The 490,588-nt window shown below is 33.6% G+C and overlaps 5 protein-coding genes and 1 long non-coding RNA gene across 10 annotated transcripts; 5 read left to right on the top strand and 1 right to left on the bottom strand.

Moving 5' to 3' along the window:
- The first annotated feature begins 11,890 nt into the window (after nucleotides 1-11,890).
- Nucleotides 11,891-95,366, top strand: LOC149421058 (ATP-binding cassette subfamily G member 4-like). Of its 2 annotated transcripts, none has more exons than XM_089635772.1 (12): nucleotides 11,891-12,321; nucleotides 25,117-25,502; nucleotides 61,563-61,733; nucleotides 73,323-73,459; nucleotides 82,537-82,682; nucleotides 84,729-84,967; nucleotides 86,579-86,829; nucleotides 87,487-87,655; nucleotides 88,330-88,430; nucleotides 90,044-90,199; nucleotides 92,374-92,576; nucleotides 93,832-95,366. In XM_089635772.1, the coding sequence occupies exons 2-12, from the start codon at nucleotides 25,244-25,246 to the stop codon at nucleotides 93,971-93,973; spliced, it is 1,974 nt and encodes a 657-aa protein (XP_089491898.1). In that variant the 5' UTR covers nucleotides 11,891-12,321; nucleotides 25,117-25,243; the 3' UTR covers nucleotides 93,974-95,366. The 2 variants fall into 2 exon arrangements, with proteins under 2 accessions (XP_089491898.1, XP_089491899.1); XM_089635773.1 differs by lacking the exon at nucleotides 11,891-12,321 and adding an exon at nucleotides 24,054-24,186.
- Nucleotides 95,367-103,752: 8,386 nt separating this feature from the next.
- Nucleotides 103,753-242,090, top strand: LOC149421057 (ATP-binding cassette sub-family G member 1). 2 transcript variants are annotated; one of them, XM_089635769.1, is made up of 12 exons: nucleotides 103,753-104,099; nucleotides 149,798-150,526; nucleotides 203,177-203,294; nucleotides 217,922-218,120; nucleotides 225,820-225,965; nucleotides 234,893-235,131; nucleotides 235,863-235,985; nucleotides 236,548-236,735; nucleotides 236,850-237,018; nucleotides 237,402-237,502; nucleotides 238,009-238,164; nucleotides 240,398-242,090. In XM_089635769.1, the coding sequence occupies exons 2-12, from the start codon at nucleotides 150,271-150,273 to the stop codon at nucleotides 240,743-240,745; spliced, it is 2,043 nt and encodes a 680-aa protein (XP_089491895.1). In that variant the 5' UTR covers nucleotides 103,753-104,099; nucleotides 149,798-150,270; the 3' UTR covers nucleotides 240,746-242,090. The 2 variants fall into 2 exon arrangements, with proteins under 2 accessions (XP_089491895.1, XP_089491897.1); XM_089635771.1 differs by lacking the exon at nucleotides 103,753-104,099 and adding an exon at nucleotides 133,952-134,237.
- Nucleotides 242,089-258,926, bottom strand: LOC149421055 (peroxisomal ATPase PEX6-like). The gene is made up of 9 exons (XM_089635767.1): nucleotides 257,564-258,926; nucleotides 257,094-257,338; nucleotides 256,055-256,970; nucleotides 255,801-255,968; nucleotides 255,523-255,669; nucleotides 251,054-251,227; nucleotides 250,231-250,378; nucleotides 248,623-248,762; nucleotides 242,089-242,810 (listed from the first exon to the last, which is right to left on the bottom strand). The coding sequence occupies exons 1-9, from the start codon at nucleotides 258,726-258,728 to the stop codon at nucleotides 242,668-242,670; spliced, it is 3,246 nt and encodes a 1,081-aa protein (XP_089491893.1). The 5' UTR covers nucleotides 258,729-258,926; the 3' UTR covers nucleotides 242,089-242,667.
- On the top strand, nucleotides 244,021-244,957 carry LOC149421056 (uncharacterized). Its single transcript, XR_016302633.1, has 3 exons — nucleotides 244,021-244,330; nucleotides 244,413-244,574; nucleotides 244,793-244,957. It is a non-coding gene; the product is annotated as an uncharacterized LOC149421056 (long non-coding RNA).
- Nucleotides 258,927-264,620: 5,694 nt separating the features above from the next.
- Nucleotides 264,621-352,144, top strand: LOC149421054 (ATP-binding cassette subfamily G member 4-like). The gene is made up of 9 exons (XM_089635768.1): nucleotides 264,621-265,962; nucleotides 315,771-315,888; nucleotides 331,950-332,136; nucleotides 336,708-336,853; nucleotides 337,647-337,885; nucleotides 339,962-340,120; nucleotides 341,714-342,121; nucleotides 343,167-343,423; nucleotides 351,064-352,144. Exons 1-9 carry the CDS (start codon nucleotides 265,545-265,547, stop codon nucleotides 351,409-351,411), a joined length of 2,280 nt encoding a protein of 759 aa, XP_089491894.1. The 5' UTR covers nucleotides 264,621-265,544; the 3' UTR covers nucleotides 351,412-352,144.
- Nucleotides 352,145-416,347: 64,203 nt separating this feature from the next.
- Nucleotides 416,348-469,323, top strand: LOC149421053 (ATP-binding cassette subfamily G member 4). Of its 3 annotated transcripts, none has more exons than XM_089635765.1 (12): nucleotides 416,348-416,540; nucleotides 428,535-428,683; nucleotides 438,720-438,843; nucleotides 446,782-446,971; nucleotides 450,763-450,908; nucleotides 452,789-453,027; nucleotides 455,562-455,690; nucleotides 462,341-462,549; nucleotides 463,138-463,306; nucleotides 464,256-464,356; nucleotides 465,440-465,595; nucleotides 467,231-469,323. In XM_089635765.1, the coding sequence occupies exons 2-12, from the start codon at nucleotides 428,575-428,577 to the stop codon at nucleotides 467,573-467,575; spliced, it is 1,917 nt and encodes a 638-aa protein (XP_089491891.1). In that variant the 5' UTR covers nucleotides 416,348-416,540; nucleotides 428,535-428,574; the 3' UTR covers nucleotides 467,576-469,323. The 3 variants fall into 3 exon arrangements, with proteins under 3 accessions (XP_089491891.1, XP_089491890.1, XP_089491892.1); XM_089635764.1 differs by having other exon boundaries at nucleotides 416,348-416,705; XM_089635766.1 differs by lacking the exon at nucleotides 416,348-416,540 and adding an exon at nucleotides 426,386-426,693.
- The last annotated feature ends 21,265 nt before the right edge of the window (nucleotides 469,324-490,588 follow it).

Here is a 490,588-nt window from a genome sequence, read left to right as displayed (position 1 = left end):
GCTAGAATATCTGAAAAATATAGCTCTAAAAAAAGAGCTAGTTCGCAACACTGATGTCAAAGTTCGTAAGGTGGATAGTGGTTTATTTGTGGTTAGGTGTCTTCGGCCAAAGTCCGTAGAAAATGTTCACTTATACATTTTCTACGAACTTTTTGGTTCGGCGGCTCGGTCGCCTCCGACACATAACGTGAATAGTTATCTATGCTCATAACACATAACTCGTAAGGCTGGTTGAGAGTTGTTTATTTATGGCTGGTTGAGTGGAGGTGAAATTGGATTATTAAGTTCTCCATCTAGTGGAATAAGATTTTTTTACTTTATATGCAGCTTTAATAATATTTATGACAGCTTAAGCACTCAGCTTTTTCCGAGCTTTCTTCTGTTTCAGGGGAAAGGGAGATGGGGGGTGGATTTTAGAAATCTTACGTAGGCAGTGACCTTCTTTTTGTATTGCAGGTCAAATGTGCAAAATTGCATCAATCTCGGAATAAAAACTGATTGTGTAAATAAAAAACTCACACACATATCCATCTTTTTGCAGGGTGGTAAGGGGCTTGCTCGACTTACCAGTGATTCCTGACATTAGTTTAACAATTAAAATTAAATGTTGGTCTCCCGTGACATTTTTAATTCTTTTTTTACAAACAGTCTTCACGGTGACTCAACCAAGCTACCGCACGACCCCGCCAGACCGACACAATGATCTAATACCTACAGATTTAAAAATGTTTTTGGTTGAAGAAAAAACAACAAATATGTCACCGGAGACAAAATTTTTATAAGAGACCAGGTCAGGTAGGTATCTACCTACGTCCCCTGTATATTAATAATATGAATTATGGACTTGAACCTAATAATGGCGTAATAAAAACAAATTTGATAAAACCTCACAATGAGTCAAAAGTAGTTAGGTTGGTGTTGGTACCATTACATTTTATCTATGGTAGGTACCTAAATTACGTGAATATTGATAAAAGAATTATAAAAAAATACAAGTTTTGATGAGAATGGCGTTATACAATGTTTGAACGAACTTTGCACATTGACCCAACAAAATATCACAGAACATATGAAGGAACAAAGCGATGCTATGTGCCATGCTATCTAAAAAAATATAATAAAGAGTGTCCCTGTATGGGTTTGTGGTTTTTTTTTAAATCTCTGTAGATTTTGAAACTATTTTTATTCCGAGTTTGATGGAATTTTGTAAACTTGACCTTCAAAACATGAAAAAGATTATTTGTCTACACGCGATTAAAAAATACCACCTCTCTCTCTTTTTCCTCCCCTTAAAGCAGAATTTTTAAACTTCTTGATGAAATTTTGCACACTTGGTGGGAACTGAGTAACTTATTGATAAAATTAGGACGCAAGGCTTTAAATCATGGAAAAGGTTAGTAGCATGAGAAGTAGGACGCATGGCTTTAAATTATGGAATAGGATAAATTATGAATTAGTGGCATGAGAAGTAGGACACATGGCTTTAAATTATAAATTAGGTTAATGGCATGTGAAGTAGGACGTATGGTTTTAAATTATTGAATAGGGTAGTAGCATGAGAAGTAGGAAACATGGATTTAAATTATGGAACAGGGTAGTGGCATGAGAAGTAGGAAGCATGGCTTTAAATTATGGAATAGGGTAGTGGCATAAGAAGTAGGACGCAAGGCTATAAATTATGGAATAGGTTAGTGACATGAGAAGTAGGAAGCATGGATTTAAATTATGAAACAGGGAAGTGGCATGAGAAGAAGGAAGCATGGCTTTAAATTATGGAACAGGGTAGTGGCATGAGAAGTAGGAAGCATGGCTTTAAATTATGGAATAGGGTAGTGGCATAAGAAGTAGGACGCAAGGCTATAAATTATGGAATAGGTTAGTGGCATGAGAAGTAGGAAGCATGGATTTAAATTATGGAACAGGGTAGTGGCATGAGAAGTAGGAAGCATGGCTTTAAATTATGGAATAGGGTAGTGGCATAAGAAGTAGGACGCAAGGCTATAAATTATGGAATAGGGTAGTGGCATAAGAAGTAGGACGCAAGGCTATAAATTATGGAATAGGTTAGTGACATGAGAAGTAGGAAGCATGGATTTAAATTATGAAACAGGGAAGTGGCATGAGAAGAAGGAAGCATGGCTTTAAATTATGGAACAGGGTAGTGGCATGAGAAGTAGGAAGCATGGCTTTAAATTATGGAATAGGGTAGTGGCATAAGAAGTAGGACGCAAGGCTATAAATTATGGAATAGGTTAGTGGCATGAGAAGTAGGAAGCATGGATTTAAATTATGGAACAGGGTAGTGGCATGAGAAGTAGGAAGCATGGCTTTAAATTATGGAATAGGGTAGTGGCATAAGAAGTAGGACGCAAGGCTATAAATTATGGAATAGGTTAGTGACATGAGAAGTAGGAAGCATGGATTTAAATTATGAAACAGGGTAGTGGCATGAGAAGAAGGAAGCATGGCTTTAAATTATGGAATAGGGTAGTGGCATAAGAAGTAGGAAGCATGGCTTTAAATTATGGAACAGGGTAGTGGCATAAGAAGTAGGACGCAAGGCTATAAATTATGGAATAGGTTAGTGGCATGAGAAGTAGGAAGCATGGATTTAAATTATGAAACAGGGTAGTGGCATGAGAAGAAGGAAGCATGGCTTTAAATTATGGAACAGGGTAGTGGCATGAGAAGTAGGAAGCATGGCTTTAAATTATGGAATAGGGTAGTGGCATAAGAAGTAGGACGCAAGGCTATAAATTATGGAATAGGTTAGTGGCATGAGAAGTAGGAAGCATGGCTTTAAATTATGGAATATGGTAGTGGCATGAGAAGTAGGAAGCATGGCTTTAAATTATGGAACAGGGTAGTGGCATGAGAAGTAGGAAGCATGGCTTTAAATTATGGAATAGGGTAGTGGCATAAGAAGTAGGACGCAAGGCTATAAATTATGGAATAGGTTAGTGGCATGAGAAGTAGGAAGCATGGCTTTAAATTATGGAATAGGGTAGTGGCATAAGAAGTAGGACGCAAGGCTATAAATTATGGAATAGGTTAGTGACATGAGAAGTAGGAAGCATGGATTTAAATTATGAAACAGGGAAGTGGCATGAGAAGAAGGAAGCATGGCTTTAAATTATGGAACAGGGTAGTGGCATGAGAAGTAGGAAGCATGGCTTTAAATTATGGAATAGGGTAGTGGCATAAGAAGTAGGACGCAAGGCTATAAATTATGGAATAGGTTAGTGACATGAGAAGTAGGAAGCATGGATTTAAATTATGAAACAGGGTAGTGGCATGAGAAGAAGGAAGCATGGCTTTAAATTATGGAACAGGGTAGTGGCATGAGAAGTAGGAAGCATGGCTTTAAATTATGGAATAGGGTAGTGGCATAAGAAGTAGGACGCAAGGCTATAAATTATGGAATAGGTTAGTGGCATGAGAAGTAGGAAGCATGGATTTAAATTATGGAACAGGGTAGTGGCATGAGAAGTAGGAAGCATGGCTTTAAATTATGGAATAGGGTAGTGGCATAAGAAGTAGGACGCAAGGCTATAAATTATGGAATAGGTTAGTGGCATGAGAAGTAGGAAGCATGGATTTAAATTATGGAACAGGGTAGTGGCATGAGAAGTAGGAAGCATGGCTTTAAATTATGGAATAGGGTAGTGGCATAAGAAGTAGGACGCAAGGCTATAAATTATGGAATAGGTTAGTGACATGAGAAGTAGGAAGCATGGATTTACATTATGAAACAGGGTAGTGGCATGAGAAGAAGGAAGCATGGCTTTAAATTATGGAACAGGGTAGTGGCATGAGAAGTAGGAAGCATGGCTTTAAATTATGGAATAGGGTAGTGGCATAAGAAGTAGGACGCAAGGCTATAAATTATGGAATAGGTTAGTGGCATGAGAAGTAGGAAGCATGGATTTAAATTATGAAACAGGGTAGTGGCATGAGAAGAAGGAAGCATGGCTTTAAATTATGGAACAGGGTAGTGGCATGAGAAGTAGGAAGCATGGATTTAAATTATGAAACAGGGTAGTGGCATGAGAAGAAGGAAGCATGGCTTTAAATTATGGAACAGGGTAGTGGCATGAGAAGTAGGAAGCATGGCTTTAAATTATGGAATAGGGTAGTGGCATAAGAAGTAGGACGCAAGGCTATAAATTATGGAATAGGTTAGTGGCATGAGAAGTAGGAAGCATGGATTTAAATTATGGAACAGGGTAGTGGCATGAGAAGTAGGAAGCATGGCTTTAAATTATGGAATAGGGTAGTGGCATAAGAAGTAGGACGCAAGGCTATAAATTATGGAATAGGTTAGTGGCATGAGAAGTAGGAAGCATGGATTTAAATTATGAAACAGGGTAGTGGCATGAGAAGAAGGAAGCATGGCTTTAAATTATGGAACAGGGTAGTGGCATGAGAAGTAGGAAGCATGGATTTAAATTATGAAACAGGGTAGTGGCATGAGAAGAAGGAAGCATGGCTTTAAATTATGGAACAGGGTAGTGGCATGAGAAGTAGGAAGCATGGCTTTAAATTATGGAATAGGGTAGTGGCATAAGAAGTAGGACGCAAGGCTATAAATTATGGAATAGGTTAGTGGCATGAGAAGTAGGAAGCATGGATTTAAATTATGGAACAGGGTAGTGGCATGAGAAGTAGGAAGCATGGCTTTAAATTATGGAATAGGGTAGTGGCATGAGAAGTAGGAAGCATGGCTTTAAATTATGGAATAGGGTAGTGGCATAAGAAGTAGGACGCAAGGCTATAAATTATGGAATAGGTTAGTGGCATGAGAAGTAGGAAGCATGGATTTAAATTATGGAACAGGGTAGTGGCATGAGAAGTAGGAAGCATGGCTTTAAATTATGGAATAGGGTAGTGGCATAAGAAGTAGGACGCAAGGCTATAAATTATGGAATAGGTTAGTGGCATGAGAAGTAGGAAGCATGGATTTAAATTATGAAACAGGGTAGTGGCATGAGAAGAAGGAAGCATGGCTTTAAATTATGGAACAGGGTAGTGGCATGAGAAGTAGGAAGCATGGATTTAAATTATGAAACAGGGTAGTGGCATGAGAAGAAGGAAGCATGGCTTTAAATTATGGAACAGGGTAGTGGCATGAGAAGTAGGAAGCATGGCTTTAAATTATGGAATAGGGTAGTGGCATAAGAAGTAGGACGCAAGGCTATAAATTATGGAATAGGTTAGTGGCATGAGAAGTAGGAAGCATGGATTTAAATTATGGAACAGGGTAGTGGCATGAGAAGTAGGAAGCATGGCTTTAAATTATGGAATAGGGTAGTGGCATAAGAAGTAGGACGCAAGGCTATAAATTATGGAATAGGTTAGTGACATGAGAAGTAGGAAGCATGGATTTAAATTATGAAACAGGGAAGTGGCATGAGAAGAAGGAAGCATGGCTTTAAATTATGGAATGGGGTAGTGGCATAAGAAGTAGGACGCAAGGCATTTAAATTATGGAATAGGTTAGTGGCATGAGAAGTAGGATGGCTTTTACTTTCTTTGAGCACCTCTTTTTAATTTCCATATCATGTCTTCCCTTGCGTGGTTGGTTTTTTCAAATCGTTTACAAGATCACAGTTTTAAGAATTTCTGAAAGTTATGCATTAGAGTGAATCGTGAAATTTTAAGTAGGCCGTGTGTTTTTTTTTACATAAATCAAAACAGGATGCGATTCCACTTCCCTTATGGCCACCAGCGCAAGAAGTGCGCGATTTCGTTTGAGTTTCAAGTACTTTTTAGTATTGAATCGTACGTGGCTTATGCAATTGTAGGCTTGTTGTAGAAAAGTTAAGATTTATTTGCTTGAAATATATCAGGCTTTGAAGGGCTGTGATTATTGTTTTCTTTTTGAGTTTTAGATATCTAGTAAAACCTTCGTTATTTATTTATTTATACTAATTATACATTTTGTCCTGGGGGAAGTGCGCAATTTTCGGGAGGTGATTCTACATCATGGTGGAAGTAAAAAATTTGAAAAACTTTACGAAATTCCAATGTTTATTTTTCCCATAGAAGAATATTTATTTTCCATTTCTACTTTTTAACCTAAAAACTACCTTAAAAACTTTAGAATTTTGAAAAAAGTATTTTTTACTTCTAAAATCATGTGGAATCATCCCCCGAAGTTAGCGCACTTTACCCTCGGACACCCTGTATAGTATACATTCGCGAAAGTTCATGACGTGTGAACGTTCGGTCTAAGTTCCTGGTAATTCTGGTCCGCACGTTACCTTTCCGAAGTATTTTGTATTTACACTACAAAAATAATAATATTATATTTTTCAATACCATTTGGCAACAAACAGCACGAATTCTTCGGCTGGCAGATCATGTGTTTATTTTGGCATATGTATCGAAATATTTTTAAAGGCTGTCCGATTTCCTACATCGAACAAAGATAATAATTGGCTGACTTGAAAAAATAAATAGGCAGTTTTATTTGAGGAATTCTGAACACGGTGCGTAAAAATAAATTGATATATTATATAACTTACATTGAGATTGAAATAATGATGTACTGTCTGTATATATACATATATATGCCTGTGGCCTGTCTTGATGAAGTCGATTCAATTGTAGGTATACGTGTACAACCCATACATTTAACAGCAAAGCATAGTTTTATTTTGTGTGAATCCCCACAACCATTTACAAGATTACGGCATCATGGGCATCGCCAATTGGGGTATGTTATGAGGCTGAAGGTAGGGGGAGGGGTAGAAGATTGCGAAAAATAAGATGGTGAAGTATCTGGCTGTTCAGATCTGCTCACCAAACACGAATAAAGCCATTTAAATCAACATTTCAATCGTGAATTGTGGTCTTCTACCAGGAAGATACAGATATCTTCTACTCTGGAACGTGCGGCAAATATACCATATGACTATCCGATCGCTACTGTCAGGGTGCCTAGCTACAATTCCATGTGTATGTATTTAAGTTAAATAACATCCGTTTAAAATATGCACAGTTTGCACTCTAGCACCCAGAGGAAAAGAAAGTGACCCTCTCCCTGCTCATCTTATCTCCTCAGCTTCCCCCAATTTTAATTTCTAACACATTGCACTCTTTAGCGCAAACATTCCTCGCTCAATTCCTCACCCTCGGTCTTCCCATAGCCGGACCAATTCTTGCATATACACGGTATCCGGAAACACGTACCTAATACTTGCGAGAAAATGGTGAATTATCACCACAGATAGAATTTTATAAAATAACTGAGTTTTTTTTCGATTTTTAAAATTTAGAGTTATAAAACTTTTGGAGGTTATATTATTCCTATAGTGACTGATTTTTTACATTAAAATTTCAACTTCAGCCCAAATTAAAAGTTATACCACAAAATCGACTCCAAATGTTATGTAGATTCACCAGTTTCCAGACACCGTGTAGGTATAACGCTTGGAGCTGAATCTGGATTTTTTCTGAGAAGAGTCTATAAAACTTTGGAACATGCTGATTTATACTTAAAAGAATTTAGAAAAACAAATTAAATTATTTAATTTAAATTTAGCATTAAGGCGAAGCTTAATGCTAAATCACTATTTTGATTAATCTTTATAACGAATTGCTGTACATTGTGAATACAAAAAAATATGCTTTAGATAAATTGAAGGTTTTCTTATCGTTTCGCTTGAGTATAATACAAATTAAATAATAAATTACTCAATAAAAATATATGAATTTAAACTACTAAAAAAATATTTTTTCAACAGAAATGTATGAACGCGTAAAGGAAACAACCTAAAAAAATACTGTATTATAGCTAAGATTATCTGTGACAGGTTCACTTGATTAACTTTTTTGCTTTCTTATAAAATTATTTACGAAATAAGTAAAAACCAGTTTTGTGCTTGAAATTTAACGTTTCTAGACTCCGTTTGTCGAGCGAATTTAATGCGTATTACCTCCAACATAAGGTATACCAAGAATATACACATTTTTGGCTTGTAGCTTCCTCTTAAGTGATTTCGTGACTGTCAAAATCCAATTGCGTTTTCTGTTTAATTTTCCATTTTTGTGATTTAGACGGAATAGGCGTATAGGAAATAGGGATCCAGATGGAAGTGGCAAGAAAGGGCGGATCTAAGACTCGAAAGGCAGTCAGCAAACTTATCCGTGTGGCCCTTTGAAGGGGGGGGGGGTATTATTAGTATTTTTTAAAACGGAAACACTCAAAATAGCTTGGATTCCCCCCCAGGCGTCGCGAGTTCATTCCGCCCCTGGTGGCGAGCGCTAGACGCTTTTTTGTACAATTATATTAAAAAATGTATGACGCATACGTTTTTATGATTATGCACAATTTTTGATCAGACTTGATTAATTGGAGTGCCAAGATGATCAAAATTTTTGTTGTATTTCAAACGTGAGTATTAATTAAGCCACCATTTCAAAACCACCCGGCAACAACTCGTCAGGCTGTATGGCAGTAATAGCAAATTCCTTTTCTATTGTGGCAATCTTTATGTTCTGAAAGTTGTTTGATACTGGGCATCCTGGAAAAAACATTTCTAATACCAATACACCGGGAAATATAGGTACCTAACTGCCGTTTGATGTTGAAGGGAGTAGTTTCGAATGCTATTCCTACTGGTTACCGGTCGAGTTTATGAGACCGGTTTCAGACTCTTTAGACTCAGACTCTTTAGGTTCGTGTGTACTTACCTACCCAATGATGTATCGATGTACCTACCTAATTATTTCCCTTTTGTACTTACTGAAACTCTTCCCGCAATAGTTCCCTTTAATCTTAGTAACTGCCTATTTATTATTTATTGTTTTCAATTAGTTTATTATGTAAAAGTCTATTTAAATTTAAAAAAAATATATATTTAATAATACTGTTATTTAATTTATATAGGTAATAACAGTTTGTTTCCAACATACCAACATTTGACAAAGAATAATTGCGTAACACCAAATGCATGTCAATTCATATCAGGTAGTACGTAACACAATGTACCTACTGGGATAATATATCGTTTGTCAAGCAATCCGAGAAATTTTTGACGTTTCTAGGAGTTGGGAATCGATTTACGTTTTTAAATGAATTCTAACCAATAACGTGACTACTTTGATATCGATTAATTCTGACAAATGACGTAAATGCTTTAAAATCGATGAACTCTGACAGAGTCGATGACGTTTCAAAACGATTGTCTCGGACTGTGATTTCGAGTGATTATTGAAAGAATCAATTTGTTCATGACAATGAATCGAAATATTTCAATATGTCAAAAAGATCGAGTAAATCATCGATTGTGCCCATCGCTAGTGGTTGATGAAATTTATATCATTTATAAATATCACGAATCTTCTTTCTAAACATAACTCTCGGCGGCAGACGGAACAGCCAAAATAGTAAATTGTAGCTTCCGAGAATAGGATGATGCTCTTATAATAGACTGTTATGTCGTTGCATCAGTTCTGCATACAACATTCCCTACAACATGCCCCCTGAACTTCTTGTACCAAACCTGCTGGGTTCCAGCATCGACTTAGAAGTCGATGGTCGTAGGTTAGAACCTATTAAATATACATATAACTAAAATAGACTGTGATGTTATTGCATTAGTTTTGCATAATAGCCAACATCCCCTCTGAACTTATGTATCGGACGAAGAAATTTTGTTCTCCGTTGATTTATTTGGTCGATGTTTTTTTTCAAAAACAAGCAAAAAATTCTTCCTCAAGTCGTCACTGGTCGAACCTATACCGGTCAAACCTGTAAAACTGTCAACTGAAAATAAATAAACCCACCAAAGGACACCCGAGAATTTTTTACTAAAAATAATTTCAGGAATCACTTGTTTAAAGAAAGTTAAATAACCTTTCCCTTCCCATTGTTTCAATATGATGTAAAATAAAATGACACATCTTAAAAAAAAAACTTTTTGGGCAGAAATTTAAGTTTGTTTACGACTAATTTTTTATTTCAACGTAAATCGATCGTTTGTAATTTGAATTCACGCGCATGAAATGTTTGTAATTTGAATTTGCACAATACATAAAGCAAAATTATTTTTTTTTAATATTTACCATTAACAAGTAATTGCCAAAGTTGCCTCTGAAATAATGAAAAATCATGAATTCTCCAATGCTCTATATTTTTTTAAATTTAATACATAAATAAATAAAGTAGCACTTATCCGTACTAGATATTTGCGACACGTTTTGTTTAAAAAATTATTATATTTTGGGCTAAAATCCACTGGTTAAATTTGGATTTAGAACTAAATTCCCAACCAAACTGAATAATATATTTTTAATCAAAGGTGTAGCAAAATTCTAGTACGAAGATGTGCCTCTTTATTTATTTGTGTTTCAAATTATTAAATATGTGCATTTAAAGAAATTGTTTTTCACGATTACAGAGGCAAGTTTGGAAATTATTTGTGTTTTAATGGTAACTTATAAAAAAATAATCTTGCTTTCTTGCTATGAAATAATAATGAAATATAAAATAAAATATATTAATAATTAAAAAAAAAAACAAGTTGATGGGCTTAAATTTAATTTTCAAATGACCTATTTATTTACAAGTAGGTTGGGAAAGATTATTTTTTAACAATTATCATTTACTCACTAAAAATTGTCACAAAAAATAATTATCTAACTATATTTTCTAATTTAAAAGATAAGTGAATAAGGCAGCACTTATACGTACTAGATAGTTGCTATACATTTTGATTAACAAAATAAATATTCAGTTTTGTCAATATTTTGGCCTAAAATCCAAATTTAAGTTTTGTATGAAATAGGCCGCGCAGCTGTGTTCGCCCTATAAACTTAGGTACTAATTATATTTTAATACTTTTAAAGTAAAATAATATCATCGTAAGTTGACGCGATAATATCATTTAATTTATTTACACTATTTCCATTTTTATTTTATTCGTAATTTAAATTCAGAATGTCATATTTTGATACGCTGACTCCATTATTATTATTTAGGATAATGTCAAGAAATCGCCATATTATGCGATAACTCCATCTAGCGATGAAAAGGTTAATTATTAATAATAATAATAACCCTTTTCAAAAATAATGTTGTGTGTAGGATTTTATTATTTTTAAAATAAATAATAAGATCAATTTTTTTAACTCCTATGTTAATTGAGAAGAACGGCTTCGCTGCCTTTTTTATACGAAACTTAAATTTGGACTAGAGGCCAAAATACTTCGACAAAACTGAATAATTATTTTTAATCAAAAGGTGTAGCAAATATCTAGTACGGATATGTCCTACTTTATATATTTGAGCTTCAAATTATTAAATATAGGCCTTTAAAGAAATCGATTTCGGAGGCAAATCTGGCAATTATTTGTGCAGCCGGTTCTTTAGCTAGGCTATTTTACTATTCGGTAGTCGGTAGGTAGGTACCTACTTCGAATCAAATAAAAATTACCTGTCTTACAAATTAGGTACCTACTTGTTTGCGAATGTTTTTTTTTGTAGACGTGTTTTCTTCACTCGCGTTTTTCATCTTAAATCATTGTTAAAAGAGTAATGTTAATCAGAAAGCGACGATGTTTTGTACACGCATCAATAAGCGTGTGTGACGTGTGACAGAAAACAAATAATGTTTGTAAACATTGTTACAGGTCGGCCATAGCCATAAATAAACCACTCACATAGCATAGCGGAGTGGAAACACAAATAATACATAATAATATCGTTGTGTAATTCAAGCAAAGTTCTCATGCCGGTAACAGGAAGACATATACGAGCGATACAAGATATAGAACATACTATACATAGGAATATAATTTTCCCGTTCCAAGTTCTAGCCAGTCACTGACTCGCCAATATAAAGAAACAGCGGCGAAATAGACTTTTATACTTCAGTCGGCCGTTTCGCGCTCAGCACGCTGTCAGGCAAACGGGCAAAAACGCGGGAATTGTTTCATTATTCGTTTGCCATATTGCAAAAATCGAACGTCGCAGTGTTCTAACCTTAAGATAAAATTAATTTTATTCCGGTCGTGCTTAGCCCGAAGTGTCGTAGATAGCAAACAATTACAATTGTTATTTTAATTTTACAAAGTGTTGATGACCATATTATTATTGGTTGATGTAAAAATCGTTAAACATTCGTTGGAAGTTGTACGTAAAATGTGCGATGTGAATTTTCGTTATCATCTTGAGTTTTCTGAAGCTCGTAATAAGTAAAAAAAAAGTAATCAAGAATAAATTTCAGAGTGAAATCAAAATACAGTGCGAGAATTTTAGCACGAGTTGTAAGAATTTGCGGACAACTTGCTTTGAAAAACAAAAGACTTCTAAGTGTAAGTATTTGGTTTTCTAATATCATAATGATTATTCATATTTTCAAATCTGTTCTTTTTATTTCCATTTGTAGATACTCGAACAGTACTTACTTAATGTGACATTAAACTTCCGTCTATAAAATTTTTTCGATATGATTTGATATCTTCACGGCCAAAAGTGTTATCGTGATTATTTTTGGTGAACTGATATGATGATGGACAATGTAACGTTCTTCGAATCTAAATGATAAAGCGCAACACTTCCTAACAACCCAAAAAAATAATCACCATAATGTCTAAACGTGTGTTTATGTATTTTACCTTTTACCAGACTTGCTACAATTATCAAGCTACAAAAGATTTGCATTTTTCCGTGTTTGTCTGCATACCTATAACAAAGCTATTTTTTGATAAGGGGTACGTAACAAGGAATATTATGTCATTGTATTATTTATTTTTTAACCTCCATAAACTTACCGACATAGTATGTATTTAATTTGCGGTTAATTCCTGCAATTTTCTCAATGAAATACTAATCAGGTCATTAAAATCGCGGAGACGTAATATTATCTACTAAATCGGTAATTTATGCCTCAGAGTTATTATACTAATTCGGCTTTTAAAATCACAGGGTTATTGTACTAAGTCGGTTATTAAAAACTCATCAAATATCATTGAGCAGAAGACACGTTTTGTTGTTTGTCATTTCACGTTGGTCACATCATAATGACGCGAGTTCTAATTATTATTTATAGATTCATTTATTAATAGATTAGCTTTTATACTTCATTTAGGATTTAGGCCAGCGGTTTTTCTTGTTTTTAACGAGCCACGAGTCAAAGTAGTGTACTTCGAAGAAATAACACATTACATTTAGTAGGTTTAAGATGTTTGTTTTAATATTGCCGGTGATTAGAACACATAATGCGGTAAACCACGATTCTGAGAAGTTACGCTGAATTTGACATAGTAATCTTATGTTACTGATAAATTATTTGCCACAATTTACCGTCATTTTAATTTTCTTAACTTCTTTTTTTGCATTCGATCCACACATGAGGTCTTGTGAGAAACAATTTTCCGCAAGGCCTGTGTCATCTTTGGGAACGCTGTGTGGAGGGTCTTTTTATTGAAAGATGTACGATACTTTTTACTTATGACAAATCTCCAAAATACCTGGTTCGAAAATACTCACAAGTATTTTATACCGGGACTAAATATTTTTAAAAGGTACTTTTAGCAGGTATTTTGATGGATATTTTTGATGGGTATTTTTGATAGGTATTTTCGATGGGTACTTTTAGTAGGTATTTTTGAAGGGTATTTTTGATGGGTATTTATTTTTGAGTGGTACTTTTTATGATGATTTTTTGTGATCGGAAAAATGTGGGGAATTTTTCATCAGGGAATTTTTTTTTCAATGAAGTTATGTAACAACCCCCCCCCCCATGGATTTGAAATATTTTGTGAGGAAGTACACATTAGAAGTTTTTACAGAAATTCTCCAACAACCCCCCCCCCCCCATGGATTTCGAATAATTAATGGGGGAATCAAGCTTACGTAGAAAAGAAATTAGTAATTCGTAGTTTAGAAATTACTTATTCTGAATCACTGAATCAATCCCCAGGTCGGTATTAAATACTTTTGAGTATTTTGTCACCGGTATTTTTACCAGGTATTTCTTTGTACCTGTACTAATTGTACCCAGTAACGGAAAGTACTCATAGGACCCACCTCTAGGGTGGGTAGGAATTGTGTCGTCAGAAGTGTAGGTCAGTGTCTCCAAGAGTGACGGATGTATAAATCCATCCATCCCACTTCAGCGCAAAGCGATGGGTCGAGAGAGTCTTGGTAGAGTGGTCAAAAGGTCTCCCTCAACCACTCTCTCCCGATCCAGCCCGCCACGCGGCAGGTGGGCAGACGCATTCGCCGCCAAAACCTAGACAAATCTTGCCCCATGAACCCGGGCACCCCTTCAAAGTAACCAAACGTGGTGCACACTGCTTGTTTCATTCAAATTCATATGCTATTCTTCTTCGGTGTGCCCTATTCAATTTTCATCATCCTTCTCTCTTTCCTGCAACCGGAATAGCCCATCCTCCTACAACTTCAACACCTGTCCACTACAGGCCTAAAGTAATTGCTGCCTAAATTTAGGTATTTTTAAATTTAATTCAATTTATTTCGATTAGAAATTTTTATATAACCTACAAATATGGGATAGTCATAATTATGAAATATATTATGTGGATTCATTGGCTTTGAACCTCAGTAAACAGTTTATACATTTGAGGTACAATTTTTTGAATGAGCGCGGTCGAATTCAAAACCGAAATGCCCGGAAATCTCAATCGCTCAAAGCCATTTATTTTGTAAAAGCCCCATCTCTCGTGTAGTTAGAGGTCGCTGGATAGTTATATTAGTTAGTTAGTGATTATCTATGACATTCTACAATTGTGCCTTATAAAGGAATTTAAAGCTTTATCCTTGTCATTGAGCTGGCTGGCTTTCATTTTCCTAAACTCGCATCCATATATACAGGGTGTCCGGGGGTAAAGTGCACTAACTTCAGGAGGCGATTCTACATGATGGTAGGAGTAAAAAAGAAAAATAACTATTTTCGAAATTCCAACTTTTTTCCCATACAAAAAATCCTTAGTGTGATGTACAAACTTACCCTATAAATTCGCTGTGAGCTTACCGATATAACGAGGTGGCAACGTTGTGATCGGCCTGTATCCATTGAAATCGCGTGTAAACAATAAAATTATGCCGAGTGTTTGACGTTTACAATTATGCTTCAATTCGTACTTTTTGTACCAAATTCAAAAGAGAATTAAGAAAATGTAGTTAAACTTTGAGTTACATTTAACAATTAATCACTTACTAATGTCATTTCTTTTGTCCATTTTAACATTTTGCAAAATGTCCACTTTCCATGTGTATTACATCATGCAGCCCGTGAAGTTAATGAATGTTTTTCCAACTCTTCGTGGGTCAGCCAGACATTGACAGAGTAATTAAAATTACGTACAAATAAATACAATATTGAGAGAAAGTTTTTGAAAAACACACCCACTGAATAAAGATGTTATTTCAAGATAAAGAAACTAAGATAAAGACACAATGCATTCATTTTTTTAATTAAAAAAATCAAGTTTTTAAACACTGCTATACATTAAATCAGATCAGATTCTTTGCATAAAAAATAAAAGTAATCGACACGAAGCGCGGTAATGAAATAAACTGACGAAACGATAGTGTTTGGGCGCGAGACGGTAGATTTAGCAACAAAGCAAAATAATAATGCCAGCCCCACACGGCGGACCAATTTTAAGTTTTTACCTGTACCCCTAAAAGTTGGAATTTCGAAAAACTTAGTTATCTTTTTTACTTGTAGGTACTATCACACAGAAACACCTCCCGAATTGACACTTTGACACAAAATCCAGGGTTGTTTATTATCTTGCATTTTTCTAGGATTTAACGTTTCCTTAAAAACAAGATCGAATATAAAATAGGAGTAGAAAATACGCATCCTTGCCTAACACCTCTACATATTACACATTCTTACGCCGCCATTTGATACCGATAAAGACTTTTGTTGGATTGTTTTCCTTATTAGAAACAATTGCACCGGAGAATCTCCCCAAATTCGTTAAGTTCAGTCTCCGAAGATATCCTCTATACGTACGCAAACTGTATCTTTAAAACTTTTTCCTTATTATCAAAATTTCACCAGAGAATTTCCTCTGTCGCCAAACTCGCTAATTTCAGTCTCCAAAGATGTTCTCTATACGCAAACAGTATCTTTAAAACCTACCGAAAGTCGAATCGACCTCGTATTATAATCCGATCTCTTTTGATCTAACGCATGATGGAAAATCTTACCCAAAGACAACTTACGATCAGATCGGCCAAAGCCTAAGGCTGATGCGTCTAACAAACTGGCTGACCCTGAACATAAAGGGGAATGAATGCTGTAAAATATGGCCAGAGATTTTTTGCTTACTAGGTCACACATTCTAAGAATGGACTACCATAGAATCTATAATGGGTATTAAAAATACAAGTTTCTTCATCATTCATGCATATATTGTATCTACGTATCCAGTAATACCGCACACCATAGAAGAGAAGTAAAACAAATTAATAGTCGAATACCTCCTTTGTACCGATCTCATTAAAAAAAGTAATCTCAATCTCACTTACCTACCTCACTCAAAGCAACAAAGACAGACGATGTACCTTAGAGTAATATTACTCCAAGCGATGTACGCGTCTATCCATTTTTGCGATGACTCAATATACCTAATGGTTCCAGCACGGACCCTGACTATTTACTTTTATCTCCAAAAATGTATCATTACAATAAAAAAATATACCGTTTGCTAACCACATCAAACTAAATTATATAACAGGAAAATTGTCTATTTTCATGTACGAGGCATATCCAGAAAGTAAGTGTACTGAGGCTCTCACGACCGAATGAATTTTATTTTCGATATGTTGGCTACACTTACGTGTATCCTGACTCTTCCCCTCCGCAACGAGACCTGTTCAAGGTCAGTACGTTGAGAAGTGTCAACGCGACAACACGTTTCGTGAAAAATGTCAATCCAATCTCCCGCCAAATGCGAAATACGCGGCGTCATCCGTTATCTCGTTTGGAAGGAAAAACCTCCGTTTGCGGTTTATAATGAGGTTAAAACTGCATATGGTGATAAAGCTATGAATTGTACGAGTGTGTACAAGTGGTATCGCGAGTTTAAAAACGGTTCTCACCTCTTCACCCTCCACCAAAAAGTTCAAAACCACAATTTCAGCCAAGAAAATCGTGGCATCCGTGTTTTGGGACTGTCAAGGCATAATTTTGATTGAATATCTGCCTCAAATGGAGACCATCAACTCTGCAAGATACTGTGAGACCCTAAAAAAATTGCGGAAGGCGATTCATAACAAGAGGAGAGGCATGCTGACAAAGGGAGTCAGCCTGCTGCACGACAACGCCAGACCACACACGGCCAACGCCACGAAGGAACTGCTTGCTTCGTTTGAATGGGATATCCTGAACCACCCCGCGCATTCCCTTAACCTAGCACCTTCAGATTATTATTTCTTTACCTCCCTGAAGCTGTACATGGGTGGAAAAAGGTTTTCAACCGACGAGGAGGTAAAGGAGGAGGTGGAGAAGTGGACGAAGGAGTTGGCGGGAAACTTCTTCGAGGAAGGCATCAAAAATTGATACCCCGCTTCACCACCTGCATTGAAAGGAATGGCGACTATGTCTAAAAATAGCTTACATATGTACTACGGTAATCATGTAACTTTTTTGTTTCAATAAAAAGATTTGTAACCTACAAAAATTCAGTACACTTACTTTCTGGATACGCCTCGTATATTAAATAAGGATTTGTAATAATATTGATAAATTATTTGACTATTTTACCTCCTCTTTAACAATGAGGTGAAAAAATTATTTTATAAATAACACATATTTTGTAGAGTTAAGAAAACAACCAGCATTAATAAATTCATGAAAGATCAATAAAATAATAAATCTGGGAGTTACGTCCTGAAAATTACTATTTTCAAACTGATTGTTTTTCGCAAAGAACAGAGAGAAACATAAATAACTGAACGCCAAGAACTCACCGTGATTTAATGCCAGGATTCTTTTGGATCACAAAATCGGTGATTTTTAATTTCTTATTTTCTTTTTGAATCGTTCTTCGCTCTTTGCCAGCTTGTTGCATTTAGATACATCGTTAAACTCGATTACAGCAGGATTTTTGGTAACCGCGTAATCCAAAGTTCTATTTTTTTAATGAGTGAATTAATTGATCTTCATATTTCCCTGCAAAAATTCAGACATCTCCGTCTCTCCAAGGAAAAAATCATCGATCTGCATATTTCCGTGCAAGAAATCAGGGATCTCTTTATTTTCGTGGAAGAAATCAGAAAATATCTGATTTCTTGCACGGTGGAGATATTATCTCCATATTTCGGTGCAAGAAATCAGAGATCTCAATCATTCCATATGAAAATTTCTAAGATCTCCATCTTTTCATGCGAAAAAACAACTTCTTTTGAAAAAATACCGATGTTGAAAAAGGTTAAACCACGACACAGTTGTTTTATTATCCTTGATCAAGCTCAACTTTCTTAAGCACATACAAATGAAGACTTTTAATTTGAAATGTTAGGCGTTATTTCAACCCCATATTTTCCAAGACAGCGTACAAAATAGTTTTCAATAATAAACTAATATAATTGTTATTAATATGGTGAGTGCAGTAGGTACTATGTCTGCCATATATATAAAATTGAATATATGATATATATAGTATATTAATTAGTTGTTTGTGATTGATGAAGCTGACTGTATCTGCATGAAAGATAAATATTATTTATACAACTTCAAAGACGAAATGTTCGTCATTATCCACACAGCCTGCTCTATCAGCAGTGTTATTAAACACAATTATTACAATAAACAATTATTTTCGTGACATGCGTAATAGTGAATGGTACTCGCAGGCGATGGAACGCGTACTTTGTTTACTTGGGGCTTGAGGTTAATTATAATTACATACAGCTCGGTGAAGCGAGTGTTTAATCGAGGACGTTGTATTAAAAGTTTCTAAGTTGTAGGAAAGAAGTTGATTGTTTTTTGATAGCGCCGGCATTCGATTATTGTTTTATTAAGCAACACAACTGCCGCACAGTGGCTGAAAATCGCCTTTCATAGACATAGAGACATGAATTTTCAAGGGTACTTTTTTTGCTAGAAATGGATTCTGCTGATCATTACTATGCTATAAAATTTCGTATGAAGCAATTGCGTGTACAAATGAAGGAGTTATCATGTTTTAAAGATAAAATTGTATGGCACTGAAATTAAAAATCTCTATGTCTATGAAAGGCGATTTTCAGCCCACTGTGTGGCGTGCAATAGTGTTTCGGGTTTTCTATTGTTTACACGTAACACTTGTGCATTCAATTAGTAATTAATTCGTATCTCTATTGATTTCGAAGAAGTAATTGAAGCTTGTTTTATAATTTAAAAATTCAGTTGTACAACGGTTTACTCACTTGCATTTGGTTCCGGTTGCAGGTTCAATTTCCTCAACCTTCCTTTCTCTTACGGTGCTAGAAAATTCCGCACACTCCGTTACTCGGTGTACATAAGTTTTGTGAGTTAAAGTCGTATAAACATGAATATTTAAACATTTAAAACCTCTTGCCAGGGAAGTACTATGATCACTGAGCTGATTCGAACACATCAACTTTCTTCATTTTTAACTGTATCATACTTCGATTGAGAGATACCAACATTATCTTCTACTGCTTGATTGCAAGATTCTACCCGAATTAAAATTGCAATTTAGATAGTGTCTTGGATAAATACAACATTTTTATATTAAAGTGCGACATCTATTGACTTTTTTACAAGTCTTATTAATATAATAATTATTAAAGTTATTACAAGACAGTACCTACCATATTACTGTAGCAATTCTATATCAACGTCCCAATATCACACTCCTATGCGACGGATTCAACAGCTAGGAAACAAATACTGCGATGTTGTTGATATATTATTTAATACATCAATTTCAATATAAGCATTCCCTATTGAAGTTTTTTTTCATCAAGTAGTGGAATATTTTAATAAAGGTACTTATTTAATTTGATTTGACTAACACATAATAATTTTGTCAACTGAAACAGAAAAAAATATTTTGGATTTTTTATGTTTTGTGCCTACATGCTGTGTAGATCAGTGATATTTTGACTTTATAGTTATTTTTCTGCAATTGTTTTAAATAGTCGCCTGCACTATTTTCATGTATAATTTAGTAAATATTTTTATATTTAAGTATGTAAAAGCCTGAATAGGCGTGAAATAAATAAATAATTCAATTGAATAGATTGAAATGATAAAAATGAATTTGTTATAATTAGTAATCATTATTATAAAGTTTTTTATTCCGCTTACTCCTAATACGCATAAATGATTTAAATAACATTTCTTATCAACTTAATTACTACAAGAAACAACTATTTACGTCGGGGGAGTGGTCAAAATATGTATTAAAGTTCTATTATTATCAAAAATTCAAATTTTCCGTGTGAAAACGTGTTTTACCGCCATGTTGGATTTTGTTAGTAGGTATCAAGTGACGTTTGCCGAACGGTTCCGCTTCAATCATACGCATAATTTACTTAAATAACTCAAACTCAGAACCTTAAAATCTATTTTATGCATGTTTTCCCATCTCTTCGACATAAATGGTTATTTCTTGTTGAAAGGAATCGTTATTTCAATAATTTGGGCGTATTTAGTAGTTAGAGGGTAAGGAATCTTTACCGTCATTATAATACATAATTATAGACCATGTCAACTCAGTCGATAGCACCGGAAAGGAAAGGTTAAAAATGGTTTTACAAAGACGTACCAAGGTACAGTTAGGTATTCACCTATCTATATATGAAGGTACGTTATGTCGTAAGTGTGTTATGTTGATGTATTCAACATATTGTCGAATCCAAATTGTAACATTCAATATTGTCGGTAACTTTTACAAAAGGCGAAGATTAATGCTAAATTACTATTTTGATCAATCTTTATAACGAATTGGTGTAAATTACGAATACCAAAAAATATGCTTTAGATAAATTGAAGGTTTTTCTATCGTTTCCCTTGAGTATAATACAAATAAAAAATTAATTAATTACTCAATAAAAAAATATAAATGTAAACTACAATTTTTTTAATAGAAATGTTTGAAGGCGTAAATGAAACAACTTAAAAATAGTACAGTATTATAGCTAAGATTATCTGTGACAGTTTCCTTTGATTAACTTTTTTGCTTTCTTATAATTTTTTTTAACATATAAATTATAACCACCTTCGTGCTTGAAATCGAACGTTTGTAGACTTCGTATGTCAAGCGATTTCAGTGTCTATTACTACAATATTAGACTCACCAAGAACATACACATTTTTTCTTGTAGCTTCCTCTTAATTAGCGCTACTGCTGAATATCACGGTTGTCCGTTTTCTTTGTCGAATTGGCAAACAAAGAAAGTAACGTTTTGTATTAATTACACACATTTAGTATTTGCTTTATAAATATCGTACCTAGTAAATTATCACTTGCTAACTTATACCCGAATTTCGACACCATTTTCGGAATTTTTATTTAATTTGAAGAAGTACCGCACAAGAATATATTATTATATATATATTCTTGTATACCAACAGCTCCCAACCGTCTGTAGCCAGTGAGACTAAGGCGTTCCCATGTTGTGAAGATGACGGTAGTAGGGGGGAAGGAGAGGAAGTACCTCTATTCCAATTTGGTCACTAAACACGACTAAAGCCATTTCAAGCAACGATTCAATTTTGAATGGCGGTCTTACATCAGGACGATACTGGGAAAATCTTCCACTCTTGAAGGTGTCGAAAATATACAACATAGTATTTTTAAATGAATAAATTATGAAAAACACAAATTAATCTAACAAAATTTACTTGCGCACGCCCGGATTAGAACCCGCGATCTCCGTCAATAATTGAAAAAAAAATTGTATAAAGAACATGAAAGAACCGAAAAAATTGATCGAATTTCATGACGCCAGAGCTCACAGTCCCCCATCGAGTTTCACACATAAAATTTCTGATTTTTAAAAGGTAATGAATAAATCGTGACATTATTCTTTATTTTATAAATTCGACCTTCGGCGATTAGATTATTTTTTCAAGTTATCCTAAATATTATTAGATCAACAACGGTGTCTTAATAGATTGTACAACAAAATGATAAGATACATTTATTTTCTTATAATATTAAGATATTCTTTTGCAGATAAGCTACTATCCCGAATAAATACGTAGATTATCAGCCTATACAAATTAATATAATCCCCAAAAGTAAGAAATCGCTATGTTTGATGTGAGATAAAATATCCCACCGATGCTTCTTAGACTTGAATAAATAATCCTTCGATAAATAATCTACTCTGTCGCAGGTCGCAGGGCTAGATCAAGGAATAAACATAAGGGCTAGGGCATGCAAAATTACCGGTATATAGCATTACCGGTAAAATACTGGTAAATCGGTTAAGGTTCCGTAGTAAGCGTTCACAGATGGTTTGAAAGGGAGATATGTAAATACTAATGTTAGAGAGAGCGCGCTAATATTAAAAAACGACAATAATTAAGGCGATGCCATACGTAGTAATGCGAAATCATGTGTTTTTGGTTTGAAAATTTGGTCGCCTAGATATGTTTCAGATGCTTTTTAAATACTGCGAGTAGAATACATCTTGGCATTTGAAATAATCGAGTATTTTTTAGATAAGTCTTTTTATAAGCCCAGAAAAAAATAATGTAAAGGCCTATGAAAACTGCTTTAAAGTTCAAAATCTCCTACTTACGAACCCATTTTCGGTTATGATTCTATTGTATAAAGTGGCAAATTAAGTTATTTATAAAATGATCGAAAAAAAAAATTTATGCCTGAACATCCACAAAATAAAATAAAAGGCGCTTTTTGGCCATGTTTTTTTCTTGCATAAATCAAAACATGCGGATGGTGTTAAGCGGGAATTTAAACCTTATCGCCATCTACGTTAGGGTTGTTATTGATTGCGGCTCAATTTAAAATATTACACGACGTAGTGCATCGCCTTGAGAACTATCTGATTTTTTTACGTTTATACTATTTACTTGTTAATACAAGTAAATAGTAATAAAAGCAATAATAATTCTATTAGTTAATGAAAGCATTTACAAACATAGTTTTGACCTATGCAATCTAATGTAACGTAACCTAACTATTCCACTGAGTAATAATTGCTATGATTTAGGTACAAGTAAAAACTTCTTCTTTATCTTCTTTATTGGTCATTTTATTTCAAATATACATTTTGATGAAATGAAAATCGTGAAGAATTTATTTAACTGTAGACAAGTTATTTGTCGTTAAATAAAACGAGTCCTTAAAAATGTTAAATTGATTGGGTCATGTCTAATTTTAATGCAGATCGCTCATAAGGCTAGCTTTAGACTTGTAAGTTTTTTCGTAAATTTACGACTTCTAGCCAATGGGCGTATTGAATTTTCAAAATGCAATATGCCCATTGGCGAGAAGTCGTAAATTTACGAAAAAACTTACAAGTCTAAAGCTAGCCTTATGAAATTAAATAATTAAAACAGTGCACAAATAACAGTTTTGTGGTGTCAGTTTCAGTGCCGGCAACCCGGGCGTTTATTTAATTTCATGGTTGTTTACATTGTTTTCTTTTCTTTTACCCGCCTCACTAGACAAAGTCTGTTCCCAGGTGTATATCAATTATCTTTACCAATTTTTTAAAATCCGATTTTTAGAAGAGAATATCAAGTTACATGCTTCTTTATTAACTTCGATGTGTTTGTCTATAATAATTAGTGATAGTATCAGTCTATGTTTAAAAAAATAAATTATTTTTAAATGCTTTGGTATAATTTACTATTGGCGGACGAAAATTATAATTTAAAAAAAGCTTTATATGAGAACCGGTAATGCGAACCCCTACCACACACGCGTGCTGTTAGTGATAAAGCGATCGCAAAATATAGCAGTGTATGTATTTTTGATAAGCAAATATTATCTATCAGTTCAAAGGCTGTGCTGAGAATGAGAATAATCTCAAGCGATACTTAGTTCAGATTCAGCAGTGAAAACGAAACCAGTCGACAGTGAGCCTCAGAAGGCGAAAGATCTCACCGGGAGCTCTGCGAATTGAATTGAGAGTGAAATATTAATTGTGCTTAGTGAGTTAAATTAGTTTAATAATTATCTTCAAGTAATTTGCAGAGATTCTAAAAGACGGTAAAATTAGTTGCTATGTGTTGTTTTTCTATATGTTTAAGCGATGGACATTTTACATAAATAAATCTTACTTTATTAGCAAAGTAGGAAACAAAGACAAAATACAGTGTGTTGAGTTTTTTTATTAATTATTATTCTTGTAAAACCCATTAGTTTTACAGTACCTACCTGTGTAAAGCCCGTTTTATGTTTAAATTACGTACCTAATTATATTAACAATCGCTAAATGACAATTAGATTGTGATTTTAATTAGTTTAATAATAAATAACGTCAATATGTTTGCTATTGTAAAGGCGGTAAATGAAGTTAATTTAGTGTTCTGTCATCTTTGAAATAAACAGCTACACGTTTTCTCATAAATAAACCTAACACATAAAATTAACAATACATATTGGTTACTAATAGTGTAAATTCGTACATAGTTCAACGTGTTATATTTTGAGCGATTCTTATCTAATGTATATAAACATTAATGTTTCTTTGTTTGTCCTTCTTACACGTCAGAACAGAGCTACAGATCGACGTGATTTTTTGCATAATGATGGTTGGAGGACTTGAAAGGGACATAGGTTACTTTTCATCTCGGAAAAACATTTAGTTCCTGTGGGAAAATTGTTTGCACAGTAATTTCGCACTAATATCAAACGGGCAAAGAAGCGGGTATATAGCTAGTTGTTTATAAAAATTGACTGGTTTATGTGGGTGATTTATTGTTAAGTACATTTTAAGTTCAATGATTTCTCACATTATACACTGTTTCGTTACCTTCAAATATTGTATATAATTTACAAGTATGTTGATCTGGATTGATTAATCAACATTTTCTTATCTTGAGGCTACGCTTATCGTACGTAATGAAATACGAAACAAAACTTTACAAAACGTAATAGAGAAGATTGATGAAATATTCTGTGTGTTTCTCGTTTCAGAAGCTGTTAAACATACGAGGAAAAGTGAACAAGAAAACGTAGAAAACAGTTTAAATCCTTTGTGAAGTTATTAGTGTCAATCTACATGACGTGTTAGTTCTCAGTGCATCTATAATAAATTTAAAAAATGGAGATAGCACTGCAAGAAGTTCGTTATGATATCCTCCGTGCTGGTGCTGATGAGAAGAACCATTCTGCCATTCCTGAAAGTGAGGTGAAGGTGACTGACGAATCGAAGATGCCCAGCTCTGCCGACAAAGCCGAACCAATCGTTGCAGTCAATGAGTTTGATCTGGTGACCACATTATCAAAACTTCCCCACAAGGACCCGGTGGACATCACATTCGACAATATTTCCTACACTGTCAACTTGGGATTTAGAAAAGGTATGTTACTTTATTATTATATATCTTGATCGGATTTCTATCGTTAAATGTTGCCAATAATAATTATTAATCCAAATACATTTCCATGATATCCTTGTATTATTATATTTTTCTGGGCTACATGCACGGGATGTGCAGTGCAGTGTAATCAGTATTGGTATAAGATACGATAAAATGTCAAAAATAAGAAAGAAAGGAATAAATTAAAATTATACAACAAATAAAAAGAAACATCAACTATCAGAAAAAAATTACAAGAGAAATGATAAAACAAAAAAGGTTTTGACATATCCATTTTTTATATTGGGGCGTTATTGGGGATGGCCGCTTTATGCCCCATTGTGACACAAAAACAATTTTCTCTACCTGATGTAAAAAAATCGTTGAGACTACAAGACCTCGATAACCGAAACAATTGTCTATAAGCGTTGTTGTATTGAACTCTTGCGGCATTCCATTGTGCTTTGGTATAGTGTATCCACATGTCTGCGTAGAGGTTTGTACAGAATGCATTGAACAGCATTCTCTTTACAGGGCTGGTGCATCTGTAGAACCTCCTCGATAGCATAGCTGCTCGTATGCTGATAGCCTGTACTTGACGGTCAAATACAGGCTGTCGGCATAGATCCAGATTGTATTGTGTTCCGCGGTGAAGATATTATGGCTCAGGTATTTCACTTTAGACAGACAGATTCAAATGATCCTGTTCAAAAAAGTTATAGCATGCCAATTACCTGATATGAAATAAAGTCACACAGAATATTTGGAAATGTGTTTCCTAATAAATATCATGACGGAATGCGACAATATTAGTATTAGTGCTTTTAACTGATAATACGTTTTTTAGGATCTCTTTCAATTCATTCGTTAAAGGCATGCAGTCACGTTTTTAATAGGAAAACGAATAATTTGACCAGAATTTTGATAAATTAAAAGAATTTTGTATCAGCTTTCTCCGTGTACAACTGTCAGCTATTTGTTGTTCATTACCTTCAATACAACTGACACGAGAAAATTGTTACATTTAGTTATCGTAAGGGTTGTTTGGATTAGGGTGCTTGAGGTTGGGTTTTATTACACATTTAAAATGGTAGTTCATTAGTTTATTATTCATTTAATTAAAACCATATAAATGAGATCTTACTACTCCCTCAATTCAACAATATCATTTCTTTCAATCATGCATCTATACCTGCATCGCATATATTATACGCGTTGATTTTTTTTCTAAAGCGAAGATTTTTTTATAAATACATTATTTACAAAGAAGTTTCCGAAAATGTTAGGTCTGCGTGGATGCAAGCAAGAAAGGTGGAACCTTTTGTGTTTAAGGCTTTTTGGGTTAGGGTAGGTTAGGTAAGATTTAATTGCATCTAATATATTATCTAGTTTTGAATTAGGGATTAGTTCTGGATTAGGTCCAATCGTATCAATATAATAGGTAACATGCAACGTGATTTACGGTGGTGATGAAATTTGCAACACCCAACACCACGCGATTTGCGGTGATAACAACATAGCGCTTTACGCAGATATACAGAAATGAACGGTTTAATAACATTCGTGCATTTATTATTTTGTTTTATTATTTGGTGTCATTGCCCGGGGGGAATCTGCATCGTGTAACTCATGACCCCAAAAAATAAGGTCAACATATGAATATGAAATCAACACAATATCCTCTGTGCGTTATGAGATTCCATGAAGATGAGGCAAGAGGCGGAAGCTGGCCTGATTATTTATATTATTTCACATTTCGATATTGCTTCTCCTTTCGAAAACCTGTCGGTATTTGAGCTTATAATCCTGAGGTGATTTTTCACGAAAGCTGCTCTATACAAATCAGCCAAATATTATTATGAGTATAAAATGAAATGAAATGTTCGTTTAAAAGTTTTTGGTAAAATACGCATTTTCCAACACCAATATTTGTGAAAGTTCATCTGAGTGTGTGCTTAATCTGTAGGTCCCAAAGTTTCATCGTGCACGAGAATCTCCTAGTTAAGCCAAGCTAAGATAAGCATTTTCCGAATTTGTTGTGTAAAAGTTCGAATAAAACTCTAAGCGCTTATTTACATTTTATTTTTATTTTATTTTATTTATTTATTTATTTTATTTATTTATTTTATTTTAAATGCACATTTACAGTTATACATAACCAATAATAAACATACATTTTATTTTAATTTATTAAGTAATAATAGCGTTTTTGAACTGGTGAATATTAAGTTGGAAAATATCTATATCAGGGGACAGGTAATTTAGTAACATAATCATTTTTCCGAGCGGCATTACTAATGGTAAGTTGGTTCTGCATTTTGGAACGACAAAGGTTCTGTGCCTGCGCGCTCTTGTATAATTGTCGGGGACATAAAACTCAAATTTTTCTATAATATCGGGAATACAGACGTTACCATTTAGAAGTTTATATGCTGTTATCAGCAAAGCAGTTTTCCTTCTATCGGTGAGGCTATTAATACCCAGCATGCCGGACAAAAAGGCTGATGGATATAACCAGGGATAATATCCGAAGTCTCTAAGATATAAATATCTCAGAAACTTCTTTTGTACTTTCTCTATCATTTGAGAGTAAGTTAAATCCATTGGTCCCCATATTACAGAACCACTTTCCAAAATGCTACGTACTAAACTATAGTATAGCACACGAATCGCGGCCGAGCTGCAAAAATGTCTGGAGTTGCTTAGCACAAATCCTAGCATTCTTAAAGCTTTGTTGCATATCGTTTCTATGTGGACGTGAAATGTTAAGTGCGTATCAAATGCGATTCCCAAATCTCTTGAAATAACAATCTGCTGAAGAGATGAATAAGACATTTTGTAGTTATAGTAAATCGTTTTGTTTGCCTTGGTGTAGCACATAATGGAGCATTTCTTAATATTAAACCCTAATTTATTGGTATGACTCCATTCGACGATAGAATTTATATCACTTTGTAGCTGCAGGCAATTTTCCAAAGATTTTATTAAAAGGAATAGTTTCATGTCATCCGCGAATAAGAGAAACTTGGAAAATTTTATGCAATGGTAAATGTCATTGATAAATAGCGAGAAAAGTAAGGGTCCAAGATTCGACCCCTGTGGAACTCCAGAGTTTGTGATGAAGTTGGAAGAGTGGAAAATACCATAAGTTACGTATTGTTGTCTATTTGAGAAATAACTTACAAATAGACATAGAAGTTTCGCTGAAAATCCAAATTGGTCGAGTTTATTTAGGAGAATAAGCGGATCTACTGAGTCAAAGGCTTTTGCGAAGTCATTGTATGATACATCTACTTGATTGTTACTATCAAGAGCTTGAGATATGTACTCCGTAAAAACCATTAGATTAGACACAGTAGATCTGCCAGACCTAAAACCGTGTTGCTGGTCAATTATAAAGGGTTCAACTTGGGTATAAATGCATTTATGAATTATTAGTTCAAACAACTTGGCTGGAGAGGATAGGATCGCCACTGGTCTATAATTAGAGACTGAAGCCTTATCACCAGTTTTATGTAACGGTGTAACTTTAGAGATTTTCCACAGGTCTGGGAATATTCCGGAGTTAAGTGAGAGATTATAAATATACGCGAGAGGTGTTAATAAGGGCTCAAAGCATCCCTTTAACACGAATGACGGAATAAGATCCGGTCCAAAAGAAGTTTTGGATTTTAATTTTTTAACAGCAGCGGTGATGTCAGATGTTTTAAAACATTGATGTTACTAGAATTTTTAAAATAAAAATAAGTGGTCACGCAAAGCTGCCACCAGCCAGCTTGTTGGCAGGTTCAACCATTTTCCTTTTATATTAAATAAAATTTGATGTTAATTAATAACATAACACAAAATTATCATTTTGTTGGTAAATTTTGATAATTTTAATTTCGTAACAATTTTCATCCATAATGCACTGGTCTATTCTTCTAATTGTAGCTGCTTCCTTTTTCACGTTTCACATATTACTGACCTAAATTATCATTTTGGGTAAATTTTGTAGATAAGTATCTCAAATTCAAGACCATTTGCCCTTTCGTTATCGTTAAAGCTACGATTTGCCAATAAAAGTAAATAATTACCATTATTCGAGCTTTTACAATGATATAGGTATACACAACAAGGTTTTTAAGGTTAAAGATGCAAAATTTATACTTTTTACTGCCCCCTCAGTAATTATTTTCATAATTGCATTGAACTTCTGCGTGCTATTATGATTTTTAAGTCAGAGGAAAGTTGATTTGACAAGGAGATTTGTACGTTGCCTAAATAAGATTGTCTAAAAAAGGGATTTTTTTAGAAACGCAACATTAAACAACGTAGGTACGTTGCCTAAATAAGATGGTCTAAGAAGTCATTTTTTAGAAACGCAACATTAAACAACGTAATATTAAACAACGTAATATTAAACAACATAATATTAAACAACGTAATATTAAACAACGTAATATTAAACAACGTAATATTAAACAACGTAATATTAAACATAGTAATATTAAACAACGTAATATTAAACAACGTAATATTAAACAACGTAATATTAAACAACGTAATATTAAACAACGTAATATTAAACAACGTAATATTAAACATAGTAATATTAAACAACGTAATATTAAACAACGTAATATTAAACAACGTAATATTAAACATAGTAATATTAAACAACGTAATATTAAACAACGTAATATTAAACAACGTAATATTAAACAACGTAATATTAAACAACGTAATATTAAACAACGTAATATTAAACAACGTAGGTAAGTTGCCAGCATAATGTGGTCTAAGAAGTCTTTTTAAGTTACCTTGTTAGTTAGTTTTTCAGAAGGTCACTTACCTTAAACTTAATTAAGAGGACAAAACCACGATTATTAAACTTGCTGACTAAAAGCGAAAAAACAAAAATTTACCCGAGTTTATCATGCTTCATACGTTTGAAAATATTGGCGTTAGAAATGTCGAAGTCGGAAGAAAACAGGAGAATACCTTGACAAGAACCTAATAAACAACGAAAAAATAATAAAACCGGTTTGCCGGTTGATTTTGTTGGTCCAACGTTAGAATATTTGATTTTAGAAGGTCATCAACGGAGGAATGGTGAAGGCTTCTCAACATAGGCGATTAACTTTGCTATTTGCGTTAAGTTTGCAGTCTAATAGTAATAGTAATAGTAAGCAGTCCCACTTTTGGTGATTGTCAATAAATGAATCTGACAGAATACATGCAACTCGCCTACAACCATTTGGTCCTCAAAAATATTATCTGCTTACGAATTATTAGTCCTTTTTTTAAAATCGCGCAAATTGCTGGCTGCGTAGAAAAAATAACTACGTATCCCAAATCGGGTAAACAAGAGTTCGGACTTCTTTCCAAAATGTAATATTTTACAACACTACTTGGACACTTTTACAAATGTGTTATAATTTACCCACCTCACTCAATTTTATCGTCACTACGAAAGGCGATACGTTTAAGAACGAACATTTAGATACTGCCCAGAAAAGTCCCACAATCGCTGCAAGCCTTTGTCTTACTTTACTTTTCTGCACACTTACTTTCGGCTGTCAATGTTCGACTGATATCATAGTTTATTTAAAGAATTATCGAAACCTCCTGGTACCAAAAAATATGGTCACATGGTTTGGCTGCAGCTCGTCGAAATTAAACCCAGTTGTATTGTTAGGACAAGTCTATTGATTTGGATGTCTTTATTATTACCAATCCATTGCCCTAATTAATTAATATTCCCATGTGAAGTGTCATTTAATTTAATACCAAAATCGTAAGTAATTTTCAATACATAATTTGCTGCATTGACTGTGGAGCAATTTGTTGCAAATTGCTAATTGGATCATAATGACTCAAGGGCACTATCACATAATTTTCTATCTAAGCACATGTGTTCAATCTCATATTTGATATATTGATTTGAATTTCGTATTCATGTGGGGACTTTAATCTTTAAGGTCATTAGTAACACGCTTCGATTTCCTTCAGGTCATTGACTTTATAAATCATAATGCGCGACAGCTACGAGTATTAAACCATAAATAACTACATCTGCATAAAGTGACAAGTTATCACAATCGTGCAGCGTTATTAATTTTATAATACACAAATTCAACCATAATTATATAAAGCTTTGCCAGAAAAGTATTATGATTTTAAAATAGATAATTCAATATTACAACCAATCAATAGTAATGTCTACAATCAGTTAGTAAAGGTTGCATTATTCATCGTTTCCTACTAAAACCATAAATAAATATAATACTAATAACATAAAACTTAGCCAGTCAAGTTTTGCAATTTTAAAATAAGCCATTCAATATTATAACCAATCAATAGTGGATCAATTTGTGGATCATTTAAAACATTTATTTCAACAATACTCCTAAACACATCATGTAAACCTACAAATAGCTGTAATTTTCTGTTTTTGTTTCTTGTGTTTGTATGACTTGTTGTATAGCTTTTATCAAATAATGTAATTTTATTCTTATTTTCTATGTTTCAAAGTATCTGTCAAATTAAAATTATACTACCAACCATGTAAAAGCCCTCTGGGCATTAAATAAATAAATAATAGTAAAGTCTACAATCAGTTAGTAAATGTTTGAACTATTCATCTTTTCGTACTGTAACAAAAATGAATTATATTAAATATTTTAAAAAATGTTTTAAATTCTGGCCTATAAAATGACTTACTTTATTGATGTTGGTTATACGAGGTTTAAATTAAGATATCGATAAATCACTTTCATTTACTTAAATTTTTTTAAACTTAAATTTTCGACTGCACATCAGTATAAGTCATACATTTGTCAAAACGGTAACCGGGCAACTTTTTTTAACATTAATTAGCTCCACACAGGAGACACTAAGACAAAAAATCCCTCGGGGCCAATGTCATCTTTGGGGATGCTTTGTAGAGTGTATTTTTATAGTAAGGAAGGAGATGAGGTTCTGGGAAGGAAAAAGGTATGAGGTGCTGGTAGGAATCTTGGGGGCCAAAGTGACCAGGAGTGACGGACGTATGAATCCATCCCTCCCACTGCTTTGCAAGGTAATGGGTCGAGAGAGTCAGGCTGGAGAGGTCAAAAGGTCCGCCAAGTAGTAGGTGGTCAAACGCGCCCGCCGCCAAGACCAAGATAAACCTCACCCCATGAACCCGAACAACTCTGCTAAGTCACCAAACGTAGCGAACCACTAGGGGCGACCTATGGCAAATGTGTTGGTTATCCAATAAATGGTTTGGGAAATCATGACAGTGACAATTTAACACAATTCAACTTACTTTAAAAAATTGATATAGGTAGTCATGAAAAGTGATTAAACAAACTGTAAATTAAATAGGTTACTCTAGGTTAGGTTTGTAGGCCATCTTTCATCGCTTTTAATGACTTCAGATCATATTAAAACACAAGTAACTTTGTTTACATCACTTTAATATATGTAACCTCTACATGTTTCATGAACAAAGTTCACCTCATCAGGAGCAAGTTATTTGTGTTTTAATATAATCAATAATTACATCACAAAGTGATAAGCTTTCAGAGGAAATTTTCTTAGAAAAAAAAAATTACTTTATATCACTTTTCAAAAGTGTGTTGCCACTGTCCTGAGTTGCCATGAAAACTCCAAAATATGGTCCTTCTGTAAAAAAAACTCACATTAAAAACCTCGTTCCTATAAAAAACGAAATTTACATCTTGTATAATACGTTTTTTCATTCTAATCTGCGTAAATATGCTAAATACATTGTGTGTTTTTTTAATGCTAGTAAGAATTGAATAATAAAATTTATGCGAGATAAATTGATTGTTTACTACTGTCCACATTATTTAATAAGTTAGTTTTGTATGTTAGAAAGGAATCATGAAAGATGTCTACATGTAGTAATTTTTCTGAAAATAACTTAGTATTTTTTTAATAATTATTATTTATCATGAGATGAAAAACTAATTTAACACCTTATAAATAAATCTGGCCAATATTACATAGACTTTTTAGTGTGAACTTTGAACGTTGTTAAATAAAAGAAAAAAAAATACTGTTTGTTTTACATTGTTTAAACAAAAAATCTTTATCTTTTGAACGAAGCCGATTGTCTGAAAGTATACTGTGAACTTCGGTTGCGTTGAAAGTGAATCGTTTTGAAGATAATTAATGTCACGAAATTTAATATTAATAAACATACTAACAAAGGTGGCAAGTGACGCACACAAACGAATTGATAAGTTTTTTTTGAGGAAATGAAACGGTTTCTGATAACGCCAAACAAAACATTTCCCCAAATGATTAGTTAAGCTTCAACCCAATAAACAGTTTATAAATAGGTCAGCCAATTCGCTTAAATTAATTTACTACTCTCAAAATTATTATTACTTAACCGATATTACTGATATAAGTCAAATAATAATGATTAATTTATTTGGTGACCAGATCTTAATAGCCAGGTACTTTTCCACGTCCCTCTTCTCCATCTGCTTACCCTTCCCACTACATTCAGTCTCGCAATTTACACCAATTGTGGATGGCGTTGTCTCAATAACTAGAAGATTGGGAGCTTTCGACATTTTTTATTTTTTTTTTATTTAAGTACTACACGAGTTTTTTTACTTGTGTAGTATTTAAATTTTTTTTTTAATTAATTTGATTAATAATTAATTCGTTATTTGTAAATAAAGATGTTTTAAAATTTAATATAACCTTAATTAAATGTCGGTTTTAGAATAATAATGCAATTCTTTGTTCTACCTTATAAAATCTTTTTTTTTGCATTTATTATACTGTTATTATGGTTTTTTAATGGTAATTAAAATATGTTTTATATTTTTCTGTAATTACCCATGTTAATAGTAATTAAATAAGTTTTTTTATATTTAGAATCGAGTGTTTATATATTTTTTTCTTTTTTTTTAGTTAATATAAAATGCATTCACAAGAAAATCCCATACTTTTTAATCAATAGTTTCGCATAGCATTGCAAAAATCGTGGAATTTAAGTTTAAAATTCTATATATTTTAACCACGACATCCATAAGGTTATTTTAGCGATACATAACATAATAATATAAATACTTTGTATTAAATAACAATGGCCACTGGTCGGTGGCTGAGTCGACATCGCGTTTGGGTCCCCCCAGGCGTAGCGTGTTCAATTCCTTGGCTGGGTAAGTCCTCCATCAACAACATTTTCCGCTTACTGTGGTGGTAGTAGGAGATATTCTAAGGTTGTCAGGTTATATATTCAAGTACATGAAAACATTGTAATAAAAACAAATTGTGTTAAATAACAATATCAAAGTACATGAAAACATCGTAATAATAACAAATTTAACTAAGAAATATTTTCGATTTCATAACAACAAAAGTATTCCGTCAAACCGAATGTGATTTGATTACTTAAATAGATTGTGGTAACATTTAATTACCATAAATTAACATTCAATTTTTTATCTATCAGTACCTACCTAGGTCTGATTAGTGATGTTTCTTATTCTTGTACAGAACACTGTAGATAGATGGATTTTCGGTTCTTTGAATTTTTTAATCAAATTTTTAAAAACTGTGAACTGAGAATTGTTTGGATTCGATAGACATTGGTAGCCTCTAAAAGTTTACCGCTTTTTGGCGTATTTTTCCATTTGAAATTAAACAATCTGAAATTGAAACCAAATTGATTCTGCTTTATTCGCAAAAAACAACTAGTATAATTGTATATTTCTAAGGATGATTTTCTTTAGGCTAGGTATATTTCTGTTTATAACATTTTTCCAGAGATGTGCAAAATGGGTACCCAAAACCATTTGAAATGCAAAATGGAAATGGGTCAAAACTTTTCCATTTGAAAATGCCGAATGCAAAATGGTTTTTAGAAAAGTATTTCAAATGCAAAATGCAAAATAGGTACCTATTTTCAAAATGCATTGAAAATGCAAAATGGTTTCTCAGGTCAAACAATTAAAATAATTATAGAATTTTTAAACAATTTTTTCATTTAATAATGGACATCAATGTAGAACAAACATATTACATGATGGTAAATCCAAAAACACCACGACTACAGATTATGAAACCATAAAAAAATTGCGAGGGACTAATGTTGCCAACTTAAAAACATATAAACTGCTATCTAACATTTAATATTACAACGTCATGGCCCCATGTTCAGTATTTGAATCAGTATTTTTTTTAATGATATCACTCAATTGCCAGGGCCTCTACCAGGGAGCAACTTGAAAAATGTAAATTATCTCTCATAGTTAGGTTGAGGACCGACTGATATTTGGGGCTTATGAAAAAAGATGAGTGGAGATAGTAGGAAGAATGTTGCAAAAAACATTTAAAATGGGAAATCCATTGAGAAAAGCATTTAAAATGCAAAATGGAAAATACCCATTTTGCATTTCCATTTGAAATGGATTTATTTGAAATAAAGCACATCTCTGCATTTTTCACATAGGTAGTGATCATATCTCTGTTTGCTTAATAGCTGCATTCATATAACACTGTTTTCAATTGTTTTATCAAGGTTTGTTCAAATTATATAAACGTTATCATATTGTTTATTTTTATCAATTTTAATTTTTGGAACTCCATTTAAATTTTATTTTTGTATTTTGTATAGTCAATAATTTTACCATCTACCATATTATCATTCACTGCTTTTGACTAATTATAACACATGACAGCTGTTTCGGCTTATGTAGGCAATATCAAACTGTTATTGTACTACCTCAATCTGTGTTTATATTCATAAAATAACATAAATTTTATAATCCTTGTTAATTGACATTTTTTATTAATATCTATTTGTAACTATCCGTGGAAAAGGTGTCGATTCTCGACGAAGTCATTCCACTCGAACAACGAGTCGAACACTACGTTAAAAAAAGTAATTACTCATTACACTCGTTGTTCGATTGGAATGACTTTGACATTTGGCGTATGTAAGTATGTACCTTCAACGAGAGTCAAGAATAAGAATGTCGACCAATGTATGTACTTTAGACGGCGATTGTGAGCGGCCTGGATTGGAGAATCGATACGCTGATCTTTTCCAGTGCTTTGAATAATAATTATAAGTACGGGAGTTTCCATAGTATACGCATAATTCTAATGAATAATAGATTCATTAAAATTATTACTATTACAATTCTGTACCAACCGATGATGATCGATCTATAAATTAACTAATGACGTAACGTGTGACGATGTCAATCCACGTGTATTGGATATAATCTACGAAAGCGAATCATCAATGGACACAATGGCCATTCCTTTAGTTATTGGTATTATTCATAGCGCATACCTGTGAAAAATCACGGGATATTATAATTGTAGGATTTGTGAAGATCAATACAAATAATTTGAAGAGATTTTTAGCGCACAACTGCCGCCAGGGTGGACACCACGACCTGCTATGTATTTCACATGGTAGAACGGACGTGCTGGCTCAACGTATCATGACAACAGGTATGGTGAGGCTAAATGACATCCCTAGGTCTCTTGACGTTTAAAACATTGGCCTTGAAGGTTTCAAGAGTCACTTTAACCATAGGACTTGTACTTTCAACTGTTTTGTTCAGTTTGCAATGTTTTCTTTGTATTTCAAATGCGCTGTATACTTTTTTTTTTAATTTTCCGTAAAAACAAATACTGCTTTACAAACTAGATAAAATTACCTTTTCGGTGTACGCATTTCAAATAAATGTTACTTTTAAATATCAAACGTGAAAAATCTTGTCAAAAACGCTAACCACATATTTACAATTTTTTACTTCAATCGTAGAAAAATTGATAGAAATCGATATTTCCAAAACATTTTCGTTTTGTTTGGGGAATTTGTAAGAAAATTGTAACCTCGCTTTTATCTCGTTAATATAATAAAAAATAATTTTGAAAGTTAAACTGAATGTTACAATAGCGATGCGAAATATGAATTATTAATTTCGGCCATTTTTAGGATTTTATTAATGGCATCTACTATAAATCTTTTAAGAAAACTATAAAGAATTATTATTTCTCTTTTTCTAACGTCATAAAAATTACACATTTACGCCTGATAGAAAAAAAAAGATAAACATACTTTTATAACATAAAGACGCCCGGTCATATATGACCCTGAAATGCTGGAGGGGTTAAGGACAGGTTAAAACATCAACCAGAGGGTTATTCGGCTTTACTATAAGTAGGTAATTAGAATTACTAATTACTTATCTCATTAATAGTATTTATTATTTGTAAGCGTTTCATTAGAAAATTTATTAAGTTGACTTTGTAAAGTGTTAATTGCATGTTCATTAGATGACTTTAATTCTAGGGGTCACTAGTTCCATTTGTGATTACATTACTTACATCTTTAACCCTTAGAAGACGCTAATATTTTTTTAATATTTCAAACCCAAATTAAATATTGAAAATAATATTTGAAATAATTGACAGGCACAATGTCAACGTTTTACTTAGGAATGATTTCACTGAACTGCTATTGGAGTTGGCCGTATCCTAAGGGTTAATTATGCCTATAGATTTGAAAATTGCATTAGCAAAACCAACAATCACAAAAATCGTAAATTGTTTATGACTAAGATAACCCTTAATGGGTAAAAGCCAAAATAAATAATGACAAAAAAAAATTATATATAATATTTATAATTTCTTTATTCCAAAATATGGGAAGTGTGATCCATAGAACAAAGAAGAAAACTAGAAGTGTTTTCTACACAAATCGAAAATGAAACAAACGTACCATTTAGTCCAGCACTCCGCCCCACTTACACTCGCCTGACATCGTAGATCTCCATCCCATTTGAATTCCGTAAACACATTTTTCTGTTGAAAATTTAAGCCTCGATTAGGCATATATGTGGGTCACGAAACACGCCCACGAGGCACTTCTTGTGTTATTCTTTATACTATGGTGCCATCCCACACATTTCGCAGGGAGTAAATATGTAATATTTATACAAGTAATAACATAAATTAAATGGATTAAAAAAAAATTAAAAAGTTTTAGTATAATAAAAAAATAATTAATATGAATGTAACGTCGTTGATTTAGCTTTTGTTTGTCGCCATTAATCCATCGGATTGAAGATTATTAGGGCCAATATCTTTCTCCAATTTGCTTCTATTTATACTCGAACCATGATCTGAGCTCAAACCTGAACTCTGACTGGATTTGACGGGATGAGGATATTTGTGGAGTTATTGATCCGTTCTCTCATTCCTGCAACCCTTGTTTCGGGTAGGGCTGCAAAAGCGATTTAAAAAACTAACCTATGAAGAAAATTAAATAATATGAAAAAGTACACAAATCTGTTTCAGAAAATTCTCCTTGCTTCATACAACATTTATGATCTTCTGAAACATTGAATATTATTATTTTTCGCTTCATATCTTCCAATGCCCGGGTATCTAGCACGGTCAATCATCGAAGTTTTTATCGAAAATGTCAGTAACTTGACATCGTTCCCGAGCATGACTGCAGATCGCCAACGAACAAACTACAGTTCAAAACGACTAAGTGTTCTTAATTTAATTGACGAGAACTGTTGTTTGTACGTTAGCGATCTGCAGTCGTGCTTGGGAACGATTATAAGATACCGACATTATCGATCGACCGTGCTAGATACCCAGCTTACTTCTTCTAGCCACGTGTGCATAATACTTTCACTACCATTCACTCTAAAATAAAACTATTCTCTAAACAATATTTATAATAAATTATCATCAGGTGAGTCAGAAGCTTCAATAATACACGTTAAAAACATAAACAGTAAAATTAAATCAAGTGAGTAGTGAGACAGAAGCTTCAATAATATAGACGTTAAAAAACATTTAAAAAAATAAATTATTTGAACCGCTATTCAATGGCCGATAAATTGCCATCTTAAGCAATAATAACATTGGTATTACCCCTTAGTAGCAAAGTGAACTAATGCATCGGATTCCGGCATCGCGGTTTCAATACTTTGCTAATATGTGCTCCGTCATTTTATTTTATTTATTATTATAAATACCCCAAATTAGGCAAATGTCTTTGTTACGGCCATAACTAATGCAAATAATAATTTAATAATGATCCATAATAATTTAAAAAAATAAATAATCATCATTCGATATCTCCGATCCATTATTTGGACAGCTGTCCATTAATTAGTTGCTGTCGGATTTAGGTGCCACGGTATTGGTAGACAAATCCGGAGATGTCATTTTGGATAACAGCAAACTCTAAAATCTGCTTCTCCGGTCCTCAAGTCCAGTCCAAAATAGTAATCATTCGATATCTCCGTTCCATTATTTGGACAGCTGTCCATTTATTGGTGGCTGACGGATTTGGGTGCCTTGGTATTAGTAGGCAAATCCGGAGACGTCATTTTGGATAACAGCAAACTCTAAAATCTGCTTCTCCGGTCCTCAAGTCCAGTCCAAAATAATAATCATTCGATATCTCCGTTCCATTATTTGGACAGCTGTCCATTTATTGGTGGCTGACGGATTTGGGTGCCTCGGTATTAGTAGGCAAATCCGGAGACGTCATCTTGGAAAACAGCAGACTCTAAAATCTGCTTCTCCGGTTCTCAAGTCCAGTCCTGTCCAGTCCAGTTCACAAGTCCAGTTCACTTCGTATACGTTTATCCTTCACTTCTCCCACGGAGAAAACTGACTGATATAAAATACTGATAATTTATTAAAAATCTGGTCAAATTATTCATTTTCCTTCTTAAAAACGAGACTGCAGGCCTTCAACGAATGAATTGACAGAGTTCCTAAGAAAGTATCGGGCAAAAGCGAATGTATTATGAGGACGGCGGAACACGTGTTATATATTGTTGATATTGATGTACTAATATTGTCGCATTCCGTCGTGATATTTATTGGGAAAAACACGTGTTCTCGATTGTTTAAAAGTCAAAGTTATTTTTTTCCCGATTTCCACGGCGATTTTATCTCTTTTAGAAGACATTTCACACGCACTAGTAACATTTTCTGAAGGAATTCAAATACTGTCGGATTAAATAACAATTCCGGGAATGTCTCTCGCTCTTTAAACAATACGATGACATCTATAAAAAAGCTAATGATGTAATATGTACATTATTCGACTGTTTTTATGATGAGTCATGTTGTTTTAACCGAATACTTTACGTCAAACATCGCCAAAAACTTGAGAAAGGAAAAATAAGTGGGCTCTCGACGGAATTCATATTTAGAAGTGCTATCTCCTTGTCAGATAAGTTTGTAAATTGACGTATTCTTTTCCCAATATAGCCTCGTTATCTTATGGATTATAAAACAGCCATGTGGTAATAAACTCTGTAAGTGGATTTTTTATGCTAACCTATGTAACGTAATAACTGGTATGGTGTGTTAGACCTTAAATATACTTAGTATCTAGTCAATCGTCTCTACAATATGCTCTACTTCAGAGCGATCATGTTTCATTATAGTTAACATGCGTGCCATTTCCAAGGCAGAAATAAATTGACAGTACAGATAATAAGTATAGAGGATATTCAGTTCCGTTTTGAGTTGATGAATCGACGTTTGATGAAATATCATTTTTACATTTTCATACGAAAAAAAACAACGGTACATTGTAAATACATACCATAATTAATTATGTATATGATTTAATTGTATGCTTTAATTACTCACCTCACTAGGTACCTGTTCTGAGACCTAACCTAGTCTTTTATTCAACACTTTTCATGACTTAAGACGGGCTGTTTGTTGGAGAATTTGAACAATTCATCAAATTTCAACGTTCATTTTCAGGTTCTGCGAGAGTCCTATTCAAGTTCTGTTATTATATAATTATAGAGTAGTTGCTTGACAGAACTGAAATAAAAACAGAACCTTTAAAAATCTTTCACAGAACTTGAAAATGAATGTTGAAATTTGATGAATTATCAAATTCTCCGAAACAACAGTCGTTAATATCGCTTTATAGGTGTGTTGAATTGTCATTCTGTTACTGTAGTGTCCATATATTCCCTTATAAAATGAAAATATTTAATAAACCACGGTTCGTTTTGAAATTTGTCATAGGTATGAAAAAATTCACAGTATGTCTTTAAATGCAACTAAAGCATTTGTCGAGAGATTTTTGCTCTATTACAAACGCGCCGTGTTTTATAAGATATTTTCACAATTTTCGCATAACTTTTAAAGTTTTGTAATATTAGCGCGCTCCCTCTAACATTCGTATTTTCATATTTCCCTTTCAAACCATCTTTGAACGCTTACTACGGGACCTTCTTGTTTTTTTCAGTAGAAAAGGGCTGTAATAACAAAGTTTATGAGAATCCGGTCTTTCATATCTAAAAGTATTTCTTTAGGTTACGTTTCAGATAAACAGATTTTCTACTTTATGGTTGTAATACTTTACCAGTCTTCTGCAGTTATGTAATAAAGATACACGCGCTATTATTAACCTGCGGTATGTCGTGTTTCTACGTGAAAATTATTCCGCTAGATTAAAATTGGATATTGACCGAGCCCACAGCACTTAGGCTTAATTAATTAAAATCACGTACAAATTGGGAAAACATTTTTCCTATTTGGAAAGACGCTCCTAAAAAAGTGATAAACAGTCGGATAATCAGAAAATAAATGATGACGATGGTTTTGGAGTGTTTTTTTTTCTTTTTGATCTTTCCAAAATAATTGTATCATAGAGGGTAAATATTTTTTTTAACAAATTCTTTTGGAATAAAAACGCATTGCAGATATCAAATTGATTACTAATTCTCTTTCATGTTGATAAATAGATAAACAGATTTTTTATTTTTATTTTTCTTTTATTTTTTGTTTTTTTAATGAGTTCTCACTTAGTTAGTGAGACTATAACATATGGGGTATGTTGTGAGTCTGACGGTAGTGAGGAAGGTGTACCTGGTCTGTTCAGATCTGGTCACCAAACACGGCCAAAGCCATTTCAAGCAACGTTTCAATTCTGAATGGTAGTCTTACACCAAGGCGATACTAAGAGTATCTTCCACTATATACACGGTGTCCGGAAACTCGTAGTACAAGCGGGAAACTGGAGAATCTACACCACATGGGGAACCCAAAAAAACATAAAGTTTTTTGATTTGAGCATTTTCAAAAAAAAAAAAAAAAAACCAAAAAAATATATTTTTCGGCTATTTTAGGGTTAAAGTTTTTTCTTGTGTTTAGGGTTGAATAACAGATGTTTTAACCCTGCAGAGCAGAAATATTTTATGATTACACCGGGTTAAATGAAGGGTGATTTCAAAATAATGCTTCAAATCCGAGTTTCTTCATTTGTTTTACTTTCAAATAGTTTTAATTAGTTGGGTACTTTGATCTTCAGTAATAATTTATAAGAATTTGATTAAAAAAAAAAAAAAATTAAAAAAAAAAAATCAACTTCAAACTCGATTTACTCGATAACGAAAGCTCAAATAAAAAAAAATATACTACAAAATCGACTCCAAATGTGATGTAGATTCACCAGTTTCCCGCTTGTACTACGAGTTTGCGGACACCCTGTATATACCTTTGTTTGTTATTGTCATATATTAACACAAAGCACACATTTTTGCCTTAGGTTTTTTTAGAACCACGGCATGATTTGGCAAAATGATGCAAGGATGAAGGTTTATGGGGGACGGATCGGAAAAGAGTAAGAGAAAGGTTGGGAAATACCTGGCTATTTAGATCTAGTCACCAAGCATAGCTAAACCAATTTTTCAAACGTTTTGATTCTCTCAATAGAACAATACTTGTTATTTAGTTACTCCAATAGGTTATCATTGAAGTATCTTCAACATTACAGCGAGATGAAAATATATTTTAACATAATAATATTTAATGTATTTATAACTTATTGAGAAGATCGTCAAAATGTAATAAGTGATAATTCAAGATAATATTCACAACTCTCGAACGAAAAGTGTGAATTAGAAAAATCAGAAAAGGATCAGGTCAGACTAGGTAGAACTAGAAAGGTTCGCATTCCTATATGCGACCGAATCTTTTCTTATTTTTCTTGCTAATATTATCTTTAATCCACAATCCTATATTCCTCCCGCAGCCGTTGTGCTCACATGATGCATAGATTAAAGAGTCTGCGAAGTGGGAATGCGGTGTGGTACAGACCACCGAACATTTGGTCAGCGAATGCCCGCTGTATTCATTCCCCGGCGGGATTGATGAGGTTCACTGGGCCCTAGACTGGCTCACTGACCTAAATGTTCTTCTCTGACTCCCCCACCGTACGAAAGAAGAATTATCTTCAATTATATTTATTTACATTCTAAATGCGAAAAACCTATACAGATTGAATTTACTCTATATTTGCTCACACCAATATTTATAGTATACTCCTAGATCCAGAGCATAGCTTTTCAGCAGTTGTTAAAATATATTCGAAGTATTTGACTGCGTAATAATTAATTTCCGCCAAATCAATTTTATCAAAACAAAGGGTTTAATAAACCAAAAAATATTGTTGTTATATCTGAGCAGAGAATAATAAAATTATTTAAAAAATCTATTATGTAATCTAGGGATGTAACTCGACCTGCCAAGATGAAAACTGAGTAATTTTGTTTCGACATAAGCACAATTTAAATTAATATAATCGCCTGGCAAAATATGTTATCTTGTCGCTAAAAAGATTATTGTCATAATTTTATTCACTTAAATCAGTTCCCATTTTTTAAATGTTACTCACTCTTATTTTACTTACTAGATTATTTTACATACAAGCGATCTACTCGTACATCCTATTTTTTAATTTTCCCTAAAAACAAATACTGTTTTAGAAACTAGTTACAATTATTTTTCCGGTGTATGCATTTAAAATAAACATTATTTTTTCTAAATAATCAAATAATAATAATCACATGTGAAAAAGGTTGTCAAAAATTCTAACCACATTTTTACTTAGTTCAGGTTTAATGCCGTTAAAACCATATCAAGTTTTTCACTATTCTGGCCTTACGCTCCGCGTAATTTTTACACCGCAATTAAGTGGTAATAAAATTATACTGCTTAATAATAAACTGCATTATGTACTTACCTATATGTATATTCCAACGTAGAAGGTTACACGATCGCTCGCAGTACATAATTAAACAATACAACGTGCGCTGACTGCGTAAATGTTTGTTCAATGATTCTCCTGCTTGTTTCTTTGTACAAATTTTTCGGGGTAATTGACTCTGCAAATAAACAAACAGTAGCGGATAAGTAGCAGATATCATTATCAATTTACTTCAGTGCATTTAGTACCGACCCAGCTGCTGCATCGTTGTGTCTTTTGGATGCATTTATATCTTTAAATGACACATTGTATGCGCATGAGTTAGGTGTGCCGATATAACCTTAAAAATATTTTAGAATAACCACACTTATGAATAGTTAATACTTGTTTAATATTATTTACCTAATGGATAAGTTCAATTATTAGTTTTTACCTACTCAATCTACTCAATACTTTCAATACTCTTGTTTCGATGATACTTTCACGAGGGACAGAGTGCACTAACTTCGGGGGTGATTTTGAATACAACGTTTTTCCCTAAAACGTTGGATTTACGAAAAAAGTAATTTGTCTTTTAAGTTGTAGATGTACAGTATAGAATCACCTCCCGAAGTTAGTGAACTTTATCCCCGGACACTTCACATAATTTAGTATTATACCTGTGACCGACCATGCTGTAAGCGCGCTATATTTTCGCGGTTTGGCCTATCATATAGGAATAGCGATCACCATACATTCCTAAGGTAGTGTATGGGGAGCGATGTGCTAAAATAGGCCAAGCCATGATGCGTGTAGCATAATGTGTCGCCTTCCTAATCGAACTTTTAGGGGTTAAGAAGGTAAATGTAAATGAAAGGTAAATGCAGGAAACTCCATTAACGAAGGAAAGAACGCGGTTGGCGCCAGCCAAAGACGCTGCACTGATGTATGGCAGAGAGGCATCAACTGGCAGTTGAAGGACGAAAGAAGACTGAATACTGTAGAAATGAGATCTGATACCCTGAGGGCTATGTGTGGTAAAACCATGTATGATCGTCTGAGAAATGTGATTCGCAAATAATACAAGGCTAATGTAAGAGTAATGTGGAGGATTAAGAAGAGACGTTTTGATGGTTTGGGCATGTGGAGCGAATGGACGAAGAAAGGAGTGTAATGAAAATATATTACATGAATGTCAATGGTAGAAGATGTCGCGGACGCCCGAGGAAGACATGGCACGATCAAGTGAACCAGATACTTGAGTCAGGCCATGTCAAGAATCAGTATAACAGAAGAATATGTATGAGACTAGGTGTGAATGTGAATGTGGCAAGGAGCGACATTTGGCGGTACGTCCCCTCTGTCTATCTCTGCGGAATGGTTAGATAGTTAGAAACTATTTTATTTTCTATAGTTCATTGCATATTATCAAAGGTCCGAGAATGTTCACTGCTTCATGCGATCAGATATTTACTTTGCAGTTAAGTTTTAAAATAACTCCCTACTTAAACCTTTATTAATAGTTTAATTTCCCGGAAAAGCACGCTGCGATATACCTAATTATATCGATGACATTTGGATCGTGCGCTTATTTTCCCGAAAGTTGTACATTTTACGACATCCATACATTTAGCAACACAATAATAACATTTTAATATTTTTATTATCAGAACAACATTAGCAATAACATATCATTATAAATCTGGTTCTTTTTTTAAAAGTGTTTTATACCATGAGCAAACACGTGTGACAAAGGCTTGTCGTGTGACCTGAAAGAAATTTCTTGTTAGTATATTATGTCCGGTAGGACAGGGACCTAAAATATCTTAATCGAACTTTACGTAACCTAACCTAACAATTATTAATTCAATACACCTTCTTCGATATTGTAGTGAAATATAGGTTGAAAAAGCGACAACTTTATCAAATGGCTTAGAAGTTACTTATCATACAGAAAATTATCTGTAAAAAATACCTCCACAACTTCTTACACTTTTTTTGCCTTAAGTGGGGTCCCCCAAGGTTCCCACCTAGGACCAATTCTTTTCCTACTATTTATTAATGACGTTTCACCATAGACATATGAATATTAGTAGACCTGCCCTAAGTGATTAAAAGCGTATTATCCCCACTCCCCATACCGGTTCCATTGGAGCCGGCTGTGCTCGCGTATGGCCTCAAGTGAAATTTGAAAACGTGACGTCATCATTCTTGTGCGAACTATGGTCGAGGCATCATCGGTTCATTTTACGAAATAACACGGCAAAATGTTGACTTGTGATATGAAAACTTGTAAAAATAGATGTGAAAAAGAGAATAAACCTAATTGTCGTATTACATTCCATATATAAGCATTATTATTTTACTTTTAAGCATATTCACATCGTATAATATGGATCAGTTGTAGAAACATAATATACTATCACATCGAGAAACGTCTGGACGCGAAACACAAAGCTGGTTGGTTGCTGGGAAGTAAATTATGAACATTTATAAAAGTGTTTTAACTAAATACTCAAACGAAATATTCGACTCTGAAAATAGAACCGAATTTTTTTGCCGAATTTGGACTTCGCAAATTAGTTCATAACGTGGCGAGTAATTTGCGCTCCCATGTAAAAATGTCTATTCATTCAAAAGCAGATTTTACTTTTAAGAACTAAATGGTGATATTATAATGCGAGATGCCTATTTACTGTCAGATTGATTTATTGACGAATCACAGTCAGTCTTACCCCCTTCGTTCTTCAACAGTTGATTTTACCCCTCGCCATTATCTTCTCGTCTATTAATTCCTATGTCTGTGCGTTTCACTAATTTTCGATAATATTCACTTTCTTCTTTTCTCCGACGATCTAAGGATGTTTAAATCGATCGGTAATTCTTCTGATTGTCTAACTCTACAAATGAACTTAAATAAACTTTATGAATGGTGCATCGTAAACAAAGTACATCTTAATATTAACAAATGCCAAACGATCAGTTTCCATAGATCTAAAACCTGTTTATTATTCGACTACTCAATTAACAATGCCAATCTAAAAAGAGTCTTTGAATTCAATGACCTTGGAGTTATCTTTGACTCCAAATTACGCTTCTTAAATCACATTAATAGCATTACCATTAAGGGATTACAAATGCTTAGATTTATTCTCAGAATCGCTAAAGACTTTAATAACATAAAAACTATAAAATTACTATACACGTCTCTGGTTAGAAGTCAGGTTGAATACAATTCAACAATTTGGTGTCCTCATTTCAACTCTCATTGTTTACAAATTGAAAAAATTAAAAATAAATTTTTACGTTTTATTAATTTCAAAATTGGTATTCCTATTATTGAAATCAATCATGTCAATTTACGCAGTAAACTTAACTTATCGAAATTATCTGAAAGGCGAAACATATTTGATCTCCTTTTATTATATAAAATTTTTCATTCAACGTTGGACTGCCCTGATACTATAAATTTGCTATCTTTACATTTACCTCCAAAATATACTAGACGGAATATTTTATTCTACAACAATAACTTCGCCACGAATTCTGTGTTAGAAAGAATACATAGGTTGGGCAATGAACTAAGTGATGTCGCTGACATATTTAATTTAAACTTCAATACATTTAAAGCCAAATTAGTCCACCACTTTTTAAATGTAAATAATGTATGAGATATCATTATATTTTATTTCGATTTTCTATTGTTTGTTTTATACTGTTGTTAAAAATGAAATTTGTAATTGTTATGTACTTAAAAGCCCAATAGGGCGTCAATAAATAATCAAATAAAATATTAAAGTGAATACCCGATTTTGCTGGAGTTTCAATACTAGATATTTTTTCTTCATAAAAACCTAATGAATTTTGTCTTGTGTAAATTTTAACATTTGATTGATTTTCCAACGCTCAATTTATTGATTGCTATAGCTAGATAGATATTTTTTCAGATAGAAATAACTGTGCAGATGTCATGATCCCAGAGCTCACCGTTCGAGAATTCAATTTGTTTCACAATAGGTTTTTACTGTTGTATAATAAAATACGTTTAATATTAGATGAAGGTGTTTTGAAAATATACTCTTTGGACCAAGCAAGATAAAGAAAATTGTGTGAATATCATTTATACAATAAATAAGTTGTATTATCTACTAATACCTTTGTACTTGCTGCAGTACCCACAGCTACCTGTAGAAATATTAACTTGGCTTGTTGGTGTCGACGCATCAATGACTGAAGTTTATTCTTTCCTTATCCGATAACTCCATGTGACTAATAAATCCGGGTGTTTTGTATTTTTTAACTACAATTTAAAAATTGTAGTCAATCCAAAGTTCGCATGTTTCAAGGTGTAGTAAAGGTGTGTGAAAATAATAAAATTTGCCAGAAAATGAGTTGGGACGATTCTTAAAATATTAAAAGCTTATAATTTTGACAAGTTTATCACTATCATAAAATATAATCAAACATACTACTTTCGTATGCGGGTCTGTCTTTTATTTTAACTATACTTCTGAACTCGTATTTGTTTTGTATCTTTTTTAAATTGGAACTGATGTAAGAACTTATGGGATCCTGTGATTTTTCATTGGTCTGCGCTAGTATCAAATAAAATTTTCTGACTGTCCTTGCGTGATTTAAAATAATAAATATATATTTTTTAGTTACCTAACTAGTCATTGCACGTATTGTCTGAATAAAGTGCCATGTGGACTTAGAAGTGAGAAGACTTGAGGTTTCTATGAAAAATAAAATATATCCATTAATTTGGTACTGAGCCAATTAGGCCTTCCACCCTTCAAATTGGTGAATTATTATTAGTTGTTGATTTTAGAAAATCGAGTTTTTGTTATGAACCAAAAAAATTAGGACATTGCAAACTAAATTGGTCGATGAACTTAAATCTCAATCCTACAAGTTGAATATTATTTTATTCTGAGAATTGCCATGATGGTGATAATGCTGACATTGAGATGTTTTGTACACTGTGTATGTAAGTATCGAAATTTAAGACTCGGTTTACTTGAAAACGAAATCTCAGAGAAACTGTATGGTACCCAAGACGCTGCCTTGTGGTGCTCCATACCTTTTAAGTATTTTGTCACAAATACCTTCTACAAGATGCACTATAAATGTTCCGTAAAAAGTTAAATGTCCCGCCACCTCATAAAATACATTTTTCCCAACTATTTTTGTTCGTATTACGACAAATGTGTTGAGGTGTTCGCACATTAGGGAAAATATGCTATTGAATATTTTAGCTCTTTTTTGTCTCCTCGTACAAAAAACTTATTATGAAATCGTGTCCTACCAAACACTTCTGTGTATTCGTTGACAATGGAATCAGCGACTGACTGTAGGTTAAGGGGGCGTTAAATATATATTATAATAATTTAAATTTTTTAAATTATTTTTAACACGTATTTATGTATGTACCCATCTAGTATCTAATGGGTTTAGTACATACAGAACAAGGTTATAGTTTCACCATGAATCTAACATTGATTGGTTTACCAATCATTAGTTTTTGTGTTTAAATTTGAAAACATTATTATTGTGCAACATGGCGCTAATTAATCTAGTTACAATTAAATGCTTGCGCAGTAGGAGTTAACTGATTTTTCTTTTTTGGTATTAAACTATTTACTCAATATAACGTGGGGTCAGTTGTGGTCGTTACGATAATATTTAAATGTAGTAGGATTTTACTGATATGCCTTTATTAATTGGTATTAAACAATTTACTCAGTATGGCAGTGCGCCAATTATACTGGTAACGATAAAATTTAAATAATATAAGTACATAAGTATGTATATAAATTGTATCGCAACGAGAATAATTGGCGCCACGGTGCAATTGAATAAGAATATCACAATAGATTTTGATATCAAAACTTAAGCATTACACTGTATACTCAGTACACAAAGTGATAATAAATGTGTTTAATAAGTCAACAGAGTGAATGTATTGTATGTATATACCGAGCAACCATTTGATAAAGCCTCTTTGTACTTAAATAAGAATTTGAACAAAAAATCATTTCTGATGAGTTGATGACACAATACAATATATTTTTCATTTTTTTTATTACGTTTAGGAATCACACAATTATTTATAAGATTTATGAATTGTTAAATCAATATGTGTTAAACAAATTAGTTCTATTAATTAAAAGAAAAAATAAAGCATATAACAAATTAATAAACAATAATAACATTAATAATAAGTATCTAAAACGTTTGAATCAAGAGATGATTCAGCCAGTTTGATTGTATGTGTTTTCAAAGTATAATTGAAAATTTCTATAAGTCCGAGTTTTGAATATTTTGAACGAAATGCAATTTTTTCTAATAGATATTATAATGAATAATGAATACAGTTCACAATTTTGTATAAGATTAAGGCATCAGAGATTTTCCCATATTTATGTAGAGCAATGGGATTAAATTGATGATTACTAAAGCGATATGACAAATGTTTAGTATTTTTGTTAGATTTTTTCAATACGATCAATATAAGTTTGAAATTGGGGATCCGAAAGACTGAGGCAAAACCAAGTTGTGATCTTACATATTATGTTATACAGCAAAATAATGTAAGTTTGTGCGGTTTGGTAAAGGGCTTTAAAGTGCGTAAAATAAATCCCGTTTGTTTACAGACCTTTTCTAAAATTTGTTCTATATAGCATATCATTATACATATATCGCATTTTCCTTATATATATAGCAGAGTCTAGTAAAACTCCAAGATTTTATTACTCTTTGTTCATATTTCACTTAACTTCACTATTTAACCTTTCCCTTTAAAACTTTACTTGGTCATTTTTCACTTTTAACTTCGCTTTGAAAATTCGCTTACATCATTTCTTACATTTCTACTGTAAAACTTTACATGGTAAAAAAATATTTTTAAATGTTTATTAATTATTTTTATACGAAACGAAAAAAAGCGAAATCACAATAACCTTTATATACCAGATTAATATAGTGGTATCGTAAAAATTCCTCTGTCTTTGTAATCAGAATATTTGTAATTGCATTTGTACATTTTTAATATTAAAATCTGAAAAAATTCTTTCATCTGCTTTCAAAACAAGTAATTTATTTTTGTATAAATTCAAAAACAGCGAATCAATTAGATTCTCAAATTTCTGATAACAATACATTTAACACGAGAAGATCTGCGATGTAACTCTAGAAACAACCGATGTAGTGATGTTTTTATCATTTTTAAATAACGATTAATTAATTCTATCTAATACATTTTATATATTCAGAATCGGCGTTTGTTGACCTGTATGAATAAAAAAAAATTAAACCACAATATTTTTCATTGCAGTTCCTTATTAGACTTGTTAGTAAAAAAATCTAAATGTAAATGTTCGTTTGTTAAAAATCTTAAATCTCCGAAAGTTCTGCACCGATTGCTTTGAAGTTTTGACAAAACGTGGCATTCGAATACGCGTGTGTTTTTATGTATAATATAGATGTCGCATGTGACAGGTTTTTTTAATAGCGCCATCTGTTGGACGTAAAACAAATCGCGCTATTTTTTTATATCTGCACAGAAAGACTGAGACACAGCAACGCGTTGAGAGGTACAACTAACCAATTAAAAACATTTACGGGCACCAAAGTTTCATTGACTTCTAACATAAATCGCATAAAAAATGTCCACCTCACAACATTATTATCTAATTTAATTAATTATTAACCAATTCTTAAACATAGAGATCAATATTCTTAACTACTTATTAGAGTCACAATCGAAATACTTTATAATAGATAATCCTGGTTTAAATATCGAGAACTAATTCTTTTAAAGCATTTATATAAATTGTTTTTTCAGAAGTTATTTTTGATGGGTGTATTTATAAAATTTAAAAATAAGTCCCCCATTATCGTTATTATCAGTAGTAATCACAAATATTTCGTAGATAAGTGAATACTTTGTCCCCAGCAAATGACAAAAGTGTAATGTCAAACAAAGGTTGCGGAATTCCGCATTCGAGGTTATCTTTATTTTATCAAATAAACCCAATTGATAACTTAAACTGTAAATTTTTATAACCGTAATAATTATCAGTGTTTAATTATATTTAATCTATAGATTTAGAAACATACATTATTGTAATGTTCGCGATAACGACGTAAATAATCCTGCAAACTGAAAGTTATGAATTTTGGAAAAAAATTTCGAATAAAATTTTCACCTACAAGAAATTCTTGGGACGGGATGTTTGACGGAATTTGAACAATTCAACAAATTTGAAAGATAATTTTCAAGTTCTGTTATTATTTCAGTTCTGTGAAGCAACTGGCCCATAATGATTTCGATGCCTAACCGTAATAATTATCAGTGTTTAATTATTTTTAATCTAGAGATTTACAAACAAATCAAAATGATAATTCATCACATCTTTAAAAAGTTATATAAAGTCATGGAAAGTGATGAAATAAAAAAAATATTTACTGGGTTATGTAGGTTAGGTTAGGTTAGGTTTAAATAATTTTTTTATCGTTTCTAATGACTTTATATCACTTTTTAAAGGTGTGTTGAATTGTCACTGTGTTGAGTTATCATGGAACCCATTTTTATAATGTTCGCCATAACGACGTAATTAGTCCCGCAAAAGTTCTATTATGTAAATTAAAAATAAATATCATTACAATATTCGAATTCATTTCTTATCAAATTAAAAAAGTGTGCTAATGAATAAATATATAAATATGTGCAAATATATATATTCGTACTATAAAGCATGATTTATAGACACGTAGATTGCGTGTTGAGTTTGACCTATTAACGTCAGCTAAGGCTGTATTTTAGAACATGCTAACCATGTCGAAAACCAGTTTGATATCCGATTGAAGGTGAGTCTTACGTTAACCTAGCCATTTCAAAGCATTCAAGTGTAATATAATTTAAAATTTAAATAAAGCCTTATTATTACCAACACAAAAATAATTTGATTAGGTTGTTCGTGGTGGACTTTTTATGAACTTAAATCATATTTCTCACCTTAATACAAAAGGAAAAATAACAACTATATTATAAGTCCGTCACAGTTTAGTACTGCGTTGACCATATTGAGATAAAAAGTAAGCTTTTTGTGACGTCACATGGCTCCTTGTGGCGCCACGGGCGTTTTAGCGGGCATTGGAAAATTAAAACTTTGATAATTATTTTAACTATTAAATGTATCTATAAAACATATACAGTTATTTAAGGCGATGCCATACGTAGTAATGCAAAATCATGTGTTTTTGGTTTGAAAATTTGGTCGCCTAGAAATGTTTCAGATGCTTTAATTAAATACTGCGAGTAGAATACATCTTGGCCTTTGAAACGATCGAGTATTTTTTAGATAGGTAAGTCTTTTTATAAGAACAGAAAACAAGGCCTATGAAAACTGCTATAAAGTTCAAAATCTCCTACTTACGAACCCATTTTCGGTTATAATTTTATTGTATAATGTGGCAAATTAAGTTATTTATAAAATGATCGAAAAAAAATTAATATTCATGCCTGAACATCCACAAAATAAAATAAAAGGCACTTTTGGCCATGTTTTTTTCTTGCATAAATCAAAACAGGCGGATGGTGTTAAGCGGGAATTTAAACCTTATCCCCATCTAAGTAAGGGTTGTTATTGATAGCGGCTCAATTTAAAATATTACACGTCGTAGTGCATCGCCTTAAGATGGAAGCTCATTTTTCATTTAAAAAATGGACTTCAGTTCCGCAATGAGGACTAACCATCGTATTTTAATAATTTCTTCTAATACAACCCTTAAAGTATATCCCTTTAGCTTAAATTATTAACAAATTTCATTAATTAAATATCATTCGATAATTCGCCAAATACCTTCAAAGCTATGTATGCACAAATGAGTTTTGATTATGTGTTTTTTGTAGTCATATGGGTAGGGATTTTGAAGGAATATTGCATGTCATAATGAACGATTGTGTTTTAAACCCCGCACACCGATTTTTTGAGGGAATATTGCTTGCCATAACGAACGTTTGTGTTTTAGACCCGGCCGATTTTTTGAGGAAATATTGCGTACCGTAACGAACGTTTGTGTTTTAGACCCCGCACACCGATTTTCTACCGTTTTATAACATACTTCCCTTGGACTCTTTATGTTTTTAAGCTCTTATATAAAATATATATGTTATTTAAAAATAATATCTATACATCTGCCGAGTTGAAAAGGTCATTACATTGTCATGATATATGTGTGTGAGTATGCTCCGAAAATTATAAAAAACACGTCTGGTTCTGTTATTATTATTCAACATGTTTTAGACACGAAAAAAATCACAGTGTTTCTTTTATTTTGCCCTATTTTAAGTAAATCACGCTTTATTAAATATTTTCGCGTACGCCTATATTAGTTTTTTTTTTTATATATATTAGCTTGCACCCTCTAAGATTCGTATTTACATACCTACCTTTCAAACCATCTTCCTCTTTTTTTAACACTCCCTACAGAGCCTGAAGAACAGAGTACAGAGGAAGAGTGAGTGGATTTAGAAGTTCAGATATAGTCACTAAATATTGCTGTATTGACAGTTAAATGTTGACATTTAAATATTGACATTAAGAACAGCGAGACGATTCACCAGACATAAACGTTAGACAACCGGAAAGTAAATACATAAATATAATTATACGTTTTACTGAAATGGTCGCCCATTCAAGATGACTTCTGCGAATGATGATTATTCGAAAGTGCCATTTCATCGCCAAAATATATTTTTACAGCGTTAGTGAAGGTTGAAAATAAATTTGTCGATAGTCGTACCAAAGGATATATAATGTTACTATAGTAGGTATGTACTGACGAATAGTTATTTTAATGAATCACGCACCATTATCCGCCTAATTAAACAACTTATATTTTTCTTGTACAGCTTGACATACTTATAACTGGTGGTGCACATCCTTGAATTAAGTTTAAAAGGAACCTATTAACTTAGCTGAATCGTATGTATTTTTAATTGACGTGAATAGTTAGAAAACGAATTATTATAATAATAGTTAATATAATTTTACTATAAGTGAGGATTCAACCTTCCTACCCTTATCTGGAGTCGAAAACTCTACCAACCTCAACAAATGCCGATCGGGTAGGACCGACATTTATTTCGTATAATTAACTGCTGTAATATCATCCAATTTCAGAATAAATCATACATGTCTGCATGCGTGTACGTGGTTGCCACCAAAAGTTGATAGAATGCATTCTCATCGACAACGAGTCATATCTGAGAGTTTCAGCTTGATCGGATGTCGGGAAGTCGGTTAATTTCCACTTCCAAGATTTGTATTCATTCTTTACCGAAAAAAAATCAAAGAGATGTATTTTTTTTAAATGTATTCTTTTCTTTTAAACTTTAGTTTTAAATAGAAAATAGAAAACGTTTGTACGTACTTGGTCCTTAGAGACTAGCTGTGATTTTCACTAGTAACCCAAAGGTTCATTATAATATATATATTATTATTCTGCCCAATTAATTTGTGAAACAAGGTGAATCGCATTTTTTGAAATGGAGTGGATCCAAAAAGTGATTCTAGTGATTCAGTGGATCCAAAATGTTTTCTTTAATTTATATTGGTGAAACCACAAAGTCATTGCTCTCTAGGAAAATACTAATAACTTATAATTATTTTTAAATAAACTTTGTTGTATACCTACCTACGTGTATGTTCAAGATAATGTATTACTAATTACGATTATTTATTTAATATCAATTTAGTAAATATTTACAGCCTTACTATTGAAAGTGATGTAAATATCACGCGGCGCGTAAGGTGAGAACATTAAAAAACTTGACTCACCATTGCGTTTGTTTGGTTAAAACGGTCTTAAACCTTGCTCTAAGCCGGCTTTAGCACACCAACGTTGCGTGTAAGGGTACGTATACATTTACAAACCGAAACATGAACCGTACCACGAATTAAGGAACGAATCAACTGCAAGGTTCAGTTCGACAGTTCAGCTCGCGGATGTATACGCAGCATAAGAATTTAATTACCAAAAAGTATAATATTTTAGAAATCCTTACTACGTAGCTATTTTTTTTGATGTTGGTATCTAATGTAATAAATAAATATAATAAAATATATAAACAAATAAATTAACCGATTTGAGAGAAAATAATCCTGTTCCAATTAAAATACACATAGACATTTATAAATTGATTGTCCTTGATGTTGAAATCAGCAATGTAAACATATGCATGAATTGTTTATTTTATGGTAAAAAAGGGTATTTAATAATGTTGTTTTTTTAACTGTTTGTTGATGATTTATATCACTATTTATGTCCCTGAATGAGATCTGTGTTCACGTTCACCCATTGACCGGACATTATAATAATTGTGATCCAAGTCTAATGATTCCGGGTCCAAAAGTCTATCGCGAAACATTCTCGGAATCATCATTGGCACGATAATATAATTAATTCTCATCAGTTGCTAGATAATGACGGATGCTAAAAGGTTAGTGGATACCCGTTGCCTTCTTGGGCTGCCTGCTTGATATACAGGGTGTATCGGCACGTACCCGACAAACTTTAACCAGCTATTCCTTAGCAAACGGTAATAAAACCCTTAACGCTGCAGTGCTGATGGAACGATATTCTCGCTATAAAGATTGCCTCACGACGCCCCTGGGATGATCCCAGTTAGGGAATGACTCATGACTCACAGTTAGGGAAGCCCTGCCTTAGCACATTTGGAGTAAAAAATGTTATGGGCACTTTGCTGTCCGGTAACATTTTTTTTAATAAAAAATGTATTATTCATATTTTCACCACATGTCACCAATGTTTTATCCTTTGTCAAAGTTTGAAAACCCATCTGGCAATATTTTGTTCGAGTTTCGTTGAATAATGTACGTACGTACCTACGTTGGCGCGCTTTTACAATCAAAACGAAATGGCACGGCACCATTCGTCTCATTTTTAACTATTATTATTTAGTGTGTACGAAAGAGCGAGGACACTTTTTGACACACTTGCTAATAACAGCTGTTGAACACGAGATTCAATGCAAATGACAGTGACGGAGTGTGGATTTTTTATTTATTTTTTGTTTTTAATGGAACAAAAATGTTACCGGACAGCAAAGCGCCCATAACATTTTTTACTCCAAATGTGCTGAGGAATAGCTGGTTAAAGTTTGTCGGGTACTTGCCGATACACCCTGTATAATCTATGTTATTTATGTGCAGTGTGTACTGTGTTCAATTAAAATGGTATTAACTGTAGCTAAGCAGTTCTTGCGTACAGAAAACGTTCGACTTTCTAGCCATTTTCGTGGTGTTGTGGTTTTAATTTAGGTTAGTATTTTATATACAATTGCTTTGGTACAATCAAATCTTTAATACGCTGTAATCAGCTGGGGAGCTGCATACAAAAAAAATCTACTCCCTGTTGAAATTGTACAAAGTCTAATTATAAAAATAATATTGAAAAAACCAAGAGATTATCCAACACACCTAATTTTTGAAGAATTTAAAGTATTAAAATTTAATGATCTTGTCCAAAAAAACATTATAACTCAAATAACAAAAGAAAAACAAAATCACAGCTTTTTAACTGAAAGTCGAACTCGTCAAAAATAAATATTTCCAAAACAAAAATGTAACTCAACATATATGCTCAACATCATTACATATATGTAGGGAAAAAATACTTCAACAGCCTACACGAAAATATCAGAACAATAGAAAACGATAAACACCTACTAAAAGCAATTAAAGAGAAGTTCAATGTAAAAATACCAAAATGTTGAAACTATCTTTTTAATTAATTATAAATTTTAATATTCATAATTACATACACTAAATATTCTTCATCTTGATACTCACCACTCTTCTAGACACAAGCGCCAGCTTCTATAGAAGGGAAACATTAAAAAATCAAAAGCAGTGTAAACTAATTGTACTAATTGTATGAATTATCTTTGTTAATATTATTGATTATACTCTGTACATTGATTAATTATTTAAAAAAATATAATTGTTAATAATTGTGGGTGTCAATATATTAGGGAACGATAAAAACGTATTAAAAATACTCTGCCCACTGCAAAACAGCAAGTTGATAATTTATTACATTATCTACCTGTCAAAAATACAAATTAAAACACTACAATTGTGTAAATCTATGCTGTATCAAAAATAGGTACATTTTTAGTAGAAAATTATTTTATTGTTCTCGTGATCTCCATGGTGTCTTAAGGGTACGTATACATATGCGAACCGAAACGCGAACCCTGCCACGAATTACGGGAAAGGAACGAATCAACTGCAAGCGGCGTTTCGCGCCATTTGCGATTGCTCTGTTTCTTTCTCATACGTTGAGGCTCAGTTCGACAGTTCGGCTCGCGGATTTATATGTAGCATTATACGTAATAATAATCTGTCTATATGAGGTAGGTACCTAAATTACACAGTCGTTATCCAAGGGTGCGTATAAACAGGACAAAATTTCCGCTAGCCGAGCCACGAATTTCGGGAAAAGAACAAAGCAACTGGCGTGAAACAAATGTTTAAAACATTATTTACAAATTAAAGTTATGTTGGGTGAGAGTAAAGTTTTTTTAGCGATGTCTCAACTATTTATCATTCCACCTATTCAAATAATCAAACATACCGACAAACCTGTCTGCTTTACTCGAATCTTACTTTTGAAGGTGAATAATTGTTTGTATTCTGCGCGCAACCACGGCCACCCAACATGCATAATATTCGATAATAATAGATTCAACAACGCTTTGCATACCTGCCGAACGAAAATGAGGTGTTCATTGTCTATGTTCTATGTCAATGCCATTGAAGTATATAGATAGAGTTTATAGTCCTTGCAAAATCAGTGTAAAATTTTGTCCCCGGGAGGGAACTTGAAAGGGGGTGTGCCAGCTGTCGATGTCGCCCGAATCCTTCTGCTGGCCCGGAACATTTGAGTTACCGGCGCGCCAACTTTAAGTGTTCCTTGAGTTTTTTAACATTAAAAAGCCAATTTACACCATTACTGGTTACGTTGAAACCCTATTTACCTGTGAAAGGTTATACCATTGCTTTCGTTATCTTCTTCAGTACGTCTTGTACAATATATCAGCGTACTTATCGGCATTTTGAAGTTATCTCCGGAGACCTGGGGGCCTACTCTGTATCTTTTGGGTTAACAAACCAGTAAGTTCGAGGTTTAATCTTTCTTTGCCGGTGCTGTCAACTGAGTGAACATCGTCTCTAATTAATAAAATATCTCGGTAAATATACTAAACACAGAGTTCGAATTTTAAGTGTTCCTCCGCAATGCATGTATGTATTGCATTAAGTTATTACAACATATAAATATTTACCAAGTGTATAGCACCGGCGGACAAGGATTTTTTGAACACCGTAAGGGAAAGGTTAATACGGGTTTGTGACGTGTCTAAACCGGTGGCAGGAATGTTTCGAAAGATACAGAGTAGGCCCCCTGTGCCCAGCTAACGCTTGTAACCGACTGAAGCCTGTGATGTCTCACAGCGGACAATGAACCGATGTAAGCGGCCCATACTTGGAACGCCAATATTGGCTCTATCTATATACCTCAATGGTTTGTGGCGTCGAGAAAAATCTAGATTAAATAATTAATAATAAACCGCTCGACCTACTTAGATACGTACTCGCAGTCGAAATCAAAACAGAGCAACCCATGTACTGCAAGCACCTACTTGTCTATTGACAACAATAATATCGCAAGTCCGTCTTTCACATTACGAGAACTCGCCAGAAGGTTCGAGTCTACGGCCTATGCATAATTGCCGCGCTATCGAAGGTTCCTGAAACATACAGTCCGTGCGAGTGCCTAGGATTTAGTTGCCATCCATCTACCTACTGCTGCCGTCGGCCGTGTAGTATAAATATGCCCGACGCAGCGAGTCAGTCAGTCAGTTATCTATCAGCCGTCAGTTTACAAATCTCACGAGTGACAACTGGTGCGCCCCGCGCCCCTCCGCGAAGTACATATACCCGGCTTCGCCCGTACCATCATGGACTCTATCGGGACATCATCTTAGCGCCTTGTCCAGATCGCCGTCCCTGGCAAGCGCCACTCGGATTACAAGCGCCCTGATTCCAGCGTCTCTGACCAGCGCTTCTTCCACTCCATCATGACCATCACGAGGACACGCAGCATCCTCACTGGTCACGCCGTTCCCGTTCAACCGCCTACAAGGTCCGCCGCACCTTCGGCCGTCTCGTCAGCACTGTAGTGCCTGAAGACCTACGTTCTTCGCCAGTGCGTGACCTTCATCGAGTCCCGGTCACCAGCGCCCGGCGTCGACTCACTGACCCGCGCCTGACCAGCACATCACCGCAGCAACCGGAGTATTTAACATCTGTCCTACATCATCTCCTCGTCACGGCAACTGACTCAATAAACACAGTGAACTTCACGACACGCCTTTTATTTCGTGCTTCACCACTGATCCCCAAAGGTTAATGCAAACTAACGCCACATTCACAAGGAAGAAAAAAAATATATCTTGGCGTCATTTTTGGGTCGTCAAACGATGGAACTGCTTACTACTGGTATTTCAGTTGCTTTTTAAGCTCAGCTTGAGAGATATTTACGTTTTATTTTTTGGAATAACTTAATGAGTAATACCTCAAATTGTAATATTTAATTATTGAAGACAATATTAGCAATTCCTAAACGAATATTTGAAACAGAAAAATGAGAAAAAGATACGGTCACATCTAGGACCCTTGCCTTGCCGGGGCCTTGCCTTTAACTCTATCATACTTCGAATAATATCATTTTTCTGTTTGCTAACTGTTTTTCAACTAAACACAAAAAATATATTTTTCCATCACACGTCACCACTGGATACAATCTCCGCATCACGTGATATGTGCTTCGTCTCTTATTTACGGTTCTGTTGGAACGCGAAGGAGTGCGTATCACGTGATTCCCTAGGTTGTATCCAGTGGCGACGCGCGATGAAAATAATATATCAATTATACTATGATTATGAAAGATTCTGTTATTTCCAGGTGTAAAGAGGATCCTTCAACACGTGAACGGGCGCTTCCTCCCGGGCCAGCTGATCGCCATCATGGGGCCCTCCGGGGCCGGCAAGTCAACCCTGCTCGACGTACTGTCCGGGTACAGGATTACGGGGGTGGAGGGAGCCGTTTATGTCAACGGGAGGGGGAGGGAACTGAGTAAGTACTATCCTCTTTCTATCGCAAATAAGATATCACTATTTAATCATGTTCAACCTAATATGTACCTAAATAAATATGTACCTACACAGTATTATACTAGATGTTTGTTTCTTACGAATACTTTAATAAATAAAATTAAAATAAATTAAGGATGGCTTGTTTCATAGAATTTACTTTACAGTTACTTGACAGAACTGAAATAATAACAGAACTTTTAAATTTGAAGAATTTTTTGTTCAATTTCTCTGAAACAATCCGTCCTTTTTTTGAGTTTCAAAACTTAAAAAAATAATAAATAAATAAGTTAATTAAGATTAATAAATAAATACATAAGTATTGTGCAGAGATGTGCTTTATTTCAAATAAATCCATTTCAAATGGAAATGCAAAATGCAAAATGGGTATTTTCCATTTTGCATTTTAAATGCTTTTCTAAAAACCATTTTGCATTTTAAATGCTTTTCTCAATGCATTTTCCATTTTAAATGCTTTTTTGCAACATTTTTCCTACTATCTCCACTCATCTTTTTTTCATAAGCCCCAAATGTCAGTCGGTCCTCAACCTCGCTATGAGAGATAATTTACAATTTTCAAGTTGCTCCCTGGTAGAAGCCTTGGCAATCGAGTGATACCATTACAAAAAATACTGATTCAAATACTGAACATGGGGCCATGACGCTGTAATATTAAATGTTAGATAGCAGTTTCTATGTTTTTACGTTGGCAACATTAGTCCCGCGCAAATTTTTTGTGGTTCATAATCTGTAGTCGTGGAATTTTTTGATTTACCATCATGCAATATGTTTGTTCTACATTGATGTCCATTATTAAATGACAAAACTGTTTAAAAATTCTATAATTATTTTAATTGTTTGAACTGAGAAACCATTTTGCATTTTCAATGCATTTTGAAAATAGGTATTTTGCATTTTGCATTTTCAAATGGAAAAGTTTTGACCCATTTCCATTTTGCATTTCAAATGGTTTTGGGTACCCATTTTGCACATCTCTGGTATTGTGTGAACATTTTTTATAGTTTGTTTTTCGACCACCAAACAAGGGTACCTTATTTTATGATCGGACAATGTATTTACTTCATTCAGATCATTGAAGTAATCAGTCTGTGGTTTGACATTAAAAAACAATAACTTTTTTATGGTTGCGCTTATCACAAGTTAGTTATTTAAATAGGTAGGCACGAGGTACAGTCCAGAAGAAACTATCTAATTAAATAAAAATTTAAATGTTCGTGTGATCAAAATGTTAAATGTTCGTGTGATCAAAATGTTAAATGTTCGTGTGATCAAAATGTTAAATCTCCGAATGTTCTTCACCGATTAGTGTGAAATATTGACACGACGTTGCATTTGAATACATGTGTGTTTTATATATCTATTTTATATACATGTCACCTGTGAAAGGCAAAAACATGTTTTTTTAAACAGCGCCATCTGTTGGACGTAAAAGCAACAAGCGCTATTATTTCTCAATTTGCACAGACGACTTATCCACAGAAACGCGTGGCGGGGTCCAGCTATTGTTATAATAAATTGCAAACGCTCGGTAATGGTGGTAATATTTTTTATAAGTAGCTGTTTAGCGTCTTCTAAAATTGTATCTTTTTACCGGAATGACATTCACATTAGTTACGAGCGTCTTCTTAAAGAAGCTTTGTAGTTTCTTACCGGAATGACGTTCACATTAGTTACGAGCGTCTTGTAAAAGAAGCTTCGTATTTTCTTCAGAGATGTGCAAAATGGGTACCCAAAACCATTTGAAATGCAAAATGGAAATGGGTCAAAATTTTTCCATTTGAAAATGCAAAATGCAAAATGGTTTTTAGAAAAGCATTTCAAATGCAAAATGCAAAATGCAAAATACCTATTTTCAAAATGAATTGAAAATGCAAAATGGTTTCTCAGGTTAAACAATTAAAATAATTATAGAATTTTTAAACAATTTTGTCATTTAATAATGGACATCAATGTAGAAAAAACATATTACATGATGGCAAATCCAAAAACACTACGACTACAGATTGTGAAACCACAAAAAAATTGCGCGGGACTATTGTTGCCAACGTAAAAACATAGAAACTGCTATCTAACATTTAATATTACAGCGTCATGGCCCCTTGTTTAGTATTTGAATCAGTATTTTTTGTAATGGTATCACTCAATTGCCAGGGCTCCTACCAGGGAGCAACTTGACAAATGTAAATTATCTCTCATAGCGAGGTTGAAGACCGACTGATATTTGGGGCTTATGAAAAAAAATTGAGTGGAGATAGTATGAATAATGTTGCAAAAAAGCATTTAAAATGGAAAATGCATTGAGAAAAGCATTTAAAATGTAAAATGCAAAATGGTTTTTAGAAAAGCATTTAAAATGCAAAATGGAAAATACCCATTTTGCATTTTGCATTTCCATTTGAAATGGATTTATTTGAAATAAAGCACATCTCTGATTTTCTTACCGGAATGACGTTCACATTAGTTACGAGCGTCTTCTAAAATAAGCTTTGTATTTTCTTACCGGAATGACGTTCACATTAGTTACGAGCGTCTTCTAAAATAAGCTTTGTATCTTCTTACCGGAATGACGTTCACATTAGTTACGAGCGTCTTCTAAAATAAGCTTTGTATCTTCTTACCGGAATGACTTTCACATTAGTTACGAGCGTCTTCTAAAAGAAGCTTTGTATTTTCTAACCGGAATGACGTTCACATTAGTTACGAGCGTCTTCTAAAATAAGCTTTGTATTTTCTTATCGGAATGCCGTTCACATTAGTTACGAGCGTCATTCCGGTAAGAAGCTTTGTATCTTCTTACTGGAATGACGTTCACATTTTTGTATATTTATTTCAATTTTTAATAGGCCAATAAATTATCATAGCATTTTCATTTCATGTACTTATTTGTATCAGATTTCCCAAAATCTTTGACGAGAATTCGGCTAGTAGACATTGTGTGTTTTGGTTGATTTTAAGGCATTTGGCAAAAGTCACCAACCGCCACTGATTTGAGTGTAGCAATATGTAGGTACCAACTGTGATTTCATTTAAAGAAAAACATTTACATACATTACACAACAGCAGTAGGTAATATAAAAAACTAAATAACATTCTTTAATAATAATCCACGGCACTGTTGTTGAATACATTGTTTTCTCCGAATATTCATTTAGGCGATGCGACCACCTCGTGTAACATTTGGAATGACGCTCCTTTGGTAGATGACGATAGGGTTTAAATTCCCGCTTACACTAGCCGCCTGTTAAGATTTGTGCAAGAAAACAACATCGCCAAAAAGTGTGTTTTATTTTATTTTGCGAAGATCACGCACAAATATTTTAACTTTTTACAATCATTTTATAAAGAACTTAATTTGCCACATTATACAATAAAACCACAACCGTAAATAGAAGATTTCGAATTTTAAAGCAGCTTTTTAAAGGCCTTATACTTAATTTTTTTCTGGCCTTATAAAGAGATTTATCAAAAATGCCAGACTGTTTTAAAGGCTAAGATGGGTTTTACTCGCCGTATTTTATTTAAGCATCTTAAATATTTATAAGCGATCAAATGTTCAAACCAAAAACACGCGACTTAGCATTACTTAGCAGTGCTTCGCCTTACTTACATTACTTCGATAAATAAATGTAAATTATGATTTATAAATTAGCGTGCTTATATAACGTGTATTATATATGTATCCACATTTAAACATAAATAAAATTCTACTACTAAATGATAATTGTCAATGTAATACCCCTCCATGTATGTAACAGAGGGATTATAGTATTATCTATACATATATTGAGGTTATTCAATTTAGGTGTTAATGTTGGTCAATGTTACTTGCGTCTACTGGTAGCGATCAATGAATATATCTTATACTTATATTTTTAAAAATAGAATTCTTGGCTTTTTTGTATACATATAAAGTTACTTTATGTGCATACCAATTAAGTTTTAAATACGCAATGTTATTATGTATCTCAAATTTTATGCTACCTTCCTTTCTAAGCATTTTATAATATACGTATATGTACATGGGTGTAATATTTATACTTTGTAGTTTTCTTCGTATGAAGATACTTGTATTTTGTACATTATTTCGCAAGATTGCCGTTTCTCTCTTCAAAAACTGGCATTACAAATTTTAACAACAAAGTTGCAATTTTGTGCGTAACCTTTGATTTTTAAATGCGGGAATCACTAGCGCAATGAAGACCATTATAACATATTTTTTTAAATACTAAAACATTTGAATGCAAATTAACTATTGCAAATTCTGGTTCCATTAACCCTTTCTGGTTACATTAACCCTTCCTTTTTGATAACATGCATTCAGAATTTTATAACCAAACTCTGCACATTCTAACTCAAAACAATTGCCAAAATAACCTTGCATATAACGTCGGTTCGACACTTCTAAAACAAAATGGTAATTTTTTTTGACATTTCGTCATATATTTTAACAAACTTGCCACCTTCTGGATACCCACACTAAAATTATCAATGAAAAAGGCTAATTGCAGAGGGTCACAAAAACTTAAAAACTGCAAATTGTTTATAAGCGTGCTACAAATAGCTCCTTTTTAACCTCTCCCTCTTCCTCATAAACGACAAATGTAATAAAAAGAGAGGTTACAACTATACTCTCAGTGGTACGGCCATAGCTTCAGACCGTGTATTATAAAACACATGACATTTCATAAGGCGTGTTCGATAACGTATCTTTAAAATGTAATTAATTTAGTCGTTAAAATAAATACTTTCTACTTGTTTATTTTTATTGATTACCACGGAAGCAAATTATTGATAGTGTAAAACCGAAAAAAATATATACCGAAGGCTAATTGCGTAAAATAAACACTTTATTAGATATTAAATTAAACATACGACTATTCTCATTAAGATTTTGTGTAAGAATTTTTTAGAAATTAATTCGAGTTTATTTGATTTTTTTAAAGCAGGTAAACAAATAATTTACTTCAAATAATATTAAATAATCATTCTTGAATCATTTTATGTTAGGCAGTTGGAAAACGAAACTTTGTCAGATGGGCAACATTTGTTAAAAAAATATTAAAAATTAAAATTAAAAACAAAATAAATAGCGACCGCCCCTAACTCAGACTTGATAATTTCCGTAAAAAACGTCAAATCCAAGGTAATTTACGATGTGGATCGAACTCATAACCTCTCGACTCAAATTGAAACCAAGTGCGTAGACCATTTCGAGAAAACATAAAATAATTATAAATGAGAAACTGATAAAAAACATTTAATTTACACTTCGGGTTCAAATCCCGGCAAACGCAAGTAAATTCTATTTGACGAATCTGTGTTATTTCACAATTCACTCATTTAAAACAATATACAGGATGTATCGGCACGTACCCGACAAACTTAAACCAGCTTTTCCTTAGCACATTTGGAGTAAAAAATGTTATGGGCACTTTGCAGTCCGGTAACATTTTTTTCAATTAAAAACAAAAAATTATAAAAAAATCCACACTCCATCACTGTCATTGGCATTGTTTCTCGTGTTCAACAGCTGTTATTAGCAAGTGTGTCAAAAAGCGTCTTCGCTCTTTCATACACACTAAATAATAATAGTTAAAAATGAGACGAATGGTGCCATGCCATTTCGTTGTGATTGTAAAAGCGCGCCAATGTAGGTACGTACGTATATTATTCAACGAAACTCGAATAAAATATTGCCAGATGGGTTTTCAAACTGTGACAAAGGATAAAACAGTGGTGTCATGTGGTGAAAATATGAATGGTAAATTTTTTATTAAAAAAAATGTTACCGGACAGCAAAGTGCCCATAACATTTTTTACTCCAAATGTGCTAAGGAATAGCTGGTTAAAGTTTGTCGGGTACGTGCCGATACACCCTGTATAGTATACTTACGACACGTTCCAGAGTAGATGATACTCTCAGTATCACCGTGATGAAAGACCACTATTCAGAATTAAAACGTTGCTTGAAATGGCTTTAGCCGTATTTGGTGACCAGATCTGAATATCCAGGTACTCTCCCACCTTCCTATTCCCCATCTACCCCCCCGCTACCTTCAGCCTAACAACATACCCCAATTGGGAATGCCATAGAGTCTCACTGGCTCCAGTTTTTTTCGTAGCCTTAGGGACTCGGTATTCGGTACAAGTATACAATATAATTATTCAGTGCTGTTTTTCACACATTGACTTCAAGGAAGTAACCACCTCATAATCACAAAGCGTACAAAATGTCAGCTGTATTTGTTTATAAAATATATCATTCTTTGTGATATAAATGCTCACAAACATTAATTCAATAAGATATTAACTGGGTACTATACGAAATTTGTAAACATTTCATCATAATTAATTATCTCATGCAGATGCCTAGCAGCCATTAGAAATATATACATATGTATGTATATATTTATATGAGTAAGATCTTCAATTACACTGAAGAAACTATGTTTTTGGAATATTGAGAAATATGTGCCTTTTCAGTAGTGACGCGCTATAAATGTTTTCCACGCGTAGTAACAGGATATTTGGCTAACTAAGCGAAAGCACAAATAATCTTATTATCAACAATATTTATTCTAGTCTCTTTTTCTAAAAACGCTTTTTGATATTCTGAAACATTTCTCCACCCCAAATTTGCAATAATTATAAAATTTAAAAAATAAAGTATTTATTAACGTTATAGATATATGAAATAAAATCAAAATGTCATCAAAATGCGAAAAGATTTAATAATTAATCTAATTTCAGTACCTTTATAGCTACCTAGACACAAAAGGGAACTTATACTTTAATGCTCCGTATACATCTGCGAGCCGAACTGCCGAACAACTCAACTTATGCGAAAGAAACGAAGCAAATGGCGCGAAACGCCGCTTGCAGTTGATTCGTTCCTTTCCCGGTTCGCGTTTCGGTTCGCAAATGTATACGCACCCTAAGATTAACAACGAGTACCTACTTACGCATTTACTTTTACTTAAAGAAATGAGTTATTTAAACAGCAAAAAGAATTAATATGTTCTTTAAAATTAGTAAAAAGTGGAAAACAAGATTTCGCTAACCAGCTTCGTCTTAGTATATTTTTCTCCCAGTGGATGTTTTCTTGTTTTCAACGCCCTGTTTTCTTATTGATCAGTAAATTTAACAAATTAATCATATATTGTGGTATTGCTTCATATTTTAAATATCATTAACTCACCAAGGAAGATTAACGACACGATAACATGTGATTCACAAGCAATTCCAAAGTGCTCTCTGTGGATTGACTAGGCAACTGAATAACTCATTTTACTAATCTGTTTCATTCTCACATTGTTATCGTGATTCATGACTGGCTTACTGCAAATAAAGATATCATTATTTTCAGTAAATTGAAAAACAATTCTTTATCATGTTTTACATCGAGGTCCAATGGAGGACTTTGTTCCCATACCCTGGCTCTTGTCAGCTAATCATTGTGCAACATGGCGTCAAACGGTACTATAATGCAACTAAATAATGTAATTGTAATAATTATGAGCCAATGAATAGTTTTACCTTTAGCCTGACGTGTGACGCACTGAGACGTTTTATTCTTATCTTCACGATTTTCCAGATCAAAATTTTTGAGACATCGGTAATGTTTGGTTATCATTTACTTCTGTGAAGTATTTGGAAGTAATGTATTTTCGAGCTAAAGATTACTCTTCCAATTTCGCAATTATTTTTAGTTATTTTCATATAAAAGCCTAAATTTGAGAACATTTTATGTTTTTAAGTTGTAAATACCCATTTAAATTTAATGTTCTTAGGTCGTAAATCCCCATTTAAATGTAATGTTTTTCGGTTGTAAATACCCAATTAAATTTAATTTTCTTATGTCTTAAATACACTTTTTTTTTTTTTTTTCGGTTGTAAATACCCAATTAAATTTAACGTTTTTTTTAATAACTTTAAAATTATATTTAATGTTTTTAGGTCGTAAATACTTATTTAATTTTTTTTTTCGGTTGTAAATACCCAATAAATTCAATATTTTATTTTGTAACTTTCAAATTAAATTTAATGTTTTTGGTCGTAAATACCCAATTAAATTTAAGGTTTTTAGGTCGTAAGTACCCAATTAAATTTAATGCTTTTGGTTGTAAATACCCAATTAAATTTATGGTTTTTAGATTGTAAATACCCAATCAAATTTATTGAGAAAGAGGTGGAAATATGGTAGGTTTAGAAGTCCAAGTATCAAGCTATTAACTTTGGTTAAAGGCATTGTATATTGTTAGTAACGTTTCAATTCTGTACGGTGATCTCTCAGGAGGACGATAAAGAGCTGAGAAAGATTGTTTTAAACACGACATAATGAACATTGTGGTAATATGACATATCCAGGCATATCGTTTTATTATGAAAAATGTGTGAAAACTGAGAAAAATAAGTATGGGTGACTTATTGAAATCCTGTCAACAACGTGATTGCAATACATTTTCTGTAAATATCAGTCCATTCTGAATATATCGTAACACTTGTTCTCACAGGTGTTCTTTTCCTGATAAATATAATGACGAAATATCACAATATTATACTTTTTACGAACACCTGTTCCGCCGTCCTCTTAACACATTCGCGTTTTACTAATAATGTGTTAAGAAATCTGTCAATTCATTCGTTACAGGCCTGCAGACGATTTCAACAGCAATATGAATAATTTGTCCAGATTTTTAATAAATTAGAAATATTTTATATAAGTAAGTTTTCTCCGTGTGCCATATTAATAGTCAACCTACCGCAGTTTTAATAACAATTTTACATTGTTTATTTTTTTCATTAACACCCTTATGTAATGTAAGCGACTAAAAATTCCTAAAACTCGTTTTTGCAACAAGTAGTTATGTTGAAAATTCTAAAGAGCAGATAGCAACACTTTGTTGTGTGGTCGAAATTATTATTATCCTCGCGTTTAATTAACGTTGCAGCTGTTTTTTCTACTCGGGGTTTTGCCAACTTTGTTGACAACACTGAAACCAACGAAGAAACACATTTTATATACTCTCAGGCATGGCTCATATTAACCTCGTAAAAAGTATTTCAATTATTCAGATAATTACACCGGAGTTTTTTAGATGGGGCTCGTCGGGGTTATTTATGAATGTGCGGAATAAATTGTGCACCACGAATATTTCAACACTGTGAAAAAAAAAAGTTTTATGATTTCTTGTGGATAAGTATTACGTTGGGTTAGATAGACAGTAATGCACTCTGCATGACTTTTATATCAAAATATGTTAAATCTCACTTAACGTAAAATTAATTCCTCAAAAATGGAAAATCCCAGAGTTGCAGACAAAGTTAAAGGTATCTTAAGTTTCAAGTACTACTAAAAATAAATCGAAAATACTTTTTGTTTCTGTCTGTAACTCTGGTTCAGTTAGCTCTATAATTTTAGACCTAGAAGAATTAGCTTTTAAATTTTAAAAATTGGAACTGTGTGGGAATTCAGACAAGCGATAAAGTAGATAATTATTAGACTTTTATTCTAAATTTGAAATATGCAATTCTTTTGTTTAATTTTTTGAGAGAATCGGTGATTTTTACTAGACTTGGTTAACCTGGCATCCTCCAGTAGAGATGTGAAGACTTCTGTCTTCAGACGTCAAAATTATTATTATCAAATATTTTCAGCTTCACAAATCTGCTTCACGGGTCAAATTGGAACTACCAACAATAATTATTGGATAATTTACATAGCGCCGTTTTTGTGAAAAATCACCTCAAGACGTTACAATTTATTACGAGCTCCTAGGCTTTATCTAATTTTATTATTTACAATCAGATTCAGAAAACATACTTACCCGACAGGTAATTTCAAATAAACCCTATGACTTCGAACGCAGAGGACTCTATAGTAAAAATACTTGCCTATTTTTTGTATTTGCTATTTTACTTTTATTAGATTTTTTTTATGAAATGACCTTAAAAAGATTACAAATTCTTAGTGCTTACATTTTTTAAACATGTAGTTATTTACAATGTCACGCGAAGGTGAAAGGCTTCATACTTTATGTATAAAACTGTCTAAAATGATAGATAAAGATAAAACAAACAACGAAAACATTGCGAGTAAAATTGTCTTAATTAGTTTTCAATCCAATTTTCACATGGTGATTAGACTGAAGTCATTTAGCTACATAATGTTGTTTGGTTAATAATTATGCAAATGATTGATTAGAGCAGGTCCTATTAAATTAACATCGCATTGTTTGTGGTTCGGTACATCCGCCACCCACAGTTCTAACTAATTAGTTAAATGACATTTTAATATTTCCTTATTTTTACCTACCGTCTATATGTTCCACTATGGAACTATTGGAAAATTCAATATTCCAATATTGAAGCCAATAGTTCTACTCTTAAACTGATAACCCAGAGAAAGGATGCCATTTCATGACATCGAAGCTTCTGTACAAACATATATTTTTGACTGAGCGTAAAATTAAAAAAAAAACATTTATTGCACGAAAATACAAAGTACAAAGGGTATAGCATATAGGTTACATCCTATTTCTTCCAGCTAACCCAACAAATACACATTATATTACATAATATATCCTACAATTACATGTTAACAAATGTATGTAAATAAAAAACAGAGGTATTTAATTTATGTAAGGTATTCATTTAAAGTGTAGTGAGATTTGTTTAAAAGAAATGTTTTTAGTGATGATTGATGATTTAAATTTAAGTATATCGTTTATTTGTTTGATGCTACGTGGAAGGTTGTTATATATTTTAATGGCCATGTAGTGTAGTCCTTTTTGAAATATAGTTTTGTTTGCTTTTTGGATTAATAAGTTTTCTGTGAACCTTGTAGCCTGGGTCCTGTTTTAAATCGGATTACTCAAGCGTTTTGCATTTCGTATTTCTGTAAATCTGTTTCGTTCCAGTTCCGGTTTAAGATGGTGGCCGTTTTAACATGTCATGCGCCGCAGTAGGCGATAGGCATTTCTCTTCATATAAATAGCGATTCTGGATTATTTACTACTAAAACATATAAATAAGTTATTTGGTAAGACGGCACAATTTACAAAAATATCATTTTGCAAAAAACTAAGTAAGCAGAATCAGCTGAAGCACGGCGGAAATTCAGCGTCAGCCACCTTAGTGGTTCATTGAATATTCTTATTTCAAATGTGATTGATCGTCGTGTTTGTTAATTAATTAGGTAGGTATTTAAGTACCTACTTACGAATATTATGATTTCAGAGGAAATTTTGATTTGATTTATTAAATAAGAGAAAGTTTATTAAATACGCGAGGTCTAACTACTCACATAACTACTAATGTTTACAGAAATGAGTGTATTACCGCTGAGTGATTGCAGTACAAGTGGTTGTATTTACCTACAGCTTGTAGTGTGAATATCATCCAGATAATAGTCAACCACCGACAGCGCACAGCACCAGGAGAAGAAGAATTATTTATCACTCCATGTGATTCAAATCGTGTAGGTTCGGACTTATTTTTATTTTGCGTGACTATCGGAAGATCTAGTCACTAAAAATGGCTCATGTTTCAGATGCCTTCAAGAAGATGTCCTGCTACATCATGCAAGAGGATAGACTGCAGCCCCTGCTTACAGTTCTGGAGAGCATGCGCATTGCTGCCGATCTTAAACTGGATGTTGATACTGACCAGAGTGAAAAGGATGAAACGGTGAGAAACTAAAGCATAATTAAACTATATTTTAAATACATCTATGTAAACTATTGTTTTATTATCATTATCGTTGATTTGGAGGATTTTGGCAGATTTTCTATTTTTCGTCTCACTTATTTGTACTCTATCCATACCTATTTTTTTTAAACTCTTATATTTTGTGTAACATATTTTGTTAATTCTGATATTTTTTTATGTAACCTATATTTTCCTAACACTGATTTTTTTATGTAATCTGTATAACTAAAAATAATAAAGATGTACATTATTATATGTAAAAGCCCTATGGGCGTTTAAATAGGAAAATATATTCACCTTCGTTTTCGGTAATGAATGAAAGGGTTCCATGATAAATCAACACAATGACAATTCAACACACCTTTAAAAAGTGATATAAAGTCATTAGATACGATTTAAAAAAAAATTAACCTAACCTAACCTACTTAACCCAGTTAATAAAGTTTTTGTTTCATCATTTTCCATGACTTTATATAACTTTTTAAAGATGTGATGAATTGTCATTTTGATGATTTATCCGGTCACCGAATGAATTTAAATCTTGGAAGCGGAATTAACACACTTTCCGACATCCAATCCAACTGAAACTCGGAAGATAGACTCGTTTTCAATGACAATGCATTCTATCAACTGTTGGTGGCAAGCATACATAAATATGCGGACTTATTATACCCCAGTTAATATACAAAATAAATGGTCCTAACCAATCAGGATTTGGCTCAGTCTCTCAGTAGCGCGGTTGACTCCAGTCCCTGGGAGGAAAATTCATTCCACAGACAAACCAAAAAAGTGATCTATTTTTAAATACAATTAATAAAAATAGATATATCTACGACCGGTCAGTGGTTGAGTGGGCATAGCGCTTGGGTCTCACCCGAGCGTCGCGTGTTCGATTCCTCGGCTGGCTAAGTCCTCCATCACAACACAAGCAACATTTTCGGCTTTCTGTGGTGGTAGTAGGAGATTTTCAAACATTGTTGGGTTATTCGTAACCCGGGAATGTTTGTCTTTCTTTTAAAAAAAAAAAAAAAAAAAAAATATCATAGTAAAAAACTTTTTTTTACAGGTTGATTTTTTAGTTAAATCAACAGTCTAAATGTCGTCCTAAGCTCTTCTATCAGTTTTTATAATGCAGAAATTTATTTTTATATTTAAATTGTGTACAAGATAAAAGCAGAAAATCTATCTAACGATGAACGCAAGCGTTATGAAATTTGCTAACACGTTATTACGTATTCCTTTTACCAGAAACCAAATGATTTGATTATTATCTACTAGGTGATGTGTACCCGGTGTTGCTCTGAGACTTTTATCTATTTTCTATAAATATAATATGCATGTGTTTTCCGGAAGGTTTATATATATATTTCGGAAAAAAATTCTCTAAACGGTAGTGAAAACCCTAAAAAAATCCATTTTGTTAGTTTAGAAGAACTAAGCGCACAAACAGAGAGACACGAATATACACTTTATTTTATATTATTTAGAGATTGACCAAATCAAACAAACATATTTTTATTTAAAAAAAGCCAAACATACACAGGCTCCTAGGCTCCTTGGCTCCTAGGTTGGGTACATGGGTACCTGACAATATTTGAATAGCTAAATCTACCGTGTACTATCATCATAAGCGGAAAATTTAGCGTGTGCAATGAATATTAAACTTTAATTTCCTTTGGACCGCCGCGCCTCGCTCGACCAACTAACCGGCCTCACTATAAATAATCAAATCTAAGCAAAATCTTTCTAATGGAGGGTTCTGGCGTCATGAAACTTGCACAGTTTTTTTTTTCTGTCATAAATTTCTGTGCAATGTAATATTGCTTTACGTCTTGTCCATCATAAGCTGTGGAGAAGGAATAGGCAGGAAGACATAATATTAGGTATTATTTTTTGTTTCATAATTCACAAATATTGTTCAATTTAAAGAATTAAATTTTCGGTAACATTACAAATCTCTCATTAGTTATTAATGTAATTATTTTAGGTTGCCATATTGTCCCATCCAACGATCCAACGGCCGCTAAGTCGAGCGAGGTCCAAAACGGTGCGGCGCGCTAATAATAATGAAATTGTCCATTCCTTTCTGATATAAATATACATTAAAAGGTATCAGAGCTATATTTATCTCTCATCCACCAGCTGTTGGTGAAATTGGGAAATCTGAGAGAAGTCAATTCTCTGCTTTTAGAATCATCTCAAAGCATCTATGACAAGTTGTTTGAACAACTTTAGTGCTATTCTGCTTGATTTTTTTAAATATTTTGACTTATTGTGACTTTTGTGAAAACCCCAAGAATCTTTTATGCATTCAACCAGTGGGTATCTACTCACAAACCGGTTTCATCAGATAAACATTTTTTATTCTCCTATTAAACATTTCTATTAACGAGTCGAATTAGTCATTTTCCACGATTTTGTGAAATTTTAAGGCGAAGCTTAGTGCCAAATCACTATTTTGATTCATCTTTATAACGAATTGGTGTACATTATGAATATCAAAAAAAATGCTTTAGATAAATTGAAGGTTTTCCTATCGCTTCGCTCGAAGAATACAAATAAATATATAAATTACTCAATAAAAAATATAAATGCAAACTACTAAAAAAAAATTTTTTTCAATAGAAATGTATGAACGCATAAAGGAAACAACCTTTTGAAAATACGGTATTATAGCTAAAATTATCTGTGACAGTTTCACTTGATTAACTTTTTTGCTTTCTTATAAAATTATTTACAAAATAAATAAAAACCAGTTATTTGCTTGAAATCGAACGTTTCTAGACTCCGTTTGTCAAGCGATTTTAATGCCTGTTACCTACAATATAAAGTATACCAAAAATATACGCATTTTTAGCTTGTAGCTTCCTCTTCGCAAGATCTCACTGTTCGGGGGTTTTTATGGCTTCAGAAAACAGTTTTCCACTCCACTATCTTTTACTTTGTTGTTGACATATAAGAGTGAATATAAAAATAATGTTTCAACAATAAATAATTGAAGGAATCTATTAAAGTTTACAATTTTTATATATATATTTTTAAAAATTCATACCTCAGGGTCGAATTACGATGAACATATTTCGTTGCTACACAAATTCCGGGCATAAAAAGCTAGAATTTATCTTTCTAGAAATTTTTGCCGTTTCAGTACAGCACAACTCACAATTTTGTTGCACGGTTAAGATTACTTTATACTTTAACTATATCAGTTCAAAAATAATGATTTTATAGCTAAACTTTAATAATAATAATAACTTATTCGCATTATCGGTTTACGATAAACTCTCGATTGAATCCGTATTCTGAAATAAACATCAGAGGTTTAGTCGGCAAATTGAGCATTTATCGGAGCGAAGAAGCGTTGAACCCGAAATAGTTTAATATTAAAACACCATTAGAAAACCAATGCTCAAGACGTCATTGATGAAACTTATCAAAATAAAATAATAAATAACTCACCTTGAACTGACTTCTAAGCTTGTATTTTGACCTTTAAGGCTCGGTGATTGAAAGCAGTGCTAATATATCTATCTATTTCTGTAAATCGATCATTAAAATAATATATTAAACTTATATTTTTTTGAAGTAAAGGCAAACGTTCCCTGGTTACGAATAACCTGACAATATTTGAAAATCTCCTACTACCACCACAGTAAACGGAAAATGTATTTAAGTAAAATGAACTTGAAAAGACCCACTCAGATTTAAGAACCCATACTGTTCAAGTTCATTTGACTTAAGGCGATACAGTACGTCGTGTAATATTTTAAAGCCGCTATCAATAACAACCCTTACGTAAATGGCGATAAGGTTTAAATTCCCGCTCAACACCATCCGCCTGTTTTGATTTATGCAAGAAAAAAACATGGCCAAAAAGTGCCTTGTATTTTATTTTGTGGATGTTCAGGCATAAATATTTAATTTTTTTTCGATCATTTTATAAATAACTTAATTTTCCACATTATGCAATAAAATTATAACCGAAAATGGGTTCGTAGGTAGGAGATTTTGAACTTTAAAGCAGTTTTCATAGGCCTTATACATTTTTTTTTCTGGGCTTATAAAAAGATTTATCTAAAAAGTACTGGATTATTTCAAAGGCCAAAATGTATTCTACTTGCAGTATTTAATTAAAGCATCTGAAACATTTCAAGGCAACCAAATTTTCAAACCAAAAACACATGATTTTGCATTACTACGTATGGCATCGCCTTAAATACATAAGGGGATAAAGCGCACTAACTTTGGAAGGTGATTCTACACGATAGTAGAAACTATTTTACCCCCGGACACCTTTTATTTAAGTAAAATGGAATGAAAAGACCCACTCAGATATAAGAGTTCAAGTTCATTTTACTTAAATACAAGGTGTCCGGGGGTAAAGCGCACAACTACTTCGGGAGGTGATTTTTTACACGATAGTAGAAAAGATTTTTTTATTGTTCAAGTAAAAAAAAGTGTTTCTATGGAAACAAGGTATTCCGAAAAAGGGGATTTCGTTTATGACCACTTTTTAAAAGTACACCGTGGAACATACTAATATTCCTGCGTTATGAACTCAAATTGGCAAAATTGGAACTGATGATATGCATTCAGACAGACGATGAAGTAGATACCTAATTATAATCATAAAATTATTTTATTTTTATTCCATTAATAATTATTTAGTTCAAATGTGTATTTCTTTTGTTTCAATTTTTGGCGGATTATTTAATACTAACGGAGCTCATGTAAAATGTTTGACGTCTCTCTAATTTAACAACAACAAAAATATGCTAGCTTTTATCTGCGGCTTCGTTTGCGTGCTACTAGGGAGAAATTACTGTACAAAGAAATGTTTTTCCGGGCCTATGTCACTTCCCAGTCCTTCAACTATCCCTACGCATAAAAAGACGCCGATCAGTCGCTCCATTGCGACGTGAAAGAAGGACAAACAAACAAACGCACTTTCGCATTTATAATATTAGTTAGGATTATAAAGAAAATTGGCAATATTTGTTTTTGAAAGGCAATGTGATCCCGAGGCTAATCTCTAATCTCTAAATAGTATAAAATAAAGTCGCTACCTGTTTGTGCGCTTAGTTCTTCTAAACTACTAAATGGATTTTGATAAGGTTTTCATTATAATTTAGAGATTTTTTTCCGGAAGGTTTATATAATATGATACATTCATATTATATTAATAGAAAGTAGAGAAAAGTCTATGTTTTGTAATCATCGTACAAAAATATTTTCGGGCACTTACATTGTTAACGCTTGCTAAACCTTGTAAGATATATCAAAATAATGTACTACGGAATTGTATACATATCTTAAAAATGCCTACAGAAAATTCTACGATGATGTATGTCTATCTCCTGAGGATAACCCCCAGTAACGCCGGGTACAGTCAGCTAGTAATTTGTAAATACTTTCAGCTTAACAACTAGTTAAATATAATATTTAACCAACCGAATATTTGATAATATTTCGGAAAAGTTAGCAAAGTAAATCGGAAGTGGCTCACTTTTAGATCGGTCAAAATTTCAGCTCACATTCTGTTATTCTTTTTTGAAGAGTTGACGTCATGAATCCTTAATGCATGGTTTTTATGGTTACGCCCGTCTGAATACCGACGCTTAATATGAGAGCGTCGTAAAATGATTTAACAATCAATTTATTATCACCACGAAGATGTAAGAAAACAATTCAATTATATTTTTCTCAAAATTTTCCGCGAAACATGAAAATAATATACATCATAATATTTTTAGTTTAAATTTGATGGAGTTTACGGTAACTGAGAAATAAAGAAAAATATTGAGGGGCGTTTGATATTGGTGTGACTTCTAAATGTAAAAGTTCACGGAAACTCCAATCTTGCCCATAAGCGAGATTTCAACGAATTATTTTCACAAAAAGTCGATTAGTCGATTGTTCTGCGGGTCATTCTCTTATATTTTTTAATTGTTCATCTCGATGACATCTAAATAATTTTTCCATTAGGTTCCAATACTGTTCAGTAGCGGTTTTAGTTTCAGGTGCTCATCTCTACATACTGTGGAAATTATGTTTAAAAAAGTAATTCATTTGAATTATTTTTTTTATACGTTCTTAAATATTTTGTAATGGTTTCCCTTCAAACCAGAAATAATTATTGTAATAATCATAACCATAAAAATATTTTTTTAACATCGGGTAACCTCTTACGGCGCATGTCCAAATATTTGAGAGTTCTTGGAAAAAAAGTACAACAATTAATATTTGTATTGAAAATAATTAACTTCGCGTAAACTACCATTTTAAAAATTTTCAAAATTTTTCAAAACCAAAGGTAAAAAATTAAGACAAGAATAAATAAATATGTAATGAGAAGGTAATTCATTAATTATTGCTAGCAGTTTTTTTGCTTCTAGGCCCTGCGGATTGCGTTTGGTTGAGCTTAGCCCAGATTAAGTGTTGGTGCCCATTTATGGGGCTTCGCCCTTTGCAAAATTAACAACTGTGTATATAGAGCTACACAACACTTGCATTTAATAGGTATAATAGATATTCTGTATTCGAACAGAGCGGACAATAAGAGAATTATAGGTACATCCATGTTAATCATAATATGATGAATACATTGTACCTTCTTACCCTCTTATTTATACGCGGAACGTAAGGTCAGAACAATGAAAAACTTGACTTATTACCACGGCGTTTGTTTGGTTAAAACGGTCTTAAACCAGGCTCAAAGTCGGCTTTACCACACCATCGTTGAACGGGCGTGTAAGTATCTAATTACCTAATTAGGAAGACGGTTAGTAATGCATGAAAAAAATAGGTTTCCTCTCCAATACCACCGAAATGATTTCTTTTCTTAAATGGAAATTAAATTTCAAAATATGTTTAATTCCGAAATTAAAAGTATCAACTTGTTACAGTATTAACATAATATTACATAAAAATTCAACGGTTCTTTTTTTAAATAACAGAGTAACCGTTCAATTGAGCCGTGAATACGGCTCATCAAAAAGAGCTAGCTCAATTGTGCGGCTCGCTCATGTAGATCAAGAATCAAAACCAGAGTCACTCTTGGAAAGACTTGTTTCTCATTCGGTACTCGTAAGTTTATTAGCAAGTTTATTACAAGCCTGCTTATGCGATAAGTAGGTACCTACCTTTACCTAAAGTAGGCGATTGGAAGGAATGTATTTAGGTTTAATAAAAATTATAGTGACGAAATAAATATGTAATCCGTGACCCTAATCTATTTGGGTACGTGATAGACTTGTCATGTAAGATTTCGTCCCAACAACTATTGAATAGCCATTTTTATACTTAGTAGCTACCTACATATGAATTAAGATGATGAATAATTTTGGAACGCAGGTACCGTAATATATACACCCACCAGTCACTAGACCAGTTACACCGCTGTCACAAGTTCTCGACAGTTATCTGGCAATCAGTATAATGCAATCCGGCAGTTTTTTTGTTAAAAAACTTTTGGAGCCGGGTATTAAAAGACATTGAACAGCTGGTTGATATTGTCCATAGCGACCGATTTTTTTCAAATTTGACTAAAATTCCAACATCGGAATCGATTTACTTGAAAACGAAAGCTCAAATCAAAAATATCACAAAATCGATTCCAAATGTGATGTAGATTCCCACTAGTTTCCGAGCGCCGTGCATACAGGGTTTTCCAATAAGAGGTGTTATTTTGAATAGCCCACTATTTCGGTATATGTTACTTTTGAAGCTGTCATTTTTGACATTTGACAATTAGAAACAACGCCATTAATAAAAATGGAACGATACACGCTTCAACAACGCATTGATATTATTAAAATTCACTTGAGTGAATCAAATGCAAATTATATTGAGTGATGAGGCCCATTTTCACCTCGGTGGCTTCGTCAACAAGCAAAATTGTCGCATCTGGGGCTCGGAAAACCCAAGAGTTATTGTTGAAAAACCTCTCTATCCTCAACGTGTGACTGTTTGGTGCGGTTTATGGTCTGTCGGAGTCATTTGACTTTACTTTTTCTAAAACGAGGCTGGAGCAACAGTTACGGTGAATGGATTGCGCTATCGAGAGATGATTAATGATTTTTTATGGCCGGAATTGGATGGTATTGATCTGGACAACGTTTACTTTCAACAAGACGCTACGTGCCACACAAGCAATGAAACCATTGATCTTTTACGATTGAATATAAAAATAACACCTCTTATTGGAAAACCCTGTATAATACTCGTGTTAGTTTCGTATTGACCGGCGTTGTCTTCGGCATTCACTTTGGCCCAACGTGTACAGGACGACTTGGCCGTTGCATCCGTTGAAGTAGCAGAGTAGAAGATACTCTCAGTATCCCCCTGGTGTAAAAACACCATGCAGAAACGTTTTTAGCCATTTTCGGTGACCAGATCTGAATAGGCAGGCATTCCCCCAACTTCTTCTTCAATCCCTCTTCCTCATCTCCTTCCTCTCCCCACTACCATTAGCCTCACAATACCCCAATGGGGGATGCCTTAGTCTAACTGGCTCCAGACGGTTGGGAGCAGTTGGGACTCTTGAGGGGTTTTTACATTAAAAAAAGAAGATTAAATGGCCTATGCAGAATAGGTTATTTTCATTGCTTTTTATCGAACAAAATTTCGATAATTAAGGTAAGTACCTATGTTGACGAAAAAATTTTCTATTATATTTAAAATGTGCCATTTTGGATTTGCCGCCTAAACAACTTGACCGTTTTTAACCGGCCCACGTTGGCGCCAACGTTGGCCCAATGCACTGGTCCAACGTGGACTAGCCGCATTAAATTGAGAAAAAAGCTCGAAAATATGTTTTTACTACCAGTCATTTAACTTTCCCATTACCAATTGGGGTAGCCAAAATTTCAATATCAATATTTTGTAATATCAATAATATCAAACAGTGAATTTATGGTTTTGGTATTTTTGTATTCCTAAAAACTGTAAACATAACCTTATAATAATTATAAAATACGTGGGGTATCTCAATGACCCCTAATGGTAACAAAAGTGTTGTTTTGCATCTTATTCTTTGTTTTTTTTTTTCTTTTCAGATAGAAGAGATCCTATCTATGTTGGGACTGTACGAGCACCAGAACACCAGGACGGCGCGCCTATCCGGGGGACAGAGGAAGAGGATATCCATCGCTCTGGAGCTCATCAACAATCCTCTCATCATGTTCCTGGATGAGCCCACCACGTAAGTCAACCACCTTCTTTACTAACTTACCATCAAAAGGGTTCATGAGATTTATTACGTATATTGTCCGCAACGTGAAGACTTTGTACTCCCTGTACAGCACACATTTATATCCGCCCAACTTACAATACTGCATACCGATCTAGACTTATATCTACAACGCCCATTTTAAAAGAATCGAATAATTTTCAAACATATAAATTAAAAACTAAACTTAAGCATTAAAAATTACACCGAGTGCATTAAATTCCACAACTTCAACCGCATTCAAATACAACATTTAATATTTGATCAAATATTTTTTTATTTAAAATACTGAATAATGGCCTGGACTTGCCTGAACTTGCCAATTTAAAAAATTTCACATACCGTCAAGATCAACTCGGCAAACCGATATTTTTTTTATTTGCTGGCATCATAGACATATGAATATTAGTAGACCTGCCCTAAGTGATTAAAAGCGTATTATCCCCACTCCCCATACCGGTTCCATTGAGCCGGCTGGGCTCGCGTACGGCCTCAAGTGATATTTGAAAACGTGACGTCATCATTCTTGTGCGAACTATGGGGTCGAGGCATCATCGGTTCATTTTACGAAATAACACGGCAAAATGTTTACTTGTACTATGAAAACTGGTAAAAATAGATGCGAAAAAAGAGAATAAACCCAATTGTCGTATTACATTCCATATATAAGCATTATTTTATTTTATTTTAAGCATATTCACATCGTATAATATGAATCAGTTGTTACTATCACATCGAGAAACGTCTGGACGCGAAACACAAAGCTGGTTGGTTGCTGGGAAGTAAATTATGAACATTTATAAAAGTGTCTTAACTAAATACTCTGAAACTAACTACGACTCTGAATATAGAAGCTGCCTTACTTTGCCGAATTTGGACTTCGCAAATTTGTTCATAACGTGGCGAGTAATTTGCGCTCCCATGTAAAAATGTCTATTCATTCAAAGCAGATTTTACTTTTAAGAAGTAAATGGTGATATTATAATGCGAGATGCCTATTTACTGTCAGATTGATTTATTGACGAATCACAGTCATCTTCACTCCCTTCGTTCTTCAACAGTTGATTTTACCCCTCGCCTTTATCTTCTCGTCTATTAATTCCTATGTCTGTGGCTGGCATGCAGAATTAACGTTAAAAAAAACTCCAACTCTCCATATATGTTCGCAGTATAGCACAAAATTTCATAATTTAGACATTCTTAGCAATAACCTTCGGAAATATCGAACCGAAGTAACATGTACAGTCGTAAATTAATGCATAAGTATGGAATGTATAGGAGCAGCTCCTATTCTTATCCTATATTCGTCTTCTTCTCCCCTGGGGAGAAGAAAAAAATGGGGTTGTTACAATGACCGTATAGATTTTTTGTTTATTTTTTTTTTTTTTTATATTAACTCCACACAGGAGGCCCTGAAGAAAATAATTTCCCTCAGGGCCTATGTCATCTTTGGGGATGCTGTGTGGAGGGTCTTTTTGTGGAGAGGAAGGAGTGAACATGGGTCTTGAAGAGTCCCATATTGTAGGAGGGAGGAAACACAGAGGCCGGCAGTTCGTTCCACAGCCGAGCTGTTTAACTTAAGAACGAATCGTAGAAGCGACCCGTTCTCATGTGACAAATGTCAACCGTGTACAAATGTTGGGCGCGCGTTTGGCGTGTATCCCGACTACGCACCGGTGCCGAAGGGATCAATGACGCTAGTTCCTCAGAGCATCTTCCATTGTAATACCGATAGAACAAGGACAGTATACCTACCTGACGCCTGTGCTCTAAAGATTGCAGTCCGTTTGTTAAAATTGGGGAATCTATCAAACGGACCGCCCGTTTCTGCACAGAGTCAAGGGTTTTTTTCAGGTATTTAGAGGCTCCGGACCAGAGATGGCTGCCAAATTCGACAGTAGGGCGCACTTGCGATTTGTACAGGGTCAGCAGTTGTGTACTATTAAACTATCTGCTATTAAAGTATGTATATATTGTAACGTCATTGGGTGGTTATGTATAATTTATTTCTTCTTGCAGTGGATTGGACAGTTCATCCTGCAGACAGGTGGTCAATCTATTGAAGCAGTTGGCTCAGCAAGGAAGGACTATTGTCTGCACCATCCACCAGCCTTCTGCTTCCCTATTTCAGACCTTTGACCATGTGTATGTGTTAGCTGCTGGGGAGTGCCTGTACCAAGGAACCACCAACAACCTTGTCCCCTATCTGGAAGGAGTCCATATGCCTTGCCCGCAGTATCACAATCCTGCTGATTACGGTACGATTATTAAATTTATGCTAACTATATCTGAATATTTACTTGATATCACGGGTTGTGTATTGCACACCACACTCAATTTCGTTGAAATATACTTTTAATTATTTTTGTGTTAAATTGTGGACAACATGCTTATAGTTTTGCCACTATTTTTGTTTTTTCTTGTTTTTGTTTTTGCTTTTATATTATTACTACTTTTATTACATATATGTTTATCATTGTATAATAATATGTTCTTATTTTTATTATGTTGCCACCATGATACGGGCATTTGCATGGTTTGGTATTTTTTTTATGTATTACATATATGTATTGTGTCATTTATAAAATAGAAGTCACATTACTTACAATGGATCTATCAGCAAGATGCGTTTAGTAATGACAGTTTGAAATGTCAACAAATTTGCATTAAAAAGTCAATTAAAAAAAAATAATTTATAAATTGTCATTATTATTTTGTATATTATTATATTATATATTATTTTGTATACATATATTTTATTTTAATACAATAATGTAGGTATCTCTATAAAAAAATTGGTGTTTAATAACAAAATCAATTATTATTAAATACCAATCAAACTTAACGGTATAGTGATATAGTAATTACAACTATTCTTCAAATTTAAAATTTAGAAAATAAAAATGTTACATTATCGTGATACAATCAAGCTCAATATGTAAATGCTATAAAAACACAAATTATTGCATGCGGTTGCATACAATAAATGTCACTTTTGATTAATTACTGTTCTTGCAATCAATTATTTTCTTCTCTAGTACTTGCATTATCTTCAAATTACACTCGATAAACAATTTCTCTAAAATATTACCGTAATCTCAAACTGATCCCGAACTATTTACTAATCTCACCCTTTTGCCCTCCCAAACTGTATTTTCCCTGCATAAGCCATTTAGAAAGTATGTTTACGAGAGATGGGAAGGCTGACAGAGATATTGAAAGAAGGGTAAATGCACGTAACTCCATTAATGGAGGACTGAAGGCAGTTGGCGATAACAAAAAAATGTCTAAAGAAGCTAAGCGAGAAGTCCACAATGGAGTGCTGGTACGTACCCTGATGTATGGCAGCGAGGCATGGAACTCGCAGAGGAAGGATGATAGTAGATCGAATGTTGTATGAATGAGATCTCATGTATGGTAAAATGAAAAATAAAAGATTGTTTGGGCATAAAAGAGCAAACGAGCGAAAAAAGGAGTGTAAGGAGAATATATGATGCAAATGTGAATGGTAGCAGAAGTCGGCGACGCCCGAAGAAGTCATAACACGATCAAGTGAATCAGATACTTGAGTCTGGCCATGTCAAGAGTCAGAACAATAGAAGAGTATGTATGAGACAATGTATGAATGGGAATGAGGCAAGGGATGTGTGACAAGACTAAGTTGTTTGGCGGTCCGTCCTCTCTGCCTACCCCTGCGGAAAAAAGGCGTGATGGTTAGTTAGTTAGTTAGTTAGTTTATAAGCCATCTGTCAAAAACACTTTTCCTTTTCTTTTTTGAATTTCAAACAACTCATTCAAATATTGAGTAAAATCTACTAAGTAGGTCCCTATCTGGTTACTTATTAAAATATGTTATATCTCTTTTGTAGTAATCGAATTGGCCTGCGGAGAACACGGTGAAGAAAAGGGTAAATTACTTGTGACGGAGATGGAAAATGGAAAGTGTCTTCAGTGGTTTGCGAACCCTTCCGCCATCAGTAACCTTAAGACCCTCCGAGAGAAACACCCCCTGTCCAAAGTAAAGCGCAGCAATAGAAATAAAGGACTGGAAGAAACACCGGAATCTAATCAGCTTAAGGTGCTGATTAGAAGAGGATTTTTGATGGCCAAACGTGACTCGGTAAATCAATATATTCAAAAAATTTCTAAGCACTTGAAATATAAATAAAATACTAGTTGTTACTGGTGAAAAATAACGGGAAGTAACTTGACTCGAAGATGAAAACTGAGATAGTTTGTTTCTATTATCAAAAAATATTGTAAATTCAAATATATAACAAGCATAATCGTTAAATATATTACAGGTAGGTACTTTATCACTTGTCTGAATGAGAAAAAGTAATTTTTTTATAATCATTTCCTCATACATTACTCACAAGGAAATTATCTTGTTTAATGCATTTGTTATTTTAAAGATATATTAACAAAACAATATCATAGACCAAACACCATTTTTTCTATGTGTCTCGATGCATCGTCAAAGGCACCAAACCAGAATAATTAACATCTTAACTATAAAGCATAAAATCTGTTATGTGTATTCCATTAAAAACCTTTGAAACGTAAGCTCTGGCGACATAAAAATTACACTGCTTTAACCTTCTGGAATTTTTAGGTTAGTGCAACTTACAGTTCGTAACGTAATTTCCAACTTAAGGTATGGAGCTTTAAAAGCTACTAGCAACATAATTCCCCTGTCTTTGCAAAGCCATGAAGTTACTACATAGTTTCAAGGAGTTTTAAGGAGTGTATAAATAAATTAATGAATTCATTTCAGACGCTAACACATCTCCGTATAATTGTGAATGTTATGACAGGAGCAATGTTAGGACTACTGTTTTTAAATGCTGGCAACGAAGGATCGAGGGTTCTAGACAACTATAAACTATTGTTTGCTATCCTAATGCACCATATGATGTCAACAATGATGCTAACCATCTTGACATGTAAGTATACAACACTATTAAAACCCCTACTCTGAACAAATTACAAAGGTGCCCCACTGTTGAATTTGACAGCCACCTCTGGCCTGGAGCCCCAAAATACTTGAAAAAAACCCTTGACTCTGCGTAGAAACAGGCGTAGATTCACCTATCTTAACAAACGCATTACAATCTTTAGAGCACAGGCGTCAGATGGGAATGCTGTCCTTGTTAATGTTCTACCGGTATTTCAATGGAAGATGCTTCAAGGAACTAGTGTCTCAGCTCTCCGCTGCATAGTCGGGAAACATGCAAAATGCACCCCAAAATTTGTACACCGTTAATAATTTCATTTGTCACATGAGAATGGGTCATTTCTACGGCTTGGTCTTGAATTCAACATCTCGGCTGTGGAACGAGTATTTCCTCCCTCCTTCAAAAGACCCTGCACACAGCAACCCCAAATATGACATAATCCCTTTGGGAAATTATTTTCCTTAGGGCCTCCTGTGTGGAATTAATGTAAAAACATATATATATATTTTAAAAACAACCACAAAAATTAATTTTTAAATTATCACAACATCCTATTATGATATTTTAAAAGTTTTTTTTTAAAGAAATCTACTTGAAATATGTACACCTAGTTTTAATATTATGTATGTAATATGCATATGTTTTTTATATTTTTTCCGCAGTTCCAACTGAGATGTCCATTTTACAAAAGGAGCACTTCAATAGATGGTATTCATTGCGATCCTACTACATTTCTAACACCCTGGTGGACATACCAATATCGGTAAGTTTAATAATAATTATCATAATATAAATATAGTCAACCCCTTTGACAAAAAATTACGTACTCCTTCTCACACGTCTTGCATGAAAACGAAAAGGAGAAAATATATCAATGTGTTCTTTCTCAATAGTACCTTTTTTTCCTATTGTTGAATAATAGTGTTTGATATATGAATGGTCACTGTTAGGCAATATTGTAAGCTGCAACATACATTGTCAATGCAATGGCTTACAAAGCATCTCTTGGGAGTTCTGTTGTGGTTTTTTGATTCTACCCTTGTAAATAATCAATCCACAACAAAAATATACCTGTAAACAGAATGCTGACCAAATAGTTTATGTGTACTTAGCTGAACAAAGCCATCATTATTATTATAAATAATCTTGTTTTCTGGTCAAAGTTCCTATTCCAGTAAACTCAGATAACCTTTGAAATACGTCTTTAAAAATTAAACAAACATCTGGAGAAATCAATCATATTTTTAATAGGTCAACCTGATATCTGTAACTCCTAAAAATTTGAGCAATTTGTAACCTTTAACCTAATAAAAGATTCTATTCTTATAGCAATGAATAAGTAGTAACACTATAATTTTGGAGAATGAAGATAAAAATTGATTTATTGTGTTACTAGTAATAATATCTATTTGATGACCTTGTCACTTTCAGTGGGAGTTTTGGGTTTCTAAATGCAACAGTTGAGTAACAGTTCATAACTCTTATCATTATAGATGTTTACGCAAAACAATGCCGTATCAGAAACTTTAACAAAAAATCGGGATGTTTATGCATGTACAGTAAATCAATTTGACAGTAATGCGTAATAAACTCTAATCAAAGTTGACATGTTTTCAGCATTACAAATCATAATAACATTTTTAGCATAACAACAAACATTCTATAAACAAACTTACATTTTTCAAATTTAATTCACTGAGTCCTTTAAATTTCACAACCTTTATTCCTTTCGTATAGAATGCTTAAATTTCACAACTTCAATTCCTTTCATACACAGTACTTAAATTTCACAACTTCAATTCCTTTCTTATACAATGCTTCAATTTCACAAATTCAATTCCGTTCACACACAATGCTTAATTTTTGATCGAATCTTTTAATTTAAAATTTTGAATAATGACCTGGACTCGCCAGAGCTTACCATTTCATGTACCGTCAAGATCAACACGACAAACCAATTAATTTTATTTGCTCACATACAGAACCAACATTAGAAAAAGATTCCCAGATTCCCCGTATTTGTGCACAATATAACACAAAAAATCACACAATGTAGACATTCTTTGCAATAACCTTCAGAAATATCGAGCAGAAGTAATGCATACAATCATAATTAATATGTGATTATGGAATCGGGAGCATCCTATCCTTCTCCTATATTCCTCTTCCTCCCCCATACCTAAAATTAGTTTTGAGTCAGAATAAAACTCCTACCTCTAAGCAAGTTTAGCGTAAGAAACTATTTTGACTTAATTTTAATTAACTTCATATTATGTATATTCTATCTTTGTATTTTATGTTATAGAAATGAAAAATAAATAAATATATCTGTGAACACTAGTGATATTTTTAAAACAAAGATTATGATTGTTTCAGGTTATATGCTGCCTATTATTTTCATTAATAGTGTACTCGATGTCAGCGCAGCCGATGGTTCCCGCCCGGTTCGCTATGTTTTTCACCATCTCTATTCTCGTTGTCTTTGTTGCCCAGAGCTTTGGACTAATGGTCGGGGCCGTCTTCAAAGTTGCTGTAAGTTATCCATAATGCCTATGGACCTAAAATCTCATTACTTTACTAAAAATGTCATCTGGAATCCAGAAGTGGGTCTATGGATCCAGGGGTGGTAAGTCATTTGAAAAAAATGTGTGACTAATCTTCATTTTATATTGTGAAAAATGCCCATATATTATTATCTATACAATTTGTAGGTAGGTACTTAATTTTTTTTTAAAGAAAGACAAACATTCCCGGGTTACAAATAACCTGACAATATTTGAAAATCTCCTACTACCACCAGAGTAAGCGGAAAATGTTGCTTATGTTGTGATGGAGGACTTAGCCAGCCGAGGAATTGAACACACTACGCCTGGGTGGGATCAGTCGAAATGAGTCCGCGACTCAAAATACATATTATGTTAATATAGTAAATTGGAAATAACTACACAATCCACGTACTTACGGCAAATTATTTTTAAGAGGGTACATTTAATGTAGTTGTGCACACATTAAAATAAATAATACAGTTATAAAAAAATTGATTTTGAAATGCCTGTCCGCAGTATCCAAAGATACTGGGTGCGAAGCTAAGAATACGGTAGTTCCATGGTGCAAAGCGATGCGACGTTTATCAATTCCATTTAAATTTAGACTTGGGATTCTATTTGACAATGATCTTATAAGTTTGTTGTTGTTTCATTCTTCAGCCTCATTGAAAGGGATTATTCCAAACCTTTCCGAAACTGTCCAATTGAAAGACAACCATTGTTCCACACACGACACGCTTGTAAAATGAAAAACCGACATATGTTTATGTCACCTTTCTTTAAAACATATAATATTAATCTTGCTCGCTCCCTCACCTCATGCCATACCTTTTTTCGGTACCTAATTTTTACTTAGAGGAAAGACATACATATTGCCATCTCATATATCCTAGGGCTCGCATTGGGACAGAAGATGCCAAAGCCGTGGACATTCTTTAAATTGACCCAGTGAATCGAATGTATTGTGAACTCTTCTATTAGCTTCTATTAGAAACAATAGATAATAATAATAATACCTGGATGACTTTTATAGCGCCGTTTTTGTGCAAAAACACCTCAAGGCACTGAAGTCACTGCTCGTCACTCGCCGACGCCGCCGCTCGCAACCCGGCTATTTCGCGGTATATCAAATAAATTAAGAATAAGACATTTTTATTATTTGTTTTTGGGGTGTTATGCCGTGTTGCACTAACTCCTTCTTTAGCTAAACCTAAGTTATGTTATCTGATAACACATCTGCCCTGATGATGGACACTGCAATGCTGTCCGAAACGTTGGCTAAAGAAGGAGTTAGCGCAACACGGCATAACACCCCAAAAACAAATAATAAAAATACTTTTGGCCGTGAAAATCCTTAATAATGAAGAATAAGACAAGTTGTTTTGATGCACATCATTTATTATTATTGTTGTTTTGTAATTTTGGGGGGTCAAAAATCAATTGACCTAAGCGAAGAACCGCCCCTGCCGGAATCCAAGATGCTAAACAAATTTCATGCTTTGTACTATGTGAAAGAAATCCATGTCTCCAGCATAAAGTTATGAAGAAGATTCAAGAAGACTGGAAAAACCGGAAAGATTGAAACAAAATGTCTCCAAGACTGAAACAAGATTGCAAAAAGACTACCCAAAAGACCTGTGATTCTCAATATGGAGCGCACGTCCCACCGAGGGACAGTTTCAATGTTTTGTCGGGCAATGCGCAAATCATGAATATGTTTTTAAAGTGATGATGATGTTGTTGACGATGCTGTTTTTTAAATGAATTTTTTTGTTTGTAAAAAAATACTCATATGTTGCATTTGAACCAAGAAAAATTGTCTTCGGCACTTTCCCATTGGTGATAATTTTTTTTCCTCTGTTAATGGAAATTTTTGAAGCATTGAAGTGAGACCCGGCACAAATAATGTTGAAAAAAACTGCCATAGACCTTGTACTCTATATAGGGCCAACTTGTATACATCTATTTACACATCACACTAGGCATATTTCCAAGAGACAAAAATCCCAAACTTATATATTATTTTATCGATGTAGGGCCGTTTCCGGAACAATTTGAGTACCTACTTACTTGATTATTTACCAGGGTGTCACTATTATACCAAAGTCGAATGGAATTCATGAGAAAACTATTAATTTAATGATTTTTTATTTTCTCCAGACCGGTACCTTCTTGGGGCCAACCCTTTCAGTACCAATGATGATGTTTGCTGGCTTTGGAGTCTCCCTCCGTGACTTGCCGAGCTACCTATACTGGGGATCCTATGTCTCTTACCTCCGCTACGGACTGGAAGGCTTTGTGGGCGCTATCTACGGAGGGGATCGACCAATCTTGGAGTGCTCAGAAAAATACTGCCACTACAGGTTAGTTTCTCTTTACATACTTGTATTATATAAACTTATTCTGGTATTAATGAATATTTATCGGAAGGCATCTTTGAAAAGTTGACTTGTTTTCCCATGATTTTTCCCAATGACCAAATAAAATAACCTATTCAATGGTTTTTAATGTTTTTCAAGCTGAACACTATAAGGACGGGTTTGTTTCACAGTATTTGAAGAATTCATCAAATTTCGAAGTTCATTTTCAAGTTCTGTGAATCTGCCATTCAAGTTCTGAATGAATGAATATGTTATTACTATTTAATTTTGGGCAGTTGTTTCACAATACTTGGATAGTAACAGAATTTGATAGGACCTTCACAGAACATATTAAATTTGATGAATTTTTAAATTCTGTGGAACAACCTTTCCTATTGAATGTTAATTACCTTTTTTTGTTTTTATGATGTCCCATTGTTGTTCAAATGTGGTTTTATTTTACAGATTATTTATTAATCAGAATGTTTGGTTTTACGTGGAATCCAGCGATATTTAAATTAACATAATTTAGATTAAGTTTTCCATTTCCATTCCATTATTTTTCTTTTAAAAAAGGATACGAAAGTTATGCTAAGATGGATTGGATACAAAAAGAAGCTGGTCATGCACCAGATGGTATATATGCTAATCGCACATATATATGCGTGAAAATACTATGCCCTTTTCACACTCAAATACTTAATGAGTACATTTTCACAGATAAGTAATGAATGCCGCAAAAAGTGCCTACTATCCAATATGCATCAGGAATGCATAGAAAAGGTTAAGGTTACGTTAACCACTCAAGTGATTTTCGGCATATTATGCCGAGTTTGCAAAACGTCTTAAGTGATTGCAAGCCATAAAATGCCAATTTCGACTCGCAGAATTTGCGCATTTTGGATATTTTTATAAATCCTAAAAGTATACGAAAAACGTTAAAATATAAGTGAATTCATTGGCTATATAGCATCACAATCAGTTTATGTGTCTCCGTATTAAAGGTACTTTTTTTTTTAGGGCGAGACATTTCCAACTCAAACGTCAATCACTCAACTCATATTCCAGTTATTAACGCGAGCACTCAAGTGGTTATGATTCTAAATAATAGATGCATATACTTACATTAAGTTGGGAGTTGCAGCTCTGCTTTGATTCTATTCCATTAGTCAAATTCTTCAAACTTCTCATTCCATCTAACTTCAAATTTTTTCTCACAAAATGTCTTCATTACTAATCCATAATTACTGTGTTGCAGATATCCTCAGAAGTTCCTGTCTGAAATTTCCATGAGCGGATCTATGTTCTGGAACGACTTCATTTGGCTGTCTGTAATATTGGTCTGCATGCGACTGGCTGCATTCTTCCTTCTTCGCTGGAAACTAATTGCCGTCAGATAAATTGTTCTTCCAAATATTACATTCAATTATTTAAGATTATAATTTGATAGTTTACTTGTATTTATTGACATTCATAGATATTAATTTTGCGTCATGACAAAACCAATGCAATGTTGATTTATTTCATAATTTTCTAGAAAAGATGTGTATTTTATCATTTTTGCTGTCGAATTTTGTCAGATGGTGCAACAATGAAGATAATCATTTTATTTTTTTTATAACAATTTATGTCAAGCAGAATTTTTTCATTTTGACTAACAGCTATATTGCCTCATGGCATTCAATATGAAGTAAGTATTTACCTACTCTAAAAAATCAAAACCAAAAAACCTTTTAAGTGCTGGCATTTTCAACACAATCTATTCCACCACTAGGGGCATTTTGACACAATGTATATATTGTGTTTTGGTGAAACCCCATAGATTGTATATATGACATCCGCACATGGGGATAAAATGCGACAGTCGCGTAGTTGTCTTTAACCTTAAGACAGCTAGATTTTGGTTTAAATTAAAGATTGATATTTACTAATATTACGTAAAAATGGACAATTCAAAATAATGCTCTTATAATTAATACATTATTAGATTAGATGAAAAAATTGTTTAGACATAGTTATATGTACAGAAATAATCATTGTAAAATAACATAGCTTTATGTTTACACTTGCCTTACATTCCTGCCTTAAGAATAAATTTATATATTATATGGCTGTGAAATTCTTACCGAAACTGATATGTGCTAAAAAAACATTAAACAATCACTAAATGCATTTTTTTATTCAACTCTAAATCTTGAAATGAAACATTAGTCAAAAGTGGATCCATGATTATGTTTGTGGAAATTTATTTTTAAAAATCACACATATTGTTTATATTAAGATGATATATTTAAGGGTGCGTATAAACAGGAAGAAATTCCCGCAAGCCGAACCACGAATTACGGGAAAGGAACGAAGCAACAGCAAACAGCGCGAAACTTGCATAGTTCGCAACTCGGCTTGCGGAAATTTTCTTCTGTTTATACGTAGCATAAGATGGTTGCCATTGTTGTAATTAACATTTTTATAAGTTTTTACTACGTTAGCTAATTTTTGTTTTTAACCCTTTCACAGACACAACGACTATTGAAATTCAGTCTTACAAATATTTATAAAACTATTTTTGTCGGTAAAGTTTCTCTAGTTCTTGAAATATGAAATTAAAAAATATCAGTTAGGAACAGAGATGTGTTTTATTTCAAATAAATCCATTTCAAATGGAAATGCAAAATGCAAAATGGGTATTTTCCATTTTGCATTTTAAATGCTTTTCTAAAAACCATTTTGCATTTTGCATTTTAAATGCTTTTCTCAATGCATTTTCCATTTTAAATGCTTTTTGCAACATTCTTCCTACTATCTCCACTCATCTTTTTTTCAAAAGCCCCAAATAACAGTCGGTCCTCAACCTCGCTATGAGAGATAGTTTACATTTGTCAATTTGCTCCCTGGTAGGAGCCCTGGCAATTGAGTGATACCATTACAAAAAATACTGATTCAAATACTGAACATGGGGCCATGACGCACAGTGGGCTAAAAATCGCCTTTCATAGACATAAAGACTTGAGTTTTCAATGGTATTTTTTTGGCTAGAAATGGATTCTGCTGATCATTACTATGCTATAAAATTTCATACGAAGCAATTGCGTGTACAAATGAAGGAGTTATCATTTTTTTAAGAAAAATTTGTGTGGCACTGACATTGAAAATGAGGCTATCTCTGGCATCATAAGGTTGGCCATTCTATCCTTACACAGATATTATATACTACTATTTATTTGTATTTTTTTGACATACTTTGTATTGTGGCGCAACTTGCGATTTTTTTTTTTTAAATTCTCAAGTTGAAAAATTTTTTTTTTATGTTGATGATTCATTTTAATGCTTATATGCTTAACATATGAGTATGCTTTGTCTAGTTTACAATATTTTATTTACACTGCAAGCCAAAACACTGTGCACAGTGGGCTGAAAATTGCTTTGTTAATAATGATAATAATAATGTTAGATAGCAGTTTCTATGTTTTTACGTTGGCAACATTAGTCCCGCGCAAATTTTTTGTGGTTTCATAATCTGTAGTCGTGGTGTTTTTGGATTTACCATCATGTAAAGTTTGTTCTACATTGATGTTGATTAAATGACAAAATTGTTTAAAAATTATGTAATTATTTTGATTGTTTGACCTGAGAAACCATTTTGCATTTTCAATGCATTTTGAAAATAGGTATTTTGCATTTTGCATTTGAAATGCTTTTCTAAAAACCATTTTGCATTTTGCATTTTCAAATGGAAAAGTTTTGACCCATTTCCATTTTGCATTTCAAATGGTTTTGGGTACCCATTTTGCACATCTCTGGTTAGGAAGATACATTTATTGATAATATTATGATTAATAAAAATTGGTGAACTCCCAGTAACAACCAAATAACTTTTTTATGGAGATTTAAGAACGATGGACTCCTATTTATCTATAAATTATTTTAAACACACCCAATCAATGTATGGAAGTCAAAATATTTTGACTTTTGTAAAAAATAAATTAGGAAAAAAAAACTATTATTCTTATGTGATATTTTGATATCTGCTACATTTATTGAAATTAAAATATATATGTGTTATTTTTAATATTGTTGAATAATTTATTGAGTAAAACCACAAATTGTAATAATTAATCATTGAAGACAATATTAACCACTCTTAAAAGAAAAGTGTGAAACAGCGGGGTAAGAAAAAGATTTGGTCGCATCTGAGAATTGAACATGCGTTGAGAAAATTAAGACTATGTTAAATACGTCTTTTTTCGCGGCAGAACAGCACAAACAGCATTGATTGGTGCTTTCAAATTGTGAAATTTACCATTAGTCTATTGGTAAATTGTAGGTGATTAAAGTCAATACTGCGAATGAACCATCCCCAGTACATAAGTATGCAAGAGCGAAGATCCTTAAATAGTTTTTGTCCCTCCTGAACATTTTTACCAACGGTTCTTCAACAGTATAGGACTTACACTGATTATATATTACATTATTTAAATGACATTTTTATTATTATATGAGAGCTTTGCATTACGTACCAAACCAAAATGCATATCAAATTAATGTGATATTGTTTATTTTAGTCTCGTTAATAAGTAATTCAAATCTTTTGGAGATATTTTTAAAAGTAGTATGTAGGCGTTGATATTATGTTTTTTGTAAACTTTAAAACCTATAATAAATAATATTATTTTACAAAACTTTTATTTTATTTGCCAAGATCTTGATAAGAGAGAAAACTAAATGATTTATTGTTTTCGGAAAAAATATAATTAGTGTAAAATTATGTAAGCACCTCACAGTGTGTGCGGCCCATCAACTTATCTGTGCAAAATATTACAGGAAGAAAAGCGCTAGTGAGCTAATACGCACATTCACGCACAGATAAAATTAAGTAACCAAGTTTGTACCACGAAATAATAAATAATTCAAATTTAATAAAAATATTTTATACCCGATAATTTTTGGAGTCCAGTAGGTTAATAATTTGTGATCCATTAGTTGACAACGATCATTTGTGTAGCTACCGTTAAATTATTTATTTATAGGGCTAAGACGGTTTACATGTAGTTCCCGTGAGCACTAGGCCATAGGCTCATTTTGCTATCTCCCATTTTGCCTCATTCCTTTAGCAGTCACCCGGTCTCTTTTATAAAGTTCACCAGGATTGTCATTTTATATGTGAGTATGTCTTCTGGCTTCACAATGTGTCTTCCGAGTTCTTATTTCTCCTCTCCAATTCCCCTTGGTTCCCTGATGGCCCCACAAGGGAAGCGAGCCTCATTTCTCCTCTCCACTCCCCTTTAATTCCCTGAAGGCCCCACAAGGAAAGAGTTCACGGAGATCGCCTCATCTTTCCTCTCCACTCCTCCGTAGTTCCCTGAAAGTCCACGAGGGAAGAGGGCCGCATCTCTCCTTTCCACTCTTCCTTGGTTCCCTGAAGGCGCCATGGGGGAAAAGTCCACTCCCCATTGATTCCCTGAAGGCCCCATGTGGGAAGAGGATCTCGTCCCTCCTCTCCACTCCTTCTTGGTTCCCTGAAGGCCCCACGAGGAAGAGGGAGTTTTCGAATGGTCCAATTTTCGTCCTAACGAATATCTAGGGAAATAGAAGGTCCACTCCAGGCAGAGCCCCGAGTGCTGGGGTAGTGTCTAAATACTCCGAGATGCGACCCTGTTTCTCAGTGGCACCATTCGTGACACTGTTCCCCAGGTAAGCTGAGGATGGGTTTGCCACACTTCCTACGCTTACATACTATATAATGTATTCATGCTTGTGTCGATTCCTTACCAGCCCGTAATGGTGTGGGGTAAGGCTAAGAAACTAAAGACTGACGATTTTTTCTTGAAATAATGTATCACCTCGGAAGGATGTGCATTGTTTCTCAGGTACACAACAGATCAATTATATATGTTCACAGATAGGTTCATTTAGTCATATCAAACTAAGAACTTAAGCTACAATATAAAAAAGCAGAACTTATTATCAAATAATGTAAAAAAATAATAAAAATAGAAGTTAATATGAAAATTATATAATGCATTATAGAACAACTTATACTGGATAAAGTTGGAAACAGGTTTTGGGGTGGGGACGGGTTAGGGCAGAAGAGGAAATTTAAATAACTAATCAATAATAAAAAAAAAGAGTAAGTGTACAATGTGAAAAAAAAAGAGTAAGTGTACATTGTACACCCCAAACAGGTTTTGGGGTGGGGACGGGTTAGGGCAGAAGAGGAAATTTAAATAACTAATCAATAATAAAAAAAAAGAGTAAGTGTACAATGTGCGTGCCGCTAAAACTCAGAAACGAGTCACGGTACCATCGAGGGAGTTATATGGTGTGGTAGCCCTCTATCCTCTATTCATGAAGAAGGTTACCATTTTTTACCTGGAGGGCGTGCTTTTGAAGATATAAGGGCTGGAAGTTTCACTCTCTAAAAAATTTTAGAAGAGTCCAGAACATTCGAGAGTATTCGAGAGCTTTTCACAACATTCTGAACATCCCGGAACATTCTGGAATGTACGGGAATATACTAGAACGTTCGAACATCTTAATATATAAAAATTCAGCCTGATTATGTTTGTGCTCACAAAACTCGAAAAACAGTCAACCGACATCGATGAAAATTTAAAAGTTTGTTGTTATTAGTGCCAGTAGTGTTTAGAGATGTTTAAATGGTAGAAAAAGTTGGGGATGCTCAAGGAATACTCAATGCAATATCTTTGCACTGTAATGAGATATGAAGTCGAATTAATGTCATTGTAGTGTAGTTTTTTATCTTTTTTTTTTTAAATATTCTTTATTCAGTGTATTACAGTCATTAAGAATGTTTAGACCACCAAGCTAGGCACATGCCCGTGTTGTAGTGGTAACATTGTGGTATACAGAAGTAAATGTTGGAAGAAGTCAGAGGCACCCGAGAAAGACTATAGCAATAGCTAAGCATTGTGGGGGATCCATAAGTCTCTTTATGTAAAGAAGAGTGTCTGTGGCAGGCGGATGGACACCGGACGGGCGGGGTGTATTTTATTTTAAATTTTTCACACTTGACCTTCAAAACGAGAGGACGGTCACAGCCTACATCTGAGTTAAAAAAAAACTAAAGCCTTGTCAACGCCCAGGATTTTATCTAGTATATTATAAAAGTAAGTGTACAATGTACATGCTGCTAAAACTCAGAAACGAGTCCCGGTACGACGTAGTTTTTTAATAGTTTGGTAGCCCTCTACCTCCATCCATGAAGATGGTTTCCGTTTTTACCTGAAGGACGTGCTTTTGAAGATATAAGGACTGGAAGTTTAAATTTTTTATCAGCGACAAGCCTCCTGTTGAGTAGTTTTGTGATTCGAAAATGTTTCTCGATTTTGTCATAAGAGTTGTGTACATTGAATGACTTAAAATTAAGGAATTTGAGAAATCGCTACTAAACTCTTTCTAATCTGTTAACATAAATAATGTAGCCAGGATTCCAAACGTATGAACAGAATTCCAGATGTGGACGAACATGTGATTTATAGCAAATTAGATCAGATGTTGAATAGAACCTTCACAGAACTTGAAAATCGATGAATTGTTCGAATTCAGTGAAACAACCTGTCTTTAGTGTTGTTGAAAAATGTGCATGTTCGTAATACTAAATCTAGACTTTTTGTTGCTTTGGTGACAATATGATCAACAAAATATGATCTCAGAGGTAAGTTAAGAGTCCAAAAGAATCCCAAGATCACATATATAATCCTTATTTGTTTGAAGCAATCCAGAAATGGCGTAATCATGAGCCTTTTTTAAATATATACAAGGTCAGCATCAATGAAAACCGATCCCACCACCTGCTCAACTAAGGAGTCGTAGTAGGAAGTCCCCAGCAGAGCCGGCTCTAGGGGTCATTAATAAACATGTAACTTAGCATTTCGCAACTTCGTATGAGTATGTAATAATTAATTACCGAGTAGCAATTAGGAATACAGAGTTACCCTGTAATATTTATTTGGAAATCACTACACAATACATTTCCCTGCCTAAAGAAAAATGTGCGATATATTACATTTATTGAATCTTCTTTTATAAAAAAATAAATGTTTTAAATCAAGCTATTTTAAATAACCGCCTAGAATTGGCAGTGATAACTGACAAAATAATATTTTTCTTTTAATATGTCATCTACTGATTTTGAAAAATATAATGATTCATCACAAATTACAAAAATACAAAAGTATATTCCGAACTATCCAAATAATTCAAAAAACATTTATTTTACGTTTACGTTTACACTTTGTATAATACCCGACCTACATTTATAACCATCTCTTTCAAACACATAATTATATTCATCGTATTGTCTCTGTCAGTCCGTCTCAAACATGACCCAAACCTCTGGTTCCTCTAGTTAGAGAAATTTCGTCTGCGTAATATTAGGCCAAAAGACTATAGTGTCATCTCGTTTACTGTATCGAGTTTATAGAGACAGAAGTTGGGTCAGCGGGCTTTTTGACTGAGCGTAGGTACATGCAGAATGGGTAGAGCTTCTAACTGAAATGTTAGATGTCACTACTCGCCAAACGCCAATATGTCGCTGCTCGCTATTCGGCAGTATTAAAATTAATTATGGTCATTGTTATTTTTATTTGTATAAAATTTTAAAATATAAACTACAATAGTCTTATTCTTAATTTATTCGAAATGCGAGCAGCGGCCCAATTCACTGGGTCAATTTAAAGAATGTCCCCGGCTTTGACATCTTCTATCCCCTATGCGCGCCATAGAATAAATGAGATGGCACTATGTCTTTCGTTTAATAGGAAGCTACAAGCTAAAAATGTGTATATTCTTGGTATACCTTATATTGTAGGTAATAGGCATTAAAATCGTTTGACAAACGGAGTCTAGAAACATTCCATTTCAAGCAAAAAACTGGTTTTTATTTATTTTGTAAATAATTTTATAATAAAGCAAAAAAGGTAATCCAGTGAATCTGTTACAGATAATCTTAGGTATAATAGTGTATTTTTAAAAGTTGTTTCTTTTTTGCGTTCATACATTTCTATTGAAAAAATATTATTTTAGTATTTTGCATTTATATTTTTTATTGAGTAATTTATTTTTTTATTTGTATTCTACTCAAGTGAAAGGATAGGAAAATATTTAATTTTTCTAAAGCATATTTTTTTGTATTCATAATGTACACCAATTCGTTATAAAGATTAATCAAAATAGTGATTTGGCATTAAGCTTCGCCTTAAGTAAAAATTTGGTACCGAAGAAAGCTTAGGGACGCTTAGGTGGTGGTCGTGAGGGAGACAGCACGATGAATATCATATGTTTTAAAGAGATGGTGGCATAAACATAAGTCGGTTTTTCATTTTACATGCTTGTCTTGTGTGGAACAATAGTTTAGTAGTTATATCGGAATATCCTGGTACTTCCCAAACTTCCCCTCTTTTTTTTGTGGCTAGCTTCAAAATTCCTGGACCAATTTCAAGCCCCAGTCTGGACCTGCTTACAATAGTCGTGGAGGAATTTCCATAAGGTCCGTCTTACTTATCAATCATCGTTCCTTCGATGTCTCCATTATTAATTAACTCACAACTTTCAAAACTTCAACATCTAGGTAATTCACATTCCACCACGATATGAATGTGATAATCAAAAATGCCTAAGTACCACTAACTCTATTCAATGGTAGTCTTATATTGTGAAGTGATGTAAAATATTATTAAATATTTACTCTAATATAATCAGAGATGTGCAAAATGGGTACCCAAAACTATTTGAAATGCAAAATGGAAATGGGTCAAAACTTTTCCATTTAAAAATGCAAAATGGTTTTTAGAAAAACATTTCAAATGCAAAATGCAAAAAACCTATTTTCAAAATGCATTGAAAATGCAAAATGGTTTCTCAGGTGAAACAATTAAAATAATAATAGAATTTTTAAACAATTTTGTCATTTAATAATGGACATCAATGTAAAACAAACATATTATATGATAGTAAATCCAAAAACACCACGACTACAGATTATGAAACTACAAAAAATTTGCTCGGGACTAATGTTGCCAACGTAAAAACATAGAAACTGCTATCTAACATTTAATATTACAGCGTCATGGCCCCATGTTCAGTATTTTTTGTAATGGTATCGCTTAATTACCAGGGCTCCTACCAGGGAGCAACTTGACAAATGTAAATTATCTCTCATAGCGAGGTTGAGGACCGACTGATATTTGGGGCTTATGAAAAAAAGATGAGTGGAGATAGTAGGAAGAATGTTGCAAAAAAGCATTTAAAATGGAAAATGCATTGAGAAAAGCATTTAAAATGCAAAATGCAAAATGGTTTTTAGAAAAGCATCTAAAATTCAAAATAGAAAATACCCATTTTGCATTTCCATTTGAAATAGACTTATTTGAAATAAAGCACATTTCTGAATATAATCATACCTGTTGCAAATTAACATTATAAATTGGCATCAAACCGATACCTCATCAACACAAAATAAAAATATTCTAAAATGTTGAATCCTGCCATCTATCGAAATAAATAGACAGAAAACACTTTATTCCAGCTCTAAACCGCAGAGCGCTGTTTTACTGATATTTTGTTGATGCATTTTTTCCAAAGATGGCAGTAACTGTAAACTTTTGCCGCGCGAAAACGAAAACTTTTAATAAAGAAATAAAACATACGTACTCAACAGAAATTATTTTAATTTTTATTTGTGTATCTAAATACACTATTTATATTTATCTACAGAATAAAACACTATTTTATAATAGTTACGTTTTTTGATAGGGTTAAAAAAATAATAAACCACTGTTCAAGTTAAGAAAATTTAAACAATTTCTTACAACAGAACACAGGTTATTCACAATCTGTTTCTTGATCATTTTAGACTTTAAACTATAATAGAATGTATTACTACCTATAATAAATAAACAAAATTATTATATTTAACGGAAAAGATTGACCGAGTATTTTTTAAATAAATTAATATATTGTATTGAAAACAGCCAAAAATACAATATTTTGAAGTAGCACCAAATTAAAACCAAAATCATTAGCAGTTCATTAAAAATATTTGTGAGAATACAGTGATACACAACATTCCCGTCTGTGGCGCCTTTTATATTATTGACTGACGCCCGAGAAATTCCCTATTGCCCTATTCCTTTGCAGACAGCTGATTCGGGAATATTATTGGCGGAGGACCGTGCCCAACCGTGCCCGCTTGACGTTTCTCCTTTCGGGAAGCCAACAGTATTGTAAAAATTCCTCTCTAATGAAATAATTTCACTGTTATCACGATTGATCATGAAGGGTGTAGAATTTATCTATTTTCAAGGAGTGTTGTTGAACAATGGCGGGATGTGCGCGTTATTTAGTTCTTTGTATTCGTGAAATCCCGGTCGTAGTTAAATACGTTGTTATTTCAAGAGATTGATATATATTATGTATATCATTACTAGTGTAAAGTGGATTCATTGTCAGTATCGCACAATGATAAAATATAATCTCATTGGATCATCAGCTAAATAGGACAACCAACAGGTATGGATTCATTGTGGTATGATTTCAAAATTATGTCAGTCTTACATTTATTTATTATTCTTGTTACTATATTTCACCATTTATTTAACTTTGTCGTCGGGTTATAAAAAAAATAATACGCTGTTCAAAGTACCTACCCAGCCGTAGCTGCCTTATATATTATATGGGTACCTACCATTTCTAGTTGGATTATAATTCTATCCGACTCTTGACCTATGAATGAGGTATCATCAAATTATTTTAAAATAAGGTAATAAATAAAATAAATTGAGATTTAAATGTAGTTAGTTAGTTACCTACCAAGTGAAAAAAAAACTTACATGAGTACGTATTCGGCAACTAGACAGGATTAAAAAACACAATATTGTATCCCATGTTTATTTGTTTTTTTTTTCATGTAAAATAAAAAATAAATCATCGATAAATATTATTAAAAATAATGGAACTTCGGTTAAGTGGATGAACTATAAAAATATGCAAATATTTTTAATTCATTTTTGTAAACATTTGGAAGAAATCTCGCTAAAAATACTAACCACAATTACACATAAGATGAAATAAATGATGACATAATTTAAAAAAATTGTCAGAATTTGAACCTACCGCCGAACTGCCGCACTGTGATTCGCCCCATGGAAGTTAGAAAGTAAATAAATAACTTTGGAATTTTTTTACGATGACGTCATGGGGATACCAGACTGTGACAAATGCATTCTTAATTGGGGTGATTGAAGCACGGGTTGACTAATACTAGGGTCCGAAAGTATAATTATTACTATAATTATAAAATCTTGTGCTGCGAAGTTTTGGGTTGTTTATTGGGTCTATATTTGGGTTCTGGAGAAAATAAAACGAATTTCACTTTGGAAGGTATGTAGTACAGATCTTTTCTAATTCTTAAATTTGAACCATTTTAATTTCTTTTTAAATAATAAATAACTTAAATAATAATATAAATAACTAACGTGTTTTTTTGCGTGGTCCAAAAGATGTAATATTTCTAACTTTTTATGTTAAGAATTTATTTCGGAGAGTATATTAAAATTGCATAATAATTTTTAAAGTATAGCAACTAATTTTCTATTAAAATCAGTTTCTAAATTTTTACGCATGAACCTGCATCAAACTTGTGTTGTTATTTTACCGGCACCACACACGAAATTTACCGAAAAAATCTCACCATGTTAACACCTTACCCCTCCCATCACCTCACTACCCTATCACTCAAAACGTTAGTATTAATACAAAACTTGTGTAGTAATACAAAGAAAAAGAGTAGGCACAAATATATTTTGTGAGGTGACGGTGACAGACTAGGCTACATTATTGTGGCTTGGCCTATTTCAGCATATCGCTCGCCATACATTCCCATTGAGATTGTACGACAAAGCGATAAGCTGAATTAGGTCAATCCATGATGCATATAGCGTAATCTGTCAGCCCCATTATGGAGTATAATATACGTATTAATATTGCGTGCCTATAGTTAATATTTATATCCAATATCCATAATGATTAATTTTAATTGTTATGATCAATTTCGTCACTCTTTAACAAAAAACAAACAATAAACAACTTTATTATACTTACGCTAAGTATGTAGGTACCTCACCTTATCAACTAATTACTATCCTTTGTACTTTGTATTTTTGTGCAAAAAATATTTCCTTAAATTTTTTTGAAAATTACCTACTTTTACATAAATACCTACATATTTATCTACAATTTAAAAATAAATTAACGCACTTCCTAAAATTAGTTAAATTGCTACAATATAACACACTCTAACCAACGTCTGTGGGATAATATCTAGTAAGTAGCGGGTAGTGAGGTTGGCTCTGGCAATACTCAAAGTTGAAAGTAGAGTGACTCAAATAGAATCATTAAGGTGATGCCATACGTAGTAATGCAAAATCATGTGTTTTTGGTTTGAAAATTTGGTCGCCTAGAAATGTTTCAGATGCTTTAATTAAATACTGCGAGTAGAATACATCTTGGCCTTTGAAATAATCGAGCATTTTTTAGATAAGTCTTTTTATAAGCCCAGAAAAAAATAATGTATAAGGCCTATGAAAACTGCTTTAAAGTTCAAAATCTCCTACTTACGAAACCATTTTCGGTTATAATTTTATTATATAATGTGGCTAGTTAAGTTATTTATGCCTGAACATCCACAAAATAAAATAAAATGCACTTTTTGGCCATGTTTTATTCTTGCATAAATCAACACAGGCGGATGGTGTTAAGCGGGAATTTAAACCTTATCGCCATCTACGTAAGGGTTGTTAGTGATAGCGGCTCAATTTAAAATATTACACGACGTAGTGGATCGCCTTAATAGAACTGTATATAGTATTATAGTAGATTCGAACCTTCGACCTCGAATTCGATTCGTAGTTCGACCTCTCTTACATCCTAACTGCTAGCTAGTCGAGACATTTCGGCAAACCTGTACTTAGTTTAAACAAATGTTTAATCTCTATCTCGAAGTACTTATTGAAGGCTACCTCCTCATACACATGCAACAAGGAAATACTGAACAACGTCTTTAATTGTTGTAAAATAATTAAGGCCTAGCGCGCACCACGATTGTATTTTTTGCGACACTATTTTAAAATCGTGCTATAATAAATCGCAAAAATAATACTGCGCGCATCGCGATGAAAAATTGCGATGAATTGTTCATTCTCAACATGGATTTCGTACAAACTGCTTGTATTGTTTTGCTTCTTCGGAAGAGGAGGAATAAAAGAACACCTAAATACTGGACTCATCCTTTTACAGCAGAAAGAAATGTTAAAGGTTTCTTTTATCTGAAATACAATGATCTTCGACAATATCCAAACAAAATCTTTGGCTATTATAAAATGACGATTTAGACATTTGACAAACTATTAAGAATTGTTGGACCTCAAATTGCATACAATAATACTAGATGGCGGAATGCAATCTCAGCTGAAGAAAGGTTGTCGGGTAGCGATTTTAAATCGCAGTGCGCGCGTGTCCATATAACTTCAAATGCTATAATTTTATTTTGCGACAATCGCGTCGCGCGCTGTCGCGGAAAAATGTGACAAATCACAATTTTAAAATAGCAACTATTTATTTGTCGTATATGCGCGCACATACTTACTAACCCATACATTGCATTTCTGCGACAAAATTATCGTGGTACAGAAAATCGTGGTGCGCGCAAGGCCTTCTTTCTGCTGTAAAAGGATGAGTCCAGTATTTATGTGTTCTTTTATTCCTCCTCTTCCGAAGAAGCAAAACAATACAAGCAATTTGTACGAAATCCATGTTGAGAATGAACAATTCATCGCAATTTTTCATCGCGATGCGCGCAGTATTATTTTTGCGATTTATTATAGCACGATTTTAAAATAGTGTCGCAAAAAATATAATCGTGGTAGGCGCTAGGCCTAATGCTCTTCAAAATTGAACGCGATGCTCAACATTGTTATAGGGGCGTACTCGAAAATGGTTCCATGATAACTCAACACAGTGACAATTCAACACACTTTTAAAAAATGATAAGAAACGATGAAAATATTTTTTTTAACCTAACCTACTTAACCCAGCTAATAAAGTTTTTGTTTCATCACTTTCCATGACTTTATATAACTTTTTAAAGATGTGATGAATTATCATTGTGATGATTTATCCGGTCACCGTTTAATATTTAATATACACCACCCTGCAGACAAATCAGTTCAAAAGTAGTCATAGAAGATGGCTGCCAGGTAATTTCCCCTCACCCTAGATTTGGCTTCAATGCCATTCATATAAAATCGCACTAATGCTTTGTCCAGTGCTTTTTAGGTCCATTACTAATAAGTAGAGACCGGATTATATGCATATGCATATTTGCATATGCAAATGCATATTTAGACCCTTTTCAGCGGTAGTTGCATATTTTAGCAAATAATTTGAGATCTTGCATATTTACGCTTGATATCGTTCAGATGCCTCACATAGCGACACTGTAGACGTCAGATAGCAAGGCGCGCGGCCAGCGAAGCTGAGCGAAGAACTGATAACTGATCTTACTGATCGCTACGGCCGGCGGCCGGAGCGGGGGGGAACCTCTCTCATCTTCGCCTGCGCTCGCGCCTACTCGGCTTAATTCGGCTAATTGCCGAAAACAATTCATTCATTCGTATGAGGGGTGATTTGGTATATTTTTATGTTAATTCAGTGAATTGCGAATTTTGTTTTTGACTGGTCGCACGCGCTGTTCTTTAGAGTTTCGTCTAGTGTTTTGTTTGTTTGCACGAAGATGTACATTGTGAAAGTGAACCATGCCCCCTGATAAAAAAGTGCCCATATGTGGATAGCTGAATATCCTGGAATATTTACATACGACGGAAAAGTTTTATACTGCTGAGTTTGCGAGAAAAACATTTCTAGCACAAAAAAGTTCCAAATAGACCAGCATGTCAAAACCAATGTTCATATCGCAGGAGTGCAGAAGAAGGGCCCACGACAACAAGTTTTTACAGTGGCAAGTAGCAATAACAGTGAAGTAACCTCCAAAGGTAAACAACAAAATCACTTTAGCATGGATCTATGTGAAGCATTTCTTGCAAGCAATATCCCTCTATACAAACTGAAAAATCCTGCCTTGAAGGATTTTCTCAGAAAATATTGCATAAATCAAAATATACCGGATGAATCTACTTTACGTAAAAATTACATACCATCAATTTATCTGCATGTCCTGGAAGAAATACGCAATGAACTCAAGGATAACATCATATGGATTTCAGCTGACGAAACCACCGAAACTTGCGGCCGTTACATTGCAAATTTGATTGTTGGTGCATTAAAACTTGAACCTTCACCTTCCTGTTTGGTGGCCTGCAGAGAACTCGAAAAGGCAAATCATTCTACGATCGCCAGATTTGTGAATGAGGGTATAAAAAAATATTTCCTGAATCTTCTGTGCATGAAAATGTGTATGTGTTGCTCTCAGATGCTGCCCCCTATATGATCAAAACAGGCAAAGCCCTCCAAGTATTTTATCCCAATTTGATTCATGTGACGTGTTTTGCTCACGGAATTCACAGACTCGCCGAAGAAGTAAGATCCGCGTTTGCGAATGTAAATAACCTGATTTCATCAGCAAAGAAAGTGTTTCTTAAGGCGCCTGCTCGTATAAAGGCCTACAAAGAAAAACTGCCAAATATCCCTTTACCTCCTGAGCCAGTAATAACACGTTGGGGTACATGGATCGAAGCTGCGATGTTTTACCATGAACATTTTGAAGCCATCAAGGGTGTTATCAATGACTTCGATAGTGCAGAGGCTTTGGCAGTTTTCCAGTGCAAAGAATCGTTTGACGACGCCAGTATTAAAAAAAACCTAGCTACTATTACCACTCATTTTGCCTACATACCTGCAAATATAAAAATGCTTGAAACTCATAGATTGGCGTTGAATGCATCTATTCAGGTTATGAAGGAAATTCGCCTTATGAATTCCTAGTTGCCAAAGCTATTCCCGAGTAAACTCAAAGAAAAATTTGAAAACATACTGAATAATAACGCAGGGTTTGAACCTTTGTGCCAAATTGATAACTTCATCAACGGGGTAGGTGAAATTTTGCCCGGAACAATAAGTTCAAAAATCGCACCCAAATTTAAATTCTGTCCAGCCACATCAGTAGACGTAGAACGTTCCTTTTCCGCTTACAAAAATATATTAAGCGATCGTAGACACAATTTGTCTACAGAACATTTAGAACAGTACTTAGTCATATACGTTTTTAAAGGTAAATTCTAAATTTTATTGTTAAATACATTTTATAATTGATATTTTCGAAAATATAATTGTTATCCTTGAGAACTAATAGCTTACTAAAATAAAAAAATATATGTAAAAATACGACATCCTGTATTATTTCATGTTGCATATTTTGACCTTTTAATGGATTTTCGTGCATATTTTAGCTATTTTTATTGCATATTTGCATGCATATTTTGGGCTATTTTTGTTGCATATAATCCGGTCTCTACTAATAAGGAAAGAATTCGTAGAAGAAATGCCCATAAATCAAACGAATCATTGCACAAATTAGACGAATTATTGAATAAACATCCTATTCGCTGATAAATTAGTATGTAACCTTCGGTAATTCAGCTATATTGTGTTTAGGTTGACTATATTAATATGTAGCGGTTATGTCACCGCTCCTAGAGTCATCAAAATCATAACCAGACGGCATGTGTTAAACAGCCGAGTCAGCAATTATTCTTTCGAGACTTCAATAATAATATCAGTACCATCATACGTAGACTGCTGACTTGCATATAGGGTGATGCAAACGCCCAGACAATAAACAGAGTCAGCGGTTCTGCGGGTTCGAAGTCCAGACGCTACTCCAACCCGTGCCAGACGAGAACAAAGGAATCGGCAGCTATATAAGCGGTGGAGGACCTAAGTACATCAGTCAGTCATCATCAGTCAGTCATTCATTCCACATCGTTCCAGTGACAACTGGGGGGCCCTGCGCCCCTCCGCAAAGGACACATACCCGGCTTCGCCCTTACCATCATGGACTCTACCGGGACATCAACCTAGCGCATTGTCCGGATCGTCGTCCCTGGCAAGCGCTACTCGGATTACAAGCGCCCTGGTCCCAGCGTCTCTGACCAGCGCTTCTTCCACGCATCATGACCACCACGAGGACACGCAGCATCCTCACTGGTCACACCGCGCCCGTTCAACTGCCTACAAGGTCCACCGCACCTTTGGCAGTCTCGTCAGCACTGGAGTGCCTGAAGACCTACGTTCTTCGCCAGCGCCTGACCTTCATCGAGTCCTGGTCACCAGCGCCCGGCGTCGACTCACTGACCCGCGCTTGACCACCACATCATCGCAGCAACCGGAGTATTCAACATCTGTCCTACATCATCTCCTCGTCACGGCAACTGACTCAATAAATGTATTATCCTGACTCTTAATAAACACTGCAACAACAACATCCATATCTTACATTGTCTCACTACCAATTCCCAAAAATACATATAAATAAATTATTTCAGATCAAAAGTTACACAAAGAGATAACCCTTATTTTGCAAAAAATATTCCATTCGGATAATTAGCTATCAAAGTGTACTCTTGTAGTTGATAAATGCTTAAATTAGTATTAAATAATATGTAATTATGTGTCAGGTTCACTGGCGCACTTTGGTGATAAAGTCACTCGCGTGTTTATGGCTCTATATTGTGTACTTAATAAGAATTAATTAATATTAATCAACGTTGGCATACATTGATAGACATTTTTATAGTTCAAATTCTGTGATGTTTGTAATGAGATTAATTTTTAACCCTAATATTTTTTCGTTTTTCAAGAAATTATTTAACATGTGCTTTTCAGCGGGAACATAACAAGTCAATCGGTTTAATTGTTGGCAGATGAATCATCTAAATGCGTTTAAGATTGACGATTGATTTTATTCATTAATTTCATTCATTTGACATATATATCCAGCTAACAATAAAACACCCTAATATAATGGAACTTCCTTCTTCTTCTGGCGTTAGTAAGATTAGATTGTTAATATTAATTTTAGTTGTAAGTTGCTAAATATGTAAATACTCGTATATATGTCGTTAAGATAGTAGTTATAGGCCTTAGTCGTAAGTCACTAGATATAAGTCTTAGAGATAAGTCAGTAGTTCTAGTATTAACTATTTAAGAAATATATTTGTACAGCGCCCTTGAGGTGATTTCTCACGAAAACGGCGCTATATAAATTAGCCAAATATTATTATTATTATTTTCGTACCCCTTTAGACTAGTGTCAGAAATGACATTCTGACATGGTTGGTTTCAATTCCGGGGAAAAAATCAAGTAAGGTGTATTGTATTTTCTGTCTTCAGATGTTTTTTTTTTTCGTTTAGAGATGTGATTTTTTGAGCAGCTATTTAATAATTTTCAGTAAAAACTTTTTCTTTTTTATTAAAACTATTTTATCCGGTAAGACAAGAGATCCTGGATTCCATTCCTAGTTTTAACCGTTATTTTTTTCTGTGTCTTGTTCTGTTTCATGTTTCGTTTTGATTTATTAGTATAATTTTCTTCTTCAATGATATATTTAATAATGTTTTCAATATTTTTGTAACTTGAATTTTATGGTTTTTCTGGCCAACACGTGTATTAATTTGGGGATGTTAAATAGCTTTGGGGTATTTTTTGTTGTAGTGTAGGAATTTATTTCTACCTGTTCACCATAAAACGGTTATGCACCAATATCGCCCCTGAGGTGATATCTCACAAAAGCGGCGCTATACAAATTGTCCAATAAATAAATAAATATGACGGAGAATATTACAAATGTGAGGTGCATGTAAGTATAAAAAGGTGGGGACAGTTTTAATATTTTTTGACACGCGTCAAAAGATAATTGCTGTCTGTAAGTGACGTTGAAAACGTCGATGGTCAATGAAGAATCGTTAAGGCGATGCACTACGTCGTGTGATATTTTAAATTGAGCCGCTATCAATAACAACCCTTACGTAGACGGCGATAAGGTTTAAATTCCCGCAAGAAAAAAACATGGCCAAAAAGTGCCTTTTATTTTATTTTGTGGATGTTCAGGCATAAATATTTAATTTTTTTCGATAATTTTATAAATAACTTAATTTTCCACACTATACAATAAAATCATAACCGAAAATGGGTTCGTAAGTAGGAGATTTTGAACTTTAAAGCATTTTTAATAGGCCTTTACATTATTTTTGTCTGGGCTTATAAAAAGACTTTTTTTTTAAATACTCGATTATTTCAAAGGCCAAGATGTATTCTACTCGCAGTATTTAATTAAAGCATCTGAAACACTTCTAGGCGACCAAATTTTCAAACCAAAAACACATGATTTTGGCATCGCCTGTTGATTGGCGCGTTCTGATAGGAAGAAGTCATCGCTGTCAGAGTACTTTCGGTACTTTTTAGACACGTATAAGTTAACCGCTGTCAAAATAGGAGAATTAAGTATGGTTTCAGAGATTAACTTTAAAAAATGAGTGCCTTATAATATTTTTCGCCGGGCTTCTGAGTTATTGACATCCTGCAGCATTCCAATAACAAGGATGGATACTGAAATGTATAGTAGGTATGTACATTTCCTCATATGCAAGAAACTCTTAAACCTCATTTGTACTCTCTCTCTATTTCTAGGATATGTTTTTAAATTTAGTAAAAAACAAGGCCAGCATTCTTGCAATAATGCAGTTCGTACTAAAACCATACCCGTGCAATTCGCTTGGCTAATTAAAACTTTTCTGTTATTCTTGCTTTCTGTTTTTTTGCCGATTACCACTTTTTATATCTTGTGATTATTAATTATTGTCGATAATTATGTCTAATTATACGTTGAAATTTACTATCGGATCATAGTTTTGTAGCCTCGTCTATAACATGAATGTCTGGCGCACACTTATTGTTCAATAGCACTAACTGTAGCTGCAATCCTTTATTGGTTTGTTATTAGTATTGGATAAATAGTAGGTATTTAGTATTACGTTTTTTTTACATAATGGTAGTGGATAATAAAACGTAATGGTAATAGATACTCTGAGTATCCCCCTGGTGAAATACCACTGTTAAGGATCGAAATGTTGCTTGAAATAGTGGCTCGTTTTATTTAGTGAGCAGGCCTGAATAGTAATATACTTCCGAAAGTTCCCAAACATTACTCTTTTACATTCATATGTTAACAACTAACACGCATATTAGAAAACTGGATCTTGGGGTGAAAAACATATCCAACGCGCTACTACGATTGGTGTAACTACGATTACAACAAATTTTTCTTGTACTATGGTACTAAACTCTCCAACAAATCCCAATCTCATTTAAAAATCACAACAACATTATAATATTTTAAACTCAAATAAAAGTCTGTATACAAAACATATCAGAAATCGAAAACATACTGACACCAAATACAGACTGAATCAGAAACAACACAACCGCACTAAAAAACATGCTGACACCAAATACAGACTAAATCAAAAACCACACAACTGCACTAAAAAACATACTAACACCAAATACATACTGGATCAGAAACCACACAACCACACTAAAAACATACTAACGCCAAATACAGACTGAATGAGAAACCACACAACCGCACTAAAAACATGCTGACACCAAATACAGACTGGATCAGAAACCACACAACCGCACTAAAAAACATGTTGACACCAAATAAAAACTGAATGAGAAACTACACAACCGCACTAAAAAACATGCTGACACCAAATACCGACTGAATCAGAAACCACACAACCGCACTAAAACTCGGATAAACATATCCGATTTGTATTTACATGGGACACTTATTGACTTTTTCTTAAAGTCTAAATGAATATTAAATTTTCATTAGAATAACTTTTATACTAACTTTTGAGGGTTATATGGGTAAATTAGTTGAGGATAACGTTTTTAATTCATACATTGTAATATGTGATCGACAAAAATGACATTAAATCACTACGTTCCAATGGCCGAGTGTATACAGATCCTGGTTTCAATTCCCAGTTGAGACCGTTACCTTTTTATTTATCTTTGTCTTGTTCTGTTTCATGTTTCGTTTAGATTTATTATTATCATCTTGGTCTTCAATTTCTATTTAATTTGGCTGAAGAACTTTCGCAATTGGACAGGTGTTCAATGTGTAAAAAGTTTCTTACTGTTGACTGAGAACCGGAAGAAGTTGTTAGGTTAGGTTAGGTTAGGATGAGATGATTGCTAACCTTGATTCTTTGAAGAATATGGCAGTCGAAGAAGAAGAAAAAAACTCGTGTAAACTTTGACAATTTATTACTTAGTTAATTTCTATTTTCTCTCTTGTAAGTTATTTGGCACGGCTTGCAATAGAACATCAAACATTGTATGGTATTATTGGCTCAATGTACCGTACGAGACAGTGAATGTGCAACAGATTTTCTTCTTTATAATCAACGAATACAATGAAATCAATCAAAAATTCTTGCTTGACATCCTTTCACCTTCGCTGTTCTAGGTGTTGAAGCTTTGATGGGAAGTAATTTATGTTATTGTGCCCTAACATTCAATTTATTTTTCAAATACATGACACTTGTCTATCGTTCATATATTATCTATAAAAATATACAATGTTGCTTCACGTGGCCAGTTACTTGGCGAAGTTATATGATTGGTTTTCGACTAATGGACGTCAACGGCACGGTGACGGCAACGTCAAAGGCGTTTCATATCTTTGATACGTTTGAGGGAGATGTGTGATAATGATTACTCAAATATTAGTGTGTAAGAAAGAGCTGATTGTGAAAAAGAACTAAGTTTTAAGTTTTATTTGTGCCGTTGCCGTACCGTAACCGCAGAAATTATAATTGCCCCCACTGCCGTTATCGTCACCGTGCCGTGGTCGTTGGAATTATAAAAGCAACTAATCTCAATGTGCTTAGAAACCACATAGGAAAATTATTTCATAGACTTCTAATATTATGTATAATAATATTAATGCATTGGTGGATCATTAATTATTGCTCCGGAAAATACCTAATGCTGCGTTTACATTTGCGAACTGAAATGCGAGAGCCTAGAATTATGGGAAAGGAACGAAGCAACCACAAGCGGCGTTTCCCGCCATTTGCTGTTGATTCGTTCGTTTCCCATAATACGAGGCTCGGATCGCGTTTCGGTTCACAAATGTATCCGTACCTTAACATGAACCCAGTATCACAGTCCTTAAAAAATTGTAGAACTTTTCCTCGTTTGCTGTCATTGATAGGTAATGAGAGCTTTATTATCGCTGTTAGTTCTTTTGTACCATACATTAACATTGATGCCAATATGGCAACCTGCAAGCACTCAAATTTGTCTTCATTGCGGTAATTACACGCCTATAAAAGAATTTATAACTAATAGATAGTTATTCATTGGAGTAAAAAAAAAATATTTTTTATTGATTTTCCTTACTTGTTGTCTCGTAAAATTGTGTCAGTTATATATAGAGAGAGATCTCAATGCTACGTATACATGCGCGAGCTGAACTGTCGAACTGAGCCTCAAATTATGGAAAAGAAATTAAACAACCGCAAATGGGGCGAAACGCCGCTTGCAGTTGATTCGTTCCTTTCCCGTATTTCTTGGTACGGTTCGCGTTTCGGTTCGCAAATGTATACATACCCTTAGAGTATCTGCTGTCTTTATCGGTTTCATACAAGACTTGTGAGTAGGGAGAGAACGATCGTCCATGACGTACGTACGAGTATATACAACCACTCTCTAAGACTACTTTATCAGTTTTTTTATTGTTTCCCGGCGGAGATACGTTTGTAACTGCGAACAATACGTGAACGTTACATGGGATGAAAATATAAATAAAATTATACCAAGATTGTATATTATAATAATGCTTTGCCAATATGTTGGCTTTGTTGTAAATAATAGATAAGGAAAATGTTTAGTTTTGGATTAGTACATCGTTACTAGATAATCAAACATAGCCCGTGAGTGTGGTTTAATCGTTACAAGTAATGTGTTATGCAATATTATCAGAGAAATGACTACCACTGATTACAAACTCCTGTACTGTCAATTATGAAACGTAATTAAGAATATAATTTTATTGTCTAGAATCAATAAGTACCAAGATAATTTAATTAAATAAATTTTCCAAATTAATTATTTAATTATGGTTACACAGCGGTCTCAAACTGGAGGTCAACGAATCAATTTCATCATTCTAGAAATATTATGCAAAAAAATAATGTTTGTTTTTATAAATAATGATTGCATTAACATCTATTGGTTAGTCTAAAAACATATCAAGTATGGCGGTTTTTATTAGTCTTACTATTATAAAAGCTTAAAATGTTAATATTTTTTACTTATTTTTATATAAGTACTTGACTTATATTATCTATACTAGTGATCCACTATCCATTCCCATTATTGAAATATTTTTCGCCATCTTATTAAACTTCTTGATTTTCCGTAATGCAGTAGCAAAGATATTAGAAGAACGAGATATGCTATGTTGGCCGCCGGACCGTAGGCGGAGTACTATCTAATTAGGGTACTTTGAATACTATCGGGACGTGTACGCACAGAAATCTGTTCTATGTATTAGTGCGGATACCTTAGCGTAAGCGAAGGTGTGCAGTAGTATTGGTGAACAAAACCGGAGACACTCGGCAAAACAATTCCACACAGTATGAACAGCTCATAGCACATCTCGTTCTTCTAATATCTTTGTGCAGTAGATATATTTGTAAACCCTCCACACTGCATCAGCAATAATGACATAGGCACCGATTGGCAAGATTTCTCTCAGGGTCCTCCTGTGTGGAGTTAATCCATGTTATAAAAAAATCAACTTTAGATACGCTTGACCCCAAAGGAAAGGCTTTTATTCCACTTTATTATACGAGAAGCTTTACTTTAACTAGATAATAAGGCTAACTTTGTCTGAGCTTTTCAAAATTATGGTATTGTCGTTGAGATAGATAGATTGTTATAGATCTTTTGAAAAAATTATATTTCCTTATTGAAATTTAACAATTGTATAATTCCTTATTTGAAGCTTAAAAATTGTATAATTCCTTATTTGAAATTTAAAAATTGTATAATTCCTAATTTGAAATTTAAAAATTGTATAATTCCTTATTTGAAATATAAAAATTGTATGATTCCTTATTTGAAATTTAAAAATTGTATAATTCCTTATTTGAAATTTAAAAATTGTATAATTCCTTATTTGAAATTAAAAATATATAAATACATATTATTCTATTAAGTAGATGGGTATTTGAATACATTATATCTTATGATTTTAGAGGAAAATTTGGTTTTGATTTATTATTAAAATAGAAACATATTTTGTTGGATATGGGGTCTACTATTCATAGAACTTCTGATACAACCTGTTTTTCCATGATCCATCATCTGCTTCTGGTAATTAGAAACCGTTTGGATTTCTTCGTTTCACCTCAGGCACCGATTTTCCCATTCTTCACTGAGACCTAGTACCTACACAGAACATACGAAGCAAAATGAGTATTGCTAATTTATCTAGAATATTTTCAAATGATTGGTAATCCCGTTAAACACGGGATTACAGGCTCTTGAACGAATGAATTAATAGATTTCCTGATAAACTTTTACGATTTATCACGATGTCGGAACGGTGACCGGGTATCTCATCAAAATGACAGTTCAACACACCTATATAAAGTCATGAAAAGTGATGAAACAAAACTAGGTTAAATATGTTACATAGGTAACTATTTAACCTAATTTTTGTTTCATCACTTTTAATGACTATATCACTTTTTAAAGGTGTGTTTAGTTGTCATTTTGATGAAATATTATGGAACCTTTTCATTGATACCTTACAATGTTTTTTATCTCTCTTGTTCAGTATCATGCCTAATCTTTACCATAATTATAATATAATTTCCACGGCACATTTTTCTCTCCAATTTACCACAAAAATATTTCTTAAGAGGACATAAGACGTCAAAATAATATCAGTTATGGGCGTTTTTAGTGGGCGCGGCTATAGCCCTTAGAGTAATACTATAGCCCAAAACATTTCGTTTACGCCCCGCGTTGGTCAAAATTTCGCACAGTGTGACATAGTTTGATTTCACACGGACAAGTTTTATAATTATAAATTTAAAATGATAATAATATTTTTCATTATTGTTGGCATTGGTTAATGAATTGCATAATTTGCATGGTGTTTTGAAAATCGTGGTATCTACATACAGTATATAATCATCTGCAGTATGCAAGGCATCCCAAATAATCATAAATCACAAATACTTTTTTGTTATTATTTTTTTTCTTGATAGAACAATCCCGATGAGTTAAAAATATACAATACATACATAGGTGGGAGTAATTAGGTACAATTTTACATTGGTATTTTGATATCAAAATTATAAGTTTCACATACGAAACAGTACAAAAATAGAAAAATAAAATATTTTTACTAATAAAACTTTGACATAGAAAATAGTTCGTACATTACAGTTTTTTACATCTCAGATTTTAGATTTTATTTCTTGCTAGAGCAATCCCGATGAGTTACAGAACTCATTGTAGGACGAGAGGAATTTACAATACATAGGTGGGATTTAATGGGTAAAATTTTATGTCAGTATTTCGATATCAAAAAACCTTCACCGTCCAATGCTTTATTTTTCTTTTGAAGTGGAAAAAATATGTCATCGGAAACCAAAATGAATGTACTTCTTATACTCCAAATTGAATAAGCTCAGGAATCGCTGGAAGTTTATCGAGTGCGTATACATGTATATACCTACATATTTATAGATATATAAAATTAATTAAGCTGTCATTTTACAATTATGTTCTGTAGAAAATTTAGCCCAAAAATTTACTTTTAAGTGTTTATTTATGTAGTACCGTCTCAATTCCGTTAAGCATTTTCCTTGGTGCCGTCATTTTGTTCGGGATAAAACTCATTTTGTCTTCTGTTTTCCCATATTTAACTGAAACGTACGTATATATTAGCCAAGAGATTTATTATAAATTGGTTCAATTTTACCTTAAATTTGAAAATCATTTCAACGTAAGTAAGTGCAGTAACTTGGGGAGATAATTGTACAATTCTATCTACAACAAATGATCTAACAATCTAAACTTAAAAGATGAATATCTCTTTTTAATATTCGAATGACTTTAGGTACTTTATAGGCAACATATGTCTAATTGTCTGTATGGAGAAAAACTTTCGATGTAGAGTATTTGTTTTATGGAAAAAAAACTTTCGAATTTCCAAAATTTTATACCGGTCACTTTGTATAATACCTTATACTAGGGCAGACCCAGTTAATTCTTGAAAAATCTGTTTGCATTTTAAAGTAAAGCAATTTTTGGTTTAAATATTATATTAGGTATTTATGGCATGTCTGAGTTCTTCACAATCAGTTCCAATTTTTCTGTGTCCAAAAATTGGTGTGACTGAAACCCAAATAATATAATTTATATGTAAAAAGAAACTAGATTGTTTATAATTATTATATTTGAAATACTAGTATTAAAGTTCTTACGGCTGTGTTTCCTTTAGCGGTATAGAAATTGGAAATTTCAGAGAGTTATATTTTGATTAATTCTTATGAATATATTAATAAAATCTCTAAAGTTTCTAGAGGGATTCGTCGGGAAGTTACTAATTCATCGTCTACAAAAATAAAATCTGGTGCTTGCCGCTTATCTTACAACATTTTACAATTAATAAAATGTACATACCTTTTTCCATAATATATTTAATGATAAGGTCCTGTTTTTATTAATCTTATATATAAATAACTTGCATCCCTTCGAATCCCTCTAGAAACATTTAACATTTTAGTAATAAGCTCATCAGAAATAATTAAAATTTGAACGTCGGGGCAAATCCCCGTTATCAGGGTATTGTGTCACCTTAATCACCCACTTATCTAATCGTTTTTCCTTCTAAACTTTATATTTCCGCCAATTATCGTCAAGTCTTTTATAACTAATTTGTACTTTTCATATATGAAGGAAAATCTACTACCAATCTAAGCGTATGATTAATATTATCACCATACAATTTATTAACTCTTTGAACTCCGTTGTCGCCGCCACGGCTACATAGGAAACATTAGAACAACTCCGATGGTGCCGTAGCGGCGACATAAACAATGGGTATACATTTTATTGTTTAAGGTTAAACGCAACGCTCGTTGTATTCTACGTGTTCACAGATGGCGTTAATTAATTAATTTTGTTTAAATACGCTTTTGCAAGGTATTGCTTTACAATATTAAGACAAATCATTTGTTTGCGCCCGTATATACGCAATATGAATATGAATCAATAGTTTTGTTCGTTTAAAGACTTAATTCTTTCGAGAAAGGCACACAAATACAATATTTTACCGATTATTCAATCCAATATTGTATTTGTATGCCTTTCTCGATAGAATTGAGTTTTTATATGGACAAAACTATTTATTCATATTCATATTGCGTATATGAGGGCGCAAACAAATAATTTGTCTTAATACTCTAAAGCAATACGTTGCAAAAGCGTATTTAAACAAAATTAATTAATTAACGCCATCTGTGAACACGTAGAATACAACGAGCGTTGCGTTTAACCTTAAAAAATAATAGGGTCTATTTAAAGGTATACACATGATTCTATTCAGTTTTATACAGTACCCACATACGATTGGTTGTGCTTTTTGCTCTGTTTTTCATACATAACAATTACTAGGCATTAATTTTATTTGAATATTTTTTACTGGGCAATAAATATTCTCTCTCTATCAGAGACCAGGCTCAGTGGAAAACTCTATATTTTAAGAAAAGGTCCCAAGTGGGACTGTGTGGTCTGCGCCAAAAGTGCAGTAAAAGGTGGCAGACGGGAAACCAGTGAATACTGTGACACGTGTCCTAACCAAGCCACGTATGCATTTGGCCAACTGCTTTCTAAAATACCACAAGTAAAAAAATTATAAACATTAGAAAATGCATTTTTTTCTTTTAAAGAATCTTTTATAATTATAAATATGTATTTCTTAGCATAAGTGTATCATTTTATTTACTGCCCTACCAAAAACTTTTTTTAATTTTCTAAAAACATCGTAATTTTGGAAAAGTATGGAGTAGATGGTATAATATTAAAAAATATTTGTAATACAAAGGGTTAAACATTAACCAATTTCGGTTGTCGGTGCATGAGTACATGCCTGGAGTGGTGTGAAATATTCTTGGAAGGGAATTTTTTTCTTTTGGAAGGCAATGATCCTGAGTCAAATATTGCTTACGTAAATACTTTCAGCTACTGTAGTACCTACATACCCATGAAATGAAAGATAGATATTTTTTTGATATTCGGTCTAAAAAGTTCAATAATGTCGTCAAGACAGTATCGACAATAATTTCATTAATACTTTTGCAAATTTGCAATTCCTCAATAGCATTTTTTATAAATTAAAAAAAAAAAAAACATTTCGGTATTGACCGTGTGCGGGCTGTGCTTGGTGTTTCAGTTCTTCATCGAATTTTTTTATTATTATTCTGTGCTGAGGCGGACTAAAGTTATTCATTTCTGTTTTATTAGTTTTCTATGTCGTTTTTGTGTTTTGTTCAGAGTTTTTTCATTAATCTCTTTCAGCCAGATTTTTATTCTTGATTTGTGATCATTAAAATTTTCTATTCGCTTCATATCAGGGGGAAATATTGTGGAGTTTCCTCGCAAAATAAATGTAATTTCTTCCCCCGAATGTGATTTTATGACCTGGAATATTTTTTATGTCATTGTGGTTTGACCGTGTTTGATTAATGCGCGGTATTGTAGAGGATTCAGTATTTTTGAATAGTTTCAATAATATATTTTTTAGCATTTAAATTTAGATTCGGACTTTTCGTTTAAAATTCAAATAATTACGACTGAGAGCACTGGTTTTTTTTCACCTAAGACAAGCCAAGTCTGTCCGAAGAAACCTTCCTACAGAAGCAATAAAACTACTTATCAACTCTTACCTGTCAGTGTTTAATGCAGCAGCACGGCTCATAACCGGGGACTCTAAATATTTGCACATTTCAGAACACCTTCGTAACCTTCACTGGCTCAAAAGTGCCCTGAAAGAATCCAGTACAAATTGTGCTGGATGGTGTTTAAATCCATCAATAAAATAGCCCCACCCTATATCTGAACTATGCGTCCTGGAAAACACTGGTCCGAGGCAGTCAATTCTTAGATCAGCAACATCATCAGCTGTAGGCAGACAGATGGAACCTTAGCACAAGCCAAATACTAAGTTTGGTGATCACGCTTTCGGAGCATCTGGGCCGAAGGCTTGGAATAAACTCCCTCCGGATCTTAAGATCCATAACAAGTCCAACAGAATTAAGGTAGGTAGCTGGTAGCTGTCATACCCTTAAATTAAATATACCATTCCTGAGAGAAAGTCCAATTATATCCAATTTTCCAATTATTTCCTAAATCCTGTATCTAAATTTGGCTAATAAACAATTAGTTAATGTTAATTAAGTGTTAATCTCGAGTGACCTACCAGGTAAGTATGGTACTGAATAATATCTCCATATATAGTCAGTGTATTATGTATTTGTACAGTGCCCTTGAGGTGAATTTACACAAAAACGGCCCTATATAAATCATCCAAATATTATTATTTATTATTATTATAATTGTATCCATTATGTTACGGCTTATATCAGCATTCCAAGCGTGATTTCGCTACAACACTTAACGGCTATAAGTAATACCTTATACTGCAGTATATGTACATTTAAGACAGTTCATATTACTTCACCTGACACCAAGTTGGAAGCGCAATATTTCATCACAGAAGGAAATTCCAAACGAGGAAAAGTCTCAATTTATATATACATGTTCTCGGATAATTTCAACATAATGTATATTTTATTTCGTACGTCCTAGTGAATGCTATGGATCAAGCGGAGGAAGTGACTAAGGCGTACCGCTGATAGCTCCGTCGTGGTACCTGTCTTTCTCATGAAATGACAAATAACAGCTCAAAGCAAAGAAGAGCTCTGGTGTGGTATTTCAGTCTCTTCTTGTGTGATGAAATTAGTGCAATTTTCATCCATTTTGATACATTCATCTTTAGGCCAGATGTTATGATTCTGTTTAGATGTCATGCCGCCAGTCCTGTTAGTCGTTTGACAGTTCCATCGTCTTCTGATCAGAAGTGAGGTTAAGCCTAAAATTACGTCGTGGGTCTATGGAACCCACATTGAAACTACCCCTCTGCTTCTCTCGTCCTATTCACCACTGAGTCCCTCTCAGCATCTCTCGAGCATCTCAGTACCTTTCTATATTCTGACTGAGATCGCGTATGAGGATAGTCAGTTAGATAAGTTTTCAAATCCCGCGGGATTTCGGAATAGAATTAAGAAATTCCGCGGGATTTGCGAGATATTCATTAATGGGGAAAATTTTTATTTAAATATTGTTTTATTATTTGGTGTCAATTATCTTAAAAATATTTTAAAAAGGTAACATAATAAGTATTATTAGATAAAACAGGTCGTAAAAATATATTTAAAACCATAAACAGAACTCTCACACGGTTATTTGAGATCAATTATCTTCATACTAGTAATATTATAAAAAGACTAAGACTAAATTATTTTTAGTAGTGTTGTAGTATATGGAGAGTCCTATCACTCATACATACGTGAACGGCAAATAAAAATTTAGTAACTTTTTAAAATCACAACTGAGCACAAAAAAAAGATCAAACATTGCATAAAACCCGCGGGATTGCCGGATGCGGGATTGAGAAATCACAAACCCTGGACAGTATGACCGGTCGGTAGCTCAGTTGACATCGCGTTTGGGTTCCACCCAGACATAGTGTGTTTAATTCCTTGGCTAACTAAGTCCTCCATCACAACACAAGCAACATTTTACGCTTACTGTGGTGGTGGTAGGAGATTTTCAAATATTGTCAGGTTATTCGTAACCCGGGAATGTGTCTTTCTTTAAAAAAAAAAGTATAAATTAAAGTTTGTCTTGCCAATTTAGCATCTGATAGGTAGGTAGATACTTGTATTCCATGCAAAAAAAATCACTTCAGTTTCACATTGATTTTTTTACAAAAATACGCTTATTCTAGAAAAACTTGCACTAACTAAAAAATATCGCTGAGATGTGATTTTTCATTTCCACATAAAATTATTATGCATTTATACAATACCCGTTTCCTACTTTTATAAGTAAGGGTAGCGGGTTCAATGTCCTCGATCAAGTTCAAGTACGGTTACCAACGCCTTCTTTCGAAGTTGCCGGTTTATTTCTACACAAGTGCAAGACGCATTTTACTAGATTATAAATGGTTGCATGTTTAAAAAACGTATTTATTTTTTATATACTATCTTTCCTCTCCTTTTATCATTTTCTAATTACACTAAATTACTGTTAATCACAACGTATTACTTCAAACCAATCTATAAATATGAATGTCTGTGGGGGACTGGCGGACACTGGGTGGGCGGCGTTTGTTTGATTTGTATACAAATCTACAGTTTTCGAAGATGATGAAATTTTACACACTTCACCTTCGAAACAAGAGTAAGGTCACTGCATACATTAAATTTAGAAAACCACTCGGGCAGCGCCGGGGACTTAATTAGCATTATTTTATTATTGTGGGTTTTAACTCCACCAAAACACATTATTAAAACCCGACGCGACCCGATGAAGCGCGATGCGTGTTGAGTCGAATCAAATGTATTGTTTTCTATAGACCAGAATCACACTATAAACATCCGACGCGAAGCCATGCGCGCACACGCCATCCGATCCAGACGTGCCAGGCCTGCGATTCTGGAGTTAAACGATCAATCGTTTTCGTATGCGCCGTCTTCGAGTGAAAAACTACTAGTCGTCGCGACTAACTTTTTCGAATGTTTCAATTTTACGTATTCTTGAGCGTCGAACGGTCGAAGTTGGTAGAAGAGATGATTATATTGGCACCCCTGTGAATATTGTCTATGTTTCTGATGTTTTTGGGATTTCTATGGTGTGACTGTCAAACGGACAACAGTTATTCGTTATTCAAAACAGAAATGGCTGCGGGACATATTACAAATTGCCAAAAGCAACTCTTAATTGAGCTTGTAAGCTCCGATAAAGACTTAGTAAGTGGGAAATTTTCACCCACTTTTACATTTGCGGAATCCGCGCGGTAAAACAAAAAATGACAGCTAGACTAGATTTTGACAGCCAATTCCATAGAAACGCTAACAACCTACCACTCGCTGCCCTGTTTCTACTGGTTATACCCAGTAGTTGTCGTGTGGAATGACTTTTAACGTTTGGCGTCGAAGTATGTACCTTCGACCAATTTCGGGAATAGCAACGACGACCAACGTACGTACTTTCGACGGCGATTACGAGCGCCCTCGATTCAGGAATAGAGCCCCAGGTCGGTGTGTTGCCCATGGTGGGGGTAAACACGCCACCCGACGCGGCTTGCGCAGTATGTTTCTAGACAACACCCAACGCCACGTCAGTCGTTCGAGAACTGTCACAGAGCATATACGGAATTTATGCCAATTTATTATTATTTTTGCATTTATTTAGTGAAATGACCGACAAAAAATTAATTGAGTTGGTAAAACGATATCCTGTTCTATATGACATGAGTTTAGCTACATACAGGGATCATACTGTGAGAAATAATGCATGGGAAGAAATTGCCGAGCAAATGAATACACGCGGTAAGTTTTATTAAAAATATTATTTATTATACAAAACAAATTGATATTGTATACGCCTATATCATTGTGGTAATTTTTGTTTTTGTCTACCTCTCCTCACAATATCAAGTTGCCACGGAACGGCGCCTTCAGTACTAAAATATTCCTTGAATTTGTTTCTTACTGAAAAAGCATACTGTTTGAAATTTCTACGAATGAGATTTAAGTGCTCAAAAGCTATAGATTCTGTCAAATTCGCCTGTAATGAATCATCACAGTCTGGAGGCAAATCATCCGTGCCTAAATAATTATGTAAGCAACATGTTGCCAGAATAATTTTGTCGACCATGTCCGGTTGAACTGCCATAGGACCAGCAAAAACATAATCTTGATCTCAATATGCCAAAGGCATTTTCGACTATACGTCGGGCACGACTAAGCCGATAATTGAATATTTTATTGGGTTCATTGTTACGAACATCATTCTTGCTGTAGGGTCGCATTAAAAGTGGTTTCAAGGGAAAAGCTTCATCTGCAACAATCACATGTGGCAATGGTTCTGAATTTAGAGTTGATGGTTTAGGGGCGGGAAATTTTAACTTTCCATCTTGTATTAATTTGCCTAAGACGGACTTTTCAAATATTCCACCATCACTGTTTTTACCATATGATCCGAGGTCTATGACTAAGAATCTATACTTTGGATCTACAAAGGCCAGTAGTACGATTGAATTTGTCCCCTTATAGTTCCAATAATTCTAGCCACTATTTATAGGACAATTAATGATCAGATGTTTTCCGTCTAGTGCCCCACAGCAATTGGGAAAATTCCAATAATTTTTAAAACCATTTTCAGATTCTTCCCACATTGCAGTTGTAGGTTTTGGCATATGAATTGGTCCCATTTTCTTCCAAATTGCATCACAAACGTCTTGTATTATTTCTCGTACGGTACTGAATCCCATTCGATAGTTGAATCCTAACGATCTGAATGAACTACCCGTAGCTAAAAACCTATAACAGAAAATAAATAATATGATTATCTTTTGTTTCAGTGGAAGACATAAAAAATAAATGGGGAAAATTAAGGAACTGCTTTACCAATGCATTAAAAAGACATCGCAAGAAGAGTGGTCAAGCAGCAACTAATATAGTTCCTTGGAAATTTGAAAAACAAATGGAATTTCTGTTGCCACATATTAAAGGGAGATCCACAGTTACAAACTTAGGTGATACATATGTTGACGATTCAACACAAGATTCTGAATTGCAATTTTCTGAAGATTCTGCAATTTCACCTCCTCCCACCATTCTGCATACAACAAGGACCTCTTCAAAGGCATCTGCTGCAAGTTTTACTCCGAGACGTACAAACAAAAGTGATAGTGACAATAATTTATTAAAAGAAATGGTTGATGTAATGAAAGCGTCGCAGGACATGAGACAGAAGAGATCAGCAACTGATATGGACGAAAATGACTATTTCTTTTTATCAATGAGTAAGCAAGTAAGAAAGTTACCTAAAACAGACCAAGCTGAAATTAAATTTCAATTACACAAGCTTATACACGATTCGGAAATGAAAATGTTAAATAATCGTGAACGAATTCTGAATACTCCGATTAATGTAACTGAGAACAAAATAATTCAAAATAAAAATAAACCATTGATTGTAAAACCAGGACAAAGTACATAAACACGCATTATAATACCAGAAGAAGAAAACACAGATGAATAACCAAACAACAAGTGATTATAGTACATATATAATTTAAATACAAATAATATAATGTCAAATCCAATTTCCACTCAATATAGAAATGACGATAATTCACTATGAGTTCAATATGAAGGTACTTACCTAAGACAAATAGCAAGTCTTTCTTTACAGCTAATGGCTTTGCGAAATGTCGTGTCTTTCTTGTGTATGTCACTTTGAATAAATTCGTGTATTTCTTCAAATTGTGTTTTAGTAACCCGAAAATACATATGAAATCTTTCATTATCTTGAAGTAAGTCTGGATACAGAGTATGATATTCACCACACATTCTTCTCTTTTGATTTATTTCATGAACCCAGTAACGCCTAGTTATTCTCTTTTTCTTGAGTCGTTTAAGTATCATATATGTACCTATAATTTGCATCAAATCTTCTTCAAAGTCTTCATCTGACTCGTTATTTATTAAATCCATAGTACAAAACCATTCACTTCCACTTAGGGAATGCAATCCCGGTATACCGGGATCCCGAAATACCGAGATCCCGCAGACATTTAGCGGGACTAATCTCGGTCGAAAATTTTGCGGGATCCCGCTGGACTGGCGGGATTACAGAGAATTACCTTCAATTCACTCACAATGCGCTAATGACTATTGTGCCAATCAGCGTGGAAGCTGAACGAGCTTTTTCAGCCGCTGGCTACCTTGTGTCCAATATCAGAAGCCGTTTATCAGATGACACAATTAATACTTTAATTTTTTTACGAAGCTATTTCCAAAATAATGTTTAATTAAACTTATGATGCTCATTGTGCAAGAATATTGTTTATCGTGTGAAAGTTATTATTTAAATTTAAGTTTCAGTTCAGTTAAGTTTCAGTGTCGGCAATCCGAGCGTTTATTTTATTTTCATTTGTGTACATAGATTTCTTTTACCCACCTCACTAGACCAAGTCTGTTCCGAGGCGGGTATGTTATGTAAATTTATGTCTTATTCTTTGCCAATTTATGACTTAAACTTTACCTATGTCTAACTAAAGGTATACCTATTAATAAATCATTTAAAATGTCCCAAAGAACTTGTTTTATTATAGGAAATAAATTTAAAACTCTAAAAACAAGGTTGGTAGATCGAGGTATCAGGTCTTTATTATACTATTTATTAGATATTTAAGTCCACTCTGCTGGATCCCGCGAATACCTGGATCCAGCGGGACTAAGATTGTTCAATTCCGCAAATACCTGGATTGACATTTTCTTGCGGGATTGCATTCCCTACTTCCACTGCTGTTAGCTAACTGTATTCAGAAATTGCTAGTATGTCGTGGCGTCGCGTGTTGGTAATGTGCACGGTGCATATCTGATGTCGAGACGTGGCGTCGCGTCGCGTTTTAATAATGTGTTTCCTCCTTTAGTATTTCATCGGTCTATTAATTTGTTTATTTCGTTCCGGCTCTGGTTCAAGATGGTGGCAGTGTTAGATACTACTATTTTTATCCCACCAGGGTTCGCATGATCATGGTTCCTACTTCGAGCTGTCAAATCGGAATAATCAGTATTATGGTAACTACCGGCCCACAGTGGGCTGAAAATCGCCTTTCATAGACATAGAGACTTGAATTTTCAAGGGTATTTTTTTTGCTAGAAATGGATTCTGCTGATCATTACTATGATATAAAATGTCGTACGAAGAAATTGCGTGTACAAATGAAGGAGTTATAATTTTTTTAAGAAAAATTTGTATGGCGCTGACATTAAAAATGAGGCTATCTCTGGAATCATAAGGTTGGCCGTTCTATCTTTACACACAGATAATACTACTATTTATTTGTATTTTTTGACATACTTCATATTGTGGCGCAAAGTGCGATTATTATTTTATAAATCCTCAAAGTTGAAAAAAACCCCTTTTTATGTTGATGATTCATTTTAATGCTTAAATGCTTTTAGGCTTGCAGTGTAAATAAAATATTATAAACTAGACAAAGCATACTCATATGTAAAGCATTTAAGCATTAAAATGAATCTTCAACATAAAAAAGTTTCAAAATCACAAGTTTCGCCACAGTACAAAGTATGTCAAAAAAATACAAATAAATAGTAGTATATTTGTATGTAAGGATATAATGGTCAACCTTATGATTCCACAGATAGCCTCATTTTTAATGTCAGTTCCATACAAATTTTTCTTAAAAAAATGATGACTCCTTCATTTGTACACGCAATTCCTTCATACAAAATTTTATAGCATATTAATGATCAGCAGAATCCATTTCCAGCCAAAAAAAATACACTTGAAAATTCAAGTCTCTATGAGGCGATTTTCAGCCCACTGTGCGGCCTGAAGAAAGTTTAAAAAAGAATTGTCAACGAAATTTTGACATTTCTTTGGACAAATTATAGTGTTTTTGCTTTCTACGAAAATACTAAGATTTTTTTCGAGTCATTTTTTTTCCTACTTACTTCCACCTCATTTTATAGTGTTTTTGCTTTCTACGAAAATACTAAGATTTTTTTCGCGTCATTTTTTTCCCACTTACTTCCACCTTATTTGTGTCAATTCAAATTTTGTAAGCTACTTTATAAATTAATTATAATGTCTTTACAGAGTCGTCTGTGAAATTCCAATATGATCAACGGAAAACAAATAGAGACGGTGAGCTAGTTTTATAATTAATTTTGGAATTTCACAGACGAGTCTGTGAAGACATTATAATTAATTTATAAAGTAGCTCACCGTTTTTTAATTAATTTTGTAAGCTACTTTATAAATTAATTATAATGTCTTTACAGAGTCGTCTGTGAAATTCCAATATGATCAACGGAAAACAAATAGAGATGGTGAGCTAGTTTTATAATTAATTTTGGAATTTCACAGACGAGTCTGTGAAGACATTATAATTAATTTATAAAGTAGCTCACCGTTTTTTAATTAATTTTGTAAGCTACTTTATAAATTAATTATAGTGTCTTTACAGAGTCGTCTGTGAAATTCCAATATGATCAACGGAAAACAAATAGAGACGGTGAGCTAGTTTTATAATTAATTTTGTAAGCTACTTTATAAATTAATTATAATGTCTTTACAGAGTCGTCTGTGAAATTCCAATATGATCAACGGAAAACAAATGGAAACGTTGAGCGTTAGTTTTATAATTAATTTTGTCGTGGAATTCCCAAGTAATAGTGCATCATAAACAATAATGTGTAGCATTAGGTAGGCGATACATTACTTATGGCTTAGCTTTTTTCAGCATATCGCTCGCCATACACTACCAATCGAAATGTATGGCGAGCGATATGCTGAAATAGGTCAAGGAACGAAAATATAGCGTGGTCTGTCACAGGCTTTACCAATGAAAAAAAAAAGTTACATGATTTTTTGTTTTGTTCTTAAATTGTGGAAGCCCATCAAAGTTCCAGTAAAGCTTAGCGAATTGCAAATGCAGATCTGGTCAGTAAAAACAGCTAAAGCCATTTCAAACAACTTCGATTCTTAAACGGTCGTCTCTCTCCAGGGCGATACTGAAAGTATGAGAGTACTTATCTTCTACCCTGATACGAGGTGTTCATATAAGCAAATTTGATTTATTTGTCCTGTATAAATTGTAAAGCACGCGATATAAACTTTTTTTGCCCGAGTCGAATTTGGAACCTTAGATCTCTAGTCGGGAACCAAACAGCTTTCCGTGTTTCCGTTAAAGTCATTAGAGAGGTCTTCTTGTTAATTATTACCTTCCTCACCTGCAACAGTACTTACCTCACCTACAACAGTACCTAACTCACCTATTACTGTACCTACCTCACCTACAACAGTACCTACCACACCTACAACAGTACCTACCTCACCTACAACGGTTCCTACCTCACCTACAACAACGGTACCTACCTCAAATATTTACATTGAATAACTCAACACATTCATGAATCATTAATTCACGTAATATTGACTGTTTATTTTTTATTAATTTATTATATATTTGACCACGAATCATTCCATCATTCATCATGTGGGTTAAATGCCCTCAAAAATATTTACATTCCATTATTGAATTAAGATATGCAGTTTATTTATTATTTGTGATTAGCATTATTTATTTCAACCTGTTTTATTTAAATCGGTGTACATGCGTTATGAAAAATACAACACATCATATTACATACTTTAGTGAAAGCATGTTATAAAAATTGCAATTTCAACGAAGATATGTAATTATGACTAATCTACTGCATGACATTGATGGGGAGAAATGTATATTTCACTATCAGCAGTAATGTTTAATTCTAGAACCCCTTTCTCTAACTCCCGACTCGCGTCATTCATTGTGAATTCATCGTTCTTGTAAAATAGCCACTAGCTTATTCGTTCACATTTCGCTGCGTTTGTCGGTTGTTTTACCTCCGCACTTCTTTATCGGCTCTTTTATAGCTGCTGTTTCAGTAATGAGAATGAGTTTGATTTTGAACGTGAATTTATTATTCATCTCAGTAGGTACTTATGTATGTACGTCGCTGATAACATGAATTATTGTGCTTGCATTTTGCATTCGACATTATTTAGGTACATGTGAAATAAATGTTAGTGTGTTTTGTTAATTCTGTTTGAGGAAACTTCGACGTGAAAATATGATCTCTCTGGTTTAGTTTGAAACGCTTTCTGCAGAAGTGTCTGAAATATAGTTATGACAAGTGAATGATAATTTGATTTTTTAATAAGGTGTTAAGAATTTTTTATAATTCTTTGAACGTTTCCTGAATGTCAGATAGTGTTACAGTTTAAAACTTTTACTCCGGTGTTTTCTCATTTGCAAGGTCAACCTATTGAATAATTATATTTGGTAAGTTCATATATTTAAAATACACATTCACAAGCACAAAATCTAGTCCGAATTAATATGTTAGAATATATCTTGGCAAAGATATTTTCTTCGAATTCGAGAAATGCCTATATATGTCGGAACATATCTTGTGATATCATTATTTTTATTACCACACAATTAAGAAAATCTATATCTATGTTGCTGTAATATTTCAGAGACTTTTAATGCTTACCTTTATATTTTCGGCTTAAATACACAAATTAATATTAGCTTGTTTCATCATTTTGCTGTATAAAAACACCAAATCTGCTAAAACTCTTTGTTATTTTGTGTTTATTTAGCATTCTTTATAAGTTCAAAAATTTTAGGTACATTAAATATGTTTACTATCTCTCTTTTTAATATCCATAGCTAAGCTACACCCTTTATCCCAAAAACAATAGCAAAAAAAAATACAATGTTGCTATCGCAAATCTGTAGCATTTTAAAAGAATTATTTCTTTATCTCGTACCAAGATGTGTGTACCGAGTTAAATGGCCTTAGTAAATAGTTTTTTTATTCGAGATAATTCTATTTTTAACATTAATATATTTTTATTTGCCTTGTGGCTTTTATTGGGCACAAAAATAAAAACACACCTTTTCTGTTTCCAATTATTGATGTTTCCACTAAGATAACTAACCCAGGCAAATAGTTTTCTTCGAGGTAATTCACTTTCTAAAATACGCATGTATTATTTGCCTGTACATCATAAAGCTTTTATTGTGCACACAAAAATAAACATCTACAAAAAACCAAGTTATCGCTACCTCTCAGTAACAATGCAACTGGTACCAATAAGTTGTACAATAGCAAATAAAATACTTGCAACGAGCAGTCAAGTACACGTAGAACACAGCTTACCGCCCCGTAGCTCGTACCGTTACCAGGCTACGCATGGATGTAACCCATCGTCGAGTAGTCATCGGCACTGTCGATAATCCCACCCATCCACCCGATAGCCGGTAGCCGCCTACATGTGAATAAGCGAATAGTTGTATTTCAACCCGCGTGAAGAGAAGTCTGGCCCGCTGTTATAAAATTATACGGTCCAAGCTTTTGGTTTGAAAAATCAAACCACTAACCAATAGAACACTTGATATTACCGATGATTTATTCAATCGTGTTTTGTATTTCAATGTTCTTACTGTAGAATGAGTAACTAAATCAATGACTAATTTTATTGTTTCGTTCGGTTTTATACGGAGGTGTGTTAGTGAATTATTTATAAACAGTCCATTGTTTTGCTGATGAATTATGTGAAATTTAATGCAATTGTTCGTTTTATTTCGCTGAATTTGGGTATGTAAATGAAACTTGTACTCAATTGATTATTATATTTATTTGTTGTGCAATTCGTGTCTGTAGTTAAGTGTATTATTTTAAATATTATTTTATTGTTTTGGTGATAGAAAAACATTATTTTTAATGTAGTGTTGTTTTCAGTTTCTTAAAATGATTCGCATTTTTTATCGCATTTTAAATAGGTAATAATAATTGTGTCTTTGGGCGCAAACACATCCAAAAAAAGTGCGTTTCTTAACAAATTTGAAATGTTCTCAACCTAAAACCTGTTCTAATTCTAAAATGTTTTTTTTTTTTACTTTTCATCATTTTAAAAACATTATCCGATAAAACCGTAGTAAATTTCGCTTGTGATATTCCACCCTTTAATGTTTTTATGGAAGGGTCTATTACAATCATACCTGAATTTTGATATCAATTTAGTTTTTGTTTCATGAATATCGGCCTTATTAAAAAAACATATTTCGTTTTCTAGAGCTAGAGTTTTTATGTTTTTTTTTTACATTAAGGCGAAGCTTAATGCCAAATCACTATTTTGATGTGATATCTGTGTACATTATGAATAAAAAAATATGCTTTAGATAAATTGAAGGTTTCTCTATCGCTTCGCTTGAGTAGAATACAATTCGCTTGAGTAAATAAAAAATATAAATGCAAACTACTAAAAAAAATATTTTTTCAATAGAAATGTATGAACGCATAAAGGAAACAACTTTAAAAAATACAGTATTATAGCCAAGATTATCTCTGACAGTTTCACTTGATTAACTTTTTTGCTTTCTTGTAAAATTATTTACAAAATAAATCAAAACCAGTTTTGTGCTTGAAATCGAACATTTCTAGATTCCGTTTGTCAAGCGATTCTAATGCCTATTACCTACGATATAAGGTATACCATGAATATACACATTTTTGACTTGTAGCTTCCTCTTAATCTTATATGTACAGTATCTGACATTAGGTACATATTGATGTAAGTGGGCTATTGTCACTATTTTAAAATGATTTCTCTCGTAGTCTCGTAGGCATATCGTCACCTTAAAGCAATAGTGGGATATCTTGAAAAATGCTGTTCTGAGATAATAGGACTTTTAGGTTTGCGTGAGCTCTAGCAGCATCAAATCAACTAATCTTGCAGATTAATGATATAGTATAAGAGAGGTAAATTATTTAACATCAACACAAAATTGTAATAATGGAAAAATAATTAATTTTTTCATACTAATTTTGACAAAGTATACGTAAATCTGGAAATATCTCACTGTTGCGTGGAGTGTTTGGTAATCATCTCAAATTATCTCAGTGTAGCATAGTAATAATATTACGAGTTTAGATGGATAAATGAATTAATAATTGTTCCTCGGGAGATTTTTTCAATGTGTACGACTGTTTCAGGCTAGTAATTGCTTTAAATAATTAATAATTGCTTAAAATAATTAATAATTCTTATTTCTGCATGTTTTTCCATGATGTTTATAATCATAAATACATTTTCAACAGTACACACCCACCTACTCCTATAGTTTGTCAATACGACAATTGACGATAGTAAGGTGGAATAAAAATGAAAAAAATATATATTTGTGCTTATAAATTTATTTGTGAGAAGCGTTATATAATGTATGTAACAAAAATAACAGAAAAACCTTAAGGATAAAAGTATGTAACAAAATTAATAGAAAACCAAGAATAAAAAGTAGGTATGTATCAAAAATAACAGAAAACCTTTAGAATAAAGGTATGTAATTTTTTTTACAGAAAACTTTAAGAACAAAAAAATAAAACAAATATGTGTTGATTCCCTGGAAACCTACAATGAACCTTCATCGTTATTTTCTTCTTGTACATCGCAGTCTGTATTAGCAGTATTAATTAATTCAAAACAAATTATGAGGTTTTTTTGGTATAACACCACTTTGGCAAACAAATAAGAAATCACGATTTTTATTCGGTGGAATTGTAGGTGGAACTGTATAAGCTGGTCCTAGAATTATACTATTCTCATTCCGAACATTCTTTAGTCGCTCTCTCACATTAATGCTCTGATTAAATGGATCCTCGGTGTAGGTGCTTTTGTATTTGATAACTAATGATTCGCCTTTAGTGATCTGTAAAATCTTAACTTTATTCCAAATACATTTATTTTTGTCCATGTTTATTGAGAAATTTTTTCCAGTATTCTCACATACCTTCTTCCAGTCAATGAAGTCCGTTGTTTCCATTTCTGTTAACTTATAACGAGGTTCATTCTTCTTGGAACACTTTATGACCATCGCTAACTCCGTTGGAATAAATATTAGGCCTTGTTTTAAAATCCTGACCTTTTCTCTGTCGATGCAATAATTGATGGAGTCTCCTTTGTTCTCTGAGTGCCCAACAATTAGGTATATATGGGTAATGATTTGAATATCAAGTGTTCATAGTGCATGCATGTACATAGAAAATAAATAAAATTGTTTTTATTCTGTGCCACACAGTTATCAGAATAAAAGATCACTTCCCGTTTCCCTTGGCAAAGGTCTTTTAAAAATGTGTACAAACAGGTAGATATTTCAATTATTACAATTATACTAATGATATTTCAATCTTTTAGCTACACCCTCATGCCGCATGTAACAATGGCCCTGTCGTGTTTGGTATTGTAAATACAGAAGTTATAACGTTTAACTTGCTCTTATAAAAAAATAGATATATTGCCATTTGGCAACTGCATAACAGCTTGAAAGTCATAAATGGCAACTACAGTATCATCAGTGGTCTTGGTAATGTTTTTATCTTTTTCTTGTCGAGATAGCTTTACATTCTGAATGTGTTCAGAATATTATTATTTTTTCTAATATCTCATTTGCAGTACTATAGTTGTATTATACACAAAATCCACAAAGTTTCTTTTTTGGTTAAAAAAAATATATATTGAATTTGGTATTGAATTGTATGTAGAGTGTGTAACATAGAGATAGACCTACCGAGACACACTTCTATTTGTACAAATTGTACATCTTTTGGATATTTGGAGATCCGAGATGATCCTGCACGATAATAGTGCGATTCCACTCTACTAAAGCTGTTGATGTGATTCATAACACCATCAACTAAATCATCCTTTTGCAGGAAGCTGTCTGTTTTCTTTTTTAATGCAGTGCTTATGGTATTATTGCTTATATCTAAGGTTGCCATAAAAAAATCTTACACATACGTATGTTATGTCCATCTCTCTCAAAATAATAACCACTATTAGCTAGCATTCATGGAATCATAAATATTAAAATATTTTAATCGATCAACTTCCAAAACAGATTCAGAACATTTGTATTTACAATTAGTACACAGTACAGGCTTAATTTGTTTTGCTCTGCGTATTTTTCCTGACTTTGCTACATACTCCTGACCAGTATTCACCTTCAGTTTATTTATGTTTCTCTTCCAAGATCACCCAACTTGTTGAAAACTATAGAGCTACAGTGAGACAATACATTTATTTCAGTATTTTAAACGACCTTTTGAAAGCAACAGTGGGACAACATCAATATCTCAGTGTTGCTCTGAGTGACCGAACATTTCAATACTGAGATTTTACTTGTAACACTGGCAATTTTTTTTTTACAAAATATCCCAGTAATGCATCATGTAGAGCTCAAAATTTTACATCGAACTGCATACTTATCTCAAAAGTGTATTTTTCGAAGATATCCCACTATTGCTTTAAGGTGACGATATATTCTTATGTAGATTCCTGTCGAATTTTTTTTTTCTAAAACAAACGAAATTTTTGAAAATAGTATTGTGATTAATAAAAGTGCATTATCATTTTTTTATTATTAAGTCGGTACATATTCGAGTTTTGTTTATATAAATATTACTATCTACTCATCACGCGTTGCTGTAAATCAGACTGTGTCTGCAGATAGAGAAACAATAGCGCGTTTTGCTTTTTTACCTGTCACAGTAGACATCAATATAATATATTACATATTTAAAAACACCCGCGTATTGTAATGTACTTGGGAAGAACTTTCGGAGATTTAAGATTTTGAACAAACGAACATTTACAGGTATAGATAGATGTTGAAAATTAGTTGCTTACTAAGGCATTTCAAATTTTTTTCTTGAATTTCCCTGTTTTGTATTGTGCCATTTTGAATTTGGGAGGCGGGTATGGGTACCGCCGCCCCGGGAACCATTTATTGACGATCAAGAGTATTTGTGTCATTGACCAATAAAATAACGACAAAACAAACCATAACAGAAAAATACATAACGACATACCTAATACCTACAAACAATTCTGATAAAGTACATCTTTAAATGACAAATGAAGTGTTTTAATGATATATTTCCAAGGTTTATAATATCTTCCATCAAGGTCACCCCAAGTGATTCGTTGTGTTTGGTGACTCAGCAGGGGTGCCCGGGTTCATGGGGTGAGGTTTATCCGGGTCTTGGTGGCGGATGTGTTTCTCCACTGTTTGGTAGCCCGAATCGGAAGAGACTGGTTGAGGGAATCCTTTTGACCTCTCCAACAGGACGCTCTCGAAACATCGCCTTGCACCGTAGTGGAATGGATGGATTCATACGTCCATCATTTCTGGACTCACTAATCCCCAGATTCCTACCCACCCCTCGTACCTTTTTCCTTCCCAGAACTCTCCATCAATTCTTTCCTAAACAGACCCTCCACACAGCAAACCCAAAGATGACATAGGCATATTTACTCGCCTACTTTGTTGCAACTCATCCCTTTCAATATCCCTTCCTGTAGACTCAATTAACACTCCGCAAATTATGGATACCATTCATATGTCCAGAATGGTCAGACTTGTCAACTCAAGTCAGGACCTTATTTTTTGGTATAAGCCTAAAGGATTTTTGTCAGTCATTACGCAAGTAATATTTTAATTTTATTTATTTATGTCTATTCTTGAATACACATTTTACAAATGATTACAGTGGTTTAGTGTATGTATTTTGTCAGCCATTGCGCAAGTAATATTTTGTATTGGTATGGCAGAAGTCGTGAACTCCAGTGAAAACCTTGTTTCTGTCTTGACTTGACTTTTTGAATTATTTTTGTGCCCTTTTTTTGTCATAGCTGTAATTATAATTTATAATTATTCTTTATTCTAACATTTCTCTTTGTATTAACTTCGTGTAATATGTAATGTGTTCTTTGGACTTGGTCCGTTAGTAAATAAATGAATAAATAAATAATCATATTATTTATTAGTGACACAAAGCTCTATCACGTACATACAGCCCTTTAAGAGATACAGTTTGGTTCAAAACAACGTTTTTGTAGATAGGCCCCTGTGATCCTAAACCCCTGAAATATTATCACACCCTTCGATATCTTTCAATTAAATGAAGTCCCCGCTTTACCCGGGCTTTACGCTGAGTTTTTCTAAATCTTACAGTATTTTGAACGTTAAGTGTTTAAGGCATACTTTATATTAAGGCATTTTGCATTAAGGGGAGAGAAGAGAGGACGGGGGTAGATTGTTGTTGTTGTTGCATGTTGTTTTAAAGGTTTTCTGATGAAAATACATTTAAATGTAATATTTTTTCTACTAATAGTATAATAACTATAATTTTTACTCAACGGTTATTTGTTTTATAATGCGCATGTGCTTTGTGCATGGCTTACGTTGTGACGTTCTATCCATCAGACAATGGGTAATTTAGTAGTCTCTAGTAGTGTTTTATTTAAATTTAGATATGTTTAATGTGTCCATTGTTATTTTAATATCATCATTTTTCTCTTTCATCCAGTTCAGTTATTGCTAATTGTTCGTAATCATTATTATTATCTAATTTAAATAATTAATCATGAATGTTAATATTTTATTTATTGATAATGAGAATATCCTACGTGTTTATGTTTTTCTTTAGTGTATCATTATATTTTGATTGTTCCGAGATTCAGCGAGTTATAAAAATAAGTTCCGTTTTTTTACGTCCAACTGACCTCCAACTCTCCCAAAGCTCTAAGTAAATCGACCAAATCTGGTCTACGCGCACCCCTTATCGCGTTCTAATGGTGGAGCAAATTTCGACGAGATATAAGTACGCAATAGCGCCTCTAATTGTAGCTATATGGGTTCATTATGTATTGTTATGTCCTATTTACGTTCGGAGTACAAAAGCTCCCGACCTATTTTTCGAGCCAGTAAAAACATCAAAAATATCATCATTGTAACTTCAACCCTTTTCACTGACTAGAACAGACCCGGAGAGCTTTTTTCTCCCAGTGTAAACAAATATTAGAGGTACAGATAATCTTTAAAGTGTAATCTAAAATGATTGAAAGATTACTGATGTTGTTATTTTACCTAAGACCTCTCGAATCAATTTCACCTGAAGTATAGAAAAATTTAAATTACTTTCGGCATACCACATGCCCACAATAACGCTACGAAATGGCCACAATTCTTCAATAGGGTTCAAACATTTTTTTGTTTGGTAGATTAATTTTTAAATTTGCTTGTCAAATCATTCCGAAAAGTGAGATCCATTGGCTTAGTCTTAGGACGGTTTGTTGTACAGAATTTGAGCAATCCATCAAATTTCAATTGATTCAGTTGATTTTCTAGTTCTTTGTAGGTTCTATTCAACTTCTTTTATTATTTAAGTTTTGTAAAACAATTGGCCAACAATGATAAAATAACAGAACTTGCAAAGAACCATCACAGAACATGAAAATCAAATTTTAAATTTGATGAATCGATTTATATATTAGATGAATATTGAATTAGACGAACAACAAATTCTGTGAAACAACGCAAACTTAGTGAAGTATTATTAGTTATTTAAAAGTACATATATTATGTTTATGGATTATTTATGAGTAAAAAACTGTTTTGCATTATATTTAAATCATCAAAATTGAATTGTAAAACATTACATGTTAAATGTGAAGAGACATTAATTGATAAATATATACTCATAAATAAATAAAAATATAATATTTTAAATAAACAAAAGAATCATGATGTAAACCACAACTCTAAACCTAAAATAATTACAGTAATAATCAGACTTATTCAAGAGTCAAAGAATTGCCACTGTCCTGAATTGTCCGGTTACCCATGCATAAAGACTTCAAGTATCAAGGTTTACTTATGAATAAAATACCATCTCAGAGTAAATACACAATTTATATATAAAAATATCGAAGATTTTAGTGGCCAATTTGTACCATTAAAATTAGAATGATCTGTAAAGATGTCTTCAACAATAACCTTCCAAAAGCAACGATGCATTCTAAAAACGACTAAGAATAGGTACAAACACTACGAACTTCTGATTCAACCGCATAGCCATTTCGTTTTTATTGCAAAAGTAGTATTAGAAACCGTAGTAGTTTAAAATATATTAATAATGACATAATAAATAATAATCTCTTATCTTGGCATGTAACCTTCCCATGCGATGTAATAAAAATCAATAATTTACATTAACATTCTGCCATCATACACTCTGTATACTGATGACTTGCTCCCTTGGCTGGCCGGTCTTTTCGCACTGATTATTGATTTTCTTAATCGGCGACCGTGCACTTAGTTTAAACGATATTGCATGGCACTGACATTGAACATTTTTATGAAATTGTGCCTGCAAATTCAATGTCATGCCATTCTCTGTCCCACGATAGGAGTATTGACCTTTATAGAGTTGTGTATTATCATGTGTTGCTTTTTGCATTCCACACATTGAATATTTGAAATAAAATTCATTTTCTACATTTTTATGCTGTAGATTTAAACTCAACGGAATTAATAATCGATTCCTGCTTAGCTTTTTGGTATTTTTGTGATCAACACAATCGAGACATTAAAAAATTGAATATTTCAATTAAAATTCATTCTGCATATTTCATATAAATTATACAAATAGATTGAAAATCATCCCAATGAATAATCGATACAAAAAACGTTTAAATAATGTTTACCCACATTCTATTTTTATATTGTTGGTAATTAGTAGCTTAGGTCCAATTTATTGAACAATTTAAATTGTGATAGAAACAATATTTCGTCTTGTACTTCACAGTTTAATTAATGCTACAAAGCTCTACAGAAGGGCTGGGGAACCTGCGGCCCGCGAGCACTTTCGGTAAAACCTGCTGATCGCAAAAAAAAAATAGTATGAAAAAATTACTTTCAGAACGCAAGAACGGTTTTCTTTTACGGCGTTTCAAATACGTTCTTAAGACATTGTTACAAAACCCGGAGAAAAGTATAACATTGCTGACAGGTGCCTACGTATACACCTACGTTACTAGAAAACACAAATAAATAGATGATCCTACATCCCTTTTTAATTTTATTTAATTTTTTTATTATTTTACTAATAAGTATTGAAATGTGTAATAAAAAATTATGAGTGTAATGCTAATTAAACTGGTCACTCGCTTTCAGATAAAATTACAGTTGTATATTCATCTTCAGATGTATTTAAGAAGGAAATCATTCTCGTGTTTGAAGTGCAGTTTTAAAATTCTAGTTGCAGACTGAGTGCTGCAAAAATCAGAGGTAGCCTTTTTCGTGTTCTGCGTGCAGTTTTAATCAAACTCGCACAAAGATTCAATCTTAAATTAAAAGCTGTTTTGTCCAGTTGCGGATTCATCTGCTGACGCATTTGGAAGGAAACCGTTCGCATGTTCTGAGTGGAGTTTAAATTTTATTTTCACACCATATGCTGCAAAATTTCAAAGAAAACCATTTGCTCATAATGATTATTTAAGTTCGTGGACTCTTACACAGAATCACTATTAAGTTTAAACCCGTCTCTGTTTGACACGCAACTTAAAATTCGATTTGTGGACTCGTATTTTTTATTCGAAGAATTATTGTCAGTTATGATAATAAAATACAATCGGTTCTTGGTAAAATGAGGTTATAATAATACACCGAGGTTTCCGAGACCCCCCCTTCCTCCTTCCAATATCTAAATGCAGCCCGCTGGTGATACTGCAAACATCCTAATGGCCTCCGACGGTGAAAAGGTTCCCCACCCCTGCTCTACAGCAATAAAAATGTAATGGGTCTACATAAGCAACGTATGCAATACTACGTTTACAGACCGACGTGCATATTAATCCTATGCACCCAACATAATTTGAATCGTAGAATCGCGATATTTATAAATCACTTCGAAACGTCTCACTAATTAATATTCCCCTTCACAATCCCTTTCTCGTCCATCTGCTTTTATGTACATAATTTATATGCACCTTCATAATTCCATTTGTTTGTAATTTATATACAGGGTGTATCGGCACGTACCCGACAAACTTTAACCAGCTATTCCTTGGCACATTTGGAGTAAAAAATGTTATAGGCACTTTGCTGTCTGGTAACATTTTTTTTTAATGATAAATTTATTTTTCATATTCTCACCACATGTCACCAATGTTTTATCCTTTATCAAAGTTTGAAAACCCGTCTGGTAATATTTTGTTCGAGTTTCGTTGAATAATGTACGTACGTACCTACGTTGGCGCGCTTTTACAATCACAACGAAATGGCACGGCACCATTCGTCTCATTTTTAACTATTATTATTTAGTGTGTACGAAAGAGCGAGGACACTTTTTGACACACTTGCTAATAACAGCTGTTGAACACGAGAAACAATGCAAATGACAGTGACGGAGTGTGGATTTTTTATTTATTTTTTGTTTTTAATGGAAAAAAAATGTTACCGGACAGCAAAGCGCCAATAACATTTTTTACTCCAAATGTGCTGAGGAATAGCTGGTTAAAGTTTGTCGGGTACTTGCCGATACACCCTGTATATATATAAAATAAAATTCTATTAGTCGCCATTTTATCAATAAAACGAGCAACAAATTTCAATAAACGCCAAAAGTCAAAACAAATATAACCTCGAATCAATTCGCTGGACGCAATGTTGGAAGGCCTTTCACCTCCGCCATCTTTCTTTCACAGATTCTGGTCAGCGCCTTTCAGTGTTGCATGAGGAGCGTGGGATTAATTTGCGTATGACATGTGTGTTTCTTAAGTCCTTATTTTAATTTCAACACAGGCTTGTCCTAGTGAGGTTAAAAATTCTAACCTAAAAAAATTATACAATGTAAAGAAACGATAAATAAGTAAATTGAAAATGTATGGATTGTAAGTTGTTGTTCAGGATGTATTAGTGCGTTGCCTACGTTGCTTACGTGGACCCCTGTGTGTCCTGACCTTAATAGTTGCATTGACCTTGAAGTTTCTTGACTCAAGAGTAAAAGTAACTACGCGAGCTTTTAGTGTGACATACAAACTGCTTTGTAAATAGGTAAAACGATGAACCATAATGTGTATGTACTTATTGTAAGCTATTCCACATATAACATCATTACAACTTTTCATCCTCACTTTTTTTATTTTTTTACGGTTCTCAATTCGAACAAATAAACAAAAGATTTGAATACATTCTGTATATTTTCAGATTAGATTACTAAAAATGAATGAATCGAATGATAACTGGTAATTCGTAAAAAAATTATTGACGACATCGAAATATTGTGGTGTTATTGATAGGAGTGTAGGTAGGTACTTAGCGTAATTTTTCGCCTACGTTTTGTCTTTATTAGTTAGTATAATTAAATTTATCGATCTTAATATGTTGGTGTTATTTGGATCAGGTAGACATAGGTTTTTGCTTTCAAACAAACCAGTTTAATTTCTGGGTTGTTCACAATGTACAAGATATAAAAAAATATGTCTTATTAGTAGCGATGCTGGCACTGGACTCAATGGTTCCTAAACTGTCGACCTCAATGATACTATTGTGAATTTTGAATTATTGTATTTATGTTTAAAAATTACAACTATTCAAGAAAACACGTTACTTTCATCGTGGTAGTAGGACAAATTAGTTTTGCTTGATTCGTGCTTATTTAATGGTCAACGTTTTGTAAGAAATTCTTGGAAGATTGACACGATCCTCAAGAGAACTAGGGTAAAAAATAGCTCCCGACCTAAAAAGCACTAGGACTAGAATAATAACGAAATTAGACTGAATGTGATTAAAGTATGTGTAAAGTACGTGAGGTAAAAAAACGAATGAGGTGATCCGAAAAGAATGTATGGCTTGAAAAAACGTTTAAGAAAGGGACGCTTATTTGGTTTAGACACGAAAAGCAGATGGGTGAGAAAGGGATTATGAAGGGGAATATAAATTATGTACGTAAAAGCAGATGGACGAGGAAGGGATTATGAAAGGGAATATAAATTATGTACATAAAAGCAGATGGACAAGAAAGGGATTATGAAGGGGAATATAAATTATGTACGTAAAAGCAGATGGACAAGAAAGGGATTATGAAGGGGAATATAAATTATGTACGTAAAAGCAGATGGACGAGGAAGGGATTATGAAGGGGAGTATAAATTATTTCCATAAAAGCAGATGGACGAGAAAGGAATTATGAAGGTGCATATAAATTATGTTCATAAAAGCAGATGGACGAGAAAGGGATTATGAAGGGGAATATAAATTATGTACGTAAAAGCAGATGGACGAGGAAGGGATTATGAAGGGGAATATAAATTATGTACATAAAAGCAGATGGACAAGAAAGGGATTATGAAGGGGAATATAAATTATGTACGTAAAAGCAGATGGACGAGGAAGGGATTATGAAGGGGAATATAAATTATTTCCATAAAAGCAGATGGACGAGAAAGGAATTATGAAGGTACATATAAATTATGTACATAAAAGCAGATGGACGAGAAAGGGATTGTGCATATAAATTATGTACATAAAAGCAGATGGACGAGAAAGGGATTATGAAGGGGAATATGAATTATGTACATAAAAGCAGATGAATTATGAAGGGGAATGTAAATTATATACATAAACTACTAGATCTTGAATCGTTTCTTATTTCGACATCTAAGATGTTTTAATGAATAATCGCATGGTTCCAATTATTGACTTTTACAACTGAAATTAGAAGAAACTGAAACGAGAAAGATGACACGATCAAGTGAACCAGATATATAATATTTGAGAAGGGCCATGTCAAAAGCCACAAAAACAGAAGAGTATGTATCAGACGATGTATGAATGTGAATGAAGAAAGTAATGTGTGCCAAGACCAAGTTGTTAGTACTCTCTGTCTACTCCTGCGGTTGGTTAAACGGCGTTTTGGTTAGTTAGTTACAAAACTAAAAATCTATGTTTGTTAGTAATCGTTGTGGCCTTGAATTTCTGGTAGCTTCCTACTCATTAGCAAATACACGTTTCTCCTTCAAGGAAATAATTAAACTTAAAGCAAAAAGTACTTCTTTGTACTGCGTTTTGGTTAGTTAGTTAGTTAAAAAACTAAAAATCTATGTTTGTTAGTAATCGTTGTGGCCTTTAATTTCTGATAGCTACCTACTTATTAGCAAATACACGTTTCTCCTTCAAAGAAATGATTAAACTTAAAGAAAAAAGTGCTTCTTTGTACGGCGTGTGCCTCAATTGCAAACCTATAAAATGATGCATTCTAATATCCGCAATGAGTTATTTATTATTTAATGATAATGAATTACATTTAACATTTCTTACCTTTTTTCTTCAATAACACCAGGACACTAGCTTACCAAAATTCTCCTATTCCGAGACTTCACAATCTCGGAAACAAATATTCTGATCTGGGTGATATATTTCATTTGAAAACTAATCAGTATAAATGTTGTATATTCTATCACTTTTATTCTTCTAGACACAAATAGACCTATGTACCCATATAACTTCTCCGCTTCTACTATTTTGTTTTGTTGAATCCTTTAAATTCAATTATATGCGCGAGGATTCATTTTAACTCTGTTTACTGTGATACAAAATTCTGATTCGTGTTAACTCTGATACAAAATGCTTGTATTTTTTTTTAAAGAAAAGCCCACTAGGGCGTGTAATAAATAAATAAATTACTAATACAACACCTTCGAATCAATTCATCAAGAAAATCTCTTAATTACGTGATTTGCCTTTAAATTGACCAAAGGCTTGGATTGTCAATATCTTGGATAATAGATTCTATTATCTATGAGTAATACCTTATTGTAAATATAATGAAATTACTAATTTAACACCTTCGTCACTATTCATCAAGAAAAACTCTTCATTACGTGATTCGCCTTTAAATTGACCAAAAGCTTGGATTGTCAGTATCTTGGTTAATAGATCATATTATCTATGAGCAATACGTTATTGTAATTATATTGAAATTCTAATTTAACACCTTCGAGTCAATTTATTAATAAAAGCTCTTCATTACATGATTCGCCTTTAAGTTGACCAAAGGCTTGGATTGTCGATATCTCGGATCGTAGATTCTATGATTAATACGTTATTATAATATTCGTACTCTTATTTCATAACTAGTCTCATAAATAAATCTCCGGCGTTGCCCGGGTTTTACGCGGAGTTTTTAGAAACCAGGTGCAAACATTAATTGTCCTCTTATTTTGGTGTGCGTGGGCAACACTTCATCAAGAAGTGTTAAAATTCTGCTTTAAGGGGTGGGAGGGAAAAGGGATGGGCGTGGTTTTTAAAAATCTCATGCAGACTGTGACCTTTCTCTTGTTATGAAGGTCAAGTGTGCAAATAACTGTAGATTTCTGTAAAAATCAATTCCATGCTTCCCGCAACAGATACTCTTCGTTATATAAATAGATTTTAGTTAAATAAATTATTATAAGCAATAATTAGTCGCCTGTAATATCAATACAAATTGAAAATATCTAACGAAAAAAAATAAATGCTGTCGACGGAAATTGAACCCGCGCCTTCTGATGTCCGGTCAGACGCTCTGGACCACTGAGCCACGTCGGCTTATTTCCAACCCGCCAAATAATTCAATATGTACTAGTACTTCAATCAACAATTACTGCTTATTATATAATAAGTAAAATATTTATAATATAATAATAATAATATTATATATTATAATAATTTATTATCCTTTGTGCTATGCATAAAAACCTTGTCTTATAAACTTTAGTTTATCATTAAAAAAATAGATTTTAGTTGTTCACCTGTTATATAAATAGATTTTAGTTGTTCACCTGTTATATAAATAGATTTTAGCTGTTCACCTGTTATATAAAAAAGATTTGAGTTGTTCACCTGCTATATAAATAGATTTTAGTTGTTCACCTGTTATATAAATAAATTTTAGTTGTTGAGTTGTTCAATGACAAACATCAGTTTTATTCCAGTAATACTGATTGGTAACATAGAATCATAGGATAATTAATAATACTAATACCTAATTGCGGAAATAATTGAACTTGGCTCATGGCGATATGGAGCCGCATAGTATGCAATATGATCAATTCATTACATATTAATTTTCCACTAATCTAACGACTATAATTATTTCTCTTGAATTTGTAATTATTGTTATGTATTTTATTTTAATAAAGTTTGTGATAAAAACTTGTCTGCATCAATGTCATATTTCAACTTCCTGTCTGTTAAATGCAATAATGGAAAGTAATAATTAGAAACGTTTTTTTCCCGATAAAGCTAACGCAAAGTCTGCACCAATTGATAGATTCAAGATGTATTGTATCTGCCACATTAAGCAAAAGAACATATATAGTATTTATAAACTTTACTTGAAATGGCTTTAGCTGTGTTTGGTGAACAGATTTGAATACCCAGGTTTTTCTCAGGCTCTGCCTTGTCTCCTTCCCTTCCCCACTCTCTTCAGCATCACAAGATACCTAATTGGGGATGTCATAGTCTCACAAAACGGTTCCATGATAACTCAACACAGTGACAATTCAACACACCTTTAAAAAGTGGTATAAAGTCATTAGAAACGATGAAAATAAATAAAACCTAACCTAACCTACTTAACCCAGTCAATAAAGTTTTTGTTACATCACTTTCCATGACTTAATATAACTTTTTAAAAATGTGATGAATTATCATTTTGATGATTTATCCGGTCACCGGAGAAAACATACCGATGTAAAATATTGTTAATGACATGTGTTAAAAATCTGGTCAAATTATTCGTATTCCTGTTATAAACGGGATTGCAGGCATTTAAGAAATGAATTGACGGGTTTCCTAATAAACTGTCGATAAAACACGAATAAGTTATTAGGATGTCGGAACACGTGTTCATAAAAAATCAAATATTGTAACATTTCGTTATGATATTTATTAGGAACAGGACACGTGTTCAGATATATCCTGAATAGACTAATATTGTACTAGTAAAAGGATTGCAATCACGTTTTTAAACGATTTCAATAAATCAGCCACACTCCTTTTTCTCCGCGTGGTGATTGTACAGAATTATTTACGGAGGCTTTGGTTAATAATTTCTCTCTCAAATCTTTATCGAATATTGACTTAGATCACATTATTGGGTATATTTTCATATGAAGCAGATGATTTGTAATGAAACATGATAACTTAAAATAAAACAATAACTTCACTTTTATTCGTCAGATATTATTGTATGTTTTCAAAGATATTATTTATCATTATTTTAATTTTTTTCTTTATTTCACGACAGTAATATTTGTTTCTTTTTGTCAACAGGTGACGATGACAATGCCAGATCTGCAGTGCCAAAAAAACATCGTAAAAAAATAAAAATATCCATCAATTCTGTCGAATAATATTGTTAAAAACTCTTTGTCAGACTTTTGTGTACAATCATTATTACGTTATTAAAACGTAATTAGGATTTTTTGACGTACTGTACCAAATTAGTGGTTAAAAATTTAATTGACATAATTTGTTTCGTATAAGAGATTTTATGTAATTTCACTCACAAATATTTTACCGTAACATTAGGTTACCATTTAAATTATCTGACCGATTCTCCGTCTAATCTGACAAAATACACGTGAGATCTGACCGATTATTTGTCTAATCTGACAAAATACACGTGAGATCTGACCGATTATTTGTCTAATCTGACAAAATACAAGTGAGATCTGACCGATTATTTGTCTAATCTGACAAAATACGGGTGAGATCCGACAAATTGACTGACTGATTAAATCATAATGGAGAAATCGCCATGGCCCAATTCGTGTCAGGATGAGAAGTCTGGCCTGGGCTGCTGCAGCGCGTCCTCGGTGTCTATTTCCTCCGAGGGCGAGCGTGGGAAACGTCACAAAAAGCAGGTCAACAACAACCGCTTCCACCTCAACCAGCAGACCCTCAAGGAGTTCAGCTTCCCCAAGAGGAGACCCGTCGACCTGGAATTCAAGGACATCACATTCACAGTGAGGGAGTACTCGCTGTCCAAATTCCGATGCAGTGAGTTTTGTTTTCTTTTACATTTCTATTATTTTTTGTACATATACAACGGGAAATATTCCACAGCCTAATATTACAAATTCCCCAAAGTCGGGATATTATTTTTCAATCTGGAAATTTATTAATAATAATAATTATTATTATTGCATTGTTTTCCTGAGAAAATCACCTAAAGAAGATGTATTATATTTAAATAGTTAATATCGACGGTAAAATTAGATTTACGATTTTTTCAAAAAATTACGAAGCTATAAGCTTTCAAAGTGAACTAGGGTAAAACGTATACATATTGTGACATCATTAGACACAATCTATTCGAATGGCAGCTCTGCATATCTGATCCGCCAGTCATCGTATGTTCCGTGACATCACACGCGTATCAGCCGGCCATAAATATCTACATTTTTACGACTTCCCTCGTCGGTTCTATTCGGTATTTTCCTAGAGTTTTAAGTTCGTCCTGAGCGTACATAATAAATATGTGGGCATATTTTCAAAAATAATTTCCCGGAAATTAACCCATCACTCTTAATCAGCGGTACGCCTATATTATGCATAATAATCTCTTCGCTATTTACAGAAAACCACCTTTATTGACCTGTACTTTAGCTATTAGTGGTTGCTGCAATCCGATAAAGAGATGATAAGAGCATGTTTATTGTTAAGCAAACAATTAGATAATTTTTATGAGGTTTTGTTTATATTGTGTATTTTATTTCCTGATTAGAATATGTGTCATTCGTAGTATAGGGTGAATAAAAATTACAAGTTTCAATTCATCAAAACCACACATAACTATAAACATAATAAACTATAAACATAAAAATAATAACATAGCATTTATAATATAGCGCAGTTTAGTGTCATTTCACTTTAAGAACGCTGAGGGGGGCAGCTTAATTTTTTTTATAGAGCTTACAGGGAAGGAACAAGAAAGTAGTCAGAATAAACTAGAGATATGTATATAGAAGCTGACGTGACCCGGCCTTGCAAAGGGTTATTGAACAAGTCCGTCTTGCCGTGAAGGGGCCATGAGTTTGGGGGCCCCTTTTGAGAGCGATTGTTTTTCTATGGTGTCCTTGGGTGTTTATATGCCTATGTGGTGTGGGATACTCTTTGGGTGTGGATGTAGGGAGCAAAATATGAATGATTACATTCACTGACACACGGCAAAAGCGCCAAATTTTCTAGATCGAAGCGTAAACCAATAAATGCTTTAGATTTAGATTTTAATTTTTCAGTGAGTCTAACAATGTTTTCTTAAACGGAAATTGTATTGTTTGAAATAGAAACCTTTGCGTCAGATTCCCGCCCGGGCTTCGTGAGTTCAGAGCACTGCTAGCTAAATCTTTCATCCCAGTTTCCTAGCCAGATTGAATACATTACTTCGTCAAGGCCTAGGCTCGCAGAAAGCGAAAGTTAGAACCAATGCTTGCTTTTTGAATTCAGTATTTTTGGAACAACATTATTGTAAATTAGCTTTAGGGAATATGTTTAAGGCGATGCCATACGTAGTAATGCAAAATCATATGTTTTTGGTTTGAAAATTTGGTGGCCTAGAAATGTTTTTTTATTTAAAGAAAGCAAGACAAAAATATATATTACACTAAATAATAAAATAAAATACAGAAAAAAAAACAGAAAAGTTCCAATAAACTACTTTTCAGTAGTTTGTCGATGGCAACTTTTCATATAAAAAATATTAAAAAAAGATAAAAACTTATTTTACTTAATAACAACAGTGATAACAATAAAAAATAACAATTTGTTTCAAAAATATAAAAAGATATACACAACAGTGATAGTATCGACCTATAGTTTGTATTAGACTTATTCAGATGCTTTAATTAAATACTGCGAGTAGAATACCCATTGAAATAATCTAGTACTTTTTAGATAAGTCTTTTTATAAGCCCAAAAAAAAATAATGTAAAGGCCTATAAAAACTGCTTTAAAGTTCAAAATCTCCTACTTACGAACCCATTTTCGGTTATGATTTTATTGTATAATGTGGCAAATTAAGTGATTTATAAAATGATCGAAAAAAAAATATTTATGCCTGAACATCCACAAAATAAAATAAAAGGCACTTTTTGGCATTGTTTTTTTCTTGCATAAATCAAAACAGGCGGATGGTGTTAAGCGGGAATTTAAACCTTATCGCCATCTACGTAAGGGTTGTTATTGATAGCGGCTCAATTTAAAATATTACACGACGTAGTGCATCTCCTTGAGGTTATTAATCGATACACTATTTTTAAGACTTAATGCCTTGTTTGAAAATAGAATCTTGTGTTTGAATTATAATTATTGTGGATCTCGCTTGGCTTCCTGTTAGGATGATGGGTGTATTTTTTTATGACCATGTACTGATACAGAGGTTCAATATAAATAAGTACCTATCTACCAAAAAATTATATTTTATATGTAGGTGAGAAAGTCAAATGAAGTGAGAAATCCGTCTTATTGATAATTCCCATTAGGTACTAACTAATTGACCTACTACGTGTTGTACGAAGCACTGATCGTAAATACATTAGTAAATAATGCTGTTTCAATTGAATGCGTCGTATCGTGTTTCCTGAGCTTGCATAAGAAATTAAGAAAGGTTCTAAGTTACCGCTTAGTGAAACTTTAACCTCTCCAGCGTTTTAGGGTCATATATGACCGGTCATCCATGTTTTATAAAAGTTTTTTTTTATCTTAATAAATATAAATAAATCGTTAATAATTGTTTTAAAGGTATCGTTTTATAGAATTACTAGCTGACTTGTACCCGGCATTACTGGGGGTTATCCATAGGAGACATATACCTTCACAGACTTTTCTGTACGCCTTTTTAAGATATACAATTCCGTAGTAGATTATTTCGAAGAATCTCATAGGTTTAGCCAGCGCTAAAAAAATAATAAGACTTGATTACTAAGCATCGACTTTTCTCCACTTTCTAGAAATATAATATGCATGTGTTAAAGAAATTCTCTAAATTATATTGAAAACCCTGTCAAAATCCGTTGCGTAGTTTAGAACAAAGCACACAAACAGACAGACGCGGATAGCGACTTTATTGTATACTATTTAGAGATTTCTCATTCGTAGTTAAATCTAGATTTAGTTTAGCCAAATATGCATCGTTGTCGTAATAATGTACTTCGCTACGCTATGTAGTTTGCTGTAGACAATGAATGTATGGTATTTGCAAGGTCGTCATAATATAGTGACTTGCGATATACTTGGTGTTGCGTTACCTCCTTCGTTAGCCAAGGTTTCGGACAGCATTACAGTGTCCATCAGGGCAAATGTGTGATGTGATGATGGACAATGTAATGCTGTCCGAAACGATGGCTAAATAAGGAGGTGGCGTAACACGGCATAATACCCCAAAAATAAATCACAACAATTCCACCGGAAAACCAAGTTCGTTGAAGCTTTCCTCAGGAAGAGAATAGGTAATGATAACACATAAGAATAATTAGATGCATTTTGCCTTTGACGCTGTTTTGTACAGTTGCGACACATTACGCTATACGCATCATGGCTTGGCCTATTCAGCATATGGCTTGCCATACACTAGCAATGGGAATGTATGGCGAGCGATATGCTGAAATAGGCCAAGCCACAAAAATATAGCGCGCTTATAGCGTGGTCTGTCACAGGCATAATAATAATTATATATATTTCCTTCAAGAAAATAATCAATCTAAAAACTCGATGGTTGAACGCCCGCCACATTAGACACTTTCAACAAAATGATCAACAGCGCCATTTCCATTGTTTTTAAATTGCTGCTTCGAATAACGGTGCCCTTTCTCGGCCCGTCAGAATTTGGTATAATTTATGCTTGGGATCAGTCGTCATACATAGGGTATTGGCCTTCGTGGGGTCTTCAGGAATCCAACGGGGAGTTGACTCTTCCCCCATGGGGCCTTCGGGGAACCAAGGAGGAGTGGAGAGGAGAGATGAGACCATCTCCCCTCGTGGGACCTTTAGGGAACCAAGGAGGAGTGGAGAGGAGAGATGAAGCCACCTCCGTGAACTCTTCTCTCGTGGGGCCTTTACTGAACCAAAATGGAATGGAGATGAGAGATAAGGCTCTCTTCCCTTGTGAGGTCTTCAGGGAACCAAGGGGGATTTGAGAGGAGAGATGAGACCATCTCCCCTCGTGGGACCTTTAGGGAACCAAGGAGGAGTGGAGAGGAGAGATGAGGACACCTCCGTGAACTCTTCTCTCGCGGGGCCTTTACTGAACCAAAATGGAATGGAGATGAGAGATGAGGCTCTCTTCCCTTGTGAGGTCTTCAGGGAACCAAGGGGGATTTGAGAGGAGAGATGAGACCATCTCCCCTCGTGGGACCTTTAGGGAACCAAGGAGGAGTGGAGAGGAGAGATGAGGACACCTCCGTGAACTCTTCTCTCGCGGGGCCTTTACTGAACCAAAATGGAATGGAGAGGAGAGATGAGGCTCTCTTCCCTTGTGAGGTCTTCAGGGAACCAAGGGGGATTTGAGAGGAGAGATGAGACCTGAGAACGCACAACCAGAAGACATAGCCACATATCCAATGACAACCCTGGTGAACTTTATAAAAGGGACCGGGCGACTGTTAAAGGAATGAGGTAAAATGGGAGATAGCACAATGGGACTATGGCCTAAGTGCTCACGGGAACTATATATAAACCGTTTCCGTTCTATAAAAAATAAAATAAAGAGGGTATTGGCGATCAAAATGCATTTATGTAGATAAATATCGTAAGTTCATATTTATAGAATTAGTTAGAATATGATTATATTGGTGAAGCCTAACGAACTCACTATCGTAACATTGACTCGGCGATCAGAAAGTGGATTTTCTCTCGTCTCGTTCCATTTACCGTGATCTTAAAAGGCTGGACAATGAGTTACGTAGTAGTTATAGCAAAAAGGTAAAATAAATCGTACAGCCTCCAACGCGAATTCGAGAGAAAAGTGGATCAAGCCTTCACCTACCATTAATAGATATTATGCCGCTTATACTTCCGATGTAACATCACTCTCTTTCTCATGCATCTAATAGCAAGAATTGCAGAGTCATAATTATCTCAGTTTTTATTGTAAATCTTTCAAAACTCAGTACTTGCTACCTACATCAGTTTAATTTCAAGAAATCTCTCATTTTTCATATTTATTTGTGTACAATAATAAACGAAGTTAACATTTTTACAGTTTTTCTTAATTCGTATTAGGGGAGGAATGCAGATCACGCCAAACTCTGGGAATTGAATAAAAATGCACTTTCTAGATGAAAAAAGTGTGTAGAAATTCATTAAAAAAAGAATTAAGGCGCGGAAGAATAAATTGAGGGAGATACAGCCGATCAAAGTTTAATAAATTGCACTTCGCGATCTGATATTATCACCATATTCGGACAGTCCGCCGCCATATTTTGTCACGAAAATCAAATTAAAAACTTTTAATACTTTTGAAATTTCAGTAGTGCCATCCAAAAAATAAAAAGTGTTGCCATATAATAATATCAATGCATGGAAAATTCTGAAAATTAAATATCATTTGCCAGATTGGTAGTTTATTATTTACAATCTTGTAAATACTTAATTTATGTATATATATAACCTAACCTAACTGTGATTTTCTATAACAAAAAAATTACCCTTTAATAACGCCCACTCGCGTCCCCTTTAGAGTTATATCCCAGTTTTCAAGTAGTTTGTGGGCTACGCTAGGTTTGTATAGACTGGTTTGTGATTTAATTCTAATACCTTTTTCCCATGTTCTTCTGCCTACTCCACAGACATAGGAATTAATAGACGAGAAGATAATGGCGAGGGGTAAAATCAACTGTTGAAGAACGAAGGGAGTAAGGCTGACTGTGATTCGTCAATAAATCAATCTGACAGTAAATAGGCATCTCGCATTATAATATCACCATTTACTTCTTAAAAGTAAAACTTGCTTTTGAATCAATAGACATTTTTACATGGGAGCGCAAATTACTCGCCACGTTATGAACAAATTTGCGAAGTCCAAATTCGGCAAAAAAATTCGGTTGTATTTTCAGAGTCAAATATTTCGTTTAAGTATTTAGTTAAGACACTTTTATAAATGTTCATAATTTACTTCCCAGCAACCAACCGGCTTTGTGTTTCGCGTCCAGACGTTTCTCGATGTGATAGTATATGTTTCTAAAACTGATCTATATTATACGATGTGAATATGCTTAAAATAAAGTAAAATAATGCTTATATATGGAATGTAATACGACAATTGGGTTTATTCTCTTTTTCACATCTATTTTTACAAGTTTTCATAGTACAAGTCAACATTTTGCCGTGTTATTTCGTAAAATGAACCGATGATGCCTCGACCATAGTTCGCACAAGAATGATGACGTCACGTTTTCAAATTACACTTAAGGCCATACGCGAGCACAGCCGGCTCCAATGGAACCGGTATGGGGAGTGGGGATAATACGCTTTTAATCACTTAGGGCAGGTCTACTAATATTCATATGTCTATGGCCTACTCTAACCCAAACTAAACACCTAGCCTATTTTGTAAAAAAATATTATTATTATATGGCAACACTTGGTTGGCACTACTGAAATTTCAAAAGTAAATAGTTGTTAATTTGATTTTCTTAAGTCATAATTGATAAATAAAACATGGTTTCTATGTATCGCGTACGAAGTTTCAAAACCCTATAACTCAGTTAATAGTGCCGACTCCCACCTAATTCTTTCAGATTCGGATTCCCCAGCCCTAAATTAGTCTAAATCAAATTCAATTTCGGTTATATTCCCATAAACCGAATTTTACCCTCAGATCGCGAAGTGCAATTTTATTAAACTTTGATCGGCTGTATCTCCCTCAATTTATTCTTCCGCGCCTTAATTCTTTTTTTAATGAGTTTCTACACACTTTTCTCATCTAGAAAGTGCATTTTTATTCAATTCCCAGAGTTTAGCGTGATCTGCATTTCACCCCGTATTAGTACGATATAAAGAGTTTTTTAATCTATTTTGTAACCAAACTGAATAATAAAACATTTGTTGTTTGGTTGGGTGTAAAGCTGCCGACTCTAGTATGTTTTCAGATGAATCATTGTCAAAGCAACCCAATCAATTTCGTAACCTAACTGGATAATAAAGCATTTGTTTTTTGGTTGGGCGTAAAGCTGCTGACTCTAGTATGTTTTAAGATGAATCATTGTCAAAGCAAACCAATCAATTTTGCGGAAGTTATATTAATGGCATACATTTATTTTTATCAGTTGACGATCAAGTACTGATTTCGATACAGTTTAAGATGGAGGACATCATTTGATATCTGTCGGCTGTCATTGTTTTAAGTAACTATATTATATACAATTGCATCTCTATTTCATGTCATGTTTAAAATATTGATGAAAAACTAATTATAAAATAGTTTTTTTACTGATTGTGAACGTGTTATATTATTTTTAACTAAACTTAAACTATTATTATTTTTGATGATTTGTTGACGGCAATGGAAAAGGCAAATGACGCTTTCAAATGATCTATGGTTAATTTCAAAGAGTTGCCATTATTTGGCGATTTAGTACCGCATCAAAATATTATTTATGATACAAATGGGGAAAAACCTGTGTTAAGTGATGCACGAGGCATTATTATCAAGGTTTTGACATTCAAGGACTTTGAAAACCTTTAAAACCCCTGATATAAATCGCGTAATTAGATTTGATTGTGTATCTCTAATTTATGTATTATGCTCTCAACAGTGATATCATTGCAAAGCGTTTCTGAGAAACAGCTTCTTGTCTTGCTTGCCTCGATACCTATTGTTACAAGCGAACAAGGGACCACAATATAGGTTTACGGTGATCGGATTTGAAAATAACATTTTTTTTAAATTATATTTTTACAATGTCACTGAAATTTTCGTGTTTGAATTCGATTAACTTTTTAGAAACGTGATGTATTCAAGTAATGCATATGTATGAGTACTGTGTTCGCATACAAGCTGCAAAGCTAAGTTCGTACGACTGTAGGTTTGCCATGCCCCACGAGCAGCTCACCGGCTATTTATCTACTAACGATTTTCTATGGACTTGAATGAAGCGGTCTAATAGCGAATGCAGAGGCATTGAATTGCGAAGAAAGTGGGACAACTAACCGAGGCTAGTTTCCGCACAGTATCAGCACTGTTTCTTTGGTAATAAAATAACTAATACTATTAACGTTAACTAATGAGGACGACCATTAAAGGTATCTAGGCGATGCGCGGGCGAAGAAACAACTAGTCAAACTTAGAATTTTTATTGAATGTGAGCTTACAAAGTTAAAATTTTATCGAAAAACACAGTAACATGATATTGTTAAACATTGATCAATACACACAGTAACATGATAGTGTTAAACATTGATCAATACACACAGTAACATGAAATTGTTAAACGTTGATCAATACACACAGTAACATGATAGTGTTAAACGTTGATCAATACACACAGTAACATGATAGTGTTAAACATTGATCAATACACACAGTAACATGATATTGTTAAACATTGATCAATACACACAGTAACATGATATTGTTAAACATTGATCAATACACACAGTAACATGATATTGTTAAACATTGAACAATACACACAGTAACACATAGACATATGAATATTAGTAGACCTGCCCTAAGTGATTGAAAGCGTATTATTCCCCACTCCCCATACCGGTTCCATTGGAGCCGGCTGTGCTCGCGTATGGCCTCAAGTGAATTTAGAAAACGTGACGTCATCATTCTTGTGCGAACTATGGTCGAGGCATCATCGGTTCATTTTACGAAATAACACGGCAAAATGGAGGCTTGTGGTATGAAAACTTGTAAAAATATATATGTGAAAAAGAGAATAAACCCAATTGTCGTATTACATTCCATATATAAGCATTATTTTACTTTATTTTAAGCATATTCACATCGTATAATATGGATCAGTTGTAGAAACATATACTATCACATCGAGATACGTCTGGACGCGAAACACAAAGCTGGTTGGTTGCTGGGAAGTAAATTATGAGCATTTATAAAAGTGTCTTAACTAAATACGTAAACGAAATATTCGACTCTGAAAATAGAAGAAATTTATTTTGCCGAATTTGGACTTCGCAAATTTGTTCATAACGTGGCGAGTAATTTGCGCTCTCATGTAAAAATGTCTATTCATTCAAAAGCAGATTTTACTTTTAAGAACTAAATGGTGATATTATAATGTGAGATGCCCATATACTGTCAGATTGATTTATTGACGAATCACAGTCAGCTTTACCCCCTTTGTTCTTCAACAGTTGATTTTACCCCTCATCTTTAATTTCTAGTGTATATATTCATATGTCTGTTCAGTAACATGATATTGTAAAACATTGATCAATACACACGTTAACATGATATTGGTATCGTAATTTACATGCTTTGTCTGATCAAAACCAACTATAATATAATTGTTATATCACCGGGAGGATAAAGATTTCCCAGAAACCTAACCTGACGTACCTAATATGTACGTACGTACCATATTTGTTACAGGCCGTGGTATACAGTGTATACACAATGAACTGACGATTAAAGATATTTGTTTTCGGACTTTGCACTTGGTACTAAACCCAATGAAAAAGTCCGAAAACAGTCTCTATCGGTTACAACTAAATTAATAAAGATGGCGATGCCTATATCTATCCCAACGTCCGATAGAATAGATGACTGGAAGAAGGAAACCTTCGAAAATAGAAATATGTCACATTCAAAACATATTATATTATTTGTTTGCATATATTGGCATTGATTAATAAGAATAACTTTGATGCACGTATATAATGCTTCACCTTAAAATAACAATGTTGATAGTACCTACTATTGCTATTCTCCTGCGTAGGTTATTAAATAAAACTTTCCTAAATGCAAATTAGCACGCAGAGATAACAGTTTGTGAACCAATTATTAAGGTTATGTAGGCACATACCTTAATGGACCAATATGTATCAACAAGAGTTATTATTGTAAACCAGTGATAAACCTGCGATAAATAATATAATCAATTCTGCTTTGTGAAGTTCAAATCCGGAGTCAGATGGCATAATTACTGAACAATACTGTACCTTGTTATTCTCACAATAACACAGTCATTGAACATTGAATTTTATATGTATTCGCATTCGCGTAATGATTAAGGATAAGTTGGTTCACAGAATTTGAACAGTTCGTTAAATTATAAAGTTAAAATGTAAATGTTCAATTGAGCCGTCGTTCAATTGAGTCGACTCTTAAAGCCGTCGTACGAAAATATTGAACTGGTATAGTGGCTCCCGCTCTTAATAAAACGAGTCATTACTCATGACCGTTCGCTAATTGAGGCTGTTTCACATGGATAATAAAAGAACTTGAATTTAAAATTCACAGTCTTGATTTTTAACTTAGAAATTTTATGAATTGTTCAAATTCTATGAAACAACCCAATCTAAGAGAAGCATTGACTACAGAAGCTTTATCAATAAGAAAAAAGTCTTGTATCCAAATTAGTTCCTGATTTGTATTCACTTAACAGCAGAGTCGGGTCTAGGGGTATATACTCGTACGTGTAAGATCACACTTTAGGTTAACTGTAAAAACAACTGTGCTGTATAAATTGGTTGTTATCAGTTGGTTTCAATTAAATTTGATTTTGAATAAATATTAAATTGTTGACTTCCGTATTCGGAGGATCCCTATGACCCCGAGGGTAAGCCGCCACTGTTTTTAGGAAATCACAATATTACATCATTATTTGTTATGTTCATTGTCTGCATACTTTTGATGATGAATTCTTCTCGGAAGGTGAAAAACTTTCAATACTTATTATCACCATACATTTGCATTGCCTTATCTTCTACACCATCGATGATTCGTTCATAATTCACAATTGAGCCAGCTCTTTGTGATGAGTATTATAGTTTATTTGTACGACTCCCGGTAAACCGTAACACGGCTCAATTGAACGGTTACTTTTTTCTATCAGGAGATTAAAATGATGCAGGTATTAATTGTTATTACATACTCAGAGAAGAGAACGGCGTCTGACAGTACAACATCTTGACTTGGATATAACCTACACCTTCTAACTACCTAGCATCTTATTTATCTCCTGTTACGAGGCTGCGTACCGGTAACGAGAGTCGTACGATCATTTATACAATGGAAGTTGGGAGCCGTAGCGGAAGAACCGTAGCGGGGGAGCCGTACCGGGGAGCTGTATCGGGCGAGCACAGTATTCTCATTATGAGCTCACGGCTCCCGTTCAATTGAGCCGTCGTTCAATTGATTCGACTCTTAAAGCCGTCGTACGAAAATATTGAACTGGTATAGTGGCTCCCGCTCTTAATAAAACGAGTCATGACTCATGACCCTTCGCTATTTTACACTCCATATTGTGCCTTTATTTTGTACGACAAAGCACACGAACGTAACATTCTACAGGAAACATGATCATATAAATTTATAATTTTTGGATTTTTAGTTTTCAGGCAATCTAAAAAGGTATAATAATTAATATAATTATATTCGTGCTTGCAAAAAACTTTTTTCTCAATATCATCTCTCAATTCCTCGAGAATGTTCTTGATTGCACAAAAAAAAACTGACATTTCGATCTACATTTTTCTACCGAAGCATTTAAATAAACATAATAATTCGCCATTGGGTTAGGTATAACCATAGACATATGAATATTAGTAGACCTGCCCTAAGTGATTAAAAGCGTATTATCCCCACTCCCCATACCGGTTCCATTGAGCCGGCTGTGCTCGCGTATGGCCTCAAGTGAAATTTGAAAACGTGACGTCATCATTCTTGTGCGAACTATGGTCGAGGCATCATCGGTTCATGTTACGAAATAACACGGCAAAATGTTGACTTGTACTATGAAAACTTGTAAAAATAGATGTGAAAAAGAGAATAAACCCAATTGTCGTATTACATTCCATAAGTAAGCATTATTTTACTTTATTTTAAGCTTATTCACACCGTATTATATGGATCAGTTTTAGAAACATATACTATCACATCACAATGTAGCGATTCTCAAGTGTGCTCATCGTTGTTTACTGGGGTAAGTAAATTATGAGACATTTGTAAAAGTGTCTTAACTAAATACTCTGAAACTAACTACGACTCTGAAAATAGAAGCTACCTTACTTTGCCGAATTTGGACTTCGCAAATTAGTTCATAACGTGGCGAGTAATTTGCGCTCCCATGTAGAAATGTCTATTCATTCAAAAGCAGATTTTACTTTTAAGAACTAAATGGTGATATTGTAATGCGAGATGCCTATTTACTGTCAGATTGATTTATTGACGAATCACAGTCAGCCTTACTCCCTTCGTTCTTCAACAGTTGATTTTACCCCTCGCCATTATCTTCTCGTCTATTAATTCCTATGTCTGTGGGTATAACATTTGTGAAACAAGACATGAACGGAAAACGGAAAGCAAAATGTCCTCTCAGATATTAGATAGGTTGTAGATGCAGCCAATCCACTGACCCAGTTAGATTGTATTTTTGATCTGCTAGAATAAACAAAGGATTAATTTAGGTCTTGTCTAGTCAATGGCTTCTGCACTATGTTCGAATGATGTTCTGTCGATTTGCTCTGCGCATAGGTTATCGGCTCAGCAATGGTTCTATAAAAAAATAATATTATCGTTGCACCAGCTGAAATTGTGGCGAAAATGTGACAGAAAATAGAAATATGTATGTTAAAAGCCAAGGGCGGGAGCGTGATTCATAAAAACGTAGTGGGTACTGAATATCTAGTATTATAATTGCATGATATTGAGTTATTTTTAAAATGTGTGAATTGTGTGTAATAAACAATATGGCATTGTATACAATATAGGATTGTATACATTTCTATACACGTACGACAGTAATGTCCTCTTTAAAAGCAAAATTCATGATGGCAAAGCTATATTTAAAAAAAGTATTTCTGCTGTATAGTAAAGTTGTAACCATTTGGTACACATTTATACTCGTATTGACAGTGTGTAGGAATAATACCATTCCATTAGAACACTTTCTGCTATATAGTCAAGTATTTGGTACCCATTTAAACTCGTATTGACAGTGTGTAGGAATAATACCATCCCATTGGTACAATTTCTGCTGTATAGAAAAGTTGTTACTATTTGGTACCCATTTTAAGTCATCAGCACAGAAGAAAGTAAATACAAACAAAATATCAAGCAATCCTTCACAACCTCTACCCAAAACTAGCATGAAAGAGACCAACAGACCTAACATACTGAACTATGTCAACCGGGCAAGTTCTGACCCACAACTAAATGCTCCAAAAAACTAATTACTGTCTCGGAAGATTGGAAACAAGGAATATTAACACCAACCAAAATTAACAACCAAAACCAACCAACAAAAAGTCTCCCAATTCGGCTGGTCCCCGCGGGAGTTATAGACCACAACCCTCTAACAACAAGAAAGACGACCTAAAACTCACGGCTGGACATCAATGGAGAAGAGTAGCGCGTGACAGGTCCCAATGGAAATTGTTAGAGGAGGCCTATGCCAAGAGGCAAACTGAGCTTCGGGATATATTATAACAAACAAAACATTTCTAATATTAATATACCTAACAGAAGTTCAGAATAAAAGGTTTATTATTATTATTATATTATACTCGTATTGATAGTGTATAGGAATAATACCATCCCACTGGTATAATTTATACTCGTATTGACAGTGTGTAGGAATAATATCATCCCACTGGTATAAATGCAGAAACTGAATAAGAATGGGTTCCAATTTGAAAATCACCAACTTATAGGTTCCTTAGTAAAAAGTTGCAGAAACCATGATTAAGGAATTCGCTGAAGAAACCGGATGTTCAACTACCAGTAATATTTTCAAATTCACCAGTACTTAGATTTGTTGTCATTCTCTCATCTGATGCACGATGAATTCGCCGTGTGTTCGATAAATGTATGATTAGAAGAAACATAATATGTGATACATTACTATAGCTAGCTGATTGGCATCAACCTTCGAGCTACTAGCATCCTGGTTCTGTATTTTTCATCACAGAAATTATTATTATGTTATGTTATGTTTATTTTGCTTCTTGGGATTTTAGGTTTAAAGGTTATCGAATTATATTTTAAATACTCAAAATTAAAATCAAAACTCTTAAATACAGTTGTCTGCGTAGTGATTATAATGATGGGGGTAGCTTCCCATAAACAAACAATGAAGCTAAAGATTAAATATAATAGGATCTTACGTATTATTAATACAGCCTTCAAAAACAAATACAATCATCAAATCATCATCGTCCACTCATATTTTTTTCATAACGCTTCTTTAATTTTTTTTTTAATTGTTGCTGATTACATATTGAATTGAATACCGTTAAAAAAAATGTAAATAGGCAGTGTCATACATCATATAAAAATAAATAAAATAATACAATATTTATAAAGAGTTATTGATCTACTCACGCAGTTGAACTTTGAACTCGTGACTGTTATAATATACAAGTAGTTGTGTAATTAATGAAACACGACTTGATGACAAATATTTTTGGACTTTTTTTAAACCGACCAAATATTTATAATAACATTTATGTAAAAACATGACATACACATTGAAAAAACCAAAGACTATAGATTTTTACTACAATATAGAACAAGGATAATCTTTGGAACAGTGATTTAAAATACTCGTCTTTACGAGTTCACGAAAATTCACAGGAGGATTTAGAAATGCATAGATCTTGCCCAATGATCCTTGTAATACTTACATAACATTATCCTCCTAAAGCTGGTTAGTGCGTACTTTTTACTTTCCTGCTGCTTCCACGGGTACCTGACGATCTAACTCGGTCATTGAATCCGTTGGAACTTGAAACGGTCGCGGTGCTGGGAACGGCATTTGCACATTGAAGTATACGGCATATTATACGGTGCACTTCTGTTATATGGCTCTGCAGCTGGGAACTCAATTACTCAGCTGTAGCGTCTCTTTATGTTACACATTTGGCTTATCAGACGAGGAAAATGTTTCAACGGAGCTATTAGTGGTATGCCTTTTTGTGCACCTGGTGCACTCCAAACCCCGATGATATAAATATTACGTAGAATCTTGAAATATTAAGTTATTCACAAGAATTTCGTTCATTGTTTCAAATAGTTGATAAAATCATGATTTTTTTTAAATTTTTTTTTTTATAATATTGATAACATTTTATGATTTTGACTGTCCAACTAGGAAGGATTCCCGTTTCAGGACAGTCAAATTTACAGGTTTCAAGTTATCCTAGACGAATACAGGATTTAAGACTAGCTAAAATAAGTATGTTAAAACGAAGATACATAAAAAGATACATAAAAAAGATACATAGAGGCGTTCGTGATTTCAAATTACATTTTTTAGTATCATTTCGGAATCAGTCTTGCCTAGATCCAACAACTACTTTGTCACTCTTCGACCGAAGGATGACAATTCACACAGTTTCAGCTGAGAAGGGATTTTATTATATATTTTAGGACCATATGAGAATATTTTTTGATAAGCCGCTCTGTTGCTTGTTGGAACGGAAAGGTCATTCCTTCCCTTACTTCTGGTTTGATGTTTGTGTTCGGCTGTTTTCATTTTGTTTTTATTTTTATGAACATATTAACTGTTTACCAAGTAAGTGAATCGACATATCTATATCATTCGTGCGTATATAGAATTACAAAACGCCAAAGAATTATGAAATGTGTGGTGGAAAGCGTGTACAAGAAATCAAGTGGAGTATAAATCCCATTTGCGCTCCCTTTTGTATAAAGCACAAGCAATATATAACGGGTTCAGTACAATTTCTTAGATTCATAAATTCCAATTAAAAACATTAATTATGAAGTTTTATGACCCGATTGCATCTAATTCTGTCTGACAGGTAAATTATTTCAGACCTGGTTGAATTACATAGTCATTAACAACCTAAGTGAGAGCCCTGCCATTGTCGCCACTATTAAATTACATTTGCCGACTAGAAACACAATACATAATAAAAAAAAATTTGTGACACGTTCACTGTCAACTATCAGACACCAACCAATAGGTTGCATGATCTGGGCATCAAGTTTGGAGGTACTTTTGATATATTTACTGACTCCATAATGTATAACGAAATAAGCAAAATCCACACCAGCGCCTTTCACATCACATCATTCACATTACAGTAGTGATGACCGAGAGTAATGTAGTTTTTATATTTTGTTTTATGTTACTGTTGTATATACACGGTGTCCGGAAACTCGTAGTACAAGCGGGAAACTGGAGAATCTACACCACATGGGGAACCCAAATAAACATAAAGTTTTTTGATTTGAGTATTTTCACAAAACAAAAAAAAAAACAAAATAAATATTTTTCGGCTATTTTAGGGTTAAAGTTTTTTCTGGTGTTTAGGGTTGAACAACAGATGTTTTACCCCTGCAGAGCAGAAATATTTTATGATTACACCGGATTAAATGAAGGGTGATTTCAAAATAATGCTTCAAATCCGAGTTTCTTCATTTGTTTTACTTTCAAATAGTTTTAATTAGTTGGGTACTTTGATCTTCAGTAATAATTTATAAGAATTTGATTAAAAAAAAAATTAAAAAAAAATCAACTTCTAACTCGATTTACTCGATAACGAAAGCTCAAATCAAAAAAAAATATACTACAAAATCGACTCCAAATGTGATGTAGATTCACCAGTTTCCCGCTTGTACTACGAGTTTCCGGACACCCTGTATATATTTTTTAATATTGTTAGTATAATTAGTTAATCATTACTAATTAATTAGATGATTTAACATTTTTAGTTTATCAAATTTCACATACCTTAAGCTTTAAAAACTTGTGTTTATATACCTTAAGGCGAAGCTTCATGCTAAAACACTATTTTGATTAATCTTTATAACGAATTGGTGTACATTATGAATACCAAAAAATATGCCTTACATAAATTGAAGGTTTTCCTATCGTTTCGCTTGAATAGAATACAAATAAATAAATAAATTACTCAGTAAAAAATATAAATGTAAGCTACTAAAATTTTTTTTCAATAGAAATGTATGAACGCGTAAAGGAAACAACTTTTAAAAAATACAGTATTATAGCTAAAATTATGTGTGACATTTTCATTTGATTAACTTTTTTGCTTTCTTATAAAATTATTTACAAAATAAATAAAAACCAGTTTTGTGCTTGAAATCGAACGTTTCTAGACTCCGTTTGTCAAGCGATTTTATTGCCTATTACCTACAATATAAGGTATATCAAGATATACACACATGTTTGGCTTGTAGCTTCCTCTTAAGTTATATTCTGTTCCTATAACCTATTTAAAAACCAGCTGGGCGTAAAATCAAATTAATAAATAAATTCAAGAAAATTGCAGAAAATTATACATGCAAGTTTGTAACGATATCTAGGAATAAATATAGCTAATGTTATTTATTTAATTCGTACCTTCGACTTTATTACATTAAATCTCATACATTAGAATTACACGTTATAGTGCAGTACCGGAACACATGTTCGAACCTTTGGTATACTATGCACATTTTTTCTTCTACTATGGTTGTAATTCTCGGTCACAATCAATTTATGAGGGCATTCAGTTGCATTATTTATTATTTTATGAGTTTATCCAATGAGACTGACATTACGTCGGGTCTTTAATATTCTTCCTCCTACAATAATACGATGAATATGGTGCATGAGACATGTACGACCGTATAATTCTATGAATAGTGAGGATATTTCCATAACTTTACATATTGTGATATATTGTTCGTTGTACTGGTGCTCCTCTCATATCGGAGGTTAGGTACATTTAGGGCAATGTACAACTGAAGACTGTAACACGAAACAACAAGGCGGAACTACAAAAGGTAATCAATCTTACACTACCGTCATATGTAGGTACATCATTCTTCTCCTGGACTATCAATTGAATATCTTTGTATTTGGCATCCTGTCCGTTCGCACATGGCGCATCTAGGCGGTTTTGTACAAACTGGCGGCAAAAATGTTAGAATTTTCTTATTTTTCCATACAGGTATAATACCTAACACAAGTAGGCTTACGCACTGTCCAGGGTGTTTTGAGGATACGCCTATACGACTCTTTAAATGTTCCATCTTCCGTGTCAATAAAATACACAAAAATATTGATTTGAGTTTAGATTACAGGTTCTAAATAATTCTGCATCTGTGATGAATCTTCATTGATCTTCATTGATTCTCCATTCTTCTTCATCTTCATTGCTCGGTGCTATCTCAAATAAAAACCATTTTCTCTTTAGATTTAGATGGATCTAATTTTTCACTTACCCAAATTACAAATAACCATAAATATAAATAACAATCAACTTTATTTTTGTAGGAAAGGCTTTGTTAGTGCTAAATTTCTCACTAGATGGCGTCGAGAGATATTATATCTTCATTTATTGGTGAAATATTTACAGGTGGACAAAAATATAATAAGCAGTAATTGTTGATTGAGGTACATATTGAATCATTTAGCGGGTTGGAAATAAGCCGACATAGCTCAGTGGTTTCAGAGCACCTGACCGGACATCAGAAGGCACGGGTTCAATTCCCGTTGGCGGCATTTATTTTTAGAGACATTTTCAATTTGTATTAATATTTCAGGCGACTAATTATTGCTTATAATTATTTGTTATCCTTTATGCTATGCATAAAACCTTGTCTTATAAACATTAATTTATCATTAAAAAAATAATTAATACCCAAATTACGCCCAATGCAACCATTTTTATTTTCGGTGTCAGTAGCTAATAGCTACAATGAGATTTGATCTGAGATTTCACTGGAATCCGAGGTTTAACTTTAAGTTCAATTAATAATTTAAAAAATATGAAAATTATTTTATGTGATAAAAGTGTTTATCATTAAAATGATTTATATAGCATTGTTTTTTTGTACCATAATAAAGATGAATTGACCGGTAGTTTGCACGCCACATGATAAATAATGTTGTGGTTTCAGATAATTGTTACGTTTCTTTTATCTATGGTTGTAAGTAAACCAGGATGGGTTTGGTTAGATGAGGCTTTTCTGCATCATTCATCATGATAATGAATTATGATTGTCGGATGAATTGTTGACTCGGTGAACCGAATATAATTATTTTGTTTTTGATGAGATTGCGATAAGAACTCAAATGCGAAATTTTACCATCGGCTGTTTAATTTTTACCATAGTTCCTGTTGTGATTGTAGCTTAACTTTCTTGATCGTTTGTCAAATTGTTGTCCAATGATACGCTTGTCAAACCACATTAAGATGTAATGTTGCTATACTCGCTATCAAAATTAAATGTTTGTTATGTAAATTTATTCATTGTTTGTTATCAAAAAAAATCATTATCATTATTCCAATATTTTTAAAGTCAACAGTGTGTATCGTATTGTTCGCTGATGCACAAAGAACGGGGTCTTTGACATGTTTGTAATAATATTTTCACCCCAAATTAAATTATACTCACCCATAGTATTAATGTGTCTTTGTTCTTTTTAAACCATCCATACTTGTGCAAAAAAATATACAATTTTTGCATGTCTACTATGGATTTATTATTATATTAAACTTGACATGTTTCAATTCTATGGCACATTTTACGTCATAGTATTAAATTAAAACGTGTTCATAATCATTTTATTATGCATTTAATATGCTATTCAAGAAATTAAGAGTGTTCCATTGACAGTGACTTCTAGTCATCAGCTGTGCCGATAAATATAATAAATGCTAATTTATGTTTAATATAGTATCCACGTTTAATGTAATGTTTTTTTAAAAATTATTTATATAGTGATTCTGTATCAGGATTTCCACAAGATTTTATTTTACATAATATCCAAATATTTATTTCTTATCAATGGATTTAATATAGAAATTCTTTCAAAATCTCTATATTTAATCATCATTGCTTAATATTACGTTGTTTTTTAAGTATAAAAATCAACTTTGATGTTAGTTAAGTAGTAAGCATAAAACTTATAAGTAGAGATAATAACATATTGAAATTTTAAAAGGGAGACTTTTACATCATTTTTTCACATCGTAATAAATGTTTGTTGCATTTTTGACATTGGCACCTTGAACGTTTAGGGAATTGACATTGGCACTTTGAATATTTGGGTAATTGACATTGGCACCTTGAACATTTAGGGAATTGATATTGGCACCTTGAACATTTATGGAATTTACATTGGCACCTTGAACATTTAGGGAATTGATATTGGCACCTTGAACATTTAGGGAATTGACATTGGCACCTTGAACATTTAGGGAATTGACATTGGCGCCTTGAACATTTAGGGCATTGACACTGGAACCCTAAACAATTAGGAAATTGACACTGACAATTTTAAAAGGAAGACTTTTACATCATTTTTTCACATCGTAATAAATGTTTGTTGCATTTTTTAGGGAATTGACATTGGCACCTTGAACATTATGGAATTGACATTGGCACCTTGAACTTTCTTATAAATTTATTTACAAAATAAATAAAAATCAATTTTTTTCCTTGAAATCGAACGTTTCTAGACTTCGTTTGTCAAGTGATTTTAATGCCTATTACCTACGATATAAGGTATACCAAAAATATACACATTTTTGGCTTGTAGCTTCCTCTTAATGCGACACAAGACTCTAATAACGGGGGTTTGCTCGACGCTCATATTTTGATTATTTCTAACGAACGTATTACTAAAATCTCAAATGTTTCTAGAGGGATCCCGACGGATGTAAGTTATTCATATGTTTATGTTTACTAAAAACAGAACCTTACCATTAAAATATTTTATGTAAAACAGTTTTATAAAACTTTTTTCAACTTCCCGAGGGTTAGAGACATTTGTGACTTTAGTAATACGTTCATCAGAAATAGTAAAAAATAAACCCCACGGAAAGATCGATTTTCTAGGCTTGCTAGGGCCAAGTCGATCGTAGGTCCGTCTATTACGCCGGGCCGCCCGCCGAATATTGTTTTTACGCGACTTCATCATTTATGTCGTTAAGATTTCCACTTTATTTAGAGATTTGATAGGGCAAATTCAACCGCACGTCTGTCCAATACCCCAGGGCCGCGCGTCGCATATTTTTGTGCACGTCTACTTCACTTACGTCGTTAAAATTCTGGCTTTATTTCAGGGTATTGTCTCGTCTTACTCCCGGCGCACCGGAGTAGCGAATTTTTGCTCTGACGCACGTTCCCGTACCGTTTTAAACCGTATTAATGTTGTACGAAATATCCCATTGATTTTTTAGCTTCATATGTGCGTTCCGGGCTTTTGTCCGATTAATATCCGTTTGTATTAGTCATCTGTAGTAATATTATAACCAATCTAGTTCACCGTAGTTTTTCTTTAAGAAATAACTGCATATCGGCTCATTAGAGAAAACCACCACCGATACCGATCGGAGTCTACCTGTGGTAACAAATCAATACATAAGGCTGTTCGTTTCGTTGTTGTCCATTGCTCTACCATGACAAATTCCTTTCCGAGGTTATAATAACTGCTGTACTTCTGGGTCTGATCTTTCGTACTAAACCATTTTCGGAATTCAGCGTGCTTTGGTTATCCACCATTCGAATTTCAGGCGATTTAACATTTTTAATTATTTTAATTTCACATCGTCTGAGCTAACATTTACAACCTTTTGTTCCGACTTTGAAGGTTTCGTCCATATCTAAGATATGTATTTAAATCATTCAAAGTCTCAGAAGAAATAAAACTACTAGAAAATTGATTAAACCGTATCGACTTTTAATGGCTCATCAGTCTAATGAGGCATCATGTACAACGTTGTCGTAAGTCCTTCAATGTCAGGAGGTGCTATTCATGTGATGAAGTGTGAACAATCAATTATTTCTAACATGTCGGTAATAATTTATTGATTACGAATAATCACTGGTTCTCCGTACTGAGTATATTGTTTCTCTCCCAGACCTACGATACTATGAAGTCGATGATGTAGAACGCAACAAATGATACTCATATATCAAGAATAAGTTATTTTGTTCATAAATTTGATGTTTACTGAAGACCTTGTCAATACTAAAATCTGCTAATTTTAAAGATTTTTTTTTTTTTTTTAAATACTTAAAAATCATATCTAATGTTTATACATTATTATTTCACATGTTTTACTCCCATGGTGTTGCAGCGCCTGCAAAATGTTGATCAAAAATCACTGCCACAGATTTTTCCCCCTCCTGACGACACACTCACGGACAAAAATGACTATTGCTAATTTATTAAGAATCTATTCAAATTATTGGTAATTCCGGTTAAAACGGTATTTCAGGCCTTACGAATGAATTAACAGGTTTCCTGATAAACTTTTAGTAAATTACGAATATATTATCATGTTGCCTGAACACGTGTTCATGAGAATCCGAATATTTTTGCATTACAACGAAAATTGTATGTATATTCGTTTTATATTATCAAGGCAGATCGATAAAACATTCTTAAATTGATGGTTTATTAATTAGGCCTGTTAATTTATCGTCAGGTCAAAAATGGATTTCTCTTCTTTCTGGGTCGTTTGTCTCAAAGAAAGGCCTAACTATGCAACAACTTCACAAAACCAATACTTAACTTTTTTGTATGCGTGTTAGTTTCAAGCTTATTTTCATTTAAATTAAATTAATGTAAAAGACATGTTTCAATACAACATGCTTGAAAACCAAAGGTTTCTTCAACTCGATACAAAGCATACTGAAAAAAAAATATTTCAATTGATACCTTTGGTTTTGAAACATAATGATATTTTTTATTTAATGATTGCGTAAACCATTATAATTTTACGTAATTGTAAAAAGCATTCACTTTGTTGCTCATCATAATTTACAATAAAAACACATAAATTTGTTTCTGACCACTATTGTTTTATTTTCACTCTACCGGTTTCGTAAGAACCCTTCCTTCGTCAGGAGAATATTAAAGATGTTTAAATAACAATAATTTTTCAGAGTTTGCCAATCATCTCATTTCCAACGATCATACTTGTAGTAAAGATACAGGGGTTAAAATTCTTCACCGTAGTAACAAAGGCAAAAAATTACATAATTTAGAAGCACTTGAAATCAGAAAATCCCTCAATAATAACTCTTGTAAAATAAATAACCAAATTAATCTGTCTTATAGTCCTATTCTAGACATATTATTATTAGTTAACCGCTCTGTTCTTCCTGGAATTCCTGTAATTACCCCTTAACTTTGTCCACCCCTCCCTCAAACACTTAATTTTTTTGTAAATATATGTCAATATTTTGTGTAGTAGATCAGTTTTTAATATTCTCCTGAAGAAGGAAGGGTTCTTCCGAAACCGGTAGAGTGAAAATAAAACAATAGTGGTCAAAAACAAATTTATGTGTTTTTATTGTACATTATAATTTTCATGTAATAAGAATGATGCCTCAAAGTGAATCTGCAATTATTATTGAAGAAGTTTTTTGCATTTGTTTACGTATGGTTATCCATTGCACGCACCACAAAACCACATTTTAATACGCATGACTTATTATTATCATTATTAATTAATATACCTGTCCCAATATGAATGGCGACCTAAAAAAGCTATAACGATTTTAGAATAATTAATCGAGAATGAACGTCTAAGGGCATCACTCTCCTTTTAACATCCTTGGCTTTGCACCGTGATAAATTATTATGACAAACAATGCTTTCCGCACTGTAAATTTTCTGATGGAATCCTTAAAAAATGTCATGCCTGACGAAGCGAAGAAACAGTAGACCAGGCAGGTAAAGCATGCTAATGGAATTGCTGGCGCATAATGGTTTCAGCTCAGTGTTTATCTATTTGTGGTGAGCTGCCAGATCTGAAAATCTATTGAATTTAATACTTATGTAAGTTCTGTGTTCACTAGTTAGTCAATACTTAATTTAAAACATAATATTATTTTACCCCAAAGCAACAGTGAGATTCTGAAAAAAAAACGCTTTCGAGTATGCTCTATGTTCGATGTGAAATCGTCAGCTTCTAAATGGTGCACGTTAGCATTGAAGTTTCCTGTTACCAGACCAACACTGAGATTTTGGTGTTAAATATGGCACTATTGCTTTGGAGTAACAAATATATTTTATGTAACATTTATTTATGTTTTTATTTTAAATAGGAAATTATTCAAAAAAATTAAAAATTAATAAAATACTTCGTTTTAACCACTTTTATTGTTTAATTACCAACATGTTTCATGAGCAACGCTCACTTCTTCAGGGTTTTTGATAAAACTAATTATAAATAATAGACATAAACAATGGTGTCAATAGATAAATAATAGACATAGAGAATGGTGTCATTAAAAAATAATAGACAAAAACAATGACAACAATGAAAAGATAAAACGGATAGGGGAAAGAGAGGCAATATGGAACAATTTACAAAGGGAATAGGTTTAATATTGGGTCATTTAAAAATAATTTTTGATTGTTAATAATATTCAATTTACGAAGTATTTTATTAATTTTTAATTAAAATGGTGCCACAAAATAAGTTTGCTGAGTTAGAAGAAAGGAAATTATTCAATTTGTCCAAAGAATATATAAACTTTCTTCATGCAAGTAGACGCCATATTATAAAAAATGCGACCTGCTATTCCATTTCATAGCATTTGGCTTTACGCATGTAAAATTTGTTCTCATTCATAAAATTCTAACGAAATCACGCATTCCTCACACGGGTGAGGTTTCGATTGAGGCAAAAAACATCGCCAAAAAGCGTGTTTTTTTTTTTTTTGTGATATTCACGCACAAATATAAAAAATCTAGGTTATCGAATATCCAAACCAAAAACACTTGGTATTGCGTCATCGAAAACTGCGATAATTTCTATAGCTGACCGTTGGAAAACGTTTCCAACCGTCTCAACAGCTTTGCAGAATACGATCAGATTGTTGCGGCATTTTCATTGGTTCCTGCCACAGTCCTGGATAGTATCGAATCACTAAGCCAGTATTATTATTAATTACATAAATGGAATCGAAAATTCTATACCTTCCAACATTCAGAACTTTTTCAATCATGTTAACTCTCTAAGAAAAAAAAAAGGCTTACCCATCTCAATGCATTTCAAAGACAAGAGTAGTACTGATATGAATGTAAAGGTTAACTATTTTGCTGACTACTTCAAAAGTGTTTATGACGAAGATATCCCAGACAATTACATCCCACCTTCATCCATTAACGAGACCATACATATCCCTGCCATACATATCAATATAAACGACGTTAAAACTAAGATTAAATCCCTAGACAAAAACAAAGGAAGGCCGGACCTGATAATGTGCATCCCAGTATCCTTATAAATTTTATTTATTCACTGGCTGAGCCGATTTGCGTATTGTTTAATCATTCCCTTGATACAGGTTGCTTCCCTAACATTTGGAAACGTTGTTATCTGACACCTATATTCAAAAAGGGCAATAAATGTGATAAAACCAACTATAGACCAATATGTAAGCTATCCGTAATACCGAAACTTTTTGAAAAACTATTACTTGATAAAATTTCACCTTATATTAACCACCTCATTGTTCCGAATCAACATGGATTTTTGTCGGGCAGATCAACTTTGACAAATCTCGCATTATATGAAAACTATATATCGAACGCATTAGCTAATAGAACTCAAGTCGATTCCATATATACTTTATTAAGGCATTTGACAAAGTTTGCCATAAAATTCTCCTATTCAAACTATGTAAGCTCGGTATCGATGGAAAACTTTTAGACTGGTTCGCAAGTTATCTAACTGATAGAGTTCTACTAGTAAAAATCAATTCATTCCTTTCCAACCAATGTAAGTGGTGTACCGCAGGGGTCTCATTTAGGGGCCCAATATTGTTTTTACTGTTTATTAACGATATTGCTAATATATTTGATAACGATATAAATGTATTACTTTTTGCAGGCGATTTAAAAATATTTAAAAAAGTAAAAACCGTTGAAGATTGTATCAGTCTACAAAATAACTTAAACAGGTTAATTAATTGGTGCACTCTAAATAAACTATATCTCAATATAAATAAGTGCACATTCAATAAGATTTTACAAAATAAGTCAACCAATTATTTATTCATATGAACTCAATAACTCAACCCTTACCTTTGTTGAAGAAAATAATGACCTGGGCATCATTTTCGACTCTAAATTAAACTTTATATCTCACATAAACTCAATTAACAATAAGGGAATGAAAATGCTTGGATTCATTCTTCGAAACTCCAGAGGCTTCAGAAATATTTCAACCTTGAAAATTTTGTATACATCTTTAGTTCGAAGTCAAGTCGAATATAACTCCTCGATTTGGTCCCCACACTATAAAATACATTCAGATTCAATAGAAAAAAATCAACACAAATTCCTAAGACACATTAACTTTAAACTCGGTATTCCCATTGAAAGTTTAAACTATAATTACTTAATGAAAAAAATAAATTTATTAATAAAACTCTCAGATCGAAGAATTATATCCGACTTAATATTTATGTTCAAAATTGTAAATGGTAGTGTAGACAGCCTTGATTTAATTAACCTCATTGAATTTCATGTACCCATAAGAGCTACTCGATCTAAAACCCTCTTTAATTGTAACAATTCTAAGACTGAACATTTCAACACTCGTTTGTACCTAGATTACATGAAATTAGTAATAGGTACGCAAATGTAGCGGATCTGTTTAACTGCACAGAAGCTAGGTACAAAAAGGCTTTAATATCATATCTTTTAAATCATGACCAATAAAATGTAAGTCTACTCATACTTATGTAAAAAGTCAAATACGTAGAAAATTGGTATTTTTGTGAACTCTTTGCTTTTTATATCCTCTTTTGTTTTCTATTTGTCATTAATATGAAATCTCTATCATATACTCTAATTATCAAACTAAAAAATTTCAATTTTTTAAAACATTTTTTATGCAAATTATGATAATATTCATATATTGATGTATGTATGTTTTAGAGAAATTCGCAGAAAAACATTTAAAATCACTATTTTACTATATCTGTGGTTGAGTGGCATAATCCTAGGCTCTGGCCCTAGAGGTAGTGGTTTCGAAACCAATTATATGTTTTTATCAGTCAACGACATAATGTAGGTCACTAGACTCGCTTTGTCGTCAGGATTTTTGACCTTCGTACCATTGAACTAATATAAATTTAATGTACCTACATAATCGTACTCCTGAACAACTTACCTACAATAATGTTTGCATGTAAAAGCCTTCAAGACGTTAATAAATAAATAATTTTTTAATGAAAGAATTAAAATAATTAAAATTCTCCGACTTAATATTTATGTTCAAAACCGTAATTGGTAGTATAGGCAGCCCTAATTTACTTAACCTCAATGAATTTCATGTACTTGCGCGAGCTACTCGTTCCAAAATAATGTTTAAATGTATCAATACCAGGGTTGAGCATTGAAAATACTCACTTATACCTAAATTACATGAAGTTAGTAATAGATAAGCAGATGTGGCGGATCTATTTAACTGCAAGAAGGCTTATATATTTTCAATAAATATTAATTAAACCTAGAAAGTCTACTTAGAAGTTTTGCGTGTACCTGCATCTCTTACTTTAATATCATTATAGAGTTTCTGATCATTTTATACTTTCTGATGTCATTGTATTTGATTTATTGTTTATGGTATATTTATACCGTTGTTATTATTAAATAAATAAATTATGTTTCTCCATTATTCACCAACTTAGACCCTAGACTTAATTCGTGAAGGCCCCTTCTGCAAGGTCATTCCATTCTCCGAACACTTATCTCCGCTTCCAAAGGGTCTGACAACCTGCCGGAACTCGTCAATGTCAACCGAGTCGGGATTGCTCGACCCCTGACGACGCGCGACATAATGAACGTGATAGCTTGTCCGTCAAATTTACTGAATCCCACATTACCAAGATTACTCGATAATAAAAAATGGTGTTATTGCATAAAGTGTTCCAATTACGACATGTTTTTTTTCCTAACGCAGATTTGTTTATTGGCACACCTAATAAGTGCCACTACAGTTTTTACACGTATAATAATATTTAAGGCGATGCACTACGTCGTGTAATATTTTAAATTGAGCCGCTATCAATAACAACCCTTACGTAGATGGCGATAAGGTTTAAATTCCCGCTTAGCACCATCCGCCTGTTTTGATTTATGCAAGAAAAAAACATGGCTAAAAAGTTCCTTTTATTTTATTTTGTGGATGTTCAGGCATAAACATTTAAATGTGTTCCAATCATTTTATAAATAACTTAATTTTCCACATTATACAATAAAATCATAACCGAAAATGGGTTCGTAAGGAGGAGATTTTGAACTGAGATTTTAAAGCAGTTTTCATAGGCCTTTACACTATTTTTTTCTGGACTTATAAAAAGACTTATTTAAAAAATACTCGATTATTTCAAAGGCCCAGATGTATTCTACTCGCAGTATTTAATTAAAGCATCTGAAACATTTCAAGGCGACCAAATTTTCAAATCAAAAACACATGATTTTGCATTACTACGTATGGCATCGCCTTAACCTGATTTTTTCGTGGTATGAATTGGTATGTAGTACCAACATAAATTGTGTATGTATTAACATAAACGTGGTATTTAGTACCAACATAAATTGGTCTGTAATTTGTTTTCGTACTAATTTCCTATCAATATTTGTCCGAGATCAAGCTGCTCCAATTTCTTTTTTTTTGCTGACCACGCAAATTAATTACGTTATAAAGTTGTTAACATATCTGAAACATAATTAAAATGTGAAATAGTGTGAGTTTAATTTTTTGGAAGTTACACAATTTGGGAGGCGGGTATGGGTACCGCCGCCCCGGTAACCATTCATTGGATAACCAACACCTCTGCCATAGGTCACCCCAGGTGGTTCGCTACATTAGGTGACTTAGCAGGGGTGCCCGGGTTCATGGGGTGAGGTGGCGTGGTAAGCGTTCAAAGATGGTTTGAAAGGGAGATATGTAAATACGAACGTTAGAGAGAACATGCTAATATTATCAAACGATAATAATTAAGCGAAAATGGTGAAAATATTTAATAAAACACTACTCGTTTGAAATAGATCAAAAATCTCTCAACAAATGCTTTAGTTGCATTTAAAGATACACTGTAATTTTTTCATACCTATAACATATTAAATAACAGAACAAAACTTTTTTTCAATATTTTTCGGAGATTACTTTGCGATTTTTTTCTATCGAGAGAATTTCATATAATTAATGTTTCGGCATAAAAAATGTATAAGTAGATATTATCTTCAAAAATAACTTTTATGAAATAAAATTATTTTTTTTTAAACTTAAAACTTAATTAAAGAGTTAACGAGAAACTTTTTATAAATCGGTAGAAATGGGGTATGCAGGGGCTGAAAAAAATTTAAAAACCAATGGAATTTGCAGACAAAAAGACGTTAGTGACTGATACTCTTAGGAGCTTGCATTCCATATTCATGTATTGCACTCAAGATGCAAATATCAGTGATCATTTTGATATGATTATAGTTTTCTTTTCGATAACATGAGCATAATAAATAATTTAATCATCCACTGGCATTTACAGAACAAGTTTTACGTATTTATAAATAATTCAAAAACAATTGCAATGAAATAAATCTTTTGCAATGGCCATTATTGTATGAAATGGCATTAATGGGCGCCGATGTTATTTCTTAAATACCTCTTGATAGTTCTTTAATGTAAACTTATGTACTGCAATAAACTGGACATGCAATCATTGTTCATTCTCTATTATGCATGTCATTAAAACTTTCATTTTCTGATTGATGGATTTAATTCAAATGTCAATAGAACTAGAAAATGAATATTTTTATAACTGGTAAGAGAACGTGACAATCTCTACACTGAAGTGGTATTATGTTCTGCAACGAATGGGGACCAACAAAAAAATTGTTAAATTTAATTGGTTATCTGTTCCAGAAATTATTTCGGTAATTAAAAACTATTTCATTAATTTTAAGATTAAAATTATCTTATTCAATTTCAGCAGAAGTAAGATAAAAACGAGCTTGATTAATTTCAGCAGAAGTGAGATAAAAATGAGCTTAGTCAATTTTAGTTTCAACAGAATTAAGATAAAAATGAGCTTGATCAATTTCAGTACCAGCAGAAGCGAGATAAAAAAATGAGCTTGATCAATATTGTCAGCAAAAGTAAGATAAAAATGAGTCAATTTTAGTTTAAACAAAATTAAGATAAAAATTTGCTTAATCAATTTCAGTTTTAATAGAATTAAGATAAAAATGAGCTTGATAAATTTCAGTGTCAGCAGAAGTAAGATAAAAATGAGTTTACTCCGGACACACTAACATACCTAAAACACGTGTTCTTCGATTGATCTCTTCAGTAAACTTCCGTAGCTTAACTATATTGATATTTGCTTGTTTCTTTCCTGTACATTTTAAAAATAAATTATCAGTTTTTAAAAAAAGACACCCTTACTTATGATAAACGTATCCCCACTGTCATGAGTAGTCAGTAAGAATATTTCTAATGCAATAAAATGCCACCGGTCAAGCCATATCTTTCACTACTAACTCAACCTGTTAACCTAGTCAAATTATCTAAAATAAACAAAAATATACCATCGAGTAGTAAACCTTGACTCGTATTTTGATGCAACGTACGCATAGTTTTATAGCCCATCCATACCCATTACCCGCTAATATATTATACCCACTACCTAACAGTCTAGTCCGGCACCTAATTGCTTACTGACCACTGACGCAATGCAAGGCCAAAGAAATACATATTTGACCGATAGTGTTGAGTATATTATACATTAAGGTCAGACCATCTTAACCTACCTCAATGGATCATAAATCACTCACCAGGAAACTATGATAACACAAATTAATTAATTAATCTGTTTTGATTTATGCAAGAAAAAAACATGGCCAAAAAGTGCCTTTTATTTCATTTTGTGGATGTTCAGGCATAAATATTTAAATTTTTTCCGATCATTTTATAAATAACTTAATTTGTCACATTATACAATAAAACCATAACCGAAAATGGGTTCGTAAGTAGGAAATTTTGAACTTTAAAGCAGTTTTCATAGGCCTTATAAATTATTTTTTTCTGGGCTTATAAAAAGACTTATCTAAAAAATACTCGATTATTTCAAAGGCTAAGATGTATTCTACTCGCAGTATTTAATAAAAGCATCTGAAACATTTCTAGGCGACCAAATTTTCAAACCAAAAACACATGATTTTGCATTACTACGTAGTGCATCGCCTTAAACCCACTATTATACAATAATGCAATGCGGGTAGTGTAGTAATAATAAGTAAGATATCTGTCTGTCTGAAGCCGCAAAAACTCTCGAACTGAACTGTGAGCATTGGCGTAAAGGTTTTTGCAAAACTTTTATATGTAATTTTCTAGTTCAACGCAACTGATTTAGGCTCACAACTTCATTTTTACTTCCTGAGTATAAAGTTTTAAAATATCTAAAAATATTTAAAAAATGACATATGACATTGCTTCTCAAATTACCCTGAAAAATAATTGTAACATTTTGATGGTAATTTACGAGTAATTTGTGGTATCATACATGATCGTGTGAGAAATGTGGAAAACATGTGAGAAGAGTGCAAGGCTGATGTTAGCGTAATGAGTAAGCTTAAGAAAGGCACGCTTAGATGGTTTTGGAATGTAGAGCGAATGAAGACATGGCAAGATCAAGTGAAATAGAACTTGAGTCGGGCCATGTCAAGAGTCAGAATAATAGAAGAGTATGAAACGATGTACGAATGTGAATGAGGCAAGAAGTGTGTGCCAAAACTTGATTGTTTGGCGGTCCGTCATCTCTGCCTGCGAGATATTTGCGAGTAAAAAAAAGTTCGTACTTATTTAGAAAAGTATCTGTGTTTTTTTCTAGATTAAGTTTGTTTGTTTCGTCTTTGTCGTAACTTTCGTCTGATAACTTGATTTGTTTTTAATCTGTGTGAACTCTCTCACTTCAAGTTGACAACAACTGCTTCCATAATATTATCCAATATCGTTTTTGTTTTGACGCGCTTACAATAAACGACATTCTACCTATGTGTATTGCATTAGAAATTAATTAGAACATAGCTGTTATTTGGCAAATAACATTCCCAAAGCCCTGAGCCCATATAAGTTGTAAAGAATAATGTGTAAATGGAATGTTGGATAGATGAATTTGTCATCGACATTGAGTTGTCTAGGATGAATTAGGCCATAACTAAAATATGTATAAGGTATAAAAAACATTTAAAGGAACTCCCCGGTTGGCGGCAATGAAATCGGTATAAAAACCAATTTAAATTTAAAATTTTAATTTATTTGACCACTTGGTCCATAACCAAGGGCTTCATGTCCTAATTTTAAGAATCTCAATGATCATTTCCGGTTTTTATATAACCTTACCTTCCGAAGGCTAATTTCCTATCATAATTATATTCTTCTAAACTTGAATAAGTCGGACATAGTAAAACATTTTTAATTCTTCAGAAATTATTGTGGAGCTGACCTCAATATTTTTAGATAGCCTCGATTAACTTGTTGAGTCTGTCCAAATGCATCGTTTTAGCCTAATTAATTTTGTTAGTGTGTAATATTTTTGGTGGAAACACCAAAGGTCTGCTCAAGATTATTCAAGGTCATAACAAATAATTACATAGGATAAGTTAATTATATTGGGAAGGTAGTCAAGAAATTTATCAATAAACGACCCACGATGTTATAAACCCTTCTAACATGTTATTTCACGTCTAGATTTTTGCAATGCAATTCTCCCCAGACAAATTGCAATCCGTTTTCCATGCTGCGGCAAGACCTGCGTATCTAAATATTCCCACATTTCAGAGCATCTCAAAAATCTTCACTGTCTCAAATATCCTGAAAGAATACAGTTCAAGCTCTTCTGGGTGGTAGTTAAATCACAGGATGGCTCCGGATTACTTATCGGAAATGTGTATTTCGGAAAATACCAATTCACGACAGTCAACCGTTAGGTCAGCAGCGTCATCAGCTAACGGAAGGTTGAAGAAACCAAAGCGCACGAGAGTGTCAGGACCTAAAACCTGGAATGAACTACCACACGATTTAAGAATGATTACGGACTCGACAGAGTACAGAGGTACAGAGTTAAACTCAAAAGTCACCTTTTTAGACAATCATTCCCATAAAGTCAGAAACTTTTCACCCGCACAGTCCGCGACATTATGCTTTTCAAGGTCATTTCATTCAAAATCTCCAGTTCTAAAGAAATTGTTAAATTTATATCATTTCTAATCCTGCCACTAATTTTCAAATAAAAGGAATATCATTAGTAATGAAGGGTAAAATAGCAAATGTAAAATCAATGTCTACGTGCAAAGTCGTAAACTTTTTAAATAAAAGTGTGTTCATCTGAAGTGACCAGCCAGATAAGTACGTTTTTCTGTATGTGTTTGTAAATAATATTATGTTTTTCTGAATCTGTTTGTAAATAATAAAATTAGATAGAGACTAGGAATTCGTAATAAATTGTTCAGCGTCCTTGAGGTTATTTTTTTACGTAAACCTATATAAGTTATCCAATTATTATTATTGATATCTCCATGCAAGTTTTTTTCTTTTAACGTTCAACAAAAATCTTATCGTCAATTGACAGATCGCTCATGTAATTCAAAATAATTATCATACATTTACGAAAATTGCAATTTTTTATTAATAATTCATAAATATCCACGAATTCACCAACATGGTTTTGTACGATACCTTTTATGCTATTTATCTTTAACTGCTATTGTAAAATATGCTTCTTTGCAATTTTAACAAATTTAAATATTTTTAATAAAAAAAATTTAAAAAAATCATACTGATTACAGAAAAAAAACATCCGTACACTGCAGTTGTTTGATTTTGACAAATATTTGAAATTTCGTCTAATAATCTTCAGACACCACTTTCTCAAAACATGAGAAATGCAAATACGTTTCTTATGCATTACATGCGCGATAGTCATCTTCTCGAGTCATTTTCTCTAAGTGATTCGTGATCGTGATTTCACATCAATAATTACTCCGATGAACCAATATATTACTATGGTAAGTATACGAGAAAATGTATAGCGCCCTTCGTGGCAGCCGGACGCGTCTTATCGCGTCCTCCAACCGATTTGTGTTTTTTTTTAGTATTTTCAAGGGAAGTGAGGCAAAATCCCTTTGAAATTATTTTTAAAATCAATCAAACAACATTTTAACTTAAATAAAAATAAACTTAACAACCAGTTATTAGAATTTTATAATATGTGATTTGAGTGCAGTGTTTTGAAAGTGAATATTCGGAAATTTTGCTCAAAAATATTCGATATTCGAAACGAACGTCGATCGGTAAATGCACTCCAGATGTTTTCAACGGAATTCTCGGAAACTCTGAAGGCAAGTGTTTTGCTAAGCCCAGGGTAATTTATTATCCCGACCGTCGCTTTTTATTGCGCGCAGAATGCATCACTTCAACAATCACCAGGAACAGGATTACATGGAGATGAATGATGGACTTGCCGAACGTCACAGCAGTGCTGCCAGGGTCTCTTATCTATGTGAGGTGTCAGCGCTTTATTGGCAGCAGACACCTGGATGGATGATGAACCTCGTGCTGGCACTGTTGATGGATGCAGTGGACACTCTCGCTGCAGCAGCTGGTCCAGTTTCTTCACCACCAAAGATTCCTGTCAGAATCTCCATTTTCTATATTCGTCGAACGTCACAGCGGTGCTGCCAAGGTCTGGTATCTGTGAGAGGATATTGTGTCATCGCTTTGTTAGCAGCAGACACACACCTGGACGGATGACGAACCTCGTGCTGGCACTGTTGGTGGATGCGTTGGACTCTCTCGCTGCAGCAGCTGGTCCAGTTTCTTCACCACCAAAGATTCTTGTCAGAATCTCCATTTTCTATATTCGTCGAACGTCACAGCGGTGCTGCCAAGGTCTGGTATCTGTGAGAGGATATTGTGTCATCGCTTTGTTAGCAGCAGACACACACCTGGACGGATGACGAACCTCGTGCTGGCACTGTTGGTGGATGCGGTGGACTCTCTCGCTGCAGCAGCTGGTCCAGTTTATTCACCACCAAAGATTCTTGTCAGAATCTCCATTTTCTATATTCGTCGAACATCACAGCGGTGCTGCCAAGGTCTGGTATCTGTGAGAGGATATTGTGTCATCGCTTTGTTAGCAGCAGACACATACCTGGACGGATGACGAACCTCGTGCTGGCAATGTTGGTGGAAGCGGTTGACTCTTTCGCTCCAGCAGCTGGACCAGTTTCCTCACCACCTAGGATTCTTTCTGCAGAGTCTTCTATCTTCGTGTCACCTGTTCCTGTACTTCAACTTTTTAATTTTTGTAGTATTTATATTTTTTGTAATACCTGCATCAACTGTAAAGGGCCCCTGAGGTGATATCTCACAAAAGCGGCACTATACAAATTGTCCAATAAATAATAATAATAAAATGGTAAATGAATACATAAGAAAATTGCAGTTTTCTTATTATTTACTATTTGTGCTTTTTTTACCAAGTTAGTGATAAAATGAATAACATTTTTTTTTAACGAGAACTAATTATTTTGTAAACATTTTTCAATGGATTTTCCAACTACTCGAAGCAACTGGGATAATATTGTAAAGCACTTGAAAGATCTATTCGTCAATTTTCTGATTTGGTGCATTAACTTTTCTAGACCTGTTCGAGCTACTTTCTTCTTATCTTGACAGAGACTAGGCTGGGTATTAACATGACGTGAATGAGTTGATTCCGGTTTACAAGCTTTCCCGGGGAGCGGAAACTTGTGTCTACGCCACTGGTAGTAAAACTCTCATTTAAAATAATATATTATACTTGCTGCACGTTCCAATGTGGAATGAACTCTCAGTAACGCCCTGGTGTAACACCACCATTCAGAATTGAAACGTTGCATGAAATGGCTTTAGCCGTGTTTTGTGACCAGATCTGAATAGCCAGATACTCCTGCCCCTTTCTCTTCCCCATCTCCTTCGCCTAACAACATATGCCAATTGGGGATGCCATAGTCTCACTGGCTCCAGACGGTTGGGAGCAGTTGGGACTCTTGTTCACATAAAAACAAATATTAAAAAATTTAAGTTGTAATTATATTGTAATCAAATATACATCATACACTTATTTGTTCTTGTATTAAAAAAATCTAATAATAAATAATGAAACTTTAGGTTGCACTTCTTCACAACAATATAGCATTACTACACCGTATCTTTAAAATTAAATTATCACTTACATTCAAATTTATATTTTTGATATCATCGGTTACAAAATATTCAATTTTTCAGAATTTTAATGATTACTGCTTCTAGAAAAAAATAATTCAGCGTAATTACAAGATAAACAAAGACCAAGCCAGCGGTAAACAAAGACCAATCTTCACGAAAAACGGACACATTTATTTCCAAATAAAGCGTAATTTAATTCAATTAGTGGTCATATAATAATGAAGATGCGCTTATCATTGTCGGTTTCATTTTGTAATATGGTCAGCATTGTTAGAAATATATTTCATGTTATAATCTAATTGTATTTTATCTAGCGTAGCTCCGCTGGTCTCGATGGCAACCTACGTATTAGATTATATTATTATGTTATTTATTTATTATGTTCTCTCTAAACCAGTTATACACCACTATATCACGGAGAAGATTTTAAATTTGAGGTACATTAGGTACTGTTGATTGATACGTTCTGATAGGCAGAAGTCCTTGATTTTGGAGCATAAAAAAGTGCATGGGATCTCCCATGAGTTTACTTGTTAGGCACGTACCAGTTAAGAGCTTTCAAAATATAGTTTTTTTTTTATTAGTTGCAATTGCAAAGTTTGTACATGATGTAAGTATAAAGTATAATAAAAGTATAGATTCAATTGTTTTCACAGTCCTCACTTTGGTTTCCTATTCTTTAGGCGGCCCGTAGTTTTTAAACTTTTGTGGACTAAGTATTTTCCAAATATTAACTTATAGAGGTTTTCCTGAAAATATTTTTCGACGGACTTCTAAGGTGTTAAATCAAGCATTCCTGTTAGTAATAAGGATGGATACAGGAATAATAGTATTTTACCGCCCAACTGTTTGAAGTCATTCTCGATTAGCATCATTAATTTGGGAAGTGTTGTGTGGCTGATACAATAGTGGAAAGTACACGAGGAGGCTGACTATCTAGACCTCTTCATTAGTCATAGCTAAAGTAATTTCAAGTGCACATTCCAGTGGAACTTCGGTAGGTATCCCGATCGGGGAAAATGCGGTGAGACCGAAGATTATAGGGATGAAAAAATCAACCCTTTTTTAAAGATAGATGTATTTAATGTTTTTTTTGTTTTTGTTTTGACTGAGGATTAAACCTTCCTCCCCAGAGACTTGAATCAACTGCGCTAACTGAGCCGAATCCCGCAGGACATTTATTTCATATATATTAACTGCTGTAATTTCATCTAATTTCCGCTTGTATATGCGTGATTGAAAGTTGAGAATGCATTGTCATAAACAACGAGTCTATTTGCCGAGTTTCAGCTCGATCGGATGTCTGGAAGTGTTTACTTTCTACTTCTAAGATTCCATTTCATTTATTAAACAAAAAATAAGAGTGATATTCAAATGGATGAATTTTAAAGTAAAATCGCACTTAAAATATCTTTTTTGTACTGAGATGTATGTATTACTCCACCACCTTCCTCTTTCCCATCTCTTTCCCCTCCCCACTACCTGAAGCCTCACAACATACCCCAATTGGTGTTGCTATAGTCTCACTGGCTCCAGACGGTTGGGAGCAGGAACTCTTGTGCGGTAATCACATTAAAATAAAAATAATATTCGTATTTTAAGTTTGAATATTTATTTTCATCATATAAAATTACATTTTTGTATCATTTACGTAACAAGTGCCAACGGTTTATTCCTCAATAAAATAATTTATCCATTATTTGAATGATTAAGCAGTTAAATTAAACGTGATAATGCTTCGAGGTTGCTAGGCTGAATGTTCCCAGAAGATTTATACGGTTTAATGTTGATTGATTCAAACATGCGTTTTACACTCGAGTTTATAGTCTAACGGATAACCTTCGTATTCTACATACATTTGACATTGAGTTGGGAGGTTGTGAGTTCGTTTTCTGATAAGCTGAATCAAAATAATGTAAACATATACATATTTATTTTTTTATCTGTGAAAAATGGTCTGACCTACATAACTAGGAGTAATTCCCTTTTTATACCTATGCGTTGTATTATTTATTTAAAGGAAAAAATTCTTGGGTTACGAGTGTTCTGACAATATTTGAAAAACTCCTACTGCCATCATTATATGCGGAAGGTGTTGCTTGTGAAATGATGGAGGACTTAGTCAGCCGAGGAATTGAATCAAAGACCCTTGGAAGGGAACCCGACGCATTACTCAACTAAATTAAAAATATATATTTTATGTTAAATAGTAATGTACAAGCAAATGCTTTAAACAGAAACAATATAAATTCCTAAATAATTGTGAAACATTAAAAATATATAGGTAGGTACTTGAAGGCTTGATTAAAATAAATTAAATGTATTTATTATTATTCCCAATGAATAGAACAAAAACATAATTATGGATGGCAATCACGAAAAAAACATTTAAAAAAAAATAATTTTAACGTTTTTCAAGAAATATGAGATTAATGCTAACGGCTTTCGTTGGCACAATACTTATTTTTTCGTTTTAGTTATTTTTGCATTCAAGTGAACAAATAACTAACTATAACTTACATAAAATAACTTACAATATTACGAATACCTTTAAAAGTGTGGGGAACAGTTAAAAACTTTATTGTTCAAATTATGATTATTGTACTAAAAATATGTTATTTTTGTATTTTCATTCATAATTATTGATTTAAAAAATTATTTATAACCGCTCATTCCGAAACGATTCCAACTGGCTACAACGTCATTATTACACAGAAACCGCCAATGTCTATTAAGACGGCTGTCACCAGCGTCGCAAACGAACATATCATAAAAATAAAATAAAAATACCCTCGTTATCGTATTTTTTTCAATGTAGAGAAAAAAACAGTGAAAATACCCTATGAAGGGTGTCCCTCCTGGATACAGAAATAGTTCTGGTCTTGTTCGCAACCTTACATTTTTTATTTCTTTCTCTGTCTTTTCTAATTGAAATTTATCAATATGAGTGCGAATGATAATTAGTAATAATGACTTGGTTAGGTTTCGTCGGGTTCTGTTTGGTTGCTTTAGGTTACATAAAGGTTTTTTTTACATTAACCCCACGCAGGAGTCCCTGAGGGAAACTATTTTTCTCAGGGCCTCCTGCGTGGGGTTGGGTCAAGGGTCAAGAGATACCAGTTGGAGAACTCTAAGAGTCTCCCCAAACCAGACCTCTCGACCAGGCGCATCCTGAACGCACCTCAGCCGAAGAACCCTGACACCCCTGCTAAATCACCAAACGTAGCGAACCACTTGAGGTGACGTTTGGCAGAGGTGTTGGTTATCCAATAAGTTTTTCCTGGGGTACGCATCCTGCCTACCAAGTCAAATGTTACGTTGTTAGATTCATTTCCATACTTCATCAGCCTTCTGGCATCCATTGGGAATAGACCGCCTTCAAAAGTCGCATGTCAAGAAAAGTGAATTTCATCTAATTTCACTTTCAGTTGTGTATTCTCTTACCTCACTCTCAAAGGCAGTTATTAAACACTCACCAGCAGACTTACAGCTAATTATGAGTTAAATGAAATCAAATACTGAGATCCACCTAACTCGCCAAGCGTGTTACTGTAATAAATTGTTAGTTGTTCTGTAAAAAGCCAGAATTGCGGCATTTGGCGGGAAAGTGGATTACTGGAATTGGACATCTTGTTTGAAAACTCGTATATCCACTTTAGGAGCCTGCCTTAATGAATAATTTGAATGTTAAACTGTAGAAACAATGCCCTGAAATTGAAATTAACACAACTCCATTGCATGTTGCATTTGTGTATCTGATAATTTTGTTATTTTTCTCAATCGTATTAATTTGAATGTTAAACTGTAGAAATAAAGTACTGAAATTGAAATTTACGCAACTTCATTGCATGTTGCATTAGTATATCTGATAATTTTTTATTTTTCTCAATTGTATTAATTTGAATGTTAAACTTCAGAAACAAAGCCCTGAAATTGAAATTTACGCAACTCCATTGCATGTTGCATTTGTATATCTGATAATTTTGATATTTTTCTCAATAGTATGATTTGAATGTTAAACTGTAGAAACAATACCCTGAAATTGAAATTTACGCAACTTCATTTCATGTTGCATTAGTATATCTGATAATTTTGCTATTTTTCTCAATCGTATTAATTTGAATGTTAAACTGTAGAAATCATGACCTTAGATTGAAATTTACGCAACTCCATTGCATGTTGTATTTTTTCTTATTTTTGATATTTTTCTCAATAGTATTAATTTGAATGTTAAACTGTAGAAACAAAGCCTTGAAATTGAAATTTACGCAACTTCATTGCATGTTGCATTATTATATCTGATAATTTTGTTATTTTTCTTATTTGTATTCTAAGTATGTAGGTAGGCTTATTCAATGTTATTTTACGATAATTTAATTTATCCTACATTTAAAGCGTATAGACGGGGTCCGGGATCTAGTTGTACAAGCGTGAAACTGACGAATATACATTACTATTAAATGAAAATATGAACGAGCATTTCAATATGTATATATCTAGAATTTGTTTTAATTATTTTATCATATTAATTAGAGCATGCTGAGGTTGTAACATGGGATTTCAGGTGTTGCGTACCGAATCTATTGGTACTCGACGAATGGACTGTAAAATTGACCAAGAAAGTATGAATGAACAATCGTGTTTATCACAATGAGAAATAGGTGTGGAAAGGAGGTCTTTACCTTATGATTGTTGTGGCTTCAATGGGAAGTTAAATTGAAAATTGAAAAAATACGGAATAAAAGCCGTCAAAATGTTGATATTTGCGGCATATTTTTAAAACTTTGTTTGTTGGGAAGTAAGAGCTTCATAGATGCACGCACAGATGGCAGTGCATAGAGCTTGCGTGGAAGTCCGCAAGATGGAGCCAGTGGCCAGTAGTCGCCAGGGCCAGTGGGAAGGCTCTCAGAGAAACTTACTGTTTCAGATTCCAATTAGCAAGCCTCTAGTTAGGTCGACTATCGAGTCACCATTATAATACGTGAAGTATTAATAAATCCCTGATTAATCTAAAAGAACCAGTTAATTGTTAACTCCTTCCAAGACGCGTTGGAGACCTGTTTGTACGAACACAACAGTTAACGATACTGAAATTTTAGGAATTTATTTTCCATTTTGTTGATAAATTGTTTAAAATTTAGTAATACTGAAATTCTAATAAGAAATCCGCTTTTGAGTGAAATGTTCCCTCAATATTTAGGGACAGTAATTTTAATTTTTCTCCGATATTTTGTGATTCCCCATGACCGGGTTCTTCAGCCCCTTATGTGGCGGCATAATTTGCACTTATTTTGGGTGCCGAATCTCTCAGTGCCCTACCTACACGTGGTAACAATAAAAGTGCTGGTGACATCGCAAAAAACCTCGTCGGACACAAGTTTTGCGGGCGGTAGTTGGTGCACTACTCGGAAGCGAGAAATGCCGATCTCCTGCAGACCACCGAACATGTGGTCAAAGAATACCCGCTGCATTCATTCCCCGGCGGAATTGATAAGGTCTTCAGGGCGACGCCTGAACATTTAAAGTTTGGTAATGAGTATGCTCTTTCCCATCTCCTTCTTCTCCCCACTACCATCAGCCTCACAACATACCCCATTTGGGTATGCCATAGTCTCACTGGCTTCAGTTGGTTGGAAGCAGTTGGGACTCTTGGCGGTTTCACATTAAAAAAGTGATTTTTTTAAATCTGAAAATTTCAGGTTGCCAGAACTCATCGTTCGCGAGCTGACACAGTTATAGGAAACATTCTTTTTATGGAAACCAAAACAAACTGAAGCGTTTTCGATTGTGATAATCATGTTAATTTTAATATTCCTCTGGAAATTGTGTGGAAAAACGTGTTTATTTTTTGAATAATTCAACTTCACGCCTCAGTTATAATAAAAGGTAATGGTATTAACAAATGTGTATAGGTTGTAATATCAACAGTGAAGTCACGATTAGTTGTTCAAACAGCTTTCGATTTCTATAAGTTATTTTATTCTAAAACCGCATTTACAGTGTTGCGCATCATTTTGAAAATATTACCGTTTTGTGTAATTTCATAGTGAAAGAAATTTTTTTACGAAACGCTCCCGTAATATCTTCTATCTATCTATCAGAGGCGGCCGTGATTTAAATTACTAGCTGTGCATTTGACATTTCAAATGTACCTTGTATGTAACATAGGTGTTAGATGTAATCATCTGGAGACTATAAGTAAATGTTGTAGCGCTAAAATGGTGCATTAGTGTTCATAAACAAATTTATTTTAGAGTATTGGTTTAAGAATGATCAAAATGGTGCAATACAAATTTTCCTTCAAGGCGCTTCGCGCATGCGTCGATAATGCACGGGATGAGTTATACATCCGCACCGCTCTAACACGTGATTTGCCGTTCAGAGTGTAATCTGTCTCGCTTCATGTCACCGATTCGGCTGGCCGAGCTATCTCGTAGTATTTTAAAAATGACTCGGTGCTGTTCCCGTAGTACGTTAAAACAAAAGTCGTTTACGCTTGCGCGGGAACTTGTACTAAAAGGTAGCGATAGGGAGCGTACTTTCGTATGTCGATGACTGCAACACAGATATCGTTTTAAGTTATATGAAGACTGAAGACAAGCGGTGCAATGCACAAATGCACATACCAAGGAACCGCCTCTGCCATATATATATTTATACAAATCTGGTGGCTTTTGTTTGATTTTTTATTCAATAAACAGTTTTATTCCGAGATTGATGAATTTTTGCACATTTAACCTTCACAACAAGGGAAAGGTCACTACCTAAGTCTGATTTCGAAAAACTCAACCTAAAGCCCGGGCATCGCCGGTAATTCAGCTATAAATAAATAATAACTAACTCAATGCATTTTAATGAATGTTTTTTTAAAAGCTTACATATTTATTAATTCACTGCAGTAAATAAAAAGTTGGTCGATTTTTATTCTATTCACATTTTTTAAATGTGAGTACCGCACAAGAGTCCCAACTGCCCCGGAGTCAACGGGACTGTAGCATTCTCAATTATCGGGGTATGTTGTTAAGCCGAACAAAGTGGAGAAGAGAAGAAGACGAGGAAGAGGATGGTTGGGTACCTGGCTATTCAGATCTGGTCATCAACACACAAAAAAAAATCTTTGAGAAAAAAGTTTTGAGCTTAATGTTAGTTTTTTTTTTTCAATTTTATTTTCTTCCTCTTTTGGTAAGAATAAAATTACTTTTAATATTCACGTTCATAAGTTTGTCCTTACCTTTGATCTGGATGAATTTACACACTCACTGTGTCATTGTCAAGACAATTTTTTTTTTCAATTCAATTCAATTAGTTTATTCCTTTAAAAACATTACAAAATTACATTTTATTTCGTTTTTAAGTACATTTGTAAAATGGTATTACATAATAAGTGGTGTATAAACTATACCAGCATCAATAGAGCTTGCCTTTTAAAGGCAGCTTCACGGATGCTAAATATGTCGATATCCGAATTAATTCTGTTCAACAGCAAGACTGCTCTCCCCACCGGCATGACCATTGGCAAGTTGGTCCTGCAGGCCGGGAGATAAAACAGTCTATGCTGTCGGTGACGGAGATAACCATCAGGAACATAGAGACTAATACTCTCCATGATAGTCGGATTTACTAACCATCCACGAATCAGTTTGAAGAAGTGTGATACAATATGCACATCTCTTCTGACCCGTAGATGGTTCATACCGAGCATGCCCAAGAGAAAGTCAGTAGGATAGAGCCACGGGTAGTAGCCATACTCCCTCAGGTAGAGGAATCTCAGAAATTTCTTCTGCACTCTCTCCAACATGAGGGAATACTTCACCTGATGTGGGCTCCAAACCACCGACCCACTCTCAAGCCTACTCCTAACCAACGCAATGTATAGCACTTGGAGAACCCGGGTGTCTCTAAAATTCATCGCAGTGCGTAGGACGAAGCCCAGCATTTTCAGTGAAGCACTACACGTCATTTCGATATGAGTATGAAATGTCAGCCTACTATCAAACATGATGCCAAGATCTTTCATAGTGGAGACACGTTTTAAACTTCGGGCATTCATGGTATACCGGTAAAACCAAGTATGACGTGCCCTTGTGAAAGAAAGAATGAAACATTTAGAAACATTGAATTCGATCCGATTCCGTTTACTCCAGTCAACCATTCTATTAATGTCCGATTGGAGTCGAATGCAGTCTTCTAAAGTTTTAATTTCCAAGAATAGTTTTAGGTCATCAGCAAAAAGAAGTGACCTGGAATGCAGAATATTTTCTGTAATATCGTTAATAAAAATTAGAAAGAGGAGCGGTCCTAAATTAGAGCCCTGTGGAACGCAACAATAAAAATATAAGACAAACAGATTTTTACAACTTTTGTTCATGCACTGCCCTATACATGTTTTCTCCTGAATATTCACCAACAAATTTTCCAGCATCTTTCACTATATTTAGTGGCCAGATCTGAATAACCAGGTAGTTCCCACACTCCCTTTCTTCATTCAAGATCCAAGTGTTAACTTGGTTGATCGTATTCTTTTGTACTCCACATTGATCTTGAACTCTGGTCACGTTTCTCAGTTCTCTGAATCATTTCTGTGTTTAATTTCCATCTGCATTCTGTCCACGTATGGGAGTGTTTTTTCTTCATTGAAATACTAGAAGAGGTGTCCTCTAAAACTTAGGCATTTGAAGGGAATTAAAATGAATTACTTATTTAACTATATATGGCGATTGCGTGACATCATTATATGTCCGACCGCACCAAGAAGTCTTGTCAAACTATCTCGTAACTAAGAAATGATTTGATATTTATTTTTGGTGTATTGTGCCGTGTTGCGCTACCTCCTTATTTAGTCAATGTTTCGGACAACGCATTACAATGTACACCAACAGGGCAGATGTTTACACACCTCGTTCACCAAGAATGAGTCGTATGGGGAATTGTAAAGGTATCGTTACTATGTTTAGGTATAGGTACTATGCTTTCTATGTACATAATCAAATATGCATATTTTTGTACAATATTATGAAGCGAAAGGAATGGGGAGAAAAGGGATAAATTTAGACAGCAAATAGTTCCGCGCTTACCGTAGGTCGACCGACGACGCGCGACGTAACGTTTACGAGCAGAGTATCGATTCTCAATCCAGGTTGTTCGCAATCGCCGTCGATAGTACACACATTGGTCGACGTTCTTATTCTTGAGTCTCGCCGAAGGTACATACTTACATACGCCAATCGTCAAAAGTCATTCCACTCGAACAACGAGTCGGTCGAAGCACTCGCTGTTCGAGTGGAATGACTTCGTCTAGAATCGAGGTCAGTACCTCTGTTCCTCGTACGCAGCGCATAGCTGATTGCGTCGCACTACAGATTTTAATTCATTCATCTACATATTACTGCAAGCGGCCGACGTACGCACTGATGACGTAGCGCTGACGAGCTGGGCCGATGGTCCTCGCGCGTAGCGAATCGCGTGGCACTATTTCCAGCATAAGGCAGCTTGGGAGAGTAAAAAAGATATTTTTTATTCGTTGTTTTTTTTTACTATATCACTCAATTTCGGTATTAAAGGTCGCTCTAGCGACTTCTAATTCAATCAGTTCTATTCTATTTGGAATCAAGTGTGCGAGTTAGGATAACCTTGAACATTTCAGCTGAACTAAATATCTTACGTCAGTTTCTACGATGCCGTTAAATATTCTTTAAATCACGCGATGTGGTAAGAATAATTTTTTTCACAGGTGGCCCAGGCAAACACCTGATCATTTGAAATCCTGTCAAAGCCATATATTCCATAGCTATGTCTCTGAACCAATCACAACAAACGTTGATGACAATCTAAAAAAACCAAGTAATTTTTTTTAAGTAACTTGATTTGCTAATGAATCAATATTATCCTTGATATCCTTATCTTAATATGTTCTAATATTATAAAATTACTTACTATTATTGGTTAATTTTAATATTTTTATATTATGTAATTTGGTAAAAAAAATACATATTGTCAATCTGATAGCAACCCAAGAATTGTTTTTTTTCTATTCACGATTTTTTTTTCCAATTTTATGCTATTTTATTGAATTTTTAGGAATGAACAATAATACGCTGTCCTGTTTATTTTGACAGTGAAAAGGATATATAACAGTTCAATAGCTCAATTAGATGTTGCGAGGTCAAAATAGTAACGTTGACTTTGAAATTTCATAAAAAATTGCGAAAATATCATGATGCCAGAGCTCGCGTTCCGAGTTTAATGGCCAAATAGATATTATTTTGGTTTATAGTTGAGATAATTATTCATATTCAACAGTGCAAGTCATTTCTATTTCTTCTCTGTCGTTCTTTCTCTAGCCTCATTAGACCGGAGAAAATGGTCTCAGACCTTTTGGTACAGCTACCTTTACTTCTACTTTTTACCTGTCAACTCGGACAACTTTCTTTCCATTGTCACTGATAAGTTCTTCGGAGGTGGAGGTGGTTATATTTTATATTTCTTCTCTCTCTCTCTCTCTCTTTCAGTTCATCTTGCTGCATTTTGTTTCTTCCTTTCTGGTGGGGAGAGTATGAAAAATAAAGAAAGTACTTTCTCACCTGATAGCACTTTGTGATTTGAAATAGTAGTAAAAATTGCGGTTGCTCGGTGAACAGAGAGCAGGGGTGAATTGGACATTGGTGGAGAAAGAACAAAAGCAGTTTTAAGGTTTTTATATTTTAGAGACTTCCGGTACAATCCTTGGTTATATCCGTTAACCTTCTTGTCTGGAATGTCTATTCATATTATTCTTGCGAACTGACGGAAAGTTGCTTTGCTGATAATGGCTTGTAACGTCTGAACGGTCACACCAACAATCCAGAGATTAAAAAAAATATCTGTCTTGTCCCTGACAATTTTACAAAAGCAAGCGTGCATAGATAATGCCTTGTTCTCGATGCAGAACTTATCTACCATTAGTTGATACCCATCTGAAAAATGATGGTGCTCTTAAATGCACTGGAACGCCTGATGTCGGCATTTTTGACGAAAATATTGTTAAATTCAAATTACTAATAATTAAGACACGACAACAGTAGTCAGTCACGCTCATCAATGGCTTTTCGTATGGGCGGCTTCAACTTAAACAACTTAAACATGACGCTTGGTAAAGCTTGCCTTTAGGGCTTGTTATTGACGGAATTCTCATGGCCAAATTACATAATCGGACACAAGTACCTACAAAGATTTGAGGTTAACTTTGTGCTCTGTGTTTCTTGGCGTATCTTTCAAAGCCAAGCTACGGAACTCGATAAACAGTCATTGAATCAGTAATTTCATTAAATACAATTATTCACGATGCTTTTTGCTACCTGAAAACGTTAAACGTCAAATAAAGTAAAGTGAGACAGCGAACGTAGAAACACATAAGCGTACGAAGGACAACTTAATGACAGTACATATGTCGTTTTCCACTACTCGCTCGCTCGTTTGTTCATCGAGAATAAGCGAATTGACAGGCGAGCATGTTCGCTGTGAGCAGTCTGGGCATGACGTCACGCGATTTTTCCGGCGGACATTCATACGAAAATTCTCGTCGCTCGCCTGCGACGTCATGCTTGCCGCGGACATGCTCGCCCGTCAATGGGCCCCATAAATAAACCAAGGGCGTTCATAATAATGTAGCTGTTTCACCCGTACACATATTCTCTTTCTAATGCGTTCCATTCCATTTAGCTATGAATGATGTTATTTATAGACATTTCATTCATCCACACAAATTCGTTGTGGCTATTCTTTTCTTATGCTTTTCTTTATTTGATTTCAATCTAGAAACAGGAACGTGCGATGTTTTTTGTTCGATTGGTGGATTTCGACACCACGTTTGACCATTCTTGTAGTTACGTCACACCAGTAGCTTCATTCGGCTCCACCAATCACAGAGCAGGATTTCAAACATGTACAATTGAATCCGCGCTCGATTTATGTACAGAACGCAGTTAAATGCGCAAAGCAATCTATCAACTTCCGTCGTCTCAACATGTATGAAGATATCCATACAAATATTATATTTAATTAAATCATCGGTACAACAATGTATTTGTACGCTTTTCACGAAAGAATTGAGATTTTAAATGAACAAAACTATTTATTCATATTTATATTGCGCATGTACGGGCGCAAACAAATAATTTGTCTTAATATTGTAAATGAATACCTTTAAAAAAAGCGTATTTTAATAAAATAAATTAATAATCGCCACAAATGGACATATAGAATATACCGAGCGTCGCGTTTAACCTTAATTATACTTACCTACAGTCCGTCCCTGATAGCGCATAGTATGCCCTGAAGATGTAGGTCGTAAGATTTGCACCGGCAACTTCAATTATAAATAGCTAACGGAAGTTCAACGACAGAGATTGTCCGTGAGAGAAAATAGATGCGGATCATAGACATATGAGTCAATTGGTATCAAAACTGGTCAACTCCACTTTAGGTGAATTTTCAGGAAACACCAAAACAAGTGCTGGATTTGACTATTTTTCATACCACAGCCGCTTTTTAAACCGGTTTCTCTTACAAAATATGCGGATATGACTGCTTTTGAAAAATAAGAACTGTTCTTTTGTTAATAATGAACACAGTTCAATACTTAGTTTATTTTTTTTTAATTTTGGATCTGACCAGTTTTGATACCAAACAACTCATATGTCTGTGATGTGGATATATTATTATTGACACTTACAATTTATGAACCTAAATTGCGCAGCGTCTTTATTTGCCATTGTTTTTTTTTCTTTTAAGGCAGCTTATTGTGTAAAACACTCAAGTAAGTGTAAGTTTGTTCTGGTAAATCGCTTACGTAAGTGATTTAAAGCTAAATTACCAATGAAACGATGCTGTGAGTTTCTTACCGTGATATATAACAAGTTACAGTCGTAAGAGGTGTAAGTTTTTGACAGATCTAATCGCGTCCCCCCTAACTTATAGCCTTCTCACAGCTTACAGCGCCCTTGGGGTGATTTTTCATAAAAACGGCACTATATAAATCATCCTAATATTATTGTTATTATTATGAAATCAGTTTGATATCGCTTACCGCTTACCGTAGAAACGCGCCGATGAGAGTTGTAAATAAAAAAAGACAGGTTTTCATAGGAGTTTTTCCTATAAAAACTAGTTTTTTTACTATATCAACTAAAATGGCAACAGGTTAAGGTTAAAAACTGTCCTTGATTATCTATTTCCCCAATGGAAAATATTTACTGCCCTCTGCCGGCTAAATGGCAAAGTATTAAATGGATAAGTGGATAAGTACATTATTAACTCCCAAAAAATATATAAAAACGTTTCTCGGTTACTCTTTAAGTTCTAAAAACAATATATGTACTTTTGAAGATAATATACATACATTTGTTATGCCGAAACGTCAACTAAATGAAATTCCCTCGACCCCTAAAAAATCGCAAAGTAAGCTCCGAAAATTATTAAAACACGTTTTGTTCTGTTATTTTATGTTATAGGCATAAAAAAATCACAGTTTATCTTTAAATGCAACTAAAGCATTTTTAGAGAGATTTTTGCTCTATTTAAAACGAGTCGTGTTTTATTAAATATTTTCACCATTTTCGCTTAATTATTATCGTTTTTTTTTAATATTAGCGCGCTCCCTCTAACATTCGTATTTACATATCTCCCTTTCAAACCACCTTTGATCGCTTACTTCGGGGCCTTAACGTGAGTTAAACTTCCAAACAAATTCCGTGAGCATTAATTACCATAAGTTGGATACATATGTAAACGCTCCTGTGAGTAACTTACCAAAAACTTATGTAAGTCGTCAATTTTACTTATGAGTGTAAAGCCAGCCTAACATCTAGAGTTCTTGAGCCTCTATATTTTACAATTTCTCTTAAGCAAACTGTTAAAATTAGTGATGCAACAGAGCTCTGCTTCCGCTTCCGCTTCTGCAGAAGTTCCGCAAGTTTTTCACTTCCGTTTCCGTTTCTGGTTCCGCAAACTTTATAACAGAACTCTAAACGGAGAATACAGCGAGGTGCGCGGAGGCGGGGGACGCGGGGACGATTGGACAGGGGGCGGGACACAAACGATACAAACGTGTCGCAACGAGTTCGTTTGTTTATAGTTAATGTATTTTGGCAACACTGGGTTTATTTATGATTCTGCATTCTGCGCATCACCGCACCATACACTATCGCGACTTATTTGGATCCGCGATATAAATGTCATTTTTTTACCAGCATCATTACAGAGCAGGTTGAATCTAAATTACTGAATGCAACGATTGTGATTAACAATATTACATTTAGAACCAGACAACCCAATTCCATGAAAGATGATGACCGTGTACCTTCCCCCAAAAGAAGCCGAACTCAATTTGCGAATGAAGATGAAGATATCGAAGTGCAGCCTTCTACTTCAAAATCATCATCATCATTACAAATATTGGAATCGATGTTAAGTTTAAATGAAGACCAAAATGAGAACTCTTCTACAAATGACGATGGTGACATTTAGAGATACAGTCACATGTTCGTGAGTACAAGAAAGAGAAGAGACTACCTCTCAATGAGGATCCCCTTAAGTGGTGGAAAGTAAATGCGCACAAATACTGTTGCCAATAGTTCGCCAATACTTATCAGCTCCCCCCAGCAGTGTAGCCAGTGAGCAATTATTTAGTGCAGCTGGTTTAATATATGAAGAACACCGAAACAGACTCAAAGGTAAAAAAGCAGCAAAATTAATTTTTATAAAATATAATTTACCACTGTTTAATTTCGAGTACGAAAAGTACAAAATACAAATTTAATTAAACAAATCTTTAAAAATAAAATTGTGCTTTTTCTTCATAGTATTAATACGTCCGCTTCCGCTTCCGTTTCCGCTTCCGCTTCCGCTAAGATTTACTTTTGACATCTGTTTCCGTTTCTGCTTCCGTTAAGACACTTCCGTTGCATCACTAGTTAAAATGCGGATTGCGCGGAAATATTTTCGCATTACGTTAAGTTCCAAGTAAATTCGCTCCTTTTTAACGTATTAAAATAAAATACTGTTTTTGAAAGCAAATCAAAGACTATTAAAAATCGTGAAAGCGATTAAAAATATTAACATTTTGAACGCAAACATAGATAGATAAAGTCGCTTGCCGATGGTTTTCATTATGTAAACTGCAATTACCACTGCAATTCACGAAACTAAAAAAACTTATTTAATCAAACAAAGTCGTTACTTTATATTTTTTCGTTTTGAATGAAAATATTGATTACAAATTGGCAGACCTTGTCATATGTTTTACAAATGCTAAATCCTGTTCAATAATATAATTTTTAAAATTTCGGGTGCGTCCATATTAGACTTTTAAATGCAAATACACAGCTTGGTATTCTCTCTTTCTAACACTGTTTAAATATGTCTCACCGTAATACAAAATGAGATAGCATGACTCCATGGCAGCTTGGGAGAAATATCTCCCAAAACACTCTGAGGGTTAAAATAATAAGACAACAGTTTTCAGTTAATTCAAATTAAATTGAAATCATGTTCAAATTTTTATTCTGTAATTCATTTAATTTCTATCATGAAATACGTGGAAACTGTTTTTTTACTGTCTGTGCGACCACTTATGTACGAATATTTGCAAAAAATATCTAAAACTAAGGTTAAACTAATTTTACAAAACATAATGCTGGTGTAATAATGATCTAATGTCAAACATTAATGCCTATTCGGTTAGGAATATTTTTTTAAATGAACACAAAAACTAACAAATCAAATGTAATTATGAGAAGTCATTCATTGTCAAGATTATTGTTCGATGGGAAATTCTGATAATAATAGCTGTCGTATTAAATAATACAAACTTAATAATATCCTGTCTCCATTATGATAGAACTCTGTGTAGTCGTATTGTATCATAATTATTCAATTTCACCAAACACATTAACATTATTATTATTATGAATAGTATATTCATACACGTTGAAAACAATCATTTGATGTGTCATCATTTTTATTGTTGTGAATATTTGTCAATGGAAAGCTATAGAAAAACGCGTAATAATATTATTTAGTTAACATTTTTAATTAAACTACGTATAAAAAGCCGTTTGTGGACAGCACTATGGGTGATGTTTTTCGCTTTACTTGTTTACTATAAACGGTCTTTACCAGCGTTATTATTGCTAAATTTGGGAGATGTAAAAACGATTTATTTTTTGTGGGCATTAAAATTGAATGAATTTCTCTTTTTTTCAGCAAAAAAGGACATTTTACACGGCGTGGATGGAAGATTCAAATCTGGGGAGCTCACTGCCATCATGGGCCCATCGGGAGCTGGCAAAAGCACTCTACTCAACATCCTGGCAGGACTCACGTAAGGACCTAACCTAACCTATCTTGTTCCACCACCCAATCTGTATAAGACTTCTCTTCCTGTTTTTTTTTCAGTCGTTTTCAAATTTTCAAGTCGATTCCAAATTATATAATTTGTGTCAACATTTTATATTCTTCATCGACAGTAAAACCGAAAGCATTACATTATAAAAACAAATAAAGAAAGTTATTTCATCGAACGGTTTTTCGCATAGATTCGCCAATTGAATTACAGCACTCGAAATTAATGAAGAGTCAATTAGACCCAATATTTGTCTTCTTTCATGCGGTATTTGCATATGGTACTGAAAATAAATTTATCATCGTTCTGTAAATTGATATTATGCAACAAAAACCAAACATATAAATATCAGCACATTTGCCGAAAGCGTTCATAACTAGCTTACAGAAATGTTATCATATTATTAAAATGTTAATTACTAACTTAAATAAATGTTATCGTATTATTAAAATGTTAATTGCTAGCTTACAGAAATATTATCGTATTATTAAATCGACCGGTCGATGACTGAATTTAAAATATTGTCAGGTTATCCGTAACCCGGGAATGTTTGTCTTTCTTTTAAAAAACGAAAAAAAAATTAAAAGTATTAAATGTTAATAACTAACTTGCAGAAATGTTATCATATTATTACAATGTTAAGATGTGTTGATATTTAAGAGATTTGCTCCAAAATGTATAAGCATTTTATTTTACAGATAAGACTGTTTTGTCCACTTATATCACTTTCTCTGATTTTACATAGAATCCAACCGATTTTTTTTTCCACTTAATGCTTTGATTTTCTACATAAATGCGTTTTTATAGGGAAATCTCAAAACAAGTACGTATAAAACGAACTTAATAAATTTGATTGTGAGCAAATCAAACGTGTTGTATCTCCATATTAAACATGAGTACAGTATATTTTGTGGGATAGTTGAATTGTGCATATTGTAAATAATAATATTAACATATTATATCAAGAGCAATGAAACCTTCCGATGATTTTTCAACATATTTTTTATTAAAATTTATAGAGGTGTCCTTGTCCCAGCTGTTTTAGACGGAGTACGATGATAAATAAACAGATGGATGCCATGAGTGCGATAAATTAAATAACTTTTATGGTTTTTACATAACTTTATTCATTTTTCAATATTTTGTAATATCGTTCATGTCTTGTCTCCATGGTCATGACCAATGATTAAATAAATAAATTATATTATGTTCATAAATTAGTGTACACTTCTTAAGAGGAATGCTGCGTGACCTTTTTCATAGAAAATATAATTTATATTTGAGTCTGAGCTTGGAACTGATTTAAAAAAAAATTGTTTTTTGTTTCATTCTTCAACTTCTTGAAATGGACTGGAACTTGTTATCTAGTTTTGAAGCTCATTCATAAAAAGGGGAAAATAGTAAAGATCGATAGTCTTACTTGCTGCTGCTGCTTTCTTCTTGTGAAAGCATGTATTACTTTTTAAGTTCTTCGATTGTTAGGTGCACATTTCACAAAACAATTATATGCATCGAGAATAGAGATCCTTTTGAAGCAACGACAATATTACGTTGTTACATATTAGGTCAAATAATGATACATGTATAGTGGATATATGCACAATGATATTGACAAGTAAAATGTACGGCGAGGAAAAGCAGCAATACGGGCGTGAATACATTATGGCCCAGTTAACAAAGCAATCAACATTAGTTTCTAAATAGGCAGTGCCTGTTCTAAGAAACGTGTGTGTTGCCACTTGCCGAGTAGGTAGTTAATTTTTAAATTCTTCCCGGGTAAGACTTTGAAGGAAAGAGAGGAACAATATAGATGACAAAATTCTAGACATGATTTTGGGATATGGAATAATTCCAAAGATGTTTCAAAATTAAACATTAAAAAAAATTATAAATTATTATTAAATTGAATTATTTTTCATTCAAGAGTAAAATCACATGTAGAGTTATTTAGCAAAACGTTTAACTCAAACTCTCTGCCATAATTTTATTTAAATAACTTTGTTTTATTTGCATAGCAATTAACTAGATAATGCGAAACAAGACTCCAAAAACGGGGATTTGCTCGAGACTTACTTTTTAATTAATTACAACGAATTCGTAACGATGTAACTTATTTGTATTTAAGATTAATATATACATCACCTTAGCATTAAAATATTTGATTGAAATTATTATAAAACGTTTTACAACTATAAGATTAGCTTACACCAGATAAGCACCAGATTTGATTTTTCTAGACGATAAATTAGTAACTTTTAGATAACGTGATCAAATCAAAATAACCTCCAAGGAAAGATCAATTTTCTAGGCCTGATAAGGCAAATTCGATCGTAGGTCCGTCCATATTTTCATATAGTTTAATATTTTCATGAAAAACGTTAATCTTTATATTTACAAGAGTCAGTTTTTCTAAATAATTTGCCATTCCTTCAACAACCTAACGTATTTTATAAAAAAAAAATGTTTTAACTACGCAGGACGTATTTTTAATGTTAGTTTTAGCTAGTTATTGCTTACGTAAATAATTATTCATAAAATAAGATAAAAACTTGTGGTGTGATTATAATTTAATACAATATTTTCCTTCCAAATTTAAATGTACCTGAACATAATATTGATTACAATGATGGGAAAATACTTTGAGAACTTCGTTTACAACTTACATCATCGTTCCCTGCGCACAATTACTAATGTATTTTTGATTGCCAACGCGAAAAAGATACATGTTTTTTGTTATAATGTATTTTAAAACATTTTGAACATATAAACCTCTTATGCCGTATTCATTATCTCTCTTTTTAGATAATTTGATCGAAGAAAAACAAATTATTTATTCTTAGAAATAATTAATAATAACTTATTAAATATAATTAAAAGTATAATAGTACAATTCTTCTCCACTGTTTTTATTTGCGATGACGTCTGCAGGAACATAATTATCTGTTTCTCTATTTCTTGTGGTTTACGTTTTTTCTGTGTTTTAATCAGATAATAGAAATGTGTGTTCTTTTTATCAGTCAATTATTATCAGTAATTGTGTGTGAATTAAACACCTCGTGATTCACGAGTCGTGAGCGGTAAAGGACTGTGTAAGGTAAATGTACATTGATCTAAACCAGAGGTTTCCAAAGTGGTCTATATGGACCCCCAGGGGTCGATATCGGCATGCTGGGGGTCTATGTTAGCGAGAAAAAAATTTGGGGGACCACGAGATTCAAATGGAGGTACATACGAGCGGACCCCCATTTACCTCATGGTCAACATTTAGGAGTTCCGTAAATGACACAATAGACCTAACACAAATATAATAGACTGAGAAATTACTATATTTCGTAAAGTTGTTAATTGAGGTATATAAATAGAGCCTACGTTCCTTTTCTCGTCAGAATTAATACATTCAAGCAAAACATTGCATATTGGAAGCCGCGAATTTTCCTAGTTCCCCAACTTGTTTTTGAAAAACGTCCAGGGTAATAATGACGTTCAAAATTTAAATGCACTTCACACAGACTTCAAAACTAAGATTGAGGACATTTTGACTATGGAAATGCAACGTTGAAGAATCGGATACAATGTGACAAGAAGAACTGACCGGAATAAGCACTGACAAAGAACTTAAGAGGCAGTTCTGTAGGGCCAGCTACAGAAAAAAACTTCCATTGCTTATCCTGCTTCATTTTCATTTGGTGTAATACCTCACAAGGGCGCCCCTGTCTGCACAAATAAATGCCGCCAACGGGAATTGAACCCGTGCACGTGCCCGTACCCGTACCCGTGCCGTTAAACTATATAATATATCTCGGTACCTACCATAAAATTATACCTATGGTCAGTTTACCCCCCCCCCCCCCCCCCTCCCCGTCAATTCGAGTTCCTTACCAACCCTGTCCCCTCGCCCTTTAATAAAATAATAATGCCTTGTACTTAATTCTACACAATAGCTTATACGAGTAGTAGGTAGGTACTAGCAAATTCAATTAAAGTGTTGTTTATTGTTTTCTTCTGACCTTATTTTATTGCATTCAGCTTTTATTGTCTGTGTACCCATTTTATTCAAATAATAACGACTAAACATCCATTTGAAAAGCTACTGTCAATGCATTTAAGTGGAATTGTATGTTTTGTCTATTAACATCATTTGTGATTTCCACCGCAGGGAAACTGCAGAGAAACTAAGCCTACCTATATTTACTATTTACGGATGTTAGAAGAAGAATGGAAATACGACATTCATGTGTATAATTGATTATTTACCAACTTCGTCTTAATTTGTGACACTTTTCAACTAACATTGATATTTGATTGCATTTGGCGGTTGTGAACTAATTTTCAGCATAATACATAATTAGCGATAACTAACATAATAACTTTACAACGTTTTACATATTTTATTATTATTTTACGGTTATCAAGTTTAATTTGTAGATCTGTATTAATTTTGTTTTTAAATATATTAAATAATGTAATCATTTAATTTAGTTTGAAAAAGGTATTATCGAACTGTAGGGAAACTACTTGCAGATCTATTTGTTTAACTTCCATATACGTACTTTTAGTAAGAAAATCAAATTGTTTTTATTTTTATTACCAACTAACTGTACCCTACCACGCATTTCTGTAGCTCAGTCTGTCAGATAGAGAAACGATAGCGCGTGTTGCTTTTACATCCAAAACATGGCGCTGTTTAAAAAAAAAAAAATTACCTGTTACAGGTGATATCTATATAACATAGTTGTATAAAAACACACGCGTATTGGAATTGAACTTTGTGTCAAAATTTAAAAGCAAACGATGAAAACTTTCGGAATCTTAAGATTTTGAAAAAACGAACATTTACATTTTTATTTATATAGATAGATAAATCTCCATTTCAAATAGATTCAGTATCCCTTCGCTATTCTGTGCTCCCATCGCTCTGAGCCATTGCTCAGCATTTATTTATTTATTAATTTTACATAATTACAATGATATATATAGTATTATGTTATTTAAGTCAATCACATAGGTTTATTATTATTAGTTAATTATTATGTAATTAAATTAATGTATTTTTTAAACACCTTATAAACTATAATGGCTCTACTCCCCACGTAAAACATGAGAAATAATTTCTTAATTGAGTTAGGCAGTTTCATTTTTGCAATAAGTATTAAACCATCTGTATTTCTAAAACTATTTTAATATGTTTTTGGGGATCAGGTGAGAGGCACGAATTAAAAAGGCGTGTGGTGAAGGTCAAAGGGCACTCTCGTCGGGGCCTCCACTTTGGGGATCAATGGAGAAGGCACGAAATTAAAGTCGGAGTCGTGAAGTTCACTGTATTTATTGATGAGTCAGTTGCCGTGACGAGGAGATGATGTGGGACAGATGTTAAATACTCCGGTTGCTGCGGTGATGTGCTGGTCAAGCGCGGGTCAGTGAGTCGACGCCGGGCGCTGGTGACCGGGACTCGATGAAGGTCAGGCACTGGCGAAGAACGTAGGTCTTCAGGCACTCCAGTGCTGACGAGACGGCCGAAGGTGCGCCGGACCTTGTAGGCGGTTGAACGGGAGCGGCGTGACCAGTGAGGATGCTGCGTGTCCTCGTGATGGTCATGATGGCGTGGAAGAAGCGCTGGTCAGAGACACTGGAACCAGGGCGCTTGTAATCCGAGTAGCGCTTGCCAGAAACGGCGATCTGGACAAGGCGCTAAGATGATGTCCCGATAGAGTCCATGATGGTACGGGCGAAGCCGGGAATATTGTCCTTTGCGGGGGGCGCGGGGGCGCACCGATCGTCACTCGTGAGATTTATCCACTGGCGGCAGATTGATGACTGACTGACTGACTTGCTGCGTCGGGCATATTTATACTACACGGCCGACGGCAGCAGTTGGTAGATGGATGGCAACTAAATCCTAGGCACTCGCACAGACTGTATGTTTCAGGAACCTTCGACAGCGCGGCAATTATGCATAGGCCGTAGACTCGAACCTTCTGGCGAGTTCTCGTAATGTGAAATACGGACTTGCGATGTTATTGTCGTCGATAGACAAGTAGGTGCTTGAAGTACGTAGGTTGCTCTGTTGACGATGCGATTTGGACTGCAGGTACATAATTCGGGAGTAGGTACTAAGTAGGTCGAGCGGTTTATTATTAATTAGTTAATCTAGATTTTTCTCGACGCTACAAACACCCCCTTCCCAGCAGCTTGCTGAGGGCTGCGATAGAAGAAATAGCTCGGAGACGAACGTCTTTTAAGTGTGACACTTCATAATTTTTTTTTTTATTTATTATTAATTAGTTAATCTAGATTTTTCTCGACGCTACATGTTTTTATAAATTTAATTTTAAAAAATATATTCAATCGAATGTTACGTAATATATTGAGAGAGCGCAAAGCATCTGCAGGCAAATGTGATTATTCTGTTAATTTCCAAGCTTTATCATTGTTTGGTGTAAATAAATAAACTACTTCGGAAAATGCATTTGTTAAAATTTGTAAATTAGCAATCTCCACGATATTATGTATAAATAATAAAGTGTTACATTATTTGTTAAACATTGCCAATTTGATGTTGTCTATCAAATACGAACAACAAGTGAGATTGTGTCTTAAACATCCTTGATCTTATTATTTGGGTTCTCGGCTCTTGGCTTTTAAACTATTTTAGGTAGGTATAAACAACTCGAATTTTCTCTTAAGATTTCAGCATTTTTTCACCAAAAATTTCAATCTCAGCTACGTGCAAATTTAACCCTTATCGCACAATACTCATTCAATCGTTGTTTGTTAATACAAAATACAAAACTGGGAATTTTTTGCTTTTGTGAAATTTGGTAACATATAAAAATGGTTCACATATCCGGTCTTGCAAGCGCAACGACGCACATTGTGTAATTTGTCGTAAATAAACCAAGTCTTAAAATAAGGCATTTTAAATTGTTCACACATCACTAGTCAAAATTCGTGGTCAAAAACTATTTAAATTTCTCTATTTGAGAAAAAAAATATATACAGGGTGTTATGAGATTTACTTGACTTACTTTAACCAGTGATTTCTGACATTATTTGAAGAAGATAAAAAGTTAATTAAATTATGGCTTGTTTTTTTATATAACCCTAAACATTAAAAATCGGTAGCTATATTGGACAGTCAGGGTCGGGGGGAGGGGTTAGGCGGTTACTCGGCTGAGTAAACAATGACGACATGCAGAAGAAAAAAAAAAATTTTGACAAAATATTTTTGAAAGCAAAAAAAAAATATCAAAAAAGTCACCGGAGATCAAAATTTTACTAACACTCCAAATAATGTCAGGAATCACTGGATAAAGTAAGTAAATTACGTACCTTAAAACCCTGTATGCTCCATATTAAGAGCGCTTTTTAAAAAAATTAAAATCCTGTTTTTATCATTATTAATGCATTTTTATTATTAGTGTTACTTTTTCTTAATGTATGGATTTTCTATAAGACCGATATTCCAACACTATTTTTCATACATTCAACCCTTTTTTCCCGTTATTTTTATATACATTTTTTTATTTTTTTTACGGTATAATATGTATAAGCATTATGAATATGTATGTAATTACCGATGCTCGTATTATAAATTAGGAATGGTGTCATTTTGTTTCACCAGTAACTGACTGGACAATGAAATCCTATTTTTATTGTATTTAGGTATTCATGTACATTAGGTAGGTACTTAGAGGTTTAAAACATGGAAAATGTTTAAATATGCATATTTCTTATGATTTTACGTTAAATATTCCTGCGGTTTTCGTAACCACTCGCATTAAAAGAAACTACTTGCAATAAACCTATATTTTGCTTCTAGGTCAAATATTTATTGTCTCAAAGACGGTATTATTGTTTGGTAATAAATTGAAAAAAAAATCATGGTCTTGGTGTAAGTACTCGTATTATTGTTTCATCTCAAATGCTTTAAATAGTATAGGTATTGTTTAATGTTTTATCCTAAAACATCCTTAACGTCCTGGAGCTCTAGTACGGACGATCGATAAAGCCCTATGTCAATACGATATTGGCTGAATTCGTGATCTATTGACAGTTAGAAATATTCGCGAGCACGGTTAAGGCGAAGCTTAATGCCAAATCACTATTTTGATTAATCTTTATAACGAATTAGTGTACATTATGAATACAAAAAAATATGCTTTAGATAAATTGAAGGTTTTCCTATCGCTTCGCTTGAGTAACATACTTGATTTCTACCTTCTGACGCGCGGGTGTTGTCGTTTGTTTGCTTTAGGATATGTCCTTAATTAAATAACAATAACATCTAAACATTGTGTGAAATTAACTGAATAATGTAATTTAATAGCAGTGCGTGATCGTATAATAAATTAACACGTATAACCAATAATAATCACCTTTTTGTGATATTGTATCCCACATACAATATATCAGTGACAGTGACTTATTCTTACCCACCCACCGAAATAAATTAATATGTCATTCGAATCACTTAACCTAAAATTTACTGAAACAATTAATGATTTCGAAAAACGTCTTAATAAAGCAACAAATAAACCCGGCCACTCTCAACCTGATCTTAAACTTCTCGGAGGCGAATTTGCCGCCTTTAAGACAAAGATGACGATGGAATTATGTGCCCTTCAAGAGGAGGTGGCTCGTCTGGAGCTCCGAGTGGACTCCATCGACGCCGCTTCAAGGACCCATCTTCTTTTACTTCACGGCGTCAAAGAAGAATCTTCAGAAGATACAATATCCCTTGCGACCACCGTGCTGTCCGGTCTAGAATGCCCCGAAGAAACCATCAAGGACGTGGAATGCAGGAGGTTAGGTCGCCCGAAGCCCAATAAGAGTAGACCTATTTTACTACAATTTCAATGTCTGACCGATCGTAGATCCGTTTGGGAGAAGAAGAGAGGTCTGAAAGGATCATCTCTCCTCCTTACGAAGTCCCTAACCGTGACACGGAAGAGACTCTTCACATCAGTCCGCGCTATTTTTACTAACAACAAATGCTGGACCAGCGACGGCACAATTGTGGTGATGCTCCCTGACGGCACCAAGCGCGCCGTCAACACACAGAAGCAGCTAGAAGCCGCGGCCGCTCTGATGAACAAACCTCCGAAGCCATCTACCAGCACAAACACCGGCTCCAACTCAACCGGTCCTGATCTACAACATGACAGCTCCAGAATGGGCTTACGTTCAAGAATAAATGCAAAAAATAGTGTTATTAAGTGATTTAGTGATAAATAATTTATTTTTTTCCTGCAGACATTATCTAAGCCGATTGAAACTGTCAAGATGTTCGTTAATAATTTATTGCGTTTCTAAATAATTTATTAAAAATATTTTAGTTTGGACGGTTAATATTTTGAGGTGACTCATAGTTTTTAAATATATTTCTTCAATATATAAAGTGTTATTCCTTTATGCTACTCAGAAAAAAGTACATTTTTCAAGGCTTTGAAATAATGGTAAGCGATTTTTACATATTTTTGACGTTTTCATAAAATGTATATTTAGAAACGCAAATATTTACGTATAACAACACAATGCGATAGTGGATTTCATAATCTTTCCAAAACATTTTTTAGAATGAGGCTACGTTTCCCAAAACGTGAGTTATGAAGATTTTAGTAAAACTCGTAAATAACACAAAAATTATCACATTCTGACAGTTCTCAAAGGGACACATAATAAATAAAATTCTATGTCTGAGAGGTTAACTAACATATTTATAATGTCACTAAAAGAAGGTAAATTTCCCACAAAGTTTAAAGAAGCTATTATAATCCCTATTCATAAAACAGGGTCAAAAATTAACATTGAAAATTACCGCCCAATCTCAATACTCACGGAATTTAGGAAACTTTTTGAGAGAATTGTCTACGATCAAATTTACACAACAATTGTTCGTAATATACAAAACCAACAACACGGATTTCTTCAAAAAAGATCAGTACTAACAAACTTGGTAAATTTTACGGAATATTTAACGTGCAATATGGACAATAGAAACCAAGTAGATGTAATCTACACTGATTACTCTAAGGCCTTCGATAAGGTAAACCATTTCATTCTAATTCAAAAATTAAAACAATTAGGCATCCATGGTGACTTACTCCGGTGGCTCACTTCATACCTTTGGAGTAGACTTCAAAGTGTCTTAGTTGAGGGAACAAAGTCCAGCTTCTTCTCTGTGCCCTCCGGTGTACCTCAAGGTTCTCATTTAGGCCCATTATTATTTAATGTGTATATATACGATATTCACAAATGTTTTTTACATGCTAATTACCTAGCATATGCAGATGATAAAAAAATATACTTAGTTATTAAATCAATCAACGACTGCATTAAACTTCACGAGGACCTCAATCGTCTCTTTGTCTATTGCGAATTAAACAAACTTATTGAAATAAATTAACATTTACACGTAATAAAAATAAAATATCCTTTGTATACACACTAAACGGCACACACATCAATGAAGTAAAATATATCAACTTTATCCAACACACTGATGACATCATTAACAAAGCCAATAAAATGCTGGGATTTATGATTCGCATAGCAAAACCCTTCCACAACATAAACACTCTATATTCCCTTTACACCTCATATATTCGCCCGCACCTGGAACACTGTACACCGATCGGGACTCCTTTATACCAAGCCCATATCGAAAGAATAGAAAGAATTCAAAAAAAAATTTTAAACACAAAAATTATAAACTAAACTTACACTTCTCAAATTATACCGAATCCATTAAATTTCACAATTTTAACTCCCTCCAAACACGACGTCTAATTTTTGATCAAATCTTATTATTTAAAATCCTAAATAATGGTCTGGACTCACCAAACTTACCAATTTAATAAATTTTTATATTCCGTCTAGATCAACCCGACAATTTGATTTATTTTATCTACCCTCGTGTAGAACAAACATTCGAAAAAATTCCCCAATTCCTCGTATATGTGCACAATATAATAAAAAATTTTACAGCATTGACATTTTTGGTAATAACCTAAAGAAATATCGATATGAAGTAATGCGTAAGATCGATTATTAATATGAGAGTATGGAATGTATCGGCAGCATCTCCTATCCTCTTCCTATTTTCCTCTTCCTCTCCCCTTCCTTTAACACCAAATTAATTTTAAGAAACTAAAACTTCATTTCTAATGCACTTTAACATAAGAAACTTCTGTGGCTTGACTTCAGTTAACTTGTATATTTATATCTATCACTGCATATTATATAAAAGCTGTTTGTTTCTTACAAAATAAATAAATAAACATAGAAATGAAAAAATAAATTACTCAATAAAAAATATAAATGTAAACCACCAAAAAAAATATTTTTTCAATAGAAATTTATGAACACATAAAGAAAACAGCTTTAAAAGAATACAGTATTATAGCTAAGAATATCTGTGACAGTTTCACTTGATTAACTTTTTTGCTTTCTTTTAAAATTATTTACAAAATTAATTTAAACCACTTTTTTGCTTGAAATCGAACGTTTCTAGACTCCGTTTGTCAAGCGATTTTAATGCCTATTACCTACGATATAAGGTATACCAAGAATATACACATTTTTGGTTTGTAGCTTCCTCTTAACGATAGTGGACAAAAAAGGCCCTCCAAATATAACGCGGTTCCTTGGCTGTCAATTAAATTTCGGTTGACTTTTGATATATGTAACTTTGTTAATAATATCGTTTTTATACAAAATTACTGGTTTGATGTTTTATGAACGGAATTATGTGGTAAATATGGACCCCATTAACAAATTAACTCCCTTTTTACTGCCAAAAAATAAATACGGACTACCAATGCATATTTAGGTTAGAATTTCACCAATTTCAACATTCCCAATTTATTCACATTTTTACGTAACTTGATTTGTTTGATGTTCGGAATTTAAGAAACTAAAACTTCATTTCTAATGCACTTTAACATAAGAAACTTCTGTGGCTTGACTTCAGTTAACTTGTATATTTATATCTATCACTGCATATTATATAAAAGCTGTTTGTTTCTTACAAAATAAATAAATAAACATACAAATGAAAAAATAAATTACTCAATAAAAAATATAAATGTAAACCACCAAAAAAAATATTTTTTCAATAGAAATTTATGAACGCATAAAGAAAACAGCCAATTTCAACATTCCCAATTTATTCACATTTTTACGTAACTTGATTTGTTTGATGTTCGGAATTTGAAATACCTCCAATGTTGCCAGTATATATCAATGTAATATATTATAATAAAACAAATAAAAAACTTTATTCCACTTAATTTTATTTTGACCGTAACCGGTTTCAGCTCGTCAAAGCCATCTTCAGACTGGTACACAAAATTCTTAGTCTACGGTTTATATACACAACATATGGGGGAGGGGGGAGAGGGGTAGTTTATAGGGTTTTAATCAATTTTAAGTCGTTTAAGATTGTGGAATTTCTAAATATTTGCTAATTCCAGTAAGCTAATTACCTTTATTACGCAAATATTTAGAAATTCCACAATCTTAAACGACTTAGTAACAAATAAAATTGATTAAAACCCTATAAACTACCCCTCTCCCCCCTCCCCCATATGTTGTGTATATAAACCGTAGACTAAGAATTTTGTGTACCAGTCTGAAGATGGCTTTGACGAGCTGAAACCGGTTACGGTCAAAATAAAATTAAGTGGAATAAAGTTTTTTATTTGTTTTATTATAATATATTATAATGGAATTCCACCACGAATTATCGGTCTCAAAAATAGAAAAATATATCAATGTCTTCACAATATCGGATCTGTAGGCGGAACTACCGACGATATTATCTAATAATCGATACCCTGATAGAAGAATTATATTCGACTTGAAATCGAACCAAAGAATGTTTTTAAAGTCTCAGTCATTACATTTTAAAACCTTTATATGTTACTGTATTGATGTGAAAAAGAAAATTAAATTGGAAATTGAAAATAATGCCATGATCATTTATTTCATTGACAGAGGTGAGGTAAACATTGTATATTTTATATTGATAGTTGAAAGGCTGATTTATTATGATAATCTTATTATATGGCATTTACTAATGTTTAGATAAAGTTTACACCTTGTAATTTATTTAAATGTGAATGTTTTTTATAAGTTTAAAAAGCTTTAGAAATCTTAAAAAAATAATCATATATATATAAAATTATAGCAATAAATAATAGTAGAAGTGTAAATAACATGTGTACATATAATGAAAATTTACAAATACTAATTACAATAATATGAAATGAACATGCGAGGTGACATTACTGTGTTATGTTACGTTGTTACAACTAGAAAAGGTTGATTGAAAATATAGCAAAGAGGTAATGTTTTACTGTTTTGTGACATTCATCAAAAGATAGTTAAACTGTCTGTCTGTCTGTGAATTCTGCAGAAAACCGTTTTAGAATTTCACTTTTGTTTTCTTGAATGAATAAATTCATATCTCGGAAGTGGAAATTAACCCAAATCAACTTCCCGACATCCAACCGAGCTGAAACTCGGCATTTAGACTCGTTGTCGATTACAATGCATTTTATCACGCATACACACTCGGACATATTAGCGGTGACCAGATAAATCATCAAAATGATAATTCATCACATCTTTAAAAAGTTATATAAAGTCATGGAAAGTGATGAAACAAAAACTTTATTAACTGGGTTAAGGCGATGCCATACGTAGTAATGCAAAATCATGTGTTTTTGGTTTGAAAATTTGGTCGCCTAGAAATATGTCAGATGCTTTAATTAAATACTGCGAGTAGAATACATCTTGACCTTTGAAATAATAGAGTATTTTTTTTATATAAGTCTTTTTATAAGCCCAGAAAAAAATAATGTATAGGCCTATGAAAACTGCTTTAAAGTTTCAAGAACCCATGTTCGTTTATGATTTTATTTTATAATGTGGCAAATTAAGTTATTTATAAAATGATCAGAAAAAAATTAAATATGTATGCCTGAACATCCACAAAATAAAATAAAAGGCACTTTTTGGCCATGTTTTTTTCTTGCATAAATCAAAACAGGCGGATGGTGTTAAGCGGGAATTTAAACCTTATCGCCATCTTCGTAAGGGTTGTTATTGATAGCGGCTCAATTTAAAATATTACACGACGTAGTGCATCGCCTTAAGTAGCTTAGGTTAGGTTAGGTTAAAAAAAATTCATCTTTGTAATGACTTTATATCACTTTTTAAAGGTGTGTTGAATTGTCATTGTGTTGTTTTATCATGGAACCAATATAAGCATTTATCTGAAATTGTATGACATTACAGCAGTGAATATAAGAAATAAAGGAAGTTATGAACCAATTGGGATTTTGCTCAGTCGTTAACGCGGTTGACTTCAGTCCCTGGGGAGGAAGGTTCAATCCTCAGTCAATCGAATATTTATTTTTTTTATCCTTAAAAGTTTTAAAAGTTCACGGCAGAGCCAGTCCCTGGAGAGAAATCCTCAGTCACAACAAAAAATATTCTCTGTTTTTTAAATACATCTATTAATAAAATATTTTTATAAAAACACTTTATTTTTTACGGGTTGATTATTTTTAAATATTTGTTTAACGAAACTTTTTTTGTAGGTCATCCGGCGTATCAGGGAAGGTGTTCGTGAACGGTAGGTTGCGCCCTCAGGGCGCCCCTCAGCGATTCCAGCGGCTGTCTCGCTACATCCAACAGGAGGATGAGCTGCGTGCCCACCTGACCGCCGGAGAGGCCATGGCGGTGGCCGCTCATCTCAAGCTTGGCTTCTCGCTGAGCGACAAGCACAAGACCCTGCAGGTTTGTTGTTTAGCTTCTTAGTCGGACCGAGTGTTTACAAGTAATGCAGCCTCCAAAGGGCACAATAACTCCAAGGGCTTTGAAGCACAGCATGAGTGGTGATGATACCTGGGAGTAATGATTAGCTCAGGTTAGGGGCTTTGGCTTTGTCTCCAACGTTAGGTTAGGTTAGGTTAGGTTAGGTTAGACCTCTCAGAAGCTGCAGGCCGTAATGTACCTGCAGAGCTCGCAGATACTATAATTTTTATTATAAAAGTACAACCTGCACAAACCTCAGTCTCCCCGCTCTTGAGTTTGGCATCTACTTCGGTTTGGAGTTTCTAAGAACCTAAAAAAACTCTTGTTTGTTCAGTTTTGATAATTCCTATTTACGTTTTCATTATTCGTAATAACAATCTTTCAGATTACCTGGTGCTATAATCAATTTTTTTCCAAAAATTTAAAAAAAATTCAAACATTTAAAAAAAATATATCTCAAAAATATTTTGAAAAAGCCACCTAAAATTACAAGCCTATTTCGATGTGTTTTTTAAATTTCAGATTGATAATAATCGACAGCATTTATTAGTTTTACTTTAGTGATGGAAAAATTTTCACCTACGGCGCATTTTTTTACACTTCCATGATTGGTTAATTATAAATATGGTTGCCGTTTTACAAAACACAAAAAGGTCACCAAAACACATTTTATTTGAGAAAATTTTTGTCTTGACATTTTATTATTACAAAAAATCATCCATGACATTTTGAGTAGATATATTTTTATTACCACCGCTTTCCCTCGTAGAAAATAATCATGCAAGGATTTTATGTGCGTCAGCCTTCATTACTTGTCAGTTGATTCTATAAATATCCTATTCAATTAGGTTAGATTTGTGCATTAAGTACATGATTCGTTATTTTCACATTTATAAAATCTAAACTTTTGGAATGGAAATCTACATATCGTTTTAAATAATTCTTTATATAAATTGGCGAACATCGAAAACAATCATTGGTCAAAGTCGTAGTCAATTTATCTATTGAAAAAGAGTTCTGAGAATGGGTATCATTCATCATTAGATCCAAGTTCAAATAATTTGACTCTAATTACTGATAATAAAAAAAATGTGTTGACTGTCTGATGATTTTTTTGCTGTTTTTGCTATAGTTTCCAATTAGTACTATCTGAAACGTACAAAGTATAAAGATACAGAATTGGCGATACAAATTAGGGATAGACTATTTCGTGTTTTTTTTTACCAGTAGGTTAGGCTAAGGTTAATGTTAATGGAATAACATTCGATCAGTTTATCAGTAGGTAAGGTATTAAAAAATAATAAAATTTTAAAAACTAATATAGCCTTATGTACTATAAATAATGTGCCATATAACTCAATATCGATTTTATTTCATACCAAATTTGCTTGAATGTTTAGGTTAATTCAAAATGGAAAAGTATCAAACTACGTAATATTTTGGTTGATAATTCTACAATATGACTAACTTTAAAAAAAACATGAAAGACATTTAAAAAATAATAATATTATAGTAAATTGACAAGCAATTGAAGAGACTTATTTCAACTTTTTATGTCAGCCATCTTGAATTTTGGATTGGACGAATATTATAATATTCATTATATATTAATTTAACATTTACATAGCATTGCATATATATATGACAAATAATTCAAATATTTTTTTTAAATTGAAGTATATTTGTAATTTGCTTCATTTTTTATTCTCTCCCTATATTTTATTTTATGGTTTGTATTGAAACATGAATTTGATATGAGTATATAATTTGATATGAGGACAAGTATATACACTGCTGAAAAGCAGCTGCTTACCGGGTCCGTAATGTACAGTTGAGCAGTGACCTTTTTGTCAATATTGAAGTCAAATATGATGTATAATAAACCAATGATCTATTATTACGAATAAATGTTTTTATTATAATTTTTAACATATTTTTATTATGGAATATTTGTTTCGTCTTAAAATTATTCTCATGGCTTTGTTTTGCAAAACTGTTAGTCTTCTAAATTCTCCTATTTTTATTATTAACTATTGTATTTATTTGGAATACTGAATAAATGTTCGAAACAACGGTTTTATTGAATTAAAACACAACAATTTAATAGTACAGATACAAAGGCATTGACGTAAAGGGTAAAACTGCATTTTTCCAACCGATTATTGACTATCTTCTTCTACGCATTCAAGGTTCAAGGTCATAAAACTATCAATTACCTGTAAGATTACCAATAACATAATAAAATACAGTAAAAAGAGGCTTTGACGAGCAATCAAATATAATTATTTTGGTTTTTGCCCAGTTAACCTTTTAATGAAAAAAAATATTAAGTACCTAACGGATTAATAATCTTTTGAAAAGACTTAGCTGTCTGACCTGTTTTCTCGGTATAGTGTGCCATAAATAATCAAGGATATGTGTAGGATAATTTCATGCCGTAATTTTACTTCTGATTATCCGCTGGGTACCGACCACGTGACCTCTTGGTCGCGACGGTCGTCGTCCAACACAATTCCAAGTCAATATGCGTTGTGTATTTTTGTGCTGTGCGACAATCGAATCAACTACTTGATTAAAAAAATTACTATAAATCGCCGAAGCGGCTTCCTCTTGAGGACATTGGATAAGGATTTTCAAATGAAACAAAGACTTCACAAAAGTCGTCGGACAAATGCCTGTTTGGGCCAGTAGCGACCCTACTTTTGGTCAAAGGTGTACATTGTCTACATAACATAGTTCTTAGGAATTGTTCCTGACTGCAGCCTACGGGTAAAGAAATTACGCTGATGATAGTCAACCCTCCTATACGAGATGACATCAGAAGAATAATGACAAGCGCTACAGAGAACGTCGTTTTGATTTTATTTAAAATAGCATAATCAATGCATAATAATAAAATTTTATCACTTTCTCTCGTTTAATTATACATAAGAAATTATACTAAAAGTGTAAAGTCGTACGCCTTACATAATATTTATATATTAATGTAATCGTGGATTTTTTTATCAAACAAATGTCTAATATTATGAAACCACTTTCTTCTGTCGAGAAAAAAATAAAACCGGAATAGTCAGAAGTTTTTCGTTGATTTACGACGCATGGTCAAGAATTTCGTAAGGTATAATAAAATTCTCTTTGGCATTCATTCAATTAGCACAATTGCCGATTGTTCGAATAATAAAACATAATCTCATGTTGTGAGAAAGAAGGGAGCCGATATTATTCATATAATGCCTTTCCTGGGAACATCGACTAACCGGGATGAAAACCAAAAGAAGTAAGAAATGTAATTTCTGATTTTCACCGTATGAAGATTATGTAGTTTTTTGACATCCTGGAGAGCAAAACAATATTTTTTGTCGCATGCTTGTATATTAAGTTAAAATGCGCAGCGGGCAAAGAAAAACATATGAGTGATTTAAATAAATAAATTCTTCTGAATCATTCGATGTTATTCTGATTCACTGATTAATATATATCTGAATCAAATAATGCATATTTAATGTATCACAAATAACAAAGGCGCTAGAAGGTCATTAGAAGTCAATCATTTCCATACGTCGTGCGATCTGCAACAATCCACGAGGATCGTGATGAGGATCCCACACCAATCGGTAAATAAATGATTAATCCCGTATCAATTATTCTTCGTATTAATGATTAATCCAATGCCAATTATTCTGCAAAGTGATTTGGACCTGCGATTGGTACGTGATCCAACGCTTTAACCCTCAAAGAATAATCCTATTTTGCATACGTAAAAACAAATCATTTGTCAATTTGACTACCACTACTATCAATCCTCTCAAAATACATTTGTTGTTTCGAGGTTTTCAGACGTTTATGCTATATAAGTCATTTCAGTTTTTGTCTATGCGGTTTATACCTAAAGCTTTTTTTTAATAGTCCAGTAAAAGCAATCATACTGATTTAATATAATATCCAAACCACACTTAAAAAAAAACGTGAAAATGCTGCTTTAAAACGGTAACCATTATTAATTGTTTAACAAAAATACAAATTCGGAGTCTGTTGAAACACAAACAAATAGTGTCGTTTTGGGATTTTTTGTTTTATTTTTATATTTCTTAAATAAAGAAAAATTACCAAAATTAAAAAAAACAAAGTTTAAAAACGATGTCCGGAAACTCGCCCTCTAGGAGTGAAATTGGTGAATCTCGAAAAAATCGATCTGGGCATTTCGGTTTTTATTACTATTTCCATTCTTTTCGGCAATCGAAGAGTTAAAATTTTTTTAGTCAGGACTACGCTTCGACGTATCTTATACCAACCACCTTTTCAGTCAGGTCTATGCTTCGACGTATCTTATACCAACCACCTTTTCAGTCAGGTCTATGCTTCGACGTATCTTATACCAACCACCTTTTCAGTCAGGTCTATGCTTCGACGTATCTTATACCAACCACCTTTTCAGTCAGGTATATGCTTCGACGTATCTTATACCAACCACAAGTGACCATTTTTTTTCAATTTGTTCTAAAAAATGACCAACTCCGGACTCAATTTACTCGAAAAAGAAAGCTCAAATAATAAAATATATTTTTAGTATTTATTAAAAAATATATACCTATTGACCTTCAGGCTATTAGTAGAAACGATTGGGATTAGTCTCATAAAACTATGCTACCGTCATAATGTTCTTAGTAATCAGAAGCAAACCAATACAGTCGTGTTCTATCATATCCTATGGTTATTTTTATTAAAAGCATGTTGAGTTTGAACATTGAATTCTTTATCTTCTACGATTTTTTGTTTTATGTCATACCGCTCCAAAGTTCCAACTGCCCGAAGCCAATAGAACTGTAGCATCCTGGTTTGGGTAATGTTGTGATGCTGAAGGAGATCTGGTAGGTAATCAGGAAGATTGGGAAGAAAGGCGGCATCCAGCCCGGTCCTCATGCCTCAAGTATCTTAGCCATGGCAAATGAAGTCTTCCAATTCCACGTGTTTCCTCGAGCTCCGTAGTTAGTCCTTATTTAGACAGTTAGAATCTTACACAACAAATAGTTTGTGGAGTTTGAACAATATTAACGATACACGGCCAAGTTTTTCTAAATTAATGAGTACAGTTATTATTATATTATCGTCTCATTTTAACATATTCTCATTATGTCAAAATAAGACGATAATAATAACGTAATTATTAAAATTAAAATAGTACCTACTTATTTTTGTCTGGTTCGTATTGTAAATTGTAAACATCCTTCATAAATTTTAGAAAAAACGACTATTCTACTGCAGAAATCATTTTTTGTCTTATGTACGTATGTAAACGTTCCATTTACAAAATATTATAAAAATTAAACCGTTAGGCAAATACAGGTACATACCTAGATACAGAAGAAGTAAGGCTTGAAAGAATAATATACAAATCATCAATCAATCAATCGAGTTTGAAAGAAAATACTGATTTGTAGAATAAATTTAACCGAAAGAAAAGTGAAATGGTTTTCTGATGAGAGTCTTACTTCCATTTTTTCAATGTTCTAGGTCATCGCTTCTAATTAAGGAGAGATGAAATGCGAAATTATACAAAATTTTTCTTTAAATGGGTCAAATTCATAACTACATAAAACATTGGAGTCTACTTCACACATAGAAGGGATGAGAGGTGATGTTAAATGGAGGGGAGGCAAGACAAATTACATGTATGGAATCTTTGTTGCGGGAAATGAGAGATGAGATGTTAAATGGAGGGGAGGCAAGACAAATAACATGTATGGAGTCTTTGTATTGGGAAATGAGAGATGAGATGTTAAATGGAGGGGAGGCAAGACAAATTACATGTATGGAGTCTTTGTTTCGGGAAATGAGAGATGAGATGTTAAATGGAGGGGAGGCAAGACAAATTACATGTATGGAGTCTTTGTTTCAGGAAATGAGAGATGAGATGTTAAATGGAGGAAATTACATGTATGGAGTCTTTGTTTCGGGAAATGAGAGATGAGATGTTAAATGGAGGGGAGGCAAGACAAATAACATGTATGGAGTATTTTTATTGGGAAATGAGAGATAAGATGTTAAATGGAGGGGAGGCAAGACAAATAACATGTATGGAGTCTTTGTATTGGGAAATGAGAGATGAGATGTTAAATGGAGGGGAGGCAAGACAAATTACATGTATGGAGTCTTTGTATTGGGAAATGAGAGATGAGATGTTAAATGGAAGGGAGGCAAGACACATTACATATATGGAGTCTTTGTATTGGGAAATGAGAGGTTAAGCGGAGGGGAGGCAAGACGAGTAAAATGTATGGAGTCTTTGTATTGGGAAATGAGCATTGGCAATTTTATTTACATGCTGAAATGTAGTTGTTGACCTAGTGAAACGATTTTGCTAAACGATAATAAATTATTAAACCTTTGACATTTTTTATCAAAATTACTAAAGCAGCAATAATTTAGCCGACATAATCTAATAAATTAAAATGTTGTCATTAAGAGGTCATACTTAAACATGGCTCACGTTTAAATTTATGTTAAATTCTTTCGATGGCATTTGAAATAAAATTCTAGTATGTAAATCTATTCTTTGTGTATTATCAAGATATAAGTTCTGAAAACCGTATTTACTAATTTGTTAAATTTGAAAAAAACTTTTTTACTTTGAAAAGAATTTTTCATTCTTTATTTTTATATGAAACGACAAAAAAGTGAGATGACAGAAATGTTTATAACACATTTATCTAAGACAATAAGTGTGTTTTTTAATATTCTTCGTTATTGGTAATATTAGTTGCAAAAAACTAAAATTGAACCACTTAATTATTTTTTTTTTTTTTTTGCATTCAAAATTTTAACTTTTCGAAACGATATGTTTATTTATAATAATTCAATTTAAAAGCGTATTTCATCACCTTTCAAGAACAGTTTTCGGATACGTTTATAAATATTAAATTTATTTGGATAATATTGCAAAGCATTAACCTGAGGTTTCTCTTAATACTTGTTTTTTCTATTCTATGGGAATCGAGCAGGATCTTTTGCAAACATTCCAGCTTTATTAGATCACTTTCAAGATACTGCTTACACTGCAACTGACAATAATTATTATTCACTAGCACTAACGTGTACCCGGCATTCCTCGACGTTTCTCTACTTTCAATAAATATAATATCCGTGTATTACCTATATATATAAACGGAATAACTTCTCTAAATGATAGTGAAAACAATATCAAACTCCGTTGAATAGTTTAGAAGAACTAAGCTCACAAACAGACAGACACGGATAGTGACTTTGTTTTATACTATTTTAGATACCACTGTGTTGTCACAATTACGAATTTAAAGTGTATCAGGAAACGGCCTGTAATCCCGTTTTTAGTTCATTCTGATCTGGTATGTTCCGGGATGTTCCCGAACGTTCCAGAATATTCCCGAACATTTCAGAATGTTCCAGGATGTTCTGGAATGTTGTGGAATGCTCTCGAATACACTCGAATGTTCTGGACTGTAATTTCTACAGGGCAAAACTTCCAGAAATCTTCAAAAGCAGGCCTTTCGGGTAAAAACAGGAACCTTCTTCAAGGATAGGGGATACAGGGCTACCACACCATATAACTCCTTTGATCGTACCGGGACTCGTTTCTGAGTTTTAGTGGTACGCACATTGTACACTTACTTTTAGAATATGTATATATATATTGATTATATCCCAGGTGAAGGAGACCCTATCAATGCTTGGACTAGAGGAGTGCTACAACACCCTGACGGGAAACCTGTCCGGCGGCCAGCGCAAGAGGTTGGCCATAGCCCTGGAGCTGCTCTCAAACCCTCCGGTGCTATTCCTGGACGAGCCTACCACGTGAGTTTTATTTTATTTCACCTCCGAGGACTCTTCTCTCCTGGGGCCTTCGAGGAACCAAGGGGAATTGAGGAAGAGAGCTGAGGCCACCCCAGTGAATTTTTATGAGAAAACCCTTACCACTACAGGAGATCAATATAGGGAAAATAGGAACCCTCCCGCGACCTGGAAACAAACTTAAAGGAATGAGGTGAAATAGGAGATAACACAAAGGGCCCTTGGGCCGTGTGCTTGCATGAGGATTCGATCCTGAGGGGTGGGGGACACGGAGAAAAGAACGGGGGGTCGGAAAATTTACTAGAATGTTTTTTTAGATCTCTACTTACCACAAATTTACTTTTTACATCACTTTGATAAAAGAGATGGTGCAAATAATATTGTTGTATTTTCCAGGAATGTAATCTACTAGTACTATTCTATTTTTTCTTACGCAATACTCAGGGGGGGTTGATCCTGGGGGGGGGTAAGGGAAAAATGGGGGAGGGGGGTTAAAAAATATATTGGAAAGATTTTTGAGACCTACTTGCCACTACTTATTATTTACATCGCATTGAAAAAATATAATATAATGTTGTATTTAGCAGCATATTATTTTTCCTACACAATACTGAGGCTGATGGGGGGTGGGGGGTTAGAACCCCCCCCACCACCTTATATACGCTCTTGCTTACACTGCTCGGGCTTTAGGAGGTCTACAGATTTTTCTTTTTAATTTTAAAATAAGACAGATAACCATAGAATAATGGAGTGTTTATTACCTCTTTAGCGGTCATAACTATTTATTTATCTTCGAATTACACTAATGCTTCTAAACCCACGTGTTTGCTTTCCACCGCATGGCAAAAAAAAATACCTGAATATATTAATGTATGTTTTATTAGTATTCAGTAAATAAATTATTGAGTAGGTTTACTCTTTCGCAATTATTCTGCATAATCAAGGAATTTATCTTACAATAAGTAAGATACTAGCAGCTTTATTTATCGATTTTAAATATTCTTACTAAAGCTTGTTTTTAAGTGTACGTATACATTTGCGAACCGAAACTCGAACAGTAACATGAATTACGGGAAAGGAACGAATCAACTGCAAGCGGTGTTTCGCGCCATTTGCAGTTGCTTCGTGTCTTTCCCACAAGTTGAGTTTTGGCTCGCGGATGTATACATAGCATTATAACATCTTAATACTGAAATAATTATAAGGAAAGAAAAGCCTATTTCAATATCCGAAACGAACCAGCAACCGCCCTACTCGAAGTTAAAGCAATACGTACATATTCTGAAATAACCTTGAACTTCTGAAGTAGACATGTTCTTCTTGCGTTGGTCAATGAGATTATGAAATTGCCTCGTCGCGTCGACCGCCAATCACAAATTAATGTATCTGACCCAAATTTTTAAATAATGATAAATGATAAAATTTCCTAACTAACTTAAAAAACTGTTAGGTCCTCAGTATTAATTCGGACAGGTCAAAGAGTTAATGCAGGCTTGTTAAAAAAAATAGGCTATGTATCATAAAGAATCCGATTTTAGGCCAAGATTCGTTCTTTTTTTTCTTTTTTATTTATTTATTTGTTTGTTACAAAAATATTACAGCATAGATTTTGACTGTCCAACTAGGAAGGTCTCCCGTTCTAGGACAGTCATTCTACTCGCAGTATTTATTAAATATCTGACCATGCATTGGGCTTCAAATAACTTTCTCTATTTTCTCTACCTTTGATTTATTTCTATACTCGTACATAATACAGTTTACAGGTAATAGTGCAAAATAATACAAAAAATCCTAATTTTAAACTTGGTAGCAGAGTCTAAAATAATCAGTAAATGTACGTAAATGGTAATTGGCATTGATGTAGTTTTAAGTAGTCAATGGTAACTGGTAATGTTTTGTGAACACCTTACTAGGAGAACCTGTGCTGAAGTGTTCGCATGTTTTAGATAAAGTGTTATTATATATCAGGATATTAGCAGTATATCGTAATAGTAAATAAACTCAGTTACAATATGTTTGTGTTTTGTTTTCTAACCATTAAAAACTATTGTTATCAGTCATCACTGTATCATGCAATAAATCATGTAAAATTTATGTCAGGTTAAAGCCCATCGGGACGTTTATAATATAATAATTACAAATTAACCCTTTCACGCCCGCATTATTGTTTCTACATATATAAAATATGTAATGCTTGATAATACCTCAAAAAATTATTTAAAAAATTTTGGTGTTTAATTTTTTTTTAATTATTATTCCACGTTAATTTGGCTTAACATTGGATTTCAGAGGGTATTTTTTAAATAGTAAGGTAAGATAAACACAACACAAAAGTAATAAAAATATAATTTAACTAAAATTCATTCAGAAATAAAAAAATAATCTTTGATAAAAATCTTTCAAAATTCGCCATACTAATCGAAAATATGTCCGTCACTACCAGTGTTAATTTGAATGAACATTGAAATTCATTTACGATATTCTGACAAATGACTGTGAACAGTGAATTGAACTGATGTTATTATTATAGAACACATCTTTATGTGTTAAAATATTTGTAATTCGAGTTCAATGACAGCAGAAATTCGATGAAACCCACAATCAGCAGATGTCAAAATATGTATCGTTTTTGTGGGGGGAATAGGGATTTAACCGAGCGGAAAAAATAGACGCCACAGAAAAGATACAAGGTGTAAGAAAACAAAAACATGGCTTTTCTAAATCGCTACCGTTACAGTAAAAAAATCACTAAGTTCGTGTTAATTTGAATTAACACTGGGGGTGAAAGGGTTAACAGTGTGGTCAAACGTTACATTTCACTGCCATTTAAACTGGTATATTACGAGTAAGTGCAAATCTCTGGCTGGACATCTGCCAATAATTTGTTCATGTTTATTCCAACAAAAAACTTGAATAAATGCATACATGTTTAATTTCCTGATTTTGCATTGTGTTTAATTTTGTGACGTAATCTGGCAGTAAGGAAACTCACTTTTGCGCAAATCGCAAAAATTCTGAAAATCGGATAGTTTCCCAAAACTATGAAAATACCGTTAAAAACATGTGGAAGATTACAGTTATTTTTCTGATTCTGATCATTGTATTAAAATGTGTAATTTTAATATTTTCATTCACAATTATTGATTTTAAAAACGATCCAAAACAGCACATTCCGAAACGGTTCCAACTGGCTACAACGTCATTAAATAAAAACTAACAAGTCATTTTGGCGGTAAATTGAAAATGACACATTTTAAATCGTTATAGAAAATGTATTCGTCAACATGATAAAATGAAAATACCTTCGCTATCATAATTTTTTTCAATAATAAAAAATCAGGGAAATTACCCTATTTCTTAAAAGTTTTTGTGGGCGTTTTTTTTTTATACTTATTTTAGCTTTTTCAACACTTGTAACAAATCCTAAAACGTAACCCTTTCGTAATAAAATTCGGTGTGTTTTATAAAATTCTACTCTTTAACCGAAAATATATTTTTTAAATATTAAACTTAAAACTATTCAGCTGTGTTGATAAAGCTATATTGTACAAATTGCAATTATTACGATTTAATTGGCAACGTCTAGAAGAAATACAAAATTCGAAGAATGCCGAATCATTATTCCTAATCACATAAAACAGCTAAAACGGCGGCGTGGTTTTTAACTACTAATTTTCGTATTTGTTTACGTAAAAGGTTTGAACACTTCAACTCGCTGTTTGTCTACCGGGTTGAATGATATTTAAACTATAATTCTGTTTTTTTCGCCATTTTATCTAAAATAATATACAAATTACATCGCTTACTAATTAAGTGCTTGCCACTTGTTTTTTTATTTGCACTGTGACCATAAATAAACCAATCAACTGTGACTTATGTAAGAATGTTCTAGGATATTCCCTTATCGTATTTAATTAACTATCAAATGTCAAATTTTAATGTCACATGATTTCCGTAATATGCTTAAATTCGAGGTACTTACTTAGATATTTATTTTGATTTGATTTGATATGATTAATTGATATCACATTCACTGATGTCAGAATAAATTACTTTTTTATCACTTTCTACGGTTTGAAAATGTTGCATGTTTCGGAAGAAATCGATTTGAGTGAAAACAATTTATTCTATGAATGTTTGATTACTATTGTAAAAATACAAATAATATATTATTCTAGCTTATCGCCCCGGCTTTGCCCGGGTTTTATGCAGAATTTTTCGAAATCAGATGTAGATAGTATTTTTCGTCTTTTCATTTCATTTTCATTTTCGCCGAGTTGCATCAAAATACTGCTTTAAGGGGTAGGCAAATGGGTTGGAGTGGTTTTTAGAATTCTTATGTAGACAGTGATCTTCCTCTTGTTTTGAAGTTCAAGTGTGCAATTTTTCATCAACTTCGGAATAAAACTGTAGATTTGTATACAAATCATATCCACGCCGCCGGCCCGCCACAAATAGACAATCAACTTTATATAATAGATAATTGATTTCTAAGACGACCTCCGCCTCTGTGGCAAAGCGGTAAGCTATTTCGCTTTAGACAGATAGGTCGAGGGTCAAAACCCCAGCAAAAGGCAAAAAGATGTGGCTTTTTCGCGTAGCTACAAAATTTAATAATTTAATGTATACATTATACTGGCGCCCTTGAGGTGCTTTTTCACGAAAACGGTGCTATACAAATTATTCATTTATTATTTTTTTAATATTACCTAACATACCGCGATCTAAAATTAATCATATGTGCGAAATTGCGATTTATTTTATTCACCAACTTTGTTGTATAAAAATACCGTGTCTGCATTTTATCTAATTTCTCTGTCATTTTTGGATACGTTTCTTTTCAATTACAGTACTTAGTGTTTTACATTTTCTTTTTTTAATTATTTTTATTTATTTCTTTAAATGTAATATTTTTTTGTTCCATATAATGTGGCATACTGAAAATTGCACTATCCTCGCAGTCCTGCTGGATTAAAAACTTAAATAAATAACATACAAATTTAATATTTTTTTTAATTTAAGTAAACAGTATTTTTTTACAAAAAAAAACTTATACTGATTTCAGAAAAATAAAAATTTGTAGGTATATTGCAGTTGTTATAACATTGACAAATAATCTTCAAACACGGTTTTCAAAGCATTAGAAATGCAGTTACGTTTCTTTTGCATTACATTGGTGATATTTATTTGCATCTCATTCCAGACTCCAGAGTGTGAAGTGACACACAAAATAACCTTCGTTAGAGACTCCAATTCAGAATTAATTAAAACTTTGGTTGAAATGAATTTAGCTATGATTAGTGACCATGAATTCTAAACAGCCGAGCTTACTTTACTAATTTCTGCTTCCCCTCCCACCTTCGTTCACCCTTACAATTTTCCTTAATCATGAGGCCATAGTTCCACTGGCTGCAGGCAGTTATACATCTTGTACGAGTACCATAAAAATATGTATAACTCCCATAAAGCGTGCTCCTTACGTACTCTTTAATCAAACACATATTATTTTTCAACAAAACAATTAAAAATATTTAGATAACGCTATTAGTGTTTTTAATGGAAAATTAAAATGATTAGCTGACCTCTGTAGGGCAAATCGTGGGAAAAAAAAATAAGGATTTGTATGAAGATGTTCTGTTGACGGCAATTTTTTTACAATCATAGTTTTTATCAAGGTCTTTATATAATACTTATTATGTTTACTTTTTCAACTATTTTTTTATAATATTACTAGTGCCAAAGATGATTGATATGAAAAGTTCTCTTAAATGACTTCCTATTTTAACTTTTAAATATATTTTTTATAATGTACTAGTATCAAAGATATAGATACCAAATATTACAGCGCCCTTAAGGCGAAGCCTAATGCTAAATCACTATTTTCGATTAATCTTTATAACAAATCGGTTTACATTATGAATAACAAAAAATATGCTTTAGATAAATTGAAGCTTTTGCTAGCGTTTTCCTTGAGTAGAATACAAATATTTTTATTCATTACTCAATAACAATTATTAATGTAAACTACTTAAAAAGATATTTTTATTCAATAGAAATGTATGAACGCATAAAAGAAACAACTTTAAAAAACACAATATTATAGCTGAGATTATCTGTGACAGTTTCCCTTTATTAACTTCTTTGCTTTCTTATAAAATTGTTCACAAAATAAATAAAAATAAACTTTTTTGCTTGAAATCAAGCGTTGCTAGACTCCGTTTGTCAAGCGATTTTAATGCCTATTACCTATATTCGTGACGGCATACCAAGAATATACACATTTTTGGCTTGTAGTTTCCTCTTAGTCAAATATTATTATTGGTAATTATTAAAAATGTATGAAATATTAGGGTGATTTCAATTTAATTCCCTTTTTTTTATCCCGCGGGATTTCTATATCATATCCCGCAATCCTGTGGGATTTGAAAATACGGTAATTATTCGGAATCGCTGGACAAGGATTATATGAAATATTTTTTAATAAAACCTTCTGAGTTACCTTAATTACTATAAAAGGAATCTGACTGTATTAGGGATATTTTTAATTTTAGCATTTTAATTTTTAATTACGTAAATCGAAAATTCACTCTCGTTGTAAGGGATGACAGCTGGAATGGTTTCTGTTGATAAAATTTTCTTTTGTTAGTATTCCAGATACGAGTGGCTATATTTTTTACCATGTGCAAATACTAGGTAGGTACTATTTTAGCCAAACTCGAAAAAGAAAATAAAGATATTTAGGTAGGTATGTTTTATAAAATAGAAAAATTAAAAAAGGTGAGGTTATTATAGGTTAGGTTGGATTATTATAGGTTAGGTTCGATTATTATAGGTTAGGTAGGATTATTATTAGGATATAGGTTAGGTTGGATTATTATAGGTTAGGTTGGATTATTGTAGGTTAGGTTCGATTATTATAGGTTAGGTTGGATTATTATTAGGATATAGGTTAGGTTAGGTTAGGTTGGATTATTATTAGGATATAGGTTAGGTTGGATTATTATAGGTTAGGTAGGATTATTATTAGGATATAGGTTAGGTTAGGTTAGGTTGGATTATTATAGGTTAGGTTGGATTATTGTAGGTTAGGTTCGATTATTATAGGTTAGGTTCGATTATTATTAGGATACAGGTTAGGTTAGGTAAGGTTGGATTATTATAGGTTAGGTTAGGTTGGATTATTATCGGTTAAGTTAGGTGTGTTGATTTAGGTTAGGATATAGGTTAGGTTAGGTTAGGTTGGATTATTATGGGTTAGGTTAGGTTAGTTTAGGTTTGATTATTATAGGTTGGGTTACTATAGTTTAGGTTAAATAAAACAATAATTATAATAATACCTAAATATAAATAATTGAAATTATTTCTTATTTAATTTATTAAGTAACATAAAAATATTTTATTTTTCGCTTTGGCCAAAACAGTACCTAACTAAAATTTGCATTCTGAAATGATTCAAATTCTAGCTACTCATATCGAATACCAATCAGAGAAAATGTCATCAACAGAAATCATTCCAGCTGTCATCCCATACAACTAAAGTGAATTTTCGATTCACTTAATTAAAAATTAAAATGCTAAAATTAAAAATATCCCAAATGCAGTCAGTTTCCTTTTATAGTAATTAAGGTATATCAGAAGGTTTTAGTTAAAAATATTTCATATAATCCTTGTCCAGCGATTCCGAATATTTACCGAAAATACTAGTCTTATATAAATTGGAGTAAACAGTTTTTTTTCAAATCGGTTTACATCACACTTCTAGGGATAATTTTTTCAGTGGTCATGTGATAATAATGAACATTCTGAATACATAACAACTGCTGAATTTGTCATACAAGGAATAATGACAGGATGTCACATTGTCAGACTTCCTTTGTTATAGAATAGATAATGGAAAAAAAAACTATTCTAATAAATACTATAGGTACCTACACATGGCAAAAAATAATATCTTTGAATCTGGGAAAAACAATATGGCTTATTGCAATATGATCACATTATAATGAAATAATATCGTACAACTACGCTTTAATTTATTATAAAAATAGTTAGATACACAACAATAAAGACAACAATTGCAAGTATCTGTCAGTTATATTTTTTTATTAATATCACAATATTTAAAAGATAAAAAAATAATTCTAACATCTTAATTATAAAACAAAGGCAAATAGGTATCTTACCTACTTATCTACAGTTCCTCAAACAGCTCTTTATAACCATCAAAAATGTTAATTTCTGTTTTGCGTGTGTCCTGCGTAACTCTGGTTCAATAAACTCTAGAACTCGGATTTGCCTTGAATAAGTGTCATTTTCAAAATTTACACAGATTGTGTGAAGAATTTAGATATGCGATAAAGTACCTACCTTTACATTGATATGATGGTCGATAATATAATATTTTTGAAGAAGAATTGTTTTAATAATTTGGAAACTAATTTCTCAAGAATTCAGTCTATTCTGTGATTTTTCACCGGTCTACGCTAAATTAAAATAATATGCTTTCTCGGTTGACTTAGTTCTCATTATATCAAAAATGGAAGGGTTTCTGCCCAGCATTTTTTCAAATGATTGTTTTAAAACAAATCATTCAAATTATTTAATCAACTGCTTTGTAATATTGCATTGCCAAAGAGAAACTATTTCAATGACATTTCTTTCTAAAAATTTCTTCTGGCAGGTAGGTACCTAAAAGGTATATTTTTTTAAATGCGATTAAGAAAATCCAAATAAACTCAATGATTTAACATTTGAAAAAAATAATCTTTACTGAACTAAATTACCACTATCTTGAACTTGAAACGGAACAAATTTACAGACGAAACATAAAACCGTCAAGTTAAAACAGGACTTTGCTACTCTCAACTTTTTTACTGCTTTTTTAAATCATTTTTCTCTATAAATCATAAATTTTACTCCTTGTATTCCAGTGGCCTAGACAGTCTCTCCTGCTCCCAATGCGTGTCCCTCCTCAAACGTCTCTCCCAGGAAGGCAGAACCATAGTCTGCACCATTCACCAGCCGTCTGCCCTCCTGTTTGACATGTTCGACACCCTCTACGCCCTGGCTGAGGGACGATGCATTTACAGGGGACCCGCGAGACAGCTCGTGGGCTTTTTGGGGTCGCAAGGATTAAATTGCCCGCCGTTCCATAACCCTGCAGATTTCCGTAAGTAAATTTATGAAGTAATAATTATTAATAAAATATCAAATTAATGTTATATGTATTCTCATCCTCTTAGTATTTCATTTTCTAATCACAAATGTCTTTAACCTCAAATTAATTCTCAAAACAAACATAACCATAGTTTTTCCCGCCCAAACTCTTCTTGTGTATAATTTGAACTGAATTGCAAATCCTGTTCATGCAGTCTGGAATAAAAATATTATAACTATGTTAATTTAAATGCACTACCTAATGTAATTTATTTATACTTGTAAAATCTTGAAAAGCGTAAATAAATAAATAAATTTATCTGTCGGAACGAATTCTTCACTCTGGTTTGTTACACTTTTGAAAATGGAACAACTCCTAAGATAATGAAAAACCAATTTAAAGACAATATTATGAATCTTTGTGGTTGATGTGCACCTATCTTTTTTGTTAGTATGTACTTGACAATTTATTATTAGCACTACACTATAATATTAATACCTCCAACTTCTAATATTTCCCATACATTCTGATGGCAACATGCTACACTTGCGCATCCCAGCGGCCAGAGTTGTTGATATTGCCAATATTTCACTGGATTTGAGACATATTATTAATAAGGGTATTTGGCACTACTGACATTGAAATTCATTATTTTTGTGTGCAGTGTTTTAGTTTCATGAAAACCTTTGACAATAGGGAATAAAAGTGAACTAAAAAAGTACATAATATTTTAATCTTTTCAGTTATTGAAGTTGCTATAGGCGAACACAACGTAGATCTCGAAAAACTAGCAAATGCAGCCACAAAGGCTGACGAAGAAAGCAAATCCCTAATATCTAGAAACTACGTAATTCAAGCCAGGAATGGTAAGTTAAATATTGAATAAATATCAAGTTGGTGTATTGTAAAGCTTTGTACACAGTTATATTTATGCTCGTCAGTTTGACTCGATCGAACATGTTGACTTGGAACCATGCTCGTCGTTGAGTCCCCACACTTGAGCAGCTCGACAGAAGATGTCATAAATATATTACCAAAGATGCTCAGTCAAATGGCGAATTTCTGTCGAACATCGAGTAAGAATTGCGGCCCTTGAATCTTTTTCGCATCGAGGGGTTCACTCGATAACGAACAAAAAGCATGGAGTGAGTAGGTCCACACGTTAAAACATTTTCGAATGAGTGTAAAAACATCAAGCATGGACGAGCGTGGGTACATAGCTTTACATGCAACATTATTTATATTTTTACGTTAGTGCTCTTCGGTGGTCAAGAAGTAAATACAACACTGTTCTACCCTCAATTTATTACCATTAAATGAGAGTGTACTCTCCATTTGTCTATGGTCTCTCAAATTTTCTATGGTGAACTTTCTTTCTTTATATGAGAGTTCAGAGATTCATTATTTTTGTGTTATTCAATATTTTAGGAATCTGTGGCAACTCAACGGATTCCGAAGATAATCTGAACCTGTCTCTTGAAATGATAGCCAGCGTGGAAGATAGCGGTTCATTTGACTCCGAAGCCATTTTAGAAAATATTCACCCTCCGGCAAATCAATTGCGGCAAACATGGCTGCTACTAAAGAGGAACTTCTTGTCAACCAGACGAAACTATGTAACTATACATTTATTTACTTTTATAATTCAATTAAAACTATCCTTTAACTCTTTTTCCCTCCCCTCCAACAATATTTCTTACTAATAAACAGTGTAATGTATTTATTTTCAGAGCTTGATGATGTGGAGACTCTTGGCTCACATTCTCATAGCATTTCTTTTTGGATACTTATACAAAGGTGTCGGGAATGACGCGGAGAAAGTTCTGGCAAACTATGTCTATCTGTATGGAACTTTGTTGCTCGTATCTTACACAGGAAAAATGTCCGTCACATTGCAATGTAAGTATTGAATTCAAATATCGAAATAACATTTAGGACGGGTTCTTTTGGAGAATTTGAACGATTCATCAAATTTCAATGTTCATTTTTGGGTTTTGTGAAAGTCCTATTCAAGTTCTGTTATTATATCATTACATATAGGCTGGTTGCTTTACAGAACTGAAATTATAACAGAAATAAAAAAAATCTTTTACAGAACTAGAAAATAACTTTGAAATCTGATGAATTGTTCAAATTCTCCGAAACAAACCGTCCTTAGTTTTAAATTGTGAAGTGGTTCTTCATAAATGGTAATTTTACCAAAAAATGGAAAATTTTTTACAGAAAACGTCTGATAAATCATTATAATTGATTGATTGTTTAATTCATATATGTTTTTTCAGTCCCACTCGAGATGGAAAAATTAAAAAGAGAGCACTTTAACAAATGGTACAGCTTAGGTCCTTATATTATTTCTACGCTGGCTTTAGAAATTCCATTTCAGGTGAGTAAATATTTCCCGTAAATCATTATTTTTTAAATTCATCTCAGTATGCACAAATGGGTTGAGCAAAATCACTCATAATCCCTCTACGCCGTAAGCCCATTGTCTCTTGGTGCCACGAACTTGCTCTCCCAGGTATGTGGGCCTTATTCCTAACAAGGCGAGTTATCGGCACCATTTCCACTCCCAACTCGTGTTCAGAGGTGGTTCCATGTTTCCTGCATTTGTGCATTGCACTGCTTGTCTTCAGTCTTCACATAACAACGTACGCTCCAGTCGTAATTCTCGCCAGGTCATTATTTGAGCCATCTTCTAGTACAAGACTACCGCGCAAGAGCAAGCGGGCCGTGCATACCCCGATATGCATAGAACCATATTTTACCATACTACTGAAAGAGCATCGGCTGGTATCGAGACAGCTCGACCTAGCCGAAGCAGTGACAATTGCATTTCAATGTGAAGTTTATTGTGACGCTTCAGTATTTAAAATGCTTATTTATTTGCAGATAATTTGCTGTGTAACCTACATAACGATAAGTTATGTGATGACCGGCAACATGTTGGTGTGGTACCGGCTGAATTATTTCTTGTTGATTGCTATCACCACGAGCCTTTGTGCTCAGGCTTGGGGATATTTCGTTGGAGCCACTACACCAATAAAGGTGAGTGAATTACAAATGCATACCTAATTATCTAGTAATAGTATCACTACTTTGAAAAAAATGTTACAATTTAAAAATGTAGGCAGTGGCGGCTAGCTCTAAGGAGCGTTGGAGCTACGCACTCCCAAAATATTGATCAATCTAAAAATAATAATTATCAACCGATAATAATATCACCGAAGATCGAAGTAAATAACAGTAATAAGAGTAATACTATACTATATAAGAATACCATTAGAATTAAGTTAAATTCAACCGGCTCAAATTTTCGTTCTTTATGTCACGTGTCATTCATTAGTCATGTGGTGCGAGTGAATTCCATATAGCTTAAAAATTGCCATTCGCTAGTGTCCTTCACCGCTTATACCTGACCTGACATACGGATAGACTGGCAATATTTTGGCAATGAGTACATGCCTCCACTGAATTTATGTACGTTGTCATTAATCCATGATTGACTTAGAGCAGCACAAAATGCAGCGGCGATTCTTCATAGGGGGATGACGGGGTCGATTCCCACCAGATATTCCCGAAATCTACTAAAAGAGAAAAATAGTTGAAGCATTCTCTTCATCAAAATGAATGAATTCATTGAACATGAAAGCAATTAACAATTGCAGAAACATAATACAAAAAATTAGTTTTAATTTTCAAGCTCCAAATTACAATAGTTACTACGGATGAACAGACGTCTACTCCGCAACCTTTCTTGTAGTGTACTAACGCATACACACACACTAATTGTACCCAAGGCGCTGAGAATAGGCCATACGCAGTGCGCACAATGCTGAAATGGGACTTCACGAGGTTTTTTCGCTTGAAATTCGTATTTTGATGTGCATTGGATTTTATTTCCTAAAACATTCTTCCCTACCGCGGATGCCATAGAATAAAGAAGAAAATTAGAAGTGCCTTCTGCACAAATTTGAATGGAAACAAATGTGGCACTGGTACCTTTTTGTTCTAGACTATTTAGCACACGGTCTGTCTCTTCACCAGCGGCGACTTATGACTTGTGGGTGTACTAGCGTGCTAATATTAAAAACTTGGCATTATTGATGTTGTGGCCGAAAATCCGAAAATGTTTTTGTTTTTTTTTTTAAATTTCGGTTTTTGCATGTAGATTTTCAGATAATCGGTTCAACGCACTACCAAACTGAAATTTCCTGAAAATCTTCATAAATAAAAACAGAATTTTCGAAAAAAATATAAAAAATCGTTTTGAACTAAACTACATCAATATCTAATTTTAAAACTTATTACTCTATCACACTTAAAAGTCACGAGCAGCCACTGCTCTCTCCTTGTTTGAAATTGTATATCGCTACAGCATTTGAATTTCGTAATCATGGTGAAACACAGTTTTGTATGGAAATATCGGCCCAAATTGGGCTTATATTTGAATCATGAAACATGCCCACAAGGCACTTGTGTTATCCTTTATTCTGTGGCAAATGCGCACTTATATGGGAATCTTATAGAACTCGGGAACAGATTTTCATATCCCTTTGTGAGAATTATTGGACAGTTTGCTAGTTTCGGACAGAAATCGCATGCGTTTGAATTAAGTTCGATAATAATCGCACACAATGTAATTTTTATTATCCTATATTATAAATTGGCTAGATTTTAATTTATCTATATTTTAATTTATTTTGTATTTTTCCATCTGATTAGGTGCATGACTTGTCCATGAATATTTTTGTTTGAGAAATTTTAAATATTCTTCAGATAGTGAGATTTTAGTACACGTAAAAAATATCAGTCCCGCGCCCCAGTGCTCGAGCCCCCATTGGCAAAAGGTATCTCCAATGTGAATAAAATTGTTATTAAATTCGAATTAACAAAATTGGTATGAAAAAAGAGACATTTCCTTGCGGACACTCCTTTAAAAGATAAATTAATGTTTGAAGGTCTGAAGCGGCAAAAACTCTTGAATGGTGAGCTCTGTCATCAAGATGATCTCTGATCATTTGCACTCATATTTCTGTCAAAAAATTTTAGTTCAACTTAACTATTTTCAGCTTGCAAAATCAATTCCATAATGTGCTATGAAATAATAATATTGTAATCAATAATTTGTGAAAAACGAAATTCGTCACTTCAAAGGCGCTATTTAAGCTGTGAACTGTATGAAGCCTTGAAGTATCTGTTTAACTGCAAAAAAATTGAATATACATCATAAAGTTATTTTCTGTAGTAGTTAAAGTTATTTATTTGTATAAATTTTCAGATTGCTGTATTCATTGGGCCGGTGGTTGTGGCTCTGTTCTCCGTGTTTGGCTTCTGCATCCGCTACACGGATACTCCCTTCATCTTCCGCTGGGTGTTCCAGATCTCCTACTTCCGGGCCGGTTTCCACAGCCTTGTCTACAGCGTCTACGGCATGGCGCGAGGAAAACTGGACTGCATCGCCGATGGTTTCAAATACTGCCACTACATCACGCCAGACAAATTCCTGAATGAGATGGACATTGTCAACGTAAACATATGGGTCAATCTAAGCCAGGTTCTAATTATAGGAATCCTAATGCACATGGCCACAGCCGGAGCTCTGTGGTGTAGACTAAACAGAAGATGAATATGTATTACAATTTTTGATAAAAAGGTTTTTTTTATAACGTTAGTCAAGTAGCGGTTTGGTGGTGATATATTTTTTTAACGTAGTATGGTGGAATTATGTTGTATTATCGCAGTATGCAAAGTGCTGGTTCTCTACATACTTGTTTAATGTCAAGTTTACAGTGAAATCTTGATATATTTTTAGAGGTCAATTGATATTATATTGGATTGATTGATTCATATATTGGATTGATTGATTCGTATATTGGATTGATTGATTCATATATTGGATTGATTGATTCATATATTGGATTGTGACAGATGGATTAATAATAATAATATTTGGATGATTTGTATAGCGCCGTTTTTGTGCAAAATCACCTCAAGGGCGCTGTTAGGTAGATTGACATATTAGAGATGTTCACAGTATCTGGTGATAAAACCACCTGCAAATGTAAAGGAATGTAAGACTGACGGAAGAAATGAATTAATTTATGTGAAAATGTGACTTGAGAGTTATCATTATCGGTAGGTGGGGATTTATTTTACATGCACTGATATGGAGAAATAACTTTGTAGTGATTATTAAATATTTTAACCACTCAATACTTAGATGAAGTTATAGGTATTGTATTGGTAAATTAGGTTTAGTAGGAAATTTTATCCTTTTTTACTCTTTCACTACTGTTAACAATTATAAATGACTACATATATATTAGATAAGTTAGTAACTCTTTAATGCAAATGATTCCAAAGAGACTATATAATATGATTTATTAACTGCATACAGTATTGATGTTGTTTTAGGTAAATTTTACTACAATTATTAATAATATTTTCAACATCTATATGTCATTTAATATCATGTCTTGTTCGCCGTGATACTATTAAAATATCATATTAACATCATTTTAAAAAACCAAGAAGGTTATTACGAAAATAGGACGAGTTGCCACACGACGAAAATTTATCACGCATCGGCGAACAAAAAGTTTATGTATTTTATTGTCTAAAAAGAAAAACTATGTAGCTCAAATTGAATTTATTCTTGCCAAATTAGGATATTGCATACTAGGTGCAGATGTTGTTTACATAATATTATGTACGTAAATTTGTAATATATATATTTCAATTTTCGAAATAAATATCTATGTGGAAGTATTGAATGTGTGTTTTTTTTATTTATTTTTTTAAACACTTGCAAAAAATACACTATGTCACAAATGGTCCATATCAATATGTAACTTTTCTTTTAATCTGTTAATTGGATAAAAAACTAAAAGGATAATTTCAGACATGTACAATTTTTTTTTTAAACAAAATTTTATTTTGAGCAAATAACAGTTTCTACAAAAAGACACAACCAAAGAAAACACATATTTTAACCAAATAAATATAGAATGCTTAGAAAAATAAAATAATATTCAAGATTTCATACAAAATAAAACAAATCATCTATATATATATAACATGTAGTGCCTAATTATAAAGACCCGAAAATTATAATTGACATAAAAATATAATTAAAAATTAAATTATAACTGAGCACCCATTCGAATAGTTTCTACAAAACAATGAATTTACTTTATTCTGAAAGCAAATTATTGCATTAACCTTTTACCGCATTCCTAAATCTTATAGAATAACAGACATACACAGCGCAAGGGATAACCACGGGAAAGCTAAGGAAAGACCACCATTCAGAATGGAAGAGTTTGCTGGAATTTACTTTAGCTGTGTTTTGTGACCTCTTTGTGACTTGTTTTTGGATGCCACAATCCCACAGTCGCACTGGCTGTGAGGAGTAGTTGGTACTCTTTTGTGGGGTAAACACATTTAAAAGTATAAAATGTAAACTCGTAGGTAATGGCAGTTACAGCGGTAACGCTTTCCTGTGACGATATAATTATTTTGTGGACTAATAGAATATGTAGCCTATTTTCATGAAAGTTTGCTCCTCAACGATTCGTAATGATCCAATTCTTGTTTGGAAATTGACGGTACAAAGCTGACGACTGCTTTTTGAAAATCTTCATTGAGAATAATGATATCCTTTTCACTAAGCGTAAAGGCATCTTTTTCACCTGAAAACAAAGAGACATAATATTATTAAATTAATTATCAACAATTCGGTAGACAATCCAGAAAATAGAAACAATGGGATATATTGCATGGGAGCATGCAGATTGTCTCTGAGCGATGTCGATGACCAATTTGCATGGACTAATAAAGGGGTGGAGCCAATAAAAGTTATGGACTTGGTATGTAGGTAGAAATAAAGGTGGGGCACTGCCGGGCATAGATGCGATTAGCAGTAGTATGGGTGAACGATGTTAGCAGCAATAATGTGCGCTTCTTTCATACTTATATAATGGTTCTTTCATACTTATATAATGGATCTTTCATACTTATATAATGGTTCTTTCATACTTATATAATGGTTCTTTCATACTTATATAATGGTTCTTTCATACTTATATAATGGTTCTTTCATATTTATATAATGATTCTTTCATACTTATATAATGGATCTTTCATACTTATATAATGGATCTTTCATACTTATATAATGGATCTTTCATACTTATATAATGGATCTTTCATACTTATATAACCACTGGAACGATTTCGGTCGAAAAATCGACCACTTTTATTTTTCTGCGATTGATATCGGTCCAAAAATGGACCGATTTTTCTACCATTCGTAAAATATTTATTGTAATTATTTAAAACGTTTCCATGGCCAGCTACTTGTTTTATCGAATAGCTGATAATATATTCTCTTTGTCTATGAACTTATCCGTTGTCTTTGAAGTGTTATTTAACGAGTTTTCGCGGTTTTTTTATGGCGTCCTGTCAAAAACAAAATTATAAATTTTCAACATTCACGAAATTTTGGACTCTTCCTAAAATGCCGTAAGTAATTAATTTATTGGGTTTTTAACGCATAATTATATATCTGTGTAATCATGATTGACTTATCTATCTTTGAAATGCGTTTTTAATTCGTTTGTTTGTATTATATTGTTTTGGTTGAAGTTTTTGTGTAAGATTACGTCAACTGAAGACGTCATCTGTTTTTGATTTACAATAATGTCTTAAATACTGCACTCGCGCATTTGAAATATAGATATTCCATCACAGTGATTCAAAACAAAGAGATATATATAAGTTTTATTTGAATTGGTTCATTATTAATACAGATATTTGCTAACCAATTATTTTAAGTCATATGTCAAAAAGTTGACTCTTTTTCACATGTAAAATGGTGTAAAGCCTTCGTCACACAATAAAAATTTAGTAATTTAGTTGTATAATTAATTAATTTGTTTACTTTTACCAAATTTGTGCAGAAACAGCTGTCGTCCAGGGAAAGGGATCACTCCACAACCCAATAATTATTTTCAAATTTTATATTAGTGCAATATTTAACAAAATTTAAACATTTAAGTACTTACATTAAGTGTTTTCAATTTAAAATTTATAGAGCGGTGCTGACTGCAAGAGGAGGCAGAGGAAAAGGGAGACGTGGGGTACGAGCTGGTGCCGGACTACCTGCACGTGGACGTCAACGCAGAGCTGCAATTGCAGCCTCGTCTGGAGTGTTAGTATTTTTTAATGTTTTTTTATGAAAGTACTTTGCTGTGGCCGTTGAACTCATCATATATTTGTATTTATTTAAACAGCGACCCTGCTTTGCTACTGGTGCGAGAAGATCGCGTCAAGGCCCTAAAGGCTGTTAGGGCCCTGCCTGCTTCCATCCGGCTAGAGCTGGAAAGCCGAAATTTCAAGAAGCAGGCGGCGCGCATTTTGCTCCCTACCGCACCTCCAAGAAAAACTAAACAAAAGTAAGTAATCGTATTTAGATGCTTGGTACAATATTATTGTTTTTTCCTGACAGCGTTCCACTCTTACAGTGAGAGTTGGTAAGTTCAGCGCTCTGTGCATTTGGCACATTCAGTGCATATTTTACAGAGTTCTTATTTTATTGTTTATTTACATACTGTACTTACTGTTTCACGCGTGAATGAGAACAATTTTCTATGATTTATGTAAATGTTTTCAGAATTCCATCTCCGGAGAGAACAACGTGTCCCTTTTCACAAGGGACGCCTTCACCGTTGCCACGACCCGTACCACCACCGTGGATGTCCACTCCCGCACAGACCCAATCAACGGCTCCCAATGCACCAATTATGCCTATCCGTGCAGCATCTCCCGAGCCGTTACCTGGGACATCGCGGAGTGGGGAACTCTTCTCTCCGGAAGCCGGCTATCACAGCGAGCTGTGGGTGGACGTACCATTCTACGAAGAATTGTCGGCGTTTGGGAACGGTGAGTTTATTTTTTGAAATGTCATACCAGGGGCTCAATATAAAATCAATTATCTATATTTTATATTGATATCCCTAGCACAGTTTCACTGTTGGTATATTGGCAGGAAATAAGCATAGTACTTAAAAATTCCACATAACAAACATACAAAATGTATTGTTGTTATGTCGTGGATGCATCATTACACATCTTTTTTCTGTAACGGGTATTGCAGAGTGAGAAATAAGACATGCCGAACTTCTTTGCGAGGATTACATTTGATTCACCGGCTTCTAAACGGTGTAATACAGCATTTTTTTCTTAAATTGAAAAAACACTTTCGCTTCACGGGACTCATTGTGTTGCGAGGCTGTATTGGTAGGTGGGTTTTGTAACCGGACAAATTATCATTAAAATAGGTCGCTTTACGTAGTTGGTCACTTTAAACGGATACGTTTTCCTACTAAAAGCTATGAAACCTTACTAGAGTTTACATTATCGTCACTTAAAACAGTAGACCGTTAAATGCAAAGTCATTATATCCAAATTCTACTGTAAATTTGTGTTTTCTTTTATTTCAGAGTCAGACATGGGCAGAAAAAGTAACGTGGACGAGGCAGCTGTACTAGAAGAGTCTGTACTTGGAAACCGTGAGTTATAAAACTAACTAACTTACCTTCACGCCATTTCGGTAGGCAGAGAGGATGAACCACCATGCAACTCGATCTTGGCACACACACTCTTTTCTTCATTCCATACCTACCTGACTGTGCTATTCTGACTCCTGACATTGCCCGCCTCAAGTATTTGATTAACTTTTTATATTTTTTTTTATATGAATACCTCACAAGAGCCTCAGCTGGAGCCAGTGAGACTATGGCATCCCCAATTGGGGGATGTTGTGAGGCTGAAGGTAAGTGGGGAAGGGAAAGAGGAAGATGGGGAAGTACCTGGCTATTCAGATCTAGTCACTAAACACGGCTAAAGCCATTTGGAGCAACGTTTCAATTCTGAATGGTGGTCTTACACCAGGGCGATACTGGTAGTATCTTCCACTCTGGAACGTGCCGCAAATATACTATATATTATTTTAATTATTATTTTAATTAATTAATTGTGAAATAACACAAATCAATCAAATAAAATTTATTTGCGCACGCCGGGTTCGAACCGGCGACCTTCGGAATGGCAGTCCAATGCGTTACCACTGGACTATGCCGGCCGTCAAAAGCCATTTCAAGCAACGTTTCAATTCTGAATGGGGTCTTACACCAGGGCGATACTATGGGTATCTTCCACTCTGGAACGTGCCGCAAATATAATATATATTATTTTAAATTAATTTTGTGTGAAAATAACACTAATTATTCAAATATAATTTATTTGATTTGATCCCGCGACCATCGTATTGCGAGTCATAAGCCGTACCAGAGGCAGTGGGTTATCGTAATATAGACACATTAAATTAATTTGGGTTTTCTGTTGTTTCAGAAATGGACAGATCGAGCGACTAGGATGACGAAGCGAGTGACGTCGACCACGAAGAGAGCGATGAGGATACCTTCTGCATGCCGCCAATACCTTATCATAATATTATCAACGTTTCACCTAACTCCGCTATGGCCATAGACTTTAGTAGACAAGACCAGGTAGATAGTGAGGCAATGCGTTTGATTCTGCCGCCTGAAGGTTACTCTTTCGATTGGTCTAATGATATCTTACGTTTTACTGGGATAAGGGAGACTTTCACAGGCACGCCGGGACCAACTTTCAATACCGACGAAATGGGCAAACCTGTGGATGCCTTTCTTAAAATCTTTGATGCAGATTTCGTTGAACTGATCGCGAGAGAGACCAACAGGTATGCAGATCAATGGATTGCGAAAAAACAATTTAAGCGTCATGCGCGTACCAATAAATGGGCTCCCACGAATAAAGAGGAAATGTATGTATTCTTGGCAATTTTAATGTATCAAGGTATTAGTCTTTTCCAGATCTAGTCACTAAACATAACTAAGCCAATTCAAGCAATGTTCAATTCTGAATGGTGGTCCCTCACCAGAGCGATACTCAGAATCTCACTCTATAGCGAGGCACAATGATATTATTATGTATTGATTTTCTTAAATTATGAATAAACCAATAAACTGAATACATTTTTATTATGACAAAGTGTGTAAACAATGTTTAAATCAAAATACTGCTCTTTCATTGTAACCATACAACTGTAATATTGATTTAAAAGGATATTAGGGCTTAATAAATAAATCAATTATTGGTTCCATCAATTATTTTCCCCTCATCCATTTTTTTTCGATACCTTTGCGTTTAGATATAAAATTATCACTATGATTTTATTTGCCATTCTACGGTCATACAAAGGTTTGATATATATATACAAATTTATCATCATTTTACATATTCCGATATACCCTATGTAGATTGACCTTAAGGTAGCTGTCAGTAGTGATTTTTCGTCAAATATTGGTGAATTTCATCAACTTTCAAAGTATCCCCCTGAAATATTGGCAATGTTTATATCTATGATGTATATCTCATTTTAAGCCTTATTTCCTCGTTTTGCACGTTATATAAAAACATGGTTACAAATCTCCAGTTCTAATTTACAATTATTTAAAAAGTAGCACCATGATTTTGACATCGTGAAATAGGCTCTCTGTATAATTCATCAAATGAATAAAATAAAGCCAACACGGCGACTATGCTTATTAATAATTGTAGACAGTTAATGTATCTTCCTAACGTAATACCAGTTTTTGTGGTAAATTTATTATATAGTATAATACAGTGATTTCAATTTTGACACGTCACGCACTCAAATTTTAAAAAATTATTTTCTAACCAAACTTTTGAAGAGAGCATAACGTACAAAAAATTATTTTCCCATTATATTCTTGCATCTGTGGTTATCAAACAGGCCATAGAGAACATAAAAACGTAGAAAATATTCTATAAAGATATTTAAAACTGCCACTGGCGGCAATTTCAAATCACAAAAACGCTAATTTCGCGCATTCATAAAGTTTAAGATTTTTTAATAATTTATCTATCAATTCTAAAAATATAGAATAATTATAAAAATATAGGTGAATTCATTGGCTGTATAGCACTACAATCAGTTTTATGTCTCCGTATTAAAATTCGGAGGTTTGATTTTTTTAATGTTGGCGGAAAATATTCAAATTCGTCGCCAAAAAACCGCGAGCAATCGGAGAAAAAAGTTTTTTGACGCGCGATCGTTCGAGTGGATAATGGTTCTTTCATACTTATATAATGGTTCTTTCATACTTATATAATGGTTCTTTCATATTTATATAATGATTCTTTCATACTTATATAATGGTTCTTTCATACCTATATAATGATTCTTTCATACTAATATAATGATTCTTTCATACTTATATAATGGTTCTTACATACTTATATAATGGTTCTTTCATACTTCATACAATGGTTCATGGGCCATCTCCCTTATTTGTATTATGTATAACAGACATGTATCTGTTACTTAATATAAACTGCCTTCAATAAATGACATCTTCATCTATTAAATTAAATTACCTGATTCTGCAGATTGAATAGTCCTGGCCAAGGCACTCCTTCTTGCCTTATTGACTACCGATGACAAATCTGCTCCAGTACATCGCTCGGGAAGTTGGTCAGAGATGTCCTCCAAACTCACACAACTCGATATATTGAACCTAAAAGTTATAACAAATAGTCAAAAATAAAGTTCAGACTGTATGGAGTGAAGGTATGCCACTGATAGCTCTGTTCTCTCCCCCTTTCTCATAAACGATGCATATAACAGGAAGAGAAGCTATCAACAGCTAAATTATATTATTTATTATATTATATAAATTATATGATATACATTATATTATATAATATAGATTAATAATAATAATAAGTGTTTTATTTTCTTTTTTTTGTAACAAATAGATATAATGATATCCTCACTGGGATCTCCCCCGTGCTGAGGATTTAATTTACATATTATGTATAATTTAATTATAAGAAAATTAATATTAAATCAAAGTTACATATGAAGTTAAGGTAAAGGTTACGAATTCTGCTTCACGGTAAATATGGAATGTTTACTTTGAATTAATGCTTGAATTTAGTTATATTATTACTAAAAGTTACTATAAATGTTGGGGAACCTTTAATAACGCTTGCTCGCGTCCCCTTTAGAGTTATATCCCAGTTTTCAAGTAGTTTGTGGGCTACGCTAGGTTTGTATAGACTGTGATTTAATTCTAATACGATATTATGAATATAATCCAACTCTTGATATGAACATAGTCACCGTCGGCTGCGACTATAACGGCGCCGCATACTAATTGACATATCGCGTAAGTGACTTAATAAACGAAATTAAAATTAAAAGTGCATATTTTTCCGTCTCCCCCGACATAATAAATCATGTTTTGAATTAATAAAGCTAAATCCATTTATTTGAAAGTGAAATATTGAGTATTAAGAGTGAAGCGGAATAAGGGAAAAATAATGAATTTAATTATGAACAGATATAGATTATATTATATAATATGAATTATATAATATAAATTATATTATATATCATTTTAACATAATATTATAATCGTATACAGCGCCCTTGAGGTGATTTTGCACAAAAATGGCTCAAAACAAATCATCCAAATATTATTATTATTTATATACATAATATTACCAATATAAAATAAGCTCCAAAAATCCTTCAAAAACTATAAAACAATGTCTAGTGTAATGCAGACAATAATTCAAAGCGTAAAGCAAAATGTGACAAATGAATTTTTTTGGTGGGAAAAGTTTTATCTCTAAGAAATTAGGGTTACCAGTATTAAGAAAATTCCAGAGACAGCAATTAATTATTCCAGTAGTACCTACCTGTTATTTATCACTAGCCCTAAACTGAGCTCCTAATTTTAGAGGCAGTTCCGAACCAACAAAAAAAAATCTAGAGATCGAATGAAATCAATTGTGACCGTAATAATATTTCGGGCATTTGCAAATATTAAACTATTGCTTGATACTATTGCTCACACTGTGACAGAACAAAGTTATTTACATTCATCATAAAATGTTATAAAATATACGCAGTTTTCAAGAAAGAGATGTTTAAAAAAAAAAGTGAATTAATTTAATTATTATAAAAGTCAGTGTTACCCCCGACAAGAAGCCTTCAGTACTCGCACTTTGTTGGATTTGCCTTGATAGGGACCCACGTAGAGCAGCTTGTCCAAGCGGCCAGGCCTCAAAAGGGCCGGCTCTACAAGATCTGGTCGATTTGTTGCTGCCACTACTATAACTGGACCTGATAAATTAAAAACAAAATGATAAATTAAATAGTAAGAAACATAAAATGATTTCAAGAAGAATATTTTGCAAAGAATAATAAATTATTTAAGTGCAGGATGAAAGCAAACTTTTTCCAACTTTCTTGTCTTTGCAGATTTGGGAGTAGCACAACACTGCGTCCAGGCGAGTAGGTATTTGTGACATTAATACCCATGTGAATTTAAATGAGAATGCAATTTTTATTTTTATAACTCATCAGAATTCAGACCATCGGTACACATAACAATGAAAATATATTTATTATGCAAATGGAGAAATTGAAAACATAGTATTAATTTCAATCATTTTCAGGCTAGATTTTGACTAACTCTTAAATCAAGGATTCGGGCCCAATCTTAGCTAAGTGTATAAGTTTAACTGCTAACGCACAAAACTTATTCAAACGTTGTTTGTTGATGCATCGGAATGTACATAAAACTGGGGAGTTTTTGCTTCTCCTGTAAAATTTGGTAAAACTCACATAGCCGGTCTTGCAAGAGCAACTACAATATTTATTCACATGCAGGGTGCAAAGTGTCATAATCAATTATCAAATGCTAGTAATGTGATTTGAGTGAAGGATCACAAACCTCAACAATGAGGAAACGACTAAATAAGAAAAGTGTGATTGTTAACGTTAAAAGTAACTCACCAGTTTGAGCATCGATCTGTCTAGCCGAGACCCCGTCGAGCTCAGCTAGCAGTTGACTCACCAGGCGGTCGGCAGCGCCCCCGGCATCCCCCGAGGCCCCACGAGCCCCCGCAGCCGCCTCTGCCTCGTCCAAGAATATCACGCAGGGGGCTGATGCTCGGGCCATAGCAAACACTGAAAATAATCAACAATTATGATAAAAAGGTTGATAGAAGGTTTAATGTAATGGTACAATCATTTTAATTTGAAATTCTTAAGGCGAAATAGGTAGACTTGACCTGAAATTTGGCATTTTTGAGGCCAGTTTTAGACGTATGGACACTTTTCTAGAGAAAAACACAAATTGATTTCGAAAGATAGTTATTTTATCTATTAAAGTAAGATGTTAAATTTTGAAAAATAATATATTTTCATACCATAATAAAGTGTTACCGTTGGACGATGCGCAGATTTGTTGCATTTTCAAAGGCGAAGTTGTATTATACAACAAATATTTCAAATCATATAATAATACAGTAAAACAATCAATAAATTATCTATCATATGTATGTATAAGAATTTTGTTTTTATTTCAAATAAAATTACTAATAAATAAATCCGAGGACGCGTTTTGTGACGAAAATCCCTCAATTTGACTATTTATTTATGACCTTACAAATTGGTATAGTTGAGATTTTTTTACAAAAATAATTTACTATGATATTATTGAAACATTAAAAATAATTTATGACCACGAAATATATTCTTAAAGTATATAATAGTAATTAATTTCGATTCGCGTTTATTGTTTGTTCGTAGTTTGTGATTACCTCGGCGCAAGCCGAAATTTTATCATTCCCCGCTGCGACAGGGCGGCGAGCGGACGTCCGTTCCACGCCAGTCTACTTGATAACATTTTAACGAAATTCCTCGTTTAAAAATTGGGAGAAAAATACTATCGGACAAAAGTTTTATAAGAAAACAAAAATTTCGTCATCAAAAACGTACATGGGAGAAATATTTGCAGAAAAAAAAGGGTTAGTCATATTTAATCATCCTTGTACATTGTACAATGTACGTACTCTATATGCTACAGGGTCGTTAAAACGAATCAGTCAGAATACGCATATATTTTTTATAACATTTAGCGATAATTTTGTGTTGTTTAATTTTCAGGGAAAATAATCACCTAACGACGAATGATTGTGATTCTGAAGCAAATATTGTTTCTAAAATTCCGTCGGTATGTGTAATTTACATTAATATTATTATTATTTTATTATGTGAATAGGTAATACCTACAATATATTGTGAATCATGGATATTATTGTGACCGAAACCGTCAATATCGTGTAACGTCAAAGAATTGTGCAAGTTTGGATTGCTACGGTAGTGCCTGATGATTGTTTTGTTGACGGTTTTTCGGGTGGCTGCCCTGCGATCGGTTTGACGGGCGAGCAAAAAATTACGCGGGTAGGTAGATTGGGGAACAATACGCGGGAGGACGATTCCGCGGTGCGCGTGGCGTTAGGCGAGAAAAAATGGAGATTGAAATTTTGAGAAAAAGATCGCGCGGATACCTTGAACTTATCCTTTGGAGACTTTCCGTTTAAATTTACAAAACACATAACCAACGTTTCGACTCCTGTGTGAGATCGGCCTGTGCTTGTTCGAGTGTTGTGGCTTGAAGAGATGAAAATATACAATCGGTTATTTGGATTAAAAAATGGTTTTATTTGTGAAGCGTAATTCCTTGGAGACTACACTGGATTACCAAGCATGCTGTCGAGGTGACACAAAGATGAATCATCATTGTTCCGTTAAACGTTCAATGGATGCTGTTTAATTGAGGATGGCCTCGCGCACTCCATCCGACGAATCTCTACCCGGCGCAACCTGCTCACCGCTGGCGGACTCTCAAAACACCTTCAGACGTGACAACATGATCAAGGTTCTTCAATGCTTTTACACATTATGTCTTCTTGCCTTAGCCCCATAATAGCCCTGGTGATTGACAAGGGTCCATGCTCATCAGACGCTCATCAGACGTGACAATCGGGGTATTTATAAACTGGCAATTATTCCCGGCGTTACGCGAGTTACACGCACAAAACCATACCCTTGTATACATGGTGTCGGGAAACGCGTAGTATATTACTGTGACCGATTCAACTCCAATTACCGCGGTAATTATAAACAAGCATTTACCCCGGTGTTGTGCGATTTACGCGCATGCAACATTACCACGTGTACACGGTGTCGGGAAACTCGTGGTCAAATTACGGTGACTGAAACCGTGAATATCACGGTAATTATAAAATATCAATAATTCCCGGCATTACGCGAGTTACACGCACAAAACCATACCCTTGTATACCAGCGCCCTTGAGGTGATTTCAGCGCCCTTGAGGTGATTTTGCACAAAAACGACGCTATACAAGTCATCCAATTATTATTATTATTATTATTATTATTATGGTGTCGGGAAATGCATGGTATATTACGGTGACCGATTCAACTGTAATTACCGCGATAATCATAAACCATAATTTACTACCCGGCGTTGCGCGAGCAACACGTATGCAACAGTACCTTGTACACACGGTGTCGGGTAACTCGTGGTAAAATGTTTCCAGTCATGGATTCAACGTTGGGATAAGTATATCTCTAGTCAAGCACAGTACTTCGAAGGAGATTAATTCCATTTCCATGTAAACTTATTTGTAATAAAATTTTCTTAGTTACACATTAAGCTGTACAATTTCTGTTTCGAAATCTTCCTCATATAAATATATTTAACCGGCTACAAAAGAGCAGGAAATGCCGCATTTTAGTCTATGCGTATATGATTCCCGTCAAAATAACGGTTTTGATTCGTGATGTGCGATTCAAATCATGTTTTTGTTAATCATTTCTATTCTATTGTCCAATTCCCTATTACATTGGTATAATTCAACATATTTAGTATTTTTCGTGTTACTTTTTGTCAGTTTCATAATGTCATATTGTGAATTAGAGCTTCTTGTTTTAAAAGAAAAAAAACGAGGTTATTTTGGTATACTTACTTTAAGTATTAGAAATAAAACTTACTGGTAATACCTATCTTACAAACGGATAAATATGTAAGACGAGAGATTTTTTACAATCAAACTTAATGTTAATCACTTTTGTAAAACCTATGTAAAATAAAATTAAAAAAAAAAAACAATTGAATAAAAATATTTGAAAAATTAAAAAAAAATGTTTATTCAAATACCTACCTATTTTGTACCTACTATGTCAACGCACTGCATTTGTATTTATTTATGTTTACGCACTCCGACGTATAATTTACAAATATGTATGTAACTACTTATTAGGAAGAAAGCTACAACTGAAAATTCAAACACAATAATTGTTATTTCATCGGAACCATGCTGTAGGTTTCGACCGCCGCGCGGAGTGGACGGCTGGCAGTGGAATGAATATGGTATTTCTGTCTCGTTCTAAAAAACGTCCGATCGTGAGACTGTCTTTTGACGAAATTCGAATTCTCGGTCGCTGGTTAATACGCCTTAACCAAATATTATGCAGTTACTATATAGGATAAAATAGATTTGTATCCAGGGTGTTAGTTTCCTTGGTATGTAATACATATTGTTAAATCGGTTGTAGTTAAAAAACCGAGCGCTACAACTAGAGATACAACAGATAGTGAATTGGTCAGATACCCGATATTCGGTATATTAAGCCCTGACTGGATAGCCGGATATGCGGCCAGTACTTAACTTGAATTGTGCGTGCAAGAAATGATTCATTTAATAAAATGATACGAAATAATGACACTTACGCATTGTGGTTAGCTAACTTTAACCGGTACGCTATTTTGGCAAAGTTTGCGAAGATATACCTATCATCTCCTTGCAACAGCGAGAGACACTTTTCTGAGGCTGACAATGTATGTGAAGTAAATGTAACCTTTTATTATCTCTAAATGTTGAAAAGCTTGCGTTTATACACCATAATTAGTTATTAGTAAAATTTAATTGCCAAGTACCCAACACGTAGTGGCTTGTTATAATTATTGTTAAGTGAAAATTCAAATATTTTTTATTTTATTTGCCTGTTTTAGTTACTTTTCAACTATCCAGCTTCGGCCATATATTTGGCCACTATCCGGCATCTGGCCAGATAGTTATAAAGTGGCCGTTACCGAATATCCGTTGCATCTCTAATTACAACCGTCATATTGTCACAGTGCCGTCAAAGTTTAAAATGTGTAAGACACATGAGAAACTCAAGTAAAATTTTTGACAATGGCTTTTATAATGGCAAAAAGCGTGGTTTTATTATTATTGATAAAATATAATTAATACATATCATGGCGGGCTTATCGCCTTGGCATCAAATCCTTACCAACCAGTAAGAAAAAATCAACGCACTTCCATATTAGATAAGGAGGATTGTTGACATTGAAAAGCCAGTAAGGGTTAAAAAAAAAATGAACTCACTATCCCTCATGTTGCGCTCGGACTGCCCCACGTACATGTCGAGGAGTTCGGGTCCCTTCACACTGAGGAAGGCGGCGCGGAGCTGCGAGGAGATGGCTCGGGCCACCAGGGTCTTCCCGCAACCTGGGGGACCCCACAGAAGCAAACCTGAAACACGTTACCACACTGTAACTAAAAGTATAATGTCTTATCCAAAAGAACGGGCCTTTCTTCTGTGGAAGAAAACGACATAGTGTGAGGTAAACTCTTCATCTGTGAGAAAAGAAAGAACCCTTTACCTGATCTTTTAAGTCCACTGTTGGCCAGCAAATGGGGAAACTTCAGCGGCAGCTCAATGGTTCTGAATATTTCCTTCTTCAAGTCTTCAAGGCCACCAATGTCTTCCCACTGGACGTTTGGTATTCTTAATGCTCCTAACTTTTTACTTTGAATAAGTCGTAATGATTCTGAAACAGAAAACCACACATACATCATCCACTTTAATGAAAAATATATTATGCTGATAACTTCGCAGAAATTTGAATTTGATTACCGAGGGAATCATCAAAATCTTTTTCTCTAACGGACCCCATTGTTGATATTCTATTTTCATTGGTATTTTTTGATTCAGTTATAATATTCTTGACTTTATTAAAATTCTGTTGTGCCGAATATCCATTTATTAAAGACAAATTAGTTAAAGTTTCTAAATCTCCATAAACAAAACTATCAGTTTTGGAGGAGATCTTTTCTAGGATTGCTAGAGCTTTTTCGGGAAGAAGGCACTCCAAAGAATCATATTTTTGCACATTTTCAGTTTGTTTCGAGGTACTAGCATTCCGGACTGAATTTGTTGCATCTATTATTGGCAAATTATTATAGCCCTCTTTTTGTGTACTTTTAATTTCTTGCATGGATCTAATATTTTCTTCAATTGCTTTAACTTTGGTTTTGTTTAGCTTCAAGTTTTTTCCAACAGCCTTTGATTTATTCTTGTGATTCTTATTTTGATATAATGTAGTTTTGTCTTTTTTGTTTTCGGAAGATATTTCATCTGTTTTTTCTTTCTTGGCTAAATGATTTATTTCTTCTACTAGGGTTTGGTTCCGTACTTTATTTTCTGACAAACTTACATTTTGTTCATGTTCAAATAAATTAGATTTGTGTTCACTGTTCATTGATTCACTTTTTGGTGAAAATTGCTCAAAATTGTCATTACAAAATGATATTCTTTTTGTTAACGATAGCCAAGAAAGTATATCTGTTCTCTCCTGCTTTGAGGGACTTAAAATCTTAAATTCTTCTAAAAATATTCTGTTCAAATTGGATTTCAGCTCAACAGAACTATCACAACTCGCAATAAAAATAATTGGAAATTTGTTAAAGTTTTCATACAAGTCCCTTAGTTTTTTCACAAAGCTGTCAACTATTCTAGTATCTTCATTCTTTTCTGCATCCAGTCCAAAAACCTGAATGAAAAAAGTCATTAAATTCAATGAGTTGAGCACATTCTAATTTTATGCGAAATATTACAAAACGTTTATTGTAATAATTCAATACAAAACAAGACAATAGTTTTCAAAATAGCTCACATCAAAATCTGTCAAGTGGACTAGCACTGGAGAAATGTTCTTAGCTTTTTGGAATAATGCATCAATCTTGGCCTCAGTTTGCTTAGCCGTGGTGGACGTAAGTCGCCGACACGTCTCAACGCAATAATGGATACCCAGATACTCCGCAACGCAAGATGTTATTATGTGGCTTCCTGCACCCAGGTCGCCTCGAAGTAGGAAGACCAACTGCACAGCGCATTTTAGATCATTGTGAATGGAATGAACTAGAAAATTAAATTATTATAAATTAAACATTGTGAAGGAGATGATGCATAACTTTCTGTTCTTTGCCAGCAGTCAGGCGGCTTGTTGTAAGCTTTCTAGATGGCTGTACACTATATTAATGCTAATTTTGAGTTAAGGCAGAGGGATAAGTTGCCGGTTGCCGGTAGCTGAACTTGAAGAAATATAAACATTAACATTATACAAAAATGTGGGTTGTACTATACCTTTTCTATTGAGTAAAAAAGGCTCAACTGAAACTAGGATTTCCTCTAGATATTTCGTCAAACCAAAGGGGCAAGATTGAATAAATCGTTGTAAACTTTGAGTTCTGTTAAAACCTTTTTCAGCATTTACGGACAAAAACCTTCTTTGCGGTATGAAAGAGTTAAAATTTTGTTCTTGTCGTAGCTCTGTTTCACCCCTTACAACAAAATAGCCAACATTTACAGATTTTAAATTTTGAACGGAATAGTGAACTTTCCTAGGCTTTAGTTGCACACACTTAAAGTATATTTTATGGAAGAGTTTCAGCACACTAAAATACTTCATGTGAAGATGGCCAGTGAATTCTTCAGTCAAACTGATACCAAAGTAATCATTTTGATGTAAAAACTTTGGTGTTTTGAAATAATTACTTAACAATTCATCCATGAGGTCTGTCCCAAGGTATTGTGAAGAGTTAACCATCTGCACTACTATTTGACTGGCAATGGTCGGAGCCAAGCTCCTTGACTTTATTGGTGCAAACTTCAATCTGAAATCATCTTCAGACAAATATTTGGTACCTAGGTTGTTCTTTATGTTAAACAAATGATTTTCTGTCAATAAGACATAATCTGAAGAGGCTGGTGAACTTTCTGAATGCGGAACAATTTGCACAATTCTCTCTTGGAAAATATTATCCATATTAAATGAGTTGGCAATTTTTAAGGCAGAACTCTTCTTAATTGCGGACAAGTTACTTGCCGAATTAACCGCCATGTAGTTTTTTATAATCTTAAAATCATTTTGCTTTTTGAGAATATCTGAAAACATCCTCTCCACGTCCGGCACTCCCAAGGATATCCATAAAGATTTCCCATCTCTATAAATTATATTTGTATGATACAATTTTTTAAACAAGTCCTCCGGGACAATAACTTGGTGTTGACAATCATAGAATGCCGTATCATGGCACCAAAAGTTCACTATTTCACGGTGCAATTCTTCTGGGATAACCTTAAATTTATACCCACGGAAAGATTGTTCTCTGTGTTTTTTCTTGAAATCTCTTTCCACAAAAAAATTTAAAACCAGATATATTAAGAAACCGTCGAAACTGAAGTGTGGATATATAATTTTGAGCACGAAACGAGCGACAATTGTCCGATCGTCAACGTGCGAACTCATTTTTTACTCGAAGAACCCGAAAACACCAATTCCGGGTTCTAAACTTATCGTCTAAGATCAAAAGTGGTTCATCACCTTCATTTTTGTTTTAATAAATTACTTATAAGGTTTGGTCAAAGTTTAGGCAAAAATCTAGATGGAATTCGATAATAATAAAAGTCATGTCAGTCATGACAGTAGAGATGTACGGACTTACGTCGTTCTCATAAATGAACCTACACCGTCGTTCTTCTGTCCCGGTTACTTTGCCTTGCTTTGCCTGCTTTCTGCTTTGCCTCATAAATAAACCATTCATTGCCTGCTTTGACGTCACTAAACTAGAGGTGAAGCGTATTTATCGTACCCAGTAAAAGTACCGGGTATTTTCATGCGATACTTTGTACTTGTGACAAATCTCCGAAATACCTAGTTCCAAAATGCTCACAAGTATTTTATACTGGGACTAAATATTTTTAATAGGTTTTTTTACAAAGTATTTTTGGTAAGTATTTTTAATGGATATTTTTGATGGGTATTTTTAATAGTTACCAGGTATTTTTGATATCTTGATGAGTATTTTTGAATAGGTACTTTTCAATGGTATTTATTTTTGATACGAAAAATGTAGGGAATCTTTCGACAGGGAATTTCGTAGCCACCCCCCTCCCCCACGGATTTGAAAAATTACTGTGGGGAATTACATATAGTCCAGTTTAGAAATGACTTATTCTTAATCAATCTTCAGGTCGGTATTAAATACTTAAGTATTTTGTCTACGGTATTTTTTGTACCAGACCTGTACTCATTGTACCCCGTAACGAAAAGTACTCACAGGACCCACCTCTACAGTAAACTTGCTGGTGACAGTACCATACCTTAGAGTAATAAAGTACCATACATGCCCCATCTCTTTTGCCATAGAGTTTTTGGATTTGTGAATAAATAAACTATTCAAGGATGCCATAGAGAATTGAGATATATTTTAGGCCAATGATTGATTGAATCGGGGTCAGTTGTAACATTTCAAATTCAGCGGCTCTGTATTATTTATAATATTGTTCGGGGGCAGGGTTTTTTTGTATAGTACGTTATAAGAACCTTGGTACAGCGGTAACTAAATTTTAATTCTATCGGATTTGATATAATCTCAATCGATTTATAAAAAAAATTGTTTGTAAGAGAACAAAGATTTTTTTAGTCTAACTCACCTAATATGTTACACATCACACTTTTCGTTCGCATTGCTTGATCATAAATTACATTTTGAATAAAAGATTTTATTTATTAATTTTAAACATCCTACTAGTTACGTATTTACTAACCTCGAAAATAAAATGGAATATTTATTAAAAGTATTCTTTTGCCAAAATGATTAGATTATTAGCGGTTTTCTACTGACAAGGAAAAATGCAACCATTGCATGAGTGTTTCTTTACATAATTATGCTACGTGCAGCAGATTCGAATTTCGGGAAAATTTTTTTTTTTCAAATTTGACCTCCCAAAATTATGTAGGCGGGTCCCAACTTACTTGTCAAGTGTTTTTTAAAGAAAAATATTTAACTAACTGCGTCAATTTGCGTGTTTATTTTCAAATATATAAATCATTAAAAGTAAGAGTAAAGCAAAATTACCTTACTTATTTTTTTCGTAACTACTACTAAAATCACTTTTTGGACATTGGCTGGGGTTGGAAAATCAAAAAAATAAATAATTTAGTGTATATTTTACCATTTACAATTTGGGAGGCGGGTATGGGTAAAGCCGCCCGGGAATCATTTTTTAGATTATTAATACCCTTGCCATATGTCACCCCAAGTCTTTCGCTATGTTTGGTAACTTAACAGGGGTGCAGGATTCATGGGGTATGGTTTGTTTAGTATTTTTTTTAATGATAAACGAATGTTTATAAGACAAGGTTTTTTATGATATTTATGATAACAATTTTTTTTCTCAATGCCTCTTACTATTTATTTTTGAATATTACGTAGGTACTCGAATCATAACCAAAGTTATATTGTTTAGTGACAGCTCATGACTTCTGAGTGTGATAGAGTGCTAAGTTTGAAAAATTCGACATTATTGATGTTGTTTAGTCCAAAACGTTTTTTTTTTCGAAAGTTCATTTTTAAACGAAGATTTTCAGGAAATTTCTCTTTGACCGTGCGCCACACGGATGTCCCGAAAATCTTCATACAAAAAAACTGAATTTTCGAAAATAAAGACGATTTCGGCTACAGCAACATCAATAATGCCATTTTTGTAATATTAGCACTCTAGTTCACTCAAAAGTCACGAGCTGCCACTGTCTTGAGGTGATTTTTCACAAAAACGGAGCCAAACAAGTTATTATTACTCAATATGTAACACAAAAAATATGCGGTGGAAACAAAAACTTTACATTTCTACTTTGTACTTGATACTTAGTACAATCATGTGTTATAATTTTTTTATATCATAAATTCAATAAAAAATGTATGTGTTTATTAAGGAGCATTAATAATAAAAAAACATAAACAAAAATAATAATTTTATTTATGAAAGATGGGCAAACGTAGGTTCAAATATCACAAGCTATCCAATAAAATTTATATAGTCAGATAAGCTTCAACAAATATATGATAACAAGTCTGATATGAGAGTAGGTACGGTAATAATATTGGCCAATGAATTTATATATATGTTTTTTTATAACAAATCTCGCGGCCGGGGTCCAATGACAAAATTAATGTTTTTAGTTTATTATGATGATCATTTTATACATATTAATTCATTTGATTATTTTCACTGAACAAAAATGCCTATGCAAATACTTCCTCCCAGGCCAGGACACTGCCTCATGTGATATTTCTGAAAGATCCCAGAATATGATATTTATTTTTTAAGTCTTTCTCCCTAATATGACTAGGTATCAATGAAATACGAGTTGTTATATCAGAATTAAGTTTTAGGTATTATCAAAGCCTTGGTTCGTTGGCTCCTTGGCGCCTTGGCAAATCGGCGCCTGGAGCGGCTGCTCCTCTTGCGACAGCATAGGGCCGGCCTGAGGTCACCCACACAGTATCTTAGTATCTAGGTACAGGTCTATCATTCATAGTTGACTGTATCACAGTGATCACACAGATTCATAACTCACATAATACAGTGTGTTCCATTTAGAATTTAATAAATATAAAACAATTAATAATTATTTAACAATTCACGTTCGAAGCCAAAACTTGTTGAAGTCGGTTAGAGGTATAGGATGTATTTTGGCATGCCGAATATTTTGATAAATCAGATGAAAAGTAAAATAAACAATTTAAAGCAGAAAAACTGACATAAATAACTATGCGAACTTAAAATAATGATAGGTACCTACCTGAGATTATTCGACACTTGCGATATCACGCACCCGATCGATCTGAAATCGATATGAATAGGACACGGTGTAAACTTCCTAACAATATTATTTTACAGGCATAATATACACTTGCTGTTCCTCTTCCGCTAATGACAACAAGTAGGCGTAAACAAGACAATGGTCTGTTCTTCGCCGGTTGGAATTCCAAGCTTTTTTGCAACCAACTGTCGCTGCATTATCCATATATACACTCTCCGTGAGACTATCGAGAATCGAGAGTGCCCGACTAATCGTTTTTCGCATCAGCTCGCCTGCGCTTCGTTCCGTACCTGTTTTTGTAGCGTCAAAGGAAGTTAGGCGAGCTGTCACGGTGGAAGGGGTCATGGTGTACAGGGCGAACGCAGCAACTATACAGCAAATAAACAATCAATAACAAAGCTACGCGATACGAGAAGTCATAAGCGCCCTTCAGGTGATTTTCTCAGGAAAACGGCGCCATACAAATTTTCTTTTCCGATTTTATGTCCGGGTTAAATCTTCCTCACAGGAAAAACTAAACCCTTCCACACACTTTTCCACAAATGATTATCTAGTCAATCAACATTATGCAAGTGCATTATATAAGCAAAAAAAAACAAAACAATACAAGAACAACACGTCAACTCACCAGAGATCAAATGGGAAAATAATTCACCGACTCCAGCTATTTTCATATCAGAGGGTTCGGCTCGGTAGAACTCCTAACAAGGCTATAAATCCTACTGATCCCTCAACGTAAATATTTAAAAAATCTTTCGTTATCCTACATGTATTTAAAATTAATATATATTATAAACTATATAATATACCTATAGTCATTTTAAATATATATTGTAAACTATATAATATATAGTCATTTTAAATATATATTATAAACTATATAGTCATTTTAAATATACTATATGTATAATCCAATTATTATTATTATTATTATTAAGAGCTCGGCTCCCTCGCCACGGGTATCGATAGCTTTAAATCCAGGCGTTCTTGTTAAAAAAACACCGGGTTATAAAGAAAATACAATTTTCACATCAATCTTAAATTTTAGAGTGATTTTTTTAGAATAATATATATTGTGAAGGCTCTTAGAATAATATATATTCTAGGAACCTTCGTTTACAGCCCCGGCCCTGTAAAAACCACAAGGGCCCTCTCAGTAAGGCTGTATTATCAGCACCTTAGTTCCTAGGGTCCTTATGGTCCTTGGCGCCTTTGCAAGTCGGCGCCCGGAGCGGACAGCCAACTCCAACAGCCGACTACGTTTTTTTATGAATAAAAAAAAGAAAAACAGGGTTTATATTAATCCTCTTGTAATATACATGTATTTATTAAACTTTGTGTATTTATTAAACCTCTGTGGTGCTGTGGTTTCGTGTAAGCGTACAAAATTTTAACCACTTCAAATTTCGACACTGATAATAAATTACAGTGATTAGTGATTAGATTACCGTCGCACATGGTATTTTTTTTCAGACTTGCATGTCTACCATTAGTTTAGTATCATTACACCGCTTGGAAGGCAAAAAAGGGAATATCCTATCCACTTCTTTTATAATATCTTGGTTGCGATCGCATTCGTGGGCGCTTTTATTTTGTCTTCTGTACACAATAACCATTTCTGTTTATTATCAGAGCGATTGTGAGAGGTTATACAAAGTATTGTGTTGATCGATGGCTGTCTCGTGTTTTATCTTTCTAATCGTATCGCCAACAGCGAAAACGTGATAATTAAGTAATGCCTAAATATTGGATTTGCGCATAGTCCAAATAATCTTTTTCAAAGTACCTAATAAAGATGTGAAACAAATGAAACGTTACGTAATACAGAACATCGAATTCAGTATGTAGAAATTGTTCAACTGAGTGAGTTTTTTGTGATGTTGTAATATTCAGTGATAGTTTTGTTGAGAATCTGTTGAGATTGAAACCGAACAGCTTTGTTTTCATATCGACCCGCTTGTAAACAAAGGCGCACGAAAGTGACAGCTAGTGTTTGAGGGTACAGCCGCTGCGAGCGCTGGCGGCGCTCAGCTGTTGGGAGTAATGGTTAGTACACACGCAAAGCTCACATCAACAGATAATATAAAGCACAATAGCGCTCGCCATACAATCCCATACAGACCCGACACACGTAAAAAGATAACGCGCTATAAGTGTGGTTCTGAACTTCGCTAACCGAATTTATTTTACGTAACCGCTCCCGACGCGATATTTGAAAAGTTATGCGTCCCCCTCTCCGCCGCAAAAAGGAGAGGGGGTCATTTTAATTACGGAGCTACCAACTAAGTTCCGTGTTCCCTTAGTAAAGTTGTCACTTTGACAGATGAAATTATGTTCCTCGGCCGCTCTCGAATTCAACTGACCCCCTCTCCTACCATAGGTACAAATATTTGATAGCGTCGTGTGTCGGTAGAAAAGATGATGCGCTGTACATTAACTTTTGATGTGAGCTTTGCGTGTGTACTAACCATAAGTGCGTTCCGTTGTTTTGTCATCCTTCTGTCTGCTGTCAGTTGCGCCGCGGAATACCGCTAGAAGACGTACGCTGTGCTCGTGTTTACACACAAGGACGTAGTTCGAGAACAAAGAGAGCCAGTCCGTACGGTTTTCACTCTTGTCAGAAGTCAGAACGAGCGCGTTTTCAGACGGGGTTGGACCGCGGATCGGTAAATTCGGTATCTTCCACTGTAAATAAATACGCGGGTCTGTGCTTCGAAGTAAATCAAATAATATGTGGAATTGTGAAAGTGTAAAGTGTTTATTAGATTAAATCAATGTTTCAATTCCGCGAATAGGTTGTTATTAATATTTTTTAATTTCAATATTATTCCAGCGCTATTGCTCAATAACTGGACATGAACATTGTGTCTTTCAACTGATAAGCTTAAGTTATACTGCATTTCTCCAAGTGAAACATCATTAAACGATAGGTTTTATAATCATTTCAGACCAGTGTGTATGTACGTTACTGTCTGTCTCCAAATTCTATATCCTATCGCTCTTAACGTGTTAAACTAAATCACGCAAGTCAACAGTAAGCTTATGATAAGTTAATTCAAGATTGCGCGTTTTCAAAACATCGTGTGGCTGCTGTCAAAAAATACATGTTAAATTCGTTATTATCGAGCATTATGTTCTTTAAAGAGTGACACCCCGGAAGAAAGATATCGCCCTTGATAACACGTGCAAGTAATACGTCTGATTAGCCTAGTATTATGCAGCCGTTGACCGATTAACAGCTGATTTTATGCTAAATGAAGTACCATTTACGTGTTTCCCCTATCTCAACGACAATACACAGCCAGCAATATAGACATACAGTCCTGAAAACCGTCCGCTGTCCAGCTTCAGTCAACTAGGAATTCTTTACACTCGCTCGAGTGTGTTCAGGGAGTTCCCAATGTCCCTTGTTGTAGACTTGCATTGAATCCGGACGTGTCGCTGGATGATCTCAGCATGTCTCACTCCTTTGGGGGGCCTCAGGGGGACCCGGTAGCCGCAGCTCCAGTGACCGTGGGCCATAGGAGACACCAGAGCGCAGGCCTCGTGGTCCTGCCCCAGGATGTGTACATCAACGAGAGCAGAAAGACTAACGAGTTCAGTAGTGTCGGGTGCTTGGACTCCAATTGCAGTGATCCCCAGGGATCCCAATTCTGTGGTGATTTGACTAGTGTGAAAGGAGGTGCCAGTGTGAGGAGTTTGACTAGCAAGAGAACAGCCGCGCAGAAGTTGGAACCTCTGAGGGGATGCAATGTCATCCCCCTAGAGATCCCTCTCGTCACCGGAGAGGCGTTCGCCACTAGAAACTCGAGGAATATAGATCTCTGCTTCAAGAACATCTCTTATTCTGTTCCCACCGGAATCTTACGGAGAGGTAAGCAAGTTCATACCTCTTACAGCTTTATTTGTTCGGAGAAATCACACTGAATTACAGAAGGTCCCATGGGTACCTATACTACTTAGCATTGAAAGATTCCTCTTAGTTTCAGGAAACTGTAACATGTTTGTCATCTCTCAATTCGAATGCGTGATGGTTTGTCACTCATTGTAATTTTATTGCAAGTAATGAATCACCCGGAATTATCGTGCGGAGTTTCAGATTATAAAAAAGCTCTCCCAACAAAGCATAAAACAATAACATTGCTATCAGCTGCTGCATGTGGCGATATTCCAAGAAAGCGAGAACAATCTGAAACAAGTTTTATTATGTTACAAAATACAAGCATCTCCTTCGAGTAGTGGTTGACACTGACATGACTCGTTCTTTCAGATAAGCTATTGACTTCTATGATGAAATGTTTTCGAAATGATTGGCAGTAAACCTAAATTTTCATGGAAACATTGTCAGATCAAAATACGATTTGCAAAGGACACTGAACCTTGACCCTTCAAAGTTTGGGTCAGCTGCAGGAGTAGGATATTAAATACATACGTTACAAAATTGGCGGTAGCTTTACAAGAATGTATAAAGCTAGTCCAGCATAAATAAGGTCACACAAATTACAAAAGAGTTTTATTTAGCACGATTCATTTTTCGCCATCCTGATAATTTAGCATGGAATCTCGAAGGAGAAGCTGTGCACACACTGCACACCGGACTTTCAGTGAATTGTGAACGCTAGTCAGATTCGTGCCGAAGAAACCATACGGTTATACGGGCACACGCGAGATGAAACTCAAGCTGAGTCGCGATTTAAGGAAAAGTTCCTTTGTCAATTTAATTCCTTTGAAATTTTGTCCTGTTTTTACGCATGTCTATGATTAAAAGTTGACCTTCATTTCTATTTCGTTCTTTCTTCTTATAAAATCTGTTGATCGATAGTCGATAGACCTCAGAAATCTCTCATTATGTTTGTGGACAACTTTATTCCAGACCCATTCAATTTAGACATATCCACAATGGAAAAATTACCTAATCCGTGCAAATTGATGTCCTATCGTTCGTCGCATTATTTTTTTTATGTGTCGTATCGTTGTATATTTGATATTTCTTTAAAAATGCTAGATCAATCTACCTAATCCGCAGTTCATAACCTTGATAATGTCTTCTTTATGCCCGAATCCTCACTTTATACACAGTTCCTCGAAATGTTGTTTTTCTTGATTTTACAACCTATTAGCAGTGGCGTAGCTAGGTAACCAAGGGCCCTGGGGCAAATTAAAAAATGGGGCCCCACTGCTATGTAAACTGATTAGGTATTATCAAATAAAAATATGAAATGTGGTTCCTCCAAACCCTCCGCTCTTATGTGTGTCATGCAAACATCATCCACGTTCACATGTTCGGCGGCGGAGGTATCTCCAACTGCAATAATAGTCTAATCTTCTTCAGAAGCTTCTCAACCAACACTGCAGTTACCACATTATTTGAGTCACTATCGAAAGAAATATTTTGGCCAGATGTACTTGCAGAAGGCTGACTAAAAATCTTGTCAATTTTGGGCAATTTTTTTTTACTATCTTCTCTTTCTTGGCGTTGTTTGCGTTTAAATGCACCACTGGGTTTCTTCTTTTTATCTATATTTTAATACGCTACAAGTGTCGTTGGGGAATGAGGCACATATATACTATCCGTCAAATTGACAACACTGCCAACCTACAGAAAGAATTTAGGGGAATTCCCTAGGCATAACTTTTGAATCTCTCTCAATTGAGTTGTCATGATTAAAGTGGAGTTGCAAGTTGCAACCTGTCATATTTATTTTGAATTTGGAAATTGGAGAAATTTCCAAAAGTTCAGTTCGATCGAGATTTCTGGTAAGGATTCGAGGGCCCCCTGAGCTTGAGGGCCCCGGGGCACTGCCCCGCGTAGCCCCTAGGTAGCTACGCCACTGCCTATTAGGCAAATGAATAGAATGAATATTTGTATAATTTATTACTTCCATTCACTTTTGCAATGTAATGTCGACATCTTCTGACGAATTATTTTGTTTCTTATTTGCCCGACTGAAGTAAAATCAAATATTTATAATTTATAACTGTAAGGAATTGTTGCATTATTAAACCGGCGTGCGCAAGTAAATTTTATTTGATTAATTTGTGTTATTTCACAAATTACTCTGTAAAATAATAATATTTGCGTCACGTTCCAGAGTGGAAGTTACTCTCAGTATCGACCTGGTGTAAGATCACCATTCAGAATTGAAAAGTTGTTTGAAGTGGCTTTGGCCGTGTTTGGTGACCAGATCTGAATAGCCAGGTACTTCCCCACCTTCCTCCCCCCATCTCCTCTCCCGCTCCCTTCTACCTCACAACATACCCCAATTGGAAATGCCTAAAAAAATTTTTTTTTTTTAAAACATCCGTTAGGGAAAATGTCAATTAAATTAACTATTTTTTACATTAACTTCACACGGGAGACCCTGAGGAAAATAATTTTCTTTGGGGCCTAAGTCATCTCTGGGGATGCTGTGTGGAGGTACATTTTAAGTAGAGGCAGGAGTGAACATGGGTCTTGAAGAGACCCACTTGTGCGCACTTGTGTTTCTTGAGTCAGCAGTTGTGCACTATTAAAGTATCTGCGGGCCCTGTACATTAAACCCATAATTTTGTTAAAATATCTTTGTCAGGGTTCGGAGCAATGATATATAACACCCATAGTGGACTAGATCGCCAACCTGGCGGCCATTGCCGTAGGAATTTGAAGCCATCTTGAAAGAGTCAGATTACGGCGGGAATTCAAAATACATGCATTCTATCGTACATTAAGAACATATTTTTATGTAGTATATTATCAGTTATAATATACTACATTATATTATTATTATTATATTCATGTAGTATATTATCAGTTATAATATACTACATGAATATACATTAAATAATATTAAATTAATACCAGTATCACATCTTCGTGACTTGGGTGTAATATTCGATGAAAACTTGTCATTCATTGAACACATCAACTATATATCTAATAAGGCTTTAAAGATGCTTGGCTTCCTTTGCAGAACTTTAACTAATATTAACTTAATTTTAAGTCCATAGATTGTATGAGAACCCTCTATATTTCATTAGTCAGAAGTCAATTGGAGTATAATTCACCTATTTGGTCCCCTTTATATAAAGTTCACTCCAATAATATAGAAAGAGTTCACCACAAATTCCTTAAGTACGTAAATTTTAAGCTCGGAATTCCTATTGATTACATTAATTATGTCAGTTTGATGAATCAATTGCATCTAATAACACTGTCTGACAGGAGAATTATTTCAGACCTGGTTGTGTTACACAGAGTCATTAACAACTTAATTGATAGTCCTGCCATCTTTGCCACTATTAAACTACATGTGCCGACTAGGAATACAAGACAAAATATAACATTTTTCTGTAATACATACTCGACCAACTATCAGACACACTCACTGACCAATAGGATGCATGATCTGGGCAACAAGTTTGGGGGCGCTATTGATTTATTTATTAAAATATTGAAGACAATATTAGTGATTTCTAAACGAAAATTTGAAACAGAAAAATCAGAAAAGGAAACGGTCACATCTGGGACTCGAACCCAGGACCCTTGTCTTTCCGGGACAGTGTTCTACCAACTGAGCTAATGGGACCCTATTCCCCTCGGTCACTTTTAACTGTATTATACTTCGAATAAGAACTACTAACATTATCTTCATTTTTTCACCGCACATTTTTATTGGCAACTATAGTTGCCAATCAAAATGTGTGAAATCACTAATATTGTCTTCAATATTTAAATATTACAATTTGAGGTTTTACTCAATAAAGTTATTCCGAAAAATAAAAAAGATTTATTTATTGACTCCATATATAGAATGTACACCATAATCTACACCAACACTTTGTTGAATCCTACAAATTTGAGTAGCGTTGGTAAATTAGTTTTAATGTTTTGTCTTATATGTAGTGTTGTTGTAATTAATTTTTTACTTTATGTTACTCTTACGTTTTACTAATTTTGCTACATATTTTTTAATATTTTCTTATTATACTTGTAATCACTATTTTACAAATGTGTATTTTGTACCTTCTTTAAAATGGAATATATCTATTTACTGTCAATATCTCCTGTATAATACTTATTCTACTATGTACACTGCATCATGTATCACTTCTATGTAAAAGCCTTTTTAGGCGTATATATATATATAAATAAATAAATAAATATTTGTTTAAACATCTTTTTATGAAATGTATAAGTACTATATTTCTAATTAAATTCTAATTTTCTCTTCTTGTCGCGTCTGTTGGTGCAACCCCATGCTGCACACGCCACAACCATGGTTCAAACAATCCAAAATATTTAATTAAACTTGATAAACTTGCAATCAATTCTCCATTGTACACAAGCAGGCAAATCACGGCTGACCTTTACAAGATGGCGGATGGGCTCTTCAAATCACTACGGGCGCTGCTATACGGGAGGTAGGGTGATTGGCGATCTAGTCTACTATGGGTGTTATATATCTATGGTTCGGAGGATAATATACAGGGTGTCTGTGGGTAAAGTGCACAAACTTCGTGAGGTGATTCTACATGATGGTAGAAGTAAAAAAGATGAATAAATTTTTTAGAAATTTGGTTTTTTTTTCCCATGCAAAAATATTTTTCCATAGAAGAATATTATTTTCTCCACACAAGCAATTAAACTTTTGTACCTAAAAACTGGTGACCGGATAAATCATCACAATTATAATTCATCACATCTTTAAAAAGTTATATAAAATCATGGAAAGTGATGAAACAAAAACTTTATTAACTGGGTTAGGTTAGGTTAAAAGATTTTTTTTCATCGTTTCTAATGACTTTATATCACTTTTTAAAAGTGTGTTGAATTGTCACTGTGTTGAGTTATCATGGAACCTTAAAAACTACGTTAAAACGTTGAAATTTCGAAAAAGTTATTTGTCACATCCTGTATATCATAAATAATTTAGTTTATTTTTTTATGTGATACCTAACAAGAACGCCCTTCTCTGTACGGTGTAAAGGCAGTGGAGCTATGTCGCCACCCGATTGGGCAGCGTTGTGAGGCGGGTTAAGATAGGGGCTGTAGGAATAGATTTATTAATGCCTGTCTTGAAGAGTCCCAGTATTCCCACACAAATAACTTGTTTGTAGATATCCTAAATTTTATTATTTCCCCCAAGGTAAAGGTTTATTAATATTATTTGCAACTTATCTTTATTTATCTATTGATTATTAATTAATAATTGCATGTATGCAACACACGTATAAATGCCCTTGGACAGCAAAAAACGTAAAAAACAATAGCTGCTACTTAAATTATGTGTGTAAATTATTTTATTATCTGTGATTGAGATATACTTTTATTCTATGTAATATTATTTACATTAATATATTATTCGCGATCGGCATATTCGAGATATTATATGATTTATGAATGGTCGATTATTTCAATAATAATATTTTTTTTATGCATATTACATATTATATATATAACATTAAAAATATGCATTTTTTTCAATGAACCGAATATTTCAAAATAAGCCGTTATAATCATTCGAAACATTTATTTTCTAAAGTGATGGGTATACAAGGTGGGGCAAAAGTAATCACCCTATTGGAAAACACTATAACTTTTGCAAATGGCGCCAAATGTCAATTCGATTTTGACATTTATGAAGTAAACAAACGCAGAATACAAATCGACAAGACATGAATCGATTGTGGATTAAATAAACAAATTTCACAAGCACTACCAAAGTTTATCATTAAAAAAATTCGGGTGATTACTTGCCCCATCCTGTATATCCATTCGAAGGTTAGATACGATTTTAAAATAAACTGTTCAGATGGATTCGAATCGAATCCAAAACCTTAATGAGGTGTTCGAGCGATTCATTCGAAACTTCGTTCTATTTTTTTTTAAATCAAAAATGTCGATTATCACTTGTTTTCGAATAATATAACCTTCCGATTATGCCCATCACTAATTTATTCACATCAACATCTCTTTTTAATAACTCATCATGCTTGGGCTCATGGCTCATCTTTTGTCATCCATTTTAGGGCACCATTCATTTAGTTCCTTGTTAACTAACATCCAGAATCGTTGAACCTGTCGGACACAAAGACTTCTTTAAAGTACAGCGCCCCTGAGGCGAAATGACTAATGTCCATACGGTTATCTTTTTTCTTTTGAACTTCAATCTTTGTCCCTTGTAAAGAATTTACCACTTAGTGGTGTCACCTAGAATCCTAGGAAATATTTTTTTCTATGGTTCTACCACTGAGAATTCCGTTCTATCGTCTATCGTTATATGCCTTATTACCTCGATTATAAAAAAGAGTGAAAGGTTTCAATGAAGTTATCACCCGTAATAAGTATTATTGTGTTATTTATATGTTGATAGAGTGAGATGAATGTACATTGTACCGCATATGTAAAGAATATATGTATAATAACCGCGCCTAATCATCAGACGATCTTCTGCTAGCTACACGTGTTTGTTTTGCAGGTGAAAATGCTATTTATTTCTCTGGTTTGCGTATCAATACGTGCCACTATTGCTTGTCACGAGCCAATATTAAACGACTATATTATTTTTAGAATGCACTTGTAATTACCAGATTTGATACTTGCTTCATTATTGCGTAGGTATATATGTCGTTTGTAGACAGTACTGTACACCATATTATTTATACAGTGATGACATTCGATTCCTGTAACAACAGATTTAAGATAAAGGTCTTACTTTTTAACGTATATAACGTATTTGAATCATCTTGTTTCGGTTTTTTTTAACGAAAAATCCCGATACGTCACTTCATCGTTCTTCAGATATAATTCAATTTTTAAAAACAAACTTGACTTTTTCAAGTACAATTACTGGCGAAAAACATTGGCATAGAAGAAAATTATCTTTTTCTCGTAAGGCGCCGTGAGGTGCAGTCCAATGACTGTTGATACACATACCCAATATATGCCTAGACCAAATTCTTTGATCGTCGCGAGGCGCAGTCCAATTTTGTGTAGTAATTGTTACACAATTGTTGCTCTTGAATTACACAATAACTCCCATGATGCACGGTGCTTGAGCCAGTACCTACACGTAGAAAACTTACTGATACAAAATACTGTTAACATATCTGGTCAAATTATTCGTTTTCCTGTTAAAAATGGGACTGCAGGCCTTTAACGAATAAATTGACAGAGTTCCTAACAATGTATCAGTTAAAATCGAATATTTTTTGTGGATAGCGGAACACGTGTTTATACAAATTCTGATGTTGTCCAATTCCGTCATGATATTTATTAGAAAAAGAACACATGTTCTGGATATATTATTTACCTAAAATGTACGCGTTGCGTGTGGTGTTGCTGTGTTGTGATGTTTTGGTTTTGGGTAAGTGGTGTGTGGAGGGGGGTGTGGTGTGGGGGCAAGCGAGGAAGCTAAACCGACCTTCTTTACAACTGGTTTTGGTGTTGAAACGATCCGTTCCTCTAATGTGGGCAACGGTAATGCCATGACTCGATAAAGGTATCTTCTGGGATAATTATATTAGAGACGTTGCACCAAAAAGAACTATAACAGCTGATGTGTGACAGTATTCTGTAATACAGGGTTTTCCAATAAGAGGTGTTATTTTGATATTCAATCGTAAAAGATCAATGGTTTCGTTGCTTGTGTGGCACGTAGCGCCGTCTTGTTGAAACCAAACGTTGTTCAGATCAATACCATCCAATTCCGGCCATAAAAAATCATTAATCATCTCACGATAGCGCAATCCATTCACCGTAACTGTTGCTCCAGCCTCATTTTCGAAAAAGTAAGGTCCAATGACTCCACCGGACCATAAACCGCACCAAACAGTCACACGTTGAGGATAGAGAGGCTTTTCAACAATAACTCTTGGGTTTTCCGAGCCCCAGATGCGACAATTTTGCTTGTTGACGAAGCCACCGAGGTGGAAATGGGCCTCATCACTCAAGATGATTTGCATTTGATTCACTCAAGTGAATTTTAATAATTTAAATGCGTTGTTGAAGCGTGTATCGTTCAATTTTTATTAATGGCGTAGTTTCTACTTGTCAAATGTCAAAAAATGACAGCTTCAAAAGTAACATCTACCGAAATAGCGGGCTATTCAAAATAACTAAGGAAATTCTTGGAATGAGGTCGAAGTATCAGCTAATAATGCCATAAATATCGTTAAACTATGGTTTGACGAAAACTTATTGACACTAAATGTCGAAAAAACCCATTTTATACCTTATAGCCTAACAGGGAATATCTCAAATGTAAATCTAAACATAAAAATTCACGAAAAAAATTGCCTCCTTAGAATCGCATCCTGTAACTTAAACTGTATAAACATTAGTAGTAAAGAAGAAATAAAATATCTTGGAATAATTATTGATAATAACATCAAATGGTAAAGTCAAATAAATTCCCCAGTAGACAGAATGAGAAAACTGATCTATATATTTTTTAGACTAAGAAATATAGTATCATTAAAAATACTAAAAGATATTTATTATGCACTTGCCCACTCTGTACTACAATATGGAATCGTGGCTTGGGGGGGTGCATATAAATCATCCCTACTCCCATTGGAAACTATTCAAAAAATATTAATAAAAATCATCTTAAAAAAGCCATATTACTACCCAACTATAAATATTTTTCAAGATTTCCCGGTTCCCCCACTTACAAAAATTTATGACAAAATTGCACTTATACAAATACATAAAGATTTCTTTAGTAAAAATAATTTACCACAATTGAATATTAGCAAAAGAATAATATCTGTTGGAGGACTAACCGTGCCACTAGCACGAACCACAACAGCACAGCATCCCTATATATTCAAGGGTGTAAAATTATTTAATAAATTACCCCTTGATATACGATCGGAAGAAAACTACGTAAAATATAAAAAAAAATTAAAATACTCTTGTACCACCTCATAACTTTACTTATTGTTTAGAAATATGTTTTTGCCTTTTCAATTCTTTGAATCATCTATTAACTAACCAATATTTTTATTACTTTTATTGTTATTTTTTGTTAAATTACAAATATTTTTAGTTTAATTTAAACAAATGTAAAAATATTTTGTTGCCCTCTCCTAAACACAAGCAGCTGCTTTATTAGGAGAGTGATTGAAATATTGGTGTTTATATTGTCATAAAATTGTAACCTTGTTTATATGTTTCAATAAAAAAAAATTTAAAAAAAACACCTCTTATTGGAAAACCCAAGATAGCAAATATTCTCTCCCTTGGTGGAAGATCTTATAATTCTGAGTAAAAACGATGCTTGAAAAGGTATGAGCCCTCACACCTGAACAGCCCATCTTTTCTTCTTCCCGTCATCCTCGCTTTCATCATCCTCACAGTGGATGATCACAACTACTTTAGTTAAGTTGACTCTAATAACGGGGGATTTGCTCGAGGCTAATATTTGAATTCATTCCGACGAATTCATAACTATAATAGCTTTTTTTTTCATACCGATACCCACGGATGTAAGTTATTAAATTGAAGATGAATACAAACAGTATCTTACAATTGAAATATTTTATATACATTTATACTTTCAAATAAAGAATTGTAAAAAAATGTCTAAAGAAACGTCACTATCTCAATGACAGTTCTTTTTTTTTTTTACTTTCTTCGTTCAGGTAGATTAGGTAGGTACCTACCATAATATATTAAAAAAATGCGAAAAAGAAAGTCCCAATAGATTTCACTCAAAAAAATAATCATTATTCAAAACGGCCACAATCTTGAAACTAAAACAGAACGTACAAACAAATTTACGTACAGACGAAATGCAAAACGATCGAATTAAAACTGGAGTTCAGTCAACAAGTAGCAATACGTATATTTTTTATTAGTTGTACCCAACTGAATTTTGTGATTGAATTTTTCCCGAATCAACCAAAATACGAGTCTTATTTTAAATTGCCTATAATAAATTCAGTAAATCTCAATAGTTAATTTATTTCTGCAAAACAAATTAACGGACAGACGAAATGCAAAACGATCGAGTTAAAACAGGACCTCGCTACGCTTAGTCAAAGAAATGTGTAGTCAATTTATAAAACAAATTCAAAATTGTATACATATATGTTAATTGACAATATTCTTTCATCCTGTTTATGAATCTCTCCGATGCGCAATTTTGTTTGCACTACATTTATATAGATATGCATATGTACTCGTATACTTGCAGCATGTGTGGGTGCATCGTGTATCATGATGCATTTAAATGTGCAATGTATCGCACTGTTGTTAGTTTACTATTTCCTATCTAAATGAAATAATTGTATACACGTGTTTACAAATCAAACACGGTTCTCAAACTTGTTTTCGAATGTAAAAAAAATAAATTACTTATTTATTTATTAATTTTCGGGAAATCGTCAGTTTACTTTATTTCAGTTTGTACATAAGTATTATATAGCCAAAATAAAACCAATTATGGATTTCCTCCTTGTGACTTTACCTCTGCTGAGACAGCATAATAAGGAATAAGTAAATTAAATTTGTAAGAAAGGAATATGAATACAAAAATTTATACAAAACAAAAGATTATATAAAACGAAAAATTTACAAAACAAAACATTTATAGCCATGGAGAGAGGTTGTAGATATAAATCAAATCATAATAGAAATATAAATAATAGAAACATAACATTATTCACAAACCATCAGAGAAATATTCTTTTATGGACCTCTTATCTTAAATATCTTATTGTTGATTGAGCTTAGCGAAGTCCTGTTTTAACTCGACCGTTTGACATTTCATCCGTCTGTAAAATTTTTTTTGTACGTTCCGGTTCCGGTTTTAAGATGTGGATGTTTTAATGGTTCAATAAAGATTCGTTTTTTTAATGTAAACTCGTCGTGTTTATTTTTTGGACGCGATGTCGACTGTTCACAGAAGTACTAGTTAGTATTTCTTTAATTTATTGTTTGTGTCAATAACTTGCTTCACCCGGTTTTTTTTGCCTTCGATTAGGATTTTTATGCCTATTACGTAATTTCTCAGGCTTCACACAGAGTTTTTTTTTTCATAATCAGACTTAGACAGTGACCTTCGTCTTGTTTTGGAGGTCAAGTGTGCAAATTTTCATTAACCTTGGAATAAAACTGTAGATTTGTATACAAATTAAATCTACGCCGCCCGCCCGTCACAAACAGACAATCAACTCTATAATATAATAGATAATGTTGGTTATTTTCATTTATTTTAAAATGACACCATTAAGTAAAGTTGCAATTATTGAAGAAGTCTATTATCTGGTTCGAGAGTTCAATATATTTTTTTACAGAGATGATAATATGTTTTATAATTGATAGTCTGACCGATTGTAGATATCCATCATTATACAGGGTTTTCCAATAAGAGGTCTTATTTTGATATTCAATCGTAAAAGATCAATGGTTTCGTTGCTTGTGTGGTACGTAGCGCCGTCTTGTTGAAAGTAAACGTTGTCCAGATCAATACCATCCAATTCCGGCTATAATAAAACATTAATCATTTCTCGATAGCGATCTATTCACCGTAACTGCTGCTCCAGCCTCATTTTCGAAAAAGTAAGGTCCAATGACTCCGCCGGACCATAAACCGCACCAAACAGTCACACGTTGAGGATATAGAGGCTTTTCAACAATAACTCTTGGGTTTTCCGAGCCCCAGATGCGACAATTTTGCTTGTTGACGAAGCAACCGAGGTGGAAATGGGCCTCATCACTCAAGATGATTTGCATTTGATTCACTCAAGTGAATTTTAATAATTTCAATGCGTTGTTGAAGCGTGTATCGTTCCATTTTTATTAATGGTGTAGTTTCTACTTGTCAAATGTCAAAAAATGACAGCTTCAAAAGTAACATCTACCGAAATAGCGGGCTATTCAAAATAACACCTCTTATTGGAAAACCCTGCATATTATGAATTTAATTTTATGGTTTTATAAAAGTCTTCCTGAGCTTCGAATGGGGTTACCATAGTCCCACTTGATCCAGACAGACATGTCTCTATGGTGGTATCACAAATAATATGTTATCCAATTTACTATTATTTTTTTACCAATATTTTCAATTTCTTCAATATATCACGAGAAGGTTAATTTATAAATGAAGGAGCATTATTTACGCATATATTTGTATATTATGATCACATTTCTCTCAATGATATTATTCACGTCCGTGAAGAATAAAAGCATTATTACAATTATTATTTATTTTCTACTCTAATGTTTTGAATTTACAAATGCATTTACATAATATTTACGTGCTAATAAATATGACGTTACCAGCTGTAGAATCCTTCAGTCCGCGAACGAACTCAACGAATTTGTTGAAGGTAACTGGCGGCCGCGCGGCTCCAAGAGGACAAGCCAAAAATGTGTATATTCTTGGTATACCTAAGATCAGGGGTGCTCAAACGGTCGATCGCGATCGACCAGTCGATCGCGAGTGCTTTTTGAGTCGATCTCGAGAAAATTTTCCCATTTTTCATGTCTTCTTTTTTATTATTTATTTGTAGCTTGTAGAATTCAATATATCGCAATCGACTAACTGACGAACATATGTCATCGTGCTTGCGATTAGCACTCGGTAATTACGTACCATCGTATGAAAAGTATGCTGAGGACATGCAGTGCCACGCTTCAACATCCAATGTCATTATTTAGTTAAGTTTATAAACTAGAACTCGTTTGTTTTTTGTAAGAACCAATAAACTTGCAATTTTGAATAAATATAAGTTTGTTCATTGACTTTTTAGTGCAGACCTCCACCTACCTTGACTAAAAAATGCATATTGCGAACTAATTTCTGTCGTTCCTCCAAATTCTATGTGGATTCGTGGCCATGCAATTATGCAACGTCCCTATATATACACTTATACCTGCGCCACGATACACCCTACCTACATAGACGACAATCCTGCATCACACATACTTGCAGCCTCTCAGAGTGGATCGATCGGAATCTAATAATATTGAGATAGATCGCCAGCAGTTCAAGTTTGAGCACCCCTGCGCTTAGATTGTAGGTAATAGGCATTAAAATCGCTTGACAAACGGAGTCTAGAAACGTTAGATTTCAAGCACAAAACTGTTTTTATTTTATTTTATAAATAATTTTATAAGAAAGCAAAAAAGCTCAAAGTCACAGATAATCTTAGCTATAATACTGTATTTTTTTAAAGTTGTTTCCTTTATGCGTTCATACATTTCTATTGAAAAAATGTTTTTTTTAGTATTTTACATTTATGTTTTTTATTGAGTAATTTATTTTTTTATTTGTATTCTACTCAAGCGAAGCGATATTACAACCTTTAATTTATCTAAAGCATATTTTTTGATATATTCATAATGTACACCAATTCGTTATAAAGATTAATCAAAATAGTGATTTAGCGACTGCTGATTATTGTAAAACCATACATATAGATAAAAAGTATTGCTTTCCCTATATTTTCCAGTACGACTTGCACAATATCTCAGCGTGCCTGTTATCGCCGGAGACCTGTGCCTACAGATGCTGTGCTAGAGATCTAGGAGGTTTTGTTGTAACCGACTGATATCTCACATCGGACAATGATCCGATATGCGTGGCCCATACTTCTAACGCCAAAGCTGACTCTCTCTATATATCTCATTGCTAATATTACATAAACCTTTTTATAATATTATTGTATGGGCTTCGTGTTTTTATTGAAAGAATTATGACTCGACCTACGGAAATCTCTTTATAACCAAAGACTAAATTATAGGGACAAGAGTGACGCCATTGGCAAAAAAAAAACACTGGGAGTTTTCACTCCCAATATGAACAGTGCATAAAGTTCAACATTAGATCGATAAAATCAATAATTGAATTCCAGTGACAATATTATTTATTTATTAAAGCAGAGACGATATACGGCTAGTTCCCGTGAGCTATTTTGCTATCTCTCATTTAACCTCATTCCATTGAAATGTTTCCAGGTCGCGTGAGTGTGCCTGTTTTCCCGCGCATAGATTCCCTGGAGGATCCTGCAGCGGTACGGGTTTTCCTATTTTCCTAGTTCCTATTTGTTTGGGTTCCCTGATGGCTACAGGTAGGAATGGTTCGCCGAAGCGATCTCGACTCTCCTCTCTACTCTCCCTTGGTTTCTCGGAAGTTCCTCTTTGTTTGGGTTCCGTGATGGCTACACGAAGGAAGAGTTCACCGAAGCGATCTCGACTCTCCTCTCCACTCTCCCTTGGTTTCTTGGAAGTTCCTCTTTGTTTGGGTTCCCTGATGGCTACACGAAGGAAGAGTTCGCCGAAGCGATCTCGACTCTCCTCTCCACTCTTCCTTGGTTTCTCGGAAGTTCCTCTTTCTTTGGGTTCCCTGATGGCTACACGAAGGAAGAGTTCGCCGAAGCGATCTCGACTCTCCTCTCCACTCTCCCTTGGTTTCTCGGAAGTTCTTCTTTGTTTGGGTTCCCTGATGGCTACACGAAGGAAGAGTTCGCCGAAGCGATCTCGACTCTCCTCTCCACTCTTCCTTGGTTTCTCGGAAGTTCCTCTTTGTTTGGGTTCCCTGATGGCTACACGAAGGAAGAGTTCGCCGAAGCGATCTCGACTCTCCTCTCCACTCTCCTTGTTTACTCGGAAGTTCCTCTTCGTTTGGGTTCCCTGATGGCTACACGAAGGAAGAGTCCGCCTATGCGAACTCGACTCTCCTCTCCACTCTCCCTCGGTTTCTCGAAGACCCCTAGTTTTTTGTTTGAATGGTCCAAATCCATGCTGCGTCACTGTGATCGCTTAAATGACAGATGTTTAATTAATCAAATATTTAACTTATCTCATTAAATTTAAATAGCTAATTTCGTGAACTAACCGGACTCAACAGAGTGACCGTATCTACCGAAGTGATTAGTATTGGTAATCATTATTATTTTAATTCGTCTTTGATAAGCGTTGTGGTGACAAAGGTCATTTTTATGTTAGTTTTATCGGCGACCTTTCGTCGCTATCTGTATATCCGTACTGATATGTACTCTACTGTGGGTTATTAGACTGAAAAAATTATAATTGACCCACTTTAGGCAGACTGCCCTAGACTAGCCCTCTGGTAAAAAATCAATTAAATTATATCGTTATTATAAAGGGTTTTCCAATAAGAGGTGTTATTTTGAATAGCGCGCTATTTCGGTAGGTGTTACTTTTGAAATTGTCTATTTTTAACATTTGACAAGTAGAAACTACGCCATTAATAAAAATGGAACGATACACGCTTCAACAACGCATTGAAATTATTAAAATTCACTTGAGTGAATCAAATGCAAATCATCTTGAGTGATGAGGCCCATTTCCACCTCGGTGGCTTCGTCAACAAGCAAAATTGTCGCATCTAGGGCTCGGAAAACCCAAGAGTTATTGTTGAAAAGCCTCTCTATCCTCAACGTGTGACTGTTTGGTGCGGTTTATGGTCCGGCGGAGTCATTGGACCTTACTTTTCGAAAATGAGGCTGGAGCAACAGTTACGTGAATGGTTTGCGCTATCGAGAGATGATTAATGATTTTTTATGGCCGGAATTGGATGGTATTGATCTGGACAACGTTTACTTTCAACAAGACGGCGCTACCATTATTTTTTTACGATTGAATATCAAAATAACACCTCTTATTTGAAAACCTGTATAATTTTATTGGTTTAGATTTACAAGGGTTTCCGACATGGAGCAAATTTTCATCCATGGTCATCGCCAATAATTGGGGTATGTTGTTAGGCCGAAGGTAGAGGAGATAGGAAAGAAGAAAGTTCGAAAGTACCTGGCTTTTCAGATCGGATCACCAAACACGGCTGAAGCCATTTCAAGCAACGTTTTAATTCTGAATGGTGGTCTAACACCAGGGCGATACTGATAGTATCTTCCACTCTGGAATGTGCCGCAAATATTCTATAAATATATTATGTTAAATTAATAAATTGGGACGTTTCTTTTTAACAGTGGGATAATCCGATTCTCACTTTTTCCTTAATAATCAAAACAAGTTTTAAAATGTTTATTTTATAACTCGGGTCGTTGTTATCGTTTTTTATTTGGTAAACTCTGAACTTTAGTATCACAGTTGTAATTACTTTCACAACAATTAAACACAACACATCAAATTATTTTTTTGTAATTGCGTTAGTCTACCGTAAAACTTGACCTATAATAAGAAGTGATCCAATGATCCCAAATCAAATGTTGATATCGAGTTTCTCGAGAAAATTAATGTCTCCTTCTGTATGCAAACACGCCTGTTTAGTTGGTATTTTAAATGAGGTATTTTAAATCATGTTACCTATAACGTGCTTTTATTCTATAAATCCCAGTTCCACAATGTCTTGCTCCTAATAATATCATTTACAGGCTGACGACCAGATAATAAAATCACTCAATGCTCTGAGAACCGACGAGTTCTAATGTGCACTATACAGTCATGGTAGGTAATACCATTCTTTGTTGACATGCTACCTGTCTGGTAGCTTTATAACCTTTATACCACTTTATATGTAGCTTACCTTGCAGATGCAATAATAATCTAGCATGAACGAACAGTACAATAATAATTGATTACCTATATTTAAGGTTTTTTCAATTATAATGTCACATCACAAAGTATCTGCTTCATATGAACTGATATATTTTTTTACTTTTGATGGGCTAAAACCGACTGTTGCGTGGCAAGACGGAACGACGCTCTTGCACGGAAACGTGACGACGTTTTGCCAGACTCGTGACTCGGTGGTTCTTTCTGCCCGGCCGCCAAAACTCTGCGCGGTAAATTTGCTTATATTCTCTGTAATATATTTATTTGTGTATATTTTAACAATTAAAAATAATTGTTATATTTAAAAAAATATATAAAGACGTGTTTACTTTCATTTTATTTTTCTTCAACTAATCTATTTCTATTTTTCACATCTGCTAGGTATTTAATCGTATTTAATATATGCATACATGTTTAAATAAATCATCTAAGTATAAACATAGGGACATATCGGTATGATACTGATATCTACTATGTCATTAGTGGATTTTTTTTAATTTTCCGCATTCTGTGATTTCCTGTATACAGTTTCCATGCTAAATAAGCATTTAAATGTTTATGCTCGTATGATAAATATACTACCAAATTGATTTAAAATTTATACGACAAGAAAAAACCTCGATCACTGAGCTTGAGACTTGAGACTAAATAATAGTAATTTTTTTCTATTAATATCTTACTAAGTACACCTACCTATATTTCACAAATAATATTCTCACTTTTGATGTAGGGTAATTTACCTAGCACTTTCGAATAAGTTATTTATTGACTGAACCTCAAAGTCCTGTGATCAGTCGGCCATTTGACATTTCAGCTGTCTGTAAATTTGTTTGTTACGTTCCGGTTCCGGTCCAAGATGGTGGCCTTGCTGAATACTATATTTTCATCCCGCAAGAGTTCGCAAGGTCGTGGTTCCTACTACGAGCTCATTCATTGTCAAATCGGAATAATTGAAACTAAGGTACATAAATTTGAAAAAAAAAAATTGTCATTGCGATGGTGGCATTTCTTTGGAAAAATTGTGTAATTCCTTATTGGAAATGTTTAGATTTCTGAATAAGAGAAAATAAGAAATATAGTTTTTTGAACGCGAGGTCTTAACTGCTAGTATATAAATATTGTTTAAATGTCATACGATCATAGACATATGAATATTAGTAGACCTGCCCTTTTTTTTTTTTTTTTTTATAGTGAATACCTCACAAGAGTCCCAACTGCTCCCGTCTGGAGCCAGTGAGACTATGGCATCCCCAATTGGGGCATGTTGTGAGGCTGAAGGTAAGTGGGGAAGGGAAAGAGGAAGGTGGGGAAGTACCTGGCTATTCAGATCTAGTCACTAAACACGGCTAAAGCCATTTGGAGCAACGTTTCAATTCTGAATGGTGGTCTTACACCAGGGCGATACTGGTAGTATCTTCCACTCTGGAACGTGCCGCAAATATACTATATATTATTTTAATTAATTAATTGTGAAATAACACAAATTAATCAAATAAAATTTATTTGCGCACGCCGGATTCGAACCCGCGACCTTCGGAATGGCAGTCCAATGCGTTACCACTGGACTATGCCGGCCGTCAAGTGATTAAAAGCGTATTATCCCCACTCCCCATACCGGTTCCATTGGAGCAGGCTGTGCTCGCGTATGGCCTCAAGTGAAATTTGAAAACGTGACGTCATCATTCTTGTGCGAACTATGGTCGAGGCATCATCGGTTCATTTTACGAAATAACACGGCAAAATGTTGACTTGTACTATGAAAACTTGTAAAAATAGATGTGAAAAAGAGAATAAACCCAATTGTCGTATTACATTCCATATATAAGCATTATTTTACTTTATTTTAAGCATATTCACATCGTATAATATGAATTAGTTGTTACTATCACATCGAGAAACGTCTGGACGCGAAACACAAAGTTGGTTGGTTGCTGGGAAGTAAATTATGAACATTTATAAAAGTGTCTTAACTAACAACACAAGCAACATTTTCGGCTTTCTGTGGTGGTAGTAGGAGATTTTCAAACATTGTTGGGTTATTCGTAACCCGGGAATGTTTGTCTTTCTTTAAAAAAAAAAAAAAAAAAAAATACTTAAACGAAATATTCGACTCTGAAAATAGAACCGATTTTTTTGCCGAATTTGGACTTCGCAAATTTGTTCATAACGTGGCGAGTAATTTGCGCTCCCATGTAAAAATGTCTATTCATTCAAAAGCAGATTTTACTTTTAAGAAGTAAATGGTGATATTATAATGCGAGATGCCTATTTACTGTCAGATTGATTTATTGACGAATCACAGTCAGCTTCACTCCCTTCGTTCTTCAACAGTTGATTTTACCCCTCGCCATTATCTTCTCGTCTATTAATTCCTATGTCTGTGCATACGATGTTCCTATTTTTACATAAAAATATTATTACTAGTGTTTGAAACCCGTTCTAGGAAAGACATATGTAGGTCGTTTTGATAATAAATGAAACAGCCGCATCAAAATTTTTTGCCCAATTATTTTTAATGTGAATACCGCACAAGAGTCCCAACCGCCTTGAGCCAGTGAGACTAAAGGTTCGCAGTAAAATCGGCCAGAAAATTTTCCTCAATAATTTTTTTTCTTTACTTATACATATATTATTTATGTTAATTGTATCTAGACACAATATGTACCACTTAGTAGATAAAAATACCTGTACCTAGTGGTGGGTGAATACCGGGAATTTATTTTTCACGAATATTCCCGGATCGGGAATATTGCGGGAATTTTCATCTAAATGTTAAAATGCCCATGAGGTTTTCTCCTACAATGCAATTTCATGTTATTTACGATGTGTCATATTAATTAGAGCATGCTGAGGGTAAACTTTTAAAATTTTTAGAAAATCTCTAAATAGTAAAAAATAAATTTACTCCCTCCGCATGTTAGCGCGCTTAGTTCTTCTAAACTCATAAACGGATTTTTATGGTTTTCATTATCATTTAGAGAATGTCTTCTGGAAGGTGTGTATATATAAAACATGCATATTATATTTAGATATAGAAAGTGGAGAAAAGTCGGTGTTTTGTACTCAAGTTGTAAAAAATATATTTTCTGGTGCTTACATTGCTAACGCCGGCTAAACCTTATGAGAAAAAGTAGTCGACTGATATCGCAGAAAATTTCAAAGTTTGTACTTTTTAGTGCCAGGAGTGTTTAGAGAGTGGTTTGAATGGTAGAACAAGTCGGGGACGCCCGACGAATTCTTAACGCAATATCTATGCACTGGAATGAGATACGGAGTCGATGTAATGTAGTTTTTTTTACAGTAACGTTGTGGTATACAGTAGTGAATTATGTAGTTTATTTTATAGTTTTTAGTATAATCACGCGAAAACTGTATTACTACTAACTGTCTTTACTTGTTTTATAACATTTTGTAATTCCTTATAATGTGTATTTATTTTTATATTTCTTTGTCATTTATAAATATATTGCGTAGGTAGAAATACTAAATCAATAACTAAACTTAATGGAACTTTATTGGTCTAGAACAGTCATACTCAACCTGCGGCCCGCCGAGCTATTTTGTGCGGCCCTCCATACATTTAATATCAGGAACATGATTTACAAAATCTGGCATTCTATATCACGTTAATTTGAGATTAATTGCGACTTTGACGTACAGACGTTGAAACTCGAAGAGGATAGTATAAGTATAATATACTATCTATATAATATAATATCCTATAAGAGTGTTGCTACTGCACACGCTAGATCTATCTCTAAAAAACAAAAATTTGACAGACAAACATGCGCGTAAATAATTTTGCCCGTGGCAACACATAAAATTTTGACAGTTCTAAAGTTCGGAAATTTTCGAAAATGGAATTCCGTAGCTACCCCCCCCCCCCCCATGGATTTCAAACATTTTGTGGGGAGCACTCATTTTGAATTTTTGTGTGGGGAATTATTATGTTTTACAGAAATTCTCTAACAACCCCCCCCCATGGATTTCGAATAATAAAAGGGGGAATCAAGCTCACACCGTTGGCAACACTGACCAGTATAGTGTTGCGGCCCGCGTAGCTTTACAAACATATGAATGTGGCCCGCAGAAGGTTGAGTATCACTGGTCTAGAACATATGAATAATTACTGTTTATGCTTAAATGTACGACTGTTTGTTTCCTAAATAAATAAAAATAAATTTGTACACGTTTTGCCAAAGATCACTTTGAAAGCTTACAATTTCGTCACTTTTGGACATATCGAAAAACTAATTTCATTGTCACTATTAAGTTCATAAACATTTTACATTTTCATCAAAAAAAGCAAATTTATTTATCAAACCGATAAATTCCCGGCTTTGGGGATTTACATTAGTTCAGGGAATATTCCAGGGTGCACAACCTGTACCTATATTAAAGGTTAATGTTTTAATAACATCCACTTCTAAATTGAGCCTGATTTGAAATGTTTTCTCTGTGTACCAGTGTTAATAATAATTATTAATTGAATTGTTTTCTTTGTTACTCAACCACAAATTATTGTGGCTAAATAAACATGCCATCTACGTATCGTTTCTTATGAAACAAAGCACATAACGTATACATTTTATTTTTTTAATAACAAAAATCATACATGCCTTCGTCTCAAGCAGCGACATAATAATGGCTCCGTGTTTTTGCGAACATTTGCTGACTATTGACCTATGATTCGCATGAAATCCAAATTTCTATTATTAATTGAAAACGATAACCTATAGCTCCCTATTGAGACTGAATGGAATTTGATTTACAATACTACTTAGTTGCTTATAAATAATACGAAAAAAATTTAATATTTTTTTGTATTATATTTTATACCTAGAGTTTATTGAAACATGTAATTATAACATTGACGTGAAACTATTTCCTAGCCAATTTTCAATGAATGAATACTAGGATTTTCTTGGATTTAAAAAAAGATGTAATTTTGCTGTCCAATGATATTTTTTTTCAATTAAATCAACAACAAAACAAATTGTATCACACTTCTTCTACACGTAGCGACGGATCACATGATACGCGCTCTGTATCGTCTGTTACAGTGCTGCTGGAACGAGACGGAGTGCGTATCACGTGATCCGCTAGGCTATACCCAACTACCCAGTGGCGACGTGTGATGAAAAATATTTTGTGGTTGTTTTTAATTGAAAAAATATTAATGTTATTCAAACAAAAAATGTAACCAATGTCTTAAATTCCACAACAAAGACATTCAGTTTCGTAACAAAGCTGTATTTAAAAAATAATTAACTAATTTTTTATTGATTCCTTTAAAAAAAGTTGAGTTCCTGGAAACGTATGGCTAATACGAGTTACAAGGATGTGACCGATACATGATGACTGGGCGATTAATACATACAAATCAGACATTGTAAAGATAAATAAATTATATATATAATATTAATTTACACTAATAAATTAGCACGGGCAGCAAGTGGTTTTATTTGAAAAAGAGAGGTATTTTTATTATTTGTGTTTTAACCACATTGCAGTAAGTATAACTTTGTTGTAAAATAAAAGAGCGTGAATCTGCAGCAAACAATAGATATTATTTTTAGTGAAAATACTTTACTTGCATCGTTTGAAAGGTTTATGTTTCTTTTATTGTTTTATTGGCAGTTTGTTTGACACATTTTTATTACATAGTAGTTATAACATTGAAGGTAGGTGGCAATTTATTTTATTTTCTTTTTATAAAGTTTTTTGATAACAGTTTTTTACACAAGGGTTGTAAACAATCGCTGCAAAAATAATTTCTTTTATTACAGTGGTTTACCGCTGGATAAAATTTAAAAAAATAATAATAAACTGAAATTACCAGAAATAATGTCTCGACATAAAAAAATGTTTAAGACGATGCTCTACGTAGTAATGCAAAATCATGTGTTTTTGGTTTGAAATTTTGCTTGGCTGGAAATGTTTCAGATGCTTTAATTAAATACTGCGAGTAGAATACATCTTGGCCTTTGAAATAATCTAGTATTTTTTAGTCTTTTTATAAGCCCAGAAAAAAATAATGTGTAAGGTCTATGATACTGCTTTAAAGTTCAAAATCTCCTACTTACGAACCCATTTTCGGTTATGATTTTATTGTACAATGTGGCAAATTAAGTTATTTATAAAATGATGAAAAAATTAAATATTTATGCCTGAACATCCACAAAATAAAATAAAAGGCACTTTTTGGCCATGTTTTTTTCTTGCATAAATCAAAACAGGCGGATGGTGTTAAGCGGAAATTTAAACCTTATCGCCATCTACGTAAGGGGTGTTATTGATAGCGGCTCGATGTAAAATATTACACGACGTAGTGCATCGCCTTAAGTATGTTACATTAAACATATCGTATCATTGGTATATTCGTTTGCTAAACTATGTAGGCGACGAATCGGCCTTTTTCGCTACACTACTTGAAATAGGTATATAACTAAATAATAGGTATATAACTAATAGGTATATGACTACACTCGAATTTACGATTAAAAAAAAGAATAGGTCGCTTATCCTAAGCCGATCCTCAAGTGTATGTATTTTTAAGATATTTGATAAAAAAAACTGTGGTTAATTTGTTTTAAAGTGATATTTAACTTAAAATCTTAAATTGTTTTAAATCAATCTCGAGTTCGTCGAGTTCTTTTGACATTTTTAATTCGAATTTTATGAGGTGATTTTGTGAGGTGACCAAACAACGGAATAAGACTCCAATTGGCTACGAACTAATGAGACAAATAAGATTTTCATAACAGGAAGTGAATTAAAGTTCTCAGTAAAAATCCTAATGTTTTCAATGGAATGTAATTTATGTTCTGTAAAAAATTTTGTTTTTCATCAAAAATTACTCCGATGTATCCAATTGTATTTAATATCTTCAGTTGTATGTGGTCTATCCCGTAATTGAATTGCATTGAAGATTGGTTTCGACAGAAAGTTATTGATTTAAATTTGTTAATATGTAGAAATTGTAGATTGTTAATTGCATACCATTCCTACAATTAATTTAAATTTGATTGAAGCTCTTGGCAATCATTAATATGTTCTATAATTGTTATAATAATTTCTTTGTAAATTTTTATGTCATCAGAAAATAGTATAAAATTAACATTGTTGAAGCAGGATGTTACGTATTTAATAAAGAGTAGGAAGAGAGGACCTAAATGGCGGCCTTGCGGTAGGCCGCTAGAGGCATGGCATTCTTTGGATTTGGTCGTTTTCACTTTTTCAAATAGCTTTCTTTCACTCAGATAGTCAGCGAACAAATTAGCAATTTGGCATGTACCTCTAACGCCTTTAGTTCTTAAATAAATAAATTTCGGTCCTACCCAAACGGTATTCGGCTCAGCTAGCGCGGTTTAGTCTAGTCTCTGGGGAGGGAAGAATCCTCAGTCAAACCATTTTATTTTTAAAAAAACGTTAAATCAAAACATCAAAAACAAAGTTCACAGCTGTTCAGAGCCAGCCAATATAAAACTAGTTAAACATGCAACATCTCCACATAATATAAATATAATATAGTTACTTAAAACAATGACAGGACAGATGTTAAATAACGTCCGTCATCTCAAACTGTACGAAAATCTGTACCAAAATAGAACACGTCCTCTTTTTCATCCCCAATCCAGATGAAAAAACGACCCATGGAAACTGGACGAAAATAAGTATCGTGTAGAACGCTTATTTGCCTTACCTCGTGTATCAAAAAAAAAAAAAAAAAATATATATATATATATATATATATATATATTATCTTTATATATTATATAGAAGTCACCTGTGACAGGTAAAAATATGTTTTTTTTAAACCGCGCCACCTGTTAGACGTAGAAGCAACACATGCTATTTTTTCTCTATCTGCACAGACAGACTGAGCCACAGCTAAGCGTGGCGGGGTACAGCTAGTCGTAATATAAATAATTCAATCATTGAAAATAAGTTAACACAAAATGACAATATAATTTATATCTATCGTTTGCACTTCATTTATTACTCAATCGTTATCGATATAATTCCTTCAGTAACTGTATAAGGTAGTTATTGGGGCAAAGGTCTCATATGTTTGCCTACTTTATGTAAATCTGTAATTATGTGTATATTTGATCAAACATAAATATACGATTTTGAACCAAGTTTGTTTTGTAGCATGCTTGTAGATTCGGGGAATACTTTTATCAGAGAAATGTTGAACGTGCGTGTACAAGTGCCTTGATAAATAAGTATGTATCGCTGTTTTAGTAAATAAATAAAATAAACAGTTCAGTGCGTTATCAGATATTCCTTATGTTTGTGAACATTATTTTATTGATCGGTAAAGCTACATCTAAACACGACAAAACTCCAGCGAGTCGAACAGCGAATTATGGGAAAGGAACGAAGCACCGCAAGCGACGTTTAGACGCGATTATTAATTAATTCCGCTCTTATCGCGGAAATGTTGTCGTGTTTATACGTAGCATTTTTTGTTACATATGTTGAACGTTTATACGAGCTAACATAATATTAAACCCCGCCTTACTAATTTTATGCCAACACGTGCTAGTACGATTGCCGCATTTTATTTGTAAATCTATTTGTAGGTCAGTCAGATTGACGGGGGGCCCTTTGACAACGTTTTGCTCCTAATTAGGGCCTTCAAATGACTTCTTTGACTTCTGTGCTCCTAATCTTAAGAAGATAACCCCATTACCATTTGCAGCTGATAGATAGGTACTATCGATGAACCAAATAATTACTAATTACAACCCCACTGTTCAAATTGTCGTTTTTATCTTTTTTTTTACGTAAGTGAATATACAGGATGTATCGGCACGTACCCGACAAACTTGAGGTGTTTTTGCACAAAAACGGCGCTATAAAAGTCATCCAGGTATTATTATTATTATTATTTAACCAGCTATTCCTTAGCATATTTGGAGTAAAAAATCTTATGTGCACTTTGCTGTCCGGTAACGTTTTTTTTTTAATAAAAAAATTATTATTCATATTTTCACCACATGTCACCACTGTTTTATCCTTTGTCAAGGTTTGAAAACCCATCTGGCAAATATTTTATTCGAATTCCGTTGAATAATGCACGTGTGTACCTATATTGGCGCACACTTACAATCACAACGAAATGGCACGGCACCATTCGTCTCATTTTTAACTATTATTATTTAGTGTGTGCGAAAGAGCGACGACGCTTTTTGACTTACTTGCTTATAACAGCTGTTGAACACGAAACGCAATGCCAATGACAGTGATGTAGTGTGGAAATTTTATTTTTTTGTTGTTTTTAATTGAAAAAAAAATGCTACCGGACAGCAAAGTGCCCATAACATTTTTTACTCCAAATTTGCTAAGGAATAGCTGGTTAAAGTTTGTCGGGTTAGTGCCGATACACCCTGTATACTAGTTTTGAAAATGCTTTCATGCTTGTTATTTTAAAATAAGTGTGGGTTTAATACTAACTTTAGGACCTAGGGGTCTAGCTCGATCAAATTGATAACTTAACAATATTGAATCCATAGGTTTAACTTCCGATGATTTTATATCAATATCCGGAGCACGGTTGCGCTGTCGATAGCCAAGCCAATATTGACACAAAATAAATAATAAATCGTTTTACTATGGCAATACTGGCGGATATGTCTATGAAGGAATATTCCTTAACGGCAAACGGCTACTTTAAAATACAAATAAATTGACAACATCGAATTAAAATACGCTTTGGCAGTCCACACATACTTTTGATTCGAAAATTGAGTTAATTAGTTAAAGCCTAATTTAGCCACAAATTGTTATATTTTGAATAACTTTCGTTTCTCTAAGCCCGACAAAATTGAATTTTTCGCGTATATGACTTGTCTCATTTCTAAGGGCTTCGTTAGTTCACGTCCGTTCAAATAACTCAGTAAGTTTGCATAGCGAACGACATTATTTGAAAAGATGTCTATAGTGCCCATTGACAGTTAAGGTTAAACGCAACGCTCGTTGTATTCTACGTGTTCACAGATGGCGTTAATTAATGTATTTTGTTTAAATACGCTTTTGCAAGGTATTGCTTTACAGTATTAAGACAAATTATTTGTTTGCGCCCTCATATACGGAATATGAATATGAATAAATAGTTTTGTCCATATAAAAACTCAATTCTATCGAGAAAGGCGTACAAATACAATATTGGATTGAATCATCGGTAAAATATTGTATTTGTGTGCCTTTCTCGAAAGAATTAAGTCTTTAAACGAACAAAACTATTGATTCATATTCATATTGCGTATATACGGGCGCAAAGAAATGATTTGTCTTAATATTGTAAAGCAATACCTTGCAAAAGCGTATTTAAACAAAATTAATTAATTAACGCCATCTGTGAACACGTAGAATACAACGAGCGTTGCGTTTAACCTTAACTGAGGCTTATCTAACACCTTGGAGGCCGCACTAAAATTCTATCGGATGCCGGAACTTTTATCATCAATTGTTGACCGTTGATGTCGCTAACTGACCATCATAGACTACGGATTTAGTCAATTTCGTTTCGATATAGGTTTTATCGATCGACCGTGCTAGATACCCTGATACTTCTAATGTTAGTTGAACGGTTAATACAAGTAAGATTATGAGTTCAACTGTATTAGTCTGTTCATTACCTCCATAAAGCACGTGCTTTAGCTCTGATTCGTCCGTATTGCATTTAGATTATCTTCGTTTATCTTAATATAGGTTCAATGGCAACATTTTACAAGTAAATGGTGTCCGGCCACAAAAGATAAATGTTTATTATCTTGCTTTTAGTGGCCTATTTACACAATACATAACATTATGTTTACTGACAATCGACATTATCGTACTATTTAAAACTTTTGTACATAATATTTATAATATTATGTTAGTCGTTAGTCGTGTTTTTCCTCAAATTTACAAAAATTCAATCTCTGTTCGATGATTTAAACAATACATGACATACCACCACCTTAATTGTGCATTTCGAACGATGTTTACTAGGCAAGCGCGCTTCGATCAGCATCTTCAACATCCATAGGTAGATTTTTCTGTACCTATGCGCAATTCCAATACCAATTTCGGAAACTTTGCAATAGCAGGCCAACAGCTTGAAACAAACTCCCTTCACATTTGCGAAAGATCGACAGCTCGTCTGAAACTAAACTAAACACACGCCTTTTCAAATTATCGTATACAGAATTAGGTTTAGTTAGATTGATTTATCTTTCTCCTCGACTACCCTCTTTAACGTTATAACAATTTAGCATTCGTAAAGTTAAGGGCCGCGCAACCGTTCCTCTCGAGTCTAATAGGGTATGAAATGTATAAATTAAGTTTTAATGCGCCCTTGAGATGATTTTCTTACGAAAACGGCGCTATAGAAATGATCCAAGCATTATTATTATTTAGCATTGATATAAACATTTTTCATAAACTATTTATCTAATTCCGCAGATATTTTTTTTTGTACATATCCTTTTTCCTATAGAACATTTACAACTTGCAGGTTTTTGTTATATTACTCTTACGATAACGTAAATTACTCCCTCTAAGATGATAAAGAGCACATTTTCACCATAAAATGACCATGTGTTATTGTCAGATAGGATATACTACGTTTATCATCAAAAAGCCGTGATATCGTTTTATCTATATTTACAAGCAAACAGTATAATTTTATATTTATCGCTTAAACAAGCACACGAAATATTTCATAATCTCTATCTCTCTAAAACTTACGCTGAAAACATTAAAATTAACCTAATATTAATTTAAAATGCATACTAATGTAATGATATATATTTCTTAATTAGTATGTAATACATTTGTATACCCACACCACTTTGTATAGTATTAAAATAATGTTTTTTGTTCAAAAGCAAACAGCAATATTTTATTATGTCGCGTAAATTTCTTAAAAATATTTTATGATACCACAAGTAATAATATTTTATTTTTCTGTTAAAAGCTGTCATAATATTGTTTATTTCATTCTAAAACTTAAAGTAAATGCTTCTACAGTTATGAAAAATAATTATTGTGTATTGACATAATAATTATTATTGACAATAATACTCGAGGTATATTTCATTGAACCTGTACACATGAAGATAGCTGTTTCTCCTTCTGAAGACATTGCCAAACTGTCTTCAAACGGTGTAATATATTGATATTCTGTTATTTGAATAAAAGCTTGCCAAGTGTGTGATATGGTTAAAAATTACCAATGTTTCACAGTTTGAAGACAGTTTGGCAATGTCTTCAGAAGGAGAAACAGCTATCTTCATGTGTACAGGTTCAATGAAATATACCTTACAGATGTTTTTATTATATAAACGTGTGTCCGGAAACTAGTGGTGCAACCACAGACATAGGAATTAATAGACGAGAAGATAATGGCGAGGGGTAAAATCAACTGTTGAAGAACGAAGGGAGTGAAGCTGACTGTGATTCGTCAATAAATCAAGACTTCTAATGTTTTGTAAATTTCGCTTGATTCTGTGTCGAATGGTACTTTTAGGATTATTTTAATTATCGCCTTTTAAATTTTTTGAATGAGCTCATAGTAGGAACCACGATCTTGCGAACTTTTGCGGGATGTAAATATAGTATTCAGCAAGGCCACCATCTTGGACCGGAACCGGAACGTAACAAACAAATTTACAGACTGCTGAAATGTCAAATGGCCGACTGATCACAGGACTTTGAGGTTCAGTCAATAAATAACTTATTCGAAAGTGCTAGGTAAATTACCCTACATCAAAAGTGAGAATATTATTTTTGAAATATAGGTAGGTGTACTTAGTAAGATATTAATATATGTAATATTGTTCTTGTAGGTTTCTATATTGCATTGTAGTTGGCAATATATAGGCGGAGGTGGCTTATGAATTTAACTGCACCGAAAATAGATACTAGAATGATATATTATCAATATTAATGTAACCTAATCAATAAAATTAAATATTCATGTTTACTGGATCACCACTAATTAATTCAGTGTTACTGAAAATATGAAACAGAAAATAAAAAGGTAACGATCGAAACTGGGATTCGAACCCAGATCTGTCTTACCGTGACCGGCGTCTCTACCAATTGAGCTATTTTTATTTTTTAATGTGAATTCCACATAAGAGTTCCAACTGCTCCCAACCATCTGGAGCCAGTGAGACTATGGCATCCCTAATTGGGTTAGGTTGTGAGGCTGAAGGTAGTTGGGAAGGAAGAAAGAGATGGGAGAGAGAATGTTTGGGAAATACCTGAATATTCACATCTGGTTACCAAATAGGGCTAAATCCATTTCAAGCAAAGTTTCTATTCTGAATCGTGGTCTTTCACCAGGGCGATTCTGAGAGTATCTTCCACTGTGGAACGTGTCGCAAATATGCTGTATATTATATTATTTTTAATGAATAAATTGTAAGATAGCACAATTTAATCAAAATGCCTTAAGGCGCGTTAAGTGATTGGGTCTGAACAGGTAGTTAGGTAATTCCCAATCTCCCTCTCACCCATCTCCTTCCCTCCCCGCCAGGGCATGCCCTATGCGGGTACAATTGGAGTAGTCCGCTCCGGGCGCCGAATTATCAAGGCGTCTAGGCGCTGATAATTCCTATCACCTAATAGTCCTGTTACATCGCCCTTAGTTTATTTTTTCAAAAAACGATGCTACACAAAAAACATATCATCCACAGACATAGGAATTAATAGACGAGAAGATAATGGCGAGGAGTAAAATCAACTGTTGAAGAACGAAGGGAGTAAGGCTGACTGTGATTCGTCAATAAATCAATCTGACAGTAAATAGGCATCTCGCATTATAATATCACCATTTACTTCTTAAAAGTAAAATCTGCTTTTGAATGAATACACATTTTTACATGGGAGCACAAATTACTCGCCACGTTATGAACAAATTTGCGAAGTCCAAATTCGGCAAAAAAATTCGGTTCTATTTTCAGAGTCGAATATTTCGTTTAAGTATTTAGTTAAGACACTTTTATAAATGTTCATAATTTACTTCCCAGCAACCAACCAGCTTTGTGTTTCGCGTCCAGACGTTTCTCGATGTGATAGTAACAACTGATTCATATTATACGATGTGAATATGCTTAAAATAAAGTAAAATAATGCTTATATATGGAATGTAATACGACAATTGGGTTTATTCTCTTTTTCACATCTATTTTTACAAGTTTTCATAGTACAAGTCAACATTTTGCCGTGTTATTTCGTAAAATGAACCGATGATGCCTCGACCATAGTTCGCACAAGAATGATGACGTCACGTTTTCAAATTTCACTTGAGGCCATACGTGAGCACAGCCGGCTCCAATGGAACCGGTATGGGGAGTGGGGATAATACGCTTTTAATCACTTAGGGCAGGTCTACTAATATTCATATATCTATGGGTGCAACTTTTTTTGAGCTTTTGTTTTCTAGTGAATCGAGCCCGAAGTTATTATAAGAATTATTTTTGGTTAAATTTAAAAAATCACGTTTTATTAACTGTTTATTATTTTTAAATGTTTGTAAGTATACACCCGGCTCCAATAATGACTGAACGAGTTTCCGAAAAAAATGGTAATGTAAAATTTAACCACGGTTTCCCGTTTGTACCAATAGTTTCCGGACACCGTGTGTGTAATGCTGTTCAACGAGAAAAACAAAAACAAAAATTATGTATTTAAAAAAATGAAAGAAAGACAAATATTCCCGGGTAACGAATAACCAGATAATAATTGATAATCTCCTACTACCATCATAATAAGCAAAAAAGGTTTCTTATGTCGTATTGTAGGACTTAGCCAGCCAAGGTATTGAACTCACGACGCCTGGATGGGTACCAGACGCGATGCCAACTCGGCCACTGCCCGTTCAATACCTAGAGGGTTAATAATTTTATATAGAACTTAGATAATATCTGTCTAAAAGTAACCAAGGGCGTTTTGTAGTTTCTCTGAAACTTCACTGAAAGTACGCAGAAGTTCAGAGTGAATATGCTAAGTAATGTTTCGCGAATCAGCAATAGCATAGTCACGTATTTTAATTCCACTTTAATACCTACAGCTGCTGTGTGATTTTCGTCCTGAATATTTCCAAGGTGGAGGAGACCATAATATTATAATGGAGTCTGCCTTGATGGTTCTGCTGAGAGAATACGCCTTTGTTGGCACATAACACGACCGTGCTTAGGTCAATTATATACGGTCTAAATCATTTTTATGTAGGGCTTGTTCTCTTCCGAATTCAAATTATTATTTTTATGTAGGGTTTGTTCTCTTCCGAATTCAAATTATTATTTTTATGTAGGGTTTGTTCTCTTCCGAATTCAAATTATTATTTTTATGTAGGGTTTGTTCTCTTCCGAATTCAAATTATTATTTTTATGTAGGGTTTGTTCTCTTCCGAATTCAAATTATTATTTTTATGTAGGGTTTGTTCTCTTCCGAATTCAAATTATTATTTTTATGTAGGGTTTGTTCTCTTCCGAATTCAAATTATTCTCTTTTTTTGTACCGAATGACAAACATGATCATAATTGTAACGTTGCGTTGGTCATATTTATATAGGTACTTAGTTGGCGCTTAGTGTTAAAAATAACAGTTGTAACAGGTTGCTTTGAATTTGAGAGGGATTTTTTTTATAATGCATTGCGCAGTTGATAAACTGTTTTCACGCAGAGGCTCATGTTAATCTCTGTTTAGCGATCAAATCTGAATAGCCAGAGCCGTGTGCTTTCCAACCTTCGTCAAAATGAAATAATTTATAATAGTTTTCTTTTAAATATTGTATGATTTAGTGATGACGTCATTAAGTAAAAACAGTGATGCACTACCTACGGCCCGAGAGTCCTTCTCGTCCCTTTCAAGCGGCCCACTTGAATCGATAAAAGAAATCAAAATCAAAAGCATTTATTTATTGATTGGACCTTGGGCCTAGATTTTGTTTCCGTTCTGTTTTACAAAACTACGAAAGGGTATCGCGACAAACATATCTGTCTTCAATATTTTTTAATAATCCGCCCAAAATTATAAAATTACATCCATTTTCTCTAAAATTTCAGATAAAAAACGACAACATTTATTGGTTTAACATTGGAGATGAATTTTTTACCCGTGCAGCGCTTTTTAATAATTTCTTCTTTAAATGGTTGGTTTACAAAATACAAACATTTTCCGACCGCTTGCACGATTTTGTTTGAAAACTGACTGACGAATTATATATTACTGAAATAAATGCGGAAATTGTATCTAAAGATTTAGTATTAAGTTAATATTGTAGAATGCGATGTTTTAGAAAGTTATAAGTTATTGGTTTAGCTATTAAAAAAGTTTGTCCATCACTGAGAGTGTTCCGATTATGCAATAATAATCCATAATCCATAGAAGTCGGCATTCTTTTGACAGATAACCGTATAGCGCCATGAACATAACTAATGCATGCCTGTATCTTATCATTTAAAATGGGGGTTAAGGTTTTGTACTTTGCCTATAAACTAATATGGACACAGGGAATGATTGTAAAGGAGGAAACACATTATTAAAACGCGACGCGACGCCACGTCTCGACACCCGATATGCACCGTGCACATTACCAACACGCGACGCCACGACATACTAGCAATTTCTGAATACAGTTAGCTAACAGCAGTGGAAGTGAATGGTTTTGTACTATGGATTTAATAAATAACGAGTCAGATGAAGACTTTGAAGAAGATTTGATGCAAATTATGGGTACATATATGATACTTAAACGACTCAAGAAAAAGAGAATAACTAGGCGTTACTGGGTTCATGAAATAAATCAAAAGAGGAGTATGTGTGGTGAATATCATACTCTGTATCCAGACTTACTTTAAGATAATGAAAGATTTCATATGTATTTTCGGGTTACTAAAACTCAATTTGAAGAAATACACGAATTTATTCAAAGTGACATACACAAGATTATTTCTCACAGTATGATCCCTGTATATAGCTAAACTTATGTCATATAGAACAGGATAGTCTCACAGTATGATCCCTGTATATAGCTAAACTCATGTCATATAGAACAGGATAGTCTCACAGTATGATCCCTGTATATAGCTAAACTCATGTCATATAGAACAGGATAGTCTCACAGTATGATCCCTGTATATAGCTAAACTCATGTCATATAGAACAGGATAGTCTCACAGTATGATCCCTGTATATAGCTAAACTCATGTCATATAGAACAGGATATCTTTTTACCAACTCAATTAATTGTTCGTCGGTCATTTCGCTAAATAAATGCAAAAATAATATTAAATTGGCATAAATTCCGTATATGCTCTGTGACAGTTCTCGGACGACTGACGCGTGGCGTCGGGTGTTGTCTAGAAACATACTGCGCAGGCCGCGTCGGGTGGCGTGTTTACCCACACCATGGGCAACACACCGACCTGGCACGTCTGGATCGGGTGGCGCGTGCGCGCATGGCGTCGCGTCGGATGTTCATAGTGTGATTCTGGTCATAAGAAAACAATACATTTGATTCGACTCAACACGCATGGCGTTTCATCGGGTTTTAATAATGTGTTTCCACCTTAATTTTAATAAAACTTGATTCACTGAAGTGAAATGAATGATAAAAGGCACCCCAAAAGTGACAACTTCGGAAGCATAAAAATATTAATTAATTAATTAAGTGGAAATATCAATCAACGAACAGTAAATAATAATTATTCAAACTTTTAATTTCCTCAATTTGCACGCCTCCACCTATTTGACTATCGAACCAATTTTCGAGCCTGTCTTATTTTAAAATCATTGAGAGACTGATTAAATTAAATTTAAATGTGCAGATTCGCACAGAATGATCCAGCGTAGTGAGTAAAATTAAGGCGAAGCTTGATGCTAAATCACTATTTTCGATTAATCTTTATAACGAATTGGTTTACATTATGAATACCAAAAAAAATGCTTTAGATAAAGTGAAGGTTTTCCTATCGTTTCCCTTGAGTAGAATACAAATAAAAATTTCAATTACTCAATAAAAGATAATAAATGTAAACCACTAAAAATTTTTTTTTCAATTGAAATGTATGATCGCATAAAATAATAAAAAAAACGTTTAAAAATAAAATTTTATATTTTATTAGTTTTCCTTGATTAACATTTTTGCTTTCTCATAAAATTATTTACGACATAAATGAAAACATTTTTTGCTTGAAATCGAGCGTATCTAAACTCCGTTTGTCCAGCGATTTTAATGCCTATTACCTGTATTTGTGACGATATAAGGCATACAAAGAATATACACATTTTTGGCTTGTAGCTTCCTCTTAAGAATGACGCTTAGATGGTTTTTGAACATACAGATCAAATGGACGAAGAAATGAGTGTGAGGAGAATATATGACTCGAATGTGAATGCTGGAAAAAGTCGGGGATGCCCGGGGAAGACATGACACGATCAATTGGCACGATTCCCCTTGCGAGGAAATGGCTTGATAGTTATTAATAAAAAAAAATCAAAAATCAAAATTCAAAAATTATTATTTTTATTTTTTAGCATTGTTTCGCCTTTATTTTTGATGCTACATAGATGGTGTCGAAAACTGCCCACTTTATCTTTTTGAAATCTTGTCTGATATTTTAAAATTTAAATTATTACATCTGCTTGTAAAATTTTACTGTCTATCAATGATATTTTCAGGTAAAACTCTTTAAAATTAAATAATGTATTATTATTTGTTTGGGGTTTGGTGTTGACTCCCGTTATTGTTATCTCATTAACTGTCCAAAACAGCTCTCTAAAATTCTATACGTAATTCTAAGATAAATACATTTTGATTGTCCGCTTTAGGCGGCACCCCATTGTAGCGTTTATTATGATGTTTGCTCTGTCTGACATAATTGTGGCAACGTTGATAAATAATCAAAACTGCCGTACTTAAAAATTGCTGTTCATCTGCCGAATATGCTCTGTTATAAAGGTACCTCGAATATATCCTGTTCTGGCAAATTCCTTCCAATTACCTTTTTTTTAGATCAAATATTTGATTTTTCAGTTCTAGTAGCCTACTAAAACATAAGAACACTATAAACGGTACATTTTTTTTAATGATTACAGACTAATATCTAATAATATAATAACACATTACAAAGCATATAAAACGAACTGAAAAATAGTAGCAATGAGCGAAGAGAATGGGAGACATTTATTATTATTTTGTTTTATTTATTAATTAATCATTTCACGACACCTGATTGAAAAGTGGACATTACTGTTACGTATGTAGATAAATTTTGATATTTTAAGAAAATGGTAACCAGACAGCTCGACACATCAGTGACAAATAGTTATGTAAAGTCGTGAAGAGTGATGAAAATAACCATTTTTAAACATGCCAAATAGGATAGGTTAAGTTAAGTTTAAAGGTTAGTTTTTTTCATCGATTTGAATGACTTTATAACACTTTTCAAAAGTGTGTTGATTTGTCACTGTGTTGAGTTATTTGTGTTTTTGTGGAATCATTTTTTTTATTTATTAAAATTGCTGTAAAAAAATTAGGTTTGGCGCGTTTTATAAAAGCAGATCTGCGTGGCACAATATTTATGAAAAAAACATTACAAAACTCAAATATATATATATATATATATATATATATATATATATATATATATATATATATATATATATATATATATATATATATTTATGTGAAGCCGCAATAGAGTCCCGATTGTTCCCAACCGTCTGGAGCCCGTGAGAATATGGCAACCCCAATTGGGTTATTTTTGAGTCTGAATGTTGCGGGGAGGGGAAGGAGAAGGGCAGAGGAAGGTGGGAAAGTACCTGGCTATTCAGATCTGGTCACCAAACACGGCCAAAGCCATTTCGTGCAACGTTTCAATTCTGAATGGTGGTCTTACACCAGGTCGATACTGAAAGTATAGTCCACTCTGGAACGTGCCGCAAATATACTATATATTATTTTAAATGAGTTATTTGTGAAAAAACAAAAATTAATCAAATAAAATCGCAAGCCGTCAAGACCACGATAGCAAATTGATAGCAATTCGATTTTTTTACCCATTTATTGGTGCCTGCTCTGGTTCTTGAGAGATTTATTTTTAACTTCACTCTAAATTCCCCTCCGCTCTAAAATATTGTAATAAATTTTCCTCCGCTACAATAAAAGTGAAAGTTAGGTTCGTATTAAAACTCACTCGACTTATAACGCAATCGCTCAAAGTAGTTCTATAGTTCCCAGTGAATGTTTTAACTAACGTATACGTAACATGTCCCTTCAGAGCTAATCATGTAATATAAACACTATTTAGATAAGTTCGACTACCTACACATTTTTCGTTACAGACCCTCTGCACTTATAAAAAACGCCTCAAATACATCAGTGAATTGAGGTTATAAATTAAGTTATATCATAGGTTAATGTATTATTACACATGACGATAAGTACCCATATTCAATTATATAATCAACTATAAGTCGGGTTAAGACTACATAATTTAAGGCGACACAAGACTCTAATAACTGGAGTATTATATTATTACTCACATATTAATTATTTCCGATGAACGAATTACTAAAATCTCAAAATTTTCTAGAGGGATCCCTACAGATGTAAGTTATTTATATTTAAGATAAATAAAAAAGGACCTTATCTTTAAAATATATTTTTTAAAATGGTCAAAAAATTTTATAAAAAGTTTTTGAATTAAAAAATTAGGGGTAAGCATCCGATTTTATTTTTAGATGATGAATTATTAACTTCCCGAGGGATACCTCTAGCAACATTAGATATTTTAGTAATACGTTCATCACAAATAATTAATAATAAATAATAAGCCCCACGGAAAGATCGATTTTCTAGGTCTGCTAGGGCAAAGTCGACCGTAGGTCCGTCCATTACGCCGGGCCGCGGATTCCCACTTTATTTTAGAGATTTGATTCACTTACGTCTTTAAGATTCTGGTGATATTTTAGGGTATTGTTTCGTCCTAATGTAAAAAAAACGTAAATAAAATTATGAATACATTTTAGATAAGTAGGTAAATCACTCCCAGTAAAATTAGTATTAGTGTAATCACTATTTTAGTGATATCTCCATATAATTTTGCCCGAATTATGTCATTTATATTTTTGTATATAATTAAAAGGTTTCGAATGTATATTAAAAATGGTGTTGAAAACTAGGTTGAATTTTTTTTAATACTATAAATAACGTTTTATTATTATGTATAACTCTGAAATTTATATTAACTTTCACGAAGATTTAGGGATAAATTAAATAATTACAAAATATATATTTTTGATTTGTTTTAAACAAACTTCTTTATGACAATATTTTGTAATGAGTGTACCATGATAATAATTCAATGCTTTGGTTTTCCCTTTCAACTTTACCCACAAATCACAGTACTCACAAAGCCACAATTTATACAAATTATGTTTTTTTTATTTTTTATTTTTTTTTTATTTAAAGAAAGTAAGACAAAAAAATACATATTACAGTAAATAATAAAATTAAAATACAGAAAAAAATAGAAAAGTTCCAATAAACTACTTTTCAGTAGTTTGTCGATGGCAACTTGATTATTATTATTGTTGATTATTATTATATCACGATTATGTGTTGAGTCATAAATATTTATCATAAACAATACAGAACATCTGCTAAGGCCTTAAGGTTAACTATGTAACAGATCTCGCGTCTTGTAAATCAATCAACTAATTATTATTATGACTGACATTCGATACACCCTCCTGACCGTGCGTATTTATTGTACATGCAGCTTTATATTGTAGCAGAACATTAACAAAATGCAGCTGTGAAATTGAACTTGAATATTAAATAATTATGAACGAACGGATAATATGTAAAGTCCACATTTGGTTTGTGTTCAAATTTCAAATAGGTGCTTTGAATGTCACTTTTGTTTTCGTGAATAAATGCAAATCTTGGAAGTGGAATTTAACCCACTTCCCGACATCCGATCGATCTGAAACTCGGCAGATAGGATCGTTGTCGTGACAATGCATTCTTTCAACTTATGGTGGCATTCACGCACACTCATTTTTCTGAAATTGTGTGAAAAGATGGCGTAACTAGGTCTTGCCGTTCGATGCGTAGGACCGTGGCGGAAAGTCATAACTGATTTTTTACCCTAGTTTACAATACGATCTGACGCCAAAATCAAACAAATGTACGAGTATATGATATAAAGTAGGTACCTACTTCTTTCTGTCATAGTTTTGTGTAATTCTTTTTGTATAAATCTCTGGAAATATTAACATTTCGGCTACCTTTATAGGAAGACCAATGGTCGTAGGTCGAAATAAATATGAAAACCGAAAATTTCAGAAATTTGTATTGAATCGGAAATTATCATCACATTTCAGAAAATTTTTATCGTACTTTGATCTGATATTGTTTATTTTGTTATATTTTTTCACATTTATTACATACTGTAAGTAGGTCATAATTTTTTCCGAGTTATACCAATGCATTCCAACTCCACCAAGTTTGTTTCAGATTCAAATTTTTTTTTGAGCGCCTACTCAAAACCTGAAAAATTAACGTTCTATCATTGGAAAAAATATTATACCTATAATATATAATTGATATTGATGTTCGTAGATCAACGTTCCTAAAAATCATCCAAATATTATTCATTACAGTGATAACCTACCTTATGTTTTTGGCGTCTGCTTTTTTGGCGTCTTCCGGTTTTGAATGAATTTCATTCGCACCAGACACCGATTGGCTCAGGGCTGGCAAGCAAGTCCAATTTTAGGACGTTGCTTTCTTAGTTTAGAATATTATTTAAACTCGATAGTTTCTTCATCAACGAATCTGTCTGTACCTTTTCAGGACAACATTGACAAAGAAAATCACATTCAAGGTGGCGATAGTATGTCGAATGCTCGTCATGTCCCGGTGTAACCTCACCTTAACCTAACGACGCTTTTGGTACGAGAAAATCTATTCTGAGTTTGTCGGTGTGTGTGGGGAATGAATTGTTCACGAGGGTAATGTCAATAGTGACTGCGTGATTTGACTTTTGATAACGGAAGGATCAACTTCTTTTCCATGCTTTAAGCCTGTGACAGACCACGCCATATTCGCGTGGCTTGGTAGTGTATGGCGAGCGCTTCGCTGTAATAGGCCAAGCCATGATGAGCATTGGGTAATGTGTCGCCTAACAAAATCCTTGCATCGATTGAAGACGATCGAACACATCCTTTTAAGAGGAAGCTACAAGCCAAAAATGTGTATATTCTTGGTATACCTTATATTGTATGTAATAGGCATTAAATTCGCTTGACAAACGGAGTCCAGAAACGTTCGATTTCAAGCACAAAACTGGTTTTATTTATTTTGTAAATAATTTTATAAGAAAACAAAAAAGTTAATCAAGTGAAACTGTCACAGATAATCTTAGCTATAATAGTGTATTTTTTTTAAGTTGTTTCCTTTACGCGTTCATACATTTCTATTGGAAAAATATTTTTTGTAGTAGTTTACATTTATATTTTTTATTGAGTAATTAATTTTTTTATTTGTATTCTACTCAAGCGAAGCGATAGGAAAACCTTCAATGTATCTAAAGCATATTTTTTGGTATTCATAATGTACACCAATTCGTTATAAAGATTAATCAAAATAGTGATTTGGCATTAAGCTTCGCCTTAAATGTTAGATGAATACATCACTCGACTTCAGTATGGTCTAATTTTTTGTGTTTTTTTTTTGCGCAAATCATGAGTATATATATTATGATGTTATCACATTAATAATAATAATTATCACTGTGATAACATCATTCAGTGTGGTAATTACTACTGTTTATCAACGAAAATGAATACTTGTATTGGACATGATAATTATGTAAAACTTGCTAATGTGCATAGTATCTGCGTGGGCTAAAACAAGCTGGTCAGAATTTGCCAAATGAATCATTCCTTCGGTCAATGAACTGATTGGGTGTATTTATCGTTTATTTATTTAACAAAATCCACGAACAGTCGCATTAAGATAATAGCAGTTTAAAAGAAGAGAATTAAAACAATTGTTTATAATTATTTTAATAATAATGTCTTTATGATAATAAATTAGCATCAAATAATATACTTGTTAAATAGTTCAGTGGTTTATAAATTAGATACATAAAATAAACAATAAAAAATAATAATTAGAGATGTTCCGACTAGTCGGCGACTAGTCGGTAAAGCCGACTATCCGGCCACTATTGTAGTCGTCGATTAGTCGGCGACTAATCGGCAAAGAGCGCCGACTATCCGGCTTCTTACGTTGTATGTATTTCTCAATAATATGAATGCGGGGAACTACATGAAATAAAAACCTTGATTATATATTATTTTTTTTATTTTATAATCAGTCTTATACATTAAAAAATGTAAAGCAATCTTTCCTTTGGTAATCAGTTTTTAAAATTACTTGCTTGTAAAGAAAACATAATTATGACATTTATTGAACAAAATTAGTACCTATCCTAATTAACATAAAAAACAACATAATATCTTCTTATCTTCAATGAACATTTATAAGTATTTCTTATTATTAAAATAAAAAGTAATTTTTTTAAATTAACAAACTCAGTTATATGTATTAAAGGAAGATTGTATGTACAAGATGCACAGTAATATATGTATATATTATATATATATCCAAAAATTCTAAACATGAACTGTTTGATAAAAACAAAAAAATGAAAAAAACATATTTCTTATAACCATACCTACATAACCTAATCAAATCAAAGTCACAATTGTGACAACCAAAAATATCATAATCTCCTTATATTTTTTATAACTTACTTATATTTTTTAATTAAGGGTAAATTATGATGTAAGAAGACTAAAGCTTCTGCTTCAAACCGTAATCGGCTTAGCCGACTAGTCGGCCGACTAGTCGGTCTTATTACAACCGACTAATCGGCTAGTCGGCTAGTCGGCGAAAGTCATAATCGGCACATCTCTAATAATAATATATGTCAGTGAGTTGCCACCATGGAACAGACTTAGCCTAGTTAGGTGGTTTATACAAGGTCGGGCAACAGTAATGTCATAATGTGAATGTGCCATAATTTTTGCAAATGGCGTCAAATGTCATTGTACTTTGACATTTATGTTGTAGACAGATAGAGAATTAGTTGACAACAAGCAACGGAGCGATACACAGCTGAAGAACGCGGAATTATTGTTAATGCTTATTTGACCAATTTCCGATCTATGTTTGATTCCCTTTAACGCAGGTGGGGCAAAAGTAATGTCATAGTGTGAATTGGCTGACGTTTTTTTTTAAATGAAAAAATGGGCTCTGTTTTTACGGAAAGTTTATTTGTAGGTTTACACGAGACGCTCAGCTAAACGGTTAATTATCAAAAATCAATAATTTCGAATTTGGGATGCCCTATCTTTACTTTAAAAATTTTACAATACGTTTGATTTTTTTTTCTGCTATCTGAAAGAATGTAACATTTTCTTGTCGCCAGGTAACCTAAAGTATCGTTGACCAAAAGTAGCACGAGTTACAGTAATTTGGATTAAATCTTTCTTAGTATTTCGAGTAGAGTAATCTTTTTCAAGTAAATTAGTAAAGAAGAGTGAGGATTGTATTTATTAGACAATAAAGTTTATCGATAATAATAAAACGACGATTAACTCTCAAACGTAGTAATTTGGGAGACAGCCATTGTCCTGCTTACATGTACGTTAGGTTTATCTCAGGTAGATTAAAAGGATGGTTTGTTGATCAAATTTCAATTTTCATTTTCGGGTTCTGTGAAAGTCATATTAATGTTCTGTTATTTTTATTTATTTATTTTTATTTATTTTATTGAATATACAAACACATTACAATAATTTACAAATGTAGATATTTCGAGGCTGATTGCGAAAAATTTAGAAATTTTTAACGAAAACTACCCAACTCAATTGAGAAATTATTTCTCGTGTTTGAGTTGGGGAGTGTTGGGAGTCATTGTGGTTTATAGGTTGTAAAATTTCACTAGTTGATGTAGCTAAAAATTAACAAATAGTTATAAAACTATATGATAAATTTGATAAACATAATATAATTAAGAAAATAAGAAATTTAATGACAAACTAAAAAATATAACTTAAATAATATAATAGTTATTAAATTTAGAAAAAATAAGATATAAAAATAAAAATGTACTTATTAGGTACGAAATAATAGAATGTAGGTACAGTACTAGTTGTAAATTGTTCAAAGACCGAGCTGGCAATCTTGTATGAAATGGGTACTTACTAAAATGCAACAACAATAAACGCATATTAGGAAGCGCATAATATAACTTTAGAGGATATGTAAAAAAAAAAATATGCAGCTTTTTTTTTATAAATTAAATCTTTTATTAAATTATTATTATATCATTATAGGCCAGTTGCTTGACAGAGCTGCAAAAATAACAGAACTTGTGTTTATATTGTATTATAAAAACATAGACTGACTGATACAGACCAAATATTCAACAGCTGTGACGTACTAGATATCCTACGCCAATTATACGTTAAAACACTACTAAACTACATTTTTGACAAAAAAAAATTTCAATATACACAAAATAACACTAACAGACCAGTTAGACAAGCTTACAAAGAAAACATAAAAACTCCGACAGTAAATTCAAGCTTTGGACAAAGACACTACCAATACCATGCTATAAAAGCTTTCAACAGTGTAAAACTTGAAATTAAAATTGAGGAAAATAAAAATAAATTCATACACAAAATTACAAAATGGATTAAAGAACAAAAAAGACAATATTACCGAAATTTCATCGCATAAAATAAAAATAAAACCTACACAAAACCAATATAAACACACATCACACACAAACACACAAGATCATATTTTAAATGTATTATTTTCTCTTTAAATGTATTATGTAGATTATATTTTTATATTATAAAATGAAGGCCTCAGCACGGGCAAGCCACCCAGTGAGGCCAACATTACTGGAAAACTTTGAAATGTAAAAAATATTGTATAAAAAAATTATATCAATTATATTTGAAAATTGAAGAATTGTTCAAATTCTGTGAAACAACCCGTCCTAAGACAGCTTCATTGCCTTGTTTATGGGTGTGTATTGATTATAAAGATATTCAGCTAAATAGAAGTCATCATAATACGGTACTTCGAATGAGTGTATATTGTATATCTACCATTAGCTAATAAATATGCTAACTAAAGTTATATTTATCAATCTTTATTATTGTAAAAAATATATAATTTGTACAGTTTGTCACCCTTGGGTGAATTTTAACAAAAACAGGGCTTTACAAATCATCCAAATACTATTATTATTGTCGTTTCTACAGCGAAAACAGCTTTGGCTCAGCGACAGTTATTTTATGCTACGTATACATACGCGAGCCGAACTGCCGAACTGAACCTCAACTTATTGGAAAGAAACTAAGAAACGCCGCTTGCAGTTGCTTCGTTCCTTTCCCGTAATTCGTGGCTCGGTTCGCGTTTCGGTTCGCAATTATATACGTACCATTATTTTGATCCCAAAATGTTTAACTCACTGAGTAATCGATACCAGGAAATCGAAAACTGATGATATCCATACCGGTGAACGGGCAACTCAGCACAGTGACAATTCAACACACCTTTAAAAGGTGATGAAACAAAAAATAGGTTAGGGTTGTGGGTTAGTTTTTTTCACCGTTTTTAATGACTATATAACCTTTTAAAGGTGTGACATTGTGTTGAGTTATCATGGAACCCTTTATTAATTTATTAACGCCTTTTTTAGGAGCTTTTACATGTGAATATAACAATATTTTGTATATGTTAAGCGATAAATTAAAGATGTCCAGTGGACATAATTATGTTGAGTCAGTACTGGGTATAATCATTTCCCTCCATAAGTATTCTGGGCAATGAGGAAAACACATGGTAGTTAGTCCCAGAATTTCTGCACTGAAATAAATCTCGATTTCTAGTATTCCGTAGTGGAATCCGAAAGCTTCAATGCAAGCAATTCTGGACTGTCAAATGCATAATTTAGTCAGTGAAAATCCTTCCGACCGACTATAGCATACTAATTCCACTTAAAAGAGTGTTGTAGTTCAACAAAATTGCTGGAAAAACCATTTTAAAACTCAAAAAAATATTTACCATATTATGTTTCATTCCATAAGTGTTTAGAATAGCTTATTTAAAAGGGAAGGAACTATTTTAAATATGCCTAACATCACTAAAAAGGGTTCGTTTCTATACTTAATTCAAATTCTAAAAAAACCCTTTGTAATGTAAGTAAAGTAAAGTTATTTATTTATGTTAATTTAGTGAAATCAACAGTTTACAATATGGTTAATTTATACATGTGCAATTTACTTCACTGAGAAACCAATTGTACATTTCCTCTTTATACTAATGCAATATTTAACAAAACAATATATTTAGCAATCAACAGGAATTAAATAATTATTATTTGTTATCACTCTAAGAACAGTTTTTTTTTCTTTCCTATATTATATGAAAAGTGATAAAACAAAAAGGTAGGTCAAATAGGTTACATATGTAACTATTTAACCTAGTTTTTGTTTCATCACTTTTAATCACTTTATATCACCTTTTAAAGGTGTGTTGAATTGTTATTTTGAGGAGTTATCATGGAATCATTAACGAGCACTCCTTCCCTAAAACAAAAGCTCCAGCTTACATTAGTAAAGTATATTGTACACCGCTAAATCAAGTAATATTATAGAATAAAAAAAACTACCAAATAAAGAAAAAAAAAATTACATATACATAGAGCGCGGCAAAACAGACAGTGCAGTTTTGAAGGGCTGTTAAAAAAACGGCACACCTTACAGACATGGGGTTTATTTTATTTTATTCGGTACATAATGCCATTTTAAGCATCAAATCCTGATGATGACACCAGAACGATGATGACCCCAGTAGTGATAAATTGATGAAGGCGATTTCTGTAGTTTTTGGTCGCATTTTGGCACATCTTGACGGATATAGCGGCGATTTCCCAAGGAACTCGATCCTTGAGTCCTTCCAATGTGTAAGGCCGATATTTAAAAACATTTTCCTTCAGGTAGCTCTAGAGGAAGAAGTCGCAAATTTCAGTCGGAAAGCCCTCTAAGCGACGAAAGAATGGCCATTTTCAAGAAACGTGCAGACGGCGAGGCTCCGGTGTTGTCCTGACCAAACAATGGTAACGACTGAAAACGGCACGACCCAGAAAAAAACTAAGATAAAGAAATAAAAATTGTACATTTCATCGTATCAGTAATGAAAATTCAGTCTGCAAAACATATTCGCATTATTTTCTATTTATTTAGCATTTGTGGAAATGATAAGGTCATTCAACCAATGATTATAAGATACGAGTAAATAAATCCAATTGAATTTTTTTTGCTACATTTTGATAACGTTTTTTTTATCTCATCTTTGAAATACAATGTAAGGTAGCACCTGTACAGCTCAATCGATTTCACCGGACACCTGATTTGATAAGAGAGCAAGAATGTTGTGTAAACGTGTACAAAATAAGGTGTATAAAATGTATAATTATGATTTCCTGAAATATGTTTTTTATAAATGAATAACATGTTTTTACATATTTTTGTACACTTTGTTATTGGTTATTCTTTTATGTGTGATCGACACATTGCAATATATGCTAAACGAGCGACAAAAGAAATCAAAACCAAATAGGTACAGGGTTTTCCAATAAGAGGTGTTATTTTGAATAGCCCGCTATTTCGGTAGATGTTACTTTTGAAGCTGTCATTTTTTAACATTTGACAAGTAGAAACTACGCCATTAATAAAAATGGAACGATACACGCTTCAACAACGCATTGAAATTATTAAAATTCACTTGAGTGAATCAAATGCAAATCACCTTGAGTGATGAGGCCCATTTCCACCTCGGTGGCTTCGTCAACAAGCAAAATTGTCGCATCTGGGGCTCGGAAAACCCAAGAGTTATTGTTGAAAAGCCTCTCTATCCTCAACGTGTGACTGTTTGGTGCGGTTTATGGTCCGGCGGAGTCATTGGACCTTACTTTTTCGAAAATGAGGCGGAGCAACAGTTACGGTGAATGGATTGCGCTATCGAGAGATGATTAATGATTTTTTATGGCCGGAATTGGATGGTATTGATCTGGACAACGTTTAATTTCAACAAGACGGCGCTACGTGCCACACAAGCAACGAAACCATTGATCTTTTACGATTAAATATCAAAATAACACCTCTTATTGGAAAACCCTGTATAATAGACAGTTAGTAAACCTCCACTATTTTTTCTTTGGTTCCTAAAACGAACTTTAGCATGGATGGCAATTATTGGAATACAAATAGTAAATAAACCCATTGATGTTTTAGTAAATGAGTAAACCATTTTCTGTGCCCTTAGAATCTTTCAAATCACCTGACACTTTACAGGAGTAATACGGTTGGAAGCATTATTTTATTTGATTTTGTATGAAATATTTTTTTTCTCTCTAATGTTATCAAAAAATATAACATAATGAAGACATACGAACATATTCCTCCATATTCCTATTATATTATATTTTCCAGCTAAATAAGCGTTATTACCTTAATGATAAACTAATGTTTATAAGACAAGTTTTTTATGCATAGCACAAAGGATTACTTATTATTAAAAGCAATAATTAGTCGCCTGAAATATCCATACGAATTGAAAATATAAAAAGCTTCATAGTAAAAAATAAGACACAGGAGGCTTTCCTGTGAATAAATACAGTAGGCACTTGAATATCGGAATTATGACATTTGACGAATTTTGCGACGAGCAACACAGATAAATAAAAACACAGATAAATTACACATGTGTGCAACATAAGGGCACCTAAGTATATCACTCCGATTTGTCATTGTTATTATCGATTTGACATTTTTATAATCGATTTGACATATAGATATGTTAAATTGATTGTATAGGTGCTAAAATGACTATGCGGTTATTTTGTATGTTTGCATAAATCATTCCAGTAAAAATAATTGTATAAATGAATATATAAATAAAATTGAGATATATTTTTTTTATTGATTTTTTTAAAAGAAAGACAAACATTCCCAGGTTACGAATTACCTGACAATATTTGAAAATCTCCTACTACCATCACAGTAAGTGGAAAATGTTGCTAGTGTCATAATGGAGGCCGAGGAATTGAACACACTACGCCTGGGTCCTTTAAATTGGGAGTCACAAATCTATCATTTCACATGCAATATTCTACAAATATATTGCAATATAATACAATTAAATTCGCAAAAATGTCACATTACCTTAATTAAATAATGAAAAATTGATTTCTTTTGGCATTCATTTTATAATAACATGACTACTGTATTACACATAATTTATGAAAAAAATATTAAAATTAATTAAAAAAAAATAATTTGGAAAAACAAATTTTATATTCTTGCTAATCCTGCCCTGTGTTTTGGAATCTGTATCCTTATTATAACTTTTATTATTTTTATGCATAATTTGTAGGGTTGATTTCGTATTATTGTAAACGAGAAAATTTTCAGGTCTTATAATAATTGTTTGTGTTGGTTGTTTGTTTTTTGTGACGCCTGACCCCCGCCTGTCCCCCTCTGAACTATATTATACACGGTGTACGGAAACTCGTAGTACAAGCAGGAAACTGGAGAATCTACACCACATGGGGAACCCAAATAAACATAAAGTTTTTTGATTTGAGCATTTTCACCTAAACCAAGGTTTTAAAAAAAAAGGAACACTCACAAAGATCCTAACTACCCGGAGCCAGTGAGACTTTGGCATCAATGGTGGGGGAATGTTGTGAAGCTGAAGGCAGTGCAAGGGGAATGAGATGGGAAAGAGATCTATTCACTAAAAACGACTATAGCCTTTTGAAGAAACGTTTCGATTCTGGATGGTGATCTTTCATCGGGTCGATGCTGAACTGGAAAATTATAAACTCTTATAACCATGTCTGTATTATGTATGGATAAAACATATATAATACATAAATCTCATATCATTTTTATCCATACATAATACATATCTGTATTATGTATGGATAAAAATATTCATTTTAACCCCAAAAATTGACAACATCCCGTTGAAGTTGAAATTTTTGTGTAACCGTGTAACCGTGTTAATAATTATTTACCATATTTTAAATGATGACCCTCAAACTTGACCAATATTTTGCTTATGCCAAATCACTATTTTGATTAATCTTTATAACGAATTGGTGTACATTATGAATACCAAAAAAATTGCTTTTGATAAATTGAAGGTTTTCTTATCGCTTCGCTTGAGTAGAATACAAATAAATTACTCAATAAATAATATAAATGCAAACTACTAAAAAATATTTTTTTCCAATAGAAATGTATGAACGCATAAAGGAAAAAGCTTTTTAAAAATATAGTATTATACCTAAGATTATATGTAACAGTTTCACTTGATACAGATATGTTTTATGTATGGATAAAAATATTCATTTTAACCCCAAAAATTGACAACATCCCGTTGAAGTTGAAATTTTTGTGTAACCGTGTAACCGTGTTAATAATTATTTACCATATTTTAAATGATGACCCTCAAACTTGACCAATATTTTGCTTATGCCAAATCACTATTTTGATTAATCTTTATAACGAATTGGTGTACATTATGAATACCAAAAAAATTGCTTTTGATAAATTGAAGGTTTTCTTATCGCTTCGCTTGAGTAGAATACAAATAAAAAAATAAATTACTCAATAAATAATATAAATGCAAACTACTAAAAAATATTTTTTTTCAATAGAAATGTATGAACGCATAAAGGAAAAAGTTTTTTAAAAATATAGTATTATACCTAAGATTATCTGTTAACAGTTTCACTTGATTAAATTTTTTGCTTTCTTATAAAATTATTTACAAAATAAATAAAAACCAGTTTTTTGCTTTAAATGGAACGTTTCTAGACTCCGTTTGTCAAGCGATTGTAATGCCTATTACCTACGATATAAGGTATACCAAGAATATACACATTTTTGGCTTGTAGCTTCCTCTTAAAATCATTGCCTATTCTACGACAGACGAGCTATATAATTTTGTAATGGTCCGTTTAATTTCTTTTCAGGAATACGACATATCCTTAGCGGAATTTCCGGCGAGATGAGAGCTGGTGAACTGACGGCCATCTTGGGTCCTTCGGGCGCAGGAAAGAGCACCCTCATGGACATACTGGCCGGATATCTGTAAGTTCCTACTTTACAACTGTCTAACCATCAGCGAATGGTTCATTCGCATTCATACAACTAGTATATTTGTGAACAGCGGTCCTCTCGTCCAAAAAAGTATGTTTCTTATTTAATAAACCAAAACAAAATTTTCTTCTGAAATCATATTGTAAGTAGGTACCTAAATATCTTCCAACTTAATTATAAACCATCAATACTTCATGTAATTTTTTTTTATTTCGAACAAATTGTATAATTTGTTTAAAGAAGCGTAACAATTTTTTTTCTACAGTTTCTTCTGGCAGGTACAAGGAGAAAACTTCCCGTTAAAAAATATTGCCAATATATTAAAAATCTCTTCAAATCATGCGTATTCCTGTTAAAAACGGGATTGTAGGCCATTAACGAATGATTTGATAGGTATCCTAAAACACTATCCAATATTTTATCACGTTTTTGCATTTCGTCCTGATATATTATTAAGACCAACGCGGGTGGATGAACACGTGTTCCTATATTATTACGAATTTATCAACAAGAAAGCGGCTTATAGTCCCGTTTTTATCAGAATGACTAATAATTTGAAGATATTTTTAATAATCAGTATTACTCATTCGTACCATAATTGTTATTATTCCGATTTGACAGCTCGTAGTAGGGATCCATACGCTCTTGCGAACTCTAGCGGAATAAAAGGGTAGTATCCAATACGGCCACAACCCCGAACCGGAAACGTAACACACAAACACATTTACAGACAGGTGAAATACCAAATGGTTTAGTTAAAACCCCGACTCAAGTATTTGATTCACTAGATCAGTGTTCCGCAAAGCGTGTGCCGCGGAACACTGGTGTACCGTGGTGATCAGTTGGTGTGTCGCGGAAAAAAATCAAGGTATTCTGAAGATAATAAGAAAGCAAATGGAAGCAGATCATCAGTCACTTCTGTTTCATACTGAAGTACGATGTCTTTCTCGCGGAAAAGTGCTATTTCGGATTTACGAGCTAAAAACTGAGTCCCAGACGTTTTTAGAGGCCCAGGGTTCAGATCTTACTTCTGTGTTTAAAAAAGAACAATGGGTATTAAAACTTGCATATCTGGCGGACATATTCGCTCATTTAAATGAGCTCAACAGAAAAATGCACGGGAGGAATTCTTATCTGTATTTTAACGTCTTCGGACAAAATTGAAAGCTTTCGCGCTAAGTTGGTATTATGGATCAGCCACGCTGTCAATGGTAGTAATGAATTGTTTCCAAATGTCATGGCTCCCGATTCAGAAAAAAGTGAAGGCTTTCATAGCAGAAAAATGAACTGTTATTTTCCTAAGTGTGACCTACAACCTATGGACTGGGTACGAAATCCACTCTCGGATAACATTTCTCTTGGACACTTACCGATAAACGAGCAGGAAGAATTCATGGAGTTAAAAACTGATCGGACATTAAAACTATAATTTTCCAAAGAAGAGCTAGCACATTTTTGGCTGCATATAAAAAATGAGTATCCACTGCTTTCAAAGCATGCTGTTGAAAATATATATTACCATTTGCCACAACCTACTTATGCGAATTGGGATTTTCATCTCTCACTACTATTAAATCGAAAAAAAGAGAACGTCTGAGGATGATCAATGAAGAGATGAGAACAGCCTTATCAACGATTGCTCCAAATTTTGATCGTGTGATCAGTTAAACAGGCTCACATTTCTTACTAAACATCTTTTCATATTAGGTATATTGATTTTAGTAATAAATAAATATTTCTTTTTTCTTTGGTGTACCTCTAAAATTACTTGATTTGATAGGTGTACCTTGAACACAAAAAGTTTGCGGACAACTGCACTAGATTATACCCCTCGTGCATCCCCGACTTGTTGTAACACGAACTTCCGCGTTATATACTCATACGTATTCTCCTTACTCCTTTCTTTACATTTACTTTCGTTACATGCATAAACCATCCTTGTAAAGTGTCCTTTTCATCAGCCTTTCATTCTTTCCGGATCTCTACCTTTTTAACAGGATCACCACACGTACTCCTCGGATATCTCATTTTTACACTTCCTCAATGTTTCTACAGCATTCTGTCTACATTTATTTTTTTTTTTTTATTTCCATTATTTTTTCCCAATTTATATATTTCACATTACAAGTTTTATAATAATAGGAAAGGGAACCCACTAAGGCGCAGCCTGTGCGTGGGTAATATAATTTAATACATTAGATTTTTGTACCTAAAAATATATAACAGTAAAAATAAAAATAAAAACAGTAAGCATAATAAAGAAAAACGGTAGGATTATAATTAAAGTTAGTCTTAAAGATTGTGCAAGAGGTGCATATTAAAAATAAATCAAAGTAAAAATAAAGATTGTAAGATAATATATATGAATTAAAAGAACACAAAATAAAATAATAATAACTATACAGAAACAAAATAGAAAAAAGTAAAAATTAAATGAATAATGCTTCAACATTTGCATTGTACAGCCACAACTTTAATTCTTTTTGGTATTGCGATAGTTTAGTTATTACTTGAATTTTTTTGGTAGTAGATTAAAAGTGCGAGGTCCAATAGAGCTACTGTGAGTTTGCATTTGTTTGGTATTGGTTTGTGGGGTATAAAATACATGATTTCTTCTAAAGTTGACTTTGGGTTCATATTTTTGAAATTTGTTTTGGTTTTTCATGACATATTTCAGGCTTTGAAGTAAAAATAGTTTACGGAGATTGAGTAGTTGAGATTCCTTGTACAACTGATCAGTCGAAAATGTCCTCTTTTTATTATATATAATCTTGATAATATGATTTTGTACTACAGCGCCCTTGAGGTGTTTTTGCACAAAAACGGCGCTATACAAGTCATCCAAGTATTATTATTATTATTTATTATTATTATTTGTAGTGGTTTATTGTATTTGTTTATTTCAATAATCGGCGCGCACTGCTCGCAGAACGAATTTTATAGTTTCCTGTCGGTCGGCGAACAGTGGGTCAAATTTATAAAATCACTACATTTTGTGACCGTTGTCATTTTTATCTTCTGTGTAGATATTTTTTAGTATTATCTTTTGCTTTGTTCCATGCTAACTCAACAGAGTGACTATTCAACACACCTTTAAAAAGTGATATAAAGTCATTAAAAACCATGAAAAAAAATTTAACCTAACCTTACCTACTTAACCCAATTAATAAAGTTTTTGTTTCATCACTTTCCATGACTTTATATAACTTTTTTAAGATGTGATGAATTATCATTTTGATGATTTATCCGGTCACCCTTTTTCTTCAATGATATATTACATTGATGGGCATCACCTTCAAAAGTTAAAGAAAAGTTGTTTCAATAAACATTGAAATTGTACTAATTATTTGTCATTTTTTTTTTTTCTTTATTCATAAAAATATATTTGGATATAGGTTTTTTACATGCTTTTCGACTACCACACTAGACACATGTCCGTATTATGGTAGTCGATTACACAATAAATGTGTACCAATATTACAGAATGCTAAAAACCCTGTAAATAATACGTTCATCAAGTCATAAAAATCAAAAACAGAAGTCGAATATTATATCTATTGTTTTTATGGATGTGCGGCTCACTCAAGGATTCTGGTACAATAAATGTAACTTAACTTGTCAACTTTGGATGGGACACCGGTGCCCCCCATACAAAATTCTATGATTGATTTAAAGTGATTTTAACTCTTAAGTATAAAAGAACTGTATAAAGAATGAGTCCAGAATCGCTTGCGCTAAATATTTTTTTTAAAGATACATTATATTTGTCTATGAATTTAAGGTTCTTCTTGCACCCGGAGTGAGTCTCTTTCACTTATCGGTCGGAGTATTGCTCCGAAAAAAAATGAATACCAATTATCCATACATTTTACATTTACGTTACATTTCTAAGATTATCATATAGTTTCAAGTTCTAATATGTTATCTGGTATCTAATATCTAATGATAAAACTTTTAAATTTATTTTGTATCTGTCATAAAACTAATTTTTCTTGTCTCTATCGGTATTAACGTAATGTACAGCGACTTGTTTTTGATGTATAAGAATCGTTTGAAATGTCCGCCGTTTGGCTGTATGGCTTATATTTAATCTGTCTGGATAAACTATTATCTTTGTATTTCAATTTTTAATAGTTTTATGTTGAAAATTATTTATGTAACTTTGAATCTTAATCAAACGTACAGTGGATACAAGGGCCGGCAAGTAATTTACAGTAGGGTTCGATTGCTTTAAGAAAAATTGCGGTCCAGGGAAAAAAAGGTCTTTAGTTTATTATAGGGGTTCCCAAACTTTTTTGGCCAGGTAACCTAATAATAATAATTAAAACGTTTTAACACAAATTTGTCGTAGTTGTGTAAATTTAAAATTTAACCCAAAAACTTTTTTTACGACGTTTTAATTTTGTATTTATATAATAGGTTGGGCAAGGTAATTTTTAAATAATTATCATTAACTCGCAAAAATGTCAAATTACCTTAATTAAATAATGAAAAATTAATTTCATTTGGCCCACATTTTAATAATTTAAAACACAAATAAAAGTAGCTCATATTCATATTAGATATTAGCTACACTTTTGATTTAAAAAAATATTATTCAGTTTGGTTAAGTGTTTTGGCTTCAAATACAAATTTGACTCTTGTAACTTAACTGTAAAAAAATGATGAGCACCCTTGAGGTAATTTTTCACAAAAACGGTGCTGTACAAATCATCCTAATATATTTTTAATTATTATCATATTGTTATTTACTCCATAATATTTTTCAATAAGTGTTGAAACTCAATGAAACTAGATATTTTATAAATCTGATACATCACTAAAATTTTATCGCGATTAAAAAAAAAAACAAAATGTCCTCCATCTGTCCTTGTTTAATTCCATTTTGAACGAATCTACATAAATATTTTCAGTTACTACGGCCATTTCATGTCTAAATTACCTTATTAAAATTCTTTTTTTTTTTAAATAATAAACCTGAAGCTAACCTTGGCTCTGCCTAGAAATATGTATCTACGTTTAAAATATTGTTAAATACCTAATACTATGTCTTTATAGCCGATACCTCTACAAACCTGTAATAAACCTACCGCAACATTATCTGTATCCTCGTCTGATATCACACTGGTATAGGTAGGTACTTCAGATAACCCGGTACTTACTTGCAAACGGTCATATTTATCTATGCATTACATTATATTTTAATTTCGATATTCTGTGCGTGGTTGTTTGTGGCCCGTGAAATCTGGATCCATGAACTTAAATTTTCATTGAATTTAAGTGTCATTTTCAAAATTGGAACCGATTGTGTCAAGGATTCAGACAAGCGACAAAGGTTTCCATGGCAACTCAAAACAATGCCAATTCAGCATACTTTTGAAAAGTGATGATAAAAAGCTGTCTGACACGAAGAAAAATTAATATTGCTGATTTATTAAAATCCGGCTAAAAAACAGCGCTATACCTAATACATTCCCTTTTTACTCAACAGGAAACCTATCAATTCATTCGTTATGGTCATGTAGTCCCGTTTTTAACAGCATTACGACATTTTTAAGAGATTCTTAATAAATTTGCAATATTTTATATCGATAAGTTTTCTCCATGTATAAACCTAACCTAACCATAATACGATAAAGTATAATATCTAGTTGTTTATTTTTGGGGTACTTTAGCCAACTTTTCGGACAGAATTACAGCGTCCATCATTGAGGCAGAAATGTATATTGCATTGTGTAAATTAATTGTTTACACATCTGCCCTGATGATGCTGTCCGAGAGGTTAACTAAAGAAGGAGGTAGCTATATAATGCCCCAAAAATAAACCTCTATGATAATTTTTGCCATGAACAATAATCTAATGCTCTTACACTTGGAAATAATTCATTTTAAAATTATTGATTTAATTGGTTGAATTTTGAAATATACCCAAAATATCAAAAAAATCTCAAAAATGTAGTTAATCACTTCTCAGATAATTTTTTTTTTAATTTGAGGATTTATATCTATTTATACATAGTTCCATGATAACTCATCAAAATTATAATTCAACACACCTATAAAAAGTGTTATAAAGTTATGAAAAGTGATGAAACAAAAACTAGGTTAAATGGGTTACAGATGTAACTATTTAACCTACTTTTTGTTTCATCACTTTAATGACTTTATAACACTTTTTATAGGTGTGTTGAATTGTCATTTTGATGATTTATCCAGTCACCATTTATACATAGAGGTTAATGTGACAATATCCACCGGGAACGAAGCTAAGCTAGTACTAACTTGGTTTAGCTTAGCTCGCATCGTAACAAGTCTTTTTCATACTCTCATACACGCTGACGGAAGTATGAAAAAGACTCAACTAACTAGCTTAGCTTCGTTCGCGGTTGATATTGCGCTTTAGGTACGCATTGAATCATAGTTTTTAAATAAATCTATGTATTTGAATTTTGTTTTCGGGAATGTATGAATGAAAATATTTGAAGCGGAAATTACCGCACTCCCTAACCGACTCGTTGTCGATGACAATGCATTATATCAACTTTTGGCGGCACACAAACGCAATTTTTGAAATTGGATGATTTTTTTAACTTTTAAAAGACATTTTAAGCCCCCGCATACCCAATTTATACCGATTTATAAAAGTTTCTCGTAAACTCGTTAAGTTTTGCCGAAACGTTAATTATATGAAATTCCCTCGATAGAAAAAAATCGCAAAATAAGGTCCGAAAATTATTAAAAACACGTTTTGTTCTGTTATTTAATATGTTATAGACATGAAAAAATTCACAGTGTATCTTCAAATGCAACTAAAGCATTTGTCGAGAGATGTTTGCTCTATCTCAAACGAGTCGTGTTTTATTATACAGGGTGTATCGGCACGTACCCGACAAACTTTAACCAGCTATTCCTTAGCACATTTTGAGTAAAAAATGCTATGGGCACTTTGCTGTCCGGTAACGTTTTTTTTTAATAAAAAAATTACTATTCATATTTTCACCACATGTCATATTTGTACCACTGTTTTATCCTTTGTCAAAGTTTGAAAACCCATCTGGCAATATTTTATTCGAATTCCGTTGAATAATGTACGTTTGTACCTATATTGGCGCACTTTTACAATCACAACGAAATGGCACGGCACCATTCGTCTCATTTTTAACTATTATTATTTAGTGTGTGCGAAAGAGCGAAGACGATTTTCGACATACTAGCTTATAACAGCTGTTGAACACAAAAATCAATGCCAATGACAGTGATGTAGTGTGGAAAATTTTAATTTTTTTGTTTTTAATTGAAAAAAAAAATGCTACCGGACAGCAAAGTGCCCATAACATTTTTTACTCCAAATGTGCTAAGGAATAGCTGGTTAAAGTTTGTCGGGTTAGTGCCGATACACCCTGTATATTTCACCATTTTCGCCTAATTATTATCTTTTTTTTAAATATTAGCGCGCTCCCTCTAACATTCGTATTTACATATCTCCCCTTCAAGCCATCTTTGAACGCTGACTACGGGGCCTTAAAGTAGAATAGATATATAGAAGAGATGGTGACCTAGTATGTCATCAAAATGACAGTTCAACACACCTCCAAAAAGTGATATAAAGCCATGAAAAGTGATGGAATAAAAACTAGGTTAAATACTCGTAGGTAACTATTAAACCTAGATTTTGTTTCATCGTTTTTAATGAATCTACGAGTATATAACTTTTTAAAGGTGTGTTGAATTTTCATTTTGATGAAATATCAGGGAACCAGAAAAGATATATTACAGTAAAAAGTTTCGTTTTTTACGGGTTGATTTTTTTTGTTTGTTTTACTGGCGAGGTTAGTTCTCAATGTTGAATGGTACTCGTTCTGTACATGAACTTAATGTTATGTTGTGTACTTGAACAGTTAGGTTAGTTGTTGGATCGTTGGTAGTCACTTCTCGTCTAGACAGACGCCTCCGTTTCAATTATTGAGTATTGAGCTACAATTAGAAGCGCTACTGCGTACTAATATCTCGTCGAAACTTGTTTCATTATTGTGACGCGATAAGCGGTGCGCGTAGACCCGATTCGGTTTGTTTTAGTTAGAGCGCTGGGAGAGTTGGAGGTCAGTTGGAGGTAAAAAATCTAAACCTATTTTTTCGCTTCATGTCTCGTCTACATATAATACATCAATGTTATTGAGAGTAATTTGTTCTAGCGACTTGTGTATGGTGCCAAAGTCGGTAGACTTTCATTCATAAATTTGTATTATTACGAACAGGTGATAACAATAACTAGAAATACAAAACACTAACTTATATTTGATTGAAAGTCGTTTTAATTAGCTATTGGTATAATTTAGATTTCCATTTAAAAAATTTAAGATTTGAAGGCTTTAATTTAAATTTTATTCTTCATTATTTGGTTATTACAGAGATGTGCTTTATTTCAAATAAATCAATTTCAAATGGAAATGCAAAATGGGTATTTTCCATTTTGCTTTTTAAATGCTTTTCTAAAAACCATTTTGCATTTTGCATTTTAAATGCTTTTCTCAATGCATTTTCCATTTTTAATGCTTTTTTGCAACATTCTTCCTACTATCTCCACTCATCTTTTTTTCATAAGCCCCAGATATCAGTCGGTCCTCAACCTCGCTATGAGAGATAATTTACATTTGTCAAGTTGCTCCCTGGTAGGAGCCCTGGCAATTGAGTGATACCATTACAAAAAACACTGATTCAAATACTGAACATGGGGCCATGACGCTGTAATATTAAATGTTAGGTAGCAGTTTCTATGTTTTTACGTTGGCAACATTAGTCCCGCGCAATTTTTTTGTGGTTTCATAACCTGTAGTCGTGGTGTTTTTGGATTTACCATCATGTAATATGTTTGTTCTACATTTATGTCCATTATTAGAACAAACATATTACATGACGGTAATATGTTTGTTCTAATTAAAATAATTGACCTGAGAAAACATTTGCATTTTGCATTTGAAATGCTTTTCTAAAAACCATTTTGCATTTTCAAATGGAAAAGTTTTGACCCATTTCCATTTTGCATTTCAAATGGTTTTGGGTACCCATTTTGCACATCTCTGGTTATTTATAATCGACGCTAATTCCAGTTATTAAGGTTTCGAAACCATGAGATACCTCATGATCATAACTCATAACCTAGGTATTGAATTGTCTTATTTTTAAATACATCTCATTGAATTAAGATTTAGTTTTTTTGAATGAATAAAAAATAATTAATTAATTAACCTGTTAACCGGGCGGGACGTATAAATACGTCAAACGTAAACAGTATCGGGTACGGGTAGGACGTATAAATACGTCCTTGAAATATATGTTGCGCCCTGGAACGAGTGGGACGTATATTTCCGAACATATCACACGGAAATTGAGTTTTTAATTTTTACATATTTTAATTTTTTGAACTCAATGTTTCTCTTTTATCTGTGCGCTTTTATTTATTGTTCTGTAATTATAACCTTTTTTATATTTTTTTGTAATCTTTATAATTGTTTGTAAATATTCTATTTTTTTAATTCGATGTTTTCACTTTTTTTGATGCATAAATAAAAAAAATAAAAAAATAAATTAACGTCCACCGGGCGTGACGTATTGATACGTCCTAGTGAAGGAGTTCGCGCCCGTTATACAGGGTGTATCGGCACTAACCCGACAAACTTTAACCAGCTATTCCTTAGCACATTTGGAGTAAAAAATATTATGGGCACTTTGCTGTCCGGTAGCATTTTTTTTCAATTAAAAACAAAAAAAATTAAAATTTCCACACTACATCACTGTCATTGGCATTGCGTTTCGTGTTCAACAGCTGTTATAAGCAAGTATGTCAAAAAACGTCTTCGCTCTTTCGCACACACTAAATAATAAGAGTTAAAAATGAGACGAATGGTGCCGTGCCATTTCGTTGTGATTGTAAAAGTCCGCCAATATAGGTACACACGTGCATTATTCAACGGAATTCGAATAAAATATTTGCCAGATGGGTTTTCAAACTTTGACAAAGGATAAAACAGTGGTGACATGTGGTGAAAATATGAATAATAAATTTTTTATTAAAAAAAAACGTTACCGGACAGCAAAGTGCACATAAGATTTTTTACTCCAAATATGCTAAGGAATAGCTGGTTAAAGTTTGTCGGGTACGTGCCGATACACCCTGTATGCTGCGTAATTCAAAACTGAACTCCCCGGTTAACAGGTTAATTAAATGAAATCTTGGAATGGAATGAAAGTGGAAATTAACCCGTTTCCCGAGATGCAGATAGGCTCGTTGTCGATGACAATGCATTAGATCAACTTTTGAGTGAATTCAAGTACACACGAGGACATACACATTTCTCTGAAATCGGATGACATTACAGCATATATACGAAATAAATGTCGGTCCCACCCGATTGGCATTTGGCGAGGTTGGTATAGTTGTCCACTGTAATCCACTTGCCGAGATTCGATCGAGCTGAAGCTTGGCAGATAGACTCGTTGTCGATGTTAATGCATTCTGTCAAATTTTGGTGACACTTAAAACTTAACATTTAAAAATTTACACACAGTTAATGTACGAAACAAATGTCGGTAGGTACTATCTAATTAAGATTTGACTTAGATGTCAGCGGTCTCCAGTCGAAAATTGTAAATAGATATATTGAATGTAGTAAAAAAACCGGTTGATTTTTTATATACTAGAGTTTCGCATTTTTTAGCCATTCGACGAAGAATTTGAAGTTTCCCTGATCTATTTTGAGGTTACATCTATAATACTCACACTTTGAAAGCTTCTCTCTTTGATTGTATTAGTGATCGAAACATTTCGAATCGATCCCACCCCTTTCCCCTTTCTTCCCCGTCGCCTCTGCGGGAGAGAAATCTTATAATCATATTATGATCTAATAGTAGGAGACACATTTTCATTATCATGATTAAAGAATTTTCCTAGAAAAATACTAGTTAATTCCTTAACATAACTCGTTTCGTAAGGAATGGTGATTTTTCCGAGAGGAAATCTTCTCAAGGATTTTCTGAGGAATTCTACAACAAAGAAAGTCGCTTTACTTGGTAATATTACGCATCCTGCTGACTGTTTGTTGTGGCTTATAGCAAAGCCGTGTAAAAAAGTCATAAAGCAATAGTCTCTTCTTTGTCTTGATAAAGTATTAGACCTTACTCACTCGTGAAACGTGTCACAACTGCCTTAGGTTGATAAAATATTTTGCTTCCGTTGAAATTGTTGCGTTAGTTTCTTTGACGTAATTGTAGTTATCTATGTAAAATAAACAAATTTATTCTTAAAACAAAGCAGTTTATAATAATAGATGTATGTTCATACATTTCCCATTAGTTTTTTTTAATCGTTACATCCTCGCAGCTGTGATCTCCTCTGACGTCAAGAGATAACTTGTTTATGATACAAATAGGTATTTCATTTAAACAATAAAATGACTTGTGTCAGCTATTTCTTTTTTAAACCGGGATCAAGCCTAAGGTTATGTGCACAAAAATATAAGCAACTACTCACAGTCATATTCATGAATAATACAGCAAGTTAGTGTAAGTTTATTGCGGTGATTCAACGGAGAGCTCAATCACAGTTGAACCCAGCTCCGGTGCATCGAGTGCAAGTGCACTGAATGCCCTTACACTTTATTATTATTACGTATTTGGGACATTAAAGTGCATTCTCTTACGTCCCGAGCTCCAGTGTGCATGCACCCGATGTACTTCCGTCTATTGATGGAGAGCGAGCAAGACAGTGTGCATATTGCCGTTTCCTTCACTGTCCTGAAAACAGGGCCGCATTCGCATTCTACACGAATTAAAAAAATACTCTCTCAAATTAAAAAAAAAATCTTTTGACTGACAAGACTACTTTTATATTATACTCATGCGCCGTGTCCGCGCTACTCTGTGCGTTTTATTTTATAAACATGGATCCTACGATAAAACGAAAACACAAAACTTTAACCATGGTGCAAAACTGTATCAAATTGGATTATTTTGAAAGATAATATATAAGAAGTTGATTAAATATAATTTTCCTTTTTTTAAACTGTTTCATAATTTTTTTTCTATATATGCAAGCTGCACCGCATGAACACTGATATCATGACCTTGCAGTATTATTTTGGATTGTGTTGCATCTGTCCAACGAACAAAAATGGCTAATCATTTCTGCATTGATGAAATTCGACAGAACGATGAAATGAATAATAAGGAAATGGAATGCGCGGTGACTATACATTGTTTATCATATGTTTTATTGTCAGCGACAATCTCCTTGATAAAGATCAGTGTAAACTCAATGTCAAAAACACACTGCAAAGACGGTATCTGTAAAGTTGTAATCGTGTACCTGCAACTAGACCTTTGTATTTATAGGAAAACTGATAGTACTTGGCTTGTATGAAAACGGTCTGTGTTTTTATTGGGTTCCATCACAACTCACAGCTCGGGACAGTGACAAATCAACACATTTTTAAAAAGTGATAAAAAGTCATTAAAAGTGATGAATAAAACTAGGCTCTAAACCTAACCTGACGTAACCTATTTAACCCAGGTTTTGTTTCATGATTTTATATCACTTTTCAAAAGTGTGTTGATTTGTCACTCTATACTTTTTACTACCTATATTTTTTTCTTTAAAATACCGGGTTTCAACTTCGGAAGGTGATTCAACATGATGGTAGAAGTAAAAAAGATGAATAACTTTTTTCGAAATTCCTTTTTATTTATTTTTATCATGTAGAATCACCCCCCCGAATTTAGCGTACTTTACCCCCGGACACCCCATATGTTGATTGTCTCAGTTTTGCTCTGGTTGGAGACCACAATCCAGAACCAAATCTTTACTTGAAATGGAATTAAGCTTCGTTGGAGAACCACTACCACCACTGTATCCGAACAGTAGAGAATATTTTGTGGTAAACTCTGGAAAAGGGAAGAAAATTACCCTCATTGAGATTATGTATCAAGTAGTTTAAGATGTGTACATTTCCCATTTTATAGATGTAGAGTTTCCAGATACGCTTGGCATCCCTAATACTTGAAAATACCTTATCTATTTTAGTCTCCGGAGTAGAAAAATAATGCTAGTAATAATCTCAATAGGTATATCGTTCAAATTAATATACGGATGATTTAACGCCTTTTGTTTACGCCGTGTTTTAACGTGAAAATTGCATTTTAGGTTAGTTATTCTTTCTCTTGTAACTAACCTAAAAACGTTCTTACTTTGGGTTAAATAAAATTTTAAAAAACTTACCTAAATAATGTGAAGTGAACTTGACGAATTTGCCAATTTTAATGTAAAATAAATAGCTTTTAAAATGCATTTGTTTCTTCTGCATTGAAATAGATGGTCCTCATTGGATTGCTACGAAATGGTTGTTTTTACCAAGAAAGAAAGTTGTGTGGATTTTTAGATGATGGGTGTTGTAACACAGCAAAAATGAAAAAAAAAACTGATGAAAGGATGATAAACACAAGCAATACAAATGCTGTCAACTCTCAAAATTGAAATTGCTGAAGCAATGCTCAAAATGACCCATGCAAAGCTCGCTTGAGGTAATTTTAACTACTGAATGCCGCAGTATAAAATTTAGCAATGCTTATTATTATTATTGACAGTTTAGTACCTAAATAGTTCATCCCTGGTCGCTGGATCAATAGCCTCTTTTTGCTCTGGGCCTGAGCTAAACTTGTTTCAACAAAGGCCGGCAGTCACGTGCGTTGGGTACACTTGCACCGGACCGGGTGATTCATGGCAGACTGCCTGGTTTCTCGGTTTCTGAGTACAAACAAGCCCGGTACAAACCCGGTGCAAGTTCGGTGCACGCGCACCCAAAACTCTTGACTTTTTCCGAAGTACATAAACGTAACAACGGTATTACGTAATCCGTTCAATTAGTTTTCCTTAGGTAAGTTTGCGATATAACTTCGTATGTTTATTTAATAATACTGTCATGTTTACCTTGCCAGATAACAATAGAAAACGGAGGGTTGACAAATGCTTTATGGTATCCCGTATTTTGAGAAATTATTATGAACACAAGATAAGTCAATCCAATTATACGTAAATGTGTGGTGGAATTTGTACAATCTGAATTGAAACAGTGTTAATCTCATTGACTCTAAGGTTAATTAATCCTTAGCTTTTTTCGTGTTATTATTTGTATTTGGTGTATGACTTTTTAGACCTATAACATATTGATCGTTGTATTTCTTAAAGAAGCTGCCAAAAAGTCAGATAGTTTGTTTTTATTTCCGCTTCCCAATAAAATCCAAAAAATGGGTTATTTCTGAACGTATCCGAAAACTAAACAAGGTGACGAAATAAACTTATTATCTATAATAAATAGTATAAAGTCGCTATCCGCGTCCGTCTGTTTGTGCGCTTAGTTCTTCTAAACTACGCAACTGTTTTTGAAAGGGTTTTCTCTAGAATTGTTTTTCTCTAGGTTTGTCATAGAATTCAAAATCACAAACTAAACTTTTTGGTCTAAAATTGAAATTACTTATAGAAATGGCTGAAATTAAACAAATTAAAACTAAATATAATAAAATTAAAATAAAATAAATGTAAACAAAACAAAATATATGGAAATAGGCAACAAAACGCATAAAACAGATTTAAAATTGACAATTAATGATGAAAAAATTGAAAAAGTAAATGAAATTAAGTACCTGGGTGTAATACTCGATTCAAAACTCACTTTCACAGCAAATTTTGAATATGTGCTAAAGAAGGTATCAAAAAAATCAATTTTCTTAGAAGATTAAGAAATAAACTAAATGGAAACACTACAGAGCTCATTTATAAAACTATAGTTGCTCCACATTTAGATTATTGCTCTACTATGTTATATTTGACCAATGAAGGAAATTTGAACAAACTAGATATTATACAGAATAGAGCTATGATATGTATACTGGGAAAAGGCAAATACGCAAGCATTAATCAAATGAGAGAGCAGCTAAATTGGATTCCAATAAAAAAGAGACTGTTATTTAATGTGTTATTTTTTGTGCATAAAGTCATGAACAACCAGATGCCATAATATTTTAAGGATAAAATCGTTTTTAATAGAGATGTTCATAATTACGAAACCAGAAAATTAAATAGAATTAGATTGCCACATATGAAGCAATCAAAATCACAGAACTGCCTAATCTACAAAGGACTAAAGATGTATGATGAAATGCCTGAAAGTCTGAAGAATGAATGTATTTAAAATTTTTGTAATATTACAAAATGAAATATTATCTGGTTTATATTCAAATGTTATATAAACTAACTCAATAAATAGTAAAAATAAATAAATAAAAAAACACATATTTTAATATACAAGTATATTTTTAACATTATAATAAACCTCAATTTTTTGTCATTTCTTATAAAAATAATTAATAAAAAAAGTAACTTTTTTTTCAAATTACTCTCGAAACCTTTGGCTTGATAGAGGTGTACCAAAGATATTAGAAGAACGAGATATGCTATGTTGGCCGCCGGACCGTAGGCGAAGTACTACCTAATTAGGGTACTTTGAACGGTATCGGGACGTGTACGCACAGAAATCTGTTCTATGTATTAGTGCGGATACCTTAGCGGAAGGTGTGCAGTAGTATTGGTGAACAAAACCGGCGACACTGGGCAAAACAATTCCACACAGTATGAACTGCTCATAGCACATCTCGTTCTTCTAATATCTTCGAGGTGTACATTTCAATTATTCCGTGGTTAACTTCTATATTTGAATATAAAGCGTGGTGTTTTCTCTTTTTGACACCATTTAGTTCATATTTCTAACTATGGTGGTAAGGGAGACACTGTACTCATTATTTTATGTATCCAATATACCTCAATGAATGTAATAATATACTCGAACCAGTCGATTCACGGCTCTATGCGGGCGCACCCGGAGCGGACTGCTCCAATTGCGCCCGCATAGAGCCGGCCCTGGCGTTGACTCTGCTCAGGACAATCTGCACTCTCCAGGCTGCAGATAACTGAATTGCGCCCTAAAGAAAAGAATTTTTATTTTCAGAACATCATGGACGGGCTCAATATCAACGAACGGGGACGAGAGAGACCTCCGCCTGTTCCGGCGTCAGGCCTGCTACATCATGCAGGACGATCAGCTGCAACCGCTGCTCACCGTGCAGGAGTCCATGAACACCTCAGCTAACCTCAAGCTGGGCTCCAACTATAGCCACAAGGAGAAACAGAAGAGAGTGAGTATTCTATTGTTACTTGGACGGATTCAATGTCAACCGACGGGGACCAGGGAAATCTCCGCCTTTGCCAGTGTCGGGCATGCTAGGTAAATCTTGACGATCAGCTGCATTCTCATTGTTACGTGCTTCTTTCTCGCTGAAATGCATTATACGTGTTATGGGCTTCATTGTCACCGTAATGGGTTGTAACTGTTATGGGCTTCACTGTCGTTCACATGCATTGTAAGTGTTATGGGCTTCATTGTCACCGTAATGTGTTGTAACTGTTATGGGCTTCACTGTCGTTCACATGCATTGTAAGTGTTATGGGCTTCATTGTCACCGTAATGGGTTGTAACTGTTATGGGCTTCACTGTCGTTCACATGCATTGTAAGTGTTATGAGCTTCATTATCACCGTAATGGGTTGTAACTGTTATGGGCTTCACTGTCGTTCACATGCATTGTAAGTGTTATGGGCTTCATTGTCACCATAATGGGTCGTAATTGTTATGAGTTTCACTGTGGTTCAAATGCATTGCAAGTGTTATGGGCTTCATCGTCACAGTAAAGCTTAATTTTTGTTAAAGGCTCCATTTTCACTGTTAAACTTATAAAATAATCATTGTTGTAGAGTGTCACTGTGTAAATGTTTCGAAAAACAAAACATTTTGTGCGCAGTAGATCCTCCTTTATACATCATAATTTACTGTCTTGGGTTCATCAGTGTAACGCAAAACAATAATTACTTTTTGACAAAGACCGTGCGTATTGTCGCTGTAATACAAAATAATATTGCTGCTAACCAAAGTTTTATCATCCATTATTATTAGATAAACTCAAAGATTTCGATCTTTGAATTCTAACTTGTTGAAATGTGACCTAGAGATAAGTCAAACACGTGACGTTTAATAACATATTTTTGTCCCAGGTTATGTGATATTTCTCTATTATACATTATCAAATCTATGTACGGGGAAAAATGCTTACTTTTCAGGAGGCAGTTTTAAGTGTCTCAAAGTGAAAAAAATATAAATACACGTAATTGAATTTTTTAATATTTTTATGATTTTATGCTTCTTTCTTGAGTACACATATTTTTTAAATTATAGTGAACAATTCAAGAGACTTGATGTGTTTAGGAACATTGCAAATGAAATCAAAATCTATGACTTATGTGTTTGGGTACAAGATTAAAAATAATACTTTTGCCGGAAATAAAATAAAATAATGATCAGAACAAGAGAAAATTAATTTATTTTAAGACAAAAACCTATGAATTATGTATCAGACGTAATTGTGTGACACACAAGACTGTAAAATGGGCCGGTGATCACAATCTGTGGAGGCGGAAGGCGTCGTCCTTCAGTGGCGTCGGGGGTGTAGAGCGGGGCGTCTCTGTTGCCGTTGTAGCTGGTCCGAATTCTGTTTGTCCTTGTCGTAGAGTCCGGGTCGGGTCCGTAGAGGCAGGGAGGTCCGTAGTCCGGGGTGAGGCGAGGGGGCAGAAGAAAAGAAGGCGAGTAGAAGAAGCAGAAGTCGGAGCGAGGTAGAAGGCAGAGCAGAGAGAGTTGTAGAGCTGATGGAGGTTGCTGGCTATCTGCCTTTCTGAGGGCCTGTTGCCCGTTTTATAGGACGCCGGCGGGCGCGCGACGCTCACACAGGTCCACTTTCTCTTTGATTCCTAGAATCGAGGGCCGTGTTGTGACGCGATCGCGGCGCGCCGCCGGTCCATTTACCGCCTCTCGGTCGGTAGTTTCGGGCCCGTGGTCCAACGCGACCACGGCCTTTCTTTGTTCAGGCACGATCCTCAGAATCGCGCCTGTGGAACGTTCTGACGGCAAATCACCTCGCACGCCATGACGGCGCACGGCCCTTTGCTTCGGGCCGTGGCCGAACGTTCCCTCTCGTATAGGCACGATTCTCATAATCGTGCCCGAATTAAATGCTATTATGATATCCACCAGCTCTCCCAGTATACTTCTCTGCCCGTGTCCCCTAGCCAAGCTCCGACGTTTCATTTATTGTTTTTACATTACATTTTCATTTTTACATAATTTCACATACATAGAGGGTCATAACAGTTTAAGTTTACATACATTTACATGTTTCTTAATTTAGAATTTTATTTTATAATTTTAACGTGGGTGACTGCGGCCGAGCCCGGAGCAGTACGTCCGTTACAAATTACGTAGGTATATATTTGAACCAAAAAGGTATTTTTGGTTCAAATATATTAATTATCTCTGAAATCATATAAACTTTAATGTGCAGAAGGAAAATAATAAAACAGCGCAGACTTAATTAGGATTATAAACTAAACCACTAATCAATATTATCATTCACAAGTTGGCATTAAAAGTCGTGAAATATTGATGGGATTAAATCCATCATTGAAATCAAATAAATACCTTTTCTTTTGAACACTTATTGGCAAAAGGGTGGTTTGAAATTATTTCGAAAACATAATTCTCTGGGAAATCTGTAACATTGCGTCGTTTAAGAGACAATGTGCGGAAAGGTTCTTCGTTAAACATATACGTATTTAAATCCAATATTTCCAAAGTTTTTCTCGTACTGGAACCAGCAAGTTATATGCCATTTAAATGGTAATCATTCTGAATCTCGTTTTCGTATAAAGAGTGGTCCTTTATGTAAAGATGAAAATATTTAAAAAAAACATTGTGTGTCATTTCAATAACCTTGAAACATGATTTCACCAGTTGATTAAAATCATATGGACGGCTGACCTGAGACCATTTTTTTCTTTTTTTAAATGACTGTGTGATCACTACCTCCATGTGAGAATATCCAGGGACCATAAAGTTGTAGTCGATGACTTCAATGTTTTTGAGTCTCTGAAGTATTGCAGTTATCATTGCTGCTACTTGTGAGTTCTTATTCTGACCTCCCCACTTTAAAAATCACTTTGTAGACAGTTGCGATTACGATTTCGTGCTTTTTCAATATTTATTTAAGATCAGGAAGTTCAACATTATTATCATACAAAAGATTTCGAATCTGATCACTATACTCGTAGATTGATTTGATTAAAAAAACACGAGAAACAAATGCTGAAGTTAATAATAGTTTTCTGCTTGGTCGAATTTTTTCCTAAATTATCATCATTGGTAAAAAGCCGCCCAAATAACTTCCAATTTAATCAGTTTATTATTTGAGCTGCCTATTTTTGGCCTTTTCCATTACGTTGATTACTTTTGTCATCTTCCTAATTCGTTCTTTACTTTTCCGAATTCTTTGGTTGATGTTTATCATCTTATTACGTTTCCGTTTCTATTTTCGTCCTTCTCCATTACTATTGTCTTCTTCCTAAATCATTATTTTCTTTTCCGAATTCTTTGGGTGATGCATATTATCTTTCTACATTGCGTTTCCGTTTCTCTTTTCGACCTTTTCCATTATTTTCTTTATTTTATTTTCCGAATTCTTTGTATGATACGTACATCTTTCTACACTTCGTTTGCGTTTCTATTTTCGGCCTTTTCCATTACACTGATTACTTTTGTCTTCTCCTAAATTTTTTTTTCTTTCCGAATTCCTTGGGTGATGCATACCATCTTTCTACACCGTGTTTCCATTTCTATTTTGGCCTATTCCATTAAATTGATTACTTTTGTCTTCTTCCCATGTCATTATTTTATTTTGCGAATTCACTGTCTTCTTCATAATTAATTCCTTTCTTTTCCAAATTCTTTTTGTGATGTATTCATTCATCTTTCACTATGCTTTCGGTTTTTGGACTTCCTTTTTTCTTAGTGTTAGTGTTTGTTTCGCATCAATATTTTACTACTAATGGTAGGTTTCTTTTCAAGATCGTGCTTATGCATCCAAAAGCATTTTAATACGGTTACTCAGCACACAATTTCATGTTTTTAAAAATTCTGCCCTTGAAACACCTGGTATGAATCTTTTACACCTGCCAACATGTCAATTTTTCTTATCTATCAAATCAGTAGTAACTTGAAGAGCATTTTTTTATCTTTAAGATCTTCATTGTTGAAAATTCCTTAGGTAATACATTATCGTAATAATTATTGACTTTGTATTAACTTATCTTTTGTACTTCGGAACACAAAAACGATTTCATCTGATGGAAAAGGAGCTACACATTAAAATCTCTTAAATGTGTCAATGTGGTTAGAGGTCATGACTACAGTGTGTCGATCCTTGCTAAGCTTTACATTATCTGTAATATTTCTTTATACACAGTGTCCAGAAACTCATACTACAAACGGGAAACTGGTGAATCTATATCACAAGTGGTATAACTTTTGATTTGAACTTTCGTTTTCGAATAAATCGAGTCCGAAGTTGGAAATTTTTAGGCAACCTTTGAAACGGTCGCTGGTGGTCAACATCAAGCTGTTTAATGTCTCTTAAAATGCGTCAAAGCGCAGCCCCAGCTCCAAAGGTTTTTTCATCCCTTTAGTTGTCGAAAAGATGTAAAGAAAATCGATGTTAAAAAATGATTGAATTTTTTAAAATTTTATTTTGCACTTGATGTAGATTCACCAGCTTGTATTACGAGTTTCCGGACCCCTTGTATTTATTGTAATTTTATTTGGTTTTCAGACTAAACAAATATTAGAAGCCCTTGGACTATATAATTCGAGAAAAACGAGAACGGGAAGTCTATCAGGAGGACAGAAGAAGAGATTAGCAATCGCCCTGGAACTAGTCAGTAACCCTCCTGTAATGTTTTTCGATGAACCAACCAGGTAACAACAAAAAACCCACATAATATTATATCCACCAAATGTGGCAACCAAATAAAAACTTCTTTCAGGATCAAAGTCTTTCACTTGAATGGGCCTATGTCCTTTGTAACACTTATTACGATATACATATCTGTAGCTTATTTTTATGTTTCTAAAATGTGACAATCAGCAAAGTAAGCATTGAAGACACGTACTTAGATATAGACTACAGGAATAACTAACTTACAAACATAACGAACTACCCTAAGGCTAGGGTAGACCTCAGATTGAATTTCTTTTGAAATTTTTCTTTGAAACTGGTGGTTCCCCGTGTAATTTGGAATTGATTATTGCCGACACAAGTGATTCATCTTTCACATAACTCCTTTAGGCTTAGCTAGGCCCCATTCCTACAGTAGGATACAGATATTGATACAATTTTATTAGTATTGATTGAGATGTTGACATAATACAGATAGATATGAAATCCAGATAACAATTGTGGAGTTTTCTTGAGTATTATGCGGGGGATGGAAGTATTTACGCCACCTTCAGGTTTCAGGTTGAAACTAGGTAACAGTCAGATAAGATTTTAGATTTTCATGGACAAAAGTATTACTGTGATTTATTTTTGCGGTATTATGCCATATTGCGCTTCATCCTTCTTTAGCCAACATTTTGGACAGAGTTACAGTGTCCATCATCCATCCATGTTATTATTGTATGTTTTTCTGTCTTATTACTCTTCAGTTTTGTCTGATTACCGTCATAGTTTTATTGTCTGTGAGTACTTGAATTTATGTTTGAATTCCAGTGGCTTGGACAGTTCAACGTCAAAGCACTGTATCGCCCTGCTGCGCAAGTTAGCATCAGAGGGAAGAACAGTGATTTGCACCATCCACCAGCCGTCTGCGTTGCTTCTGGAGATGTTTGACCACATGTACGCCTTGGCCGAAGGCAAGTGCGTGTACCAGGGCAGCGTTGCCAACCTCGTCCCGTACCTCAGAGATCTCGGCTTCCTTTGCCCGCCATATCATAATCCCGCTGATTTCTGTAAGTATTTTCAGACATTGTCTTAGATTGGGGTGTTTGGGGTGTCACGATTATTGAAATGTAACATCGTCATCCTATGGCCAATTTGAAAGGACCCCGTTAAATGCCGATTCTAGGTCCGTTTCAGCTTTTAAACAAATTGTGATTAGCAGAAAAGCACAACTGTCATATTTGTTACTCTTTTCTGCTCCTCCATTAATCCTGGCACCCTGAGAATTGGAATATTAACAATTACATAATATTAATTCAAACTGAAGATGTCTAAAGTATTGTAAGATTGCAGGCAGATTGTTTATGTGATGTTTTTATATTTGAAGATTTCAATAGTCTCTCATATTTTTTTTATATTTGAAGATTTCAATAGTCGCTCATATTTTTTATATTTGAAGATTTCAATAGTCTCTCATATTTTTTATATTTGAAGATTTCAATAGTCTCTCATATTTTTTATATTTGAAGATTTCAATAGTCTCTCATATTTTTTATATTTGAAGATTTCAATAGTCTCTCATATTTTTTATATTTGAAGATTTCAATAGTCTCTCATATTTTTTATATTTGAAGATTTCAATAGTCTCTCATATTTTTTATATTTGAAGATTTCAATAGTCTCTCATATTTTTTATATTTGAAGATTTCAATAGTCTCTCATATTTTTTATATTTGAAGATTTCAATAGTCTCTCATATTTTTTATATTTGAAGATTTCAATAGTCTCTCATATTTTTTATATTTGAAGATTTCAATAGTCTCTCATATTTTTTATATTTGAAGATTTCAATAGTCTTTCATATTTTTTATATTTGAAGATTTCAATAGTCTCTCATATTTTTTATATTTGAAGATTTCAATAGTCTCTCATATTTTTTATATTTGAAGATTTCAATAGTCTCTCATATTTTTTATATTTGAAGATTTCAATAGTCTCTCATATTTTTTATATTTGAAGATTTCAATAGTCTCTCATATTTTTTATATTTGAAGATTTCAATAGTCTCTCATATTTTTTATATTTGAAAATTTCAATAGTCTCTAATATTTTTTATATTTGAAGATTTCAATAGTCTCTCATATTTTTTATATTTGAAGATTTCAATAGTCTCTCATATTTTTTATATTTGAAGATTTCAATAGTTTCTCATATTTTTTATATTTGAAGATTTCAATAGTCTCTCATATTTTTTATATTTGAAGATTTCAATAGTCTCTCATATTTTTTTTTACTAGCTGTACCCCGCCACGCGTTGCTGTGGCTCATTCTGTCTGTGCAGATAGAGAAACGTTATCGCGTGTTGCTTTTACGTCCAACAGATGGCGCTGCTTTTATAAAAAATCGTACCTGTCACATGTGACATCTGTATAATATAGGTATATAAAAATATGCATATTCGAATGCAACGTTGTGCCAAAATTTCAAAGCAATCTTTGAAGAACTTTCGGAGATTTAAGATTTTGAACAAAGGAACATTTACATTTTTATTTACAGATAGATAGATAATATATTTTTACCTGTTATTTTTATAGTAGTTATTAAAAAAGGGTTCACATTTTGACTCCGACAAAAAGTTGTTTATTTATTTGATACATTTTATTACATTATTTAACCACAAAATTGTTTTTTAACGGTCAGAATTTTTGCAACAATTAATTATATTTAAATGTAATTTGAAATCACGGACACCTCTATGTATCTTTATGTATCTTTTTTATGTATCTTTTTTATGTATCTTTTTATGTATCTTCGTTTTAACATACTTATTTTAGCTAGTCTTAAATCCTGTATTCGTCTAGGATAACTTGAAACTTGTAAATTTGACTGTCCTGAAACGGGAATCCTTCCTAGTTGTACAGTCAAAATCATAAAATGTAATCAATATTATATTATAAAAAAATAAGTAAATAAAATAAATGGATTTGTAGGATCATTAAATATTTTCACAGCAAAATTGTTAAAAACTAAACTGTATTATAATAATATGTAATGGAGATAAAAATATAACCTTATTTTTCCACTGCGAATACTTTATTATAAATTATAACTTAAATTTTAATGGTTTGGTAATGTTTTAATTTCAGTTTTGGAAATATCAACTGGAGCGTTAGAAGTAGAAAATGTACGAGAAAATTGCAAAAAGAATATAGATACACTATCTCAGAAATGTGAAAACGGTCAGAGCAAAGATTGGAGGAAGAAGAGAATTGAGACCAGTCAAATCAACTCCATGATGCGTATAGGTAACTACCAACAAAATTTTCAATCCTCATTATAAAAAAACTGCAATTTTTTTGGATATGATTTTAGATATTCATGGCAAAAAGTATTATTGTGATTATTTTTTGGGTTATTATGCCATGGTGCACTTCCTCCTTCTTTAGTGTTTTGGACAGCGTTACAGTGTCCATCATCAGGGCAGATGTGTAAATTGTGATGAAGAGTGTGTTTATGTATGTATATTTAATACTCTTAGGGCCGGTATTTCAGGATAAAAATTTGAGAAATTAATGTGGTTTTCGGTGTTTAGTTTTGGTGTAACCATCAACTACCGGATACCAAAAACCATTAAGCTTAGCCCCGTTGTCCTTATTCATAAGAATGGAGTTATTGTGGATTTCAATTCGATATTAGGCAGTTCCGTAATTATTTTTGCTCGATGCTTTTTAGGTCTTAAGGCTTTCATGGTCGAGTGGTAAGGCTCTTAAATAGCAAGCCGAAGGTCGCGGGTTCAAATCCCGGCGAGCGCAAGTATATTTTATTTGATTAATTTGTGTTAGTTCACAATTTATTCATTAAAAATAATAAATAGTATACTTGCAGCACATTCCAGAGTGGAAGATAAAACCATGATTCAGAATTGAAACTTTGCTTGAAATAGCTTTCGCTGTGTTTGGTGACCATACCTGAATAGCCAGGTACTCCCCTACCTTCCTATTCCCCGTCTCTTTCCCCTCCCAGCTACCTTCAGCCCCACAACATACCCCAATTGGGAATACCAAAGTCTCACTGGTTGCAGACGGTTCGGAGCGATTGGGACTCTTGTGCCGTATTCACCTTAGAAAAAAAGGTTTTCTCAGTATTTCAGGAGCCAATCCAAAATAGTGACCGGTTTCAATTAAATGCTCTCCAATTGCTGATTTGTCCGGATAGCCAAGTTTGCACGCTCAAAAGTACTCTGAGATCCTTATGGAGATGGTCCGTTCTCCCTGGTCTACATACACCTTGTCACATCCTGATCAGCTGACTTTATAGATTACATCTATCTTAGGAAACTTGGTTTTTGCAGGTTTCAGAAGGTCTTGGATTTTGGTTGTTGTTCCAAAGACAGTCCAGTATCCTGGAAATTCTGTCAATAACATTGTGAACCTAAGGCAAGAAAGTGCAGCCTTATGAGCGCGTATTTTGTTGCTGATATTTCTCTAAGGAGCAAGTTATAATGATGTCGAACCCGCCTCACAACGTTTCCCAACCAGGTGGTGATATAGTTCCCCTGTCTTTAAACTTACAGAATTTAAAATTTGGGAAGCGGGTTTGGGTACCGCTGCCTCGGGAACCATTTATTGGATAACCAACACAATTGCCGTAGGTCAACCCAAGTGGTTCGCTGTAGCAAGGCTCTATACTTCTCCCTTTATATACTATTTAGAAGAATGAAACCATTTCTTAGGTCCCTCCAAGTTTCCTATCAGATATAAAACAAATGTATCTAAAAGTGTCCGGGCTCAATGTTTAACTTATGCACACTGATCATATTATCATATTAACTAATACATATTAGAACTGTGTATGTTTGTCAATGACAAATGTAATGTATTTTTTTGTTTATTTTACAGACAACCTAATGTCCAATGGATTAATGACTCCGATAAGAAGTCCAATCTTTCCCATGTCTCCCGGCGTGTCCATTAACAGCCACAACTATCGATCAAACCAGCCCAAGAAGCCCTCGAGACACAGCCTGAGCATCAACCCGGGAGCCATTTGCCAAGATGGAGACACATACCCGACTTCTTTCCTAACACAAGTCATTGTTCTCATGTCTCGGAATATAAGGATCATGACCAGAGACAGAGTTTTGACGTACATGCGATTCTTTATTCACCTCAGTATTGCAATCACAGTGGGAATATTGTATTTCCAAATTGGAAAGGACGCTCACTTTATGCAGAATAATTTTAATTTTCTGTTCTTTGCCATTATGTTTCTGATGTTTACCGCATTCAACTCCATGATGTTGACTTGTAAGTATTCCTCTGACATTTATCTGTAGAAAATGTGCAGTGTACATTTTGCTCAACACTTTCTTTTGTCTGGAATTAGTATCGTGTTTCAATCCTTAGGGGGTATTTCACTATGTCGGGCTAAATATCTGACTAGCTATCCGTTGGCTGGCTTTAAAGATCAGAATAACTTCGTTATTCAACGGCGACCGTTTCACCATTGTTTCGAGCTTCCGGATAGATAACACTCGAAATAGTCTGGCAACATCGCAAAATGTTTGCAGTTACTCCATCTACTGCCACGGCTGTCATGCGTCACAGTCCGCACACCGCGAAGTGTGCATTTTTTTGGTTATGTTATGTTGATTATCAGGTCATTTTAGATAGATTCGTGTCGAATTAATACATTGTTTCTTATTTTGAACACAATCAAATAATTCAGGATGGATCATGCAAGCATTCAAATTCATTCAACAAAATTCGACTCACTTCTCAGCTGTCAAACTCGGAATGTTTTGACGCCATCTTTGATTCGAGAAATAGCGCCTAACGTGAAGTTCGAGCACTGATTAGTCAAATCGAACTTTAACCCGAGCGTTAGCGTTATTCAGATATAGTGAAAACGAAAAAATGACTAATCCGCGGATTAGTGCTTAGTCAGAACATAATCAGAGATAGTGAAATACCCCCTTAGTCTTACAAAACAACTCCTAAGATAGTTTATTAATATAACATAATTTATTAATATCTACTTTGCAGTATATTCTTGTTTATCCTGATTTTAATCCATAAAACTTTTGACTACAATAGCTGCTAAATGCATTATAATGCATGTTCATGTAGCGGCTGTTGCTACTTTATTATAACAAAAGGTATAACGTGCAAAGTAGTCAAGATAAATTATAAAATCTTCGTGAAAAGGTTGGTTGCATGTTGTTGTCGCATTTTGTCACAATTGATTTTGTAGTCCCATTCGATTTTATCACAATCAATGTGGTTGTCATAATTGATGGTGTCGACGCCATTGATTTTGTCATTGTTGCTAATGTGCCTTTTACAATTTCAGTTCCCTTGGAGTTGCCGATCATAACGAGAGAGCACTTCAACCGGTGGTACTCCCTAAAAGCTTATTACATGGCTCTGACGCTTGCCGATGCTCCGATACAATTTCTCTGCACGCTGGTGTTTGCTGTCATTACCTACTTAATGACCGGCCAGCCACTAGAGTTTTTCCGGTTATGGTATTACGCATTCATGCTGATTCTGGTTTCTTTTGTCGGACAGAGCATTGGTGTTTTCAACGGAGCTATTTTCGATGTTCAGGTAAATATTTTGTTCATGTTATTTTTTACTTTCAAATTTTATTATGTTTTTAAACTAAGTACTAATTTAAACAGTCCAATAAAATTTAGGCAATCAAATAATAAAACACCATAATAATCAATTAAGTAGTTATTAAAAAAAAGTTTTTGAGTGGCTATTCACTTTTATACCCCTTTATTACCATATTATTTAATCTCATAGGTTAATATTTATGATTCTGCTAATTATTATCCAACTTTTTAATTATTTTATTTTATTCATTAATTATCAACGTCTTTTACATGAATTATACATTTTACATTAATTAGTGCATGATACTATATATATGTGGTATATATGTGGATAAAAGTGTATACATAAGAAAATAAACCGTAACTACTTTTTGAATTGCTGATAGCATAATAAATACTATAATGTGGGTTCATAATACACATCAATGTGCATGGTACAGAAAACGAAGAGAGGAATAAGTTTTTACATTGTAGATAAATAGGAAGAATATAATGATAATATTATGCCACATGAAAATATCATTCAACGATAGCTTAACCTTTTCTATGCGTCATTAATTTGTATCACTTCGTTCACACGCGGGGCTATTTATCATCAATCTAATTTATGACTTTAAACAATAATCACGCATGGATTTTAAAATTTGTTTTAAAAAATACGTCGCTTATGTCTTGAATTATCTTTTCAAGTATAAATAAACAATCCGAACATCAATGAGACTTGATAAAAATTCGAAGTATATAATATTCGTAATCTGATACGGTATACCCGGGCGGCCATGTTTATATTTCAAAGATAACGATACACATGCTTATAAACATACCGGAGTAGAGCTCTTCAACTGTGGTGCGATGTAAGTGGTTGATTTATGGGTGCGATGTCGCGTTTGACTGGATACATGAAATATTGACACACTTAAAAAGGTTCATATAATAAAAAATAACTACACTTAAATTTACAAAAATAATGAAATAATTTTTCTGTTATTATGTCACCGTAAATATGTATCACTTAATATATTTTTTTATCGTGATAAATTTTGAAACAGTTCTCAACGCATAACGGCACATTGCACTCTAAGCACATAAATTTAGTAAGTTTTCTGACTTTGGGCTTCAGTGTTGAAGTGGCACAGACACGACACCTTCGACGAGGGTTTGTGTTTTTTGCTGAAGGGGGAACTTTAATGGGCATGTGTTTGGAAACAATTTTCGATGATAAACGCATCGGGTAATCTCTTGATGTTGTGGGACGTAAAATACTCGGCAAAGTTTTGTGATATTTCTCTAGTAATTGCTCAATCACAGCCATTTGGAAATCAGCCAAACTGACTTTTTTTGATGTTACAGTTTGGTATATTATGTGAGCATTTAATAAATACAAATCAATTATATGAAATGCAACTTTCCTGTACCATTTGAGTGACTTCCTCATACAACTTAAGTTGCTTAGCATCATATCAGCTTTGTCTACTAGACCCATGTTCTTGTTATAGTCTAGAACACATTGTGGTTTTAAAATGGGCTCTCCTGTCGATCTATTTATTTTTCCCGATGGTCCAACAGAACCATCATGAAGAGTGGTCAGCATGTGGATTTCACGCCTATCGTGCCATTTCAAAGCTAACAACGGTGATTGGTGCTTTGATTGGATTTCCCCTTTCTTCAATTTAACAAAAGGTGCCATGCCTTTCCTGTTTTTCCGAACAGTGCCACAAGCATTAGTTTTTTTTTCGTGTAAATATTTAAATAAATTTGGACTAGTGTACCAGTTGTCGCACCACAAATTATGACCCTTTCCGAAATAATCTGACAAAAGGGTGGTTACAACGCCTCCCGAAATACCAATACCTTGAGTATCATTTTTTTCTGTATCAGAACCAACATAAATTATAAAATCGAGAATGAAACCCGTCATGACGTCACACATCACAAACATTTTTATTCCAAATCGGTGACGTTTAGATGGAATGTATTGCTTGAATAATAGACGGCCTTTGAAAACGATGATGCTTTCGTCAATACATAGATTTTCATGGGGCATCATAGTTGATTTAAAAATATTTCGTGTGTGGTCAACAAGAACACGTATTTTATGCAGTCTATCAGTAGGCGTTTGAATATTACTATCACTAAAGTGGAGCATCTGTAATATTATCTGATAACGGTCTCTGGGCATTGTCTTTCCAAATATTGGTGAAAAGATTATGGGGTTCGTACTCCAATGTTCCTCGATAGCTAAGTGTTTGTTCCTAGTCATGGCAAATGTTAACGCAATAAAAACGTACATTTCTGAGACTGTTGTATCAACCCATTTTGTAACTCTCGATTTTGCTGTAAAATCCATCGTCCTAACTTTATATTGATAAAATTGATTTGTTTCATCAACAATTTTCGTCATAATTTCTGTATTCAAAAAATGTTCAAAAAACATAAGTTCGGACGTGTCTTCAGTTAACCTGGTATCTGGATTGATACCTGATGCGAAATCGTCGAATTCATAAATAATGGGTACGAAAGGGCCGGCAGTCCACAGATTTTCAACCACTTCTTCTCCTTCTTCAATGTTCATTTCGGGTTCAGAATCATGGCTTTCATGTATTTCAGCATCTTCGCAATTATTATCGACGTCACTGTCACTAATTTCAAAATCTGAATCTATTTCTAAAGTAGCACCAAATATTTCTTCGTCATTAAGACCACGACCCGACATTTTGTATTTTGGCAATAAAAATACTTTCAAAAATTGATAAAACGTCAAACTTGTACAACTTTACACTTGATTTTTCACTAAAAAAAAGTTTTAACCACGTATCTTTATTTGAAAATAATCTAACACTGACGAAATTTTATATTTCTTCAATAGTTTGAATGAATTTATGTAACTGAACTTATTTTAAAATATGATAAATCAGATGAATGTACACTGTAATTAAAAAAGTTCATATCCACGAAAAAGCAAACAATAATTCGATAAAACAATGTAATCTACACGGCGAGCGTCTCTGTTTGAGAATCTTATAAAATGCGCCTGCGCAATAACGTGTGTAAAGACGCGGGAAGAATTCAAACTGATTCATTTTTCGCTCTGAGTTGGAAGATCCCTTCAAATCTTTGTATCGATGATTAGGATACGTATTATGGATAAATATCGTAAGATGTCAGTAGTGTAAAGATGTGAGATTTTTTAAGAGTATAAGTTTTACCGTGCTCAAGCATGTTTCATACCCATAACGCCGAAGAAACTTTGCGTCGCACAGATGTGCCACCCGCGTACAGGGCATGTACAGTGCGTCGCAGGCGTGCGTCTCCCGCAGAGAAAAGGTTAACCTCCAAATGTAGCGGCTAGCTACATTTGCAGTTCTGTGAAATTATAACTACCTCGAGGTACACTGCAGTGTGAGTGTGTAAAGCTAAGTTTGAAATGTTTTGGATGTATTTCATTGCTATCAATGAAAATTATAGCAATGAAATACAAAAAACTAAAAATGTTGGCATTGGAGAAGTGTTTCAAGAGCGCTGTACAAATATATAATACATTTCTCTAATGATCTAATGATAATGGCAGATTGCATCTACCGGTCAATGCATTTGATTGAAGAACGTGATGCTATAATCTACATATGTTATTATTAGGTATTATTTATTTTTATTTTACACAGGCAGATTAATATGCTGGACCATACTTGGAAGTTCACTTGAGATTGACACTGTTTATTGTTTATTAAAGAAATTTTGATGCGGTTCGCACGCACATGACATAATTGGATTTTCCGGTATTTATTTTAATAATATTTATTTATGTTCTTTAATGAGCATTTTTAGGAAAAGAAAAGCAAATGCTATGCCGGGCGGTACTACAGTACAAGGTTTTGATCAGAATTCATCTTCCTAAATGTGATTAGTTCCTCAGTATAAGACAGATTTCGAATAATGTAAATTCTACAAGAAAAGTGTGATTAGGATGTATTATAGGCAGCACAAGAATGCTGCTATCAGGCGGGTATATTTAATTTAAGGGTATGGGAGCTTAAAAAGGTAAATTAGAGTTTAGACCTGAATTCTGTTGGACTTGTAATGCATCTTAGTTCCGGATGGAGCTTATACCAGATATTTTTTATTTATTGTTTCTTTACATTGTATCTTTTTGTACGATCGAATTTTTAACCTCACTAGGACAAGCCTGTTTTGAGGTTAATAATTTTACAAAATAATAAAAATAACACAAAGATTATATATTAAGAGAACAATATTGTTTCATTAAAATTTCTACGAATTGGGTGCCTACATGGTACCTATTAATCTAATTACAGTACAATGTACTAAACATTTAGGGTGACCATGATATACATTTATATTTAATTGCAAAAAAAAAAAAATAATAAACTATTATTTTAAAAAGGAGAAAAGAAAGAAAGAGAAAAAAAACATTATATAAGGAAAAGGATGAAAAAATATGCATATAAAACATATTATGCCATAATTTAAAAGAAAAAAGATGAAAAATGTTTGAAATCCTCTGCTAGAACAATTAATTAAATTTTGGCGCAGATCCTCAGTATTTGACTTGCACTTAGGTTCCATCAGTCTGCCTATAGCTGATGATGTTGTTGATCTAAGAGTTGACTGCCTCAGACCAGTGTTTTCTGGGACACATGGTTCAGAGATGTAGGTTGTGGCCATTTCAATGGATTTAAACACCATCCAACACAATTTGTATTGGATTCTTTCAGGGCACTTTAGCCAGTGAAGATTACAAAAGTTTTCTGAAATGTGCAAATATTGAGAGACCCCGTTCATTAACCGTGCTGCTGCATTAAATACTGATTGAAGTTTGTCAATTTGATATTTTGGAAGACTGGCATAAATGCCATTGTAGTAATCGAGACGTGAGACTACGAAGAGTTGATAAGTAATTTTGTTGCCTCTGTAGGAAGGTTTCTTCAGACAGACTTGAGTTGTCTTAGGTGAAAAAAACCAGTTCTTATAGTCCGAATCTAAATTGACACCGAGAAGTTTGACTGTTATTTTTGGATGATATCGCTGCCGGAAATAGAAATAGGTGAATCGTCTCTGAAATGTTGACGTTTGTTTGAGAAACTCAGTCTTAGGTGGACTCAGCTTCAGCTTGTTTGAAAACATCCAACGAGTTGAGACTATTGATTTCGTTTGGAGCGTAGTAAATATAAACTGCTGATCGTCAGTGTGGCAGTGAGACAAGAGCCCAAATGACTCGATTATTTTGGCGACATCATTTGTAGAAAGGATGAAGAGAAGTGGACCCAAAACGGATCCCTGGGGTACCCCTGAAGAAAATGTTGCAAAGACAGTTTATTTTTCCACCTTCACGGCTTGTAAGCAATTGGATAGATAGGATGACAGCGGATAGATAGGATGCCAGCCAATTTTTGATGTCAGAATTCAAATCAAATGTTTCCTCTAATCCCTTCACGAGGAAGTCGTGACCAACATGTCAAACACTGCATCATTTCTAGGAGTAAGATAAGTGCTAACTTACTTGACTCTACAGCAAGAGTTTGACAGCACACAAAGAGTCCGGTTTCGGTTGAGTGGAACTTTCTATATGCAGATTGACGATTTATTTGAATTCAAGTTACTTGTTATTTGTGCGGCAGCAGCTTTCTCCAGGATTTTTTAAATGGGTCGATAATTACCTAAGTTATCGGCATCTAGTTTTGACTTTTTCAGTATTAGTGAAACTACAGCTGACTTGAGTTGTTCAGGAAAGTCACCCGTGCTGAGATTAAAAACGTGAAGTAGGAATGGATCTAAAACAATGGAACATTGATCTAATAACAATGTCGGTATAGAATCCAAACTGCACAGCTTATTAGCGAGCTTGAAATTATTTTTTTACTTCTTCCAGCAATGACTTTGAAGGAAGACAAAATTCCTTAAGAATCAACAACAAATATTGGTGGAGGGGTGTGAGATGGGAGGCACGCATGGTTTCAATTTTTCACGAAAAAAAATTCAGAAGGCATCCGGGGTAATATCTATCTTCGTTGGAACAGTGACTTCGGAAATTACAGTGGGTTGGTTCGCTTAGAGTTAATCTTTTCTTTTCAATACTCTGATATTTTGGAATTTATTTTACTTGTATACTGTTTGTGAGCAAGGATCCACTCGTCTCTTGAAGTTACAGAAGAGTTTTTTCTATAGGACCTTCATCGTCAATCCAGCCGTCAGACTTTTTAACTTTTCGTGTTTTTTAAGTTATCGGGGCGTATTTATTTAACAGAAATGAAAGTGTTTTATTATATGACTCGACAAGTTCTGTTGGTGTCTTTGTTTCCCAAACATTGGGTGTACATAATAGAGAGGTCTTCCAGAAAATCACTAAAGCTACACTTACGCCATTCCCTCACTACAATTGTTCTATATGGTACTTTAAGCGGGTTAAAATCATTATCAGTGCAAACAAGCCGATGGTCTGACAGTCCTATATCTCGAATATCTGCTAAGAGCGGTGGACTACTGTGCTTCGAAATTAGTACATCTAATGTACCACTAGCATCGTGAGTTAGAACGTCGACCCATTGGCGGCATCTAAAACTGGCTAATAGATCCAAGAACTTAACATGTTTGGTCATGTCACATGCTCGAGAAGAGTCTGACTGAAAGTTTAAAAAAATGTGAAAACTCATTATAAAATTCGACAGAGATTGGTTTCGATATGGGCCTATTAAAGGTGAACAACATAAACGACCTTCCTGAAGAAGAAACCCTACATCCAATATACTTAAATGTGTTAAATGTACCAAGAGATACTTTATTTAGCCGCAATCCTTGTCGGGCTATTATTGTGACACCCCTGTGATTCGCGTGAGAGATGTTGTTTGATGGTTCCTCCACACTAGGATGGGCTTCTTCGAGCACCACATACCCGAAAGCTTGGAGTCTCTCAATTGAGTATGAATCACAGTTCTCGTGCCAAGTTTCTGTGACGGTAAGGATGTGGATTTTTTGGTCTCTGAAAACATCGACCACCACCTCTAATTTGTTGAGACTTATTATTATAATTAATAATTGTTGGAACGTGTTGTTCCTGGAACAAATATTTTGTTTTGTATTGTAGTGTATTGAGTAAAGTCGCCCTGTCGTATCGGATATTGTTTACAATCACCACATAGTTCATATAGCGTAGTTAAGTGATTTTTTTGCGAGTTTTTAATTCTTCTCCAAAAAAAGCAATTTTTTGATAATTTTTTACTTTGCCAGCATTATGATACCGCCGAACAATTATTACGATGTCAAAGTGTATTTGAGTAATGGAGTTGCAAAACCCACTCGACCTTTATGTTGCTTTTGACAGTAGCACAAAACCATTTGGAACATATTCTACTTAAACGTAGCATTAATTCTTTTTTTTTTTTGCTAAATTTCAAGAATTGAAGGTGTTTCAAACAATTTTTGCTGTGGTCTTGAAATCAACAAAAATTTCCATAGCGAGATTTGCAAATCCATGACTCATTTCAATTATTTTTAGTAAAAAATTAATTGTAGTTCTTGATTTCGCCACGGTCATTCCTCAGCAGCTAGAAAATAGCAGATTTTCTAACACTAAAATATCACCAGCATATAAAGTGAAATTTTGTTTGATTACAGACTGGCGTTATAATCGGGCCATTGTTCATGTTACCGTTCACCATATTCTCCGGTTTCTTCGTCCACCTGCACGATGCTCACTACTCTCTGCGTTGGCTGTTTCACATCTCCTATCTGAAGTATGGACTGGAAGGAACCATGCTCAGCATCTTCGGCTACAACCGAGAGAAGATGATGTGTGACTCACAGTATTGCCACTACCGATATCCACAGAAATTCCTGGACTCTGTGGACATGGAGGACGCTAATTATTCATACTCTGTCATATTTCTGGGCGCCCTGTATTTAGCCATTCGATTTATGATTTACTATGTGTTGAGCTATAGATTGAAACACCGAAAAGCGTAGTGAAAATATCATTTGACAAATAATGTTTATGTACATATTATTTTTGTTTTACATACTTGTTCAAATGTTTGAATACATGAGCATTCAAATTGCATTTTGAAAAGTTGTCAATTTATAATAAATGTCTCCGATTAGAAATTTTACAATTACAATTTTAAAAAATGATTGGGATATCCACACCAGGGCTAGACCTGATCCAAATGGTGCTTGGCACTAGAACAAACCTCATGGTCGCTGTGTTAGGTGGTTATTATCAATGCCTTGGTTCTTTGGTACCTTGTCAAGTCGGCGCCCGCAGCAGACTGCTCCAATTGCACCTCCTCAGGGCCTGCCCTGATCCACACTGGAACAGCACAACTATTTAGGTAGACCTGAACAAAAAATTCTTTGGTAAAATTTCTTCTGATTCATAATAACATAATGTATTTATTTACTCACTTGGATAACAGAATATTAATAAATCTGACATCAGGCAAAGACCAAAAATGTATATGTAAAAGTGTTGCAAATCTGTGTAAATTGTAATAATGTTAGTGCTTTAAAGCTGGTCGACAACATTGTAGATTAAATATTTTAGTAAAAATAGTATTATGCCTCATATTTACATAAAAAATATGTGCAGCAAATGGTTGCTTACACCATTCCATACAAAATATGATGTATTATATGCTAGGAATATAATAATTTATGTTTCCTTTGAATGATTTAAAAAAATTATATTCTAAATTACATACGTACCTACATATTTAATAATTTAACTACATATTATCATTTTATATTATATTGGCAGTTTTATGTACAATGTAAATAATGTAATATTACTGCATTACGGATATGTATTTTTCTTTTTCACACAGCTCTGTCAAACTGTAGGTGCTTAATTGTCAGTAACTCTTACTCTATCTATATGATATTAACAAAGCCATATGCATAATTATATAGATCCTAAGAAATTTAGTTTATCACAAGCATGCCGTGAATTTTTATCCTGAATTTTGTGATTTTCCATAATTCTATTCAACAAAAAGCCTTAAAATTTCCAACCAATAACCTTTAGGTATGGAAAGTCACAAATTAATAAAAATGAAAAATTTTTAGGACGGGTTATTTCACAGAATTTTATCGATTCATCAAATTTCAAAGTTCTGTAAAGGCGGATTTAGACCGAACAAACATAGAGCTAGAGCTGGAACAATAGAGTTCTTTCCTGATCTTTTGAGGTAAACGGTAATTCGTTTTCACCATTTACACAAAAAAAAATACCAACAAACAAGACCGAAAACAACAAGAACTAGAATTCTTGCAGATGCTGTAGGGCAGGTTCTAAAAACACAAAAACACTTTGAAGAAACCGCCTCGAGGAGCGATATGCCTCGCATACAGTGCCTCTAGGCAACTGTACGCGCGCTTGCGGAGTTTACATCGAACGAACTAGCATTTTACAAATTTCGGCAAATACTCTCGGAACTCCGAAAAAATACTCTAAAACTGTTTACACCAAAACAATTTTGTGAGATCAGACTAGAATTAGCATTAAATTAAATTTAAATTTGGTTTAAATCGGCCTTAAAAGCCCTTTATTCAGTTATGTGATGTAACAACTGGCCAATGATAATACAATAACAGAACTTAATAGAACCCTTACAAAATTTGAAAATGAATTTTGAAATTTGTCGACTTTTTCAAATTCTGTGAAACATTTGGCCTTTACTGTATTTAAACAAACAAATTAAATCTTTCTTGTGAATCTATGGAGGTACAGGTTTATTATATCACAAGCATGTTTAGACGAAAAGTAATAATTTGAAAACCAATTTTCAGAAACTGCTATTTGCTCATATTTGCCATAAATAATTCAAATATCGTCGGTTAACCTCTTGGAAACCGTTCATGCACCAGTGACAAGAATTATTTCCCTCATACAAACCGTTCATGGCTGGCATTGGATTTCGCCCTAGTTGGAATTTTTTGATATGCGATTTAAACCTGTATGCCATGAGAAAGTGCATAAAAATTTTTGACACCATCGCTTGCACCTGAAACACTTTGGAGTTCATTTTTGATTCTGTTTTTAATTGCCCTAAAAAACGGTCAGGTGTTCCAAAGGTTAAGAGTGACAAGTGGCCAACTAATATTTTTGCCTAATTAAATTTTTAATAACCATATGTTTTTTACAATGTCCTTCATCATTGAAAAAAGAAGGATTTATAGTAAAGGACATTGTAAAGAATACTTGGTTACATATTAAAAACTCAATTTGGCAAAAATGTTAGTTGTCACTCTTAACCGATGATATGAATTTACGATATGAAAAAAAAATCACACAAACCATACTTAAAAATCTATAAATAAAATGTAGAAATGTCCATGTTTACATAATAATAACATCTGCTATAAGTAGTCAATTTTTAGAGAGTTTCAAAAAACTCCTATGTCAATAATTTAAGTTTTTTTAGTGGTAAATCAATACTGGTCGAAATTACACAAATACATAAAAAGCTTTCTTAAATAGTAATTTTTCTCTAGCTTTGTTGAAATTTACAAAAAAATTCTATAATGAGCAAACAGTTGTTTCTAAAAAAAAACGTTTCAGAGATTTTGGGATCGCACAGTAGGAATATGTTATTGTATATTGTATTTTATTTATTGAACTTAATTTAAATAGAGAATTTTGTAATTGTATATTATAATACAGTCTTTTTATTTTATTTATGTAACTGAATATTCAAAAAAATCGATCAAATGTAAATATTATGTAGTATTGGTGCCATGTAACTACTTTTTATTTAGTGTACAGTTAGCGTTGATATTTAATCTAGTATGTTATCAATTATGGAGGTTGGTGTCCCACGTGAATTATGAATAATTGCTCAATTAAACTGGAAGCAATAAAACATTGGTGTGATTTATCGTAATATTCTAATAACTATTCCGTCCCCAGTTCTAAACATTTTTAATTACTCATTCATTTCTTTCGGAAGTAGTTTTTGGAGAATACTAACAAACCTTTTATTGGGTCATTATTTTGCAAGGCCGGTATTAACCTTTGAAATGCCAAGCTTCGGCGACCTTTACCTCTGGAGTGTGCTGAGGATAAAAATCCCACAAACAGAAAGTATTGTTTTCCGATTATCAATTGAATACGCCGGCGCTCAATGGATACAATTTTTTTGTATCCGATGGGTACTTTTGGCGCTTGAGAAGTTAACGTCCAAAAGCTAGTTTGGAAATATTGATGATTAATCTTTAGATCGCTAGTATCTCTCAAAGCCAAAAAAATTCCATACTCTTACAAATACATAACATTTTAAATATTTTGAAGCCTAAATATAGGATTTTCCAATAAGAGGTGTTATTTTGATATTCAATCGTAAAAGATCAATGGTTTCGTTGCTTGTGTGGCACGTAGCGCCGTCTTGCTGAAAATAAACTTTGTCCAGATCAATACCATCCAATTCCGGCCAAAATCATTCATCATCTCTCAATAGCGCAATCCATTCACCGTATCTGTTGCTCCAGCCTCATTTTCGAAAAAGTAAGGTCCAATGACTCCGCCGGACCATAAACCGCACCAAACAGTCATACGTTGAGGATAAAGAGGCTTTTCAACAATAATTCTTGGGTTTTCCGAGCCCCAGATGCGACAATTTTGCTTGTTGACGAAGCCACCGAGGTGGAAATGGGCCTCATCAATCAAGATGATTTGAATTTGATTCACTCAAGTGAATTTTAATAATTTCAATGCGTTGTTGAAGCGTGTATCGTTCCATTTTTATTAATGGCGTAGTTTCTACTTGTCAAATGTCAAAAAATGACAACTTCAAAGTAACATCTACCGAAATAACGGGCTATTCAAAATAACACCTCTTATTGGAAAACCCTGTAGTTTATTTTTGTTTCAAGTAATAAAAACAATTTTTTTCCGATAACCTGTCATGCTGAGGTTGCAAATTACTTTACAGTAAAAAAAATATTCTCCAAATGTTACCAAATCTTTTACTTTTTAAGTTTTTTCCCGTGGTTAATATGTTGGTTTACTTTAGGGTGCGTTGAGTGATGTTTCGCTTCCTTCTTCTTGAATATTCACTATCATGACAGATGACTGCTGTGACATTTGAGATTGCAACACCAATCGAAACATTACTCAAAAGCAGAAGACATCTCAATTTCCTCAAATTTATACCAACATATTACCAAATCATGCTTTATTATAATATGGGATTTAAGGTTATTTTGTGCCAAATGGTTTAGGAAGACTTATATTTTAAATTAACTATGTTTAGCGTGTTCAAGTCTCAATACTTGCCTTTGCTAGGTGTATTAACGGTTGACGGATTTAGGGCACAAGTTTTTCTAAAAAAAATGCCTGTGATTTAGTTGTCGTTTCATATAGATATTCAAAATATACGGTGTAAGTAGATCCTTATGATCATAATATATATACGGGTGAGGTTCTATGGTGGTTGAATGCTTATATTTGCGTATTCATTAAATCGGGGGTCGGCTTGCAAGCTATCAACTCCACTCAACCAGCCTTATGAGATGAAGCTGCTGAACGAACTTTTATTCCAACAGCGTCAGTGTTGCCAATGCAGTTCTTTTAGAGCTAGAAATAGCTCCAAGTCTAGGTCATCAGCTTCAAAACAATGGTTTAGCTTCTTAGCTAAGGATATCCCGCCAGGATACGAAAATATTCAAATATACCGGTTACACCGGATACACTTTTTATAGTGTTTCCTTGACAACTTGGTTTTTCTCACTTAAAAGTCTGCCGATCCCTGCGTTAGATGAACTGGAATAATGTCTTTGATTGGTTTTAAAAACTCGTGGCTGTGATGGCTTTATGTGAATTAGACTATTGTGTATGCTGTAATATTATCATATTGTGTTATAAAACTAATGATGATTGTTATTTCAACACCTGATGACACTTCCAATATTTATTTTAAGCTTTGGAATACTTATGATTAGAGGCAAATAATTTTATGCCTTTCTACAGTTGATAAGTTGTTTGTACGTCTGTTTGTCAATCCGAGTTCTAAAGGTGAGATATTATGTACTTCCCAACTTTCAGCTGTCAAATTAGCTGGAGAATTTGCCTGACTCTCTTTGAGTACTTAAGTCAAAATGCCTACATTCCTCCCATTTCCTTTTATTCTGCATGTAATATAGAAGACCTGCAATATTCTAATTAGGTTACGTTCAGACAAGACAAATAAGATTCAGAGAAACCTAAATTTATGTGAATTTTTCAGCCTGACTTCAGAAGCTCTCTCAATTGCGAGGCAATGCAACACTAAGAGGATTCTTAAAAATGATTTCGCGCAAACAAAGCCATCTTGTTTGAACGTAGTCTTAGATGAAATAAAGTAGTGAATAGCGAGTACATTTGCGATAATTTTTCAGTAATTGATGGTACATTTCAGTTTTACAACCATTTGACCAGTTCTTTATAAAGGGAAATGTGGGCCATATTGGAAGATAATTATTAAGTACATTTTATATTTAATTTTTTTTTTGTATTTATTATTATTGTTTTTAATTTGTAGAACTCCATTTAAATTTAAAGTTGATTAAATTTAATAATGCTATGTATTACATGTCTTAAACCTGAGGGGCCGGACCGCTGTATTTGCAGTGTTGAAGAATCGTGACCGTGCGTGGTACGAAGCACTGCAGTTGCAGTGTCGAATGTTCATTTTGTCTTTGGATATTACCTCTACTAGGTTAGTTAAAGACAAAAATATAAATGTAGCTTTATATTGTCTACGTGTTGGTTTTAACAAAAATATCTTTTTAATTGTGTAACTTTCTTTTCGGCTCCTACGGGTTAATATATGCAGAACTTATTCTGCAACTATTTCTATTATTTGTGAAAGCTGTTTCGGTGTTGCCATTATCAAACTGTGGTTATCCCAATTTGTGCCGACAATAATAAATAATCTAAAATGCTTTCAGAACATAATTAAATTAATAAATTGGATTTACTTCAACTATATAAAAAAAAATCTTTTCTATTAATTTAATTACACTTCGTTCAGAAAAATACTCTCACCGGTGAGAGTTTACTAGTCAGAATTAAATAATTTTACTAAAAAAAGTGTTAATCTGCTTAAAATGGTCAGATACCAGTGGCGTACGTTGATCCATGACTAAATTTAAAGTTGTGTGTAGTTTTTCAAGTTTGGGTAATATTTGTGCATTGAATATTTGAAAATAGCCATATTAGTATATCTCTAAAATTATAAATATGTCATACAGAAACAATTTATCAATGTGGAACGATTGTGACAAACACAAAGCAAACAACAAAGACAATTTGTGACAAACAACAAAGGTGCAAGTGAATTCCATATCGCTCATCGAAAATCGTCACCCGGGAACATCAGTCTATACGCGCAGAGCGTGGATGTCGACCAAAGTATTTAAATTTCTCCGAAACTTAAACGTCGCTCTCCAATGCCTCAAAAACTCTTCTGTGAGATGGCGCCACTTTAGTTCACAGTTCACATACCGATCATCCCAGTAGGTCGGTAGATAGATTGATAGATCGGCAATATTTTTTAGCTCACTACCCATTTTAGTGAGTATAAGACGCCACTGGTAGTTACAGCTTTTCAGCCTTTATGGACTGCATGCTGCTGTTAGATGCCTTATATTATCATTCTTCATGCAATGACATTTTCTTAATTCCTGACAAAATTTCTCAATCGAAAATTACATAGTCCTCCTAGCTTCGGGTAATGGAAAAAGTGTTCAGCATTTACAAGAAAAAGGTAAATTAATTAGAACTCCAATGGTTGTTAAGCTCATTTGTACTGTCAAAAAGGCCGCAATTTCCACAGCCAATTTAAAAGAATATATAATTATGTACCTCTTTTGCAAATATTTTAGAAGTTTTTTGTAATTTTCATGTAATAAATATTGTTTACATCTGTGTTTCTATTAAATGATATTATCATAAGTATTGTCACCGTGGACCATTTTGTATTCATTAAAATGCAATACAATATTTGTATTTTTAGAACTTTACGCCATTTTAATATGTATTTTGTAAGCCATTAATACCCCTGTATATTCCAAAAAGTCTCAAATGTATATTATATCAAAAATATGATTAAATAAACTTTTATAATTCTTTTTAATAAATTTTTTGTCATTTATTCAACAATACTTGTAATTAAGAAAATCTTATTTCAGCCTATGCTGAATGTGAACAATTGAACAACCAAATGACAAATGAGGAGTGAAAAATTGACGCCACGGACTGCTTAGTTAAGTATGTTAATTGCAGAATGGTAATTTGACGGACATCAAATACGAATTCGGCATATATATGCCGGTGAAATGTCAAAGAATGGAAATGAAACTATCTGCTTCTTTGGCAGTGAACTAAAATGTAACGGGGGTTCATACAACTAGTACTTAGTTTAATATATATTATACAAAGCACAAAATGCTAAAAACTTCTTTACATTTATTTTCATAATAATACACCCATATAAATAAATTGTTGATTTCCAGGAGCACAGAATCCTTGACATATCAGAAATTACACGATATTTGATTTTTACTTCATAAATGGATGGAAAATATACCAGGATGTCTCTAGCCACAGACTATCGATAAAGCCCTATGTCAATACGAAATTGAGGAAATCCGTCATCTACGGTCAGTTAGCGATATTTGCGAGCACGGTTAGAATATGATTCCGACAGTCTGTAGACAAAAGCCGCTTTTAGCACAGCCTTCAAGGTGATTCTGATAAGCTGTCAATATGCACAAATTTTTGGATAATCACGTTCTTTATGTAAAATAACTGGCTTATTAATGAATGGATGTGAACTAACTAAGCTCTTAGAACTGATAGAAATTATATACACGATCCATAGACTTAAATAATGCCTCTAAGACGCTAAGAATTGATTCCGTTCCAGTTTCGAGAAACAAAAGTTGTTATCATGATTGTTCAGTCATGACTAAAGACCTCATGAACTTATTAACAACCTTTTTACTGTCACAAAGTACATGCGGACTACCAATGTACATTAAAGTAAATAGTTCAATTCAACATAGTCAATTTATTAGTATTTTTAACTTTTACGTAGTCATCGACGTTTAGGAATGTCAATCCATAGAGAGATGCGCCAGTATTGCCATCGTATATCGAATTCTGACTGCGTTATCAACATCGGTCTGGGTATCAACAGCGGGACCATGCTCAGGAAATGGTATAAAATCATTGATAGTCACGCCTGTCATTACGATATTGTAAACTTATCGATTTCATTGTGCTAGAACCCAAGGAGCACAAAAAGGTAAAAATATATATTTTTTACATTTCACTTTGACTGATATAAATTCTTAGCAAACAACCTACATGTACATAATCTAGAAAATAAATCCAATTAGTAATTTTTCTTCTCTCGATTTGCTTTTTTGTAGGTCTCTTCAATTTAATTAATAAAAAACGTATCGGTACTTAGTAATAACAGTTATTTAGTTACTAAATTTACTCTGTCGAAAATAGAAGTAAGCTCCTTGTTACTTGTGACGTCACACAGACACTCTACCGATTTGGTGCTTTTTGCCGAGACTAGAAAAATTATTTGAACCATTAAAACTAACTGTAATAATAAAAAATATAACTTTAGAAGGTCAATATTGATTTTAAACATGGTTTGGAGTTCCTTATTCTTTAAATAGAAAAAATAACATTCAATATCCCATTGTACATGAAAAGTTTCTACCAAATAAATATACATTTGTTAACCAAAAAAGGATTTGTGATTTATGATTATTTGGGATCCCTTACATGATGCAGATGATTATATTTTTTCACTGTAAGAAGATACCACGAGTTTCCAAACACCATGTAAATTATGCAATTAATTAATTAATGCTAACAATAATAATAACTATCATCTATAAAAATTGTCCCTGTGAAATCAAACCATATCACACTGTGCGATATTTTGGGCGGGGCGGCGCGGAATTGAAACTTGATTCGGTCTCTTACTCCTCCCACTGGAAGCTCGTCCAGTCTCTGGAAACGCCCGTAACTGATCTTTTCTTCAAGTCTTACTTCGTCTTAAAGATAATATGTTCATCACTTTTAAACAGGCGTTTGCTATTTGCCTGTCATGCAAACTGAATTGCTTTGAAGCTGTGTAGATAGTGGAATCTTTTTTGGACAGGCGCTAAAATCATGCGCTTATAATTTTGCAATCATCACCACTCGAAAGCTATGTATATTGCATAACCATGTTTAAGCAGGCGTCAGCTTGGCGCATTCTTTAAGGAATTTCCGCAAACTGCAGAGCTTTGAAGTAGTGTAGGAATCATTTCTCTGCAGGCGCAAAACATACGCCGACCATGCCTACTACTCCTACAAGAACCAATTTGGACTTAATGACGAATTGAAGGCCACTATAAATATCATAAAAGCCATCAAATGCATTCAATATTTTATTACCATTAAAGAAATTTATACAATGAAATGAATGACAATTTGTATCAATGATACGATATTTTTCTCATAGGCCAAACTTTATACGTTACCCAATGACGTTTTGTAATGTCATTGACCTTACGCAATAAGTTGTTGATGTTTCGTTGATATTAATTTTACACTAAACACATGTCTATCAATGTATTTACTATTTTTTATGCGAAAAATCAAACGAAGCTGGGTATTTTGGTGTAAGGAACAACTTTTACCCTTGGGCTAATTAGGTTTAGGTATATTTGATTTACTATCAACCCATATTAATTTTTTTCACATGAAACCGGATCTATTTACACTTTCGAAGATACGGCATAAGCAAAATGAATTACAAAATAAATAATAACTACCTACTTACTTATTCTCCTAATAAAATATATTATGATAAAACTATACTAACAGACCGAGCGATTAGTCATAATAGACCCGATATAGTTTTACATGACAAAATTAAAAAAATAACTTATATCATTGATGTCGCTATTCCAAATTCCTGTAATATTCAAAAATCTGTTAGTGAAAAAATAAGAAAATACACAGATTTAGGAAATGAAATAAAAAGAATTTGGCATTCTCAGACTATAAAAATATTACCATTCGTTATTTCGGCTACTGGCATTATACCTAGCTCTCTAATTAAAAATTTAGGCGTATTAGATCTATCAAAAAAATTATATATAAAGATGCAAAAGTCGGTCATTTTGAATACATGTAGGATAACAAAAGATTTTTAAAATATTTATGTTGAGGGATCAGTAGGATTTATAGGCCCTGTTAGAAGTTCTACCGAGCCGAACCCTCTGATATGAAAATATCTGGAGACGGTGAATTATTTTCCCATTTGATCTCTGGTGATTTGACGTGTTGTTCTTGTATTGTTTTGTATTTATTTTGCTTATATAATGCACTTACATAATGTTGATTGACTAGATGATCATTTGTGGAAAAGTGAGTGGAAGGGTTAAGTTTTTCCTTTGGGGAAGACTTAACCCGGACAACTAAATCGGAAGTAAATAAAAAACAATTATATACTTAGACTAGAAGAGTACGTAAACAGGTTTAGCCGAAAGTTGAATTAAATTTTAATTCAAATATCACCACAGATTCTGTGATGAAAGACTTTAAATCACAGTGAAAAAACAGATAAACCATAGCTGCAAAAAAATATACAAATTATTTATGAAAACGGACATGCTAACGACATCTGGCGGAGAAAGAATTGATCCAGCTTGCTTGCAGTAGACACCTGTAATAGTTGGAATTAAATCAAGGTTCAGGGACGAAAGCAGAGAGGCCGTAAAATCGTCTAGCACGAGAAAGAAACCCCCTTTCTAGGCCTAAAAATAAATATTGAATTTTGTCAACCAATAGATCTGAACAAAGAGCTATAAAATTTTGAGTAACCAATCAGTGAACGGAGGGGCGTGTGTCTACGAAAGACAAAGGAATGAACTATGGACCCGACATTAAAATAGATAATTAACGACATTTCGATTCCCACAGAAATTAGAGGTGAACGCACTTTAGGGTAAGCATCGACTTTCAAGGTGACAAACTCCTGGGAATGTTTACAATAACTGAGAAATTTAGGAGGTAGCGAACCATTGTAATCGAGTGCTTTGAAGTTTTCATGTTGGAAAAACACACACACGAAAATGCAATGAAAAAAATTGTAAACGTGATAGTATAAAAAAAGGACGGGAAAAGCGAAGGAAAGTTACTGGCGGAATTTTCAACTGTAGTACAATTATTTATGATAGAAGGAGGGTGTCATGTTCGATAAAAATCGTACTAAAGAGAGGTGAGAGTTTTGGAAACAATGGAAATTAATCGTTATCAATTTAAGATGAAACGGACATATTGGTAAATCAATTTTGAATGAAAATCTCGCAAAAAAAATAGACATTTTAGAAAAGTGCGGCGACCGAATGGAAGGATAATACAGAGATTTTTGAGCTGCTACAAAGGTCCTAGGGACATGAAAATTGAGTATCAGAAGAAGACAGTAAAACTAAACATATAGCGATAGATTAGATTCAGGAAAAGTAGACATTTTACATAATTATTAGGTTAGATAGATATTAGAGCTACACAAGATTACAGAGGGATCGAAACAAGATAAAAGGTTGACAGTCTCATCTGTATTTTGGAATATAAACAATCGAAATCCGAACATGATTTTTATTTACGTTAAGGTAATAAACGATTGGAGAGACGATTAATTTTAACGTGGACCTTATGGAATGTTTATTTAAAGCAAAAGAGATTAAAAGTAATGGCTCTAAAATTAAACTAAATTTACGGCCGTAGTACATAAAATCTGAGACGTAAACATATGTCCAGACGTATAATTTATGTGAAATCTTGTAAGTGAGGGATGGAGAATGGGCGGAGATTGGGTCAGACAATAAAAGTGACAGATATCCCAGAGTCTAATTAGGTATATCTCCCATAGAAGTGTGGAAAATTATATATTAATTAATAATAAATGAAGTATGAAATTTTCCTGGAGACCACACACATCGGGAAAAGTGGAGAAAAGATAAAAGAAAGGGTAAAGAACGGAGATAAAGAATAATCCAAGTGGAGAAAAGTGATACAATTCAAATTTATCCGTGAAATAAAAAAATACGACTTGGAAAATAATTAGTTATAGAGTTATGAGAAATAACAAAAGAATAAAGAAGAAAATTGTGCAGGAAAACGTCGCGAATAAAAGAAAATCCAAAAAAAATAAGGAAAACTCAAATCTGCGACATAAAGAGGGAAGGTACGGGTGAAAATGGAAAAGCTCGTATAGGTGACAATAAAATTAAGTAGAATTTAGACAAATCGAAATTCAAAAATGCGTAGTAAAGATTTCAGCATGGATTTAAACAATTTTCGCACGAGATGCATAAAATTGAGATCTATATATATGTTATTGAGGATGGACCTATCGCGAATTGAGAAAAAAAAGGAACGCAAAATCATGAGATTTTAACTACATTTTGTATGAATGGAGGACAAAGGAAGCTTGGGCGACTAACGCGGACTTACCCGATTCGGACCCTATCGATTTAGAGTTGTGAGATAAAAATTAACCACCGCCCAGAGCCGGAAAGCAGAACATCTTATGGAAGCACAATCGATATTAATGGCAGGGATGTTCGGATTTGCGAGTTGGTAAAAGATAGAATCGATCATCAGAGGAAATTCAGATACGTCTTTTGGAATCTGAGAAGGGTATAAAATAAAGGTACACACCAGTTTTGGGACAGTCAGTCGAGATTTTGAAAACGGAGTTTACGTCGCAGTACTACGTCTATTGGTAAAATTCTAGTGAAATAATCTAAGTGTTAAATTTTGAAAAAGTCTAAGTTTAAATTCTGAACAAGTCCCTGGACTTAGGAAGTTTTGTGAAAAGTTAGAAATTTTAAATTCAGTTTAAATTCCTTTGAAAATCCCATCAGTGAAGTTTTGTTGAGTCAGTTTAATTTGGTTAAACAGTGAAAATAAATATAATTTAAACTCAGTGCTTAAAAAGTGTTTAGTGAAGTGCAAAAAGTGATTACGGAATTAAAAAATTAAATCAAAATTTAAAAATAATTAAAAATTAATAAAATACTTCGTTTTAACCACTTTTATTGTTTAATTACCAACATGTTTCATGAGCAACGCTCACTTCTTCAGGGTTTTTGATAAAACTAATTATAAATAATAGACGTAAACAATAGTGTCAATAGATAAATAATAGACATAGACAATGGTGTCATTAAAAAATAATAGACAAAAACAATGACAACAATGAAAAGATAAAACGGATAGGGGAAAGAGAGGCAATATGGAACAATTTACAAAGGGAATAGGTTTAATATTGGGTCATTTAAAAATAATTTTTGATTATTAATAATATTCAATTTTGCGTTCACACTCTTTCTAATCTCTAAAATTTCTAGTTTATCTAACTGGATGCCATTGACATTACAATGTATTAATTCTATTCCAGTATTGAAGTTAAAAGTATGACTAGTTTCCAACAAATGGTTGGCAAACTCCGAGAAACTGTTATTATTTAAAGATTTCATATGTTCTTTAATCCTTATTTCAAAGTTTCTCGAAGTTTTTCCTATATAAAAGAAACCACAATCATTAGACTTCAATTTATAAATTCCAGATTTTTTCATTTTTGAATCTCTGTCTTTATTATTTAATATGTAATTTTTAAGTTTATTATTTGCATAAAATACAGGAAGAATTTCATTCGGTACATTTTTTGTTAAGGAATTAGAAATTTTATTATTAAAATACATAATTTTCCTCCATTTATTCTTTTTCTCGTCCTTTTGTACAGGATAGATGTATGATTTAAGAAATTTATTCTTATATTTTTTATTAAGAATGTTTTCAATTAAATTGGTGTTATATCCATTATTGGTTGCAATTTGTTTAATGATATTGAGTTCCTTTGAAAAATTGTTAAGAGATAGGGGTACATTAACTAGTCTATGAATCATAGAATGGAAAGCAGACATTTTTTGAGAAAATGGATGATTTGAGGTGTTATGGATTACAATGTCTGTGTATGTATTTTTACGAAAAATATTAAATTCAAATTTGTTATTAATTATTGAAATATTTAAATCCAAAAAATTTATACTCAAATTTTGGCAAATCTCTACGGTAAATTTTATGTTTTTATGGAGTTTGTTTAAGAAATTAAGAAAAATATTAAGTTGTCTCAATGTACCTGTCCACACACAAAATACATCATCCACGTATCTCTTCCAACAATGTATGTATTTTAATAATAACGCACCGCTGTTAAAAATCTTGTTTTCTAAATTATTTATAAATATATCCGCGACCAAAGGGCTGGTACTAGCACCCATTGCCAAACCATCTTTTTGTTTGAAAATATTGTCATTGAATTGAAAATAGTTTTGTTTTAATAAAAAAGTTAATTTTTAAATAAAAGTGGTTAAAACGAAGTATTTTATTAATTTTTAATTAAAATGGTGCCACAAAATAAGTTTGCTGAGTTAGAAGAAGTAAAAATAATTATTTCATTCAAAGTGAAAATTAAAATTCGATTGAGAGTTTTGTCGTTCATCTAGAGTGGATGTGCTCGTGAATTGATATTTAAAAATAGATTATAATTTAACATCAATTTGGAAAAAAAAAAAAATAATAATAGTAATAAATATTTACGTCTTAGTTTAAAATAAACACAATCTAGACAGTTCGAAAAGAAATAACAACAAATGCTCAAACCTTTGTTCTAAAAGTAACAGTTCGGAAAAGAAATTAATTTATTAAGAATCGAGATAATTAAAAGTCTGCGCAATTCGAAAAAAATTTTCTTATAAAAATAAATAAAAAGAAATTTAGAATCAATAAATTGATCAATTAAAATCCATCGTGCGTAAAGTGTTTGTCGTTTTAACCGGAATTCTAAACATCAGTCTACCATTTCGAAAAAAGTATTTGAAACAGCTATCATTCAAAAGCCTAAACTAGAAAGGTGTTATTAAATCAACGGGTTTTCTGAATTAGGATTTCGTTCGGAAGAAAAATTAAATATCAGCTAATTTATATGATTCAAGCGAGAATAAAATATTAAATAGGAATAAATAGTCGAAAAGATTTATTTTGATATTAGTTGGAAAATTCAGTTAATTAGGTAGGATTTTCTTCGGCAAGATTTGTTGTGTGGCACCCAACCGGAAAAATCTTGTAGAGGGTGAGTTTTCCTTTTATAAATGATTTTCAGGCCCAAGGAGTGAGGAGGCACAGCTGATCAATGGTATATCATTTAAATTATTAAAACAACAAAACAAAGAATTACACATTAAAATATGTATATTGTGTATTTGTGTATATATATATATAAATATAAAATAATATATTGTATATAAAGAATATATATATGAGTAATGTAATTATATATATGTATTTTATTTATTAATCGAAGCATCGAAATGGTAGCGATTTTTAATACCTACCCGAGGACATATCTACTTTATTGAAAAAGAAAATATGTATTTATTAATATTCAAGACTATGTAGAATCATATATTTTATATTTATTTATTAATATATGTACTCTTTTTTAACATATTTTGACAATCGAGATATGTGTACTTATATATATATATATATATATCTATTCTTCAATTAAACTCTAGTAAATTTACTAAATTCGGAAAAGAAATAAATAGTTTAACTTCAATAAAGGAATTAAAAATATTTAAATTAACTATGCACAATAGAGGGTAGCGAAACTGAATCACAAGGAGAGCGCGAGATAATTTTTAAAATAAACAATCTCACATCTGGGTTAGTGGGTCAGATGAGATGTTTACATTGTTCAATTTGTTGATAAAACAAGGGATCACTGGAGAATTGGGTCAACCGCATAGTTTGGAAACGACCTTGGCCATAATTAGTTAGTCACATAGGATTTTATTAATTACCCGAAACAGCTGGAAGATGCGTGCTCTCAAATACCTATCATTCACAAACAACAATTGAAAATCACGGGTTAGCAAGATTTATATCGAAAAATTACATGAAACATTTAAATATCATTGATTAGATAGTCGCATAGATTTTATTAGTTACCTGAAACAGCTGGAAGCTGCGTGCTTACAAATACTTATCATTCACAATCAACAATTGGAAAATCACGGGTTAGTAGGATTATATCGAATAATTATACAAAACATTTGAATGTTATTGATTGGGTGCTCATACAAAACCCCATCAGTTGCCTGAGACATTTGAGAGTCGAGTACTCTCTAATGTGGCAACCAACTACTTGAAACAATTGAAAAATCACGGGTTAGTAAGATTTATATCGAATAATTATACAAAACATTTGAATGTTATTGATTGGGTGCTCATACAAAACCCCATCAGTTGCCTGAGACATTTGAGAGTCGAGTACTCTCTAATGTGGCAACCAACTACTTGAAACAATTGAAAAATCACGGGTTAGTAAGATTTATATCGAATAATTATACAAAACATTTGAATGTTATTGATTGGGTGTTCATACAAAACCCCATCAGTTGCCTGAGACATTTGAGAGTCGAGTACTCTCTAATGTGGCAACCAACTACTTGAAACAATTGGAAAATCACGGGATAGGATGAACAAAATTAATGTTGAAACCTGGAGGTAAAATTTAAAACAAATACAGTTCATCAAACAGGAGGCAGTGGTCGCTCCTACAACAAGACCATTAACCAAACCAAATAGAGATGACGATTCTCTTAAATAAAAACGTCAAAACCAAACAAAAAGCCTGGAGTTCGATAGCTCTCCAAAACAAACTATCAATAAGACCTTATTCTACTAGTATTTATTAGTATAACCTTATTCTTACGTATATATTCGGTTACCAAGCCTAGAGTTTCGCAGAACTCTTCGTGCGAGATCCGAGCTTGGAATGCGAGGTAGATAGCCTCGTATTGCGAGTTATAAACCTTTCCCAAACTGTATGTATACATATATTTATTCGTATGTACTGTTTACTGGAGGATGCGGACCTGCATACAGCTTGCATTTTAGGTCTTCCGGACCACTCTCGCATCCTCTCTTAAACGTGGAATGAGGATTCACGACCCGTAAGTCCACACCAACCGTGAGTATATGATTGTATATAGGACGAAACCGGTTCGCCCTAAGTAAATTGTAGTCCAAGGAGGGGTCGGAATTTGGGGGTATCGGGACTCGAGGGAAAACTTGAAGGCAGTGCATGATGACGTAGAAGGCTTTTTGGGACGCGATAACTTAGGTATCAATCAAAGAGCCGTGTCAAAGGATTGTGCGAATTTCTCGTTGACTCAAGATCATCTCGTTTACTTGCAGGATGATTTGGAGCCAAATTATGCCAGCAAATGGGCTATTCCGAGTTCGTCAAATATGCAATTAACTAATTACATTAACCTACTAAATCAATCTTTACATGTACCTTATAGCAGCAGAATCATAAAGGAGTGGCGCCAAACTGACACAAGAGTTTACCAAAATCAAATTTACTAACAATTAACCATTTGAGTTATATTTAATTACCTGTCCAAATAAACATGTATAATATCTTTTATCAGCGTTTAACTACGACTTTGTTAGGGTGCAGGGAATCAGGATAATTACAATAGGAAAGTTAGCTCATTCAGGGAATTCATTTAAGTCTAGGTTTGCAATGGAAAGACCAATTAAATTGTGAAACTCGACGCCTCGATCAGAACCAAGGGGGTTACCACAAAAATGAAGGTAATTAAAATCCTATATCATAAATCAAAAAATTACACAACGTTTGATGGAATTTAATTACAATATAAATACGGAAATATTTGCGTTCAAGTTCGTAAATAACGTATTAATTAGTTAAGTACATATGTCTATAAAGATATATAGTACAAGAGAGCTTTAAGTAGCTTTCTGTAGATATCAAAGAAAAGGGTCCAATTTTCATGGAGGCTTATGTGTTGTAGGGGAGGAATTTTCCATCCCTGCGAACACATATTAGACGGCCGGCGTGGTCTAGTGGTATACGCTTTTGACTACAGATCCGAAGGTCGCGGGTTCGAACCCGGCGTGCGCAAATAAATTTTATTTGATTAATTTGTGTTATTTCACAATTAATTAATTTAAAATAATATATAGTATATTTGCGGCACGTTCCAGAGTGGAAGATACTTTCAGTATCGCCCTGGTGTAAGACCACCATTCAGAATTGAAACGTTGCTTGAAATGGCTTTAGCCGTGTTTGGTGACCAGATCTGAATAGCCAGGTACTTCCCCACCTTCCTCTTCCCCATCTCCCTCCCCTCCCCAATACCCTCAGCCTCACAACATACCCCAATTGGGGATGCCATAGTCTCACTGGCTCCAGACGGGAGCAGTTGGGACTCTTGTGCGGTATTACTGTAAAAAAAAAAAAAAACATATGCAAAGCCTTAGAGAAAAAATTAAATATCGGTCATAGCCAAGAGAGAAGAAAATTTTATATTGTTTTAAACAAATAAAAGAATGGCGAAAAGAGGCGAAATATTACACTGCATAGCCGTGATCAGGAGGTTCAGGTTTTATAAGTTTGAGAGAAAAAAAAAACAAAGTTATTGGTCAACCTATTGCAAAAACGGAGAAAATAATAATAATAAATAGGACGAAATTAATTAAAGAGTTAACAAAAAAAAAAAAATTATCAGAAAAGTGCGACATTACATAAATATACAGTGAAATTTAAAAATAATAATAGATTAACGTAAACAAACAATAAATCCAAAAAGAAAGTGTTAACGAATAAATCTTATAATACAAAAAGTGTCCTTATAAATAAAAATGTGTTAATTCAAATGACCGTGAACTTTAGAGTCAATAAAAATTCCTTTCATACGATAATATAAACAATAAGAAAGGATAAGTAGGTTAATGATGTCATTCACTCGAGAGGAATGCGTTCCGTAAACAAAAACATTGTTTATGTTTTGGGTTCACCGAACGAATCGGAATGTTGATATGAAGCAAGTTTAATAAACAGACAAACCCGAAAAACATCGAACTTATTGGGACAACAAAGAACATCTAAAAATTGATAAGATTAACATCGGGCGTAAAAACATCGAGATTTTAAAAGTGGAAAACATCGTTGAATAATACGTATCACTCTGAGGAACAAAAAATAAACAAACGTCGAGATTAAATAAATAATGACACAAAAACGAGATAGAATATAAACATTGCATTCGGATATCGTGAAGTGTATGGTATATTTTACACCGTTGATATTGGGATGAGTGTAAACAATTATTGTTTATCTCATATCCGAAAACAACAGACCAGCGGCGGGCCGTGGTACTTAACAAATTATTCACAAAGTCAGGAAAAGATATTATTATTTTTATCGCTAGACATTCGACAGAATTATTAGAAGAATAGAAAGGTTTAGACAAATTAAATTGATTAATGTTTTACAACACCCAATGTACCTTACTAGATATCATTGGTTTTGCAAAAATAATAATTACGAAAAATATAAAATTGATTAATATCAATTGATTAACAAAAAAAAATATATATTTTTTTTGATTAACATTAATATCATTATAAAACAAAAGAAAAAACAATTATTTTGAGATGTTGGGGTGTAATCTATTATGATCATGTTGTAACATAATAAATAGCGGAAATATTACACCCATATCATGTGATAGATAAATCTATAATAACAATAATATCAAAATAGAAAAGTGTAATTGTATTACATCATAGTTAATCATTAGGACCACGTGTTAGATTCAAATGGTCGCGCTACGTGCCGCCAATGTAGATAGTTGTTGTCAGAATCACAAATCTCGATAATCGACAGAGACATTAATGAGGGTGAAACATTTGATGTTTTGTTTTGTGAGGTAAGATTAATCTTACATAATATAATTTACCATATAAACGGGTAAGTTGAAATAACGTAAGATTTACTCATGATAATTTTTTTGACATTCGGGTCAGGTTGTTGACTATTAAAACATATTTTAAGGCACAGAGAACCCAGTTAATGGATTCGATAAGGAATTCAAGTATAGGCCAAACAAATAAACGTTGTTTTGAAAAGACAAAAGTGTTAGTTGAGAATTCGACCTTCAATCTCAAAGGAAAAAAAATACAATTCAGAGTTGGATCGAGACTTTTAATGTCGTTGACGAATGTTTATGATGGGATATATATATATATATGTGTATATATACCTATTTAGAGGAAACATCGTGATAGGTATTGAAAAAAAATCTGAAATAGGTATTATAAAAATCATGTTAGGTATTTCAAAAAATCATAATAGAATTTGCAAATTTTGCAAATTGAATATAGATTTGAACTCAACAATAAATAAATATGGCAGAGAAAAGAAAAATCGATGACGCGAAGGTAAGCACCGAAACAGTTCCTTTAGTTGATGAACTAAGAGAAATATTCAAACGATCGCGAAAAAGTTCGTTACAAGTTGAAAATCTTAAGGCACCTGAAAATATGAGGCAGTCAGAGGGGGAGACTGGAACATATTCGGATGTCGAAGTCAAAGATATACGAGAGAGTGACGTGGAAATCATAAATAAACTTGAAAATTTACAGGAACAATCAGGTGATGAAATACAAGAAAAAATCTAGAAAAAACAAAAAAAAAATTAGAAAAACGAGAAAATTTGAAAAAAGATATAAAGAATAAGAAAGGCAACATATATATAAATAATTAAAGAAGTTAAATTAGGAATATTAAGGTTGTCGCTTAGTAAGAAAAAAAATATAGATACATAAGCCGGTAACACTCGGAAGATCTAAGAAAATGGTGGGAAAACGTGGAATGGGAAGGCAAACAGAAGCTTTAGTGACGGCAATCGAGGAAAATGTTACAGCTGGGACGTCAACAGTGAACATCGGAGATGTTACTACAATAATTCAAGCAGCTTTAGCACCACTTGTTAATAAAATGCAGGAACTTTTTTTTTTTTTTTTTTTTTTTTTTTAATTATTGTACGACAGACAGGTAAGTCCAATTATGGTACAATTTTATTAAAACTAACAATACATGTACATATATTTTTAAAAACATGGTATAGTGATATTAAACACATCTATATCCGCTGGTAGGGCATTTAGTAAGGTCATACCTCTTGTCATGCTATGTCGGGCAATGACATCTGTCCGACCCTGCGGTATACAGAATAGGTCGTGGCTACGATTTCGACAGTATTTATCAGGAACGAATAATCCACAGCATGACAGGAGATATGGGCAATCGATAAGGTTTTTTAGTAACTTTAATTCAAATACCATGAGTCCGGCATTACGCCTAGTCTCCAGGCTTTGGTAATTTGTCTCCTTTAGCAGTTCCACGTGATGCATGAATTTCGGATATATTCCGTATGATCGCATGTAAACATACCTTAGGAATTTTTTTTGAATTTGTTCAATCATATTTATTTATTTAAGTTGATAAGGTATCCAGACAGTACTGGCGTACTCCAGCTTGCTTCTGACCACTCCGTTGAACATGGAGGTCATTGCTTCTTTGTTATTGAATTGTTTGCAAGTTCTTATTACAAAACCAAGAGTTTTGGAGCAAGCCGAGGTAAGCTGGACTATGTGGTTTGAAAATGTCAGCTTGGGATCAAAGATCACCCCAAGGTCCTTGATGATGTTTACGCGTGTAAGTACTTCACCATTCATTCTATACTGGCAGAATACCGGATTTTGTGAACGACTATAAGTCATAACAACGCATTTTTTAATATTGAAGTTAAGTTTATTTTCTACCGACCATATCATGATTGAATCGAGGTCGGCCTGCAGTTTCGAATAATCATAATCTGATTCGATTTCCTTCATCAGTTTCATGTCATCTGCGAATAGTAGACATGAGCTGTGACGTATACAATCCTGAATGTCATCAATCAGAATGAGGAATAACATGGGACCGAGATTCGATCCTTGAGGAATTCCTGACAGAGCTGCGAACTTATGGGAGTCGTATCCATTTATATTTACATACTGACTTCTATCTTTTAAATATGACGCAAAAAATGTCAGTAAGGGTTGATTAAAACCTATTTTATGCATCTTTTTTATTAGAATATCGTGATCTACTCGGTCAAATGCCTTTGCGAAGTCCGTGTAAATTACGTCCGTCTGATGCCTACAGTCTAGGCCTTGTGCTAACCGTCGAGAGAAAGAGAGTAAGTTGGTTACCGTTGATTTCTTCGGTAAGAAGCCATGTTGATTACCTCTTAAGAAAGGCGTGATTTGTGGACTGATTTTATCACAGATAATCATTTCAAAAATTTTTGGAATTGTTGACAGTACTGCAACTGGTCTATAATTTCTGACGTCAGTCTTTTCATCAGCTTTGTGAATGGGGCTGACCCTCGTTAGTTTCCAACACTGTGGAAATGTGGAAGACATGATGCAGAGATTAAATATGTACGCAAGGGGAACACAGATATTTGGAGAGATTTTTATAATTATTGAAGGAGGAATACCGTCCGGACCAGTAGCCTTATCAGGTCGGAGATTCCGGATACAAGTTTCTATTTCCTGGATGTTGGTCAATCTGAGTGAGATATCTCCAACGTTCCAGGGTGATGCTGTTGGGAAATTGGTTTCAAGTTTAGGGGTTACTTGACTATAGACGGAATGAAAATAGTCAGCAAACTTATTTACAATTGTGTTAGGGTTAGTAAAAGTTACGCCTTCCTCAATCAAGCATGTTGGTGAGGTTGGGTTAACTTTTTGTGACCTAATATAGTTCCAGAAAAACTTTATGTCGTCTTTGATCCCATTCTGAACATTTTCCATGTATTGTTTTTTAGCAAATTTTATTTCAGATTTTAGCTCGGATCTACTGGCTGAAAATATCAGATAATCGGATTGCTTTTTGTGCAATAGATATCTTTTTCTGAGCGATTCCTTTCTTTTCAGTTTATCTATAATGCTCTTATTGAACCATATCGGATATACATCGTTTGTGATGTTGGGTTTGTTATTTGGTATACATAATTCAAAAATACTAAACAGTACATTGTTTAAATATTTCACTGCTTCGTCTACAGATTTTATGGTGTACAAAAATGTCCAATCAAAATGCGAAAGAATATTATTGCACAGTTCTATGTTTGCTCGCTTATAATTAAATTGGTGGAAATTATAATTGTGGAGCGAAGGCGGGGGCCCGCGGGGGGCGCGGCGATCGTTTTGGCGGGGTCTTCGTCTGCACCGAACCGCTCTTGATAGGCGCGCGGAAATGTCCAGCGTCGGGTGATGCTGGTCTTCATTCACCAGTGGTTCCTCGCTTCTCATCACGTCACACACATTTATATTGCTAAGGATAAGATCGAGAATGTTATCGCTACTGTTCTTCACTTTATTGTACTGCGTCAGTCCATTCGAGTTTGTGAAATACGAAAAATCAGTTAAGACGTCTTCGGGTTTATTATTTAAGTTAAAATCACCCAAAATTATTATGTTCTTATTTAATAATATATTGGCTTTATTGTCTAAATGTTCATAGAAAATACGTCTATTTTCGCTGTCATCTGTGCAGTAGAAGTACACTACACATATAAACACAGTAAAGTTATCTTTACACACTTTTACCCAGAGGTGTTCGCCATCTGTTTCTAGCTCCCTTACTCTTATTGAATTTAACGGTTTACGTACTGTGAGCAGTACCCCTCCCCCTCGTTGCCCCTCTCGGTCCCGGCGATGTACTGTGTACTGGCTGGTGGACAACAGTTCTGCGTCGAATACAGAGGTTTGCAACCATGTTTCAGTTAGAGCAATAACTTCAGAATTTTGTGAAATAACGTTGTTCGAAAATTCACCTATTTTCGTATTTAGACCACGCACATTTTGGTATTTCAACGCTAGTTTTGCCATTTTTAGGTAGGTAAAGATTTACCTGATTGTGTGCCACCTTCTTTATTTGATGGTGATAAGAATTTAAATTTAGACACAGCGATACCTGCCGGCCAGTTGGCGGCATCTAGGAATGTATCTTTCTTTTCTTCCGGGACACCTATTTTGAAGGAGGTGTAGTTCCCTTTTGCCTTCAATGAGACAATATCGAATTCGGAGTCCGGTTCAATGGTTTTGAGAAATGCGTGCACGTGTGTGCTATCGGTATCTAGGCTAAAGCGCCAAGCGTGGATATAATGCTTTCGCTCTATTGCTCGCAACGCCGTTTCTTTTTTAGTGCCCGTTATTATGAGGGATGTACGATGTCGCGGCTTTCGTGCTTGCACCTGCCACTCACTCTGATCATCAACGTGTTTAGAATTGATTGGTTCATTCAGTGGCTTAGCTTTATTTTTTCTTGGTTTCCTTTTCTTTATTTTTTCGTCCGGGTTAGATTTCCCGAGATATTCCTCATTTGTCGGAGATGCTGATGAGTTTGTACCTTCTGCCGATTCGTCCAAGGCCGATGGCCCGCTAGATGAAGACTTGATCGGGATTGATCCTTCCGTAGAATTACCCGAGGTAGACGGCCCACTGGTTGCGTGCTCCCTCGTGCCGTAGGTGCTGGCGGCTTCCAGTGCAACTATCTTCGCCGACAGTTTGGCGACGGTAGTATTTTGTGCAACAATAAGGTTCGATTGATCACTAACCTTGTTATGTAGCTCTGTTATGATGTTTTTTAGGCCACTAATCTGGTCCGTGAGGTCTTTAATGGCAGCGGTGACCGTTTCCCAGGCTTGGGTCGATCTTGTCGCCATATCAACACTGTTATACAGTTAATATTCAGAGCACTGATAAGAACACGTCCTTCACGAACAATTCAATAGTTAGTTATCAATTCAATACTTGAGAAACAATTAGGGAGACCAACAACAGTGGCGGTGTCAGGAGAGGATGTTCAATTTTGCAGGCTACCGACATCTGTAGTCTAGAAATTTGAAGTTACTACGTTTAACCAAAATGGTGTGAGTCCTTGCTTAGAAAATATTGTCAATTTGGTCGGTATAGCAGGTTTCATTTTTACTGCTAGACATCACGATGACAAGTGGTTTATTTACATGTGGTGGTTTTTGAAGTCTTTAAAAAGGCTCGCATTATGTGTTTTTTCGTCCCTTTCTCAACAATAACTCGATAATAAACAAGCTCATAAGTCAGAGCGATCGTAGCAGTGTTATTCGCACAGTTCTTTATAAATATTATACCTGTTTCAATAGTTTGAAATAAATGTAAAGTTGTGTCAAGAAAACCAGTTTTTATTCAAAAAGGATCACCCCCAATTTTTATCATTTGATCCTTCAACCGGATTACGATCAGGAGATTGTATGTAAAAAAAACAAAGAACCAGCAGCCAAAAGGATACAAAATTGATTGAAACTGGAAATCATTAAGGAAAGTGGACCACATCGCAAATCTGAGATAAGTATTCAGTGCTTTCCTTCCTATCATCCATTTTATGTTTATTCAGGTCTCATGTAATTTAAACGAGATTAATCTTAAATAGAGTCAATATTATAAATAAAATCACTACCCACTTGAAAATAAGAATATAATATTATTGAATAGTGTTCTCAAATAGTATTGTCAAGGTTGTCGTGGTATTCTTTCAAACGGGTGTTTGCTAAAATAAAATAATTGTCAACCGATATTAACAAAATATAATTAAAAATGGAAAATATCAAGTCATTAATAAACAAACGCGGCGTAATCAAAGGAAAACTAACCCGATTCGCGGATTCCTTAAATGCATTGTCGGTAAATGAAATTAAATTAAGATATGAGCGGGTGAAATCATTGTTAGATGAATTCGAAGCAGTGCAACAGAAAATTGAAATGTTACCGGATTCAGACGAAATTGAAAATTATAGTCAACGAGAAGCTTTCGAAAACCAATATTTCTTAGTTTTGGCAACGGCCAAAGGTGCGATCGAATCCGTCGATCAAAGTAAGGTGGAAATTAAACTACCCAACCTCCAATTACGGGAATTTCATGGCGATCAGAAAAATTGGGTTAATTTCGTCGAAACCTTCAAGAATTTAGTCCATAACAATAGTACTTTAAGCAACGTACAAAAATTCTTTTATTTGCAATCAACTTTAAAGGGAAACGCATTAAAGATAATTGCTAATCTAGAAATTTCTGAATTAAATTACATTTCCGCTTGGGAATTATTAAATGAACGTTATGCAAATTTAAGAACTACCGTTCATAAACACATCCAAGCTCTATTTTCATTAAAAGACATGAAACAAGAAGAGCCTGTAGCATTGAGGTATCTAATTGATGAAACAAACGTTAGTTTAAAGGCATTACAAAATATCGGGGTCAAGGTAGATCAATGGGATCCATTGGTTATTTATATAATATCAAATAAATTAGACGCAGCTACCCGAAAAAATTGGGAACAATATACATTACAAGACGAATTACCTACGTTAAAGGAATTCTTAAAATGTTTATCTGCTAGAGCCCAAGTATTGGAACTGATGAACGCTTCTGAGAAAAAATTTTCTAGCTTACATAAAACACAACTAGGCAACAATAATTGCAAAAAAGATTCATCAGTATTTTTAGCGGTAAAGGCTAACAACTGCATTTATTGTAACGAGAAAGGTCACCATATTTATTATTGTAAAAAATTTCTAAAATTAAAATTACATGAGAGGATTGATGCTACGAAATCAATCCAAGCTTGTTTTAAATGTTTAAAGGTGGGTCACCAGGCACAGAGTTGCAAGGCAACCTTTTCTTGCAGGCGTTGTGGCAAAGATAATCACAACACCTTGCTACACAATGAGGTACCTCTGCGGGAGGCCTCCAATATGGATGCTGATAACGAGGTTTCAGTATCGAATTTTTCTGCATCGGATAAAGCAGAAAAAATAATATTATTGTCAACTGCCAACATAGGAGTTGTGGGTAGTAACAATAAAATTTTTAAGGCCCGCATTCTGATTGATTCAGGGGCCCAGTCAAATTTTATGAGAGCAGAATTTGCTAATAAATTAAATTTACCATGTGAATTGATAAACAAACCCGTTTCTGGGATCCATAATAACATCACTCACATAAAAAAGAGAATTTCAGTGGAGATGAATTCGCTTCATACTGATTATAAAAGTGAAATATCATGTCTGATTTTACAGGAGATTACAACAAATTTACCACAAGTGACAATGGCGAAAAAAGACTTCAAGTTACCACGAGGATTGGAGCTAGCTGACCCGAACTTCAATATAGCTGCACCCATCGACATCCTGTTGGGCGCGGAGAGCTTTTGGGAAATCCTAACCAACGATAGATTGAAACTCGAATCGGGACCAACACTTCAACGTACGCAACTGGGATGGATCATATCAGGACCAATCCACATGTACCCAAAGCAAAGGCCTGTATCAGATTGTTGTAATTTATCTATAAATAAAATAAGTCATCAAATAGAAAAATTTTGGAAATTGGAGGAGATTAATCCCACTAAGATTCTAAATCATGAAGAAAAGGCTTGTGAAGCCAGTTTTGCTAGTACTCATACTAGACAAGACGACGGTAGATACGTAGTAAGTTTACCGCGTCGAGCATGCATTGATCAGCTGGGAAGTTCATTGCTCACTGCTGAAAAAAGATTTAAAAATTTAGAAAGAAAATTTGTGTCAAATCCCGAATTGAAGACACAATATATACAATTCATGCGTGAATATGAGGAATTAGGTCATATGGAGGTGTGTGACCAGTCAAAGGGGATCGTGAATCCTATTTTTTACCTCATCACGCTGTAATAAAAGAATCAAGCACTACTACTAAAGTGAGGGTCGTTTTTGACGGCTCCGCCAAAACTTCAAATGGAATTTCTCTCAATGACGCCTTGATGACAGGACCTGTTATACAAAAGGACTTATACACCCAACTATTGCATTTCAGGAAACATCAAGTAGTACTGACGGCTGACATCGAGAAGATGTACCGCCAGATTAACGTGTGTGAAGCGGACCGTGACCTGCAGAAGATAGTGTGGCGCGAGTCGCCGCAGGAGGTGCTCAAGCATTACCGTCTGAAGACAGTCACATATGGTCTGGGGCCTTCCTCTTTCTTAGCCACTAGAAGTCTACGGCAAATTGGTATGGATAACAATATAAATTTTCCTAGAGCTAGTCAGGTCATAGAAAATGACTTCTATATGGATGACTTGTTAACCGGAGGAGATGACATGGAATCCTGTAGAGAGTTAAAAGAGCAATTAATCAACATCTTTTTGTCTGCGGGGATGACCTTGAGGAAATGGAGGTCCAATGTCTTGGAGTTGTCAGCCGAGTCGGGCCAAGCTAAGATTGTCGAATCAGGCAATTCTGAAAAAATTATTACTGACAATCCAAAGACTGAGAAAATATTAGGATTAATATGGAATAATGAATCTGATTATTTTTCTTATGTAATAATGAAACCATCAAGTCGAACCGAGACTAAAAGACAGATATTATCTTGCATCGCATCAACCTTCGATCCATTAGGTCTTCTAGGACCGATTATAGTTGTAGCCAAATTGATAATGCAGAAGTTATGGCAGTCTAAAGCAGCGTGGGATGATCCATTGCCTAATGAAATATTAGCACCCTGGAGGTCCTACCTTCAAGAATTAATTCAACTAAATGTGTTGAAAATACCAAGAAAAATTATTTGCAGGCAATCTACATATCTACAACTACACGGTTTTTGCGACTCATCTGAGAAAGCTTACGGAGCCTGCGTTTACATGGTGTCGGTGGACCATGTCGGTAAGCGGCATTCACATTTAATAACGTCCAAATCAAGAGTGGCGCCATTGAAGTGTATTTCCCTGCCCAAGTTGGAGCTTTGTAGTGCTGTGCTACTGGCTAAATTAATTAAAAACGTAAAACAAGCGTTAAATATAGTGGAGATCGACACACATTATTGGTGTGACTCCATGATAACGTTGTGCTGGCTGAAAGGTCAACCTACGAGATGGGCTACTTTCGTTGCAAACCGAGTAGCTGAAATACAAGAACTTAGTGATCCAGATCTATGGAGACATGTATCATCAGCCGACAATGCAGCAGATATACTTTCAAGAGGAACCACTACAGATAAATTGATAAATTCTGCAATATGGTGGAATGGACCAAGTTGGTTGACCGAGGGAGTCAACGCTTGGCCTATATCAAATATTTCGTGTTCAAACCCTCCGGAACTCAAAGGCAAAAATATTCTATTATCCACAGATATTCAAGAATGGGAGATATTTGAAAAATTCTCATCATTTATTAAATTGAAAAGAGTTACTGCGTATGTATTGCGATTTGTCAATAACTGCAGAAGTGTTAAGGGTAAAATCTCAGACAATTTAAGTGTGGCTGAATTGGAATCAGGCTTGAAATGTCTATTGAGATCAGCTCAAATACACGCCTGTCAAAAGGAATTGAAAGAATTAAAAAACCATGGCATCGTCAACAAGAAAAGTAATTTAAAATCTCTTAATCCCTTCTTACATGATGGTCTAATATATGTAGGCGGTAGGTTGAATTTGGCTACACATTTATCTTACCAACAAAAACACCCAATTATCTTGCCGGCTAAACATAAGCTAACTGAATTGATAATACGTCACTACCATTATGTAAACCTACACGCAGGACCTCAAGCTTTGTTAGCTGAAATACGATTAAAATTTTGGCCCATCTTTGGTAAAAATACTATTAAAAAAATATTACATAAATGTATTGTATGTTTTAGATGTCGTCCCCGAACCGGTCATCAAATCATGGGAAATTTGCCACCCGAAAGAATTACGCCGAGTCGTCCTTTCGCTATCACCGGAATAGATTACGCCGGACCAATTCTAATTAAAAGTGGGACGCTGAGGAAGGCTTCCCTCATAAAATCGTATTTATGTATCTTTATTTGCTTCTCAACCAAGGCTGTTCACTTGGAATTAGTTTCGGATTTATCTAGCAATGCTTTTTTGAACAGTTTAAAAAGGTTTATATCCCGTAGGGGACAACCTGAAAAGATCTTTTCCGACAATGCTAGTAATTTTAAAGGAGCTAGCAGCAGGCTCAAAGAGCTGTACACCAGCTTGAGGGAAAACAACGACAATATTCAAAATTATTTAGTGAACAGAGGTATTGAGTGGAAGTTCATAACCCCTCGAGCCCCTAATCAGGGAGGTTTGTGGGAAGCAGCAGTAAAATCAGCAAAGTTCCATTTGTATAGAATCATTAACAATTCTTCATTAACATTTGAACTCTTGTATACCTTAATTTGTCAGATTGAGGCCTGTTTGAACTCCCGTCCATTAACTTCCTTATCCGACGACATCCATGATTACCATGTATCATTCCTGAGAGAGACGTCCGGGCGATACCGGACAACAGACTAACTCAATATCAGAGGATCAGTTCGCTAATTCAATCTTTTTGGTCTAGATGGAAGCAAGATTACCTGATGGAACTACAAAAGAGGACTAAATGGCAGACCAGCACTCAACGGGCACTGCAAAAAGACGATCTGGTGATTTTAAAGGAAGATCATTTACCTCCACCTTTATGGAAAATGGCCCGAATTCTGCATACACACCCTGGAGCGGATGGAGTAATACGAGTTGTTACCCTAAAAACACCTCAAGGAGTCTTTGTGAGGCCCATCACAAAGATATGTCTGATGCCCCTGGATTCAGACACTAAACCTGTAATTGACGTCCCGGACCTTACCAAGGATTGATTATGTACATTACACTATGATGCTTATCTTCTCGACTCCACCTTGGATGGATCAAGCAGAAGACCTGAGAAGAAAGAAGAAAAAAAAAGGAACAATAATTGTGTTGTGTTCAGTGTGAACTATATTATTTGTGTTATTGAACTATTTAAATATGTAAAAATTAGTATGCAGACGTGTGTAATTTAGTCATTTTTGAATTTTTTTTGGTTATTTAATAGGATTAATAATTTTCTAGTTATTTTTAGTTAATTAATAGAGTAATTCAACAGCATTTATACAGTTAAATTTATAAGTTTACCAGTAGGGCATAAAAAAAGGGGGTTTTATTTTGTTAATTTCTGCTATTTTGAATTATTTTGTTAGTATTTTTGTGGTATATTTAGATTAAGAATTTTTAGTTTATTCTGTTTGTTTTATAGTTTATTTTTAAATAGATTATCATTCAAAAATTTAGTGCAATTTTTGAATCCCGCCCCCTGGCAATATGTTCAATTTTGCAGGCTACCGACATCTGTAGTCTAGAAATTTGAAGTTACTACGTTTAACCAAAATGGTGTGAGTCCTTGCTTAGAAAATATTGTCAATTTGGTCGGTATAGCAGGTTTCATTTTTACTGCTAGACATCACGATGACAAGTGGTTTATTTACATGTGGTGGTTTTTGAAGTCTTTAAAAAGGCTCGCATTATGTGTTTTTTCGTCCCTTTCTCAACAATAACTCGATAATAAACAAGCTCATAAGTCAGAGCGATCGTAGCAGTGTTATTCGCACAGTTCTTTATAAATATTATACCTGTTTCAATAGTTTGAAATAAATGTAAAGTTGTGTCAAGAAAACCAGTTTTTATTCAAAAAGGATCACCCCCAATTTTTATCAGAGGATAGTGCGCCGAAAAACGTTCTCCAAGTAGTGGAAATGCTACCGCAGCAAGAACGACCTTCATTTTCCGGTGGAAATCAAAACCCCATAAGATTCTTAGAAGATTTAAAAGAATACACTAGAAAAGTTAAACGTACAGATCCATTAATTGTCGTACGGGAGAATTTGAAGGGAGAAGCAAAAACGTGGGCCAAGTTATACAACAAGCGATGGGAAACAATGTTGGATTTCGAAAGAGATTTTTTAGCTACCTATTGGGGAGATATAAAGAAGAATGAGGTTCGCCGTCGTCTTGCGGAAGGGGTATATGATGCCAAGAGAGATATATCCATGCTCACTCATTTCGCAAATTATTGGGATTTAGCGAAAGCATTAAAAATTACCGAAACACCGTTGAGCGTAGTTGACGAGATTATGAGACATTACCCTAAAGAAGTTCAATCGCTATGGTTTTCAGGACAGTCAGGAGATGAGATTGTCGCTGCTGAGTTTCTTCGAAAACTAGATACAATGGTTTGCACACCGGAAGAACGGAACACAAAGAAAAGGAGTGGGGAGGAGTTCGCCAAGAAGGACAAATACCGTGACCGTTACCACGCTATAAAGAAGAGAATTCACGCAATAGAGAGTGTGGAAGGGGGCGCTAGCTGCAGCAAGTGTGCCGAAACTACGACATCTTCAAAGGGAGGTTCTACAATAACTACAAGCGGCAAGGAGCTAGTCATCGCGAACAATTCGGGAAACGGCCGAGGGTTGATTCATTAGCCCTCATGAATACGACTCACACAGGGAGAGGGACGCCGGCACCAAAACACAACACTGCATTGAAGATTATGATGAGATGGGGGTGGAATCCAATGAAAGGACTGGGAAAAAATGAACAAGGTATGATTGCCCCAATAAAAGCAGAAAAGAATGTGAGAAGACGAAAGGATGGAGCGGAAGAAACGAGAATGGAAGCGGAAGTAGATGTGGAAGTATGTGTCAATTCTTTACAACAAATAACGGATGAATGGAATCAATTGAAAGTGAACGAAGAGAAAACAAGCAGGGAAATTAGGGGGTTCAACAACATTTTCGAAGACAGAGATTATGAGGAAGTAGAAAAGGGTAGCACTTTACCGTTATTACCGGAAGCCAAAGCACAGATAGATAACACGGAAGTTCACTGTTTAATAGATACCGGAAGTCAAATCACGTGCGTTTCTCAAGAGTTTTATGAAAATTATTTAAATGATCAAACAATTTATCCTATTATGCCTGTAACGACTATACAGATTAAAGTAGCGATAGGACACAAAAGTCATAGAATATCTAGGTTGGTTTTAGTACCGTTGCGATTTGGAGATGTTATAATAAATACGCCGTGTTTAATAATACCGAAGTTAATTAGGCCAATTATATTGGGTGTCAACTGGTTAGACGAATATACAGCTGAATTTAAATGTGGAGAAAACAGAAAGTTAAAAATAAAAACAGGAAATGGGAAGAAGGAAATAGAGTTAGTAAATTCAACCGTAATTCATAGGAAACCTAAACAGGAGGTTAGAAATCAAAATTTCACAAGTGGAAAAATAATTAGTATTGAAGTAAACCCTGAAATAAATAATACGGCGTGCCTCGAGCGTAGAATAACGACCTTTGTGTCCGAATTAAATTTAGATTCAAAAGGAAAAGAAGGGTTAGAAAAGATTTTAATTAAACATAAGAATGTATTTATAGACAGACCGGGTCTAACTACTTTGTACACTCACGAAATAAGAATGACGGACGAGACGCCTTTCGTTAAGCGATCCTACCCAGTACCTTTTGCTTACAGGGATAAGATTGATGAGAAAATTAGAGAATTGGAGTCATTAGGAATCATCAGTAGAGAGGCCACGCAGTTTTCTAGTCCTCTAAAATTTACCTTGAAAAAAGATGGGACGGTTAGAATACTCTTAGATGCTAGATTCTTAAACACCAGAATGCAGGCGGAAGTAGAAAAACCACCATTAACTTCAGAAATTATACAGCGTTTTCATGGTGTAAAATTCATAACCACAATAGATCTAAATTCAGCTTACTTTCAAATACCTATCAGTCCAGAAAGTCGCAAGTATACTGGGTTTGTATACAATGGAAAATCTTACGTATACAAGGTATTACCGCAGGGGTTAAAAACATCAGTAGGGAGTTTTTCAAGAGGAATGGACAAAATTCTAGGACCAGGGGTGAGGGAATTCTGCGCTAATTACTTAGATGATTTAATAATATATACGTGTGGTAGTCAAGAAGATCATTTTGAACATGTAAACGCAGTGCTTGAGAGGTTAAAGGAAGCAAACATGACTTGTAAACTCGAAAAATGTCAATTTTTATTCACAGAAGTACGTATGTTAGGACATATTATAACGCCTTTGGGAGTTCAAATGGATCCGGAAAAGATTGACGCCATAAAAAATTTTCCGGTACCCAAGAAAATAAAACAAGTTAGAGCCTTTCTTGGACTTTGTAATTATTACCGTAGATTCGCGAATAAATATGGGGAAACAACACGGGTTTTGTGCGATTTACTTCAGAAAAATAGAACCTGGCGATGGGGTGACTCAGAACAGCGCGCATTCGAGAGGGTGAAAACATTATTTTTAGAGACAGTTATTTTACATCATCATGACCCAAATAGTACTTATTATTTACAGACAGATAGTTCGGGGTTCGCGATAGGAGGAGAATTATATCAGTTGGATGAGGAAGGGAATCACCACGTTATTGGATTTATTAGCAAAGCTTTAAGAGGACCGGAGTTGAAATGGACCACGTCAGAGCAAGAGTTATGGGCGATAATATATGCTTTACATAAATTTGAGACATATTTAAGAGGAGTACACTTAATAATTAGAACGGATCATCAAGCATTGACATTTTTAAAGAGCTGGAAGATGTACAGTGGCCGCCTAACACGGTGGATTTTGTATTTAAATCAATTTAACTTCACTGTAGAGTACGTCAAAGGGAAGGAAAATATAGGGCCTGATATTTTATCTCGTTATTCTTGTGATGCGAAAAATGTACAGGAGGAGAAAAACACGTGCCCAGAGATAGCAGCTTTTGCAGTGAAAGGTAGACAACAGATTCGAAAACACTTAGAAAATATAACTGAACTACAGAAACAAGACACATTTTTGGGAGAAATTTCCGGATATTTGCGCAAGGGAAAATTTGGGCCGCCGACAAAAGATGTTAATAGGTATTTGAAAAATTACAAAAAAATAGGCAAGACTTTATATTACACAACAGGACTAAACAAAACGGTGTTAGCAGTACCACAAGAGTTGACTGAAGAACTAATAAAAATGATACATTTAGAAATTGGACACGGAGGAGTTTTTAAAACAGGGACAGCTTTGGGAGATAGGTATTATTGGCCAGGCATGCACCGAGATATAAAACGCATAGTGAGAGGGTGTCACCTATGTCAGCTGGCGAAGCGCGAAATTCGACCAACTGTAGGGCCGAGTAAATCCATAATTACCAAAGAAGTAGGACAATTAGCTATGGCAGATTTATACGGACCTTTACCGAGAGGAATAGGAGGGGTTAAATTCATTTTCGTGATCCAAGATTCATTCAGTAGATTTGTAAAATTATATAAATTGAGGATAGCAAGTACTAAGACCGTGTTAAATTGTGTAGAGGATTTTAATAAAACAATACAAATAGATGCTTTGTTAACTGACAACGGATCTCAATTTACATCGAAGAAATGGGAAAGCAACTTAAATAGGATGGGCATACGAATCGTACATACTTCAATACGAAATCCCGGACCGAACATAACAGAGCGCGTGAATAAAGAATTAGGTAGAATTTTCCGTATTTATTGTCACGAAAAACATACCAAGTGGGCGGCTTTCCTTAAAGAAATAGAACAAACCTACAATAATTCGATACACTGTTCAACAGGATTCTCACCTAATGAAATAGCTTTTGGGAAATCACCAACTTATAGTTTAGACAGGTATACTCAAGGCTGCGGAAAATCTACGAAAACAATAAATGAAATAAGATTAGCAGCACGGAAAAATTTAGAGAAAAGCGCTGCAAATCGACAGAAATATTATAATCTCAACAAAACATTAATAACTTATGAGGTTGGGACCCTGGTCAAGTTGAAAAAATTTACACAATCAAACCTACTCAAAAAAGAAATAAAAAAATTCAATCTGCTTTACGATGGACCTTATGTAATTGGGTCAGAAGTTTATAGTAACACGTATACACTAATTGATCCGGTAACTCGGGAAATAAAAGGAGATTATAGCGCAATTCATTTAGCGAAATATTATACATGTAATAAGGAACAAAAACCGAGTTTAGAGATAGTGGAAATCAACGAATAAAATGCGAAATTTACAAATATTTGAAACTTTAAATAAACAAACGATTGAGAAATACCAATAAAAATATGTTAGGATACGATATAATTTAAGGAGGGAGGGAGAAAGAAAATTACTAAAATATTAGACTATCAGTTTGTTTGCGAGGGGCGGGTCGTCCTTAAGTCTTTAAGGTTGAGTGAACAAATTTCTTAATAAGCGACAATCATATTCTAATTTACTAAAAGAGTAAGAGAAAATTTTTTCGATAATATTGATTTTCTAGTTTAGAAAAAAATTTTGTGTGTTAGTGTGTAGGAAAATTTTGTTAGATAAGTAAGAACACAGAAGGAAAGCGTATGGGAGTTATATACCCACAAAAGGAACTTAAAAAAAAAATATATATATATTATAAATAGGATAGGGTACGTTTTATAAAACAAGATTTTAAATTGACAATGCATAGAGTTAGAATTTTTTTTGAAAACTTGAAATAAGGTTGTCTATAGGTTTAGAGTAGACATTAGGTAAAGATAAAAAGGGAACATTAGAAATTACGATATGGTTAGGTTAAATTTTCAAACAAAAAATTTAAAAGGAAACAGGAACGATGAGAAAATTGGAGGTTAGTTAAGAACATTTATGAAATTTAAAAATTAGGATGGGCAACACCTAGGCTAGAACAACTTGTTTGAATGATCTATGAAAAGACAATTAGAAATTACACAAAAAAAATTTTAGCGAATAAGAGAAAAAAAAACAAAACAAAATGCTGGAAAAGTTTAAATGAAACATGTATACCACTGATTGTCGGATTGGGTGAGGTCGTGCAAAGATATACATTTCACAAAAATATAATACTTACAAAACCAAAACAAACAATTATTTGCACACCAAGAGACCACCCGCCCTTCAGTTGGTCAATAGACCGCGAGATTGCAAACAATCTTTACCTGAATCATTGTAAGGGAGGTCTTAGTCCAACCAGGTTGAGGACCACCTAAACACGCGAGTCGAGGGGCGTGTTTTTCCCAAAAAAAAAAAAGGAGATTAATTTTGAGTTTATCAAAATTAGAGAAAATTCCATAAAATAAAATCTACGCGAAAAGAAAATAGAAAATACAATGTGATTCAAAGTCAAGGTTGTTAACAATCCAAACAGAATGGAAAGAGAGATAGGGAATAACAGAATGAGGGGGGGGGGGAGAAAGGAAATAACAGAATGGAGAGAGAGATAGAGAATGATAGAGTGAGGTAGAGAAAGGAAATAACAGGAAGTGATGTAGGAAAAGGAATAACAGAACGAGGGGGGAGAATAGCTAGACTATATTTGAACACAATTTCGATGTCTAAAGTAGTATACAACGTTAGCCACAGCAAATTGAGTTCAGAGGGGGAACTGTGATGAAAGGCTTTAAATCACAGTGAAAAAACAGATAAACCATAGCTGCAAAAAAATATACAAATTATTTATGAAAACGGACATGCTAACGACATCTGGCGGAGAAAGAATTGATCCAGCTTGCTTGCAGTAGACACCTGTAATAGTTGGAATTAAATCAAGGTTCCGGGACGAAAGCAGAGAGGCCGTAAAATCGTCTAGCACGAGAAAGAAACCCCCTTTCTAGGCCTAAAAATAAATATTGAATTTTGTCAACCAATAGATCTGAACAAAGAGCTATAAAATTTTGAGTAACCAATCAGTGAACGGAGGGGCGTGTGTCTACGAAAGACAAAGGAATGAACTATGGACCCGACATTAAAATAGATAATTAACGACATTTCGATTCCCACAGAAATTAGAGGTGAACGCACTTTAGGGTAAGCATCGACTTTCAAGGTGACAAACTCCTGGGAATGTTTACAATAACTGAGAAATTTAGGAGGTAGCGAACCATTGTAATCGAGTGCTTTGAAGTTTTCATGTTGGAAAAACACACACACGAAAATGCAATGAAAAAAATTGTAAACGTGATAGTATAAAAAAAGGACGGGAAAAGCGAAGGAAAGTTACTGGCGGAATTTTCAACTGTAGTACAATTATTTATGATAGAAGGAGGGTGTCATGTTCGATAAAAATCGTACTAAAGAGAGGTGAGAGTTTTGGAAACAATGGAAATTAATCGTTATCAATTTAAGATGAAACGGACATATTGGTAAATCAATTTTGAATGAAAATCTCGCAAAAAAAATAGACATTTTAGAAAAGTGCGGCGACCGAATGGAAGGATAATACAGAGATTTTTGAGCTGCTACAAAGGTTCTAGGGACATGAAAATTGAGTATCAGAAGAAGACAGTAAAACTAAACATATAGCGATAGATTAGATTCAGGAAAAGTAGACATTTTACATAATTATTAGGTTAGATAGATATTAGAGCTACACAAGATTACAGAGGGATCGAAACAAGATAAAAGGTTGACAGTCTCATCTGTATTTTGGAATATAAACAATCGAAATCCGAACATGATTTTTATTTACGTTAAGGTAATAAACGATTGGAGAGACGATTAATTTTAACGTGGACCTTATGGAATGTTTATTTAAAGCAAAAGAGATTAAAACTAATGGCTCTAAAATTAAACTAAATTTACGGCCGTAGTACATAAAATCTGAGACGTAAACATATGTCCAGACGTATAATTTATGTGAAATCTTGTAAGTGAGGGATGGAGAATGGGCGGAGATTGGGTCAGACAATAAAAGTGACAGATATCCCAGAGTCTAATTAGGTATATCTCCCATAGAAGTGTGGAAAATTATATATTAATTAATAATAAATGAAGTATGAAATTTTCCTGGAGACCACACACATCGGGAAAAGTGGAGAAAAGATAAAAGAAAGGGTAAAGAACGGAGATAAAGAATAATCCAAGTGGAGAAAAGTGATACAATTCAAATTTATCCGTGAAATAAAAAAATACGACTTGGAAAATAATTAGTTATAGAGTTATGAGAAATAACAAAAGAATAAAGAAGAAAATTGTGCAGGAAAACGTCGCGAATAAAAGAAAATCCAAAAAAAATAAGGAAAACTCAAATCTGCGACATAAAGAGGGAAGGTACGGGTGAAAATGGAAAAGCTCGTATAGGTGACAATAAAATTAAGTAGAATTTAGACAAATCGAAATTCAAAAATGCGTAGTAAAGATTTCAGCATGGATTTAAACAATTTTCGCACGAGATGCATAAAATTGAGATCTATATATATGTTATTGAGGATGGACCTATCGCGAATTGAGAAAAAAAAGGAACGCAAAATCATGAGATTTTAACTACATTTTGTATGAATGGAGGACAAAGGAAGCTTGGGCGACTAACGCGGACTTACCCGATTCGGACCCTATCGATTTAGAGTTGTGAGATAAAAATTAACCACCGCCCAGAGCCGGAAAGCAGAACATCTTATGGAAGCACAATCGATATTAATGGCAGGGATGTTCGGATTTGCGAGTTGGTAAAAGATAGAATCGATCATCAGAGGAAATTCAGATACGTCTTTTGGAATCTGAGAAGGGTATAAAATAAAGGTACACACCAGTTTTGGGACAGTCAGTCGAGATTTTGAAAACGGAGTTTACGTCGCAGTACTACGTCTATTGGTAAAATTCTAGTGAAATAATCTAAGTGTTAAATTTTGAAAAAGTCTAAGTTTAAATTCTGAACAAGTCCCTGGACTTAGGAAGTTTTGTGAAAAGTTAGAAATTTTAAATTCAGTTTAAATTCCTTTGAAAATCCCATCAGTGAAGTTTTGTTGAGTCAGTTTAATTTGGTTAAACAGTGAAAATAAATATAATTTAAACTCAGTGCTTAAAAAGTGTTTAGTGAAGTGCAAAAAGTGATTACGGAATTAAAAAATTAAATCAAAATTTAAAAATAATTATTTCATTCAAAGTGAAAATTAAAATTCGATTGAGAGTTTTGTCGTTCATCTAGAGTGGATGTGCTCGTGAATTGATATTTAAAAATAGATTATAATTTAACATCAATTTGGAAAAAAAAAAAAAATAATAATAGTAATAAATATTTACGTCTTAGTTTAAAATAAACACAATCTAGACAGTTCGAAAAGAAATAACAACAAATGCTCAAACCTTTGTTCTAAAAGTAACAGTTCGGAAAAGAAATTAATTTATTAAGAATCGAGATAATTAAAAGTCTGCGCAATTCGAAAAAAATTTTCTTATAAAAATAAATAAAAAGAAATGTAGAATCAATAAATTGATCAATTAAAATCCATCGTGCGTAAAGTGTTTGTCGTTTTAACCGGAATTCTAAACATCAGTCTACCATTTCGAAAAAAGTATTTGAAACAGCTATCATTCAAAAGCCTAAACTAGAAAGGTGTTATTAAATCAACGGGTTTTCTGAATTAGGATTTCGTTCGGAAGAAAAATTAAATATCAGCTAATTTATATGATTCAAGCGAGAATAAAATATTAAATAGGAATAAATAGTCGAAAAGATTTATTTTGATATTAGTTGGAAAATTCAGTTAATTAGGTAGGATTTTCTTCGGCAAGATTTGTTGTGTGGCACCCAACCGGAAAAATCTTGTAGAGGGTGAGTTTTCCTTTTATAAATGATTTTCAGGCCCAAGGAGTGAGGAGGCACAGCTGATCAATGGTATATCATTTAAATTATTAAAACAACAAAACAAAGAATTACACATTAAAATATGTATATTGTGTATTTGTGTATATATATATAAATATAAAATAATATATTGTATATAAAGAATATATATATGAGTAATGTAATTATATATATGTATTTTATTTATTAATCGAAGCATCGAAATGGTAGCGATTTTTAATACCTACCCGAGAAAATATGTATTTATTAATACATATTTAAAGAAAATAATAATATGTAATAATATGTAATAATTAATAATATGTAAAGAAAATATGTATTTATTAATATTCAAGACTATGTAGAATCATATATTTTATATTTATTTATTAATATATGTACTCTTTTTTAACATATTTTGACAATCGAGATATGTGTACTTATATATATATATATATATATATATATATATATATATATATATATATATTGTCCTCTTCCCGTAGTATGTTGATCCAGTAAGAAGTTGTTAGACTAAGTTGATCCACCTTTAACACCAAATAACTTGGCTATTATGGAATACATCTGTATGAACTGACAACAGTGGTACAATAATTATCAATGTTGCCAGTTTGCCAGAAAAACCATTTGATATACTGTTAATAAAATTTTCAAATTTTGTATGGAAATCGGATGCATAATTTATGTTGATCTACCCAAATTGGCATACTTATGTTGATCTCATATATATTGATCTATTCCCGTAGTATGTTGATTCAGGTAAGAAGTTATTAGACAAAGTTGATCTGTGTCCCTATATATGGTTTTACTAAATGAACCAATCAAGGGGCAATCGGTGGACTGTTCATCACAAGGTTTTATGTGATTCCGTAATCTTTTGTGATATTGAACCCAAAGTATTAGTCTCTAGAGTCGAATATCGCATGAAATGACTGTGAGATGGTACCGTTTCAAATCAAAATGACGTGTGTTGCTTGAATTGTTTATAAGAAATGTATGCGTATTTAGATTGAAACGAAAATTTCGCAAAAACAAATCCATAAAAAAATCATAACTTAGCAGGGGTACACGGGTTCATAGGGTGAGGTTTGTCTAAGTCCTGGCGGCGGATGCGTTTGCCCATCTACTGCGTGGCGGGCCGGATCGAAAAAGAAACTGGTTGAGGGATACCTTTCGACCATAAAAATCCAAAATGGCGGCAAAAGGAATAATGTTACGTAGGAAACTTTGAACCTGTATCTTTTACCATCTCTCCTGATTACGCTTCGTGACTTAGTAGGGTAGGCCGGGTTCTTGGTTATAATGGGTAATTAATGGGTGATTGGACGCGGTTGGAGCTAACTAAAAACTGTCCAAAGAAGAGAAGCTAGCAGTCCACAATGGAGTGCTGGTACCTACCCTAATATATGGAAATGAGGCATGGAATTGGCAGAAGAAGGCTGAAAGTAGACAGAATACTGTAGAAATGAGATCCCTGAGGCATATGTGCGGTAAAATCATGTATGACGAAATCTATTCTACAGGTATTTTATTAGAGCCTGTTAAAAGGAGCTAGCAGCATTGATCCCCGGTGCACGTGCGTGATACTCGGCGGTCACGAGCGGAACGCACGTTCACAATAAAGTTGATGTTGTCTTTATGAGAACGGGTCGTTTCATATATAAACAGGCTCTAATAAAATACCCCTAGAATAGACACAGCATACGCACATTTCGTTATACATGATTTTACCGCACATATGCCTCAGGGATCTCATTTCTACAGTATTCAGTCTACTTTCAGCCTTCTTCTGCCAGTTTCATGCTCATTTCCATATATTAGGGTAGGTACCAGCACTCCATCGTGGAGTTTCGCTTCTTTGGACAGTTTTTTGCTATCTCTAACCGCGTTCAATCATCCATTGATTACCCATTTTAAATAATTACCCATTATAATCAAGAACCCGGCCACCCCTACTAAGTCACGAAGCGTAATCAGGAGAGGTGGCAAGAAGTTCAAAATATACCATATAACATTATTCCTTTTGCCGCCATTTTAGATTTTTATGGCCAAAAGGTATCCCTCAACCAGTCTCTTTCGATCCGGCAAGTCCACAATGGAGTGCTGGTACCTACCCTAATATATGGAAATGAGCATGAAACTGGCAGAAGAAGGCTGAAAGTAGACTGAATACTGTAGAAATGAGATCCCTGAGGCATATGTGCGGTAAAATCATGTATGACGAAATGTGCGTATGCTGTGTCTATTCTAGGGGTATTTTATTAGAGCCTGTTTATATATGAACGGGTCGTTTCTCCAACTCGTTTTATCGTAAGTCGGCTCGCATGTGGAACGAGCTATCGGCATCTGTTTTTCCTCCTCCATATAATCCGGGCCTCTTTAAGACCCGCATTAATAAATTCATTCCTACAGACCCTACCTTAACCCGCCCCATAACGCTGCCCAACTAGGTGGCGACATAGTTTCTCTGTATTTAACGTGTAAAGACAGGGGCGCTCTAGTGAGATGTGTCACATAAAAAAGTCATACCTCCGAATTTGAATATGGAGACATACAAAATGATCTATATTATAAGTTATAACCAATGAATTCACCCAATTTTTATCGATTATCACTTTTTATTAGGATTTAAAAAAAATCGTTAACTTTATAATCACATAACTCTTGAAAAGAAAGTCCCAATGATTGGCATAAATCATTCAAATCGAATAAACATTATTTTTTAAATATTAATATTCTGTATAAATTATTGTCACATCTTACCGGAAATCGTTATATTTTAAAGTTCTCTAAATAAAATTAAATCTTCTTATTTAAAAGAATTATCTCACATTTAATATTATTTAAACAATATGACCGGAAGTCGGCATCTTTGAGTGAAATATAATAATGCAAAAACTAAAAAAACACCACAAGGTGGTTACAAATGCAATTATATTTAATCAATTTTTTCGATTATATTTTATGTGAAGAATTTTTCACAGAGGCCCAATGAATATTATACAATGAAATCACTTGCTTGATCGGTAGAGGAGACCAAAGCCAATTGAACCAATTTGACTTTAACATTTTCTACGTCTTGCTTATAAAGTTTACGATAAAAATACTTATAATCAACGTCAGACAATTTAACTGCCCACCAAATTAGTATATGATTTTTTTTCAATCTCATATAAATTAAGCTATATACTCATAAACCAATTGTCATAAACCACATAGTTGTCCAATTTCAATAACTTCGATGACGAAAAGCAGTTTTTATAATTAGTTTAAACTTACTCTTCAAAATTTCAATTATTTTTAACGTAATACACTATATATCCTCAAGAAAATCTGTTTAATCACGAACCGTAACTACTTGATGTAATAAAAAAAGAAAAACAAATATATGTTAATATCATAGTTTGCTTTAATCTCGATAAAAACAGAAGAAGAAAAAGTTTTTTTTTATGAATGAGATAAAACTTTACCCCAAACAACGTGTAAATATATTAATTAAAATCAAAATATAAAGTTCACATTAGGAAAGAGGACAACGAACAAATAAGTACATTGACTAAGTGTTACGGACGGACATGCACTTGAGCAAGACTTGGGAGCTGTACTCACAGAAACTTAAAAAAAACTTGGGTTTATTTGTAGTACGGGGTCAATTATTATGTAATGAGCAGGCAGCATTCTGCTGATGCGCTCATATCTGATTTCACAACAAGTTTGACAGTAATTGAGTTGTACTGGTATAATTATCCCCCGAAAACATTAAAACGGAAACAATATAAACGACTTTTTTTAAAGAAAGACATACATTCCCGGGTTTCGAATAACCTGGCAATATTTGAAAATCTCCTACTACCACCACAGTCAGCTGAAAATGTTGCTTGTGTTGTGATGGAGGACTTGGCCAGCCCAGGAATTGAACAAACTACGCCGCGCCTGGGTGGGACCCAAACGCGATGTCAACTCGGCCACCGACCGGCCTAAAATATGACAGAGATCGCTCCAGTGGATAAGTAATAAAACGTAGTTTATAGTCAGTTTATAAAAAAAAAATTGTCTAAAGAAACAGATACATTTTTAAAACAGTAATAAATAAAGTACATTCTGGGATCGTTAATAAGTCGTTTTGAAATATTTAGCCGTGTTAAGTAATCAATAGTATCCGGAAACGCGGTGGCAAAACGTGGAATTCCATAGCCGTTTTAAATTTATTAAAAATATTTATAAAATCAAAGACAAAACAATTAAATGTATTCTAATCAGGGTGTTGTTATAACAAAAGAACGCCGACAGGGATATATCGCGGCCGGCCACGCAGCTGCATTATCTTAACAACGAAGTTTAGGTCTGATCAAATTCACAATAAAGTATTATTTTTTTAACGAAATTAGTTTTAATGCAGAGAATATCCAAATAAACCTTTTTTGTGTATAAAAACATATCGGCTTCTTTGTCTGGATGTGGTGTGATTTGATTTGTATTTTTTTATGAAACATTATTATGAAGCATCGAGGAACTACCAATATTTACATAAAAAAATATTGAAGTGTTTTACGCTCTCCTCTAGCTGGTATAAGTATAACATGCAGGTGTTCGGTTCTACACAAACTGTGAAAAAAATCAGCTTCTCATTGGGTGGTCATGTAAAATGAATGTTATTCATTGATGTATTAATGTCTAAAAATATTAGTCTACAATAATAATATTGCTATTGTTAGAATAATATTGAAATTTTGCCATTTTGCCGTGCTAAAAACACTTTATTCAACTTCTCGAAAATAGCTGTAGATTTGTAGTTTTGAATACCACACCAGAGTCCCAACTGCTCCCATCTGGAGCCAGTGAGACTATGGCATCCTCAATTGGGGTTGTTGTGAGACTGAAGATATTGTGAACCTCGAAGGAGATGAGGAAGTTAGGAGAGTACTTGGCTCTTCAGATCTGGTTGCCAAACACTAATTGTAAAATAGTACAAATTAATTTTAGTAAAATTTATTTGAGCCCGCGACCTTCGGATTGCTAGTCGATAGCCTTACCCCTCGATAACGGAGGCCGTCATTTAGGAACGTTTTAAATTATGTTTTACATTTGAAAGTAGACGTTTATTACAATTTGGGAGGAGGGTATGTGCACCGCCGCCCCGGGAACCATTTATTGGATAACCTACACTTCTGCCATAGGTCTCCCCAAGTTGTTTGATATGTTTGGTGACTTATCAGGTGTGCCCGAGTTTATGGGGTGAGGTATGTGAGGGGCTTGGCGGCGGATGCGCCTGCCTAATAACTGCGTGGTGGGCCGGATCGATTAGTCCTCTTTCAACGCATCGCCTTGCAACGCAGTAGGAGAGTTGGATTCTTATGTATATCACTCAAACACACTGAACCCCAGATTACTACCCACCCATCATACCTATTTACTTCCCAGAACCCACTCTCCTTCCTTTCCTTCAAAATTCCCCCAACACAGCATTCACAAATATGACATAGGCCCTGAGGGTTACGATTTTCCTCAGGGCCTCCTGAGAGGATATGTTGTAAAAAATATAAGAAATAAACAACAATCTCGCTAAACGTTGGCGGTGACCTATGGTAGGGGTGTTGGTTATCTAATAAATGGTTCCCGGGGCGGCGGTACACATAATTGTAATAGTTCTCGAGGGCTCTGATGTACAGACATTATGGCTCCTGTTGATTGACGAACATATACTAAAACATCGTTGGTTGGAATCGTAGCTTGAAATGACTTTAGCCATGTTTAGTAATAAACAAATTAGAATAGATTTTTTAGCAATCATAATTTAAAATTTGTAAAATTTAATTCTCACCAATCTAATCATATAGGCACATATTATGGATATTACGCTTTGTTTCAACTTAATCATTACAAGAAACTTACGTCGGGAGAGATGGTAAAAGATACATTAAAATAAAAATTTATTCAATCAAAGTTCAAAATTTCTCTTATAAAATGACCCAGACAAACCTCACCCTATGAACCCGAGCACCCCTGCTAAGTCACGAAACGTAGTAAATGATGTATTAAATTTACAATTTTTGTTTAATCAAGTTCAAAAGATTTTTTTTGCATGGATTTGACGTTTGCGAAAGTTCCATTTCAATATAAATACTCGTGAGGCAGTCTATCCTCTGTAAGTATAAAGTCATTTTCATAGAATATGGATGTACTAACAGGATCTAACAAGTACGACAACGCGCGCAAAATTGGCGGTTAAGTTACAACGCATGCAAGCCGTCAAGTTTGTCAGAAATATATAGATCAACAAAATAAATCGTGTAAAATGTATATGCGAACGAAAAACGGGCGTGGCTTACAGCTAAATCTCGATGACACAAGTTGATCTGTAGGGATTTACATATGTATGCCAGCTTGGGTAATGGATCAACATATCCGGGGTGGATCAACAAATGCAAACGGATCAACATATACCTGACGTACCGTCGCGCGAGATCAACATAGTACGAGAGGGGATAAATATATATATATATATATATATATAGGGGATAAATATATATATATATATATATATATATATATATATATATATATATATATATATATATATATATATATATATATATATATATATATCTATTCTTCAATTAAACTCTAGTAAATTTACTAAATTCGGAAAAGAAATAAATAGTTTAACTTCAATAAAGGAATTAAAAATATTTAAATTAACTATGCACAATAGAGGGTAGCGAAACTGAATCACAAGGAGAGCGCGAGATAATTTTTAAAATAAACAATCTCACATCTGGGTTAGTGGGTCAGATGAGATGTTTACATTGTTCAATTTGTTGATAAAACAAGGGATCACTGGAGAATTGGGTCAACCGCATAGTTTGGAAACGACCTTGGCCATAATTAGTTAGTCACATAGGATTTTATTAATTACCCGAAACAGCTGGAAGATGCGTGCTCTCAAATACCTATCATTCACAAACAACAATTGAAAATCACGGGTTAGCAAGATTTATATCGAAAAATTACATGAAACATTTAAATATCATTGATTAGATAGTCGCATAGATTTTATTAGTTACCTGAAACAGCTGGAAGCTGCGTGCTTACAAATACTTATCATTCACAATCAACAATTGGAAAATCACGGGTTAGTAGGATTATATCGAATAATTATACAAAACATTTGAATGTTATTGATTGGGTGCTCATACAAAACCCCATCAGTTGCCTGAGACATTTGAGAGTCGAGTACTCTCTAATGTGGCAACCAATTACTTGAAACAATTGAAAAATCACGGGTTAGTAAGATTTATATCGAATAATTATACAAAACATTTGAATGTTATTGATTGGGTGCTCATACAAAACCCCATCAGTTGCCTGAGACATTTGAGAGTCGAGTACTCTCTAATGTGGCAACCAACTACTTGAAACAATTGAAAAATCACGGGTTAGTAAGATTATATCGAATAATTATACAAAACATTTGAATTGATTGGGTGCTCATACAAAACCCCATCAGTTGCCTGAGACATTTGAGAGTCGAGTACTCTCTAATGTGGCAACCAACTACTTGAAACAATTGGAAAATCACGGGATAGGATGAACAAAATTAATGTTGAAACCTGGAGGTAAAATTTAAAACAAATACAGTTCATCAAACAGGAGGCAGTGGTCGCTCCTACAACAAGACCATTAACCAAACCAAATAGAGATGACGATTCTCTTAAATAAAAACGTCAAAACCAAACAAAAAGCCTGGAGTTCGATAGCTCTCCAAAACAAACTATCAATAAGACCTTATTCTACTAGTATTTATTAGTATAACCTTATTCTTACGTATATATTCGGTTACCAAGCCTAGAGTTTCGCAGAACTCTTCGTGCGAGATCCGAGCTTGGAATGCGAGGTAGATAGCCTCGTATTGCGAGTTATAAACCTTTCCCAAACTGTATGTATACATATATTTATTCGTATGTACTGTTTACTGGAGGATGCGGACCTGCATACAGCTTGCATTTTAGGTCTTCCGGACCACTCTCGCATCCTCTCTTAAACGTGGAATGAGGATTCACGACCCGTAAGTCCACACCAACCGTGAGTATATGATTGTATATAGGACGAAACCGGTTCGCCCTAAGTAAATTGTAGTCCAAGGAGGGGTCGGAATTTGGGGGTATCGGGACTCGAGGGAAAACTTGAAGGCAGTGCATGATGACGTGGAAGGCTTTTTGGGACGCGATAACTTAGGTATCAATCAAAGAGCCGTGTCAAAGGATTGTGCGAATTTCTCGTTGACTCAAGATCATCTCGTTTACTTGCAGGAGGATTTGGAGCCAAATTATGCCAGCAAATGGGCTATTCCGAGTTCGTCAAATATGCAATTAACTAATTACATTAACCTACTAAATCAATCTTTACATGTACCTTATAGCAGCAGAATCATAAAGGAGTGGCGCCAAACTGACACAAGAGTTTACCAAAATCAAATTTACTAACAATTAACCATTTGAGTTATATTTAATTACCTGTCCAAATAAACATGTATAATATCTTTTATCAGCGTTTAACTACGACTTTGTTAGGGTGCAGGGAATCAGGATAATTACAATAGGAAAGTTAGCTCATTCAGGGAATTCATTTAAGTCTAGGTTTGCAATGGAAAGACCAATTAAATTGTGAAACTCGACGCCTCGATCAGAACCAAGGGGGTTACCACAAAAATGAAGGTAATTAAAATCCTATATCATAAATCAAAAAATTACACAACGTTTGATGGAATTTAATTACAATATAAATACGGAAATATTTGCGTTCAAGTTCGTAAATAACGTATTAATTAGTTAAGTACATATGTCTATAAAGATATATAGTACAAGAGAGCTTTAAGTAGCTTTCTGTAGATATCAAAGAAAAGGGTCCAATTTTCATGGAGGCTTATGTGTTGTAGGGGAGGAATTTTCCATCCCTGCGAACACATATTAGACGGCCGGCGTGGTCTAGTGGTATACGCTTTTGACTACAGATCCGAAGGTCGCGGGTTCGAACCCGGCGTGCGCAAATAAATTTTATTTGATTAATTTGTGTTATTTCACAATTAATTAATTTAAAATAATATATAGTATATTTGCGGCACGTTCCAGAGTGGAAGATACTTTCAGTATCGCCCTGGTGTAAGACCACCATTCAGAATTGAAACGTTGCTTGAAATGGCTTTAGCCGTGTTTGGTGACCAGATCTGAATAGCCAGGTACTTCCCCACCTTCCTCTTCCCCATCTCCCTCCCCTCCCCAATACCCTCAGCCTCACAACATACCCCAATTGGGGATGCCATAGTCTCACTGGCTCCAGACGGGAGCAGTTGGGACTCTTGTGCGGTATTACTGTAAAAAAAAAAAAAAACATATGCAAAGCCTTAGAGAAAAAATTAAATATCGGTCATAGCCAAGAGAGAAGAAAATTTTATATTGTTTTAAACAAATAAAAGAATGGCGAAAAGAGGCTAAATATTACAATTCGTACAAATACACTCAGGTCAGAAAGTGTCCGACCAAATGGTTTTGATGGTAATTTGGGATGTCCAGAATTAACAATAAAACCAAGAAACACTTCTTGCCTCATTGCTGAGAACCACGACCTCCACTTCAATAGCCCTGTAAAGAAGGCTTCTCCATTCGTCATGGTCCTGTGTTGCACGAAGATACTTGATTACTGAATTACATTCCTCTTTGCCAGTTTCTATGAGCTTGAAATTCTCCAGGTTCGAGTTTAGGTAACGCAGCCACAGTTGACTCCAATACACAAGCTTATAGCATTGAATGTATTTGTGCCTCGGTATACGCTTTCACCAGCGAGGAACAGCCTTTTATCTCGTGTACGCCTATTTATTGTCGCTAGCGTAAGAGGGACTGCAAGCTTATATTATATAGAATGTACATATCAAAGAATATTGTTAGGAAGCTTACACATCGGCTTTTACTACATGTCCTATCCATATCGGTTCCAATTCGGTCGGGTGTATGACATCGGGAGTGAAATAATCTCATAATTTTAAGTTTGCATAGTTAATACATTTATTTACGTCAGTTTTTCTGCTACAATTTGTTTATTTTACTTCTCATCTGATATATTCATTGAACTACGAAACAGAAAATAGCGGATACTGATAATATATACCAATATAGATATGTTTTCCATGAACCTAATGATTTAAAATATGTATATATTCTTTTCCCTGTACTTACAGTTGTGCGCTACGTCCGTTGTCTCGTTTACGCCTACTTATTTTGTATAGCGGAAAAGGGACAGTAAGTTTTATGTTCACTGTGTTAGAATATTCTAAGAGCGCATAGCTTGTCATTGTTTATTATAATATTCGTTTAAATTCAGTCCTGAAGATTATCACGTTCACATAAACTGTTTTTTTAATAATGATGAAATAAAACAATATTCAACATGAAAAAATACATTTTACGTAACCGACTTCAACACGCTTTGGCTTCGAACTTTGTAAAATAATTATAAATTATTTTTGTTTTTATTAATTTCTAAACACGAAACACCCTATATGTAAGTTACGCATCTGTGCAAGTACTGTAATGAAGTCAACTAAGATTGATAGACCTATACCTAACGGCGCGGCGACGCTGAGGTGTCCAAAGTACCTAAGGATACTTTGTAGGTAGGTAGTTAAATTGACAACCTTGAGTGAATGGATTAGTGCGCCTAGATTTCCACGGTACGAGCGAGTGAATTGGAAAAGGTAATTCACAGATAAATCTCACCACAACTTCAAGAAACATTTAATTCCCATTCCAACCCACGATGTCCATGATGAGTTTGAATGGTACCTAACAAGGGCGTTAAAATCTCCGAAACAGCAATGAATAAGTCAAGAGTGCGTTTTATGACTACGAAGAACCGAGCTAGGTCCGGACGACCCGAACTGACATCTATTGATAGCCCGGATGACTTATTTGCCCCCGGCCTGCAATGAACCCATTCAAAACTACGTCCTCAAAATTGCCTTGAGGTCACACGAGGCGTATCGCAAAAGTGCTTTACTTTTCCCATTAAAAATGATATTTAACCGTTTCAGACCGTGTGTATCTTTGAGAATACGTATTGTTGTTAGTCACTAGACAAAGCAAACAAAAATTGTCAGTTTTCGTTTTCCAATTGCTGGTACAACTGGCTTTGCACTCAATTTTTTATTGGATGTTAGCTACTAGTTCAGGCAGTAGCCATTTTTATATTTTGAAAGGTGATTTTTGTGTTTAAAGCCTATGACAGACCACGCTATAAGCGCGCTACATTTTTGTGACTTCCCTTTGGTAGTGTATGGCGTTCAAGGTTCAATTTTTATGTTTTTTTATTGTTTATTTTATAACTGTTATATTTTTGGTATACGGTTTTGTTAAATATGCCCTCTGAAACCTAATATTTTTTGAAATTAAAGTAGTAATAACTTCGAAACTATAAAAAAAAACACAAACATCAAAAAATTAAAAATAATTCAGGTCTTCAATAACACATCTGCCCTGATGATGGACACTGCAATGCTGTCCGAAACGTTGGCTAAATAATAGTCCAGTCAGTGGGGAGTTTTACCTTGCAAAAGGTTAGGTAGTAGCGATTTTGATATATGTTGTTAAGATTGGGACTCTAAGGAAAAAAAAAAGTTTTCGACCTTGGGAGGGTCGAGCTCGACCCGCCATCTTGGATTGAAGGTGCCAAAATTTGTTTTTTTCAAAATAATTGTGAAGTGGTCGTTTTTACAACCAAATTGTTGAAGGCAAACTTAAAGACAACTAATTTACCTACATTTTTTGTAGAGAGTTTTTTTTTGTAAGTCTAATAGGTAATGAGTTACAGTGGCGAAAATGTGAATATTTTTCTAAAAAATCATGAAATTCCCAACTTTGTAATTTTTTCGGGTTATTCATTACATTTTTATAATAATTTTGCTTACTCATTTCCAACCCACCATGAGGTAGAGAACATGGCGCATTTTTTTATTGTGGTATCCCCAGTAGATCTACTCCACAGATATACCAGCGATGGTAGATTTCGAAATTATGTTACATTACTATGAATTATGTTACTATAAATTATGTTACTTAATAATAGTCTTCGTCATCAATGTCATCATCTAACTCATTGCCTGTGATACTGAGATTCTGGGCTTCCATTGACAAAATCTCTTCTTCTTCGTCATCGACATCGATGTGAACCTCTGGCGAATTTCGGCATGTTTGACCATTACAGCACCCACATACAATAGAACACTTCAATCCAGCTTTCCTGCAGCTACATGCGACGCCGCATCCTTTTTTACAATTGCATGAAAAAAATAAGTCTCGGGTGCTGGTTTCTTTGTCATTCTTACTGAAACAAGCCCGTTGGTGTCACGTTTCCAGCCCCAGTTTTCTGGATTTTTTTGGATTCCATACCATTTTTGGACTTGATGGTACGTTCTAAATGCATGGTACCATGCAGCGTCGTTCATTGGTGGCAAAGAGGCAAGATTGAATTTGTTTTTTGCTGTCGACTTTGCGAAACGTTTGTAGCGGACTTCTTCCAAGGTTTCCTTATCCATGACACCCCCGTACAAAGCAACAAGAAAGCGTGTTCCTGCAACTGCTATGTCTTCTGGTGTTGCATCATGTTGTTTGAAGATTCCTATCATGGCATTGAGTCTTGTGTCGTTTTGCACAAGCGAACAAAATTTTGTTTTTCCTTGGTTGAAGAAGGACGATGTTGTATCGCAGCCGCTAAAGGCATGAAGAAACAGAATATTCTCAGCCGCCTCTTTGTATTTCACACTATTCGCGGAATACAGTCTTTCAAAAGTTTTGCCTCTCCCGGGTTTGCGAAGATATATACTACTTTTGGGTGGTGATAATGCTGTCAGCAGAACTAGGAGATCAACGTCTTCGCCAATAATGAAAACATCGTCATATGATGAACACAAGGAAATCGCAGTATTGACAATCAACTCATCAGCATCTTCTTCAGCCTGCTTAGCTGTAAAATCATCCTGTATAAATTGCTTTGTAAGCATCGAAATCAGACGGACTTTGTTATTTTCATTGGCTAAAAATCGTTCTTGTGAAACTTGAACTAGCATTGTTCCATCTAAAAGAACATCTGCAGACATGTGCTTCTTCGATCGGCGAAGTCTTTCTGCGGTTTTCGTATTTTTTTCACCATCATCAAGCGGATATCCATCGAAAACAATGACTGCATGTGATAGTGATTTCTTACATAGTGAACGTACTTCTCGCAAATTGACCCAAAATAATCATTCCGATTCCATACAACTTTATATAAAAGATGTCCTCCATCCACAACATTAATTTAGCTACCTTCAAGTTGCACGCCTTCTGGAAGTTGTTCGAAAACACCATAAAATGATGATTTCGTACCTTTGCGCATTCCTTCTTCAGTGAAAAGCGACAAAGGAAATGGGGCGAGTTCGAATTTAAGGAAATCCTTCAATTCTTCGTCGGATTTCTTCACAATACACATTCTCTGGAACAACATTAGCGGGTTGATGGAAATAGTTGTTTCGCCGACCTTTGCTGCTGTTGACTGCTATTAATGTAATAACTTTGTCCTTACGTTTAAATTTTATAGATTCAAAATTTTCAGACGTGGTAACCATGTTCGACATCCTCTCGGTACCTATTTCTCTGGATAAATGACAATTAATCTTTTCATCCCTGACAATTCCAGTACTGATAGAAAGAAGTGAATTGATTTCGGGGAAGGGACAATGCTGAGAAAACCAATCCAACAGATTTTTATCAACAAAATTTATCAAGAAAATTGGAGTTTTACAATTTTTTGTCAAAATTTTCTTCTTTCAACCGCTGTAACTCGTTACCTATTAGACTTACAAAAAAAAACTTTCAGCAAAAAATGTAGGTAATTTAGTTGCCTTTAAGTTTGTACTGAACAATTTGGTTGTAAAAACGACCACTTCATAATTATTTTGACAAAAACAAATTTTGGCACCTTCAATCCAAGATGGCGGGTCGAGCTCGACCCCCCCAAGGTCGAAAACTTTTTTTTTTCTTTAGAGTCCCAATCTTAACAACATATGTGAAAATCGCTACTACCTAACCTTTTGCAAGGTGGAGCCCTTTTTTATCCCCCACTGACTGGACTATAAGGAGTTAGCGCAACACGGCATAATACCCCAAAAACAAAACACAAAAAAAACAGGTCTGAAAGGGTTAAAAGCTGTTAGAATTTATTTATTTTAATTCTAATTATTGCAGTTATTACTTCAACAGCAGTCACCACTTCAGTAATCACCAAGAACAGAATTACATGGAGATGAATGATGGACTTGCCTAACGTCACAGCAGTGCTGCTAGGGTCTCTTATCTATCTGAGGTGTCAGCGCTTTATTAGCAGCAGACACACACCTGGACGGATGACGAACCTCGTGCTGGCACTGTTGGTGGACTCTCTCGCTGCAGCAGCTGGTCCAGTTTCGTCACCACCTAGAATTCTTGCTGCAGAATCTCCATCTTCTATCTTCGTCAGCGGTGCTGCCAAGGTCTGGTATCTGTGAGAGGATATTGTGTCAGCGCTTTATTAGCAGCAGACACATACCTGGACGGATGACGAACCTCGTGCTAGCACTGTTGGTGGATGCGGTGGACTCTCTCGCTGCAGCAGCTGGTCCAGTTTCGTCACCACCTAGGATTCTTGCTGCAGAATCTCCATATTCTATTTTCGTGTCACCTGTTCCTGTACTTCATTTTACTTAACTTAACTTCACTTTATTTTTGTAATATTTATATTTTTTGTAATACCTGCATCAAGTGTAAAGCACCCCTGAGGTGAAATCTCACAAAAGCGGCGCTATACAAATTTTCCAATAAATAATAAAAATAGTGTGGTCTGAACGAGTTTTTAACAGAGCATGTTTTGCATCGTTCGAGCTGACCTCCTCTCCTGTGTTGAATACTAGTTTTGTGTATAGAATTTCCTTTTTGGGGCAGACGTCACAAGTTTTGCATTTCACTATTTCCAACGATACAATGTTTCTTTTTACAATATAATATGCGAGAACAACAAACGACAATAATATGCGACGGTAAACCAGTCGCCATCCAACGTTCTTACGAAAAAAATAAAAATTGTGACCACTTTGTACGTTCTAATAATTTATATTTACTATTTTATATTTATATTTGTCTGAGAACGAACCTTAAAAAAAATCCAACAATTCCCCTATATGAGCGCAGTACAACACACAATTTCAAAAAACAAGAAATGCAGAACGCGAGTACACAATGTATCGAGAACATCTCCTATCCTTATCCTATATTCCTCTTCCCTTCACCTACTTATTAATTTAAAGTTAAATAAAACTCCTACCTCTGAGTGTCTAACCAACAGTTGTATAAGTATTTTTGGTTTAATCTTGTTTCCTACTACGTACAATGTACGAGTACTACGTATTATAAATGCGGTTTGTTTCTTACAAATAAATAAATAATCAAGCCATGTATATACTCATAATATCTGTAAATAGCTCCCAACGCTACATCGAGAAACAATGTCAACTTCGGTGTTTTCAGCGATATTGAAAAACCTTTTTTTAATTGGGTAAAGTTACCCAGTGAGGGTCGAAGTGTGGTAATTTTACAGTAGGTAATTTTCTAAGAGGGCACTCACCCGGCTTGAAACGGCCCTACCTACATTCCAAAACCAAGAAGATAAACAAACTGGTTGTCTCAGTCAAAAGCAAGAATGCGCTTGTGACATTGTATTTATTCTATAGAGTATAATTAATATATAAGATGTAGAAAAGTAAGTGATTTAGGAATAATAACATACTCCGAAATGTCTTTCCAAATGTATTAACGATATTTCAGAAGTAATTCTGTACTCTAGGTTTCTTCTCTTTGCTGATAACCTAAAATTTTTCTTAGAAATACTAACTTTAGAAGACTGCAATCAACTCCAGTCAGATAATTATAGAATTGCAATCAACTCCAGTCAGATATTGATAGAATGACGGCCGGCATAGTCCAGTGGTAACGCATTGGACTGCCATTCCGAAGGTCGCGGGTTCTAACCCGGCGTGCGCAAATAAATTTTATTTGATTGATTTGTGTTATTTCACAATTAATTAATTAAAATAATATATAGTATATTTGCGGCACGTTCCAGAGTGGAAGATACTACCAGTATCGCCCTGGTGTAAGACCACCATTCAGAATTGAAAAGTTGCTCCAAATGGCTTTAGCCGTGTTTAGTAACTAGATCTGAATAGCCAGGTACTTCCCCACCTTCCTCTTTCCCTTCCCCACTTACCTTCAGCCTCACAACATCCCCCAATTGGGGATGCCATAGTCTCACTGGCTCCAGACGGGAGCAGTTGGGACTCTTGTGAGGTATTCACTATAAAAAAAAAGAATTTTTGACTGTAGTAAAAGGAATCGGATTGAGTTCAAGGTTTCTAAATGTTTTATTTGATCATTATTAATATGGTATTACGTACAATAATGGACACTAGAAGTTTGAAATCTGTCTCCACCATGAATGTTATTGGATAATCATGTTTGATAGTAGGTTTATATTTCATGATCATCTTGAGATGGCTTGTAGCACTTCATTGAGAATTCTGGGCTTTGTTCTACGATTTCAAGGAATGTTACCCGGTCTCTTATAATTTTAATCAATTCGTTAGTGAGGAGTAGATTTGAAAGTGGGTCGGTAATTTGGAGTCCATACCCGGTAAAGTATTCCCTCGTGTTGAAGAGAGTTCAGAAGAAATTTCTGAGATTATATGGCTACTACCCGTGGCTCCATCCTACCGATTGTTTTTGTGTGCTCGGAATGAACCATCTACGAGTCAGAAGGGATATACACATTGCTGCACATTTGTTCAGACTGATTCGTGGATGGTTTGAAAACTCGGCTATCACGGAGAATTCATTTTTATGTTCCTGATGGTTATCTCCCTCACCGACAGCGTATACTGTTCTATCTCCCAGCCTGCAGGACTAACTTGCCTGCAGGTCATGCCGGTGTGGAAAGCGATCTTACTGTTGAACAGAATCAACTCGGATATGGACATATTTAGCATCAATGAGGCTGCCTTTAAAAGGTAAGATCTGTTACTTCTAGTATAGTTGACATAACCACTGTTAGCATTTACGTGATAATTCTTCTTTACAAATTAATGTATTTAAAAATGCATTAAAATGACGAATTTTGTGAACAATGTTTTTAAAATAATAAATTGAATTGATTTTCTGCTCACCCCTAAATTGCTTATGACAGGGACTTCAGCGATAGGATTAAACCATACAGATCACCACATGTAAATAAACTATATTATTAGTTCTCAATTGTTCGCTAAATATTAGAATTTGAATCAGTGACTTCAAATCGGCAAATCGATGTTAAAATTGAAAGATTAGATAAAAGCAGACAAAGGTGCTGAAACATAACAATATCTTTTCAGAACATCATTACGATATTTTCATTTAGATGAAATGAAATGACGATACACGATGTCAGTCTAAGAGAGACAGACCACGCCCTAAGTGGGCTAAAACCAAAAGGTACTAAGTCAGTGGCGTGGCGACATAGATTTCGATTCAAATCTACATGGAAGATATTAGTACTGTGTACGAGCATATGTTTGTTATGTGATTGATTCACTTGAAGGACTTGCTTCTGGTTTTTACTTTTATTTGGGACTTGGGTCATTTTTATTTTCTTTTTCACTCTGTGGGTCCAATCTCCCTACACAGTGGGATCCATTGTGTATGAAAATGAAAGTAATTGACGAATGCGAACTCATAGTATAATGCATCTGCAGACTACCGAACATGTGGTCAACGAATGCCCGCTCCATTCATTCCCCGGCGGGATTGATGAGGTCCACATGGCGACGCCTGAGGCCCTAAAATGGCTCGCAGATCTAGATGTCCCCCTCTGACCCCCCACCATACGAAAGAAGAAGAAGAATGCATCGTACACATCGCAGGAGTTGACACGAATACCTACAGTTGATACCTTCCCACGCAGATGCATTGCTTGCATAAGTAGGTTTCAAACTTTTTATTCTAATAGATAATTATAATACACGTACAATATTATCTGTTATTCTTATTATTTATGTTATTACATATATATATATATATACGAGTATATTAACTCCCACCTACATATTGTAAGTTCCTCCCGTCTTATAATGAGTTTTGTAACTCATCGGGATTGCTCTAGAAAACAAAATAAAGAAATTAACTCACCCTCACAATTGTGAGTACAGTCTTCGAGAGGGTTGTTGTTCGACAAATCATTTTCATTTAACATTCTTCACATTAGGTAAGATACAAAAAAATATTGAAAGAGTAATTAAATAGATCTACCGTTTTTAGTTAGATAGCAACATCTATTTATATTTATGTGTACTTATTGAATTTGATATTGAAAAAAAATACCTTTTCTTAACATTTTTGAATAACTGTAAAAAACTTTTCGGATTGAAATCGAATAACCGTAACAAGAATTGGAACCACCAACGGACCTATTTATTGGACGACCAACACGTCTGCCAAAGGTCAATCTAAGTACTTCGCTACGTTAGGTGACTTAGTAGGGGTGCCCTGGTTGATAGTGGGAGATTTGTCTAGGCAGCGGATGCGTCTGCCCATCAATTGCGTGGCTGGCCGGATCGGGAGAGACTGGTTGAGGAAGACCTTTTGAACTCTCCAGCAGGACTCATTCGGAATATCGCCTTGCAGTGAGAGGGATGGATTCATTATGTCACTCTTGGACACACTGAACCACCCCTCGTACCTTTTTCCTTCCCAGAACTTCCTAACCTTCCTTTCCCAAAAAAGACCCTTCACACAACACCCCTTAAGATGACACATGCCCTGAAGGGAATTATTTTCCTCAGGGCCTCACGTGTGGAGCTAATATTAAAAAAAAACGTGTTGTCCTGTTTTCGCTAAAAACAATAAGTAGTGTTGCCTACTGCAAGACCAAATGTTGTTTCTCAGTGATGTTTCGCATAACAGTCAGTATGATGTGGTATTTATACGTATGCAAGAATCGAAAGTGTGTGCTATTTGGGTCAATTCTAATTGCACGACCTCTACCCATGAGAGCGTATAAAATAATAAGATAATTCAATTTTAATGAATTAATCTCAAGATTCTATAGCACACCTTGCAGAAGTGATTTAACAAACCGATGAATGCATCCGTTTTTAATGAATAAATTAAACGATTATTCTTAGAGCGATTGTAATCTGCCATACAGCGTCTGTAGTTCGAATACATAACTATTAAATAATAATGTAACAAATCATTTTCCAGGCGGATGTTCTTGGATAATAATAATAATAATAAAAACATTTATTTGCCAATAGATAAATTTTACATATTTTTTAACATAAATTCTACTGACAAAAAGGTCACTGCTCAGCTATGCATTCCAGATCTCTCCGGTAATGCAGCTGGTTTTCAGTTTTGGATAAGTGTTATTTTGGATAAGTCTTTGTAAAATGAAATTTATTACGAAATACTTTCACTAAAATTTTATTCAAATACTTCTTGTTGTGGAAAATAATGAAAAGCCATCAACCATATCCGCCTTTATAAAGGCCCGGATACCGAAAATCAAGATGGTCGCCGATCTTGTTCGAACAATAGAATTAATCTCGTGGTGCTTGTTTATTGTGTATTAACAGAAAAGCAATTAGCTGCATCAAAACATCAGACACAAAAATGAATCAGCAAGTAGTTATTATTCTTTTGCAAATTTAAACTGCTGTTCTCAAATTTCGAACATAGTAACTGTGGATCTATATAAAAAAATGATATAACCTTTTCAGACCCGAGCTTTATTGACAAAGAGTTTTTATTTTTAGAGTAAAAATATGAACAAGGATAACAAAATAAGAAAAAAAAAATTATGTTATCATTTTTTTGGGGAAAAGTAATACTTGTAGTAGGTACCGAGTCTCTACAGTGTCGAGATAGGGTATCGGTAGAACAAAACATTTAGAGATCAAAATCATTGATTATTTACAATGATTTTTTAAGAAACAGTTGACATCTTTTGACAGAAATAAGTAGACATCACATTTTATACATTTAGTGCTAGATCGCTTTAAGCATACCTCTAGTCATATAATACATAATTTATCCAGCTAAATAATGTTTTTCAAGTAGCTAGCAATGCTCTTAATCGAACGAGTCTGGTCCCAAATTTATAGAAGCATTTGTACCAGCCGAAATTAAACATTTAATTAAACTGCCTACACACTCTATAACTCTTTTCCAGATATCTCTAAAAACATCCAGCGTATAAAAACAATCAAAGTAATGCTTTGAAAGAATATTTTCAAAACGAAAATGCGTAATTCTTGTCTTGTTTCTTTCTCTCTTCTTTCCTATCCCCTGTTTTGTAATCGAGCATAATCTATTTTTACCAATGTATTAGTGGGTAAGTATCTTTTCTTAAATTCTACTTTGTGTTTTGTGCTTATGTGTTTCCTTTTTTTCTTGTTTGTTCTGCTTAACCTCCTTTTTTTTATATTTTGGTACTGTTTTGTATGTGAAGTTTATAATTTTGATATTAAAATACCAATGTAAAATTGTACCTATTAACTCCCACTTATATATTGTAAGTTCGTCCCGTCCTATAATGAGTTTTGTAACTCATTGGGATTGCTCTAGCAAGAAAAAATTAAGAAATTAACTCACCCTCACAATTGTGAGTACAGGGTTCGAGAGGGTTGTTGTACGACAAATAATTTTCTTTTAACATTCTTCACATTAGGTAAGATGCAAAAAAATATTGAAAGAGTAATTAAATATATCTACAGTTTTTCATTAGATAGCAACATCTGTTCTGCCATGCGGTATCTTGAACAAGTCGTGGAACTAGAGGTGCTGCTAGGCCTGGCTGGAAGTAGATAAAGCTCCAGCTATAGTCAAATGAAGAAAAAACTCCACTTCTTGTGGAATAGAACGTAGCTAGCTGTCGCGATTTTCACAGCTGTAATATTATGAGAAGCTAGGTACCAACTTAAGGCAGTATAGTATGCTTAGGTACTATCACAGTATACAGAATAATACAAGAAAAACTACGTGGGCGTGTTTCGTGACCCTAATAACGGGGTGTTGCGGAGAATTTGAACAATTCTTCAAATTTCAAAGTTAATTTTAAAGTTCTGTGAAAGATTTTTTCAAGTTCTGTTATTATTTAAAATCTATCAAGCAACTAGCCTATAATTATATAATAACAGAACTTGAATAGGGCTTTCACAGAACCCGAAAATGTACGTTGAAATTTTGTGAATTGTTCAAATTCTCCGTAACAACCCGTCCTAAGTCTGGCCATTCTTTGAATAAATTCTTAATGAAGAACTTATTTTTGCCATTGTTGTGAAGATTTCATTTCATTCAAATAAAATGGGGATATACATAGACATATGAATATTAGTAGACCTGCCCTAAGTGATTAAAAGCGTATTATCCCCACTCCCCATACCGGTTCCATTGGAGCCGGCTGGGCTCGCGTATGGCCTAAAGTGAAATTTGAAAACGTGACGTCATCATTCTTGTGCGAACTATGGTCGAGGCATCATCGGTTCATTTTACGAAATAACACGGCAAAATGTTGACTTGTGATATGAAAACTTGTAAAAAAAGAGAATAAACCCAATTGACGTATTACATTCCATAAGTAAGCATTATTTTACTCTATTTTAAGCTTATTCACACCGTATTATATGGATCAGTTTTAGAAACATATACTATCACATCACAATGTAGCGATTCTCAAGTGTGCTCATCGTTGTTTACTGGGGTAAGTAAATTATGAAACATTTGTAAAAGTGTCTTAACTAAATACTCTGAAACTAACTACGACTCTGCAAACAGAAGAAATTTACTTTGCCGAATTTGGACTTCGCAAATTAGTTCATAACGTGGCGAGTAATTTGCGCTCCCATGTAAAAATGTATATTCATTCAAAAGCAGATTTTACTTTTAAGAAGTAAATGGTGATATTATAATGCGAGATGCCTATTTACTGTCAGATTGATTTATTGACGAATCACAGTCAGCTTCACCCCCTTCGTTTATGTCTGTGGGGATATACAATATTAGACAGTGCAAGTGAGATGAATTGCGTGTGGTAAATGGGCTTGAAACAAAAAGTGCCACATAGGTCGTTGCTATAACGGTTTTCTTTCAAAACGACACGGAGAACACTTCTAGTTTGCATTATCTATTCAGTGGGTATGTAGTATGAACAAGTCTTGTGTAATTATTAATCTTATTTTCATCGTTCAAATAGGTACGTAACAAGGTTGTATAAAACCTAGTTTGAAAATTCAACGCATTAACTTTTCATTGGTTTAATCTGAAAACTGCATTCAATAGGATATTATTTAGTAACTAAAATGAGTTTGCGTTTTCATATGAAACAGTTCAATGAACTCAATAACTTGAATATGCTTTGATTTTATAAATTAGAGCTGACTGTCGGAACAAGAGAAGGGACAAAGTAGGTGCAAAAAATATTTTATTTTAAGTATAATTAAGTAATACTGCTATATTTGAAATTCGTATTTCCTTTTTACATTTTTTGGCAGATGTCGTAATTTTTCATGTTTACTGACGGTGTTCATTCGAAAGGTAAATTTCTGACTATCTATAAAATTAAAAATATATATTTTTTAAAGACAGTAATCCTGCAACAAATTTATTTTTTAAATGCTTTCAGCTTCACAAATCGTACAATTATAATATTCGCGATTTTTCTAAATACTTTCAGCTTCACGAATCGTACAATTATAATATTCGTGATTTTTCTAAATACTTTCAGCTTCACGAATCGTACAATTATAATATTCGTGATTTTAATAAAAAATTTCAGCTTCACGATTCGTACAATTATAATATTCGTGATTTTTCTAAATACCAGCTTCACGAATCGTACAATTATAATATTCGTGATTTTTCTAAATACTTTGCGCTAGTTTAAAATAAAACAATAACTTTTTAACATAACTGTTTATTTATTTATAATTCCTCACCTGGGCTCAGCTCGTATTTTTTAACTCACTGTTAACTAGTGTTAACCCCTATTAACTCTGACATTTTGCAATGTACTAACATTTTGTAATTATATGAACTGCAGATTACGCAGAAAATATTTTCGCATTACATTCGATTCGCTGTTTTTGAATACATTTAAAAATAAAATACAGTTTTTGAAAGCAGATTAGACTCTTTCCGATTTTAGTAGATAAAAGTTGTTGCCACTTTTCGTTTTGATATAAAAATATTAATAAAAATATCAAATGCTAAATGTTATTTCATGGAATTATTGAAAAATATTGATTCAGCATATATATCTGACTCAGAATATAAAAATAAATTGGAACATGAACACACCATTAGGTATACGAAAAACGAAGGCTGCTTGTTCCAAAATATAACAATAAATACGGACCCAAGAATATAACGTGCCCAAAATTTTCGACATGTTGCCAAGTAACATAAAAAATTGTAAATTCCCAAATAGATTCAGATATATGCTGAAAACATAAGTCATAAGTAGAAATACTTAATACTAATCATCACTATCAATCAATAGTTGTTATTTATTAGCATATAGATTTAGTGTTATTTTTGAGTATTTGTGCCAATAATAATAATCTGAATAACTTATAAGTAGCAACAATATTATGTAAATCTATAAATAAATTGTCATAATATTATATAAACATATTTACATTGTAATTGAACGTGGACATCCTATTGACAAACTGCTTAATTGTAGATTAACGGGAAAAAGTTTAAATAACAATAAAAAATTCAAGTATTTCGGGATCGTCTTTGGTAAATTTTTGTTCGCAAACTAAAAGCGCGCTATTGTCTCTTTCTTAATCATTATACATATATCTCATCGCAATACAAAATGAGATAGCAAAACTTTTATGAGATCCTGTCAGTCTGGGAGATAGTATGTCTACCAAAAAGGCTCTACGGATGTCTGTTGCCTGTGAAGAATATCTCCCAATTTTTCCCCAGGGGCTAACAAATTTGTAACACATGTACAGATTTTTATAGAGAGCTTGCCCTGAAGAAGCTACTATTGTAGTTGAACTTAGTCTGCAACAGATACATAACAAAGTATTTGATTTATTTTGATTTAAATGTGTTTGTTGAACACTGATTCAGATGATCCACTACTTCAATGCGTTCATTAATGAACCGTACCAACTTTAGACGATGTTGATATCACGAGAACAGGCAGATCTAGCTTACGGACTGACCGATATAAACAAGTAGACGAAAGGAAAAATCAACAGTCAGTAAGTGCCGGGTCTGCGGAGCGACCGTCGCGAACGGCTCTGAACAGATGGACTATCTCGCGAGCTGTGCTCAATTACTTTGTTATTTATTTATTAAAACGTAAACATTTACATGTGGTCATCATAGCAAATCATAAAGTGCAACATTGAGTTTTACATAATACGAAATGTGATTGATATTTCTTCTTACTGCATTATCTCAAGTAATGCAAAGTTTTCTAATCCTTAACAATAAAGAAGTTTCCAGACATAGACAGCGGAAAAACAGATAGTTCAATTAGTAATCATATAATTGAATGACCTCTTGTGATGGTTTTGGTCGTGAATTATCACTGTTTTACGTTTAGTCTGGTGAGGATTTGAAACTGGTAAGTAAATTGAATGGAAAGTTGTTAATACTTCTCAACTAATGTAAAGTTTTCTGAACATGAACAATAAAGAAGACAACGAGAAGACAGTTCAATTAGTAAATATTAGGTGGTATGACCTCTTGCGATGGTTTTTGTCCTGAATTACCTCTGATGTCTCTTTAGTTTCATTATGGGAATTTGAAACTGATACGTAAATAGAATGGAAACGTGTTATTTATTAAGTCTTGTAATGGTTTTGGCAGTTCATTACTTCTTCTTTCTGTTTCGTTTTGTGGAAATTTGAAACTGATACGTAAATGGATTGAAAACTTGTTATTGTGTGTATTTAATCGTTTATAAATACAAACATTTATTTGATTTCTGGCCATATCTTCAATTAATTAGCTGTTATCATTCGATAAGACAATGTGCACACATCGGTACGTGCATTATAAGGAATCATAAATATTAATTTCATTTAATAATTTTCATTAATTGGGAACAATTCTTAATTTTTTTATGAATGGACTTATTTTTAAATATGTTTTAATGCGATTACTTAATTTTTGCGTTGAAACGAAAATCTCTACTGAATTATCTGAAATACTTTGATCTATAGCGAATTGGAAGATAACTAAAATGTCATCAATTCACCTAAAACCTCCTTTCGACTTCTAGTCTCCAGAAAGGTCAATGAAATTGATCATCTGTTTAAGTTTCACCCGGAGTAAGATAAAAATTACCTTACTTCGGACAAGCACAATACAATTCTCTCGACTTATCTCTTCAGTGGAATATTGTATCGAACTAAAATAGCAAAATACAAGTGCATTTTTATTTACATATTTTTTTAATTTTCGGGCAATCGACAGTTTACATTTATTTCAGTTTGGACATAAGTATTATATAGTTAAAATAAAACCAACAATGAATTTCCTCCTTGTGACTTTACCTCTACTGAGACAGCATAATAAGGGATAAGTAAATTAAATTTGTAAGAATGGAATATGAATTAAAAAATTCATATTCCCCAATACAAAACAAAAGATTATATAAAACGAAAAATTTACAAAACAAAACATTTATCAATACATTTATAGCCATGGAGAGAGGTTGTAGATATAAATCAAAACATAATAGAGACATAACATTACTCACAAACTATTAGAGAAATATTCTTTTATGGACTTCTTGTATTTGTTTGCAGCTGAAAATATCCACCTTGGATAATACGCGCTATTGTAATTATCACAGTCTGATCAGGCAAGAATTCTGCTTAGAGTTCGTTTTGCATTGATCTACCCTGAACAGGACTCAAGAGCGTGTTGGTACGTTTGTATTTTACCAAATTCTTAAAGAAAATTGTTTACGTAGCTTTCGCTTTAAAAAAAATTGGGCTCATTACAATTTTTTAGTTGGCTTTATTATTGTTTTAAACTGATTTGGGCCGGAATTTATTTGAATAGAAAATAAAAATCCAATAAGCTGCATTGGTACCTACCTATGTAATTTAGTTTCATAATACCAGTTTCTCGACGAGTCTATCACTATCACAGTAAATGTGATAGTTCCTTTACCCCAGTGATTCTTAAAGTGTGTGTGTGTATTCTTAAGTTGGTGAGATTCAGGGGGGCGGCGGTTATGGCCTCCAGGGCAAATGGGGGCGGTTAAAGGGTACAGGGGAGCGGTGAAGGGCTGAAATGGGGTTGTTGATAGTATTTTTGTTATTTTGATAAGAAAGATTTGAAATGATTTAGAAAGCAATCTCAGAATGTTGAGAATCTACTCACTTCTGTCATTATACTTGTAAGTGCAACTTCCACGCTGCCAACTGGTTGGTAGTGATATTTCAGCCGTTAAGTCAGAAAAGTTTGGGAACCTCTGCAATACCCGATGGTGGCATTAATATAACGGACAATGTGGGCAAAGCCAAGAAGAAAGTAAAAGTGAAATCAACATCAGCGATCTATCGTTGTTGTATTCAAACTCTTCTTTGCAATGAAACACTTTCAGTTTAATTTAATTTTAATTTAGTTATATTATTATATAATATAAGCTATTTTAGCGTGTTGCAACATTACTTAGTGATATAATTAAGAATATTGATACTAAGAAAGATTTATATAATATAGACCTGTACTAAAATAACATTATTAAACCTACTAATACGTTTATGGAAAGTTGTATTTAAATACGAATACAAAATAGCCGGAATCGTTGTTCACGAGAAAATTGAAATGCAAAGAGAAATTTTAATTTCCGTTTAATAAATATCATTGAATAAGTACATAATAATATTCAACATAATAAATAATTACAAATTTTGCTATTCAACGTGTTTCAGTATAATTATAAAAAAAAGTTTGATGTTAATCGATGTTAAATTAATGATTGATTATTGATGGATGTTAAATTAATAACACTTAAAACAATTTATGATCTCTATTTCATGGATAGCGAAAATTTAATTACTGTAGGACAAAAACAATTTGGCACCAATATTATATTGTATCTGTATGCCTAAAAGTATTTATTCATATTTAATATTTAAAGATTCGATAATATTTTAAAGCATAACTTCCAAAAAGTATTTTCCTAAAATAATTAAATTAAAGAGCAGATTATAATTTCTTTTAAAGTTTGTAGTGAAGGCGTTGATTTTGTAGCGATTTTACACATTGTAATTATTCTTTTTGGGTTTCATACACTTTTCGTTCTTTGTTATGTATCTAATGATAATGAATATCTTGTAATCTGTGTATATTTCGTATAGCGTCTCGTACTATTTCTACCAACATTTTCAATCCTATATATGTAACTTTTACATCTATGTTAATTGTTTTCGTGTCAAAAAATAAGAATTCTCAGTAAAAAAAAATCAGACTGTACTTTTCTAAAATGATTATATTTACAATTGAATTTGTCACGAATGGTTATAATGTCACTGAAGAATTATTGTGTGTTGTCTGATAGTATATTTTGCGATAGCGGAGTTCAAAGAGTTGAAATTAATCAACTTCACGAAGTTTTAAACAGAAGCGAACAATTTGTAGCAACTCTCATCAAGTAGGATTGTGAACTTTAATTCAATTCATTCATCTCTTGACATTCACTGTTCTGTTATTGTATGTAATCTTAGACCAAATTTGAATTTACCATCGTATTTTTTGTTCTCTATTTTGATATGTTATATAGTTTATAAATGTATTGTTTAACTAGCTGTATCCCTTCACGTGTTGCTGTGGCTCAGTCTGTCTGTGTATACATAGAAACAATAGAGCGTGTTGCTTTTACGTCCAGCAGATGGTCCTGTTTTTCAAAAAATCATGTTTATCCAACAGATTGCGCTGTTTTTTTCAAAAAAAGCATGTTTTTACCTGTGAAATTTAAATAATATAGGTATATAAAAACACACGCATTTTCAAATGTAACGTTGTGTTAAATTTTCAAAGCATTCGATGAAGAATTTTCGGAGATTTAAGATTTTGAACAAACGAACATTTACATTTGTATTTATGTATATTATAAAAATAGACAGCACAATTTTTTATCTTTTACGAGTTAAAAACGTTGTTTATAATTAAAAATATTGAGAATTTTTGTAACCAATTGAGTGATTCCAGAATAAAGTAATATAATCGTATCTTTCTTCAGAATTTTGAATTCATTGGCAGACATAAAAATAACCACTAACAAATAAACAAACTATCTGAAATACGCCAGACACCGATTTGCGAAACGAAAAAAGTGTTTCCATTGGAAGCTTTTAGCTTTCAATATTTCATTAAATGTGCACGATTTTCACTTAGAAATATATAAATAGTATTCCCTAAAAAAATGGTTTCATAAACTTTCAATATCACGGATCAGTACTTTTTAAATATGTATAAACATTGATTTACTTCTTCGATCATTTTACTTAGAATTTTTACGTAAAAAAAATAAGTAGTGATGTTGTCTAAGTATATTCTTAAGGCCCTTGTACAGGGTTTTCCAATAAGAGGTGTTATTTTGATATTCAATCGTAAAAGATCAATGGTTTCGTTGCTTGTGTGCACGTAGCGCCGTGTTGTTGAAAGTAAACATTGTCCAAATCAATACCATCCAAATTCAGACATAAAAAAACATTAATCATCTCTCGATAGCGATAAATTTACCGTAACTGTTGCTCCAGTCTCATTTTCGAAAAAGTAAGGTCCAATGACTCTGCCGGACCATAAACCGCACTAAACAGTCATACGTTGAGAATAAAGAGGCTTTTCCACAATAACTCTTGGGTTTTCCAAGCCCCAGATGTGACAATTTTGCTTGTTGACGAAGCCACCGAGGTGGAAATGGGCCTCATCACTCAAGATGATTTGCATTTGATTCACTAAAGTGAATTTTAATAATTTCAATGCGTTGTTGAAGCGTGTATCGTTCCATTTTTATTAATGGCGTAGTTTCTACTTGTTAAATGTCAAAAAATGACAGCTTCAATATTTAATTAACATCTATCGAAATAGCGGGCTATTCAAAATAACACCTCTTATTGGAAAACCCTGTAGTAAGCGTTAAAAGAGGGTTTGAAAGGGAGATATATAAATACGAATGTTAGAGGGAGTCCGCTAATATTAAAAAAAAAACTATAAAAATTAAGCGAAAATTGTGAAAATATTTAATAATACACTACTCGTTTGAAATAGAGCGAATTCTCTCGACGAATGCTTAATTGCATTTAAAGATACACTGTTAATTTTTTCATAGCTATAACATATTAAATAACAGAACAATAACGTGTTTTTAATATTTTCTGAGTTTGCTTTGCGATTTTTTACTTTAGAGGAAATATCAAAAATTAACTTTTCGGCGTAACAAATTTATATTAATAAAAAAAAAACAAATATATTTTTTTAGTATTTAAAAAATTAAAAGGTTAAAGAGAAACTTGTTATAAATCGGTTGAAATTGGGAAGGCGTGGGCTTAATGATAATAGGAACCTCAAAATATTCTTGAGCAGGTTTTGGAATTACTTTGATAAACGGCAAAAAGGCAAAGCGAAATATTAAGAAGTTTTTTTTCCAGAAAGTAGCATGGCTTCGCAAACCAAGTCGCTGGAAAACAAGTTTAACGTTTTTTTTGCTTTATTCCAACAGTGCAAAATCTAACAATGCTGACCATCTATCTTGTGTTGATGGCATTTATTACAGTGAGACTATGACACTCCCAATTGTGGTATGTTGTGAGGCAACAGGGAGTGGGGAAGGGGAGGAGATCGGGAAGATTTTTTATTTATTTTATTTTTTATGTGAACACCGCACAATAGTCCCAACTGCTCCCAACAGCCAGTGAGACTATGGCATCCACAATTAGGGTATGTTGTGAGGCTGAAGGTAGTGAAGAAGGGAAGGAGATGGGAAAGAGAAAGGTGGAGAATACCTGGCTATACAGATTTGGTCACAAAATACAGCGAAAGCCATTTTAAGCAACTTTTCGGTTCTGAATGGTGTTCTCTCACTTAGAATTAAAAAATACAAAAAAATCATCATCGATAAAATAAATAAGAATAAAAAACTATCTACCTTGGGAAAAACGAAACTTTAATCTCTGACATTGTAAAACTGAACAATTATCACGATAAGAAGAACAAAGACGTGACAAATCCATAAAATAAAAACATGGATTTTTTAAAAATTATGAATTTATTCGATTTTCGAGATAAAACAAACGATAAAAAGTGAGGTTATGTTACCGTTTGTAATACATTTGTCTACTTTAAGAAGTGTGTGTTTTTATATGCTGTTTCGTTAACAGTAATTTAAGTTACAAAAAACATTTTTGCATTAATTAATATTTCATAAAACGTAAGTTTATTTCTAATAATAAAATTAGTAATCGTAGTTAAATACAGTTTTCGGATACGTTCTGAAATATTCCTTTTATTTGAATTTTATTGCAAAGCGGAAATACACCTTCTGATAGAATATGCCAGAGGCCTGAGCTAAGAGCCGAGCGTTCCAAGCCATCGAGTTCACACCTAGGCGTAATGAGTTCAACGAACAACCTTCTGCTGGCCAAGACTCCATCATTATCATTGCATGAGCAACGTTTTCCGCTTATAATGGGCGAATTGTTAAAGATTTGTCTCTCATTCCGTCCTTATAGCTAAAACTAATGTAAACACAAAAACACCAAGAGATTTACTAAAAACAATTAAATAATTAACTTTTTAATGTATTTTTAATAAATTTTGTCAACATTTCGTTACTATCCTAACATAATTATGATATCAATATTAAGAGGAAGCTACAAGCCAAAAATGTGTAAATTCTTGGTATACCTTATATCGTAGGTAACAGGCATTAAAATCGCTTGGCAAACGGATTCTCAACCGTTCGATTTCAAGCGAAAAACTGGTTTTTATTTATTTTGAAAATAATTTTATGAGAAAGCAAAAAAGTTAATCAAGTGAAACTATCACAGATAATCTTAACTATAATACCGCATTTTTTTAAAGTTGTTTCCTCTATGCGTTCTCACATTTCTATTGAAAAAATATTATTTTTATTCGTTTGCGTTTATATTTTTTTATTAAGTAATTTATTTATTTTATTTGTATTCTACTCAAGCGAAACGATAGGAAAACCTTCAATTTATCTGAAGCATATTTTTTGGTATTCATAATGTACACCAATTCGTTATAAAGATTAATCAAAATAGTGATTTGGCATTAAACTTCGCCTTAATACACTCAAACAATAAATAAAGTACAAATCAATATATCGGTAAGCATTACACCTCTATACTGCCGCAGTAACCAGTAACCTTGGCCTAATGTCGGCGTTTTTCAAACATTTAGTAGCCTAATGTAGCCGAATTTCAGTTGCAGTAATTCTAATGAACTCGCATAAATTCTGCCCACATATTCCCCACAAATATTCTACGTGAGCTTGATTCCTCCTTTTATTATTCGAAATCCATGGGGGGGGGGGGGTTGTTAGAGAATTTCTGTAAAACATAATTCCCCACAAAAATGATTCAGAATGTATTTGAAATCCATGGGAGGGGAGTTGTTACAGAACTTCGCTGAAAAATAATTTCGCTCAGCCAAACACATTATGTGATTCCCCACAACAATTATTTTAAAATCCATGGGGGGGGGGGGGTGGCTACGGAATTCACCATTTTAAATAGTTTTTATAATGTCTTGAATTGCATCCAGTTGCATTTATTTATTTATATAACTTTATGCCGCTTTATATGCCGTTTAATAATAAACTATCAAAGATTAACCGCGTACATCGCCTAACCGCATTAACCGGGATGGTCCGATGCTCTGTAGGAAACTCGCTTGCACAGCGCGGGTGTACACTGTGCACCCTAAAGTTTAAGTTTAGACTTACGGAATTCAATACTTCGTTTGTGTGAAAGAACTATGAAACAATACATTGCAAAACTCTCTATAATGCATTTTTTATAAGTATCCATTTTTACGTTTTATATTTTTTTTATAGTTCTTTAAAGTTTCTTCCCATTTAATCACAATTAAGCAGTTTGTCAACAGGTGTATATGTTCAATTACAATGTCAATATGTGCACATAATATTATTACTAATTAAAAAATTATTTTTAATATAATTATTATTAGATATTCAGATTATTATTGTTGGCACACTTTCTAAAATAGCACTAAATCTACATCCAAATAAATAACAACTATTGATTGATAGTGACGATTAGTATGAACTATTTCTACTTATGAGCCATGTTTTCAGCATATATCTGAAACTATTTGAAAATTTATAATTTTTTATGTTACTTGGCATCATGGCAAATTTTGGGCACAAACATTCTAGGGTTCGCTGTCCGTATTTATTGTTGTATTTTGGAACAATCATTCCTTCATTCATTGTGAACCGAGTGTTGCTTTCATGTTCCAATTTATTTTTATATTCAGAGTCATATATATGATGAATCAATATTTTGTGTTATAATAAGGCCAGTTACTAATGGTAAATTCTACATGTTTTGAAGTGTAGCGAGGGGGTTTATATATTAAGTAGTAATAATTAATAAATCAAGTAAATTTATAGTAAAATATTACTTACGAGTCTTACGACTACAACACTTCATACGCATAAGAACCAAAATATGTATACTTAAAAAAAACAAGTTAGAGCCTAAAACCCTATTTATTAATAAATTAATTAAAAAGAACAGGAAATATCCTAAATTCAATTTTATTACTGACTTATGGGTTGTAGTTCAATCAATCTGGCGAGAAGGACTGAGAAATAATATTACTTACCATATTTTATAAATTTACTATCTTTTTTTGCATAATAAAAATAATAATATTTGGATGATTTGTATAGCGCCGTTTTTGTGCAAAATCACCTCAAGTGCGCTGTACAAATATATAATATACATTTATACAATGGTATATGTTATTACTAACTATATATGGAGATACAATGAAGTGATGTATAAGGATATGTACAGTGTTTACATTTTTTAAAATGTGAATACCGCACAAGAGTCCCAACTGCTCCCAACCAGGAAGCAGTGAGACTTTGCATCCCAAAATGGGGTATATTGTGAGGCTGAAGGCAGTGGGGAGGGGAAAGAGATTGGAAAGAGAAAGGTCGGGAAGTACCTGACTATTCAGATCTGGTCACCAAACACGACCAAAGCCATTTCAAGCAAAGTTTTAATTCTGAATGGTGGTCTTACATCAGGGCGATACTGAGAGTATATTCCACCTAGAACCTGCTTCAAGTGTACTATATATTATTTTAAAAGAATAAATTGTGAACTATCACAAATTAATCAAATAAAATTTACTTGCGCACGCCGTTCTCAACCCGCGACCTCTGGCTTGCTAGTCGAGAGCTTTACCCCTCGACCACAGAGGCCGTCAAAGAGTCACTATAATAAAAACATGATAGATGGCTGCCAAACTGACACACGTGAAATATTAATTTTAATTTCCCATCTCAGATAACGTTAATTTCATAAATTTTTATTTATGAAATTAACTTTAAAAAAGAAAACTTTATTTTATTTAAAAAAGACCTTCCTTTGTACCGGAAAATGTATTGAAGAAGTAAAAAATAATATTAAAAGTATTATTTGATTTAGATTCAAAAGTTCGTACTAACAATGAGAATTATATAACAATGAGAATTATATAATATTGTCTTTTATTTTATTCTATTTTAATATTCTCCTGACGAAGGAAGGGTGCTTCCGAAACAGGTAGAGTATAATTAAAATTAAAGTGGTCTAAAACAAATTTATAAATTTTTATTGTAAATTATGACGAGCCACAAAGTAAATGCTTATTACAAATATGGAAAAATATATGTTGAGTATGCTTACAGATTGTACGGATAATTAATAATTATTGATGAATAACTAAATAACTAAGAAAGTAACTTTGGTCATTTCGTAACCCAAAAAGATATTATTACTGGCCATTGTCTTTGCCTAGCAATGAATCACGATTTAAAAATAAAAAATAATGATCCATCATAGATAGGTATATTTTTCCAAAATCACAAATAAAAATAATAATATCGTAATCCCATCACTGATTAGATTTACATTGTTATTTAATGGACTGATATTTACTTACACAATAAAACTTGAACAATAATGATAATTGATAAATAGTTGATAATATTTTATTAATACAATTAGATTATCTGGAAAGCAACTGATTACAAATTAATGCTACTGGTCAACAGATTAAATGATGATTATAGTTCGTCATATCACAAGACCTGCGAATTCTTCTTTTCATAACCGATAATAATTTTATATAAGTAGAAAAAAAAATCACGCTGGCCTATAATACTATTTATCTGCAGACCTTACTCTTCTTCTGAGGTCGCTATTTTAGTTGCTAGCTACAATTTTTGGAATGTGATTTTTCCCCGGAAATATTCTGCATTATCTCTGGTACCTTACCGTTCTTCTCCAGTCTGCAGGCCTTCTTGTCCAGCACCAATTATCTTTCACATGGTAAGTCCATCTCTTCCTACCTTCCGAACAAGTCTACCTCCACAGGGGCTCCCATTTTGTCATGATATTCGGTGTCCTGTCAACTGGCGAGAGATGTGCAAAATGGGTACCCAAAACCATTTGAAATGCAAAATGGAAATGGGTCAAAACTTTTCCATTTGAAAATGCAAAATGCAAAATGGTTTTTAGAAAAGCATTTCAAATGCAAAATACCTATTTTCAAAATGCATTGAAAATGCAAAATGGTTTCTCAGGTCAAACAATTAAAATAATTATAGACTTTCTAAACAATTTTGTCATTTAATAATTGACATCAATGTAGAACAAACATATTACATGATGGTAAATCCAAAAACCACAAAAAATTTGCGCGGGACTAATGTTGCCAACGTAAAAACATAGAAACTGCTATCTAACATTTAATATTACAGCGTCATGGCCCCATGTTCAGTATATGAATCAGTATTTTTTGTAATGGTATCACTCAATTGCCAGGGCTCCTACCAGGGAGCAACTTGACAAATGTAAATTATCTCTCATAAGGAACGACTGATATTTGGGGCTTATGAAAAAGAGATGTGTGGAGATAGTAGGAAGAATGTTGCAAAAAAGCATTTAAAATGGAAAATGCATTGAGAAAAGCATAATGCAAAATACAAAATGGTTTTTAGAAAAGCATTTAAAATGTAAAATGGAAAATACCCATTTTGCATTTTGCATTTCCATTTGAAATGGATTTATTTGAAATAAAGCACATCTCTGCAACTGGCACTATTTCCATATTATTGTCGACCCATCACGGGCCTTGAGACCTCCATGTAATGATTCATGTCCTTCTTCTTCGGATGCTGAAATTATTCAATCAGTTGCCAGAATCGGGAATAACTTCAGCACATCTGTGCATCCGAGAAACTGATTCGCATACTTCCACAGTGTGTTCTGTATTTTGTATTTGTTGGATATTCACAGAGTAATTCAAATTAATTTAGGCCCCACTTGTGCATCATATACGCAAAGCGATTGTGACTGCACGGAATGCGGTATAGTGACCAAATAGAAAGCAAATATTTGTAAAGCGTCACTCACCCTTTATACATTGTCTAATATTCAGTTGTCTAGACATATAATAATAGATAAGGTAAGCACCTTCAATTTATTTTTGGTTGCGGTTAACAATTGGAATGCCAGAGGTGAAATGCCAATCCACACTATTTTCGTAATAACTTGGTTTTTTTTTCAAAATTATGTTTTTATAAATAATTGGTCCTAAAAAGATAAGATACATTTTCTAATCTAATGTTATAAAAAATATTCAATAATGAAGACATACGAATATATTCTTGAGATTCATTATATTTTCCAGCCAAATAGGCTTTTCCCAATAAAAATATAGTCATATTGAGGCTTTCCGGTAAATAAATACAATACGATGACTTTTTATAATCGGAATTATTATATTTGATATGGAATTTTGTGATGCGCTTTTTCGCAGATAAAATAAACATATTTGCAAGTGACGAAACGACAAGCTAGGGTATTTATTTCCAAGCATTATTTCCTTGCCAAGCGAATAAAATATATTCGAGCAGATCCGTTGACTCGATTGCTTTTGAAGGGGTCTCATAAATACAATTTATTGTGTCTTTTTAAAAATGTGCTTAGTTATTTATTTGTTTTTGTATCCTTGTTTTTTTTTTAAATTACATTACTTTATCATTGAAATATTATATATGGCAACATAAACCTACCGAATAATTTTTTTTTTTTCAAATATTTTATGTTGATTTATCGGAGTGTTATTGAACAATAATAATTAAATATTAAAATGTTTTTCTTCTCAGGTGTGTGAATTCTCTAACTGACATTAGACGAGGGATCAGAATGGATGAGCAACAGGATTGCCTTCATCCAATCAACATCAAGAAGTTCAACGACTCCCCGCTTACACTGAGCTTCAAGAACATAACCAGCAAAGTGACTTGCAACAGAAGTGAGATAATTTTTAATTGACTTTTATTGAGTACTCAATTTGTTTGCTACGTTCCGGTTCCGGTTCAAGATGGTGGGAGTGTTGGATACTACATTTTATCCCGCCAGAGTGCGCATGATCGTAGTTCCTACTACGAGCTTTAACACGGAATAATAAATATAACGGTAACATTTCTTTGGACAAGTTGCATAATTCTTTATTTGAAATTTGTTTTAAAAGTTTCGTAAAACATTTATGGTTTATTATTGAAGGTGGGTATATAAGTATCGACTAACAAATCTTATGATTTCAGAGATTTCATTTTGGTTTTGATTTATTAAGTAAGAGAAAATGAGAAATATTATTTTTGGACGCGAGGTCTACTGTTCACAGAACTACTAGTATGGTTATAAAAAGGCTTTATTTATATCCATCAGTTGTCCTTGCTGAAATGTTGAGCATTTACTTCACAGCCTTTCCAACACACAACACAGGACGCCCCTTTGCTGATATTCATAACCCGTTCTACGGTCACGCCGGCAATCCAGATATCCTTAAAAAAACTAGCTTTAATATTCCTGATAATTTTATTTGATTTTTTGTATTCATCTATCTGTATTTAATACATTCTACACGGTTAGTGTGCATGTCTTACTAGGAAACCCTGTGACGAGAACAGGCGCAACTATCTGAAAACATACTTTGTTTCACAGAATTTGAACAATTCATCAAATTTCAAAGTTGATTTCCACGAATGTGGAGGTTCTATTCAAGTTCTTATATAATTACTGGCCAGTCGTCGTACATAACGGAAATACTGACAGAACTTGAATAGAACCTTTCCAGAACTTAAAAATCAATTTTGAAATTTGATGAATTGTTCAAATTTTGTGAAACAACCCGTCAATCCAACACAGATACCAAATTTTTCTCTCAATTTTTTTAAACGCTATCATGTAAGTAGCATTTTTTAAAAGAAACAAAAATATTCCCGTGTTACGAAAAACTTCTACTAAAATCATTATAACCGCAAAATGTTGCTTGTGCAATGATGGAGTACTTAGCAAGCAAAGGAATAGAACCCGCGGCGCCTCAGTGCTAACAGACGCATTAACCGTTCAGAATGAATCATTAAGAATCCATTTTTATTTTATAATATTCAAGTTAATTAGTAAATGAACAGTTCTATAAACATATTTAATATAAAATTAAAATTTGATTATTTTCATTAAATATTGGTGAATACAAAATTAATCGATTTTCATCAAATAAAAAAAATTATAATTCATTGAGAATTGAATTTATACTTAGATAAGCATCATAATTTAAAAATTAACTTTTTATAAAAATGACATAATAATAAAATAAAACATCATAATAATAAATTCGGGTAAATAGCTTATTTAAAAAAAACGCGATTCATTGCAAAAAATGCATCGGGTTTTTTGTAAAAAGCTTATTTTTTTTTAAATCCGATACATTGCAAAAAATATTGTTGGTTGCTATTTTGTTATGTTAACAGGATCAAATGCACGACCTTCAGTCCTTAGTGCATTCAACTTGGAATCGAGAGTTTGCACTGTATTCAAAATATATTATAATAAGTCATTTTCATTTCTTATATATTTTCGCTATAACCTGCGTGGTCGTAAATGGCGTTAATGTAACTATTTTATTAAAATACGCTTTTTGCAAGATATGCTTTGCAATTTTAAGACGAATTTTTTGTTTGCGCCCATACATGTGCAATATGAATATGAATATATAGTTTGGTCTGTATGAAAACTCAATTCTTTCAAGAGAGGCATACGAATATAATATTGTATTTGTATGCCTTTTTAAAGCATAACTTGCAAAAAGTGTATTATGATAAAATAATTTAAGATTTTGAAAATAAAGTATGGGAAATGGCTGGGTATTCTAATTCGATTCATTGACATACTTATTGTTAGAGCCGTATCGATTCTGAACTATAGATAGAGGTATCTACCCATTTTTTTCCGAGTACGGTTGCGCTGTTGATAGCCAAACCTGTATTGAAAATGCAATAAATTAGAATCGACATACGCAGGCATTGGAGGTGGAGGTGTACGAAGGTCTTCCCATTTAAAATTACTCTTATTAAAATGCTGAAAATTTTACTATTTAGAAGTTCAACTATTTTTTTGGATGGTTATAACAGCTCTTATGCAGTGATTTTTTTGACGAAAAGATTTTGTATTTTAGTCTATCAAAATTAAAATGTTTGTACAATTTGAGGTGCGGCTGTAGAAACTGTAGCTTTGGTATCTCTACCATATTGAAACTATCTGAAAATAAAACAAATTTACGTAAACATACACATAAACACAGAATTACAATATAAACACATAAATCTAAATATGTTGAACTCGATGCTTAAATAACAAAAATATTTCAGAGTTGACCAATCGAAGAATTTCCACCTATCTTACTTTTAATGTGGATACAGGGGTTCATATAATAAAGGAAAACAATTGGATTCCCAAAATAAAAATTCTAATTTATTGAATTACCAAATAAATTTATCTTGGACCCCCATTCTAAACATATTTCAAGTATACCGCTCTGTTTCTCACTTAAACACCTTCCCTGTTGTTGACCCCACTTCAACACTAATAAGTAATAACATCAATCAGCTAGACCGCAGCCTTATGTTAAACAAAATATTAATCGATCTCTTGAAGACACTGAACCTTAAATGAAACATATTTTATTTAAAAAAAAGATAATACTAATAAATGGAAACGAAACATGAAACAGAATGAGGCACAGAAAAATATAAAAAGGTAACTGGTTAAATTGGTACTTAATTATTGTACGAAATTTTGTCGATTTTTTTTTTTTTTTTTTTTTTAATTTTATTTCTTTTCATTTCTTTACACATATTAATAGATAGTATATAATAACACAATATATAATACCAAATAGTATACACGAGAAATGAAAACCCACTAAGGCACTGCCTGAGTGTGGGTAATATAAAACGATTACTATATTTCAAGTACCTAAAGTATAATACATATTAGTAGAAAAAGTTTTTTTTTTGTTTATAGTTATTATAAAAAGTAAAGAGAAAACATTATGTACAATAGTTTATAAAGTTTCAGCAAGTGCTATGTGTCTGCATTAATTTAGTATTGGTTTGGGGGGTGTAAAATATATTATTCGTTCTTTTGCTCATTCTGTTTTCATTTATTTTGAAATTATTTTTGTTTTTAAATAAATATTTCATAGTTTGTAATATAAATAATTTACGAATGTTAAATAATTTAGATTCCTTGTATAATAGGTCGGTCGAGAATGTTTTATTTTTGTTATATATGACTTTAATTATGTGTTTTTGAATTATTTGTAGAGGCTTAATAAATGTACCAGGTGCACCACCCCATCCTATTATGCCATAAGTGATTGCAGATTGCACCAGAGAGAAGTAGATCATTTTCAATTTTTCAGCGTTTAAAATTTCCTTGAGTCTATAAAATATGTAGGTAAGATATCTTAGTCTAGAAGTGGTTTGATTAATATGTGATTTCCAATTAAGATTAATATCTATTGATACTCCTAAATATTTTATATTTTTGACATTAGCGAGTTCGTTGCACAGGAAGCACATTTCTTGATTGCAAGTTGTATTATGGATTCTAATTTTAAGGTTGTCTTTTGGTTTGTTTTTCATGTTTTTATAAAAAGGTAAGTAAAATGTTTTGCTGTAGTTTAAGACAAGTTTGTTGTATTTTAACCATTTTGAAACAAGTGAAATACATACAGTTGCTTTCGAAAAAGTTTCTGTCCAATTATTACCATCCACTATTATTGCCGTGTCATCGGCGTAAGAAACAATTTTACCAGGGATTACAAAATTACATAAATCATTAATATAAATTAAGAATAAAATCGGGCCAAGAACAGTTCCCTGCGGAACTCCGTTTTTTATCTGTGTCTCTGAACTATAATTATTCCCTATTTTTGTTTTTTGTGTTCTGTCTTTAAGATAGTTTGATAGTAATTTTAGTGTGTCTTTTTTGAAGCCCAGTCGAGTTATTTTTTTAATGAGTAAATTATGATTAACGGTGTCGAAAGCTTTTCTTAAATCTAGGAATATGGCAAGACATTTCTTTTTTTTATCGATAGATGTATAAATATTTTTTGTCAATTCATATATGGCATCCTCAGTGCTTAGATCTTTACGAAAGCCGTATTGGTTTTTCGATAGAATTTTATATTTTTCTAAGTGTTCAATGACTCTAAATTTGATGCATTTTTCGAATATTTTTGATAGGTTTGAAACAAGGGATATTGGTCTGTAATTGTCTAATTTATGCGTATCCCCAGATTTATGAATAGATATTATAGTGGAGATTTTAAATTGTTTGGAAAATGACCATCTTTGAGGCATATATTAAAAATATGTTGTGATGGCGTTAATACATGTTGTTTTTTTTTTAATGTATCACATGATAGTCCATCATTTCTCTTAGAGTTAGATGGTTTTAGGTTATCAATATATTTTTCAATTTCATTAAATGTAATAGGAGAAAATATTCTATAGAGTTAATTGAATCGTTATTAGAATCTAATTGAGGAGATGTCTCCATATAATCCTCATTAACATTAATGCCGGAAGATTCAAGTACCTCGTCTACTATATTTGTAAAAAAGTTATTAAAATATTCTGCAATGGTCGATTCGTTAGTTATTATTTCATTATTTATTTTAACCTCATTTACAATATTTGAAGAAATATTTTTTTTGTTGGAAATTTATTTATAATATTCCAAGTTTTTTTAGTATTATTTTTAGCATTTTCAATTTGTTCACAATAGTATTTCTTTTTGCAGTTTCGTATCAGTCTATTTAGTAAGTTTCGGTACATTAGATATTTTGTTTTCAGATAAGGCATTGTTCTGAGATTTTTATTTTGGCAATCCATTTGATATTTTATCATTTCTCTATATAATTTATCCCTTTGTTTAATTGATATAATTAATCCAACTGTAATCCAAGGTTTAATTTTTTATATTTTCTGTTAGTGACAACTATTTTACTTTCACTTTTTAGAATATAATCTCTAAGGACGGGTTGTTTCGGAGTATTTGAACAATTCATCAAATTTCAACGTTCATTTTCAAGTTCTGTGAAAGATTTTTTCAAGTTCTGTTTTTATTTCAGTTTTGTCAAGCAACTAGCCTATAATCATGTAATAACAGAACTTGAATTAGACTTTCACAGATCCCAGAAATGAACTTTGAAATTTGATGAATTGTTCAAATACTCCGAAACAACCCGTCCTAAGAGTATTATAGAAATTCTCTAATGCTAAATGTGGATTTTCTATTGATATTACATTTTCCCAGTTTTCTGACTGAAGTAAAGAGTCTAGAGTTTTATAATCAATGTCTACTTTTTCTAGAGTTACAGAATTTTGGTTTAAAGGTGTATTTTTGAAATGGTGTCCATAAAAGGTCGGGTAATGATCTGTGATATTAGTTTCAAGAATTGAAGAGATAATATTGGTCGTCTTGTGCGACTTGACAAATATGTGGTCTAAACATGAGAGTTACTTAAGGTTACTCTAGTTGGTGAGCTAATATATGACATATATCCAGAGCTTGATAAACAATCTAGATACTCATTTTGACAATTTACATTTATATTGTTATCATTAATATTTATATTAATGTCACCTGTCAAAATGGAAAAAGTAAAATTGTTTCTGTCAAGATTTCTAACAAAAGATTTTAGTTCTTTTACAAATAAAAAATCATTTAATGATGGGGATCTGTATATGGCTAGTACATGATATTTATAGTTGTTTTGAAAAAAGGTTAATTTTATTGCATTGGCTGACTTAAATTCAATAAATTCAGTGGCAACACTTTTCAGAGTATTATGAAAGAAGACAGTGACTCCATCATGACCAGTATGCTTACAGGCAGAGGAAATTGTGGTATATTCTGATAAGTTATATGGAATAACATTTTTCATTTGAGTTTCAGTCAAAACAATTATGCTTGGAGAAAAATCTAGGTTATTAATAAGGATACAGAGCTCATCGAAGTGTTTCCTTAAACTTCTAATATTCATGTTTAAGATCGAGAAATTAACATTTTTAAGTAGATTTAGTTCATATGGGTTGGTAAATTTATAATTTTCATGTATGTGGTTTTCTTCAGCCATGTTAAAGGTTGATTGGTGTTTGCTATGTTGTGTTATTATTATTTATTCGGAGGGGATGTCTTCTGAGCTTCTTATTTGTATGATTGGAGATTTTTCATTTTTTCTCATCCAAATTTTTCCGTTCTTTGCCCAAATAAATTTGTACCCAAGCCTTGACGATTTAGCTAGGTAAAGTAGGTGTTTATTGTGTTGGGTCAGTTGTTCATTAATATATATTGTGTTGTTTTCTTCAAAATTTATGCTTTTTGCATATAAAATACCATATATTTTTTTATGTGTTATGATTACGTCTTATTACATATTTCAAATTCCGAATAAACTTATACTAATTTTATAATATGTCCTAATAGAATCCTAAATATATTTATTATTTAAAAACATATTTTAGAATCAATCACAAATGTTCATAATTTAAAATTAGTTTATATTTTCTTCTAATTTTGTTTCCTCTGATAATTCGCCAAATTTCTTCGTAGCTTCTTTAACTTTTGACTCTGAGTTTTTTTTTTCATTTATTTATCAAAATACCTGAAGGGAAGGGTGATTTATGAGTTACGTTAAAATGTAAACTAGGTACAAGTGAGTATCTAAATGACTGATGAAGTCCTGATATTGTTGTTGAAACTAAAAAGAATTTTCGATCAAGCAGTTCTAGTTGCAATGTTGAAGGTGAACAGGCTCAATAAATCAGGGCTGTCTATAATTCGATTAACAATTATTTAAATAAATTTTGATTATATTTGTAAAGAATTCATTTTAAAAAATCCACCCGCCGCAAACAAGGATAATCTCGATATCTGGACCAGGACGAAGGATCTTAGGCTCTGTCAGAAGGGAAATGCTTCCAATAACCCCTTTGTCAAATTGCTATTGACTTTGGCATTTCTAGACATCTAACAATAAATTTCCTTTAATGTTACCACCAATCGCTAGAGACGCAATACCCAGTAGTTTTTTTCTTGTCTTACCAATTACCACTAAATATAGATAGATTTGTATTCAAAATATTGATTTATACAACTGATCGGTGTTTTTCGCGTTTTTAGCATAATATGAAATATGTTAAATTAATGTGAAATATTAGCCATTAGTCATAATGTACGTAAGTTGACACAAAATGTTTATTGGAATAAAAATGTAATTCTTGATTTAAAAATAAAATAAACTCTTGTGTTCATTAATGATTGGATTATTTCTATAGCGCCATTATCGTGAGAAAATCACTTGAATGGCGCTTAAAAGGAAGTATTATACTATAAAGTCAAAAATGACAATTTTGAGTTAGTGATACAATTTCATTATACTTAATTTTGCAAAAATATGTGTCGATAATAATAAATCCATATATAGATAGTTTACATATCGATTATATTTGTACATATATAACATCAATTGGGCGCATATTGTTTATATTATGCGGTGTTGGAAAAGAAAAATAAGAAATTGGAAAAAATAAAAGTGTGAAATTTTTATTTGTATTTTTTTAAATTATTTATTTTATATTTAGCTCTACATAATAAATGGTTGAAATGAATATAAAAAATCTAGCTTCATTATATTGTTTGCATTTTTTTCATTTCTAAAGTTGGGTCGCGGAACTCTAATTTTGGGAAATCTCTCTCATCGACAATTCTAGAACATAATATGTGATATATAACATAGTACATAGTATATAGTATATATTATATAAATAAGTAAAGTGGGAAAACAATAATATCAATAACCTTCAACGCAGCAACTGGCTTTTTAAGTACGTTTTCGGCGGGTAAATAATATGTTGTTTAATTTTTATAATAACCACGTTATCAGCATGCAAGGCACTTAAAAATGTATCCCGCTTATTAGAAATGGTTAATAATTGGCTAATTTGTATGGCGCTGTTTTTAATGAGACCAAACTTCAAAGGCGTTTGCTAGTTTTTATAATTTGGCTTTATAAAAATATACCATAAGTTATTTTTTATACAGCATATACTATATAAGTTATTTTTTATACAGCATATACTATATATGTTATTTTTTATACAGCATATACTATTATATGTTATTGTTTATACAGCATATACTATATATAATATATGCTATATAAAAAAATAACTTATAGTATATTTTTAAATTAAAAAAATAAAAATAGTATGTTACTCTTACTAATGAAATGAGATATTTAAACAAACGCAAAGAATTTCATAATAAATGAATATTATATTAATTTTTTTTTTTTTTGGTAAACTAATGTTTCAGACAAGATTTTTTATGCATAGCACAAAGGGTAACAATTATTTTATAAGCAATAATTACAACACGGGTTCAAGTCCCGTTGGCGTCATGTATCTTTTATCTGGAGATTTTTCAATGTGGATGAGTGTTTCAGGCTAATAATTATTGCTTTTAAAATAATTGTTACCCTTTGTGCTATGCATAAAAAAATCTTGTCAAAACATTAGTTTACCAAAAAAAATTAATATTTGACAAGTTCTAGTATCTTCACCAAAAAATGTAGACAATTTGTCTCGACGCCATCTAGTGAGAGAGTTAGCACTTACAATTCCTTTCTCATATAAAATAAAGTTGGTTGTTTCAGGTGAAAAAATGTAACAAGCAGTAATTGTTGAATGAAACACTAGTATATATTGAATTATTTCGCGGATAAGAGATAAGCCGCCATAGCTCAGTGGTCAGAGCTGTCGACCGGAAATCGAAAGAACACGGGTTCAAGTCCCGTTGGCGTCATGTATCTTTTATCAGGAGATTTTTCAATGTGGATGAGTGTTTCAGGCTAATAATTATAGCATATTATATTATTAGGGTGACCGGATAAATCATCACAATGATAATTCATCACATCTTTAAAAAGTTATATAAAGTCATGGAAAGTGATGAAACAAAAACTTTATTAACTGGGTTAAGTAGCTTAGGTTAAGTTAGGTTAATTTTTTTATCGTTTCTAATGACTTTATACCACTTTTTAAAAGTGTGTTGAATTGTCACTGTGTTCAGTTATCATGGAACCATTATTAGATAGGCGATAGATAGACATAGATAATATATAAAAAGGTCCCTTTATTATGTATTTGCGTAGACTTCAAAATAATTGAGTGCTTTTCCTCAATCAACACTATTAATTATTAAGGATATCATTCTTCTTTTCCCAGGATGTCGAGACTTGTGCAACTCAAGTCCCTTCGAATTTTTAAAAATGATTACCTCCATCGTTACGCAAATAAATACCTTTTTGGACCTTATAAAAACCTTGTTTAGGATTTATTTTTATTATTTATCACAAAGATTTATAAATATTTCGCTTTCTAACTACAAAATATAATACTAATATAATAAAAAAATATATCTTAAGAAATTTGAAACTAGAACCGCGAACTGTTATATCATGCTACCTATAACGTTTACATTAATATTGTAAGAATACGAGTATTAATTTATAACTACGTCAAGCTTTTTTTACCAACTTTCTTGAATAGAAAAAAAATATTACCAGATCGGAATTTACTTGATAAAATAAATGTGTTTTTAGTAAGAGTTGAAAGTTTATTGAATCATAAATTATTCTCAATTTTTAACCTTTCAATATTCACACCTCAGAAATTAATTTATATTAAAGTTACTTTGCAGTGTATTTCTTTAAATCATTTGATATGGTAATCTAATGAAATATGTACATTACTAAACTAGAAAAAACAAGGTGTTGCATGCAAGGAAAATTTAATCTATTGATAATAGTTATAATACATTTGAGATAATGACAACAATATTTATGATTGTTTGTATCCCAAAATAATATTTTAAATCCCTTTCGTATTGCGGTTTGGATACACAAATCAATTGTTTGTGTTTTTTTGTTCCAGAAAATAAAGATAAAGTAATTCTCAACGATGTATCAGGGACCTTCCACTCCGGCAGACTCACGGCCATCTTGGGTCCCTCCGGAGCAGGCAAGACCACTCTACTCAATATATTGGCTGGATACAAGTAATTAACACTTTATTATAATTTACATTATGGGTAAATTTAAAAGGATTCACAATCTGCTATTTCATAGATGGCGTTAATTTAATTATTTCACAATACACTTAAATATAAGTATTGCAAGTTACGCTTCAAAATATTAAAACGAATTATTTATTTGCGCCCATACGACATATATGAATTAATAGTTTTCTCTGTAGAAAAACTCCCTCTTTCAAGAAAGGCATAAAATACAGTATTTCATCGGTGATTCAATTCAATATTGTATTTGCATGATTCTTTTAAAAGAATGGAGATTTTTTGCACGAACAAAACTATTTATTCTTATTCATATTGCGTAACTAACTAAACTAACCATCACGCCGTTTTCCCGTAGGGGTAGGTAGAGAGGACGGACCTCTAAACAACTCGGTCTTGGCACACACTCCTTGCCTCATTCACATTCATACATCGTCTCATACATACTCTTCTATTGTTCTGACTCTTGACATGGCCCGACTCGAGTATCTGATTCACTTGGTCGTGCCATGTCTTCCTCGGGCGTCCCCGACTTCTGTTACCATTCACATTTGCATCGTATATTCTCCTTACACTCCTCTCTTCGCTCATTCGCTCTAGATGCCCAAACCATCTAAGCGTCCCTTTCTTGATCTTACTCATTACACTTACATCAGCCTTGCACTCTTTGCGGATATCCACATTCCTCACACGATCATACATGGTTTTACCACACATACGCCTCAGGGATCTCATTTCAACAGCATTCAATCTACTTTCATCTTATGTAACTTATATTGCGTTTAACCTTAAACATAATTATGCAGACAATTAAAATAACACTTGACATAATTTTTAACATGCACCAAAACAACACAGACGTCCTCCGTGGTCGAGGGGTAAAACTCTTTACTAGCAACCCGGAGGTCGCCGGTTCAAATCCCGGCGTGGGCAAGTAAATCTTATTTAATTAATTTGTGTTGTTTCACAAGAAATTCATTAAAAATAATATAAAATATATTTGCGGCACGTTTTAGAGTAGAAGATACTCTCCGGATCGCCCTGGTACAAGACAACCATTCAGAATTAAAACGTTGCTTGAAATGGCTTTAGCCGTGTTTGGTGACCAGATTTGAAGAGCTAGGCACTTCTCCACCTTCCTCTCCCCCAAATCCTTCCCTCCTCACTATCATCCGGCTTGCAACATACCCCACCCCATCTGGGGAAGCCATAGTCTCATTGTCTTTAGGTATTCAAATAAAAAAAATGAAAACATTTGAAGTAGTAAGTTAAAAATAAAAAATATGATTAAATGTGTGTGTTCTTTTGAACCGTTCATTTTTTTGTAAACTGTGACCAGAGTTTGATGACAAGGCCACCTCTAACCTTTCAATTGAGACGTAATTATTGTAATCATCTCAGTGCAAAGCTCAAATTCTTCGAACACATTGATCAGCAGGTCATGAACTTAGAAAAAAATAGATTTATTCGTATTAGCGATTTAAATAATTTAAATAATTCTACAACGCGGAACGGAACATTGTTATTCATGTTCGCAAAATATTTTTCTTCGATCATATGAAAAATATTGTTATTACCCATATGAATAATAAGTACCTATGGCGGTTTCTGCGTTTTTTTCTTCCACATAAGATGAGACAATACCCTAAAACAACGTTAATCTCCCGCATACCCAATTTCTACTGATTTATAACAAAAAATGTTATTTTTGAAGATAATATCTATACATTTGTTCTGAAAACTTAATCGGAAACGTTAATTAAATGAAATTACTGAAACTGAACAAAATCGTAAAGTTAGCTCCGAAAATTATTAAAAACAGGTTTTTTCTGTCGTTTAATTTATTTATTTATTTATTATTGGATAATTTGTATAGCGCCGCTTTTGTGAGATATCACCTCAGGGGCGCTTTACAGTTGATGCAGGTATTACAGAAAATATAAATATTACAAAAATAGAGTGAAGTTAAGTTAAGTAAAATGAAGTATAGGAACAGGTGACACGAAGATAGAAGATGGAGACTCTGCAGCAAGAATCCTAGGTGGTGAAGAAACTGGGCCAGCTGCTGCAGCGAAAGAGAACACCGCGTCCACCAACAGTGCCAGCACGAGGTTCGTCATCCGTCCAGGTATGTGTCTGCTGCTAATAAAGCGCTGACACACTATCCTCTCACAGATACCAGACCTTGGCAGCACAGTATACAGGATTTTCCAATAAGAGGTGTTATTTTTATATTCAATCGTAAAAAATCAATGATTTCGTTGCTTGTGTGGCACGTAGCGCCGTTTTGTTGAAATCAAACGTTGCCCAGATCAATACCATTCAATTCCGGCAATAAAAAATCATTAATCATCTCTCGATAGCACAATCAGTTCACCGTAACTGTTGCTCCAGCCTCATTTTCGAAAAAGTAAGGTCCAATGACTCCACTGGACCATAAACCGTACCAAACGGTCACCCGTTGAGGATAGAGAGGCTTTACAACAATAACTCTTGGGTTTGCGAGCCCCAGATGCGACAATTTTGCTTGTTGACGAAGCCACCGAGGTGGAAATGGGCATCATCACTCAAGATGATTTGCATTTGATTCACTCAAGTGAATTTTAATAATTTCAATGCGTTATTGAAGCGTGTATTGTTCCATTTTTATTAATGGCATAGTTTCTACTTGTCAAATGTCTAAAAATGACAGCTTCAAAAGTAACATCTACCGAAATAGCGGGCTATTCAAAATAACACCTCTTATTGGAAAACCCTGTTTTATATGCAAAAAAATAAGAGTGTGTCTATAAATGCTACTAAAGCATTTGTCGAAAGAGTTTTGCTTTATTTTAAATGAGTCTTGTGTTATTAAATATTATAAAAAATTTCGCTTATTATGATCGATTTTTAAAATTAGAACGCTCCCTCTAACATTCGTATTTAAATATCTCCCTTTCAAACCCCGGGGCCTTAATGACGTAAGTGAAAAGCCATGCACAGAAATATGCTTCGCACGGCTCTGGTGTATTGGACAGACCTAAGGTTGAATTTGCCCCAGCAAATCTGTTAAATAAAGTACGAATCTTAACGACCTAAGTGATGAAACAAAATTCGGCGCGAGAACGCGGCGTAATAGAGGGACATACGGTCGAATATGCTCTAGCAGGCCTAGAAAATTGATTACCGTTGGGTTTACTTTAATTATTTCTGATGAACGCATTACCAAATTCTTAGATTTGTCTAGAGGGACCCCTTGGGAAGCTACTGTTTCAACGTCTTGAAAAATAATATCTGGTGCTTACTGTTAATTTTATAGATGAAAAACGTTTTATAAAATTTGCATATCGTTTTACAAATAATATTTAAATGGTAAGGTACTAAACTATTATAAGCAATAATTAGTCGCCGGTAATAGTAATACAAATTGAAAATATCTCGATTAAAAATAAATGCCGCCGACGGGAATTGAACCCGCTCCTTCTGATGTCCGGTTAGACGCTCTGGACCCCTGAACCACGTCGGCTTATTTCCAACCCGCCAAATAATTCAATATGTACTAGTACTTCAATCAACAATTACTTCTTATTTATATATATATATATATATATAAATAAGAAGTAATATATATATATATATATATATATATATATATATATATATATATATATATATATATATATATATATATATATATTTTACTCGGGAGATATTTTCAATTTGTTTTGATATTATAGGCGACTAATTATTTCTTATAATAATTTATTATCATTAGTGCTATGCATAAAAACCTTGTCTTATAAACATAAGTTTATCATTAAAAAATGTTAAATTACTGTTTTTATTATTCTTAAATATAAATAACTTTAATGTTAATATGTTATAATAGCATATAATATAAAAACGCCATAAGTTAAACTTTGTACAAATCATTTTTTAAGAATTTAAAAGTCTTGTTAAGGCGATGCCATACGTATTAATGCAAAATCATGTGTTTTTGGTTTGAAAATTTGGTCGCCTAGAAATGCTTCAGATGCTTTAATTAAATACTGCTAGTAGAATACATCTTGGCCTTTGAAATAATCGAGTATTTTTTAGATAAGTCTTTTTATAAGCCCAGAAAAAATAATTTAAAGTCCTATGAAAACTACTTTATAGTTCACAATCTCCTACTTACGAACCCATTTTCGGTTATGGTTTTATTGTATAATGTGGAAAATAGAGTTATTTATAAAATGATCAAAAAAAAAATATATTTATACCTGAACATCCACAAAATAAAATAAAAGGCACTTTTGGGCCATGTTTTTTATTGCATAAATCAAATAGGCAAATGGTGTTAAGCGGGAATTTAAACCTTATCGCCATCTACGTAATGGTTATTATTAATAGTGGCTCAATTTAAAATATTACACGACGTAGTGCATCGCTTACTATTAATTTTAAATATATACATTATGCATTGCCAGCGACAGTGAAACTTTTTGGTTTCGATATGCAGACCATTGGCGGCCAGCTAATATGTGCTCCCGAGCGCCGAACAACCAACAAGATTTCCGACATGGCTAATCACAATACGAAATTCGGTTCGGTTTTAATATCTCATACAAAAGGTACCTACTTATTAAGCGCGCTTAACGTGCAGACCGACTTTGACTTGTGCCTATGTTCGTAGCAGTTCGTTTTCGATTGCGATCCAAAATTTAACTGCTTTGTCGCATATTCTGTGGAACAGTCGAAAGCGTGGGTACATACCAGTTCATACTATTCTTTGCAAATAATACCATATCAAGGACGGCGTTCGGGGTTTTACCACCACATCAGAAGGAACGGTTCATTCAGTAGAAAGTTAAACTAAAACGCGTATGTTTGATATTATTGTCGATATCGTGGTTTCAATTTACCATCTGCTATTTTTCAGCGAATGTTCCGCTTCTTCGATACAAGCATACAGGATAAAACATGTCATTAAGAGATGAGTGATGGTCAGATTACTTATTATCAGTTTAGTCAGTACTCGCCGTTACCGGGCAATGGGCATTGTCTGTTGAATTTAAAACTTTTCTTACTCTGCGAAAGTTTTAAAGTTTAATTGCAGGTTATATCGATCTTGTATATCAATTATTAATAAGGTATATCAATTGCAGGTTATACTAATTTATGATTACTTTTGTGATTGTTCAACGTATAAATTAAGAATGAGTTTGAATGTGGAATATATTAAAAACAATAGGTCGAGTTTTGAAAACAAAGTGATAATAAAAAATGCCGGTCCACCTAAACCTGAACTGATAATAAAACAAGAGTGCAAATCTGAATCGAAGAAGTTTACTCGATCATTTAACAAAACAATGTATAAAAAAAGTTCGTAGCTCTGTGCATGTGATCAATTGAATAGTTTATTTTGTTTTACGTGTTTAATTTACGATATTGATTCAGTTTGGACAATCAGCGGTGTTACTGATGTAACTCACCTTTCTGAAAAAATCAAAAAACATAATTCTTGTCATTTACACTTACAAAAAGTTTTGAGTTTAAAGGTTTTAGGAAAAGTTGACATCAGAATGCAATTGGATTCAGGCTACCGTGCCTAAGTTAAACACCATAATGAGCTATTTAATAAAAATCGATAAAGGTCAAATTTCCCAGAACATGATTGCAATGTGACGCTTAAAACGTATGACTTCCTAAATAAAGTTCAGTAAAAGATGAACTCTGTGCAATTTACGCCCGCGACAAAAGCTAACGGCGCTTTATCAATTTTACAACTTTTTTATAGTACTTGTTTATTAGAAGACTTTCGCGAGACTGTGAAATTACTAAAAATTTTGTGCGCCATTCATGACGTTTGGAATGACCTCAGATGAAAGCTAAAGATGTTTCTCAACGTTAAAAAGAATAAAATCTTTTTTAAACACGTTGAGCCAGGACAGACTGAACGCACTATCAGTGTTAAGCATTGATAGAGGTCTTCGCTAAACAAAAGGAGCAGAGAATAGAACTTCTTTATAAATAGGTATCTACCTTTATTTAATTTATTTTATGACTTAATGTTGTAATCCGGTGAACCCCCACATATTTTGACCACCGGCCGCCACTGATGCAGACACCTAGCAGTTTTATTGGTTATTACAAAAGAACTTAAACCGGATTAAATTTTAGCCAAAACACAAGATAATTAATTTTTATTGCAGATGGTTTTTTTAATTTATTTTTGACTAAAGTGGCAGGTAATAAATAGTTCCTACCTTAATCATTTAATAATAACATGCTCTCATAATACAAGTCCAAACCCGGCATTGCTCGTTATTGAAAATATTTCGGAGTTTTACAAGCGGTTTGCAAGAATTAAAAGAATTAAATTCCTACTACTCTCTGGTTTCTAAATTGGTAATGGTTAATGATAAAATAAATTACGGGAACGTGATATTATTATTGTGTACATCTTGTTGATTCATCATATCTGTTAGAAAAGATTGCATTTCGTTGCCCTGAACACAACACTAGAATAACACACAAGAGAGAATTTAGAACACCACACTGGAAATCCAAATATGAGCAAAACTCTTTAATAGGACGTATCTGTAAAACTCACAATGCCTCTAGAGATGTACACATTTTCAACTGGAACTAGAAAACTGATTTTGTGAAATAATTATATCACTTAGTTTATTTTATTGTTTTTAGTATAATCATGCGAAAACTGTATTACTACTAACTGATTTCACTTGTTTTATAACATTTTGTAATTCCTTAAAATTTATTTTTATATTTCTTTGTCATTTATAAATATATTGTGTAGTCACAAATACTAAATCAGTAACTAAACGTGTAGAACATATGAATAATTACTGTTTATGCTTGTACGAATGTTTGTTTCCTAAATAAAATAAATACTATTATGCATGTAGACCCTTATAGATAGTTTTTTAATTTGCTCCTCCAAATCATCTAAGCGTTCCTTTCTTAAGCTTGTTCTACATTAAATGGAATCATCACGATCATACATAGTTATACCACACATAGGCCACCATTTTTCAGCATTTCGTCTACTTTCATCCTTCCCATGAATATAAAAAAGAAGAAAACTAGAATATCCAAATTTGAATGGAAAAAAATGTTCCATTTACCCCTATTGTCCTGCGCTCTGTCTCGCCTAACCCATTTCAATTTCGTAAACACAGTTTTGTATTGGAAGACAAATATTTGGATCACGAAACACGTACACAGGCATTTCTTTAGTTCTTCTTTGTTCTATGTTCCCGTGTGTGTTCCTTGTCATACTGCCATTCAACAGGCAGTCAGCTGTTAGCAGTCAGCATTGAGCAGTCAGCAGTCAGCAGTCAGCAGTCAGCAGTCAGCAGTCAGCAGTCAGCAGTCAGCAGTCAGCAGTCAGCAGTCAGCAGTCAGCAGTCAGCAGTCAGCAGTCAGCAGTCAGCAGTCAGCAGTCAGCAGTCAGCAGTCAGCAGTCAGCAGTCAGCAGTCAGCAGTCAGCAGTCAGCAGTCAGCAGTCAGCAGTCAGCAGTCAGCAGTCAGCAGTCAGCAGTCAGCAGTCGGCAGTCGGCAGTCGGCAGTCGGCAGTCGGCAGTCGGCAGTCGGCAGTCGGCAGTCGGCAGTCGGCAGTCGGCAGTCAGAAGTCGGCAGTCGGCAGTCGGCAGTCGGCAGTCAGCAGTCAGCAGTTAGCAGTCAGCAGTCAGCAGTCGGCAGTCAGCAGTCAAAAGTCGGCAGTCGGAAGTCGGAAGTCGGCAGTCGGCAGTCGGCAATCGGCAGTCGGCAGTCGGCAGTCGGCAGTCGGCAGTCGGCAGTCTTCAGTCGGCAGTCAGCAATCAGCAGTCAGCAGTTAGCACTCCATTGTTGGCCGCTTTGGATTTAGATACTATGAAACCAATCACATAGCTACTCTTTTTTAAATTGTACTATAATTTTATTTTATTTTCCACCAAGGAGCAAAGGCGTGACAGGCTCCGTGTTGGTCAACAACCAGCCTCGCGTGGCGCAGGACTTCCAGTGGCAGTCCTGCTGCATCGGGCAGGACGCCGCGCTGCTGCCACTGCTCACTACCCAGGAGACCCTGCTCATCGCCGCTGACCTCAAAATGTCCAGCAAGATATCCACAAAGCAGAAACAAAAAATTGTAAGTCAAACCTTATTTCATTAAAGTTTTTTTTTAATTGGGCTGTTCTGTCAGCGTTTTAGCTCTGATTTTATTTATTAAATGCTAAAAATGCAATTACAGAATAGGGAATCTCTGACTGTCGAACAGGGAAGGTTTCCCGTTTCAGGACGATCAAATTGATAGGTTTAATTCATATGAAGTGAGTTATATTTATGATATAACATTATCATGGTCGACGAGTGTTCTCTCGATATTTTCACTAACCTATATATAAATAATATATATTATTATTTTCGGATCTTCTTCCCATGGAAATGCCATTAATTAAATACACAAGATTTATTTTGATGTGTTCTACACCCCGCACGGAGAAAAATGGGTATTGTAATATTTTAAGAATCTCTTCAAATTATTGGTTATCCGGTTAAAACGGAATCGCAGACCGTTTCCTGATAAACTAATGAACTAAGTAAACTCTTAATATATAGGAACACGTGTTACTGCACCTACATTGATGATAAATGATAAATAATGACGAAATGCGAAAATATTTATTCACAATTGTTCCGACATCGTGATAATATATATGCGAATTTTGCTGATAGTTTATCAGGAAACCTATTAACTCATTCGTTAAGGGCCTGCAATCTCGTTCTTAACCGGATCACCAATAATTTGAAGAAATTCTTAATAAATTGCCAATATTCATTATTCTCTTTATGAAAGCAACGTTTACTCAACTTTTCGGGGTCAATATTTTAAGATAATGATAAAATAAATAAATAACTGTTAGAGAATTTGAACAATTCATCAATATTCAAAGTTAATTTTCAAGTTCTGTGAAGGTTTTATTCAAGTTCTGTTATTATTTCAGTTTTTTGAAACAATTGGCTAATAATGAAATAATAACAGAACTTGAAGAGAACCTTCACAGAACTTGAAAATCTACATCGGAATTTTATCAATTTTTCGAATTCTCTGAAGCAACCCGTCCTCAGACATGATAAATAGTAAGAAAATTTAGTACATTGTACACTGTACGATTCAGGAAATATAATGAAGAGTAACGAAAAAGGAGGCGTGGAATTACTTTTGTAGAGAAGCTATGTAATATTTTTAATCAGAAGTTGACAATCATCAAATATACTAATTTGGGTTACTTTTCTGAGTGTAACTCTGGTTCAAAGAAATATAGAACACGGATTTGCTTTGAATATAAAAGCCATTTTCGAAATTGGAACAGATTGTAATAAAGTGATAAATCAATAAAATGCCAACATACAATAAAATATTTTTAACAGAAAATTATTTTAACTGCCGTTTTCGAAATTGGAACTGATTTTTCGAGAATGAGATTGTTTCTTACAACGATGTCTTTGTACCATTTTAATTAGAACAGGCTGAGGATACAACATCACTGTAATTCGAAATATGAATTGTATTGACTCACACGAGACACCATATTGCATACGTTTTACCCGGGTACACTTTGACTTTGTAATTTTTAAAGATATCAAAAAACTGATGTTTCCATCGTTATTAACTCTTTAAATATAATACATGTTGGTAAAAAAAATAGAGGACGACCTCATTCAGATTATCTCATTATTTTTCAAGTTAATAAAATGAATAGATTATAATAGCATGCTCGAGGCTAACAAACTTGTAACAAGAGATTTATCATAGTGATGTTAATTTTTTTTATTGGAACGACAGCCATTAATTTTGCATAACAAAAGTTTTTTTTTCACCTTATTGACAAAGCTCATCCTTGATAAGTTTATGACTTCATCGCGTGTTCTCTGAAATCGTTAACAGATCTAATAAGAGTGGAAAATGCGCATTCATAGAATATATAATGTTAGTTTTATAAACTCGCACCTTTGCAATAATATCTCTAATTTATTTTGTAATACTAGCATTACGCATTACGAAGTGTGAGATGATTTATTTTATATACCCTCGTGTAGAACAAACATTCGAAAAAAATCCCCAATTCTTCGTATATGTGCACAATATAATACAAAATTTTACAGCGTTGACATTTTTGGTAATAACCTAAAGAAATATCGATATGAAGTAATGCGTACGATCGATTATTAATATGAGAGTATGGAATGTATCGGCAGCATCTCCTATCCTCTTCCTATTTTCCTCTTCCTCTCCCCTTACTTTAACACCAAATTAATTATAAAACTTCATTTCTAATGAACTTTAACATAAGAAACTTCTGTGGCTTGACTTCAGTTAACTTGTATATTTATATCTATCATTGTATATTATATAAAAGCTGTTTGTTTCTTACAAAATAAATAAATAAATAAAATGATTTACACTTATCAGTTTCAATAATTTTGAAAATTAAAAGTTCATTGAACTTAAATAATTTTACGCACTACGAAGGAATATAATTTAAAATCACGCACTAATGCACCGACAACCGAAATTAGAATGCATAATTAATTTAGAAAGGTGACTATTGTGGGAGTATGGAATATACGTTTGGGGTACGTTGGGAGCAACGAGTGTTAATGGATCGAGGAGAGAAAGGAGATGGGAGGAGTAAGATTAGGAAGAACTTGGCTATTCAGATCTGATCAACAAACACGGCTTCTGAATGGTGGGCTTTCACGGGGCGGTACTGACCTAGAGAATTGTTATGTTTACAGTTATTTTTTTCTATTTGAGAGGCGGGCTTGGGTACCGCCATCCCGGGAACCATATATTAGATAGCCAACACCTCTTCCATAGGTCACCCCAAGTGTTTCGCTACGTTTGGTGATTTAGCAGGGGTTTCCAGGTTCATCGGATAATTTGTGTTAAGGATGCGCCTGCCCTCCAGCTCTGTGGCGTGCCGGATCGGAAGAGGTTGGATTGGGGAGACCCTTTGACGTCTACAACTGGTCTCTTTTGACCCATCGCCTTCATCACTGATACACTGATCCCTAGATTCCTACCCACCCCTCATACCCTTTTCCTTACCAGAACTTCCTCTTCTTCCTTTCCTTAAAAATACCCTTCACACAATATCCCTATATCACGTAGGCCCGCAGGGAAGTTATTTTCCTAAGGGCCTCTTGTGTGGGGTTAGTGTAAAATATAAAATAAATATATTATGACGCTAGTGCAAACAAATTCCATGGCGATGGGTATATGTGTATGAAACAAACATTGTATTGTCGATTAGCTTTTGATATAATGCAGCAAATACATTGATGGCATTTGTTCGATTGTAAATGCTAACCTTGCGTATACACTACTTATGCCTTTACTATATAACCGTGCGTCATTAAAGAACTTAGCCCAAGGGCTACTGTGATGATAGTAGGAGATTTTTAAAATAATATATTGTCGGGTTATTCGTAAAAAATATTTTTCTAAAAAAACAAGTTTTCTCAAGCCATCCTAACAAAAGTGCGAAGTGTATTCAATTTCCACTGTTTTATATTAGATACTATTTTATTTTTAATATGTATGTTGTTTATTTGTTTTTTATATCAATCTTAAAATGTACTACTCTTTGTGTCGCAGTCGGAGAATATTACCGACCACTTTGATCCCCAATATTAAAGAAGTCAGGGACGCCCGAGGAAGATACAGCACGATCAAGTGAAACAAATACTAGAGTCATGTCATGTCTAGAAAAAGATTAATAGAAGGGTTTTGTATGATACGATGTACGAATGTAAATGAGACAAGGAGTGTGTGCCGAAACCCGAGTTGTTTTGCGGTCCACCCCTCTCTGCCTATCCTTGCAGAGAAACGACCTGATATTCCAACCAGCTAATATGATCTAATGGTTTTATTAGGTTACAGATATTGCCGATCTTCTGGGACTTCAAAAATCGATGGATACCAGGGTATCAAACCTCTCAGGAGGTGAGGTTAAGAGATTATCGATAGGTGTGGAACTTGTCACCAATCCGCCAATAATGTTCTTTGATGAGCCAACAAGGTAAATAAATGTATATAATAATCAAATGCAATCACTCCAAAGCCAAGGAGAGCTATTATTTGGATGCACGCCATTGTAGACCCTACTGCATAATAAAACATACGAAAACATCAAACTGTTGTGTAGATTCGGAAAAACCTTGTTGGAATAGTCAAAGGACTTCAATATGAAAAAAAAATCTAAGGAAATTTTAAAGCTAACAAGTGTGTACAGATAGCTTCAGAACAAAGAATTGATACGGCCATGGAATGATAGGTCAAGTCTAGTGACATTGTATTCGTGCACTGACAACTCTTTGTGTACATCTTATTCTTTCCAGTGAATTTAATTAACCTCTCAGAGCATGCTTATTGGAATATTTTAAATTATGTACTTTTACAATTAATAATAGATACCTACGCATAACTACGGCATAATTCGTAAGTTTTGTGGTAATTTGTCTAGATTGCGAATTTGACTTTTATTTTGTTAGTTATATTATAAATTTTAAATTGTGCATTATTTATAGCTATATGTAGGTATCAATTCGCTTAAAACTGCCTAATTGAGGTCATAGTACCTACACTAAACTAGTCCGAACGAGAGCTCTTACGGAAGTCATCGACGTTCGTCCTCTTCCTTCTCACGCGTATTGTTTGAAAACGAAAAAGACAGAAGATACTAGAATTATGACATCACGTAATAAACTGAATATTTAGAATTTACACACTTCATAAAAGTGTATAAATGTATTAATTTCTACATTGGTTCTATGATGATTCGTAGAAGAAGACAAAAACTAAGTTTTTGTTTATACAGGTTTTCCAATAAGAGGTGTTATTTTGATATTCAATCGTAAAGATCAATGGTTTCGTTGCTTGTGTGGCACGTAGCGCCGTCTTGTTGAAAGTAAACGTTGTCCAGATCAATACCATTCAATTCTGGCCATGAAAAATCATTTCTCATCATCTCTCGATAGCGCAATCCATTCACCGTAACTGTTGCTCCAGCCTCATTTTCGAAAAAGTAAGGTTCAATGACTACGCCGGACCATAAACCGCACCAAACAGTCACACGTTGAGGATAGAGAGGCTTTTCAACAATAACTCTTGGGTTTTCCGAGCCCCAGATGCGACAATTTTGCTTGTTGACGAAGCCACCGAGGTGGAAACGGGCCTCATCACTCAAGATAATTTCAATGTGTTGTTGAAGCGTGTATCGTTCCATTTTTATTAATGGCGTAGTTTCTACTTGTCAAATGTCAAAAAATGACAGCTTCAAAAGTAACATCTACCGAAATAGCGGGCTATTCAAAATAACACCTCTTATTGGAAAACCCTGTATATCTCCAGCATATTTATTAAATAATCGTGCGTGCTATTCGAAATGAAACCGCGGATTTTTACAAGATTAAAAGAAAATTCTAAAAAATCAATTTCTTTAAAAAAACATACATAACAAATGCTTGGTAAAAATGTATAATATCTCTTGCACAGTCAATTTCGAAATAAAATTATCGTTTTTTACTGCGACATATGGTCCCAAGACGATTGTTAAAAAAATATATTATTTGAAAAATTTCGTATTTATGAAAGAAAAAAAACTTTATTATTTTTCGGAATAACTTATTGAGTAAAACCTCAAATTATAATATTTAAATATTGAAGACAATATTAGTGATTCTTAAACGCAAATCTGAAACAGAAAAATCAGAAAAGGAAACGGTCACATCTGGTCCCAGATGTGACCGTTTCCTTTTCTGATTTTTCTGTTTCAGATTTGCGTTTAAGAATCACTAATATTGTCTTCAATATTTAAAAAAAACTTTACCCACTTTTTGACTTTAACAATCGTCGAAAATTCCTTTGTTATCATAATCTCTTATCTTTGATATTTTCCAGTGGTCTAGACAGCGTATCTTCCGGCCAAGTAGTTTCTCACCTGCGAAATCTGGCGCAAGGAGGTCGGACAGTGGTGTGCGTCATCCACCAGCCCTCTTCCAGGATCTTCGACATGTTCGACGACCTCTACGTGGTAGCAAACGGCCGCATCATCTACGGGGGGCCAGTCAGCGACATGGTGTCCGTATTCCAGTCCGCTGGCTTCAAGTGTCCCCAGTACTATAATAGAGCTGATTTTGGTAAGACCTTGTTCTAAGTTGCCCATAACCCTAGTCCGCATTTTTGGTTTTCGCCTCCTCCAAACCTTAAATTCAAAAAAATATTCATTATCAATCCATCTTTAGAAAACATACTCCAGCTTACAGTTTTTTTTGTAAATGGTTACGTTTGAGATTTTTCTAAAGTACAGTGAAAAGGACCCTAAGGATGGGTGGTTTCGGAGAATTCTAACAATTCTTCAAATTTCAAAGTTCATTTTCCAGTTCTGTGAAAGATTTTTTTCAAGTTCTGTTATTATTTAAGTTCTGTCATATGATATAATAACAGAACTTGTAAAAACTTCTACGTGAAATGCGTTTTGGATACCCACAACCAGGAAATTTTAATAAATTTTGCATTGGTAGAAAACAATTTATGTTTATAGGTACATTTGCATGTAGCTTTCAAATCACATGGCCATGCAAGTATCTACACTACAATTTATCACGAATAATGTTACCATTGAGTGCTTACAATCTTAACGATACTCGTATTTACTTATTGCAAACAATTGAAGAGTCTTTGTTAACCAATTTGAATTGCTGACCTTCTTCATAATCAAGGCAATTTTTCTAAGACGTAAATCATTATCATTACGCATCATTATCATTACATTATCTTACGCGTAAGCGCAGCAGATAATATAATCGTTCATGTACCTAATGCAGGAATGCCACATTAAAAATTATGCACAGCGATCATATTAATAGGGAGAACTATGCAATTAAAATCAATAAAAACTGTATATTTCAGATATTTTTTAGTAGATATTAAGTGAAAAGGGACGTTTTCGAGGAATTCGAGTAAGAAGTTCTCTGTGAACCCATTTTATGGACGGGGGACGGGACAGAATTTCAACAATTCTTAAAATTTCAAAGTTAATTTTCAAGAGCTGTGAAAGATTTTTTCAAGTTTTGTTATTATTTCAGTTTGAAAAGCAACTAGTGTGTAATTGTATAATAACAGAACTTGAATAAGACATTTCGAAGAGCCCGAAAATGAACGTTGAAATTTGATGAATTGTTCAAATTCTCCGAAACAACCCGTCCTAAATTTCTTCTTCGTTGTTTCACAGAATTTGAACAATTCATCAAATTTCAAAGTTAATTCTCAAGTCCTGTGAAAGTTCTATTCAAGTTCTGGTATCATTTAAGTTTTATGAAGCAACTTGCCCATAGTGATATAATAACAGAACTTCAATATAACATTCACAGAACTTGAAAATAAACTTTGAAATTTGATGAATTGTTCAATTTTTTCCAAACAATCCGTACTTATTTTTTTAATGGAACGTTTCAAGTTTTGTGATTTAATTATACAATTTGAAGTTTGAACAGTGTGACTAATTAACCAATAAAGGATTGTTGTTTGCAAAGTCATTATTAATTCATTATGCTGTCAAGTCATCGATTGATTGACCTGATTTATTTTATAATTATTTCAGTTTACAAAATCGTGTTTCTGACTCATGCATCAACATTTATTGCATTTACGCATTTCCTAATACATAGATTTCATTATCTGGCGAAAAAAATGTGGACAAGTAATAAGTGTTTTCATCTCCACTTTCATAAAATATAATCTGAAATTATGTACATAAGAACTTTCAGCAGACCACAAGCAAATAACCTAAAATACTTTACTTAATCTGTTTTAGATCTTCAATAATTGCAAATTCACTTTGTGGCGTCATTTTAATTTACATAAAATAAATAACTTTGTACACACCACTATTTAATCAAAAGAAACGACTTATTTCAAAACCAATAGTTTCTTCGACAGGTTAAACGTATTATGAAAAGTAACACATTTAAGAATAATTGATTAAAACATATAGATATATTCGACGTATCAATAATAACGTTTGTTACATTTATAAAAGTGTTGTCTTTTCACAGATTTCTGTGAAGAGCGTATTTATTTTTCAAATATAAAAACGTACATTTAAATGTTATATCGTTAAAGTAAAGAAATGTGGGCTAAAAAGAGATGATTCTAGTTTGAATAAGTCTAATAATTGGAATGTACGAGTATTACACCCTATCAAAACATTCCAACATTTCTCATCAAAATAGTGCAATTGTATGTCATTCATCACGTTTGTATCATGTGGGCATGTTGAGAGTTTTTATCTTTTTTTATTAGTATATTTTATTGTGACTAGACCACCGCCGTGACTCTTGAACCTGGCCATATAATGCAGTGCATTACACGGATTTGTGTAGCATTATAAAAATATATCTACTTATCTCGGCGGACATGCTTATCGGTAATAGATAAGACATGGGGTCAGAAATGGGTCAATTTCGAACAGAAAGCAGAGGATTTTCTTAGGAAGAATCTTGAATATATTTTATTTTATAGTTAAATGCTCCAATCAGTTTTTTTTTCTTTAACACTGTTTTTACATCCTTGTTTCGACGTCATGAATGTTTATAAAAAAGATTATTAGAATATACTCGAATATTATAATGTTTCTGTTATGATATTTTGTTTTATTTTTTATTTATTTCAGCCTTAGAAGTGGCGAGCTGCGAAATTGTCGGAGATGTAGACTCTTTGATGGAAAGAGCTCTTAATCATAGCCAAACCTCTATATTAACCAACAATACTAATACGATGGAAGAAAACTCAACGGAAAAAGGTACAGTAGTAATCAAAACATAACGACGACTGTTGATAACTATGCTCTTTACCAAATGATAAAAACATCAAGACGAGTTGTATGTGTGTGTACACCTTTACTTAAATTGTCACTATATCATTCATTCATAAAAAAACAGTACCTCGTCCTGTGAACGATCATAATTTGTAAAAGGGTATAATTGCCAACTCATTTGAATGCGATAATAACACTCAAGCAAGGCGTGTTAAAGCTAATTTTGGCATCACAGCCAAAGTACGCAGGAAGACGTTAGACCAAATGATTGAGCACATCATTATGTATTATTTTATCTGTTGGTACCAAAGTTTGTACGCATATCACGTAACGGAACAAGTATATTATGTGACTAAATTCTTAATATCATTATTCTATTGTTGCTTTGACATTGATTTGATATCTACGTATCATTTAATTCCCATTTTTTTTAACACCGGCCGACGGAATAGTTTAGTATTTACGACACGAAGTTTCATCTGTACGTAATAGGTTTGCTCCCACCATTGAGGGAGATACTTTGCCTTCAGAAAATGAAGTTCTACACGGCTAGGGTTGCCAGATGGTATCCAAAAGGAGGACATGTCCTCCTTTTCCATGTTTTATCCTCCCTTACCTACTGCAAGTCCTCCTTTTTGCTAAACATCGGGCGGGACTGGCGGGAGATTTTTTAAGTGTTTACAAGGCTTGTGAAGATTACTTGATGGAATGGGTAAAACCCTTGGAAGATTTCAAATCTTTTGAGTGGATGACATTGCTGAAAGAGAATGAAAACCTAGAATATGATGATTTAGTTTCATGCATTGAGTTCTTGAACATCAGAGGTAAAGAGATTGACGATGTTAAGCTATACGATCAATTTTGTAACTTGATTTCATTTCTTAAATGAAAATCAGATGAAGATGAAGCATATGAAATATTGCATGCAGCGCTTTGCATATATGAATATGTACTTGATTAGTAGCAGTTCTTCAAACTCTCGCAATGTCTCTGTGAGGCGTGAATTGTTTTTACAGTGTTGGTACATACAATACAATGTTTTAAACTACTATTGAAGTTCTTCAAACTCTCGCAATGTCTCTGTGAGGCGTGAATTGTTTTTACAGTGTTGGTACATACAATACAATGTTTTAAAGTACTTTTGAAGTACTTGTTGTGAAATATTGCATGCAGCGCTTTGCATATATGAATATGTACTTGATTAGTAGCAGTTCTTCAAACTCTTGCAATGTCTCTGTGAGGCGTGAATTGTTTTTACAATGTAGGTACATACAATACAATGTTCTAAACTACTATTGAAGTTCTTTTTGTGAAATATTGCATGCAGCGCTTTGCATATATGTATATTTGATTAGTAGCATTTCTTCAAACTCTTGCAACGTCTCTGTGAGGCGTGAATTGTTTTTACAATGTAGGTACATACAATACAATGTTTTAAAGTACTATTGAAGTTCTTTTTGTGAAATATTGCATGCAGCGCTTTGCATACATGTATATTTGATTAGTAGCATTTCTTCAAACTCTTGCAATGTCTCTGTGAGGCGTGAATTGTTTTTACAGTGTTGGTACATACAATACAGTGTTTTAAAGTACTATTGAAGTTCTTTTTGAGAAATATTGCATGCAGCGCTTTGCATATATGTATACTTGATTAGTAGCAGTTCTTCAAACTCTTGCAATGTCTCTATGAGGCGTGAATTGTTTTTACAATGTAGGTACATACGATACAATGTTTGAACATGATGAAGCACTATAAGTCAGTTTCCTTGTTTAATATATTATCATTCGTGGGAGAAGTACTTTCGCACTAGTTCGTCTCTCACTCTGCGGGCTGCAACAACCCTGCTGACATCTTCAGGCTGGTGCGGCAGCTCAACCTCTCTTAACTCTACATTATCATTATAATCGTCTGTTAATCTGAAAATAGAGAAAAATTTATTAATATTTTGTACTGTTGCCTTACTTTTTTAAATGCATAGGTATAGTTCAACAAGGAAACTGACTTATAGTGCTTCATCATGTTGTATAGTATAGCACAAGTAATAATTATTTGACCAGCAGCATCGGGCTCATAATGGAGAACTCTGTCTTTCCTGAGGCAACGGAATATAGCCTTCCATGCCCCAAATAGGCGTTCTACGGAACATCTCGCCTCACAGTGCGCCTTTGTGTATCTGTATTGGGCACTCCCCTCGACTGCATTCAATATTGGTGTCATCAGATAAGGCTCGAGTGTATATCCAGAATCGCCTGATTGAAACAAAACACCCATTATAATAGGTACATATAACTACTAAGTTATGATTTTTTTGCCTTTTTTTAAAATGAGTTGTTGAAATACATTCTCAAGGATGTCAAAACCTTTCTCTACCGTCTGCGTTTTTAAGTCCTCGAGAATGAATGAACTTCAGCCGGCGTTACTTTGAACTGGAACTAATTTCACAATCCTCTCTATGTCTTTCCAAAGGCGTGATGAAAATGATGACACTTCAACGCTTTGATATTTTAAAGTTACTAATCATCCATGAATGGTATAATTATGGAACTAATTATATAACTAGCTTGCCAGTTAATATATCTACTTGAATCGGAAACGATCAAGGTTTTTAATTGGACGGCCAATTTGTTCATTTAAAATTTGTTCACAGACCACCATAGGGGGGTCGGTCAGGTACCTACAGCTATTTGATTTAAATGAAAGCATTCACTTTATTTACATTCGAACATCAAATCGTAAATATGAAATTTGGCACAAACATCTTGCTTCATTCACATTCAAACATTACACCACGCACCACATTTTTACCCATTACTTTCGGGCAAAAAGCAAAAGTGTTGAAACACATTCTTTGCTTCTCCATTTTTATCAGAGTTGTGCCGTTTAGAAAGCCTCATGCTATGTACACGAGCTGAACTTCGATTTATAGGAAAGGAAAGAAACAACCGCAAATGGCTCGAAACGCCGTTTCTTTCCTGGCTCGGTTCGCAAATCGGGAGCTTACGTATTTAAACAACCTACAAATAATACAGAATAGACGTTTTAATCATGGAATGGAACATTACCAACTCCTCAAAGTTGCGTACCATCATGAAATAGTTTAACCGTCAAGTACGATTTGCCGAGATGTTATTAGCGCACTTTACGGAGATTCTCATTCTGTAGCGATTCAAATTTATGCAGTGACAGAGCGATACTGTGTCCCAAAAATGTAGATGCACGTAAAATTAACGAAAAAGTCTTGCTTATGAAATGACAATTAATAAATCGCAGGGTCAAACTTTTAATCAGATTGGTGTTTATTTACCAGAACCCGTCTTTACGCATGGACAATTGTATGTAGCTTGCTCCAGAGTCAAAACAATAAATTCATTAAAAATTCAAATATTACTAACGTATGGTTCTTCGTTGCGGACGTGTTTTAACCGCTCCGGTTTGTTTGATCCTTTCAGAAGGTTTCCCTTGCTAAGAGATCGCTGAAAATTGTTCAGCATCCGTGTTTTATATAGTGCTTACCTTCTTATTTCACGAAATGTGCGTAACTTCTACCGTTTAGCCGGAATTTGCAATTATTATAGCATTTTAAACCGATTAATTTTTAAAAGTGAAGCTAGAACGAAGATTTCTCAATGCAGTCGAAGATTTTATACCTGACTCAAGTGTCAAGTGGTGTTGGGATTTACGGGACCTTTTCAACCGAGGATGTCTGCATGGAGGACAGATAAGCCATATTTTGTTTAAAGTTTTTGTCTTTGTTTTTATTTTCTGTTTTTGTTTATGTATTTTGTTACAGATGACACTCATAAACTTCACTTTGACTTTGGTTCAAGATTTTGCTTATGATAGCCTGCGATAAGCGAGCCCTAAGGGTCTGAGACAGAGGTGTGAAATCGTCGGATCACGACAATAGAAAGAATGTATTGGAGCCAGGAAGGAGTCTGAAAGGGTCGAGAGGATGCACTAGGTGGCATGAAAGGCTGGGAGGTGACTGGAGAGACTAAGGTAAACTAGGATGAGGTGATTTTGCACAGCGGTTCTGCCAAGGTCTGTTATCTATGTGAGGATATTGTGTCGGCGCTCTTTATTGGCAGCAGACACATGTCAGCGCTATATTAGCGGCGGACACATGCCTGAACGGATGACGAGCCTCGTGCTGGCACAGTTGGTGGACGGGGTAGTCTCTCTCCCTGCAGCAGCTGGTACAGTTCCTTCGCTACCTAGGAATCTTGCAGCAGAGTCTCCATCTTCTGTCTTCGTCGAGCGTCACAGCGGTGCTGCCAAGGTTTGTTGTCTATGTGAGGATGTTGTGTCAGCGCTCTTTATTGGCAGCAGATACATGTCAGCGCTATATTGGCGGCAGACACATGCCTGAACGGATGACGAACCTCGTGCTGGCACAGTTGGTCTAAATAACAAATGTAGATCCTAGGAAATAAATTGTACAGCGCCCTTGAGGTGATTTTTCACAAAAACGGCGCTATACAAATTATCCAATTATTATTATTATTATGATTTGAAGTTGCACGAGCAGTGGACAATCTAATTCAAAAATGTTGAAAACATTGAATGTTTCTCATAAGTGCTCAAGATCTGCGAGTTTTATTTTTGTATAAGCGCACATAACGCATAACTCAGTGGAGCAAAGAGAGGAATAGACTAAGTGTGCAGTCAGTTAAATCTTTAATTCTTAGTCAATACAACTTCAAAAACATGACATGTGAAGATTTTTATAATTATTTGTTAAAAAACCAAGACCTTCTTTTCAAAATTGGCAACTCAGCTAAATATGATTAAAATAATATTAAAAATTCGTTTAATTTCTGAATGTCTTCCCTTTTTACAGAAAAACCTCCTTTTTAGACCCATCTGCCCTCCTTTATCAAATTATCATCTGGCAACCCTATACACCAGTGCTCCGCAACCGGTGTGCCGTGGCACACTGGTGTGCCGTGAGCCGGACACAGGTGTGCCGCGGTCAAATTCAATCTATTTGACATTTTACAATATTTCATTATGTATTTAATACACAATGAAAAAATATTTGTCATAATATTGTCTATTTTTCATTGTCTGCCGATACTGTTAAAAGAGGTTTTTACGATATATTAGAAACACTGATTAGAAAACTGTTATTGGCTGAAAAATTTGGGCTTCAGATCAACGAAACAACCGATATTAAAAATAAAGCACAGTTGATAGCTATTGTACGTTTCGTTGACGAGGACTTTATTAAAGAAAATTATTTATTTTGTAAGGAGGTTCCAGAGCGAACTACCGGTGAAGAATTTTTTCAAGTAACCGATGATTTCTTTAAAAAATATAATATTAAATGGAGCAATTGCATTGCTGTTTGCACGGATGGCGCTGCGGCAATGACGGGTAGTAAAAAGGGTTTTGTCTCTCGTGTAAAACAAAAAAATCCAACATTACAATTTACACACTTGCTGCATACATCGAGAAGCATTGATGGTCAAAAATTTACCGGAGGAACTTTTGAACAAGTTGAATTAATGAATGAATTAAAATCGTTAACATAATTAAATCAAGAGTCCTAAACTCACAAATCTTTGGAATACTCTTTGCAGAAATGGGAGCCGAATATGAATCCTTATTGTTTTGTACTGAAATTCGTTGGCTATCCCGAGGCAATGTTTTGGCTAGATTGTTTCTAGCCAAAACTAGCTTCTTCACGAGGTGTGTGAGTTTCTTTTAAATCAAAATATGCCCAAACTATATCAGCACCTAGATGATAATTACTAGATAGCCAAACTTGCATACATGGCTGATATTTTCGAGCATTTGAATGAACTTAATAACGAACTTTGGCAGAAAGAGTTGCAAAAGGGATGTTTGGAAATGTACCAAAGGACCAACCATAGTACGATTGAAAAAAAAACAATTAATTGTGGATCTGGCCCAACAACATTTAAGTTTGTTTCAGCAGAAATTTGATCAATATTTTTATTCCATTAATACGGAACAATGCGATTGGATTCAAAATCCTTTTGCAACCAATGCAATAAATTCTATGGAAGCACTGCCTCTGCAAATTCGAGAGGAATTTACAGATTTAAATAATTACATGACATTAAAAATTCACTTCTCCGAAGATCCATTAGATGTTTTCTGGATTTACGTTAAAAAAGAATATACTTGCATTTTCGTCAAAGCATTCTTAACACTACTTCCATTTTCAACGACATATTTATGTGAGCAAAAATTTTCAACGCTTGTATTAATTGAAAATGATAAGCGGTCATGCTTAAAAGGTCTTGACCAAGAACTTCGGGTTGCGCTGTCAAAAACCGAGCCAAATATAAAACTTTTGTGTTCATTGAAACAAGCGCAGGTTAATTTAACAATTAATCGCTCATTAATTTATTATTATTTTATAAAAATTATTAAGATTGCGTAAAAATAAGTATGTTATAGTTATATGTATGTATGTATGCTTTTCAAATAAAAAAAACAAGAAATTATTGTAAAATTTGTGTATCAATTTAATACCTATGTATTTTAGCTTTTGGTGTGCCGCGGAATTCTAGGAAGAAATTTGGTGTGTCGTAGGTGAGAAAAGGTTGCGGAGCACTGCTATACACGGCAGATCCCACAAGCAAATCAATTTATTTTATTTTAGATTCAGCCGTGCACGAAGGAAGTAGATCATCATCAGACTATCAGAAGAAATTCGATAAGGAGGACAATAGCTCCGTTATTTTACCAATTGATCATGAATCAGAACATCAAAAACTACCATTACATAAAAGACAAACATACGCTATTTCGTATTGGAGACAGTTTACTATTCTCTTGACGAGATCTTCTACATGCACTTTTAGGGATATGGTGAGAATAAAATCAACTATATATTATTTAAAATGTACAAAAAATCATTGAATAACTTCACTGCCTCAACGATGTAATGATTAATTTAACACCATTAAATAACTTCACTGCCTCAATCATGTAAAGATCAATTTAACATCATTAAATAACTTCTCTGCCTCAATGATGTAAAGATCAATTTAACATCACTAAATAACTTCACTACCTCAATGAAGTAAAGATCAATTTAACAACATTAAATAACTTCACTGCCTCAATGATGTGAAGATCAATTTAACGATTTTCACTCGACTCATAATAATCAATCAATTTAACCGCAACATGGTAGAGTTGTTTTAAAATATGAATATTTGCTATACAAACCAGTTTTTTTTTAGATTACGCTCACAAAAGCTTTGCTTACCTTGCTGGGATATAAAAATTTCTATAAATTCTAAAATTAAAACGCAAAATCTTAGCGACACCAAAAATACGATTTTTTTATGAAAACATATTATCTACCAATGATATAGAAGTTGCATCCTTCGTGGCTAAATTTTATTTCAATGCCTTTGGAATTTTATTTAGTTTTCCATTTGTTTTTTTCAGCAATTAGCGACATTGAGATTAATAATGCACGGCCTTGTGGGAGCGGCCCTTGGTCTGGTCTACTACCATATTGGCAATGAAGCATCGAAGATTAACAGCAACACGGCTTTCCTGTTCTTTATTCTGTTGTTTATCTTCTTCGCTAACTCCATGCCAACAGTTCTAACGTGTAAGTTTTCTTTTAATTCTTGAATTTACTTACCTACTAGTTTGTTCGCTTTCACTGACAGGTTTCGAGTACTTTTGTTTTCAGAATATTACATTTTCATTTGCTGTTAGTTATTAATTTAACTATTTATTTAATGGTGTAAAAACACCATTAAATATATACCCTATCCTAATGAAAGCTCAAATCAAAATTACATTTCGTTGTCTGGCTACCCGCCTAGAGTACAGATAATATACAGGGTGTATCGGCACTAACCCGACAAACTTTAACCAGCTATTCCTTAGCACATTTGGAGTAAAAAATGTTGTGGGCACTTTGCTGTCCGCTAGCATTTTTTTTTCAATTAAAAACAAATTTTTTTTAAATTTCCACACTACATCACTGTCATTGGCATGCGTTTCGTGTTCAACAGCTGTTATAAGCAAGTATGTCAAAAAGCGTCTTCGCTCTTTCGCACACACTAAATAATAATAGTTAAAAATGAGACGAATGGTGCCGTGCTATTTCGTTGTGACTGTAAACGTGCGCCAATATAGGTACACACGTGCATTATTCAACGGAATTCGAATAAAATATTTGCCACATGGGTTTTCAAACTTTGTCAAAGGATAAAACAGTGGTGACATGTGGTGAAAATATGAATAATAATTTTTTTATTAAAAAAAAACGTTACCGGACAGCAAAGTGCACATAAGATTTTTTACTCCAAATATGCTAAGGAATAGCTGGTTAAAGTTTGTCGGGTACGTGCCGATACACCCTGTATAGTGATTTATCAAATAAATATAAAGAAGAAAAAATTATTTCGCAATATATGCGGGTGGCTGAATTAGTGTTTTGTCGAAAGCATCAAAAATAATCAAAAAGTGCAAATATTTATTCTTTTCTGCTAATCTAACTTATTTAGTGCGTATGTTGATAAAGTGAAGGTTATGTTTTATTTTTCCAGTTCCCCAAGAGGCAGCAGTATTCCAAAGGGAGTCCCTGAATAATTGGTATTCACTCCCAGCCTATTATTTCTCCAAAATAATAGCTGACCTACCTCTGCAGGTAACTACAAATATTTTTATAAAAATAATTATGTGTCTTTGTGTGACGAAACCAAGCAGTTTTTACTTTAGACGCTGCATTAATAGCATTTTCACAACAAGGTGTCTTATAACCATTGTAGCTTATTGATATTTCAAGAGAGGTCGCTGTTTTAGATACAATTTGGTGTGGGAGTTGGCCTCCTCCACAATTGAAGTTCTCCTCTCTACCGGCTCTGGTCCTCATCCATTCTTCTATAATACGCATTCATCCATAATCCATTCTTCTCAAGCCTTCCCATGCTTTTCCAATCTTTCTCATAGTCAGCCTATCTCTTCCCCTGCTTGCCTCTAGGTTTTTCTTTCGTTTATTTTTTCTCAATATTTTTTTTACACTTTTTTAGAAGTAAACAAAATACATACATACATTTTTTTAAATGTTGGGTAAGGGAACCTATAAAGGAACTGCCTGTGGGGACCACCACAGGGGCTCTCACTTCTTCATTACTTACGGTGTCATCTGGCCTTATTTCCACTAGACCAACCCATCGCAGTATTTTTTGTCTTCTGGGGTATATGGTGGGGGATAGTTTGTGAAAATCAAATAAAACTTTTAAAAATAAAAAAAAAAACACCTTACCTTGCACACAAGCATAGCTTTGTATAGGGGTACACCCAATTTAAATTAAAACATAGATACATAAGAATGAAGAAAAAACGGTACTGAGGTACGTGAGGTTATGATGTGATGAAGTTATGATGTTATTAAGGTTATTGAGGTTAAGTCAATGACGTTGGAAGCCACCCGATTCAGCACCCTGCGATATAATGTGATTTGTTCTATACATATTTTTGTCCGTATTTATACAATTCTTTCTCATGCATATTCGCTCAGTTCATGATTTATTTTACTTGTATTGGATCCGCTGTTTCTTTAAATTACTCCAAGCAACACGTATTTGATATTTGTCACTTTGGCGATCACTCAATAATTTGAGTTTTTTGTGCCCTTTTTCATGTATTGTAAGCTTTAATAATTGTGTTCTTTCAGATGCTATGTCCACGGTGTTCCTGTCATCTTTAATAATAAATCGTGATCTTTCAGATGTTATGTCCTACGCTGTTCATGCTGGTATCGTACTTCATGACCGACCAGCCTATAGACTGCTTCCGTGTCACCATGGTGTGGGCTGTGTGCGTTCTCTTCACCATCATCTCCCAGGGACTAGGGCTGCTGGCAGGGGTTGCGTTTAATCCTCAGGTGAATCACTTTTCACATTCTTGCCGCGATCAAGGAAGCAATTTTTGTATTTGGCGATCGCTCAACCCTGGAGTCGGATTAAAATAACACAGGTCGAAAAGTATATTCTTGGTGTGCCTTATATCATCACAAATATGGATAATAGGCATTAAAATCGCTTGGCAAACAGAATCTAGAAACGGTCGATATTAGCGGAAATCTTTTTTTTTATTTATTTATTACGTGAATATTTTTATAAGAAAGCAATAACGTTCGCCGAGGGAAACTGTAACAGACAATCATTGCCATAAAATTACATTTATTTAAATTGTTTTTTTTTATTATTTATGCGTTCATTTACTGGTAGTTAACGATTATATTTTTTGAGTAATTAACAACTTTATTTCAATTGTATTCAAGCAAAACGATAGGAAAAGCTTAAAGTTATCCAATGCATATTTTTCAGTATTCATAATGTTAACCGAATCATGGTAAAAATTAATCGAAAATAGTGAATTTTCAATGGCATTATAAATTTTATGTATAATTTTTTATCCGCAATAACAACTCAGTTGACCAAAATACTTATCTTTTCAAATCCATAATGTTGCTCTCACTGATAAACTCCAAGTATAGCCCTCTGTTAAATCGGAAGAGAATTAAAATAATTCTTCTAGGCGAGATACAGATAATGATTTTTCTCTATTTTCCTCGTGTTTAATATACTGCTATTCACACAGATGTCGCTTTCATTATATTTGTTCGAGCCGCGAATAACTTCGAAAAATATATCTCATGCTTCTGTATGAACGCCCGTTTATTTCGATAATATATAATATGTTATGTGGTATTTATTGTTTGCATTTATTTACACTTTTATTATGGTTTTATTTAGAATCTAATCAAAATCTAGTAATAGCTCATTTGTTATTTTAGATTGTTTTCATGATGCATATCTGTTACATCTTTGACTAAATGCAGTATTTCCTAGAAATTTCACACGAAAAACTTGTTTTTAAACATAACCAACTGAACTTTTTTTTTCAATCTTAGAAAGATCATCTTAAAACCCTGTTCTGAAAACTTGCATCCATCCTTAATTGATAACCGGATAAAACAGAGCAGTGACAAAATAGAACATATGAAAATAATTGACCAAGCGTAACCAAGTTCAGTTTTAACTCGACCGTTTGGAATTCATCTGTCTGTAAATTTTGTTATACTTTTTTTTTAATGGTTCGCTAAAGATCTTTTTTAAATGTGTAACCATTATGTTTATTTGTACTTTTTTATATTATGGTACCTACCTGCTTGCCTGAAGAAAATTTGACAAAATGGTTGTCATTGAGATAGTGATGTTTCTTTGGATAATATTTTTAACTCCTTGATAATGATGTTTGATTCGATAAATATATGCCTAATTCCTTAAGTTAAGTTAAATACCTACAAAAAATAATATTATGGTTTATAATCGAGTAAGTATTTAAGTACCTACTTGCAAATTTTGGTTTTCATTTCTTAAATAAGGTAAAATTAGAAAATAATAATTTTAATAATTAGTAATATTCTTTTAGTTCAGAGCACCAAGTAAGTAGCAGTATTAGGGTAGGTTGAGTTTGTTGTTTATGGATCTTTATCTTCTCTCTTTTTTTTCAGTTGGCCTTATTCGTCCTTCCGGCAGCGACTATCCCGATGCTCATGTTCTCCGGGTTTTTCATCCGCTTCGATGAACTACCAGCTTACATGCACCCCTTCTCGTATACATCCTACTTCGGTTACGGCTTTGAAGCCATCATCCAAACGGTCTATGGATACGACAGACCCAAGCTGAAATGCTCCGTACCTTTCTGCCAATTCACCCAACCAAGTCGCTACCTCAAAGAAATCGGCATCCGCTACACTTACAATGAAGATTTGATGTTTCTTTCTGGCTTCATTGTTATTATTTACATTCTTTTATATGCAGTTTTAAAGTTCAGATTGTGGAAATCGCGGTGGTGACACAATTGTTTACACATTCTCAAGAACTTTATGGAAATTTAAACAATTATATCATGAACATTCTCTTTGGAGCTGTTTAGGCAAAGCGTGACAAAGACAATCCAAATTGATTAAACAATGAAATAAGTGTGCGCGCATTGCTTTTAACAATCAAATCTAAATACATGCAAAGTTACTTGCAGAGGTAAACAGATATAAGTAACATAAGGTGTAACCATCGACATAAATACTAAAGACGCGATATGTTCATCGTAATCGAACAAAAATTTTACACGTTCCTGAATCTAGATGCAAAGCGCATAACGAAACGCATAAGAAAAGAGTATCCAATAACGGACTGTGAAGAGATGACATAGCTACATAGCTTTCATGAAACGGAATGCATTATAACTGAATAGCCGTTCAAATAACATGTGTGTACGGGTGAGACAGTTATATTATTAATGAATAATAATTAACGATATTTGAATGATTTTTATAGCGACGATTTTGTGCGAAATCGTGCGAGCATGTCCGCGGCGGGCATGACGTCACAGACGAGCGAGGCGCATTTTTGTATCACCTCATGTTCGAACTTTTTTTTCTACATTAACCCCACCTGAGGAAAATAATTTCTCTCAGGGGCTTTGACATCTTTGAGGATGCTGGTTGTGGGGTTTTTTTAATGAAAAGAAGGAGAGGAAGTTCTGGGAAGGAAAAAAGTCTGAAGGGTGGGTAGGAATCTAGGGAACAGTGTGTCCAGAAGTGACGAGGAATGATATATCCCTTCCGTTGGGGTGTAAAGCGATGGGTCAAGAAAGACAGTTGGAGAGTTCGAAGGGTCTCCTCTGAACACACATCACCCGACGACTGCTCGCCGCGGACAAGCTCGCCTGTCAGTGGTTCGCTTCAAGCCCCTTTTCCCCTACTTCTCGAGAAACAATCGAGCGAGCAGAGTAGTAGAATACGACGTACTGTCACTGTGTTGTCCTCATGTGCTTCTGATTTTACTGGCTCACTTTATGTGAGTCGACTTTTACCATTTTCGGGTAGCAAAAAGCCTAGTGAATAATTGTATTTATTGAAATAATAAGTTATTTTTGGATACGTACGAATGGAAAGAAACTCCATCAGATTTGGTTTTAGCTCGAGAATAATTTGTACACCTCTCAAAAGCACAGGAAGGCATATTTTCACAAAAAGAGCGTAGAGCGACGTGTTTGTGGCAGCTTGTCTGACCAACAAATTTATTTGCAACACTAAACTCTGTAAATCGTACGTCCACTGGACCTAGTTCAGTGAAATGGTTGTCTCCATAACCTATCTTCTCTTTTAATTCATTCAGAGTGTAACCACCGAATCCTGAGCTCATCTAGAGTAAAAAAGTAATAAGATGATACATATTATATTATCCGATGTACCAAAACGATCAAACAAGTATTTCCATAAATATTATATTTTTTTAGCATTAAAAGTTAAGCTTAAGCCTTATTATTTTGTACGTGTATGAGCTTTCCGTGACATCGAGCTTTTGAACGTAAAACATGTGATTTTCAAACTCAATTAAATCACGGTACACACAATAATTTTAGTATAATTTACATTGGTTAGGTAGGTACTTAATATAAAAAATAAATTTACACAAGTAATTTTTGATTGTAGGTATCGTTTTATGATACTTTTATGTAATATCTTGTATTGTTATTTTTTACACCACTGTGTTATTCAAGTGCATTAAATTAGTATTGTAAATAATATAATATATTCATATAAAAATTTTATAACACGAAAGTTTTTTTTAATAACTAACCATCACACCGTTTCGCAGCAGGGATGGGCGGAAATAATGGACAGCCACACAACTCTGTTCATTCGCTACTTGTTTCATGCATAGTAATACATCGTTATTAGTTGGTTGTATTGTCTTCTATGCCTCCAAAGGACTATCAAAGCCGTGGTTTCAACAATTCCACCATTTTTTCCAAAAAAGAAATTTACTCACCTATTCGAATTAGGGATTGGACATTGTTCCGTTCCTTCGTTCCTTTTGTTTCTTTCGACCTTTCGTTATTAGTGACACGTTTTTACCGTTTTTCACGAAATGTGGCGCTATGAGAGAACTATTTATTAAACTTGTATCGGAAATATTGGAAAAATTCCTAAAGCCGCATCGATATGGGATTATCTTTGATTGGCATGACTGGGTAAAACATTCCTATCACTTAGTTGCATTTATTTTGTCTAAAAGCATTCCAATAATTCCTTGCGGTTAAAAATTAACCGCACCAATTTGGAATATTAGTGAGCATGTACTCGTATTAGACAAGAGAATATTCTTTTGCCGTAAGAAGAACGATTATTATTTTGGAATGATAAGATATTATAAATGAATATTTTTTTATATAAATAAAAAATACATATATCGAAAAATATCAGTAATATATGTCTATAAAAATATTACGGTTGCGAAAATAACGTGGAAAATTTAATCATTTTGTAAAGTTCCTCCACAAGCTGATTAAAAAACATATCCACATTCGCCCATGTATTGGCAATACACTGTATCTCCAAAAAATATTTTTGATATAAAGTTTTTGGACATTTTGGTATTTACTCGCTAACTAGTAACAATGTCAAATTTGGTGAAAGGTTAGACTGACCCTTCATACAATTTTTTTATTTAAAATATATACAATATTGCGTATTTTTAAATTCACGATATATTTGATTTTGTTTCTTTTAAACGTTTCAAATAAATTCTAAATCATACCTTTCACCAAATTTTAAATTACTACTACGCGTATAAGTCTCAAGTATCGGCAGCTATCCGTCGATGCTATGCGCTGCGCGTCGAGTGATGCGTCAATATGTTGTATCTACACAAACCTAATTTTTAGATGAAAGATTTTTTTTTACTTTTCGTTATTTTCCTCGCTTGAGACTAATAATTACTAACAACTAATACGTGAGACTAAGTTTGCGAGAAAAATAACGAAATATCAAAAAAAAGTCATTCATCTAAAAATTTGGTTTGTGTAGATACAGCATATTGACACATCATGCGAGGCGCACTTGGCACGGATAGCTGCCGATACGTGAGACTAATACGCAGTAGCTCATACATTCTGTCTCCTGCACGGAAACGGCGCTGTAATGACAAAACAGCGTATTTGTGGAGTCCTGGCAGAATGCTGTATTTTATGTTGCAATATTCTGTAATCACAGAGAAGTGTGAATTCCTTGGGAAGTAACTAAAATAAACAAATAAAGTTGATGATGTAATGCTGAAAATCCAAAATGCTGTACCTATCTCTAGGTATGGCATATTACCATAACACGGCCACATAATACCAGAAAACTCTGAGCTCCACCTAAGAGATACAATGTCACAACAAGGAGATGCAGCCCCCGTGGATGAGTGGTTACGATCCTTGACTACGAATCCGGAGGGCGCAGGTTCGAATCCTGGCGTGCGAAAATAAATTATGTTAATTTGGTTTCCTCACAATTTATTATTTTAAATGAATAATATGTAGTATAACACGTTCCAAAGTTGTACATAATTTTAGTAGCGCCCTGGTGAAAGATTATTATTCAGAATCGAAACCTCGAAGTTTTGTGACCAGATATGAATAGCCGCTTACTTCCCCACCTACATCTTTTACATGTACTTCCCCTCCCTTCTACCTTCAGCATTGCAACATGACACCCTGATTGGGGATACCACAGTCTCACTGGACAAAGAGTGTTGGGAGCAATTGGAACTCTTGTGCGGGGTACTATTGATGTTGTCACTATTACTCTTCTATGTGCAAGAAGACGATCAATACTTTAAAAGGATTGCCTCGATGTGATAAATGATCTTAATGGAGTTATAATTCAACTATGGTTAGTTAGATGGAATAAATGTGGCCGCATGAATCAAATGACACTTATGAGGCAGTAAATGAAGGCGGGTCGTGACCGGGGTAACAATGGCATTAATGGCAATCAAGTGAGGTCACACTAGGTTCTAGAAGAGGGGAGAGTAGGTACCGGAAGATCATATTCTGGCAAATGTCTTCGCTTTTATTCCACTAGAGAGATTTTTAACATATTTTAATCGTGGAATAGACATGAGCCGAGCTATAAATAGGTAGGTACCCACTTAATACTGTTTGTATTGGTGCGAACCAACTCACAGGCGTTCGCAAATTGTAATAATTACTAGTAAAACCAGGATTTTCACAAATCCCTAGAGTTTATCAGTGGATGTAATACAAGTTTCCGTACAATACTAATTTGTATCAGGTTATTGAAGGGATCCCAGGGGGCCTACTCTGTATCTTTCGGGTTAACAAACCAATAAGTTCGTGGTTCAACCTTTCCTTACCGGTGCTGTCAATCGAGTGAACATCGTCTCTAATTAATAAAATATCTCTGTAAATATACTAAACACCGAGTTGAAATTTGTTGGTATTCCTCCGCAATACATTTAGTTGCTGCGTTAAGTAAATACAATATATACATATTTACCGAGTGTATAGCACCGGAGGACGAGGAATTTTTAAACACGGGTTTGTGACGTGGCTAAACCGGCGGCAGGAAAGTTTCGAAAGATACAGAGTAGGCCTCCTGGTTTACAGGACCTTCAATAAATTTACTCTAAATTATCATGATGTACTTTTAATGCTGAAAACGTTATATTATGTCGAGAAAAGTGTACTTAGAGGTTTTGTTTGTGAAATAATGTACTCTTCTAATAATAAGCATCTTAAAATAACGTAAAACGTCATATCTGGAGAAACTTCTAGCAGTGGCGCCCCGTGAAGTTTTTCGCAATTTTCCTGATGTTTTTTTCTAAGAAAAAAATTAAAATAATTCTACAAAAAATTTTGTTTTCTACAAAGTCATCTAAAAACCTTGCGTTTCATAAAAAATCGAAAATAAAAGGCATGGCACGTCTCTGGCAGGTATTATTTTTCAAGGGTAATCATTTACGCTATCCACCCACTTCTGTGATCCTACCAACTAACAACATCTTGTCGGACGGGAGGTCGGTAGTGGATTATGCTTAATTGACCTAATTCGTTGATTGCTTGTTGTGTGACACTGAGAACTGATTAAAGATAACGTCCATTTGTACGTTGCTCTATAAAATTACGTGAAACTATAATTCTGAAGTGTCCTAGCTGCCGAAATGAGACTTTTGAGAGTCGCATAGGTCTCGAAGTGGAATCGAGTGAGCAGTTATATAATCCAGGGGTGCTTGCTATCAAAACATTTGTACTTTATAATATAACCGCAGTCTGATGATGTGGTTTACACTTAGAATGTAGAGTAGAGTGACTCCTGCACTGATCATATACAGGCGACAATTCCACAAGGAAGACATCCAGTTGCTCACCAGAGATCAATCTCGGCCAAATAACTGCAAATGCTATGCGAGGTGAAATTGGACCTGCAATGGATGCCTGAAGGCGCCCTATCAAAGCAATGGATTGGCAAGAGAAAGAATAACATCATTAGGACGAAAACACGCATAAGACTTAAAAACAGCTAATCTGGAACCGCTACAACGTGAATAGGTATATTTTAGAGATATTGTGCTAAAAAAATCTCTTTATGAAAATATTTGCTATCAACAGGATACTGGTTTGTGTACAGTGCTATAATACATTCGATTACCTATCGCACACATATATTAAGTGCTGTTTTAAGGAAAAACAATTACGTGTTTTTAAAGCATTTATCAAGATTACCCACTTTGCAAATAGATGTTTCGTAAGAAATTTACATTACTTATTTCATCTAAAATGGATAAAAAGCGGATATACACATTAATTGTGTTGCTTTACATCTTATAATTAAACTGGACTCTTCTTATACGTTGAATTTTCAAGTTGCACTTAACACATATTTATGCACTAGGCCATTGTTATTGATTACTTGGTGTACAAGTGTTACACTATTTTTTTAGTTCAATTCGGTAGAAATGGACTATGTGGTTGTTTTTTTCAACGGCAATGTTCAATACTGACTACTGCCCAAATAAATCATGGAAAAAGCATTGAAGATTTGAAGGATTAAAGATATACTATAATATCTTATGGTTTTCTAAATTCTCCAAATATTTTTTTAAACAAACGGTAATTTTTATACGGTTGATGGTGGTACAGCTTTAAATTGATGGTGTTTTCCACTTTCCACAGGATTTCTCAGAACTAAGATAATAAATTATAGCAAAACACAAACAAAACAAGCACTGACGGTTCAACACATTAATTTGTTAACGTTTGACTTTACATGCGGGCAATCAATAACTGTCTGGAAAATGCAGCCTCGCTGGGTATTGATTATTTAAATATATGCTATTAAAATGTATATCCAAGACTTCCCGATTACAGCAACACGTCTGAGAATACTTATTAAAATACTATTACGAAATTATTCCGAGATTGATGAAATTTTACACACTTGACCTTCAAAACATGAGGATATTATCTCTCCCCGTCCGGTTTCAAACAACTCCGCGTAAAGCGCAGGCCACGCCGGAGACTAGCTATTTCTAAATACATAAAACTATCTTCGACAGGTGCCGAATATGTCCCTGCAAAGCTAAATGCTCAAAGCTAAAACGAACAAACTTAAAAGCTCAACGACCAAAGATAAAAGCTTAAAGCAGGATTATAAAATCTCAAAGCTCAAATCTCAAGGTTCAGAGCTCAAAGCTAAAGGCTAAAAGCTCAATTTTTCAAATACAGAAGCTCAAAACTCAAATAAAAAGAAGAAAAAAATGTGTATGATTTTTGCTTGTTTACTGTGCTTCATACTTGAAAAATGTGTAAGATTATTTTGATAGGATTCTCGATATTTATGGATAATTTATATGTGGCAGCTGCGACATCATTAATTAAAATAATTACAGAAATATTATATATAGATACAGAGATTATAAAGCGACAGCTAAGCAAAAAAATGCTTTGTTAAAGTGCATTGTAAATTAAAAAAATCATCAATTTATTAAATAAGTAGGTACCTACCTAAAACACATTATAATAATAGATTTAATTACCTGCCTTGATATAATTTATCTATAAACTTTATTACCGTGAACTTAAACCAATCAAAAACTTGTAACTCTGTGAACAGTAGACCTCGCGTCCAATAAAGTATGTTTCTAATTTTCCTTATTTAATAAATCAAAACCAAAACTTCCTTTGAAATCATTAGATTAGTAGGTACTTAAATACCTACCGACATATTACTTAATTTTAAAAAAAAATCCAATGAAACGTCACTAGCTCAATGACATTTTTTTTACCAGGCAGGTAGGTACCACAATAACTCAAATCACCTACTCAAAGATAGCCATCTAGTTTTTTTGCTTACTTGAATAATATTGTGGATGTGGCAGATTTTCGAAAACGCAAATCATTCAAAAAGTTTTGTCAAAGTTAGGCATCTACTAAAAGTAAGGACGGGTTGTTTCGGAGAATTTGAACGATTCCTCAAATTTCAACGTTCATTTTAGGGTTCTGTGAAAGACTTATCAAAGTTCTGTTTTTATATCATTGTAGGATAGTTGCTTGACAAAACTGAAATAAAAACAAAACTTGAAAAAATCTTTGACAGAACTTGAAAATGGACGTTGAAATTTTATGAATTGTTCAGATTCTCCGAAACAACCCGTCCTAAGACTTTTATGAATAATAAAACAGATACAGCAGATTTTTGAAATCGGAAAATATCTGCTTTATAAAACAGGATTGCAGGCCGTTTCTTGTTAAAATGTTAGTACATTCCTAATAAATCGGAACACGTGTTCGTGCACCTGCATTTGACCTGATAATATATGATTACGAATTTTTTTTACTAAAATTTTAAAACAGGAAAACTATCAATTCATTCGTTAAGGGCTTGCAGTCCCGTTTATTACCGGGTTACGAATAATTTTAAGAGATTATTACTTAATTAGAAATATTTTATATCAGTAAGTTTTCAAATATATATATTTTTTAATTTACGGACATGAAATGCCAAACGGTCGACTTAAAACAATTGTATTAATATCCTCTGTTGATTAAAGAACAAAAAAATAATCTCTAAGATGAGAGAATGCATACGGTAAAAATCAATATACAGGGTGTCCGGAAACTCGTAGTACAAGCGGGAAACTGGTGAATCTACATCACATTTGGAGTCGATTTTGTAGTATATTTTTTTTTTATTTGAGCTTTCGTTATCGAGTAAATCGAGTTTGAAGTTGATTTTTTTTTTTTTTTTTTTTAATCAAATTCTTATAAATTATTACTGAAGATCAATGTACCCAACTAATTAAAACTATTTGAAAGTAAAACAAATGAAGAAACTCGGATTTGAAGCATTATTTTGAAATCACCCTTCATTTAACCCGGTGTAATCATAAAATATTTCTGCTCTGCAGGGTTAAAACATCTGTTATTCAACCCTAAACACCAGAAAAAACTTTAACCCTAAAATAGCCGAAAAATATTTTTTTTTGGTTTTTTTTTTTTTTTTTGAAAATGCTCAAATCAAAAAACTTTATGTTTTTTTTGGGTTCCCCATGTGGTGTAGATTCTCCAGTTTCCCGCTTGTACTACGAGTTTCCGGACACCGTGTATAAGTATTTAGAAAAGTGTATTATCTGATGTAATAATATGCATATATTGAACATTCCATGTGTTATGTTTATTTAGAAAGCTACGCCAAGAACGGAAATAACTGAAATATTTACTAAAGGCAAAACATTGGCAGACCACTTAACTTGTGAAATGACCCCTTAAGATAACAAATATGGTTTTCCTTGTATGAACTATGCTTGTTTTTTTTATGAGCATTAAGATCAACGGCGGTCAACAGTTTTAGACAAAAAAATAACGGCAAAATCATTATTAAATTGTTTAAATTGTTACATTTGGTCAGTCCATTTATGGATCAATAATAAGGCAATAATAAAACTCATACTGCAAGTACCATTCTACACGGACTCAATTAAAATCTTCAAAACACTAGACGTCATGTCAATAAGACAACTTTACGCCAAAACTGCTTTCCGACACCTCATCCATAATAATCTTCATATTACAAATCAACCAAAATCCATAATAAAAACCAGGTCCTCAACAAATAAAACACTGAACATTCCGATAACACACCACACATGGACAAAGACACTTTCAATACTACGCAACCAAACTTTTTAACAGTATGCCCATTACTTTGAAACAATTACTGACTGCAAATACATCTACAAACTTTCTCAAAAAACATATCGTAGCCTGGATAAAAAATCAAGATATTCAAAAGATTATAATTCCAAATCAAACGTAACCAAAATATAATACGTAAAATTAAATATTATACACGTTCTTCAAGAATTATCCAAGAATACATACACTCACATAATATAAATGTGTGTTTTCATGTTTCAATATATGTCTGTGAACAAAAAAAATTAACTTTCTACTACAACACATAAAATACCTGTCACACTTAATCACAAACACGTTAACACCTCAGCACAGGTTATCCTAGTTCACGTAACATACATTATCACCCACACACAGTTTTACCTATATCAACCTATGTTCTTTATTTTTTATACCTTTTTTCTGTACTTTTTTATCTGTACTACACTATAAACCACTGTAATCATTCGTAAAATGTGTATTTAAGAATAACATAAATAAATAAATATCATTCTTTCAAATAAATGTAAGTACATTACTCAATAGGGTATGTTCACTGTTTTTATTAATCTATATTTTAGTACACTACATTTCTACATTTTCTACAACGATTTAAAATGTGCCATTTTCGATTTTCCGCCAAAACGGCATGTTCATTTTTATTCGTGAATTTGGCGGCGTTAGCGCCACGCTGGGTGTCGTTGGTGACAACTATCGTACCAGACATGTGCGTTTTGTCATAATGACATTGTAGCCAGTTGGAATCGTTTCGGAATATGCAATTTTAGTTGGTTTTAGAAATGAATTATTACTAACGAAAATAACATATTTTTTATATTACATATTTGCCGGCACTGAAACTGAAGTACGATAATCATAATTAGATAAATAAACCTCCACACATTTTTAATGATATTCATAGTTTGTGAAAATACGCCATTGCAGTTTCCTGTTAGATTCAGACCTTTTCAGAGCAATAAAGACGTTTGGGAAATCTATCCTTTGCTAAATAATTAAAATGATAAAATAAATAATTAAAATCTATCCTTACCAATAATTTGACCCAAATATTGTATCTAGTTTTGGAGGTGAGACAGAATCACGAAAAACCCGTAATTCTATCTCATCTAATAAGTGGTTGGGTAAACAAAGAACTTCATTATTTATCATTATATCTATAACACCTTCTTAGATTCGGAAATATAGGTATTTTTGAAAAAATATCCTTTCTTAGAACTCCTCCAGGAGATGAGTGACATCGAAAGCTTTCTGAGAAAATTCATCTGACATCCGTTTCAAACCGCCAAAAAGCACAGATTTCCTGGGCGTATATTAATTAACAGGTGAATGACTTTCAAATTTGATATTGTAAGCATGAGAAACTGTTAAAATGCGGTTGGGTTTACCATTACATCCACAAAATATTCAAGATTCAGAAATATAGACATTTTGGTAAAATCCAGCCTCTTTCTTGGAAATTTTCGAGGAGACATCTCCGTGAAAACGTTCTAAGAAAATCCACACCCAGTCATGGAGGAATCCGTTTCAAACCGGCAAAAAGCATTATGGTGCTGCCACACGCAAAGCTCACATCAACAGATAATATAAAGCACAATAGCGCTCGCCATACAATCCCATACAGACCCGACACACGTAAAAAGATAACGCGCTATAAGTGTGGTTCTGAACTTCGCTAACCGAATTTATTTTACGTAACCGCTCCCGACGCGATATTTGAAAAGTTATGCGTCCCCCTCTCCGCCGTAAAAAGGAGAGGGGGTCATTTTAATTACGGAGCTACCAACTAAGTTCCGTGTTCCCTTTGACAGCCATGACATAAGCAGCCTAATAATGCATTTCTTATTTATTATGTTAGCTCATATCGTCTCATGTGTGCTAGTACATTTGGAAACATAAAAAAAAAACTTTATTTGGCAAACATACTTAACATATATTTAAAATATAAATATAATCAATATTTGAATTTGAAGTAAACAAATTTTCGCCCTTTCAAAGTTAATCATATTTTTAATCTCAGTATGTTTATATTGTTTATTGTTTATTGTTTATTGTTGTTGTTATACGCCCATAGGGGCTTTTACATAGATTATAAATAAGTTTTACATAAGTTATCGAGTTAGAATTTATACTAAGAGTTATAAAAGTGAAGAATTTTAAAAAAATATACAAGTAGTTTTTGAAGAATATGGCGTAAAGAAACATTTTAAACAACATAATATTTAACAATAACAAAGAACAAAATATAATATAAAACATTACAATAACATATCTAATCGTTAAATCTATTACAATAATTTGTATGATTCCACAAAGTGTTGGTTTAATTTGAATTTAAGATTATAAAGGGAATCATGGAATATATCTATAATACCACCAAACTTGTTGCCCAAATCATGCATCCTATTGGTAAGTGAGTTTGACTGATAGTTGGTTTTATATGTGTCGCAAAAGAATGTTGTATTTTGTCTAGTATTTCTTGTCGGTACATAGAGTTTAATAGCAGCAACGATGGCAGGGCTGTCAATAAGGTTGTTCATGACTCTGTATAATAAAATTAGGTCTGAAATGGTTCTTCTGTCAGACAGCGTAATTAAATGGTAATATAATGGTAATATCATTTAATGGTAATATCATTCGGTTTTTTGATAAAAGTTGGACGGCTTGGACGAAAGTTTATTTTACAATAATTTATTATATGTCGCTTTCGTCGATCGGCGTGCGAACTGCGAATTTCCTGATTCGACGGAGAGGTTATGTCAGGTTATGTGAAAATGCGCTATTTATGCGCAGATTGTTTAAAATCTAAAAAGTTTATAAATAGCATTTATAATTATATAGTTGGCGGCATCATCATCTGAGGATGAGCTGTCCAACAGATCCAGCAATAGGCGACAAGTATCATCCATTTCGAAAACGTGCTCAAGTAAGTAAAGTTGTCACTTTGACAGATGAAATTATGTTCCTCGGCCGCTTTCGAATTCAACTGACCCCCTCTCCTACCATAGGAAGAAATATTTGATAGCATCGTGTGTCGGTAGAAAAGATGATGCGCTGTACATTAACTTTTGATGTGAGCTTTGCGTGTGGCAGCAGCCTTAATCCGAGTTTATAATATTAATTATTATTATTTATTTATTCCAGCATTTGGGGAAGTTAGTTCCATCCCATAAGTTATATACAAACATATAAAGAAAAACAAATGCATTATTACATAGTTTGGTCCGATCAGATGTCATCACGCCTGGTTCCCAACCTGGCGTTGTGAGTTCAATTTCTCGGCTAGCTAAGTCCCCCATCATGACACAAGCAACATTTTCCGCTTACTGTGATGGTAGTGATAATTTTTAAGAATATTGTCAGGTTATTTATAACACGGGGATGTTTAAATTTTTTTAAATAATAATATATAAAATACTATCATTCTATTATAGAAAAATGAATAGCTTTTATAAAACGATTAAAACAAATAAGTTTTAAAAATTGACACTTATTGTAATTATTATTGTGTTTAATATTTAAAAGCAAGGGTGATTAAATCAAGTTGAAGTGTATTTCTAAACAGCTGTTTTAATTTGGTAATCGAACAAATCAGAACACTTTTGAAAAGTGATATATTTAAAGTCATGAAAAATGATAAAAAGGTAGGTTAAGTTTTCTTTTGTCATTTTTAATGACTTTAAATAATTTTTCAAAAGTGTTCTGATTTGTCGTGGAACATTAAATTAACATCAACTTATGGAATACTTATATAAGTTTTATTATATTTTGTATCATATTTATGTAGTTTCTCTTTCCAAAAGTTTATATTTTACACGGATTCAATAGAACCATTTCACATGCTATAGGTAATACTTCTATATTATTGCTTACTATTTTTTATGCAATATTAAAAAAAATGTTTTTTATGCTTAATTAATTCCCCAATTCCTTTTGCTTTAGGACCTGTTATTATGAGACATGTTTTATTACCCTGTAATCGGAAGTTCTTCATTTAAATGATAGCGCGGAAAAGTGCCGGAAGTTCCTACACTCGAAGCGTAGACTAGAAATAGTAGATAATATCTACCTACTACCTAGTACAATCTAACACATAACTGAAACCCGAAAAAAGAAACCATTTTAATTTGTGACTAAGTTAGATATGAACATAATATTATTTTATAAAGTAAACCAGGGCGAGGACATTTCAGTTCATTGCGCTAATCGCTGATCGGAAGATTTTTAAGCCGTACTTCTCCTTGCCCTCCTTTGCGGGGTTTTTGTCAACAAAAGTAATTACTAGTTATCTCCGTAAAAACAAGCTTTGAGTATGCCTCTGTGACCTTTATATTATGCGGTAGAAATATGCATTATTTTCGGATGGTTAATTTATACCTTTATAATGTACCATTAGGTAATACCAAATATATCGTTCCATGATAACTCAACACAGTGACAATTCAACACACTTTTAAAAAGTGATATAAAGTCATTAGAAAGGATGAAAAAAAAATTAAACCTAACCTTATCTAACCCAACCTAACCTAACCTACTTAAACCAGTTAATAAAGTATTTGTTTCATCACTTTCCATGACTTTATATAACTTTTAAAGATGTGATGAATTATCATTGTGATGATTTATCCAGTCACCCAAATATATATATAGGTACATATAATAATAATTATTATAATATAATATTAATAATACTTCTGACGTTTCCCATACGTTCTGATGGCAACATGCTACACTAGTGCCCCCTTGCGGGGTGAGTTGTACGCCTTGGTTTTCTTTCATACATTTGATAATAATGGTTTTTATGTGAAATATATTCTTTATTTTACATTAATAAATTATGGAAATCTAAAAGCCAATTAAAAATATTATGTGATCTTACTGCTTTCTTTGCTCATACATAAAAAATATGAACTCTGGTTCAGAAAGGTGATAAAATAGTAATAAAATTGTGAGAAACATGTAATAATGAAAAATATATTATACAAATATTCAATAATTCAAAACACCTGGCAAAAAATGAACACCAACATTAACGATGATTTTTAACTTCAACGTGATCAGAATGGTGACCGGATAAATCAACAAAATGATATTTCATCACATCTTTAAAAAGTTATATAAAGTCATGGAAAGTGATGAAACAAAAACTTTATTAACTGGGTTAAGTAGGTTAGGTTAGGTTTAATTTTTTTTCATCGTTTCTAATGTCTTTATATCACTTTTTAAAGGTGTGTTGAATTGTCGATGTGTTGATTTATCATGGAACCGATCGGAATGCCGCACAGTGGGCTGAAAATCGCCTTTCATAGACATAGAGACTTGAATTTTCAAGTGTATTTTTTTGGCTAGAAATGGATTCTGCTGATCATTAATATGCTATAAAATTTTGTATGAAGCAATTGCGTGTACAAATGAAGGAGTCATCATTTTTTTAAGAAAAATTTGTATGGAACTGACATTAAAAATGAGGCTATCTCTGGAATCATAAGGTTTACCATTATATCCTTACACACAAATATACTACTATTTATTTGTATTTTTTTGACATACTTTGTATTGTGGCGAAACTTGTGATTTTTTTTTTTAAATCCTCAAAGTTGAAAAAAAAACTTTTTTATGTTGAAGATTCATTTTAATGCTTAAATGCTTTACATATGAGTATGCTTTGTCTAGTTTACAATATTTTATTTACACTGCAAGCCTAAAAGCATTTAAGCATTAAAATGAATCATCAACATTAAAAAGGGTTTTTTTCAACTTTGAGGATTTAAAAAAAAAAAATCGCACCTTGCGCCACAATATGAAGTATGTCAAAAAAATACAAATAAATAGTAGTATTATCTGTTCGTAAGGATAGAACGGCCAACCTTATGATTCCATAGATAGCCTCATTTTTAATGTCAGCGCCATACTAATTTTTCTTTAAAAAATTATAACTCTTTCATTTGTACACGCAATTGCTTCGTACGACATTTTATAGCATAGTTTATTATCAGCAGAATCCATTTCTAGCCAAAAAAAAATACACTTGAAAATTCAAGTCTCTATGTCTATGAAAGGCGATTTTCAGCCCACTGTGTGCCGTATAGAACTAACATACTTTTTATGAATTAACCTTAAAATTTTCATAAATATATTTTTGTGATATAATCCACTTTTTACGTAATCATGCACATTTTTGTACCCTCAAAGATAGATCCCGCAATGTTTGGAAAGTATATTGGCACATTGCTAGTCTATCAAATGTAGCCTGCTATGCATCAATACAAAGGACTATCAAAAATGTAGTTTCAACACTTCCCCCATTTCACCAACAAAGAATTTCTCTCACTTATTCGAACGAGGATTAGACATTGTTCCGTTCCATCTCACCTTGACTCCTCAGATAAATTCTGTGGTCTAGAAGTGGGAACTTTAGATCACATATTTTTTTGGTTGACAACAAAACAAATATCCTCTCTTCTATCAAGCCTTATTTAAAATTGCCTTCATTCAACATCTCATCTCTTCTAATTCTGAATTCGACTCCAATCTCCCATGTAATTTTGAAATTTGCCAATTTAAACAAAATTAATATATAAATTCCACCTTCCCTCTCTCATTAATTTGAAATGATAGCCTAGAAAACCCTTAAAAATTACATTCGTAGGGATCCCTCTAGAAACATTGGATATTTCAGTAATACGTTCATCAAAAATAATTAATATGTTAGCGTCGAGCAAACCCCCCTTATTAGAGTCTTTGTTGCCTTAAACCTCACGAAAGTGAGATTTGAAAGAGAGCGTCGCTTATGAAAATATTATTATGTCTCTTTCGATGTACAAATATGGAAATATTAAAAATAACCCGACGTAAACATTTTTTTTAAATATTTCCTCAATATTTTTAGTATGCAGAGCTAGATCAACCGTTTATAATTTGTCGATAAAATCGTACTGAGCGGACAGTGATCAACCGTTTATAATTTGTCGATAAAATCGTACTGAGCGGTATCTATGACGTCAGAGTTTAGTTCTTTTATTTTTTTTTATTTAAATGCCGCACGAGCGTCCTAACTGCTCGAAGCCAGTGGATCTATAGCATCCCCTATTGGACTACTCTTAGGATGACGGGAGTTATTAGGGGTAGCTGATGAGGAAGAAAAATACATGGTGATTTTTCACTAGGGCGATACTGAGTATATCTAGCACAGGATTGGTCGATACCAACTGATAGTAATGCTAAATTGAAGTTTATTTTTTTCATACCAATTAATAAATGAGTTGTTAACTAGTTTTTTCCGGAAACTCTTTCATAGATAAACCGTCACAGTAAACAGGCAGCCATAACGTGTCCTTTGTTTTCATGGAAAACAATGGTCTAACATTGCGACATAATATTCACATGAAGTGTGTTTTTCTAAGGAACAACTGAAATGTTTTTGGTCGGATTGTGGAAATTAGCATATTGTTTTTCTCGTTCCGCGACACAATAAACTACGTTTATCTAAATTTGGACTAAACTCGAAATAGTACTACGACGCAAAATGATTTACTTCCTACTCGTAGACTTACATTTAGTAGTCAGTCACATTAGTCACATTCAATAGCGAGCAGCGAGCTGACGAAGACTTCGCGAAATACGGATTGGTAGGTACTGAAATATCGTGGATTACGATCAGTACTTAGAAAACCAAGTGATTTGATGTCTAAACATTTGCTTTTTGCAATAAATATTCAGGACCAATTAAAAGATTTTGCCACCATAATTGATTTATTACAGCCATGGACATCCAAATCGACAGACTTGCCCTAACATGAAATCCGGTTATCGTTTTGAATTAGACTCTGCGCAGAAAAATAAATAAGTGAGGTGTGCAGCGCAGTCCATTGTGGGACTTTTCAGCGCAGGATCGGAATGTTTGTAAAAACGGTTAAAAAACCTAATCGCTTTCAAAACGGGTTGCGTAGCGACGCTTAAAATGAGGGAGGAAGTGTCCAACTAATTAGTGTAACTGAATATTCAGTTTTGGAAACAAGCCCTTACTTTTGTTCACCCTATTTGGGAATTATAGATAAGTTTTTAATATATAAGCGCGCCATTGTTTTTCCCTTCATTGATATTTATTATCAGCCTATACACATCTCCACTGTATTTAGATTTTGTCTCTTTATATATTGCTCCTATCATATATATACTTACTTATAGCATAATGATACTATTTTTCTTATAATTAGTGTAACTCTCTCACCAAGCACAAGAACCAGTTTCTTCATTGGTGAGATTGCGAACATAAATATATTTTGTAATGTAAACACATTTTTATGTACTCATATTATATCCTGTACCCACTTTATATATATTAAATATTATTTAAAAACAAATTGTAAAAAACGACTATTCGTAAACAGATTTTATGTTCGCGGCGTAAATTGAGATATTACAATGTGAATTGCTTGTGTATACAAGTTTATACATTTATTGACAAGAAGGAGAGGGTAACGCCCTATGGTGGCCCGATGGTATCGACTCTGAAATTTGAAGGTTTTAATTTACCATGCAGGAGGAAAATAATTTCCCTCAGTTCAAGTAATTCTTTGGGATGCTGCGGGGAGGATCTTTTTTATGGAAAGAAAGGAGAGGAAGTTCAAAGAATGTAAAAAGTATGAGAGTTGAGTAGGAATCTAGGGATCAGATCCTCCCACTGCGGCGCAAGGAAATGAGTCGAGAGACCAGTTTGAGAGGTCAAAAGTTCTCTCCAAACCACCCTCTCCCAGGCCACGCAGGTGGTGGGGAGGCATATCCGCGTTACTTGGTTTGTTCCTCTTTCCCTAATGGGCCAGTCTACTAATTTTGATATCTATGGTTATAGGACAAAAACAGGATAAGAGATCACCAATAATATTGTTGGACTTAAGGGCTAATTACTTGTGTAATACTTAATTTAACACTCCTTGTGCCCATTATAAAGGCTAACTAACCAACTAACCATCAAGTCATTTTCTCGCAGGGGTAGGCACTGATGATGGACCGCCAAAAATCGTCTTATACATACCCTTCTATTATTCTGATTCTTGACATGGTCAAACTCTAAGAAATAAATTGCAAATAATTCAAAATAGAGGCATGCGAGTAGTATTGAATTGTAGTAGGTATTCCAAGATAATTATTATGCAGAAAAACAAGGAATGTTAAATGTGAGACAATGAATAATTTACAATACCTTAATATTTATATTTAAGCTAAAAAATAAGATGTTCCCGAAACACATGTTTATGAATGTTAATTTTAATTTCGCAATACATAACTACCCCACGAGAAACTGTGGAGATTTTAGACTTCCAAAAACAAATTTGTCGGGAACCTAAAATAATCTCTATTTTAAAGGATTTAAGATTGTTAAAGAACTACCGACAGATGTTATAGAAGCTAAAAGCCTTGCAGCTTTTCGTGTGTCATGCCTAAATACTATAAATAATATGTTTTAGATTTATTGTAAAGTGTCCTTAATGTCATATTGTTAAAAGGTTTATACTAGATTTAAAAATGTTATTTTTTTAACTAAATAAATACGTACAAAAAAATCAGGTATTGGATTAATTTGATCATGCCATGTCTTACCCCATTTTAAATGATAATAATTGCTCTCAGAAAAAATCTTCCAAGAACATTTTAAGAAGGTACCTACCTATTATTAACTTAACTTAAATTCAGTTTATTTTTGTAATATTTATATTTTTGTAATACCTGCATCAACTGTAAAGCGCCCCTGAGGTAATATCTCACAAAAGCGGTGCTATACAAATTGTTCAATAAATAAATAAATAATAAATATTATGAAATAGTCGGGTTTTGGTGCTCATTTATATTATTTAAGGTGAGAGATATAATTAACACTGTGAGTACTGTGGTGACAACAAAATGGTGGTTCTCATTTAAATAATACCCTTAAAAAACCTTATCGGTGGTCGCTACATATAGATACAACACTTCACACGTTGATTGTTTGCTAAACTAATTAAAACCAGAGAACGGTGCCACGAAGTGCTTACGTAATAAAATAGAACTAGCAGTTAAAAACCCGCTCCGCGGGTTTTTTTCTGCTAGGCCCTGCGGGCGGCTCTTGCTTGGGCTTCGCCCATTTTAAGTGATATTAACAACAGTTACATTTAATAGATAGATATTAGAACATTCACAGAGAGAGGGTGAGTATATATATTGTTAAAACAGGGAACAGGAAGGAGTTAATTAATAATAACATTCTAAATTTACGCATAATAAGAATGACAGTTGTTTGAATAAATGAAATTTTACGTATTTGTGATGGATTATTTCAAATGAAACACTATTATTGACTACATGTCTACAACTGATATTAACTGTTATCGTACCTAATATAATTAGCTCATAGGAGACTTGCTGTGCTTAAATATGTGTTACAACCGTCAATGTCTATAAGTTGAATCAATATCGTTTAGTTTGTCACAATTAAAGATAGTTTTAACAAAGTTGACTTAAATAATAGATTATTACATATTGATTAATTGTACCCGTGTTTATGAATAAAAGGAGGGTAATTGTGCGATGACATTAGCAGTCGGTTTAATTAAAAGGTGCTAATTTTACTCCAACTGGTGGTAATTCTTTACCTACAACTGTTACTGTATCTAATAAAGTTTAATGCTAGATTATATATACACCTTCATCAGGAGAGTAAAAATCTATATATAAAGGTAGATTATTACAATATAGCGCCCCTGAGGTAATATCTCACAAAAGCGGCGCTATGCAAATTGTCCAATAAATAAATAAATATAATGTTTACATTTTATTGTGTATACACCGAAGTCAAAAATTAAATATAGATTGCAATTGGGAAAGAAGAAGTGGAAGGAGGGGGGAGGAGTAAGAGTAGGCTGGGTTTATAATAATTAGGAATTACAATATCGTTAGACGGGAAAGACCAGTTGAGTGGGAAAATATTTAAAAGAGAGTTTATAAAAAAATTCCTGTTAATTATATCTGCTTTTATATTAATATGTTTCCTCATTTCTAAAATTTCAAAATTATTTATAGTGAAGTATTTTAAGACCTGAAAAAAACAAATAGCATATAACCATAAAACAATATATTCATAAGACAAATAGCATTTAATAACGGTTATTCTAATAAATTGATAGTTGAAATACTAAATAAAAAAATTAAACACATTCTCTTCAAAAGGTCTTTCTAAAGATAGAAATAAACAATGGCGTAGAATTCTGTTTGTGGATAACGATACTTCTAAAATTATATATATATAAACAATCCTGGTACCATTCAACTGGCGTTTTACACTAATAACAATGAAGAAATATATTCTTAATAATAATGATAGCAAAATTCAAACAAAAAAAACAGGAGTTTAAAAACTCAATTGAGATGATTGTAATATCTTTTACAAAGGTAGAACCAATAGAAACTTTGAAGTCAGAACTAAAGAATATCGCAGGGCTATAAATGGAAATAGTGAATCTGAGTTTGCAAATAATCTTTTAAATAATGATCACACTTTCGATAAAAATTCAGGTCTTAAAATACTTCACTCAGGATATAAAGCATCGCAAATAAATAATTTTGCAATTTTAGAAATTAGAAAACATGCCAATATAAAATCAGATATAATTAATAAGAAAAAAAAATATAAAAAATAATGATAAATGCCATTACAAAGTGATAAGCTTCCAGAAGAAATCTTCTTATAAAACGCTTGTTAATGGTAAGTAGTCAAGTATTGTTAGCTGCATATTTAAATATTCGCGCCAGGCATTTGGTTCGTTTTTAAACCGCCAGAGGTGCGCTCTGTCGGCCATCTTGAAGAAACGCGTGAATTTTTATAAACGTCAAACATAATCACGTAACTGTGGAGAATTTTCATTGTAATGTAATTAATCCAATGGATTATGAACTTTCTAAAACATATTTTCTTCGATATTATCCAAAAATTATATGAGCAGAAACGATGCTTATGAAGAAATCTCGTATTATTATGAGGCGATCCTAATTTAGTATGGAATTGTGTCTTAATATTCAAGTTACCCGAAACAGACAATTTAAATTTGACCAATCAGAGGGCCTACACCGTCCAGACGCTGGGACAATAATACTATCAGATAGCTGGTCACCGAAAAGCAATATGTAGGTACCTAATGTAGTAATCGCCAAAACCTATAGGAAAAACACTTTCTACACGGAGAAAAATGATCCTGTTTAAAGTGACAGCATGCCAACTATTAGTCATTCAGAACATATCGAGAGCACGTGTTCTTTTCCTAATAAATATCATGAAGGAATGCGACAATATCAGTATCAGTATTTGTATATACACGCGTTCCGACGTCATCATAAAACATTCACTTTTGACTGATACTTTGTTAGGAAATCTTTCAATACATTCGTCATAGGACTGCAGTCCCATTTTTCCCACGGAAAACGAATAATTGGACCAGATTTTTAATAAATTAAGAGTATTTCATATCAGTAAGTGTTCTCAGTGATACATACAGTTCCACTGGATGTTTTTTACTTTGATGGCCGAGTTGACATCGCGTTTGGGTCCCACCCAGGCGTAGTGTGTTCAATTCCTCGGCTGGCTAAGTCCTCCATCACAACACAATCAACATTTTGAGCTTACTGTGGTGATAGTAGGAGATTTTCAAATATTCTCAGGATATTCGTAACCCGGGAATATTTGTCTTCCTTTTAAAAAAAAAAATCTTTTTGCAGTAATGATTAACTATGTATTTTCATTCATCATTCAATCGTGAATTAAATTGTACAGTGTCACTGCTTCGCATGCGTCGATACAAAAAAAACATTGTTATGCAATTGCATTTAATGTCCCTTCCTTTTAAATAAAACATTATACCTAGATTGTCATTGTAATACATGAATGATCTGAGTCAGATACCCGTATTCGTCTCGGCAAATATATCATTGTGAAAACGATTTAGTCGACTAAGAACAGGTATGCGCATGCGCAGAAATAATATTAGATTTTCCGCACAAAATAAAAAAAAATTAATTGTCCCACATAATATTTGTTCCATTCAAATTATGTGACAATGAAAAGAATTCATTTTATTCGTGCGAGAATTCTTTAGACGATTATAAATAATGAGACGTGTTTTTTAGTCATTGTTATTGCAGATTTCACGGTTGGCACCAAAGAAATTAATTTTTCGGTGCTTCACAGTGACTGATTTGCGAATAATCATTTTAATTGTTCGATAGCGTCAAGAAAAACATAAGTCATGTCGATTTTTAAGATGAACCATACGTTTAATCCTGAGTATTTTGGTGAGAGTGAAATGTTTAGTTCCTTGAAAAGAAAGTTTACTCTGTTCACACTATAACTTTAAGGAAAATTTTAAGTTGCAAGACGTCAACAAAAAAATGGTAAGAAAGAATTATTTCTCAGCACAAATAAATTATTCCAAAGTCCAATGTTGTTATTTGAAATTATATATTACCCGCATTGCGTTATTGTACAATGTTTTTCGTTTTTCATAGTGGCTCTCAAGTTATTTAATTACATGGATAATTGGATGTTTGTTATTCCGGACGTCTGCAGATAAATACCAAGCATAATTTGATTGGAGTAGGTACTAAGCAGTGCATCTTTTCTTGCAACATGCCACAACTATGAATGTTAAAATGCGAGTGGACGCCCTTTCAAATCTTTACTTTGGAAAAAGAGCTTGGACTGAGAAGCAAGCGATGGGGAAAATTTTAATTTTGGTGACAGGGCGTCGATTCTCAACGAAGTCATTGCACTTGAACAACGAGTCGTTCGACCCACCCGTTG

Source organism: Hesperophylax consimilis, chromosome 9, assembly GCF_061612785.1.
Source record: "Hesperophylax consimilis isolate HC1 chromosome 9, BYU_Hcon_1.0, whole genome shotgun sequence".
Taxonomy (NCBI): Eukaryota; Metazoa; Arthropoda; class Insecta; order Trichoptera; family Limnephilidae; genus Hesperophylax; species Hesperophylax consimilis.
The sequence above is the reverse complement of the archived record's forward strand: the minus strand, read 5'-3'. Positions and strand labels throughout refer to the sequence as shown.

What these genes read in the sequence shown, in the direction of transcription:
- LOC149421058 (XM_089635772.1), top strand. Translation starts at nt 25,244, where the DNA reads ATGGAGATAGCACTGCAAGAAGTTCGTTATGATATCCTCCGTGCTGGT. An exon ending in AGAGTGAAAAGGATGAAACG is followed by an intron (nt 73,460 to 82,536) that starts GTGAGAAACTAA and finishes TTTTCTTTTCAG; the next exon opens with ATAGAAGAGATCCTATCTAT. An exon ending in GAAAAATACTGCCACTACAG is followed by an intron (nt 92,577 to 93,831) that starts GTTAGTTTCTCT and finishes ACTGTGTTGCAG; the next exon opens with ATATCCTCAGAAGTTCCTGT.
- LOC149421057 (XM_089635769.1), top strand. Translation starts at nt 150,271, where the DNA reads ATGGAGAAATCGCCATGGCCCAATTCGTGTCAGGATGAGAAGTCTGGC. An exon ending in ACAAGCACAAGACCCTGCAG is followed by an intron (nt 218,121 to 225,819) that starts GTTTGTTGTTTA and finishes ATTATATCCCAG; the next exon opens with GTGAAGGAGACCCTATCAAT. An exon ending in TTCCTGGACGAGCCTACCAC is followed by an intron (nt 225,966 to 234,892) that starts GTGAGTTTTATT and finishes CTTGTATTCCAG; the next exon opens with TGGCCTAGACAGTCTCTCCT.
- LOC149421055 (XM_089635767.1), bottom strand. Translation starts at nt 258,728, where the DNA reads ATGAGTTCGCACGTTGACGATCGGACAATTGTCGCTCGTTTCGTGCTC. An exon ending in CGAGCGCAACATGAGGGATA is followed by an intron (nt 251,228 to 255,522) that starts GTGAGTTCATTT and finishes GATTATTTTCAG; the next exon opens with TGTTTGCTATGGCCCGAGCA. An exon ending in TATTCAATCTGCAGAATCAG is followed by an intron (nt 242,811 to 248,622) that starts GTAATTTAATTT and finishes CTTTGTTTTCAG; the next exon opens with GTGAAAAAGATGCCTTTACG.
- LOC149421054 (XM_089635768.1), top strand. Translation starts at nt 265,545, where the DNA reads ATGTCTCACTCCTTTGGGGGGCCTCAGGGGGACCCGGTAGCCGCAGCT. An exon ending in GACATACTGGCCGGATATCT is followed by an intron (nt 315,889 to 331,949) that starts GTAAGTTCCTAC and finishes TTTTATTTTCAG; the next exon opens with AACATCATGGACGGGCTCAA. An exon ending in CAACTCCATGATGCGTATAG is followed by an intron (nt 340,121 to 341,713) that starts GTAACTACCAAC and finishes TTTATTTTACAG; the next exon opens with ACAACCTAATGTCCAATGGA.
- LOC149421053 (XM_089635765.1), top strand. Translation starts at nt 428,575, where the DNA reads ATGGATGAGCAACAGGATTGCCTTCATCCAATCAACATCAAGAAGTTC. An exon ending in AATATATTGGCTGGATACAA is followed by an intron (nt 438,844 to 446,781) that starts GTAATTAACACT and finishes TTTTCCACCAAG; the next exon opens with GAGCAAAGGCGTGACAGGCT. An exon ending in CATGCACTTTTAGGGATATG is followed by an intron (nt 462,550 to 463,137) that starts GTGAGAATAAAA and finishes TGTTTTTTTCAG; the next exon opens with CAATTAGCGACATTGAGATT.